We start from the raw sequence: 498,848 nt of genomic DNA on the forward strand, positions 1-498,848 counted from the left end.
AGAAATGTAAAAATGGACAGCAAGACTTTCTACAGGTATTTAAAAAGGAAAAGAGTAAGTAAAAAGAGTGTTGGTCCTCTAGAGAGTGAGAATGGGGATTTAATAATTAAGGAAATGGCAGATGAAATGAACAAATCTATTGCTTTTGTCTTCACTATAGGACATACAAAAACATTCCAGTAATAGCTGTAAATCAGGAGATGGAAGGAAGAGAGGAACTTGGTGAAATTACAATCACCAGGGAAGCAACACTGAGCAAACAGATGGAGCTGCGGGCTGACAAGTTCCCGGGTCCTGCTGGGATTCATCCTAGGGCCTTTAAAAGAGGCAACTAATGAGGTAGTCGATGCGTTGGTTATTTTTCAAAATTTGCTAAATTCTGGAAAGGTTCCATCAGACTGGAAGTATCAAATGTAACCCCTTTATTCAAGAAGGTTGGGGCAGGGGGAGGCAGAAAACTGGTAACTATAGGCCAGTTAGCTTGACATCTGTCATGGGGAAGTGTCAGAATCGATCATTAAGGGGGCTATAGCTGGGTACTTGGAAAAACTCAAGGTAATTGGGAATAGTCAGCATGGTTTTGTGAAAGGGAAATCATGTTCAACCAATTTGTTGGAGTTCTTTAAAGGAGTAATGTGTGCTGTCGATTAAAGGGGAACCCGTTGATGGTGGATTTCCAGAAGGCATTTGACAAGGTGCCACATAAAAAGTTATTGTGCAAAGCAGGAGTGCATGATGTGGAGGCTAACACATTAACATAGAAGATTGGCTGGCTGGCAGAAAACAGAGTATGCATAAATGGGTCCTTTTCTGATTGGTAAAATGTGACTAGTGGAATCCCGGAGGGGTCTGTGCTGGGGCTTCAACTTTTTACAATTTATATCAATGACTTAGATGAGGGGAGCGATGGCATGGTAGCTAAATTTGCAGATGTGACAAAAATAGGTAGGAAAATATGTTGCGAAGAGGACATGAGGTTGCAGACCGATTATAGACAGGTTGAGTGAGTGGGAAGAAATCTGGCAGATTGAGTATACTGTGAGAAAATGTGAAGTTGTTCACTTTGACAGGAAATATAAAAAAGCAGAGTATTGCTTAAGCAGAGAACGACTGCAGAGTTTCAAGGTGCAGAGGGGTCTAGGTGTTCTAGTGCAAGAGTCACAAAAAGTTAGTATGCAGGTACAGCAAGTAAGAAAGAAGGCTAATGGAATGCCGTCCTTTATTAGGAGAGGAATTGAAAATAAAAGTAAGGATGTTATGCTTCAGTTATACAGGGCATTGGTGAGACCACATCTTGAATACTGTGTGCAGTTTTGGTCTCCTTATTTAAGGAAGGATGTAAATGCGTTGGAGGCGGTTCAGAGGAGCTTTACTAGATTGATGCTTGGAATGAGCAGGTTGTCTTCTGAGGAAGGGTTAGACAGCCTGGGCTTGTTTTCACTGGAGTTTAGAAGAGTGAGGGGAGACTTGATAGAAGTTTATAAGATCCTGAACGGTCTTGACGAGGTAGATGTGGAGAGGATGTTTTCTCTTGTGGGTGAGTCCAGAACTAGGGGGGCATTGTTTTAAAATTAGGGGTTGCCCTTTTAGGACAGAGATGAAGAGAAGTTTTTTTCTGAGGGTGTGTGACCTTGGAAGTTTCTGCCTCGGCAGGTGGTGGAGGTGGGGTCATTGAATATTTTTATGGTTAGATTCCTGTTAGGCAAGGGAATCAAAGGTAATCAGGGGTAGATGGGAGTGTGGAATTCGAGACACTGTCAGATCAGCCATAATCTTATTGAATGGTGGAGCAGGCTCGAGGGACCGAATGGCCTACTTCTCCTAATTCATATGTTCGTAATAAAACCAATAGGAAATTCAGGAGAAACTTTACCCAGTGTGGTGAGAATGTGGAATTTGCTTCCATAAAGATTTGTTGACGTGAATGCGACAGTACATTTAGGGAGAAGCTGCATGTGGGAGAAAAGAATAGAATATGCTGATAAGGGAAGAGGAATGGGAGAAAGCTTGACTGGAGCATGGACCAGTTGGGCTGAATGGCCTGTTTCTGTGCTGTAAAATGAGTCTGCCAGAGATCAACTTCAAAACATTTTTTTAAAAAAGGGCAGCATGTTTAAGATTGCGGTTTGTTTGTTTCATGTGGGCGTCACTGACCAGGCCAACATTGTTTGCCCATCCCTAATTGCCCTTGAGCAGGGGATAATGAGCTGCTGCCTTCAACCACTGCAGTCTGTCTGGTACAGGTATGCCCACAGTGCTGTACAGGAGGAAATTCCAGGATTTTGACCCAGTGGCTGTGAAGAAATGGTGATATAGTTCTAAGTCAGGATGGTGTGTGAGGAGGTGGTGTTGGGTGTCTTGCAAAGCATTAAGGTAGATAAGTCCCCAGGGCCTGATGGGATCTACCCTAGAATACTGAGGGAGGCAAGGGAGGAAATTGCTGGGGTCTTGACAGAAATCTTTGCATCCTCATTGGCGACAGGTGAGGTCCCAGAGGACTGGAGAATAGCCAATGTTCTTTTGTTTAAGAACGGTGGCAAGGATAATCCAGGAAATTATAGGCCGGTGAGCCTTACGTCAGTGGTAGGGAAACTATTAGAGAGGATTATTCGGGACAGGATTTGCTCCCATTTGAAAACAAACGAACTTATTAGCGGGAGGCAGCATGGTTTTGTGAAGGGGAGATCGTGACTCACTAATTTGATTGAGTTTTTTGAGGAAGTGACGAAGTTGATTGATGAAGGAAGGGCAGTGGATGTTATCTATATGGACTTTAGTAAAGCCTTTGATAAGGTCCCGCATGGCAGACTGGTACAAAAGGTGAAGTCACAATGGATCAGAGGTGAGCTGGCAAGATGGATACAGAACTGGCTTGGTCATAGAAGACAGAGGGTATCAGTGGATGGGTGGTTTTCTGAATGGAGGGATGTGACTAGTGGTGTTCCGCAGGGATCAGTGCTGGGACCTTTGCTCTTTGTAGTATATATAAATGATTTGGAGGAAAATGTAGCTGGTCTGATTAGTAAGTTTGCGGCCGACACAAAGGTTGGTAGAGTTGCGGATAATGATGAGGATTGTCAGAGGATACAGCAGGATATAGATCGGTTGGAGACTTGGGCGGAGAAATGGCAGATGGAGTTTAATCCGTACAAATGTGAGGTAATGCATTTTGGAAGGTCTAATGCAGGTGGGAGGTATACAGTAAATGACAGAACCCTTAGGAGTATTGACAGGCAGAGAGATCTGGGTGTACAGGTCCACAGGTCACTGAAAGTGGCAACGCAGGTGGATAAGGTAGTCAAGAAGGCATACGACATGCTTGCCTTCATCGGTCGGGGCATAGAGTATAAAAATTGGCAAGTCATGTTGCAGCTGTACAGAACCTTAGTTAGGCCACACTTAGAATATTGCGTGCAATTCTGGTCGCCACACTACCAGAAGGACGTGGAGGCTTTGGAGAGGGTACAGACGAGGTTTACCAGGATGTTGCCTGGTCTGGAGGGCATTAGCTATGAGGAGAGGTTGGAAAAACTCGGATTGTTTTCACTGGAACGACGGAGGTGGAGGGGCGGCATGATAGAGGTTTACAAAGTTATGAGCGGTTTGGACAGAGTGGATAGTCAGAAGCTTTTTCCCAGGGTGGAAGAGTCAGTTACTAGGGGACGTAGGTTTAAGGTGAGAGGGGCAAAGTTTAGAGGGGATGTGCGAGGCAAGTTTTTTACACAGAGGGTGGTGAGTGCCTGGAACTTGCTGCCAGGGGAGGTGGTGGAAGCAGATACGATAGCGACATTTAAGAGACATCTTAAATACATAAATAGGAAGGGAATAGTGGGATATGGGCCCCGGAAGTGCAGAAGGTGTTAGTTTAGGCAGGCATCAAGATTGGCGCAGGCTTGGAGGGCCGAATGGCCTGTTCCTGTGCTGTACTGTTCTTTGTCCTTTGTTGTTCTTTGAAGGGGAACTTGCAGGTGGTGGTGTTCCCATGCATCTGCTGCCCTTGTCCTTCTAGATGTTGGAGGTCATGGGTTTGGAAGGTGTTGTCGAAGGAGCCTAGGTGAGTTGTTGCAGTGCATCTTGTAGATGGCACACACTGCTGCCAATGTATTTTGGTGGTGGAGGGAATGAATGATTAAGGTATGGATGGGGTGCAAATCAAGTGGGCTGCTTTGTCCTGGGTGGTGGTTTGGGTGTTTTTGGAGCTGCACCCATCCAGGCAAGTGCAGAGTATTCCATCACACTACTGACATGTGCCCTGCAGATGCTGGACAGGATTACTAGATGAATCCCACAGGAGTTGATGGTGTTTATAATAGACAGCTGTTTGTGCCAGGAATATGCTGAGCTGTGGCTCAGTGGGTGTCACTCACTTTTGAGTCTACAGGTTTTCGGTTCAGGTCCCAGGTCAGTTCAAAATCTAGGCCAATGCTCCCAGTCCAGTACTGGGGGGAGTGACTAAACCTCAAGAAAGTACTTCATTGGCTGCAAAGTCCTTTCTGACATCGAGTTCATCAAAAAGACAATAAAAATCTAAGTCTTTTTACAATAGCTGCTCCAACTGGACTCCATCCTTTTCAGTCCAAATCTCTCCACAGCATGTTTGTGGCAAAGGTTCTCTTGTTGCCTTTCCTGCTTACAGAACTTCCTCGAGCATTTTTTGAATTGCGAGTTTGACTGTTTCCTTTGGATGATGTAACAGCTGTAACTTGTCCAAAAGATATGGTAAATCAGAGTAGAGCCAAGGCAAGAGAGAAAGCTATTAATATGGGAAAAGATAAACAAACCATGACTGGAGGAACACGAGTACAAATCTAAGAGTAAATCAGATGAGGCTAGAGGTTAGAAAAATAATAGGACAAAACTAAAGGCTCTGTATCTGAATGCATGTAGCATTTGAAACAACAGATGAACTGATAATGCAAATAGAAATAAATAAGGACAATCTCATAACCCTTGCAAAATCTTCAGGTGGCATAGATTGGGACCTGAATATTGAAGGTTACATGGCATTTAGGAAGGACAAAGTTAGGAAAAGGTGGAGGAGTGGATCTGCTAATTAATGATGGTTTTAGCACAATAGAGAGGGATGATCTACGTTCAGGAAACCAGGATGTGGAAGCAGTTTGGGTAGAATTGAGAAATGATAAAGACAAGAAGTCACTTGTGGGAGTAGTGTACAGGCCCCCGAACAGCAACCACATGGTAGGACAGAGTATAAAGGAAGAAATAATGGGAGCTTCTCAGAAAGATATCATAATCATGGAGGATTTTAATCAACATATAAACTGGAAAAGTCAGATGGGCAAAGGTAGCCTCGATGAGGAGTTCATCGAATGTTTTCAGGATAGCTTTTTTAGAACAACATGTTCTGCAGCCGACCAGAGAGCAGGCTATACTTGACCTGAAATTCTAGAGTCCATTATCAAATATTTTATAGCGGAGCACTTGGAGAACAGTGGTAAAATGGGGCAGAGTCAGCATGGATTTACGAAAGGGAAATCATGCTTGACAAATCTACTAGAATTCTTTGAGGATGTAACTAGTAGAGTTGATGAGGGGGAGCCAGTGGATGTGGTTTATTTGGACTTTCAGAAGGCTTTCGACAAAGTCCCACATAAGAGATTAGTGTGTAAAATTAAAGCGCATGGGATTGGGGGTAGTGTATTGCGATGGATAGAAAATTGGTTGGCGGACAGGAAACAAAGAGTAGGTGTAAATGGGTCTTTTTCCAAATGGCAGGCAGTGACTAGTGGGGTACTGCAGGGATCGGTGTTAAGATCCCAGCTATTCACAATATATATTAAAGATTTAGATGAGGGAACTAAATGTAATATCTCCAAATTTGCAGATGACACAAAATTGGATGGGAGGGTGAGTTGTGAGGGGGATGCAGAGAGGCTTCAGGGTGATTTGGACAAGTTAAGTGAGTGGGCAGATGCAGTATAATGTGGTTAGATGTGAGGTTATCCACTTTGGTAGAAAAAACAGGAAGGCAGATTATTATCTGAATGGCTATAAACAGAGAGGGGAATTTGCAATGAGACCTGAGGGTTCTCGTACACCAGTCGCTGAAGGTAAGCATGCAGGTGCAACAGGTGGTAAAAAATGCAAATGGTATGTTGGCCTTCATAGCGAGAGGATTCGAGTACAGGAGCTTAGATACATTACTCTCTCTCTTCATCCAAGTCATTAATATAGATTGTAAATAGCTGAGGTCCCAGCACTGATCCTTGCGGCACCCCACTATTCACTGCCTGCCAGCTTGAAAATGCCCATTTATGTTCGGTCTCTGTTTCCTGTCTGTTAATCAACCCTCTATCCATGCTGATATATTACCCCAACGCCATGAGCCCTTATATAAAAGCAAAATACTGCGGATGCTGGAAATCTGAAACACAAACAAGAATTGCTGGAATCACTCAGCAGGTCTGGCAGCATCTGTGGAAAGAGAAGCAGAGTTAACGTTTCGGGTCAGTGACCCTTCTTCGGAACTGACAAATATTAGAAAAGTCACAGATTATAAGCAAGTGAGGTGGGGGTGGGGCAAGAGATAACAAAGGAGAAGGTGCAGATTGGACCAGGCCACATAGCTGACCAAAAGGTCATGGAGCAAAGACAAACAATATGTTAATGGTGTGTTGAAAGACAAAGCATTAGTACAGATTAGGTGTTAATACACTGAATATTGAACAGCAGCAAGTGCAAACCTGAAAAAAACAGTGGGTAAGCAAACTGAACAAACTAAGATGAAATGAAATAAATGCAAAAAAAGATTGTAAAAAAGAATGTAAAGAAAAAGGAAGAAAAAATGAAAGTAAAATGGGGAGCTGTCATGCTCTGAAATTATTGAACTCAATGTTCAGTCCGGCAGGTTGTAGTGTGCCTAATCGGTAGATGAGATGCTGTTCCTCGAGCTTGCGTTGATGTTCACTGGAACACTGCAGCAATCCCAGGACAGAGATGTGAGCATGAGAGCAGGGAGGAGTGTTGAAATGGCAAGCAACCGGAAGCTCAGCGTCCTGCTTGCGGACTGAGCGGAGATGTTCCGCAAAGCGGTCACCCAGTCTGCGCTTGGTCTCCCCAATGTAGAGGAGACCACACTGTGAGCAGCGAATACAGTATACTACATTGAAAGAAGTACAAGTAAATCGCTGCTTCACCTGAAAGGAGTGTTTGGGGCCTGGGATAGTGAGGAGAGAGGAGGTAAATGGGCAGGTATTACACCTCCTGCGATTGCAGGGGAAGGTGCCCTGGGATGGGGACGAGGTGGTGGGGCTAATGGAGGAGTGGACCAGGGTGTCGCGGAGGGAACGATCCCTTCGGAATGCTGACAGGGAAAGGGAGGGGAAGATGCGACTGGTAGTGGCATCACGCTGGAGGTGGCGAAAATGGCGGAGGATGATCCTTTGGATATGGACGCTGGTGGGATGAAAAGTGAGGACAAGGGGACCCCTGTCACGGTTCTGGGAGGGGAAGGGGTGAGGGTAGAGGTGTGGGGAATGGGTCGGACACGGTTGAGGGTCCTGTCAACCACAGTGGGGGGAAATCCTCGGTTGAGGAAAAAGGTCATATCAGAAGCACCGTCATGGAAGGTAGCATCTTCAGAGCAGATGCGTCTGAGACGGAGAAACTGGGAGAATGGAATGGAGTCCTTACAGGAGGTAGGGTGTGAAGAAGTGTAGTCGAGGTAGCTGTGGGAGTCGGTGGGCTTATAATGGATATTGGTAGACAACCTATCCCCAGAGATGGAGACAGAGAAGTCGAGGAAGGGAAGGGAAGTGTCAGAGATGGACCATGTAAAGGTGAGAGAAGGGTGGAAATTGGAAGCAAAGTTGATAAAGTTTTCTAGTTCGGGGCGGGAGCAGGAAACGGCACCCTGAGCCCTTATCTTGTCCATTAATCTTTTATGTGGCACCTTATCGAATGTCTTTTGAAAAAGCAGGTATACCGCATCCACTGGTTCCCCTTTATCTACCCTACTAGTTACATCCTCAAAAACTAATAAATTTGTCAAACAGGATCTCCCTTTAGTAAAACCATGCTGACTTGTTCTAATCATACTATGCTTTTCCAAGTGCAATGTTAAGACTTCTTTAATAATAGTTTCCAGCATCTTCCCAATGACTGATAGGCTAACTGGCCTGTAGTTCCCTGTTTTCTCTCTACCTCCTTTCTTGAAAAGCGTTGTAACATTTGCCAACTTCCAATCTGACGGGAGCATTCCTGAATCTAAGGAATTCTGGAAAATCATAGCCAGTGCATGCACTATCTCTGCAGCTATCTCTTTTATAGCCCGAGGATATAGGCTATCTGGTCCTGGGGACTTGTCAGATTTTAGTCCCTCAAGTTCCTGCAATACTTTTACTCGGCTGATATCAATTTCCTCAATCTTTTTAACCCCTAGGTTACTGCTTATTTCTGGTATGGAACTTGTGTCTTCTACTGTGAAGACAGACATAAAATATTTGTTCAATGCCTCTGCCATTTCCTCATTCCCCATGATAATTTCTCCTGTCTCTGCCTCTAAGGGGGACCAACATCTACTTTAGCTACTCTCTTTTTTATACACTTATAAAAGCTCTTACAATCTGTTTTTATATTTCTGGCTAGTTTTATTTTTTATTTTCTATTTTTTCCCTTTATCAACATTTTGGTGGCTCTTTGCTGGTTTCTAAAAAAAACTCCCAATCCTCAGATGTGCTACTATTTTGTGCAACATTGTAAGCCTCTTCTTTGTGTCTAATAATCTCCTTAAATTCCACAGCTGGATCTATCTGGACGAGTTTTTGTTTTTGAATGGAATGTAATTTTGTTGAACCCTTTGAATTCTTTCTTTAAATGTTTCCCACTCTTCATTTACTGCCATATCTTCCAGTCTATTTACCCCATTAACCTTAGCCAGTTCTCCCCTCATACCTTCATAATTGGATTTGTTTAAGTTTAAGATGAGGCGTCAACCTGGTGAAGGAAGCTACAGCACAGTATAGGCACTGGCGTAGTGGTATTATCACTGGACTAGTAACCCAGAAACACAGGTTATTTCTCTGGGGACATGGGTTCGAATCCCACCAATGCAGAAGGTGGAATTTGAATTTAATTAATAAATCTGGAATTAAAAAGTTAGTCTAATGATGGCCATGAAACCATTGTTGATTGTTGTAAAACCCCATCTGGTTCACTAATGTCCTTTAGGGAAGGAAATCTGCTGTCCTTACCTGGTCTGGCCTACATGTGACTCCAGACCCACAGCAATGTGGTTAACTCTTACATGCCCTCTGAAATGGCCTAGCAAGACACTCAGTTGTACCTAACTGCTACGAAGTCAATAAAAATGAATGAAACTGGACAGACCACCGGGCATCGACCTAGGCACTGGAAACGACAACGGCAAACCCAGCCCTGTTGACCCTGCAAAGTCCTCCTTACTAACATCTGAGGGCTTGTGCCAAAGTTGAGAGAGCTGTCCCACAGACTAGTCAAGCAACAGCCTGACACAGTCATACTCACGGAATCATACCTTACAGACAACGTCCCAGACACTGCCATCACCATCCCCGGGTATATCCTGTCCCACCGGCAGGACAGACCTAGCAGAGCTAATGGCACAGTGGTATACAGTCGGGAGGGAGTTGCCCTGGGAGTCCTCAACATCTACTCTGTACCCTGGACCACGTGAAGTCTCATGGCAACAGGTCAAACATGGGCAAGGAAACCTCCTGCTGATTACCATCTGCTGCCCTCCCTCAGCTGATGAATCAGTACTCCTCCATGTTGATCACCACTTGGAGGAAGCACTGAGGATGGTATGGGCACAGAATGTATTCTGGGAGGGGGACTTCAATGTCCAGCAAGAGTGGCTGAGCACCATTACTGACCAAGCTGGAAGAGTCATAACGGACATAGCTGCTAGACTGGATCTGTGGCAGGTGGTGAAGGAACCAACAAGAGGGGAAAAACATACTAGACCTCGTCCTCACCACTTTGTCTGCTGCAGCAGCACCTGTCCATGACAGTATTGGTGGGAGTGACCACCGCACAGTCTTTGTGGAGACGAAGTCCGGCCTACATATTGAGGATACCGTCCATGGTGTTGTGTGGCACTACCACCGTGCTAAATGGGATAGATTTCGAACAGATCTAGCAATGCAAAACTGGGCATCCATGTGGCGCTGTAGGCCATCAGCAGCAGCAGAATTGCACTCAACTGCAATCCGTAACCTCATGGTCTAGCCTATCCCCCACTCTACCATGACTATCGAGCCAGGAGACCAACCCTGGTTCAATGAAGAGTGCAGGGAGGCATGCCAGGAGCAGCACCAAGCATACCTCAAAATGAGGTGTCAGCCTGGTGTAGCTACAACACCGGACTACTTGCGTGCCAAGCTGTGTAAGCATCATACGATAGACAGAGCTAAGCGATCCCATAACCAATGGATCAGATCTAAGCTCTGCAGTCCTGCCACATCCAGCCGTGAATGGTGGTGGTCAATTAAACAACTAACTGGAGGAGGCGACTCCACAAATATCCCCATCCTCAATGATGGGGGAGCCCAGCACATCAGTGCGAACGATAAGGCTGAAGCATTTGCAACAATCTTCAGCCAGAAGTGCTGAGTTGATGATCTATCTGGGCCTCCTCCTGAAGTCCCCAGCATCACAGATTCCAGTCTTCAGCCAACTGGATTCACTCCGCGTGATGTCAAGAAACGACTGAAGGCACTGGATACTGCAAAGGCAATGGGCCCTGACAACATTCGGGCAATATTACTGAAGACCTGTGCTCCAGAACTTGCCGCGCCCCTAAACAAGCTGTTCCAGTACAGCTACAACACTGGCATCCACCCGGCAATTTGGAAAATTGCCCAGGTGTGTCCTGGACACAAAAAGCAGAACAAGCCAACCCGGCCAATTACCACCCCATCAGTCTACTCTCAATCATCAGTAAAGTGATGAAAGGTGTCACTGACAGCGCTATCAAGCGGCCCTTGCTTAGCAATAACTTGCTTGGTGAAGCACAGTTTGGTTTCCGCCAAGGCCACTCAGCTCCTGACCTCATTACAGACTTGGTTCAAACGTGGACAAAAGAGCTGAACTCCAGAGGTGAGGTGAGAGTGACTGCCCTTGACATCAAGGCAACATCTGGCCAAATATGACATCAAGGAGCCCTAGCAAAACTGAAGTCAATGGGAATCAGGGGGAAAACCCTCCACTGGTTGGAGTCATACCTAGTGCAAAGGAAGATTGTTGTGGTTGTTGGAGGTCAATCATCTGAACTCCGGGACATCACTGCAGGCGTTCCTCAGGGTAGTGTCCTAGGCCCAACCATCTTCAGCTGCTTCATCAATGACCTTCCTTCAATCAGAAGGTCAGAAGTGGGGATGTTCGCTGATGATTGCACAATGTTCAGCACCATTTGTGACTCCGCAGATACTGAAGCAGTCCGTGTAGAAATGCAGCAAGACCTGGACAATATCCAAGCTTGGGCTGATAAGTGGGAAGTAACATTCGCGCCACACAAGTGCCAGGCAATGACCATCTCCAACAAGAGAGAATCTAACCATCTCCCCTTGACATTCAACAGCATTACCTTCGCTGAATCCCCCACTATCAACCTCCTTGGGGTTACCATTGTCCAGAAACTGAACTGGAGTAGCCATATAAATACTGTGGCTATAGGAGCAGGTCAAAGGCTAGGAATCCTGCGGTGAGTAACTCGCCTCCTGACTCCCCAAAGCCTGTCCACCATCTACAAGGCACAAGTCAGGAGTGTGATGGAATACTCTCCACTTGGCTGGATGGGTGCAGCTCCAACAACAAAGCAGCCAGCTTGATTGGCACTCCATCTACAAACATTCACTCCCTCCACCACCGATGTAGAGTGGCAGCAGTGCGTACCATCTACAAGATACACTGCAGCAACGCACCAAGGCTCCTTCGACAGCAACTTCCAAACCCGCGACCTCTACCAACTAGAAGGACAAGGGCAGAAAATGCATGGGACCACCACCACCTGCAAGTTCTGTTAAAGGGGCAGCACTGAGGGAGCACTGCACTGTTAGAGGGGCAGTACTGAGGTGGCGCTGGACTGTTAAATGGGCTGTACTGAGGTGGCGCTGGACTGTTAAATGGGCTGTACTGAGGTGGCTGTTGGAGATGCTGTCCATCGGATGAGAAACTAAACTGAGGCCCCACCTGCCCTGTCAGGTGGATGCAAAATATTCCAGGGCACTATTCCAAAGAAGAGCAGGGGAGTTCCCCTTGGTGTGCTGGACCTATATTTCTTTTGGGCCTCCTTATCTCGAGAGACAATGGATACGCGCCTGGAGGTGGTCAGTGGTTTGTGAAGCAGCGCCTGGAGTGGCTATAAAGGCCAATTCTGGAGTGACAGGCTCTTCCACAGGTGCTGCAGAGAAATTTGTTTGTTGGGGCTGTTGCACAGTTGGCTCTCCCCTTGCGCCTCTGTCTTTTTTCCTGCCAACTACTAAGTCTCTTCGACTCGCCACAATTTAGCCCTGTCTTTATGGCTGCCCGCCAGCTCTGGCGAATGCTGGCAACTGACTCCCACGACTTGTGATCAATGTCACACGATTTCATGTCGCGTTTGCAGACGTCTTTATAACGGAGACATGGACGGCCGGTGGGTCTGATACCAGTGGCGAGCTCGCTGTACAATGTGTCTTTGGGGATCCTGCCATCTTCCATGCGGCTCACATGGCCAAGCCATCTCAAGCGCCGCTGACTCAGTAGTGTGTATAAGCTGGGGATGTTGGCCGCTTCAAGGACTTCTGTGTTGGAGATATAGTCCTGCCACCTGATGCCAAGTATTCTCCGAATGCAGCGAAGATGGAATGAATTGAGACGTCGCTCTTGGCTGGCATACGTTGTCCAGGCCTCGCTGCCGTAGAGCAAGGTGCTGAGGACACAGGCCTGATACACTCGGACTTTTGTGTTCCGTGTCAGTGCGCCATTTTCCCACACTCTCTTGGCCAGTCTGAACATAGCAGTGGAAGCCTTACCCATGCGCTTGTTGATTTCTGCATCTAGAGACAGGTTACTGGTGATAGTTGAGCCTAGGTAGGTGAACTCTTGAACCACTTCCAGAGCGTGGTCGCCAATATTGATGGATGGAGCATTTCTGACATCCTGCCCCATGATGTTCGTTTTCTTGAGGCTGATGGTTAGGCCAAATTCATTGCAGGCAGACGCAAACCTGTCGATGAGACTCTGCAGGCATTCTTCAGTGTGAGATGTTAAAGCAGCATCGTCAGCAAAGAGGAGTTCTCTGATGAGGACTTTCCGTACTTTGGACTTCGCTCTTAGACGGGCAAGGTTGAACAACCTGCCCCCTGATCTTGTGTGGAGGAAAATTCCTTCTTCAGAGGATTTGAACGCATGTGAAAGCAGCAGGGAGAAGAAAATCCCAAATAGTGTGGGTGCGAGAACACAGCCCTGTTTCACACCACTCAGGATAGGAAAGGGCTCTGATGAGGAGCCACCATGTTGAATTGTGCCTTTCATATTGTCATGGAATGAGGTGATGATACTTAGTAGCTTTGGTGGACATCCGATCTTTTCTAGTAGTCTGAAGAGACCACGTCTGCTGACGAGGTCAAAGGCTTTGGTGAGATCAATGAAAGCAATGTAGAGGGGCATCTGTTGTTCACGGCATTTCTCCTGTATCTGACGAAGGGAGAACAGCATGTCAATAGTCGATCTCTCTGCACGAAAGCCACACTGTGCCTCAGGGTAGACGCGCTCGGCCAGCTTCTGGAGCCTGTTCAGAGCGACTCGAGCAAAGACTTTCCCCACTATGCTGAGCAGGGAGATTCCACGGTAGTTGTTGCAGTCACCGCGGTCACCTTTGTTTTTATAGAGGGTGATGATGTTGGCATCGCGCATGTCCTGGGGTACTGCTCCCTCGTCCCAGCACAGGCATAGCAGTTCATGTAGTGCTGAGAGTATAGCAGGCTTGGCACTCTTGATTATTTCAGGGGTAATGCTGTCCTTCCCAGGGGCTTTTCCGCTGGCTAGGGAATCAATGGCATCACTGAGTTCCGATTTGGTTGGCTGTATGTCCAGCTCATCCATGACTGGTAGAGGCTGGGCTGCATTGAGGGCAGTCTCAGTGACAGCATTCTCCCTGGAGTACAGTTCTAGGTAGTGCTCAACCCAGCGGTCCATCTGTTTGCGTTGGTCAGTGATTATGTCCCCTGATTTAGATTTGAGGGGGGTGATCTTCTTGATGGTTGGCCCAAGAGCTCTCTTCATGCCATCATACATTCCTCTGATGTTTCCGGTGTCTGAGGCCAGCTGAATATGACTGCATAGGTGTTGCCAGTAGTCGTTTGTGCAACGCCTAGCTGTTCTTTGTGCAGTACTTCTGGCTGCTTTAAGTGCTGCGGATGTTAAATCGCTGGGGGCTTTCTTGTAGTTCAAAAGTGCAATGCGCTTAGCGGCTATGACAGGTTCCAGCTCTTCATTATGAGATTGAAACCAGTCTGCATTTCTCTTCGCACTTTTGCCGTAGGTGGTCAAAGCTGACTCATAGATGGCGTCTCTGATGTGGGCCCACTTGGTCTCAGCATCCCCTGTGGGAGTGTTTTGAAGGGCTGTTACAAGTGAATTTAGAAATTTTTGTAACAGCTGTGGGTGAGAAATTCTGCTCGTGTTGATGCGCGGGTGGCCCTTCTGCTTGGAATGATGCAACTTCTTTGGTCTGAGTCTAACCTTGCTGCACACCAGGGAGTGGTCGGTGTCGCAGTCCGCACTGTGGAAGCTGCGTGTGATTTGAACACTGTTTAAGGCGGCTCGCCTTGTGACAATGAGGTCTAGCTGGTGCCAACGACGTGATCTTGGGTGCCTCCATGAAACCTGGTGACAGGGTTTAGTGTGAAAGAACGAGTTGGTGATGCAGAGGTTATGATAGGTACACAACTCAAGCAGTCTCTGCCCGTTCTCATTCATCCTTCCAACGCCATAGCGCCCAAGGCAGGAGGGCCATGAGTCATGGTCGGCCCCAACCCTGGCATTAAAGTCCCCCAGCAGGAATAGGTGTTCGGTGTTGGGGATGCTGCTAATGATGTTATGGAGTTGTTCATAGAACTGGTCTTTAGCTTCAGGTGCGGAACAGAGTGTTGGAGCATAGATGCTGAGTAGGTGTACTGGACCAGAGGTGGTGAGCAGTCGGATGGACAGTATGCGTTCCGAGCCATTTGAGGGAGGCTCTATCATGCTGAGCAAGGAGTTTCTGATGGCGAAGCCCACTCCATGCTGTCTTGGTTCTTCAGGATCCCTGCCCTGCCAGAAGAAGGTGTAGTCTTGCTCTGCTAGAGAGCCACTCGCGGGGAGGCGAGTCTCCTGAAGTGCTGCAATGTCCACATTGAGTCTACTGAGCTCGTTGTTAATGATGGCGGTCTTCCGAGAATCGTTGATTTGTGTAAGGTCTTCCGACAGGCCAGGACACATAGTTCTGACGTTCCAGCTTGCAAAGCGAAGGGCTGGTACCTTCTTTCCTTTTTTCATGTTGTTTGGTGCGGTGTATCAGTCCACCTTTCGGGCAATGACCCTGAGCTCCAAGCACCCATTGAAGCAGGCAGACTGTGGCGGGACAGAACCTTATTGACCGGGGGCTGCCCGGTTTGAGGCGGGCGGTAGCTGTCCAGTGAGGTGCAATGACCTCTCCCACCAACAAAGGCAACCCGTGGCGCCCAGTTTCTACGCCAATTTATCTGGACTTATAACCCGTAACTGCTGCCTTCCGTGTTGTTTCAGTCGCTGTGAGGCAACTATGGAGTGACCTCTCCATGGCGCATGCCTGGGCAAATTTATGGAGGTTGAGAGTTGCCCAGTCGTCAAAACCCCCCTCTCGGCCTTTCTGGTGGGGTCCAAAGGAGTGCAGGACACGACGTTTGGCACCAGTATGGCTGCAGGAACTGCCGGAAACATGCCAAAGGTGACACATGACCGCCTACGGGGTTCCGCTCCGGATTTTCTGTTAGGGTTTACTCCCTTAGCCTTGGTCTCTCCCGAGACGCCCACAAGGCAGTGGGGTTGTTGGGGCCCCTACACAGGTGTAGGATGGTGCCGGTGGGAGGAGGGGATACAAGGGGGAGGGGTAGAGGGAGGGGGTGGGGGGGGGTGCAGGGGAAGGGGGTGCGGGGTGAAGATGGTGCGAGGGGGGGGCGGGCTGGGACGGGGTTGTGAGGGGGTGAGCTGAGAGAGTGGAGCAGGGAAGGGGACGGGGGTGGGGGGGGGGGGGTGGAATCTGGTGCAGGTAATAAGCCATTTCCTCAGTGCCCACCATCGACGTCCGGAAAGCTCATCCACGTCCTTCGGGAGGTGAAGCATCATTTGGCAGACTTAGAGGTGATTACATTTGCTAAGGGGTTTTTTTTTTGCAGTGGTTTAAATAAAGGCATGCAGCATTGCCGACAGTGCGCTGCAGATGCTCTCCGAGCCATCTCCCGCGGGCGCTTTGAAGTTGCGGCCGGGGGGGCCGTTCGTGGATGTCCTGGGTGTTCGGGGCACCCTTTCCCAGGACTTCTCTCGGGTCCCGCAGCTCCTTTTCACCTCAATGGACTTACCGCATGCCGTGGCTGCAGACACTCTGGACTGTGAAGACAGCAGGATCGGAGATTGAAGTATCGGCAGCTGTGCTCGTCAGTTTCATCCGGATCAATTTCATTGAGAAAACAAAGAGCAGGTGTGGCTGGGGGAGGGCAGTGGGCCCAGGTAACATACACTAAACTAACTGTTAACTTTTAGATAGGGCTAAAATGAACTGATTTAAAGAGCCAGGGGAATTTAAACAGTTTAAGAGGGCAGATTGGGGGAGAAAACGTTAGGGATGGGAGCAGATGGCCATGGATAGAGTTGAACAGCAAGGGAGCTTCCTAGGGAGCTTCCAGCCCAGGAGCCATCTTGAAAAAAACCTATATTTATTCCTCAACTAACATCACTAAAACAGATGATCCGGTCATTAATACATTGCATTTTGTGGGAGATTTCCTTGCACAAATTGTCTGCCGCATTTCCTACAACAGTGATTACACTTCAAAAGTGTTTAACATCTTGTAAAGTGCTTTGGGATGTCTTCACAAAGAACAAGAAGAACAAAGAACAGCACAGGAACAGGCCATTCGGCCTGTTGCGCCGATCTTGATGCCTGCCTAAACTAACACCTTCTACACTTCCGGGGACCGTATTCCTCTATTCCCATCATATTCATGTATTTGTCAAGATGCCTCTTAAACGTCTCTATGGTGCCTGCTTCCACCACCTCCCCCGGCAACAAGTTCCAGGCACTCACCACCCTCTGTGTAAAGAACTTGCCTCGCACATCCCCTCTAAACTTTGCCCCTCGCACCTTAAACCTATGTCCCCTAGTAACTGACTCTTCCACCCTGGGAAAAAGCTTCTGACTATCCACTCTGTCCATGCCGCTTATAACTTTGTAAACCTCTATCATGTCGCCCCTCCACCTCCGTCATTCCAGTGAAAACAATCCGAGTTTATCCAACCTCTCCTCATAGCTAATGCCCTCCAGACCAGGCAACATCCTGGTAAACCTCTTCTGTACCCTCTCCAAATCCTCAACATCCTTCTGGTAGTGTGGCGACCAGAATTGCACGCAATATTCTAAGTGTGGCCTAACTAAAGTTCTGTACAGCTGCAGCATGACTTGCCAATTTTTATACTCTATGCCCCGACCGATGAAGGCAAGCATGCCGTATGCCTTCTTGACTACCTTATCCACCTGCGTTGCCACTTCAGTGACATGTGGACCTGTACGCCCAGATCTCTCTACCTGTCAATACTCCTAAGGGTTCTGCCATTTACTGTATACTTCCCACCTGCATTAGACCTTCCAAAATGCATTACCTCACATTTGTCCAGATTAAACCCCATCTGCCATTTCTCCGCCCAAGTCTCCAACCGATCTATATCCTGCTGTATCCTCTGACAATCCTCATCACTGTCCACAACTCCACCAACCTTTGTGTCGTCCGCAAACTTACTAATCAGACCAGCTACATTTTCCTCCAAATCATTTATATATACTACAAACAGCAAAGGTCCCAGCACTGATCCCTGCGGAACGCCACTAGTCACATGATGAAAGACGCTATAGAAATGCAAGTTCTCTCTTTCAATCTTTCTAATTCCCTGTGCTTGTCTGTGTCATGCCCTCTAGAGGAGAAAGTATGCCTTTGCAGTTGAATTTATTTTTAAATAGTCAGAGAAAAATTGTTTAATGAAAGAACATTCTCGCTATTGAAAACTTTGGAATTTCCCCTTAATGACAATATGATCAGTTAAAAAATGTCTGAATTTTCACTTTGTTCACTTTATAAAGTTTCGTTGCCATTTTCTGTCCTTCAAACAAATTATTTTTGAGGAATAATATGAATGTTGTTCACTCTAGTTAGATATTAAAGAAGCACTGGAGAAGGTACAAAAACGTTCACAAGGGAAAGAGTTAGAAATCCATGGGTCTCAGAAGAAATGTTGAAGAAAATGGAGGAGAGGAGAAAGTGGAAGAACAAAACACTAATGAAGGTAAACAAATATATAGAAAACTAAACAATGAGCTAAGAAGAGAGACTTTCCAGGCAAGAGAGTTGGTGGGGAGAACAATGCAGAGAATTGGAAGAATTACAAAAAAGAGGAAGAACAGACGCACTCTAGGGGAAAATAAAGGAATTGACTGGAGGAAGGAGAGGTAAGCAAGTGCAAAGAGGAATCAATAGTCGAGATGGTACACTGCATATAAAACCTGAGAAAGTAAAGAATAGATGGAAAGAGTACATTGAAGACCTGTATGACAAAAATGGCAAACTTTTTTTTTTATTCATTCATGGGATGTGGGCGTCGCTGGCCAGGCCAGCATTTATTGCCCATCCCTAATTGCCCTAACTGAGTGGCTGGCGAGGCTATTTCAGAGGGCATGTAAGAGTCAACCACATTGCTGTGACTCTGGAGTCATATGCAGGCCAGACCAGGTAAGGACAGCAGATTTCCTTCCCTGAAGGACATAAGTGAACCAGATGGGTTTTTACAACAATCGACAATGGTTTCATAGCCATCATTAGACTAGCTTTTAATTCCAGATTTATTAATTGAATTCAAATTCCACCTTCTGCTGTGGTGGGATTTGAACCCATGTCCCCAGAGCAATACCCTGGGTCTCTGGGTTACTAGTCCAGTGATAATACCACTACGCCACCGCCTCCCCTAACAACTAGAACCGGAGGAGGAAGAAGAAGAAAACATTTCCCGGGATGATTTAGGATCTGATCTTCTGGAGTGTGAAATAATTAGAGCTATAAAAGAACTGAAGCCAGGAATGCCAGAAGGATGTGATGGAATCCCAGCAGCAATGATAAAAGGACTTGGAGAGAAGGCAACAGGAGAGTTGATTAACTTGTGTAAGGAGATGCACACTGAAGGAGAATGGCTGGGAAACTGTTTGAGGAGCGCCATGGTGCCATTGGAGAAGGAGGCAAATACCACGAAATGTGAAGAGCACCACACCATAACTTAGATTACACAGGCATCCAAGATAATGTTAAAGATCCTAGCAAATAGATTGGAAGCCGAAGAAAACCATTAAATTGGCTGTGATCGATTCGGTTTTAGGAAGGATTGTGGAATTAGGGAGCCAATAGCAGTGATGAGAGTGTTAAGTGAAAGAAGCAGAGAACACCAGCAGGAAGTGAACACCTTTGTGGGTTATGAAAATGCTTTTGATTGGATAAACTGGCAAAAGCTGTTGAAAGTGCTGGAGGCAATCAGAGCTGATTGGAGGGATAAAAGAATGATTGTAGCTCTGTACATGGGACAGACTGTTACAACCAGGACAGTATTTGATGAAAGTGAACCTGGTGTAATCAGTAAGATGATGCTGTCTACTATCACCATTGCTCTTTAATATCTATGCGGAAGCCATGATAAAAGAAGCACGGGGTGAAGTACAGAAAGGAGGTCAATTGGTGAAGGCAGATTTGCAGATGACCAGGCCCTAGTGGCTAGTACAGCAGAAGATCTACAGATACTAATGGATAGAATGAATGAAGTGGTGAAAGCTTATGGAATGAAAATTAATGTAAAAACAATGACATTTATGAAGCTTGGAAGAAATAATGATGGGAAAGTAGAGGGCAAGATAAATGGTCAAAAAGCTGGAACAGGTATCACTATTTAAGTGCCCGGGAAGTATCTTGTCAGAAGGTGGATACTGTCATAAAGAAAGCCGAGCTAGAATAGCAATTGCAAAGAATGTATTCTCCAAACTTAAAGAATTGTTCAGTATAGGAATGAGTAGAGATCCTAAGAAAAGAATTCTCAAGACTGTAATTTGGAGTATCTTATTGTACGGGGCTGAAACGTGGAGCTTGAGGAAAGGGGACGTCCAAAAATGAGAAAGTTGTGAAATGTGGTTCTGGAGAAGGATGGAGCGAGTCACTTGGAGAGAACACAAGAGCAATGAAGATGTTCTCAGGATGGAGGGGGAGGGTAGATTGTTAGTGAATATCATCAAGAAAAGGCAACAAGGATGGATTGACCATATTCTAAGGCATGAGAACTTGCTGAGGGAGGTGATTGAAGGAAGATTAGAGGGATGTAGACCAAGAGGGAGAAAGAGAATGATGATGTTAGACAACTTGATATTGAAAATTGGAGGCTTCTACGAGCAACTGAAGAGGAAAGCGCAAAACTGCAAGACATGGAGAAATTAGCAGAGGAACTGCCCTTGGGGAGATCACTATGAAAAGGCATTGGAGAAGGTACAAAAAAGCTCACAAGGATGATACCAGAAGTGAGAGGATGTAGGTATCAGGAAAGGCTGAACAGGCCTAGGATAATTTTCTTTAGAAAAGAAAAGACTGAGAGGTGGCCCGATAGGGGTCTTTAAGATTATGAGATCATTTGAAAGGGCCCATCAATATAAGACAGCCACTAATAAATCCAATAGGGAATTCAGGCGAAACCTCTTAACCCAGAGAGTGGTGAGAATGTGGAACTGGCTACCACAAGGGGTGGTTGAGGTGAATAGTATTTAAGGGAAAGTTGGATAAACACAGTGTGGCAAACAGTAAGGATGATATGAAACTTCTGCAACAGGACGTAGATGGAATTCCAGGCAGATGGAATTTCATACACACCAAGTGTGAGGTGATGCATTTTGGCAGAAGGAGTAGGAAAAGGCAATATATACTTAATGGCACAGTGCTAAAGTGTATGCAGGAACAGAGGGACCTGGGAATGCATGTGCATCAATCTTTGAAGTTGGCAGGACTTCTTTTTATTCGTTCGGGGGATGTGGGCGTCACTGGCTGGGTCAGCATTTATTGCTCATCCCTAATTGCCCTTGAGAAGGTAGTGATGAGCTGCCTTCTTGAACCGCTGCAGTCCTTGGGGTGCAGGAATGCCAGCAGTGCTGTTAGGAAGGGAGTTCCAGGATTTTGAGCAACGACAGTGAAGGAATGGTGATATAGTTCCAAGTCAGGATTGTGTGTGGCTTGGAGGGGAACTTGCAGGTCGTGGTGTTCCCATGTATTTGCTGCCCGAACCCTTCTAGGTGGTAGAGGCGTCAGTGGTGGGGGAAGTGAATGTTTGTGGATGGGGTGCCAATCGAGCGAGCTTCTTGAGTGTTGTTGGAGCTGCACCCAGCCAGGCAAGTGGAGACTATTCTATCACACTCCTGACTTTTGCCTTATAGATGGTGGACAGGCTTTTGGGAGTCAGGAGATGAGTTAGTCGCCACAGGATTACTAGCCTTTGACCTTTTCTTGTAGCCACGGCATTTAAGTGGTTGGTCCAGTTCAGTTTCTGGTCAATGGTGACCCCCAGGATGTTGATATTGGGGGATTCAGCGATGGTAATGCCATTGAATATTAAGGGCAGATGGTTAGATTCTCTTTTGTTGGAGATGAACATTGCCTGGAACATGTGTGGCACGAATATTACTTGCCACTTATCAGCCCCAGCCTGGATATTGTCCAGGTCTTGCTGCATATATACACGGATTGCTTCAGTATCTGAGGAGTTGAAAATTCTGCTGAACATTGTGCGATCATCAGCGAACATCCCCACTTCTATCCTTATGATGGAGGAAAGGTCATTGATGAAGATGGTTGGGCCCAGGACACTGCCCTGAGGAAGTCCTGGGACTGAGATGATTGGCCTCCAACGACCACAATCATCCTCCATTGCACTACATATGAGTCCAAGCAGCAGACAGTTTTCCCTCTGATTCCCATTGACTCCAGTTTTGCTAGGGCTCCTTGATGCCATAGTCGGTCAAATGCTGCCTTGATGTCAAGGGCAGTCACTCTCACCTCATCTCTTGAGTTCAGCTCTTTTGTCTATGTTTGAACCAAGGCTGTAATGAGGTCAGGAGCTGAGTGGCCCTGGCGGAACCCAAACTGAGTGTCAGTGAGCAGGTTATTGCTAAGCAAGTGCTGCTTCGTAGCACTGTTGACGACCCCTTCCATCATGTTGCTGATGCTCGAGAGTAGACTGATAGGGGGGTAATTCGCCAGGTCGGAACTTATTTATTTTTATTTATTTAGAGATACAGCACTGAAACAGGCCCTTCGGCACACCGAGTCTGTGCCGACCATCAACCACCCATTTATACTAATCCTACACTAATCCCATAACCCTCTCATCCCCACCTTCCCTCAATTCCCCTACCTATACTAGGGGCAATTTATAATGGCCAATTTACCTATCAACCTGCAAGTCTTTGGCTGTGGGAGGAAACTGGAGCACCCGACAAAAACCGACGCGGTCACAGGGAGAACTTGCAAACTCTGCACAGGTAGTACCCAGAATTGAACTCGGGTCGCTGGAGCTGTGAGGCTACGGTGCTAACCACTTCGCCAATGTGCCACCCTAATTGTCCTGCTTTTTGTGCACAGGACATACCTGTGCAATTTTCCACATTTCCGGGTAGATGCTAGTGAACACAAGAAATAGGAGCAGGAGTAGATGATATGGCCCATTGAGCCTGCTCCGCCATTCAGTATGACCATGGCTGATCTTGGGCTTCAATTCCACTTTCCTGCCTGCTCCCCATTTCCCTTGATTCCCCGTGAGACCAAAAATCTATCTATCCCAGTCTTAAATGTATTCAATGATGGAGCATCCACAACCCTCTGGGATAGAGAATTCCAAAGATTCACAACCCTTTGAGTGAAGTAATTTCTCCTCAACAAAAACAAGAAATGCTGGAACCACTCAGCAGGTCTGGCAGCATCTGTGGAAAGAGAAGCAGAGTTAATGTTTCGGGTCAGTGACCCTTCGGACCCTTTCTCCTCATCTCAGTCCTGAATGATTGGCCCCTTATCCTGAGACCGTGTCCCCGTGTTCTAGATTCCCTGACCAGTGGGAAGAATATCTCAGCTTCTACCCTATCAAGCCCTTTCAGAATCTTGTATGTCTCCATGAAATCGCCTCTTATTCTTCTAAAGACTGGAGAATATAGACCCAATTTACTCAGCTTCTCATCACAGGACAACCCCCTCATCCCAGGGACCAATCGAGTAAATATTCACAGGAGTAGGCCATTCAGCCCATCGAGCCTACTCCGCCATTCAATACGAGCATAGCTGATCATCCACTTCAATGCCTTTTTCCCACATTATCCTCATATCTCCTTATGCCATTGGTATTTAGAAATCTGTCAATCACTGCTTTAAAAATACTCAATGAGCTTCCACAGCCCTCTGGGGTAGAGAATTCCAAAATTCACAACCCTCTGAGTAAAGAAATTTCTCCTCATCTCGGTCCTAAGTGGCTTCCCCCAACCAGGGGAAACATCTTACCTGCATCTGTCAAATCCTCTTGCCATAAAGGCTAACATACCATTAGCCTTCTTAATTGCTTGCTGCATCTGCACATTAGCTTTCAGGGTCTTATTGACAAGGACACCCAGGTCCTTTTGTACATCTACACTTTCTAATCTCATACCATTTAAGAAACACTCTGCAAATCTATTCCTCCTACCAAAGTGGATAACCTCACATTTTTCCACATTATATTCCATCTGCCAGAGTGGCGTACTGGTATTGTCAATGGACTAGTAACCGAGAGACCCAGGGTATTGCTCTGGGGACATGGGTTTGAATCCCACCACAGCAGAAGGTGGAATTTGAATTCAATTAATAAATCTGGAATTAAAAAGCTAGTCTAATGATGGCCATGAAACCATCTGGTTCACTAATGTCCTTTAGGGAAGGAAATCTGCTGTCCTTACCTGGTCTGGCCTACATGTGACTCCAGATCCACAGCAATGTGGTTGACTCTTACATGCCCTCGGAAATGGCCTAGCAAGCCACTCAGTTGTATCAAACTGCTACAAAGTCAATAAAAAGGAATGAAACTGGACGGACCACCCGGCAACAACCTAGGTACTGGAAATGACAGCGGCAAACCCAGCCCTGTCGACAATGCAAAGTCCTCCTTACTAACATCTGGGGGCTTGTGCCAAAGTTGGGAGAGCTGTCCCACAGACTATCAAGCAACAGCCTGAGCTAGTCATACTCACGGAATCATACCTGACAGACAATGTCACAGACACCACCATCACCATCCCTAGATATGACCTGTCCCACCGGCAGGACATACCAATCAGAGGTGGCGGCACAGTGGTATACAGTCGGGAAGGAGTTGCCCTGGGAATCCTCAACATCACATCTGGACCCCATGAAGTCTCATGGCATCAGGTCAAACATGGTCAAGGAAACCTCCTGCTGATTACCACCTGCCGCCCTCCCTCAGCTGATAAGTCAATACTTTTCCATGTTGAACAGCACTTGGAGGAAGCACTGAGGGTGGCAAGGGCACAGAATGTACTCTGGGTGGGGGACTTCAATGCCCATCACCAAGAGTGGCTCGGTAGCACCACTACTGACTGAGCTGGCTGAGTCCTAAAGGACATAGCTGCTAGACTGGGTATGCCGCAGGTGGTGAGGGAACCAACAAGAGGGAAAAACATACTTGACCTCATGCTCACCAATCTGCGTGCCGCAGATGCATCTGTCCATGACAGTATTGGTAGGAGTGACCACCGCACCGTCCTTGTGGAGACAAGTCCCACCTTCACATTGAGGATACCGTCCCTCATGTTGTGTGGCACTATCACCGTGCTAAATGGGATTGATTTCAAACAGATCTAGCAATGCAAAACTGGGCATCCATGAGGCGCTGTGGGCCATCAGCAGCAGCAGAATTGCACTCATCCACAATCTGTAACCTCATGACCCGGCACAGTGGCGCAGTGGTTAGCACCGCAGCCTCTCAGCTCCAGCGACCCGGGTTCAATTCTGGGTACTGCCTGTGTGGAGTTTGCAAGTTCTCCCTGTGTCTGCGTGGGTTTTCTCCGGGTGCTCCGGTTTCCTCCCACAGCAAAAAGGTTGGTAGGTAAATTGGCCATTATAAATTGCCCCTATTATAGGTAGGTGGTAGGGAAATATAGGGACAGGTGGGGATGTGGTAGGAATATGGGATTAGTGTAGGATTAAGTATAAATGGGTGGTTGATGGTCGGCACAGACTCGGTGGGCCGAAGGGCCTGTATCAGTGCTGTATCTCTACATAAATAAAATAAATAAATAATATCCCCCACTCTAACATTACCATCAAGCCAGGAGACCACTCCTGGTTCAATGAAGAGTGCAGGAGGGCATGCCAGGAGCAGCACCAGGCATACCTCAAAATGAGGTGTCAACCTGGTGAAGCTACAACACAGGACTATCTGTGTGCCAAACTGCGTAAACAGCATGCGATAGACAGAGCTAATTTATCCCATAACCAACGGATCAGATCTAAGCTCTGCAGTCCTGCCACATCCAGCCATGAATAGTGGTGGACAATTAAACAACTAACTGGAGGAGGTGGCTCCACAAATATCCCCATCCTCAATGATGGGGGAGCCCAGCACATCAGTGCAAAAGATAAGGCTGAAGCATTTGCAACAATCTTCAGCCAGAAATGCCAAATTGATGATCCATCCCGGCCTCCTCCTGAAGTCCCCAGCATCACAGATGCCAGACTTCAGCCAATTCGATTCACTCCGCATGATATCAAGAAACGAATGAAGGCACTGGATACTGCAAAAGCTATGGGCTCTGACAATATACTGGCAATAGTACTGAAGACCTGTGCTTCAGAACTCGCCGCGCCCCTAGCCAAGCTGTTCCAGTACAGCTACATCACTGGCATCTACCCTGCAATGTGGAAAATGGCCCAGGTATGTCCTGTACACAAAAAGCAGGACAAGTCCAATCCGGCCAATTACTATCACATCAGTCTACTCTCTATTGTCAGTAAAGTGATAGAAGGTGTCATCAACAGTGCCATTAAGCTGCACTTGCTTAACAATAACCTGCTCAGCGACGCTCAGTTTGGGTTCTGCCAGGGCCACTCAGCTCCTGACCTCATTACAGCCTTGGTTTAAATATGGACAAAAGAGCTGAACATAAGAGGTGAGGTGAGAGTTACTGCCCTTGACATCAAGGCAGCATTTGAACAAGTATGGCATCAATGAGCCCCAGCAAAACTGGAGTCAATGGGAATCAGGGGGAAAACCCTCCGCTGGTTGGAATCATACCTAACGCAAAGGAAGATGGTTGTGGTTGTTGGAGGTCAATCTTCGGAGCTCCAGGACATTACTGCAGGATTTACTCAGGCTGCTTCATCAATGATCTTCCTTCATTCATAAGGTCAGAAGTGGGGATGTTCGCGGATGATTACACAATGTTCAGCACCATTCGCGACCCCTCAGATACTGAAGCAGACGTGTATAAATGCAGCAAGACCAGGACAATATCCAGGCTTGGGCTGATAAGTGGAAAGTAACATTCGCTCCACACAAGTGCCAGGCAATGATCATCTCCAACAAAAGAGAATCTAACCATCTGCCCTTAACATTCAATGGCATTACCATCGCTGAATCCCCCACTGCCAACATCCTCGGGGCTACCATTGACCAGAAACTGAACTGGAGTAGCCATATAAATACCATGGCTACAAGAGCAGGTCAGAGGCTAGGAATCCTGAGGCGAGTAACTCACCTCCTGACTTCCCAAAGTCTGTCCACCATCTACAAGGCACAAGTCAGGAGTGTGATGGAATACTCTCCACTTGCCTGGATGGGTGCAGCTCCAACAACACTTAAGAAGCTCGACACCATCCAGGATAAAACAGCCCACTTGATTGGCACCACATCCGCCAACATTCACTCCCTCCACCACTGACGCACGGTGGCAGCAGTGTGTACCATCTACAAGATGCACTGCAGCAACGCACCGAGGCTCCTTTGACAGCACCTTCCAAACCCACGATCACTACCAACTAGAAGGAAAAGGGCAGCAAATGTATGGGAACGAGAGGCCTACTTTAGTTTGGGAAAACGAACCTGACTAAACCACTGTGGATCCAATCCCAACCCGACCCGACTCGACTTGGACTCGGCCTGACCCGACCCGAGACCGAAAGTCGGAGCCTGAAGATGGGCCGGATCTGACTTGAACCCGACAAATGTCGGGTTCGGGTCGGGTAGCAGGCCTCTAATGGGAACACCTCCACCTGCAAGTTCCCCTCCAAGTCACACACCATCCTGACTTGGAACTATATCGCCGTTCCTTCACTGTCGCTGGCTCAAAATCCTGGAACTCCCTTCCTAACAGCACTGTGGGTGTACCTACCCCACATGGACTGCAGTGGTTCAAGAAGGCAGCTCACTACCACCTTCTCAAGGGCAATTAGGGATCGGTAATAAATGCTGTCCTAGCCAGTGACGCCCACATCCCATGAATGAATAAAAAAAATACTTGCCCATTCACTAAGTCTTTCCAAATCACCTTGAAGCCGCTTTGCATCTTCCTCACAACATACATTCCCACCTAGTTTTGTGTCATCCACGAACTTGGAAATATTACATTTGGTCCTCACACATAAATCATTGATATATATTGTGAACAGCTGGGGCCCAAGCACTGATCCCTGCGGTACCCCACTAGTCACAGCCTACCGTTTATTCCTACTCCCTGCTTTCTGCCTGTTAACCAATCCTTAATTCATCCCAGTATATTACTTCCTATCCCATGTGCTTTAATTTTGCTAACCAACCTCCTGTGGGGGACTTTATCAAAGACCTTTTGAAAATCCAAGTATACCACGTCCACCAACTCCCCTTTATCAATTCTGTTTGTAACATCCTCAAAAAACTCCAACAGGTTCGTCAAACATGATTTCCCATTCATAAATCCATGTTGACTGTGCCCAATCAGATCGTTTTTATCCAAGTGGCCATTTATCACATCCTTTAGAATAGATTCTTGCATTTTCCTGATGACAAATGGGGTGACATTTGTGACCGTCTAATCTGCAGGAACTGCTCCAGAATCTATAGAATTTTGGAAGATGAGCACCAATACATCTACGATCTCCACAGCTACCTCTTTCAACACTCTGGGATGTAGAATATCAGGTCCTGGGGACTTATCAACCTACAGCCCCATTAATTTTTCCAATACAACCTTCTTACTAATACTAATTTCCTTCAATTCCTCATTCCCCCTAATCCCTTGGATCTCTAATTCTGGGAGATTTCTTGTATCTTCTTCAGTGAAGACAGACACAAAGTAATCATTTAGCTTCTCTGCCATTTCTCTATTCCCCATGACAAATTCTCCTGACTCTGCCAGTACTGGACCCACATTTGTCTTAGCTAAGCATTTCCTTTTTACATACCTATAGAAGCTTTTACAGTCCGTTTTTGTATTTTTTGCTAGCTTGCATTCATATTCTATTCTCCCTTCATTTATCAGTTTCTTCATCCCCCTGCTGTATTCTAAAATCCTCCCAATCCTCAGATTTACTAATATTTCTGGCAACTTTATAGGACTTTCCTTTTAATCTTCTCCAATCCTTAACTTCCTTTGTTAGCCACGGTTGACTGCCTTTACTTTTGGGTTTTTTGTGCCTTGAAGGAATGTATGGTTGTTGTAAACTATGTAATATTTCTTTAAAGACTATCCATTGCCTATGTACTGTCACACCTTTTAATGTATTTTCCCAATCCACCTCAGCCAATTTGCCCCTCATACCTTCATAATTTCCTTTGTTCAAATTTAACACCCTGGCTTCAGATTGAACTACCTCACTTCCAAACATAATGAAAAATTCTATCATATTATGGTCACTCATCCCTAAAGGTTCTTTTACAACAAGATTATTAATTAGCCCTTTCTCATTACATAATATTAGATCTGAAATAGCCTGTTCTCTAGTCAGTTCCACAACATACTGCTCTAGAAAACCATCCCCAACACACTCCAGAAATTTGTCCTCCACAGGATTAGTGCTCATTAGGTTTACCCAGTCTGAAGGCACCCATGATTACTGTATTACCCATGCTACATGCTTCTCTAATCTCCTGATTAATGCCATGCCCCACACTACCACTCCAGTGCAATTTAGAATTTAGAACATTACAGCGCAGTACAGGCCCTTCGGCCCTCGATGTTGCGCCGCCCTGTGAAACCATCTGACCTACACTATTCCATTTTCATCCATGTGTCTATCCAATGTCCACTTAAATGCCCTTAAAGTTGGCGAATCTACTACTGCTGCAGGCAGGGCGTTCCACGCCCCTACTACTCTCTGAGTAAAGAAACTACCTCTCACATCTGTCCGATATCTATCACCCCTCAACTTGAAGCTATGTCCCCTCGTGTTTGCCATCACCATCCGAGGAAAAAGACGCTCACTATCCACCCTATCTAACCCTCTGATTATCTTATATGTCTCTATTAAGTCACCTCTCCTCCTCCTTCTCTCCAACGAAAACAACCTCAAGTCCCTCAGCCTTTCCTCGTAAGACCTTCCCTCCATACCAGGCAACATCCTAGTAAATCTCCTCTGCACCCTTTCCATAGCTTCCAAATCCTTCCTATAATGCGGTGACCAGAACTGCACGCAATACTCCAGGTGCGGTCTCACCAGAGTTTTGTACAGCTGCAGCATGACATCGTGGCTCCGAAACTCGACCCCCCTACTAATAAAAGCTAACACACCATATGCCTTCTTAACAGCCCTATTAACCTGGTTAGCAACCTTCAGGGATTTATGCACCTGGACACCAAGATCTCTCTGTTCATCTACAGTACCAAGAATCCTCCCATTAGCCCAGTACTCTGCATTCCTGTTACTCCTTCCAAAGTGAATCACCTCACACTTTTCCGCATTAAACTCCATTTGCCATCTCTCAGCCCAGCTCTGCAGCCTATCTATGTCTCTCTGTACCCGATAACATCCTTCGGCACTATCCACAACTCCACCGACCTTAGTGTCATCTGCAAATTTACTAACCCACCCTTCTACACCCTCTTCCAGGTCATTTATAAAAATGACAAACAGCAGTGGCCCCAAAACAGATCCTTGCGGTACACCACTAGTAACTAAACTCCAGGATGAACATTTGCCATCAACCACCACCCTCTGTCTTCTTTCAGCTAGCCAATTTCTGATCCAAAGCTCTAAATCACCTTTAACCCCATACTTGCGTATTTTCTGCAATAGCCTACCGTGGGGAACCTTATCAAACGCCTTACTGAAATCCATATACACCACATCCACTGCTTTACCCTCATCCACCTGTTTGGTCACCTTCTCGAAAAACTCAATAAGGTTTGTGAGGCACGACCTACCCGTCACAAAACCGTGCTGACTATCTCTAATGTACTTATTCTTTTCAAGATGATTATAAATCCTGTCTCTTATAACCTTTTCCAACATTTTACCCACAACCGAAGTAAGGCTCACAGGTCTATAATTACCAGGGCTGTCTCTACTCCCCTTCTTGAACAAGGGGACAACATTTGCAATCCTCCAGTCTTCCGGCACTATTCCTGTCGACAATGACGACATAAAGATCAAGGACAAAGGCTCTGCAATCTCCTCCCTAGCTTCCCAGAGAATCCTAGGATAAATCCCATCTGGCCCAGGGGACTTATCTATTTTCACACTTTCCAAAATTGCTAACACCTTCTCCTTGTGAACCTCAATCCCATCTAGCCTCGTAGCCTGAATCTCAGTATTCTCAACAACATTTTCTTTCTCTACTGTAAATACTGACGCAAAATATTCATTTAACACTTCCCCTATCTCCTCTGATTCCACACAAGTATATCCTTTCTTAAATATGGAGACCAAAACTGCACACAGAATTCCAGGTGTGGTCTCACTAAAACCCTGTACAATTTTAGTAAGACTTCTTTATTCCTGTACTCCACTCCCTTTGCAATAAAGGCCAACATGCCATTTGCCTTCCTAACAGCCTGCTGCACCTGCATGTTAACTTTATGCATTCCTTGTACGAGTACCCAAAAGTCTCTCTGAACATCAACACTTACCAGTTTCACACCTTTTAAAAAATATTCTGCTTTTCTATTTTTATGACCATAGTGAAAAACTTTACTCTTCCTTACATTATACTCCATTTGCCATCTTATTGGCCACTTACTTAACCTGTCTAAATCTTTTTGCAGCCTCTCTACAGCTTACCTTTCCACCAAGCTTTGTATCATCAGCAAACTTAGATACATTACTCTCTGTCTCTTCATCCAAGTTATTAATATAGAGTGTAAATAGCTGAGGCCCCAGCACTGATCCTTGCAGCACCCGACTATTCACTGCCTGTCAACTTGAAAATGCCCCATTTATGCTCATTCTCTGTTTCCTGTCCGTTAAACAATCCTCTATCTATGCTAATATATTACCCACAACACCATGAGCCCTTATCTTGCCTATTAATCAGAGCTGGCGGGCAGCCATAAAGACAGGACTAAATTGTGGCGAGTCGAAGAGACTTAGTAGTTGGCAGGAAAAAAGACAGAGGCGAAAGGGGAGAGCCAACTGTGCAACAGCCCCAACAAACAAATTTCTCTGCAGCACCTGTGGAAGAGCCTGTCACTCCAGAATTGGCCTTTATAGCCACTCCAGGCGCTGCTTCACAAACCACTGACCACCTCCAGGCGCGTATCCATTGTCTCTCGAGATAAGGAGGCCCAAGAGAAAGAAAGAATCTTTTATATGGCAGCTTATTGAATGCCTTTTGAAAATCCAGGTATACTACATCTACTGGTTCCCCTTTATCTACCCTACTAGTTATGTCCTCAAAAAACTCTAATAAATTTATGAGAGTGTGGTAGCTATACTGGAACAGTTTGGCTAGGGGACACAGCTAGTTTTGGAGCACAAGTCTTCAGTACTATGGCTGGAATGTTGTCAGGGCCAATAGCCTCTGCAGTATCCAGTGCCTTCATCCGTTTCTTCGAGTCATATAGTTATAGAGTTATACAGCACAGAAAAAGGCCCTTCAGCCCATCGTGTCTGTGCTGGCCATCAAGCACCTATCTATTTTAATCCTATTTTCCAGCACTTGGCCCACTAGCTTTATATGCTTGGAATTTCAAGAGCTCATCTAAATACTTCTTAAATGTTGTGAGGGTTCCTGCCTCTACCACGCCTTCATGGAGTGTGTTCCAGATTCCAACCACCCGCTGGGTGAAATTTTTTTTCCTCAAATCCCCTCTTAACCTTCTGCCCCTTACCTTAAATCTATGCCCCCTGGTTATTGATCCCTCTGTTAAGGGAAAAAGTTTCTTCCTATCTATCCTATCAATGCTCCTCATAATTTTGTATACCTCAATCATGTCCCCCCTCAGCCTTCTCTGCTCGAAGGAAAACAACCCTAGCCTTTTCAGTCTCTCTTCATATCTGAAATGCTCCAGCCCAGGCAATATCCTGGTGAATCTTCTGCTAACCCTCTCCAGTGCAATTACATCCTTCCTATAGTGTGGTGCCCAGAACTGTACACAGTACTCCAGCTGTGGCCTAACTAGTGTTTTATACAGCTCCATCATAACCTCCCTGCTCTTATATTCTATGCCTGGGCTAATAATGGCAAGTATCCCTTTGACCTCGTCAGCCGACGTGGTCTCTTCAGACTACTAGAAAAGATTGGATGCCCACCAAAGCTACTAAGTATCATCACCTCATTCCATGACAATATGAAAGGCACAATTCAACATGGTGGCTCCTCATCAGAGCCCTTTCCTATCCTGAGTGGCGTGAAACAGAGCTGTGTTCTCGCACCCACACTTTTTGGGATTTTCTTCTCCCTACTGCTTTCACATGCGTTTTAAGTCCTCGGAAGAAGGAATTTTCCTCCACACAAGATCAGGCTTCCACTGCTATGTCCAGACTGGCCAAGAAAGTGTGGGAAAATGGCGCACTGACATGGAACACAAAAGTCTGAGTGTATCAAGCCTGTGTCCTCAGTACCTTGCTCTATGACAGCGAGGCCTGGACAACATATGTCAGCCAAGAGCGACGTCTCAATTCATTCCATCTTCCCTGCCTCTGGAGAATACTTGGCATCAGGTGGCAGGACCGTATCTCCAACACAGAAGTCCTCGAGGCGGCCAACATCCCCAGCTTATACACACTACTGAGTCAGCGGCGCTTGAGATGGCTTGGCCATGTGAGCCGCATGGAAGATGGCAGGATCCCCAAGGACACATTGTACAGCGAGCTCGCCACTGGTATCAGACCCACCAGCCGTCCATGTCTCCGCTTTAAAGACGTCTGAAAACGCGACATGAAATCCTGTGATATTGATCACAAGTCGTGGGAGTCAGTTGCCAGCGTTCGCCAGAGCTGGCGGACAGCCATAAAGGCGGGGCTAAAGTGTGGCGAGTCAAAGAGACTTAGCAGTTGGCAGGAAAAAAGACAGAGGCGCAAGGGAAGAGCCAACTGTGTAACAGCCCCGACAATCAAATTTTTCTGCAGCACCTGTGGAAGAGCCTGTCACTCTAGAATTGGCCTTTACAGCCACTCCAGGCACTGCTCCACACACCACTGACCACCTCCAGGTGCTTACCCATTGTCTCTCAAGATAAGGAGGCCAAAGAAGATCCCATATGCCTTCCTAACCACCTTATCTACCTGTGCTGCTGCCTTCAGTGATCTATGGACAAGTACACCAAGGTCCGTCTGACCTTCTGTACTTCCTAAGGTCCTACTATCCATTGTGTATTCCCTTCCCGTGTTAGACCTCCCAAAATGCATCACGTTTCTTAATATCATGTGGAGTGAATCGGATTGGCAGAGTGAGAGTGATGAGTAAAGCAGATGGAATCTTGGGATTCATTATTAGAGGCATTGAGTACAAAAGCAGGGAAATTATAATGAACCTTTATAAAGCTCTGATGAGGCCCCAACTAGATTATTGCATCCCGTTCTGTTTACCACACTTTATGATGGATGTGAGGGTCCTTGAGAGGGTGCAGAGGAGATTTACCAGAATGGTTCCAGGGATGTGGGATTTTAGTTACAAGGTTAGGTTGGAGAAGTTGGGGTTGTTCTCCTTAGAATAAAGGAAATTGAGGGGAGACTTGATAACAGTGTACAAGATTGACTGGCTTAGTTCGATAAGTTAGACAAGGAAAATCAGTTATAATTAACTAATGTTACAAGGTCTAGGGGGACACAAATTGAAGGTTTTGGGCAAGAGATACAGGGGGAATGTGAGGAAGAACTTTTTTACACAGTGGATGGTCATGACCTGGATGGTGGAAGCGGAGACAATGATTTCAAGAAGAAATTGGATGGGCACTTGAAGGAAATAAACTTGCAAGGCTATGGGGATCGAGCAGGGGAGTGGGACTGATTGGATTGCTCTGCAGAGAGCCGGCATGGATTCGATGGGTCGAATGGTCTCATCCTGTGCCATAAATGACTTTATGACTGCGTAACATGAGGGAGAAAGGAATAGAAGGATGTGCTGATAGGGTGCGATGAAGTAAATACAGAGGGAGGAGACTCATTTGGAGCATAAACACCCACTCAGACCAGCTGGGCTGAATGGTCTATTGATGTGTGCTGTAGATTTAATGTAATATTTCAAATGAATCATGAGTTACCCACTAGCAATGGTGAACTTTTCAAATACTCATTGTAGTCGTGTTTACCAAGAAAGTCGCAGTAGAATTAACCTTTCAGCCTCAACTGTTAGTTGCCAGGTAAATTGTGACACTGTGTGGTGAATGCAGAAAATGCAAGACATCTACAAGGCACAAGTCAGGAGTGTGATGGAATACTCTCCACTTGCCTGGATGGGTGCAACTCTAACAACACTCAAGAAGCTCGACACCATCCAGGACAAAGCAGGCCACTTGATTGGCACCTCACTCATATCCTTAAACATTCATTCCCTTCAACACTGACGCACAGTGGCAGCAGTGTGTACCATATACAAGATGTACTGCAGCAACTCACCAAGACTCCTTCGACAGCAGCTTCCAAACACTCAACCCCTTCCACGTAGAAGGATAAGGACAACCACCACCTGCACTTTCCCCTCCAAATCACACACCATCCTGACTTGGAAAGATATCGGCATTCCTTAACTATTGCAGGATCAAAATCCTGGAACTCCCTTCCTAACAGCATTGTTGGTGTACCCACATCAGATGGACTGCAGCGGTTCAAGAAGGCAGCTAACCACCATCTTCTCAAGGGTAATTAGGGATGGGCAACAAATGTTGGTCTTGTCAGCGATGCCCACATCCCATGAAACGAATGAAAAAAAAAGCAAGATGAAGAGCTGAGGGGTAGAGGAAGAAACCATCAAGGCTGAGAAAAGGAGTTAAATCACAAAACAGTGATCAACTGACACCAAGCTTAGATTTTATAACTCAAAGGCCAAATACTGTAGAAGCTGGAAACCTAAGATAAAGATGGAAAATGCTAAAAATACGCAGCAGGTTTGGCAGCATCTGTGGACAGATGAAATGAACAAATATTTTGCTTCTTTCTTCATAATAGAGGATATAAAAACCATTCCAGTAATAGCTGTAAATCAGGAGGTGGAAGGAAGAGAGGAACTTGGTGAAAGTACAATCACCAGGGAAGCAACACTGAGCAAACTGATGGAGCTGCGGGCTGACAAGTTCCCGGGTCCTGATGGGCTTCATCCTCGGGTGTTAAAAGAGGAGCTAATGAGGTAGTTGATGCGTTGGTGTTAATTTTTCAAAATTTGCTAGACTCTGGAAAGATTCCATCAGACTGGAAAGTATTCAAGAGGCAGAAAACAGGTAACTATAGGCCAGTTACCTTGAAGTCTGTCATGGGGAAGATGTTAGAATCGGTCATTAAGGAGGCTATAGCTGAGTACTTGGAAAACTCAAGGTAATCGGGAATAGTCAGCATGGTTTTGTGAAAGGGAAATCATGTTTAACCAATTTATTGGAGTTCTTTGAAGGAGTGACATGTTCTGTGGATAAAGGGGAGCCCGTTGGCATACTGTACTTGGATTTCCAGAAGGCATTTGACAAGGTGCCACATAAAAGGTTATTGTACAAAGTAGGAGCTCATGGTGTAGGGGATAACATATTAGCATGGATAGAAGATTGGCTGGCTGGCAGAAAACAGAGAGTATGCATAAATGGGTCCTTTTTTGATTGGCAGGATGTGACGAGTTGAGTCCCGCAGGGGTCTGTGCTGGAGCCTCAACTTTTTACAATTTATATCAATGACTTAGATGAGGGGAGTGATGGCATGGTAGCTAAATTTGCGGATGACACAAAGATAGGTAGGAAAGTATGTTGTGAAGAGGACATAAGGAGCTTGCAGACTGATATAGATAGGTTGAGTGAGTGGGAAGAAATCTGGCAGATGGAGTATAATGTGGGAAAATGTGAAGTTGTTCACTTTGGCAGGAAGAATAAAAAAGCAGAGTATTACGTAAACAGAAAACGACTGCAGAATTCCGAGGTGCAGAGGGATCTAGGTGTTCTAGTGCATGAGGCTCAAAAGGTCAGTTTCAGGTACAGCAAGAAATAAAGAATGCTAATGGAATGCTATCCTTTATTACGAGAGGAATTGAAAATAAAAGTAAGGATGTTATGCTTCAGTTATACGGGGCATTGGTGAGACCACATCTCAAATGCTGTGTGCAGTTTTGGTCTCCTTATTTAAGGAAGGGAAATTCCTTCTTCAGAAGACTTGAACGCATGTGAGAGCAGCAGGTGGCAGGTTGTTCAACCTTGCCCGTCTAAGAGCAAAGACCAAAGTATGGAAAGTCCTCATCAGGGAACTCCTCTTTGCTGACGATGCTGCATTAACATCTCACACTGAAGAGTGTCTGCAGAATCTCATTGACAGGTTTGCGGCTGCCTGCAACGAATTTGGCCTAACCATCAGCCTCAAGAAAACGAACATCATGGAACAGGACATCAGAAATGCTCCATCCATCAATATCGGCGACCACGCTCTGGAAGTGGTTCAAGAGTTCACCTACCTAGGCTCAACTATCACCAGTAACCCGTCTCTCGATGTAGAAATCAACAAGCACATGGGTAAGGCTTCCACTGCTATGTCCAAACTGGCCAAGAGAGTGTGGGAAAATGGCGCACTGACATGGAACACAAAAGTCCGAGTGTATCAAGCCTGTGTCCTCAGTACCTTGCTCTACGGCAGCGAGGCCTGGACAACGTATGTCAGCCAAGAGTGACGTCTCAATTCATTCCATCTTCGCTGCCTCTGGAGAATCCTTGGCATCAGGTGGCAGGACCGTATCTCCAACACAGAAGTCCTCGAGGCGGCCAACATCCCCAGCTTATACACCCTACTGAGTCACCAGCGCTTGAGATGGCTTGGCCATGTGAGCCGCATGGAAGATGGCAGGATCCCCAAGGACACATTGTACAGCGAGCTCGCCAGTGGCATCAGACCCACCGGCCGTCCATGTCTCCGCTTTAAAGACGTCTGCAAACATGACATTAAATCCTGTGACATTGATCACAAGTCGTGGGAGTCAGTTGCCAGCGATCGCCAGAGCTGGCGGACAGCCATAAAAGTGGGGCTAAAGTGTGGCGAGTCGAAGAGACTTTGCAGTTGGCAGGAAAAAAGACAGAAGTGCAAGGAGAGAGCCAACTGTGTAACAGCCCCGACAACCAATTTTACCTGCAGCACCTGTGGAAGAGTCGGTCACTCTAGAATTGGCCTTTATAGCCACTCCAGGCGCTGCTTCACAAACCACTGACCACCTCCAGGCGCTTGCCCATTGTCTCCCGAGACAAGGAGGCCAAAGAGAAAGGGAGAGAAAGAGATTTAAGGAAGGATGTAAATGCGTCGGAGGCGGTTCAGAGGAGATTTACTAGATTGATATCTGGAATGAGCAGGTTGTCTTCTGAGGAAAGGTTGGACAGACTGGGCTTGTTTTCACTGGAGTTTAGAAGAGTGAGGGGAGACTTAATTGAAGTTTATAAGATCCTGAACGGTCTTGACAAGGTGGATGTGGAAAGGATATTTCCCCTTGTGGGAGAGTCCAGAACTAGGGTGCACTGTTGTAAAATTAGGGGGTCACCCATTTAGGACAGAGACAAGGAGAAATTTTTTTCTCTCAGAGGGTTGTGCAACTTTGGAACACTCTGCCTCAGAAGGTGGTGGAGGTGGGGTACTGAATAATTTTAAGGCAGGGGGTAGATAGATTCTTGTTAGACAAGGGAATCAAAGATTATCGGGGGTAGATGGGAGTGTAGAATTCGAAACAGACAGATCAGCCATGATCTTATTAAATGGTGGAGCAGGCTCGACAGGCTGAATGGCCTACTTCTCCTCATTCGTATGGTCGTATGGACAGAGAGGAGCAGAGTTAACATTTTAGGTTGGTGACCTTTTGTTAGAACATCATAATAAGGCATGTATTTATTGAATGTGCAAGAAAAGAATGAGGAGTTTTACTGTTTGGAGAGCCCGGTTAATGCAGGGGATGATGAAATGTGAAGCTATTAGGAGGGCAGATAGGACCGCTTATTGTTGCTCAGGAAGAGTTATTAGCTATTCCAGTTTTGTAACAGACCTTTAACTATGTAATAAATTTGAGTTTGCGTACTTAATCCTCATGATTTAATTTCTTGCTGTCTGTGGGTAGCACTCTGTTAGTCAGAAGGACATGTGTTCAAATCCCACTATGGACACTTGAACCCCATAATCCAGTCAGACACCCCCAGGGCAGTACTGAGGGAGTGCTGCACTGTCAGAGTGGCAGTACTGAGGGCACGCTGCACTGTCAGAGGGGCAGTACTGAGGGCACGCTGCACTGTCAGAGGGGCAGTACTGAGGCAGCACTGCATTGTCAGAGGGACAGTACTGAGGGAGTGCTGCACTGTCGGAGGGGCAGTACTGAGGGAGTGCTGCACATTTGGAGGTGCCGCCTTTTGGATGAGGCACCGCTATGCTGAATTGTGCCTTTCATATTGTCATACTTAGTAGGTTTGGTGGACATCCTATCTTTGCTAGTAGTCTGAAGAGACCACGTCTGCTGACGAGGTCAAAGGCTTTGGTGCGATCAATGAAAGCAACGTAGAGGGGCATCTGTTGTTTGTGGCATTTCTCCTGTAGCTGGTGAAGGGAGAACAGCATGTCAATGGTGGATCTCTCTGCTCGAAAGTCACACTGTGCCTCAGGGTAGACACGCTCAGCCAGCTTCTGGAGCCTGTTTAAAGCGACTCGAGCGAAGACTTTCCCACTATGCTGAGCAGGGAGATTCCACGGTAGTTGTTGCAGTCACCGCGGTCACCCTTGTTCTTATAGAGGGTGATGATATTGGCATCGCGCATGTCCTGTGGTACTGCTCCCTCATCCCAGCACAGGCAAAGCAGTTCATGGAGTGCTGACAGTATAGCAGGCTTGGGACTCTTGATTATTTCAGGGGTATTGCCGTCCTTTCCAGGAGCTTTTCCACTGGCTAGAGAATCAATGGCATCACTGAGTTCCGATTTAGTTGGCTGTACGTCCAGCTCATCCATGACTGGCAGAGACTGGGCTGCATTGACAACATTTTCCATGGAGTACAGTTCTCGGTCGTGCTCCACCCAGCGGTCCATTTGTTTGCGTTGGTCAGTGATCGTGTCCCCTGATTTAGACTTGAGGGGGGCGATCTTCCTGATGGTTGGCCCAAAAGCTCTCTTAATGCCATCATACATTCCTCTGATGTTTCCGGTGTCAGAGGCCAGCTGAATACGACTGCATAGGTGTTGCCAGTAGTCATTTGCACAGCGCCTGGCTGTTCTTTGTGCAGTGCTTCTGGCTGCTTTAAGTGCTACTGATGTTAACTCGCTGGGAGCTTTCTTGTAGTTCAGCAGTGCAATGCGCTTTGTGGCTATGACAGGTTCCAGCTCTTAAAAGTGAGATTGAAGCCAATCTGCATTCTGTTTCACATGTTTGCCAAAGGTGGTCATTGCTAAGTCATAGATGGCGTCTCTGATGTGGGCCCACTTGGTCTCTGCATCCCCTGTAGGAGTGTTTTGAAGGGCTTTTTCAAGTGAATTTAGAAACTTATGTAACAGCTGTGAATAAGAAATTCTGTTCGTGTTGATGCACGGGCGGCCCTTCTGCTTGGAGTGATGCAGCTTCTTTGGTTTGAGTCTAACTTTGCTGCACACCAGGGAGTGGTTGGTGTCGCAGTCTGCACTGTGGAAGCTGCGTGTGATTTGAACGCTGTTTAAAGAGGCTCGCCTTGTAACGATGAGGTCCAGCTGGTGTCAACGACGTGATCTTGGGTGCCTCCAAGAAACCTGATGACAGGGTTTAGTATGAAAGAACGAGTTGGTGATGCAGAGGTTATGATAAGTACACAACTCAAGCAGTCTCTGTCCATTCTCATTCATCCTTCCAATGCCATAGTGCCCAAGGCAGGAGGGCCATGAGTCATGGTCGGCCCCAACCCTGGCATTAAAGTCGCCCAGCAGGAACTGATGTTCGGTATTGGGGATGCTACTAATGATATTATAGAGTTCCTCGTAGAACTGGTCTTTAACTTCAGGTGGGGAGCAGAGTGTTGGAGCATAGATGTTGAGTAGGTGTACTGGACCAGAGGCGGTGAACAGACGGATGGACAGTATGCGTTCCGAGCCATTTGAAGGTGGCTCTATCATGCTGAGCAAGGACTTTCTGATGGCGAAGCCCACTCCATGCTGTCTTGGTTCTTCAGGATCCCTACCCTGCCAGTAGAAGGTGTAGTCTTGCTCTCTTAGAGATCCGCTTGCAGGGAGGCGTGTCTCCTGAAGTGCTGCAATGTTCACATTGAGTTTACTGAGCTCGTTGTCACTGATGGCGGTCTTCCGAGAATCGTTGATTTATGTAAGCTCTTCCGACAGGCCAGAACACATAGTTCTGACGTTCCAGCTTGCAAAACGAAGGGCTGTTACCTTCTTTCCTTTATTGGTCATGCTGTTTGCCTAACAAGTGGACTGTAACACCGCACCAATGACCCTGAGCTCCAAGCACCCATTGAAGCAGGTGGACTGTGGCGGGACAGAACCTTACGGACCAGGGGCTGCCCGGTTTGAGGCGGGCAGTAGCTGTCCAGTGAGATGCGATGACTTCTCCCACCGACAAAGGCAACCCGTGGCACCCAATCTCTACGCCAATTGAGCTGGACTTATAACCCATAACTGCTGCCTTCCGTGTTGTTTCGGTCGCTGTGAGGCGACTATGGAGTGACCTCTCCATGGTGCATGCCTGGGCGGAATGTATGGAGGTTGTGAGTTGCCCAAGCGTCAAAACCCCCCTCTCTGCCTTCTTAGTGGGGTCCAAAAGAAGTGCAGAGCATGACGTTTGGCACCGGTATGGCTGCAGGAACTGCCGGAAACATGCCAAAGGTGACACATGACCGCCTACGGGGTTCGGCTCCGGATTTTCTGTTAGGGTTTACTCCCTGAGCCTTGGTCTCTCCCGAAACGCCCACAAGGCAGTGGGGTTGTTAGGGCCCCTGCTCAGGGATAGCTGGATGCTGGTGGGAGGAGAAGGGGGGGGTGCGTGGGGAGGGGGCGGAGGGAAGGGGTGCGAGGGGGAGCTGGGAAGGGGGCTGCAGGGGGGTAGGGGAGGGGGTGCAGGGGAAGGCGGTGCGAGGGGAAGATGGTGCAAGGGGGAGGGGGTGCAGGGGAAGGGGGTGTGAGGGGGAAGCTGGGAAGGGGGTGCGAGGGGGCGGAGGGAAGGGGTGCGAGGGGGAGCTGGGGAGGGGGCTGCATGGAGGTAGGGGAGGGGGTGCAGGGGAAGGCGGTGCGAGGGGGAAGCTGGGAAGGGGGTGCGAGGGGGTGGGGGGAAGGGGGGAGGCGGCCGGCGGGGGTCACAGCCTGCACGGCCTCCTCGATATCAGCATCCTCCAGGCTGATGCTGCGCTCGTGGTCGCCATCTGACTGATGGTGGAGTTTCTTTACCAGCTCCCAGCAGTGACAGCTGAAGGATGACCAAGGCCGGATTGAGGCCCTGAGCCTTGACGACCGCCTCATGGGGACTCGGGCCGCCTCTCTTTTTCAGCCTCCTCTGTGGCTTGAGGAGGAACTAATCCCCCTGATACTGGGAACATGAAGCCGCTGTCATTGCTGTCATGTAATTCTAAACAAAATCACATGCCTGATAAACACTCTGATCTTTATTAGATAAAAGCAAAATACTGCGGATGCTGGAAATCTGAAATAAAAACGAGAAATGCTGGAATCACTCAGCAGGTCTGGCAGCATCTGTGAAAAGAGAAGCAGAGTTAACGTTTCGGGTCAGTGACCCTTCATCGGAACTGACAAATATTAGAAAAGTCACAGGTTATAAGCAAGTGAGGTGGGGGTGGGGCAAGAGATAACAAAGGAGGTCTAGATTGGACCAGGCCACATAGCTGACCAAAAGGTCACGGAGCGAAGGCAAACAATATGTTAATGGTGTGTTGAAAGACAAAGCATTAGTACAGATTAGGTGTTAATACACTGAATATTGAACAGCAGCAAGTGCAAACCTGAAAAAAAACAGTGGGTAAGCAAACTGAACAAACTAAGATGAAATGAAATAAATGCAAAAAAAAGATGTAAACAATGTAAAAAAGAATGTAAAAAAAAAAGGAAGAAAAAATAACTAAAAATGAAAGTAAAATGGGGCGCTGTCATGCTCTGAAATTATTGAACTCAATGTTCAGTCCGGCAGGCTGTCGTGTGCCTAATCGGTAGATGAGATGCTGTTCCTTGAGCTTGCGTTGATGTTCACTGGAACACTGCAGCAATCCCAGGACAGAGATGTGAGCATGAGAGCAGGGAGGAGTGTTGAAATGGCAAGCAACCGGAAGCTCAGCGTCCTGCTTGCGGACTGAGCGGAGATGTTCCGCAAAGCGGTCACCCAGTCTGCGCTTGATCTCCCCAATGTAGAGGAGACCACACTGTGAGCAGCGAATACAGTATACTACATTGAAAGAAGTACAAGTAAATCGCTGCTTCATCTGAAAGGAGTGTCTGGGGCCTGGGATAGTGAGGAGAGATTCTTTAAGCCATGACTTCAATCCAGATTCCTGTCATTGTAATAATTTCTGTGATTTCCCTTTTCTTTGAAGCAAAAACAATTCCAATAATAATTAAATTCCCTTTTAAACTAACAGCAAACATGTCAGAATAATTAACCTCCATCTTTCTTAGTCCAATCTCATTGCCAAAAGTTTGCTTTTATTATAATTACAGCACAAAGTAAGTGCAGTGATTAAAGTCCTTGGAAAATATAGTTTATGGTAGTCCAAATATATTACTGTAAACACCTCACAAAGCACGGCATGAACCAACTGGATCCTGTCAATACTTTTTGGACCTCTGGTGATTGCTAGATTTAAAACAGGCATGGATCTATTGACACCATCAAGGGCTGGATACAAAAACACAGCATGGATCAATGAACTATATCAAATAACAGTGAATCAATATAGCACATAAAGGGTAAAGGTACAAATTATGGAACAGATCAATGAACTGCATCAAATATTCGATGCAAAATGTAGAATCAAACTAATATCTTCTTCCTCTTTGGCCTCCTTGTCTCGGGAGACAATGGGTAAACGCCTGGAGGTGGTCAGTGGTTTGTGAAGCAGCGCCTGGAGTGGCTATAAAGGCCAATTCTAGAGTGACAGACTCTTCCACAGGTGCTGCAGATAAAATTGGTTGTCGGGGCTGTTACACAGTTGGCTGTCTCCTTGCACTTCTGTCTCTTTTCCTGCCAACAGCTAAGTCTCTTCGACTCGCCACTCTTTAGCCCCGCCTTTATGACTGCCCGCCAGCTCTGGCGATCACTGGCAACTGACTCCCACGACTTGTGATCAATGTCACAGGACTTCATGTCACGTTTGCAGACATCTTTAAAGCGGAGACATGGACGGCCGGTGGGTCTGATACCAGTGACGAGCTCGCTGTACAATGTGTCCTTGGGGATCCTGCCATCTTCCATGTGGCTCACGTGGCCAAGCCATCTCAGGCGCCGCTGGCTTAGTAGGGTGTATATGCTGGGGATGTTGGCTGCTTCGATGACTTCTGCGTTGGAGATACGGTCCTGCCACCTGATGCCAAGGATTCTCTGGAGGCAGTGAAGATGGAATGAGTTGAGACGTCGCTCTTGGCTGACATATGTTGTCCAGGCCTCGCTGCCGTAGAGCAAGGTACTGAGGACTCAGGCTTGATACACTCGGACTTTTGTGTTCCGTGTCAGTGCGCCATTTTCCCACACTCTCTTGGCCAGTCTGGACATAGCAGTGGTAGCCTTTCCCATGTGCTTGTTGATTTCTGCATCGAGGGACGGGTTACTGGTGATAGTTGAGCCTAGGTAGGTGAACTCTTGAACCACTTCCAGAGCGTGGTCGCTGATATTGATGGATGGAGCATTTCTGACGTCCTATCCCATGATGTTCGTTTTCTTGAGGCTGATGGTTAGGCCAAATTCATTGCAGGCAGCCGCAAACCTGTCGATGAGACTCTGCAGGCACTCTTCAGTGTGAGATGTTAAAGCAGCATCGTCAGCAAAGTGGAGTTCCCTGATGAGGACCTTCCGTACGTTGGCCTTTGCTCTAAGACGGGCAAGGTTGAACAACCTGCCATCTGATCTTGTGTGGAGGCATATTCCTTCTTCTGAAGACTTGAACGCATGTGAGAGCAGCAGGGAGAAGAAGATCCCAAACAGTGTAGGTGCGAGAACACAGCCCTATTTCACTCCACTCAGGATAGGAAAGGGTCTGATGAGGTGCTGCTATGCTGAATTGTGCCTTTCATATTGTCATGGAATGAGGTGATGATACTTAGTAGCTTTGGTGGACATCTAATCTTTGCTAGTAGTCTGAAGAGACCACGTCTGCTAACAAGGTCAAAGGCTTTGGTGAGATCAATGAAAGCAACGTAGAGGGGCATCTGTTGTTTGTAGCATTTCTCCTGTAGCTGGTGAAGGGAAAACAGCATGTCAATGGTGGATCTCTCTGCTCGAAAGCCACACTGTGCCACAGGGTAGACACGCTCAGCCAGCTTCTGGAGCCTGTTTAAAATGACTCGAGCGAAGATGTTTCCCCACAATGCTGAGCAGGGAGATTCCACGGTAGTTGTTGCAGTCACCGCGGTCACCCTTGTTTTTATAGAGGGTGATGATATTGGCCTCGCGCATGTCCTGTGATACTGCTCCCTCATCCCAGCACAGGCAAAGCAGTTCATGTAGTGCTGAGAGTATAGCAGGCTTGGCACTCTTGATTATTTCAGGGGTAATGCCGTCCTTTCCAGGGGCTTTTCCACTGGCTAGAGAATCAATGGCATCACTGAGTTCTGATTTTGTTGGCTGTTCGTCCAGCTCATCCATGACTGGCAGAGACTGGGCTGCATTGAGGGCGGACTCAGTGACAACATTTTCCCTGGAGTACAGTTCTAGGTAGTGCTCCACCCAATGGTCCATTTGCTTGCATTGGTCAGTGATCGTGTCCCCTGATTTAGACTTGAGGGGGGGCGATCTTCCTGATGGTTGGCCCAAAAGCTCTCTTAATGCCATCATACATTCCTTTAATGTTTCTGGTGTAAAATCAAACTAACATACTGACTGCCAAAAGAATAAAAGTTAGTGTTGGTAAAATATTTTTCTTAAATTATGTATTTTTAATTGGGTAAAACAGATGGAATTTTCAAATTGATAATATTGGAAATTTAAATGTGAAGTATTTGAAAATATATCAACATGACATCTTATTCTCAAGATGTTCCAAAGTGCTTAACATTTGATGAATATTTTTTGAAGTGCAGTCACTGTTGTTGCACAGCCAAATACTGCAGCCAATTTGCACACAGCAAGATCCCGCAAACAGCAATGCCCTATTCCTTTTTGGTGCTGTTGGCCAAGGAATCAATGCGGATCAGGGCACTGGGAGAACTCCTCTGATCATCTTCAAATAGTGCCGCAGCATCTTTAACATTCAACTGGACAAGGAGACCAGAATGAACTGGATATAAAGCTTGCTTGGTTGAATCCCAAAGATTCCAACATTGATATGGTTAAAGCAACAGTCAGGGCTAGGCCAAGCTATGACGCATTAAATTGAAGAGGTCTGACAATGTAGTCCTCCATCAGCACTATCCATCTGACAGTGTAGCACTCCTTTAGTACTGACCCTCCGACAGTGCAGCACTCCCTCAGTACTGACCTTCCGACAGTGCAGCGCTCCCTCAGAACTGACCCTCCGACAGTGCAGTACTTCCTCAGTACTGACCCTCCCACAGTGCAACGCTCCCTCAGTGCTGATTCTCCGACAGTGCAGTGCTTCCTCAGTACTGACCCTCCCACAGTGAGATCCCCCCTCACTCTTCTGAACTCCAGCAAACATAATCCTAACCGACTCAATCACTCCTCATACGTCAGACCCACCATCCCAGGAATCAGTATGGAGGGTTTCAACTAGATTGGCAGGAGCTTGGGAACCTGACAGGGAGCTCAGATTTGAGGGAAGCAGAACTGGTAGCAGCAAGTAGAAAAGTAGTAAGTGAAATTAGAAGGCAGACGGAACGAAGGCAAACATCAAATAGGATCAGAATGAGGAATAATGTTAAGAGAAAGTTAAGGTCACTCCATTTGAATGCACACAGCATTCATAGAAACATAGAAAACATAGAAACGTAGAAAATAGTAGGCCATTCAACCCTTCGAGCCTGCTCCGCCATTCATTATGATCATGGCTGATCATCCAACTCAGTAACCTGTTCCCGCTTTCCCCCCATATCCTTTGATCCCTTTTGCCCCAAGAGCTATATCTAACTCCTTCTTGAAAACATACAATGTTTTGGCCTCAACTGTTTTCTGTGGTAGCGAATTCTACAGGTTCACCACTCTCTGGGTGAAGAAGTTTCTCCTCATCTCAGTCCTGAAAGGTTTACCCCGTATCCTTAGACGATGACCCCTGGTTCTGGACTCCCCCACCATCGGGAACATGCTTCCTGCATCTACACTGTCAAGTCCTGTTCAAATTTTATAGGTTTCTATGAGATTCCCCCCTCACTCTTCTGAACTCCAGCAAACATAATCCTAACCGACTCAATCACTCCTCATACGTCAGACCCACCATCCCAGGAATCAGTCTGGTAAACCTTCGCTGCACTCCCTCTATAGCAAGAACATCCTTCCTCAGATAAGGAGAACAAAACTGCACACAATATTCCAGTTGTGGCCTCACCAAGGCCCTGTATAACTGCAGTAAGACATCTCTGATCCTGTACTCGCTGCTGCAGTTCATCTTGTAGATGAAGTGCTGCCACTATGCGTCAGAGGTGAAGGGAGTGAATGTTTGTAGATGGGGTGCAAATCAAGTGGGCTGCTTTGTCCTAGATGGTGTCAAGCTTCTTGAGTGTTGGAGCTGCACCCATCCAGGCAAGTGGAGAGTATTCCATCACACTCCTGACTTGTGCCTTGTAGATGGTGGACAGGCTTTGGGGAGTCAGGAGGTGAGTTACTCGCCGCAGGATTCCTAGCCTCTGACCTGCTCTTGTAAACCCACTATATATATGGCAACTCCAATTCAGTTTCTTGTCAATGGTAACCCCCAGGATGTTGATAGTGGGGTATTCAGCGACAGTTATGCCATTGAATGTCAAGGGGAGATAGTTAGATTCTCTCTTGTTGGAGATGGTCATTGCCTGGCACTTGTGTGGCGCGAATGTTACTTGCCACTTATCAGCCCAAGCCTGGATATTGTCCAGGTCTTGCTGCATTTCTGCACGGACAGCTTCAGTATCTGAGGAGTCGCGAATGGTGCTGAACATTGTGCAATCATCAGCGAATATCCCCACTTCTGACCTTATGGTTGAAGGAAGGTCATATGAAGCAGCTGAAGATGGTTGGGCCTCGGACACTACCCTGAGGAACTCCTGCAGTGATGTCCTGGAGCTCAGATGATTGACCTCCAACAACCACAACCATCTTCCTTTGTACTAGGTATGTCTCCAACCAGCGGAGAGTTTTCCCCTGATTCCCATTGACTCCAGTTTTGCTGGGGCTCCTTGATACCATACTCGGTCAAATGCTGCCTTGATGTCAAGTGCAATCACTCTCACCTCTTGAGTTCAGCTCTTTTGTCCATGTTTGAACCAAGGCTGGAATGAGGTCAGGAGCTGAGTGGCCCTGGTGGAAACCAAACTGAGCATCACTGAGCAGGCTATTGCTAAGCAAGTGCCGCTTGATGGCACTGTCGATGACACCTTCCATCACTTTACTGGTGTTTGAGAGTAGACTGATGGGGCGGTAATTGGTGGGTTGGATTTGTCCTGCATTTTGTGTACAGGACATACCTGGGCAATTTCCCACATTGCCTGGTAGATGCCGGTATTGTAGCTTTTCTGGGACAGCTTGGCTAGGGGTACGGCAAGTTCTGGAGCACAAGTCTTCCGTACTATTGCTGGAATGTTGTCAGGGCCCATAGCCTTTGCAGTATCCAGTGCTTTCAATCGTTTCTTGATATCACACGGAGTGAATCGAGTTGGGGGAAGACTGGCATCTGTGATGCTGGGGACTTCAGGAGGAGGCCTCAATGGACCATCCAATTGGCACTTATGACTGAAGATTGTTGCAAATGCTTCAGCCTTATCTTTTGCATTGATGTGCTGGGCTCCCCCATCATTGAAGATGGGGATACTTGTGGAGCCATCTCCTCCAGTTAGTTGTTTATATGTCCACCACCATTGGATGTCGCAGGACTGCAGAACTTCGATCTGATCCATTGGTTATGGGATCGCTTAGCTCCTATGCTAAATGGGATAAATTTCAAACAGTTCTAGCAATGCAAAACTGGGCATCCATGAGGCGCTCTGGGCACAGAATGTAGTCTGGTTTGGGTACTTCAAAATCCATCACCAAGAGTGGCTCGGTAGCACCACTACTGACTGAGCTGGCCGAGTCCTAAAGGACATAGCTGCTAGACTGGGTCTGCGGCAGGTGGTGGGGGAACCAACAAGAGGGAAAAACATACTTGACCTCGTCCTCACCAATCTGCCTGCTGCAGATTTATCTGTCCATGACAGTAATGGTAGGAGTGACGACCGCACAGTCCTTGTGGAGACGAAGACCTGTCTTCACATTGAGGATACCCTCCATCGTTTTGCGTTAAACAGGATAGATTTTGAACGGATCTAGCAATGCAAAACTGGGCATCCATGAGGCGCTGTGGGCCATCAGCAGCAGCAGCAGAATTGCACTCAACCACAATCTGTAACCTCATGGCCCGGCATATCCCCCACTCTACCATTACCATCAAGCCAGGAGACCACTCCTGGTTCAATGAAGAGTGCAGGAGGGCATGCCAGGAGCAGCACCAGATATACCTCAAAATGAGGTGTCAATCTAGTGAAGCTACAACCCAGGACTACTTGCGTGCCAAACAGCCTAAGCAGCATGCGATAGACAGAGCTAAGCGATCCCATAACCCACGGATCAGATCTAAGCTCTGCATTCCTGTCACACCCAGTAATGAATGGTGGTGGACAATTAAACAACTAACTGGAGGAGGTGGCTCCACAAATATCCCCATCCTCAATGATGGGGGAGCCCAGCACATCAGTGCAAAATATAAGGCTGAAGCATTTGCAACAATCTTCAGCCAAAAGTGCTGAGTTGATGATCCATCTCGGCCTTCTCCTGAGGTCCCCAGCATCACAGATACCAGTCTTCAGCCAATCTGATTCACTCCGCGTGATATCAAGAAACGACTGAAGACACTGGATACTGCAAAGGCAATGGGCCCTGACAATATTCCAGCAATAGTACTGAAGACCTGTGCTCCAGAACTTACCGCGCCCCTAGCCAAGCTGTTCCAGTACAGCTACAACACTGGCATCTACCCGGCAATGTGGAAAATTGCCCAGGTATGTCCTGTACGCAAAAAGCAGGACAAGTCCAACCCGACCAATTACCACCCCATCAGTCCACTCTCAATCATCAGGAAAGTGAGGGAAGGTACCGTCAACAGTGCTATCAAGTGGCATTTCTTCACAATAACCTGCTCAGTGATGTCAGTTTGGGTTCCGTCAGGGGCACTCAGCACCAGACCTCATTACAGTCTTGGTTCAAACATGGACAAAAGAGCTGAACTCAAGAGGTGAGGTGAGAGCAACTGCCCTTGACATCAAGGCAGCATTTGACCGAGTATGGTATCAAGGAGCCCTAGAAAAACTGGAGTCAATGGGAATCAGGGGGAAAACTCTCCACTGGTTGGAGTCATACCGAGTACAAAGGAAGATGGTTGTGGTTGTTGGAGGTCAATCATCTCAGCTCCAGGACATCACTGCAGGAGTTCCTCAGGGTAGTGTCCTCGGCCGAACCATCTTCAGCTGCTTCATCAATGACTTCCCATCAGTCATAAGGTCAGAAGTGGGGTTGTTCGCTAATGATTGCACAATGTTCAGCACCATTCGCGACCCCTCAGATACTGAAGCAGTCCGTGTAGAAATGCAACAAGAACTGGCAATATCCAGGCTTGGGCTGATAAGTGGCAAGTAACATTCGCACCACATAAGTGCCAGGCAATGACCATCTCCAGCAAGAGAGAATCTAACCATCTCCCCTTGATATTCAATGACATTACGATCGCTGAATCCCCCACTATCAACATCCTGGGGGTTACCATTGACCAGAAACTGAACTGGAGTAGTCATGTAAATACTGTGGCTACAAGAGCCGGTCAGAGGCTAGGAATCCTGTGGCGAGTAACTCACCTCCTGACTCCCCAAAGCCTGTCCACCATCTACAAGGCACAAGTCAGGAGTGTGATTGAATACTCTCCACTTCCCTGAATGGGTGCAGCTCCAACATCACACAAGAATCTCGACACCATCCAGGACAAAGCAGCTCACATGATTGTCACCCCATACACAAACATTCACTCCCTCCACCACTGACACACAGTGGCAGCAGTATGTATCATCTACAAGATTCATTGGAGCAACTCACCAAGGCTCCTTGGACAGCACCTTCCAAACCCGCGACCTCTTACCAGCTAGAAGGACAAGGACAGGTGATGCATGGGAACACCACCACCTGCAAGTTCCCCTCCAAGCCACACACCATCCTGACTTGGAAGTATATCGCCATTCCTTCACTGGGTCAAAATCCTGGAACTCCCTTCCTAACAGTACTGTGGGTGTACCTACCCCACATGGACTGCAGCGGTTCAAGAAGGCAGCTCACTACCACCTTCTCAAGGGCAATTAGGGATGGGCAATAAATGCCTAGCCAGCAACACCCAAATTCCATGAACGAATAAAATATAACAGTTGCTACAGCAGCTTGGGAACAACATCAATGTCAAAAACAGCAACTCACAGCAACATGTGGCAGCTTCATGTGCAGCATTTGTGGCAGAACCTGCCTCTCAAGGATTAGCCTTCACAGCCTTCAGCAAACGTGCACCTAAAATGGATTGTTTGCTGCGTGTCCGTCATATTTTGAAGATGTCAACCAACCCTTTCCCTCTATTGGTCCTAGGTGTTTCTCTGGTGTTTTGCCTCTCAGGAGATTACACAGCTGTGGAGGGATTTGGGGCAGGGGTGTTTGATGTGGGAGGTGGAGTGGGGGCCTGGTTGTAATCACAATGCCCCCTGGTCAGGTTCGATGGAGAAGCTTTTCCTGCCCCCAATTTCTATATGTCTGTCCCAAAACCAGGTGCAGAAAGCAAACACAATCAACACCCTCATTTATTATCCAAAAAGTTTATTAAATGTAAATATTTCAATGCATCATTATCACTGCTGTTGAATAAAATGCAGCGCAGTAAGGAAATTTAGAATTACAGAGCTCTGAGGGACAACACATTGCATCAAATACCAAACATTCAAAGTTAATCACACAAAATATTTATGCAAAATTGGTCAAATTTCTGCACAGCAGAAGCATCAATTAGATTTTAAAGCTTCAAATTTTCATGCAAATGATCAGTTTGGTATGTAATAACAGTACAAATAAACTGACCTGTTAATAATATATATAAAACATTGGTAAGATTTGCGAGTTAAGATATCAGACGCGTTAAGACCTGGATTTGGCCACTAGTGGTGACGTCAGCAGATCAGTACTCAGTAAACAGGCGGATGGAGAATGATTAATTGGACGGGATCCTTTAGACACGTGTGTCTAACCAGCCAAATTTACAGGAGTTTCATTGACCAGGTGACCTCCCCCCTCCCCCCCCAGGCCCCCCCCCCACCCCCCGCCATGTACCCAGGTGCACCCCAAAGCAAATGCCCTCCTGCTTCATATGGCTGGATAATTTTAAGTGATTGCAGTGCATGAAGTACTCAGGATCAATGGAGCTCAGCACCCATGAGGGAGAAGGATGAAAATGAACTTTCCCCCCACTCATCACCTGCTCCCCTCACTGCCTATCTCCACTATTTTAACAATAGCTCCCAAATTATTGAAAGTAAAGAGCTTGTGCCCTCCCTGGTTACATTAGTGGAGCAATGGGGGCTCTCCCACTAACACTAGTCCCCAGGACTCACTCTCCCACAGCCAGTAATTCAGGAGACTGTCTACCATTCACGTACCACCTATCAATCTCCCAATTAACCAGTAACCCTTTTACAAAGGCGTGCAGTTGATATTTACAGGGAATTTAATGCATGGGGCGTTTGAGGAAATTACTGGAGTCAAGCTTCATTAACATTTTGTTGAAGGAAATGAGATTCCAAGAAATAAGACATCGGCTGGGACCTTTCCCTCTGTGGACGTTAGCCGTCCACCGACTGAAAAGTCTATGGCGAACCCGCTTCCGCCTGGCCTGGGGATCCAACCCGCATTTTGCGGCTTCCCCGGCCTTTATTTGTTCTGAGGTGGGACTTCCACCCGCTTGAGACAGGAAGTCCCACCTAGTGGAACTGCCGGCCGATCAGCGGGCTGGCAGCTCTTAGTCCCAGCAGCCCCAGCAGGAGTGGTGGCCACTGCTGGGACTGCAGCCCAGCTTCAAGAAGAAGATGTCGGGGAGCCCCGGAACCAAGGTAAGCTTTTGTTCCCCTGCCGGGGGTGATCGGTCAGGCCCCAGCGAGGCAAGGTGGCTGATTGGGGGGGGGGCGAGGGGCATGTTGGGGGTGGTTGGGGCAGCGGGGGCGGCCCTCCTTCAGGCACAGGCTGCCCGATCATGAGGGCCCCCCCCCCCCCACCAGGCCATCAGAGAGCCGCCTGCTTCTGGGTCGCCCGACTAGCCACGGGTAAAATCCTCATGGCGGTGGGTGGGGGCCTTTAACTGGCTGCTAAGTGGCCACTTAAGGGCCTTGATTGGCCTGGGGCAGGTGGGCTGTTTTTCGCCGTCGCTGCCCTGCGTAAAGTGGTGGCGGAGGCAGGAATGGGTCGGGAGGGCCCCCCCCGCCCCGAGCCTCTTGCTCCATTATACGTCCCCCCCCTCCCATTTTCCTGCTTTTTGGGGGGGTGTAAAATTCCGGCCATCTAGTTTTAGTTATTTCCCATCCTCATCCCTGCCCCAGGTGAACTCGGTGCATGGAGGGTGCGTATCAGACATGACCGGTTCCCGATTGCCATCCAACTCACTCACAGGAAATATTCTGCAATTCAATGACAGCGGCTGTTCGATATTCTCTAAATTACAAAGAACAGAGGGCTAGAACTGGAGTGGAAACTATTTCCTCTGGTGGGAGGGGGTGGGATGGTGGGGAGAATCCAGAACGAGGGGACAGAACCTTAAAGTCAGAGCCAGGCTGTTCAGGGGTGAAGTCAGGAAGAAGATTTTCACACAAAGGGTGTTGAAAATCTAGAACTTTCTCCCACTAAAATTTATTGAGGCTGGGAGTCAATTGAAAATTTCAAAACTGCGATTGATAGATTTTTATTAGGTAAGGGGATTCAGGATTACAGAACCAAGGTGGGTAGACGGAGTTAATAAACAGATCAACTATGATCTAACTCAATGTTGGAACATGTTTGAGGAACTGAATGACCTCTTCCTGGCCCCATGTGTGATAAATTCCATTTCAGAGTTAGCGAGTTCCCTTTTTCAGGTTTTGTTTTCTGTGGCATTTCCGTTAAGAGCAAAAAGTTTATTATTCCTTTGCGATGTAGGTTGAGAAGGAATGTTAACCCAGACACCTTTTCCCAAAAGTTCCTGGCAGATGGGACCTTATTTTAACATTTTGTTTAAGGGAAGGTACCTCCACCAATACACTGGGCCTTGAACTCACGACAAACTCATCCTGAACACTAGGTGTTCATGTATCATCTCATAGAATCACAGCATAGGAGGCCATTTGGCCCATTGCATCAGAACTGCCTCTTTCAAAGGACTAGCTAACTAGTCCCACTGCCCTTACTGTTTCCCCCATAGTCCTGCAAGTTTCTCTCCTTATCCAATTCCCTTTTGAAAGATATTATTAATTCTGTCTCCAACGCCCTTTCAGGCACCACATTCCAGATCACAACAATCAAACAAGGAAACAGCCCATTATTACATTGATTCCAGTCAGTGACTTACTTCATTTCACTAGTAAGAATAATTTTGATTCAGGAGTTAACTTAGCTCTTAAGAGGAATGAAATGGGAGGCTTTTCACATATTTGGAAGTAATGTGATTTTCCATCCATCAAAAACCAGAACTGCTACAGGATAGAACACGCAGGTCCCTCCCATTCACCTTCTCCCATCCAGGAAGTCACATGATACAATGATAATAGAGTTCTTGACCAATCACAGCGATCAATCTCTATCAATGAGTCTACAACAGAGCCAGACATGATGGGGAAATTTTATGTTCTCCCCCCGCATCGGATTTGGAGACGGGGAGATCATATAATCAGGCAGGATGGTGGCGGGAAGGATCCCAACACCTTCCTGCCTCCACCCAAATTAATTCCGTGGTGGGAAGGCCTGTAAACGGACTTCCTGCCCCGCCGCCAATTGAGGCCCTAAAGTCGGCATTTACTGCCCAATTAAGGGCCTTATCCTGCCACCATTGATATTAGCCCAGCAGCAGGCAGGGCTGAGCAGGATTGTTTGTCAGCTCCGGGGGTGTGTGGCGGGGGTGCGGGGAGGTGCAGGTAGCGGTTCCCTCGCTAAAAGGCACTTGGTACCTGAACGAGGGACCCGGCATCGGGAAGGGGATGGTGGGGGGGGGGGGGCGTCCCTGACATCCAACCCTTCCCTTGTGGCTGTCACACCACGAAACCCATCTCGCCATGACTTACTTGTGGCCTGGTTCCAGTGCCTCTAGTGAGTGCTCTTCCATCAGCAGTCACTGCCTCCGCAGTGCCGCTGCTCAGTTAGAGAGCTCCAAGGTGACACCTCTGTCGCCGGGGTCTTCAATCCCAGAGAAGGTCCGCCGCTGTTCTCTTGGGTGCCTTGTTGGCATGTAATCGGCTGAACCTTCCGCAGAGGAGGCAACGCGGGGCTTTCGCCGGCACTTTAACCGATGGTCGAGACCTCCATCGTCCGGATAATATCCCCCCCGAGGTGAGGAAAACCCCCAGTGGTGGAGAGCATTGGAAATTGTAGGTCCAAGGTCACCTGTTCCTCCTGAGTACATGAGCCCCAAAATGTTATTTTCTAGAAGAATATAAAATAATGAAAGGGAAGGTCTTTATAAATTACACACAGTCCATGGATGGGTTTTAATCACCTGAGAGGGTCAGAGAAGAATATTTTTTCCCTTACTGGCCCTGGGGATTTCTCTAGTTTTTTTGTCACTCCCAGATTACATAGCAGCAGGTTTGGGTGGGGAGGGGAGGGGAGAGAGGGTCTAGTCAATGACGCTCAAGCCATCATGAGTGTGAAACAATCTTAATGCTCTTTTCCTGCCCATAAATCTTATATGTTCAGAAATCAATCAAATTAGCATCCGCTAATTTTACCAGATAGAAAGTCACGTCCTGGGGAGGACATTTCCTGTAAAGCTGTCCAGGCGTAACACAGTGATTACGTAGAAAATAAATAATATAAACACATCATTAGAGGTAAGAAGATAAAACTGCCAACACTGGAGAAAGAGCAGGACCTTAAAAGAAAGGGAAGGTGGGTTGGCATTCGGGAAGTTCAGGTGAACTATTGACCCTGCAGTTGCCCCTCTTCCGATGATGAGAGCTGCCACGTGCATTTCCAGTGTTTTACTGTCATCACTTCAGAAGCCTGCTGCATTCTGATTCAAGGTGTTCTGAAATTTAACAGCCCCCATGAAGCCCCCACTAATTCTTCCACATGTGGACAGTCTCCTTAAAAAGCATGTTAACGTGTCACTAACGCAGAATTCAGATTTCTACCAACATCACGGTCAGGACACCTGATTCGATGAATGCTGTTCTCTTTTACCTGCTTTGATATCAACCTATCAAGATTTTTGAGTTCCTCTCGGCACTATTTTCAGACGTGTATTTATATTAAAATCCTATTTGCAAGACTAAAGCAATCGTTAATTAACACAAACATTAATGAGTGCCTGACCAAAAATTGTACAAGGAGCATTACATTTCCAAGGTAACCGACCAAAATCAAGTCAGCGTCTGTAGAGATGTTTAAACAATGATGCCACGACTGATGATAATGTTTTGGGGGTGGGGGGTGGGGGAGGGGGAGGAACCCAAAACAAGAGGGCACAATCTCAAAAGTAGAGCCAGACCGTTCAGGGGTGATGTCAGGAAACACTTCTTCACACAAAGGGGGGGGGGGGGGGGCGGAAATCTGGAACTTTCTCCCCCAAAAAAGGATACTGGGGGTGGGGGTGGGGGTGGGGGGGGTTAATTGGAGTTTTCATGACTCCGATCAATTGAGTTTATATTGACTAAGGGTATCAACAAATGTGGAATAAAGGTAGGGAAATAGAGTTGATTATCCAGAATCTAGCTGAATGGTGGAGCAGGCTGACTGGCCCATAATTACTCCCCATGATTCATGCGCATGTATTTCGTTTGGATCAGAGATCCTGTCCCATTGTTTCCTAATGTTACCTATCGGTGAATTCCTACATTGCGCCCACCCAGCAACACACTCCTTTACTTCCCGCTTCCCGCTCTTCTTAGTCACTTCATAGCTGTTGTCATGACGATCACTCCCATCATTTGCAATAAGATCTATTTTAATACAACCTCACAATCGGGGACCAGCACTGTCCAGGCACTCGTCTGCCCTTGATTTAAAAAAAGCCTGCAGCATAACACGGTGCAGCGCTCATTGAAAAACTGCCTTGGATCTTTTTAACATCCACTGAGCAGTGATAAGGACCTTGGTTTAAACTTCTCCAAAGGGTGGCACCTCTTGACAATGCAGCACTCCCTCAGTGCTGCACTGAACAGCCAGCATCATGTACTCAAGTCCTTGACTGGGGCTCAATCTCACAAACCTTCAGGCTCACACACGAGCACTACTAACTAAACCAAACTCTCAGTAAGTAGAGGGTTGTGATGCTTGTTAGATTATGCTTTTCTGCAATCTTTACAAAAACAGAAATTTGCTTATAAGTAACCTGGATACATCAAAAGTTGGGTAATGCTCCTGTGAAGCTTCTTGGGACATTTTGCTATGTTAAAGGTGCTATATAAATGCAAGTTGTTGGCATAGCCTATTTTATACGGATAAGGAAAGATTTGTCCCTGTGGCAGGTTTCAACGTCTGTGCCTCTTGTCTTCAACCTCTCGATTCCGTATGTTCAGAATCTTCATCAACGTTTTACTCATGAAATACGGCCTGTCTGCGGATCCATCATTTCTCTCTAAATCTTCCACTATGAAGAGGAATTATAGGCAGTGATTACAGGGCAGCGATATCTCTTATCATTTGATGAATCAGCTCCAGTTGATCTTAACTTCAGTGTTATGTGGGCACATTACAATTCACTGCAATCTCAATACAAATTCACTCTCCCCCAACCCCCACCCGAAATAAACAGGCCAGTTTCAAACAAGCTTAATTAAAAGTACCTTGGTGGGGGGAGTCCAGAACAAGGGGGCAGAACCTTAAAATAAGGGCGGGGCTGTTCAGGGGTGATGTCAAGAAGCACTTCTTCACACAAAGGGGAGTGGAAATCTGGAACTCTCTCCCCCAAAAAGCCATGGATTCTGGGGGTCAAATGGAGCTTTCAAGATGGAAATTGATACATTTGTGTTGGGTAAAGATATTAATGGTTATGAATAATAAAGGAGGTAGGTGGAGTTAACATGCAGATCAGCTATGATGTAATTGAATGGCAGAAAAAGCTCGAGGGGCTGAATGGTCTCCTGTTTTCTGGATTCCTACTTCCTGTTAACTGGGACTCAATGATCTGTTATCGGGAATGTTAGTCTGTTCTCACAATTCTACTGAGTGTTTCCATCTTTCTTCAACTATGTGATTGGGATTTATGGCATTGAACTTCTCTGCATCGAAAGTGATGGAAATTTTAAACCAAAAACGAGGGCAAATTCAGCTCTTTGCCAGCTCATTGAAAGAGCTATCCAGTTCATCCAACTTCTCTTTCACCAGTAGCCCTGCAAATTTTTCTCTTCAAGTATTTATCCAGTTCCCTTTTGAAAGTTATTATTGAATCTGCTTCCACCGCCCTTTCAGACAGCGCATTCCAGATCACAACAACTCACTGTGTGAAAAACATTTTCCTCATCCCCCCCCTCTGGTTCTTTTGCCAATTACCTTCAATCTGTGTCCTCTAGTTACTGACCCTCCTGTCACTGGAAACAGTTTCTTCATATTTTCTCTATTCAACCTCTTATGATTTGAACACCTCTAATTAATTTCCCCTTAACCTTCTCTGCTCTAAGGAGAACAATCCCAAATTCTCCAGTCTGAAAAATCAAGTATAAATCATTGTATCTACAGAGCCAATATTCGCCTGGATAAATTGACAGTGCAACACGGAGATATAGATATATATAAATGCAGCACCATAATTCTGGCATTCATATACTCTGTACAAATGCTTAAAGGATCAACAAAGTGAAAGTTTGACTTCTTTTTTTTTGCTTTTTCTTTTCTAATATATTTGTTAAAAATGTGTACCGATTCTAAATAGTAAAAAAACTCACACAAGAGTGTAGCCCTGCAAATATATATAAAGGCAAATATATTACAGACTCATTGTCACTGTCTAACCTTGTCTTCACAAATAGAGACTGACTGGATGAAATATCTTTCAGCGATATTTGTTTCAAATGTGTTAGTTCATCGCTGTGATCTTTCATCCTCCCGTCTGTCCCGCACTTGACCTGCAGTTAGCAACTCGCTGCCCCCCGCTTTTCCAAAACCTCCTCCGAACCCTATCCCTCCTTCCCCACCTTCTCTGGTGAACTAAAAAGGACGAGCATCTGAAAATCAGATAAAGGACACAAAAAAACCTCTTGCCTGTTTGCTTACTGCGTTAGAGAAGCAGGTTTCTGATACGGTGGGGAGGAGCTTCAAACTGATATATTGGGGCAGTCATCACATGTCCAACCTGCCACAAACTAATGGAATGGCAGAACAGGCTCGAGGGGCTGAATGGCCTCCTCCTATTCCTGTATCCCGTTGAAAGTCAATTCTACAGTTAGCGATAAAACCAGCCCCTCCCCTAGGAGAATATTTGTTTCATAAAAAACAAATGGCTTTAGTTTAATTCAGCACAAATTCCCGCGACGCACTTGAAGCTAAACAGAAAAGAAAACATCGGCTCAGAAATTGCTGGAATGGAGCATCACTGATTTTTGTTCAAGGGTTGTCACCTACAGAATTATAGCCCAAGAACTGGAAAGTGACAGCGGGCATACACAGACACAATGGGCCGAATGACTTCTGTGGTGTAAATTATCAATGCTTCTATATTTTTACATTTACTACCTGTAAGGAATGAGATTTCATGGTTTCAGTTGTTCCTTTTCTGGGCTGGACTGGATGAGTTTCATGTCAGGAACATAAATCTCATCATTAGCAGGGCCCTTACAATCTAAAACACCAACCCTAAATTGCAGGTGGGAACTATTTGCATATACAGTGCAAGATCCGCAATTCAACGAGAAAGTCTGTGGCGAGATGACCATTGCTTCACTTTCCAAGACACTAAGAGCAGAGCAATGCAAATTGACCAGCAACTTGTGGTGTATCAGAGCTCACAGCAGACCACTTCCTGTGTCATAAATTGCTGTTTTGTTCCAGGCACTCAGTAACGTAGTGTGTCGTAGACTCACCGCTATTGTTCCAGCAATTTCAGGGTCAATATATCTGGAATCACCGACTGTCCCGAAAAAGCATCGGCCTTACGATCCTTACTTTAGGCATCTTAGCTACAATTCGGAGAGAGCGGAGGGGAGGGCTTCTTCCCTGTGCTAGGAGTTGTGGGGTCATGACCTGCTGGCATGACAACCAGGAATTTGACACCCCTCCCCTCTCCCATCCTGTTATAGGCCTGTTATTGCATATTACAGTCTTTTTATTTTATATACAGATGGAATTTCCTGTTGCATGACAGGAGCATTGAAAGATGGGACATTAGAGAGAGGCTAATGGGTAAAGACAGGCATCATGTGGGTCACAGACTTGGGTCCTTTATAAGGCCAAATATATTTCCTACCTAAAAATTATGACCCACTTACGTCATAACTAATGGGAGTTTGTACTGAAGCTGGGTCTGATAGTTTTGAAGAAAGCTAGTGGTTGGAAAGTGAGCTCTGTCTGCCTTTCTAGTACAGCAATCTGTGACACCTTCACGTGCACCTGCATAGCTACAGAGCATCATATTGCTGACTTCTTATCTAAAAAAAAGTTCTTTTCCATCTCTTTTTTTCTCAAAAACTATAACTCTGAGAGTTAAGACTTTACAAGCTCCTGAAATTAATTCAAATGCCAACTGTCAAGACAGGCATTTCTGTGACTGAGTGTGTGTATGAGTGTGTGTGTATGTGAGTGTGTGTGAGAGTGTGAAAGTGTGTGTGTGTTTGTGTGGGTGTGAGTGAGTGTGTGTGTGAGAGTGTATGTGTGTAAAACAAAGATGAGGAGAAATTACTTCTCTCAAAGGGTCGTGAGTCTGTGGAATTCACTACCCCAGAGTGCGGTAGATGCTGGGACATTGAGTAAATTTAAGGAGGAGATGAATAGATTTTTAATTAGTAAAGGGTTGAAGGGTTATGGAGAACGGGCAGGAAAGTGGAGTTGAGGCCGAGATGAGATCAGCCATGATTGTATTGAATGGCGGAACAGGCTCGAGGGGCTGAATTGCCTACTCCTGCTCCTAGTACATATGTGAGTGTGTGTGTGTGTGTGTGTGTGTGTGTGTGTGTGTGTGTGTGTGTGTGTGTGTGTGTGTGTGTGTGTGTGTGTGTGTGTGTGTGTGTGTGTGGGGTGTGTGTGTGTGTGTGTGGTGTGTGTGTGTGTGTGGTGTGTGTGTGGTGTGTGTGTGTGTGTGGTGTGTGTGTGGTGTGTGTGTGTGTGTGTGTGTGTGGTGTGTGTGTGTGTGTGGTGTGTGTGTGTGTGGTGTGTGTGTGTGGTGTGTGTGTGTGTGGTGTGTGTGTGGTGTGTGTGTGTGTGTGTGTGGTGTGTGTGTGTGTGGTGTGTGTGTGGTGTGTGTGTGGTGTGTGTGTGTGTGTGTGTGTGTGTGTGGTGTGTGTGTGGTGTGTGTGTGTGTGTATTTATATATCTATATATTAATAAAAAGATAGCGAGGCGAGGGGTTCAGTGCAGCACGAGCCTGGCACTAGCAAGCTATCCATTGGCCTTCCGCGGGCTCCAGTCCTGACGTCCCAGGATCCTGTGCAGCTCAGGCGACATGAAGTAGGGTTTCTCAGCTGATCCATCATTTCGCTCCAAATCTTCGCCTGCGTGTGTTAGCGACAAGCCAAAGCAAGGGTGAGGGCAGGGGGAGGAGGCAGAGAGAGAGAGAGCGTCAAAACAAAACCAATTCAAAGAGATACAGAGAAAGCAAAAAGGATGATAATGGAAAGAGGGAGGGGAAAGGAGGAATAAAAAGGCAACCACAAGATAACATGTTAGAAAGTTTTTGGAAGTCTTGATAAACGCAAAGCAAGCAGCTCGTGAAGCTGAGTAATTAATGTTTTAATAGCTGCAGTTTTAGAAAACTCCACAAGCAGCAACACCAAATGCATCATCAGCTGAAATTGAGGCCAGGGAAACAGCCTCAGCTGGTTTCAAACTCACATTAACAGTGTTAAAAGAGGCGGACTAACATCAGTAAAGCTTCAAAGCCTTGGGATTCAAACTCATGGACCCTTTCATTTTGGCCATGTCCTGCCAACCCCGATAAGCTTGCACTGTGATAGGGCTGAGTGTCACACCAGTAGCTGCATGTCATTGTCACGAGCTGGAACCTTAACAACCTTTGGGCTCCAACCCAGTGTTTTAGGTTCGAGATATGTCTGCAGGTAATGTCTACTGAATCAAACTATCGACACAAAAGGCTGCAGAAGTGGCCGAGAGCAGTGATGTCAATGTTTTATCCCAAAGGCCAAGAAGGTCATTAGCATAACAATGCAGCTCTTGGACATTCTGTAACTCAGGAACAGTAGTTCACCTGCCACGATTGATAATGGTGTTGACTGTCAAAGTTGTCCAAAGAATGGGTGCATTTTTCCCCCAATTTTCACTAAGCTTCCCTTTGAGGTTATTTCTAGGTTGAGTATTGAGGTCTATCTGGTTTTTAGCTTCCGAGTCACTCTGGAACCCCTCGTATTCACGGTGCAGCAACGTCATATAACCCAACAGCAGAAACCCTGGCTCATTTCCACCCTCCAAGGGTGATGAGGCGAATGGCAGCCCCTCCCCCTCCCATCCAGTTCTACTCTGCTAGAGTTCATGGACTGGGAACCAAGGCCTTGGCTTCTAAACCCCTTTCTGGCCTGGCTCTGCAACCTGCTCCTTGCCCTGTGTCTCAGCCCTGCTTCAGGCTCTGGTGTACTGACCCTAACTCCACCACAGCCTCTCATTCTCGCACACTGTGATAAACCAATACCCCTCCACCTGGCTTCTGCTACTATCACTGTGCTAGAGTGGGCGAGTAATCCAGAGAACGGGGAATTTTAAGTCCCACTATGCAGTACCTTGTACCTGGGGCAAAGCTCTGTGGACTATCTAGTGACCATTGTCAATACTCAAACCCAGACTGAATATCGGCGGCCTATTCAACCAGTGGGGCATCACAGCGGAGCTTGGTGCTGTCTTTGCCCCAATGTCTGTCCATTGGGTACTCTCGGGACAGTCTCTGGAGAGCAATCAGGAGTGAGAAGCTGGAGAACTCCCACTCCCCCCCCTCCACACGCCAAATCCAGGGCACTGAGCCAAACTTTAGGGCCCCAATTGTGGCCCAGCAGACAGCAGCTGACAGACCACAGAGGCTGGATCATCAACCTGACCTTTGTGGCTCAGTGCTTGAGTGAACAAACTGGCTGTGCCACTGAGGAAGCTGGTGTACCATCCTTTACACACCGCAGGCTTGGCACGTGGAACGTTTTGACATTTTACAAAGAAAGTTTTCATAGTTCACGATGTCTACTCACAGAAACAGAGGAAGAGAGTATCCACACACATTGCATAGACACTGAAGAAACCATGTGCAATTAGGTAGGATCCAAATATGACAGTCTGCAAACATAAGGACACAGAGTTACACTTCCACAAATATACCAATCACTAAAAGTCACAACCCACGGTAATAGGTCCAGAGAAGAAAGCAAACAAGGCATTAGGGTTCTTTTCTAGAGGGACAGAATTGAAATGCAGAGAAATTATCTTAAAATTAGCATAGAACCTTGGTTAGACCAAACTTGCAACACTGTAAACAATTCTGATCTGCAGATTACAAAAACAATGTGGAGAACCAGGAGATGGTGCAAGAAGTGAACGAGGATGATACCAGAACTGACAGTGCAGCACTCCCTCAGTACTGACCCTCCGACATTGCAGCACTCCCTCAGTACTGACCCTCCAACAGTGCAGCACTCCCTCAGTACTGACCCTCCAACAGTGCAGCACTCCCTCAGTACTGACCCTCCGACAGTGCAGCACTCCCTCAGTACTGACCCTCCGACAGTGCAGCACTCCCTCAGTACTGACCCACCGACAGTGCAGCAGTCCCTCAGTACTGATCCTCATTGCAGCACTCCCTCAGTACTGACTCTCTGACAGTGCAGCACTCCCTCAGTACTGACCCACCGACAGTGCAGCAGTCCCTCAGTACTGATCCTCATTGCAGCACTCCCTCAGTACTGACTCTCTGACATTGCAGCACTCCCTCAGTACTGACCCTCTGACAGTGCAGCACTCCCTCAGTACTGACTCTCTGACAGTGCAGCACTCCCTCAGTACTGACTCTCTGACAGTGCAGCACTCCCTCAGTACTGACCCTCCAACATAACTGACACCTGCGAAAACAGATTGTCTATAAATATTAAATACTGATTAATGTGAAATTTGCAAACAGCTGGAATTGCATAACGCAAAGCCATGCATCTTATTGGGATAGAAATTCAATACTGTACTAATGTGCCCCCTGGCTTGCCATAGTCATGTGACTTCTACCATGAGGCACTCAGTGCAGGCAGCCATCACAAGTTCAGTTCAATAAAGACACAGTACCAGCAATACTGTTATCCTGTGAGCTCGTTACATGCCGTCAGAAATGGCGTCAACCATTGACGGAATTCTGCCACAACACGCAAAGGTAAAACTCTTCACTCCCCTAGATGCGAAGGATGGTTCCTGACAAGTGAAGCTGGATGAAAGCAGCAGCTTTCTAACTACATTCTGGACGCTGTTTGGGAGATACAGATAGTTGCTCAAGCCGTTTGGTATTTCCACGGCTCCAGAGAAGTATCAACGCAGACAGCATGAGATAGTTAGTGATCTTCCCGGAGTGGAAGCTACAGTGGATGATCTGCTGGTTTATGGACGCGGAGGCTCAATGGAAGAAGCCATTGCTGACCACGATCAATATCTCGTGCGACTGCTGGACAGAGCTCACCAGATGAACAGAACATGAAGCTGACCAAGAAAAAATTACAATTAAAGATGCCCGATGTCACGTACATAGGTCATGTACTGACAACAAAAGGTCTTCACCTGGATCCCAAAAAGGTGAGAACAGTAGCAGTGATGTGGAGACCAACAGATATAAAAGCAGAGCAACGATTTGTTGGATTCGTCAACTATTTAGCAAAATTCTTGCCCAATTTGTCATCGGAGTGGGAACCATTACACCAACTCACCGCCAAGGACCTGCAGTGGTATTGGGGCACAGAACAAGAAGCAGCGTTCACTAAAATCAAGCAACTAGTGACGGCAACACCATTGCTGGAGTACTGTGACGTAAATGATGACGTCACCCTACAGTGTGACACCAGCGAAACAGGACTTAGGAGCAACCCTAATGCAGCAGGAACAACTGGTTGCATTTGCATCCAGGGCATTAACGCAACCGGAACGACGCTAAGATCAGATTGAGAAAGAGTACCTGCCCATTGTCTTTGCTTGTGAACATCGTCATCAGTACCTACTTGGAAGAGACAAAATGCCAGTCGAGTCCAACCACAAGCCCCTTCAAAGCATTTTCCTCAAGCCGCTACTATCTGCTCCAAAGCGTCTGCAAAGAATGTTACTCAATTAGAGAGATATCATCTGGACATGACATACAAGCAAGGGAAACAGATGTACATCGCTGACATGCTGTCAAGAGCAGCACTCCCTATGAAGAAAGTAGAGGATGCTACAACAGAGTGTGAAATCTTCCAGATCCAATGTGAAGCTGCAGCTCGACATGTTCTGGAAGTCAACAACCCAGCAGAGACTCTGAATCTGACTGACAAGCACTTTGCTCAAATCAAGCAAACTACCCAACAAGATCCAACTCTACAAGTGTTGCAAGAAGTAGTGAAGAAAGGATGGCCTTTAAGTATCAAGGACACTCCTGTGGTCACAAGAGTGTATTGGGCAGACAGAGATGAATTGACAACCCAAGATGGCATCTTGTACAAAGGAAATAGAGTCATTATCCCTAAGGGGTTGAGAGGAGAGATATTAAAGCTCATCATGCAAGCTGCCAAGGAATTGAGTCGAGTCTGAGGAAGGCAAGAGAAGTGCTCTACTGGCCAAACATGAGCAATGAAATCAAGGACCACATCAGCCAATGCAGTGAGTGTAACGAGCACCAAGCTAAGCAAGCTAAAGAGCCACTAATGACACATGACATCCCAGACAGACTATAGATGAAGCTGGGAGTAGACCTCTTCACCCTCGCAGGAACTGATTATCTTGTCACCATAGACTACTATTCTGACTACTGGGAGGCGGATCAGCTGACCTCAACGACTACCAGTGATCCTGTAGAATGCCTGAAAGCATACTTCGGTTGTTACGGCATTCCAGACATTGTGATGACCGACAACGGCCCTCAGTTCACGAGTGAAGGATTCAGCCGCTTCATAAAGGATTGGGAAATTCAACACCATCCAACATCTCCACACTATTTCCAGGCCTATGAAAAGGCTGAGGCGGCAGTGAAAAATCACCAAAGGAATAATAAAGAAATCAAGCAAATCTGGCACAGAGATGTATACAAGGCAATCCTCGGGTGGAGAAACACACCTACTGAAGGCACAGAAAGCAGTCATCTTCTTCTTCTTCTTCTTTGGCCTCCTTGTCTCGAGAGACAATGGGTAAGCGCCTGGAGGTGGTCAGTGGTTTGTGGAGCAGCGCCTGGAGTGGCGATAAAGGCCAATTCTAGAGTGACAGACTCTTTCACAGGTGCTGCAGATAAAATTGGTTGTCGGGGCTGTTACACAGTTGGCTCTCCCCTCGCGCTTCTGTCTTTTTTCCTGCCAACTGCTAAGTCTCTTCGACTCGCCACTCTTTAGCTCCGCCTTTATGGCTGTCCGTCAGCTCTGGTAATCACTGGCAACTGACTCCCACTCCCACGACTTGATCAATGTCACAGGACTTCATGTCGCGTTTGCAGACGTCTTTAAAGCGGAGACATGGACGGCCGGTGGGTCTGATACCAGTGACGAGCTCGCTGTACAATGTGTCCTTGGGGATCCTGCCATCTTCCATGCGGCTCATATGGCCAAGCCATCTCAAGCGCCGCTGACTCAGTAGTGTGTATATGCTGGGGATATTGGCCGCCTCGAGGACTTCTGTGTTGGAGATATGGTCCTGCCACCTGATGCCAAGGATTCTCCGGAGGCAGCGAAGATGGAATGAGTTGAGACGTCGCTCTTGGCTGACATACATTGTCCAGGCCTCACTGTCGGAGAGCAAGGTACTGAGGACACAGACTTGATACACTCGGACCTTTGTGTTCCGTGTCAGTGCGCCATTTTCCCACACTCTCTTGGCCAGTCTGGACATAGCAGTGGAAGCCTTTCCCATGCGCTTGTTGATTTCTGCATCTAGAGACAGGTTACTGGTGATAGTTGAGCCTAGATAGGTGAACTCTTGAACCACTTCCAGAGCGTGGTCACCGATATTGATGGATGGAGCATTTCTGACGTCCTGTCCCATGATGTTCGTTTTCTTGAGGCTGATGGTTAGGCCAAATTCATTGCAGGCAGCCGCAATCCTGTCCGGTTCAAAGACTAATGTCATGCCGCACCCAAACTATTCTTCCAATAGCAAAAATCTACTGAAACCAGAAGGAGTAACAGGTGTAAGTGACAAAATCAAAGTGAAATGGCAGAAAGCCAAATTTCATTTTGACGAAACTGCTAAACCCTTGCCGGAATTGAGCACTGGGGAGCCAGTCAGGGTACAACCCTTCAACGCTCACAACAAGAGTCAGCCCAAGTGACAACTTGGGACCTGTGTAGAGCAGTCGTCACCTCAATCGTACGCGGTGGAAGTGAATGACCAGAGATACCGTCACAACCACAGGCACAGACGCACAACTGGAGAAGCTGTTCCTTCGGGGCAGGCGGCCAATCAGGAAGATGAGAACTCATTAACTGCACAGAACACAGAAGAATCATCAGCCCCAGAGGTGCACAGCACCCCAACAATATAAATGGAACAACAGTTACCAGCAACAACTGACACGGGAACGACGCTCCCTGGAGAAGGAAAATCACCTAGATGAACAGCCAACGACAATGCGCACCATTAAGAGGCTGGCACAATGTAAAAATTATATGTGCAATGTATGTGCAGAGAATAACGACCTGCTAATGCATGAGAACAGTTGTGTGCATAGTGGATAACTTGGGCAACTCACATTGTAAATGATAATGCAAGCAATTTTTTTTTCTGTAAAGGGGGATGTTTCGGATAGAAATGCAGTACTGTATTCATGTGCCTCCTGGCTGGCTGTAGTTATGTGACCTCTACCATGAGGCACTCATTGCAGGATCCATCAGAAGGCAGTTCAATAAAGACACAGTACAGGCCAGACTGTTGTCCTGTGAGCTTGTAACACATCTGATCGAAGAGTTGCAGTGAGAGCTGATTTTCACCCTCACGCTAATCATTTCTGTGCTAACCAGCAGAGGGCAGTGTCCACCACAGTTTGTTCAGCTATTGAACAGAGTGAAAGTTAAACAGTATTTTATTTACTGAGCACGGCACCCTAACTACCTTGCACAGTTCTGCTGCTGAATTTTTAAGCCCCCGATGGGGCCGGTTACAGAGGTAGGCATTCACTAACACATGCTGGTTCCCTGTCTCCATCCCATTCCTGAGCTGGGTAGAGAGTTGATAGGGCAACCTGTCCGCAAGTAGCGCCTGGACAATTGACCTCATTATGGGCCTATTAAGGCCAGTTGTCGGAGGCCAACTGGAGTTGGTCCATGCAGGCGGTGGGCCAGTGCAGTTGCCTGAAGGGGGCTTCCTGGTGGCTGGACAGGAGAGGGGGGAGACAATGCTCTAGGCAGGATTACAGAGCCCCTCCGCCCCCCCAGCCTGTCTGGGTTCATCTGCAGCTGAAGACCACCCTGTAGAGGAGCAACCCACCACTCCCCACCTACAGCAGTGTTGCAAAGGCCTTTTTTATTTTGATTTTCAGAAAGTCACTGGGAGCAGTGGCCACCGCTGGTTGTGCAGTACGAAGAGTGGAGGAGACCCCGGGAGAGGGGAGGCGTAGGCTGGAATTGTATGGCCCCCCACAAAGAGAAGGCTGGTGGGGCGGGGCGTTCTCAACCCACTCCCACCCCTGCTGCCATTACCTGCCACTTCAGGGCCTTTTCCTGCTGCCGTGGGTATTTTACCTTCGGTAGGCGGACGGCAAAGGCCCCAAGAACCCTGCCAGGTAAAACCAGGCGGCCTTCTTGTGGGCTGATGGGGGGGAACCTCCTGATCGGGCACCCTGTGCCCCATGGAGGGCCACCCCTGAAGCCCCAACTGTCCCCAACATACAACATGCCCCCCCGCCCCCAACCGAATCCCCTTGCCTGGCCGGGGCCCAGGTGAATGTCTCCAGCGAGGCCCTAAAAACTTACTCGAGTTCCAGGGCCGTCCTTCCTGTTGCCTCTGATGGCTGGGTGCAGTCCCAGCAGTGGCCACCGCTCCCAGTGGTGCTGCTCGGACTGAGAGCTGCCAGCCCGCTGATTGGCTGGCAGTTCCATTAGGCGGGACTTCCTACCTCAAGGCCCGTCACTGAGTTTTCAGCCGGTGGCCCACCCATGTAAAATTCCGGCCTAATGATTCATTTACAGCACAGAAGGAGGCCATGCAGCCCATCGAGTCCATGCCAGCTCTCCATGGAGCTATGTAGTCTGTCCCACTCCCCGGTTCAATCCACACAGCCCTCCTAGTCCACTTCTGTCAGGTGGCCATCCAACCTCCTCCTGAAGTCACTCATCATCTCCATTTCCACCATCCCCTTGGGCAGCGAGTTCCAGGCCATCACCAGTGGCTGCACAAATTCCCCTCTGCATCTCCTGCCAAAACTTCCAACCCATGTCCCCCAGTCCCTACACCATTTGTCAATGAGAACAGGTTTTCCTCATCTAACCCATCCAAGTCTGTCATAGTCTTGGACACCGCCATCAAATTTACCCTCAATATTCTTTGTTCCAAGGAGAACAAACCCAGTTTCTCCAACCCAACCCTGGAACCGAAATCCTTCATTCCTGGAACCATTCCGGCAAATCCCCTCTGCACCCCATCAAGGACCCTCACATCCTTCCCGCAGTGGGGTGACCAGAACTGGGAGTGAGGTTGTGGTCACTGGAGTCATTCAGGCAGGGCTTGGCGATGGGGTGGGGGATGGGTGGGGGGGGGGTGGTGTGACTGTCTTCCTCCGGGAGCCCTGCATTGCCCCAAAAGGAGGTGCCCACTCCGACTCCACTAGGAGGCTGCCAGGTCTCGGCTGGCGGTGTCTCCCCACGGCGGTGGCCCCTGGGCCTTCAACAAAAGTGAGGTGGAGGAGGGAAGAGGCCCTTAAGGGCCCATCAATTGGGAGCCTCGACAGCATCAGGAAAGGCGCCCCCACCATTTTGATTGCCCCCCCCCCCCCCCCTCCACCTCATGCCCAACTCCAAGGTCAGAACATAATTCAGCCCTTAGTGTCTATTTACAGTTCCACTCTCCTGAATAATCCCAACATGGCCCAGTGCTGCACATCTGGAATGTGGAATACAGGTGTGGCTAATTGCATTTTAAGTCAAAAATAAGCACCGGAGATTGTTGGGTATGTGAACATTTTGTGCGTGTGTTGGTGAAATGTTGAGGGGGAAAAGCAGAGTGTCCGAGTGTTTTCTGATTGGTGGTGATGCTTTGTTAAATACACACATGTGGGCTCAATTTATCTGTATTGTGTGCGAGGGATTTTCTACTAAAATTAATGCATACGGTTAGAACAATGACACTGTGGTGAGGCAGAGATTTCTATTGGTCAACACTCATCTAGTGTTGGATACACTGACCAGTAACAGAAAGAAATAACTTGCATTTCTATAGCGCCTTTCACAATTGCAGGATGTCCCAAAGCGCTTTACAGCCAATCAAGTACTTTTTCAAGTGTAGTCACTGCTCTAGGGTAGGAAACACAGCAGCCAATTTATGCACAGCAAGCTCCCACAAACAGCCATGTGATAATGACCAGACGATCTGTTTTTCTTTGTGCTGTTTGTTCAGGGACTCTCGGGGAGGCCCGCCTTGCCCTCTCAGGAGAAGGAAAAAGCTCCCACAGCCACTATTTTGAAAAAGAGCAGGGGAGTTCACCCCAGGGTCCTGACCAATATTTATCCTTCAACCAACATTCACTCAAACAGATTATCTGCTCATTATCACACTGCTGTTTGTGGGAGCTTGCTGTGCACAAAGTGGCCACTGTATTTCCCGTACTACAACAGCGACTGAGCTTCATAAAGTATTTCGTTGGCTGTAAAGTATTTTGGGATGTCCGGAGGATGTGAGTGACGCTAGAGAAATGCAAGTCTTTCTTTCTTGAGCTGCTGTGTGTTTCCAGTTGTTGCTGTTTGAAATTTGTGGTTTCCAGTTTTTCCCGTTCTGGGGGCAGCAGAGTCATGGACACGAAGGAATTTAGCGAGTGATTTTCTTACCGCCAGAGGGACCCAGTAATAGTTTAATGATGGGGCTTCATCAGCGACGATTGATATTCTGCGTGTGAAGAAGAAAAAGGCCAGAACTCCTAAAAAAAAAGAAATTTAGGGCCAAATAACTTAATGGCCTTCAAAGGAAGGGAAAAATCTGACAGACACATACAACAACTTGCATTTATATAGCCCCTCTAAACATAGTAAAAACATCCCTTCAGAGGAGCATTATCAAACAAAATTTCACACCCAGCCACATAAGGAGATAATTAGGACAGATGACCAAAAGCTTGGTCAAAGAGGTAGGTTTTAAGGAGTGTCTTAAAGAGGAAATTAAATCGGAGAGGCACAGAGGTGCAGGGAGGGAATTCCAGAGTTTAGGGCCCAGGCAGCTGAGAGCAGGGCCGCCAGTGGTGGAGCAGATTAAAATCCGGGGAGGATCAAGAGGCCAGAATTAGAGGAGCATGAATTTCGGAGGGTTATAGGGCTGGAGGAGGTTATATTGTTAATTAGTTGATTAATTATGAAAGGTTTTGACAGAGTAAATAAGGAGAAACTGTTTCCAGTGACAGGAGGGTCAGTAATCAGAGGACACAGATTGAAGGTAATTGGTAAAAGAACCAGAGGGGGAGATGAGGAGAATTTTTTTTTACACAGTGAGTTGTTGCTGCCTGAAAGGGCGGTGGAAGCAGATTCAATAATAACTTTCAAAAGAGAATTGGATAAATACTTGAAGAGGAGAAATTTGTAGAACTCTGGGGAAAGAGCAGGGGAGAGTGGGACTAATTGAGCCAAATTGGCTCTTTCTGTGCAGTAAGAGTCTATGAATCTATGGAAAGCAACACGTCAACTAGTTTGTGGCGAACTGGCAGAATTCTTTGACTGGAGGAAGATTAATGGCAGATCAGTTTGAGTTATTGTGCGAATACTCACCCACACCTCCAACTATCAGTAACTTGCCCAAAAACAGCAGGAAATCCGTCACTTTATCTAACACGGCCACTCTGCGGAATAATACAAAACACTCGATTAATGAGTAAGAACGACAGTCTACTTTCTAACTGAGTACAGAAAACCCACGGACAAGCAATCACTCCACCATTGGTGGCCGTGCCTTCAGCTGCCTGGGCCCCAAACTCTGGAATTCCCTCCCTAAACCTCTCTGACTCTCTCTCCTCCTTTAAGACACCCCTTTAATCTCTTTGACTAGGCTATTGGCCACCTGTCCAAATATTTTCTTATGTGGCTCGGTGTCAGATATTGTTTGATAATCACTCCTGTCAAGCACCTTGGGATGTTTTACAACCAAAAGGCACTATATAAATGCAAGCTGTTGTTTTTTTTTTCATTTTCGGGGGACAGTGTAGAGGGAGCTTTCCTCTGTATCTAACCCAATTTTTTTAAAGCCTTTATACCCCAGGCCCCTTTTATATATTATTTGTCGTGGGGGGGGGGTGCATTTATTCCCCAGGCCCCCTTTATATACATTTTATAAATAAATAACTTTATTAAAGTTGAATAAATAAAACAAAAACTCAAATTAAAATGGCATTCTCGGCATCTATGATGCACTCCAGCCCCTGCAGTGCCCACCAGTCACGGAAGGCCTCGAGTGAACTGGCGGACACCGCATGCTCCTTCGCCAGGGCGGCACAGTGGCGCAGTGGTTAGCACCGCAGCCTCACAGCTCCAGCGACCCGTGTTCAATTCTGGGTACTGCCTGTGTGGAGTTTGCAAGTGGGTTTCCGCCGGGTGCTCCCGTTTCCTCCCACAGCCAAAGACTTGCAAGGTTGATAGGTAAATTGGTCATTGTAAATTGCCCCTAGTGTAGGTAGGAGAATTGAGGGAAGGTGGTGACTTGTGGAGCAGCCCCTTTAAATACTCAAAGAGGGGCTACAGTGCACACACTCCATGTATACATGAAACATGGACTCGTCCAGGCCACCTGGGAGTCCGTGAACCTGCTTAAAAGTCTATTGCACGGGACTGCCCTGTGCAGCACCCTCCACCCCAGGTCCCCAGTGTAAAGGGGGAGGGCTCCCACATAGAGAGACATCCACCGGGGTTTCCCCTCGCCGCCAGATGGCAACACGGACTGCCACAGCGTGTCCAGGCAGCGGATGAGGGCGAGGAAGTGGAGAGTGTGCAGGAGCATCCCGTATAGGAAACCCCTTCGTGTGGTGCGGGATGGCACGGAGGGCATTTCCAAGAGGTGGCTCAGCTTGTGCGGGACCAGCTCCTGAGGAGGGTTTCGGGGCCTGGGTCCGATGACCAGTTCTGGCCGAGCGGGGGTCAGTTCGGCCGGTGGGGGAGTGCCCTGACTGGAGGTGACCGTGTTGCAGACTCTGAACAGATCCCGGTAAAAGACAGGAAACTCCTTCAGAGAAGCACAGCTAAGGTTCTCCACCGGGAGTTGCGTGTCGTCTTGAAGGCAGTGCCCCTGGCTGAAAAAATACGTCGCTCGCGCACACCATCTGGCTTGACGTACAGGTATCTCTGCAGGGTCCGTAGGTGGAGAGTCACAGCCTGTGTGCAGACACACACCAGGGACTCACCGCCCTCCTCAATCGGGAGACTCAGGACTGTGGCAGAGACCCAGTGTTTCCTCTTGCCACAGAAGAAATCGATGAGCTTCTTCTGGATCTTGTTGGAACAAAGTGACCACAGCATTGAGGCTACCAACTAGTTTATGACCAGTGCTCGGCCCCTGTTGGAAAGCACTCGGAGCAGTCCTGTCCAGTGCCCTAGCCAAGTGGTGACTTTCGCTTCCAACTGCTGCCAGTTTGCTGGCCAGGCTTCCTCAGTGGGGCTAAGGTGGACTCCCAGATAGAGGAGGTGCGTGGTGCTCCATGCAAAAGGTGTTAACTCCGCCGGTCGTGGGTTCTCCCGCCACTGACCCACCAGGAGTCCAGAACATTTCTCCCAATTGATTCTCGCGGAGGACGCGGCAGAAAAGGTCTGCTGGCAGTCGCGCATCCTCTGCAAGTCAACGGGATTTGTGACCATGAGGAGCACGTCATCGGCATAAGCCGAGAGGACAACCCGCATGGCCGGCTCACGCAGAGCTAAACCCGTCAACCTCCTGAGAAGCAGGCATAGGAATGACTCCACGCAGATGGTGTATAATTGGCCGGACATGGGGCATCCCGGACGCACTCCTCTCCGAAAGTGAAGGGACAATGTCAAGGACCCATTAACTTTGACCAGACACTCTGCGGCAGCGTATAGAAGTCGGACCCGAGCCACAAAATGCGGCCCAAGTCCGAATGTGCACAGAGTCCCGAAAAGGTATTCCTGATACACCCTGTCGAACACCATCTCCTAATCGAGGAAGAGAAAGGCAACCGACTGACCAGTCCTCTGAGAAAGATGGATCAGGTCCCGGACCAGGTGGATGTTGTCCTGGATGGACTGGCCTGGGACCGTGTTGGACTGATCGTGGTGGAACATGTGGGCCAGGCGGGTAGACATAGCCCGGGCAAAGATCTTATAATCCATGCTGAGGAGGGAGACCGGACGCCAGTTCATAAGCAAGCGGAGATCGCCCCTCTTCAGCAGCAGGACGAGAGGGGCATCTCCCTGGTCACCAGGCTTTCCCCCAGGACCCACACGTAATCGTCCCCCAGGACATCCCAGAACACCCTGAGGAACTCCATGGTCAGCCTGTCCAGCCCCAGGGATTTGCCCCTCGAGAGTTGGTGGAGGGCATCGGTCAGCACCACCAATGTGAGCGGAGCTTCCAATCCTTCAACGTCCTCCGGGCTGACCTGTGGCAGATCCTCCCACAAAACTCTGCACAGGACCGATCTGGAGCTGTAATAGATACGGAGCAAAAGGCCCATTCCCTCCGGATCCATGATGGAGGATCCGTCATCAGCCAGCAGCTCAACGAGCTGCTTATGGACCCCCACCATTTTTCCAGCGAGTCGAAGAAGGGTGAGGCGCGGTCCAAATCTTCCAGGATTTGGATCCACGACCACATACAAGCGCCTCGGGACCCTACGAGCTGCAGGTCCCTCAGTGCGCCCTTCTTCTCTTTATACTCCTGCCACAGGGCCGGGTCCATGACACCCTAACCAAGACGGACTCACAGTCGAACACCTCCCTCTCCAGGAGCCTGATCTCGGCTTCCCGCCTCTTGGTCGACCCCTTCGCGTACTCCTGACAAAAGACCTGGATGTGCGTCTTCCACACATCCCCCCATAGCCTCAAGGAGGAAAAACCCCCTTGCTTCTTTCTCCAGTCAGTCCAGAAGCGACAGAACGAGTCCTGGAATCGCTCGTCCTACAGCAGCCGGTTGTTAAAGTGCCAGTACGTAGACCCGCCCGTGTGCGGAGCGGAGTGAACTCCGCCCACACCAGATAGTGATCCGAGCACCTCACCAGCTGCATGGAGGCCGCCGAGATGCAGGAGACGTACGCCTGTGAAATGTAGAGGCAGTCGATTCGGGACCCTCCTCCTCCAGACCTCCAGGTGAAGGCGCTGGAGTCGGGATGGAGATTCCGGCAGACGTCCAGCAAGTTAAGGGAGCTGATCGGTTCCCTCAACATCTCCACCGACCCTTGGCCACGCTGGGGACTGGAGCGATCCCCCACCTCGAGGGTAGAGTTAAAACTCACCCCCCCACCCCCAGCCGAGGATGATGCACTCGCCACTATCGATGGAGCTCAAGAGAGCGGACACTTCTTTCAGGAAGCGCGCTTGCAACACACCAGGTCTGGGTGCGTACACGTTCACAAAGTGGAGTGGCACGCTACCCAGGCGAACAGCGAGGTGGAGCAAGCGGCCCGGCACTAGCTCCTTGACCCCCAAGATCTCCGGCTGAAAAATTGTGGCCAATAAGATAGCCACCCCACTAGAAATAGGGGTGAGGTGACTCATGTAGACCCCACCCTGCCACTCCAGGAGCCTGGTGGCTTCGTCTCCCGGAACGGTGTGGGTTTCCTGCAGAAAGCTCACCGCGTATCTCCCTTCCCTGAGGACTGAGAGATTGTGAAATCTGCGGTGAGCCCCTCTGCTGCTGTTGATGTTGAGGCTGGCTATGGTTATCTTCATGTCAAAGGTACTTAAAACCCGTCACCGACAGCTCACTGTGAGGAGGGAGTGGAAGTGCACCTGGCCCTCCACTCCCCCAGCAACCCACTGAGGAACACATTAAATTGGCGCCTCTCAACCAGTTTCACGCCCGCACCCTTGCCCGCTTTCTTGCGACCAGCACAGACTGACTGGATGATCAGCGCCAAACTTGACCATCGGCCAAGGGCCAGCTGAACTTTATTGCGGCAATACCTGCATGCCAGGAGGAAGTCCCGGAGTTCCGCGGTGGGGAAGTGAGGAGACTCAGTAGGAGGCACAAGGGAGTCCATCGTCTCATTGGCGATGGATTCAAGGTCATCCTTGGTGCCTGACACCGAGTCCCCATCCTCCTCCAGGTCATCACCGCCAGTGGCCGACGTACCCGGCTGTGCCAGCTGATCCCACCTCCATCATGATCCCACCCTCAGGATCGATAGCAGAGGTTTTCAGGGTTCATCTGTTGGACTGGAGCCTGTGGGTGCCAGCAGTCCAGTACCACCCTCCACCTCTGTCCCCAGGCCAGTGAGTGGCCCAGAGGAGATGGTAGTTCCCGACTCCAGAAATCCAGCCGGAGCTGGGACTGGAGGCGGAGAGAGGAGGCCATCTCCCACCCCGCCAGTGCCCACAGGCCCAGAAGATGGGGCAGCATTTTCCCGCATAGCTGGGTCAGGTACATCATCGTCAGGAGTGGATTTTGGCTGGGAGGGCCGATCCTTTGGGGCCTTGCCCTCCCCTCCACTCAGGTCACCCGACCCAGCGGCAGATGGGGAGGCTTCTTCGGGAGCATCCCCTGGCTCTCCCACCACAAGCAGGGCTCCACTTGCTTTTTCAGGAGGGGCTGCATGTACAGGGGTCTCCCCCTCCCCTCCATCCTGAGGGGTAGGGAGCTCCTGCCCAGGCTTTACATCCTCGATGGTGGTGGTGGAAGGGGAACCCGGGGACCCGAACCAGGAGACAGCTCCCCTCCAGCAGATGGGCCCTGCACCTCAGGGCCCTGTGTTACCTCTGTGGAGGGGTGCCTGCTCCTCTTTTTCCCACTTGGGCGCGGAGGCTCAGAGACCTCCATGTCATCAGAGGCCTCTGCCTCCGCACACTCCTTTTGCTTAGTTACCCTGGGCCTGAGCCCAGCCCTGGGGCAGGTGGGTTCCCCGGGAGCGGGCCTTGGGCTGAGCTCAGGCTCGGGTTGTGCCACAGTATCCAGGGGACGTGCCTCTCGGTGTTTATTCTTTCTCCGTGTCTTCCTTCCACTCAGACGGGCACTCCCCTCCCTGCTGGAGGCCGTGAAAACCACGGCCTCCGGAACCGACTGAGTGGTGTCTGTCGGAGGTGTAGGGGGAGTGGGAGGAGGTGCAGTGGCATCACCTTGGGCCACCGAGGTGGAGTTGGCAGCCAGGAGGTTGGGGCAGCTCTTATGAACATGCCCCACTCCCTAGCAGGCTTGGCAGAGCACCCCATCTGAGGTCCAGAAGACACGGTAAGCTATCTCTTGGGGAACTGAACAGCAAAATGGCCCTCTGACATCTCATCCTGTACCAGCTGCATGAACAGTTGGCAGCGGAAGGAGTAGACATGTCAGAAGCTGCCTTCCCAAAGGCCGAGTGGGACTTGGGGTAAGTCCCGACCTCACCTCCCCCAGATGATGCAGGTGGGATAGAGGAGGAGCTCATTGGGAATAAAGGGCGGGACATTCGACAGAATCACACCCTGTGCAGTGGCCTCCAGAGGGTCCACTGGTAGAAAAGTCCTGCCCACGGCGAGCCCCCTGCTCAGGGCCAGGGACACCGCCCGCTCGGTCTTCAAGAAAAACACTGCCTTCCCGTACATCTTTGAGGCTGCGGCAATGGCCGAAGGGCCGACAACCTCGGCCTTAATGCAAGTCTCAATAGTCATAGTTGGGTGGGTGTAACTCTTCACCCCATGCTTTGGCATCAAGATTTTAACTGGTGACGGGGATACAGGAGCGGCTGCAGCACAGGAACGCTCCACCACCGGAGAGGGCTGTGAAGCTGTGGGGTAGAAGAGTCACACCCACCGTTGAATAAAATAAAGTTGAGAGAGGGAAATAAAAAGTAATAATAATAATGAATTGTCCCACAAATACTTTGCTGGGGTTTATGGCAAAGGGCGAGAGGCTGAGGGAGAGGAAGTCCAGGAGGAATCAGTCTCTTTGCAGATGTCACTTCAAGGCAGTTCTTTTGCTGGTCTTCCAGTTGGGGTTGGGGAGGGAGGGGGGACGATGCCTTCACCGGGGACAGCTGTAAGCTGCCCAGGCACACACTGCTTGCGGTGTTGAGGGAAAACAGGAAAGAGAAAGTCTCTTCACCTGGGCAGCTCCAGCTATCCCAGGGTAGGTCATTGGGGTGGGGAGGGAGCTCCTATTCAATGCTGTTAAACACGGCAGCTCCCTGTTGAAACAAAACAGCCCCACCCAAGGTCTTTAGATCTCTTCCTTTCCCCCAGCAACAATCAATGAAAGAGCTTGATAAAAGTAAAACTCACAAGAGCTGTCATTTCTTTTGGCCTCCTGTTTTCATCTTTTGGAATAGGGAGAGATGGAAAAACCTTCCTTTCAATCTCAGTCTTTCACCTTGCAGCAATGACACAGCCTCCAGCTTCCAGTACACAGCCACAGTCAGCTGAGCCGTCCTCAATCAGGCAGCAGTCACACCTCATACTGTACCTGCCCTGGCAGTGTTTGATGGGGACAGTGTAGAGGGAGCTTTACTCTGTATCTAACCCCCGTACTGTACCTGTCCTGGGAGTGTTTGATGGGACAGTGTAGAGGGAGCTTTACTCTGTATCTAACCCCGTACTGTACCTGTCCTGGGAGTGTTTGATGGGACAGTGTAGAGGGAGCTTTACTCTGTATCTAACCCCGTACTGTACCTGTCCTGGGAGTGTTTGATGGGGACAGTGTAGAGGGAGATTTACTCTGTATCTAACCCCGTTTTTTTTTTTCTGTATCTAACCCCGTTTTTTTTTTTTTTCTTTTTCTTTTTTTACAAGGTGACCTTTATACCCCAGGCCCCTTTTATATTTTTCACATCGAGGGGGCCTTTATCCCTCAGGCCCCCTTTATGTACATATTTACAGTTTTAAAATAACTTTATTAAAACAGAAAAATAAACAAAAAACTCAAATTAAAATGCCATTCTCGGCGTCGACGATGCACTCCAGTCCCTGCGGTGCCCACCGGTCGCGGAAGGCCTCAAGCGTACCGGCGGACACCGCATGCTCCTTTTCCAGGGACACCCGGGCGCGAACGTAACCGCGGAAGAGGGGCAGGCAATCGGGGAGGACGGAACCCCCGACAGCCCGCAACCTGGACCTGTGAATTGCCACCTTGGCCAGGCCCAGGAGCAGACCGACGAGGAGATCCTCCTCCCGGCCCAAGCCCCTCCGCACCGGGTGCCCAAAGATCAGGAGCGTGGGACTGAAGTGCAGCCAGAATTTGAGGAGCAGCCCCTTCAGATACTCAAATAGGGGCTGCAACCTCGCACACTCCATATAAATGTGGAACACGGACTCGTCCAGGCCGCAGAAAGTACAGGTGGCCTGGGAGTCCGTGAACCTACTTAAAAGCCTATTGCACGGGACTGCTCTGTGCAGCACCCTCCACCCCAGGTCCCCGATGTAAAGGGGGAAGACTCCCGCCTAGAGAGACCTCCATCGGGGTTTCCCCTCGCCGCCAGATGGCAACGCAAACCGCTAGGGCGTGTCCAGTCGGCTGACGAGGGCGAGGAAGTGGAGAGTGTGCAGGAGCAGCCCGTACAGGAAACCCCTCCGCACCGATTGGAATGGCACGGAGGGCATTTCCGAGAGGCGGCTCGGGTTGTGCGGGACAGGCTCCCGAGGAGGGTTTCGGGGCCTGGGTCCAATGAGCAGCTCCAGCCAAGCGGGGGTCAGCTCGGCCGGGATCGCTCCGCACTCCCGAGCCCCCTCGCCACCCACAGTGAGGGGCGTCCCGGGGGTTTCGGCTACTCCTCCGCCCGCCGGACTGTCCCCGGAGTCGGCTGCCCGGACAGCCGAGGCGCTCTCCTCCGCCGGCGGGGGAGCGCCCTGACTGGAAGCGACCATGTTCCAGACTCGAAATAGATCCCGGTAAAAGACAGGCAACTCCCTCAGAGAGGCGCTGCTAACGGACTCCACCGGGAGCTGCGTGTCGTCTTGAAGGCAGTGACACTGGCGGAAAAAATACGTCGCCAGCGCACACCATCTGGGAGGACGCTCGACGTACAGGTATCTCTGCAGGGTCCGAAGGCGGAGAGTCGCAGCCTGGGTGCGGACGCACACCAGCGACTGACCGCCCTCCTCAATCGGGAGACTCAGGACCGCAGCAGAGACTCAGTGTTTCCTCTTGCCCCAGAAGAAATCGACGAGTTTCATCTGGATCTTGGTGGCAAATACAGGGGGCGGGGCCAGAGTGACCAACCGGTACCACAACATGGAGGCCACCAGTTGGTTTATGACCAACGCTCGGCCCCTGTAGGAAAGCACTCGGAGCAGTCCTGTCCAGCGCCCTAGCCGAGCGGTGACTTTCGCCTCCAACTCCTGCCAGTTTGCCGGCCAGGCTTCCTCAGCGGGGCTAAGATGGACTCTCAGATAGAGGAGGTGCGTGGTGCTCCACGCAAAAGGTATCATCTCCTCCGGCAGGGAGTCCACCCGCCACTGACCAACCAGGAGTCCGGAACATTTCTCCCAATTGATCCTCGCGGAGGACGCGGCAGAAAAGGTCTGCTGGCAGTCGCGCATCCTCTGCAAGTCAACGGGATCCATGATTGCGAGGAGCACGTCGTCGGCTTAAGCCGAGAGGACGACCCGCATGGCCGGCTCGCGCAGAGCCAATCCCGTCAACCTCCTGCGAAGCAGGCACAGGAAGGGCTCCACGCAGATGGTATACAATTGGCCGGACATGGGGCATCCCTGACGCACTCCTCTCCCAAAGCGAAGGGGCGCCATCAAGGACCCGTTAACTTTGACTAGACACTCTGCGGCGGCGTATAAAAGTCGGACATGGGCCACGAAATGCGGCCCGAGTCCGAAAGCGCGCAGAGTCCCGAAAAGGTATTCGTGATCCACCCTGTCGAACGCCTTCTCCTGATCAAGGGAGAGAAAGGCGACCGACTGACTAGTCCTCTGGGAAAGATGGATCAGGTCCCGGACCAGGTGGATGTTGTCTTGGATGGACCGGCCCAGGACCGTGTAGGACTGGTTGGGGTGGATCATGTGGGCCAGCACGGAGCCCAGGCGGGTAGACATAGCCCGGGCAAACATCTTATAATCCGTGCTGAGGAGGGAGACCGGGCGCCAGTTTTTAAGCAGGCGGAGATCGCCCTTCTTCGGCAGCAGGACGATGACCGCCCTGCGCCACGAGAGGGGCATCTCCCCGGTCGCCAGGCTTTCCCCCAGGACCCGCGCCTAATCGTCCCCCAGGACGTCCCAGAACGCCCTGGGGATTTGCCCCTTGAGAGCTGGTGGAGGGCGCCGGTCAGCTCCGCCAACGTGAGCGGAGCGTCCAATCCTTCGGCACCCTCCGGGCTGAGCTGCGGCAGGTCCTCCCACAAAACTCTGCGCGCGTCCTCGCTGGACGGATCCGGAGAGAACAACGCACTGTAATGTGTACGGACCAGGAGGCCCATTCCCTCCGGATCCGTGATGGAGGATCCGTCATCGGCCAGCAGCTCGACGAGCTGCTTACGGACCCCCCGCCATTTTTCCAGAAGAAGGGTGAGGCGCGGTCCAAATCTTCCAGGATCTGGATCCGCGACCTCACGTACGCGCCTCGGGACCCTATGAGCTGCAGGTCCCTCAGTGCGCCCTTCTTCTCTTTGTACGCCTGCCACAGGGCCGGGTCCGCAACAGCATTACCGAGGCGGGACTCCAAGTCGAGCACCTCCCTCTCAAGGCGCCCGATCTCGGCCTCCCGCCTCTTGGTCGACCCCTTCGCGTACTCCTGACAGAAGACGCGGATGTGAGTCTTGCCCACAGCCCACCATAGCCTCAAGGAGGGGAGGCCCCCCTGCTTCCTTCTCCAGTCGGCCCAGAATCGACAGAAGGAGTCCCGAAATCGCTCGTCCTCCAACAGCCGGTTGTTAAAGTGCCAGTACGCGGACCCCGCCCGCGTGCGGTGCGGAGTGAACTCCGCCCACACCAGGTGGTGGTCCGAGCACGGCACCAGCCGCATGGAGGCCGCCAAGACGCGGGAGACATACGCCTGCGAAAAGTAGAGGCGGTCGATTCGCGACCCTCCTCCTCCAGACCTCCACGTGAAGGCGCTGGAGTCGGGATGGAGATTCCGCCAGACGTCCACCAAGTTAAGGGAGCTGATCAGTCCCCTCAACATCTCCACCGACGCTTGGCCGCACTGGGGACCGGAGCGATCCCCCACCTCGAGGGTGCAGTTAAAATCCCCCCCGAGGATGATGCACTCGCTGCTATCGATGGAGCTCAAGAGAGCGGACACTTCTTCAAAGAAGCGCACTTGCAACGCGCCAGGCCTGGGCGCGTACACGTTCACAAAGTGGAGTGGCACGCTACCCAGGCGAACGGCGAGGTGGAGCAAGTGGCCCGGCACTAGCTCCTTGACCCCCAAGATCTCCGGCTGAAAAGTCGGGGCCAACAAGATAGCCACCCCACTAAAAATAGGGGTGAGGTGACTCATGTAGACCCCGCCCTGCCACTCCAGGAGCCTGGTGGCTTCGTCTCCCGGAACGGTGTGGGGTTCCTGCAGAAAGCTCACCGCGTATCTCCCTTCCCTGAGGACAGAGAGATTGTGAAATCTGCGGTGAGACCCCCTGCTGCTGCTGATGTTGAGGCTGGCTATGGTTATCTTCATGTCAAAGGAAAGTGAAGGTGATTTAGAGCTTTGGATCAGAAATTGGCTAGCTGAAAGAAGACAGAGGGTGGTGGTTGATGGCAAATGTTCATCCTGGAGTTTAGTTACTAGTGGTGTACCGCAAGGATCTGTTTTGGGGCCACTGCTGTTTGTCATTTTTATAAATGACCTGGATGAGGCTGTAGAAGGGTGGGTTAGTAAATGTGCGGATGACACGAAGGTCGGTGGAGTTGTGGATAGTGCCGAAGGATGTTGTAGGGTACAGAGGGACATAGATAGGCTGCAGAGCTGGGCTGAGAGATGGCAAATGGAGTTTAATGCGGAAAAGTGTGAGGTGATTCACTTTGGAAGGAGTAACAGGAATGCAGAGTACTGGGCTAATGGGAAGATTCTTGGGCGTGTAGATGAGCAGAGAGATCTTGGTGTCCAGGTACATAAATCCCTGAAAGTTGCCACCCAGGTTAATAGGGCTGTTAAGAAGGCATATGGTGTGTTAGCTTTTATTAGTAGGGGGATCGAGTTTCGGAGCCACGAGGTCATGCTGCAGCTGTACAAAACTCTGGTGAGACCGCACCTGGAGTATTGCGTGCAGTTCTGGTCACCGCATTATAGGAAGGATGTGGAAGCTTTGGAAAGGGTGCAGAGGAGATTTACTAGGATGTTTCCTGGTATGGAGGGAAGGTCTTACGAGGAAAGGCTGAGGGACTTGAGGTTGTTTTTGTTGGAGAGAAGGAGGAGGAGAGGTGACTTAATAGAGACATATAAGATAATCAGAGGGTTAGATAGGGTGGATAGTGAGAGTCTTTTTCCTCGGATGGTGATGGCAAACACGAGGGGACATAGCTTTAAGTTGAGGGCTGATAGATATAGGACAGATGTCAGAGGTAGTTTCTTTACTCAGAGAGTAGTAGGGGCGTGGAACGCCCTGCCTGCAACAGTAGTAGACTCGCCAACTTTAAGGGCATTTAAGTGGTCATTGGATAGACATATGAATGAAAATGGAATAGTGTAGGTCAGATGGTTTCACAGGTCGGCGCAACATCGAGGGCCGAAGGGCCTGTACTGCGCTGTAATGTTCTAAAAAAAAAGGTACTTTAAACCCGTCACCAACAGCTCATTGTGAGGAGAGAGTGGAAGTGCACCTGGCCTTCCACTCCCCCAGCAACCCATTGAGGAACACATTAAAACGGCGCCTCTCAACCAGTTTCACGCCCGTGCGCTTGCCCGCTTTCTTCAGGGCGGTACGGACGGACTGTATGATCTGTGCCAGATTCGACCAACGGCCGAGGGCCAGCTGAACTTTATCGCGGTAACCCCTGCAAGCCGCGAGGAATTCCCGGAGTTCCGCCGTGGGGATGAGAGGAGATTCGGTGGGAGCCACGAGGGACTCCACCACCTCACTGGCGATGGAATCAAGATCATCCTCCGTGGCCCACACCGAATCCCCATCCTCCTCCGGGTCGTCACCGCCAGCGGCCGACACATCCACCACACACTGTGGGGCGGACGTCCCGGCCGCGCCAGCTGGTCCCGCCTCCGTCACGATCCCACCCCCAGGATCGATGGCGGAGGAGACCTCTCTGGATTCTATTGTGAAACTGGAGCCTGTGAGTACCAGCAGCGCGGGACCCCCCTCCACCTCCGTCGCCAGGCCAATGAGTGGTCCAGGGGAGACATAAGATCCCGACTCCGGAAATCCAGCCAGAGCCGAGACCGGAGGCGGAGAGAGGAGGCCATCTCCCGCTCCGCCAGCACCCACGGATCCAGCAGATGGGGCAGCATTCTCAGTTTTCACCAGGTTGGGTGTCTCCTGGTTGGTGGGGCTGACTCTCTGGGGCGTCGCCCTCCCCTTCATTTAGGGCACCCGACCCAGTAACAGTGGCGGAATGGGTGGCGTCCCCAGGCTCCCCCACCACCAGCAGGGCCCCACTTACTCCTTCAGGAGGTGCCTCATGTACAGGAGCCTTCCCCTCCCCTCCATCCTGAGGAATAGGGAGCTCCTGCCCGGACTTTGTAGCCTTGGTAGTGGCGGTAGGGGGAACCTGAGGACCCGAAACAGGAGACAGCTCCCCTCCAACAGATGGGCCCTGCACCTCAGGGCCCTGTGTTATTTCTGTGGAGGGGTGCCTTTTCCTCTTTTTCGCACTAGGAGACTCAGAGACCTGCATGTCATCAGAGGCCTCCGCCTCTGCGCCCTTTTTTTCCTTTTTCGTCACACTGGGCCTGAGCCCAGCCCTGGGACAGGTGGATTCCATGGGAATGGGCTTTGGGCTGAGCTCAGGCTCGGGTTGTGTCAAAGTGTCCAGGGGACGCGCCTCATGATGTTTCTTTTTTCCCCGCGTCTTCCTTCCACTCGGACGGACGCTCCCCTCCCCGCCGGAGGCTGTGAAAACCACAGCCTCCGGAACCGACTGAGCGGTGTCTATTGGATGTGTGGGGGGAGTGGGAGGAGGTGCTGTGGAACCACTCTGGGCTGCCGAGGTGGAGCTGGCGGCCGGGAGGTTGGGGTAGTTCTTACGAACATGCCCCACCCCCTTGTAGACGTGGCACCGCGCTCCATCCGAGGTCCAGAAGACGCGGTAGGCCGTCCCCTGAAACTCTATACCGAAGTGGCCCTCCAAGACCTCCTCCCGCGCCAGCTGCATGAATAGCTGGCGGCGGAAGGAGTAGACATGTCGGAGGCTGTGCTCCCGAAGACCGAGTGGGACTGGGGTGATCCCTGACCTCACCTCCCCCAGATGGTATAGGTGGGGGAGGAGGAGCTCATCAGGAATGAAGGGTGGGACGTTCGACAAGATTACCCGATGTGCAGTGACCCCCAGAGGGTCCACTGGCAGGAAAATCCCACCCCACTGTGAGCCCCGTACTTAGGGCGAGGGACACAGCCCGCTCGGTCTTCAGGAAGAACACAGCCTTCCCATACATCTTTGAGGCTGCAACAATGGCCGAGGGGCCGACAACCATGGCCATTGCCTTAACACAAGCCTCAATAGTCATATTAGGATGGGTGTAACTCTTCACCCTGTGCTTTGATGTTAAGATTTTAAATGGTGACGGGGCCACAGAGGAGCTGTCGCACCTGCTGCAGCATAGGAGGGCCCCGTCACCGGAGAGGACTGAGAAGTCATGGCGTGGAAGAGTTACAAGCACTTTGTTGAGAGCAAAAAAAAAAGAAAAGAGCAAATACAATAAATCAAAAATGTAACACTTAAAGGATGTAACACAGGGGAAGAGGCTGAGGGAGAGGAAGGCCAAGAGGAATCAGTCTTTGTTAGTATTGCACAAGTCTTGTAGCTGGTCTTCCAGTTGGGAGGGTGGGGTGATGTCTTCACCTGGGTCAGCTGTAAGCTGCCCAGGCACACGCCTCCTTCGATGTTCAGATAATAAGTCTCTTCACCTGGGCAGCTCCAGCTGTCCCAGGCTTAGTAGTTGGGGTGGGGAGGGAGCTCCCTATCCAAAGATGTTAAACACAGGAGCTCCCTATTGAACAATACAGCTCCACCCAAGGTCTTCAGGTCTCTTCTTTCCCCACCCCCAACAATCAATGAAAAAGACTTTCAGTACCAAGCAAACACACAAAAAGAGCTTCCAGTTCTCTGCCTTCCTTCCTTTGTTGAAATTTGGAAAAAACTTTTGTTTCAGTTTGAGTCTCCCTCTTACAGCAGTCACACAGCCACAGTCAGCTGCACCTCATTGATGCACTCAGGCTCCCAAATCAGACAGCAGCCGATCCCAGTGCTGTACCTGTCCTGGGAGTGTTTGATGAGGACAGTGTAGAGGTAGCTTTACTCTGTATCTAATGCCAGGTTGTACCTGTCCTGGGTGTCATGCCTGTTCAATTGTTCAATCATGATTGCTGTTCATCTTCCCCCTAAACTCTTAATGTCAGATTGATATTCTTACATTTCCACCATGGAATAACAACAAGTGGGAATGGAATCTACCAATGAAAGGTAGATTTTCGTCACAGAGACTGACCAATGTATGTTATGGGCTCCCGGCAACATTTCCATTGTGGGCCCCACCCCTCAGGAATGATACTTTGGCCTTGGAGGGGGCACAGTGCAGAATCACCTGAATGATACCGGGCTAAAATGGTTAAATTCTGTGTATAGGTTGCATAGATAAAGCTTGCATTCCTTTGAGTTTCGAGGATTAAGGGTGATCTGCTCAAGGTGTTTAAGATGATGGAAGGTTTTATAAGGGTAGATAGAGAGAAGCTATTTCCTCTGGTGGGAGGAGTCCAGAACAAGGGGGCAGAACCTTAAACATAGAGCCAGGCCGTTTTGGAGTGATGTCAGGAAAGACTGCTTCACAGGAAGGGGAGTGGAAATCAGGAACTTTCTCCCCCAAAAAGCAGCTGATGCTGGAGATCAAGTGAAAATGTCAAAACTGAGATTGATGGATTTTTGGTGGGTAAGGGGATTAAAGGCTCTAGTACCAAAGACGGAGTAAAGATACAGATCTGCCATAGTTTAATTGAATGGTGGTTTTAATGTTTTGCTGGAAATATAAACCAAGTTGGATGTCAATTCTAAGAGACTGTGGCTTGTTGAGTGAGCTCAGCTGGACGAATGGCCACCCTGTCATCTCCTTCATTCCACCTGTGCTGTCAGCTCTTTCAGAAATTAGATTCTACTCTGTGGAACTCAGGAGCATCACAAGGAGAGGTAGGGAGGAAGTCAGATGAGATACGCTCACACAGAGGCTTATTAAAACATGGAATTCTTGACTACAAGGGGCTATTGAGGCAGAGATTTCGACATTATTTGTAAAGGTAAAATATAAAAGGATACTGGAAACATGAACAAGAACTTGCCTTTATATAGCGCCTCACAGGAGTGACTGTCAAACACAACTTGACACCAAAACACAAAAGGAGATATCAGGACAGGTGACCAAAGATTTGCTCAAAGAGGTCGTTTTTTTGAAAGAAATGTGTTAAAGGAGGAGAGAGAGGTAGAGAGGCGGAGAGGTTTAGGGAGGGAATTCAAGAGCTTAGGGCCCAGGCAGCTGAAGGCACAGCCACCAATGATGGAGTGATTAAAATCGGGGATGGTCAAGAGACCAGAAGTGGATGAGCACAGAGATCTGAGGGTGAGAGAGAGAGAGATACAGCACTGAAACAGGCCCTTCAGCTCACCGAGTCTGTGCCAACCATCAACCACCCATTTATACTAAACCTACATTAATCCCATATTCCCTACCACATCCCCACCTTCCCTCAATTCTCCTACCTACACTGGGGGCAATTTACCATGGCCAATTTACCTATCAACCTGGGAGTGGGAGGAAACCGGAGCACCCAGTGGAAACCCACGCAGTCACAGGGAGAGGTTGCAAACTCCGCACAGACAGTACCCAGAACTGAACCCGAAACTGAGGCTGCAGCGCAAACCATTGCACCACCCAGGTGGTGGGGCTGGAGGAGATTACTGAGATAGGGAGGAGTGAGGCAATGGCGGGAGTTGGAAATAAGGCTGAGAATTTTAAATTTGAGGGAAAGGGCAGGGACAGGGGATTAGCACCAGTTAAATGTCTAGCACCAGAACGGACTTAATGGCCACATCCTGTTCTGCCATTTTTATTTTGATCAATTCCCTCCTTCGACAGCACCTTCCAAACCCAAGACCTCTACCATCTAGAAGGACAAGGGCAGCAGATGTATGGGAACATCACCACCTGCAAGTTCCCCTCCAAGTCACACACCATCCTGACTTGGAACTATATCACCGTTCCTTCACTGTCGCTGGGTCAAAATCCTGGAACTCCCTTCCTAACAGCACTGTGGGTGTACCTACCTCACATGGACTGCAACGGTTCAAGAAGGCAGCTCACCACCACCTTCTCAAGGGCAATTAAGGATGGGCAATAAATGCTGGCCTAGCTAACGATGCCCACATCCCCCAAACGAATAAAAAAAAATGCCCCTCCTCTTTACCCCTTCCCTACTGAAACGTTTTCTCTTTGCGATGATCTTAGATGTGATGCATGCCTATAAAAACACAAGCTGCTGTCCCTATCTGGGTCTATCGTGTCTTTAGGATGGTTCCCCAATGTCCATTTACATAGAATTACAGAGAACTTACAGTACAGAAACAGGCCATTCGGCCCAACTGCTCTGTGCTGGTGTTTATGCTCCACATGAGCCTCCTCCCACTCCCTCTTCATCTCCCCCTATCACCATATCCTTCTATTCCTTTCTCCCTCATGTGTTTATCCAGCTTCCCCTTAAATACATCGAAACTATTCACCTCAACCTCTCCCTGTGGTAGTGAGTTCCACATTCTCACCACTCTCTGGGGAAAGAATTTTCTCCTGAATTCCCAATTGGATTTATTAGTGACTATTTTATATTTTTAGCCCCTAATTCAGGTCTCCCCCACAAGTGGAAAGATCTCTACGTTTACCCTATTGAACCCTTTCATAATTTTAAAGACCTCTGTCAGGTCACCCCTCAGTCTTCTCTTTTCTGGAGAAAAGAGCTCCAGCCTGGTCAATCTTTCCTGATAGTTGTAACCTCTCAGTTCTGGTATCATCTTTGTAAATCAAGATGACATCCCAGTGCCCAGTTAGAAGAGTAACTGCTGCATGATACTGTCCTTACTCTCACCTCAACACGTTCCTCATCAGTAAAAAGAAGGCCTCTTTTGCTGACGTACAGAAGTTTTTACCATATATGGCGATCTGAAAGATAGAAAGGATTTTATATTTTGCATTTATATAGCGCCCTTCATGACTTCACAACATCCCAAAGCCAAATAAATACTTTTTTTTGAAGTGCATCCACTGTTGTAATGCAGGAAATGTGGCAGCCAATTTATACACAGCAAGATCCCACAAACAGCAATGTGATAAATGAACAGATAATTATGATTTTTTTAGTGATGTTGGCTGATGAATAAATTTGGGCCAGGAATCCAGGGAGAACTCCCCTGCTCTTCTTCCAATAGTGGCCGTGGGATCTTTTACGTCCACCCGAGAGGGCAGACGGGGACTCGGTTTAAGGTCTCATCTGAAAGATGGCACCTCCGACAGTGCAGCACTCCCTTAGTACTGCACTGGAGTGTCAGCCTGGATTAGAACATTAGAAATAGGAGCAGGATGAGGCCATTTGGCCCATCGAGCCTGCTCCACCATGTAATAAGATCATAGTTGATCCTAGTTGGAGTTGGTTTGGAACCCACAGCTTTCTGACTCAAGGCAAGATTATGATCCCACTGAGCCTAGATAACATTCAAAGCACTTTCCAGCCAATGAAGTAGTCACTGTTGTAATGTGGGAAGGACAGCCGCCTGTAAACAAGTAGCGCAGTCAACATTGATTGCTGATAGGACAAAGTCAGGGAATTCCCAACCAGTGACAGTGGACAGAGTGACTCACCATTATATATGCATTTCTGTTAAGAAATTTGATGAACTTTTCCAGACACCAAAAGCAACACTTCAGGCAGCAGAACAGAAACTTGGCAACCTTGTTCTGTGCACCTGCAGGCAAAGCAACAGAAATTAAATCAATCTGTAATCACACGGTAATATAGAATCACAGAGCACAGTGAAGGCTATTTGGCCCATCCTGCCTGTGCTAGCTCTGTGAAAGAGCTATCCAATTAGTTCCACTCTCCCCTGCTCTTTCCCCATAGCCCTGCAAAATTTTCCCCTTCAATTCCTTTTTGAAAGTTATTTTTGAATCTCCTTCCTTTCAGGCAGTGCATTCCAGATCATAGCAACTCACTGCCTAAAAAAAATTCTCCTCATTGAACCCTGGTTCTTTTGCCAATTATCTTAAATCTGTGTCCTCTGGTTATTGACCCTCCTACCACTGGAAACAGTTTTTCCTTATTGACTCTATCAAAATCCTTCATAATCTGCACACATTCCTCACCAATTTTTTTCTCACAATAACTATGAAAGCTGCTTATTTAAACCTATCACAATGTAATTCACCCCCCCCTCCACCCCAAACCAATGAAGGTGCTACAGCACCACCATTGGTGGGAGGGTGTAATTACAGTGTGACATGTTTACATAGGCAGTCTCCATTAAAAATATGGGCATAGGAATTTATAATGGCGATCGAAAAATAAGGATTGAATGTATGGATGTGAAATGGGGACTGAACTGTATCTGCAGATCGTGAAGCTCCTGCCTGTGGAAATCCAAATCCAATTAACACCTGCCCTTTAACCCCACTTCACCTGCACATTACACTTGGTCTTGACTCTATGGCAGATTGACCAGCATTACAAAATTTATGCTGCTTTTGGTTTGCATAGAATTACGTGGAATGTACAGCGCAGAAAATGTTTGTGCTGCTGTTTATGCTCCACACGAACCTGCTCCCAACCCTATCAGCAGATCCTTCTATTCCTTTCTCCCTCATGTGTTTATCCAGCTTCCCCTTAAATGTATCGATACTATTCACCTCAACCACTCCCTGTGGGAGCGAGTTCCACATTCTCACCACTCTCTGGGTAAAAAGGTTTCTCCTAAATTCCCAATCGGATTTTCCAGCATGCATTCCAAAACTACCATCACGAGAGTTTATCAGGAACTCACCTTTAAGCTTATTATCCAGGTATTCTAAAATAATTCTTATGAGTTGGATGATAGCAAGAATTAAGGAGCCGAATGCCAGTGAGCCCGTGTGGTACCTGAGACAGTGAAACAGGTTCAGAATAATTGTCAAGCATCAAACACTGCTTAAACAAAGCCCTTATATCCTCACTATCTCTGACTCATCCCAGGACCTCAAAACTGTAGAACTAGTACTCCATCCTGCCCTCAGTCTTTCCTGCTCTCCAACAATTCATTTTTTATTCTTGGGCGTCGCTGGCTAGGCCAGCATTTATTGTCCATCGCTAACTGCCCTTGAGAAAGTGGTAGTAAACTGCCTTCTTGAGCCGCTGCAGTTCCTGTGGGGTAGGTACACCCACAGTCCTGTCAGGAAGGGAGTGCCAGGATTTTGACCCAGTGACAGTGAAGGTACAGTGATATATTTCGAAATCAGGATGGTGTGTGGCTTGGAGGGGAACTTGTAGGTGGTGATGTTCCCGAGCATCTGCTGCCCTTGTTCTTCCAGGTTTGCAAGATGTTGTTGAAGGAGCCTTGGTGAGTTGCTGCAGTGCATCTTGTAGATGGTACACACTGCTGCCACTGTGCGTCGGTGATGAAGGGAGTGAATGTTTAAGGTGATGGATGGGGTACCGATTAAGCGGGCTGCTTTGTCCTGGATGGTGTCGGGCTTCTTGAGTGTTGTTGGAGCTGCACCCATCCAGCCAAGTGGAGAGTATTCCATCACACTCCTGACTTGTGCCTTGTAGATGGTGGACAGGCTTTGGGGAGTCAGGAGGTGAGTTACTCGCCAGAGGATTCCTAGCCTCTGACCTGCTCTTGTAGCCACAGTATTTATATGACTACTCCAGTTCAGTTTCTATTCAATGGGCTGGATTTTACCTTAGGCGGAAGGGAATTCGCCACTGACGCAAAAGCCGGTTGTGAACCCGCTTCCGCCCAGCCTGGGGATCTGTCCCGTATTTTACGGGTCCCCAGGCTTTAATTGTTCCGAGGCGGGACTTCCACCCACTTGAGGGAGGAGGTCCCGCCTCAGTGAGCTGCCGACCAATCATCGGGCCAGCAGCTCTTAGTCCCAGCAGCGCCATCAGGAGCGGTGGCCACTGCTGGGACTGCAGCCCAGCCGACGTCATGGAGCCTCAAGAGTGGGTAAGTAGGGGCATGGTTTACCAGGGGGATCGGTCGTGCCCTGGTGAGGCTAGGGTGGTCATTTGGGGGGAGGGGGCATCTTGGGTCCCGGGGGTGGGTTGGGAGGCAGGGGTGGCCCTCAATCGGGCACCCTGTACCCAACCGCCATGGCACCCCCCCCCCCCCCCCACCCTCGTGGCGCGGAAAGGCCGACAGCTCTCATTGGGCGGCCTTTCACGCCCCCAGCACGCCCGCTATCAACAGGTAAAATACCCATGGAGGCGGGCAAGGGCCCTTAAGTGGTCGTTATGTGGCCACTTAAGAGCCTTGATTGGCCATGGGCGGGCGGGCTGTTTCCTCCCACCCGCCCGACCGCTGTCAAGTTCACCGGAGGCGGGAGCGGGGCGGGTAGGCCTCCCAGAGCCTCCCACTCAATTTGACGCCACCCCCATGCCATCATCCCACCTGCTGGAGCGGCGTAAAATTCAGCCCAATGTTAACCCCCCAGGTTGTTGCAACTGGGGGATTCAGCGATTGTAATGCCATTGAACGTCAAGGGGAGATGATTAGATTCTCTCTTACTGGAGTTGGTCATAGCCTGGTACTTGTGTGGCGTGACTGTTACTTGCCACTTTCCTGAATGTTGTCCAGGTCGTGCTGCATATGGACATCGACTTCTTCAGTATCTGAGGAGTCGCAAATGGTACGGAACACTGTACAATCGTCAGTGAACATCCCCACTTCTGACCTGATGATGGAGGGAAGGTCATTGATGAAGCAGATGAAATGGCTGGACCTAGGACATTACCCTGAGCAACTCCTGCAATGATGTTCTGGGAGTGAAATGATTGACCTCCAACATGCATAAGCACCTTCTTTTGTGCTAGGTATGACTCCAGCCAGTGGAGGGTTTTCCCCCTGATTCCCATTGACCTGAGTTTTGCTAGGGATCCTTGATACCATACTCGGTCAAATGCTGCCTTGATGTCAAGAGCAGTCACTCTCACCTCACCTCTTGAGTTCAACTCTTTTGTCCATGTTTGAACCAAGGCTGTAATGAGGTCAGGAGCTGAGTGGCCCTGGCAGAACCCAAACTGAGCATCACTGAGCAGGTAATTGCTAAGTAAGTGCCGCGATAGCATTGTCATCGACCCCTTCTATCACTTTACTGATGAATGAGAGTAGACTGATGGGGCGGTAATTGGCCGGGTTGGACTTGTCCTGCTTTTTGTGTACAGGACATACCTGGGCAATTTTCCACATTGCCGGGTAAATGTCAGTATTGTAGCTGTACTGGAACAGCTTGGCGAGGGGCGCAGCAAGTTCTGGAGCACAGGTCTTCAGTACCATTGCCGGAATGTTGTTGGGCCCATAGCTTTTGCAGTATCCAGTGCCTTCAAACATTTCATGATATCACATGGAGTGAATCGAATTGGTTGAAGACTGGCATCTGTGATGCTGGGAACCTCAGGAGGAGGCCGAGATAAATCATCCACTTGGCACTTCTGGCTGAAGACGGCTGCAAATTCTTCAGCCTTGTCTTTTGCAGATATGTGCTGGGCTCCCCCATCATTGAGGATGGGGATATTTGTGGAGCCTCCTCCTCCAGTTAGTTGTTTAATTGTCCACCACCATTCTCGGCTGGATGTGGCAAGACTGCAGAGCTTAGATCTGATCCGTTGGTTATGGGATCACTTAGCTCTGTCTATCGCATGCTGCTTACGTTGTTTGGCATGCAAGTAGTAGCTTCACCAGGTTGACACCTTATTTTGAGCTGTGCCTGGTGCTGCTCCTGGCATGCCCTCCTGCACTTTTAATTGCGAACCAGGGTTGGTCTCGCAGCTTGATGATAATGGTCGAGTGTGGAATATGCCAGGCCATGAGGTTACAGATTGCAGTTCCTCTGCTGCTGATGGCCCACAGCGCCTCATGGATGCCCAGTTTTGAATTGCTAGATATGTTTGAAATCTATCCCATTTAGCATGGTGGTAGTGCCACACAACACAATGGAGGGTATCCTCGATGTGAAGGCGGGACTTTGTCTCCACAAGGACTGTGCAGTGGTCACTCCTACCAATACTGTCATGGACAGTTGCATCTGCGGCAGGCAGATTGGTGAGGACGAGGTCAAGTATGTTTTCCCCTCTTGTTGGTTCCCTCACCACCTGCCGCATACCCAGTCTAGCAGCTTTGTTCTTTAGGACTCGGCCAGCTCGGTCAGTAGTGGTGCTACCAAGCCACTCTTGGTGATGGACATTGAAGTCCCCCACCCAAAGTACATTTTGTGCCCTTGCCACCCTCAGTGCTTCCTCCAAATGGTGTTCAACATGAAGAAGTACTGACTCTTCAGCTGAGGGAGGGCGGTAGGTGGTAATCAGCAGGAGGTTTTCTTGTCCATGTTTGACCTGATGCCATGAGACTTCATGGGGTCCAGAGTCAATGTTGAGGACTCCCAGGGCAACTCCTTCCCTACTGTATACCACTGTGCCATCACCTCTGCTGGGTCTGTCCTGCCAGTGGGACAGGACATACCCAGGGATGGGGATGGCAGTGTCTGGGACATTGTCTGTCAGGTATCATTCCGTGAGTATGACTATGTCAGGCTGTTGCTTGACTAGTCTGTGAGACAGCTCTCCCACAAGCCCCCAGATGTTAGTAAGGAGAACTTTGCAGGGTCGACAGGGCTGGGTTTGCCATTGTCGTTTCCAGTGCCTCGGTTGATGCCGGGTGGTCCGTCCGGTTTCATTCCTTTTAGACTTTTCACTAGCAATTTGGTACAACTGAGTGGCTTGCTCGGCCATTTCAGAGGACATGTAAGAGTTAACCACATTGCTGTGGGTCTGGAATCACATGTAGGCCAGACCAGGTAAGGACGGCAGATTTCCTTCCCTAAAGGACATTAGTGAACCAGATGGGTTTTTGCAACAATCGACAATGGTTTCATGGTCACCATTACTAAGACTGGCTTTCTTTTTAATTCTAGGTTTTTTAAATGAATTTAAATTCCACTAACTGCCACAGTGGGATTTGAACCCGTGTCCCCAGAGTATTAGCCTGGGCCTCTGGATTGCTAGTCCAGTGACACTACCACTACGCAACTGAGTTTGAAACATCAAGGTTGGCATCACTTGGTCACCACTCCCTGATTTTGCTTGTCTCTTTTTCTTTTCAGCCTTGGGCATATCCTTTATCTGGGATATTGTTCCTAGCCCCTTGCCCTAGTCCCTCATCCTTAGCTTTGTCCCTTCATCCTGGGTCTTGCCCCTACATTCTGGACGTTGACCCTTCACCTTAGACCTTGACCCTTTACCCTGGTTTCTTAGTCTTTAATTAAGGTCTAAGATGGGCCTAGGATGCTGAGGTGAAGGGTTTGGACCTAGGATGAAGGGCCAAGGTCCAGGCTGATGGAGTGATCAGGGCTGGGAGAAGCCCTTCTCTCTCCATTTTGACCAAATATACTCAGCTTTGTTTAAATCTCTATCTAGACTGAGTCCTAAAACTATCTTTGCCTCCTCCTCATTGCAGCTCCTTTAAATGTCCGACCATCCCTTCTAGAGCAGCCTTTGTGATCTTGCTGCCACAGCGCTGGGATCTTCCTGCCTTCTGATGGTAAGCTCACTCTTAACAGCAGGAATCCTGATAAGCACCTGCAGTCTCAGGGAAATGGGTCAGGATTGGAGAGTCCCCTGATACTATAAGGAACATCCAGGGCACAATCTCTAGGGAACGCTTTTTACACGACTTTCCTGTCAAAAGTTTTCATAAGGTTATATTAATTTATATAGCATCTTTAATATAGTAAAACTCCCCAAGGTGATTCACAGGAGCATAAATCAGACAGAAATCTGACATCGAGCCACACATAGAGATATTAGGACAGGTGATCAGAAGCTCGGTCAAAGAAGGAGGGAGAGGCGGAGAGATTTAGTGAAGGAATTCCAAAGTTTAGGGCTCAGTGACCACTGACCACTGACCACCTCCAGGCGCGTATCCATTGTCTCTCGAGATAAGGAGGCCCAAAAGGAAAGGGCTCAGTGAAGGCACAGTCACTGAAGGTGGAGTGATTAAAATCGGGGATGCTCAAGAGGCCAGAATTAAATGAGTGCAGAAATCTCGGAGGGTTGTGGGGGCTGGAGGAGGATGGGGAGGGGCAGAGGTCATGGAGGGATGAGAATTTCATTATCCCATCAATCTTGTTGGAAAGTATCACAATGGCGACATAAAGAAAATAATTTTTAAAAACACGTTCCTCTTGCAGTTAAGCACTATCAGTATATTGCTGTCGGGGAATGGAGTAGTCAATTCTTGTTGGATGTACTCCTGGAGGTTTTATCACATGGCTCCCAATTCCATCTTCCATGTCCAGTCAAACATCCCTTTATCCTCCATCTCCAATCCTTTTTATCACTAATAAATGGAAGTGTTCAAAGAAATTGAAAAAGAATTCTAAATGCCGCCAAAGATTTTTCTCCCATTGTTTTTGCACACTGCAGTGTCCAGTGGATTGCTCTTCAATTTCTGGAGACTCCAGGCAAATCCTGGCGGAGTTGGCAACTCTCGAGAGAATATAACATATAAAATTCTTTGTAGGTTTGACAGGGTAGATGCTGAGAGACTGTTTCCCCCGGCTGGGAAGTCTAGAACTAGGGTCACAGTCCCCGGATAAGGGGGGACCATTTAGGACTGAGATAATGAGAAATCTCTTGTGAATTTTGGAGATTTTCTACCTGAGAGGGTTGTGGATACTCAGTCATTGGGTGTATTTAATACTGGGATCAATAGATTTTTGGATACTCAGGGAATTGAGGGATATGGGGAGCAGGCAGGAAAGTGGAGTTGAGGCAGATTAGCCATGATTGTACTGAATGGCAGAGCAGGGTATTCCTGCTCTTAGTCCTTATGTTTTTATATCTTAAGGCATCTCACAGGAACTGACACAGAACCAAGGAAGTAGACATTCGGAGGGTGGGCTAAAAAAGAAAGAAAATCTTGCATTTCTATAGCATCTTTCATGACCTCAAGACATCTCAAAACGCTTTGCAGTGTCGTCCCTGTTGTAATGTAGGAAATGTGGCAGCCAATTTGTGCACAGCAAGATCCCACAAACAGCAATGTGATAATCTGTTTCTGTGACGTTGATTGAGGGATAAATATTGGCCAGGACACCAGGGAGAACTCCCCCGCTCTTCTTCGAAATGGTGCCATGGGATCTGTTATGTCCACCTGAGGGGGCAGACGGGAGCTTGCTGTGCACACCCAACTTGGCTGCCATGTCTCCTACATTGCAATGCTATGTTCTTATTCTTAGAAGCGGGCTGCAGTGGTGAGGGTTTTGATGTTCCTACCTCAGCGACCGACCGAACGCAGCCAGCAGTGGGAATGTCGGTATGTCCGCTGGCTTCTTGAATGCCCAGTAATAAGAAGCAAAGGCACCGGCCAGTGTGCATTGCCCCAGTGCGATGGAAAAGTTCACCAGCCACAAAAAGACAAAGAGGTTGCAGATTTGCAAGATGAAGATGTACTTGTGGTAAACACTCTCTCCCCCATAAAAAGCAAAGGCACATTGAGCACCCGGGCACAACTTGGTGATATTGCTGGTGTTAAAAATCTGTTGGGATAAGAAAAGCCACAGGTCGTCAGCTTGCACTTTCTCGTCAGGCTTAGAAGATAAGTCAATTCATTTAGTTGCTCATTCAGAATGTGGGCATCGCCGGAAGGGCTGGAATTTATTGTCCATCCCGAGTCGCACTGAGAAGCTGGTGGTGAGCTGCCTTCTTGAACCGCCGGTAGCAGGTTTGTTAAACTGCGTGTCTCGCTAGACCACTTCAAGGGGCACGTTGGTGTGGGACTGGAGTCACAGACAGGCCCAGACTAGGTAAGGATGGAAGAATTTCTCCCTTAAAGGACATTAGTGAACAATTCAACCGTTTCAGGATCACTGTTACTGATAGTGGCTTTTTATTTCCAGATATTTTTAAAACTGATTTCAAATTCTCAAACTGTCATGGTAGGGATTTTGAACTCACCTTCTCCGGATTATAACGATGCAGTGAAGTGATGGTGGATGTCGTTATTTAATTTGGGGGAAAGTGGTTGCTTAGTTTTATTAAACAGGTAACACGGCCAACTGTAACCTCCATTGTCTTCACATAAGTTGCTATATAAGTTGTCCATGGACAAGAGAAGTTAAGGATGGATTTAATAAAGATGTTCAGAATCATGAAGGCTTTTGATAGAGTAGATAGAGAGAAACTGTTTCCAATGGCTGGAGGGTCGGTAATCAAAGATCAGATTTAAAATAATTGCCAAAATATCTAGTGGGGAAAATGAAGGGAATTGTTTTACACAGTGAGTTGTTGTGATCTGGAACGCGCTGCCTGAAAGGGTGGTGGAAACCGATTCAACAATAACTTTCACAAGGGGATTGGATAAAAACTTCAAAAATAGATAAATCTGGAATTAAAAGCTGGGCTCAGTAGAAAGTGACAATGAAACTGCCGGATTGTCGTAAAAACCAACTTGTTAGTCAATGTCCTTCCTGCTGTCCTTACCCAGTCTGGGCCTATATGTGACTCCAGTCCCACACCAACATGGTAACCCTAAATGCCCTCTGAAGTGCACCTAACAAGACATGTAGTGTATCAAGTGGTATATCCGAATCTGTCCTTCCCATTCCCAATACGTACACAAGCTCTTAATAGTCTGCATACCTCAGGGTTGCACGTTCTATTTGCATATATACAATGACCCTGATTGGTCATCACTTTGTACACAGCCTCACCGGAGGTTGACAGAAATCTGCATATTTCATTGTTAAAGAATATATAAATATTTTTCTTTTCCTAAAGTGTCAGTAACCCGTCAAACATTTCAATTTAAAAGCGTAATACAACTCAGACAGAGGTATATTACACACATCATAGAATCTTACAGCACAGGAGGAGTCCATTCAGCCCATCGTGCCTGTGCTGGCTCTTTGAAAGAGTTATCCAATTAGTCCCGCTCCCCTGCTCTTTCCCCATAGCCCTGCAAATTTTTCCTTTCCAAGTATTTATCCAATTCCCTTTTGAAAGTTATTATTGAATCTGCTTCCACCGCCCTTTCAGGCAGCGCATTCCAGATCACAACAACTCACTGTGTAAAAAAAACTCACCTCATCTCCCCCTCTGGTTCTTTTACCAATTACCTTCAATCTGTGCCCTTTGGTTACTGACCCTCCTGTCACTGGAAACAGTTTTTCCATATTTATTCCATCAAAACCCTTCCTGATTTGCAACGCCTCGATTAAATCTCCCCTTAACCTTCTCTGGGCTGAGGAGAAAAACCCCGGCCACTCCAGTCTCTCCATTTAACTTCGGTCCCTGACACCATGAGCGTCTAAGATGACGGCCCCCATGCGCGGCTTTTACTCAGCGGAGCCGCAGCAATATTATACGCCACGGTTCAGTTACACGGCCAGGGCGGATCGCTCCGTCCCGATGAACTGGGAGGGGGCGGGCGCTCCGTCCCCAGCAATGGTATCCAGTGCCACTGTGCAGGCGCCACACCATGTATAAAGAGCTTCAAGCACTTCCATTGTATTTGAATTTTTAAAGTTATATACAAGCTACAATGAAAGTAAAACATTCAATAAAAGATTCAAGCCCCTCTCCCACACCCCCCCAATGACTGAACAATTTATTAATTGCCCTCTCCCCACAAAAAACTTACCTCCCCCCACCCCCCCAAAGTTTATTAACTTTCACCTTCAACCCCTTCCCACCGTCCCCTCCACCAATCACAATAGTTTTCCCTGTTTCCGCCCACGCACCTTCTGCTCCCCCCTCCCAACCAGTGTGCCACCTCAGATCTCAGAAGGCGCGGGAGTCCTGGCAACCACCGGAATATGGTAGTGGGATGGCCGATGGGAGCAGGTAGGTCACTAAGTCATTAATTTACATCACTGTATATATTTAAATCCTGCTCCCGTCGCCGAGCGGCAGGGGGGGCGGGGCGGCCATGAGGCCTCGCTGGCAATATGGGGCTGGGCCTTCCTGGTGTCGAGGCCCATGGTGGCGTCTCCCAGAGGCATTTTCTGGGCACCCCCCCCCCCCCACACCCCGCCACTAACCCCGCATCAGAGGGCTGGTAAAATTCGCCCCCATTCTAGTACATTTCCACTGCACCATCTGAAACACAATTGTACACTTTAACAGTTTTAATATATATGTATCCTCCGGCACCATTCACAACTTCAATTCCTTTGAGCATGTTGACCTGAAACTAGCAGCAGATCATTCATTCGAACTGGAGCCTTACACTGATATTTAGCCTTCGGAGTTTAATATTATGTGATGGGAGATCAATAGTGACACAGCAGCACTATCTGAAAGGATACATAGCTGTAACAGCCCAATAGGAAATACAGATAGCAAGGAGCAGGAAGGTGATGATGGGGTAGAATAGAGTAGACATGATATATCCTATGGCCCTGATGGTAGAAAACAAACAGTAAAATACATAAGCAACCACACTCTTTAATAGTGTTACATCTTAATAAAATCATAAATGGTCTGAATATAATGTAGTCACAATAATATTTGAATAACATAGAATTTACAGCACAAAACAGTCCATTTGGCCCATCCACTATATGCTGGTTGTTATGCTCCACATGAAACTCCTCCTCCATCCTTCTAATCCTTTCTCCTTCATATATTTACCCAGCTTCCCCTTAAATGTCTCGATACTATTCACCTCAACCACTCCCTGTTGTAGCGAGTTCCACATTCTCACCACTCTCTGAGTTAAGAGGTTTCTCCTGAATTCCCAATTGGATTTATTAGTGACTATCATATTGATGGGAAACTTGTCCTGAATTTTAAAATCCATATTCAGAAATTACATCTGCAAAACTACACAAAAACCTCGTGAAGTGAAGTTTGCTTGTCATCTGAGGTTCAGGTTTGAGACTATGCATTAATTGTGAGGTACTAAACGCAGGAATTTACTGGACTTGAAAAGACCACCGCATGTCCTAAAGGACAGTCCCAAAATTCAAAAACTCAACACTACAGGTTAATAATCAGGCCCAAACACCAGCACCTATGTAATAGAGGGTTATGTTAGGGTAAAATGTTATATTAGAGTATAACGGAGGGTTACATTAGGGTATAACAAACAGTTACGTTAGGATATAATGGACGGTTATGTTAGGGTATTACGGAGGGTTACATTAGGGTATAACAAACAGTTACGTTAGGATATAATGGACGGTTATGTTAGGGTATTACGGAGGGTTACATTAGGGTATAACATACAGCCATATTAGCATGGATTGAGGATTTGTTCTCTCACAGAAGGCAGTGAGTCGGGATTAATGGGTCTTTTTCAGGTTGGAAAGACTTAACTAGTGAAGTGCCACAAGGATCAGTCCTCGGGCCTCAATTATTTACTATCTGTATTAATGACTTGGAGGAGGGGACAGAGTGTAATATATTCAAATTTGCTGACAATACAATAATAGGTGGGAGGGCATGTTGTGATGAGGACATAAGGAATCTGCAAGGGGATATAGATAAGTTGAGTGAGTTGGCAATAACTTGGCAGATGGAGTTTAATGTAGGAAAGTGTGAGGTCATGCACTTTGGTAGGAAGAATCAAAAGGCAGACTATTATTTAAATGGAGAGAGACTCCAAAAAAGTGCAGCACAGAGGGATCTGGGTGTTCTTGTGCATGAAACACAAAAAGTTAGCATGCAGGTGCAGCAAGTAATTAAGAAGGCAAATAGAATTTTGGCCTTTATTGCTAGGGGGTTGGAGTTTAAAAATAGGGAAGTCTTGTTACAACTGTACAGGGTGTTGGTGAGGCTGCACCTGGAGCACTGTGTACAGTTTTGGTTCCCTTATTTAAGAAAGGATAGACTGGCATTGGAGGCAATTCAAAAGAGATTCACTAGGCTGATTCCTGGAATGAAGGGGTTAACTTATCAAGAACGGCTAAACAGGTTCGGCCTTTATTCATTAGGGTTTAGAAGAATGAGGGGTGATCTTATTGAAATGTACAAGATTCTGAGGGGGCTTGACAGGGTAGTTGTTGAGACGATGTTTCCACTAGTGGGGGAATCTCGAACTTGGGAACATAGTTACAGAATAAGGGGACACTCATTTAAAACTGAGATGCAAAGGAATTCCTTCTCTCAGAGGGTAGTGAATGTCTGGAATTCTCTACCCCAGAGAGTTGTGGAGTCTAGATCACTGAAAGTATTTAAAAAGGAGATGGATAAATTTTTGAAATATCAGGGAGTCGAGGGCTATGAGGAGCTGGAACGAAAGAGGAGTTGAGGTCTGGGGCAGATCAGCCATGATCTTATTGGATGGTGGGGCAGGTTTGAGGGGCCGAATGGCCTGCTCCTGCTCCTATTTCTTATGTTCTTTTACAGTTACGTAATGCTATAATGGACGGTTATGTTAGAGTATAACAGAGGGTTACATTAGGATATAATGGCAAGTTAAGTTTGGATATATCGGAGGGCTGCATCACAATATAATGGAGGGTTACATTAGAGTAAAATGGAGTGTTAATTTAGGGTATGATGGAGGGTTAAGTTAGGATATGTTGGTGGGGGGTGGGGGGAATTAAGTAAGAGTTCATTGGAGCGTAAAGTTAGTTAGAGTACTTTGGAGGATTAAGTTAAGATCTATTTGAAGGGTGGCATTAAGTTAGGATACATTTAGGGTTGGAAGGTTATTAAGATCATGAAAACCCTAATATAGTATCTACAACATTTCTTATCATTAAACAATACCAGTGACCACTTACTTGCTCCCTTCCCTGAGCAGTGCAATTGCAATACAGATTCTTTTCCGTAGGAAAATCAGCATCAGTATGATGATTACTTCAACAATGCAGAGAAAGATCACTGGAAAATAGCAGAGGCCATGTTTTAAGAAAATATAAAGAACTTTAAAAGAGTGCATTTTAATAGAATTGTCGCTGAGACTGCAGTTATACTGCAATCTCCGTGTTAAAGTGCACACGGACTTGACAATGAAAAGCCCATTGCCAAATCCTGGCAGCTGATATTGGATGGTAGGAGAGTTTGATGCCAGTATTTATTCTCTCCTATGCTGAACACATTCCATTGGATGTTTATCAAGCTCCTGTGACCTTTTGAGGACTTTGGAAATCATGTCACCACCAGCCCACGCTGGAGTTATATCGTGGCCAAGCGTGACAGACCCTATTTCGTAGGGTCTCTCACAGTTTGATGTTCATATACTTTGGAGTAAGAAAAGTCAGATCAGGATCTGACACCCAGCCCTTTCTCCCATTACATTGCTTCTTTCAAAGTGAGCTGTCCCATTTGTGTTGTGTAGGTGACAGAATCTCTCAGGACCTTGTTGACTCCTATAATTATTTGACTGCTGAGAGGCATTTGGTAGGAGCCCCAGGTCATAACTGTGCCCACCTTGCTGTTTACCTGTGGGCAGCACATGAGGTGGGGGCATGGGGTGAAATTGGTCTTTGCTCACCGTGAGAAATGGGCAACAGCAAATCGCAGTTTTACACTGTGCCCAATATTCTTCTCCATTGAACCTCCAACACACCCTAATGTTACCTCCCAATGCATCGTAACTCAACCCTAACAATACAGCATAACACAATCCTCCCAATATATCCTAATGTTACCTCCCAATACATCATAACTCAACCCTAACAATAAATCATACGAACATATGAATTAGGAGCAGGAGTAGGCCACTTGGCCCTTCGAGCCTGCTCCACAATTCAATAAGTTCATGGCTGAACTGATTACTCCACATTTCCACCTACCCCCGATAACCTTTCACCCCCTTGCTTATCATGAATCTATCTACCTCTGCCTGAAAAATATTCAAAGACTCTGCTTCCACCACCTTTTGAGGAAAAGAATTCCAAAGACTCACAACCCTCTGAGAGGATCTCTGTCTTAAATGGGCGACTCCTTATTTTTAAACAGTGACCCCAAGTTCTAGATGCTCCCACAAGAGGAAACATCCTTTCCACATCCACCCTGTCAAGACTCCTCAGAATCTTATGTGTTTCAATCAAGTCACCTCTTACTCTTCTAAATTCCAGTGGATGCAAGCCTAGCCTGTCCAATCTTTCCCTTAAGACAGTCCGCTCATTCCAGCTATTAGTTTAATAAACCTGCTCTGTCCTGCCTCCAACGCATTTACATCCTTCCTTAAATAAGGAGACCAGTACTGTACACAGTACTCCAGATGTGGTCTCACCAATGCCCTGTATAGCTGAAGCATAACCTCCCTACTTTTGTATTCAATTCCCCTCACAATAAACGATAACATTCTATTAGCTTTCCTAATTACTTGCTGTACCTGCATACTAACCTTTTGCAATTCATGCAATAGGACACCCAGATCCCTCTGAATCTCAGAGCTCTGCAATCTCTCTCCATTTAGATAACATGCTTCTTTTTTATTCTTCCTGCCAAAGTTTCAATTTCACATTTTCCCACATTATACTCCATTTGCCAGATCTTTGCCCACTCACTTAACCTATCTATATCCCTTTGTAGCTTCCTTATGCCCTCTTCACAAGTTACTTTCCTACCTATCTTTGTGTCATCAGCAAATTTAGCAATTTCGGTCCCTTCATCTAAGTCATTGATATAAATTGCAAAAAGTTGAGGCCCCAGCACTGATCCCTGTGGCACACCACTCGTTACATCTTGCCAACCAGAAAATTACCCATTTATGCCGACTCTCTGTTTCCTGTTAGCTAGCCAATCTTCTATCCATGTCAATATGTTACACCCTACACCATGAGCTTTTATTTTCTGCAATAACCTTTGATGTGACACCTTCTCAAATGCCTTCTGGAAATCTAAGTACAATATATCCACCAGTTCCCCTTTATCCACAGCATATGTAACTCCCTCATAGAACTCCAATAAATTGGTTAAACATGATTTCCCTTTCACAAAACCATGTTGACTCTGCCTGATTACCTTGAATTTTTCTAAATGCCCTGCTATAACGTCTTCAATAATAGCTTCTAACATTTTCCCTAAGACAGATGTTAAGCTAACTGGCCTGTAGTTTCCTGCTTTCTGTCTCCTTCCCTTTTTGAATAAAGGAGTTACATTCGCTATTTTCCAATCTAATGGAACTTTCCCTGAACCTAGGGAATTTTGGAAAACTATTGCATCAACTATCTCACTAGCCAGTTCTTTTAACATCCTAGGATGAAGTCCATCAGGACCTGGGAACTTGTCAGCCCGCAGCTCCAACAATTTGTTCAGTATCACTTCCCTGGTGATTGTAATTTTCTTGAGTTCCTCCCTCCATTCCATTTCCTGACTTACAGTTAATACTGGGATGTTACTTGTATCCTCAATAGTGAAGACCAATGCAAAGTATCTGTTCAATGCATCTGCCATCTCCTTATTATCCATTATTAATTCCCCAGACTCACTTTCTATAGGACCAACACTCACTTTGTTAACTCTTTTCTTTTTTAAATACCTATAGAAACTCTTACTATCTGTCTTTATATTTCTAGCTAGCTTGCTCTCATACTCTAATTTAACCTTCCTTATCAATCTTTTAGTCATTCTTTGCTGTTTTTTATATCCTGTCCAATCTTCTGACCTGCCTCCCATCTTTGCGCAATTATATGCTTTTTTAAAAGTTTGATACTATCTTTAACTGTTTTAGTTAACTATCGATGGCGGGTTCCACCCTTGGAATTTTTCTTTCTCGTTCAAATGTATGTATTCTGTGTATTCTGAAATATCCCCTGAAATGTCTGCCACTGCATCTCTATTGACCTATCCCTTAATCTGATTTGCCAGTTCACTTTAGCTAGCTCTGCTTTCATGCCCTCATAATTGCCCTTATTTAAGTTTAAAATACTAGTCTTGGACCCACTCTTCTCTCCCTCAAACTGAAAGTAAAATTCAATCTTATTATGATTGCTGCTACCTAGGGGTGCTTAATTATGAGGTTATTAATTAATCCTATCTCGTTGCACAATACCAGGTCTAGTATAGCCTGCTCTCTGGTTGGTTCCAGAATGTATTGTTCCAAGAAATTATTCTGAAAACATTCGATGTACTCCTTATCTAGGCTACCTCTGCCCATCTGATTTTCCAGTCTATATGTCAGTTAAAATCCTCCATTATCACTGTACCTTTCTGACAAGCTGCCATTATTTCTTCCTTTATACCCCGTCCTACAGTATGGTTAATGTTAGGTGGCCTGTACACCACTCCCACAAGTGACTTCTTGCCTTTATGATTTCTCATCTCTACCCAAACTGCTTCTACACCCTGGTCTCCTGAACTTAGGTCATCCCTCTTTATTGCATTAATACCGTCATTAACTAACAGAGCTACCCCTCCACCTTTTCCTAGCTTCCTGTCCTTCCTAAATGCCATGTACCCGTCAATATTCAGGTCCCAATCGATGTCATCCTGCAGCCATGTCTCTGTAATGGCTATCAGATCATACTTATTTATTTCTATTTGTGCTCTCAGTTCATCTGTTTGTTTCCAATGCTACGTATATTCTGATACAGAGCATTTAGTTTTGTCCTTTTATTATTTTTGTAACCTCTAGCCTTATCTGTTGATTTACTCTTAGATTTGTACGCTCTGTCCCTTCCTGTCACAATCTGTTTATCATTTCCCATATCTTCCCAAATTTTATCCCTTGACCCCACTATTCAGTTTAAAATCCTCTCTACTTCCCTAAATCCTTACATAACCTCCCAATACATCGTAACTCAACCCTCTCAATATGTCCGAACGTAATCTTCCAATACATCGTAACTCAACACCCCCAATACATCGTAACTCAAACCTAATAATACATCATAACTCAACCTCCCAATATATCCTAATGCAACCGAACAATATACCCGAACATAAGATCCCAATATATATTAACTTACCTCTCAACACACCCCAACTTAACACCCATTTTCACCAATTTCATCTCCTTAAGTTATTTTGAGTGGAAACTACTTTGCATTGATATTAAATGTGCACCATAAATTCCCCCGTAAATGTTTTAAGACTTACTAAAGGCCAGCCACGTCTGCCTGAGCTGCAGGTACACCCTGAAGTCCATTTGGAAACCAATGTCATAGATTGGGATGTCACTACCAGGTTTCCCCTTCAGGCTGCTGTACTCCCAGTAACAGTGCCAGATTCCTGAAACCAGGAGAAAAGCAGAAGTTTAAAATGACAGATAGGAAAAAGAACCTGAGCCAGGAACCACCGAATAACTCTGCAATCTAACGCCATATTGTAACTCGCACGAAGTCTCGTTCACCCATCAGCCCCTGCGCTCACTGACCTACACTGGCTCCTGGTCAAGCAACACCTTGATTTTTTAAATTCTCATCCTCGTTTTCAAATCCCTCCATGGCCTCGCCCCTCCCTATCTCTGTCATCTCCTCCAGCCCCTCGCCACTCCCTATCTCTGTAATCTCCTCCAGCACCACAACCCTGCGAGATCTCTGCACTCCTCCAATTCTGGCCTCTTGAGCATCCGCGATTTTAATTGCTCCAGCATTGCCAGCCATGCCCTGAGCTCTGGAATTCTCTCCCTAAATCTCTCTGACTCTCTACCTCTCTCTCCTCCTTTAAGATGTCCCCGAAAATCTTTGACAAAGCTTTTGGTCACCTGTCCTAATATCTCCTCATGTGGATCAGTGTAAAACTTTCTTTGCTAATCGCTCCTTTGAGGTACCTTGGGATGTTTTACTATGTAAAGGCACTATATAGATGCAAGTTGTTGTAATGCATGAGGGTTGTATTCTCGACTGTTGAATAAGGTGGAATGAATCCAAAATAATACTTCAAGGATAAGTCAGGCCAGTAGAGCAAATGCACATTGCTGCACTGTATATTACCATACTGAGCCACAGAACAGGCTCATCGAGTGCACAGGCTGGGAAATTCCCTGTACCTCTATCAAGGTGGAGGTAGTGCTTGAGAATGGGAGTGTTCGGGAGCAGAGACTGAGCCAGCAGACATTCTTCAATAAAGATTTCAGTGGAACAAAGCCCGACTTCTCCGAATGACTGACTGAATCGGGAAGGATTAAGAAAAGAAAATTCTTGCAACCTCAGAACATCCCTAAAGGTTTTACAACCAATCAAATACTTGTTTGCAGCTTAGTCTCTGGAGGGATGCAGGGAAAAATGGCAGCTAGTTTGCATACAGCAAGCTGTGACAAGCTGCAGTGAGATAATGACCTGGTCATTTTTTATTAGTGATGTTGGTTAAGGGATTAATATTGGCCTGGACACCAGGTGAACTCCCTGCTCTTCTTCAAAATAGTGGCCATGAGATCTTTTATAGTCACCTGAGAGGCAGATGAGGCATCGGGTTTATGTCTCATCCGAAAGATGGCACCTCCAACAGTGCAGCACTCCCTCAGTACTGCCCTTCTGACAGTGCAACACTCCCTCAGTACTGACCCTCCAACAGTGCAGCACACCCTCAGTACTGACCCTCCTTCAGTGCAGCACTCCCACAGTACTAACCCTCTGGGTTTAAACTAATGTGGCAGGGGGATGGGAACCAATTGAGGAGGTCAGTTGACAGTAAGGAGGTAGTAACAAAAGCCTGTAAGGAACTAGATAATGAAGTCAGTGTGACTAAGGGGAAGAGCAGGCAGGGAGCAGATGATGAATGTAAAGGTGGTCTGAGGTGCATTTGTTTTAATGCAAGAAGTGTAGTAGGTAAGGCAGATGAACTTAGGGCTTGGATTAGTACCTGGGAGTATGATGTTATTGCTATTACTGAGACTTGGTTGAGGGAAGGGCATGATTGGCAACTAAATATCCCAGGATATCGATGCTTCAGGCGGGATAGAGAGGGAGGTAAAAGGGGTGGAGGAGTTGCATTACTGGTCAAAGAGGATATCACAGCTGTGCTGAAGGAGGGCACTATGGAGGACTCGAGCAGTGAGGCAATATGGACAGAACTCAGAAATAGGAAGGGTGCGGTAACAATGTTGGGGCTGTACTACAGGCCTCCCAACAGCGAGCGTGAGATAGAGGTACAAATATGTAAACAGATTATGGAAAGATGTAGGAGCAACAGGGTGGTGGTGATAGGAGATTTTAATTTTCCCAACATTGACTGGGATTCACTTAGTGTTAGAGGTCTAGATGGAGCAGAATTTGTAAGGAGCATCCAGGAGGGTTTTCTAGAGCAGTATGTAAATAGTCCAACTCGGGAAGGGGCCATACTGGACCTGGTGTTGGGGAATGAGCCCGGCCAGGTGTTTGAAGTTTCAGTAGGGGACTACTTTGGGAATAGTGATCATAATTCCGTAAGCTTTAAAATATTCATGGACAAAGCCGAGAGTGGTCCTAAAGGAAGAGTGCTAAATTGGGGGAAGGCCAACTATACCAAAATTCGGCAGGAGCTGGGGAATGTAGATTGGGAGCAGCTGTTTGAAGGTAAATCCACATGTGATATGTGGGAGGCTTTTAAAGAGAGGTTGATTAGCGTGCAGGAGAGACATGTTCCTGGGAAAATGAGGGATAGAAATGGCAAGATTAGGGAACCATGGATGACAGGTGAAATTGTAAGACGAGCTAAGAGGAAAAGGGAAGCATACATAAGGTCTAGGCGGCTGATGAAAGACGAAGCTTTGAAAGAATATCGGGAATGTAGGACCAATCTGAAACGAGGAATTAAGAGGGCTAAAAGGGGTCATGAAATATCTTTAGCAAACAGGGTTAAAGAAAATCCCAAAGCCTTTTATTCATACATAAGGAGAAAGAGGGTAACTAGAGAAAGGATTGGCCCACTAAAGGACAAAGGAGGAATGTTATGCTTGGAGTCAGAGAAAATGGGTGAGATTCTAAACGAGTACTTTGCATCGGTATTCACCGAGGAGAGGGACATGACGGATGTTGAGGTTAGGAACAGATGTTTGATTACTCTAGGTCAAGTCGGCATAAGGAGGGAGGAAGTGTTGGGTATTCTAAAGGGCATTAAGGTGGACAAGTCCCCAGGTCCGGATGGGATCTATCCCAGGTTCCTGAGGGAAGCGAGAGAGGAAATAGCTGGGGCCTTAACAGATATCTTTGCAGCATCCTTAAACACGGGTGAGGTCCCGGAGGACTGGAGAATTGCTAATGTTGTCCCCTTGTTTAAGAAGGGTAGCAGGGATAATCCAGGTAATTATAGACCGATGAGCCTGACGTCAGTGGTAGGGAAGCTGCTGGAGAAGATACTGAGGGATAGGATCTATTCCCATTTGGAAGAAAATGGGCTTATCAGTGATAGGCAACATGGTTTTATGCAGGGAAGGTCATGTCTTACCAACTTAATAGAATTCTTTGAGGAAGTGACAAAGTTGATTGATGAGGGAAGGGCTGTCGATGTCATATACATGGACTTCAGTAAGGCGTTTGATAAGGTTTCCCATGGCAGGCTGATGGAGAAAGTGAAGGCGCATGGGGTCCAAGGTGTACTAGCTAGATGGATAAATAACTGGCTGGGCAACAGGAGACAGAGAGTAGCAGTAGAAGGGAGTTTCTCAAAATGGAGACGTGTGACCAGTGGTGTTCCACAGGGATCCGTGCTGGGACCACTGTTGTTTGTGATATACATTAATGATTTGGAGGAAAGTATAGGTGGACTGATTAGCAAGTTTGCAGACGACACTAAGATTGGTGGAGTAGCAGATAGTGAAGGGGACTGTCAGAGAATACAGCAGAATATAGATAGATTGGAGAGTTGGGCAGAGAAATGGCAGATGGAGTTCAATCAGGGCAAATGCGAGGTGATGCATTTTGGAAGATCCAATTCAAGAGTGAACTATACAGTAAATGGAAAAGTCCTGGGGAAAATTGATGTACAGAGAGATTTGGGTGTTCAGGTCCACTGTTCCCTGAAGGTGGCAATGCAGGTAAATAGAGTGGTCAAGAAGGCATACGGCATGCTTTCCTTCATCGGACGGGGTATTGAGTACAAGAGTTGGCAGGTCATGTTACAGTTGTATAGGACTTTGGTTCGGCCACATTTGGAATACTGCGTACAGTTCTGGTCGCCACATTACCAAAAGGATGTGGATGCTTTGGAGAGGGTGCAGAGGAGGTTCACCAGGATGTTGCCTGGTATGGAGGGCGCTAGCTATGAAGAGAGGTTGAGTAGATTAGGATTATTTTCATTAGAAAGACGGAGGTTGAGGGGGGACCTGATTGAGGTGTACAAAATCATGAGAGGTATAGACAGGGTGGATAGCAAGAGGCTTTTTCCCAGAGTGGGGGATTCAATTACTAGAGGACACGAGTTCAAAGTCAAAGGGGAAAGGTTTAGGGGGGATATGCGTGGAAAGTTCTTTACGCAGAGGGTGGTGGGTGCCTGGAACGCGTTGCCAGCGGAGGTGGTAGATGCGGGCACGATGGCGTCTTTTAAGATGTATCTAGACAGATACATGAATGGGCAGGAAGGAAAGAGATACAGACCCTTAGAAAATAGGCGACATGTTTAGATAGAGGATCTGGATCGGCGCAGGCTTGGAGGGCCGAAGGGCCTGTTCCTGTGCTGTAATTTTCTTTGTTCTTTGTTCTTTGATAGTGCAGCACTCCCTCGGTACCGACCCTCCGACAGTGCAGCACTCCCTCAGTACTGACCCTCCAACAGTGCAGCACTCCCTCAGTACTGACCCTCCAACAGTGCAGCACTCCCTCAGTACTGCCCTTCTGACACTGCAGCATTCCCTCAGTACTGACCCTCCGACAGTGCAGCACTCCCACAATACTAACCCTCTGATAGTGCAGCACTCCCTCAGTACTGACCCTCTGACAGTGCAGCACTCCCTCAGTACTGACCCTCCGACAGTGCAGCACTCCCTCAGTACTGACCCTCCGACAGTGCAGCACTTCCTCAGTACTGACCCTCTGACAGTGCAGCACTCCCTCAGTACTGACCCTCCGACAGTGCAGCACTCCCTCAGTACTGCCCCTCCCAGTGGCACAGCACTCACCCCCAACTCCTCCACTATTTCCAGTAGCCCTGCAACTTTCTCTTTCCAAGTATTTATCCAATTCCCTTTGAAAGTTACTATTGAATCTGCTTCCACCGCCCTTTCAGGCAGTGCATTCCAGATCACAACAACTCACTGTGTAAAAACTGATTGGAACAGGAGGAAGCTATTCAGCTCCTCACCCCTCTTCTACACATTCAAATAGATCATAGCTGCTCTATATCTTAACTCGATCTACCCACACCGGCTCTGTATCCTTTAATAACCTTGTCTAAAAACAATCTATCAATCACAGTTTTGAAATTTTTATAGACCTCCATGCTCGACAGCTTTTTGGGAGAGAGAGTTGCAGATTTCCACTTCCCTTTGTGTGAAGAAATGCTTTCTGACATCAGCCCTGAAAGAGCCTGTCTTGCAGTGTAACTACTCAGTACCTAAAACATTGTAGAAAGGAGTGAAGATGACGATTTTCACAAGGGTCTTGATCAGATGTCAGTCTGGTGCCTGGTTATATTCACCTTAAGATGTTTCATTAATCTTCATGCTCGATAAAGCCAATTGTAATCGATTGATGTTCGCCTAAACAGCGCTGGCATCTTACACAAATACTGACTGCATCAAACCTGATTCAGTAGATGGCACTGAAAAAATTGAACTATCAGAATTAAGTCTGCAGAAAGATTGGGGCTAAATGGCAAGTTTCCAATGATGGAACAATTACTATGTTAATCTCCCAGACTCCAATGAAATTCAGTATTTAAGTTTGAAAAAGTTATTGAGGATGTTAACTATTTAAATCAAGTGGAAATTCTGCAGATGAAGGGATTATCTTCTGAAGAAAGATTGAACAGGTTGGGTTTATACCTATTGGGGTTTAGAAAAATGAGAGGTGATCTTATTAAAACAAAAGATCCTGAGGGGATTTGATCGAGTGGATACCGGGAGGATGTTTCCTCTTGTTGGGGAGACTAGATCGAGGGACACAGATTAAGACAGAGATGAGGAGAAATATTTTCTTTCACAGAAAGCTGTGGAAGCTGGCTCACTGAATTTATTTAAGGCTGAGTTAGAAAGATTTTTGATAGACAAGGGAGTCTTGGGTTATGGGGGCGCAGACAGGAAAGTGGTTTGAGATTACAATCAGATCAGCTATGATCTTATCGACTGGCGTAGCAGGCTTGAAGGGCCAAATGGCCTACTCCTGCTCCTACGTCCTATGTTCCTATGTTGAATTTCTATGCAACTTGCATTTATATAGCACCTTTAATGTCGTAAAACACATCCCAAGGCGCTTCATGGAAGTGTAAATCAGACAACATTTGACACCGAGCAACATAAGGAGATATTACGGCGGTTGAGCAAAAGTGTGGTCGAAGAGGTAGGTTTTAAGGACCATCTTAAAGGAGGAGGGAGGGGTGGAGAGGTTTTGGGAGGGAATTCCAGAGCTTAAGGCCCAGGCAGCTGAAGGCATGGCCGCCAATGGTGGAGCGATTAAAATCAAGGACGTGCAAGAGGCCAAGATTGGAGGTGTGCAGAGATCTCGGAGGGTTGTGGAGGAGGTTATAGAGATAGGGAGGGTCGAGGCCATGGAGGGGTTTGAAAACAAGGATGAGAATTTTAAAATCAAGGTGTTGGTGAACTGGGAGCCAATGTAGTTCAGTGAGCACAGGGAGTGATGGGTGAAGAGGACTCGGTGCGAGTTTGGATTCAGGCAGCAGGAAATGCTTGTGAACAGTGAAAACCTTTTCTGAGTCAGTGTGAAAATGCAAAAATCAGCACGTTACTTGACTCATAGCACTCGTGCTAACTTCAAAGCTGTTCTCAAAGTGACTTTTGCAGTGACTGAAGCTGCTGCTTACCAGCTGAGCACCAGGGAGTGCAAGATACCAAAATGAATTTTCCCTTTTCATCGAATCCTACATCACAGGAGGAGGGCATTCGGAACCTGTGTAGACGCTTTGCAACAGCTATCCAATAAAGTCCAACACCTCAGCCTTTTCCCCATAACCCGACAAATTAGTCCTCTTCAAGTACATGAAAATTCCTGTGGAATCTGAATTTACCACCCTTTCAGGTAATATACAGAAGGAGGATATTCAGCCCATCGAGTCCATGCCAGCTCTCCATGGAACTATCCAGTCAGTCCCACTCCCCACCTTGATCTCCGTAGCCCTGCAAGTTTATTTCCTTCAAGTGCCCCATCCATTTTCTTTTGAAGTTATCGATCGTCTCCACTTCTACCATCCTCATGGGCAGCGAGTTCCAGGTCATTACCACTTGCTGTGAAAAAAAGATCTTCCTCATATTCCCCCTGTATCTCTTGCCCAAAACCTTCAATCGATGTCCCCTTGTACCAGCAATTAATGGGAACAGCTTTTCTTTGTCTAACTTATCTAACCCTGTCATAATCTTGTACACCTCTATTAAATCTCCCCTCAATCTCCTTTGCCCCAGGGAAAACAACCCCAGCTTCTCCAACCTAACCTTGCAACTAAAATCCCCCATCCCCGAAACCATTCTGGTAAATCTCCTCTGCACGTGTATGTTCCAGATCTTAAACACCCTCTCTATGGAGAAATGTCTCCTCTCCTCAGTTGTTTAAATCAGTGACCTCTGGTTACTGACCCACTTGTCAGAGTGAATAGTTTCTCCCTAGCGGAGAGTATCGTGGATAGCACGTATAGAGGGGTGGTCACACCGCAGGCTCAGACTCCACAGGCAGGAGGGGAATGGGTGACCACCAGGCAGAGCAAGAGGACTAGGCAGGCAGTTCAGGAATCTCCTGTGGCTATTCCCCTGCAAAACAGATATACTGCTTTGGATACTGTTGGGGGGAATGGCTTCTCAGGGGAAAGCAGCAAAGTCCCAATTCGCTGCACCACGGTTGGCTCTGCTGCACAGGGGAGGAGTAAAAAGTGTGGGAATGCAATAGTTATAGGGGATTCAATTGTAAGGGGAATAGATGGGCGTTTCTGTGGCCGCAAAAGAGACTCCAGGATGGTATGTTGCCTCCCTGGTGCTAGGGTCAAGGATGTCTCAGAGCGGTTACAAGACATTCTGAAGGGGGAGGGTGAACAGCCAGTGGTCGTGGTACACATTGGTACAAATGACATAGGTAAAAAAAAGGATGAGGTCCTAAAAGCAGAATATAGGGAGCTAGGAAGTAAGTTGAAAAGTAGGACCTCAAAGGTAGTGATCTCAGGATTACTACCAGTGCCACGTGCTAGTGAGAGTAGAAATAGCAGGATATATTGGATAAATACGTGACTGAAGAGATGGTGTGAGGGGGAGGGTTTTAGATTCCTGGGGCATTGGGACCGGTTCTGGGGGAGGTGGGACCAGTACAAACTGGACGGGTTACACCTGGGCAGGACCAGGACTGATGTCCTAGGGGAAGTATTTGCTAGAGTGGTTGGGGAGGGTTTAAACTAAAATGGCAGGGGGATGGGAACCTTTGCAAGGAGTCAGAGGAGGGGGGATCAAAGACAAGAACAAAAGACAGTAAGGGAAATAAGGAAAATGATAGGCAGAGAAATCAAGGGCCAGAATCAAACAGGACCACAGTGATAAATAGTGGGAAGGGGACAAGTAATGTTAAAAAGACAAGCCTTATGGCTTTGTGCCTTAATGCAGAGAGCATTCGCAATAAAGTGGATGAATTAATCGCGCAAATAGATGTAAACGGGTATGATATAGTCGGGATTATAGAATATGGCTGCAAGGTGACCAGGGATGGGAAATGAACATCCAGGGATATTCAGTATTTAGGAAGGACAGACAAAAAGCAAAAGGCGGTGGAGTTGCATTGCTGGTTAAAGAGGAAATTAACACAATAGTGAGGAAAGGTATTAGCTCTGACAATGTGGAATCTGTATGGGTAGAGCTGAGAAACATTAGTGGGGGTTGTATATAGACCCCCAAACTGTACTGGTGATGTTGGGAATGATATTAAACAGGATATTAGGGACGCATGTGATAAAGGAACATCTGTAATTATGGGTATAAAAGCAAAATACTGTGGATGCTGGAAATCTGAAATAAAAACAAGAAATGCTGGAACCACTCAGCAGGTCTGGCAGCATCTGTGGAAAGAGAAGCAGAGTTAACGTTTTGGGTCAGTGACCCTTCTTCAGAAGATGCAGGGTATCAGGGGATATCAAGGGCAGCACAGTGGCGCAGTGGTTAGCACCGCAGCCTCACAGCTCCAGTGACCCGGGTTCAATTCTGGGTACTGCCTGTGTGGAGTTTGCAAGTTCTCCCTGTGTTTGCGTGGGTTTCCTCCGGGTGCTCCGGTTTCCTCCCACATGCCAAAGACTTGCAGGCTGATAGGTGAATTGGCCATTATAAATTGCCCCTAGTATAGGTAGGTGGTAGGGAAATATACGGACAGGTGGGGATGTGGTAGGAATATGGAATTAGTGTAGGATTAGTATAAATGGGTGGTTGATGGTTGGCACAGACTCATTGGGCCGAAGGGCCTGTTTCAGTGCTGTATAAATAAAATAAAATGCTGCCAGACCTGCTGAGTGGTTCCAGCATTTCTTGTTTTTATTTGTAATTATGGTTGACTTTAATCTGCATATAGATTGGGCAAATCAAATTTAGTCACAATACAGTAGAAGAGAAATTCTTGGAGTGTACACGGGATGGTTTTCTGGACCAATAGGTTAAGCAACCAACTAGAGAACAGGCCATCCTAGACTGGGTATTGTGTAATGAGAGAGGAATAATTGACAATCTAGTCATGCGAGACCCCTTGTAGACGAGCGACTATAATATGATAGAATACTTCATCAAGATGGAGAGTGATGTAGTTGATTCTGAGACTAGGATTCTGCATCTTAGTAAAGGAAACTACGAAGGTATGAGGCGCGAGTTGGCTATGACGGATTGGGAAACGTTACTTAAAGGGATGACGGTGGATAGGCAATGGGAAACATTTAAAGAGCGCATGGATGAACTGCAACAATTGTTTATTCCTGTCTGGCGCAAAAGTAAAATGGGGAAGGTAGCCAAACCGTGGCTTACAAGGGAAATTAGAAATAGCATTAGGTCCAAGGAAGGGGCATATAAATATGCCAGGAACAACAACAGACCTGAGGATTGGGAGCAGTTTAGAATTCAGCAAAGGAGGACCAAGGGATTGATTAAGAAGGGGAAAATAGAGCACGAGAGCAAGCTTGCAGGGAACATAAAAACTGACTGTAAAAGTTTCTATAGGCATGTGAAGAGAAAAAGATTGGTGAAGACAAATTATAGTCAGACAGGAATATTTATTATGGGGAACAAAGAAATGGCTGACCAACTAAATGCATACTTTGGTTCTGTCTTCACAAAGGAGGACACAAATATCATACCAGGAATGTTGGGGAACACAGGGTTTAGTGAGAGAGAGGAACTGAAGGAAATCAGTATTAATAGAGAAATGGTGTTGAGGAAATTGATGGGATTTAAGGCCGATAGAGCTGGCTGAGCGTGTCTACCCTGAGGCACAGTGTCGCTTTCGAGCAGAGAGATCCACCATTGACATGCTGTTCTCCCTTCGCCAGCTACAGGAGAAATGCCGTGAACAACAGATATCCCTCTACGTTGCTTTCATTGATCTCACCAAAGCCTTTGACCTTGTCAGCAGAAGTGGTCTCTTCAGACCACTAGAAAAGACTGGATGCCCACCAAAGTTAATAAGTATCATCACCTCATTCCATGACAATATGAAAGGCACAATTCAACATGGTGGCTCCTCATCAGACCCCTTTCCAATCCTGAGTGGCGTGAAACAGGGCTGTGTTCTCGCACCTACACTGTTTGGGATCTTCTTCTCCCTGCTGCTCTCACATGCATTCAAGTTCTCAAAAGAAGGAATTTTCCTCCACACAAGATCAAGTGGCAGGTTGTTCAACCTTGCCCATCTAAAAGCGAAGATCAAAGTACAGAAAGTCCTCATCAGGGAACTCCTCTTTGCTGACGATGCTGCTTTAACGTCTCACACTGAAGAGTGTCTGCAGAGACTCATCGACAGGTTTGCGGCTGCCTGCAATGAATTTGGCCTAACCATCAGCCTTAAGAAAACGAACATCATGGGACAGGACATCAGAAATGCCCCATCCATCAATATTGGCGACCACGCTCTGGAAGTGGTTCAAGAGTTCATCTACCTAGGCTCAACTATTACCAGTAACCTGTCTCTCGATGCAGAAATCAACAAGCGCATGGGTAAGGCTTCCACTGCTATGTCCAGACTGGCCAAGAGAGTGTAGGAAAATGGCGCACTGACACAGAACACAAAAGTCCAAGTGTATCAAGCCTGTGTCCTCAGTACCTTGCTCTACAGCAGCGAGGCCTGGACAACGTATGTCAGCCAAGAGCGACGTCTCAATTCATTCCATCTTCGCTGCCTCCGGAAAATCCTTGGCAGCAGGTGGCAGAACCGTATCTCCAACACAGAAGTCCTCGAGGTGGCCAACATCCCCAGCTTATACACACTACTGAGTCAGCGGCGCCTGAGATGGTTTTGCCATGTAAGCCGCATGGAAGATGGCAGGATCCCCAAGGACACATTGTACAGCGAGCTCGTCACTGGTACCAGACCCACCGGCCGTCCATGTCTCCGCTTTAAAGACGTCTGAAAATGCGACATGAAGTCCTGTGACATTGACCACAAGTCGTGGGAGTCAGTTGCCAGCGATCGCCAGAGCTGGCGGGCAACCATAAAGGCGGGGCTCAAGCGTGGCGAGTCAAAGAGACTTAGCAGTTGGCAGGAAAAAAGACAGAAGCGCAAGGGGAGTGCCAACTGTGTAACAGCCCTGACAACCAATTTTATCTGCAGCACCTGTGGAAGAGTCTGTCACTCTAGAATTGGCCTTTATAGACACTCCAGGCGCTGCTGCACAAACCACTGTCCACCTCCAGGCACTTACCCATTGTCTCTCGAGACAAGGAGGCCAAAGAAGAAATCCCCAGGGCCTGATGGTCTGCATCCCAGAGTACTTAAGGAAGTGGCCCTAGAAATAGTGGAGGCATTAGTGGTCATCTTCCAAGATTCTACAGACTCCGGAATTGTTCCTACAGATTGGAGGGTAGCTAATGTAACCCCACTATTTAAAAAGGGAGGTAGAGAGTAAGCAGGGAATTATAGACCAGTCAGCCTGACGTCGGTAGTGGGGAAAATTCTAGAGTCCATTATCAAAGATTTTATAGCAGAGCACTTGGAGAACAGTGGTAGAATCGGGCAGAGTCAGCATGGATTTACGAAAGAGAAATCATGCTTGACAAATCTACTAGAATTCTTTGAGGATGTAACTAGTAGAGTGGATGAAGGGGAGCCAGTGGATGTGGTTTATTTGGACTTTCAGAAGGCTTTCGACAAAGTCCCACATAAGAGATTAGCGTGTAAAATTAAAACGTATGGGATTAGGGGGTAGTGTATTGCCCCAAATCCCGCAACCTGGTGGCTGCCACAGGTAAAATACCAACAGCATCGGGAGGAGGCCCTTAAGTATCAGTTAATTGACCACTTAAGGGCTTTGATTAGCCTGGGATAGGTGGGCCATTTCTTGCCACTGCCATCCCACATAAATTTGCAGCGGAGTCGGGAATGGCCTCTCGCCTCCCACTCAATTTTCTGACTCCCCCGCCACCAGCCCGCTCGTTGGAGGGCTGTAAAATTCTGGCCTTTAGCCTCAGTCGCCTCCTTGTCAAAACTAAACTGACCACCATCGACAAACATGATCTACAGTTTGTGGATGACTGCAGTGTTGTTGCCCATTCTGCACCAGATTTGCAAGCTGCTCTCGATCTCTTCAATTCTGCATACAAGAGACTCGGCCTGTCCTTGAATGTTGTCAAAACAAAACTCATATCAACCCGCACCTAGTCAGCCAAATATTCCACTCCTATATATGTTGAAGGAGAGACTCTGGAATATATTGAGCATTTCCTTTACCTTGGCAGCCACCTTTCTCAAAAGGCCATCATTGTCGAGGAGATCTAACACTGGACCAGCTGCATCAGCTCAGCCTTCTACAAACTACAACAGCGAGTGTTTGACAACAAAGACCTCTGCAAGTCAATAAAAGTCCTATTGTACAGAGCAGTTGTTATCACCACACTCCTGTACTGCAGTGAGACCTGGACTGTATATCAATGACACATAAGAGCACTAGAGAAATTCCATCAGCAATGTCTCTGCCAGATCCTCCGGATTCAATGGGAGGACCATTGAACAAACACTAGTGTCCTTCTTAAGCCGCTCCACAGGCATTCAGGCAAACATCCAATAAAACCAACTTCAATGGACTGGACACTGTGTCTGGATGGCCGAAAACTGTCTTCCCTGCCAGAGCCTGTTTTCTCAATTCTCAGCAAACCGGGGAGGACAAAGGAAACATTTCAAAGACACTCTGAAGTTCTTGTTGAAACGCGGCAGCATTGATATTGATGACTGGGAGGAGCTAGCTACCAATCATTCAAAATGGTGACAACTTGTCCATCAAACTGCATCCTGGTTTGAGTTCAAACACCTTAATGATGAAGCAGAGCGGAGGCAGAGAAGGAAAGAAAAGGAAGCAAATCCCGCTCTCGGGATCACACTACCTCCTGGGACATCCTACCCCATGTACCCAAAGATCTGCAGGTCGGGAATTGGGCTGCTCAGTCACTTGAAGACTCAAGGCAGAAACTCGCAACCTTGAGTAGACTTCATTCTCAAATCGAGGGACAGCCGACGACAGAGGGAGCGGCGCACTATCAGAGGGTCAGTACTGAGGGAGTGCTGCACTGTCAGAGGGTCAGTACTGAGGGAGTGCTGCACTGTCAGAGGGTCAGTACTGAGGGAGTGCTGCATTGTCAGAGGGTCAGTACTGAGGGAGTGCTGCACTGTCAGAGGGTCAGTACTGAGGGAGTGCTGCACTGTCAGAGGGTCAGTACTGAGGGAGTGCTGCACTGTCAGAGGGTCAGTACTGTGGGAACGCTGCACTGTCAGAGGGTCAGTACTGAGGGAACGCTGCACTGTCAGAGGGTCAGTACTGAGGGAATGCTGCACTGTCGGAGGGTCAGTACTGAGGGAATGCTGCACTGTCAGAGGGTCAGTACTGAGAGAACATTGCACTGTTGGAGGGTCAGTACTGAGGGAGTGCTGCACTGTTGGAGGGTCAGTACTGAGGGAGTGCTGCACTATTGAAGGGGCAGTACTGAGAAAACATTGCACTGTTGGAGGGTCAGTACTGAGGGAGTGCTGCACTGTTGGAGGGTCAGTACTGAGGGAGTGCTGCACTATTGAAGGGGCAGTACTGAGGGAGTGCTGCACTGTCAGAGCGTCAGTACTGAGGGAGTGCTGCACTGTTGAAGGGTCAGTACTGAGAGAACATTGCACTGTTGGAGGGTCAGTACTGAGGGAGTGCTGCACTGTTGGAGGGTCAGTACTGAGGGAGTGCTGCACTATTGAAGGGGCAGTACTGAGGGAGTGCTGCACTGTCGGAGCGTCAGTACTGAGGAAGCGCTGCACTGTTGGAGGGTCAGTACTGAGGGAGTGCTGCACTATTGAAGGGGCAGTACTGAGAAAACATTGCACTGTTGGAGGGTCAGTACTGAGGGAGTGCTGCACTGTTGGAGGGTCAGTACTGAGGGAGTGCTGCACTATTGAAGGGGCAGTACTGAGGGAGTGCTGCACTGTCGGAGCGTCAGTACTGAGGAAGCGCTGCACTGTTGGAGGGTCAGTACTGAGGGAGTGCTGCACTGTTGGAGGGTCAGTACTGAGGGAGTGCTGCACTATTGAAGGGGCAGTACTGAGGGAGTGCTGCACTGTCGGAGCGTCAGTACTGAGGAAGCGCTGCATTGTCGGATATGCCATCTTTTGGATAAGATTTTAAACCAAAGCCCTATCTGCCCTCTCAGGTGGACATGAATGATCCCAAGAACAGGGCAGTTCTCCATGGTGTCATGGAGCCAACATTTATCCCTCAACCAACATCAAACAGCTGTTTGTGGGAGCTTGCTGTGTGCAAATTGGCTGCTGCATTTCCTGCATTACAACAATGACTACACTTCAAAATGTACTTCATTGACTGTGTAGCACTTTGGGACAGCCTGAGATCATGAAAAGAGCTACATAAATGCAGTTTCTTGCTTTCTTTCTTTCCTGGTTTGCTCGGGCTGGGTATTGTCCATAAGTCATAAAATTGCCACCTTTGCCTGAGCTGAAACATTGCTTTCCCTGATGTTGGTCGTCTGGTGTACCTGTGTTCTTCTCTAAACTCATATTTACTCAACACTTGGCCATCAACTCGCTGCCATCTGTTCACGCCCACAGATACAATCTGCCGCCTCCACTTTCACAAGGACTCAGCTGTTAAACAACAGGAAATTGGAACCAGGAAGTTTGGAAACAGCACAAATGTTCCTTCACACTTAGTCCTAATTGCACTAAGTGCAGAGTTTTCCTTTGGTTGGACACCTCATGTAGACGGATGTTGTGAAATTGTGAAGCCAGTGACAAAACTGACAAAACATTTGAACAAGATGTTCTTAGAATCTTTGAATCTCACAGCACAGAAGCAGGTCATTCGGCCCATCCTATCTGTGCCAGCTCTTTGAAAGAGCTATCCAATTATTCCCATTCCCCTGCTCTTTCCCCACAGCCTAACATTTTTTCATGCGAGTGTACATCCAATTCTCTTTTGACATGGAATGTTCGGAAAAGATGAGAAAGTGTTGATATTTTTGATCTTTGCAGAATTTGGTGACTGATCAAAGAGAGAATTTGCCTTAATTTCTTTCTTTAACACAGATGCACGAAATTAAGGAAGTTACGCTAAAACTTTATAAAACACTTGTTAGGCGTCAGCTGGAGGATTGTGTCCAATTCTGGTCACCACACTTTGGGAAGGATGTCAAGGCCTTGGAGAGGGTGCAGAGGAACATAGGAGCAGGAGTAGGCCATTCAGCCCATCGAGCCCTCCCCGCCATTCAATATGATCATGGCTGATCATCCACTTCAATGCCTTTTTCCCCCACACTATCCCCATATTCCTTTGTGTTGTTGGTATTTAGAAATCTGTCAATCTCTGCTTTAAACATACTCAATGACTGAGCTTCCACAGCCCTCTGGGGTAGAGAATTCCAAAGATTCACAACCCTCTGAGTAAAGAAATTTCTCCTCATCTCTGTCCTAAGTGGCTTCCGCCTTATTTTGAAATTGTGTCCCCTGGTTCTAGACTCCCCAACCAGGGGAAACTTCTTACCTGCATCTATCCTGTCTATCCCTTTAAGTATTTTGTAGGTTTCAATGAGATCACCTCTCATTCTTCGAAACTCTAGAGAATACAGGCCCAGTTTCCCCAATCTCTCTTCATAGGACAATCCCGCCATCCCAGGAACAAGTCTTCGCAGCACTCCCTCTATGGCAATAATATCCTTCCTAAGGTAAGGGGACCAAAACTGCACACAGTACTCCAGGTGCAGTCTAACCAAGGTTCTATACAATTGAAGCAAGACTTTGTTACTCCTGTATTCAAATCCTCTTGCGATAAAGGCCAACATACCATTAGTCCTGTTAATTGCTTGCTGCACCTGCATGTTAGCTTTCAGTGACTATGAGCAAGGACACCCAGGTTCCTTTGAACATCAACACTTCCCAATCTATCAGCATTTGAGAAATACTCTGCATTTCTGCTTTTGCTGTCAAACTGGATAACTTCACATTTTTCCACATTATATTCCATCTGCCATGTTCTTGCCCACTCACTAAGCCTGTCTACAAATCCCCTTGAAGCCTCTTTGCATCCTCTTCACAACTCAAATTCCCACCTAGTTTTGTGTCATCAGCAAATCTGGAAACATTACATTTCTTTTATTCGTTCGGGGGATATGGGCATCGCTGGCTAGGCCAGCATTCATTTCCCATCCTTAATTGACCTTGAGAAGGTGGTGGTGAGCTGCCTTCTTGAACCGCTGCAGTCTTTGGGCTGTCGGTACACCCACACAGGAAGGGATGTGGTCCCCACATCCAAATCATTGATGCAGAACAGCTGTGGCCCAAGCACAGATCCTTGTGGTAGACAATTAGTTACAGCCTGCATCCCTGAGAATGACCCGTTTATTCCGACTCTCTGCTTTCTGTCTGTTTACCAATTCTCAATCCATGCCAGTATATTACCCCCAATCCCATATGCTCTCATTTTGCTTACTAATCTCCTGTGTGGGATCTTACTGAAAGCCTTCTGAAAATCCAAATACACCACAACTACTGATCCCCCTTATCTATTCTACTAGTTACATCCTCAAAAAACTCTAACAGGTTTGTCAAACATGATTTCCCTTTCATGTTGACTCTGCACAATCCTACCATTATTTTCTAAGTGTCCAGTTATCACGTCCTTTATAATAGATTCTAGTATTTTCCCTTCTATTGATGTCAGGCTAACAGCTCTGTAGTACTACTCTGTACTTCCTGTATTGCTTCTGATTCTCTACAATATTATCAATCTTACCTTTGTCACAATCCTCCTTTTTCCTTTCTTTTTAATCTCTATATCTTTATTCATACCGGAAGCTCCAGCTTTCGGAAGCTCCTCCTTTCCCTCTCACAGGAATGCATCTACTCTGTACTCAAACTATTTCCTCTTTGAAGGCCTCCCATTATTCACATTTCAGGAGTTTCTCTGCCTCTCTTGCCCTTTACAGTGTTACTATCCCAGCCTACATTCCGATAATTGAAGCTTCTCGTTATCACTGTTCTGTAGTTCATGCATCCTTCAGCAATTTTCCTGAAAATGTGCTCCTCTAACTCCTTCCCACTATTTGGTGGCTCATAATATACACCCAATGGCATAACAGCTGTTCTGTTGTTTCTCAATTCTAAGTCTTTGGACTCTTTAAGCACATCCTCTGTGTCATGCTAGGCCCCACCTGCCAAGAATGAGGCACATTAATTTTGTCATGAACACACTGATTTCAAACTGTTACTGGAGTGAAGAAAGGACTTGTTAAACAGATCAGCCATGCCTGGAAAAGACATTTTCACATTAACAGATGGTGATTGGAAGGACAAAAGACCATTCCCTGACACATTCAACCCACAATGGATCTTGATCACCAGGTATTGTCTGTAAGAGGAGCATTCCAGAGACTGCTAAGGTGATACAATCCAAGACGTGGTCAGACCGGTTAGTCACATGACTAACCTGCTTGACAACCTGGGGTTTTCTGAATTGTACAAACAGTTTGAACGTCTGTTTGCTCTTGGACTGAGAAGATCTCTCCTGTCTGCTCCCATCTCTTTCTCACAAGCCTCTGAATCCACTGAAGACAAATGAACCCCAAGCGAGAAAAGTCTCCTACAGCGAACAAGGTTTAAGAAGAATACTGGGCCCCAACAAAAAGCAAGATCTATCTACAATCAAGGACTCTACAGTTAGCTCGAAGAACCGTAACAAAAACTCTTCAGATATTGCCTCAAACCTTTCCACTTTATTTTTCTTTTGCTCTTTTCTGTCTCTGTTTGCATGTGTGTATCACGTTTGCATGCTAGCGTGGGCACATTGTGTATCCTTAGGTATTAACCGAATTAGAGTTTAAGTTTAATAAATTTCAACTTTTCTTCTTTAAACCTAAGAAAACCTGTTTGTGTTGGTTTCTTTGCCTTAAAATTGGAAAGCGGTGAACAAGGGTTCACCAAGGGGGTGTTAAAAACACGGTGTTTAAAATTAAACACTGTTATGGTAAGACCAGGTGAAGGCTGAAAGGTAACCCTAGACCCCTTTCTCACCTGGTCCTAACACTCCATTTCCAATACTGTAACACTATCTTTGATCAGTACTGCTACCCTTCCTTCTTTTTGCTTTCCCTATCCCCAGATAATATCTGTGCATTGTCTCTGCTCCTCAGAATAACAACAAAGTTATTTTCAGACTACAGCTAACACCAGTCAATATTAAAACACATTTTTATCTTAGAAACACTTCAAGTAGATAGACATGTTATTCAACGGGAGGTGCTTGAGTTCTCTTCTGTTAAATGAAGCATGTATCAGAAATTGGCACTCGATCAAAATATCCGTCGGGATTGTAAGTGGGGAAAATTGATGGTTCCGCTGAGCTGTGTAACATTTGCTGGTAAAGCATCACCTTTCAGTATTGCATACTGCTCCACATGACCATTCCATGAGTAATTTGGGACTTGTCACGTGGTAAGTGTAAAAAGAAAGAGCTTGAATTTCTGTAGCTCCTTTCCACAATCTCAGCACGTCCTACAGCCAATGAAATACCTTTCAGAAGTTTAGTTACTATTCTAATGTTGCCAATTTGCACACAGCACGATCCCACAAACAGCAATGCCACAATGACCAGATAATCTGTTTTAGTGATGTTGGTTGAACAATAGACATTGGCCACCCCTGCTTATCTTCAAAGTAGCACCATGGGATCATTTCTATTCCTCTGAGAATTTTTTTATTTATTAATTTATTTATTTATTGATACAGCACTGAAACAGGCCCTTCGGCCCACCGAGTCTGTGCCGACCAACAACCACCCATTTATACTAATCCTACATTAATCCCACATTCTCTACCACATCCCAACCATTCTCCTACCACCTACCTATACTAGGGACAATTTATAATGGCCAATTTAACTATCAACCTGCAAGTCTTTGGCTGTGGGAGGAAACCGGAGCACCCGGCGGAAACCCACACGGTCACAGGGAGAACTTGCAAACTCCATACAGACAGTACCCAGAACTGAACCCGGGTCGCTGGAGCTGTGAGGGTGCAGTGCTAACCACTGTGCTAACCACCTAAGGCAGAAATGACCGCAAATTCACATCTTAAATGCAAAGCAACACCTCTCACTGCTGCACTCACTCCATACTTGCACTGGAGTGTCATCCTGGATGTCAGATACTGGCAGGGGATTTAAAACCACAGCCTTCTTGATTCAGAGATAAAAGTGCTACCCATTGAGCCACAGTTACCACGACAAGGAAGAACAAGTGACTCTGGACCTATTGTTCCTAAAGCTCTCCACCACTGGGGGTTTTCCCCACCTCATGTCTGGCTCTGTTGTAGAGATTGATTGCTATGATTAGTTAATAACTCCATTGTCATATCATGTGACTGCTGGGATGGTTGAAAGTGAACTAAATCACCCTTTTATAATCTGGCAATTCCTATGCCCTTTTAAAAAAAGTTCATTCATGGGATATGGGCATCGCTGGCCAGGCCAGCATTTATTGCCCATCCCTAACTCTCCTTGAGAAGGTGGTGGTGAGCTGCCTTCTTGAACCGCTGCAGTCCATGTGGGGTAGGTACCAAGTCAGGATGGTGAGCGACTTGGAGGGAAGCTTGCAGAGAATGGTGTTACTATGCATCTGCTGCCCTTGTCCTTCTAGCTGGTAGAGGTCATGGGTTTGGAAGGTGCTGTCGAAGGAGGCTTGGTGAGTTGCTGCAGTGCATCTTGTTTTTTGTACACACTGCTGCCACTGTACATCGGTGGTGAAGGGAGTGAATGTTGAAGGTGGTGGATGGGGGTGCCGATCAAGTGGGCTGCTTTGTCTTGGCTGCTGTCAAGCTTCCTGAGTGTTGTTGGAGCTGCACCCATCCAGGCAAGTGGAGAGTATTCCATCACACTCCTGACCTGTGGGTGATGGACAGGCTTTGGGGAGTCAGGATGTGAGTCATAGAAACATAGAAAATAGGAGCAGCAGTAGGCCATTTGGCCCTTCGGGCCTGCTCTGCCATTCATAAAAGATCATGGCTGATCGTCGAATTCCCGTTCCCGCTTTCTCTCCATATCCCTTAATCCCTTTCACCACACAATACCCAGCTTCTGACCTGCTCTTGTAGTCACCTCATGCATGATTCTCAAAGATATACAAAAGGATCAGGCTGGTCTATGTCCATTACACATATTGATATGCGCTCAATAAAATCACAAACACAAAGAGAGGTGACACTTACCGTAACCAATCACCGCAATCACGGCAAAGATGACAAACCAGAACAAGACCCCAGCTGTAAAGCGGAGCAAGAGGATGAAGACTAAACTCACGACCATGGCAATGACCAGCCCACTAGAAACAAAAACACATTAAATATAAGGAAAAGGGTCTGATTGGTGAAAACAAAACTATTGTCATTGAACAGTGGAGATGTAAATCTGAATTTCTATAACACCTCAGGACTTCCCAAAACGCTTTATAGTCAGTGAAGTATGATAGTAGTATAGAGTCATAGAGTTATACAGAAACAGTTATACAGCTCTTCGGCCCATCGTGTCTGTGCTGGCCATCAAGCACCTAACTATTCTAATCCCATTTTCCAGCACGCAGCCCATAGCCTTGTATGCTATGGCGTTTCAAGTGCTCATCCAAATACTTCATAAATGTTGTGAGGGTTCCTGTCTCTAACGCCCCTTCAGGCAGTGCGTTCCAGATTCCAAACACCCTTTGGGTAAAAAAAACTTTCCTCAAATCCCCTCTAAACCTCCTGCCCCTTACCTTAAATCTATGCCCCCTGGTTATTGACCCCTCCGCTAAGGGAAAAAGTTTCTTCCTATCTAACCTATCAATGCCCCTCATAATTTTGTATACCTCAATCATATCTCCGCTCAGCCTTCTCTGCGCCAAGGAAAACAACCCTAGCCTTTTCAGTTTCTCTTCATAGCTTAAATGCTCCAGCCCAGGCAACATCCTGGTGAATCTCCTCTGCATCCTCTCCAGTGTAATCACATCCTTCCTATAGTGTGGTGACCAGAACTGTACACAGTACTTCAGCTGTGGCCTAACTAGTGTTTTATACAGCTCCATCATAGCCTCCCTGCTCTTATATTCTATGCCTCAGCTAATAAAGGCAAGTATCCCATATGCCTTCCTAGCCATCTTATCTACCTGTGCTGCTGCTTTCAGTGATCTATGGACAAGTACACCAAGGTCCCTCTGACCCTCTGTACTTCCTAGGGTCCTACCGTCCATTGTATATTCCCTTGCCTTGTTAGTCCTCCCAAAATGCATCACCTCACACTTCTCAGGATTAAATTCCATTTGCCACTGCTCCGCCCATCTTACCAGCCCATCTATATCGTCCTGTAATCTAAGGCTTTCCTCTTCACTATTTACGAAACCATCAATTTTCGTGTCATCTGCGAACTTACTGATCATACCTCCTGTATTCATGTCTAAATCATTAATGTACACTACAGACAGCAAGGGTCCCAGCACCGATCCCTGTGGTAAACCACTGGTCACAGGCTTCCACTTGCAAAAACAACCCTCTGCCTCCTGCCACTAAGCCAATTTTGGATCCAATTTGCCAAATTGCCCTGGATCCCATGGGCTCTTACCTTCTTAACCAATCTCCCATGCGGGATCTTATCAAAAGCCTTACTGAAATCCATGTAGACAACATCAACTGCTTTACCCTCATCTACACATCTAGCCACTGCCTCAAAAAATTCAATCAAGTTAGTTAGACACGATCTCCCCCTGACAAAGCCATGCTGACTATCCCTGCCTCTCCAAGTGGAGATTAATCCTATCCCTCAGAATTTTTTCCAATAGTTTCCCAACCACTGATGTTAGACTCACTGGCCTGTAATTACCTGGTTTATCCCTGATACCCTTCTTGAATAATGGCACCACATTCGCTGTCCTCCAGTCCTCTGGCACCTCTCCTGTGGCCAGAGAGGATTTGTGTCAGAGCCCCTGCAATCTCCTCCCTTGCCTCACATAACAGCCTGGGATACATCTCATCTGGGTCTGGGGATTTATCCACCTTTAAGCCCGCTAAAACAGCTAATACTTCCTCCTTTTCAATGCTAATTTGTTCAAGTATCTCACAATCCCCCTCCCTGATCTCTACACCTACATCGTCCTTCTCCATAGTGAACACAGATGAAAAGTAATCATTTAAAACCTCATCTATGTCCTCTGGCTCTACACACAGATTGCCACTTTGGTCCCTAATGGGCCCTACTCTTTCCTTGGTTATCCTTTTGCCCTTAATATACTTATAAAACGCCTTAGGATTTTCCTTTATCTTGCACACCAGTGATTTTTCATGTCCCCTCTTTGCTCTCCTAATTATTTTTTTATGTACCCCCTACACTTTCTATAGTCCTCTGGGGCTTCTGCTGTTTTCAGCAGCCTGATTCTGCCATAAGCCTCCTTTTTTTTCCTGATCCAATCCTCTATATCCCTTGACGTCCAGCGTTCCCTGGGCCTGTTAGTCCTACCCTTCACCTAAACGGGTACACGTTGGCTCTGAACTCTCACTATTTCCTCTTTGAATGACTCCCACTGATGTGATGTAGACTTTCCTACAAGTAGCTGATCCCAGTCCACTTTGGCCAGATCCTGTTTCATCACATTGAAATCGGCCTTCCCCCAATTCAGTACCTTTATTTCTGGTTCATCTTTGTCCTTTTCCATAACTACCTTAAATCTTACAGAGTTATGGCCACTATCCCCGAAATGCTCCCCCACTGACACTTCTACCACTTGTCCGCTTCATTCCCCAGTACTGCCCCTTCTCCTGTAGGACTTTCTACGTGTTGGCTCAAAAAGCTCTCCTGTATGCATTTTAAGAATTCCGCCCCCTTTAAGACAATCCCAGTTGATATTGGGGAAGTTGAAATCCCCTACTATTATTACCCTATTATTGTTACACCTCTCTGAGATTTGCCTCCATATCTGCTCCTCTATCTCTCCCTAACTGTTTGGCGGTCTGTAGTACACTACAAGTAATAGCCCCTTTTTTGTTTTTAAGTTCTACCCATATGGCCTCATTTGAGGAACCTTCTAAGATATCATCCCTCCTTACTGCAGTAATTGACTCCGTGATCAACAGTGCAACACCACCTCCTCTTTTATTCCCTCCCCTGTCTCGCCTGAAGATTCAATACCTTGGAATATTGAGCTGCCAATCCTGCCCCTCCCTCAACCGTCTCTGTGATAGCAATACTATCATATTCCCACGTGCTAATCAATGCCCTCAATTCATCTGCCTTACTAGTAAGACTCCTTGCATTAAAATAGATGCAATCCAGCCTTGCATTTTTCACTTGTGCCTTAACAGGTCTATATTTGCTCTGCCTTCCAGACTGACTCAGTTTATCTTCTATATTTGACTGTGCCTCACCCCCTACTGTACCTCCACTCTGTATCCCATCCCCCTGCCAAATTAGTTTAAATCGCCCCCCCAACAGCACTAGCAAACCTCCCAGCAAGGATGTTGGTCCATTTCCGGTTCAGGTGCAACCCGTCCAACTTGTACAGGTCTCACCTTTGCCAGAAACAGTTCCAGTGATCCAGGAAACTAAAGCCTTCCCTCCTGCACCATCTCCTCAGCCACGCATTCATCTGCTCTATCCTCCTATTCCTATACTCACTATCACGCGGCACTGGGAGTAATCCAAAGATTACAACCTTTGAGGTCCTGCTTTTTAATCTGCAACCTAGCTTCCTAAATTCTTGTTGCAGGACCTCATTCCTCTTTCTACCTATGTCGTTGGTATCAATGTGTACCAAGACCTCTGACTGTTCACCCTCCCCCTTCAGAATGTCCTGAAGCCACTCTAAGAGATCCTTGACCCTAGCACCAAGGAGGCAACATACCATCCTGGAGTCTTTTTGTGGCCACAGAAACACCTGTATGTTTTCCTTACAATTGGATCACTTATCACTGTGGCTCTCACACTCTTTTTCATACCCTCCTGTGCAGCAGAGCCATCCTTGGTGCCATGAACTTGGCTGTTCTGCTTTCCCCTGGGAGGCCATCCCCCCCCAACAGCATTCAAAGCGGTATATCTGTTTGAGAGAGGGTTGGCCACGGGGGACCCCTGCACTACCTGCCTGTGCCTACTACTCCGTCTGATGGTCACCCATCCCTTTTCTGCCTCTGCAGCCATTACCTGTGGTGTGACCACCTCACTAAACGTGCTATCCACGATGTCCTCAGCATCGCGGAGGCTCCACAGTGAATCCATCCGCAGCTCCAGCTGCACAATGCGGTCAGCCAGTAGCTGCAGCTGGACACACTTCCTGCACACATGGTCGCCAGGGAATATAGAAAACACAGGAGTCAATTGCACCCAGTAAGCTCCCAGAACAGCAATGTGATAATGACCTGATAATCTGTTTATAGTGATGTTGATTGAGGGATAAATATTGGTCAGGACACTGGGGAGAACATAGGAACATAGGAGCAGGAGTAGGCCATTCAGCCCATCAAGCCTGCTCCACCATTCAATACGATCATGGCTGATCAACCACTTCAATGTCTTTTTCCAATACTATTCCCATATCCCTTTATGTCATTGGTAAAGAAAGAAAGAGGTTGCCTTTCCGTAGTGGTTTACATGACTTCAAGACATCCTAAAGTGCTTTCCAGCCATTGAAGTACTTTTCTGACATGTAGTCACTGTAGTTACATAGTGATTTGTGGACAGCAAGATCCCACAAACAGCGATGTGATAATGGCCAGATCATGTGTCGTTTTTAGTGATATTGATTGAGGGATAAATATTGCCCGGGGTGATCTCCCTGTTTGTCTTCAAACTAGTGGCTGTGTGATATTTTTACGTCCACTTGAGAGGGCAGAGGGGACCTCAGTTTAATGTCTCATCTGAACGACAGCACCTCTGACAGTGCAGCACTCCCTCAGTACTGCACTGGAATGGATGGTACCAGGGATCATGCACTTGAGTCATTTGGAGAGCCTGGAGAAGCTGGGATTGTTCTCTTTAGAGCAGAGAAAGTTAAGAGGAGATTTGGTCGAGGTGTTCAAAATCATGAAGGGTCTCAATAGAGTAAATAAGGAGAAACTGTTTCCAGAGGCAGCGGGCTCAATAAACAAAGGACACAGATTTAAGATAATTGATAGAAGAACCAGAGGGGGAGATGAGGAATTTCTTTTACACAGTGAGTTGCTGTGATCTGGAATGCGCTGCCTGAAAGGGCGGTGGAAGCAGATTCAATAATAACTTTCTAAAGGGAATTGGATAAATACTTGAAGGGGAGAAATATTTACAAGGCTACGGGGAAAGAGCAGTGGAGTTGAAATAATTGGATAGCTCTTTTAAAGAGCCAGCACAGACACGATAGGCTGAATGGCCTCCTAATGTGCTGTAAGATTCTATGATCACCAAAAGAACAAAAGGAGAGCTGAGGAGATTTTCTTTTTCCACAGAGGATTGTTAGAACATGCGATGTCCTGCCAGGAATGGTGATGGAAGCTGAATTTTTCATAGCTTTTATAAGGGAAGAGAAGGAATCCTTGAAAAACACAATTTTGGAAGAATCTGGCGTAGGTCTGGCAGTGATTGTCCGCTGAGAGAGATAAAAGACTCCCCTTCGGTTTCAAGAAAGACTTGCATTTATCTAGTGCCTTTCATGGGCATCCCAAAGTGATTTACGGCCAATGAACTATCTCTGTATCCGCCTCCGGCCCTACAACACTCCGAGATCTCTGCCCTTGCTCTGGTCTTTTGTGCATCCCTGATTTCCATTGCTCCACCATTCAACTACCGAGGGCCCTAAGCTCTGGAATTCCCTCCATAAACCTCTTCAACTCTTCAGCTCTCTCCCCTCCTTTAAGATGCTCCTTAAAACCCACCTCTTTGACCAAGCTTTTGGCCACTTGTCCTAATATCTCCTAATGTGGCTCAGTGACAAATTCTGTCTGATTGATGCTCCTGTGAAGCACCTTGGTCCCTTTTATGACATTAAAGGCACTATATAAATGCAAGCTGTTGTGATTACACCAGAGATGCAGTCTGCGGCAAGCTGGATGACACAGTCTATCATTTTTAATAGTCCCAATATTTGTGTTGTCACTTGTATGTCGCACAAGACATCAATCTAACTGTCCATGTCCTGAAACTGAAAAGCCAAGATTCCAGTGTCAAAGCCAAAAATGGATTGAATAATCTGACAGCTTTTAAAGAGTGTAAATTCCGTCAGTGCAATGCTGTAAACCTCCCCAGTCCTTAATTATCAGCACTTTCCAGTCAGGTAATTCAAGTGTAAACATAGAACTGGCAGATAAATTGGTGTCGCCTGTGAGCGGTACGTTATTCACAGACAGCGACATTAAGACAGGGTAAAAGGTTGGTTTGAAATCATCTTGAAAACTGAGGGACTGTAAATCAATTTAGACTAGACAGCACTGACAGTGCTAACAATCCCGAGTAATGTTACTGCTGTAATATGGCTCCTTAATCAGTACTTACATTAAAATCCAGTACCAGGAGTTGGTGTAGTCTTCAAATATCTTCATCCCAACCTCCCTGGCTTCGAGGACATGATTTATGCCTCTGCAATAAATTGAAAGCACATTATGTCTTGCACTCATTCATTCACAATTATCCACTATGTGCTGATTTAACGAGGCAGTTCATTACAGCTTGATGCAAGAGGAGAGCAGGTTAATAATATCCCCATGTTAAAAGCTTAGTATTAGAGGTGACTGCAGCAGATACATTACATTACATCACATTCAACTAAAATACAGCACTGGCCCTTAGAAACTGGCTCCACTTGAAAATTCAGTTAGAATAGACCGATTTTCTTTACACCTTCTGTTGATGACCTGCTGGTTAGAATGGGTTTCTTTATGATGATCATTTCAATAAACTAATCAAGAAATAACTTAATTTATATAGTGCCTTTCACAACCTCAGGTTGTCACAAAGTGCTTTACAGCCAATGATATACTATTTTGAAGTTTAGTCACTGTTGTAATGTGGGAACTGTGGCAGCCAATTTGTGCACAGCAAGCTCCCACAAACAGCAATATAATAATGACCAGATCATCTGCTTTGTTTAGTGGTGTTGGTTGAGGGATAAATATTGACCCCAGAACAACAAAAAGAACTCCCCTGCTCTTCTTCAAAATAGTGTAATGGGATCTTTTACATCCACCTGGGTGGACAATCGGGGCCTTAGTTTAACGTCTCATCTGGAGGAAGCTTCCAATTAGCAGCTATCAGCCAAGAGCAGTGGTAAAGCCACTTGAGTTCACCTGATTAGGGAGCGGAAAGGTTCCTGTTTCTGATCACTACCCAGTGAGGCCAGCTGAAAGTTTTCTCTGTGTGTGTGCGTGTGCGCACACCCGTTTGTGGGTGCGTGTGAGTGCGTGCACATATTATTGAGTAAGTAGATGACAGGACTGCCTTTGGTCACCTAACTTGCAGTGGATAGATAAGCTCAGATATGAAAAGGTGATTTACTAGAATGGTAGCAGGATGAGGGACTTCAGTGACGTGGAGAGACTGGAGAAGCTGGGATTGTTCTCCTTAGAGCAGAGAAGGTTAAGAGGAAATTTAATAGAGGTGTTTAAAATTATGACAGTCTTGATAGAATAGATTGAAGAAACAATTTCTGGTGGCAGGAGGGTCTGTAGCCAGAGGACACAGATTTACGGAAATTGGCAAAAGAACCAATTGGGGAGGTTAGGAAGTTTTTTTACGTGAGTTGTTGTGATCTGGAACGCGCTGCCTGAAAGGGCAGTGGAAGCAGATTCAATAATATCTTTCAAAAGGGAATTGGATAAATATTTGAAGGGAAAATGTTTGCAGGACTACGGGGAAAGAGCAGGGGAGAGTGGGACTAATTGGATAGCTCTTTCAAAGACCCGGCACAGGCAATTTGGGCCGAATGGCCTCCTTTTGTGCTGTAAGATTCTCTGAAAGAGGGTTACTGAAGCAAGGTGTTTGAGAACTTGGCTCTGCCTGAGAATGAACTAAGGCCTTCAGGAGAGAAAAGTAAATCAATGAAAGAAAAGCTGGTTGAGCGATTTCCATTCAGTCATAGACAATCTCTGAGAGGTGGAACATTGAAGTTGAACAATCTGTTTGCGGCTGAATTACTATAAGTGAATAAATCTGAGTAAGTATTCACACATTGGTCTGGTATTGGCAGAAAGATTATTAGAGCCTAGAGGCCTTGAAGAGAAGTTGGGATGGATTGAGATTCAATGTGTCTGAAATCTGGGAGCCTGTTTTGCATAGAATGCCCAACAGCATTTAAAATCAACAGATAGGAGATTTCCGAAGAACTTTTCAACTTCTTGACAAAGTTTGAGAACTGCAGTAAAGAATTCTTTGAACGAATGGGGCAGGGTTTACTCCCAAGCTATAACGACAAACATTGGCCAGAAATCTCCTCAGAAGGACCCTCACTTAGGGGTTGCCAACTTTCCAAGACTGTCCTCGTGTCTCCAGGAATCAAAGATTAACCCCTAGGATGCTGCTGTGAGCAAAAACCCGCGGGAAAGGTCAGAGGAAGGTCATTTTTGGCATTTTCTTTGAAAACGCATTTAATAGTTATAAAAATATTGGAGCTGAGGGAAAGAAGTATCTGATGACTGACAGTTAAGATTAAGCCAATCAGGTACCAAAGTGTCTGTCTGCATTCTGATTGGCTGTGGAAAGACAGAGTAGCCTGGAGAATTGGCCAATGACAGGAGCTTGGGGGCGGGGAAGTTTGCAGTGAGTGGTCATAGTTTAGTTTAGTTTAGAGATACAGCACTGAAACAGGCCCTTCGGCCCACCGAGTCTGTGCCGACCATCAACCACCCATTTATACTAATCCTACACTAATCCCATATTTCTACCACATCCTCACCTGTCCCTATATTTCCCTACCACCTACCTATACTAGGGGCAATTTATCATGGCCGATTAACCTATCAACCTGCAAGTCTTTGGCATGTGGGAGGAAACCGGAGCACCCGGAGAAAACCCACGCAGACACAGGGAGAACTTGCAAACTCCACACAGGCAGCACCCAGAATTGAACCCGGGTCGCTGCAGCTGTGAGGCTGCGGTGCTAACCACTGCGCCACCGTGCCGCCCATGTGATGAAACCTCCAGAAATATGTCCAAAATAGTTGGTAACCCTATCCTCTCTCTGCTTGAAGTTATCAGTGTGGAGAGCAGGAGCCAGCTTCGCCATTGTCATAGTGGAATGGATCAATTCCTGGCTTAGTAATCCTGAGGTGTAAACACATAGTCCAGAAAACATGAGTTCAAATCCCACCAGGGCAGAGTGAAAATAAAAAAAATAGGTTTTAAAATATCTGCTATCAATAAAAGTGATCATGAAGCTGTCAGATTCTCGCAAAAACACAACTGGTTCATTAATGTCCTTTAGGGAAGGAAACCTGACATCCTTACCTGCTCAACATGGTGGCTGGAGGCAGGGCTCCCGGTGCTGGGCCGAAAAGTGGGGAAACCCTGCCTCTACCTTTTCTTCCCACTCCTCATCCCGAAACCCCGGAGCAATCCTCCAGTATTTTTGTGTCAAAGTTTTAGGAGGTAGGGACTTTAAAGGGATGGGGATCCCACCTCCAAGAGCTGCCGGCCAATCAGAGGCCCGGCTGCTCAGCAGTATTGTGGCCACTGCCGGTACTGTAGAGGCCTCGGACCCAGGCCCAGTGCCGGAATCCCAGGCCAAAGGTAGGTGAGGTGGGGGTCAGAAGGGCCTGTCCGGAAGGCCCCGGGGAGGGGGCTGGGGTGGTCGTTCAGTCCAGGAGGAGGGAGATCCCGGGGGGTAAAGTTCCCAGTGGGGGCCCCGTGGGTCACATATTGCCCACGAAGGAGGGACCCACCCCCAAGCCAACAGGGAGGGCACCTCATTTTACAAGGTGTCCTCCCCACGCAGCGGAGGACCCCCCTGCCACTGGTACGATCCCAGTGGTGGCAGGAAGCGGCCCTTAATAGGCCACATAAGGGTCTCAATTTGCCTTTGGGTGGGAAGGCCGTCATCAACCTATCCCGCCACCGGGAAGATGGCTGAGCGATGGGGAGGCAAAGGGCCCTCTGCCCCACCACCCCCTTCGCCACCTGTCAGAATTCTCCATGCCCCTCCCCCAACACCAATCCTGTCTCGGGGGGTGGGGGGGTGGGGAGGCTGTAAAATCCCAGCCGGTGACTCCTAACTGCTCTTTGAATTGGTCAAACAAGACATTCAGGGGTATTGAACTGCGATTATGCAACAGCTCAAGGAGAAGGCCCAATTAGGGATGGGCAATAAATGGGCAATAAATGCTGGCCGTGCCAGCAATGCCCACAGCACAAGAATTAATAAACTAACTGGTTTATTTTAAAAAAACAGCCTTTCGGATCTCAATCTCAGCTTCAATATCTTTTTGAAATGGCAGAAGGACATCTCAACCCAAGGACAGCTCCTCCCCACTCATCACTCCCATCCCCACCTCCGCCCACAGCAAGACATCGCTGCCTCAGCATGCACCAATAGCATCAGCTTTCACAATCTCAGGACACTTCAAAGTACTTCACAACCGTCCAAGTACCTTTTTAAAGAGTAATCACTGTTGTAATGTAGGAAACATGGCACCCAACATGTGCACAGCAAGCTCCCACAAACAGCAATGCGATAATAACCAGTTAATCTGGTCAGAGGCTCAGCGGCAAAAAAGCTATCAACTGAACCAGGATTCCTTCATGATCACAGTCATCCCAACTCTTCAGCAGCATCTTGTCTCTTCAAAACAAACACTCAAACATTACTCCTGAAAGTAGTCATGACACGGAGCCTAAGTACAAAACCCAGCGTTGATGTAATGCAGATGTATGAACAGGACGAATGGAGCTGATGGAAAGCAGGATAGACAAGTGAACAGCTTCAGTGGTTTAGTGGTTAAACATCCAATATTAACTTCTTCATCAGGGAACATTGCAACACTAAAGCAAGTCAAGTGTTAGTTAGAATGGTCCCTCTGTCATGCACAGTCATTCAGTCAGTTGGAATTTATAATACAGAGCAAAGTTCACCCCTAAAGCTGGAACTAGCACCTCCATTTACATAGAATTTACAGGACATTAACAGGCCATTTGTCCCAACACAGGATATGCTCCACATAAGCCTCCTCCCATCTCTCTTCATCTCATCCTATCAGCATAATCTTCTATTCCTTTCTCCCTCATGTATTTATCCAGCTTCCCTTGAAATACTATTCACCTCAACCACTCCCTGTGGTAGTAAGTTCCACATTCTCACCACTCTCTGGGGAAAGAAGTTTCTTCTGAATTCCCTACAGGATTTATTAGTGACTATTTTATATCTATCACCCCTAGGTCTCCCCTACAAGAGGAAACATCTTCTCTACATTTACCCTATCAAACCCTTTCATTTTTTAAAGATTTCCATCAGGTCACCCCTCAGCCTTCGCTTTCCTAGAGAAAACAGCCTTAAAGCTCAAAATACTCAAATTACAGAATTGCTACTTCACATTTTGCCATGAACTCAGTTTGGATGAAGACGATTTCACATGTTTTTCTCCTTCCATAAAGCCAAACCACTCGTCTTCCCTTTGCGACCTCCAGTGCTTTGGTTGTCCTGGCCTCGACTATTCAGTCCTGATGCCTCCTGAACCTGGTTGCTAATATATCAGAGCAGCCTTCAGCACTGAAGGCTGGGATTGCAGCCACTGTATCATTAGGAGTTGAGGATTGGCCTTGTGTCTCCAGGAATTAAAGATTAATGGCACCAAAGAGTAACAAATCCCGAGGATTAGATGGTTTCTTTCCCAATGGCAGTTGGTGGGAACCTAGCCGATGCCCTAACTATAATCTTCCAAAGTTCTCTCAATTCAGGAACTGTTCCTTTAGATTTGAAAATTGTGCATGTCACTCCGCTATCTAAGAAAGGTGAGAGAGAAAAACCAGTGAATTATAGACCAGTTCACCTTACATCTGGAAATCACTAGAGTCTATAATTAAGGATCGAGTGACTGAACACTTCAAAACTTTTCAGCTGATCAGAGTGAACATCATGGATTTGCAAAGTAAAAGCAAAATACTGCGGATGCCGGAAATCTGAAATAAAAACAGAAAGTGCTGGAAATACTCAACAGGTCTGGCGGCATCTGTGGAGAGAGAAGCAAACATTATTTCTGTTTCTCTTTCCACAGATGCTGCCAGACATGCTGAGTATTTCCAGTATTTTCTGTTTTTATGGATTTGTAAAGGTAGGCTATGCCTGACAAATCTAACAGAGAGTAGGGATTATGGGCAGGTACTGTAACTGCCAGAATGTGACTAGTGGTGCCCTCCAAGGATCTGTGTTGGGGCCTCAACTATTTATTATAATTATTAACAACTTAGAGAATGGGATAGGGAGTGGCAGATCCAAGTTTATCAATAGACTCTAAGGGAATAAAGGAATATGGGGATTGGGCAGGAAAGAAGAGTTGAGGTCAAGGATTAGCCCTGATATTAAATGGTGGAGCAGGCTTCAAAGGGTTATCTTGCCTACTCCAGTCTTATTTCTTATTTTATTTAGAGATACAGCACTGAAACAGGCCCTTCGGCCTACCGTGTCTGTGCCAACCAACAACCACCCATTTATACTAATCCTACATTAATCCCATATTCCCTACCACATTCCCACCATTCTCCTACCACCTACCTACACTAGGGGCAATTTATAATGGCCAATTTACCTATCAACCTGCAAGTCTTTGGCTGTGGGAGGAAACCGGAGCACCCGGCGGAAACCCATACAGGGAGAACTTGCAAACTCCACACAGGCAGTACCCAGAATTGAACCCGGGTCCCTGGAGCTGTGAGGCTGCGGTGTTAATCACTGCGCCACTGTGCCACCCAATCTTATGTAGATAGAGGCATAATATTACAAAGTGATATTAATAAATTAAGTGAATAGGAGAAACTGTGGCAAATGGATTTCAATATAGGAAAGTGTGAAATCATTCACTTTGGTCCTAAAAAAATTTGAACAGGGCACTTTCTAAATAGTGAAAAGCTAGAAACAGTGGCACTTCAAAGAGACTTGGGGGTCCAGGTAAACAAATTAATAAAATGCCATGAACAGGTGCAGAAAATAATCAAAAAGTCTGGTCTTTACATCACGAAGACTAGAATACAAGGGGGTAGAGGTTATGCTTCAGCTTTACAAAGGCCTGGTTAGACCACACCTGGAGTTACTGGGAGCAGTTCTGGGAACCACACATTAGGAAGGATGGGCTGGATTTTATAAGCTTTCAAAAATGGCGGCCAGCCGCACAGTCCACACACCAAAGAGTCATAGAAACATAGAAAACAGGCGAAGGAGTAGGCCATTCGGCCCTTTGGGCCTGCTCCGCCATTCAAAAAAGATCACGGCTGATCATCTAATTCAGTACCCTGTTCCCACTTTCTCCCCATATCCCTTGATCCCTTTGGCATTAAGAAATATATCTATCTCCTTCTTGAATATATTTAATGACTTGGCCTCCACTGCCTTCTGTAGTAGAGAATTCCACAGGTTCACCACCCTCTGAGTGAAGAAATTTCTCCTCATCTCGGTTCTAAATGGCATACCCCGTATCCTGAGACTGTGACCCCTGGTTCTGGACTCCCCTGTCATCAGGAACATTCTCCCTGCATCTAGCCTGTCTAGTCCTGTTAGAATTTTATAGGTTTCTATGAGATCCCGTCTCATTCTTCTAAACTCTAGTGAATATAGGCCTAGTCGACCCAATCTCTCCTCATACGTCAATCCTGCCATCCCAGGAATCAGCCTAGTAAATCTTCTTTGCACTCCCTCCATGGCAAGAACATCCTTCCTCAGATAAGGAGACCAAAACTGCACACAATACTCCAGATGTGGTCTCACCAAGGCCCCGTACAACTGCAGTAAGACACCATTGCTCCTGTACTCAAATCCTCTTGCAATGAAGGCCAACATACCATTCACCTTCCTAACTGCTTGCTGCACCTGAATGCTTGCTTTCAGCGACTGGTATACAAGGACACCCTGGTCTCGTTGCACCTCCCCCTTTCCCAATCTATCACCATTCAGATAATAATCTGCCTTTCTGTTTTTACAACTAAAGTGGATAACCTCACACTTATCCACGTTATGCTGCATCTGCCATGCATTTGCCCACTCACCCAACTTGTCCAAATCACATTGCAGCCTCTTTGCATCCTCCTCACAGCTCACATTCCCCCCCAGCTTTGTGTCATCTGTAAACTTGGAAATGTTACATTTAGTTCCCTCACCCAAGTCATTAATATATATTGTAAATAGCTGGGACCCAAGCACTGATCCCTGCGGTACCCCACTAGTCACTGCCTGCCACCTGGAAAAAAAAACATTTATTCCTACTCTCTGTTTCCTGTCTGTCAACCAATTCTCAATCCATGTCAGTATATTACCCCCAATCCCATGTGCTTTAATTTTGCACACTAACCTCTTATGTGGGACCTTATCAAAAGTCTTCTGAAAATCCAAATACACCACATCCACTGGTTCTCCCTTATCTATTCTACTGGTTACATCCTCAAAAAAACTCCAGTAGATTTGTTAAGCATGATTTCCCTTTTCTAAACCCATGCTGACTTTGCCCAATCCCGTTTATGCTTTCCAGGTGTTCTGCTATCACATCCTTTATAATAGGGCGGCACAGTGGCGCAGTGGTCAGCACCGCAGCCTCACAGCTCCAGCGACCCGGGTTCAATTCTGGGAACTGCCTGTGTGGAGTTTGCAAGTTCTCCCTGTGTCTGCGTGGGTTTTCTCCGGGTGCTCCGGTTTCCTGCCAAAAGACTTGCAGGTTGGTAGGTAAATTGGCCATTATAAATTGCCCCTAGTATAGGTAGGTGGTAGGGAAATATAGGGACAGGTGGGGATGTGGTAGGAATATGGGATTAGTGTAGGATTAGTATAAATGGGTGGTTGATGGTCGGCACGGACACGGTGGGCCGAATGGCCTGTTTCAGTGCTGTATCTCTAAACTAAACTAAATAGACTCTAGCATTTTCCCCACTACTGATGTAAGGCTAACTGGTCTGTAGTTCCCTGTTTTTTCTCTCCCCTCTCCCTCTTTTGTTAAATAGTGGGGTTACATTTGCCTCCCTCCAATCTGTAGGAACTGTTCCAGAGTCTATAGAATTTTGGAAGATGACCACCAATACATCCACTATTTCCAGGGCCACTTCCTTTAGTCCTCTGGGATGTAGATTATCAGGCCCTGGGGATTTGTCAGCCTTTAACCCCATTAATTTCCCAGCACTATTTATTTACTAATATTGATTTCCTTCAGTTCCTCCCTCTCATTAGACCTTTGGTTCCCTAATATTTCTGGGAGGTTATTTGTGTCCTCCTTTGTGAAGACAGAACCAAAATATGTGTTTAATTGTTCTGCCATTTCTTTGTTCCCCATTATAATTTCCCCCGTTTCAGACTGCAAGGGACCTACATTTGTCTTCACGAATCTTTTTCTCTTCACATATTTATAGAAGCTTTTACAGTCAGTTTTTATGTTCTCTGCAAGTTTACTCTCATACTCTTTTTCCCCTTCTTAATCAATCCCTTTGTCCTCCTTTGCTGAATTCTAAACTGTTCCCAATCCTCAGACTTGCTGCTTTTTCTGGCAATTTTATATGTTTCCTCTTTGGGTATAATACTATCCCTAATTTCTTTTGTAAGCCATGGTTGAGCCACCTTTCCGGTTTTATTTTTGCATCAGACAGGAATGAATAATTGTTGTAATTCATGCACACATTCTTTAAATATTATCCATTGCCTATCCACTGACAACCCTTTTAGTAAAGTTCCCCAATCTACCAGAGCCAACTCGTGCCTCATACCTTCGTAGTTTCCTTTATTTAGATTCAGGAGCTGAGTTTCAGATTCAACAACTTTACTATCTATATTAATGAGAATTCTATCATGTTATGGTCACTGCTCCCCAAGGGAAGAAATAACAAGAAGATTGTTAATTAATCCTTTCTCATTGCACAATACCCAGTCTAGGATAGCCTGTTCTTCAGTTGGTTCCTCAACGTATTGGTCTAAAAAACCACCAGGTACACACTCCTGGAAATCCTCCTCCACAGTATTATTGCTAATTTGGTTTGACCAATCTATATGTAGATTAAAGTCACCCATGATTACAGTTGTACCCTTATCGCATGCGATCTCAAATTCAGCGGCTCATGTAAATAGCTGGAGCGGGTCGCGCCTCCCCCCCCCCCCACCCCACCCTTGCTGATCACGTGGAGGGGGAGGGCTGTCCCTGCCCAGCAATGATGTCAGCTGCCTGTTCACAGGTGCTAATGCCCTTTTTAAAGGGTGTTTGCCCCACCGGCTGGCTTTTTTAAATATTTAAAGATACACTGCATAAAATTAAATGAATACATTTATTTGGCTCTCTCCCACCCCACCCCCAATTAACAAGTAAATTAATTATTTGCCCTTCCCCCAAAACACGTACCTTTACCATCTGACCTTCAAACCCCGCAAACTGCACAAAGTTTAAACTGCATTCCCGACCATTCCCGACACACATGATGTTAATTTAACCCCGTTCCCCCACACTGATAAACTTACCTCCTCTCACCTCCCCACCAGTGTTGCACCTCATTTCCCCGGATGGGGGTCTGAAGGCACGGGAATACCAGCCGCCACTCTGAAGATCGCAGAGGGCCCATAAGATCCCAGGTAGGTGCATTGTAATTTATTAATTTTATTAATTTGCATATGTTAATTCTGGTCCTGTCACCCAGCGGCAGGGAGACTGCCGCGGTGCCTTGCTGCCGGGAGGATCGGGCCAGGCCCTGCCGGCGTTGAGGTTCGTGGTGGGCCTCATTCAAGGGCATCTTCAGGGCCCCCCCCTACCCCGCCACGGATCCTGACATCGAGGGCTCCTTAAAATGCAGCCCAAGATATTGACTTTGGAGGGAGTGCAGTGTAGATTTACCAGAATGATAGCTGGACTCCAAGGGTTAAATTACAAGGAGAGATTACACAAACTAGGGTCGTATTCCCTGGAATTTAAAAGGTTAAGGGCATATTTGATTGACGTTTTCAAGATATTAAAGGAGCAGATTGGGTAGATAGAGAGAAATTATTTCCGCTGGTTGGGGAGTCCAGAACTAGGGGGCATCTTTCAGGAGTGCAATTAGGAAACACTTCTACGCACAAAAAATGGTAGAAGTTTGGAACAACCCCATGCAAATGGCAATTGATCCTAGAGAAATTGTTAGTTTAAATCTAAGATTGATAGATTTTTGTCAACCAAAGGTATGAAGGGATATGGAACAAAGGTGGGTAATTGGCTTTAGGTTGCAGATCAGCCATGATCTCATTGAATAACAGAACCGAGTCGAAGGGCTGAATGGCCTCCTCCTGTTCCTACCCCTTTGGCCAACCTTTCCCAATATCTCCCTACTAAGCTCAGTGTCAAATTTTTCTCTGATAATGCGCAGAGCACTAACTTGGGATGTTTCACCACTTTAAAGGCCCTCTACAAAGGAAAGTTTTTGTTGTTGTCAGATATGCTGACGGATTAATATCCACTGTCACTGATCTCTCCTTTATCTGGCCCAGGAGCCTGTGATATTGACATTGCCCATTTCTCAACAGTTCATCATTAACCTCAATGAGCACAAAATGGACATTCAGTCCAGGCTCTTTCTCATTCCTGATTGCTGCCACTGTATTCCTTCCTTCACATACATTGACGTAGTCACAGCAACTATATTAATGAACCTATTGTTAAACCATTTGTGAGGCACAGTACTGATTAAATGAACCACCGTGCCTGTTCTGCTTATTTGCATAAATCAATAATCCTATGTTCCGCCAAGAAGGATGTGATTCTGTCACTGGCACCTTAACATCCCCTGGGAATGATATATTTTTGGAGCTGTGATCTGTGAGAACTGTTGAGTCACTTCATTTTGAAAGCAGCTTGAAGTTCGGGTAAGGACTGAAAGACTCCTTAAAGCAGACGATGTACGGGTGTTGAGGGAAAGGGTGAGATTCCAAGATAACAACAACTTGCATTCATATAGCACCTTTAATGTCATTAGATGTCCCGAGGTGTTTCACATGAGCATATTCAGATAAAATTTGACACCAAAACACAAAAGGAGATATTAGACAGGAAGAGCAGGCTTTAATTAACTTCTTAAAGAAGAAAGAGGTGGAGAGGTGGAGAGCTTTAGTGAGGGAATTCCAGAGCTAAGGGCCCAGGCGCTGCTACCAATGGTGGAGCAATGGAAATCGGTGACGTACAAGAGGCCAAAACTGGAAGAACAGAGAAAGCGATTTATAAAGCACACGGGATCCTGGGCTTTATAAATAGGGGCATAGAGTACAGAAGCAAAGATGTTATGATAACCTGGATACAACACTGTTTCAGCCTCAACTGGAGTATTGAGTCCAGTTCTGGGCACAACACTTTACAGAGGGTGCAGAGAAGATTCACGACTTGCAGAGAGCCAGCACGGACACGACAGGCTGAATGGCCTCCTTCTGTGCTGTAACCATTCTATGTTTCTATGGTCTCAGAGGGAGATAGGATGTTACAGAGATAGGGAGGGACAAGGCCATGGAGAGATTTGAAAACAAGGATGAGAATTTGGTTCTGGGGTCAATATAGGTCAGAGAGCACAGGGCGTGATGGGGTATAAGTGAGAACGTTCCTGGTTCAATCCCTGATCTGCCCAGGGCTGTCTGTTGGGGTACAACAATCAACCTCAACCTGGTCTCAGGAAACAAGGAACAATATCAGCCAGGCCTCTTACTTTCTGATCACTGGGCAGTGACACCAGCCAGAAACTGGGTACTGCCTGTGCGGAGTTTGCAAGTTCTCCCTGTGACCGCGTGGGTTTTCGCCGGGTGCTCCGATTTCCTCCCACAGCCAAAGACTTGCAGGTTGATAGGTAACTTGGCCATTGTAAATTGCCCCTAATATAGGTAGGTGGTAGGGGAATATAGGGAAGGTGGGATGTGGTAGGAATATGGGATTAGTGTAGGATTAGTATAAAATGAGTGGTTGATGGTCGACACAGACTTGGTGGGCCGAAGGGCCTGTTTCAGTGCTGTATCTCTAAATAAATAAATAAACTGCTCTTGTGGACTTTGGATGGCAGTAGGCACAGCCTTGGTCTTAGGCGTGATGCCCACGCAGTTGAACAATCTTCTTTCACTCAAGCTCTAAGTTCTCACACTTGAGTTGATATCCCTCCATATTCTCGTCCCTCCCTGTCTCTGTAACTTCCTACAGCCCTGTAACCCTGTGGGATCTCTGCATTCCTCCAATTCTGGCCTCTGGAGCATCCCCAATTTCCATCACTCCCCCATTGGCAGCCTAAGCTCTGGAATTCCCTCCCCAAACCTCTCTGCCTTTCTACCTCTCTCTCCTCCTTTAAGACACTCTTTAAAACTAACCTCTTTGACCTAGCTTTTGCTCACCTGTCCTAATATCGCCTTATGTTACTCATGTCAAATGTCGTTTTATAATTGCTCCTGTGAAGTGACTTGACTTACGATGTTAAAGGTACTAAAGGCACCATCTCAAGTGGATGTAAAAGTTTCCATTGCACTATTCAAAGGAGAGCAGTGGAGTCCTCCTCTGCGTCCGGTGACATTGATCCTCCAACCAAAATGAAACAGATTATCTGGTTATTTTCATATAACTGTTTGTGGGAACTTGCTGTGCACAAATTGGCTGCTGCGTTTTCCTATATTACAACAGAGACTACACTTCAAAAAGTAGTTCATTGGCTGTAAAGGTGCTATATAAATGTAAGTCTTTCTTTCATAATTTTAAACACCTCTATTAAATCTCCTCTTAACCTTCTCTGCTCTAAGGAGAACAATCCCAGCTTCTCCAGTCTCTCCACGTCACTGAAGTCCTTCATCCTGGAACCATTCCAGTAAATCTCCTCCGCACCCTCTTCAAGGCCTTGATTTCCTTCCTAAAGTGTAGTCCCCAGAATTGGACACAATCCTCCAGCCGGGCTCTAATCAGCGATTTATAAAGGTAACTTTCTTGCTTATCTACTCTGCCTCCATTTCTAAAGCTCAGGAACCTATAAGCTTTTACTTTTAAACAGCCTGATGAACTAGTCTTGCACCTTCAAAGGTATGTGTACGTGGACTTGCAGGTCTCTCTGTGGCTGCACCTTCAGTAAAATTGTACACTTTAGTCGAGAAAAAAAATGATTCAACCATCGTGACGAGGCATCCGAAATGTGTTGTTGGACATTCGCTGCTCTGCTTTTGTGTTTTGTGAGCGTGTGAAGGAGTGGGTTAAAAAGTATGACTCAGTGGAAATGACATCATAATCAGACGTGCCTAGAACAATCCATCACAATATTGATTCTTGATCCAATTTTATATATGATTTTCTTTCTGAGAAAGATTAATAAGGGGGCCAAGACCACAGGCTATTAAATCAGCTGGGCTAACTGGTTCTGTAAACAACATTCACAATTTATTTTGCCTTAAATTACGTTGGAAAGACTGAGTGGTTTTATTGTTCCATATCCCATCATTTCTGAGGGACTATTTCAGTCCTACATTCCTCCACACGATAGGGTGAGGCGTTCTTCACCAATGGAAATTTTGTTAAGAAGTGTACAGTTATTCTGGGCACCACACTTTAGGAAGGATGTCAAGACCTTGGAGAGGGTGCGGAGGAGATTTACTGGAATGGTTCCAGGGATGAGGGACTTCAGTGACGTGGAGAGACTGGAGAAGCTGGGATTGCTACAAACCCTGCTTCCAGCTACCTGTTCAGGTGAATGTTATAGAAGAGCTCAGCAATCATTCAGAGGCCTGGCCAACATTCTGCCTTCCAGCAACACCACTAGGTGTGGGCCATTCAGCCCCTCAAGCCTGTACCGCCATTCAAATTGATTGTGGCTGATCTGTAGCTTAACTCTATCTACCTGCCTAGGTTCCATAACGCTGAATCCCCTTACCCAAGAAAAATCTATCAATCTTAGTTTTGAAGTTTTCAATTTACTCCCAGCCTCAGCAGCTTTTTGGGGGGAGAGAGTTCCAGAGTTCCACTCCCCTCTGTGTGAAGAAATGCTTCCTGACATCACCCCTGAACAGCTTGGCTCTAATTTTAAGGTTCTGCCCCCTTGTTCTGGACTCCTCCCCACCAAAGGAAATAGTTTCTCTTTATTGACCCTATCGAATCCTTTAATCATCTTAAACAACTCAATTAAATCAACATTTAATCTTCTATATTCAAGGCAATGCAACCCTAACCTGCGCAACGCAAAAACAAAACTTAGAACATAGAAGGATTTACAGCATTGAAAGAGGCCATTCAGCCCATTGTGTCTGTGCCAGCCAAAAATCAGCTGTCCAGTCTAATCTCAGTTTCCTGCTCTTGGTCCACAGCCCTGTTGGTTACAGCACTCCAAGTGCATATCCTTGTGTTTTTTCTAAACACGATGAGTGTTTCTGCCTCTACCACCCTTTCAGGCATTGAGTCCCAGATTCCCAAACACCCTCTGGGTGAAAACATTTCTCCTCAATCTCCCTCTAATCTTTCCACCAATTACTTTAAATCTCTGCTCCCCCCCCCCACCCCCCGCCCCCCCGGTCCTTGACCTCTCTGCTAACTGTGGATGCTGGAAATCTGAAATAAATACAGAAAGTGCTGGAAACACTCAACAGGTCTGGAAGCATCTGTGGAGAGAGAAGCAGAGTTAATGGGAGGGAATTTTATACTCTCCCCCCTCATCGGGTTTAGAGGCGGGGTGATCATATAATTGGGAGGGATGGCGGGACCTGCCACCTTCCCGACTTCACCTAAATTAAGTCTGAGGCAAGAAGGCCTGTGAAAGGCCTTCCCTTTTCACTGCCAATTTAGGCCCTTAAGTGGTCAATTAATGTCCAATTAAGGGCCTTATCCTGCCACCGTTGGAATTAGCGGAGTGACGAGTGGGCCTGTCGCTACACGGGGAGCGTGCCAACCAAACATGTGCAGGCGCTTGCCAGCTTTGGGGGAAGTGGGGGGAGGCAGGGTGAAAACCACCCTCTCTGCTTTTGCTGCCAAACCCCCTCCATCCCCCACCCCATGTAACCCCTCCCACCCTGGGTTCCTCGCCTCCGACGGATCCATTCCTGGCAGTAGCCACTGCCTCTGCGGTGGTGTTGCTCAGTAAAAGAGCGTCTGGCCATTGGTTAGCCAACAGATTTCAGCAGGCAGCAATTCCACTGCTGGGGTCTTTGATCCCGGGAAAGGCCCGTCGCTGTCCAGTTAAGTGCCGAAATAGCAGTTGATCTGGTGGGCCTTCCCCAGAGGAGGTATTGCAGGGTTCATGCCAGCACTTGCTGGCAGTCGAGACTCCTGTTGCCTAGATGGAATCCCAGCTAATGTTTCAGGTCGATGACCTTTCATCAGAACTGGGAAAAGTTAGACATGTACCAGATAAAAAGTTGGTTGAAGGTTTTCGTGGTGAGAGCAGCAACATTGAGTAAGACAGTTTTACGCTATTACACCATCTGAATTTGCTCTAGAACGAGCAGTTGTTTCTTTGAATAAAGGAGTTCTGTGAAGAACTGTCTGGCTTTGCCATTTCGGACAACACACTCTGCCAGTCGTCTGGCAGAATAATGGGAGCAGGAAGGAACAATGTGTTTCTATGTGGTGGAGAATGGGAATATGGGTGGGATCTCACTGCTGATTGGTCATTACATATTCTTGTTCTTGCTGCTGATTGGCTGGCTAATTGTGTTCCATGATAGGTCGGTACATGCTATTTTCTTGCTGCTGATTGGCCAGCTATTGTGTCTACCAAAGCAGTTGTAGGCAAAACCATTACCAACAGCTGCTGTCCGAAATAATGAGGACAATATAAAATTGCTGAACTTCATTTTAAGCCACCTGTCCTCATAATTTATCTTTTAGGCTGGTGTGTCATTCTGGTGAATCTGCACTGTATCCCCTCCATATACTGTGTAAGATGTAGTGTCCAGAACTGTACCCAGTTACTCCAGCTGGCGTCTAGCTAGAGCTCTGTGCAGCTGTAACATCATCTCCTAGAATGAAGGGAATGCAAGTCGATGGGAAAGGACCATATTCCCCTTCTAGTTGCAATCTATGTGGCAGCAAAACAAGGAGGGGGGGGGGGGGGGAGGAGTTTAATGCTCTTCCCACAATGGGTTTGGAGGCAGGGAGAGCATATAATTGGGTGAGATGGTGTCGGTGGGGAGGGGGGAGGAATCCATTCCACCTTCCCACCCAGCCACCGATTCAGACCCTTAAGTGGGCAATTAATGTCCAACTAAGGGCCTCATTCCACCACCATAATTAGCCGAGCGGCAGGCAGCTCTGTCGCCTCATGGGGGGTACGGCAGGAATATCTGTGCCGGTTGCTTGCCGGATCCGGGATGGAGGCAGTCCCTCATTAATAGTCACTTAGTGCCTGAGCGAGGGATCCGCCATTGGGATGGGGGGGGGGGGTGGTTGCCGCTGAGAGCCATCCCGTGTCCTTGCTGCTGAACCCCTACTCCCCACTTCCTGCGATTCCCACCCCATGAGAAACCCCCCCCCCCCCACCTCCCTGACCTACCTGTGGCCTGGGTTCAGCACCACTCCTGGGCTTTGGGTGGGTGCTCCTCCAGCAGCAGTCACTGCCTTCGCGGTGGCACTGCTCAGTTAAAGAGTTGCGGCCTCCGATTGACTGGCAGCTCACAGAGGGCGGGACATCTGTCGCCGGGGTTCTTGATCCTGTGGAAGGCCCATTGCTCTCCAGTTTAGTGCTTAATTGGCATTTGATTCGGCGGGGCTCCCACAGAAAGGGCGACGCGGGGTTCTTGGTGGCTCTTTTACCGGAGATCGAGACCCCTGTCACCCGGATAAAATACCGGCCAAGGACATTGGGGTTGTAACAGCTCCAATGAGATAAAAATTAGGTGCAATGAAAAATAATACAAAATAGGACCTTCAGAAAGAATATAAGGAATAAAACTGGCAGGAAACAACACGGCTTATAAAAATTCAGAGAAAATCTCGTTGGACAGGAGAATCAATTGCAGGCCAGGAAAATTTTTAAAAAAGCTTGCTACCCACTGAAGCACAGTTGATATTTCTACTGCACACACTGCTCTTACTGAGGTCAGATTGAAGGATTGATATCAGATCATTGTTAGCTCTTGGCTTTTATATTCCATAGCTTGTGATAAAATCTAGACTCCCATAAAAAATTTTTTACAGCCCTCAGGTGCTGCCTTTAATGACCTTTGGCCCTTTGTCCCTATGCCCCCAAATCGCTCTCCGCCCTCACAGCCCCTAGCCCACCCCTACTTACTGCATTATTACAACTGTTGTTTATTGAATCAAAATGCATCACCTCACACTTATTAATACTGAAAGCTTGCTTGCCCCTTTTGAAATCCCCTGGACCGATTCTAATTATTTTCTCTTTATCTAGATATATGGATCTCCTTTCCTTAATTAAAGTCTCAAAAGTTTTCCCGAGCACAATTGCTAACAGATAAAACAAACTGGGGTGGTTTTCCTTGGAATTTAGAAGGTTAAGGGGTGATTTAATTGACTTTTTTCAAGATATTAAGGGGAACAGATATGGTAGATTGGCAGAAATTAATTCTGCAGGTTGGGGAGTCTAGAACTATGGGATATAGTCTAAAAATTAGAGCCAGGAGTGAAATTAGGAAACATTTCATCACACAAAGGGTGGTAAAAGTTCTGGAACTCTCTTCCTGAAATGGCAATTGATGCTAGATCAATGGTTTATTTTAAATCTGAGATTGATTAATTTTTGTTAACCAAATGTATTAAGGGATATGGGGCAAAAGCAGCTATATGGAGTTGTCACAGATCAGCCACGATCTCGTTGTATGGTGGAACAGGCTCGAGGGGCTGAATCGTCTCCTCATGGTCCTATGTTCCTAACTGGTCTATAATGACCACAATTGGATTTATCTCCCTTTTAAAAATACAAACTACATTGGCTGTGGCAAATTTCCTCTCATCTGATCCTACAATATGCACTGTTGATCCATGAAACATTGTCTTCCTTTAGGCAAGCCACCATCTAAAATCTTCATTTCATCCATTACCATATCACTCACTCCCACTCAACTATTTCAGGGTCTACCTGATAAGAACAGAAGAAACAGGAGCAGGATGAGGCCATTCGGCCCCTCAAGCCTGCTCTTCCATTCAATAAGATCATGGTTAATCTTCTACCTCAAATCCACTGACCCGTCCAATCCCGTATCCCTTGATTACTTTAGGTTCCAAGAATCTATTGTTATCAGTCTTGAATATACTCAATGGTGGAGCATCCACAACCCTCTGGGGTAGAAAATTTCAAAGATTCCCAACCCTCTGAGTGAAGAAATTTCTCCTCATCTCAGTCCCGAATGGTCAATCCCTTATCCTGAGACTGTGACCCCATGTTCTAGACCCTCCAGCCACGGGGGGAATGACCTCTCAGCATCTACCCTGTCAAACCCTCGAAAAATGTTATAGGTTTCAATAAGATCACCTCTTCTTCTGAACCTGAGGGAATATAGACCCATTCTACTCAATGTCTCCTCTCAGGACAATCCCCTCATCCCAGGAATCAGTCTAGTGAACCTTCATTACACCCTGTCTAAGGCAGTTTATCCTTCCTAAGGAATAGAGTCATTGAACCATTATTACAGAACAGGAGGACATTCGGCCCATCGATCCGTGCTGGCTCTCTGTATAGCAATCCAGTCAGTCCCATACCCCCATTCTATCCCCGTAGCCCTGCAAGTTTAATTCCCTCAAGTACCTATTCAACTTCCTTTTGAAATCAGTACTCATCTTTGCTTCCACCACACTTGTAGGCAGCGAATTCTAGGTTATTAACCATTCACTATGTAAAAAAGTTCTTCCTCACATCACCCCTGCATCTCTTGCCCAAAAACTTAAATCTGTGTCTCCTAGTCATCAGCTAATGGGCACTTTTTTCTTTGTCTAACTGACCTAAACCTGTCCATAATCTTGTACACCTCCCCTCAATCTCATTTGCTCAACCTAACCTTGTAACTAAAGTCCCTCATCCCTGGAACCATTCTGGTAAATCTCCTCTGCACCCTTTCACAGACCCTCACATCCTTCCTAAAGTGTGGTGACCAGAACTGGATGCAATACTCCAGTTGGGGTCTAACCAGAGCTTTATAAAGGTTCAGCATAACCTCCCTGGCTTTTGTACTCAATGTCTCTATTTCTGAAGCTCAAAATCCCATATGCTTTACTAACCACTCTCTTTATATGTCCAGCCACCTTCAAAGATCGATGCACATGCACCCTCAGGTCCCTCTGTTCCTGCACACTCTTTAGAACTGTGCCATTAAGTAGATATATCCTCACCCTATCCCTTCTGCCAAACCTCACACTTCCCTGTATTAAATTCCATCTGCCACTTGTCTGCCCCTTCTGCTTGCCTATCTATGTCCTGACCTGAATTATACTCCAGGTGTGGTCTCACCAAAGCCCTGGACAATTGCAGCAAGACTTTCTTACTCTTGTACTCCAACCCCCTTGTAATAAAGGCCATTATACCATTTGCTTCCCTAACTGCATGCTTTACCTCCTTCCTGACATCCTTCTCTTTTGGCCCAGGAATTAACTCTCTGCAGCTGCAGCTGAGAACTGAGCATGAACAGGGAACAGGAATCCCCAACTCCCACCACCCACCACCACCCCCCCCAATACTGGGCCTTGGGTCTCACTCGCACGTGTTGCGAGAGCTAAAGGCCAGCTACCCGACCTGAACCTAAAGGGACCTGACAACATGTGTTGGGTTCGGGTTGCGTCGGGTCGCACTTCCAGGTCCGGTATTCGGGCTCGGGTCAGGTCGGGCCGGGTCAGACACGCTCTCTCACAACCTCAGGTAAGTGGCTCCAACGTTAATGTCATTTTTGGACCAGAAAGGTGGTTTTGGTACAGTTATTTTAAGCTTGTGCAGATCAGCAACAAAGCGAAAAATGGAAGGTAGGTTAACTGATGGTCGGGTGGAGTCGGGCACAGAAAGAAATGGAAGGACTTTGGCTGGGTCGGGCTCGGGGTCGGATGTGGTTCCGTTGGGCTTGGGTCAGGCCCAAGCCAGCCTTGAGTGACAGCTGCAGATGCCTGTTGGTCTTCTCCAGATGGTGCAGCGGTGAAGAGATTTCATATTCAGGCCAGCAACAGCTCTTAGCTAGGTCCTGGGAGAAGGCAAGGGAGAAAGGGCACTGGGAGAATGGGAAGGAGTGATCAGAAGAGAGGAGGTTGCTGGTAGAGGGGGAAGGAGTTACTGGGGGGGGGGGGAGAGCAGTGATGGGGAGGGGGAGGGACAGTGTTAGGGAGGGGAGAGACAGTGATGGGGAGAGGGAGGGACAGTGATGGGGAGGGGGAGGTATCAACATCTTCTCTCCATCTACCCTATCAAATTCTTTCATGATTTTAAAGACCTCTGTCAGGTCACCCCTCAGTCTTCTCTTTTCTGGAGTAAAGTGTCGCAGCCTGTTTAACCTTTCCTGCTAGTTATAATCTCTCAGTTTTGCTATCATCCTTGTAAAACCTTTTTTTCACATCCTCTTCAGTGCCTCTACATCTTTTTTTTAACAATATGGAGACCAGAACAGTTCACATTTCTCCAAGTGTGGTCTAACCAAGGATTTTTAAAAATTATTTAGAGATACAGCACTGAAACAGGCTCTTCGGCCCATCGAGTCTGTGCCGACCAACAACCACCCATTTATACTTTTTGGGCGGCACAGTGGCGCAGTGGTTAGCACTGCAGCCTCACAGCTCCAGGGACCCGGGTTCGATTCTGGGTACTGCCTGTGTGGAGTTTGCAAGTTCTCCCTGTGTCTGTGTGGGTTTTCTCCGGGTGCTCCGGTTTCCTCCCACAAGCCAAAAGACTTGCAGGTTGATAGGTAAATTGGCCATTATAAATTGTCACTAGTATAGGTAGGTGGTAGGGAAATATAGGGACAGGTGGGGATGTTTGGTAGGAATATGGGATTAGTGTAGGATTAGTATAAATGGGTGGTTGATGGTCGGCACAGACTCGGTGGGCCGAAGGGCCTGTTTCAGTGCTGTATCTCTAATCTAATCTAATCTAATCTAACCCTACAGTAATCCCATATTTCCTACCACCTACCTACACTAGGGGCAATTTATAATGGCCAATTTACCCATCATTGCAAGTCTTTGGCTGTGGGAGGAAACCGGAGCACTCGGCGGAAACCCACACGGTCACAGGGAGAACTTGCAAACTCCGCACAGGCAATACCCAGAATTGAGCCCGGGTCCCTGGAGCTGTGAGGCTGCAGTGCTAACCACTGTGCCACCTCTTCAATACTAGTTTAACATAAATTCTCTGCTTTTCTATTCTATCCTGCTGGAAATGAACCTCAGTGCTTTGTTTGCTTTCTGGCCTTATTAACGTGCGTCAATACTTTTAGTCATTTGTGAAACTGTATCACCAGATCCCTCTGTTCCTCTACCCCATTTACACTCTGATTTTCCACACATATCAGCACTAGCCACCAGCTCTCACTATCATTAAAGTGCACTGCATTCCAACCGAGCTATATAGCAAACAAATGGAACAGCCAAAGAGCTCATGCAGGTTTAATGCACATTAGCTCATTCCAAACTGTCTGGATTACTCAAAAATTATTCCAGCACCTCTTGGATCCGTGGCGGATGGCAGTCACTTTGCTGTAAATTTAAACAAAAGACTATTTGTTATCACTAAAAAAAAAAAATCACTGATGACAAATATTTTCACACTCACAAGATTCAAAACAAAGTTGTAGAAACTGACTAAAGTGCCATGAATTGGCCAAAGGCGATATCACCAACTGAGGTCCAAGGCTGAAATAACTCTTGGCAATCCATTTTTTAGAATACATCTATTTATTCTAGCTGATCTCCCGAGGTAATGGGGACAGTAGTCTGAGAGGTGGACGGGATAGTTGCACTAGGGTGAACTGATGTAATTTAACTCCCATTTTAAAGCTATATATCTGTCCTTATTTTGATTTTTCTGTTATAAATTTCCATGTCCACATTTGAAATGTATGTAAACATGTCACATTGTAATTATACCCTCCTGCCAGCAGTGGTGCTGCCCTGAGGAGGGGAGGGGAGTGAGAATCAAGATGTGACAAGTTTACATGGGCAATTCTCATTATAAATAAGGACACATGAATTGACAGGAAGGGCTGAATTTATTGTAGCTGCCTGGGCTCCTGATGCCAGGCTGAAAAGACAAGGGGAACCCACCCCCCCCCCCCCCCCCCCCCCCCCCGCACTCCCCCCCACCTGGTGCAATTCAACGGAACTCAGGCAATTAACTGCCTGATGCTATGGTCCCCATCCCCTTAAGCCTCCAAGAGCTGCTGGCCAATCAGAGGGCCAGCAGCTCAGTAGTATCGGTAGTGCCACCGGGAGCGGTGGCCATTGCCGGTATTAAACCAGGCTTAGCATTGAGCAGCCATGGAGACCCCGGACCCCAGGTAAGTATGGCGGAGACACCGGGGCCAGTCCGGAAGGCCCTGGTGAGGGATGGCAGAGTGTGATCGTTGAGAGCAGGGACAGCCTTAGCTGCCAGGAGCCCTCTGTGGGCCACAGATTGCCAACGCCTACAGGGAGGCCACTTTATTTTACTGGGTGACCTCCCTGCGTGGCGGAGGCTAACCCTCTCAGCCGACGGTGTAGTTCCAGCAGCAGCGGGAAGAGGCCCTTAAGTGGCTATTAATTGACCACTTAAGGGCCTCAATTGGCCTCTGGGTGGGTAGGCCTTTCTTCAGCCTTTCCTGCCCCTGACTCAATTGCAAGGTGAAGGGAAGACAATGCACCCTCTGACCCCTGCCTTCCACCACTATTCTATGGGCCCCGCCTTCCAGTTGTATAAATATAATATATATAAACAGTCTGAACTATCATGATTGTTTTACTCGGCTAGGGTTGTGGTGTTGTGATATTTTATGAGTAGATTCTAACTATCAGTTGAACCATGACATTAGATTATTCCATGAACACAGCTGCTAGTATTTCTAAAAATATATAGTTCCCTGGACAATTTTTTCCATTCTCTTTCTCTCTTCATTGGACATATCATAGGAGGACATTGAGTCACACAATTAATGACAGATCACACTATCCATGAAGGATTAATGATTGTGATATAATCTCAAATGATATCCATCAGTTAACTCACAGCACACAACACAGAAACCATTTAAAACCAATTATAATTAGATATGGAGCGTGATCATTGCTGCAGCCTTGCATTACTGCCCTGCAGCCCATTAATTTAATATTAATGAGAAGTTCTATGGATACACAGAGCCATGTCAATGCATGGTGGACTGGGTGAATGGGACAAAGAATGGACACCAGTCTGTGAAACAAAGAACAACACTTACTTTTGGGCACACAAGCAGTGGAAAACCTACAGAGAAGAGCAGCAACTAGAAAAGGCATGACCTGGGGGGGAAGTTCAGAGAAGCATAAGATGTAGAGTTTTGGGAGAACGCAGGTAATGGAGGGATGAAGAATCCCACTGGACTATAAAATATCAATTATAATAGAGGAGGCAAAGCAACAAGGGTAAAACAGAGGGTATAAGTGAACCTTAGTGAACAGAAAACTTGGAAGAGACATCAGAGTAAATCTAGGACAGACAGCAGAGTCAATCTAGAGCAGGTACCAGAGTAATTTAAGGATACGAATCAGAGTAAATCCAGAACAGGTATCAGTGTGAATCTAGAATATGTATCAGGTAATTCAAGAGTAGGAATCAGTAAATCTCAAATGGGTATCAGGGTAAATCTAGAATATGAGTCACAGTGAGTTTATAACAGGCTTCACAGTCATTCTAGAACAGGTGTCAGAGTAATTCAAGAATGTGTATCAGTGTAAATCTAGAACAGGTATCAGCGTAAAGCAGATTTTAGGAAAAATGTCATTACACATAGAGTGATGAATGTTTAGATTGTTGTAGAAGAGCCATTGTCATATCCAATCTCAACACTCTGCCCCTACTCCAAAGCTGCACATGTCTTTGCCTTGTTATTGACTTTGGTAAGGTAAATGGTATTACCAGATTGGGACAGGAGGTGGCAGCAGTAGCAGATGGCCCATCGTTTGAAGCTCATCACCACGGTTTCACATTAATTCCTTCTTGGGATGTGGATATTGTTTCCCATTCTTAATTGTCCAGGAGAAAGTTTATGGGGGGGGGGGGGGGCTTTTCTCCGATCGGTTTTGATACAGCTGAGTGGCTTGGTAGGCCACATTAGAGGTCAATTAATAGTTAACCATGTTTGGGTTGGGTTGGAGTCACATAGAAACCCAGACAGAGTAAGGGACATGAGTGAACCAGTTGGATTTTTACGACAATCCAACAGGTTATGGTCACTTTCACAGAGAACCAGCTTTTCATTTCCATACTGTCATTGTCAGCCCTCTCTCAACACATTGCTTTTGAACTACAGGAACCTCCCACTTCACAAACAATAGAGATTTTGCGAGATTGTCCAGGGGAGAAGAAATACAGACAACGAGCACTGAGGCAGTTCATGAAAAATTTGGATGCTATGATTAGATAGTTGGCTTATAAGAGGCACAGATGCAACAAGCTACACTTCTACAGAACCCCTCATGCAGGACATTTTACGAGAGGGTGGAGGGGAGAATCTCACACAGGATATCATAGAATCTTACAGCAGAGGAGGAGGCCATTCAGCCATTCTGACCATGCTAGCTCTTTGAAAGAGCTATCCAATAAGACCCACAGCCCCTGCTCTTTCCCCATAGTCCTGTAAATTTTTCTCCCCTTCAAGTATTTATCCAATTCCCTTTTGAAAGTTATTATTGAATCTGCTTCCACCGCCCTTTCAGGCAGCGCGTTCCAGATCACAACAACTCACTGTGTAAAACAAAAATCCCCTCACCTGCCCCACTGGTTCTTTTGTCGATTATCTTAATCTGTGTCCTCTGACACTCCCGCAATTGAAACAGTTTCTCCTTATTTACTCTATCAAAACCCTTCATGATTTTGAACACCTCTATTAAATCTCCTCTTAACCTTCTCTGCTGTAAGGAGCTGACAGTGAGTCGGGCTCCCGAGGGCCACAGTGAGCAGGCGACTTACTTGGCTGCGTCCCGTAGGTCAGTCACGTTGCGGGTTTTACCACGGCCATCTTTAAAAGTGGTCCTGTTGGCCACGGTCAGTATTCCGTTCTTAGTGGTGAAGTCAGGGAAGCAACGTCGCAGAACTGGGGAGGCAAAGGAAGAGGAAAATGACCGAGGGCGGGAGAGAAATCAATGATTTAACAATGAACACAGCAACATGGTCATGTAAAACTCCTCCAACCGCCACTGGACTTAAGTACAGAGAGCACAGAAACAGGCCATTCGGCCCAACTGGTCCATGCTGGTGTTTATGCTCCACATGAGCCTCCTCCCACCCCCTCTTCATCTCTCCCTATCAACATATCCTTCTATTCCTTTCTCCCTCACGTGTTTATCCAGCTTCCCCCTAAATGTATCGATACTATTCACCTCAACCACTCCCTGTGGAACTGAGTCTCACATTATTGACACTCTCCGGATAAAGCAGTTTCTCCTGAATTCCCTGTTGGATTTATTATTATCTTATAACCATGGCCCCTAGTTCTGGACTCCCCCATGAGTGGAAACATCTTCTCTACATCTAACCTATTAAATCCCTTTGTAACGATTCTATCAGATCACCCCTCGGTCTTTTCTTTCCTGTAGAAATGAGCCAATCTTTTCTGGTAATTCTAACCTCTCAGTTTTGATATTACCCATGTAAGACTTTTTTGCACCTTCTCCAATGTTTCTATATCCTTTTTATAATATGGAGATCAGAACTGTGCTCATTACTCCTTGTGTGGTTGAACCAAGGTTCTATAAATTTTAACAGAAACTTCCCTCTGATATAACTTTGATACAATGATAGGATAGTACAACACAGAGGGAAACCTTTCTGCCCAGTGAGTCAGTGCCAGCTCTTTCAAAGACCAATCCAGTTAGTTCCACTGCCCCGCTCTTTCCCCACCTCCCTGCAACAACTTCTCGTTCATGCTTTCATCCAATTACCTTTTGAAAGCTACTATTGAATCTGTCACAAAAACATAGCGGGACAGATACAAAAAATAATTGAAAGGGTTAATGGGACGTTAGCCTTTATCTCAAGGGGTTTGATATGCTGGAAATTATACCACAGTTGTATATAGACACTGACAGGATGTTTCCGCTGGCTGGGAAATCTAAAATGGGGGCACAGACTCAGGATAAAGAGCGTTACAGAAACAAGACAGGTAGATAAAATTAATATACAGATCAGCCATGATCTCACTGAATAGCCGAACACTTTTGAGGGACTGAATGGCCTCCTAATCCTATGTTTCCTTGTTAATATCTGGCAGGCCAGTTTAAATCCAGTAGTGGGCAGCATTTAGATCAGGGGTCTGCAACCTGCAGCTACAGAACTGCACATTGCTATTTCAACATCTCATTTGCAGCTCCCAACCTTAACATTAACATGAAAAAGCCTAAAAAAAGATTAAGTCAAGAAAAGTAAGAGCTGTGTTTTTATTGTGGGGATAAAAAGCTAATCATTATGCTGCATGTTGCAGTTTCAAATGATTATTTTAACGAAAAACATCATGCTCTAAATAAACCTGTTTGAGTGGTATATCTACACTGTGGGTGGTATATCTACACTGTGAGTGGTATACCTACACTGTGGGTGGTATATCTACACTGTGGGTGGTATATCTACACTGTGAGTGGTATATCTACACTGTGGGTGGTATATCTGCACTGTGAGTGGTATATCTACACTGTGGGTGGTATATCTACACTGTGAGTGGTATATCTACACTGTGAGTGGTATATCTACACTGTGGGTGGTATATCTACACTGTGAGTGGTATATCTACACTGTGAGTGGTATATCTACACTGTGGGTGGTATATCTACACTGTGAGTGGTATATCTACACTGTGGGTGGTATATCTGCACTGTGAGTGGTATATCTACACTGTGGGTGGTATATCTACACTGTGGGTATAGGTAATGCCTTTGGTTTAAGGAACAGGTTTTATGGTAGCAACCATCGTTTCTAATATAACGGAGATGATAAATTATTCTGGATGTGAAAGTAAAAGCTTTTTTTTTAACCATGAGAATCAATAGACAAAAAAATTGCCTTAATTCTATGCATCTTGCTAGTTTGTGCTAAAGATGACTTTACTAACTAAATAATAATAAAGTCAAAAAATTCAATAATTCAGAGTTTGTTCCAGTTTAATTTCAATTTTTTCTATTGATAAATAAAATACATGTATTGAATTTATGTATTATATATGTAAATAATGCATTCTACCAGAGCACTTGACAATTTGCCAAGTATGTTGTTAGAAATGCTGTAATTTGTCTTCCAGCTTTTGGCATTTTTTTTTAAAGGCTCTTCAGGTAAAGGACGCTGATCCCTGATGCAGACCACATTTAAAACAAGTATTTTTGGGATTGGGATGATGTGAGCATGGCTGGATTTATTGGCCATTCCGAGATGCCCCTTGAGAAGGTCTTGGTGCTGCCTCTTGTAGCAATTGTGTTTACCGCAGACTGTCTTGCAAAGCCACTTCAGGGAGCATCAAGAGTCAAGCCCGAAAACCAATAGGACTGGAGTCACAGCTAAAAGAAAGAAGTTGCATTTCTATAGCACCTTTCACAACCTCAGGATATCATGAAACAGCACCTTACAGCCAATGAAGTACTTTTTGAAGTGTAGTCACTGTTGTAATGTGTAAAACACTGCAGCCAATTTGTGCACAGGAAGCTCCCACAAACAGCAATGTGATAATGAGCAGATAGCCTGATTTAGTGACATTGATTGAGGGATAAATAGTGTCCAGGACAGTGGGGAGAACTGCCCTGCTCTTCTTCAGATTAAATAGACTGGGAGGAGGTTCATGTGGTGAGCAAACAAGGGCCGAGATCAGTTGGGCCAATTGTCCTGTTTCTGTGCTGTAAATTCTCTGCAATTCTCTATTAAAAATATTCTAAATATGTACAACCAATGGGAGCCTCAATCTTATCAGATACTGCCCCTTTGTCGAAAATTATCATCCAATACATTTTATTTTCAGATATTAGTCAACCACCTTTCATTACTCAAGCCCACGTCTTGCTTTTTCCCCGGAATATCTTCCAGTGCAGCTGGTAAAGGAAACCGTTTAAGGATGTTAAACTTCTGCTTTCTGTCTGGTTTACTAAAAACATATCATCAGCTTTGGCTCAGTGGGTAGCACACTTTACTCTGGGTTGGAAGGGTATGGGTTCAAGACCAGACTAACACTCCCAGTGCAGTACTGAGGGAGTGCTGCACTGTCGGAGGGTCAGTACTGAGGGAGTGCTGCACAATCAGAGGGTCAGTACTGAGGGATGCTGCACAGTCGGAGGGTCAGTACTGAGGGAGTGCTGCACTGTCGGAGGGTCAGTACTGAGGGAGTGCTGCACGGTCGGAGGGTCAGTACTGAGGGAGTGCTGCACAGTCAGAGGGTCAGTACTGAGGGAGTGCTGCACAGTCGGAGGGTCAGTACTGAGGGAGTGCTGCACTGTCGGAGGGTCAGTACTGAAGAAGTGCTGCACTGAGAGAGAGTCAGTACTGAGGGAGTGCTGCACAGTCAGAGGGTCAGTACTGAGGGAGTGCTGCACTGTCAGAGGGTCAGTACTAAGGGAGTGCTGCACGGTCGGAGGGTCAGTACTGAGGGAGTGCTGCACAGTCAGAGGGTCAGTACTGAAGGAGTGCTGCACGGTCGGAGGGTCAGTACTGAGGGAGTGCTGCACAGTCGGAGGGTCAGTACTGAGGGAGTGCTGCACTGTCGGAGGGTCAGTACTGAAGAAGTGCTGCACTGAGAGAGAGTCAGTACTGAGGGAGTGCTGCACAGTCAGAGGGTCAGTACTGAGGGAGTGCTGCACAGTCAGAGGGTCAGTACTAAGGGAGTGCTGCACGGTCGTAGGGTCAGTACTGAGGGAGTGCTGCACAGTCAGAGGGTCAGTACTGAAGGAGTGCTACACAGTCAGAGGGTCAGTACTGAGGGAGTGCTGCACTGAGAGAGAGTCAGTACTGAGGGAGTGCTGCACTGTCGGAGGGTCAGTACTGAGGGAGTGCTGCACAGTCGGAGGATCAGTACTGAGGGAGCGCTGCACTGAGAGAGAGTCAGTACTGAGGGAGTGCTGCACTGTCGGAGGGTCAGTACTGAGGGAGTGCTGCACAGTTGGAGGGTCAGTACCGAGGGAGTGCTGCACAGTCGGAGGATCAGTACTGAGGGAGCACTGCACTGAGAAAGAGTCAGTACTGAGGGAGTGCTGCACTGTCGGAGGGTCAGTACTGAGGGAGTGCTGCACAGTTGGAGGGTCAGTACCGAGGGAGTGCTGCACAGTCGGAGGATCAGTACTGAGGGAGCACTGCACTGAGAAAGAGTCAGTACTGAGGGAGTGCTGCACAATCAGAGGGTCAGTACTGAGGGAGTGCTGCACTGTCGGAGGGTCAGTACTGAGGGAGTGCTGCACGGTCGGAGGGTCAGTACTGAAGGAGTGCTGCACAGTCAGAGGGTCAGTACTGAGGGAGTGCTGCACAGTCGGAGGGTCAGTACTGAGGGAGTGCTGCACTGTCGGAGGGTCAGTACTGAAGGAGTGCTGCACTGAGAGAGAGTCAGTACTGAGGGAGTGCTGCACAATCAGAGGGTCAGTACTGAGGGAGTGCTGCTCTGTCAGAGGGTCAGTACTAAGGGAGTGCTGCACGGTCGGAGGGTCAGTACTGAGGGAGTGCTGCACAGTCAGAGGGTCAGTACTGAAGGAGTGCTGCACGGTCGGAGGGTCAGTACTGAGGGAGTGCTGCACTGAGAGAGAGTCAGTACTGAGGGAGTGCTGCACTGTCGGAGGGTCAGTACTGAGGGAGTGCTGCACAGTCGGAGGATCAGTACTGAGGGAACGCTGCACTGAGAGAGAGTCAGTACTGAGGGAGTGCTGCACGGTCGGAAGGTCAGTACTGAGGGAGTGCTGCACGGTCGGAAGGTCAATACTGAGGAAGTGCTGCACGGTCGGAGGGTCAGTACTAAGGGAGTGCTGCACGGTCGTAGGGTCAGTACTGAGGGAGTGCTGCACAGTCAGAGGGTCAGTACTGAAGGAGTGCTGCACAGTCAGAGGGTCAGTACTGAGGGAGTGCTGCACTGAGAGAGAGTCAGTACTGAGGGAGTGCTGCACTGTCGGAGGGTCAGTACTGAGGGAGTGCTGCACAGTCGGAGGATCAGTACTGAGGGAGCGCTGCACTGAGAGAGAGTCAGTACTGAGGGAGTGCTGCACTGTCGGAGGGTCAGTACTGAGGGAGTGCTGCACAGTTGGAGGGTCAGTACCGAGGGAGTGCTGCACAGTCGGAGGATCAGTACTGAGGGAGCACTGCACTGAGAAAGAGTCAGTACTGAGGGAGTGCTGCACTGTCGGAGGGTCAGTACTGAGGGAGTGCTGCACAGTTGGAGGGTCAGTACCGAGGGAGTGCTGCACAGTCGGAGGATCAGTACTGAGGGAGCACTGCACTGAGAAAGAGTCAGTACTGAGGGAGTGCTGCACAATCAGAGGGTCAGTACTGAGGGAGTGCTGCACTGTCGGAGGGTCAGTACTGAGGGAGTGCTGCACGGTCGGAGGGTCAGTACTGAAGGAGTGCTGCACAGTCAGAGGGTCAGTACTGAGGGAGTGCTGCACAGTCGGAGGGTCAGTACTGAGGGAGTGCTGCACTGTCGGAGGGTCAGTACTGAAGGAGTGCTGCACTGAGAGAGAGTCAGTACTGAGGGAGTGCTGCACAATCAGAGGGTCAGTACTGAGGGAGTGCTGCTCTGTCAGAGGGTCAGTACTAAGGGAGTGCTGCACGGTCGGAGGGTCAGTACTGAGGGAGTGCTGCACAGTCAGAGGGTCAGTACTGAAGGAGTGCTGCACGGTCGGAGGGTCAGTACTGAGGGAGTGCTGCACTGAGAGAGAGTCAGTACTGAGGGAGTGCTGCACTGTCGGAGGGTCAGTACTGAGGGAGTGCTGCACAGTCGGAGGATCAGTACTGAGGGAACGCTGCACTGAGAGAGAGTCAGTACTGAGGGAGTGCTGCACGGTCGGAAGGTCAGTACTGAGGGAGTGCTGCACGGTCGGAAGGTCAATACTGAGGAAGTGCTGCACGGTCGGAGGGTCAGTACTGAGGGAGTGCTGCACAGTCAGAGGGTCAGTACTGAGGGAGTGCTGCACAGTCGGAGGGTCAGTACTGAGGGAGTGCTGCACTGTCGGAAGGTCAGTACTGAGGGAGTGCTGCACTGAGAGAGAGTCAGTACTGAGGGAGTGCTGCACTGTCGGAGGGTCAGTACTGAGGGAGTGCTGCACAGTCGGAGGGTCAGTACTGAGGGAGAACAGCACTGAGAGAGAGTCAGTACTGAGGGAGTGCTGCACTGTCGGAGGGTCAGTACTGAGGGAGCGCTGCACTGAGAGTCAGTACTGAGGGAGTGCTGCATGGTCAGAGGGTCAGTACTGAGGGAGTGCTGCACTGTCGGAGGGTCAGTACTGAGGGAGTGCTGCACTGTCGGAGGGTCAGTACCGAGGGAGTGCTGCACTGTCGGAGGGTCAGTACTGAGGGAGTACAGCACTGAGAGAGAGTCAGTACTGAGGGAGTGCTGCACTGTCGGAGGGTCAGTACTGAGGGAGCGCTGCACTGAGGGAGAGTCAGTACTGAGGGAGTGCTGCATGGTCAGAGGGTCAGTACTGAGGGAGTGCTACACAGTCAGAGGGTCAGTACTGAGGGAGTGCTGCACTGAGAGAGAGTCAGTACTGAGGGAGTGCTGCACTGTCGGAGGGTCAGTACTGAGGGAGTGCTGCACAGTCGGAGGATCAGTACTGAGGGAGCGCTGCACTGAGAGAGAGTCAGTACTGAGGGAGTGCTGCACTGTCGGAGGGTCAGTACTGAGGGAGTGCTGCACAGTTGGAGGGTCAGTACCGAGGGAGTGCTGCACAGTCGGAGGATCAGTACTGAGGGAGCACTGCACTGAGAAAGAGTCAGTACTGAGGGAGTGCTGCACTGTCGGAGGGTCAGTACTGAGGGAGTGCTGCACAGTTGGAGGGTCAGTACCGAGGGAGTGCTGCACAGTCGGAGGATCAGTACTGAGGGAGCACTGCACTGAGAAAGAGTCAGTACTGAGGGAGTGCTGCACAATCAGAGGGTCAGTACTGAGGGAGTGCTGCACTGTCGGAGGGTCAGTACTGAGGGAGTGCTGCACGGTCGGAGGGTCAGTACTGAAGGAGTGCTGCACAGTCAGAGGGTCAGTACTGAGGGAGTGCTGCACAGTCGGAGGGTCAGTACTGAGGGAGTGCTGCACTGTCGGAGGGTCAGTACTGAAGGAGTGCTGCACTGAGAGAGAGTCAGTACTGAGGGAGTGCTGCACAATCAGAGGGTCAGTACTGAGGGAGTGCTGCTCTGTCAGAGGGTCAGTACTAAGGGAGTGCTGCACGGTCGGAGGGTCAGTACTGAGGGAGTGCTGCACAGTCAGAGGGTCAGTACTGAAGGAGTGCTGCACGGTCGGAGGGTCAGTACTGAGGGAGTGCTGCACTGAGAGAGAGTCAGTACTGAGGGAGTGCTGCACTGTCGGAGGGTCAGTACTGAGGGAGTGCTGCACAGTCGGAGGATCAGTACTGAGGGAACGCTGCACTGAGAGAGAGTCAGTACTGAGGGAGTGCTGCACGGTCGGAAGGTCAGTACTGAGGGAGTGCTGCACGGTCGGAAGGTCAATACTGAGGAAGTGCTGCACGGTCGGAGGGTCAGTACTAAGGGAGTGCTGCACGGTCGTAGGGTCAGTACTGAGGGAGTGCTGCACAGTCAGAGGGTCAGTACTGAAGGAGTGCTGCACAGTCAGAGGGTCAGTACTGAGGGAGTGCTGCACTGAGAGAGAGTCAGTACTGAGGGAGTGCTGCACTGTCGGAGGGTCAGTACTGAGGGAGTGCTGCACAGTCGGAGGATCAGTACTGAGGGAGCGCTGCACTGAGAGAGAGTCAGTACTGAGGGAGTGCTGCACTGTCGGAGGGTCAGTACTGAGGGAGTGCTGCACAGTTGGAGGGTCAGTACCGAGGGAGTGCTGCACAGTCGGAGGATCAGTACTGAGGGAGCACTGCACTGAGAAAGAGTCAGTACTGAGGGAGTGCTGCACTGTCGGAGGGTCAGTACTGAGGGAGTGCTGCACAGTTGGAGGGTCAGTACCGAGGGAGTGCTGCACAGTCGGAGGATCAGTACTGAGGGAGCACTGCACTGAGAAAGAGTCAGTACTGAGGGAGTGCTGCACAATCAGAGGGTCAGTACTGAGGGAGTGCTGCACTGTCGGAGGGTCAGTACTGAGGGAGTGCTGCACGGTCGGAGGGTCAGTACTGAAGGAGTGCTGCACAGTCAGAGGGTCAGTACTGAGGGAGTGCTGCACAGTCGGAGGGTCAGTACTGAGGGAGTGCTGCACTGTCGGAGGGTCAGTACTGAAGGAGTGCTGCACTGAGAGAGAGTCAGTACTGAGGGAGTGCTGCACAATCAGAGGGTCAGTACTGAGGGAGTGCTGCTCTGTCAGAGGGTCAGTACTAAGGGAGTGCTGCACGGTCGGAGGGTCAGTACTGAGGGAGTGCTGCACAGTCAGAGGGTCAGTACTGAAGGAGTGCTGCACGGTCGGAGGGTCAGTACTGAGGGAGTGCTGCACTGAGAGAGAGTCAGTACTGAGGGAGTGCTGCACTGTCGGAGGGTCAGTACTGTGGGAGTGCTGCACAGTCGGAGGATCAGTACTGAGGGAACGCTGCACTGAGAGAGAGTCAGTACTGAGGGAGTGCTGCACGGTCGGAAGGTCAGTACTGAGGGAGTGCTGCACGGTCGGAAGGTCAATACTGAGGAAGTGCTGCACGGTCGGAGGGTCAGTACTGAGGGAGTGCTGCACAGTCAGAGGGTCAGTACTGAGGGAGTGCTGCACAGTCGGAGGGTCAGTACTGAGGGAGTGCTGCACTGTCGGAAGGTCAGTACTGAGGGAGTGCTGCACTGAGAGAGAGTCAGTACTGAGGGAGTGCTGCACTGTCGGAGGGTCAGTACTGAGGGAGTGCTGCACAGTCGGAGGGTCAGTACTGAGGGAGAACAGCACTGAGAGAGAGTCAGTACTGAGGGAGTGCTGCACTGTCGGAGGGTCAGTACTGAGGGAGCGCTGCACTGAGAGTCAGTACTGAGGGAGTGCTGCATGGTCAGAGGGTCAGTACTGAGGGAGTGCTGCACTGTCGGAGGGTCAGTACTGAGGGAGTGCTGCACTGTCGGAGGGTCAGTACCGAGGGAGTGCTGCACTGTCGGAGGGTCAGTACTGAGGGAGTACAGCACTGAGAGAGAGTCAGTACTGAGGGAGTGCTGCACTGTCGGAGGGTCAGTACTGAGGGAGCGCTGCACTGAGGGAGAGTCAGTACTGAGGGAGTGCTGCATGGTCAGAGGGTCAGTACTGAGGGAGTGCTGCACTGTCGGAGGGTCAGTACTGAGGGAGTGCTGCACTGTCGGAGGGTCAGTACCGAGGGAGTGCTGCACTGTCGGAGGGTCAGTACTGAGGGAGTGCTGCACTGAGGGAGAGTCAGTACTGAGGGAGTGCTGCACTGTCGGAGGGTCAGTACTGAGGGAGTGCTGCACAGTCGGAGGGTCTGTATTGAGGGAGTGCTGCACGGTCGGAGGGTCAGTACTGATGGAGTGCTGCACTGAGGGAGAGTCAGTACTGAGGGAGTGCTGCACTGTCGGAGGGTCAGTACTGAGGGAGTGCTGCACAGTCGGAGGGTCAGTACTGAGGGAGTGCTGCACTGAGGGAGAATCAGTACTGAGGGAGTGCTGCACTGTCGGAGGGTCAGTACTGAGGGAGTGCTGCACGGTCAGATGGTCAGCACTGTGGGAGTGCTGCACTGTCGGAGGGTCAGTACTGAGGGAGTGCTGCACTGTTGGAGGGTCAGTATTGAGGGAGTGCTGCACGGTCGGAGGGTCAGTACTGAGTGAGTGCTGCACTGTTGGAGGGTCAGTATTGAGGGAGTGCTGCACGGTCGGAGTGTCAGTACTGAGGGAGTGCTGCACAGTCGGAGGGTCAGTACTGAGGGAGTGCTGCACAGTCTGAGGGTCAGTACTGAGGGAGTACAGCACTGAGAGAGAGTCAGTACTGAGGGAGTGCTGCACAATCAGAGGGTCAGTACTGAGGGAGTGCTGCACAGTCAGAGGGTCAGTACTGAGGGAGTGCTGCACAGTCGGAGGATCAGTACTGAGGGAGCGCTGCACTGAGAGAGAGTCAGTACTGATGGAGTGCTGCACTGTCGGAGGGTCAGTACTGAGGGAGAGCTGCACTGTCGGAGGGTCAGTACTGAGGGAGTGCTGCACAGTCGGAGGGTCAGTCCCGAGGGAGTGCTGCACAGTCGGAGGATCAGTACTGAGGGAGCACTGCACTGAGAAAGAGTCAGTACTGAGGGAGTGCTGCACAATCAGAGGGTCAGTACTGAGGGAGTGCTGCACTGTCGGAGGGTCAGTACTGAGGGAGTGCTGCACGGTCAGATGGTCAGCACTGTGGGAGTGCTGCACTGTCGGAGGGTCAGTACTGAGGGAGTGCTGCACTGTTGGAGGGTCAGTATTGAGGGAGTGCTGCACGGTCGGAGGGCCAGTACTGAGTGAGTGCTGCACTGTTGGAGGGTCAGTATTGAGGGAGTGCTGCACGGTCGGATTGTCAGTACTGAGGGAGTGCTGCACAGTCGGAGGGTCAGTACTGAGGGAGTGCTGCACAGTCTGAGGGTCAGTACTGAGGGAGTACAGCACTGAGAGAGAGTCAGTACTGAGGGAGTGCTGCACAATCAGAGGGTCAGTACTGAGGGAGTGCTGCACAGTCAGAGGGTCAGTACTGAGGGAGTGCTGCACAGTCGGAGGATCAGTACTGAGGGAGCGCTGCACTGAGAGAGAGTCAGTACTGATGGAGTGCTGCACTGTCGGAGGGTCAGTACTGAGGGAGAGCTGCACTGTCGGAGGGTCAGTACTGAGGGAGTGCTGCACAGTCGGAGGGTCAGTCCCGAGGGAGTGCTGCACAGTCGGAGGATCAGTACTGAGGGAGTACAGCACTGAGAGAGAGTCAGTACTGAGGGAGTGCTGCACAATCAGAGGGTCAGTACTGAGGGAGTGCTGCACAATCAGAGGGTCAGTACTGAGGGAGTGCTGCACAGTCGGAGGGTCAGTACTGAGGGAGTGCTGCACTGTCGGAGGGTCAGTACTGAGGGAGTGCTGCACGGTCGGAGGGTCAGTACTGAGGGAGTGCTGCACTGTCGGAGGGTCAGTACTGAGGGAGTGCTGCACTGTCAGAGGGTCAGTACTAAGGGAGTGCTGCACGGTCGGAGGGTCAGTACTGAGGGAGTGCTGCACAGTCAGAGGGTCAGTACTGAAGGAGTGCTGCACGGTCGGAGGGTCAGTACTGAGGGAGTGCTGCACTGAGAGAGAGTCAGTACTGAGGGAGTGCTGCACTGTCGGAGGGTCAGTACTGAGGGAGCGCTGCACTGAGAGAGAGTCAGTACTGAGGGAGTGCTGCACTGTTGGAGGGTCAGTACTGAGGGAGTGCTGCACGGTCGGAAGGTCAGTACTGAGGGAGTGCTGCACGGTCGGAGGGTCAATACTGAGGGAGTGCTGCACGGTCGGAGGGTCAGTACTGAGGGAGTGCTGCACTGTCAGAGGGTCAGTCCTGAGGGAGTGCTGCACAGTCGGAGGGTCAGTACTGAGGGAGTGCTGCACTGTCGGAGGGTCAGTACTGAGGGAGTGCTGCACTGAGAGAGAGTCAGTACTGAGGGAGTGCTGCACTGTCGGAGGGTCAGTACTGAGGGAGTGCTGCACTGTCGGAGGGTCAGTACTGAGGGAGTGCTGCACAGTCAGAGGGTCAGTACTGAGGGAGTACAGCACTGAGAGAGAGTCAGTACTGAGGGAGTGCTGCACTGTCGGAGGGTCAGTACTGAGGGAGCGCTGCACTGAGGGAGAGTCAGTACTGAGGGAGTGCTGCATGGTCAGAGGGTCAGTACTGAGGGAGTGCTGCACTGTCGGAGGGTCAGTACTGAGGGAGTGCTGCACTGAGGGAGAATCAGTACTGAGGGAGTGCTGCACTGTCGGAGGGTCAGTACTGAGGGAGTGCTGCACGGTCAGATGGTCAGCACTGTGGGAGTGCTGCACTGTCGGAGGGTCAGTACTGAGGGAGTGCTGCACTGTTGGAGGGTCAGTATTGAGGGAGTGCTGCACGGTCGGAGGGTCAGTACTGAGTGAGTGCTGCACTGTTGGAGGGTCAGTATTGAGGGAGTGCTGCACGGTCGGAGTGTCAGTACTGAGGGAGTGCTGCACAGTCGGAGGGTCAGTACTGAGGGAGTGCTGCACAGTCTGAGGGTCAGTACTGAGGGAGTACAGCACTGAGAGAGAGTCAGTACTGAGGGAGTGCTGCACAATCAGAGGGTCAGTACTGAGGGAGTGCTGCACAGTCAGAGGGTCAGTACTGAGGGAGTGCTGCACAGTCGGAGGATCAGTACTGAGGGAGCGCTGCACTGAGAGAGAGTCAGTACTGATGGAGTGCTGCACTGTCGGAGGGTCAGTACTGAGGGAGAGCTGCACTGTCGGAGGGTCAGTACTGAGGGAGTGCTGCACAGTCGGAGGGTCAGTCCCGAGGGAGTGCTGCACAGTCGGAGGATCAGTACTGAGGGAGCACTGCACTGAGAAAGAGTCAGTACTGAGGGAGTGCTGCACAATCAGAGGGTCAGTACTGAGGGAGTGCTGCACTGTCGGAGGGTCAGTACTGAGGGAGTGCTGCACGGTCAGATGGTCAGCACTGTGGGAGTGCTGCACTGTCGGAGGGTCAGTACTGAGGGAGTGCTGCACTGTTGGAGGGTCAGTATTGAGGGAGTGCTGCACGGTCGGAGGGTCAGTACTGAGTGAGTGCTGCACTGTTGGAGGGTCAGTATTGAGGGAGTGCTGCACGGTCGGATTGTCAGTACTGAGGGAGTGCTGCACAGTCGGAGGGTCAGTACTGAGGGAGTGCTGCACAGTCTGAGGGTCAGTACTGAGGGAGTACAGCACTGAGAGAGAGTCAGTACTGAGGGAGTGCTGCACAATCAGAGGGTCAGTACTGAGGGAGTGCTGCACAGTCAGAGGGTCAGTACTGAGGGAGTGCTGCACAGTCGGAGGATCAGTACTGAGGGAGCGCTGCACTGAGAGAGAGTCAGTACTGATGGAGTGCTGCACTGTCGGAGGGTCAGTACTGAGGGAGAGCTGCACTGTCGGAGGGTCAGTACTGAGGGAGTGCTGCACAGTCGGAGGGTCAGTCCCGAGGGAGTGCTGCACAGTCGGAGGATCAGTACTGAGGGAGTACAGCACTGAGAGAGAGTCAGTACTGAGGGAGTGCTGCACAATCAGAGGGTCAGTACTGAGGGAGTGCTGCACAATCAGAGGGTCAGTACTGAGGGAGTGCTGCACAGTCGGAGGGTCAGTACTGAGGGAGTGCTGCACTGTCGGAGGGTCAGTACTGAGGGAGTGCTGCACGGTCGGAGGGTCAGTACTGAGGGAGTGCTGCACTGTCGGAGGGTCAGTACTGAGGGAGTGCTGCACTGTCAGAGGGTCAGTACTAAGGGAGTGCTGCACGGTCGGAGGGTCAGTACTGAGGGAGTGCTGCACAGTCAGAGGGTCAGTACTGAAGGAGTGCTGCACGGTCGGAGGGTCAGTACTGAGGGAGTGCTGCACTGAGAGAGAGTCAGTACTGAGGGAGTGCTGCACTGTCGGAGGGTCAGTACTGAGGGAGCGCTGCACTGAGAGAGAGTCAGTACTGAGGGAGTGCTGCACTGTTGGAGGGTCAGTACTGAGGGAGTGCTGCACGGTCGGAAGGTCAGTACTGAGGGAGTGCTGCACGGTCGGAGGGTCAATACTGAGGGAGTGCTGCACGGTCGGAGGGTCAGTACTGAGGGAGTGCTGCACTGTCAGAGGGTCAGTCCTGAGGGAGTGCTGCACAGTCGGAGGGTCAGTACTGAGGGAGTGCTGCACTGTCGGAGGGTCAGTACTGAGGGAGTGCTGCACTGAGAGAGAGTCAGTACTGAGGGAGTGCTGCACTGTCGGAGGGTCAGTACTGAGGGAGTGCTGCACTGTCGGAGGGTCAGTACTGAGGGAGTGCTGCACAGTCAGAGGGTCAGTACTGAGGGAGTACAGCACTGAGAGAGAGTCAGTACTGAGGGAGTGCTGCACTGTCGGAGGGTCAGTACTGAGGGAGCGCTGCACTGAGGGAGAGTCAGTACTGAGGGAGTGCTGCATGGTCAGAGGGTCAGTACTGAGGGAGTGCTGCACTGTCGGAGGGTCAGTACTGAGGGGGTGCTGCACTGTCGGAGGGTCAGTACCGAGGGAGTGCTGCACTGTCGGAGGGTCAGTACTGAGGGAGTGCTGCACTGAGGGAGAGTCTGTACTGAGGGAGTGCTGCACTGTCGGAGGGTCAGTACTGAGGGAGTGCTGCACAGTCGGAGGGTCAGTATTGAGGGAGTGCTGCACGGTCGGAGGGTCAGTACTGATGGAGTGCTGCACTGAGGGAGAGTCATTACTGAGGGAGTGCTGCACTGTCGGAGGGTCAGTACTGAGGGAGTGCTGCACTGAGGGAGAGTCAGTACTGAGGGAGTGCTGCACTGTCGGAGGGTCAGTACTGAGGGAGTGCTGCACGGTCAGATGGTCAGTACTGTGGGAGTGCTGCACTGTCGGAGCGTCAGTACTGAGGGAGTGCTGCACTGTTGGAGGGTCAGTATTGAGGGAGTGCTGCACGGTCGGAGGGTCAGTACTGAGGGAGTGCTGCACTGTTGGAGGGTCAGTATTGAGGGAGTGCTGCACGGTCGGAGGGTCAGTACTGAGGGAGTGCTGCACAGTTGGAGGATCAGCACTGAGGGAGTGCTGCACTGTCGGAGGGTCAGTACTGAGGGAGTGCTGCACTGTCGGAGGGTCAGTACTGAGGGAGCGCTGCACTGTCAGAGGGTCAGTACTGAGGGAGTGCTGCACTGTCGGAGGGTCAGTACTGAGGGAGTGCTGCACTGTGGGAGGGTCAGTACTGAGGGAGTGCTGCACTGTCGGAGGGTCAGTACTGAGGGAGCGCTGCACTGTCAGAGGGTCAGTACTGAGGATGTGCTGCACTGTCGGAGGGTCAGTACTGAGGGAGTGCTGCACTGTCGGAGGGTCAGTCCTGTGGGAGTGCTGCACTGTCGGAGGGTCAGTCCTGTGGGAGTGCTGCACTGTCGGAGGGTCAGTACTGAGGATGTGCTGCACTGTCGGAGGGTCAGTACTGAGGGAGTGCTGCACTGTCGGAGGGTCAGTACTGAGGGAGCGCTGCACTGTCAGAGGGTCAGTACTGAGGATGTGCTGCACTGTCAGAGGGTCAGTACTGAGGGAGTGCTGCACTGTCGGAGGGTCAGTCCTGTGGGAGTGCTGCACAATCAGAGGGTCAGTACTGAGGGAGTGCTGCACTGTCGGAGGGTCAGTACTGAGGGAGCGCTGCACTCAGAGGGTCAGTACTGAGGATGTGCTGCACTGTCGGAGGGTCAGTACTGAGGATGTGCTGCACTGTCGGAGGGTCAGTACTGAGGGAGTGCTGCACTGTCGGAGGGTCAGTCCTGTGGGAGTGCTGCACTGTCAGAGGGACAGTACTGTGGGAGTGCTGCACTGTCAGAGGGTCAGTACTGAGGGAGTGCTGCACTGTCGGAGGGTCAGTACTGTGGGAGTGCTGCACTGTCAGAGGGACAGTACTGTGGGAGTGCTGCACTGTCAGAGGGTCAGTACTGAGGGAGTGCTGCACTGTCGGAGGGTCAGTACTGAGGGAGTGCTGCACTGTCGGAGGGTCAGTACTGAGGGAGTGCTGCACTGTCGGAGGGTCAGTACTGAGGGAGTGCTGCACTGTCGGAGGGTCAGTACTGAGGGAGTGCTGCACTGTCGGAGGGTCAGTACTGAGGGAGTGCTGCACTGTCAGAGGGACAGTACTGAGGGATTGCTGCACTGTCAGAGGGTCAGTACTGAGGGAGTGCTGCACTGTCAGAGGGTCAGTACTGAGGGAGTGCTGCACTGGTGGAATTGCCATCTTCAGGAAGTGATATTAAAGCAAAGCCCCATCTTTCCTCTCAGGTGGATATACAAGATCCCAGTACACTACGAGTTGCAAGGGGTTATTCCCAGTGTCCTGGCAAATATTTATCCCTCAACTAAGATTATTAAAACTGTTTATCTGATCATTTATCTCATTGCTGTTTGTGGGAGCTTGCTGTTCGCAAATTGGCTCCTGCAATTACTCGATTAAAACAGTAACTACACTTCAAAATGGGTTGTAAAGTGCTTTGGAACATTCTGATGTCACCAAAGGCACTACATAAATGAAATTTTGTTTTTTTTTTAGTCTAAATGCCATGAGCAGATGCGCTTGTGGCTTTCTTAGGCTATCTGTCTTCACCTGTGTAGCTCCCCTGTATCTCCAAATTGAATTAGCCGATTTTCTTTTGGTTCCATTAAAAAAGCTGCCAAAGCTAATGGGCTGACATTCGCATCACAGTGTCGAGGCGCTCTCCCCATATTACGTGGGGGGAGGCGGGACATTCGGCGCAGTGAGAGAGTTTTTGACCGTTGTGCAACAGGTACTGGGGTTCTATTTTAAGCATCCCAGCACCTGCTTCCTGACAGCTATCAAAGAAATACTTACCTGACTGCTGAAGAGTGGGGCTGCCGTCAATCTGGCAGCAAAGCAGAAAGTGCTGGAAAAATTCAGCGGGTCAGGCAGCATCAGTGGAGAGAGAAACAGAGTTAACTTGTTCAAATTCACAGACCTGCAAGTTAACTCTGCTTCTCTCTCCACAGATGCTGCCTGACCTGCTGAGTGACCCCAGCACTTTCTGCTTTGCTGCCACATACTTACCCTGCTGTGTCCCAGTGTCCTGTGAAGTTGTGATCCTCTTCTCCCACTCAAGTGTAACATTCCTTCTTGTAGGCGTGCCGCACCTGGGTGAATAATTTTAATTTTGCACATTCCAGGACGTGAGACTTAAATACACCATAAGGTATTTATAGGTATTACGGAGGTTTACAGAGAACACACTGACACAAATGGGAATGCACAGGTGTCACAGCAAAGTAAATATGTCTAAATTTTCCTTACCAACATGTGTGTCATTTTCTCTGTGTGAATGATGAGTGCCAGCATGTAGTGCCAATGTCACATCCCTTTGCACCATTGGCCCTTCAGGAGAGTCAACGTATGCAATAACATTATTGTCATTCCACCATTACTCATGAGCGTCTCCATGGACTCAGTGACGGACATTGACTCAGTCAGCTGCTGCCTTTAATGGTTTACACAGGGATGCTGCAGATGTGGACGAGGGTGATGTGTGGCTTGCAGAGCTCATGTCAGTTCCTATGGAGCAGACTACCTTTGTCTGATAAGCCACTGCCGTACATCACTACCTCACTGCTAGCTCTGCGTGCAGAGCCTGGGTGCCATCTGCTCTCCCGTGCATCTTTCATGTTGTAGGTCCTCAGCGTCCTCATAGTCAGAGGAGGAATCCTGATGGTGTCTCTCCTCATCATGCCAGGCCTGGCCCTTATTGGGTGTGTATTTGTGCAGAGCAGCAAAGAAAGGAGCTGGCCTTCGGTCCGTAATACAGTGCATCACCCTGTCCATACACGCATTGGAAGCATCCTTTCAGCATGCCGATCTCCTGCTCAATGGTGGCTCATGTAGCTCAGTGGCTGGTGTTGTATCTCTCCTCTGCAGCAGTGGTGGGATCTCTCACTGGTGTCGGGAGCCATGTCTGCAAAGGATAGCCCTTATCTCCAAGAAGTCACCCCTCCATCTGAGCCAGTTCAGTGAACAGCGGTGGCAGCCGGGACTGGCGCAAGACCCAGGTGTCATGGCAGCTGCCTGAGAGGCGGTGACACATTCGCTGCAAGCATCTGCGGTGATCACTTACCAGCTTCAGCTAGATTGAGAGGGCTCCTTTAATGGTGACATCTGCAGGTGGTAGCCTGGCGGGAGGCCTGATGGCCACATGAGTGCAGTCTATGAACATTACAACCTATGGTTCTCCAGCAATGGTGCCAGAATCAATGGCCCTCTGGGCCTGGCTGTGAGAGTCCGTCCTGAAGTGGACATCCTCACTGGCCCTCCGGTGCAGGGCATTGGTGACCTCCCTGATGCAGCGGTGCACTGCTGACTGTGTGACCCCCACAAAGGTCTCTGGTGGGCCCCTGGAGTGCTGGATACGTGCCAAGCTTGTGAACCACTGCCACTATGAGGACCGCAGGCATATGATGTCCATTGAAGCTCATGGGCTGCAGGTCATCTTTGAGCAGGGCACAGAGACATGACACTACCCTCTCTACATGCCTCTGACACTGGTGCTCTGATATCTGATGGCATGTCATGTGGAACCTGTAGATGCTCAGCAAACGTAATGGCGAGCTCCCCTTGTAATGGGGGCTGTTGCTCACAATCGGGGCCCTCTCCGTGGATCGCACCTGCCTGTTGATTTTGCCTCTGGCACATGCGGATCCTCACATGAAGAGGATTACATACCTATCAGCCATACTTATTTCCATGTGATAAATAAAGTTGATCCCTTCATGTATTCGAAGGTTCCTAATTGGGCGGGGATTGGTGCTGATGGGTACATCAGCTGCTTCCATGGATCAACTATGTGGCGTGCCATGGCATTGCCCATCTTGGCCAACACTCAGAGTGGCACAGCATGACCACAACAAGATCCTACCAGCTGAATCGATTGCCCCCACCATCCATATAACCTTAATGCTCCTGCCCTTTCTGGCACCCTCCCCATACACAGGGTGGATAGAGTTTCATTGCTCCTTCACAAACACAAATAAACGCCGAGCATAGACTGTTTACAGAGAGAGGGTACACAGTACCTCCTTTCATGCCTGCAGAGCTTTCCCTCCACTACTCCCAGACCAGCTCCCTCCTCCCTTCCAGTATGCAGAGTGAGATCCCTGAATATCCCCCCTCCCTTCCGTAATACAGAGCGAGACCCCTGAATAACAGAACGTACCTTCGCTGGCGACAACATCTGCCTCTGAGGACCCGCCGGCTTTTCAAATCGTGAACGGGACAACACGTGACGGCCGCCCGTTCAGTGAAAAATCTGGAGGTGTCAGTGAAGAGGCGGCGGGTTGCATAATCTGCAGAGCTGAGTACCGTTTAACATATTCTAATTGTGATGCTGCCAGCGTGCGGCGGGGTGGGGAGGGGCCGCACCGAGGTTCCCCCACCGCTGGTAATTTGCGGTTGGCCCTTCTCGACATTGCAGGTCGAGGCGGGCCTCTTTCTGCAGAATTTTATCGGCCCCCACGACACAATCTGCGACATCAAGGGGCCAGTAAAATTCAGCCCAATATTTATTATCCGATGCTGCACAGCTGTAAATTTCAGCATCATTGCTTTGCAGGGAATGATCCAACAATCTCCACTCCCAGTGGGGGTGAACTGAAATCACTGGGATGGTGGGATGGAGACAGTCCTACAACACTCAAACCCCAACCCACACTCCCTGTGAGTGTGGCCTCCCTTCCAGATGCATGGATTGTGAATCCACCCTGATATAAAAGGCAGTAAGTACCAACTCCAGGAGGTATTGTATCAAAAGAAGACTTCATACGTACAGGGTCGGCTGGGGACAATCATTGATGGACAATCTTCATCTCGTATCACTTGGGCAGCAGACTAAAATGCAAAGGACAACACAAGAAGTGGGTCGTTAACAGAAAGTAATACTTTGCTAAATGGCAAACTATTTGTTCAGAGTGAAGCAAGATCACAGTATAGAAAGAGGCAAGAAAAACAGTTTGACCCATCTTAGCCCATCCATCTAGAAGGGCCCAAAAAATATTACATCATATCCTTCAATTGTTACAGAACTCCATAATAATTCACAAGAGAGACTGCACTTCAAAATATTTAGTTGGTTGAAAAGCACTGTACACAGTTCTGGTCTCCATCTTACTAAAAGCCTACAGGGGCAGTGGCAAAGGTGGCAAAAAAAATTTAAATAATTATACTGGGTCTGAGAGGTTATAAAGATCAGGAAAGATTGAAAAGGCAGGGGCTATTTTCTCCAGAAAAGAGATTGTGAGATGATCTGACAGAGGTCTTTAAAATTATGTAGGGGGTTTAATAGCGTTAGATGTAGAAAAGATGTTGGGGAGACCGGAATTAGGGGCCACGAATATAAGACAGTCAGCAGTAAATCTAATCGGGAATTCAGGAGAAATTTCTTTACCCAGAGAGTGGGAAGAATGTGGAACTCACTCCCACAGGGAGTGGTTGAGGTGAATAGTATCGATACATTTAAGGGGAAGCTGGATAAACACATGAGGGAGAAAGGAATAGAAGGATATGGTGATCGGGGAAGATGAAGAGGGGGTGGGAGGAGACTCGTGTGGAACATAAACACCAGCATGGATCAGTTGGGCCGAATGGCCTGTTTCAATGCTGTGAATACTTTGTAATTATACTCTGGGGCAAGATAAGGAACCACAAAAATGCACCTTCTTTCTTTATAGGATTTTACCTCTGCTGCACACCCTGCTGCTAATTACATTGTTTATCTGAAAAATCTTGAACTCCAATCAGAGGAAAAGGAATATAAAGGGAACATATAATATATAAATATATATAATATATAAAGAAATATACAGGGAATATATAATATATAAATATATGTAATATATATAATATATAAAAGAATATAAAGGGAATATATATAATAAATATATAATGCATAAAGGAATATAAAGGGAATATATATATATGTAAAGGAATATATAATATATAAATATATATCATATGTATAATATATAATGGAATATATAATATATATAATGTATATTATAATGTGTATAATATATAATGTATAATATATTATATATTAAGGAATATAAAAGGAATATATTATATATAATATATGTAAAGGGATATAAAGGGAATATATAACATATATATAAATGCATATAAAAGGCATATATAATATATATAATTAATGGAATATAAAGGGAATATATAATATATATTATATATAATGTATAAAGCAATATGAAGAGAATTATATAATGTATAAAGGAATATAAAGGGAATATACAATATATATATATAATGTATAAAGGGAATATACAATGCTAGACAAGAAAAGGCCAAGGACCCAGCTCGTTCACCTTTTAATTTGTTGCCATCAAATGCTACAATAATCATAGGAATACAAAAACAGGAGAAGACCATTCAGCCCCTCGAACCTGTTCTTCCATTCAGCAGGATTGTGGCTGATCTGCAACTCAACTTTATTTACCCACCTTGGCTCTATATCCCTTAACACCCGAACAATAATCCATCAATCTCAGTCTTGAAATTTTCAGTTGACATCCTTGGTTTTTTGGGGGAGAGAGTTCCAGATTTCCACCTTGTTCTGGACTCGCCCCACCAGAGGAAATAGTTTCTCTCTATCAATCCTATCAAATCCTTTAATCGCCTTCAACCCCTCAATTAGATAATGCCTTAATCTTCTATACTCAAGGGATAACAAGCCTAGTCTGTGCAACCTGTCCTTGTAATTTAACCCTTTCAGCTCCAGTATCAATCTGGTGAATCTGCACTGCACCCCCTCCAAGGCCAATATATCCTTCCTGAGAGGCGGAGTCCAGAACTGAACAGTTACTCCTAATGGTGTCTAATCACAACTTTTGATAACTGTAAAACATTTCGACCTCTTTGTAATCCAGATGCCTTCAGATAAAGGCACACATTCCGTTAGCCTTTTTGATTGTTTTTTTTGTATTTGCTCACTAGCTTTTAATGATTTCTGTATTTAAGACTCCCAAATCCCTTTGCTCCTCCAAATTCCCAGTTTCACACCTTTTAGAAAATACTCTGATTTATCTTTCTCAGGTCTAAAGTGGATGGTCTCACACTCGCCCACTTTGTAGTCCATTTGCATTAGTTGTGGCCACTTGCAAATGAGCTGAATGGTCTCCTATGTTCCCGGCTGGTGATCCTTTCTAATGTGTATCTCTCAACTACTCATGGCATAAGCAAGACATACCAATATGGACACCACGCAGAATTTTAAGTCTTCAATAGCCTTTTAGTCTTATTTTATTCAGCCACAGTGCAATCACTCACAAAGCAGATGCAATTACCAACTGCACACTACACTGTTTAACTGATTGTCCGCCGGTGCCCCCGAACCAGATTTTTGGGGAAGCGTTCATCACACACTTTTGAAAATTTCATTCTCAGGTTGTGGATGTCACTGGCAAGACTGGCATTTATTGTCCATCCCACATGCCCTGAGAAGGGAGTGGAGTCCTTCTTGAACTGCTGTAGCTTAAGTGGTGAAATTGTACCCACAGTGCTGTTCGGGAGGAAGTTCCAGGATTTTAACCCAGCAACAATGAAGTAACGACCAATATATTTCCATATCGGAATTGCGTTGTGACTTGGAGGGGAACTGGGAAGTGGTGGTCCTCCTCCTTCTCGGTGGTAGATATTGGTGGTTTGGGTGGTGCTATCAAAGGGCCATACTGAAGAAGACACAGGATTAGGAGCAAAGAAAACATGTATAAAACCATCGCAGTCCATTAACTTCATTTATTCAACCTGAAACGCAGGTAATAAATTGTTGTCACAGTGCCGTGGCAATGTGGAGGATTTAAAAGCAGCCTGCCATTCTCCACTTAAAACGAGGCAGAAAGCATTAAAATATAATTAACCACCACAGGTTCACTATGCAGAACTATCTCCACGGGTTAACAATTCGCTCCCTTGAAACTTATCATCCCTTGCAGGATGTAGCAAAAGTAACGGGTGATTTACAACTTTTTTAATAGGAAGCTACAGGAATCGTTAAGAATTTATGAACAGGATAACTTTTGAATGTCACCTTGGGTTACATTCATTGGAATGTGCATTGATATCGCAGTTGGGATCGAACAAGTGCTATTGGGTTAAAGGACATCATTAGCCAACATCTCAGCAGAGACAAGTGACAATTGGGAAATAGCTGAGGTTATAATTATCAGAAAAAATTGAACAGACTGAGGACCTTTTCTCTAGAAAACTGAGTGTGTGACCTGGTTGAGGTTTTTAAAATGAATAAAGCCATAAAACATTGCAAACCAAGCACTGGGGTTCATTACTCGCAGAACAGAATTATGTTAAGACCTCAATGAGATCGTTAACATTAAAATACAACAGATGAACCCCCAGACCAATTTAAAGAATTACATGACAAGATTTCACATTTTAAGACTTTTATTACAACTAAGCTAAAAGAAATCCCCATTTACTAAATCGTACTTTGTAAGTAGCTGATACCCCAGATTACAAAGAAAGGAATTTTCTTTCGTCGCTTGTTAGTACAGAACTTGAGTATTGCTGAAAAGAGACATGTCAAAGATTTTCATCGTGCACTCATCAGGACAGATGCAAGAATGCCAAATTTCAAAGGAAGCAACAATTTATACTGCATGAGAAAAGGGTGCTGATTGGTTGGCAAGTCGAATCAGATTGGTCGAGGTGTTGCCATGGGGAATGCACCAGGGAACTATTGTCCCACACACTTTTATTTAATCCAAAAAGGCGTAACACCTAGACATGTTCCTTGTGACTGCAGAGGACAGGTCCCTGCTTATGAATATATGTAGCTTCTAACAAGCGTAAGTGAGCCACATTGTGAGCCGAGTGATAATCTTAAATTGGTCGTTAGTGTAATTCTTAACACACTTGGGATTGTTTAGTAAGTGCTGTCCAATCGCGGAATCACATCTAATGTTAGACATTATGTTCTGAGATTTGCAAGCAGGGGCTGGTTGAGTCAGACAGTCGCCCTAGTTCAGCGTCAAGCTTGCAATGTGAAGAAATGGCTCGGGCCCTATTTACGAGATTACTGATAAGGCCAATCCTTTAGGGCACGGAACTGTAAGATCCTAATGCGTATATTGACCAATGAAGATAGACTTGCGGTAGACAGTAGAAGAAAAGCCGTTTGCGGATTTCTCAACTAGCACATCAAGGAAAGGGAGCTCATTGGACTGTTCCATTTTCAAGATGAGAACACAGGAACATAGGAGCAGGAGTAGCCCATTCAGCCCATCGAGCCTGTTCTGCCAATCGATACGATCATGGCTGATCATCCACTTCAATGCCTTTTTCCTCACACTATCTCCATATCCCTTTATATCATTGGTATTTAGAAATCTGTCAATCTCTGCTTTAAACATACTCAATGACTGAGCTTCCACAGCCCTCTGGGGTAGAGAATTCCAAAGATTCACAACCCGCTGAGTAAAGAAATTTCTCCTCATCTCTGTCCTAAGAGGCTTCCCCCTTATTTTGAAATTATGTTCCCTGGTTGGAGCGCATTAAGGTTTTTTAAGGAAATTCTTACATGCAGCTGCAGATTCAAATCGAGCAAATGTATCATGTACCTATCAGAAATATGCAAGGGGTAAGAGGTTAGGGGTCATTCCATTGAAAACACGTTTCTCGTGGAAACCAATGAAAATGTTATGGAGAGCTGGCCGAAGAGGGAATCTCATGCCAACATCATCTATTTGGGCATACATGGGCTGAATTTTGTTGTCATAGAGAGATACAGCACTAAAACAGGCCCTTCGGCCCACCGAGTCTGTGCCGACCATCAACCACCCATTTATACTAATCCTACATTAATCCCATATTCCCTACCACATCCCCACTGCCCTCAATTCTCCTACCACCTACCTACACTAGGGGCAATTTACAATGGCCAATTTACCGATCAACCTGCAAGTCTTTGGCTGTGGGAGGAAACCAGAGCACCCGGTGAAAACCCACACGGTCACAGGGACAGCTTGCAAACTCCACACAGGCAGTACCCAGAACTGAACCCAGGTCGCTGGAATTGTAAGGCTGCAGTGCTAACTGCTGCGCCACTGTGCCACTGTTCTCTTATCAGAGGCAAGTTCGGTGGCTTTGGGGGGAGGGGGCAGAAAATCTCCGTGGAGCTGTCTGTCACGAAACCAGGCGCAGTGTACCCATTTTGTTGGAGGCAGGGAAGTACCGTGACAGTACTGAATCCCTGACGTGATGGCATCGTCACTGAACTGTTGTAAATAAATTTGAATCTAATAAACAGCGATCCAATGATCGAATTTTACATTATGTTTGAAAGTGAGGTAGTTCAATCTGAAGCCAGGGTGTTAAATTTGAACAATGGAAATTATGAAGATATGAGGGGCAAATTGGTTGAGGTGGATTGGGAAAATACATTAAAAGGTGTGACAGTACATAGGCAATGGATAGTCTTCAAAGAATTATTACATAGTTTACAACAACCATACATTCCTTCAAGGCACAAAAAACCCAAAAGTAAAAGCAGTCAACCGTGGCTAACAAAGGAAGTTAAGGCTTGTATATAAAGTTGCCAGGAATAGTAGTAAACCTGAGGATTGGGAGGATTTTAGAATACAGCAAAGGAGGACCAAGAAACTGATAAAGAAAGGGAGATCAGAATATGAATATAAACTAGCAAAAATATAAGAAGAGACTGTAAAATCTTCTATAGGTACATAAAAAGGAAATGTTTTGCTCAGACAAATGTGGGTCCATTACAGGCAGAGTCAGGAGAATTTATAATGGGGAATAGAGAAATGGCAGAGAAGCTAAATGATAATTTTGTATCTGTCTTCACTGAGGAAGATACAAGAAATCTCCCAGAATTAGAGATCCAAGGGATTGGGGGAATTAGGAATTGAAGGAAATTAGTATTAGTAAGAAGGTTGTATTGGAGAAATTAATGGGGCTGCAGGTTGATAGGTCCCCAGGACCTGATATTCTACATCCCAGAGTGTTGAAAGAGGTAGCTATGGAGGTAGTGGATGCATTTGTGATCATCTTCCAAAATTCCAAAGATTCTGGAGCAGTTCCTGCAGATTGGAAGGTCACAAATGTCACCCCACTATTTAAGAAGGGAGGGAGAGAGAAAACAGGGAACTACAGACCTGTTAGCCTTACATCAGTCATTGGGAAAATGCTAGAATCTATTCTAAAGGATGTGATAAATGGACACTTGGATAATAATGATCCGATTGGGCATAGTCAACATGGATTTATGAATGGGAAATCATGTTTGATGAACCTGTTGGAGTTTTTTAGGGATGTTACTAACAGAATTGATAAAGGGGAGTTGCTGGATGTAGTATACGTGGATTTTCAGAAGGCTTTTGATAAAGTCCCCCACAGAAGGTTGGTTCGCAAAATCAAAGCATATGGGATAGGAGGTAATATATTGGCGTGGATTAAGGCAGAAAACAGAGAGTAGGAATAAACGGGTCATTCTCACATTGGCAGGCTGTGACTAGTGGGTACCGCAGGGATCAGTACTTGGGCCCCAGCTGTTCACAATATATATCAATGATTTGGATGTGGGGACCAAATATAATATTTCCACATTCGCGGATGGCACAAAACTAGGTGGGAGTGTGTGTTGTGAGGAAGATGCAAAGCGGCTTCAAGGGGATTTGGACAGACCTGGTGAGTGGGTAAGAATGGGGCAGATGTAATATAATGTGGAAAAATGTGAGGCTATCCACTTTGGCAGGAGGAATAGATGTGCAGAGTATTTCTTAAATGGTAAGAGGTTAGAAAGTGTTGATGTACAAAGAGACCTGGGTGTCCTTATCAATAAGTTACTGAAAGCTAACATGCAGGTGTAGCAAGGAATTAACAAGGCTAATGGTATGTTAGCCTTTATTGCAAGATGATTTGAGTACAGGAATAGTGAAGTCTTGCTTCTATTGTATAGAACCTTGGTTAGACCGCACCTGGAGTACTGTGTGCAGTTTTGGTCCCCTTACCTTCGGAAGGATATTATCGCCATAGAGGGAGTGCAATGAAGGTTCACCCAGACTTGTTCCCGGGATGGTGGGATTGTCCTATGAAGAGAGATTGAGGAAACGGGGCCTGTATTCTCTAGAGTTTCGAAGAATGCGAGGTTGAAACCTACAAAATACTTAAAGGGATAGACAGGGTAGATGGGGCTAAGATGTTTCCCCTGGTTGGGGAGTCTAGAACCAGGGGACGCAATTTCAAAATAAGGGGGAATCCGCTTAGATCGGAGAGGAGGAAATTTCTTCACTCAGAGGGTTATGAATCTTTGGAATTCTCTACCCCAGAGGGCTGTGGAAGCTCAGTCATTGAGTATGTTTAAAGCAGAGATTGACAGATTTCTAAATACAAATGACAGAAAGGAATATGGGGTTAGTGTGGGGAAAAAGGCATTGAAGTAGATGATCAGCCATGATCATAGTGAATGGCGAAGCAGGCTCGATGGGATGAATGGCATGTTCCTATGTTTATCAGTTTTGTGATAGATGTGCAGCACTCAACGCCTTCAGTTTTGCGACTTTGAAAAGCGAGGCAAAAGTCATTGGTGCTGTGAAAGGAAAGGAGACCGAACCATTGCAGCATAGGGGAAGTGGGGTTTACAGCAGCCAATGCCACTATGCAGAGTGCCCAAAGGATTTGTATGTGACCGGGTGGGGAGATCTCTGCAAGGGGTTTGTGTGTGACCGGGTGGGGAGATCTCTGCAAGGGGTTTGTGTGTGACCGGGTGGGGAGATCTCTGCAAGTGGTTTGTGTGTGATCGGGTGGGGAGATCTCTGCAAGGGGTTTGTATGTGACCGGGCAGGGAGATCTCTGCAAGGGGTTTGAGTGTGACCGGGCGGGGAGATCTCTGCAAGGGGTTTGTGTGTGACCGGGTGGGGAGATCTCTGCAAGGGGTTTGTGTGTGACCGGGTGGGGAGATCTCTGCAAGGGGTTTGTGTGTGACCGGGCGGGGAGATCTCTGCAAGTGGTTTGTGTGTGACCGGGCGGGGAGATCTCTGCAAGGGGTTTGAGTGTGACCGGGCGGGGAGATCTCTGCAAGGGGTTTGTGTGTGACCGGGCGGGGAGATCTCTGCAAGGGGTTTGTGTGTGACCGGGCGGGGAGATCTCTGCAAGTGGTTTGAGTGTGACCGGGCAGGGAGATCTCTGCAAGGGGTTTGAGTGTGACCGGGCGGGGAGATCACTGCAAGGGGTTTGTGTGTGACCGGGTAGGGAGATCTCTGCAAGGGGTTTGTGAGAGACCGGGTGGGGAGATCTCTGCAAGGGGTTTGTGTGTGACCGGGTGGGGAGATCTCTGCAAGGGGTTTGTGAGAGACCGGGTGGGGAGATCTCTGCAAGGGGTTTGAGTGTGACCGGGCGGGGAGATCACTGCAAGGGGTTTGTGTGTGACCGGGTGGGGAGATCTCTGCAAGGGGTTTGTGAGAGACCGGGTGGGTAGATCTCTGCAAGGGGTTTGTGTGTGACCGGGCGGGGAGATCTCTGCAAGGGGTTAGTGTGTGACCGGGTGGGGAGGTCTCTGCAAGGGGTTAGTGTGTGACCGGGTGGGGAGGTCTCTGCAAGGGGCTTGCGTGTGACCGGGTGGGGAGATCTCTGCAAGGGGTTTGTGTGTGACCGGGTTGGGAGATCTCTGCAAGGTGCTTCTATGTGACTGGGCAGGGAGATCTCTGCAAGGGGTTAGTGTGTGACCGGGTGGGGAGGTCTCTGCAAGGGGCTTGCGTGTGACCGGGTGGGGAGATCTCTGCAAGGGGTTTGTGTGTGACCGGGTTGGGAGATCTCTGCAAGGTGCTTCTGTGTGACTGGGCGGGGAGATCTCTGCAAGGGGCTTCTATGTGACTGGGCAGGGAGATCTCTGCAAGGGGCTTGTGTGTGACCGGGTGGGGAGATCTCTGCAAGGGGTTTGTGTGTGACCGGGTGGGGAGATCTCTGCAAGGGGTTTGTGTGTGACCGGGTTGGGAGATCTCTGCAAGGTGCTTCTATGTGACTGGGTGGGGAGATCTCTGCAAGGGGCTTCTATGTGACTGGGTGGGGAGATCTCTGCAAGGGGTTTGTATGTGACTGGGTGGGGAGATCTCTGCAAGGGGTTTGCATGTGACCGGGTGGGGAGATCTCTGCAAGGGGTTTGTGTGTGACCGGGTGGGGAGATCTCTGCAAGGGGTTTGTGTGTGACCGGGTGGGGAGATCTCTGCAAGGGGTTTGTGTGTGACCGGGTGGGGAGATCTCTGCAAGGGGCTTCTATGTGACTGGGTGGGGAGATCTCTGCAAGGGGTTAGTGTGTGACCGGGTGGGGAGGTCTCTGCAAGGGGCTTGCGTGTGACCGGGTGGGGAGATCTCTGCAAGGGGCTTGTGTGTGACCGGGTTGGGAGATCTCTGCAAGGTGCTTCTGTGTGACTGGGCAGGGAGATCTCTGCAAGGGGCTTCTATGTGACTGGGTGGGGAGATCTCTGCAAGGGGTTAGTGTGTGACCGGGTGGGGAGGTCTCTGCAAAGGGCTTGCGTGTGACCGGGTGGGGAGATCTCTGCAAGGGGTTTGTGTGTGACCGGGTTGTGAGATCTCTGCAGGGTGCTTCTGTGTGACTGGGCGGGGAGATCTCTGCAAGGGGCTTCTATGTGACTGGGCAGGGAGATCTCTGCAAGGGGCTTGTGTGTGACCGGGTGGGGAGATCTCTGCAAGGGGTTTGTGTGTGACCGGGTGGGGAGATCTCTGCAAGGGGTTTGTGTGTGACCGGGTGGGGAGATCTCTGCAAGGTGCTTCTGTGTGACTGGGCGGGGAGATCTCTGCAAGGGGCTTCTATGTGACTGGGCAGGGAGATCTCTGCAAGGGGCTTGTGTGTGACTGGGCGGGGAGATCTCTGCAAGGGGTTTGTATGTGACCGGGTGGGGAGATCTCTGCAAGGGGCTTCTATGTGACTGTGCAGGGAGATCTCTGCAAGGAGCTTGTGTGTGACTGGGTGGGGAGATCTCTGCAAGGGGTTTGTATGTGACTGGGTGGGGAGATCTCTGCAAGGGGTTTGTATGTGACTGGGTGGGGAGATCTCTGCAAGGGGTTTGTATGTGACCGGGTGGGGAGATCTCTGCAAGGGGTTTGTATGTGACCGGGTGGGGAGATCTCTGCAAGGGGTTTGTGTGTGACCGGGTGGGGAGATCTCTGCAAGGGGTTTGTGTGTGACCGGGTGGGGAGATCTCTGCAAGGGGTTTGTGTTTGACCGGGTGGGGAGATCTCTTCAAGGGGTTTGTATGTGACCGGGTGGGGAGATCTCTGCAAGGGGTTTGTGTTTGACCGGGTGGGGAGATCTCTGCAAGGGGTTTGTATGTGACCGGGTGGGGAGATCTCTGCAAGGGGTTTGTGTTTGACCGGGTGGGGAGATCTCTGCAAGGGGTTTGTATGTGACCGGGCGGGGAGATCTCTGCAAGCGGTTTGTGTGTGACCGGGTGGGGAGATCTCTGCAAGGGGTTTGTGTGTGACCCGGTGGGGAGATCTCTGCAAGCGGTTTGTGTGTGACCCGGTGGGGAGATCTCTGCAAGGGGTTTGTATGTGACCGGGCGGGGAGATCTCTGCAAGGGGTTTGTGTGTGACCCGGTGGGGAGATCTCTGCAAGGGGTTTGTATGTGACCGGGCGGGGAGATCTCTGCAAGGGGTTTGTGTTTGACCGGGTGGGGAGATCTCTGCAAGGGGTTTGTATGTGACCGGGTGGGGAGATCTCTGCAAGGGGTTTGTGTGCACAGAGTGAGGCAGGCTTTTATCCAGCTACAACATCAGGTGCCACGTGAACGATGTCTCCATTGCCGACCGTTCCTGGTGTTTGGGGGGACGGCCGCTGTCATTATGCAAAATGGCCACCCGCCGTGTAAGTGCGGTGTCGCGACCGCTGACATCACAAGTGGGACTGCTGCAAATTTGCACGCCCGCCAATTCTCCCAGCAGTGGGGTCATAAAATTCAGCCCATGGTGCCATGAAAGCTGAACTCAACCGCACGAGTTGCTAAGTTCCTAAGTTCAGTGACAACAAATTCAGAAAATGGTGACATTTATAGTTTATAGTTTGTCATGATACGCTGACAACATTGTGACTTATTCACTAATGTGTCACTCAAGGAAGCCACAGACATTGGTGCAAATGTCCAGGCGTTGCAGCTTTTTTGAATTTAGTAAAAGTATGGAGGACAATAGCTCTCCATGGCAACGCCTCAATCAATCAGAGCTGAATTGCCAACTAATCAGCACTCTTTTCTGGTGCAGCATAAATTGCATTCTGGCATCTGCTCTGATGAGTGTTTTCTTTACTTATTGAAATACTGGAAACCTCACACCACACTGATACATTACACAGATCTCTTTGATGGTTAAAAGTCCCAAACTCCTCCCAGTTGCAATAGGTTGCATCTCCCAGACCTTTTCAACATCAATGTCCCCTTTGCTCACTTTTCCAAGCACTTTCAACTTGGATGTCTGTGAATAAGGCGATTCCTGGTGATCCTGTTGGGCTTTTACTTCTCTGCAAGCTTCAACTTTCAAACAAGTTCCAATCTTTGCAGTCTTTCGCTGTTTTAGGCCTCTGAGATCAGATGTTACTTCGCTCTCTTGAGGCCGCTACTGCTGGTTGTCTTCCTGACAGCCTGCTCTGAGGTCACAACTGCTTGTTCCCTCTCTTAAAGCCTGCCTTAGAACCATAGAGCTGCAGAAAAATTATAGTACAGAAGGAGGCCAATCAGCTCATCGTGTCCGTGCTGGCCGAAAAATCTAGCCGCCCAATCTGATCCCACCTTCCAGCACCTGGTCCATAGCCTTGCAGGTTACAGCACTTCAGGTGCATGTCCAGGTACCTTTTAAATGAGTTGAGGGTTTCTGCCTCCACCACCAATCTGGGCAGTGAATTCCAGACACCCACCAACCTCTGGCTGAAAAGGTTTTTCCTCATGTCTCCTCTAATCCTTCTACCAATCACCTTAAATCTGTGCCCCCTGGTAATTGACCTCTTCGCTAGGGGCAACAGGTCCTTCCTGTCTACTCTATCTAGGCTCCTCATAATTTTGTACACCTCTAGTAAGTCACCACTCAGCCTCCTCTGTTCTAAGGAAAATAACCCTAGCCTATCCAATCTTTCCTTGTCACTGCAACTTTCAAGCCCTGTCAACATTCTTGTAAATCTCCTCTGTACTCTCTCCAGAGCAATTATGTCCTTTCTGTAATGTGGTGATCAGAACTGTACGCAATACTCCTACGGTGGCCTAACCAGTGTTTTATACAGTTCCAGCATTACATCCCTGCTTTTGTATTCTATACCTCAGCCAATAAAGGAAAGCATTCCATGTGCCTTCTTCACCACTCTATCTACCTGTCCTGCCACCTTCAGGGACATGTGGACATGCACTCCAAGGTCTCTCACTTCTTCTACCCCTCTCAATATCTTCCCGTTTATTGTGTATTCCCTCGCTTTGTCTGCCCTCTCCAAATGCATTACCTCACACTTCTCTGGATTGAATTCCATTTGCCACTTTCCCGCCCACTCAACCAAACCATTGATTCTGGAGTCTACAGCTATCCTCTTCACTATCAACTACACGGCCAATTTTAGTGTCATCAGCAAATTTCCCAATCATGCCTCCCACATTTAAGTCCAAATCATTAATATATACCACAAACAGCAAGGGACCCAACACTGAGCCCTGTGGAACGCCACTGGAAACAGCTTTCCATTTGCAAAAACATCCATCGATTCCTACCCTTTGTTTCCTGTCATTGAGCCAATTCTGGATCCAACCTGCCACATTCCCCTGTATCCCATGGGCTTTTATTTTTCTGACCAGTCTGCCATGTCAAATGCCTTACTAAAATCCATGTAGACCACATCCACTGTACTACCCTCATCAATCCTCCTTGTCACTTCCTCAAACTCAATCAAGTTAGTAAGACATGACCTTCCCTTAACAAATCCATGCTGACTCTCCCTGATTAGTCCGTGCCTTTCTAAGTGGCAGTTTGTCCTGTCCCTCAGAATTGATTCTAATAATTTACCCACCACTGAAAATCTGTTAAATTTATCTGGACTCAAAAGTTAACAGCTTATTCTCCTGTTCCAATTTGCAAAGTCCTGATGTCTGGTTTCACGGAGCCACCTGGGCCTCCCGTTATCCCAGGTACATGCTGCTTGGTACATTTGCATCTTCAGAATCACTGACCCCATGTTTAACAACCCAAAAGTCTGGGAGGGTGAACCCTATTGTTCTTGTATTACCCCTGAAGTCTTTTATTTTTCAAAAAATGTCTTTGGTCTGTGTTCTCTGCTGTACTGGTAACCAAAACTTCTGTCTTGTCCTTTCGCAGAGTCGATGTGAGGTCACCTGATGTTCTGGACTTCATCTTAAACTTTTAAAGGTCACAATTTTTAAAATATAATCATGTTACAAAGTCCAGTGTTCAGAACAAATTGCAAAGCTAGAAAGTGACGATAGATAAGAGTGAGGTGTTGCATTTTGATAAAAGGAACAAGGAGACACATAATCCTTGGAAAATAAGTGTCCAGATGGGGTAGAGCAGCAGAGGGATCAGGGAGGAAGGAAACACAAATCAGTAAAAGTAGCATCACAGGTTAATAAGGCCAAAAAAACAAAGCAAACAAACACTGGAGTTCATTTTTCCAGAGATAGAATTGAAAAGCAGAGACGTTATGTGCAACTGATGGAAAACCTTGGTGAGACCAAACTTCGAGAACTGTGCACATTTTGATCTCTAGATTAAAAAAAGGATATAGAGGCAGAAAAGATTTGTTTGTGTGATACCAGAACTGAGAGGTTATAACTCTCAGAAAAAACTGAACAGGCTGGGGCTGTTTTTTAGAAAACAGAAGGTTGAGGGATGACGTGATAGGGGATATTAAAATTATGAAAGGGTTTGAGAAGGTAGGCATAAAAACATAGAAACATAGAAAACAGGAGCAGGAGTAGGCCATTTGGCCCTTCGAGCCTGCTCCACCATTCATTATGATCATGGCTGATCATCCAACTCAGTAACCTGTTCCCGCTTTCCCCCCATACCCTTTGATCCCTTTAGACCCAAGAGCTATATCTAACTCCTTCTTGAAAACACACAATGTTTTGGCCTCAACTGCTTTCTGTGGTAGCGCATTCCACAGGCTCACCACTCTCTGGGTGAAGAAATTTCTCCACATCTCAGTCCTGAAAGGTTTACCCCGTATCCTTAGACTATGACCCCTGGTTCTGGACTCCCCCACCATCAGGAACATCCTTCCTGCACCTACCCTGTCAAGTCCTGTTAGAATTTTATAGGTTTCTATGAGATCCCCCCTCACTCTTCTGACCTCCAGCGAATATAATCCTAACCGACTCAATCGCTCCTCATAGGTCAGTCCCGCCATCCCAGGAATCAGTCTGGTAAACCTTCGCTGCACTCCCTCTATAGCAAGAACATCCTTCCTCAGATAAGGAGACCAAAAGTGCACACAATATTACAGGTGTGGCCTCACCAAGGCCCTGTATAATTGCAGCAAGACATCCCTGCTCCTGTACTCGAATCCTCTCGCTATGAAGGCCAAAATACCATTTGCCTTTTTTACCGCCTGTTGCACCTGCATGCTTACCTTCAGCGACTGGTGTATGAGAACACCCAGGTCTCGCTGCATATTCCCCTCTCTCAGTTTATAGCTGTTCAGATAATAATCTACCCGAGAGAAGGTGTTTCCACTGCAGGGGCACCAGAACTAGGGGTCATAAATATATGATAAATAAATCCAACAGGGAATTCAGGAGGAACCTATTAACCCAGAGAGAGGTGAGAATGTGGACCTCGCTACCACAGGGAGTGGTTGAGGTGAATAGTATCGATACATTTAAGGGGAAGTTGGATAAATATATGAGGGAGAGAGGAATTGAAGGTTAGGCTGATCGGGGGAGATGAAGAGGAGTGGGAGGAGGTACATGTAGAACTGAAACACTAGCATGGAGCAGGTGGGCCGAATGGCCTGTTTCTATGCTGTAAATGTCTATGTAATTCTATTCTGTGTAAATTCACCCAATTATACCCACCTTTCTAGGGGTGTCATAGCCAGGTTGACAAAACTGCCGGTAATACTCCCAGTTGGTTTTGCTCCATCGGTAGGATGACTTCACGTCTATGTAACGGGCAAACCGGTTTGGACACTTCTCAACGCACACCTGTTCAAAGGAGAGGAAAATATTAACAATGAAATTTTAAATGTTAAATTCAGAACAACATCTATGAAAAAAAACATGAGATTGAAGAATTCAAAAAGGAATTTTTAGTCCAGCCAACTCAAATCCAAATGTTGTCCTGCACAGAACCGCTAGTTCTGTGGAAGCTGGACATAAGCAGTAAGGCCAGGCTCAGCAGCCAGCACTCACAACTCTCAATCAGAAATCAGTGCGCTGTGAGTACAGAATTCAGGTTGACACTCCCATTGCAGTGTTGAGGGAGTGCTGCACTGTCGGAGGGTCAGTACTGAGGGAGTGCTGCACAGTCAGATGGGCAGTACTGAGGGAGTGCTGCACTGTCGGAGGGTCAGTACTGAGGGAGTGCTGCACTGTTGGGAGGGTCAGTACTGAGGGAATGCTACCCTGTCGGAGGGGCAGTACTGAGGGAGTTCTGCACTGTCAGATCCTGCAGACAGTCCTGCTTACCTGTTTAGTTGGGCACTGCAAGTTTATAAGGACTGCAGGACTTGCACACTTAAGGATGTTGAAGTAGAACAAAATCATCTTGTTCCTGAAAGAGAATGAAGTAAATCTTACCAATGCTGTTTAAACTTATAATTTTTGGGAGAACAAAGTCTATTCCCTACGTTAGCAACATGACAGAAATGTGAAGTCAGGGGCTTGCAACCAAAAATCTAATTCAGTGCCTGAACTCGAAATGTCAAGAGCTTATTTATAAAACTTGATTTGAACATTAGATTAATCAGTTTTTCTACTGGTCATCGCACCCTGTACTCATTGAGCTATGGGATCTCCTGGTCCAGGAACACCACAATTTTAAAATTCACATCCTTGTTTTCAAATCCCTCTGTGGCCTCATCCCTCCCTATCTCTGTAATCTCCTCCAGCCCCACAACCCTCCGAGATATCTGTTGTCCTTCAGTTTTGGCCTCTCGCCCATCCCTGATTTTAATCGCTCCACCATTGGCAGCCATGCCTTCAGCTGCCTGGGCCCTAAGCTCTGGAATTCCCTCCCTAAACCTCTCCACCTCTCTCTCCTCCTTTAAGATTCTCCTTAAATCTTACCTCTTTGACTAGCTTTTCAAAGATGATAGAAGGAAACCAGAGAATTATAGACCAGCTAGTCTAACATCTGTTGTCAGGAAATTACTAGTGTCTATAAATTAAGGATAAAGTAACTGAACACCTTGAAAAATTTCAGCTGATCAGAGTGAGTCAACATGGATCTGTAAAGGGCAGGTCATGCTTGGCAAACCCAATTGAATTTTTTGAGGGTGTGACAGGATTGTATATGAATGTTATTTATCTGGACTTCCAGAAGGCATTTGATAAAGTCTCTCATGTTGGTCAAAGTTGAATCTCATGGAACTGAAGGCAAATCATTGACCAAGTTAGGAAACTGGCTGAGCATCAGGAGACAGAGAGTAGGGATAATGGGCAGGTACTCTAATTGGCAGGATGTGTCGAGCAGTGATCTTGCAAGGATCTGTACTGGGGCCTCAACTATTCACCCTATTTATTAACAACTTTGATGTTGGGATAGAAAGCTGCACGTTCAAATTTGCTGATGACACAAAGATAGGTGACACTGTAAGTAACGTAGATGCAAGCATTAAATTATAAAGAGATATTTGCAGATTAAGTGAATGGGCAAAACTGTGGCAAATGGATTTCAATGTAGGCAAATGTGAGGTCATTCACTTTCGAACTGAAAAGAATAGAACAGGACACTTTCTAAATGGTTAAAAGCTAGAAACAGTGAAGGTCTAAAGCGGCTTGTGTGTGGGGGAGGGATCCAGGTACACAGAACATTAAGATGTCATGAATAAGTACAGAAAATAATCAAAAAGGCTAATGGAATGCTGGCCTTTATATCTCCAAGACTAGAATACAAGGGGGAACAAAAAATGCTGGAAATGGTCAGCAGGTGTGGCAGTATCTGTGGAGAGAGAAGCAGAGTTAATGCTTCAGGTCAGTGACCCTTCTTCAGAACTGTGTAAATGCAAGTTGTTATTCAGAATAAAATCTACTTCTGACTTTTGAAGTTATTTTACGTTTTTGATAGAAGTGCAGAGTTCTGGGTTAGAGTTGAGGAGTTGGTGTAATTGGAACATTCTACAATAGGTGTTTACAAAACAATCTTTCAAACTTGTGCATACATCTAAAATTATTTTAATACAAGGATTATCCTTCTGCAGTATGTCAAGCAAACATTTTAGGCCAAATTTTGGTTCTAAATTAAATTGAATACGGTTTACTTTGGGTGCTGTACGTTGGAGGCTGTATTTTAATCAGGAAGCAAATCCTATAAGCCCTTGTATGTAATTTGAATTTGGAATGGCATCTATTCAATATGCATTACTCAATTCATTGGACATTTCAAAGTCACGGGGAGGCCGATCAATGAGACTCACAGCACATCACAATGTGCTGGTCATGCAGGAACACACACACATGCTATTAGCTTAGTCAGAGATATAGTAGAACACAGCCAGAGTGCAATGACTACAATCAAACCCTGAACTTTAATTTCTTGTAGGATCCTAGCTTTTAAAAAAAGGTCGCCTTTTATTGATTTTAGGTTGTAGCAGCAAACTAATTTTCAACGAATTGAGATAATCACAAATTCTGTTACCTGGGGTCATGAACTTGAGCTCAGGATATGGTAGTTAAAAATACAATTCGGATCTCTTTCCCCACAAAAGACTTTTTTAGATTAGTGATACAGCACTGAAACAGGCCCTTCGGCCCACCGAGTCTGTGCCGAACATCAACCACCCATTTATACTAATCCTACACTAATCCCCTATTCTTACCAAACATCCCCACCTGTCCCTATATTTCCCTACCACCTACCTATACTAGTGACAATTTATAATGGCCAATTTACCTATCAACCTGCAAGTCTTTTGGCTTGTGGGCGGAAACCGGAGCACCCGGAGAAAACCCACGCAGACACAGGGAGAACTTGCAAACTCCACGCAGGCAGTACCCGGAATCGAACCCGGGTCCCTGGAGCTGTGAGGCTGCAGTGCTAACCACTGCGCCACTGTGCCGCATTATTTTATATGTGGGCAACAGGGATCTCAGCCACTGGTTGAAGAGCTGGAGAGAGTCCCATGTCGCCTCCTGAGGGGAAGGCCAGCCACATAACGTACCAAATAGGCACTGAAATGGACAGCGGCAGGCCTTCCCCAGGACCGAGGACCCCAGTGATTCTGAGAGCTGTTAGTCAATCAGAACCGAGCGGTTCTTTTACTAAGCAGTGCCACCATGGGTGCAGCTACTGCTGCCAGTGGAGCATCACTGCGACCTAGGATCATTGAGGAACCCAGGCCACAGGTGCGCCATGGGGGGAGGGGTTTTGTGGGGTGGTGGGGGGAGGGGTTTTGTGGGGTGGTGGGGGGGGGGTCGCAGGGGAGTGGGTTATAGTGGGTCGGCAGCAAGGGCTGGGGGTGGCCCTCAGTGGGTTCCTCCCTTCACGATGCCAGGTCCCTCGATCAGGCACTAGGAGCCTTTGAACAAGGGACTCGCCTCCTGAAGCCAGCAAGCAACCTGAAGGGGATTGCTTGGCGATCTCTCCACATGGCACCAGGCCCCTCCCACCGCTGAGCTAATACTGGCGGAGGCGGAATGAGGCACTGAAGTGGGCAGTAATTGCCCAGTTAAGGGCCTCAATTGGCAGCGGGGCAGGAAGGCCATCTATAATTGGGGTGGAGGCGGGAGGTGATGGGGGTCCTCCACCCTCCACCATCCTGCTCGATTAAATATTCTCCCTGCTTGCAACGTCACCGCAGGGGAGAGCATAAAATCCACCCCACCCCTGTTAAAATACAAGTGTTCCCTTGAGTTTAAAAGGCTGATCAATGATCTGATTGACATGTTCACAACAATTGAAGGATTTGATTGGGTCGATAGAGAGAAACTAATTCCTCTGGTGGAGGGAGTTCAGAACAAGGGGGGAAAACATAAAATTTAGAGCCAGGCTGTTGAGGACGGGGATGACAGGAAGCACCTTTTCCAAAGTGGGAAGCGCTTCAGCAAGTTGATGGACAGGAGAGATTATCAGACAAAATAAGGAGATATTAGGACAGGTGGCCAAAAGCTTGGTCAGAGAGGTCGGTTTTAAATAATGCCCTAAAGGAGGAGAGAGAGGTAGAGAGGCGGAGAGGTTTAGGGAGGGAATTCCAGAGTTTAGGGTCCAGGCAGCTGAAGGCACGGCTGCCAATGGTGAAGGGATTAAAACTGAGTTTGAGCAGCCGATGAGCTCAGGCAGAGATGGAGACTCTGAATGTAAGGGTGGTGGAAATGGGCAGTCCTGGTAATGGAGAGAATATGGCGTTGGAAAGCACTGGTCTTTGCAGCCGGGCAGTCACTGTTGTGGGGGGAGACGCCTCTACAGGGCGGCCTAGCACTGCTGCTAAGCCATGCCGGAGTGCTGGCCCCCAGGCCTGTCAGCAGGAGACCGCCAGGCTGCTAATCTGGCCCCTGCTGCCCCTGAGAAACTGGAGGCCGACTGGAAAAATCCCAGTTGGCCTCCATTAATAGGCCTTACTCGGCCCTTAATTGGTTTAATCAGCTACCCGCTGCCTGTGGGAAGGTATCCCTGCCATCCCCGGAGAACCAGCACACAGGCCAGTGACGCTATTTTGAACACCCGGCTACCTCCATTCCCAGCCCAGGTGCGGGCTGAAGGTCAAGTCACAAGTCTCTGGAGTGGGCCTTGAATCCACAACGCCTGACACTGAGGTGGGAGAGCTCGTCGCTGAGCTCCAGCTGCTCCATCATTGGTAACGTTTTAAGATTTATTATTGAGAGAGTAGGCTCCCGGACAGGAGGGTTCTGCTCGCCCGTATGACTGGGGACTGTTACTTCTTAAAGCCACTTCGTTGTTAAGCTCCAACATTATACGTGCAAAGCATACCAGTAAAACCTGCCTCTTGTATAAGCTTGGCGACTTCAATATCTGGAAAAACACTCTGAATCCCTGTAAGTGCACTCTCTCAACATTTCACAGATGTTACCTCGTGCTGGTGGAAATTGAATCATACAACACAGAAGGAGGCCATTCGATCCATCGTCTGTCTGCTGGCTCTTTGAAAGAGCCACCCAATTTGTCGCAATCCCCTGCTCTTTCCCCAAAGTCCTGCAAATTTTTCCCCTTCCAATATTTATCCAATTCCCTTTTGAAAGTTATTATTGAATCTGCTTCCACCGCCCTTTCAGGCAGCGCGTTCCAGATCACAACAACTCACTGTGTAAAATAAATTCCCCTCATCTCCCCGTCACTAGAGGTTTTACAGAAGAGAAACAGGCCATTCAGCCCAACTGGTCCATGCTGGTATTTATGCTCGACATGAACCTCCTCCCATCACCTCTTCATTTCACCCTATCAGCATATCCTCCTATTCCTTTCCCCCCTCATGTGTTTATCTAAATTCCCCTGAACTGTTTCTTTGCTGTTTGCCACAGCTTCTGGATGCGAGTTCCACATTCTTGCAGCTCAAACTCCGGCCTAGTCAAGATCTATAAAAGTTGGGCATAATTTCCCTGCTTTTTAATTCTATCTCTCTAGAAATAAACCCCAGTGCTTGTTTTTTTATTATGGTCTTATGAATCTGCATCAGAACCTTTAGTGATTCCTGCATGTGTAGCCGAGATCGCTCTGTCCCTCTACCGCATTGAGACCTCATTTCCAGAGATGTATGAACCCTTTTTATTCTTCCAGTAAAATGCAGCTGCTCACTGTGATCCTTCTCAAAATTCATTTGACAATTACATTACCAGACTGCAAGTTTATTAATACCATCCTGCATTTGTCACTCCTCCTCCGTATTAACTACACCTCCCAGTTTGCAGCCATCTGCTAATTTTGAGATTGTGCTCCGTCCAGTTGCTATGGGAGCTGGTGGCATATTGGTAATGTCACTGGACTAGTAATCCAGAGCCCAGGCTAATGTTCTGGGGACACGTGTTCGAATCCCACCATGGCAGATGGTGAAATTTAAATTCAATTAATAAATCTGGAATTAAAAAGCTAGTCTAATGATGGCCATGAAACAATTGTCAATTATTGTAAAAACCCATCTGGTTCACTAATGTCCCTTGGGGAAGGAAATCTGCTGTCCTTACCTGGTCTGGCCTACATGTGACTCCAGACCCCAGCAAGGTGGTTGATTCTTAAAAAGCCCTCTGAAATGGCCCAGCAAAACATGAGGGCAATTAGGGATGGGCAACAAATGCTGGCCTTGCCAGTGACACCCAAATCGCCCGAACAAATAAAATAAATGTTTTGGATAGGTGACGTATTCTGCATTGAAAAACAGTCACTGCCAATGACAAGCACTACAAAGCTGATTTTATAAAGACTATCTTTATTTTTCCATGGGATGCGGGCATCACTGGCAAGGCCAGCTTTTTGTTGCCCATCCCTAGCCATGCTTGACAACTGAGTGTCTTGCTAGGCTATTCCAGAGACTAGAGCACAAAGTCCAGGCTGACACTTCCAGTGCAGTACTGAGGGAGTGCTGCACTGTCGGAGGGTCAGTACTGAGGGAGTGCTGCACTGTCGGAGAGTCAGTACTGAGGGAGTGCTGCACTGTCGGAGGGTCAGTACTGAGGGAGTGCTGCACTGTTGAAGGGTCGGTACTGAGGGAGTGCTGCACTGTCGGAGGGTCAGTACTGAGGGAGTGCTGCACTGTTGAAGGGTCGGTACTGAGGGAGTGCTGCACTGTCGGAGAGTCAGTACTGAGGGAGTGCTGCACTGTCAGAGAGTCAGTACTGAGGGAGTGCTGCACTGTCGGAGGGTCAGTACTGAGGGAGTGCTGCACTGTCGGAGGGTCAGTACTGAGGGAGTGCTGCACTATTGGAGGGTCGGTACTGAGGGAGTGCTGCACTGTCGGAGGGTCGGTACTGAGGGAGTGCTGCACTGTCGGAGGGTCGGTACTGAGGGAGTGCTGCACTGTCAGAGAGTCAGTACTGAGGGAGTGCTGCACTGTCGAAGGGTCGGTACTGAGGGAGCACTGCACTGTAGGAGGTTCAGTACTGAGGGAGCACTGCACTGTCGGAGGGTCAGTACTGAGGGAGTGCTGCACTGTCGGAGGGTCGGTACTGAGGGAGTGCTGCACTGTCGGAGGGTTGGTACTGAGGGAGTGCTGCACTGTCGGAGGGTCAGTACTGAGGGAGTGCTGCACTGTCGGAGGGTCAGTACTGAGGGAGTGCTGCACTGTCGGAGGGTCAGTACTGAGGGAGTGCTGTATTATCAGAGATGCCGTATTTCAGCTGAAATATTTACTGGTCGTTTGTTCTCTCAGGTGCAAGTGATCCCATGTCACTATTTTTAGGAAAAGTAGGCAAGTTTTCCCCCTGTCCTGGTTAAGAGTTATCTCTCAATTCACATAATTTAAGCACAGTTTAACTGACCATTACTATTTGTGGAATCTTGCTGTGTGCAACATGGCTGCTGCGTTTGTCAGCCCCTCTCCTAAGACTTGAGCACATATTCTAGGCTGATACTTCAAACAAAGGACTTAACTGGCTGTAAAGTGTTTTTCCACATTATGGAACACGTTACATAAATGTCAGTTTTCCATTCTCGAGCAACTCACCAATCCAACTCCGCTTTCAATCACAGAGTATAGAAATTTTCCCCAGGTGTATTGCATTGACTGGTTCATCAAACAGCCCACCCGACATTCAGTCCTGTCAAGGTCATTCGATTGAACTCTCACTAGTGTTGCTGCCTGTTGACTAATCGGAGCATAGGAGCAGGAGTAGGCCATTCAGCCCCTCGAGCCTGTTCCGTCATTCAGTTAGATCATGGCTGATCTGTACCTTAACTTCCCCAGCACAAATCTCTACATCTCAGTTTTGAAATTTCCAATTGCCCCACAGCCTCAACAGCCTGTTGCGGGTGAGAGTTCCAGATTTCCACTCCCGTTTGTGTGGAGAAGTGCTTCCTGACATCATCCCTGAACGGCCTGGCTTGAATTTTCCGGTTCTGCCCCCGTGTTCTGTCTATCTACTCTCTCAAATCCTTTAATCATCTTAAACATCTCAATTAGGTCACACCTCTATACTTGAGGGACTACAAGCCAAGTCTATACAACCTGTCCTCATGGTTTAACTCTTTCAGCCTCGGTATCACTCTGGTGAATCTGTGCTGCATCCCTCTCCTTCCTGAGTGTGGTTCCCAGAACTGAACACAGTTACTCCAGATGGGGTCTGGTCAAGACTCTGTACAGTTGTAGCTTCACTTTCACCCCTTTATATTTCAGCTCCCTCGAGATACAGGCCAACATTCCATTCACCGTTATAATATTTTCTTGTACCTGTTGACCAACATTTAATCCTTGAACTCCTAAATCTCTCTGCTCCTCCACAGCTGCTAGCTTCTCGCCATATAGAAAGTGACACAACAATCTCCAAATAGCCCAATGATGGAACTTACTCATTGGCGGTTCCTTTCTGCCCACAGAACTGGCCGCGGCTATCTGTCGGATAGACCACTTTCTTCGGATCACCATGGACCCAGGCTGGAAACAAGAGATGCAAACGGTTAATTGATATTTCTGCTGTTCTGCATCGCTTGAAAAGCCAATTTGGAGCTCAGTGACGGTAAAGCCATAGATCCCAGGGTTCCCTTCAAATCAATGACAACATTCCCAACTGGCCAGAGTCACATGGCTGCATACAGAACATAGTAACCGTCTTCCCAACCAATAAAGGCACAGGGAACTCGCCATTTCTCTCTTGCCAGATAATAAAAACATCTGAATTGGGGTTCTACGAATTAAGCATTGTACCCACTCTCCAATAATTCTCAGGGAAGGCTGAAAAGGCTGGAGCTGTATCCTCAAGTAAAGAGAAAACTGAGGGGAAGCCAATAGAGGTCTTTAAAATTATGAAGGGATTTGATTTGACCTAGAGAAGATGTTTCCACTTGTGCGGAGGTGAGAACTAGGGGCCATACATATAAGACAGTCACTAATAAATCCAATGGGGAATTCAGGAGAAACCTCTTTACCCAGAGAGTGGTGAGAATGTGGAACTCGCTACAACAGGGAGTGGTTGAGGTGAATAGAATCGATACACTTAAGGGGAAGCTGGAGAAACACATGAAAGGAATAGAAGGATATGGTGATAGGGTGAGAGGAAGAGGGATGGGAGGAAGTTCTTGTGCTGTATAAAAACCAGTCTGGAGCAGTTGGACCGAATGGCCTGTTTCTGTGCTGTAGATGTGATGGAAATAGGAATCTGGGTGAATCAGTCTGCACCGTCAGACGGATGAGTGCAGCCAGTTATATATCATTCTTCAGCATGAGGTGAGGGCATGTTAAAGGGCCATCTCCTCACTGTGGTTGAAGTAACCTCTGGTCTTCCTTCATTTTCACAGTGCAAACCACAGAAAAGACTGACCAAGCTTCCATTCACACTGGACCTTATCACACTTCTCAGATATATCCTGAAATATTTCACAAACACTGAATTAATTACCTGTTGGAGTACAGTCTTGTTGGAGTATGTAGGTGAACATAGCAGCCATTTTACACATAGCAAGATCTCACAAACGGCAATGGAGATGAGTGAGCAGATCATCATTGCTAAGAAGTTGTTAACAGAAGAAAGTTGCTCAGGGCAGCTATCGAGCTCTTGGCTTTTCTTTGAATAGTCCCATGGGATTTTAACAGCACAAACAACACCCTTCTTACATTTATATAGCACCTTTAACATGATAAAACATCCCAAGGCACTTTACAAGAGTATTGTAAGACAAAATATGACACCAAGCCACAAAAGGAGATATTATGTCAGATGCCCAAATTTTAACATGCACACAAACAGACGAGGCCTTGATTTAACATTTCACCTAAGGCCTGGCACCTTTTTATTAAATAATAAAAACAGAAAGTGCAGGTCTGGCAACATCTGTGGAGAGAGAAACAGAGTTAACGTTTCAGGTCAGTGACCTTTCACCAGAACTGGCAAATGTTGGAAAAGAATTATGTTTTAAACAAGTGAGGCGGGGTGGGGAAGAAAACAAAAGGGAAGGTGTTTGATAGGGCAGAGGGCAGGAGAGATTAAATAACAAAGCTGTCATGGGACAAAGGCAAAGAGTATGTTAATGCTTGTGGTGAAAGACAAAGCATTAGTCCAGAGAGAGTGTTAATGGCCAAATAATGAGCAGCTCTGTCTACATGAAACCCAGGCACATGGTTAAAAAATAAAATAATCAAAAAAATAGAAAAATATAAAAAAAGGCCAGTCATGCTCTGAAATTGTTGAACTCAAGGTTGAGTCCTCAAGACTGTAGAGTGACTAATCGAAAGATCAGGTGCTGCTCCTCGAGCTTGTGTTGATGTTCACTGGAGCACTGCAGCGCGCCAAGGACAGAGATGTGGGCATGAGAGCAGGGGAGGGTGTTGAAATGGCAGCAACCGGAAGCTTGGGTCATGCTTTCGGACTGAGCAGAGGTGTTCAGCAAAGCGGTCACCCAAGCTGCATTTGGTCTCCCCAATATTGTGAACACATTGTGAACAGGGAATACAGTATACTAAATTGAAGGAAGTACAAGTAAATTGCTGCTTCACCTGGAAGGAGTGTTTGGGGCTTGGATGGTGAGAAGAGAGGAGGCAAAAGGGCAGGTATTACATCTCCTGCGATTGCATGGGAAGGTGCTGTGGGAAGGGGATGAGGTGCCGGGGTGATGGAAGAGTGGTCCAGGGTGTCGCGGAGGGAACGATCCCTTTGGAATGCTGACAGGGGAGGGGAAGATGTGTTTGGTGATGGTATCACTCTGGAGGTGGCGGAAATGGCGGAGGATGATCCTTTGGATATGGAGGCTGGTGGGGTGGAAAGTGAGGACAAGGAAAACCCTGTCGTGGCTCTGGGAGGGAGGGGACGGGGTGAGGGTAGAGGTGCGGGAAATGGGCAGAAGTGCAGGAATGGGTCAGACACGGTTGAGGGCCCTGTCAACCACAGTGGGGCAAATCCTCAGTTGAGGCAAAGGAAGACATGTCAGAAGCGCTCTTGTGGAGCACAGCAGATGCATCGGAGATGGAGAAACTGGGAGAATGGGATGGAGTCCTTAGAGAAAACAGGGTGTGAGGAAGTGTAGTTGAGTTAGATAAATGTATTCAAGTCCTGGAGTGGGGCTTTAACCCACAATCTTCTCATTCAAAGTTAAGATGTCATCAATGTAGTCGAACTGACTCACAAACACTGTATAATATCATTTTGCTGTTTGTTAGCACAATAACCATATGGTGTCAGCTGTGGCTCAGTGGGGAGCAATCTCGCTTTTGAGTCAGACGGTCGTGGGTTCATAGTCACTCTCCAGAGACTTGAGGACATAATCCAGGCTGACGCTCCCAGTGCAGTTACAGAGGGAGCCCTGCATTATTGGAGAAAGAAAGATTGCATTTATATAGCATTTCTCACAACCATCAAACATCTCAAAGTGTTTTACAGCCAATGAAGTACATTTGAAGTGTAGTCACTGTTGTAATGTAGGAAATGCGGCAGCCAATTTGTGCACAGCAAGCTCCCACAAACAGCAATGTGATAATGACCAAATAATCTGTTTCTGTGATATTGGCTGAGGGATAAATATTGAGCAGGACGCTGGGGAGAACTCCCCTGCTCTTCTTCAAAATAACGCCATGGGATCTTTTACATCCACCAGAGCAGGCAAATGGGGCCTTGGTTTAATGTGGCATCCAAAAGACAGAACCTGGCCAATGTTTCTCTCTCAAGCAACATCCCAGAAAAAAAACAGGTGATCTGGTCATTATCTCATTGCTGTCTGCGGGATCTTGCTGTGTGAAAATTGGCTGCTGCTTTTCCTACATTGCAACAGTGAATACACTTCAAAAAAAAAACTTCATAGGCTGTAAAGGACTTTGGGACATCTGGAGGTCATGAAAAGTGCTAAAGGAATGCAAGTCTTTTCTTTTTATAGAGATACTTGTATCTGGCTTTTCCTATGAAGAAAGAATGATGGAATGTGGAAATGAAAGAATGAAGAGCGGAAGCTAACCTGCAGGCTACACCAGAGAGTTATTAGCCCGTGAGCTATGAAATGTTGATTGTTGTGTCAGACAGCTGGTCACTAATGAATTTACACTCTGAGTGCGAAAACCATGAAAGCGTGTAGGAGATTATTAACATGGCTTTTTGTGACATATTGCTGATGTGCATCCATTAGAGAAGATGTCCTAAACACTGCTGGAATATTAGTTAGCTGATTACAAAAGACAGCAAGCATCATTATACCACTTACTGCAGTACTTTCCACTGCAATTCCTGTCATCCTTCTGGATTAATACAGTTGTATTCTCTGATTTTGCGAGACAGTTACTTTGTGCTGTGTTGGGAGTTTCACCTCAGAAATGCTTTGTATCAGCTACGGTTCTGTGGGTAGCATTCTCGCCTCAGTCAGAAGGTTGAGGATTCTGGTCCCATTCCAGGCTGACACACTCCCAATGCCAGTACTGAGGGAGTGCTGCACTGTCAGAGGTGCTGCCTTTCGGTTGAGACATTAAACTGAGGCCCCATCTGCCTTCTCAGGAGGATATAAACTATCCCATGGCTACAATCCTTCAATCAACTGCACAAAAAACAGGTTATCTGGTCATTACCACATTGCTGTTTTTGGAAGCTTGCTGTGCACATACTGGCTGCCATGTTTCCTACATTGCAACAGCGACCACACATCATTGGCTGTAAAGTGCTTTGAGATTATGAAAGGTGTGATAGAAATACAAGTTCCTTCTTTCTTTATGGGTTGTTTCCTGCTTTGAGTGGGTCTCTGCAGTGAACCTATCCAGCGTGAGTATCTGAACCTTGAATATTGATAAGCATCTACTGTTAACCAAGGTCAAGCCTGTCAGTGACCCTTCGGGTCTGGTGCTGTTTGTCTACCCTTCATCTTGCATGAAAGAAGTGGGTGGGATTGTACAGCCCGATCAATCGATAAGCAACTGGTTTTACCGTGACAGAATGGCAAATTCCTGTCCTTAATAGGAACAGGATCAAGCCATTCAGCCCCTTGAAACTGCTAATCAATTAGACCATGTCTGACCTGTACACTAGGGAGGCCTTTCAGCCCCTTGAGCCTGCTGTTCCATTTAATTAGATCATGGCTGCTCTGTATCTTAACTTCATTCACTCACCTAGCATGATTCTATTCTCTATTGAGCAGAACAGGCTGATATTCTCTGAAGTTTAGAAGAATGAGAGGTGATCTTATTGAAATGTATAAAATTTTTCAAGGGTTTGATAGGATAGATGCTGAGTGGCTGTTTTCCCCTGACTGGAGAGTCTAGAAGTAGGGATCATAGTCTCAGAATAATGGGACGGCCACTCAGGACAGAGATGAGGAATAATTACTCTACTCACAGGGTTGTGAATCGGTGGAATTCTCTACCCTAGAGAGGTGTGGAGGCTCAGTCATTGCGTGAATTCAAGATTGAGATCAGTAGATTTTTGGACACTAAGGGAATCAAAGCATATGCGGATAGGGTGGGAAAGGGATATGGGGAGAGGGTGGGAAAGGGATATGGGAAGAGCATGGGAAAGGGATATGGGGAGAGGGTGGGAAAGGGATATGGGAAGAGCATGGGAAAGGGATATGGGGAGAGGGTGGGAAAGGGATATGGGGAGAGGGTGGGAAAGGGATATGGGGAGAGGGTGGGAAAGTGGAGTTGATGCAGAAGATCAGCCATGATCGTATTGAATGACAGGGCAGGTACATGAGGCCAAATGACCCCCTCCTGCTCTTATTTCTTATGCTCTTATGATTCTAGGAAGTATACCCCAGTGTCTGTAAGGGATCTCCACAAGAGTCAAAGCACAGTACGTTGGTGAAACAGGGGCTAATCTTGACCATGCTCATTACAAAGAATTCCTTTGCACAATGGGCGTATCTGGGAGCATTCTGTCAGGCAATATAGTACAGTCAATGGCTTTGGGGACAGTCAATTGGATTTAGAACGTAAAGAAATCTAGAAAGAGAATAGACCACTTGGGTCATGGAAGCTGCTGCCTGTGAGATTATTCTACATGGATTCCCTGCCCACAGTATCAGCCGACCCCTCCACAAGGAAACTTCACAACCCCAGGTGCTTTATAGCCAATGCGGTACTTTTGAAGAACAGTCACTGTTTTAGTCTCTTCCACAAGTGGAAACATTTTTTTCTCATTCTACACTATCAAAACCCCTCCATAATTTTAAACACCCATATTAACATTCTCTTTTCTAGAGAAAAAAGTCCTGTGGCACCTGAGGCTCCATGGTAAGCACCCTTAGAAAGTATCCGCTGGGACATCCCTGGGCTAAATGACCTTTTCTCATCCTTGACTCTTTTAGAACATTCTCCACTCTTCTGGAGCTTCTAGATTTGGATCTAACCTTTCAGCTGGATAGATTTGAATCCAGTTGGAGTAACTCTCTCCCCTGCTCCGTGCTCCCACCAGCTAATGAATATTGGACTCCAATGAGGAGTAGAGAAGTTTGCACTGTTCTCATGTGTTCAATTCTTGTATGTTTGCAACTAGGACAAAGTGGAAAGAAAATCTCCAAGGATATTATCAGAAGCTTTGAAATGAGGCTCAAACAATTTGGATAAAATGTGCTTTCAGCTGGGGCCAGAGGTGACTGAATTCATGCTTCAGTTCACCTGTAAAATGTCTAACAAATGCGAATATCTTTAGTGATCTGTGTGCACTTCCATTTGTGCCTTTAATGCTTTGGCATGTATGTAAAGAGAATGATTTGGGTTAAGGCCAAGCTGCTTTCCTTCAAGACTTCTTTAAATATCAAGTGATTAACCATCAAATCCATGAGCTACTGAGCATGACTTAAATTAGCATCAATATGATGATCTATTCAAAACCATGAAATACAGGACTAGGACTTGTTACTCTATAATTCATGTGCTGTGACTCCTCTTTAGAAAGCCACAAAGAAGCACCATAAAAAGGTATTGTTTAGAAAACAATTTTAACTAAGAACCAATTGGTCAGAAAATAATATGCAAATGAAGTGTTTTTTTCATGTGGTAAAACTCATGAGGAACCTGCAGAGAGGATGGGAGGAAAAGAGAAGAGAAGAGGAGAGGAGAGAGGAGAGAAGAGCGGAAGAGAGGAGAGGAGAGGAGAGAGGAGAGGAGGAATAGAGGAGTACAGGAGAGGAGCGGAAGAGAGGAGAGGGGATGGGAGGAATAGAGGAGAGGAGAGGAGAGAGGAGAGGAGCGGAAGAGAGGAGAGGAGAGAGGATGGGAGGAATAGAGGCGAGTATAACAGAGAAGAGAGGGGACAAAATGGGAGGGGAAGGGAATGAAGGGGAGGGGAAGGAATTAGAAGGGAGCAGAGGGGAGGGAGGGGAGGAAGGGAAGATTGGTGAGGGGAGGAAGATATAGGAGGGGAGGAGAGGAGGACAGGAGGGTGTAGGGGATTTGGGAATTAGAAGGCTGGGGGGAGACAAATTAGCAGAGCAATTGGGCTAGAAAAAAGTGAAAACATAAAGTAAATCCATTCTAAATTTCTATAGTTTTCAGGAATCATACAAGCAAATGATTTTCCAAACATGCATTTTACAGAAGATTGATATCTGTGGACAGATGAAAATCTATTTTACAAATACTGCATAAAATGGCCTGAAATGTCAGTGACTGATTGATCTGCAACTTATAGACTGCTATCAGATTTGATTCATTGCACCTTTTTAGACCAGAAATTTGCATTAATTTTCTCCCAGCAAAATTCATATTCATTGGAATCAATAATAATCAGAAAATATTGATTAAAGATGAAGGTATTTGAACACTACTTGGGCAACAATGGATAAAGACCTGCTTTCATTAATTTTTACCCATGTCAGTATTTGTTCGTCACTATCCATCGTAGCAAGTAGGCTGAGTAAAAAATCAAACCCGGGCAGTTAAGTGATTTTTAGTTACAATGCATGGCTCAACTAGGCCTTCTTTCATTGGGAGTCATTACCAGATCAATGGTTACAACAGAACCTGCCAAGCTCCATCTCATCCCCATCCATCACAATACAGAGCAGGTCTATTACTTAACAAGAACACTCACGAGCTGCCAGGAAAGGCTTTTATCTTATTTCCTCTGGATTTCTACACATAGTGACAAGATATGCCCATACAGATTTGCTTTGTCCGCGCAGTCCCTCAACAATCAACCTTTCAGTGGGAAAGTAGAAAATAAGTATTTGTGTTTGATTAATTGCAACCTACTCACCGATAACTCCCAGAGCAATGTAACCGAGGATCACTGCAATAAATAATACGCAGCATAGGACGTCTGTACAATGCCTGAAGTGAGTGAGAGAGAGAAACAGAAGGTATTGTTAAAACAGCAGCAACAAAGGAACAGGAGAAGCCCCTCAAACCTCCTCCACCATTCAGTCAGATAGTAGCTAATCTGTATCTCAAGCCCATTCACCTGCCTTTTCTTATATTCTTTGATACCCAACAAAAATCTATCCATCTCATAGGAACACGGGTGGTCCATTCAGCGCCTTTAGCCTGTTCTGTCTTTCAGTTAGATCACTGCTGATCTGTGACTAAACTCCATTTACTCCTCATTGATTCTGTAAAATTTAATAGTCTTACCTAATAAAAATCTAGTCTTGAAAGCTCCAGCATCCACAGCCTTTTGGGGGAGAGTTCCAGATTTCCACTACCCTTTGTGTGAAGAGGTGCTTCCTGACGTCACCCCTGAACAGCCTAACTCTCATTTTAAGGTTGTTCCCCCTTGTTCTCAATTCCACCACCAAAGGATGTAGTTGCTCCGTATCTACCTCTTCGAATCCCTTGCCCATTTTAAACAGCTCCATCAGATAACACCTCCACCTCATAAACTCAAGAGAATACAAGCCAAATTTATGCAATTTTTTTCTTGCATTTTAACCCTTTAAGCCCCAGTATCATTCCAGTGAATCTGTGCTGCACCCCCTCCAAGGCCAACATTATTTTTCCTGAAGTGCAGTGCCCAGCACTGAATGCAGTCCAGATGGGGTCTGATCAAGGCTCTGGTCATCTGAAGGATGACTTCCACCAACCAATGTTCCATTAACCTCTTTGATTACCTTTGTACCTGTCTACCAGCTTTTAGTGATTTGTGTAGATGTACACCTCTGTCTCTTTGTTCCTCCACAGTTCCCAGTCCTTCACATTAAGAAAATATTCCAATTTGTCTTTCTCACAGCCAAAACGGATCGCCACACGTATTCTCACATTGAACATCACATGCCATAGTTTTGCTGATGCATTTCGTCAACTTACATCCCTAGCAACTACAGGCCAGTTAGTTTAACATCAGTGCTGGGTAAGGTTTTAGAAACAATAATCAGAGGAAAAAAATCAACAGGCACTTTGAGAGGTTTGAATTAATTACAGAGAGCCGGAACAGATTTGTAAAAGGTAGATCATGCTTGACTAAGCTAACTGAATTTTTTGATGAAGTAACAGAGAAGGTTGATGAAGGGAATACGGTGGATGTTGTTTATATGGATTCAAAGAAAGCGTTTAATAAGGTATCACATAATAGGCCTGTTGACAAAATTGAGGCTCATGGAATAGGAGGGTTGGTGTCCAATTGGATAAAAGAAAACTGGCTCAAGGACAGAAAATTAGCAAATGACTCTGAAAGACAGAAGAAGCAAAGGTTAAAAAGTGTGCAGCACAGGAATTTGGCAGTGTTAAGGGGTATTTATTTAAATGCAAGGAGTATAGTAAATAAAGCCGATGGGTTGAGGGCACAGATTGACACATGGCAACACGATTTCATTGCTATAATGGAAATTTGGCTTAAACTGGGGCAAGAATAGCAGCTCAACATCCCTGGATATAGAGTTTTCAGGTGGGATAGAGAGGGAGATAGAAAAGGAGGGGGTGTAGCATTATTAGTTAAGGAATCAATAACAGCTTTGAGGAGGGATGATATGCTAAATGAATCATCAAACAAGGCCATATGGGTGGCACTCAGAAATAAAAAAGGGGCAGCCACATTACTCGGAGTGTACTATAGACCCCCAAATAGTGAGAGGGAGATAGAACAAAAAATATGTAGGCAAATTTCTGATTGCGAAAACTATGGGGCAATAATAGTTGGGAATTTCAACTATCCCAATATCAACTGGGATACAAACAGTGTGAGGGGCACAGAGGGGACAAAATTCTTGAACTGCGTTCAAGAGAACTTTTTTTAGCCAACACGTAACAAGCCCAACGAGAGGGGACGCAATTCTAGATTTAGTCTTCGGTAATGAAGCTCGGCAAGGGGATGAAGTAACAGTGGGTGACCATTTTGGAGATAGTGACCATAATACAGTTAGTTTTAGCATAATCATGGAAAAAGAGAAAGATGAAGTAGGAGTAAAAGTTCTAAATTGGGGGGAAAGGCAAATTTTACGACACTGAGAGGTGACCTGGCGCAAGTGGACTGGATACAGCTACTTGAAGGAAAATCAGTGGCAAACCAGTCAAAAGCAAGATACTACAGGCACAATGTAGGCATGTCCCCACAAAGATAAAGAGTGGTACAGCCAAATCTAGAGCCCCCTGGTTAGCTAGAAGCTTACAGGGTAAGTTAAAGCAGAAAAAGAAAGCTTATGACGATCACAAATATCTTAATACTTTAGAAAGCCTAGAGGAATATAGAAAGTGTAGGGATGAAGTAAAAAAAGAAATTAGAAAAGAAAATAAAGCACATGAAAAATTATTGGCAGGTAAAATCAAGGAAAACCCAAAGATGTTTTATCAGTACATTAAGAGCAAGAGGATAACTAAGGAAAGGGTAGGGCCGATCAGAGATATACAAGGGAACTTATGCGTGGATGTAGAAGATTTCAGGGTTCTTAATGAGTTTATGGCTCTGTCTTCACAAAGGAGAGGGTTGATGTATACATTGTAGTTAAAGAGGAGGAGTGTGTAATATTAGATATGATAAGCATAATGAGAGAGGAAGTACTAAAGTGTCTGACATCCTTGAAAGTGGATAAATCACCAGGGCCGGATGGATTGTATCCCAGGTTGTTAAAGGAAGTCAGGAAGAAAATAGCGGATGCGCTGAGGATCATCTTCAAATCCTCACTGGATACAGGCGAGGTACCAGAGGATTGGAGGTCTGTGAACATTGTACCATTGTTTAAAAAGGATGCAAGGGATAAGCCAGGTTATTATAGGCCGGTCAGTCTGGCCTCGGTGGTGGGTAAATTATTAGAATCAATTCTGAGGGACAGGATAAACTGCCACTTCGAAAAGTATGGATTAATCAGGGATAGTCAGCATGGATTTGTTAGGGGAAGATCATGTCTTACTAACTTAATTGAGTGTTTCTGAGGAAGTAACAGGGAGGATTGATGAGGGTAGTGCAGTGGATGTGGTCTACATAGATTTTAGTAAGGCATTTGAGAAGGTTCTACATGGCAGACTGGTCAGTAAAATGAAAGCCCATGGGATACAGGGGAATGTGGCAAGTTGGATAGAGAATTGACTCAGTGACAGGAAACAAAGGATATCAGTCGATGGATGTTTTTGTGAATGGAAAGCTGGTTCCAGTGGTGTTCCACAGGGCTCAGTGTTGTCTCTTGCTGTTTGTGGTATATATTAATGATTTGGACTTAAATGTGGGAGGCATGATTGGGAAATTTGCTGATGATACAAAAATTGGCCGTGTAGTTGATAGTGAAGAGGATAGCCGTAAACTCCAGAATGATATCAATGGTTTGGTTAAGTGGGCGGGAAAGTGGCAAATGGAATTCAATCCAGATGAGTGTGAGGTAATGCATTTGGGAAGGGCAATAAAGCGAGGGAATACACAATAAACCGGAGGATATTGAGAGGGGTAGAAGAAGTGAGAGACCTTGGAGTGCATGTCCACAGGTCCCTGAAGGTGGCAGGACAGGTAGATAGAGTGGTGAAGGAGGCATATGGAATGCTTTCCTTTATTGGCAGAGGTATAGAATACAAAAGCAGGGATGTAATGCTGGAACTGTATAAAACACTGGTTAGGCCACAGCTGGAGTATTGTGTACAGTTCTGGTCACCACATTACAGGAAGATAATTGCTCTGGGGAGAGTACAGAGGAGATTTACAAGAATGTTGCCAGGGCTTGAAAGTTTCAGCTATGAGGAAAGATTGGATAGGCTAGAATTGTTTTCCCTGGAACTGAGGAGGCTGAGGGGAGACTTAATTGAGGTGTATAAAATTATGAGGGGCCTAGATAGAGTGGACAGAATTGACCTGTTTCCCCGGATGGAGAGGTCAGTTACCGGGGGGCACAGACTTAAGGTGATTGGTAGAAGGATTAGACGGGACATGAGGAAAAACGTTTTCACCCAGAGGGTGGTGGGTGTCTGGAATTCACTGCCAGGATCGGTGGTGGAGGCAGAAACCCTCATTTCTTTTAAAAGGTACCTGGATCTGCACCTGAAGTGCTGTAACCGGCAAGGCTATGGAGCAGGTGCTGGAAGGTGGGATTAGATTGGGTGGCTAGTTTTCTCGGCTGGCACAAACACGATGGGCTGAATGGTCTCCTTCTGTGCCTTAACTGTTCTATCGTTCTATGGTTCTAAAACAGTGAGTCGTGTTAAATGGTTGTTTTTCAGACTGGAGGATGGTAGACAGTGGCGTTCCTCAAGGGTCAGTGCTGGGACCATTGCTTTTTTTGCTATATATAAATGACTTGGATATTGGAATACAGAGTAGAATTTCAAAAAAGCCAATGATACCAAACTTGGAGGAGTGGCGAAAAATGAGGTTGATACAAACCGCCTGCAACAGGACATGGATAGGCTAGAGGAATGGGTATCGGTAAGTGGCAGATGGAATTTAACACAGGCAAGTGTGAGGTGATGCATTTTGGCAGAAGGGATAGGGTGAGGCAATATAGACTTAATGGTGCAGCTGTAAAGAGTGTGCAGGAATAGAGGAACCTGGGGGTACATGTACATCGATCTTTGAAGGTGGCAGGACATATTGAGGGGGTGGTTAGCAAAGCATATGTGATCTTGGGCTTCATTAATAGAGGTATTGAGTACAAAAGCAGGGAACCTATGCTGAATCTTTATAAAGCTCTGGTTAGGCTACAACAAGAGTATTGTACCCAGTTCCGGTCACCACACTTTAGGAAGGATGTGAAAGTGCAGAGGAGATGTACCAGAATGGTTCCAGGGATGGGGGATTTTAGCTACAAGGTTTAGTTGGAAAAGCTGAGGTTGTTCTCCCAGGAAGAAAGGAGATTGAGGGGAGATTTGATAGAGGTGTACAATATTGTGATAGGCTTAGATAAGTTATATAACTAAAAACTATTCCCATTAACTGATAATGCAAGGACTAAGGGACACAGATTGATGGTTTTGGGCAAGAGATGCAGGGGGAATGTGAGGAAGGACTTTTTTACACAATGAGTGGTAATGACCTGGAACTCGCTGCCCTTGAGGATGGTGGAAGCGGAGACAATTAATGATTTCAAAAGGAAATTGGATGGGCACTTGAAGGAAATATGCAGGGCTTTGGGGATCTAATGGGGATGTGGGACTGATTGGATAGTTCCACGGAGAGCCGAATGGCCTCCTTCTATGCCGGATATGACTCTGTGGGTCCTTCGACAGCACCTTCCAAACCCACCACCTCTACCACCTAGAAGGACAAGGGCAGCAGTTGCATGGGAACACCACCACCTGCAAGTTCCCATCCAAGCCACACACCATCCTGACTTGGAACTATATCGCCGTTCCTTCACTGTCGCTGGGTCAAAATCCTGGAACTCCCTTCCTCACAGCACTGTGGGTGTATCTACCCCCACATGGACTGCAGTGGTTCAAGAGGGCAGCTCACCACCACCTTCTCTAGGGCAATTCGGGATGGGCAATAGATGCTGGCCTGGCCAGTGACGCCCACATCCCATGAGAGAATAAATTCAAAAAAGATTTGTGTGTGATAACGCTAGCTATTTGACTGAGGTCCCAGAGGAGCAACTTAGGTTGCCTTTGAACCACACTCCTGACAAGTTTACTAAATATTTACAGCACAGAAATAGGCCATTTGGCCCAACTGGTATTTATGCTACACACGAGCCTCCTCCCAGCTTAAATGAGCATGGCTGGGGAAGAGCATATGGTGAGTGAGGGGAAGCTGTCCAGTCCTTGAGCCACCCTAATTTCAATCACTCCATCATTGGCGGCCGTGCATTCAGCTGCCTTGGCCAGAGCTCTGGAATTCCCTCCCGAAACCTCTTCACCTCTCTACCCCTCTGTCCTCCTTTAAGATACTCCTTAAAACCTACCTCTTTGACTGAGCTGTCCTAATATCTCCTTTTGTGGTTTGGTGTCATACTTTGTTTTATAATGCTCCTGTGAAGCACCTTGGGACGTTTTACTACATTAAAGGTGCTATATAAATAGAAGTTGTTGTTGTGGTTTGTCCGTCTGATGTTTCCTTTCTCATTTCACAGATTTTAACACCGATTTCTGAAAATCAGTGTAATGCCAGATTGGCAAAGGAAACAAGCTGAAAGTACAAGTCAGTGGCAAATCAATATCAACTATTACAGAGTGATTATTGATGGCATACGTTTGGATCACTGTAAAACTCTCCTGGTTAACCAACATCAACGCCATAAATCTGAACTCAACAACTTCAAACACATTGATTCTTTTTTGGACACAGCTTATTTATTTTTATTTTATTTTTTATTTAGAGATATAGCACTGAAACAGGCCCTTCGGCCCACCAAGTCTGTGCTGACCATCAACCACCCATTTATACTAATCCTACATTCCTACCAGTCCCTATATTCCCCTACCACCTACCTATCCTAGGGGCAATTTATAATGGCCAATTTACCTATCAACCTGCAAGTCTTTTGGCTTGTGGGAGGAAACCGGAGCACCCGGAGAAAACCCAAGCAGACACAGGGAGAACTTGCAAACTCCACACAGGCAGTACCCAGAATTGAACCCGGGTCGCTGGAGCTGTGAGGCTGCGGTGCTAACCACTGCGCCGCCCTATTTTATTTATTTATTTAGATACAGCAGTGGAAACAGGCCATTCGGCCCACCGAGTCTGTGCCAACCAACAACCACCCATTTATACTAATCCTAGATTAATCCCATTAATCCCATCTCTACTACATCCCCACCATTCTCCTACTGCCTACCTACAGTAGGAGCAATTTACAATGGCCAATTTACCTATCAACCTGCAAGTCCTTGGAGGTGGAAGGAAACTGTTTATATCTCACATAGAGTTGGAGCTATCCAGAATTTCCCTTTTCTTTTGGCAATTCCTAAATCGCAGGCTGACATCTAGTCCCAGGCCTGTGCAGCTTGATGGCCAATATAGCGCTTCTTGTCGATGCTGTGGGTTACTGACATCAACAACAATTTGCATTTATCTAGCACCTTTAACATAGTAAAATGCCCCAAGGTGCTTCACAAGAGTGTTATCAAACAAAATTTGACACCGAGCCACATGGAAACATAGAAAAGTTACAGCAGAGATGGAGGTCATTCAGCCCATCGTGTCTGTGCCAGCCATAAAAAAACAGCTTTCCAGCCTAATCCACTTTTCAGCTCTTGGTCCATAGCTCTGTAGGTTACAGCACCTCAAGTGCATAATCAAGTGCTTTTTTAAATGTGATGAGGGTTTCTGCCTCGACTACCCTTTCAGGCAATGAGTTCCAGACCCCTACCACCCTCTGGGTGAAACAAATACTCCTCAACTCCTTAACTCTCAACTCAACTCTTTAATCCTTCTCCCAATCACATTAAATCTCTGCCCCCTGGTTATTGACCTCTCTGCTGAGGGAAAAAGGTCCTTCCTATCCATCTATCTAGGCCCCTCAAAATTTTATACACCTCAATTAAATCTCCCCTCAGCCTCCTCTGTTCCAAAAAAAAACCTCAGCCTATCCAATCTTTCCTCAGAGCTAAAATTCCTGGCAGCATCCTCGGAAATCTCCTCTGTGCCCTCCCAAGTGTGATCATATCCTTCCTGTAATGCGGTAACCGGACCTGCATGCAGTATTCTAACTGCGGCCCAAGAAGTGCTTTACACAGTTCTTGTAAAACCTCCCTGCTCTTACAGGATGGAATCTTACTGCCTTCGTTTTTAAACAAGGGCCAGGACCATTTCCGGGTGCCAACCCCGATTATTTCTGAGCTCTGCCCACCTGCGCAGTCTTCTCGGATGCAGCCAATTAAGAGGCTGCCTCTGGGAGCCCCTCCAATTAGGGACAGTGGGTAGGAAGGCCCGAGGCTGTGGACAGCTGGCAGTCCCCTCTGGAGAGGTGGACACTGCCACTGTAGGTGGGGGACTGAGATGGAGGCACCCTCTGAAGACTTTTAAATGCTTAAAAATAACCTGTGGCCACAGCTGCTAGACTAGACCATCACTGTAATTGTGGAACCCTTCCACAGGATGGCCCTTTGTCACCCGTGGCTCCTGAGGTGGGGAATTAAAGAAGGAGTCAATGACCCCCAACCACCCACCCTATGCCACAGCCTGCCACCAGGAGGCCGCCTCCAGACACCTGCCGAACTTCAGCCTCAGTGAGGGGCCTGTCTACTGCCATTAAGCAGGCATTTAATTGCTGCCTGCCACAGTCAGGTGGGTAGCTAGGTTTGGCCAGTACAATTGCTCAGAAGGGAAAAGGGAAGAGGAGCAGAGCATTAGTCATTGGGGACTCCATAGTTAGGGGAACAGATAGGAGGTTCTGTGGGAACGAGAGAGACTCACGGTTGGTGTGTTGCCTCCCAGGTGCCAGGGTACGTGATGTCTCCGATCGTGTTTTTGGGATCCTTAAGGGGGAGGGGGAGCACCCCCAAGTCGTGGTCCACATAGGCACCAACGACATAGGTAGGAAGAGAGATGGGGATTTAAGGCAGAAATTCAGGGAGCTAGGGTGGAAGCTTAGAGCGAGAACAACCAGAGTTGTTATCTCTGGGTTGTTGCCTGTGCCACGTGCTAGCGAAGAGAGGAATAGGGAGAGAGAGGAGTTGAACACGTGGCTGCAGGGATGGTGTAGGAGGGAGGGTTTTGGTTTCCTGGATAATTGGGGCTCTTTCTGGGGTAGGTGGGACCTCTACAAACAGGATGGTCTTCACCTGAACCAGAGGGGTACCAATATCCTGGGGGGGAGATTTGTTAGTGCTCTTCGGGGGGGTTTAAACTAAATCAGCAGGGGAATGGGAACCTAAATTGTAGTTCCAGTGTACAGGCTGTTGAGAGTAGTGAGGTAGGGGATAAGGTTACAGGGACGCAAGAGGGCACTGGCAAGCAAGAACTTGGTTTAAAGTGTGTCTACTTCAACGCCAGGAGCATCCGGAATAAGGTGGGTGAGCTTGCAGCATGGGTTGGTACCTGGGATCCTGATGTTGTGGCCATTTCAGAGACATGGGTAGAGCAGGGGCAGGAATGGATGTTGCAGGTTCCGGGATTTAGATGTTTCAGAAAGAACAGAGAAGAGGGTAAAAGAGGGGGGGGTGTGGCATTGTTAATCAAGGAAAGTATTACAGCGGCAGAAAGGACGTTTGAGGACTCGTCTACTGAGGTAGTATGGGCCGAGGTTAGAAACAGGAGAGGAGAGGTCACCCTGTTGGGAGTTTTCTATAGACCTCCGAATAGTTCCAGAGATGTAGAGGAAAGGATAGCGAAGATGATTCTCGACAGGAGCGAGAGTAACAGGGTAGTGGTTATGGGGGACTTTAACTTTCCAAATATTGACTGGAAATACTATAGTTCGAGTACTTTAGATGGGTCTGTTTTTGTCCAGTGTGTGCAGGAGGGTTTTCTGACACAGTATGTGGACAGGCCAACCAGGGGCGATGCCACATTGGATTTGGTACTGGGTAATGAACCCGGCCAGGTGTTCGATTTAGATGTAGGTGAGCACTTTGGCGATAGTGATCACAATTCGGTTAGGTTTACCTTAGCGATGGGCAGGGACAGGTATATACCGCAGGGCAAGAATTATAGCTGGGGGAAAGGAAATTATGACGCGATTAGGCAAGATTTAGGATGTGTAGGATGGGGAAGGAAACTGCAGGGGATGGGCACAAACGAAATGTGGAGCTTATTCAAGGAGCAGCTAATGCGTGTCCTTGATAAGTATGTACCTGTCAGGCAGGGAGGAAGTTGTCGAGCGAGGGAGCCGTGGTTTACTCAAGAAGTTGAAGCGCTTGTCAAGAGGAAGAGGGCGGCTTATGTTAGGATGAGACGTGAAGGCTCAGTTAGGGCGCTTGAGAGTTACAAGCTAGCCAGGAAGGATCTAAAGGGAGGGCTAAGAAGAGCAAGGAGAGGACACGAGAAGTCATTGGCGGATAGGATCAAAGAAAACCCTAAGGCTTTCTATAGGTATATCAGGAATAAACGAATGATAAGAGTTAGAACAGGGCCAATCAAGGATAGTAGTGGGAAGTTGTGTGCGGAATCAGAGGAGATAGGGGAAGCGTTAAATGAATATTTTTCGTCAGTATTTACAGTAGAAAAAGAAAATGTTGCCGAGGAGATTACTGAGATACAGCCTACTAGGCTAGATGGGATTGAGATTCACAAGGAGGAGGTGTTAGCAATTTTGGAAAGAGTGAAAATAGATAAGTCCCCTGGGCCAGATGGGATTTATCCTAGGATTCTCTGGGAAGCCAGGGAGGAGATTGCAGAGCCGTTGTTGTTGATCTTTAAGTCGTCATTGTCGACAGGAGTAGTGCCGGAGGACTGGAGGATAGCAAATGTTGTCCCCTTGTTCAAGAAGGGGAGTAGAGACAGCCCTGGTAATTATAGACCTGTGAGCCTTACTTCGGTTGTGGGTAAAATGTTGGAAAAGGTTATAAGAGACAGGATTTATAATCATCTTGAAAAGAATAAGTTCATTTGCGATAGTCAGCACGGTTTTGTGAAAGGTAGGTCGTGCCTCACAAACCTTATTGAGTTTTTCGAGAAGGTGACCAAACAGGTGGATGAGGGTAAAGCCGTGGATGTGGTGTATATGGATTTCAGTAAGGCGTTTGATAAGGTTCCCCACGGTAGGCTATTGCAGAAAATACGGAAGTATGGGGTTGAAGGTGATTTAGAGCTTTGGATCAGAAATTGGCTAGCTGAAAGAAGACAGAGGGTGGTGGTTGATGGCAAATGTTCATCCTGGAGTTTAGTTACTAGTGGTGTACTGCAAGGTTCTGTTTTGGGGCCACTGCTGTTTGTCATTTTTATAAACGACCTGGAAGAGGGTGTAGAAGGGTGGGTTAGTAAATTTGCGGATGACACGAAGGTCGGTGGAGTTGTGGATAGTGTCGAAGGGTGTTGTAGGGTACAGAGGGACATAGATAGGCTGCAGAGCTGGGCTGAGAGATGGCAAATGGAGTTTAATGCGGAAAAGTGTGAGGTGATTCACTTTGGAAGGAGTAACAGCAATGCAGAGTACTGGGCTAATGGGAAGATTCTTGGTAGTGTAGATGAGCAGAGAGATCTTGGTGTCCAGGTACATAAATCCCTGAAAGTTGCTACCCAGGTTAATAGGGCTGTTAAGAAGGCATATGGTGTGTTAGCCTTTATTAGTAGGGGGATCGAGTTTCGGAGCCACGGGGTCATGATGCAGCTGTACAAAACTCTGGTGAGGCCGCACCTGGAGTATTGCGTGCAATTCTGGTCACCGCATTATAGGAAGGATGTCGAAGCTTTGGAAAGGGTGCAGAGGAGATTTACTAGGATGTTGCCTGGTATGGAAGGAAGGTCTTACGAGGAAAGGCTGAGGGACTTGGGGTTGTTTTCGTTAGAGAGAAGGAGGAGGAGAGGTGACTTAATAGAGACATACAAGATAATCAGAGGGTTAGATAGGGTGGATAGTGAGAGTCTTTTTCCTCGGATGAGGATGGCAAACACGAGGGGACATAGCTTTAAGTTGAGGGGTGAAAGATATAGGACAGATGTCAGAGGTAGTTTCTTTACGCAGAGAGTAGTAGGGGCGTGGAACGCCCTGCCTGCAACAGTAGTAGACTCGCCAACTTTAAGGGCATTTAAGTGGTCATTGGATAGACATATGGATGTAAATGGAATAGTGTAGGTCAGATGATCGGCGCAACATCGAGGGCCGAAGGGCCTGTACTGCGCTGTAATATTCTAATTCTAATTCTAATTCTAAAGGAGTGCAGCGAAGGTTTACCAGACTGATTCCTGAGATGGCAGGACTGACATATGAGGGGAGATTGAGTCAGTTAGGATTATATTCGCTGGAGTATGAGTGAGTGAGGGGGGAATCTCATCGAAACCTATAAGATTCTAACAGAACTTGACAGGGTAGGTGCAGGAAGGATGTTCCCGATGGTGGAGGAGTCCAGAACTGGGGGTCATAGTCTATGGATACAGGGTAAACCTTTCAGGACTGAGATGTGGAGAAATTTCTTCACCTAGAGAGTGGTGAGCCTGTGGAATTCACTACCACAGAAAGCAGTTGAGGCCAAAACATTGTATGTTTTCAAGAAAGAGTTAGATATAGCTCTTGGGTCCAAAGAGATCAAAGGGTACGGGGGGGAAAGCGGAAACAGGTTACTGAGTTGGATGATCAGTCATGATCATAATGAATGGCGGAGCAGGCTCGAAGGGCCGAATGGCCTACTCCTGCTCCTGTTTTCTATGTTTCTGTGTTTCTAATTACTCGGAGGCAGGAATGTATCAGGTAGAAGACCCAACACACACATTTCAAACTTTCCCTGCCCTCGCACCTCCAAAGCCACCTCCAAAGGGCTGATAAGTTTTTGCCCATACTCTACGCTTCAGCCTTTTATTTTCCTCCCAAAAATATACTTTATTCATAAAAATCTGTAAAAAAAATACATTACAAAACAGTTGAAAACAACACCAAGTTGACATTCCAGAAAGTGCAAAGGAAATCAGTTTTCTTCAATCCAGGAGTGTGTTGTCTCACAACCCTTCCATTCTGTTTTACATGCCATGTACATTTTACAGCAAAACCATATCTGGTGTATACGGCCCGAGGGGTTTCCCATGGATCCAGCCCCTCAGTTCATTATGGCGGGAGGACCTTACACCATGGTTTTTCCCCATTGAGCCTTTGCTGCGGCTGCCCTAAGCTTTAGTGCGCCCCTCAGTAAGTAGTCCTGGACCTTGGAATGTGCCAATCTTCAACACTCGGTCGTGGACAACTCTTTGCGCTGGGAGACCAGCAAGTTTCGGGCAGACCAAAGAGTATCTTTCACCGAATTGATGGTTCTCCAGCAGCAGTTGATGTTTATCTCGGTGTGCGTCCCTGGGAACAGCCCGTAGAGCACAGACTCCTGTGTTACAGAGCTGCTTGGGATGAACCTCGACAAAAACCACTGCATCTCTTTCCACACCTGCTTTGCAAAGACACATTCCAGGAGGATGTGGGCAACTGTCTCTTCCCCACCACAGCCACCGCGGGGGCATTGTGCGGAGGGGGCGAGACTTCGGGTATACAGGAAGGATCTGACGGAGAGGGCTCTTCTCACCACCAGCCAAGCTACATCTTGGTGCTTGTTTGAAAGTTCTGGTGATGAGACTTTCTCCCAAATGACTTTGCAGTCTGCTCGGGGAACCATCCGACAGGATCCACCATCTCCATTTCCCGATCGATCCTTGAGGACATTCCGTGCAGACCACTGCCTGATGGATCGGTGGTCAAAGGTGTTTTCCTGCAGAAACTTTCCCACGAAGGATAGGTGGTACGGCAAGGTCCAACTGGATGGAGCGTTCCGCGGCAATGTGACCAGGCCCATCCTTCGCAACACCAGGGACAGATAGAACCTCAGCACGTAGTGACAGTTAGAGTTTGTGAACTGGGGCTCTATGCACAGCTTGATGCAGCCGCACACGAAGGTGGTCATCAGGATGAGGGCGATGTTGGGTATGTTTTATCCCCCCTTGTCGAGAGGTTTGAACATCATGTCCCTCTGGACCCGGTCCATTTTGGATCCCCAGATGAAGCGGAAAATGGCTCGGGTGACCGCCACAGCGCAGGAGTGGGGTATGGGCCAGACCTGCGCCACGTACAGCAACAACGTGAGCGCCTTGCACCTGATGACCTGCAATGGAGAGAGATCGCTGCTCCCACAAGCTCAGCTTATGTTGTACCCTGGCTACTCGCTCCTTCCAGGTTTTGGTGCACGCCTCGGTCCTTCAGAACCATATTCCCAACACCTTCACGTAGTCTGACCTGACGGTGAAGGGGACAAAGGATCGGTCAGCCAAGTTTCCAAAGAACATGGCCTCGCTCTTGCCGTGGTTAACTTTGGCTCCCGAGGCCAGTTCGAACTGGTCGCAGATGCTCATCAGTCTGCGAATGGACAGCGGGTCTGAGCAGAAGACGGCGACATCATCCATGTACAGGGAGGTTTTAACCTCAGTGCCTCCGCTGCCTGGGATTGTCACCCCTCTTATGCTCGCATCCTTCCTAATAGACTCAGCAAAGGGTTCAATACAGCAAACAAACAAGACGGGAGAGAAGACAGCCCTGTCTGACTCCAGATTGGATCAGGAAACTTTCCGATTCCCACCTATTGATTGAGACTGAGCTACTGATGTTTGTGTAGAGCAGTTTGATCCAATTGCAGATTCTCTCCCCAAACCCCATTTTGGAAAGCACGTCCATCATGTAGGTGTGCAATATCCTGTCAAAAGCCTTCTCCTGGTCCAAGCTGATGAGGCAGGTGTCCACCCTCCTGTCCCGTACATAGGCGATCGTATCCCTGAGTAGCGCGAGACTATCAGAGATCTTCCTGCTGGGTACAGTACAGGTCTGATCCGGGTGAACCGGGCAGGTGACTTATCTACCCTAAGCATAGCCAGCCCTTTTAGTACCGCCCCCCCACCCCCCTCTCAATTTGCACCTTATCCATTGCCTCCACTCTCTGCTTCTACCGATATTTTGTCAGAGATCTTCCTGCCGGGTACAGTACAGGTCTGATCAGGGTGAATCACCAATTCCAGGGCAGACTTGACTCGACTGGCTATGACTTTGGACAGAATCTTGTAGTCAACATTAAGCAGTGAGATGGGCCGTCAATTTCTGATTTCCGCCCTCTCCCCCTTCCGCTTGTGGATGAGGGTGATGATGCCTTTCCTTATGGATTCTAACATGCTGCCGGCCAGAAGCATACTCTTGTATACTTCCTGCAGGTCTGGGCCAATCCAGTCCCACAGAACTGAATACAACTCAACCGGTAAGCCATCGCTTCCGGGAGTTTTACTCGTCTCGAAGGACCTGACAGCGTTTGTCAGCTAATCTAGAGTTAGCGGTTTGTCCAGTCTCTCCCATATGCTGTCATCTAAGACCTCCATGATAGATGACAGGAAGGACTGGGAAGCCGTGCTGTCTGTGGGCTTCAGGTTGTACAGCCAACATAAAAGGATTTGCTGATCGTTAGTATGTCGGACTGCAAAGATGTTACCGAGTCATCCTCTTCCTTCAGGCTGCTGATCACAGAGCTCTCTCTGTGTACCTTTTGGAAGAAGTAATGCAAACACGTCATCCTGCTCAACAGACCGGAAGATGATCTTGGAGGCCTCCATGGCAAAGAGCGAGGCCTGCTGGCTCTTCACCTCTTGGAGGTCCTCCTTGACCTCGTCCCCATCGACTGCAGCCGGAGCAGATTCTGCATACTTTTCTGGAGTCGGGACATTTCCCTCTGTCTCTCTCTCGCCCTCGGAACACCTTTGAAGATAAAGAACCTCTTGTTGTTCACCTTGATCGCCTCCCACCAGTGAACTGGAGACTCAAAGAGGGGTTTCATTGTTCTCCAAGCTTTGTAATCCCTTTTGAGTTCCACAACGTTCTCTGGGGTCAGCAGTGTCACATTGAGCTTCCATATCCCCCTGCCAACCCGCTGGTCATCCTGTAAGTGACAGTCGGCCAGTAAGAGGCAGTGGTCAGAGAAGAACACCGGCTTGACGTTGATGGATCTGACCATGACAGCACAGGACACAAACAGGAAGTCAATCCTGGAACGGGCAGACCCGTCCGATCTTGACCATGTGTGTCTACGCTGCGCTCCGTCTGCAGGTTTACTGAAGACATCGTGCAGTTCGGCATCTTTTACTGTTTCCATTAGGACTCTGGACGTAGCGTCCAGTTTGCTGTCATCACTGCTGGATCATCCAGCTGCAGCAATGATGCAGTTGCAGTCACCGCCTAGAATGACCGGCCTGGACGTTGCCAGCAGCAGTGGGAGATGCTAGAGGACTAGTCAGCCGCTCGCTGCATTGAACCAGGGAGTACACGTTGATTAACCGGAGCGGAGCATTATTGTACATCACATCTGCTATGAGGTGGCGACCGCCCACAACCTCCTTAACTTCGGAAATGGTGAAGTTACCTCCCCAAGCAGAATACCCAGGCTGGAGGAACGGGAATTATTACCCCCTGACCAGATCGATGGCCCATGGGACCACCATTGCAACCATTGCCTGTAGGTGCTGAGGTGTGGGATTCCACACTCCGTACTCTGTGCTTCAGCCAATAAAGGAAAGCATCCCATTTGCCTTCTTAACTACCTGTCCTGCTACCTTCAGTGGTCTATGGTCATACACTCCAAGGTTCTTCTGTATCTCTACACTTCTCAGTATCTGACCATTTATTGTGCATTCTCTTGCCTTCTTTGCTAAGGAGATCTTAGGAAAGGTGATGAACGCTTAGTCAAAGAGGTAGCTTTTAAGCAGTATCTGAATGGAGGAAAGAGAGATAGAGAGGCGGAGCGGTTTCGCAAGGGAACTCCAGAGCTTAGGGTCCAGAGGTTGAAGACATGGCCGTCAATGATGGAGTGAAGGGAGTTGGAGAAGCACAGGGATGTCGGAGGGTTGTAGGGTTGTAGGGAGTTACAGAGAGAGGGAAGGGCGAGGACATGGAGGGATTTTAACATAAGGATGAGAATTTTAAAATCGAGGTACTGGTGGACCGGGTGGCAAATGTAAGACAGCACAAATAAGTAAACAATCTGACTGTCAATCTTGCTGCTTGCTGGATGTTTCTGTTGCCAAATGGATACCAGTTTTGCCTATATAATAAATCATTGCACTTCCATGTAAGTAATTACGTGAACTGCTTTGAGACACTTAAGAGATTGGATAAGAAGTGAATAAAAAGTCATTAGATTCTGCATGTTGTTCACTGTGGTGTCAGCACATTACAGACTAGTTACAATGCAAATCCCGAGTCTGAAATGTATGTACAAGATTTTCTTTATTATTCATTCATGGGATGTGGGCATCACTGACAAGGCCAGCATTTATTGCCCATCCCTAATTGCCCTTGAGAAGGTGGTGGTGAGATGCCCTCTTGAACCGCTGCAGTCCATGTGGGGTAGGTACACCCACAGTGCTGTTAGGAAGGGAGTTTCAGGATTTTAACCCAGCGACAGTGAAGGAACGGTGATATAGTTCCTAGTCAGGATGGTGTGTGTCTTGGAGGTGAACTTGCAGGTAGTGGTGTTCCCATCATCTGCTGCCATTTTCCTTCTAGGTGTTAGAGGTCATGGGTTTAGAAGGTGCTGTCTAATGAGCCTTGGCATGTTGCTGCAGTGCATCTTGTAGATGGTACACACTGCTGCTACTGTGCGTCGGTGGTGGAGGGAGTGAATGTTTGTAGATGGGGTGCCAATCAAGCGGGCTGCTTTGCCCTGGATGATGTCAAGCTTCTTGAGTGTTGTTGGAGCTGCACCCATCCTGGCAAGTGGAGAGTATTCCATCACCCTCCTGACTTGTGCCTTGTGGATGGGCTTTGGGGAGACAGGAGGTGAGTTACATGCCACAGAATTCCCAGGCTCTGACCTGCTCTTGTAGCCACAGTATTTATGTGGTTGGTCCAGTTCAGTTTCTGGTCAATGGTCACCCCCAGGATGTTGATAGTGGGGGATTCAGCAATCGTAATGCTATTGAATATTAAGAGGAAATGGTAAGATTCTCTCTTGTTGGAGATGGTCATTGTCTGGCACTTACGTGGCGCAAATGTTACTTGTCACTCATCAGCCCAAGCCTGGATGATGTTCAGATCTTGCTGCATCTGGACATGGGTTGCTTCTGTACCTGAGGAGTCGCGAATGGTGCTGAACATTGTATAATCATCAGCAAACATCCCCACTTCTGACTTTATGATTGAAGGAAGGTCATTGATGAAGCAGCTGAAAATGGTTGGGCCTCGGACACTACCCTGAGGAACTCCTGCAGTGATGTCCTGGAGCTCAGATGATTGACCTCCAACAACCACAACCATCTTCCTTTATATATTTATATTTCATATTTCATATTTAGTAAAGATTTACGATGATGGTATAATATTGCACATTAATAATTAATACGTTATTAAATAGCTTATTAGTCTAAGCATATTATGAAACGGCACATTCTTTTGATAGAATGTGTTGAAGATAATTACAATGAATTATTTATATTATTGGATGTGAATGTGTGGACTATTCATTAATTTATGTTATGCTAATCATCTACTTCTGCCACAGGCTCCAGCAACCTTCATTTCCATTTGTGCTCATGACGAAGACAATCTTTGAGTGAACAAGTACGCTGGGATTTTACTAAGCTCCCAACGTCGGGCTCCATGGTGGGGGGACGGGAAGATCGTTCGGACTGCGGCCCTCCACGAAGCCCCTCCGCCGCTGGATGACGGAACCCAAATTAAAATATTCAAATTACCACAATGCATACATTTGAATAAAATTAACTCCAATCTTACCCTTGGGCCGTGATCTTCCGAGCGGCAGCCGAACTCAAACGCCTTAGGAACATAGGAACAGGGGTAGGCCATTCAGCCCATCGAGCCTGCCCTCCCATTCAATATGATCATGGCTGATCATCTACTTCAATGTCTTTTTCCCCACACTACCCCCATATCCCTTTCTGTCATTTGTATTTAGAAATCTGTCAATCTCTACTTTAAACATACTCAATGACTGAGCTTCCACAGCCCTCTGGGGTAGAGAATTCCAAAGATTCACAACCCGCTGAGTAAAGAAATTTTCCTCATCTCTGTCCTAAGTGGCTTCCCCCTTATTTTAAAATTATTTCCCCTGGTTCTAGATTCCCCAACCAGGGAAACGTCTGACCTGCATCTACCCTGTCTATCCCTTTCAGTATTTTGTAGGTTTCAATGAGATCACCTCTCATTCTTCGAAACTCTAGACAATACAGGCCCAGTTTCCCCAATCTCTCTTCATAGCACAGTCCCGCCATCCCAGGAACAAGTCTGGTGAACCTTCATTGCACTCCCTCTATGGCAATAATATCCTTCCTAAGGTAAGGTGACCAAATCTGCACCCAGTACTCCAGATGCAGTCTAACCAAGGTTCTACACAATAGAAGCAAGATTTCACTACTCCTGTACTCAAATCCTCTTGCGATAAAGGCCAACATACCATTAGCCTTCTTAATTGCTTGCTGCATCTGCATGTTAGCTTTCAGTGACTTATTGACAAGGACACCCAGGTCCCTTTGTACATCTACACTTTCTAACCTCTTACCATTTAAGAAATACTCTGCACATCTATTCCTCCTACCAAAGTGGATAACCTCACATTTTTCCACATTATATTCCATTTGCCATGTCCTTACCCACTCACCAGGTCTGTCCAAATCCCCTTGAAGCCACTTTGCATCTTCCTCACAACACACATTCCCACCTAGCTCTGTGTCATCCGCAAACTTGGAAATATTACAATTGTCCCCACATTCAAGTCATTGATATATATTGTGAACAGCTGGGGCCCAAGCACTGATCCCTGCGGTACCCACTAGTCACAGCCTGCCAACGCGAGAATGACCCGTTTATTCCTACTCTCTGCTTTTTGCCTGTTAACCAATCCTTAATCCAAACCAGTATATTACCTCCTATCCTAGGTGCTTCAATTTTGCGAACCAACCTTCTGTGGGGGACTTTATCAAAAGCCTTAAGTATACTACATCCAGCAACTCCCCTTTATCAATTCTGTTAGTAACATCCTCAAAAAACTCCAAAAGGTTCATCAAACATGATTTCCCATTCATAAATCCATGTTGACTATGCCCAATCAGATTCACTTTCCCATCTGGGGTAAACAGGTGCTGCAGTGGTGGGGAAGTGGGGATCTTAAGATTTTTAGTCGGGGGGGGGAGTCAAATTTTCATCATTCGTGTAGGGGAAGGTGGGAAGGGATGACCTCTGCAATTTGTTCAGTTTGTGGGGAGAAAGGTCAAGTGTGGAAGGTAAGTGTTTGGGGGGGGGGGGGGGGGGTGGAAAGAGGGGAAATAACGATTTTTATTGGTATTTGGGGGTGGGAAAGGGGTGATAGATTTTTGATCAGAAGAGTATGGGGTGTATCATCTTAAAAATGTAAATTTGCTGGCTGCCATTTAAAAATGGTACCCGCACACAGGTATCTGATGCCATTGCCTGCGTTGGAGAGCCCGCCCCCTCCACATGATTGGGTGGGGTGGAGCGGCCCAAGTGGATCATTAGCATGGCCAGGTGAGGAAAATCACGGCGGCATGGCGGTGTGCAGGCTGCCATTTTTTCACCCACCGCCATTCCTGGTGGCGGGTACAGAAAATCCAGCCCAAGTTATAGAGCAGGTGAATGACTTGCCTGCAGCACAGATACATCAGAGTGCATTGGTCCCAGTCATGGGTGCTGTTGTGTTTTACAACTCATTGTAACGCCAATGAATCACAAGTGACGGGTGAAGTTCGTGGTCATTCTGAAGTGTGCTGCAGACTGCCCAATAAACATGCAACAATATTGGCAAACAACAATGTAGAACAACAATGGGAAACATTTAAAATGGTGTTTAGTGCAGGAAAAATAGTGCAGGAAAAATATATTCCACTAAAAGGAAAGAACAAACTAAACACTAGTGAGATTCCATGGATGAAAAAAGACATAAAGACATTTGTGAAGTACATAGACAGCACAGGAATGCATAAGAGAGAATCCAAAGAGATAGGAACGGTGCTGAAGGAAAGGCGATAAGGGGCTACCTTAAGACCAGAAACTGAACTGGAGTAGCCATATAAATACCGTGGTTACAAGAGCAGGTCAGAGGCTAGGAATCCTGAGGCGGGTCACTCACCTCCTGACTCCCCAAAGCTTGTCCACCATCGACAAGGCACAAGGCAGGAGTGTGATGGAATACTCTCCATTTGCCTGGATGGGTGCAGCTCCAACAACACTCAAGAAGCTCGACACCATCCAGGACAAAGCAGCCCACTTGATTGGCACCCCATCCACAAACATTCACTCCCTCCACCACCGACGCACAGTGGCAGCAGTGTGTACCATCTACAAGATGCACTGCAGCAACTCACCAAGGCTCCTTAGACAGCATCTTCCAAACCCGCGACCTCTACCAACTAGAAGGACAAGGGCAGCAAATACATGGGAACACCACCACCTGCAAGTTCCCTTCCAAGCCACACACCATTCTGACTTGGAACTATATCACCGTTCCTTCACTGTCGCTGGGTCAAAATCCTGGAACTCCCTTCCTAACAGCACTGTGGGTGTACCTATCCCACATGGACTGTAGTGGTTCAAGAAGGCAGCTCACCACCTTCTCAAGGGCAATTAGGGATGGGCAATAAATGCTGGCCTTGCCAGCGACGCCCACATCCCATGAATGAATAAAAAAAAGTCCAAAAAAAAATTAGAAAGGCAAAGAGGAACCATGAAATTAATTTATCTAGGAACATAAAACAAAATAGTGAAATATTTTCCAGGCACATTAATTAAAAAAGGAAGGCTGGGATGGAAATAGAACTATTAAGGGATAGACAGAATAATACCACAGTTAACGATCGAGAGATGACAGAAATATTAAATAATTATTTCACTTCAGTATTTACCAGTCAGGGTAGAACAGGTAGACATGACATTGAATGATGAGATGAGTAATGAGAAACGTGCATTTAAAATAAAAAAAGGGACATATTGACTAGACTAATCAAACTCAATGAGGATAAAGCCCCTGGTCCGGATGGAATGTATCCATTCATTTTCAAAGAATCTGAGGAAGAGATAGCAGATGGATTACTACACATATTTAATAATTTGTTAGAAAAAGATTTCGTGCCAGAGGACTGGTGGACAGCTAATGTAATTCCTATACTTAAGAAAGGGACAGAACATGCCCAAGAAATTATAGACCAGTCAGATTAACATTGGTGGTAGGAAAAATGATGGAATCCTTACTAAATGAAAGAATAGAACATCTAGAAAGGAAAAATATAACAAAGAGTCAGCATGGATTTTAAAAGGGAAAATCTTGCTTGACCAACCTTTCTGCTTTTTTTGAGAGGTAACAGAGAAAGTAGACAATGGTAATGCAGTAGATACCACTTATCTAGATTTTCAAAAGGCCTTTGATAAGGTGCCCTAAAATAGCCTAATGAATACAGTCAGAGTCAGGGACAAGTGGCAGAATGAATTGTGAGCTGGCTTCAAAACAGAAAGCAGAGAGTGGGAGTAACGAGTAGTTATTTAGAGTAGTAGAAAGTGGAAAGTGGTATTCCATAAGGATCAGTGCTGGGTCACTGCTGTTCACAATTTACATTCATATTTTGAACTTTGGAATCAAAAACACAATTTCTAAATTTGCAGATGACACCAAATTGTGGCTGGGATAGTCAATACTGAGGAGGACAGCAACAAATTACAGGAGTAATCACAGAATCATTACAGCACAGAAGGAGGCCATTCAGCCCATCGTGTCTGTTCCAGTTCTCCGAGTGAGCAATTCACCTAGTGCCATTCCCCCCCCTTCTCCTGATAACCCTGTATATTCTTCCTTTTCAGGTAACTATCTAATTCCCTTTTGAATACCTCTATTGAATCTTCCTCCACTGCACTCTCTGGCAGTGCATTCCAGATCCTAACCACTTGTTGCGTGAAGAAGTTTTTCCTCACTTCACTATTGCTTCTTTTGCCGATTACCTTAAACTTGTGCCCTCTCGTTCTTGATCCTTTCACGAGTAGGAACAATTTCTCCCCATCTACCTTACACAAACCTTAATAAACTTGCAGAATGGGAAAATAATTGGCAAATGAAGTTCAATAACAGATAGCCTGGAAATGTTCCTTTTGCTGCAGAGGACAGGTCCCTGTGTATGAATATATGTAGCTTCTAGCAAGTATAAGTGAGCCACATTGTGAGCCCGACTGATAATCTTAAATTGGTTATTAGTGTAATTCTTAGCATTGTTCAGTAAGTGCTGTCCAATCGCGGAATCACATTTTACGTTAAACATTGTGTTCTGAGGAATATCTCCAGACCTCGCACCTTTATTGAATTAAACAAAAGCGTAGGGGACAGTAGTTCCCTGGTGCATTCTCCTTGGCAATGCCTCGACCAATCTGAGTCGACTTGCCAACCAATCAGCACCCCTTTCTCATGCAGTATAAATTGTTGCGCCCTTTGAAATTTTGGCGTTCTTGCGTCTGTCCTGATGAATGCAAGACAAAAAGCTTCGACAGCATGTCTCTTTTTTCAGCCATACTCAAGTTCTGTACTACCAAGTGACTATTTAATTACTAAAAGTTGCACCACAGGTTAGCAAGGCCATAAAAAAACAACCCGAACACTAGGCTTTATTTCTAGAAAGATAGAATTGAAAAGTAGGGAAGTTGTGCCAAACCTGTATTGAACCTTGGTTAGACCACACTTAGCGTACAGTATGCAGTTCTGGTCAACATATCATAAAAAGGATATCGAGGCACTAGAGAAAGTACAGAGAAGATTTGTAAGGATGATACCAGAAATGCGTGGGTATACCTATTAAGAAAGGATGAATATGTTGGGTCTTTTTTCTCTTGAAAGTAGAAAGCTGAGGGGTGACCTCATAGAGGTCTTTAAAATTATGAAAGGTATTGATAGAGTGGGTACAGAGAGAATGTTTTCTCTTGTGGGGAGGAGCATAACTAGAGGCCATCAGTATAAGATAGTCACCAAGAAATCCAACAGAGTATTCAGATGAAACTTCTTTACCCAGAGAGTGGTGAGAATGTGGAACTCGCTACCACAGGGAGTGGTTGAGGTGAATAGTGGAGATACATTCAAGAGGAAGTTAGTCAAGCATATGAGGGAGAAGGAAATAGAGGGTTACGATGATAGATTTAGATGAGGAGAAATAGGAGGAGGCTCGAGTGGAGCATAAATGCCAGTATGAACTGGTTGGGCCAAGTGGCCTGTTTAAATCCCATATATCCTACTTATTTGTTTAATGCAATGATAGCAACTGTCTCATTGTTTGCATTATTTGATGGAATTCAGATCTACCAACCCAAATGGAGGCTTCTTTCTAACAAAATCAAGAGATGTAAACTGCTGGTTGTCTGAGAATGTCAGGAAATGAATCAAAAATTAAAGAGCTTGCAATATTTCCAAATAACTACCTAATTTTATCAGTCAGAATGGTCATGTTTGTTATTTTCAGTATTTTGTGGGAAGATTGGTCATGCCATTTGTTGCTGGTTACAATCTTTACAAAATTACCAATGGGCCATCAGTGAGAAGTGTTGGCTGGTGCAAAGAACATGCGGTCGACAAATGCACGCAGAATGTCATGCTGATCTTGTTTTTTCTGATAAATGTGTAAAAGTTACATACAAAGCATTCTTGTCACTAGCTTCACCAGACTAAAATGTGGCTCTTGTTGCCTGGGTGATCCTTTATGTAATCTGCATGAGAATCAATTCATGGAAAAAGCTCTGGAAACAGTTCTGAGGCGCTCCACTTGATTAATACCCAGTTCTAAGGACCTTAGTTCCCATGTTTGCCTGAAAGGGTGGTCGAGGCAGAAACCCTCATTGAATTTAAAAGAAAACGTGGATTTGCCCTGCACGTGCCGTAACCTGCGCGGCTACGTACCAAGAACTGCAAAGTGGGATTAAACTGCATTGCTCTTTTTTGATGGAACCAATGGCCTCCTTTTCCAGTAAATTTCTATGATCCTGAGATTGTCACTAATTCAGGAGAAACGTCATTCCTGAGAGAGTGGTGAGAATGTGGAACTCGCTACCACAAGTATTTGAGGCAAATAGCCTGGATGCATTTAAGGGAAAACTAGATAAGTACAAATGCTTTGTAATTCTCTTAATTCTTCCGCAAGCAAGACACACAATGGGTAAATATGAATCATGTTGAAAAATTATGAAAGTGTTTATTACATCTTATCACCTTGTCCCTGAAAAGCAAAAAAAGAATTCTGATTTTTCACCACCCGACTCGTTGAGAATCACCAATTAAGAGCAATGCTCACGAGGTAAGTGATAAATAGTTTTTCACAATGAACGTTAATGAAGGAACAGCATCTGCCCCATACAGCTAAATAATTACTAAAAAAAACAGAGCTGAACTAAATGAGATATTGAATCTTTATGTTTATGACGGCTGGGGCAAGGTTGATTTGAAAACTGAATAAAAACATGAGGAAACATTTTTTTTACACAGTGAGTTGTTGTGATCTGGAACGCGCTGCCTGAAAGGGCGGTGGAAGCAGATTCAATAATAACTTTCAAAAGGGAATTGGATAAATATTTGAAGGGGAGAAAATTTTACAGGACTATGGGCAAAGAGAAGGGGAGTGGGACTAATTGGATAGCTCTTTCAAAGAGCTGGCACAGGCACGATGGGCCGAATGGACTCCTTCTGTGCTGTATCATTCTATGATTCTATGACTACAATAGAGATATGTTTTCTTTCATTCTCGTGATGTGGGCATCATTGGTAATGTTGACATTTATTGCTGGTGGGCCTTCTTGAGCCACTGCAGTCAGCCACAATGGTGTGGGAATGGAGTTACATATCAAACAGACTGGGTAAGGACGGCTGATTTCCTTCCCGGAAGGACATTAGTGAACTCGTTATGTTGCGAAGACAATCTAACAGATTCATGGTCACTCGTACTCGTACCAGCTTTTTATTTCCAGTTTTTATAAAGGGCTGACTTCAAATTCTCAACCTTCCTGTAATGGGGTTTGAAATCAGATTATTGGTCAAGTTGCTTAGCCACTGGGTTTAAAGCAAACAGATTAGAAGCTGGTCGAAAACACTGCAGGGAACAATGCAGATCAAGCACAGACAGTAATCGTAAACTGCACATTACCCATTGGAAAATATAGCCCAGTGTCTGTCCATTTGAATGCAAAACACTTAGCAGTGCAGTTATGGTTCAAAATACCCACAGCAACCACGATACTTGTATTTGTATAGCTCCTCTAATGTACCAAACCATCCCAAGCCACTTCACAGGAGCATTAACTAACAGAATTTGACAGTGAGCCACATGAGAAGATATTAGGGCAGGTGACCAAAGATTGGCCAAAGAGGAAGGTTTTAAGGAGTGTCTTAAAAGAGGATCATAAGAAATGGGAGCAGGTGTAGGTCATTCAGCCACCCAAACCTGCTCCCTATTCAATAAGATCATGGATGATCTGATTGTGGCCTTAACTCCACTTTCCTGCCTGCCCCCCATAACCCTCGACTCCCTTGCAGATCAAAATCTTCAAACTCAGCCTTGAAAATATTCAATGATCCAGCCTCCACTGCTCTCTGGGGAAGAGAATTCCAAAGACTAATGACCCTTTGAGAGAAGAAATTCCTCCTCATCTCCATCTTAAATGGGAGACCCCTTATTTTTAAACTGTGATCCCTAGTTCTAGATTCTCCCATGAGGGGAAACATCCTCCCAGCATCTAAGAGAGAGAGGTAGAGAGGTTTATGGAGGGAATTCCAGAGGTTAGGGCCCAGGTAGATGAAGGCACGGCCGCCAATGGTGGAATAAAGGCATGCCTAAGAGGTCAGAATTGGAGGAGTGTAGAGATCTCGAAAGGTTGCAGGGCTGGAGGAGATTACAGAGATAGGGAGAGTTGGAGGAGGTTACAGAGATAGGGAGAGTTGGAGGAGGTTACAGAGATAGGGAGAGTTGGAGGAGATTACAGAGATAGGGAGAGTTGGAGGAGGTTACAGAGTTAGGCAGAGTTGGAGGAGGTTAAAGAGATGGGGAGAGTTGGAGGAGGTTACAGAGATGGGGAGAATTGGAGGAGATTACAGAGATAGGGAGAGTTGGAGGAGGTTACAGAGATAGGGAGAGTTGGAGGAGATTACAGAGATAGGGAGAGTTGGAGGAGATTACAGAGATAGGGAGAGTTGGAGGAGATTACAGAGTTAGGCAGAGTTGGAGGAGGTTAAAGAGATAGGGAGAGTTGGAGGAGATTACAGAGATAGGGAGAATTGGAGGAGGTTACAGAGATAGGGAGAGTTGGAGGAGGTTACAGAGATAGGGAGAGTTGGAGGAGGTTACAGAGATGGGGAGAGTTGGAGGAGATTACAGAGATAGGGAGAGTTGGAGGAGGTTACAGAGATAGGGAGAGTTGGAGGAGGTTACAGAGATAGGGAGAGTTGGAGGAGATTACAGAGATAGGGAGAGTTGGAGGAGATTACAGTGATAGGGAGAGTTGGAGGAGGTTACAGAGATAGGGAGAGTTGGAGGAGGTTACAGAGATAGGGAGAGTTGGAGGAGGTTACAGAGATAGGGAGAGTTGGAGGAGGTTACAGAGATAGGGAGAGTTGGAGGAGGTTACAGAGATAGGGAGAGTTGGAGGAGGTTACAGAGTTAGGCAGAGTTGGAGGAGGTTACAGAGATAGGGAGAGTTGGAGGAGGTTACAGAGATAGGGAGAGTTGGAGGAGGTTACAGAGTTAGGCAGAGTTGGAGGAGGTTACAGAGTTAGGCAGAGTTGGAGGAGGTTACAGAGATAGGGAGAGTTGGAGGAGGTTACAGAGATAGGGAGAGTTGGAGGACGTTACAGAGATAGGGAGAGTTGGAGGAGGTTACAGAGATAGGGAGAGTTGGAGGAGGTTACAGAGATAGGGAGAGTTGGAGGAGGTTACAGAGATAGGGAGAGTTGGAGGTGGTTACAGAGATAGGGAGAGTTGGAGGAGGTTACAGAGATAGGGAGAGTTGGAGAGGTTACAGAGATAGGGAGAGTTGGAGGAGGTTACAGAGATAGGGAGAGTTGGAGGAGATTACAGAGATAGGGAGAGTTGGAGGACGTTACAGAGATAGGGAGAGTTGGAGGAGGTTACAGAGATAGGGAGAGTTGGAGGAGGTTACAGAGATAGGGAGAGTTGGAGGAGGTTACAGAGATAGGGAGAGTTGGAGGAGATTACAGAGATAGGGAGAGTTGGAGGAGGTTACAGAGATAGGGAGAGTTGGAGGAGGTTACAGAGATAGGGAGAGTTGGAGGAGGTTACAGAGATAGGGAGAGATGGAGGAGATTACAGAGATAGGGGGAGATGGAGGAGGTTACAGAGATAGGGAGAGTTGGAGGAGGTTACAGAGATAGGGAGAGTTGGAGGAGGTTACAGAGATAGGGAGAGTTGGAGGAGGTTACAGAGATAGGGAGAGTTGGAGGAGGTTACAGAGATAGGGAGAGTTGGAGGAGGTTACAGAGATAGGGAGAGTTGGAGGAGGTTACAGAGATAGGGAGAGTTGGAGGAGGTTACAGAGATAGGGAGAGTTGGAGGAGATTACAGAGATAGGGAGCGTTGGAGGAGGTTACAGAGATAGGGAGAGTTGGAGGAGATTACAGAGATAGGGAGAGTTGGAGGAGATTACAGAGATCGGGAGAGTTGGAGGAGATTACAGAGATAGGGAGAGTTGGAGGAGGTTACAGAGATAGGGAGAGTTGGAGGAGGTTACAGAGATAGGGAGAGTTGGAGGAGGTTACAGAGATAGGGAGAGTTGGAGGAGGTTACAGAGATAGGGAGAGTTGGAGGAGGTTACAGAGATAGGGAGAGTTGGAGGAGGTTACAGAGATAGGGAGAGTTGGAGGAGGTTACAGAGATAGGGAGAGTTGGAGGAGGTTACAGAGATAGGGAGAGTTGGAGGAGATTACAGAGATAGGGAGCGTTGGAGGAGGTTACAGAGATAGGGAGAGTTGGAGGAGATTACAGAGATAGGGAGAGTTGGAGGAGATTACAGAGATCGGGAGAGTTGGAGGAGATTACAGAGATAGGGAGAGTTGGAGGAGGTTACAGGGATAGGGAGAGTTGGAGGAGGTTACAGAGATAGGGAGAGTTGGAGGAGGTTACAGAGATAGGGAGAGTTGGAGGAGGTTACAGAGATAGGGAGAGTTGGAGGAGGTTACAGAGATCGGGAGAGTTGGAGGAGATTACAGAGATAGGGAGAGTTGGAGGAGGTTACAGGGATAGGGAGAGTTGGAGGAGGTTACAGAGATAGGGAGAGTTGGAGGAGGTTACAGAGATAGGGAGAGTTGGAGGAGGTTACAGAGATAGGGAGAGTTGGAGGAGGTTACAGAGATCGGGAGAGTTGGAGGAGGTTACAGAGATAGGGAGAGTTGGAGGAGGTTACAGAGATAGGGAGAGTTGGAGGTATGGATGGATTTGAAAACAAGGATGAGAATTTTAAAGTCAGCAATTTGCACAGAGCAAGATCCCACTCATGGCAATGTGATAACGAGCCAACAAATCCACTTTTTTAATAATGTTAAAAATGAAAGATAAATATTGTCCACACCTCTCCCACTCGTCTTTGAAATAGTGTCTTGGAATCTTTTACATCCACTTGAGAGGAGAGATGGGGACTTGGTATAACGTCTTGTCCAAAGGATGGCACCTGCAGCAGTGCAAACCTCCCTTAGTACTGATCCCCCAACAGTGTGGTGCTCTCTTAATACGGCCCTCTGACAGTGCAGCATTCCCTCAGTACTGACCCTTCGACAATGCAGCACTCCCCCCTTTACTGACCCCCCGACAGTGGACTGCTCCCTCAGAACTGGCCCTCCAACAGTGCAGTGCTCCCTCAGTACTGACCCTCCAACAATGCAGCACTCCCTCAGTACTGACCCTCCGACTGTACAGCACTCCCTCAGTACTGCCCCTCTGACATTGCAGCACTCCCTCAGTACTGCCCCTCTGACAGTGCAGCACTCCCTCAGTACTGACCCTCCGACAGTGCAGCACTCCCTCAGTACTGCCCCTCTGACAGTGCAGCACTCCCTCAGTACTGACCCTCTGACAGTGCAGCACTCACTCAAAACTGCCCCTCTGACAGTGCAGCACTCCCTCAGTACTGCCCCCCCGACAATGCAACACACCCTCAGTACTACCCCTCTGACAGTGCAGCACTCCCTCAGTACTGCCCCTCTGACAGTGCAGCACTCCCTCAATACTGCCCCTCTGACAGTGCAGCACTCCCTCAGTACTGCCCCTCTGACAGTGCAGCATTCCCTCAGTACTGACTCTCTGACAGTGCAGCACTCCTTCAATACTGCCCCTCTGACAGTGCAGCACTCCCTCAATACTGCCCCTCCGACAGTCCAGCACTCCCTCAGTACTGACCCTCTGACAGTGCAGCACTCCCTCAGTACTACCCCTCTGACAGTGCAGCACTCCCTCAGTACTGCCCCTCTGACAGTGCAGCACTCCCTCAATACTGCCCCTGACAGTGCAGCACTCCCTCAATACTGCCCCTCTGACAGTGCAGCACTCCCTCAGTACTGCCCCTCTGACAGTGCAGCACTCCCTCAATACTGCCCCTCTGACAGTGCAGCACTCCCTCAATACTACCCCTCTGACAGTGCAGCACTCCCTCAGTACTGCCCCTCAGACAGTGCAGCACTCCCTCAGTACTGCCCCTCTGACAGTGTAGCACACCCTCAAAACTGCCCCTCTGACAGTGCAGCACTCCCTCAATACTGCCCCTGACAGTGCAGCACTCCCTCAATACTGCCCCTCTGACAGTGCAGCACTCCCTCAGTACTGCCCCTCTGACAGTGCAGCACTCCCTCAATACTGCCCCTCTGACAGTGCAGCACTCCCTCAATACTACCCCTCTGACAGTGCAGCACTCCCTCAGTACTGCCCCTCAGACAGTGCAGCACTCCCTCAGTACTGCCCCTCTGACAGTGTAGCACACCCTCAAAACTGCCCCTCTGACAGTGCAGCACTCCCTCAGTACTGATTCTCCGACAGAGCTAGAGTTGTAAGATGCTTTCATTTGAACGTGTTTGTACAGTCTGCCGAATGTTCTGTTTGCTTTTGAAAGCCTATTGTCCACTTCCTTGTCTATGGTGGCATCAAATGAGATGACGCTCCCCAAATAAGTAAATTGCTTTACAGCTTTCAGCTCAGTTCCCTTGGTGACAATGCTTGATGGTCTCTATTCCTCTTTGGTGCAGACTGATGCAGGATTCGGTTTCTTTAAACTGATTTTTAGTCTGAAGAGTTGCGCCACCTCGGAAAACTGTGTTGTTCTACGTTGCAGGTCTGACTGACTGTGGGCCAGGAGAACACAGTCATCGGCGAAAAGAAGTTCATGGATGAGTTTTTCTTGTGTCTTTGTGTGAGCCTGAAAACGCCTGAGGCTGAAAAGGCCTCCATCAGTCCGGAAAATATGTAAACTCCCTCCTTAAGGTCTTCCATTGCCTGCTGCAGCACCATGCTGAAAAAGATGATGAAAAGGGTCGGGGCCAGCACAGGTCCCTGCTTCACACCATTGGAGATACAGAAGGGACTTGAGAGGTCGCTGTTTTGCTTGACTTGTCCATTCTGATTTTGGTGAAACTGCTTCACCATGGCCAGGAACCTGGGTGGGCATCCAAGTTTCAGGATTTTCCAAAGTCCATCTCTGCTCAGTGTCGAAAACCTTGGTGAGGTCTGTGAACATGACGTACAGGCCTTTGTGTTGCTCACAACACTTTTCTTGTAATTGTCTGAGTGCACATACCATGTCTGTGGTGCCTCTGTTTGCTCTGAAACTACACTGGCTCTCTGGGAGGTTTTCTTCTGCAATGGTAGACACAAGCCTGTTCAGAAGTATTCCAGCCAGGATCTTCCCAGCAATAGAAAAGAGGGTGATCCCACAGTAGTTGCAGCAGTCTGATTTTTCTCCTTTGTTTTTGTACAAGGTGATGATAACAACATCACGAAGATCCCATGGAATCCTGCTCTGCTCCCAGCAGGCCTTGAAAAACTCATGGAGCTTGGTGTATAGGGCAGGGACACCATGCTTCAAAGCATCGGGTGGAATTCCATAAGCTCCAGGAGCTTTGTTCTTCATCTGGTTGATGGCGGTCACAGTTTCCTCCAGGGTTGGGCCCTCATCCAGTTCTTCTTTGACAAGCTGTTTGATGCAATTGATGACAGTATCATGCACTGTGCACTTGGTGCTGAAGAGAGTTTCAAAGTGCTCTGACCAGCGATCCAGGACTGACTCCTTGTCGGTGTGTAGGGTCTTGTCATCGGCGCTCCTCAGGGGGTTTTGGGTTTGATGTGCTGGTCCATAGACAGATTTTAGTGCTTCATAGAAACTTCTTACGTTGCCAGTATAGTTGAGTTTTTCCACAAGTGCGATACACCAGTCATTTTGGATGTCCCTCAGTTTACATTGAAGGGTGCTGCATGCTTGACAGGAGGTTGTATTTTTCTCTTGGCTGGCCGGCTGAGCCAGGTGAGCCTGATGAGCTGACCTTTTTATTTTATATATTTATTTGTTTATTATTATTTATCACAACTGGTCCTCAATCCATGGTATGCTCAAATCTCCTCCCTCCCTCTTCATCTCCCCCTATCACCATATCCTTCTATTCCTTTCTCCATCATGTGTTTATCCAGCTTCCCCTTAAATGTATCGATACTATTCACCTCAACCACTCCCTGTGGTAGTGAGTTCCACATTCTCACCACTCTCTGGGTAAAGAAGCTTCTCCTGAATTCCCTATTGGATTTATTAGTGGCTATCTTATATTGATGGTGCCAAGTTCCGGTCAACCCCATAAGTGGAAACATCTTCTCTGTGTCTACCATAACAAACCTAATGAAACAAAAAACGGGAGGAGGAGGCTCCACGAACATCCTCATCCAGAATGATGGCAGAGCATAGCATGTGAATGCAAAAGAAAAGGCTGAAGCACTTACAACCATCTTCAGCTAGCATTGTCGAGTGGATGATCCATCTCAGCCTCCTCCTAAGGTCCCCAGCATCAGATGCCAGACTTCAGCAAATTCAATACACCCCGTGTGATATCAAGAAATGGCTGAAGGCACTGGATACTGCAAAGGCTATTGACCCTGACAATATTCCTGCAATGGTACCGAAGACCTGTGCTCGAGAACTAGCCGCGCCCCTAGCCAAGTTGTTCCACTACAGCTACAACACTGGCATCTATCCGGCAATGTGGAAAATTGCCCAGGTATGTCCTGTACACAAAAAGCAGGACAAGTCCAACCCGGCCAATTACCACCCTATCAGTCTGCTTTCGATCATCAGTAAAGTGATGGAAGGTGTCATTGACAGTGCTATCAAGCAGCACTTACTTAGCAAAAACCTGCTCATTGATGCTCAGTTTGGGTTCCGCCAGGGCCACTCAGCTCCTGACCTCATTACAACCTTTCGCCAAAAATGGACAAAAGAGCTGAATTCAAGAGATGAGCTGAGAGTGACTGCCCTTGACATCGAGGAAGCATTTGACCGAGTCATCTCTCCTTGACATTCAATGGCATTTCCATCGCTGAATCCCCCACTATCAACATCCTGGGGGTTACCATTGACCAGAAACTTGGCTGAACCAGCCATATAAATACCGTGGGTATAAGAGAAGGTTAGAGGCTGGGAATTCTGTGGTGAGTAACTCACCTCCCGACTCTCCAAAGCCTGTCCAACATCTACAAGGCACAAGAAGACTAAGAGGCAGAAGGTGCAGGAGTCTTCGGGGTGTGTGCCACTCTCAAACAGGTACACAGCATCGGACACTGCTGGAAGTGATGAAACCCTAAAGGAATGCAGTCCAGACCATGGCATCAATGGGCAAGGGACTGCACAGGAGGGAGCAGCAAAGAGTAGAAACGCAGTCGTTGTAGGATATTGCATAGTCAAGGAGTCAGATAGGTATTTCTGTAACTGTTAAGGTGAGTTCTGCATGGTGTATTACCTCCCTGGTTCCAGGGTATAGGACAACATGGAGAGAACAAAGAACAAAGAACAGTACAGCACAGGAACAGGCCATTCGGCCCTCCAAGCCTGCGCCGATCTTGATGCCTGCCTAAACTAAAACCTTCTGCATTTCCGGGGACCGTATTCCTCTATTCCCCTATTCATGTATTTGTCAAGATGCCTCTTAAACTTCGCTATTGTACCTGCTTCCACCACCTCCCCCGGCAGCAAGTTCCAGGCACTCACCACCCTCTGTGTAAAGAACTTGCCTCGCACATCCCCTCTAAACTTTGCCCCTCGCACCTTAAACCTATGTCCCCTAGTAACTGACTCTTCCACCCTGGGAAAAAGCTTCTGACTATCCACTCTGTCCATGCCGCTCATAACTTTGTAAACCTCTATCATGTCGCCCCTCCACCTCCGTCGTTCCAGTGAAAACAATCCAAGTTTATCCAACCTCTCCTCATAGCTAATGTCCTCCAGACCAGGCAACATCCTAGTAAACCTCTTCTGTACCCTCTCCAAAGCCTCCACGTCCTTCTGGTAGTGTGGCAACCAGAATTGCACGCAATATTCTCAGAGGGTGCAGGATATTCTGCAGGGGGAAGGGAGTGAGCCAGAAGTTGTGGTACATGTTGTTACCAATGACATAGAGAGAGCAGGTCTGTGGTCCTGCCGTCAGATTTTCCAGAGCTAGGGAGGAAGTTAAAGAGTAGATCTTGAAGATAGTAGTCTCTGGATTACTCTCAGTGCCATGCGCAAGCAAGAGTAGAAACAGGAAGATAGGGATGATCAATGCATGGTTTGAAGCAGAAGGAGGGACAGGTTGCACCTCAACAGGATGGGGATCAATGTCTTTGTAGGAAGAGTTTTGGGGAGGTTTAAACTAAATTGGCAGGGGGGTGGGCACCAACATATAGAAGTAGAAAAGAGAAATAAGGTGCAGAATGTGAGACTGTTGGACAGGATTGGAGAAGAAACTAGTTCCATATTAGATAGGAGTAGACTGAGAAGGACTATGAGGAATACAAAGACAGGACTACAATGCATGTATGTAAATACACAAAGTGTGGTAAATAATGTTGGTGAGCTACAAGCACAAATAGCAATATGGGAATATGATGTGGCAGTAACAGAAACGTGGCTTAAAATGGCAAGGATTGGGATGATTCATGTGCAAGGATCTAAGGTATTCAGAAAATATAGAGAAGGAAAAAAGGGAGGTGGGGTAGCAGTACTGATTAGGGAAGACATTGTAGTGTTGGAAAGAGGGGATGTCCTTCAGGGAGCAAGGACAGAATCCATTTGGTTAGAGTTGAAAAGCAAAAAGGCTCTGATCACACCACTGGAGGTATTCTATAGGAATCCAAATAGTGAGAGAGATAGAGGAGCAAATATACAGGGAAATAACAGAGATGTGCAAGAACTATAGAGTGGTCATATTGGGGGACTTATATTACATACAAACATACATACGAATATATGAATTAGGAACAGGAGTAGGCCACTTGGCCCCTCGAGCCTGCTGCGCCATTCAATAGTACCCAAATTACCCAAATAGCGATTGGGATATTTTGGGTAAAGGGAAAGTAGGGGGAGGAATTTCTGAAATGTGTTTAGGAGAACCTACTTGATCAGTATGTTCTCAGCCCAACCAGAAAGGAGACATTGCTGGATCTGGTGCTGGGAAATGAGGTGGACCAAGTGGACCACGTGTCTGTCAGGGGCACTTGGGTAAGAGTGATCATTATATTCTAAGGTTTAGACTCGTAATGCAGAAAAGCAAGGAATGATATAAGGTAAAACGGCTAGATTGGAAGTGGGCTAATTTCAATGTGATCAGAAGAGATCTAGCCAGGATAAAATGAAACCAAAGACTAACAGAAACAACTGCAATGGAACAATGGGTTATCTTTAAGTAAGAGATGCTTCAGGTACAGACTAGATACATTCCAACAAGGGCGAAAGATAGGGAAACCAAAAACAGGGCTTCTTGGATGATGAGGGAGGTAGAGATTATGCTGAAACAAAAAGAGGGTGTGTGATGCATGTCAGATGAATTCTTCCCATGAGAACCAGGCCATATACAATACGTTTAGAGGGGAGGTAAAGAGGAAAATGAGACTGACAAAGAGTAAATATGAGAATAGAATGGCAGTCAACATTAAAGGGAACCGAAAAATCTCCTACTGGCATGTAAATAGCAAGCGGGTAGTAAGAGGAGGAGTGGAGCCTATTAGGGACAAAAAAGGTAATATATGCTTAGAGGCACAGGGCAAAGCTAGAATACTTAATGAGTACTTTGTACAGGTGTTTACTAAGGAAGAGGATGCTGACAAAATATTGGTAGAAGTGGAGAGAATAGAGGCAATAGATCGGGTAAAAATTGAGAGGGAGGAGGTACTGGAAAGGCTGGCTATGCTTGGGGTGAATAAGTCACCTAGTCCAGATGGTTTGCATTTCAGGTTGCTAAAGGAAGTGGGGGTAGAGATAATGGACGGGCTTTCCATAACCTTCCAATCTTCCTTAGATATGGGGGAGGTGTCAGAGGATTGGAGAGTGGCAAATGTGACACCCTTATTCAAGAAAGGGTGTAAGGACAGTCTGAGCAACTACAAGCCAGTTAGTTTAACATCAGTTTAGAAACTATAATCAGAGAAAAAAATCAACAGACACTTGGAGAAGTTTGAGTTAATTGAGGCGAACCAGCAGAGATTTGTAAAAGGCAGATCATGTTTGACTAATTTAATTGAATTTTCTGATGAAGTAACAGAGCAGGTTGATGAAGGGAATACGGTGGATGATGTCTACATGGATTTTAAGAAAGCCTTTAATAAAGTACCACATAAAAGGCAGATTAGCAAAACACTGAGGCTCATGGAATAGGAGGGTCAGTGTCCAATTGGATAAAAGGACAGAAAACAGCGAGTTGTGGTATATTGTTGTTTTTCAGACTGGAGGTAAAGGCTGCTTGGGTATAAAATTGAAACCCGACCTGGGCTCGACTCGACCACTGCCAACACGAACTTGACCCAGGCCCGAGTCCTTTAATTTTTTTCGCGTCCAACCCGACCCGACACGAATATTGTTCATCTGTTCGGGCAGCAGGTTATTCCTGCAGATGGAGTTGTGGGGAATCATGGGTAAGCCTGATCCCATGAGTTCCCAGAAGCAGCACTGTCCAGCCCAACCCGAGCCGAGCCCGAATGCTGGACTCAGAATATTGACCCGGCCAGAACCCGACACATGTAAATGGGTCACGTCGGATTCGGGTCAGGTAGCCAAGCTTCAGCTGGAGTTCTGAAACGTTAACTCTGTTTCTCTCTCCACAGATGCTGCCAGACCTGCTGAGTATTTCCAGCATTTCTTGTTTTTATTTCAGATTTCCAGCATCTGCAGTATTTTGCTTTTATTTAACTGGAGGATAGTAGACAGTGGTGTTCCCCAAGGGCGAACACTGCTTTTTCTGTTATATATAAGTGACTTGGATCCTGGAATACAGATGTAGAATTTCAAAATTTGCCGATCATACCAAACCTGGAGGAGTGGCAGACAGTGAGGATGATACAACCCACCTGCAACAGGACATATATAGACTGGCAGAATGGGCAGACAAGTGGCAGATGGAATTTAATACAGTGAGATGATGCATTTTGGCAGAAGGGATAGGCAATATAAACTTAAGGGCACAGCTCTAAAGAGTGTGCAGGAACAGAGGGACCTGGGGGTGCATGTGCATTGATCTTAGAAGGTGGCAGGACATATTGAGAGAGTGGTTCATAAAGCATATGGGATCTTGGGCTTCATAAATAGAGACATTGAGTACAAAAAGCTGCACCTTTATAAAGCTCTGGTTAGGCCCCAGCTAGATATTGCACCCAGGACTAGTCACCACACTTTAGGAAGGATGTGAGGATCCTTGACAGGGTGCAGAGGAGATTTACCAGAAAGGTTCCAGGGATGGGGGATTTTAGTTACAAGGTTAGGTTGGAAAAGCTGGGGTTGTTCTCCTTGGAGCAAAGGAGATTGAGGGGAGTTTTGATAGTGTAGAAGATTATGACAGGCTTAGATAAGTTACACAAGGAAAAACTGTTCCCATTCACTGATGGTACAAGGATTGGGGGACACAGATTGAAGGTTTGGAGTAAGAGATGCAGAAGGGATGTGAGGAAGAATTTTTTTACACAGTGAGTGGTAATGACCTGGGCACCTGAAGGAAATAAACTTGCAGAGCTGCAGGCTTCAAGTGGGGGAGTGGGACTGACTGGATTGCACCGTGGAGAGGCGGCATGAACCTGATGGGCCAAATGGCCTCCTTCTATGCCATAATAACTCTGTGACTCTACATGTCAGGAGTGTGATGGAATAATCCCTACTTGCCTGGATGGGTGCAGCTCCAATAACACTCCAGAATTTCGACACGGTCCAGTACAAAGCAGCCCGCTTGATTGGCACCCCATCCACACATTCACTCCCTCTACCACCAGCAGTGGCAGCAGTGTTTACCATCTACAAGATGCACTGCAGCAACGCACCAAGCCTCTTTCGACAGCACCTTCCAAACATGCAATCTTTACCACTTAGAAGGACAAGGGCAGCAGATGTATGGGAACACCACCACCTGCAAGTTCCCCTCCAAGTCACACACCATCCTGACTTGGAACTATATCGCCGTTCCTTCACTGTCGCTGGGTCAAAATCCTGGAACTCCCTTCCTAACAGCACTGTGTATGTACCTGCACCACATGGACTGCAGCGGTTCAAGAAGGCAGCTCACCACCACCTTCTCAAGGGCAATTAGGGATGGGCAATAAATGCTGGCCTTGAAAGTGACGCCAACATCCTATGAATGTATAAAAATGCTCCATAATCTTAAGGTCACCCCTCTGTCTCTCTTTTCCGGAGAAAAGAACCCCAGCCTGTTCAATATTTCCTGATAGGTATAACCTCAGCTTTGGAATCATTCTAGTAAATCTATCCCTTGTGGTTGCAATGCAAATTAGTCTTACCACCTTATGGGAATAGGCTTCCAGTTCATTGCAATGAGCACTGTGGGCAGTTTACCTACTGCTGACAGATAAGAAAGAGAAAATGTGGAATCTGTCTCAAGAGAGTAACTTTATATTCCATGCCCTGAAGTGTACAGATTAAATCTCCCAATTGTATATAAACCATATACTGTAATGCCTGTAAAAGGGCAAATCTGCAATTCTAATTGCACACATTATTTGGAGAGGGCTCTTTTTTTTCAATTCATATATCGTCTCATTTCTTTTATCAGTTCATGTGAGTTTAATTACAGCTGGAGGGTGATGCCGTGAAATTTCTGATTCACCTGAAAAGGCGTGCATTAAATCCAGCCCACAAAAAACTGCCCGTCTGCATGGTCTTTGGAGATGTCCTCACTCTCTGTGCTGTCTGTAGTAATGGTAAGGTGACCGGAACAGTCTGTACAATTGAGTGATGGTTTTATAAGCCTTTTTCTTTTCGTAACAACTGGGCTGCAGACATCACTGGGATACAAAGGGGGTGAGGGGATTTGAAAATAATTTTGCAAAATGTGTGCAACTTTCTTGCACTTCTTTCCATGTACAATATTGTATTCACCGCTCATGGTGCCGTCTCCTCCACACTGAGACCAAACGTAGATCAGGTGATCGCTTTACTGAACACGTGCATTCAGTGCGTGAGGGTGACCCCGTGTTTCCGGTCAGCTGTTATTTTAATTCTGACCTCTCTGTCCTTGGCCCCTACACCATTACAATGACGCTCAATGGAAGCTTGAGGAACAGTAACCCACCTTTCAGTTAGACACTTTATAGCTTTCTAGACTCAACAAGTTCAGATCATAACCTCTGCTCCCATTTTCTTGGACAGTAGGTGCTGGTAATGGTTCTGCATTTACATCTCCTCTAGCCACATCTTTTCTTTTTTTATTTGTCCCATTACCATCCCCTTTTTTCCTTTCACCATCATCCCATTTGTCTTTTAATCACTCCTGCACTCCAGACTATCACAGATCTTCCCTTTTGTTCTATCTCCCGCCGTGCCTCCATGACCAGTTCATTATTATTTATTTTTATTATTATTTAGAGATACAGCACTGAAACAGGCCCTTCGGCCCACCGAGTCTGTGCCGACCAAGAACCACCCATTTATACTAACCCTACAGTAATCCCATATTCCCTACCACCTACCTACACTAGGGGCAATTTACAATGGCCAATTTACCTATCACCTGCGGTGCTAACCACTGCGCCACTGTGCCGCGGATAACGTCTCTGCCTCTGTATCTGATTAAAACCTGTTACATCTCTAATTTATTGAGTTCTGATGAAAGTTCATCGATCTGAAAAGTTAAGTCAGTTTCTCTCTCCACATTTGCTGCCAGACCTGCTGAGAGTTTCCAAAATGGTTCCCTTTCATTTTATGTCAGGACAGTTATATAAAGCTCTGATTAGAGTAACTGTGTTCAGTTCTGGCAACCACAAGTCAGGAAGGATTTATTGATCTTGGACAAGGTGCAGCACAGATTCTCCAGAATGATCCCAGGGCTAAAAGGGTAAAATTATGAGGAAGGGTTGCCTAGACTAGGCCTGTATTCCCTCAAGTACAGAGGATTGATAGGTGACAGAGAGAAACTATTTTCACTGGTGGGGGGAGTCCAGAACAAGGGGCAGAACCTTAAAATTAGAGCCAGGCCGTTCAGGGGTGATGTCAGGAAGCACTTCTTCACACAAAGGGGAGTGGAAATCTGGAACTCTCACCCCCAAAAAGCTGCTAATGCTAGGGGTCAATTGGAAATTTCAAAACTGAGATTGATGTATTTTTGTTAGGCAAGGACGTTAAGTATTACAGAACCAAGGTAGATAAATGAAGTTAACATACAGAATAGTGGAACAAGCTTGAGGGGCTGAATGGCCTTCTTTTGTGCTATGTTCCTATGGCAAAGGGAAAATGACCTTAGAATATGTCTATAAATGGATATAATTATTGTCATTATCTTGAAACACTAGGATTATATCCATTGGAAAAGAACACAAGGAGGAGATCTGATCAAGCTTATTTTAATCATGAAAGGATTCTAAGTGGATGAGCTCACACTTACACAAATTGAGCTCCATTTGCCATAGCTTTGAATTTGAATTTGTCTATGTCCCCTTGTAACTTCCTGTTCCTAACAACATGACTTCCTGTGCCTTCAAACTTGGTGTCTTCTGCAAAGTTGGATATACGGGTCTCTATCCCTTCATACTGGTCATTAAGGTGAAAAGCCGAGGCCCCAGTACAAATCCCTGGGGAACATCACTTGTCCCAACCCAACAATCAGAATCCCATTTTCCATAATCTCTGTCTCCTATCTTCCAACCAATTCACAGCCCATGTCGCAAAGTTATCTCCCAATTCCATGTGCTTTCATTCTAGTTAATAATCTCATGTGCAAAACCTTACCAAATGCCTTCTGCATGTCATTATAGACAACATCCTCAGGTGCTCCCAGAGACACCATGTTAATCACTTCCTCAAAATATTCAACTATGTTCGTCAAACCTGAGCGGCCTTTCACAAATCCGGTTTTGTTTATTTACAGTAATTAAACAACAGCCAGAAATTTCCTCAGAGCTTCTCCTGTTCTGCAATGGAACATATATCGAGCTTTCAACAGACTTCTACCATGGTTACGATGCCAAGATGGGAGCAGCTCCGAGGAAAATCACAGCCATTGACGCCATCAAGAGAAATGTCCATCTAAAGTGACAAAATATCAGCAGAAGCGGAGAGAGTAGAAACAATGGATGGCATTAAAATTGAGAGGGAGGAGGTACTGGAAAGCCTGGCTATGCTTAGGGTAGATAAGTCACCTGGTCCAGATGGTTTGCATCCCAGGTTGCTAAAGGAAGTGGGGGTGGAGATAGCAGAAGGGCTTGCCATAATCTTCCAATCTTCCCTGTATATGGGGGAGGTGCCAGAGGATTGGAGAGTGGCAAATGTGTCACCCTTATTCAAGAAAGGACAGTCCGAGCAACTACAGGCCAGTTAGTTTAACATCAGTAGTGGGTAATGTTTTAGAAACAATAATCAGAGGAAAAAATCAACAGGCCATTGAAGAAGTTAGAGTTAATTAAGGAGAAACAGCACAGATTTGTAAAAGGTAGATCATGCTTGACTAACCTAATTTAATTTTTTGATGAAGTAACGAGAGAAAGTTGATGAAGGGAATGCGGTGGATGTTTCTATGGAGTTTAAGAAAAAATTTGATAAAATACCACATAAAAGGCTAGTTAACAAAATTGAAGCTCATGGAATTGGAGGATCAGTGTCCAATTGGATAAAAAATTGGCTTAAGGACTGAAAACAGCGAATTGTGGTATAAGGTTGCTTATCAAACTGGAGGATGATAGACAGTGGTGTTCCCCAAAGATTAGTGCTGGGACCACAGCTTCTGATATATATAAATGACTTGGATATTGGAATACAGATTAGAATCTCAAAATTTGCTGATGACACCAAACTTGGAGGTGCGGCAAACAGTGAGGATGATATGAACCTCCTGCAACAGGACATAGATAGGCCAGCAGAATGGGCAGAGAGGTGGCAGATGGGATTTAATACTGACAAGTGTGAGATGATGCATTTTGGCAGAAGGAATAGGGAGAGGCAATATAGAATTAATGGTTCTAAAGAGTCTGCTGGAACAGAGGAATCTAGGGGTGCATGTGCATAGATCTTTGAAGGTGGTAGGACATATTGAGAGAGTGGTTAGCAAAGCATATGGGATCTTGGGCTTCGTAAACAGAGGCATAGAGTACAAAAGCAGGGAATTTATGCCAGACCTTTACAAAGCTCTGGTTAGGCCCCAACTGGAGTACTGTGTCCAGTTCTGGTCACCAAACTTTAGGAAGGATGTGAGGGTCCTTGAGAGAATACAGAGGCAATTTACCAGAATGGTTCCAGGGATGGAGGATTTTAGTTACAAGGTTAGGCTGGAAAAACCGGGTTTGTTCTCCTTAGAACAAAGGAGATTGAGGGGAGATTTAATAGAAGTGTACAAGTCTTCAAGGGGAAGTTGGATGGCCACCTGAAAGAAATAGATTTGTAGGGCTACGGGGATCGAGCCGGGGAGTGGAACATATTGCATAGCTCTGTGGAGGGCCAGCATCGATTCGATGGGTCAAATGGCTTCCTTCTGTGCTGTAAATGACTCTATGACAAGATTATGACAGGCTTAGACAAGTGAGACAAGGAAGAACTGTTCCCATTAACTGGTACAAGGACTAGGGGGACACAGATTGAAAGCTTTGGGCAAGAGATGCAGATGGAATATGAGGAAGCACTTTTTTACGCAGTGGGTGGTAATGACCTGGAACTCGCTGCCCACAAGAGTGGTGGAAGCAGAGATGATCAATGACTTCAAGAGGAAGTTGCATGGCCATTTGATAGAAATAGACTTGCAGGGTTACGGGGATCGAGCAGGGGAGTGGGACTGACTGGATAACTCCGTGGAGAGCCAGCATGGACTCGATGGGCCCAATAGCCTCCTTCTGTGCTGTAAATGACTCTATGACTCTATAACGGCACCTTTGCCTTAACAACAGAATAATACATTCCATGGTATAATGGTCCAATCATCAGAAAGCAGATAACCGCTAATTAAGATAAAGGCTTTTTCGATTGCACCATCCACACCTGCCACTTTTACCACCCAGAAGGATGAGGGCAGCAGGTGCATGGGAATATCACCAGCCTCACCCCTCCGTATCTCTGTAACCTCCTCTCGCCCCACAACCCTCCCAGATCTCTGCGCTCACCTAATTCTGGCCTCTTAAACATTCGGATGTTAACTACTCCACCATTGGCGGTCGTGACTTCAGCTGCTGAAGCCGGAAGCTCTGCAATTCCCTCCCCACCTCTCTACCTCAGTCAGATTTTTTATGGTGCTTCTTAAAACCTACCTTTTTGACCAAGCTTTTGGCCATCTGCCCTAATATTTTCTGATGTGACTTGGTGTCAAGTTTTGCTTTAAAATGCTCCCATGAAATGCCTTATAAATGATTTATTATGTTAAAGGTTGTTGTAAATACAAGTTGTTGCAAATTCCCCTCCAAGTCACACACCATCCTGACTTGGAACTATATCGCCGTTCCTTCACTGTCGCTGGGTCAAAATCCTGGAACTCCCTTCCTAACAGCACTGTGGGTGTACCTTCCTCACATGGACTGCAGCGGTTCAAGAAGGCAGCTCACTACCACCTTCTCAAGGGCAATTAAGGATGGACAATAAATGCTGGCCTGGCCAGTGATGCTCACACTCCGTGAATGAATAAAAAGTAATTGATTTGAATTACACAAAATAACTTAAGAGCCAATTTTAGGTATTACACATAAAAATTCTGGAAGCAAACACAAATCTAGGTCTCATATTCCACAGACCTTTATACAGAAATAGGCCATTTGGTCCAACTGGTCTATACTAGTGTTTATGTTCCACACGAGCCTCCTCTCACCCCACAACAAGGATTAGCATTTTAAAACCGAGGTCTTGTGAGACCAGGAGCCAGCAAGCACAAGGGTGACAGGTGAACGGGACTTGGCGTGAGTTAGGATTCTGAACAAATGTCTATATCACTTTGCTAACTACCTGCACATTTAGATACAGTGTCGACTGATGTGTTTAAACATTGAACATTGGTATGATAACATGGTGATGAAGATGTTCACTCACCTGTTGTGAATTGGTCCCTTGAATGTTGGGTCAAACTTCCGAGGCTCTCCTGGAAGATAGAAGGACCTAAATTATATTCATTCATAAAATTCATCCACCAAATAAGAGAATCATGCAGCAAAGGAGGAGGCCATTCAGACCATCCTGCCCATGCTGGCTCTTTGAAAGAACTATCCAATTAATCCCACTCTCCCTTCTCTTTCCCCGTAGCCCAGAAACTTATTCCTCATTTATCCAATTCCTGACAAGGGTCAGAAAGTGACACCTGCCATTTTCTGGGAGCACGAAGTCCTGAATCATCCTTACAAGGCTGAGTTTGAGGAGAAGGGCTAATTGGTTTCTGGAAGGATTAGAGGGGACATGAGGAAAAACTTTTTCACCCAGAGGGTGGTGGGTGGCTGGAATTCACTGCCAGGAACGGTGGTGGAGGCAGGAACCCTCACAACATTTAAGGAGTATTTAGATGAGCACTTGAAACGCCATAGCATACAAGGCTACGGGTGAAATGCAGGAATATGGGATCAGAATAGTTAGGTACTTGATGGCTGGCACAGACATGATGGGCCGAAGGGCCTGTTTCTGTGCTGTATAACTCTATGACTCTAAAAGGCAGACTATTATTTAAATAGAGAGAGACTCCAAAAAAGTGCAGCACAGAGTTATCTGGGTGTCCCTGTGCAGGAAACACAAAAAGTTAGCATGCAGGTGCAGTAAGTAATTAAGAATGCAAATGGAATTTTGTTCTTTATTGGTAGGGGGTTGGAGTTTAAAAATAGAGAAGTCTTGTTACAACTGTACAGGGTGTTGGTGAGGCCGCACCTGGAGTACTGTGTACAGTTTTGGTCATCGTATTTAAGGAAGGATAGACTGGCATTGGAGGCAGTTCAAAAGAGATTCACTAGGCTGATTCCTGGGATGAAGGGGTTGACTTATCAAGAACAACTGAACAGGTTAGGCCTTTGTTCATTAGAGTTTAGAAGAATGAGGGGTGATCTTATTGAAACGTACAAGATTCTGAGGTGGCTTGACAGGGTAGATGTTGAGAAGATGTGTCCACTAGTGGGGGAATCTCGAAATAGGGGACATAGTTACAGAATAAGGGGACACTCATTTAAAACTGAGATGCGAAGGAATTCCTTCTCTCAGAGGGTAGTGAATGTCTGGAATTCTCTACCCCAGAGAGTTGTGCAGGCTAGATCACTGAAAGTATTTAAAGAGGAGGTAGATAGATTTTTGAAATATCGGGGAGTTGTGGGCTATGAGGAGCGGGCATGAAAGAGGAGTTGAGGTCTGGGGCAGATCAGCCATGATCTTATTGAATGGCGGGGCAGGCTTGAGGGGCCGAATGGCCTACTCCTGCTCCTATTTCTTATGTTCTTATGTTCTTATATTTACCCCGGCCTGAGAGCAAGCAGAATAGGCAGAAATTATTTCAAATCCAAAAATGGGCCTCTATGTTTTGTTAGAAAAAAGGCTGAGCCTGTGTTACCTTGACAAAGGCTTCCAGTGCAAGAGTGTCTTGGTTTTCAAAGCTGTCCGAAAACACCCTATTGTCAGTCATGAAGCTAAAATAGATTGCAGCCACATTCTCTTTTGAAGCTTTTAATTTAATGTTAACAGCTGACATGAGGTCAATAGTTCAAGGCAGAACTATCTGGGTCTACAGATAAGGGCCAAAGCAGCCAAGGTGCTTATCATCAAGAGGCCAATGTGTACTTTGATAGTTCAGTCACACTGTGATGATTGTTAATACAATTATGCTAAATGTGTTTTTTAAACCCTGATCGGTCTCATAGAAATCATAGAACCTTACGGCATAGAAGGAGGCCATTCAGTCTATTGTGCCAGTGCTGGCTCTTTGAAAGGGCACATGTGTTTAGTCCCACATTCCCCCTTTTTGTCCTTAGCCCTGTAAGTTCCTCATCCTCCAGTATCTGTCCAACTCCCTTTTAAAAATATCCATGGAATCAGCTTCCATCACCTTTTCAGGTCGTGCCTTCCAGATCCCGACAACTCTGAGAATGAAAACCTTTCTCCTCATCTCCCCTCCTTTGCCAATGATTTTGAATCCATTACCTCAATTTGTTGTTCCACTCGCTGAAGGGAATAATCTTTCTCTATCTACTCTATCAAAATGCCTCATCATCCTGAAAAACATCAATATGGTTGCCTCTTAACCTTCTCTGTCCCAAGGAGAACAGTCTGAACTCTTCCTCATAACTGAAGTCCCTCATCCCTCCTAAAATTCTGTTAAACCTCCTCTGTAGCCTTTCTAAGGCCTCTATATCTTTCCTAAAGTGCAGAGCCCAGAATTGTCCACAATACCCAGCTGAGGCGGAACAAGTGATTTAAAAAGTTGTTACGACCAGGTGAGAAAGGTGTCTAGGATTCCCTTTCAGCCTTCACCTGGTCTTACTGTAACAGGGTTTAATTTTAAACACACCATGTTTTTAGCACCCCCTTGGTGAATCCTTGTTCACCACTTTCCAATTATAAGGCAAAGAAACCAGCACAAACAGGTTTTCTTAGGTTTAAAGTAGAAAAGTTGAAATTTATTCAACTTCAACTTAAACTCTAATTCGGTTAACGCCTACGGATACACGACACAGCCATGCTAGCATGCATATGCAATACACACATGCAAATAGAGACAGAAAAGAGCAGGAAAAAAAAGTGGAAATGTTTGAGGCAATATCTGAAGAGTTTCTGTTACGGTTCTTCGAGCTCACTGTAGAGTCCTTGATTGTAGTTGATCTTTCTTTTTATTGGGGCCCAGTATTCTTCTTAAACCTTGTTCGCTGTCGGAGACTTTTCTCTCTTGGGGTTCATGTGTCTTCAGTGGATTCAGAGGCTAGTGAGAAAGAGATGGGAGCAGACAGGAGAGAGATCTTCTCAGTCCAGGAGCAAACAGACACTCTGAGTTCAAACTGTTTGTACAATTCAGAAAAACCCAGGTTGTCAAGCAGGTGAGTCATGTAACTAACTGGTCTGACCACGTCTTGGATTGTATCACCTTAGCAGTCTCGGGAATGCTCCTCTTACACACAATACCTGGCGATCAGGGTCCATTGTGGGTTGAATGGGTCAGGGAATGGTCCTTTGTCCTTGACAATCACTGTCTGTTAATATGCAAATGTCTTTTCCAGCCACAGCTGATCTGTTTAACAAGTCCTTTCTTCACTCCAGTAACAGTTTAAAATCAATGATCATGACAAAATTAATGGACCTCATTCTTGGTAGCTGGGGGCCTAGCACGACAAAGTTCTAACGTTCTGGACATGACAACAATGACACAGAGGGAGATCTTGAGGTGAAGCAAGAGGAAGGATTCTTTCACTCGCCCTCGCCACACGCAACAACCTCTTCCATCAGGAATGTTACACGGCAGCAGCCTGCTCTGTACAACTGGGAACAGGAGGAGGCCAGTCAGCCCTTTCAGCCGGCTCCTGTATTCAACTAAATCATGACAGATCTGTACCTTAATTCCACAACCCCTCAATACCCTGACATAACAAAAATCTATCCATCTCAATTTTGAAAGCATCAAATGATCCCCAAAATCCACAGCTTTTTGGGGAGAGAATTCCAGATTTCCATGCCTCTTTGTATGAAAATGTGTTTTCTGACAACACTCTGAATGGCCTAAATCGCAATTTTAAGATTGTGCCCCCTTGTTCTGGACAGACCGCTCTCCGGGAAATGGTTTCTCTGTATCTACTCTATTGAATCCCTTGATCATTTTAAGCACCTCAATTTGACTATCTCTCAATCTTTAATGCTTCAGGAAATACAAGCCTAGTTTATGAACCTGTCTTCATAATTTATCACTGCATTAGTGAATGAGGGAAATCTGAGCTTCAAAATCTCACACACCCATCTCTGAGAATCAGCGCCCACATTAGTAAAATAACTATGATCCTGATATTTCTAACCTCGATACCAAGAGTTCAAATCTCACCATGACAAGTTGTGAGATTGCAATGGCTCAGTAAGCAGCACTCATACCTCACAAACTGAAGGTTCTGGGTTCAAGCCTTACTTTAATGACATGAGCCCATAATCTAGACTGAGACTCCCAATGTTACAGTGTTGGAGAGTCAATATTGAGGGAGTGCTGCACAATTGGAGAGGCAGTAATGAGGGACCACAGCAATGTCAGATGGTCAGTACTGAGGGAGTGTTGCATTGTTAGAGAGGGAGTCCAAGTACCATTTTTGGATGAGGTGTTAAACTGGGCCCCTGTCTGTCCACTCAGGTGGCTGTAACAAGATTCCACAGCATTATTTGATATAAAAGAAGGGAGTTCTCCCCAGTGTCCTGGAACCAATATTTATCCCTCAACCAACATCTCTAAAACAGTGGCACAGTGGTATACAGTCAGGATGGAGTTGTCCTGGGAGTCCTGAACATTGACTCCAAACCCCATGAAGTCTCATGGCATCAGATCAAACATAGGCAAGGAAACCTCCTGCTGATCACCACCGACCGCTCTCCCTCAGCTGATGAATCAGTGTTTCTCCATGTTGAACACCAATTGGAAGAAGCATAGAGGGTAGCAAGGCCACAAAATGTACTCTGGGTGGCGGACTTCCATGTCCATCACCAAGAATGGCTCGCTAACACCACTACTGACCAAGCTGGCAGAGTCCTAAAGGACATAGCTGCTAGACTGGGTCTACTGCAGGTGGTGAGGGAACCAACAAGAGGGGAAAACATACTTGACCTTGTCCTCACCAATCTGCCTGCCATAGATGCATCTGTCCATGACAGTATTGGTAGGAGTGACCACCACACAGTCCTTGTGGAGATAAAGTCCCGTCTTCACATTGAGGATACCGTCCATCGTGTCTTGTGGCACTACAAATGTGCTAAATGGGATAGACTTCGAACAGATCTAGCAACTCAAAACTAGGCATCCATGAGGCGCTGTGGGCCATCAGCAGCAGAAGAATTGTATTCAACCACAATCTGTAACCTCATATACCTCCATATACCCCACTCTACCAATACCATCAAGCTGGGGAACCAGCCATGGTTCAATGAAGAGTGTAGGAGGGCATGCCAGGAACAGCACCAGGCATACCTCAAAATGTGTCAACTTGGTGAAGCTACAACACAGGACTACTTGCATGCCAAACTGTGGAAGCAGCATGCGATAGACAGAGCTAAATGATCCCACAACCAATGGATCAAATCTAAGCTCTGCAATCCTGCCACATCCAGCTGTGAATGATGGTGGACAATTAAACAAATGACAGGAGGAGGAGGCTCCACAAATATCCCCATCCACAATGATGGGGGAGCCCAGCACGTCAGTGCAATAGACAAGGCTGAAGCATTTGCAATCATCTTCAGCCAGAAGTGCTGGGTGGATGATCCATCTCAGTCTCCTCCTGAGGTTCCCAGCATCACAGATGCCAACCTTCAGCCAAACCACCTGCAAGTTCCCCTCCAAGCCACACACCATGCTGTCTTGGAACTATATCACCGTTCCTTCACTGTCGCTGTATCAAAATCCTGGAACTCCCTTCCTAACAGCACTGTGGGTGTACCTACAATCCAAGGACAGCAGCAGTTCAAGATGGCAGCTCACCACCACCTTCTCAAGGGCAATTAGGTATGGGCAACAAATGCTGGCTTAACCAGCGACACCCACATCCCTCAAAACACATAAAAAAACTTTGGTCATAATAGAAAAGCAAAATATTTTTTAAAATGCATGAAACGTGTAAGTGTTGATGTTCAAAGAGACTTGGGTGTGCTTGGACAAGGAATGCAGAAAGTTAGTATGCAGGTACAGCAAGCAATTAGGAAGGCAAATGGCATGTTGGCCTTTATTGCCAGGGGATTGGAGTACAGGAATTTGGTGAGACCACATCTGGAATACTGTGTGCAGTTTTGGTGTCCACATTTAAGAAAGGATATACTCGCATTGGAGGTGGTACAGCAAAGGTTCACTAAATTGGACCCTGGAATGAGGGTGTTGTCCAATGATGAGAGGCTGAATAAATTAGGAACATAGGAACGTAGGAGCAGCAGTAGGCCATTCAGCCCATCGAGTCTGCTCCGCCATTCAACAATAGGATTTATGATCATCTTGAAAAGAATAAGTTCATTAGCGATAGTCAGCACGGTTTTGTGAAGGGTAGGTCGTGCCTCACAAACCTTATTGAGTTTTTTGAGAAGGTGACCAAACAGGTGGATGAGGGTAAAGCCGTGGATGTGGTGTATATGGATTTCAGTAAGGCGTTTGATAAGGTTCCCCACGGTAGGCTATTGCAGAAAATACGGAAGTATGGGGTTGAAGGTGATTTAGAGCTTTGGATCAGAAATTGGCTAGCTGAAAGAAGACAGAGGGTGGTGGTTGATGGTAAATGTTCATCCTGGAGTTTAGTTACTAGTGGTGTACCGCAAGGATCTGTTTTGGGGCCACTGCTGTTTGTCATTTTTATAAATGACCTGGATGAGGGTGGGTTAGTAAATTTGCGGATGACACGAAGGTCGGTGGAGTTGTGGATAGTGCCGAAGGATGTTGTAGGTTACAGAGGGACATAGATAGGCTGCAGATCTGGGCTGAGAGATGGCAAATGGAGTTTAATGCGGAAAAGTGTGAGGTGATTCACTTTGGAAGGAGTAACAGGAATGCAGAGTACTGGACTAATGGGAAGATTCTTGGTAGTGTAGATGAACAGAGAGATCTTGGTGTCCAGGTACATAAATCTCTGAAAGTTGCTACCCAGGTTAATAGGGCTGTTAAGAAGGCATATGGTGTGTTAGCTTTTATTAGTAGGGGGATCGAGTTTCGGAGCCACGAGGTCATGCTGCAGCTGTACAAAACTCTGGTGAGACCACACCTGGAGTATTGCGTGCAGTTCTGGTCACCGCATTATAGGAAGGATGTGGAAGCTTTGGAAAGGGTGCAGAGGAGATTTACTAGGATGTTGCCTGGTATGGAGGGAAGGTCTTACGAGGAAAGGCTGAGGGACTTGAGGTTGTTTTCGTTAGAGAGAAGGAGGAGGAGAGGTGACTTAATAGAGACATATAAGATAATCAGAGGGTTAGATAGGGTGGATAGTGAGAGTCTTTTTCCTCGGATGGTGATGGCAAACACGAGGGGACATAGCTTTAAGTTGAGGGGTGATAGATATAGGACAGATGTTAGAGGTAGTTTCTTTACTCAGAGAGTAGTAGGGGCGTGGAACGCCCTGCCTTGCAACAGTAGTAGACTCACCAACTTTAAGGGCATTTAAGTGGTCATTGGATAGACATATGGATGAAAATGGAATAGTGTAGGTCAGATGGTTTCACAGGTCGGCGCAACATCGAGGGCTGAAGGGCCTGTACTGCGCTGTAATGTTCTATGTTCTATGTAACACGATCATGGCTGATCATTCACTTCAATGCCTTTTCCCCACATTAACCCCATATCCCCTTATGTCATTTGTATTTAGAAATCTGTCAATCTCTGCTTTAAATATACTCAATGACTGCGATTCCACAGCCCTCTGGGGTAGAGAATTCCAAAGATTCACAACCCTCTGAGAAAAGAAATTTCTCCTCATCTCGGTCCTAATTGGTCCTAATTTTGAAATTGTGTCCCCTGGTTCTAGACTCCCCAACCAGGGGAAACATCTTAGCTGCATCTACCTTTAAGTATTTTGTAGGTTTCAATGAGATCACCTCTCATTCTTTGAAACGTTAGAGAATGCAGGCGCATTTTTCCCAATCACTCTTCGTAGGACAGTCCCACCATCCTGGGAACAAGTCTGGTGAACCTTCGTTGTACTCCTTCCCTAAGGTAAGGGCCTATACTGGAGTTTAGAAGAATGAGAGATAAGCTTTTTGAAACATACAAGGTTCTGAAGGGGTTTGACAGGGTTGACACTGAGAGATTATTTCTGCTGGTTGTAGAATCTAAAACACAGGAGCACAGACTCAGGATAAGGGGCCGATCATTTAGGGCTGAAATGAGGAGAAATCACTTCACTCAAAGGGTTGTGAATCTTTGGAATTCTCTACCCGAGATGGTTGTGGATGCTCCATCATTGAATACAGTTAAGACTGGGATAGATAGATATTTGGTCTCACGGGGAATCAAGGGATATGGGGAGAGGGCAGGAAAGTGGAATTGAAGCCCAAGATCAGCCATGATTGTATTTAATGACAGAGCAGGCTCAATGGGCCACATGGTCTATTCCTGCTCCTAGTTCTTGTGTTCTTGTGAGTCTCCAGGGATTAACGACTAATCTCTAAGGCACTGCTGCCATCGAAAAAACCTGGGAGAAAAATCATAGAGGTGTTAAAAAGTAATTGTATATTCTTTTTATTTTCTTTGAACATTTCTGTTGATTTGTGATTTTTTTTTAAATATTGGAGATGGGGATGAAAGGAATAGATTGCCTGGGTGGGAATGGCTTGGAGGTGAGAGGTCACGTGATGAAACCTCCAGGATTCATCCAAGCTGCATTGGTAACCAAAGGATTAGGGCAGAATTGGATTTTTAAATTGTTGTACTCTTTTTCGTAATCTCCTCCAGTCCTACATCCCAGCTCCTGCTCTTCATTCTGGCCAATAGTGTATCTTCCCCCATCCCTCCCCAAACCCCACTCTCCCCTCCAATCTATCTACAGCAATCACTCCCTTGTACCCTGGAATTCCCTTCCTAGAACCCTCCCTCCTTTCTCTCTCTCCCCACCTTGAACAACTACAATAGCTATCACCTTGGTCACACCTCCATCACCTCCCATTGATCTTCTGACTGCTCCCTGGTGTCTCTTCTCCCCTTCCTTTTTACATCAATAACAACTTGTATTTATATGGGGACATTTTGTTTTAGCATTAAAACGTCTCAAGGCCCTTCACAGGAGTGTTATCAGCAAAGTTTGACACCAAGCTGCATTAGTGCAGATGATCAAAAGTTTGGTCAAAGAGATAGGCTTTAAAGAGTGTCTTAAAGGAGGAGAGACAGATAAAGAGATAATTGCATTAAAAGGCACAAATAGGTTTAAAGAGTTTTCTACGTCACGGGCTGTAAATTTCATCGAGTAGGAGAAAGACTTAAAAACGATAGAAATAGGGGCAGATCTGGCCATTATATAACAGCTGCCGCAAGCTCAGGATGTTCCAAAACACTGTGCAGCCAATGAAGTACTTTAGACGTGCAGTCACTGTTGAATTGTTCCAATCCAGTTTCTCCTTTATTACATCGATACTATTCACCTCAACCACTCCCTGTGGTAGTGAGTTCCACAGTCTCACCACTCTCTGGGTAAAGAAGTTTCTCCTGAATTCCCCATTGGATTTATTAGTGACTGTCTTATATTTATCATTCCTAGTTCTGGTCTCTCCCAAAAGTGGAAACATCTCCATATCTACCCGATCAAACCCCTTCATAATTTTCACAACCTCTACCAGGTCACACCTTGATTTGATTCTGATCATGCTCTGTTTGTAGCACATTAAGCTGCCGTGGTCATTAACTAGATAATGCCTGTGGGCTACGACCGACCCAGAATTTCCTTTTCTGTGTACACAACACAGCAGGAGCATGCTACAGAGAGAAATGAGACAGGCACAGCGTGCAGTGCGGCTCCTTTGTCTCGACGATCATTCGGCTTGTGAATATTCACCTTGGACCACAAACCCATCGCAGGAGTGAGTAATCATTGCTGGAGCTCGCTGGTGCCCAGCTCCAGTTTAATACTGCTTGTATTGTCAGAATATATCATTCTGACATGGCATAATTCCAAACTCTCTGTCAAAAATGCAAAGGAAGAACTTGCATTTCTATAGTGCCTTTCACAACCTCAGAATCTCCCAAAGCACTTTATAGTCAACAAAGTGCTATGTTAGCAGTGTAGTCACTGTTGCAATGTTGCAAACACAGCAGCCAATTTGCACACAGCAAGCTCCCATATAAAGTAATGGGAGAATGACCAGTTAATGTGTTTTTGTGATGTTGATGAAAAGAACGCCACTGCTCTTCCTTACAATAGTGCAATTGGATCATTCATATCCACCTGAGAGGACAGATGGAGCCTTGAATTACCGTCTCATCCAAAAGATGGAGAACGATATTGATATAAGCTGCTACTGTTAACAAGCTTCTAATATTCCCTTCTTGCTCCCTAAACAGTGACAGACTTGTACCCCCCAGTACTGTACCCAGTGTTATACAGTGACAGACTTGTACCCACCAGTACTGAACCCAGTGTTATACAGTGACAGACTTGTACCCACCAGTACTGTACCCAGTGTTATACAGTGACAGACTTGTACCCCCCAGTACTGTACCCAGTGTTATACAGTGACAGACCTGTCCCCACCAGTACTGTACCCAGTGTTATACAGTGACAGACCTGTACCCCCCAGTACTGTACCCAGTGTTATACAGTGACAGACTTGTACCCCCCAGTACTGTACCCAGTGTTATACAGTGACAGACTTGTACCCCCCAGTACTGTACCCAGTGTTATACAGTGACAGACCTGTCCCCACCAGTACTGTACCCAGAGTTATACAGTGACAGACTTGTACCCCCCAGTACTGTACCCAGTGTTATACAGTGACAGACTTGTACCCCCCAGTACTGTACCCAGTGTTATACAGTGACAGACTTGTACCCCCCAGTACTGTACCCAGTGTTATACAGTGACAGACCTGTCCCCACCAGTACTGTACCCCAGTGTTATACAGTGACAGACCTGTCCCCACCAGTACTGTACCCCAGTGTTATACAGTGACAGACCTGTCCCCACCAGTACTGTACCCCAGTGTTATAGTGACAGCCCTGTCCCCACTAGTACTGTACCCAGTGTTATACAGTGACAGACTTGTACCCCCCAGTACTGTACCCAGTGTTATACAGTGACAGACCTGTCCCCACCAGTACTGTACCCCAGTGTTATAGTGACAGCCCTGTCCCCACTAGTACTGTACCCAGTGTTATACAGTGACAGACCTGTCCCCACCAGTACTGTACCCCAGTGTTATAGTGACAGCCCTGTCCCCACTAGTACTGTACCCAGTGTTATACAGTGACAGACCTGTACCCACCATACTGTACCCCAGTGTTATAGTGACAGACTTGTACCCACCAGTACTGTACCCAGTGTTATACAGTGACAGACCTGTACCCACCATACTGTACCCCAGTGTTATAGTGACAGACTTGTACCCACCAGCACTGTACCCCAGTGTTATATTGACAGACTTGTACCCACCAGTACTGTACCCCAGTGTTATACAGTGACAGACCTGTACCCACCATACTGTACCCCAGTGTTAGTGACAGCCCTGTCCCCACCAGTACTGTACCCAGTGTTATACAGTGACAGACCTGTACCCACCAGTACTGTACCCGTGTTATACAGTGACAGACCTGTACCCACCATACTGTACCCAGTGTTATACAGTGACAGACCTGTACCCACCATACTGTACCCCAGTGTTATAGTGACAGACTTGTACCCACCAGTACTGTACCCAGTGTTATACAGTGACAGACCTGTACCCACCATACTGTACCCCAGTGTTATAGTGACAGACTTGTACCCACCAGTACTGAACCCAGTGTTATACAGTGACAGACTTGTACCCACCAGTACTGTACCCAGTGTTATACAGTGACAGACCTGTACCCACCAGTACTGTACCCAGTGTTATACAGTGACAGACCTGTACCCACCATACTGTACCCCAGTGTTATAGTGACAGACTTGTACCCACCAGTACTGTACCCAGTGTTATACAGTGACAGACCTGTACCCACCATACTGTACCCCAGTGTTATAGTGACAGACTTGTACCCACCAGCACTGTACCCCAGTGTTATATTGACAGACTTGTACCCACCAGTACTGTACCCCAGTGTTATACAGTGACAGACCTGTACCCACCAGTACTGTACCCGTGTTATACAGTGACAGACCTGTCCCCACCAGTACTGTACCCAGTGTTATACAGTGACAGACCTGTACCCACCAGTACTGTACCCGTGTTATACAGTGACAGACCTGTCCCCACCAGTACTGTACCCCAGTGTTATACAGTGACAGACCTGTTCCCACCAGTACTGTACCCTAGTGTTATACAGAGACAGACCTGTACCCACCAGTACTGTACCCCAGTGCTATACAGTAACAGACCTGTACCCACCAGTACTGTACCCTAGTGTGATACAGAGACAGACCTGTTCCCACCAGTACTGTACCCGTGTTACACAGTGACAGACCTGTCCCCACCAGTACTGTACCCCAGTGTAATAGAGTGACAGACCTGTTCCCACCAGTACTGTACCCGTGTTACACAGTGACAGACCTGTCCCCACCAGTACTGTACCCAGTGTTATACAGTGACAGATCTGTACCCACCAGTACTGTACCCCAGTGTTATACAGTGACAGACCTGTACCCACCAGTACTGTACCCCAGTGTTATACAGTGACAGACCTGTCCCCACCAGTAATGTACCCCAGTGTTATACAGTGACAGACCTGTTCCCACCAGTACTGTACCCCAGTGTGATACAGAGACAGACCTGCCCCCACCAGTACTGTACCCCAGTGTTATACAGTGACAGACCTGTTCCCACCAGTACTGTACCCCAGTGTTATACAGTGACAGACCTGTACCCACCAGTACTGTACCCCAGTGTGATACAGAGACAGACCTGCCCCCACCAGTACTGTACCCCAGTGTGATACAGTGACAGACCTGTTCCCACCAGTACTGTACCCGTGTTATAAAGTGACAGACCTGTCCCCACCGGTACTGTCTCCCAGTGTTATACAGTGACAGACCTGTCCCCACCAGTACTGTATCCAGTGTTATACAGTGACAGACCTGTTCCCACCAATACTGTACCCCAGTGTTATACAGTGACAGACCTGTACCCACCATACTGTACCCCAGTGTTATAGTGACAGCCCTGTCCCCACCAGTACTGTACCCAGTGTTATACAGTGACAGACCTGTCCCCACCAGTACTGTATCCAGTGTTATACAGTGACAGACCAGTACCCACCATACTGTACCCCAGTGTTATAGTGACAGCCCTGTCCCCACCAGTACTGTACCCAGTGTTATAGTGACAGCCCTGTCCCCACCAGTACTGTACCCAGTGTTATACAGTGACAGAACTGTACCCACCAGTACTGTACCCCAGTGTTATAGTGACAGACGTGTCCCCACCAGTACTGTATCCAGTGTTATACAGTGACAGACCTGTACCCACCAATACTGTACCCCAGTGTTATACAGTGACAGACCTGTACCCACCATACTGTACCCCAGTGTTATAGTGACAGCCCTGTCCCCACCAGTACTGTACCCGTGTTATACAGTGACAGACCTGTCCCCACTGGTACTGTCTCCCAGCGTTATACAGTGACAGACCTGTCCCCACCAGTACTGTACCCAGTGTTATACAGTGACAGACCTGTCCCCACCAGTACTGTACCCCAGTGTTATACAGTGACAGACCTGTACCCACCAGTACTGTACCCCAGTGTTATACAGTGACAGACCTGTCCCCACCGGTACTGTCTCCCAGTGTTATACAGTGACAGAGCTGTCCCCACCAGTACTGTACCCCAGTGTTATACAGTGACAGACCTGTTCCCACCAGTACTGTACCCCAGTGTGATACAGAGACAGACCTGCCCCCACCAGTACTGTACCCCAGTGTTATACAGTGACAGACCTGTTCCCACCAGTACTGTACCCCAGTGTTATACAGTGACAGACCTGTACCCACCAGTACTGTACCCCAGTGTGATACAGAGACAGACCTGCCCCCACCAGTACTGTACCCCAGTGTGATACAGTGACAGACCTGTTCCCACCAGTACTGTACCCGTGTTATAAAGTGACAGACCTGTCCCCACCGGTACTGTCTCCCAGTGTTATACAGTGACAGACCTGTCCCCACCAGTACTGTATCCAGTGTTATACAGTGACAGACCTGTTCCCACCAATACTGTACCCCAGTGTTATACAGTGACAGACCTGTACCCACCATACTGTACCCCAGTGTTATAGTGACAGCCCTGTCCCCACCAGTACTGTACCCAGTGTTATACAGTGACAGACCTGTCCCCACCAGTACTGTATCCAGTGTTATACAGTGACAGACCAGTACCCACCATACTGTACCCCAGTGTTATAGTGACAGCCCTGTCCCCACCAGTACTGTACCCAGTGTTATAGTGACAGCCCTGTCCCCACCAGTACTGTACCCAGTGTTATACAGTGACAGAACTGTACCCACCAGTACTGTACCCCAGTGTTATAGTGACAGACGTGTCCCCACCAGTACTGTACCCCAGTGTTATACAGTGACAGACCTGTCCCCACCAGTACTGTACCCCAGTGTTATACAGTGACAGACCTGTACCCACCAGTACTGTACCCCAGTGTTATACAGTGACAGACCTGTACCCACCATACTGTACCCCAGTGTTATACAGTGACAGACCTGTACCCACAAGTACTGTACCCCAGTGTGATACAGTGACAGACCTGTCCCCACCAGTACTGTACCCGTGTTATACAGTGACAGACCTGTCCCCACCAGTATTGTACCCCAGTGTTATACAGTGACCGACCTGTCCTCACCGGTACTATCCTCCAGTGTGATACAGTGACAGACCTGTCCCCACCAGTACTGTACCCGTGTTATACAGTGACAGACCTGTCCCCACCAGTATTGTACCCCAGTGTTATACAGTGACCGACCTGTCCTCACCGGTACTATCCTCCAGTGTTATACAGTGACAGACCTGTCCCCACCCGTACTGTACCCCAGTGTTATACAGTGACAGACCTGTCCCCACCAGTACTGTACCCCAGTGTTATAGTGACAGACCTGTACCCACCAGTACTGTACCCCAGTGTGATACAGTGGCAGACCTGTTCCCATCAGTACTGTACCCGTGTTATACAATGACTGACCTATCCCCATCAGTAATGTACCCCAGTGTTTTAGTGATAGACCTGTCCCTATCAGTACTGTACCCCAGTGTTATACAGTGACAGACCTGTACCCACCAGTATTGTACCCCTGTGTTTTAGTGATAGACCTGTCCCTATCAGTACTGTACCCCAGTGTTATACAGTGACAGACCTGTCCCCACTAGTACTGTACCCCAGTGTTATACAGTGACAGACCAGTACCCAACAGTATTGTACCCCAGTGTTTTTTTTTCTTTTATTTAGATATACAGCACTGAAACAGGCCCTTCGGCCCACCGAGTCTGTGCCGATACACAACCACCCATTTATACTAACCCTACAGTAATCCCATATTCCCTACCTATACTGGAGCAATTTTCAACGGCGAATTTACCTATCACCTGCAAGTCTTTTGGATGTGGGAGGAAACCGGAGCACCCGGCGAAAACCCACACAGACACAGGGAGAACTTGCAAACTCCACACAGGCAGTACCCTGAATTGAACCCGGGTCGCTGGAGCTGTGAGGCTGCGGTGCTAACCACTGCGCCACTGTGTTATAGTGACAGACCTGTCCCCACCAGTACTGTACTCCAGTGGGATACAGTGACAGTTCTGTCCCCACCAGTACTGTTCCCCAGTGTTATACAGTGACAGACCTGTCCCCACCAGTACTGTACTCCAGTGGGATACAGTGACAGTTCTGTCCCCACCAGTACTGTTCCCCAGTGTTATACAGTGACAGACCTGTCCCCACCAGTACTGTACTCCAGTGGGATACAGTGACAGTTCTGTCCCCACCAGTACTGTTCCCCAGTGTTATACAGTGACAGACCTGTCCCCACCAGTACTGCACCTCAGTGTTATTGAGTGACAGACCTGTTCCCACCAGGACTGTACCCCAGTATTATACAGTGACAGAGCTGTCCCCACCAGTACTGTACCCCAGTGTTATACAGTGACAGACCTGTCCCCACTAGTACTGTACCCCAGTGTTATACAGTGACAGACCTGTTCCCACCAGTACTGTACCCCAGTGTTATACAGTGACAGACCTGTCCCCACTAGTACTGTACCCCAGTGTTATACAGTGATAGACCTGTCCCCACCAGTACTGAACCCCAGTGTTATACAGTGACAGACCTGTCCCCACTAGTACTGTACCCCAGTGTTATACAGTGACAGACCTGTCCCCACCAGTACCGAACCCCAGTGTTATACAGTGACAGACCTGTCCCCACCAGTACTGAACCCCAGTGTTATACAGTGACAGACCTGTCCCCACCAGTACAGAACCCCAGTGTTATACAGTGACAGACCTGTCCCCACCAGTACCGAACCCCAGTGTTATACAGTGACAGACCTATCCCCACCAGTACAGAACCCCAGTGTTATACAGTGACAGAACTGTCCCCACCAGTACAGAACCCCAGTGTTATACAGTGACAGACCTGTCCCCACCAGTACTGTACCCCAGTGTTATACAGTGACAGACCTGTCCCCACCAGTACTGTACCCCAGTGTTATACAGTGACAGAACTGTCCCCACCAGTACAGAACCCCAGTGTTATACAGTGACAGAGCTGTCCCCACCAGTACCGAACCCCAGTGTTATACAGTGACAGACCTGTCCCCACTAGTACTGTACCCCAGTGTTATACAGTGACAGACCTGTTCCCACCAGTACTGTACCCCAGTGTTATACAGTGACAGACCTGTCCCCACTAGTACTGTACCCCAGTGTTATACAGTGACAGACCAGTCCCCACCAGTACTGTACCCCAGTGTTATACAGTGACAGAGCTGACCCCACCAGTACTGTACCCCAGTGTTATATTGGAAGTATGACAGTGCAGCACTCCCTCAGGCTGTACTAGGAGTGTCAGCCAGGAGCAGGCCCGCGTACACAGAATCTGGATAAGAGTTATATTGGTCCGTTGTTTCCAACTTCATTAGCTAAAAGTCGAAAAATTCAAAATGGCAATTTGATTTTGATGCGCTTTATAGCGTGATGGATTCCTCAAAGCTGAGAGTTAATCCCTTGTCTGACTGATTGATGGAGGTTTCACTCTTATTTGTACCACAGTCTCCTTCCCCTCCCACTTCTTACCAATTCTCATTCACTATCATCCCTCTCCTTGTTAACCTACATTGGTTCCAGGTTAAGCAACATCTCAATATTAAAATGATCAATCTTGTCACCAAATTCCTCCATGACCTTTAACCCCCGTATCTCCGTAATCTCTCCAGCCTCGCAACCCTCTGAAATCTCTGTGCTGCTCCATTTCTGGCCACTTCAGCATAGCCAATTTTAATCTCTTCACCATTGGCAGCCGTGCCTTCAGCTGCCTGGGGCCCTAAGCTTTGGAATTCCCTCCCTAAACCTCTCTGTCTCTCTACCTCTCTCTCCTCCTTTAAGATGCTCCTTAAAACCTACACTTTGACCAAGCTTTAGGTCACCTGCCCTGATAAGGAAAATTCTGGGCACCGCACTTTAGAAAGGATGTCAAGATTTTGGAGAGGCTGCGGAGGAGATTTACTGGAATAGTTCCAGGCACAAAGAACTTCAGTTATGCGGAGAGACTGGAGAAGCTTCTTACAACAGAAAAGATTAAGGGGAGATTTAATAACGGTGCTCAAAATTATGAGGAATTTTGATTGCGTAAGTGAGGAAAAACTGTTTCCAGGGCGGCAGAGATGTGAATATCGCTGGCTAGGCCAGCATTTATTGTCCATCCCTAATTGCCCTTGAGAAGGTGGTGGTGAGCTGCCTTCTTGAACCGCTGCAGTCCATGTGGGGTAGGTACACCCACAGTGCTGTTAGGAAGGGAGTTCCAGGATTTTAACCCAGCGACATTGAAGGAACGGCGATATAGTTCCAAGTCAGGATGGTGTGGGACTTGGAGGGGAACTTGCAGGTGGTGGTGTTCCCATGCATTGCTGCCCTTGTCCTTCTGGTGGTAGAGGTCGCGGGTTTGAAAGGTGCTGTCTAAGGAGGCTTAGCGAATTGCTATAGTGCATCTTATGGATGGTACACAATGCCGCCAGTGTGCGCCGATCTTGGAGGGAGTAAATATTTAAGGTGGTGGATGGGGTGCCGATCAAGTGGGCTGCTTTGTCCTGGATGGTGTTGAGCTTCTCGAGTGTTGTTGGAGCTGCACCCATCCAGGCAAGTGGAGAGTATTCCATCACACTCCTGACTTGTGCCTTGTAGATGGTGGACAGGCTTTGGAGAGTCAGGAAGTGAGTTACTCACCACAGAATTCCCAACCTCTGACCTGCTCTTGTAGCCATGGTATTTATATGGCTATTCCAGTTCAGTTTCTCGTCAATGGTGACCCCCACGATGTTGATAGTTGGGGAATTCAGCGATGGTAATGCCATTGAACGTCAAGGGGAGATGGTTAGATTCTCTGTTATTGGAGATGGTCATTGCCTGGCACTGTGTGGTGTGAATGTTACTTGCCACTTATCAGCCCAAGCCTGGATATTGTCCAGGTCTTGCTGCATATGGACATGGACTGCTTCAGTATCTGAGGAGTCACGAATGGTGAACATTGTGCAATCACCAGCGAACATCCCCACTTCTGACCTTACAATGGAGGGAAGGTGAAGATGTTGGGGCTGAGGACACTATTCTGAGAAACTCCTGCAAGAATGTCCTGGAACTATGATTGACCTCCAACAACTATAGCCATCTTCCTTTGTGCTAAGTATGACTCCAACCAGGAGAATTTTCCCACGATTCCCATTGACGTCAATTTTACTCGGGCTCCACACTCAATCAAATGCTGCCTTGATATCAAGAGCAGTCACTCTCAGAAACTGGAGGAATTGGGATTGTTCTCCTTAGAACAGAGAAGGTTAAGAAGAGATTTGATAGAAGTGTTTAAAATGAGGAAGGGGTTTTGATAGAGTAAGTAAGGAGAAACTGTTTCCAGTGGCAGGAGGGTCAGTAACCAGAGGGACACAGGTAATTGTAAAAGAGTCAGAGGTGACACAAGGAAAAAAAAATTACAAAGTGAGTTGTTGTGATCTAGATTACATTGCCTGAAAGTGCGATAGAAGCTGAATCAATAATAACATTCAAAAGGAAGTTAATATAGACTTGAAGGGAAAAAGTTGCAGGGTCCTGCAGAAAGAGAAGGGGAGTGGGACTAATTGGATAGCTCTTTCAAAGAGCCAGCACAGGAATGATGGGCTGAATGGCTGCTTTCTATGCTGTATCATTCTATAATACCTCCTAATGTGACTTGGTGTCAAATTTTGTATGATAATCACTCCTGTAAATGCTTTGGGATGTTTTACTGCATTAAAGGTGCTATGTAAATGCAAGTTGTTTGCGTTGATGGGGGGTTGGGGTTAATTCCTCACAGGCTAAAATTACATTTTTTTCCTGATCCATCATCATTGGCTGTTTTTGTGATACTGTTGCTGTCACTCAACAAAAACAAACAACAGCCTGACGGAGAGGCATTCACTGTTCCACAATGGGCGTGTAGCCCAGTGACTGGCTCAGAATGCGAAGGGTTGAGGTTTGTTCTGATTTGCGTCCAGCTGAATCTCTGAAGGGAGCACAATGTCCCATGAGCTGTAGAACGGTGTCTAAACAACATCAACACTGAATATTCAAAGGAGTAAATCCCTCTCGCACCTGCCTCAGCCTCGTGAGGCTGCATTCTCATTGAAGTTGTGGTGAAGAGAGAGGGGGTTTGGGTGTGAAGTGGTTATATTATAGCACCGGTAGTCCAGAGAATGTTTCGCAGAATTATACTGAATTCACAGCACAGGAACAGGCCATTTGGCCCATTGGATCCGTGCTGGTGTTTATGCTCCACATGAGCCTCCTCCCACCCCCTCTTCATCTCCCCCTATCACCATAACCTTCTATTCCTTTCTCCCTCGTGTGTTTATCCAGCTTCCCCTTAAATGTATCGATACTATTCACCTCAACCACTCCCCGTGGTAGCGAGTTCCACATTCTCACCACTCTCTGGGTAAAGAAGTTTCTCCTGAATTCCCAATTGGATTTATTAGGGACTATCTTAAGGCCCCTTGTTATGAATTTGCTTATCAATAAAGACATGAGTTCAAATCCCACTGTGGCAGTTTGAGAATTTGAGTTCAATTGCAATAAATCGGAAAAAAAACAGATCTGCTCTCAGTCGAAGTGACCATGAAGCTGTTGGATTGCTGCTAAGAGCCCCATAAATGGTTCACTGACGTCCCTTTTAGGGAAGGAAACCTGCCGTCCTCACTTGCTCCGAGGTAATGTGACTCCAGCCCCCATGCCAATGTGCTTGACTCTTAACTGCCCTCTGAAGTGGAACCACTTCAAGGCGGCAGCTCACCACCACCTTCGAAGGGCAACTAGGGATGGGTAATAAATGCCGGCCTTGCCTGCGATGCCCACATCCCTGAGAATGATTTTTTTTAAACTGCCCCCTCCCCCCACGCACTGCCCACTGCCCACATTTAATTAAATGCCTGGAGTCACAAACACAACTTTGCCTGTCTGCAGTGGTGTCGAAGTCACCTTCACAGCTACAGGGAGCACAAATCTCAGGCTTGTGCAATTTTTCACTTGAAGTCAAAACAAGGTGAGTCAGCAACAACAGAAACTGATACACACTTACTGCAACAACGATGACTACTTGCATTTATATAGCACCTTTAACATTGTAAAACATTCCAAAGCACTGCACAGGAGCAATTATCAAACAAAATGTGACACCAAGTGTCATACTAGGCCCCCACCTGCCAAGAATGAGGCACATTAATTTTGTCATGAACATTGATTTTTAATTGTTGCCGGAGCAAGGAAATGACTTGTTAAACAGATCAGCCATGGCTGGAAAAGACATTTGCAAATTAACAGACAGTGCTTGGAAGGACAAAGGACCATTCCCTGACACATTCAACCCACAATGGATGTTGGTCATCGGACAGTGAGGGGGTGGAGAAATGCATTCCAGGGCCTGCTGGGGTGATGCAATCTACAGTGGCCAGGCAGGACTAGTTAGACCAGCTGGTCACATGACTAACTGGCTGTTCCAGGGCTTTCGTTTGAACTAGCCACAAAGAGCTTGAACTCAGAAAGACTGTTTGCTCCTGGACTGAGAAGATCTCTCTCCTGTCTGCTCCCATCTCTTTCTCACAAGCCTTTGAAATCACTGAAGACACATGAGCCCCAAGAGAGAAAAGTCTCCTACAGCGAACAAGGTTTAAGAAGAATATTGGGCCCCAACGAAAAGCAGGATTTACCTACAATCAAGGACTCTACAGTGAGCTCGAAGAACCATAACAAAAACCCTCTTCAGAGATTGCCTCAAACTTTTCCACTTTATTTCTTCTGCTCTGTTCTGTCTCTATCTGCATGTGTGTATCGCATATGCATGCTAGCATGGGTGCGTCGTGTATTCATAGGCATTAACTGAATTAGAGTTTGAGTTTAAGTTTAATAAACTTCATCCTTTCTTCTTTAAACCTAAGAAAGCCTGTGTGTGCTGGTTTCTTTGCCTTATAATTGGAAAGCGGTGAACAAGAATCCACCAAGGGGGAGATAAAAATCTCAGTGTGTTTAAAATTAAACCCTGTTACAGTAAGACCAGGTGAAGACTGAAAGGGAACCCTAGACACCTTTCTCATCTGGTTGTAACACCGAGCCACAGAAGGAGATTTTGATGAGACACATGGTTAAAGAGGTAGGTTTTAAGGAGCGTCTTAAAGGAGGAGAGAGAGGCGAAGAGGTTTAGGGAGGAAGTTTCAGAGCTTAGGGCCCAGTCAGCTGCAGAATGGCTGCCAATGGGGCAGTGATTAAAATCGAAGATTCACAAGAAGCCTGAATTAGAGGGGCGCAGTAAAATCAGAGGCTTGTGGGGTTGGTGGAGATTACAGAGATAGGGAGGGGCGTGGACATGGAGGGATTTGAATCCAAGAATGTGAACTTTGACCTGGGGCTGTTGGTGGACCGGAAGCCAGTGCAGACCAGCAAGCAGAGTGGGTGATGGGTGAGTGGAAGTTGGGACAAGTTAGAACACGGGGCAGCAGAGTTTTGGGGAGTTCAAGTTTATGGAGGGCAGAAGGTGTGAGTTTAATATCAATCTCAGGAAGATAGTAACTCTGACCAGCGACAACCAAGAGTAAATGGTGGAGTTTGGTCTTAGAAACCCACAAGCTTCTAACTCAAGTGGTGAGCATGTGACCAACTGAACTCAGCCCCATTCTTGTTAATTATTAACTGTTATTTCCAATTGCCTTCCTTATCTCTTTGTCAAAGCACAAACTGACTCAGTGTGTTTAACTTAAAGATATGTTATTTGCAGCAAGTTAGAAAAACAGGAAAGATATAAAAGGCTGGGGCTCTTTACTCTAGAAAAGGGAAGGCTGAGGGAGACCTGATAAAGGTCTTTCAAACTATCAGGGGATTTGATAGGGGGAAGAAACAAATGAGGCCAACGAGGAATTCTACTCCAGCCTTGATCGCTTGCTGTCCCATGTTCCCAAGGTAGACAAGCTGATCCTCGTTGGAGACTTCAATGCCAGAGTTGGGAGGGACACAAACCTTTGGAAAGGTGTGAGTGGCAAGGAGGATGTTGGAAGGGCTCACACCAACATAGCCCTTCTTCTGACGGAATGCCTTGAATACGGCCTGATTATAATGAACACTCTATTTTGTCAGAGAGACAAATACAAGACCTCCTGGCAGGACCCTCTCTCCAGGCATTGGTATTTGCTTGGCAATATCATCGTCCCAGTGAAGGACCACAAAGATGTCCACATCACCCATGCCACGAGAGGATCTGATGACAGCTGGACCGACCATCGCCTAATCCGAGCTACTATCTCCATAAACCCAGTCCAAAAACAGCAGCGGCAGCAGAGGCACTGCCCGCTGGAAAATCAATGTCGGTGGTCTCAAGGACTCTGCGAAGAAAGACCTACTCGGGCAGCCTCTTCCAAGCAACTTGGTGACGCTTAACGAGCAGGAACCACAGAATGTCCACGTTGCCTGGTCTGCCCTCAAAGCCACCATAATCAGCACTTGCGAAGATACTCTTGGTTTCTCAACCAGGAAACATCAAGACTGTTTTGACCAGAACAACCAAGAGATCCAGGAGCTACTAAATCGCAAGCGCAGACATTCCTGAACTGGAAGCATCACCAAAATTCGAGGGAGAGAAAACAGTTATAAAGACAATTGAAGGCCGAGGTTCAACAAAAAAACTGTGTCCTAAAGAATAGGGTAGACATAGAGAAGATCTGTGGGGGAGCCAGAACTAGGGGCCATCAATATAAGATAGTCACCAATAAATCCAATCGGGAATTCAGGAGAAACTTCTTTCCCCAGAGAGTGGTGAGAATGTGGAACTCGCTATCACAGGGAGTGGTTGAGGTGAATAGTATCGATACATTTAAGGGAAAGCTGGATAAACTCATGAGGGAGAAAGGAATAGAAGGATATGCTGATAGGGTGAGAGGAGGCTCATTTAAAGCATAAACACTGGCTTGGATCCATCGAGTCAAATGGCCTGTTTCTGTGCAGTAAATTCACAGAATCATAGAAACCATCAGCCTAGTAGCAGGCCATTCGGCCCATCATGCCTGTGCAGGCTCTTTGAAAGAACAGTCATGCTTAGTCCTCCAAACCTCCTTTTTGTCTGTAACCCTGTAAGTTCCTCGTCCTCAAGTACTTGTCCAACTCCCTTTTAAAATGATCTACATAAATGATTCTACGCAACTTTCATTCTGCATTCAATTAAAATTCTTCAAATGTTGCCGTACAGTCATTGCTGGTTGTAAGTAAATAGTGACTGCTCTGTCAAGGTAGCAGTAAGGTAAGTGAGAGAGGTGCAGAGACAGGGAGGGGTGAGGGCAGAAAGAGAACGGAGCCACGGTTATAATCTTCTCCTGCCGTAAGGAATCTGAGTAACTTACCGTGCTTGCCATAGTATGATCCCTCCTCCTGGACCATAGTGCAAGACTTATTATTAGCAGCACTGCTCAAACCAACTAACTGGCATCTCACTTCCTGAAACACTGTGCTCTGTTCAAAAACAGGTTAATGTTTAAACAGAGAGGGAGGGAGGGAGGGAGGGAGGGAGAGCTGCTGACATGTGACCTGGAGTGTTTACTGCTGAATTCTTGGTACTGGGACATGATTAACATTACAAGGCAGCCCTTGAATTTATTTAGTAACTCCTCACAGAGTCAAGGGGTGGGGAGCAGTGGGGAGGTGGCCCGTGGAAAATGCAAGACCTGTACATTTCAATGCTTGAAAGCCGAGAAGGTATGTAGTAACATAATATTCTGCCCAGTGGAATTTGTGCTCTGCCCCTGCCTCAGCTTCTGTGCTGCTGAAACCCTCCTCCATGCCTTCGCCCTCTCCAAACTTGACTATTTCACTGTTCTCCTGGCTGGTTTCCCAATTTCCACACTCCGTAAACCTGATCTCAACCAGAGCTCTCCTGCCTGTGACCTAATTCACACCGAGTCCCGTTGCCCTATCACCCCTGTTCTCGTTGACCCACTGCAGGGATAGAGCAGGGAATTAGACTGACTGGATTGCTCTCCAGAGAGCCAGCATGAACTGAATGGGGAGAATGGCCTCTGGTGCTGTAATGACTCTATAAATATTGACCAGGACACCAGGAAAAACTCCCCTGGTTTTCTTCCGATAGTGCTGTGGGATATTTTATATCCAGTTGATAGGGTAGACGAGGCCTCGGTTTAATGTCTCATCCACAAAGCAGTGCCCCTGACTATGCAGCAGTCCCTCAGTGCTGCACTGAAGTGAAGGTAGTTCTGTCCACTATTCTCTGTGTAACTAAGACACACCCTCCCCCCTCTTCCCGGTACCCTGTAACAGCTGTGTGAAGCAATGTGGGATTGGAAACACTCAGGCCAGAATCTGATCTGCTTGGGAATTCACTGCGTGGGAGAGCATGGGAGTGAAATAACTTTGACATTTACAGTTCACTTTATTTTAAGAAATAAACAAGTTCTTTTAGAAATACCAAACCGGACAAAAAAGGCCTTGACCAGTGTTCACCGCCCAACACAGTGGCCAGTGATGTATCCTCCCCATCGCAACTCAATAAATGTGGTGTAAATCCCAGGGCTGTCTTCACTCCAGAACACAATGGAATTTCTGCAAAGTCTTGGTTGCAGCTCTGTCTGGAGGGGTTACAGTTTGTTGTCCAGCTGAAGGCACGGCCGCTGATCGTGGAGCAATGAAAATCAGAATGTGCATGAGGTCAGAACTGGAGAAGCGCAGAAATCTCAGAGGGTTGTGGGAATGGAGGAGATTACAGAGATAGGGAGGGACAAGGCCGAGGAGGGATTTGAAGACACAGATGAGAATTTATGAAGTGAAACATTGCCAGACTGGGAGCCTAATGAAAGGTCACAGACCTGAAAAACCTTTTACATTTCTAATATTTGTCAGTTCTGATGAAGGGTCACTGACCTGAAACGTTAATTCTGCTTCTCTCTCCACAGATGCTGCCAGACCTGCTCAGTATTTCCAGCATTTCTTGTTTTTATTCCTGAAAGGTTAACTCTGTTTCTCCCTACACAGATGCTACCAGATCTGCCGAGTATTTCCAGTATTTTCTGTTCTCATTACCAGTTGCTGTATAAAAAAGATTTTCCTCACATCCCCCCTGCATCTCTTGCCCAAAACCTTCAATCTGTATCCCCCCTAGTCCTTGTACCATCAGCTGATGGGAACTGCTTTTCTTTGTCTAACTTATCGAAACCTGTCATAATCTTGTATACCTCTATCAAATCTCCCCTCAATCTCCTTTGCTCCAGGGAGAACAACCCCAGCTTCTCCAACCTAACCCTGTAACTAAAATCCCTCATCCCTGGAACCATTCTGGTAAATCTCCTCTGCACCCTCTCAAAGACGCTATATAAATGCAAGTTTTTTCTTTCTATCTTTTTCTACGTTTATTCTCTTCCCTGCTAAGGGACCAATTTCAGCAGCTGTGTGCTGGTCACAATGATAGAACTAGTGTGGAACACTCAACAAAAAGCAAACCCTCAAGCATCAGCTGGCGAGTTTGGAGAAATTCCCTTGTGTTTTAGTTTTTTTTTAGATTTAGAGATACAGCACTGAAACAGGCCCTTCGGCCCACCGAGTCTGTGCCAACCATCAACCACCCATTTATACTAATCCAACACTAATTCCATATTCCTACCACATCCCCACCTGTCTCTATATTTCCCTACCACCTACCTATACTAGGGGCAATTTATAATGGCCAATTTACCTATCAACCTGCAAGTCTTTGGCATGCGGGAGGAAACCGGAGCACCCGGAGGAAACCCACGCAGACACAGGGAGAACTTGCAAACTCCACACAGGCAGTACCCAGAATTGAACCCGGGTCACTGGAGCTGTGAGGCTGCGGTGCTAACCACTGCGCCGTCACTGTGTTCTGAGGTGATGGAAGCCCTGGGGTTAATGTCACATTTAGAATGATGCGACGTCGAGGGGATGAGTTCCTTAACTCATCCTCGGGATGTGAGCATCACTGGCCAGGCCAGCATTAATCGCCCGTGCCTAATTGCCCTCGAGAAGGTGATGGTGAGTTGCCTTCTTGAGCCACTGCAGTCCATGTGGGGTAGGTACACCCAGAGCGCTGGATTTTAAGAGCCCGCCTCCAGGAAATGGCAGCCCGCACGCCGCAGAGCCGTCGCGATCCCGCACGCCGTGACTCATTTAAATAGCCAGGACAGCTCACCGCCCTCCCCCAATCAATCACATGGAGGGGCCGGGCTGTCCGACTCCAGCAATGGTGTCTGCTGCCTGTGCACAGGTGCTAGCACCATTTGTAAACGGCATCCGGCCCTGCTGGCACTTTTACATTTTTAAAGAGGTATTTCGCCCCCCCACCCCCAACAAAATTTAATGAATAAAATGGTAACGCCTCTTCCCCACCTCCCAATACAAAATACTGTATTTGCCTTTTCCCCAGCAAAACACTTACCTTTTAAGTCTGACCTAGCCCCGCCCCCAGTTTCTATAAAGTTGAAAGTTCACCTCTTCCCACCATCCCCGACACTGATGATGCTTAGTTGACCCCGTCCCTCACCCCGCAGTAAAAATCTTAACTCCTCCCCCCTCCCCACCAGTGTCACACCTGCTTTCCCCAGGCGGGGAATTGAAGGCTCGGGATTGCCAGCCTCTGATCCGAAGATCGCGGTGGGTTCGGAAGATTGCTGCTAATCCTACTTATATTTATTCATCTCCTTGATTTGCATGTTTAGATTCAGTTCCTGTCTCCCAGTGGCGGGGGGAGGGGGGTGGTGCCGCCACAGAGCCTCACCGCCGCTGGAAGGATCGGGCGGGTCCTCCCAGCATCGGTCTCTGTGGTGGACCTCTTCCAGAAGCATCTGATGGTTGTGGTTGTTGGAGGTCAATCATCTGAGCTCCAGGACATCACTGCAGGAGTTCCTCAGGGTAGTGTCCTAGGCCTAACCGTCTTCAGCTGCTTCATCAATGATCTTCCTTCAATCATAAGGTCAGAAGTTGGGATGTTCGCTGATGATTGCACAATGTTCAGAACCATTCGTGACTCCTCAGATACTGAAGCAGTCCGTGTAGAAATGCAGCAAGACCTGGACAATATCCAGGCTTGGGCTGATAAGTGGCAAGTAACATTCGCGCCACACAAGTGCCAGGCAATAACCATCTCCAACAAGAGAGAACCTAACCATCTCCCCTTGACATTCAATGGCATTACCATTGCTGAAACCCCCACTATCAACATCCTAGGGCTACCATTGACCAGAAACTGAACTGGAGTAGCCATATAAATACTGTGGCTGTAACAGCAGGTCAGAGGCAAGGAATCCTGTGGCAACTAACTCACCTCCTGACTCCCCAAAGCCTGGCCACCATCTACAAGGCACAAATCAGGAGTGTGATGGAATACTCTCCACTTGCCTGGATGGGTGCAGCTCCAACAACACTCAAGAAGCTCGACACCATCTAGGACAAAGCAGCCCACTTGATTGGCACCCGATCTACAAACATTCACTCCCTCCACCACCGACGCACAGTGGCAGCAGTGTTTACTTAAACAGCACCTTCTAACCCCATGACCTCTACCAACTAGAAGGACAAGGGCAGCAAATGCATGGGAACACCACCACCTGCAAGTTCCCCTCCAAGTCACACACCATCCTGACTTGGAACTATATCGTTGTTCCTTCACTGTCGCTGGGTCAAAATCCTGGAACTCCCTTCGTAACAGCACTGTGGATGTACCTACCCCACATGGACTGCAGCGGTTCAAGAAGGCAGCTCACCACCACCTTTTCAAGGGCAATTAGGGATGGGCAATAGATGCTGGCCTGGCCAGCGATGCCCACATCCCATGAATGAATAAAAAAAAATCACACTCCTGACTTGGTTACAAAGCACATTGAGATGTACAAACGTCATGGAAAGCACTATATAAATGCAGGTCTTCCTCTTTTTCTTTTTGTACTTTGTGGATTGGCTTTGGGAAGTCAGGAAGTGAGAATACCCAGCCTCTGACCTTCTCTATTAGCCATTGCTTTTGCATGGTTGGTTTAGTTGAGTTTTTGGTCAATGGTGATCTCCAGGGTGTTGATGGTGGGGGTTTCAATGATTTTTCCTTTTCAAACTGGTTTCATACACTGGGAACAAACAGATTTGAATATCTCTTCCTAGTGACAGGAATGTGGTCCAGTTTTGTACCCAGTGATGCACTGTTAGCTGATATTGCCCACCAGTATTTAGAGAACAGTGCCAGCCAATAGGTCATCATGTACACAGGCTGTAAATGGAGCCAGGAGTTGTCGATTTGCATCAACCCAATTACCACTGTCACATTTTCATGCATTTCGACAGAACAGAAATTACGTCTCTGAACTCAGAAGATAAGCTGCTCTTGTTTATTTTTGCTCATTACATTTGAAATACTGAGAGAAAACAGATAATTACAACAGGCAGAGCAACATATCTTATTAACTTCTTTATTCCATTTCGGTTACAGATCCTGCCTTTTGAATTGAGTTTTTACTCGTTATGTTGGTGAAGGTTCCTTTCTGGGCAATTAAAATGCAGCCCAGATCTCCCTGACATGCTCTGTTTGTCATCTTAAAAAATGGAAAGACTTGCAATTTATAGTGTTTTTCATGACCTCAGCACATTCCAAAGTGCTTTACATCCAATGAAATACTATAATAATGTAGGAAACACAGCAGTCAATTTGTGCACAGCAAGATCCCTCTGTTAATGACCACCATTCACGGTCATGCTTTCAGCTGCCTTGGCCCTAAGCTCAGCTATTCCCTCCTTAAACCTCTCCACCTCTCACTCTCCTTCTAAAACACTCAAAGCCAACTGTTTGATCAAGCTTTTGGTCACCTTCCCAAATATCTCCTTATGTGTCTCAGTATCAAATGTTATTTGATAACACTCCTGTCAAATGCACTGCAGCACATTACAATATAGAAGGAGTGAGACAGGTTGTTGTTCTAATCTGTTTCAGCAATGAAGGATAAGCATTGTCCAGGCCACTCGGGAAATCTCCCCGATCTTCTTTGAAACAGTGTCATGGGATCTTTTACATTCACCTGAGAGGGCAGACGGGACCTCAGTTGCTGAAAGATGGCACCTCTGACAGTGCAGTGCTCCTTCAGTACTGCACTTGGAAGTATTGGCCTAGAGGTTGCGGTCAAGTCTCTGGAATGGAAATTGAAACCACCACCGTTGTCTCAGGTGCTAGAGTCCGACCTACTGAGCCATGGCTGGGTTCTCCAACTAGCACTCGTATGCAAGGTCATCCATTTGGTCAGATCTAAGGAAGGATGGATAATGGCTGATGTGTGAAAGGGAAAGGAAATGGCATACTGCTACTCTGTAGGGATATCATTCCGAGGGTCATTTCCCATCCAGGGACAATTAGAGGGAGGTTCCTCTGCATTCAGCTGCACTGTAACACAGGTGGGTGCCTGAAACGGAAACTGTTCCATTCCTCAGCACTAAAAACCCTCTCCTTGATGAGCCCCAAAACTATTATTTTAGAACAGCAAGCTGAAGCGTTAACCCGTGCTGTCCTCATGGCAATGCTGTCAGATCTATTGGGTATTTCCATCATTCATTTCTTGCCCAATTTCTGATTTCTAAAAAATCATTCTGAGGATCTGAGTGTTGCATTACCCATCTCTAATTGACCTTGAGACGGTGGTGGTGAGCTGCCTTCTTGAACCACTACAGTCCATTTGGGGTAGATACACCCACAGTGCTGTTAGGAAGGGAGTTCCAGGATTTTGACCCAGCGACAGTGAAGGAACGGCGATATATTTCCAAGTCAGGATGATGTGTGGCTTGGAGGGGAACTTGCAGGTGGTGGTGTTCCCATGCATTTGCTGCCCATGTCCTTCTAGGTGGTAGAGGTTGCGGGTTTGGAAGGTGCTGTCTGAGGAGCCTTGGTGAGTTGCTGCAGTGCATCTTGTAGATGGTACACACTGCTGCCACTGTGCGTCGGTGGTGGAGGGAGTGAATGTTTGTGGATGGAGTGCCAATCAAGTGGGCTGCTTTGTCCTGGATGGCTTTAAGCACCTGCTTTTGAAAAGAAAGAGTTAAGCATGTAATCTCCAAGCAGATCCCACTAGCCAGACTCCCATTAATTCCTCTTATGAGTTGGTCAACCATGATTCAGATTCTTTGCTTCTGTTTGATGCAATTCGTTGCAGAAGAGCTCATCTCCTCAGGGAAACTGCCCTTTTCCCATAAAGTTCGAATTACATATAATTTCTTTGATAACTATAAATTGTTCAGGTGGCAACGCTGGAGGCAGAGTAAAGGAACACAATTCATTCACCTTCCCACATTTTCTCTTTATCATTTAATCTTGAGATTTACTTTGAGGGCAAGACTAAAGTGCAAGGTACTGCTTTAATTTATACATTGTGTACAAAATGATTGCTTATAAAGTGATGAGGTAATGCTTCTTGTTGCATCATTCCATCCAGCCAAGAAAAGATTTACACCATTCATTTATTTTTCGTGTAGAGTAAATGCTACCCCATTGAATTCCTGTCCAGTGATGTCAGCTTTAATAGCATCACAAGAGATGTGGGTTAGTAAAGTCATTACATTGCCAGCAATGACACTCTCACCTCTGAAAAAGACAGTCCTGGATTCAAGTCTAACCCGAGATTCCAAATCAACAAGCCCTATGCAGAACTGAGGGACTGCCACATTGGAGGGTCAGTACAGAGGGAGTGCTGCACTGGAGGCTCAGTACTGAGGGAGTGCTGCACTGTCAGAGGGGCAGTACTGAGGGAGTGCTGCACTGTCAGAGGGGCAGTACTGAGGGAGTGCTGCACTGTCAGAGGGGCAGTACTGAGGGAGTGCTGCACTGCCGGAGGCTCAGTACTGAGGGGTGCTGCACTGTCAGAGGGTCAGTACTGAGGGAGTGCTGCACTGTCAGAGGGGCAGTACTGAGGGAGTGCTGCACTGTCAGAGGGGCAGTACTGAGGGAGCGCTGCACTGTCAGAGGGTCAGTACTGAGGGAGTGCTGCACTGTCAGAGGGGCAGTACTGAGGGAGTGCTGCACTGTCAGAGGGGCAGTACTGAGGGAGTGCTGCACTGCCGGAGGCTCAGTACTGAGGGAGTGCTGCACTGTCGGAGGGGCAGTACTCAGGGAGTGCTGCACTGTCAGAGGGTCAGTACTGAGGGAGTGCTGCACTGTCAGAGGGGCAGTACTGAGGGAGTGCTGCACTATCGGAGGGTCAGTACTGAGGGGTGCTGCACTGTCAGAGGGTCAGCACTGAGGGAGTGTTGCACTGTCAGAGGCTCAGTACTGAGGGGTGCTGCACTGTCAGAGGTGCCATCCTTTGTAGGAGATATTAAACCGAGGCTCTCACAGGTAGACGTGAAAGTTCCCACGATATGAATCAAAGAAACGCAGCGGAGTTCTCCTGGTATACTGGCCAATGTCCATTTCTTACACAGCATCACCAAAAACACATTATCTGGTCACTGTCAAATCACTGTTTATGGGATCATGCAGTGCACAGATTGGTTGCCAAAATTCCTACATTTACAACAATGACTACACATCAAAAATGTACGTCATTGGCTGTAAGGTGCTTTGGAATGTCCTGGCATTATAATAGGTGCTATAGAAATGCATGTCAGTCTTTCTTCTATCAGTGAGGCTAAATTTATTACAAGCTTTGAAAAAAAACTCTTACGAGATATTCTAAAAATTATACAATGGAATCATTCATTACGTCTCTTAAAGTTGGCATGTTCACTGTTTCAGAAGCACTGGGGAGCCATTTCTGACCTTGCATAGCCTCAGTTTAACTTATACTCGATACTAATTGTTTCTGGTGACAGGAGGGTTGGTAACCAGAGGGCACAGATTTAAGGTGATTGGCAAAAGAACTAGAAGGTGAGATGAGGTCAGTTTTTTACACAGTGAGTTGTTGTGATCTGGAATTCGCTGCCTGAAAGGGCGGTGGAAGCAGATTCAATAATAACTTTCAAAAGGGAATTGGGTAAATACTTAAAAAGGAGAAAAAAATTGCAGGGCTATGGGGAAAGAGCAGAGCAGTGGGACTAATTGAATAGTTCTTTCAAAGAGCCAGCACAGGCACGATGGGCTGAATGGTCTCCCTCTGTGCTGTAAGAGTCTATTATGGGCTGGATTTTACCTTAGGCGGACGGAAATTCGCCACGAACATAACAGTCAGCGGCAAACCCGCTTCCGCCTAGCCCGGGGATCTGTCCCGTATTTTATAGGTCCCCGGGCTTTAACTGTCCCAAGGCAGGACTTCCACCCACTTGAGAGAGGAGGTTCCACCTCAGTGAGCTGCTGGCCAATCAGTGGGTCGACAGCTCTTCGTCCAGCAGTGTCACAGGGAGCGGTGGCCAATGCTGGGACTGCAGCCCAGCCGATGCCATGGAGCCTGGGCATGAGGTAAGCTGGGCTTGCCTCACCAGGGGGATTGGTCCTGCCCTGGTGAGGCTGGAGTGGTCGTTTGGGGGGGGGGGGCGCCTTGAGTCCCGGGGGGTGGGTTAGGAGGCGAGGAGGGCCCTCAATCAGGCACCCTGTGCCTGACTGCCATAGGCCTCCCCCCACCACCACCCCAGGGTGCAGAAAGACCTGCAGCTATTGCTGGGCGGCCTTTCACGTCCCCAGAAGGCCTGCTTGCCATGGGTAAAATACCTGTGGAGGCGGGTGAGGGCCCTTAAGTGGCCGTTAAGTGGCCCCCCGCCCGACCGACCGCCGTAAAGTTGACTGGAGGCAGAAGCGGAGTGGGTAGGCCTCCTGGAGCCTCCTGCTCAATTTTACGCCACCCCCTTGCCATCATCCGACCCGCTGAGGCGGCATTAAATTCAGCCCTATGATCGTCAGGGGTTGAGTTAAGCAGCTTGATGTAAATGTCTATCACATTATATGAGGTTTAGTCACATTTCTTGCACTCTTAGTTTAATTACCAAGTCAGAACAGGCTTACTTTATATTATGTCATGATTCCACTCACAGATGGGGTATGGGACAAGTCAACAGAGACAGCTGTCAGTTTGGCTACAGCCCACTCCACAAAGTGGGTAACAAATAAAGAACTGATTAAGGACAAGTAAAATGTTAGGATGTCTTCAGATCAGCTATCAGACAATGAAAAAAAATCTGCCAAAGTTCCCACCCCTAAAACAACAATAACTTATATTTATATAGTGTCTTTAACATAATAAAATGTTCCAAGGCACTTCACAGGAGCATTATTAAGCAAAGTATGGCACTGAGCCACAAAAGGAGATATGTCAGATGACTAAAAGCTTGGACAAAGAGGTCGGCTTTAAGGAGTGTCAGGTGAAGAGGCGGAGAGGTGTAAGGAGGGAATTCCAGAGCTTGGGGCCTAGGCAACTGAAGGCACGGCCACCAATGGTGGAGTGATTAAAATCAGGGATGCACAAGACGCCAGAATCAGAGGAACGCAGATATTTTGGAGGGTTGTGGAGCTGGAGGAGATTACAGAGATAGGGAGGGGCGAGGCCATGGAGAGATGAGAAGAAAGATGGGAACTTTGAAATCAAGATGTTGCTTGACTGGGAGCCAATGTAGAGCACAGTGGGTGACAGGGGAACGGGACTTGGTGTGAGTTATGAATCGGGCAGCAGAGTTTTGGATGATCTCAAGTTTATGGAGAGTAGAATGTGGGAGACCGGCCAGGAGTGCATTGGAATAGTCGTCTAGAGGTAACAAAGACATGAATGAGAGTTTCAGCAGCAGATGAGCTGAGGCAGGGGCGAAGTCAGGCGATGTTACGGAGGTGGAAATAGGCGGTCTTAGTGATGGCACGGATATAAGGTCAGAAGCTCATCTCGGGGTCAAATGTGACACCAAGGATGTGAACAGACTGGCTTAATCTCAAACTGTTACCAGAGAGAGGGATGGAGTCAGTAGCTAGGGAACCGAGCTTGGAGCAGGAACTGAAAACAATGGCTTCAGTCTTCCTAATAGTTAATTGGAGGACATTTCTGCCAATCCAGCACTGGATTTCGGATAAGCTGTCTGATAATTTAGCAACAGTGGAGGAGTCACGAGAGGTGGTGGTGAGGTAGAGCTGGGTGTCGTCACTGTACATGTGAAAACTAGCACTGTGCTTTTGGATAATGTTAACGAGGAGCAGAATGTCGATGAGAAATAGGAGGGGGCCAAGGATAGATTCTTGGGGGACACCAGAGGTAGCAGTGAGGGAGCAGGAGGAATAGCCATTGTAAATTATTCTCTGGCTATGATTAGATCGATTCGAATGGAATTAGTAGTATATTTCACGTTCAGGACATCCCAAGGTGCTTTACAGCCAATGAGGTTCTTTTCGAAGTGTTGTCAATGTTGTAATGTAGGAAATGAGGCAGCCAATTTGTGCACAGCAAGCTCCCATAAACAGCAATGAAATAAGGAGCTGTGGTGGAGTCAAGTGATTTTGGTGTCTGTGTACATCCATCACACCAAACTAGTGAACAAGTACAGGAAGGAATCAAAAAGGCAAATGGGGGTGTTTGCCTTTATCTCAAGCGGGTTAAAATACAAGGGGAGGAAGTTATGCTTCATTTGCATAGAGCCTTGGTCAGACCCCATCTGGATTCTGTGTTCATTTTCTGACCTACATTACCTGCTGGCTGACAACACCTCAAACCTAAAATTCTCATCCTTGTCTTCAAATCTTTCCAGAGCCGCACAGTGGCGCAGTGGTTAGCACCGCAGCCTCACAGCTCCAGCGACCCGGGTTCAATTCTGGGTACTGCCTGTGTGGAGTTTGCAAGTTCTCCCTGTGTCTGCGTGGGTTTCCTCCGGGTGCTCCGGTTTCCTCCCACATGCCAAAGACTTGCAGGTGATAGGTAAATTGGCCATTATAAATTGCCCCTCGTATAGGTAGGTGGTAGGGAAATATAGGAACAGGTGAGGATGTGGTAGGAATATGGGATTAGTGTAGGATTAGTATAAATGGGTGGTTAATGGTCGGCACAGACTCGGTGGGCCGAAGGGCCTGTTTCAGTGCTGTATCTCTAAAAAAAAAGCCTCACCTTCTCCCTATCTCTGTCATCCTCCAGCCTTACCACCCTCTGAGGTGTCTGTATTCCTCCAATTCTGCCTCCTGCTCATCTCCCTGTCCTTTCTGCTCTGTGTGTTTGATGAACAATCATCTACTTCGAGTGATGCTGTTTGAGGAATAAATAACTGTCGGAGACTCTGCTCGAAAAACAAGTGAGACTGAAGATAATGGATGATCGACATGCGACACGCAGGGGTGAACTACCTCAACTACACGTAGGACAAAAGGTCAGGGTCATACACCCACAATGAGAGCATGGTTACCTGCGGAGGTGTCCAAAGTATGTAGTGAGCGTAGGTCCCACGTGGTTACAACATCTAACGGAGCAGTGTTAAGGAGGAACCAGAGCCAATTAAGAGAAGTGTGAAATACTCCAATTGCGCACAGCGGACTTGAAAGAACACATCCAGTGATGAGGGTGTGATTTAACAACAGAACAACAACCAACACATTGACAACACGTCTGCAAGTCAAGACCAGCCAAGGGTGAAATCCACATCCCGCCACTGCCACCATATCATGACTTCCCTTGTGTTATCTTAAGCGACACAATGAGATACGTGGATTGCAGTTCCTTGAAGATCTCTAGAAGGTCTATTAACAGCTAACCTAGTACATACCATACAGAGCAAACTATATACAGAACCTCTGTCCAAGGTATTGCAGTACAGAGTGACTATGGCTTCTAGTCACATGACTACATCCTCATTAGTATACTATTATTTCTTAAAGAGATTATACAATAATGGCCAAGTCACCAGGAAGAACTCCCCTGCATTCCTTCAAAATAGTGCCATTAGATCTCTCATGCCCCCCCTCCTCGAGAGGGCAGCTGGGGCCTCAACTTAATGTCTCATTTGAAGGACAGCACCTCTGATAGTGCAGCACTCCCTTAGTACTGTCCATTTATCTAAAATGGTATGGCTGCAATCTTAAACATTGGATGTTATAGCACTGCTGTTCATGTTGCAGCTTCTGGCACACAGTGACGATTTACTTTGTTGACAAACAGCCACAGTGACACACAATGTCACGGGTCTGAGCTCATCTTTTGTCAGGCTGTTAGTCAGCAAGCATGTTGTTTAGGCATTGTGCCCACTTTGTCTGAACTCACTTTCCAACATTCAAAGAACATTGAAATGTATCAATTGAACCAAACAGAGTGCCAGGGATTTCATGCAAATATTTTAGAAATGGTTCACTCACACAAACGTAGTTAAATTAATGAAGAGGATATTGCATATAAATACATAAGTACCAATAACACCAAAAACAACTTGCATTTATATAGAGCCTTTAATGTTGTAAACCCATCCCCAGATGCTTCAAAGGTGCATTATCAGACAAAATTTAATGCTGAGATATGTAGGACGATATGAGGACAGATGACCAAAAGCTTGGTCAAAGAGGTAGGTTTTAAGGACTGTGTTAAAGGAGGAGAGAGCAGGGGAGTGGGGGGGGGGGGGGGCGAGCTTTAGGGAGGGAATTCGGAGCTTAGTGTCCAGGCAGCTGAAGGCACGACCATCAATGGCGGAGTGATTAAAATCAGGGATCCGCAAGAGGCCAGAATTGGAGAAGTGCAGAAATTATGGAGGGTTGTGGGGCTGGAGGAGATTACAGAGATAGGGAGGGAGCGAGGCCCTGGAGGGATTTGAAAACAAGGATGAGAATAAATGAGAAACAAGGGCAATAGGGGAATGGGACTTGGTGTGAGTTAGGATAAGGGCAGAAGAGTTTTGTATGAGCTCATGTTGCACACACAGATTCATGCTGAACATCATCCAAATAACTACACATCAAAAGAGGGATTATTGCACAATAGTTGGTTCACTGAGATGTTGCACACGCGGAGTCAAGACTAAGTGTAGTCTTTAGAGGAATCGTGTTAGAGGCTAGGGAAATGGTTTCACCAGGCGCACAGATATAATTCAGTCCTGTTTTTAAAATCACATTCAGTCCTTATTTTTGCATTTACATTGAATTATGAAATATTTACAGCCCAGAAACAGGCCCTTCGATTCAGCAGGTTTACACTGGTGTTTCTGCTCCACACAAGCCTCCTCCCTCCCTCTTCATCTCCCCCTATCAACATATCCATCTATTCCTTTCTCCCGTATGTGTTTATCCAGCTTCCCCTTAAATGTATCGATACTATACACCTCAACCACTCCCTGTGGTAGCGAGTTCCACATTCTCACCACCCTCTGGGTAAAGAAGTTTCTCCTGAATTTCCCTATTGGATTTATGAGTGACTGTCTTATATTTTTGGCCCCTAGTTTTGGCCTCACCCACAAGCATCAATATCTTCACTACATCCACCTTATCAAACACTTTCAGAATCTTAAATATCTTCATCAGCCACCCCTCAGTCTTCTTGGAAAAGAACCACAACCAGTTCGTCTGTCCACATTTGTTAGATGAACTGCCAATCTGTCACGCCCTTGCACACTGACACCAGTGGCACTAACACTGGTGATGGATATAATTACAATTACTGCTGAACATATTTTACATACAACTGAGTGTCTTGCTAGGCCATTTCAGAGGGCAGTTAAGAGTCAACCACATTGCTGTGGGTCTGGAGTCACATGTAGGCCAGATCAGGTAAGGACAGCAGATTGCCTTCCCTAAAGGACATTGGTGAACTTGATGGGTTTTTACAACAATTCGTCAGTTTCATGGTCACCATGACTGAGACTTGCTTTCAATTCCAGATATATTAATTAAATAATGTTGTAAAGGTACTTCCGTTATTAATATTTTTTGAGGACTTGTGTTTAAAAGACGGTGGAATATACTGGGTGGAGATACTGGACTTGTTTTTTTTAAGTGTCACTGGAAAGGCACTTGGGAATTTGTTTACAAACAAACACTTACTGGAAGCCACATGTCTTAAGCTAAGTAACAGCTGGAGTGTTATGGACGATGGAACTGTTTGGACTTAGAGGTCACATATCTCGGTTTATGGCTTAGGAGTTTTGGTTTCCTGTTTGGATATTGTTTGGACTTCGGTTGGGATTGCAGCTTGCTGAGAGAAGGCTATGGGGTAAACATTCAGGACTGAGATGAGGAGAAATTTCTTCACCCAGAGAATGGTGAGCCTGTGGAATTCGCTACCACAGAAAGCAATTGAGGCCAAAACATTGTATGTTTTCAAGAAGGAGTTAGATATAGCTCTCGGGTTTAAAGAGATCAAAGGATATGGGCCGAAAGGGGAACAGGTTACTGAGTTGGATGATCAGCCATGATCATAATGAATGGAGGAGCAGGCTCGAAGGGCCGAATGGCCTACACCTGCTCCTATTTTCTACGTTTCTATGAAGCAGCCAACTCATCCTTTTCCACCTCTTTGAGAAACCCTGAGAATCCAGTGTGATAGCTGAAACCCCTGATGCAGCGATTCTCCAGAAATGCCAGCCAGACTAATCCTCGACATCGCCTGAAGAGAACTGCTCCAGAAAAGTCCCTGTGACAGCCGTCTCCATGTACCTGGATGCCAGACCAAAGGGCTCTTTGAATTTCATATCTTATCCTTTTCCTTCAAGAATTGACAATAACTTGGCCAAAGTATTTTCTTAAATTTGATCTCTGCAAAGCTAGTTTTTTCATTTTTTTTTCTCTATAACCGGTATGCGTGTGTGTGAGGTTATTTTAGAAGGGTATATGTATATACTGTCATATTTAAAACTATGTGTTACAGCTTTGCATCTTGATTGAATAAGGCTTGTTTTATACTAAATCAATAATTTTGTTGTTTATTAAAGAAATCTGGTTGGCGGATTTTTATTCTGAAACTAAAATAGATAAAGTATATAATTGGCCATATCGGTAACTGGGTAAAACATTTAAATAGATGTTATGATCCATGGAGAATTGGAACTAGAGAGATGCAGTGCACTCCTCCCACCTCATTCATAACAATAAACTGAAATTCCACTAGCTGCTATGTTGGCCACATCAGCGATGCCCACATCCCAGGAACAAATGAAAAGAAATGAACAATTCCCATTATAAATGTAGACATAGCAATTTATAATGGGAACGTTGACACAAATTGCATACAGATGTAATATTTTAAACAGCTTTATAGATTTTCCTCGCCAGCACTGAATGGTGGCACCTTATGTTCCTATTTCTTATGCTCTCAGTTATACTAAACCTCTATAAATCACTGGTTAGCCCTCAGCTGGAGTATTGTGTCCAATTCAAGGTACTACACTTCAGGAAGATGTCACCACCTCAGACAGGGTGCAGAGGAGATTTTCCAGAATGGTACCAGGGAAGAGGGGCTTCAGTTATGTGGAAAGACTGGAGAAGTTGGGGTTGTTCTCTTTACAGTAGAGAAGGTTAAGGGAAGATTTAATAGAGGTGTTCAAAATCATGAGGGGTTTTAATAGAGTAGACATGGAGAAACTGTGTCCAGTGACAGGAGGGCAGTCACCAGAGGACACAGTTTTAAGGAAACTGGCAAAAGTACTAGAGGGAGATGCAGAGTTTTTTTTTACACAGTGAGTGGTTGTGATCTGGAATGCCCTGCCTGAAAGGGAAGCAGATTCAATAACTTTCAAAAGGATAATTGAATATATTCCTAAAAAGGAGAAATTTCACAGAGCTATGGGGGAAGTGGACTAATTGGATAACTCTTCCAAAGAGCCAGCACAGGCAGGATGGGCTGAATGGCTTCCTGCAAGATTGAATCTATAAGGGATCAGTCTCATTTAAAATTATAAAGAGCAACAAAATCAATTAAATCTTCCTAATCCAATTGAGACGAACAGATTGTTGTCTTAGCAACGGTTTTCATTCCCTAATTCTGAATTAATTTGCACCACTTTACCCAAATGCATTAGCCCAAGCTGAAATAAGGTGCAATGATTCACCACGGAGATCAATGGGTGTCAATAACGATCAGATGTCGTGACAATGGTAATGGTCGACTTCAGTATCTCCTTTAGCAAGTGACATCTACAGTCTTTGGAGAACTGATACTCTTGGTGGCATTGCCGTAACAGCCAAGTGTCTCATTCGACTCAAACACAAGGAGGTGATTATGAAGCAATCAGAATGGTCCCATCTCTCTCTCACACACACACAAAATGTTCTGGGATGAGTTGGAATCTCAAACTGATCATTAGTGGGTTAATCTGGACCGGTTTCTGTACCTTAATACGGTGGCATTTGGGTGGATGTGAAAGATGCCAATGACAGTTTTGAAGAGGTGCAGGGTGTTCCCCAATCTACTGACCATAACCCTTCCCTCAAACAACACATCTGATCAATAAGATTGCTCCAGCAACTCAGGGATGTGGAGCAACTAGAGAAGCTGGGGATTGTTTTGCTTGGGCCTGAAAAGGTGAAGGGGAGATTTAATAGAGATGTTCAAAATTATGAGGGGCTTTGATAGAATAAATAAGCTTCTACTGGCAGGAGGGTCAGTAACCAGAGGACACAGATCTAAGATCATTGTCAAATGATGGATACAGGCAATGTTACGGAGATGGAAGAAGGCTGATACCATGGATAGATGGCAGGAAATCATCTCAGGGTCAAATAGGTCTCCAGGGTCGTGAACAAGCTCAGACAGTTGCCAGGGAGAGGGATGGAGTTGGTGGTGAGGGAACAGAGCTTTTGGCAGTCTTGCTAATATTTTGTTGGTGGAAATTTCTGCTCATCCAATACTGGATGTCAGACAAGGCCAATATAACCTTCCTGCCAGCATTTCAGTGTTTCCTTTTGTTACTGTCTCTGTAATGAGTATCAAACCCCAGCAGAGGTCCTTTCCTTTTTTGCTGGGCCACACTCCCTGTGAGCAGTAAAGGCCTGATGAGTAGGCCTTCATTCTTATGTTCTTGTGTTTATTATCAGAGTGCCACGCATTTGTTTAAAGAAAAAAAGCATGCCAGCAATTTCATGGTTGGAAGCATCCATCTTCACATGTGGGAACGGGGGATTTTTGATAAAGTAAATGAAGAGAAACTGTTTCCAGTGGCAAGAGGGTCAGTAACCAGAGGGCACAGATTGAAGATAATTGGTAAAAGAAGCAGAGGGGGAGAAGAGGAGAATTTTTTTCACACAGGGAGTTGTTGTGATCTGGAACGCGCTGCCTGAAAGGGCAGTGGAAGCAGATTCAATGGTAACTTTCAAAAGGGAATTGGATAAATACTTGAAGAGGGAAATATTTCCAGGGCTATCGTGAAAGAGCAGCGGTGTGGGACTAATTGGATAGCTCTTTCAAAGAGCAGGCACAGGCACGATGGGCCAAATGGCCTCCATCTGTGTTCTATGATTCTAAATAACTGCTTCATTTATGTTGACGCAAAAATGGTTTTGGATTCATATTAATGCAAGAGGAATAGTGTAACTGTGAAAACTCACCCACTCATTCACAGCACTCCCAGGAGTAGATTGTTGGCCAGGGGCTGCAAGAAGTACAGAATCTGTTACAAACTGCTGGATTGTTTGTGAACTTTAGTAACCTGAGCTCAGACACTGGCCTGTGCTGGTAAAAACCAGTTTGAACTAATTAATTTATGTGAAAGACAAGGGCGAGATCACAGGAATAGAGCCTTATTTGGACACGGAGTGATACCGGGGTCTTTGGGCCTGGGCCAACAAGGAGAAGATACGAACGAGGTGAGCAGGCCTAAGCCAACAGGAAAGGGACAGTAAAGTTTTGGAGAGATAAGAAAGAGAATAAGTATAGAGAATCCCAGGCATTGAGCCAGCGAGAAACTCCGGAGACCAACCATGGCGGAAGTGGAAGACCCTGCGTGAGCAATGCAGCGACGACATAAAAGAGAGAGAGAACGGAATGCCTGGCCAGCGTCAGCTCTCCCCTTTTTCGGGTATTATCCTTTGTTTTCTGTGACTAGGTCAGGGAAAGGTCAGAGGAACCTAGTGGGTGTGCTTATCGATTCTAGCTAGCTTTGTTATTAACTGTATCACCCAGTTTGAGTTGCATGCTTTTGTCTAACCAAGTGTATAAGCCTTATTCTTACATTGTACAACAACGTGAATAAAGTAAATTGATAGTTAAAGAAAGGACTGAGTTTCCTCCTCTTTGTACTAAGCCATTAACCGTAGCCGGTGGATTAGGTGGAGGGTGGCTCTCCTGTAACCCCGATATCCCAAACACCCAGCCTGAGCCTGAATTAAGAGGACTTAGTCCCATGTGACGGCCAGGATCAAGTGGATGAAGGGAATAAAGGGGCCAAGGGGGAGTTGACTCCGCGCCTCGGTTTACAAGATTCACCAGAATTATACAGGGCCTAAAAAGGGTTAAATGATGAGAACAGGTTGTATAGACTAAGCTTGTATTCCCTCAAGTATAGAAGATTATGGGTTGATCTAATTGAGGTGTTCCAGATGATTAAAGGAGTTGATCGGGTCGATAGAAAGAAGCTATTTCCTCTGGTGGGGGGAATCCAGAACAAGGGGGCAGAACCTTAAACATAGAGCCAGGCCGTTCAGGGGTGAGGTCAGGAAGCACTTGTTCACCCAGAAGGGAGTGGAAATCTGGAACTCTGTCCTCCCATAAAAGCTGTTGCAGATGGGGGTTAATTTCAAAATTTCAAAACTCAGATTGCGAGTTCTTTTTCTGATCAAAGGTTAACTCTGAAACGTTAACTCTGTTTCTCTCTCCACAGATGCTGCCAGACCTGCTGAGTATTTCCAGTGTCAGTTGTTTTTATTTCAGATTCCCAGCAGCTGCAGTATTTTGCTTTTGTTTAACAGTCAGAAGTTGTTGTCTTCCATGAGATACTAACCAGTGCTTACTGCCTGTCCCTGTGGTTCAAGAAAAGATTCACTAATATTAGCAATAGTGACAACACTTCAAATGTAATTCATTCACTCAAACGCAGTCTAAGGATTGAAAGGCACTATATCAATGCAAGTTCACTTACCTTTCAACTTAGCAAAGGGTTAATCAAGTAGGACTGCCTTTCATTTCTATTTTATATTAATTTCACTGTCCAGTAGCTTTTCAGTTTAACACTCATTTCACGAGCAGTTTCATTATTCATGTGATATGGACAAACCCTGTAACAAGACTTTGGAGAGCTGTAGGTTTCAGTAGGTACGCAGACAGAATGGCATCTTAGAAAACTAAGCTCACAGGGACACAAGAGAGGTGTGATCATTTCTATGATGGTTAGACCTCTGTAAAATAGTGCCACAGGAACTTTCACATCTACCTGAGACGGCATACGGGGGCTCGGTTTAATGTCTCATTGGGAAGACGACCCCTCTGATAGTGCAGCACTCCCTCAGTACTGATCATCCGACACTGCAGCACTCCTTCAGTAGTGCCCATTTTACAGTGCGGCACTCCTTCAGTACTGACCCTCTGACAGTGCAGCACTCCCTCAGTACTGTCCCTCCAACTGTGCAGTGCTCCCTCAATACTGACTTTCCAACATTGCAGCACTCTTTCAGTACTGTCCCTCCAACAGTGCAGCACTCCTTCAGTACTGACCCTCTGACAGTGCAGCACTCCCTCAGTACTGTCCCTCCAACTGTACAGTGCTCCCTCAAAACTGACTTTCCAACATTGCAGCACTCTTTCAGTACTGTTCCTCCAACAGTGCAGCACTCCTTCAGTACTGACCCTCTGACAGTGCAGCACTCCCTCAGTACTGTCCCTCCAACTGCACAGTGCTCCCTCAATACTAACTTTCCAACATTGCAGCACTGTTTCAGTACTGACCCTCTGACAGTGCAGCACTCCCTAAGTACTGCACCTCCAACAGTGCAGTGCTCCCTCAATACTGACTTTCCGACAGTGCAGCACTCCTTCAGTACTGACCCTCGGAAAGTGCAGTGCTCCCTCAGTACTGCACTGGGGGTGTCAGCCTGGATTATTTGTTCAATTCTCTGTAAGCAACAATCCTGTTATGTGGTAACGAGCTGAAATAGTGCAATCTTGTCATATCAGCTCTTGTGTCTAGCGGGCAAATCTCTCTCACTAGAGGGCGGCCATTAAAATCGATGGAGGACAGCATTTATTCTCCAAAGAGGAAGGAGGATATTGTGGGGGAATATGATGAGGGGGAGGGATGCAGTGAGGGTGAGAGATCGGTTTATGAGGCTGTACTGTTGACGAGATAAGACAACTGCTTTTAATCTTGGCCTTCTTCCGTGAATTTGAATGAAGTGCTCTGGGACTTTCCAAGAGATGTGATAATGCGCGATATAAATGCAAATCTGCCTCTCTTTTTATGCATTAAACAGCCAACCATCCTGAGGAAAATAATTATTATCCATGTTAATCAACATTAGGAATGCAAATTTTATTCTTTAATTTCTCTTGTGAGCCATCATGAAATGATAAATAAGCAGAAGGGCAGAGAGGTAACACAACCCTAATGCATTCAATTATAGACATTAGTGATTTGCTTCAGAATATCATCAGCACTTTATTTACCCAGTCTAGCCTGTATTTAAACAAAAATATCAACTGAACGAACACGACGGTTAGAAAATGCAATCCGTCACTCAAGGATTCCAATGGGGTTTTAGGATGTGTTGGCTGTGATTCAGTAGTAACACACCCCCCTCTGTAGCAGACTGTGCTGCATTCATGTCCCAATCCAAAGGTTTGTAGCACAGAATCAATTGCAGAACTGTGTACCGCCCTAATCTCCTCTTCACACTGGAATACTGTGCACTGTCCTAATCTCCATATCACACTGGAATACTGTGCACTGTGCTAATCACCAAATTACACTGGAATACTGTGCACTGTCCTAATCTCCATATCACACTGGAATACTGTGCACTGTCCTAATCTCGATATCACACTGGAATACTGTGCACTGTCCTAATCTCCATATCACACTGGAATACTGTGCACTGTCCTAATCTCCATATCACACCGGAGTACTGTGCACTGTCCTAATCTCCATATCACACTGGAATACTGTGCACTGTCCTAATCTCCATATCACACTGGAATACTGTGCACTGTCCTAATCTCCATATCACACTGGAATACTGAGCACTGTCCTAATCTCCATATCACACTGGAGTACTGAGCACTGTCCTAATCACCATATCACACTGGAATACTGTGCACTGTCCTAATCTCCATATCACACTGGAGTACTGTGCACTGTCCTAATCTCCATATCACACTGGAGTACTGAGCACTGTCCTAATCTCCATCTCACACTGGAATACTGTGCACTGTCCTAATCTCCATATCACACCGGAATACTGTGCACTGTCCTAATCTCCATATCACACTGGAATACTGTGCACTGTCCTAATCTCCATATCACAGTGGAATACTGTGCACTGTGCTAATCACCAAATTACACTGGAATACTGTGCACTGTCCTAATCTCCATATCACAGTGGAATACTGTGCACTGTGCTAATCACCAAATTACACTGGAATACTGTGCACTGTCCTAATCACCAAATTACACTGGAATACTGTGCACTGTCCTAATCTCCATATCACAGTGGAATACTGTGCACTGTGCTAATCACCAAATTACACTGGAATACTGTGCACTGTCCTAATCTCCATATCACAGTGGAATACTGAGCACTGTCCTAATCTCCATATCACACTGGAATACTGTGCACTGTCCTAATCACCAAATTACACTGAAATAATGTGCACTGTGCTAATCACCATATCACACTGGAGTACTGAGCACTGTCCTAATCTGCATATCACAGTGGAATACTGAGCACTGTCCTAATCTCGATATCACAGTGGAATACTGTGCACTGTGCTAATCACCAAATTACACTGGAATACTGTGCACTGTCCTAATCTCCATATCACAGTGGAATACTGAGCACTGTCCTAATCTCCATATCACACTGGAATACTGTGCACTGTCCTAATCACCAAATTACACTGAAATAATGAGCACTGTCCTAATCTCCATATCACACCGGAATACTGTGCACTGTCCTAATCTCCATATCACACTGGAATACTGTGCACTGTCCTAATCCCCATATCACAGTGGAATACTGTGCACTGTGCTAATCACCAAATTACACTGGAATACTGTGCACTGTCCTAATCTCCATATCACAGTGGAATACTGTGCACTGTGCTAATCACCAAATTACACTGGAATACTGTGCACTGTCCTAATCACCAAATTACACTGGAATACTGTGCACTGTCCTAATCTCCATATCACAGTGGAATACTGTGCACTGTGCTAATCACCAAATTACACTGGAATACTGTGCACTGTCCTAATCTCCATATCACAGTGGAATACTGAGCACTGTCCTAATCTCCATATCACACTGGAATACTGTGCACTGTCCTAATCACCAAATTACACTGAAATAATGAGCACTGTCCTAATCTCCATATCACAGTGGAATACTGTGCACTGTCCTAATCTCCATATCACAGTGGAATACTGTGCACTGTCCTAATCTCCATATCACAGTGGAATACTGTGCACTGTGCTAATCACCAAATTACACTGGAATACTGTGCACTGTCCTAATCTCCATATCACAGTGGAATACTGTGCACTGTCCTAATCTCCATATCACAGTGGAATACTGTGCACTGTCCTAATCTCCATATCACAGTGGAATACTGTGCACTGTGCTAATCACCAAATTACACTGGAATACTGTGCACTGTCTTAATCTCCATATCACAGTGGAATACTGTGCACTGTCCTAATCACCATATCACACTGGAATACTGTGCACTGTCCTAATCTCCATATCACAGTGGAATACTGTGCACTGTCCTAATCTCCATATCACAGTGGAATACTGTGCACTGTGCTAATCACCAAATTACACTGGAATACTGTGCACTGTCCTAATCTCCATATCACAGTGGAATACTGTGCACTGTCCTAATCTCCATATCACAGTGGAATACTGTGCACTGTCCTAATCTCCATATCACAGTGGAATACTGTGCACTGTGCTAATCACCAAATTACACTGGAATACTGTGCACTGTCCTAAACTCCAAATCACAGTGCAATACTGTGCACTGTCCTAATCACCATATCACACTGGAATATTGCGCACTGTCCTAATCACCAAATTACACTGGAATACTGTGCACTGTCCGAATCTCCATATCACAGTGGAATACTGTGCACTGTACTAATCACCATATCACACTGGAATACTGCGCACTGTCCTAATCACCAAATTACACTGGAATACTGTGCACTGTCCTAATCTCCATATCACAGTGGAATACTGTGCACTGTCCTAATCACCAAATTACACTGGAATACTGTGCACTGTCCTAATCTCCATATCACAGTGGAATACTGTGCACTGTCCTAATCACCAAATTACACTGGAATACTGTGCACTGTCCTAATCTCCATATCACAGTGGAATACTGTGCACTGTCCTAATCACCAAATTACACTGGAATACTGTGCACTGTCCTAATCTCCATATCACAGTGGAATACTGTGCACTGTACTAATCTCCATATCACACTGGAATATTGTGCACATTCCTAATCACCAAATTACACTGGAATACTGTGCACTGTCCTAATCTCCATATCACAGTGGAATACTGTGCACTGTCCTAATCTCCATCTCACACTGGAATACTATGCACTGTCCTCATCTTCATCTCACTCTGGAATACTGTGCACTGTCCTAATCTCCATCTCACACTGGAATATTGTGCACTGTCCTAATCCCCATATTACGCTGGAATACTGTGCACTGTCCTAATCTCCATCTCACACTGGAATACTATGCACTGTCCTAATCTCCATCTCACACTGGAATACTATGCACTGTCCTAATCTCCATATCACACTGGAATACTATGCACTGTCCTAATCTCCATATCACACTGGAATACTATGCACTGTCCTAATCTCCATCTCACACTGGAATACTATGCACTGTCCTAATCTCCATCTCACACTGGAATACTATGCACTGTCCTAATCTCCATATCACACTGGAATACTATGCACTGTCCTAATCTCCATCTCACACTGGAATACTATGCACTGTCCAAATCTCCATCTCACACTGGAATACTATGCACTGTCCTAATCTCCATCTCACACTGGAATACTATGCACTGTCCTAATCTCCATATCACACTGGAATACTGTGCACTGTCCTAATCTCCATCTCACACTGGAATACTATGCACTGTCCTAATCTCCATCTCACACTGGAATACTATGCACTGTCCTAATCTCCATCTCACACTGGAATACTATGCACTGTCCTAATCTCCATCTCACACTGGAATACTATGCACTGTCCTAATCTCCATATCACACTGGAATACTATGCACTGTCCTAATCTCCATATCACACTGGAATACTATGCACTGTCCTAATCTCCATATCACACTGGAATACTGTGCAATGTCCTAATCTCCATCTCACTCTGGAATACTGTGTACTGTCCTAATCTCCTCTCACTCTGGAATACTGTGCACTGTCCTAATCTCCATCTCACACTGGAATATTGTGTACTGTCCTAATCCCCATATTACGCTGGAATACTGTGCACTGTCCTAATCTCCATCTCACACTGGAATACTATGCACTGTCCTAATCTCCATATCACACTGGAATACTGTGCACTGTCCTAATCTCCATCTCACACTGGAATACTATGCACTGTCCTAATCTCCATATCACACTGGAATACTGTGCAATGTCCTAATCTCCATCTCACACTGGAATACTGTGCACTGTCCTAATCTCCATCTCACTCTGGAATACTGTGCACTGTCCTAATCTCCATCTCACACTGGAATATTGTGCACTGTCCTAATCTCCATCTCACTCTGGAATACTGTGCACTGTCCTAATCTCCATCTCACACTGGAATATTGTGCACTGTCCTAATCTCCATCTCACTCTGGAATACTGTGCACTGTCCTAATCTCCATCTCACACTGGAATACTATGCACTGTCCTAATCTCCATATCACACTGGAATACTGTGCACTGTCCTAATCTCCATCTCACTCTGGAATACTGTGCACTGTCCTAATCTCCATCTCACACTGGAATACTGTGCAATGTCCTAATCTCCATCTCACACTGGAATACTGTGCACTGTCCTAATCTCCATCTCACTCTGGAATACTGTGCACTGTCCTAATCTCCATCTCACTCTGGAATACTGTGCACTGTCCTAATCTCCATCTCACACTGGAATACTGTGCACTGTCCTGATCTCCATCTCACTCTGGAATACTGTGCACTGTCCTAATCTCCATCTCACTCTGGAATACTGTGCACTGTCCTAATCTCCATCTCACACTGGAATACTATGCACTGTCCTAATCCCCATATTACGCTGGAATACTGTGCACTGTCCTAATCTCCATCTCACACTGGAATACTGTGCACTGTCCTAATCTCCATCTCACTCTGGAATACTGTGCACAGTGCTGGTCTCCTTTGCTGAAAAGGATATTGTTGCATTGGAGGTGGTGAAAAACAACAACAACTTATATAGCGCCTTTAATGTAATAACACATCCCAAAACGCTTCACAGAAGCATTATATAACACAGTATGACACCGAGCCACATAAGATATTACGTCAGATGAGCAAAAGGTTGGTCAAAGAAGTATTTTTAAGGAATGTCTTAAAAGAGGAAAGTGAAGTAAAGAGGCAGAGATGTGTCGGGAGGGTATTCCAGAGCTCGGGGCTGAAACAACTGGAGGTGAGCGCACCAAAGGTCGAGTAATTAAAATCTGGGATGCACATTACGCCAGGAGTGCAGAGATCCTGGGGGGTTGTAGGGCTGGAGGGGATTACAAGGATGATACCAGACCTGAAAGACCTCTTTTCTCTGGAAAAGAGACCCAGCCTGGTTAATCTTTCCTGATAGAAAAGAGACGGCTGAGGGGTGACCTGATGAAAGATGTTAAATTGATAAAAGGGTTTGATAGGATAGATGTAGGGAAAATGTTTCTACATGTTGGCAATTCCATACTCGGTGTTATAAATATAAGATAGTCACTAATAAATCCAATCGGGAACTCAGGAGAAACGCCTTTCCCCAGAGAGTGGTGAGAATGTGGAACTCGCTACCACAGGGAGTGGTTGGGGTGAATAGTATCGATACATTTAAGGGGAAGCTGGATAAGAATTCTATCATATTATGGTCGCTTATCCCCAAGGGGTCTCTCACCACTAGACTGTCAATTATTCCTCTCTCATTACACAATACCCAGTCTAGGATGGCCTGTTCTCTAGTTGGTTCCTCAACATATCGGTCCAGAAAACCATCCTGTATACACTCTAAGAATTCCTCCTCTGTGGTATTGTGACTAATTTGATTTGTCCTCTGTATATGCAGATTAAAGTCACCCATAATTGCAGATGTTCCTTTATCACATGCATCTCTAATTTCCTGTTTAATGTCATTCCCAACATCACCATTACAGTTTGGGGGTCTGTATACAACCCCCACTAACGTTTTTTGCCCCTTAGTGTTTCTCAACTCTATCCATACAGATTCCGCATCATCAGAGCTAATATCGTTCCTCAGTATTGCGTTAATTTCCTCTTTAACCAGCAATGCAACTCCACCGTATTTTGCTTTTTGTCTGTCCTTCCTAAATACTGAATATCCCTGGATGTTCATTTCTTATCCCTGGTCACCTTGCAGCCATGTCTCCGTAATCCCGACTATATCATACCTGTTTACATCTGCGACTATGAACATGCGATGTGACCATGCTAGCATGCATACGCGATAAACACACATGCAGACAGAGACAGAAAAAATAGGAGGAATAAAGGGGAAAAGTTTGAGGCAATATCTGCTAGTTACAGTCCTTTAAGTTCAATGTGGAGTTTTTGGTTGCCGGTAAGTCTTGCAATTCGTTGGGGCCCAGTTCACGCTTCATCTTGTTCCGATGTAGGAATCTTTTTTCTCTTGAGGTTTACGTGTCTTTCGTGGGTCCGGTGGCTTGGGAGAAAGCGAGAGAGAAGGAAAGAGGCTTCCTTGTTCCAGCTTCTGCTGCACACCCCCTTCTGAATTCAAACTGTCCTGTGGCTAGTTCAAAAAACCTGGACCAGCCAGTTAGTCATGTGACCAGCTGGTTTAACCAGTCCTGGCTCTGTGGATTGTATCATCTTTGCAGGGCCTGGAATGTGCTTCTTTACACCTTCAATGTCTGGTGATCAAAATCCATTTGGGTTAATTGGAGCAGGGAATAGTCGTTTGTCTCCACAAGCAGAGTCTCAGTGTACAAATGTCCTTCCAGGCCAGTGTCTGGTGATCTCCAAACAAGTTATTTCTTCACTCCAGCAACAGTTTAAAATCAATGTTCATATGACAAAATTAATATGCCTCATTCCTGGCAGGTGGGCGTCTGCATGACACCTCCACACCCAGTGGAATGAAATGCAATTTTTAAAAAGAACATTTCATTAAAAGGGACTACAGAGAAGATAAGAACAGGAAAACACACATGCATCTCTCTCATTCATTCAGAACCCTAATAATTGCTATAGCCTGCCCTTTCTGGGTAGCAGTGCTGCATTAACCTGCCCTTTAGGCATCCCAGTAAACATGTGGTTTTTGAGGAAGTTCTTTTCTTCAGTTTGCACATTTCTATGACTGCCTCAGGTGTCTTTGTTCTTGTTGAGGTCTGCAGGGGGAGGGTTAGGTTTAATTAGCCCAAGGTGGGAGTTCTGCTCAGGGATGGCAGCAGTGGGCGGTTCCACTCTGAACTCTCTTTCAGTGCTTTGATGAGTCATGCAAAGGGCTTTTCACCTCTAGGGATGGTTCCCTTTTCTCCTGACTGTGGGGAGAAATTCTTTGCGAATATTTGCTTTGTGCTCTGGGACACTCCTGCTTGCAGGTATTTGTCCAGATCCGACTGCACGCCCCTGCGGCACTTCAACAAGGTGAGGCATCATACTCATGGTTTCTTTGCCCTCTTGAGGACTTTCTTTGTCTCTGCATGTGCCTTTAAATGCTGTTAGCCACTCTGGTGGGGTGCTTCTAGGGTCTGCATTTACATAGGGGGATGTGGGGTCTAATTTTTCAAACATTTCGGGGTTGGCTGACCGGACAGCAGGGGGTTTCATCCATGATTCTTCCCGGACTTCCTTTAACCTGCCTTCTTGGTCACTTTTTCCCCGTTCCTTTCTAACCTGTTGCCAGGCTTGTACCTGCCTGTCCCCTCCTGTTCTTGGCAAGGGTCCCTTACATTTCACCAGCCCTCTGCTGGAGTGTCCTCCAAACAGCGATACAGGACTGAGGAGTGCAAATTTCACCACAGTTTCCCCTCAACCAGGCACGTGTGTCATCTCCTGCCATACTCCATCACATCTTTGTGGAGCTTTGGCCAGTCAAACTGCTGTCTTATGCGGGCTTTGGTTTTTCATATACCGACATGCATAGCCACTGTAATCTCATGGGCCATTCTTAATATTTTTCTCCGGTACCTCTGCAGCACCACTAACTGGTGAACCACTGTCCACTCCTTGCTCTCAGATCTGTGAGGAGAACTCCATTTCCTCATCAGTACCTCATTCTTTAAATAGTAGCAATCAGGGACTCCCTCTGCTTCACTTTCAGACTGGGCAGCCTGTGCTAACTCTCTCAGTACTGGGTCAGCTCGCTGAGCCTTAGCTAGGGAAGATCCATTTAACTCATTCCTTGGGTCTTCTAACTTTCCAAAGTCTCAGACAGGCAGACCTCATGGTCATCTGCCTGCAGTGCCAATTCAGTCTCCTCTGGGGAAGCTGGTTTGATCATGGCCTCACTCATTACACATTCAGGGAAACTGCAGGGGACCGTCTCCTGCCACTGCCCTGTCTCTCTGACCTCCTGTGGTCTTTCTCTCACGACTGGGGAATCTACCACCTTCGTCCCTGCCTGATCATTACTTAGGACAGGTCAACCCCATCCACAGGCAAACTAGGGACAATCCCTCTGGTCACCAGTCCAGAAAATAGGTCGCACTCCAAGTGCATCCACTGTAAAGGTACAGGCATACGCTGCACTCCAATACCATTCACCACCATTCTGGAGTTTACTGCACTCTCTGGGGAAAAGGTCAGGCCTTTTCCCAGTAAAAGGGATCTAGTTGCCCCTGTGTCCCTGAGGATTACTATGGGCTTGCTTGCCCCACTTGAGGGGTATGGGGTAACTCTCTCTTCAGACACAAAACCATGACAACCTTCAGGAATCCTATTAAGTTTTCCTACACTTACAGCGGTAAGCTTCCTGGGTCTCACTCTTACTGCAGTTAAAGCCACAGCTTGTTCTGCTGCACTTTCCATCTTCACTGAGCGGGTGTGCCCTGATTAACCCTAAAGGTTTTCCCTTTCGTTTCCATCAGTCAGCTTTTAAATGCCCTGCTTTATTCCAATGGAAGCACACAGGTCTCTGAGTCTCACTCCTGATCAAAGCACCTTCCTTTTTGGCTGGAGGAGAGTCCCGTGTGTCTCCTGATTTTCTATCCCTCCCAGGACTGCTTAGGCTTCTATTACCTTCCCACCCTTTGTCCTTTTCGGATTTGTGGGGGTGATTAGGAAAGGTTTTCCACGGGAAACTGACTTATAAATGAGAGCAAATTCATCGGTCAAGACTGCTGCCTGCTGGGCTTTATGAATCTTTTGTTCCTCTACATGTGTCTTTATGGAGAGCAGGAGAGAGTTTTAAATTCCTCTAATAAAATTATATCTCTGAGTTTCTCATAGCTGAGCTGTACTTTAAGAGCCCTCAGCCACTGGTCAAAAGCCAACTGCTTATTTCTTTCAAACTCCAGGTAAGTTTGATCAGCTTGCTTCTTGAGGGTTTTGACGATAGGCTTCCAGCACTAAATCATATGCCCCAGGGATAGCATTTTGTGTCAGTTCATAATCTGATGAACTCTCATCTGGCAACATGGCATAAACTTCATGGGCTTTTCCTACTAATTTACTCTGTAACAGCAGAGTCCAAGCCTCAACTGGCCACTTTAACTGCCTTGCCAGCTTTTCAAAAGACACAAAAAATGCTTTCATGTCTCCCTCATTGAATTTTGGGATCAGCTGGGAGAGTTTAAACAATTCTGTGCCCATTCCTGAATTGAATCCATGTTGGCCATGCTTTCACTGGGGTTACTCTGTCGCCCCCTAGTTAACTCAAGTCATCTCAGCTCTCTTTCTTTGCATTCTTTATGGAAAGTTCTTTCTCTTTCTCTCTCCTCTCTCTCTCTCTCTTTCTCTTTCCCTGGCTTCTAATTCAAGTTTCCTCTGTTCCAATTGTATCTTTGCTAGCAATACCCTGTCTGGGTCTACTTCTAACCCTGTTGCTGCTTCTTCAGATTTAAGGGAAAAATGGTTGGCCATTAGCCTTAGGAGTTCAGACTTCCTAGCCTTGCCACGTGCAGTGATTCCACACTGCTCAGCCATTTTCCTCAACTCCTCCATAGGCAGTGCTTTTAACTTATCCCAAGTTACTTCACCCTGGCTTGGAGAGCCACTAGTTTCAGTTGCAGACATGTTAGTGTTCAATCACACACAACCACAAGAAAACCTGTATTCAAATCTTTTCTCTTTTTTGATTGGGAACAATTTGGTTTCCCACTTCCAATTTCTCGTTTGTCTGTGGGTAAAATCTCAGACACTAGCCCCCAAATTTTTGTTACGACTAGGTGAGAAGGAGTCTAGGGGGTTCATAAGAACTAGGAGCAGGAGTAGGCAATTCAGTCCCTCGAGCCTGCTCCGCCATTCAATACGATCATGGCTGGTCTCATCTCGGACTCAACTCCACTTTCCTGCCCGTTCTCCATAACCCTTCAACCCTTTACTAATTAATAATCTGTCTATCTCCTCCTTAAATTTACTCAATGTCCCGACATCCACCGCACTCTGGGGTAGTGAATTCCACAGACTCACGACCCTTTGAGAGAAATAATTTCTCCTCATCTCTGTTTTAAATCTGATACCCCTTATCCTAAAACTATGACCTCTCATTCTAGATTGCCCCACAAGAGGAAACATCCTCTCTACGTCTACTTTGTCAATCCCCTTAATCATCTTATATACCTTAATTAGATCTCCTCTCATTCTTCTAAACTCTAGAGTAAAGGCCTAAACTGCTCAATCTCTCTTCATTAGACAAACCCCTCATCTCTGGAATCAATCTAGTGAACCTCCTCTGAATTGCCTCCAATGCAACTACATCCCTCCTCAAGTAAGGGGATCAAAACTGTATGCAATACTCCAGGTGCTCTCACTAATACCTTGTACAGGTGCAGCAATACTTCCCTGCTTTTATAGTCTATTCCTTTAGCAATAAATGTCAACATTCCATTTGTCTTCCTTACTACCTGCTGCACCTGCAAACTAGTTTTCTGCAATTCATACACGAAAACACCCAGATCCTTCTGCACCGAAGCACTCTGAAGTTTCTCTCCATTTAGATAATAATTTGCCTCTGTATTCTTCTGGCCAAAATGGATAACCTCACACTTATCCACGTTAAACTCCATCTGCCAAATATTGGCCCATTCACCTAACCTATCCATATCCATTTGTAAATTTCTTATTTCTTTATTGCAACTTACTATCCCACCTATTTTAGTGTCATCTGCAAATTTGGCTATCGTACCTTCTATCCCTGCATCCAAGTCATTTATATAGATTGTAAATAGTTGGGGCCCAAGGACCGAACCCTGTGACACCCCACTAGTTACATCTTGCCAACCAGAAAAGGAACCATTTATCCCCACTTTCTGTTTTCTGTTGGTTAGCCAATCATCTATCCAAGCTAATAAATTGCCCCTAACCCCATGTGACCTTACCTTGTGTATTAACCTTTTGTGCGACACCTTCTCAAATGCCTTCTAGAAGTCCAGTTATACTACATCTACAGGATCCCCATTATCCACTTTGCTTGTTATACCTTCGAAGAACTCTAGCAAATTAGTCAAACATGATTTACCCTTCATAAAACCACGCTGACTCTGATGGATTGCATTTTGACTTTCTAAATGTCTCAGCCTTTGCCTGGCTTAACCGTAAAAGGGTTTAATTTTAAAACACCGTGTTTTTAGCTCCCCCTCACTGAATCCTTGTTCACTGCTCCAATTGTAAGGCAAAAAAATCAAACAGGTTTCTTTACATTTAAACAAGAAAGGTAGAAGTTTATTAATCTTAAACTCTAATCCGGTCAACGACTATGAATATGCGATGTGACCATGCTAGCATGCACACGTGATAAACACACATGCAGATAGAGACAGTAAAGGTAGAAGGAATAACGGGGAAAGGTCTGAGGCAATATCTGCTAGTTATAGTCCTTCAAGTTCAATGTTGACTGTTTGGTTGCCGGTAAGTCTTGCAATTTGTTGGGGGCCCAGTTCACGCTTCAACTTGTTCCGATGTTGGAGTCTTTTCTCTCTTGAGGTTTACGTGTCTTCTGTGGGTCTTCTGTGCTTGCTTACACCTTCACTGTCTGTTGATCAAAATCCATTTGGGTTAATTGGAGCAGGGAATAGCCCTTTGTCTCCACAAGCAACATCTCTTAGTATGCAAATGTCCTTCCAGCCCAGTGTCTGGTGATCTTCAAACAAGTCATTTCTTCACTCCAACGGCAATTTTAAATTAATTTTCTTGTGACAAAATTAAGATGCTTCATTCTTGACAGGTGGAGGTCTGCATGACGTCAGTTAGACAAGGAAAAACTATTCCCATTAACTGATGGTACAAGGACTAGGGGACACAGATTGAAGGTTTTGGGCAAGAGATGCAGAGGAGAATATGAGGAAGTTGCTAATGACCTGGAACTCATTGCCCACGTGGGCGGTGGAAGCAGAGACAATCAATGATTTCAAAAGGAAATCTTGAAGGAAATAAACTTGCAGGACTACGAGGATTGAGCGGGGCAGTGGGACTGACTGGATTTCTGCAGAGAGCCAGCATGAGCTCAATCGGCCAAATGGCCTCCTTCTATGCTGTAATGACTCTATGACTCTAAAGGGGCTATAAAAATTCAGGTTGTTCTGATTGTTTTCTGAAGCTGATGGACCTGGTGTGGAATTTTTATGCATTTCTCTTTAAAAAAAAGTTTTTGCATTGAATTCAAAAGCAGGTCCCAAATGGGTTGCCAACTCCAGTCGGAACTATCCCTGGAGGATTCATCACATGACCCGCAACCAAACCATTTCGAACATTTTAATAATTTGTCAACAAAAGTGTTGGAAGAAACCCTCTTCAGGGAAAACAATTTCTTTTTGATGCCCCAACAATGTTTTGTCCCTGAGTTGTTCACAGCTTTGTCCTGGAGATTAGTCTTTAATTTGTCCAGACTCTCAGGCAATCCTGGAGTGTTGGCAACCCAGGTCCCATAGGTAAAAGGACTATGTTCTAACACAATGTGACATCCAGTCTCACTGTAGTGCACAGCTCACAAGAAAGCAATGATACACTTGGCTGGGCCTGTTAAAATATTGAGGCATAAAATCATCAGAAAAATGCTGGTGCTTAAATTTTCTTTCAAGGAACATTGATTTGCAATCTACTTGCTACAAACAGTGGAAATCTTTGGAGTATGTAAGTCCTATTGTAAGGGCTGAATCCAATTTAAAATAGTAATGGGAGAAAACATCACTGAGCGGAGTATGGTAATGAAAAGAATTGTGTATTTGGACCAAATTGAGTTTGTGTAATCCCAGTGCGATTGCTCCTACAGGCATACATTCACTCTGAACTGCATATTGCTATCATTAAAGAAAGAACTGCATTTCTATAGCACCTTCCATGACACCATGACATCTCAAAATGCTTTCCAGCCAATGAAGTACCTTTCGAAGTGAAGCCACTCTTATAATGTAGGAAACATGACAGTTAATTGGAGCACCACACACTCCCGCAAACAGCAATGTGATAATGACCAGAAAATCTGTTTTTATGATGTTGGTTGAGGGATAAATATTGGTCAGGACACGGAGGAGAACTCTTCTTCCAAACAGCATTCGTGGGAACTTTTTACATCCACTTGACGGGGCAGACAAGGCCTCTGCTTAACATCTCATTCAAAAGACAGCACCTCTGAGCCACGATTAGGAGGCCTCTAAGGAGGAAACAAAAGGCGGAGAGATGCAGGGGTTTGGCAATGGTATTCCAGAGTGTTGGATCCCTAACTGGTTGCCATGCAAAGAGGAGACGCACAGAAGCCCAGAGTCAAAGAGACAAATGGTTCAGGAGAAGGGGTGTCGGTTTGGTGGAGGTTACAGAGATAGGAAGAGGCAGCCCCTATTGAACCCCTTCATAATTTTAAAGACTTCTTTCAGGTCAACCCTTATTCTTCTCTATTCTAGAGAAAAAAGGCCCAGCCTCTTCAGTCTTCCCTGGTAGATATAACCTCTCAGTTCTGGTATCATCCTTGTAAATCCTTTTTGCACCTTCTCAAGTGCCTGTACATCCTTTCGTCTAATCTGGAAACCAGAACTGTTTCCAGTACTCCAGGTCTGATGGTTCTGTTAAAGAAAAACTGGAAAGATTATATCTCAAACAATCAACATTTTTAAATATTGCCATTAAGTCACTGTTCTGCCTTGGTCTTAAATTGCCTGCCGCTGATCTCAATATGTCGAGTTAACTTTCTTACCTGCATCCACATCTACCAATCAGTTGCTGCATCATCATTACTGGGACCTATCAATGTGCCATCTGGACTGCAGTATTTCCACAAACTTTCATCAAGAATCCATTCATTTAATGGCTTTACCTCAGCTCCGCACACATCATTCCCTTCATCAGAGACTGCAGACACTGACAGTTCTGCTTGCAATCAGTTAAATCGGCAATTGTGTTTTAAAGGGGTCACCTGAACCATTTCTTCACTGGAAGAAATAGGCAGCTCACGTCAGGGTGATCTGGTGATCTGCTTTTTCTGTTTGCTCTTGGGATGTGGGCGTCGCTGGCCAGGCGAGCATTTATTGCCCATCCCTAATTGCCCTTGAGAAGGTGGTGGTGAGCTGCCTTCTTGAACCGCTGCAGTCCATGTGGGGTAGGTATACCCACAGTGCTGTTAGGAAGGGAGTTCCAGGATTTTGACCCAGCGACAGTGAAGGAACGGCGATATAGTTCCAAGTCAGGATGGTGTGTGACCTGGAGGGGAACTTGCAGGTGGTGGTGTTCCCATGTATCTGCTGCCCTTGTCCTTCCAGGTGGTAGAGGTCGTGGGTTTGGAAGGTGCTGACGAAGGAGCCTTGGTGAGTTGCTGCAGTGCATCTTGTAGATGGTACACACTGCTGCCACTGTGCGTCGGTGGTGAAGGGAGTGAATGTCGAAGGTGGTGGATGGGGTGCCAATCAAGTGGGCTGCTTTGTCTTTGATGCTGTTGTTGGAGCTGAACCTATCCAGGCAAGTGGAGAGTATTCCATCACACTCCTGACTTGTGCCTTGTAGATGTTGGACAGGCTTTGGGAAGTCAGGAGGTGAGTTACTCACGGCAGAATTCACAGCCTCTGACCTGCTCTTGTAGCCACAGTATTTATGTGGCTGGTCAATTGTAACGTCCAGGATGTTGATAGTGGGGGATTCAGCAATGGTAATGCCATTGAAGGGCAAGGGGAGATGGTTAGATTCTCTCTTGTTGGAGATGGTCATTGCCTGGTGTGAATGTTACTTGCCACATATCAGCCCAAGCTTGAATATTGTCCAGGTCTTGCTGCATTTCTACACAGACTGCTTCAGTATCTGAGGAGTTGCGAATGGTGCTGAACATTGTGCAATCATCAGCGAACATCCCCATTTCTGACCTTATGATGGGGGGAAGGTCATTGATAAAGCAGCTGAGAGTGGTTGGGCCTAGGACACTAACCTGAGGAACTCCTGCAGTGATGTTCTGGGACTGCGATGATTGATGTCCAATAGCCACAATCATCTTCCTTTGTGCTAGGTATGACTCCAACTAGTGAAGTGTTTTCCCCTGATTCCCATTGACTTCAATTTTACTAGAACTCTTTGATGCCACGCTTGGTCAAATGCTGCCTTGATGTCAAGGGCAATCGCACTCATCTCACTTCTCGAATTCAGCTCTTTTGTCCATGTTTGGACCAAAGCTGTGAGGAGGTGAGTGGCCCTGGCGGAACCCAAACTGAGCATCAGTGAGCAGGTTGTTGCTGAGTAAGTATCGCTTGATAGCACTGTCGACAGCATCTTCTATCACCTTGCTGGTACCTGTACTGGGGAAAGTGGGGGCTTTACCATTGGGACGGTTGACATCTGAACTGTGCTGGGACCAGTGTTCTAGTGAGCCGCGTAACTAGGGAAGTAGAGAGGGTTTTAAACTAAATAGTTGGGGCAAGGGATCAAATTTGGGAAGATGTGGTAAATAAAAGAGTAGAAACAAGGCAAGAGAGAAAGGTTTTAATATGGGTAAAGATAAACGGATCGTGACAAGAAGGGATGGTGAGTACAAATCTAAGAGAAAATCAGCATATAAAGCTAGAGGTTACAAAAATAATAAAAGGACAAAACTAAAGGCTCTGTATCTGAATGCACGTAGCTTTCAAAACAAAACAGATGAACTAATAGCACAAAAATAAATAAATAAGTATGATCTGATAGCCATTACAGAGACATGGCTGCAGGATGACATAGATTGGGACCTGAATACTGAAGGATACTTGACATTTAGGAAGGACAGGAAGCTGGGAAAATGTGGAGGGGTAGTTTTGTTAATTAATGATGGTATTAGCACATTAGAGAGGGATGACCTAAGTTCAGGAAACCAGGATGTAGAAACGGTTTGGGTAGAGATGAGAAATGATAAAAGCAAGAATTCACTTGTGGGAGTGGTGTACAGAGCCCCTAACATTAACCACACTGTAATATGGGATCTGAAGGAAGAAATAATGGGAGCTTGTCAGAAAGGCACGGCGATAATCATGGGGGATTTTAATCTACATATAGACTGGAAAAATTAGATGGGCAAAGGTAGCCTAGATGAGGAGTTCATAGAATGTTTTCGGGATAGTTTCTTAGAGCAGCCAACCAGAGAGCAGGCCATACTAGACCTGGTATTGTGCAACAAGATAGGATTAATTAATGGCCTTATAGTTAAGGCGTACCTAGGCAGCAGCGATCATAATATGATTGAATTTTACATTCAGTTTGAGGAAGACAAGAGTAGGTCTAAGACTAGTATTTTAAACTTAAATAAGGGCAATTATGAGGGCATGAAAGTGAAAGTGAACTGGCAAATTAAGTAAAGGGATAGGTCAATAGAGATGCAGTGGCAGATATTTAAGGGGATATTTCACAATATACAGAAAATATAGTATCAAACTTAAAGAAAAAGCATATGATTGTGCAAAGATGGGCGGCAGGCCAGAAGATTGGACAGAATATAAAAAACAGCAAAGAATAAGTAAAAGGGGGAAAAATTAGAGTACAAGAGAAAGCTAGCTAGAAATATAAAAACAGGTGGTAAGAGTTTCGATAGATATTTAAAAAAGAAAAGTTTACAAAGTGAGCGTTGATCCTATAGAAAGTGAGTCTGGGGAATGAATAAGGGAAAACAAGGAGATGGCAGATGAATTGAACGTTATTTTGCATTGGTCTTCACGATAGAGGATACAAGTAACATCCCAGAAATAGCTGTAAATCAGGAAATGAAAGGGAGGGAGGAACTCAAGAAAATTACAATCACCAGGGAAGTGGTACTGAACAAATTGTTGGAGCTGTGGGCTGACAAGTCCCAGGGTCCTGATGGACTTCATCCTAGGGTGTTAAAAGAAGTGGCTAGTGAGATAGTTGATGTGTTGGTTTTAATTTTCCAAAATTCCCTCAATTTGGGGAAAGTTCCATTGGACTGGAAAATAGTTAATGTAACTCCTTTATTCAAAATGGGAGGGAGACAGAAAGCAGGAAACTACAGGCCGGTTAGCTTAAAATCTGCCATAGGAAAAATGTTAGAAGCTATACTTAAAGATGTTATCGCAGGTCACTTAGAAAACTTCAAGGCAATCAGGCAGAGTTGACATAGTTTTGTGAAAGGGAAATCATGTTTAACCAATTTATTGGAGTTCTTTGAAGAAGTAACATGTGCTGTAGATAAAGGGAAACTGGTAGATGTACAGTACTTAGATTTCCAGGAGGCATTTGATAAGGTGCCACATCAAAGGTTATTGCGGAAAATAAAAGCTCATGGTGCAGTGGGTAAGATATTGGCATGGATAGAAGATTGGCTAGCTAACAGGAAACAGAGAGTAGGCATAAATGGGTCATTTTCTGGTTGGCAAGATGTAACGAGTGGTGTGCCGTAGGGATCAGTGCTGGGGCCTCAACTTTTTACAATTTATATAAATGACTTAGATGAAGGGACTGAAGGTATGGTGGCTAAATTTGCTGATGACACAAAGATGGGTAGGAAAGTAAGTTGTGAAGAGGGCATAAAGAGGCTACAAAGGGATATAGATAGGTTAAGTGAGTGGGCAAAGATCTGGAAAATGGAGTATAATGTGGGAAAGTGTGAAATTGTCCATTTTAGCAGGAAGAATAAAAAAGAAACATATAATCTAAATGGTGAGTGATTGCAGAGCTCTGAGATGCAGAGGCATCTGGTTGTCCTAGTGCATGAATTGCAAAAGGTTAGTATGCAGGCACAGCAAGTAATTAGGAAAGCTAATAGAATGTTATTGTTTATCACGAGGGGAATCGAACACAAAAGTAGGGAGGTTTTGCTTCAGTTATACAGGGCATTGGTGAGACCACATCTGGAGTACTGTGTACAGTATTGGTCGCTTTATTTAAGGATGTATTAGAAGCAGTTCAGAGAAGGTTTACTAGACTAATACCTGGAATGGGCGGGCTGTCTTATGAGGAAAGGTTGGACAGGTTAAGTTTGTAACCGCTGGAGTTTCAAAGAGTAAGAGGCGACTTAATTGAAACATATAAGATCTTGAGGGGTCTTGACAGGATGGATGTGGAAAGGATGTTTCCTCTTGTAGGAGAATCTAGAACTAGGGGTCACTGTTTAAAAATAAAGAGTCTCCCATTTAAGACAGAGATGAGGAGAATTTATTTCTCTCAGGGAGTCCTGAGTCTTTGGAATCCTCTTCCTCAAAAGGCAGTGGAAGCAGAGTCTTTGAATATTTTTAAGGTAGAGGTAGATAGATTCTTGGTAAGCAAGGAGGTGAAAGGTTATTGAGGGTAAGCAGGAATGTGGAGTTGAGGTTACAATCTGATCAGCCATGATCTAGTTGAATGGCGGAGCAGGCTCGAGGGGCCGAGTGGCCTACTCCTAAATCGTATGTTCTTACGTATGTTCACATGATCGAGAGTAGACTGATGGGGCGGCAATTGACCGTATTGGATTTATCTCGCTTTTTTTGTACAGGGCATACCTGGGCAATTATCCACATTGTTGGGTAGATGCCAATGTTGTAGCTTGGCTAAGGGAGCACAATCTTCAGTACTACAGCTGAGATATTGTCAGGGCCCACAGCCTTTGCTGTATCCAATGGCTTCAGCCATTTTTGATATCATGTGGAGTGAATCGAAATGTCTGAAGACTGGCATCTATGATGGTGGGGCCTCAAGAAAAGGCCGAGATGGAGCATCCCACTCAGGACTTCTGGTTGAAAATGGTTGCAAACTCTTCAGCCTTGTCTTTTGCACACGTGCTTTGCTCACCATCATTGTGGATGGGGATGTTTTTGGAGCCTCCTCCTCCGGTCAGTTATTTAATTATCCAACACCATTCACGACTGGATATGGCAGGACTGCAGAGCTTTGATCTGATCTGTAGGTTGTGGGATCGTCTAGCTCTGTCTATAGCATGCTGATTCCGCTATTTAGTATGCATGTAATCCTGTGCTATTAGTATGGGCTCCTGATGGTTTTATCCATAATTTAAGTAATCAAAGATCACCAATGGATTGATCCGATGTTTACAACAGTGACTACACTTCAAAGCTACTTCATTGGCTGTAACGCACTTTGGGACATCCTGAGGTCTAAAGCACTATATAAATGCAAGTTGATGAAGGGAGTGTGCATACACAAATCTTTGAAGGTGATGGGACTGGTGTTAGACCAGTGTTAGAGACTAAACCTGTTAAAAAGACATACAGTACCTTGGCTTTATTCATAGAGGCTTCAAGTCAAAAAAAAAGTTATGCCAAACCTTTATACAACAGCTGTTACAAAAGTGCCTCTGTGTTTTGTTAAATATATTTCTTGTGGATTCATTTTTGAAAGATTAAAGAAATGTTAAACTTTGGAGTTTTCAAAGGGGGTCATGTAAAGGCCACTTGACTTTGAAAAACAGTCCCTAGAAATGTTTTTTAAAAGGGGCACTGAGAGGTCTTGTGAGGAAACAAGCCTTTCCGGGAAACCACCTGACTTCCAGCTCAATAAACAATAGAGAACTTCAGACACCTGGACAAGTTTTTTACAAAGAAGTGACAGGTCAAGATTGATGGAGGTCAAAAAGTTTTGAGTTGGGGTTGAACTGTATAAAAAGGGAGAGAACTTCCAAGGAGAGAAGAAGAAGACCACAACCCAGCTCAGCTTTCCAGCACCTCTCTAAAAGACCATGAAATATCCACTGTGTCAACTCATCTCATCTCCTGTCTTTGAAGAAAAGCCTGCTAAATTAATTTTCAACACTACCTGAAAAGAATTGTTCTAAAAGATCCCAGTGACCCGTCGATGTGTACTCGGAAGCCAGACTGCATGCCAGTTTTGGAACATAACATATCACATCTGCTGTTTCTTCAAGAATGAGCAAGTATTCAGCCCAAGTGTTTTTTTGTCTATAATAGAGTTCTAAAAACAAAAATCCCATTATTTTTCCAGTGGGTGTATGTGTGTTTATGTTTGTGTGTGTGTGTGTGTGTGTGTGTATGAGTGTGAGTATGTGGGGCTGAGGTAAAAAGGGAACTTTAATATTTCAATCTGTGTGTTTATGCTTTACTTCATTACTGGTTAAGACATGTTTTGGAATAAACTGATAATTTTGTTGTTTATTAAAGAAACCTGGTTGGTGTGTTTTATTCTGGAATAAAAATTGAGTATACAATTGACTATATTGGCAAGTGAAAAACAATTTAAATATATGTTATGGAGAAGTGGAACTAGAATAAACAGTGCACTCCTCCCACCTCGGTCGTAACACAGTGGTTTGATCCCAGCTGGAGTTTTGTGTCCAATTCTGGGCACCGCACTTTAGGAAGGATGTCAAGGCCTTGGTAAGGATGCAGAGGAAATTGCCTAGAATGGTTCCAGGGATGAGGTACGACAGTCACATGAAGAGAGTGGAGAAGCTGGGGTTGTTCTCCTTTGTGCAGTGAAAATCCAGGGATGATTTAATAGAGGTGCTCAGAATCAAAAGATGCTTTGATAGAGTAAATAATGAGAAAATGTTTCCACTGGCAGGAGGGTCAGTAACCAGGGGACACAGATTCATCATCATTTCAATGGCTGGAAAGCAGTTATAGTTCGATATTGAGGTTACAATCCATTCAACAGCGTCAGCTGGTGCAGTTTGAATGGTTGTGATGCCATCAGGAATGGACCTCTCAGAGTGAGAGTTCAGTATGTGGGTGATGGTCTGATTTGAATGTTCAGAGTTACAATTTAAGCTGGTCCTCATGTTTCACTTGGCCGCATCTTCCCTGGCCCATCCTCAAACAGTTGAGGGTTGCCCAGATTTTCCGCGGGAGGGTGAAACCTGGGACTTCACCACTCAGGTCACTTCCCAGGATGCAGTTGGTGATGTTAGCAGTCCACCAGGAGGTGTACCATCGAGAGGTGGTGCTGTCGTTGGTTTGTAGGGTGTGGTGTGTGTTCCAGTAGGGGGTTACAAGATTTCAGGTGAGAGTGCGGAGGTTTTTTGAGCTCCTGTCTTAAAGAAAGTGCTTCATTAGCTGTCAGCTAGTGGTGTCCTTTGAGGAAAATGTTTTCCCTGCGGACATCAGGAGGTTCAACGTGTGGTAGCACAGGAAGCCACTCGAGCTGTGTTAGTCTCAATTTCCAGAAATAATCGTGGGGGGGAAACAGCAATCTTCACGTGGTCTTCCTGTTAAAGTAACTTTTCTAACCTGAAAACCTGTGAACTAATATTGTCAAGAAGGCGACTGAATCCCGGTCACTAGACTCCTGGTCCAAGTATCAAAAACCCACCAGAAAGGACACAGATTTCAGATCATTGTCAAAAGAACTAAAGGTGATATGAGGAGAAGTTTTTTTCATGTAGTGAGTTGTGATCTGGAACGCGCTGCCTGAAAGGGCGGTGGAAGCAGATTCAATAGTAATTTTCAAAAGGGAACTAGATAAATACTTGAAGGGGAAAAATTTCAGGGCGATGGGGAAAGAGCAGGGAAGTGGGACTAATTAGATAGCTAGTATCAAACTGATAAAACAAGTGAGAAAACACCAGTTCAACAAACAGAAATTAGATGGACCTATTTGTTTTTGTCATCAGAGCATCAATCATGTAAAAACAAGAAAAAAAAAATTGCATTTATATAACGTCTTCGACAATCTCAGGACCTCGCATACCACTCTATAGCCAATGATGTACTTTACCACAGTGCCTACACTTCAGAATGCAGAAACACAGCAAGATCCCACAACCACTCATGAAATAATCGACCAGTTAATCTTTACTGTTGGGGGATAGATATTGGACAGGACAGCAGGGAGAAGTCCCCTGCTTTTCTTTGAGATAGCAGCCATGCGATCTTTCACATCTATCTGAGGGGGCAGACGGGGCCTCAGTTTAATATCACATGTGAAAGATAGTACTCCTGACAATACAGCACTCCAATGGTACTGCCCAGCTGCATCAGCCTAACTTTTGCGCTTAAGTCTTTGGAGTAGAACTTGAACCCACAGCCTTCGGATTCAGAGGAAAGAGTGCTACTCACTGAGCCACAGCTGACACTGATAGTCAGGCTGATGCAGAGGTTGAAAATCCCGATTTGTTGCTCTTGTCAATAGTCAAGTAAGACCTGCGTTAAAAAAGGCACTGTCATCCTGAGCCAGTGTTACAAGTCCTAAAGCGATATCTGAGGGAACTCTCCAGGGAGTTCCTCCCGGTGTTAGAGCCCAGAGTTCTCACAGAACCACAAGCCTTTCCTTTCTCTTGCAGTTAAGGAGGGTTAAAATCTTTAGTGAGCATTGGATTCAGCAACGAGAATCATAGAAGGAGGCTATTCGGCCCATCGTGACTGTGCTGTCACTTTGAAAGAGCTATCCAATTAGTCCCACTCCCCTGCTCTTTCCCCATAACATTGCAATTTCATTTTGAAGTTTTCTTTTCCAAAGTTATTATTGAATCTGCTTCCACCGCCCTTTCAGGCAGCGCATTCCAGATCACAACAACTCACTGTGTATTTTTTTTAAAATTATCACCTCATCTCCCCTCTGCTTCTTTTGCCGATTATTTGAAATCTGTGTCATATCAGTGGAAATAGTTTCTCCTTATTTACTCGATCAAAACCCTTCATGATTTTAACCATCTTAGTTGACCTTCTCTGTTGTATGGAGAAATATCCCAGTTTCTGCGGTCTTGCCATGGAACTGAATTCCCTCATCCCTGATAATATTCGATGAAATCTCCTTCATATCCTTCCCAAGGTCTGACCCTTTGGTGTGGAAAGAAATGAAAGAATTTGTATTTGAGACTGTGCTTCGTCCCATCTCGCAGAAACCTCTCAAGGCAGACCTAGATTAAACAGCTCAGAGGATGGCAGTTGAGGGAAGGTACAATTCACTCAGTATTGCCCTTACAAAGGCATCTGAGATTATATGGTCAAATTCTGAAGATTAAATTCCTGAATGCCAAATATGGTCGTGCAAACTAATGCACACAAACCACTTTGCACATAAAAAGATGCAGTGCTACTGAGTACATTGTCAGTGGATACTTCAACACATCTGAACTTAGAAACCCCGGTAATATTAGGAAATAACAGCATGTAGTAAAACACATGTAACCCCACGAGGTTAATTGCCGCTGCTGCAGTAATCTTTCTTCATAAAATAAGTTAACAAGCTGTGATATTTCACTCACACTGCAAACTACACATCAGACAATGGGTTCAGTCGGATGGCTCCATTATTCAGACTGGGGCCTTTGTATATGTGCCAGTAGTTGCCTGATAATGTGCCACAAGTCGCATACTCATAAATAAGCTGAGTATTCTTGTGGGCTGATTATGTGGCAGACGGCAGTATGAAATATCAACAAAAATAATAGTGCCGTTACTGGGGTTTCACATAAAGTGTAGGCAGTTTTCATCAGTATGTCATGTGTTAATGCATCACTCCAGAGATATGAGCATAAAATCTAAGCTGAAACTCACAGTGCAGCATCGAGGGAGCACTGCACTGTCGGAGGGTCAGTACTGAGGGAATGCTGCACTGTCGGAGGGTCAGTACTGAGGGAGTGCTGCACTGTCAGAGGGTCAGTACTGAGGGAGTGCTGCACTGTCAGAGGGTCAGTACTGAGGGAGTGCTGCACTGTCGGAGGGTCAGTACTGAGGGAGTGCTGCACTGTCGGAGGGTCAGTACTGAGGGAGTGCTGCACTGTCAGAGGGTCAGTACTGAGGGAGTGCTGCACTGTCGGAGGGTCAGTACTGAGGGAGTGATGCACTGTCAGAGGGTCAGTACTGAGGGAGTGCTGCACTGTCGGAGGGTCAGTACTGAGGGAGCACTGCAATGTCAGGGTCAGTACTGAGGGAGTGCTGCACTGTCAGAGGGTCAGTACTGAGGGAGTGCTGCACTGTCGGAGGGTCAGTACTGAGGGAGTGCTGTACTGTCGGAGGGTCAATACTGAAGGAGTGCTGCACTGTCGGCGGGGCAGTACTGAGGGAAGGCTGCACTGTCAGAGGGTCAGTACTGAGGGAGTGCTGCACTGTCAGGGTCAGTACTGAGGGAGTGCCGCACTGTCAGGGTCAGTACTGAGGGAGTGCCGCACTGTCAGAGGGTCAGTACTGAGGGAGTGCCGCACTGTCAGGGTCAGTACTGAGGGAGTGCCGCACTGTCAGGGTCAGTACTGAGGGAGTGCCGCACTGTCAGAGGGTGAGTACTGAGGGAGTGCTGCACTGTCAGAGGGTCAGTACTGAGGGAGCACTGCATTGTCGGGGTCAGTACTGAGGGAGTGCTGCACTGTCAGAGGGTCAGTACTGAGGGAGTGCCGCACTGTCAGAGGGTCAGTACTGAGGGAGTGCTGCACTGTCAGAGGGTCAGTACTGAGGGAGCACTGCATTGTCGGGGTCAGTACTGAGGGAGTGCTGCACTGTCAGAGGGTCAGTACTGAGGGAGTGCTGCACTGTCAGAGGGTCAGTACTGAGGCAGTGCTGCACTGTCAGAGGATCACGACTGAGGGAGTGCTGCACTGTCGGAGGGTCAGTACTGAGGGAGTGCTGCACTGTTGGAGGGTCAGTACTGAGGGAGTGCTGCACGGTCTTTCGGATGAGATGTTAAACCAAGGCACTATCTGCCTTCTCAGGCGAGTGTGAAACATACCACAAACACTACATCAAGCAAGAGCAAGGGCGCCAGAGTCATAGAGTGATAATGGCACAGACGGAGGCCATTCAGCCCATCGAGCGCAATACAGCTCTCTGTCGAGCAATCCAGTCAGTCCCATTGCCCTTCTCTATCCCCATAGCCCTGTAAGTTTATTTCCCTCAAGTGCCCATCCAATTTTCTTTTGAAATCATTCATCATCTCCACTTCCACCATCCTCATAGGCAACGAGTTCCAGGTCATCCTGGACAATATTTATATCTCAATCAACATCACTAAAACAGATTTTTATCTGTGTGGGATCTTATTGCAGAAGATTGGCTGCCACGTTTCAGACATCATAAAACTTCAGACAACTTTGGGACAAGGCTACGGGCCAAGTGCTGGAAAATGGGATTAGAATAGTTAGGTGCTTGATGGCCGACATGGACATGATGGGCCGAAGGGCCTGTTTCTGTGCTGTATAACTCGATGACTCTATGACCTTGAGTTGGCGAATTCTCAGATTATGATTGTCACTGGCACAAAAGAACATTTACATTAATGATTCAGACGTGAATATAGGAGGTATGATCAGTAAGTTCGCAGATGACACGAAAATTGGTGGTGTTGTAAAGAGTGAGGAGGAAAGCCTTAGATTACAGGGAGATATAGATGGGCTGGTAAGATGGGCGGAGCAGTGGCAAATAGAATTTAATCCTGAGAAGTGTGAGGTGATGCATTTTGGGAGGACTAACAAGGGAATATACAATGGATGGTAGGGCCCTAGGAAGTACAGAGGGTCAGAGGGACCTTGGTGTACTTGTCCATAGATCACTGAAAGCAGCAGCACAGGTAGATAAGGTGGTTAGGAAGGCATATGGGATACTTGCCTTTATTAGCCGAGGCATAGAATATAAGAGCAGGGAGGTTATGATGGAGCTGTATAAAACGCTAGTTAGGCCACAGCTGGAGTACTGTGTACAGTTCTGGGCACCACACTCTCGGAAGTATGTGATTGCACTGGAGAGGATGCAGAGGAGATTCACCAGGATGTTGCCTGGGCTGGAGTATTTCAGCTATGAAGAGAGACTGAAAAGGCTAGGGTTGTTTACCTTAGAGCAGAGAAGGCTGAGGGGGTATATGACTGAGGTGTACAAAATTATGAGGGGCATTGATAGGATAGATAGGAAGAAACATTTTCCCTTAATGGAGGGGTCAATAACCAGGGGGCATAGATTTAAGGTAAGGGGCAGGAGGTTTAGAGGGGATTTGAGGAAACATATTTTCACCCAGAGGGTGGTTGGAATCTGGAACACACTGCCTGAAGAGGTGGTAAAGGCAGGAACCCTCACAACATTTAAGTTGTATTTAGATGAACACTTGAAACACCATAGCATACAAGGCTACGGGCCAAGTGCTGGAAAATGGGATTAGAATAGTTGGGTGCTTGATGGCCGGCACAGACACAATGAGCCGAAGGGCCTGTTTCTGTGCTGTATAACTCTAGGACTCTGTGACATAGCATCCACAAAGCCAGACTGGGTAAGGACGACAGTTTTCTCTTTCTAAAGGACCTTAGAGAACCCAAGTGGCTTTTACCACAATTCGGCAACATCACGGTCACTTTAGCTATGCCCAGCTTCTTATATCTCGGATTTTTTTATTCAACTGAATTTACATTCACAAACTGCCGTCGTGGGATTTCTAATGGATTGCTGGATTGCTAATTCACTGACATAATCCCTACCCTATTGTAGCCCTTAACATCTGCAGCAATGTTCTTCCTATTCCCAACAGATTAAATAGGACAAGTGACATGATCACTGGGAGATAACCCATGACCTGACAACCCAGATAATTGCTGTGATCTCTGTAACACAGGGAGGTTAATTTATTGTAATTTTATACTGAAATGAAATATATTCGTTTTAATTGACCCAACCTGTCAATTTTAGGTCAGTATCCATGTTCTGACCTGGAATTATCAGGTGTCGGGGCTGATGTGACTCATAAACCACTTCAGTTGCTAAACAAATTTTAAAATCACAACATTATTTCATCATCACAAATGACAACAACACCTTCCAATCAGCAAGAGCAGCCACTGAGAGAGAACGGTGAGACTGACGGAAAGAGAGTGAGCAGCTTGAGCCAACAATCTGCTACCAGCTCTACCACCCGACAACCAACGTCCGCACTGTGGGTGAGCTGCAAGGCTCAGACTGGGGCTCATAAACCATCATAATCATAAACCCACAGCCAACCCTGACATCTCACTTCCACCCAGCCATCTGCAAGGAAAATCCACAACATGAGGGATTGCCAATGATGAATGAATGGAAAGGTCAAATCAATAGTGGAACAGAGTACAAAAGCAAGGAAGTGACACGAAAAACCTTTATAAATCACTGGCTGGGCCTCAGCTGGAGTATAATGTCCAATTCTGTGCTCCACACCTCCCTCTCGAACAGCACTGTGGGTGTACCTACACCACATGGATATCAGCGGTTCAAAAAGGCAGCTCACCGCCATCTCCTCAAGGGCAATAACTGCTGGCCTAGCCAGTGACACCCACATCCCACGAAAGAAGGGCGTCAAAGCCTCGGAGAGGGTACAAAGGAGATTTACAAGAATGGTACCAGGGATGAGGGACTTCAGTTATGTGCAGAGACTGGAGAAGCTGGGATTGTTCACCTTAGAGCAGAGAAGGTTACAAGGAGATTTAATAGAGGGGTTTAAAACTATGAGGAATTTTGATAAGAGTAAATCAGGAGAAACTGTTTCCAGGGACAGGAGAGTCAGGAACCAAAAGTCACAGAGCTAAGATAATTGGCAAAAGAACCAGGGGGGAGCTGAGGAGAATGTTTTTTCACACACTGTGAGTTGTGAGCTGGAATGCGCTGCCTGAAAAGACAGAGGAAGTAGATTCAATAGTAACTTTCAAAAGGGAATTGGATAAATCCTTGAAAAGGAGATGTTTTCAGGGCTACGGGGAAAGAGCAGGGGAGTGGGACTAATTGGATAACTCTTTCAAACAGCCGGCACAGGCACGATGGGCCGAATGGGCTCTTTCTGTGCTGTAAGATTGTTCTTTTTTCTTTTGGGCCTCCTTATCTCGAGAGACAATGGATACGCGCCTGGAGGTGGTCAGTGGTTTGTGAAGCAGCGCCTGGAGTGGCTATAAAGGCCAATTCTGGAGTAACAGGCTCTTCCACAGGTGCTGCAGAGAAATTTGTTTGTTGGGGCTGTTGCACAGTATGATTGCATAAATATAACTGTTGGTAATATACAGAATAATTTTTCTAATGATGCAGGAATGAGAGAGCTGATATTTTGCAATGCCTGGTTAGCAGATGCTGGCATTACTCTAGTGGCTAATTGTATTGAGCTCAACAGTCCAGGTGTTATTCATATCGATCTAATGATTTCCTGTGGATTTTCCCATTTCCTCACTGAACACTGAAACCCAGCAATCCACAAATCGATGACTTTCTATTCCTGAAAATCAATAATCCATCCAATTATGAAGGGCAGCCTAAGGAATGCACATGCACACCAGAGTTAGTCTTGTAGCTACAGCATTGGACAGTCAAGGTGAAGTATCTCCTCATTCATGCCTTTCTTACCTCCAGACCTGACTATTCAAACACTCTCCTGAATGACCTCCCATCTTCCACCCGATATAAACTTCAGCTCATCCAAAACTCTGCTGCCCATATCCTAACTCACACTAAGTTCCACTCACCAATCACCCGCTGTGTTCACTGACTGACATTGGCTCCCCTTCTCATCCCTATTTTCAAATCCCTCCATGGCCTCACCCCTCCCTATCTCCGGAACCTCCTCCAGCCCCACAACCCTCTGAGATCTCTGCGCTCCTCAAGTTCTGGCCTTTTGCATGCCTCCAATTTCCATCACTCCACCATCGGCAGCTGTGTCTTCAACTGCCTGGGCTTTAAACTCCAGAAATTCTTCCCTAAACCTCTCCATCTCTCGCACCCTCTCTCCTCCATTAAGTCACTTTTTCAACAAAGTAATTCATGACAACGCTACTTCATCGGAGAACGTCATCAGGATGCGCCGCGGTGCGCACATGCGCAGACGGTCTCATGCACCCTACGCATGCGCTGCGGTCCAACTTACCAGGACCACTTTGCGCATGCGCAGACGACGCGGTACGCGCATGCGCACACAGTCTCCTCATCTCTGCGCATGCGCTGTGGTCCGACCTGCCAGGACCGTTGTGCGCATGCGCAGATGACGTCATCGCATTATTTCGTCTTCCTCGCCGACGCGCCAGTTTGGCCTCTGCGCATGCGTCAAAGCTTCGGCGCGACTTTTTGAAAGTGGAAGGAGGGGAGGTTTCATCGGGCATCTTATCTGAATTATTTATTCGTTTTGGAGACTTGCTTCATTTTTATTTGACACAGGAGATTGTTCCAAGGTAAGTTACTCTGCCTTTGTAAGTTGCTCTGAAAACATTTCCATTGGCTGGGCCACCGCATGTTCTCCAGTCCCTGTTGTGAGTTGCTCTGAAAACATTTCCATTGGCTGGGCCACCGCATGTTCTCCAGTCCCTGTTGTGAGTTGCTCTGAAAACATTTCCATTGTCTGGGCCACTGCATGTTCTCCAGTCCCTGTTGTGAGTTGCTCTGAAAACATTTCCATTGGCTGGGCCACCGCATGTTCTCCAGTCCCTGTTGTAAGTTGCTCTGAAAACATTTCCATTGTCTGGGCCACCGCATGTAGCAGGATGAAGGCACAGTGACTGTGATTTCTGGCGCCAAACAGTACACACTGCAGATACATGATGGCCAGGCTACCTGCAGCTGCATCTTCTCCATTCAGACTTTGTTGCCCTGCAAACATGCTGTTGTTGTGCAGAGGCATCTGGGTCTGCCTTTGGACAGGCTCGCCCCCAATTGTCACTGGCGTGCATCTCAGACACCAACGACGACAGGCATGGCTGCTGCCATTGTGATTACAGAGGAACAGCCAAGGCCCCTCAGCCACAATGAAAAATACCGCTTGCTTTCAGATCAATTGTACCAGCTACAACAGGCCGTTCTGCAGAGTGGAACGGCAGCATTCATGAGGAGACTGGACTGGCTGCGGCAACAGACTCTCCGCTGGCAGCAAGGACTGGCTGATGAGATGGAGCCATTTACTATGCCCAACAATTGCCCGGAAGCACCTTCGGATGGAGGTGGCCGCGCGCTGGACATCAGTCACGTGTCACAAACCCTGGATCCTGAGCGTCTCACCCCCTGGCCTAATGATCTGATGGACCATACATATGCCTACCTGTTCAAATCTCCACTTCCCCTACCTGCGGTACCCTCTCCTTGCTGCTCAGTTACACAGTCACCTGTTCCTACACCCATCAGGGCAGTGCACATGGACACACAGTTACCTGCTCCTACACCCATCAGGGCAGTGCACATGGACACACAGTTACCTGCTCCTACACCCATCAGGGCAGTGCACATGGACACACAGTTACCTGCTCCTACACCCATCAGGGCAGTGCTCATGGACACACAGACACCTGTTTCCCCATCCGACGTTGAAACAACCATGCAGAGCCTTGTGAGACTCCGCAATTGCCAGTTGCTGCCTGTCAAGCAGAGAGGGCGTCCAAAGGGGTCAAGCACTTGGGGAACATTCAGCAAGAAGAGACTGAGCACTAAAAGAAACAAGCATGCCGTGTCCAGTGGTAGCAGAAATGTGAATGCTCTTGCTGTGAACACAACTGGTGATAGTAGTAGGCAGGATTAAATGGGAATGGATGGAAAGACGCACGAGTAACATAACCACTGGCAGGGAACTGCTGGGCTAAATGGCCAGCTTTATGTTCATAGCCCAAAAGAAATGTGCTTCTTTTCCAGCACCCTCACATCATTCATGTTTTCCCTGAGAGCAGCATTGAACCATCACGAGATAGGGGCAGTAACATCATCCTGCCTCCTACAGTTGAGGTGGGTACTAAGTGATTCATTGGCGGTGTTATCAGTACATGCCTTTACCGCAGAACACAAAGCATTCTCAACAGTAATTTCATTGGAGGGAGGGAAGCTCTGACACTGATGTTCTTTCCTTATTTTCTTTCATGTAAAACGTGCCCTTGAGAAAACAATCCTTGACACTTAAGGACGGCATTCAAGCAAAGGAGGCAGTGCAGGAGAGGACGCAAGGATGTGCTGATTCCTGCATCTGAGGTGGGTAATAAGTGCTTCATTGGCGACGTTATCAATTGGTGCCTTCACTGCAGAACTTAAAAAGGTGTGCACAACAGTAATTTCAGTGGATGGAGGGAGGCAAGCTCTGACTCTGATTTGCTTTATTTCTTTTCATGTAAAACATGCCGTCGAGAAAACAATCCTCGAGACTTACGGTCAGCATTCAAGCAACGAAGGCAACTGGATCATGCTGCGGAGATGATCACGATGTGGAAAGGAACATTGCATTTATGGATGAATTGGGAATGCACATTGGGATGCGCTTGGGGAACATTCACCAAGAATAGACTGAGCTCAGACTCTTGTGACTTTGCCTTCTTCACATGGACAATACAGTAGTGGAATAGAGAGCCAAGCTTTTATTCACCACAAGGCTCTCCAGGAACAATCTCTTTAGCTGTGCATAGCAGAGACTCAGCCTGTCTGTCTAATGGGAATGCTGGACACAACACTCATGTATCCATGCACAGCAGTTCCTCGGATACTTAATGAACTTAATAAAACTTTTCAATAATTAAACCCAGAATTGTTTTTGCATGCTATTTCCCCGACTTTGCAACTGCACTTCAGATATTCAACTATGGTGGGGGGGGGTAGAGGGAGGGGTGTTTGAAGAGGGGGAGGGGTGGGGAGTGCGGGGAGGGGTGGGGAGAGGGAGCATGCAAAATGCAGGGACCAAACAGTTGCAATGCCTGAAGTACTGTGGAGAAGTAGAGAAAGCAACTGGGTAGGGGAGAAAGCAACTGGATTGGGCATCCGCAGCTGGAGGGAACGGCTGAATGGAGAGGGCCGGAAGCGAGAAGCCGTAGAGAGCCGCGGGGAGCGAGCGTGCGAAGACCTTGGTGTCACCGGGTCCAGGGACTGGCCAGTAAGTCTTTTGCTGTTGTGTTTATGGCGCATGCACAGAAAAAGGCACTCCTCTTCCGTTCCGCTGCTCCCCCCCCACTCTCTCCCCTTCCTCCCTCTCCCCCCAGCTCTCCCCCTCCCTTACCCCTCCCTCTCCCTCTTTCACCCCCCCTCCCCCTTTCTCTCCCTCTTTCTCCCCCTCTCCCTCTTTCTCCCCTCTCCCTCTTTCTCCCCCCCCTCCCTCTCTCTCCCCTCTCCTTCTCTCTCCCCCCCTTCCTCTCACTCTTTCTCCCCCTCCCCCTCCCCCTCCCCCTCCCCCTCCCTCTCCCTCTTTCTCCCCCTCCCCCCTTCCTGACCTCTCCCTCTTTCTCCCCCTCTCCCCTCCCTCTTTCTCCCCCTCTCCCCTCCCTCTTTCTCCCCCTCTCCCCTCCCTCTTTCTCCCCCTCCCTCTTTCTCTCCCTCTTTCTCCTCCCCTCCCTCTCCCTCTTTCTCCCCCCCTCCCTCTTTCTCCCCGGCCCCTGCGCTGATCTCCCCGGCCCCCGCGCTGATCTCCACGGCCCCCGCGCTGCTCTCCCCGCCCCCCGCGCTGCTCTCCCCTGCCCGCTCCACTCTCTCACTCCGGTCATTGATTTCTGCCACGTGTTTGTTAGGTTTCATCTCTGTGATTTTTTGAGCAGCGCCATCTTTAGTCCTGGCAGCTGCTACAGTCGCAGGCTGTGACGTTTTCGTGGCACATGCTGTATCTGCGCATGTGCCAAAACAGCGCCACCTACCGATCGCGTTGTCAACAATTGCGGTCCTTTTTCAAACCTGCCTCTTTGTCCAAGCTTTTGGTCACCTGTCCTAATATCTCCTAACGTGACTCGGTGTTTAAGGTTATTTGATTGTGAAGTGCCTTGGGATGTTTTATTATGTTAAAGGCACTATATAAATGGCAGTTGTTGTTTTTGTTGATAGATTTCCTGGCACTGACACTGTCACACCCGCTTGTTCACCATCATCTCCACAATTTAAGGCCTCTCCGAGGCCCAAATCCACAGGCTGTGAAAGTCCTCGGGTATTTCAACCCCAGCAACAAGAAACACCACAGCTACAACAACTGGCACCTTTAACAAAGTAAAACATCCCAGAAGTTCAGGTTTATGGTTTAGGATATTGGTTTGGTTTCCAACCCTCCTCCAATCCCCTTCCCCTCCCATCCAATGGTAAATGATCAATGAGGGATTGGTAAACAAGCTTTGATATTAGAGAGCAAGAGACTGAAAAACAGACACAGGGAGAGTGACACAGACAGGGAGACTAAGAGTGTAAGAGTGAGATACAGAGACAGAAACTGAGACAAAGAGAGAGTCCTGGGGACAATATTTATCCCTCAACCACCATCACCAAAACAGATTATCCAGACATCATCACTTTATTGCTTGCGGGAGCTTGCGATCCGCAATTTTGCTGCCACATATCTTGCAAGCAAGTCATTTTGCTTATCAATTGAGAAATTTCACTTGGGGCATGGGGTTCGTAAGCACCTTCTCTCATCTGACCCATTATTCAAGGGCGGCACAGTGGCGCAGTGGTTAGCATCGCAGCCTCTCAGCTCCAGGGACCCGGGTTCGATTCCTGGTACTGCCTGTGTGGAGTTTGCAAGTTCTCCCTGTGTCTGCGGGTGCTCCGGTTTCCTCCCACAAGCCAAAACACTTGCAGGTTGATAGGTAAATTGGCCATTATAAATTGCCCCTAGTATAGGTAGGTGGTAGGGAAATATAGGAACAGGTGGGGATGCTTGGTAGGAATATGGGATTAGTGTAGGATTAGTATAAATGGGTGGTTGATGTTCGGCACAGACTCGGTGGGCCGAAGGGCCTGTTTCAGTGCTGTATCTCTAATCTAATCTAAATCTAAACTGGGAACATCTACAAGATGCAATGCACCAAGGCTCCTTCGACAGCGCCTTCCAAACCCGCAACCTCTACCACCTAGAAGGACAAGGGCAGCAGATGCATGGGAACACCACCACCTGCAAGTTCCCCTCCAAGTCACACACCATCCTGACTTGGAACTATATCGCCGTTCCTTCACTGTCGCTGGGTCAAAATCCTGGAACTACTTTCCTCACAGCACTGTGGGTGCACCTACCCCACATGGACTGCAGCGGTTCAAGAAGGCAGCTCACCACCACCTTCTCAAGGGCAATTAGGGATGGGCAATAAATGCTGGCCTGGCCAGCGACGCCCACATCCTACGAATGAATTTTTAAAAAGGTGCCCAGATCCTGAACATATTCTCCAGCTGTTGGCTAACTCAGGAGTCAGAGTATCTCAGTGCTGCATTGGGAGCATCAGCCTGGGGTTTGTGGAGCAGGGAGTTGAACCTTCTGACTCAGAGGTGAATGTAGAAAGGAATCAAATTCCTTAATTATTTACAGTGCACCAGCCTCACACTAGGATCTGCAATTTTGCCTCATCACAAGAATAGAACATTCATTTCATACATCTTTGCAGCTCTGGAACAAAGAACAGTGTCGAGGGAGTGGGGACCAATTGGATAGCTCTTTCAAAGAGCCATGATGGGCTGAATAGCCAATTTCTGTGCTGTAAGATACTATATTCTATGAATAAAATGAACAATAAAACTTTATGCAAATCATTGAAAGGGACTTTATTCTGGTCCCTTTTGAAGTAATGGGATTAGTGATCGACAATCTTGAAGATGGCTGTATAGTAGGAAAATAGATATGGGTTTGGTCTCCGTTCTCTACCACAACTGCCGTGTTTGGTCCTAAAAATGACAAAATATTTACCAGCCCAGAAACAGGCCATTCTGCCCAACTGGTCCATGCTGGCATTTATGCTCAACATGAGCCTCCTCCCACCCCATCAGCATATCCTTCTATTCCCTTCTTCCTCATGTGTTTATCCAGTTTCACCTTAAATGTATCGATACTATTCACCTCAACCACTCCCTGTGGTAGCCAGTTCCACAGTCTCACCATTCCCTGGGTAAAGCGGTTTCTCCTGAATTCCCTATTGGATTTATTAGTGACAGTCCTATATTTGAGGCTCCGAGTTTCAATCTTCCCCACGAAAGTGGGAAATCTTCTCTACATCTACTCTATCACGCCCTTTTATCATTTTAAAGATGTCGACTAGGTCACCTCCCAGCCTTTACTTTTCGACAGAAAAGAGCCTGAAAGCTTTTTTTAAATACACTGGGACCCACAATAACACGGAACCTGTTATAATGTGGGTCCATTATGGACCTCATAAGTTTCAAGTAAAATTAACATTTCATAACCACTTTCAGAAATTTCTTGAAGTATAAATGCTCCACAAATAATTTAGAACCAGCCAATGATAAGGCAGCCTCGTGAACAAGTAAGGTTCCAGGTTTTTATAAATACTGGTCAAACCTGCATTGATACCCAGAGAACAATCAACCCCAATTTACCTGCCATCAAGCCTATCTATTCTAATCCCATTTTCCAGCACGTGATCCGTAGCCTTGTATGCTATGGCACGTCAAGTGTTCATCACTTATTGGTAATATTTCCAAGTTTGCAGATGACACAAAACTAGGTGGAAGTGTGAGTTGTGAGGAGAATGCAAAGACGCTTCAAGGGGATTTGGAGAGGCTGAGCAAGTGGGCAAACATTTGGCAAATGGAATACAATGTGGAGAAATGTGAGGTTATCCACTTTGTTAAGAAAAACAAAAATACAGGGTATTTCTTAAATGGTGAGAGGCTGGGATGTGTGGAATTTCAAAGGGACTTGGGTATCCTTGTTCATGAGTCACTGAAAGCTAACATGCAGGTACAGCAGCAATTAAGAAGGCAAATGTAAACATCTACACACTGGACCTCTCTCTCCAGAAGCACCAACTCACCCTATCTCAAAGCTGTTCTGCTCCACAGTTTCATTTAATACTTCGTCTTATCCAAAGCATTAACAAAAAACGTTTTCTCTTCCTTTCAGGTGTTAAGGAACGCAAGCTCCAGCAGCTCATGGATACCAACGTCCGTCCAGATCCTCCTACCCCTTCACCTCCCTCTGACTTCATCCCTTTTCCTAATCTGATCCCTTGCCGTGTATTCACAATACCCTCTGACCTTCCCATCTCTGACGCTGAACGATCTGTACTTAACAAAGGACTCCGTTTTATCCCCTTGCACTCCCACCTCAATGTATTTCATGCTCGGCATGACATTGAGCTCTTCTTCCCTCATCTTCACCTCTGGGCTCACTTCTTTGACCACGAGTGCTCCCACCCTTGACCAGCAGACCCTTCCACCCACCTCCAGTATTCTCCCTCCACCTGCACCCCTCCCTCTGGCTTGTTACCCAAACTTGATCTTTTCATTCAGAACTATTGGCACGACATCAGCCGTCTCAATTTCTCCACTCCCCTCGCTCACTCTAACCTCTCTCCCTCTGAACCTGCTGCACTCGATTCTCTCATGTCTAACCCCAACAGGTTCTGATGAAAAGTCACAGACCTGAAACATTAACTCTGCTTCTCTTTCCACAGATGCTGCCTGACCTGCTGAGTATTTCCAGCACTTTCTGTTTTTATTTTATATTAGGCAAATGGTATGTTGGCCTTCATTACAAGAGGATTTGAGTATAGAAGTAAAGATGTCTTACTGCAATTATATAGAGCCATGTGAGACCGCACCTGGAGTATTGTGTGCTCTTTTGGTCTCCTTACCTAAGGAAAGATATACTTGCCATAGAGGGAGTGCAACAAAGGTTCACCAAACTAATTCCTGGGATGGAGGGATTGTCGTATGCGTAAAGATTATATAGACTGGGCCTTTATTCTCTGGAGTTTAGAAGAATGAGAGGTGGTCTCATTAAAGCATACAAAATTGTTACAGGGCTCGACAGGGTAGATGCAGGAAGGATGTTTCCCCTGACTGGGGAGTCTAGAACCAGGGGACACAGTCTCAGAATAAGGGGCAGGGCATTTCGGATTGAGATGAGGAGGAATTTCTTCACTCAGAGGGTGATGAATCTTTGGAATTCTCTGTCCCAGAGGGATGTGGAAAATCAGTTGTTGATTATGTTCAAGACTGAAAGCGTGCGGAGGGGAGGATTCTCATAAGCACAATTCCTGATGCTTTCATGTTGGGAACACATGAATAATGAAGCATTGCCTAAAGAAATCTATGTGAGGTCATCATCAGTGAGATCATTTGCCAAACACAGCATCAGCCAGGTAGCTCATAAATCATTCTCATAAATCACAGGTCAATTGCTTCAGTCTTCTGCAGCTGTCACTGGTACGGTTCATTTCTCGGTCCAGACACAGTCCTTTTTCAAAGACATGACTATCAAATTGACTCATAATATAACTTTCTCTCTTGGTCTCTCTCTCTGTATCCCGCACTCTTTCTTTCTCTGTCCCCTCGCTAATGAGCGAACATCTTGCCATGTTTCTCTGCAGTGAAACAACAACAGCAAATTGTATTTATATAGCACCTTTAACATAGTAAAATGTCCCAAGGCACTTCATAGTAGTGTAACTCAAACAAAAATTAACACCAAGCCACCAAAGTTGATTGAATGTTTTCTCAAAGAGATGGGTTTTAAGGAGTATCTTAAAGGAGGAGAGGGTGGTAGCAAGGCGGAGAGCTTTAGGGAGGGAATTCCAGAGTTTAGGGCCCAGGCAGCTGAAGGCACGGCCGCCAATGGTGCAGCGATTAAGATTGGGGATGCTTAAGAGGCCAGAGTTGGAGGAGCGCAGAGATCTCGGAGGGTTGTAGGGCTGGAGGAGATGCCAGAGAGAGGGAGGGGTAAGGCCGTGAAGACACAGGTGAGAGTTCTAAATTAGATACATTGATAGTCCAGGAGTCGATGTAGGTCAGTGAGCACAGAGATTTGCAAGCGGGTAAATATCTAGCCATACTTCTCTCCGCAGCGAAACTCCTCAGGACATTTCAAAGCTTGATTAACAGTTCGAAATCAGCAGCCTACTTCTGCAACTACAAAGGAGTAATATCATTTATCAACAAAGAAGTTATACTAAACATAGAATCATAGCATCATATACCAAGGAAAGAGGCCATTTGGCCCATCGCGCCTGTTCTGGTGCTTTGAGAGAGCTAAACAATTAGTCCCACTCCTCTGCTCTATCCCCATAGCCCTGTAATTTTTGTTTTCCTTTTCAAGTATTTATTCAATTCCCTTTTGAAAGTTATTATTGAATCTGCTTCCACCGCCCTTTCAGGCAGCGCGTTCCAGATCACAACAAACTCACTGTGTAATTTTGTTTTCTCCCACATCTCCCCTCTGGTTCTTTTACCTTTAAACCTCTGGTTATCAACCCTCCAGCCACAGAAAATCATGTCTCCTTATTTACTCTACCATAATTCCATATCATTTTTTTTCTTTCAAAACCCTTTATAAATCGCTGATTGGACCCCGGCTGGAGGATTGTGTTCGATTCTGGGCATCACACTTTCGGAAGGATGTCAAGGCCTTGGAGAGGGTGCGGAGGAGATTTACTGGAATGGTTCCAGGATGAGGGACTTCAGTGACGTGGAGAGACTGGAGAAACTGGGATTGTTCTCCTTAGCGCAGAGGAGGTTAAGGGGAGATTTAATCGAGGTGGTCAAATTGATGGAGTTTTGATAGAGTTAATAAGGAAAAACTGTTTCCAGTGGCAGGAGGGTCGATAACCAGATGACACAGATTTAAAGTAATTGGAAAAGAACCAGAGTGAGAGATGAGGAAATTTTTTTTTTTACACATTGAGTTGTTGTGATCTGGAACGCGCTGCCTGAAAGGGCAGTGGAAGCAGATTCAATAATAACTATCAAAAGGGAATTGGATAAAAACTTGAAGGGAAAGGGCGGGGGGAGTGGGACTAAGTGGATAGCTCTTTCAAAGAGCCCGCACAGGCACGATGGGCCGAATAGCCTCCTTCTATGTATTCAAATTTAACTCGGGGTTTTGCTCCTGAGTGATTTAATTTCCTCAGCACTGTGTTCAGTCTCTCTCTGCTTCTTTTGTGCTAAACTGCTTTTAATTGTATCCTCATACTTGAAGCTGCTTTTCTGTGGAGTAAGATAATCGAGGGATGCCATTTGTTGTCGGTGGATTGATTGTAAATTAATTCAAGCTTCAATTAAAATCTCACTTCTTGGTGGCCGAGATGAACATCACTCAGTTGACACTAACGGGTCACTAATGGGTCTCTGCATTGAAGTAGAAATGTGAAAATACTTACAGTAAAAATGTAATATTGGGACTAACCAGCTGCCCTGCCTGTTCAGTTCAGAATGTCCCCAAAACATCTCGGGGTGCAGCTGTTCTGTCGCTTTTCAAGGCAAGAACTTGCATTTATACCAGCACATATTACCATGTTATAACATTGAAAAATGCTTTTCAGCCATTCAAGCTTTTTTTTTGAAGCGCAGTCACTTGTAACATAGCAAATGCAGCAACCACTTTGCACAACACAAACTCCCACAATGTGCAGTAAATTTATTTCTGGTGCGGATGGTTGAGGGATAAATATTGGTCACAATGGGGAGAACTCCAAATAAAGCCGTGAGATCTTTTACAGCTACCAGAGAGGGCGCGCTGGTTTAACATCTCGTCCGAAGGACAGCACCTTCAACCGTGCAGCACTGCCTCAGTACTGCGCTGAAGTATCAAGCCGGATTATGTGCTCAAATTTCTGGATTGGCAATTGAAGCCATAACGTTCTGACTCAGAGGTTGAAAGCTGGCAGACACTGATCCTTATGTGACATATGGAGAGGAAGGGAAATTTCTCCAGTGTCCTGACCAATATTTATTCCTCAACTATCAGCTAAAAAATAATCTGGTCATTATCTCATTGCTCTATGTGGGAGCTTGCTTTGCACAAATTGGCCGCTGAATTTCCTACATTGCAACAGTGACTACACTTCAAAAATACGTCATTGGCTGGAAAGCACTTTGAGACGTCGTGAGGACTTGAAAGACACTGTAGAAATGCAAGACTTTCTTTAAAAGACAAAAACACAAATCGCTCCTTTTGATCCATTTTGGATTAAAGTTAGTAGCAAGTTTTTTTTCCTGTCTAGAGCTTGCTTTATGTGCTGAACAGGTTGATGTAACTGTCTTCACGGAACTGAGTCCTGTGAGAGAGTGAAATTGAGTCATTAACCCAGGGTGCCTAAGTGATTCCTTACGTCATCTCAATACTGCTGATTAACTGAGCTGCCTCCTCAAGGTCATAGTCACTTATTCTTGAGTCGCTGCCTCTCCATGATGATGTTATTTCTCAAGCAACAACCAAAACAAATCCACAAAGAACCTAATGGAAAGAACACAGCTCATTAAATGCAACGCAAGCCTCTCCTGTCTTAGTGACGGCTTCAAATCCCTCCATGGCCTCACCCCTCTTTATCTCTGTAACCACTTCCAGCCTGACAACTCTCCAGGATCTCAGCACTCCTCCAATTCTGGACATGAGCATCCCCGATTTTAATCGCTCCATCATTGGCGGCTGTGCCTTCAACTGCCAAGACCCTAAGCCTTGGAATTCCCTCCCTAAACCTCTCCGCCTCTCTAACCCTCTCTCGCTCGCTCTCCTCCTTTAAGACACTCACTAGAACTTACACCTTTGACCAAACTTGTGGGCTCCTGTCCTAAGATCACCTCATGTGGCTGTGCATCGAATTCTTGCCTGATTTATGATCCTGTGAAGCACCTTGGGACGGTTTCACTACGGTAAAGGTGCTACATAAATGCAAATTGCTGTGGTTGTTTCTTGCTTTCAAACAATCCATTTTGAAATGTTACAATTTTGACGATGTGATAAAAAGTTCTTTGTGTCATTACTATTAACTAAATAGTGAGGGGATTGCAATGGTTTGGTGCTGATTAGTGGACGGTAGTTTGAGGCAGTAAAGTAATCAGAGCTCGCAGGCCTCGAAACATGGTCCTATAAGAGGAGCTTTGATTAAATCCTTCCACATACTAACACTCAACTATCCTGTCAAAAAGCTTTAAATAAGATTAATTCTGACACATACTTTCACAGTCTGGCCCAGAAACATTTAGTAATCACAAATCACACAATAAGATGATTGGTCATCACGCGATGCAGGCCTCAGGCCTCAATGGTCTACTGCCAGGAGGCCCAATCAGGCATCGAAACATTGACAGCTATGTGGTCAGATTCTACAGAGTCCTGTCTTGTTCTTTTAATTAATCCCTCCTAACAGCATGCTGCCTTGCTGTGTGTTCTTACAACCTCAAAGATCATTAACATCAAAAAATACCAAATATGAACACCGAGACCAATTTGAAGAATTGCATGACAAGATTTCACGCTTTAGCATTTCTATTACAACTAAACTAAAAGAAATCCCCAGTTAACTAAACAGTACTTTACATTTAACTGATACCACAACTTACAAAGAAAGGTATTTTCTTCACTTATTCAAACGCTTGAAAACTTCACACCACACATGTACATCACACAGTCCTTTTTGATGACAAAACCCTTTTCGGTTAAAAGCCCCAAACTCCTCCCAGTTGCAATGGGCTGGATCTCCCAAATTTTTCAAAAATCACTGTTCTCTTTGCTCAGTTCTCCGAGCACTTCCGATTTGGGGCCACACCCGATGGGTTCCCTTCTTAAAGCCTCTTTGCCTTCAGAAAGACTGTTAAATTTATCTGGACTCAGAAGTCAATAGCTTATTGTTCTGCTTCAAAATGCAGAGGTCAGAAGTCTGGGTTCACAAAGCCGCTTGGGCCTTTCCATTGTCTCCAGGTGTTAACACCTGCCTGGTACATTTGCATTTTCCAAATTACTGAATCTTTGTGCTGGATTTTATGTCAGGCAGACTGGAGCTGGCCACCGACGTAAAGGTCAGTGGCAAAACCACTTCTGCCCAGCCCGGGGATCCATCCCAAATTTTACGGGACCCTGGGATTTAACTGTTCCGAGGTGGGACTTCCACCTGCTTGAGAGAGGAAATCCCGCCTAATTGAGCTGCCTGCCAATCATCGAGCTGGCAGCTCTTAGTCCCAGCAGCACCACCGGGAGCAGTGGCCACTGCTGGGACTGCAGCCCAGCTGAGGACATGGAGCCAGGACTGAAGGTAAGTTGGGGTTTGCCTCACTGTGGGAATCAGTCTCGACACAGCGAGACAAGGGTAGTCATTTGGGGAAGCGGGGGCGGCCCTCAATCGGGCACCCCATGCGCTGAGAGGCTGCCAGGTATCACTGGGCTGCCTTTCACATCTACCGGACACCCGCTTGCCATGGGTACAATACCTGTGGAGGCAGGGGAAGGCCCTTAAATGGCCATTAATTGGAGGTGTGAGCGGGCCGGGAAGGCCTCCCAGAGCCTCCCGCTCAATTTTATTCCACCATTCCCCCCCCCCCCCCCATCCGGCTCACTGGGGTGGCGTAAAATTCCAGCCCTTGCTTTGCAACTCAAAATTTTGGGAAGGCAAAACTCATTGTTCTTCAGGTGTTGGCCCTGCAGCATCTGTTTTCAATGAAAAGTCTTTGACCTGTGTTCTCCATTTCCTGGTCACCTTCTACAGTGTGGAGATGTGGGCACCTGACCTTCTGCAGAGTGGAGATGTGGGCACCTGACCTTCTGCAGAGTGGAGATGTGGGCACCTGACCTTCTACAGAGTGGAGATGTGGGCACCTGACCTTCTGCAGAGTGGAGATGTGGGCACCTGACCTTCTGCAGAGTGGAGATGTGGGCACCTGACCTTCTGCAGAGTGGAGATGTGGGCACCTGACCTTCTGCAGAGTGGAGATGTGGGCACCTGACCTTCTGCAGAGTGGAGATGTGGGCACCTGACCTTCTGCAGAGTGGAGATGTGGGCACCTGACCTTCTGCAGAGTGGAGATGTGGGCACCTGACCTTCTGCAGAGTGGAGATGTGGGCACCTGACCTTCTACAGAGTTGAGATGTGGGCACCTGACCTTCTGCAGAGTGGAGATGTGGGCACCTGACCTTCTACAGAGTGGAGATGTGGGCATCTGACCTTCTGCAGAGTGGAGATGTGGGCACCTGACCTTCTACAGAGTGGAGATGTGGGCACCTGACCTTCTGCAGAGTGGAGATGTGGGCACCTGACCTTCTGCAGAGTGGAGATGTGGGCACCTGACCTTCTGCAGAGTGGAGATGTGGGCACCTGCCCTTCTGCAGAGTGGAGATGTGGGCACCTGACCTTCTGCAGAGTGGAGATGTGGGCACCTGACCATCTGGATCTCATCTTGAACTTTTAAAAATCAAATTTTCTTAAAAAACAAAATCAAGCTCCAGCATACATAAAATCACCGCCCACTCCCCAACATATTTCTTTTTTTATTTATTTAGAGATACAGCACTGAAACAGGCCCTTCGGCCCACCGAGTCTGTGCCGACCATTAAGCACCCATTTATACTAATCCTACACTAATCCCATATTCCTACCACATCCGTCTCTATATTCCCCTACCACCTACCTATACTAGGGGCAATTTATAATGGCCAATTTACCTATCAACCTGCAAGTCTTTAGGCTGTGGGAGGAAACCGGAGCACCCGGAGGAAACCCACGCAGACACAGGGAGAACTTGCAAATTCCACACAGGCAGTACCCAGAATTGAACCCGGGTCGCTGGAGCTGTGAGGCTGCGGTGCTCACCACTGCGCCACTGTGCCGCACATAGAAAAGTCATTACTGTAGTAATGAATTTTCTTACAACATAACTGCATATAATATGGAAAACATTTTCCTTAATAACACTTTATACAGGTAACCCCAATAATTTATATTTCTGTTTGCCTCCATTATACCCTTTATTTAAATTCTGGATAGAGCATCAGCAATTACATTGCTCTTTGCAACATGTGTAATCGTTACGGTAAATGGTTGTAACATTAAGCTGCACTAAAATAATTAGCGTTCTTGGTTTTGTATTTTTCTAGGAACCTCAATGAATTATGATTGGTGTAAATGGTTATTTCTCCTTGGCTATTGTCGTCGTATACTTCAAAATGTTGAAGAGACAACACGAGCCCTAAAGCCTCCTTCGCAATAATGGAATATTTCCTCTGGTACTTATTGAGTTTTCCAGAAAAATAACTGACTGGTCGTTCGATTCTATTATCATCATCCTGGAGTGACACTGCTCCTACTCATACATCACTGGCATCAATAACCACTTTAAAATGCTTGCCAAAATCTGGAGCTGCCGCTAGAATGGGTTCATTTATTAAAATGGTCTTTATTTTTCAAATGGGATTCTGTCCACTGTTTAATAAATCTGCCCTGTTTAATAAATTTGTCAGTTGCGTTACTACTGTACTGAAGTTAGAAATGAACTTCCGGTGGAACCCACACATCCCTAAGAATCGTAGTATCCGCCTTTTTGTCTTGGGGATTGGAAAGTCTATTAACGCCTGAACTTTAGCTTCTCTAGGCAACACTGAACCTTGACCCACTTAACCTTGACCCACTGACCCATTGAACCTACATGCCCTAAATAGGTGATCTTAGCCTTAGCAAACTCGCTCTTCGCTAAGTTGGCTCTCTCCAACCTGGCAAACAGAGCCTTTCATTGGTTAACATGGTCTTCCCAGGTGGTATACCAACAGCTCACCAAGGTACATAACACAATTCCTCAGTCCGGCAATTGTCTGGTTGGTCAACCTTTGAAATGAGGCCGGTGCATTTTTCATACCAAACGACATGACCTTTCACTGAAATAGACCATGTGAGGACACAAAGGTGGACATTTCTTTAGCTCAGTCAGCCAAGGGGACTTGGCAATATCCTTTCAGCAAGCCAACTCTGCTAACAAAGATTGAATTGCCCACTCTGTTAATACAAACCTCATGTCAGGGATTGGATAAGAGTCTGTTTAAGTTATTGCATTGACTTCTGATAACCAATACAAAATCTGTTGGAAGCATCTGGTTTTGTTATAGCACCACTGGTGAACTCCAGCTACTCTGACTGGGTTCAATTATATCGTTCTTTAGCATATATTGAACCTCCTCCCTGGCCTGAGCCAATTCATCAGGATTGAGTCGATAAGGGTTCCGTTTAATGGATGTAGCTGTTGCTACATCCACCCCATGAATAGCCAAAGGAGTTTGATGGGGTTTATCTGAATATGCTGCTTTAAACTCTTCTAACAGGTCAGCCATATCCCTTTTCTGCTGTTCAGAAAGATAGTATAGAATTGTATAATTTTCGAACACTTCTGTGTTTGTCAGTTTTATCGCAGGGGGTTCTCAGTCTCTGCCCCTTCTTCCAGTTTCTCAAAAGTAACACTATCTTTAACCTCCGCTTCTGTCGTTTGACATACATTTACTGGCGGACAAGGTTCATGGTAATAAAATAAAAGCAAAATACTGCAGATGCTGGAAATCGGAAATAAATACAGAAAGTGCTGGAAATACTCAGCGGGTCTGGCAGCATCTGTGGAGAGAGAAGCAGAGTTAATGTTTCTGATCAGTGACCCTTCATCAGAACTGGCAAAAGTTAGAAAAGAATTAGGTTTTAAACAAGTGAAGGGGTGGGGGGTGGAGATTGGCGGGAAAGAGAACAAAAGGGAAGGTGTTTGATAGGACAGAGGGCAGGAGAGATTAAATAGCAAAGCTGTCCTGAGACAAAGGCAAAGCGTGTGTTAATGCTTGTGGTGAAAGACAAAGCATTAGTCCAGAGAGAGTGTTAATGGCAGAATAATGAGCAGCTCTGTCTACATGAAAAAACGGGCACATGGTTAAAAAAAAAATGAGAAAAGGAAAATATGAAAAAAAGGCCAGTCATGCTCTGAAATTGTTGAACTCAAGGCCGAGTCCTCAAGGCTGTAGAGTGACTAATCGAAAGATCAGGTGCTGCTCCTTGAGCTTGCGTTGATGTTCACTGGAGCACTGCAGCGCGCCAAGGTCAGAGATGTTGGCATGAGAGCAGGGGGGGGGGGGTAGGCGGGGGGGTTGCGGAGGGGGTGGGGGTGCTGTTGAAATGGCCAGCAACCGGAAGCTTTCGGACTGAGCGGAGGTGTTCCACAAAGCGGTAGCCCAATCTGTGTTTGGTCTCCCCAATGTAGAGGCGACCACATTGTGAGTAGCGTATACAGTATACTAAATTGAAAGAAGTACAAGTAAATCGCTGATTCACCTGAAAGGAGTGTTTGGGGCCTTGGATGGTGAAGAGACAGGAGGTAAAAGGGCAGGTATTACGCCTCCTGCGATTGCAGGGGAAGGTGTCATGGGAAGGGGACGAGGTATTGGGAGTAATGGAGGAGTAGACCAGGGGGGTGTCATGGCCCAGGTCTAACCCCATCAAATTCTGATGAAAGGTCACAACCTGAAATGTTAACTTTGCTTCTCTCTCCATAGACGCTGCCAGACCTGCTGAGTATTTCCAGCACTTTCTGTTTTTATTTAAGTATCTTTTCAACATATTCACATGACACACACCTTTGATTTTTCTGTCTGTCTGGGACGCTAACCAAATAGTTCACCTTACTGAGTTTCCTCTTAATGAAGTAAGGCCCACTGAACCTAGCTTTCAATGGTGAAGGCAAAGGCAACTAAACTAACACCTTGTCTCCAGGCTGCGATCTGCGTGCCTTCGCTATTCAATCTGTTAGGGTTTTCATCACTTGCTGAGAAATCTTGAGATGTTTTCTGGCCATTTCAAAAGCTTTTGTGAGTCTCTTTCGAAATTCTGACAGATAATCCAAGAGGTTAGTTTCCTCCGCCTGTGCTGAAAATCTCTCCTTAATGAGTTTAAGGGGACCGCACGCCCACAGACCAATTCAAATGGACTGAAACCAGTGGACTCACTTGGTGTATCCCTGGTGGCAAATAATAAAAATGATATCCCCTTATCCCAATCACAGGGATACTCAAAACAATAAGCCTTAATCATACTGCTTAGGGCTTGGTGATACCTTTCCACAGCACCTGGTGACAGCTGTTTCACTCCCAAATTCCTCAGGACCTTTTGGAATACCCAGACATGAAATTTAACCCCTGGACTGACTGAATTTCTTGAGGCGATCCATATCGAGTGAAAAACTGTATTAACCCGTCAATCACAACTTTCGCTGTGATCTTTTTCAAAGGTATTACCTCTGGAAACTGAGTGGACAAATCCATGATCATTAACAGAAACTTGCCACATGGCTTAATTGTGGGTAAGAGTCCGACACAATCCGCAAGAATCCTACTAAATGCAAAAAGTCCGACTAAACGTCAAAAGCAGGTATCGTTATCGGTGGGGTTTAATTGAAGGCTGTGGCTTCCCAACTACCTAACATGTAACATGCAAGTTCTGCAAAATGCAACCAAATCCTTTTGCAAGCCTGGCCAATAAAAATGCTGTCTTATCCTGGTCTGAGTCTTTCGAACACCCACATGACCTGTCACTGGGATCTCATGGGCAATTCTCAAAATTTCAGTACAGTATCTGGGTGACCTGATGAACTATAGCCCGATCCTCATCAGTGAGCCTCTGGAGAGGTCTCCACTTTCTTATTAGAATATGGATCGGTACATGGGATTGTGATATTATAGCTATTACGGAAACGTGGTTGAGGGATGGGCAGGACTGGCAGCTCAATGTTCCGGGGTACCGATCTTTCCCGTGTGACAGAGGTGGAGGTAAGAGAGGAGGGGGAGTTACACTATTGATTAGGGAGGACATCATGGCAGTACTTAGAGAGGATATCCCGGGGGGAACGATCAGCGAGGTCATATGGGTAGAACTTAGAAATAAGAAAGGGGTGATCACTTTGATGGGATTATACAATAGGCCGCCCAATAGTCAGAGGAAAGTGGAGGAGCATATATGTAGGGAAATCACAGATAGGTGTAGGAATTATAGGGTTGTAATAGTCGGTGATTTTAACTTCCCTAATATTGACTGGGACTGCCTTAGTGCTAAGGGAGCAGATGGGGAAGAATTTGTTAAGTGTGTCCAGGATAGTTTTCTGAAGCAGTATGTGGATGGCCCGACTAGAGAAGGGGCTACAGTCGACCTCCTCTTAGGAAATGAGGATGGGCAGGTGGTTGATGTGTCAGTGGGGGAGCACTTTGGGACCAGTGACCATAACTCTATTAGCTTCAAGATAGTTATGGAAAAAGATAGGACTGGTCCTCAGGTTGAAGTCCTAAATTGGGGGAAGACTAATTTCGATGGCATCAGACAGGAACCCTCCAAAGTTGAATGGGAGAGGCTGTTTACAGGTAAAGGGGCGTCTGGCAAGTGGGAGGCTTCTAAAAGTGAGATAGGAAGAGTTCAGGGCTGGCATGTTCCTGTTAGATGGAAGGGCAAGGCTGGCAAGTTTAGGGAACCTTGGTTGACGAGGGATATTGAGGGTCTGGTCAGGACAAAGAAGGAGGCATATGTCAGGTATAGGCAGCTGGGATCGAGTGAGTCCCTCGAGGAGTATGGGGGATGTACGACTACACTTAAGAAGGAAATTAGGAGGGCGAAAAGGGGCCATGAGATTTCCCTGGCAGTGAAGATAAAGGAGAATCCTAAAAGATTCTATAAGTATATTAAGAGTAAAAGGGTAGCTAAGCAGAGAGTAGGTCCCCTTAAGGGTCAGTGTGGCAATCTATGTGTGGAGCCATGGGAAATGGGCGAGGTCTTAAATGAATATTTCTCGTCCGTATTTACCATGGAGAAGGTCATGGAAGCTAGGGAGTTCAAGGGAGGGAACACCGATATCCTGGAGCATATCAACATTACAAAGGAGTACGTGTTGGAGGTTTTGAAGCGCATTAAGGTGGATAAATCCCCAGGGCCTGACCAGGTGTATCCTAGGATGCTATGGGAAGCAAGGGAGGAGATTGCTGGGGCCCTGGCAGAGATTTTTGTATCATCGTTAGCCACGGGTGAGGTACCGGAAGACTGGAGGATAGCTAATGTTGTGCCTTTATTTAAGAAGGGCAGCAGGGATAAGCCAGGGAACTACAAGCCGATGAGCCTAACATCAGTGATGGGAAAGTTATTGGAAGGGATTCTGAGAGACAGGATTTATATGCATTTGGAAAGGCAAGGTCTGATTAGGGATAGTCAGCATGGCTTTGTGTGTGGTAAATCATGTCTCACGAATTTGATTGAGTTTTTCGAGGAGGTGACCAAGAGGATTGACGAGGGCAGGGCGATGGACGTTGTCTACATGGACTTTAGCAAGGCCTTTGACAAGGTCCCACATGGTAGGCTGGTCCAGAAGGTTCGAAAACATGGGATCCAGGGTGAGCTAGCAAATTGGATACAAAATTGGCTTGGTGATAGGAGGCAGAGGGTGGTGGTGGAGTGTTGTTTTTCAGATTGGAGGCCGGTGACCAGTGGTGTGCCACAGGGATCGGTGCTGGGCCCTCTGTTGTTTGTCATATATATTAATGACTTGGATGTGAATGTAAGGGGCATGATTAGAAAGTTTGCAGATGCCACCAAAATTGGTGGTATTGTGGACAGTGAAGAAGGTTGTCTAAGGTTACAACAGGATATAGATCAGCTGGGAAAAGTGGGCAAGGGATTGGCAAATAGAATTTAACGAATTTAAGCGTGAAGTGATGCATTTTGGGAAGTTAAACCAGGGCAGGACATATACAGTGAATGGCAGGGCCCTGGGGAGTGTTGTTGAGCAGAGTGACCTTGGGGTGCAAGTACATAGTTCCCTGAAAGTGGCAACACAGGTAGACAGGGTGGTGAAGAAGGCGTATGGCATGCTTGCCTTCATCGGCCGAGGCACTGAGTACTAGAGTTGGGACGTCATGTTACAGTTGTACGTAACTTTGGTTGGGCTGCATTTGGAGTACTGTGTGCAGTTCTGGTCACCACACTACAGGAAAGATGTGATTAAGCAAGAGAGGGTACAGAAAAGATTCACAAGGATGTTGCCTGGTTTGGAGGGCTTAAGTTATAAAGAGAGATTGGATAGGCTGGGTCTGTTTTCCCTGGAGCGAAGGAGGCTGAGAGGGGACATGATAGTGGTATATAAAATGATGAGAGGCATAGATAGGGTAGATAGCCAGAGTCTGTTTCCCATGGTAGGGGTGACTAAAACTAGAGGGCATAGATTTAAGGTGAGAGGGAGGAGGTTTAAAGGGGATCAAAGGGGTAAATTTTTCACACAAAGAACAGTGGGTATCTGGAATGAGCTGCCTGAGGAGGTGGTGGAGGCAGAAACAGTAGCGACATTTAAGAGGCATCTGGACAGGTACTTGAATGAGCAAGGCATGGAGGGATATGGAATTAATGCAGGCAGGTGGGATTAGTATAGATAGGCATTATGGTCAGCATGGACGCGGTGGGCCGAAGGGTCTGTTTCTATGCTGTACGACTCTATGACTCTATGAATATCATTAACATAATAACACTCAGGGAACTTTTCAGCTTCTGCCTCAGAACATGCCATCTGAGACAAGCTTCTCAAGTCAGGCTCTGCCTGTTGGGCCTCAATCAAAGACCATCTGCTAAACAATTCACCATTGTTAGTCTTGGAGCCTTTTCCACCAACATCCCATCCACATCTTTGGAAAAACGTCTCAGCCAACCAAATACCTGAATTGTCCTCCACAACAACTGAATGCTCCTCACCTTGTTTAATTTTATGAGCCTGGGATCTGTTCACCACACAATCTGGGTATATTCCGGGAAATTCCACCTGAAAAACTTCCTTTTCAGCAACTTCAACTGGCTTTTCCAAAACTACTGGCGACATTAATACCTTATCCCCCGCTAACTCATTCCCCAACAAGAAATCCACTTCTTCAATATGCAAATCAGGGATGATTTCCATTGTTACTGGACCAGTGACTGAATCACATTGCAAATTAATCTTATGCGAAGGAATGGATAAATGACCCCCCTCAATGCCTCACACCGTGACTTTCACATTCAGAGCACGATTTGGGGAAAAATCTACATCCTTCTTTGCCATCAATGACTGAGTTGCCCCTTTATCCCTAAGCAGCATAATCGGCGAGCCTGCTTCATTGGACAAATACGTGGACACCGTATCCCTGTGCACAAAATTTCTATATCCTTCAAGGACCTGACTTATCACACAAGGGAGAACATTTCTGTTCACTTGCCAACTTCGCACAACCACTGGTTTGACAACAGTGCCACCTACCTTTCCTTTTCAGGACAGGCTTTCAGTAAACCCACTAGAGCTATGGGTTTTCCCCTCAAATTCCAGCATTCTGCCTTTATATACCCTCTTTTATTACAAAAATAACATGTTGGTCCTTTTGACTCAATCCTAGTCTCCTGACTATTCTTTTCCACTCTGAGTGTTGCCTGTGCCCTTTCTGTCATTAAACCTGCATCTCTTCTCATTATCATTTCTTCTATCCTTTCAATTCCTTTGAAAGTTTCCAATCTGGGTCCTGCAACTACTGTTTTTGTGGGTCAATTCATAATCATCTGCCATTTCTGCAGCATTCCTTATTTTACCAATTTTATCTTCTTCAAGGTGGGACCTTATTCCTGAAGGGATATTATTTTTAAATTCCTCCATTAGGATTACTTCCCTAAGGTTTTCAAAATCTTGTTCAATCTTCATGGACCGATACCAATGAGCAAATATTATTTATTTCACTCTAGCAAATTCCATAAGTGTCTGACCCTGCTTCTTTTTTAAATTCCTGAATTTTTGTCTGTAAGCATCTGGTACCAACTTATAACCATTTAGAACTGCAGTTTTAATCACTTCATAATCACTTGAATGTTCGTCCAAATGTGTTGAATACAGCTCTAACGCTTTCCCCACGGCCACACTTTGGAATACAACTGATCATTTCCATTGGCCATTGCAACTTTGTTACAACTTTTTCAAAGGACACAAAGTACATTTCAACTCCTTCCTCACTGAGTTTAGGCACTAAGCAAATATTCCTTGCCAAATCAATACCAAAAGTTAATTGGATTCATCCTCAGACCTTCCTGTCACTCCCTTTCTGTTTGAAAAGTCGGGGAGATGCAACCCATTACAACTGGGAGGAGTTTGGGACTTGTAACCACAAAGGATTTTGTCATCAAATAGGACTGTGTAATGTATAAGTGTGGTGTGAAGTTTTCAAGTGTTTGAAAAAGTCAAGAAAATACCTTTCTTTGTAATTTGGGGTATCAGCTATTTACAAAAGATATAGAAACATAGAAAACAGGAACAGGAGTAGGCCATTTGGCCCTTCGAGCCTGCTCCACCATTCATTATGATCATGGCTGATCATCCAACTCAGTAACCTGTTCCCGCTTTTGCCCCATACCCTTTGATCCCTTTAGACCCAAGAGCTATATCGAACTCCTTCTTGAAAACATACAATGTTTTGGCCTCAACTGCTTTCTGTGGTAGCGAATTCCACAGACTCACCACTCTCTGGGTGAAGAAATTTCTCTTCATCTCAGTCCTGAAAGGTTTACCCCGTATCCTTAGACTATGACCCCTGGTTCTGGACTCCCCCACCATCGGGAACATCCTTCCTGCATCTACCCTGTCAAGTCCTGTTAGAATTTTATAGGTTTCTATGAGATTCCCCCCTCACTCTTCTGAACTCCAGCGAATATAATCCTAACTGACTCAATCTCTCCTCATACGTCAGTCCCGCCATCCCAGGAATCAGTCTGGTAAACTTCGCTACACTCCCTCCATCGCAAGAACATCCTTCCTCAGATAAGGAGACCAAAACTGCACACAATATTCCAGGTGTGGCCTCACCAAGGCCCTATATAATTGCAGCAAGACATCCCTGCTCCTGTACTCGAATCCTCTCGTTGTGACTGTTTAGTTAGTTGGGGAATTCTTTTAGTTTAGTTGTTATAAATGAAGTGGTAAAACATGAAATTTCAAATTTCTTGGCTTCTCTTTTTTTTTGTAACTCTTCCTTTTTCCTTCTTCTCGAATTCAAACTTTCTCAGTGCAAGTTGAAAGTGTCTTTTTCCCTTTCTTCTTTTTCCAGTTGCTTCATTTGTAACTGAATTCTCGCGAACTCAATCTGAGCGCTTCCACAATCACCCTTTCCTTCCTCACAGTTAAAATTCTGAGCTAACACTTGGACAATTTCTGTCTTTTGATTTTAAACTAACTCCCACTTGCTCTGCTACAGCCATTATTGCAGCACTGTGAACTGTAAAAAATCACTGAGAGTCAAATCTTCCTTCCCCACAAAGGCTCAGCGTTCGAAGTAGACATGCAGACTTTTTCTTCTGAATATAGCAAAAGTAATTGTGAAATCCTGTTCATTTAAAACTCTGAAAAATTCCAACAAACCCATGTTATAGCCTCCCAATTTGGATTCTGGACATGACCCAATTTGTTACCTCAGAGAAATTGTTGGCATGAAAAAAATACAAGATATGAACTACCAGACCGATTTAAAGAATTACATGACAAGATTTCATGTTTTACCACTTCTTTTGTAACAACTAAGCTAAAAAAAATCCCCAACTAACTGAACAGTAATTTGTAAGTAGCTGATACCCCAAATTACAAAGAAATCATAATTGTATTATCTTGACTTAGTCAAACGCTTGAAAACTTCACACCACACTTATACATGACACAGTCCTATTTGATGACAAAATCCTTTGTGGTTATAAGTCCCAAACTCCTCCCAGTTGTAATGGGTTGCATCTCGCAGACTTTTCAAAAATCACTATTCTCTTCGTTCACATCTCTGAGTACTTCCAACCTGGACATCCATGAATAATGTGATTTCCGGTGATCCTGGGGGGTTCTTTACTCCTCTACATGCTTCAATCTCAAAATAGGTTCAGGTCTTTACAGCCTTTCACTGCATATCTCCAGAGAGCAGGCAACTTCTCTCTCTCTCTTTCTCTCCAGCTGCCAATGCTGGGTGTCTTCTCTTACAACTTTCTGTGAGGCCGCACCCCCTATGGGTTCCCTTCTTCCAGCCCGTTTGCCTTCAGAAAGTCTGTTGAATTTATCTCAACTCAGAAGTCAACAGCTTATTGTTCTGCTCTAAAATGCAGAGATCAGAAGTCTGAGTTCACAAAGCCTTTCCATTATCTCCAGGTACATTTGCAATTCCCAATCACTGACTCTTTGTTTTATGACCAAAAAGGCTGGGAGGGTGAAACCCAATGTTTTTCAGGTGTAAACCAGCGCTCTCTGCTGTCCTGGTAACCTTTTGCAGAGGGGAGGTCACCTGACCTTCTGGAATCCAGCCTGAACTTTTAAAAATCATATTTTTTTTTAAAGACAGAATCATTTTACAAGGTCCAGTGTTCATAACAAAGTTGTCAGCTGTGCCTCAGTGGGTAGCACTCTCACCTGGAATCAGAAGGTAATGTGTTCAGGGGCTAGAGCACATAATCTAGGCTGACACTCCCAGAGCAGTACTGAGGGAGTGCTGCACTGTTGCAGCTGCCTTCTTTAAGAGGAGATGTTAAACTGAGGTGCCATCTCTCAGTGTAATGGGATCTTTTACCTCCGCCCATTTCGAATGTGGAGCAGGGGCGTTCTCCCCAATTTCCTGACAAAGATTAATCCCTCAGCCAACATCACTAAAAACAGGAGTCGTTATGGCATTGCTGTTAGTGGGAGCTTGCTGTGCGCAAATTAGCTGCTATGTTTCCTACAGTACAACAGTGAATACTCTACAAAACTGCTTCATTAGTTGCAAAGTACTTTGGGACATTCTGAGGTTGTGAAAGGTGCTATAGAAATGCAGGGGCATTTCCACCCCTTGGGCCGTGTCTTGTGATGGATTAAGCAGGACACGAAAAGAGCTTCCAGCTCTCACTGGGAAAGTAGCAGGGACTTCATTCACATCCTCTCCATTTCCAAAGTTGTCTATTTCACTTCCACAACATCAATCATCTCCACCCCCACATCAGCTCATCAGCTGCTGAAATCCTGTATTAACCACAGTAACTACACTTCAAAAGTATTTCATTGGCTGGAAGATACTCTGAAACATCCTGCGGTGGTGGGTGAATGGTGCTGTATAAAATTCAAGTTCTGTCTTGTTAATAATACTTACTATTGTGTGCCCCAACATCATGGAGCCTTCTTTCTTATACAAACAGTAAACCTTGACCATTCCAAGTTCCAAACACCTTTAAACACAAAACCCCGCCCCACCCAAATCACACACACTGCTGCCACCACCACCTTTATTAGCTCTTCAACTCTCAGCCTCTCTCGGCCCTTACACTCCCTGAACCACCTCTTCTTGATGTTCACCACGTTTCCTCCACTCCGTGTTCAATTACCTTGAAAGTGGAGGTTTTTAATCGGGGAGCAGAGCCTCAATATATCAGCCCTCAATCTCCCGCCACAATATGCAATTCCTAGGAAAGCCAATAAATGTTTTTTTGAACCCCACGGTCTTGAGGACTGTTTATAAGTAAGAACACCCATTCCCACACACTCACCCTGGTTTATGGCCCTGTAATCTTCTGAGACTACATTCCTAACAATATGCTGGGGGACGGGGGACCTGGAGGATTATTATTACTACCAAGCAGAACTCTACATTTCAAAACTGATGTAGTCTTCTACTGTCCAGGCACCTCATGTCACAAACCAGCTAAAAAAGTGCCAATTTTAAACACATATATGTTACAATTTTAAAGAGGGTGCAGGAATAGAGAAATCTGGGGTTTGCAGACCCAAGGCAATTAAGCTGCTAAAGAATTGAATCCTGAGCTTTATAAGCATAGAGTGCAAAAGCAAGGCAGTTTTACTAAACTGCATAAATCATTGGTTAGACCCCCACTGGAATCCTGTGTCCAATTCTGGGCACCACACTTTAGGAATGATGTCAAGGTCGTAGACAGGGTGCAGGAGTGATTTACTAGAATGGTTACATTAGATTAGGGACTTCAGTTACGTGAAGAGACTGGAGAAGCTGGGACTGTTCACCTCAGAGCAGAGAAGGTTAAGGGAAGCTATAATAGAAGTGTTCAAAATCATAAACAGTTTTGATAGAGTAAATAAGGGGAAACTGTTTCCAGTAACAGGAGGGTCGGTAACCAGAGGACACAGATTTAAGGTAATTGGCAAAAGAAAGAGAGGGAGATGCGGGGAATTTTATTTACAAAGCAAGTTGTTGTGACCTGGAATGTGCTGCCTGAAAGGGCGGTGGAAGTATAATCAATAATACCTTTTTTAATGGGAATTAGATAAATACTTGAAATGAAATCATTTGCAGGGCTGTGGAGAAAAATCATAGGAGTGGGACTAATTGGATAGCTCTTTCAAAGAGCTGGCACAGGCATGATGGGCCGAATGGCCTCTTCCTGTTCTGCAGGATTCTAAACATTGGAGAGCATAGGTGCCATGATTATTTAATGTTTGAGAGCTCAGTTCCATCATGTATAATGACCATAATATGATAGAATTTTACATTAAGTTTGAAAGTGATATAGTTAATTCTGAAACTAGGGTCTTAAATCGGAACAAAGGAAACTATGAAGGTCTGAGGAGCAATTTGGCTATGGTTGATTGGGAAAATACATTAAAAGATTTGACAGTAGACAGGCAATGGCTAGTATTATTTAAAGAATTATTACATGGTCTACAACAAATATACATTCCTCGAAGACACAAAACCCAACAGGAAACCATGATTAAAAAAAGAAGTTAAAGATTGCATTACACCCTAATAAGGGTGCCAGAAAAAGTGCTAAGCCCGAGAATTGGAAGCAATTTAGAGTCCAACAAATGAGGACCAAGAAACTGGTAAAAGAAAGAGAAAAGAGAATATGAATACAAGCAAGAGAGAAACATAGAGGCAGACTGTAAAAGCTTCTTTTGGTATGTAAAAAGAAAAGATTAGCAAGGACAAATGTGGGAGAATTTATAATGGAGAATGAGGAAATGGTGGAGCAACTAAACTTTGTGTCTGGTTTCACGGAGGAAGACACAGAAAATCTTCCAGAAATACTAGGGACTTGTGAAAATGTGGAACTGAAAGAAATTAGCATTAATAAAGAGGTAGTACTCGAAAAATTAATTGGATTAAAGGTTGATAAATCCCCTGGACCAGATAAGCTACATCCCTGAGTATTGAAGGAGGTGGCTATAGAGATAATTGATGGATTGGTGATTATCTTTCAAAATTCTATAAATTCTGGTAGGGTTCCTGCAAACTGGAAAGTAGCTAATGTAACCTCACCATTTAAGAAGGGAGCAAGAGAGAAAACTGAGAACTACAGATCTGTTAGTTTGACGTCAGTAGCAGGGAAAATGTTGCAATTAGTGGCACAGTGGTTAGTACCGCAGCCTCACAGCTCCAGCAATCCAGGTTCAAGTCTGGGTACTGCCTGTGCGGAGTTTTCAAGTTCTCCCTGTGACCACGTGGGTTTTCGTCGGGTGCTCCAGTTTCCTCCCACAGCCAAAGACTTGCAGGTTGATAGGTAAATTGGCCATTATAAATTGCCCCTAGTATAGGTAAGTGGTAGGGGAATTGAGGGAAGGTGGGGATGTGGTAGGAATATGGGATTAATGTAGGGTTAGTATAAATGGGTGGTTGATGGTCGGCACAGACATGGTGGGCCAAAGGGCCTGTTTCAGTGCTGTATCTCTAAATAAATATATAAAAATAATGGATGAGATAACTGGACACGTGGAAAATATTGATATGATTGGGCAGAGTCAACATGGATTTGTGAAAGGGAAATCATGTTTGACCAACCAGTTGGAGTTTTTTTGAGGATGTTACTTGTAGCATAGATAAAGGAGAACCAGTGGATGTGGTGTATTTGGATTTTCAGAAGGCTTTTGATAAGGTCCCACACAGGTTAGTAAACAAAATTAGAGCACAGGGGATTGGGGGTAATATACTGCAATGGATTGAGAATTGGTTAACAGACAGAAAGCAGAGAGTAGGAATAAATGGGTCATTCTCAGAATGGCAGGCTGTTACTAGTGGGGTACCACAAGGATCAATGTTTGGGCCACAGCTGTTTACAATCTATATAAATGATTTGGATGTGGGGACCAATTGTAACATTTCCAAATTTGCGGATGACACAAAACTAGGAGGGAATGTAAGTTGTGAGGAGGATGCAAGGAGGCTTCAAAGGGATTTGGACAGGCTAAGTGAATGGTCAAGAACATGGCAGATGGAATATAATGTGAATAAGTGTGAAGTTATCCACTTTGGTCGAAAAAACAGAAAGGCAGAGTATTTCTTAAATGGTGAGAGATTGGGAAGTGTTGATGTCCAAAGAGACCTGGGTGTCCGTGTTCATGAGTCACTAAAAGCTAGTATGCAGGTGCAGCAAGCAATTAGGAAGGCAAATGGTATGTTGGCCTTCATTGCAAGGGGATTTGAGCACAGGAGTAAAGATGTCTCGCTGCATTTGTATAGAGACCTGGTGAGCCCACACCTGGAGTATTGTGTATAGTTTTGGTCTCCTTATCTAAGGAAGGATATACTTGCCATCGAGGGAGTGTAATGGAGGTTCACCAGACTAATTCCTGGGATGCCGGGATTGTCTCATGAGGAGAGGCCGAGGAAACTGGGCCTGTATTCTCTTGAGGTTTGAAGAATGAGAAGTGATCTCATTGAAACTTACAAAATTCTTACAGGGCATGACAGGCTGGATGTGGATAGGATGTTTCCTCTGACTGGTGAGTCTAGAACCAGGGGACACAGTCTCAGAACAAGGGTTCGGCCATTTAAGACTGAGATGAGGAGGAATTTCTTCACTCAGAGGGTGATGAATCTGTGGAATTCTCTACCCCAGAGGGATGTGGAGGTTCAGTCATTGAGCACATTCAAGACAGAAATCGATAGATATCTAATGACATCAAGGGATATGGGGATAGCACAGGAAAGTGACATTGAGGCAGGTGATCAGCCATGATCTAATTGAATGGCAGAGCAGGCTCAATGGGCTGAATGGCCTACTCCTGCTCCTAAGTTCCGATATTCCTATGATTGGAAGAAAGCTATCAGTAAAATGCAACAATTTAGTTTGCTGTGACTGTCTCCTCGCAACACAACTCTTTCACATTAACAGATAAAATTCAGATTTTTTTTGGTTAACTGTTATTTATGTGGTCTCGAGGAGCAGGATTCCAATTCCGGGGTTGGAACCCCAATGACTTCTGGTTCCCGATCCCGCATCACTGCGGCAACGCACACGCATTGCTAGTTTAATTTGAAAATCACTCAAGTGGACCGGAGTCGTGTTTGCCGCACAATTAGCAGCGGCAGACGCGGGAAGGAGGCGGGGCACAGGCAGCAGAGGGCCTGATTTAAAGGGCGGGCAGCAGCCATTGCTGAGGTTGCCATTCCATCCAAAAGATAGAAGGAGGAGCAGAGCAGAGGGCAGTGGGAAGGGAGGGCCCCCATGCGAAGGCAGCCTCCACCCCTGTTTTCCTGCTGCCTCACTGGAGGTGCAGCTGGAGACAGTGACTGAGCACAGAAACATCCTATAACGTGCCAATGGCAACAGAAAGCCTGCAAGGCTCAACAAGAGGGCATGGCTGGAGGTGGTTCACAAAGTCATTAGCAGAGGAGTGATGAGGGGGAACTGGGTACAGTGCAGGAAATGCTTCAATGACCTTCTCAGGTCTGGAAAGGCAAGTACAAAAATAGACCCAGATGACATTCCTCCTGGTCACTAGTCACCAAAATGAGAAAGAGAGACATCCTGAGGGTGCATTGAGTTCTCCTGACCAAGGGAGATATTGTACTCAGCAGCACTGATGATCCATAAACATAGGTCAGAACCCTGGTGATGTTGGACAGGAGGCTGAAGTGCAGACTGCAGCAGTGTATGTGAATGAAAAGCTACGAGTGGTGAGGGAGAGAAGCATTGTTCTAATGTCATCTTCCTTCACCTTGCAGGCCAAATGGGATTTGAACGCCAGGGAGAATGAGATGGAATGTTTGGACAGTGGCGAGCCCCAGCTGCATTGCTGACACACTTTGAGGAGCTGTCCCTGGATGTAGTCAGAGTGTCAAACCACAGGGACGCTGGGGAGGGTGAAACAGTGGTTTGCCCGAGACAGGGTGAAAACATCTCAGCATCTCCAGGTCAGGAGGTGCATGGCAATGCTCCCCGTGCCACAAGCTATCAATGAATGAGCAGACATCTCATTATTTGAGGCAGTGTGAGCATCTGTTGACTGTCCCGATCTCGTATCACTATCTTCTCTTATGTCTCCCACAGGGCAGCTGCAGAGGAGCAACAGGTTCCCCCAGGAGTCAGTGGAGGAAGACATTCCGGAGGCTGCTTTGCCACATCTTACTAGCACATCCTTCACCAGCACAGATACTCACACCTCGGCAGGTCCTCACGCAGCATTAGAGATGGTGGAACAGGGCGAGGTGCATATCACGTCAGAGGAGGAGGAGACGGGGGAGGCACAGTCGGCTGCGGCCTGTACCCCCTTGGAGGATGGAGGACAGACGCAGCCCTGCACAGCAGGAGGGAGATGCAGAGACTTGGGAGTCACGAAACAGGCGGCTCTACCTGGAATTCCAGCGTGAGATGTGTAACCTCATGTCGGAGTTACCTCAGGCTCTACGGAGTCATGGGATGAGAATGGAGGAGTTCATTCATGTTATGTTTTACACAATGTCTCAGTGCTTTGAGTGCGTGAGCTCCTCTCGTGAGAGAGTGGCCAAGCTCATGAAGAGATACACGCGGCAGCACTCAGAGTGGTTGCAGGAACAGTGCACTGACACCCACAGAGTGCGCCGACACCCACAGAGTGCGCCGACACCCACAGAGTGCGCCGACACCCACAGAGTGCGCCGACACCAACAGAGTGCACCGACACCCACAGAGTGCACCGACACCCACAGAGTGCACCGACACGCACAGAGTGCACCGACACCAACAGAGTGCACCGACACCCACAGAGTGCACCGACACCCACAGAGTGCACCGACACCCACAGAGTGCACCGACACCCACAGAGTGCATTGACACCCACAGAGTGCGCCGACACCCACAGAGTGCACTGACACCCACAGAGTGCACTGACACCAACAGAGTGCGCCGACACCCACAGAGTGCATTGACACCCACAGAGTGCACTGACACCAACAGAGTGCACCGACACCAACAGAGTGCACCGACACCAACAGAGTGCACCGACACCCACAGAGTGCACCGACACCCACAGAGTGCGCCGACACCCACAGAGTGCGCCGACACCCACAGAGTGCACTGACACCCACAGAGTGCACTGACACCAACAGAGTGCACTGACACCAACAGAGTGCACTGACACCCACAGAGTGCACTGACACCAACAGAGTGCGCTGACACCAACAGAGTGCGCTGACACCAACAGAGTGCGCTGACACCCACAGAGTGCGCCGACACCCACAGAGTGCGCCGACACCAACAGAGTGCACCGACACCCACAGAGTGCACCGACACCCACAGAGTGCACCGACACGCACAGAGTGCACCGACACCAACAGAGTGCACCGACACCCACAGAGTGCACCGACACCCACAGAGTGCACCGACACGCACAGAGTGCGCCGACACCCACAGAGTGCGCCGACACCCACAGAGAGCGCCGACACCCACAGAGTGCACCGACACCCACAGAGTGCACCGACACGCACAGAGTGCACCGACACCAACAGAGTGCACCGACACCAACAGAGTGCACCGACACGCACAGAGTGCACCGACACCAACAGAGTGCACTGACACCCACAGAGTGCACCGACACGCACAGAGTGCTCTGACACCCACAGAGTGCACTGACACCCACAGAGTGCATTGACACCCACAGAGTGCACCGACACCCACAGAGTGCACTGACACGCACAGAGTGCTCTGACACCCACAGAGTGCACTGACACCCACAGAGTGCACTGACACGCAGAGTGCACTGACACCAACAGAGTGCACCGACACCCACAGAGTGCACTGACACGCAGAGTGCACTGACACGCAGAGTGCACTGACACCCACAGAGTGCTCTGACACCCACAGAGTGCACCGACACCCACAGAGTGCACTGACACGCAGAGTGCACTGACACCAACAGAGTGCACCGACACCCACAGAGTGCACTGACACGCAGAGTGCACTGACACGCAGAGTGCACTGACACCCACAGAGTGCACCGACACCCACAGAGTGCACTGACACGCAGAGTGCACTGACACCCACAGAGTGCACTGACACCCACAGAGTGCTCTGACACCCACAGAGTGCACTGACACCCACAGAGTGCACTGACACCCACAGAGTGCACTGACACCCACAGAGTGCAAGCCGCAGTCAGTTGCATTAACCAGTCAGTGGCACAAATGGCACAAAGAGACATGGAGTGGAAGTCAGCTGCGCCCCAGCTGGGTGGTCCCCTTTAGTGATCAAGGGCACCATGAAAGAAAGGGTTGAAGAGGCAGAGAACGGTGATGAGGGGGCTACCCCTCATGGGGCTGCATCATCATCCTCCCCCATGGGCCCTCCGACAGATGAAGCATCGGTGGCGTCACACCCAGTGACACACCCTGTCCCCGCAGTGCTGCCAGTGCAGCGGCCTTTGGAGGTGTGCCCGCCCGACACCTTCACGCTGAGGCCGGATGCCATGGGCATCTCAGTCCCACCAGACACAAGCGAGCAGTCTACCTCCACTTCATTCTCAGTCGTGGGTGGGGGGGGGGGGGGCACTCGTAGGAGTGGCTGTGAGTGGAGGCCACCGCATTGGTAATGTCACTTTGTGGGTCACTTGGATGTTTTGATGTAAATAATAGTTCAATGTTAAGCAATAAAGCACTGGAAAAGTTGTTGCACGAAGGCTGACCCATGTGTTTCTATTTCATGTTGTTGAGATGCAGGAGTGGGAAGTGAGGGATGGCAGAGTGATGGTGTGAGCTGGTGAAGATTGTGTAAGGTAGAGAGTCTGGAGCCTTCCTGCCCCTCCTTCCTCACCTTTTTGCCCCCATTGCCCAGGGGTCTGCCCCTGCTGGGCAGGTGCTCCTCATACCTGATCAGAGCAAGCTTGACCCCATTTCCTAGAATGTACTTCCTTCGTTGGCAAAGGAATGTGGAATCTTCCTGAACCGACACCTCCCCCCCTGCCCCAGTCATGAATCTGAGAGTCTTGTTAGCAAAAGGACCCATTTCCAATCTCAGTTCCCCAAAATGCCCTTGTCAAGAACGCAGAGATGTGAAAGATAATTTTTCTCACTGAGTACAGCTGTTTGTGTGTGAATGAGAGCCGTCTCTGAGCCTTCCCTCTGCAGCTCACTCCCCGCTCTGTCACTGCCTCCACCTCTGTGTCATGCATCTGACAGTGCACCGAACCCACACCCTCGAAAGAAAATCCTAAACTGGCCCATTAACAAGATGATAACAAGTTTATTAATTGACTAAAGTGACCATTTGCACAGTGTGGGTGTCCTGCTCCCACCACAGCGCTTTAAACTCAACTAAAGGGTCAGGTTTAAGGGACCGCCCTGCCCCTTTCCCGCCCTCACCAACAAATAGAGGGAGTGCTGTACAGTCGGAGGGTCAATACTGAGGGAGCATTGCACTGTCGGAGGGTCAGTACTGAGGGAGCGCTGCACTTTCGGAGGGTCAGTACTGAGGGAGCATTGCACTGTCGGAGGGTCAGTACTGAGGGAGCGTTGCACTGTCGGAGGGTCAGTACTGAGGGAGCGCTGCACTGTCGGAGGGTCAGCACTGAGGGAGCGCTGCACTGTCGGAGGGTCAGTACTGAGGGAGCATTGCACTGTCAGAGGGTCAGTACTGAGGGAGTGCTGCACTGTCAGAGGGTCAGTACTGAGGGAGCGCTGCACTGTCGGAGGGTCAGTACTGAGGGAGCGTTGCACTGTCAGAGGGTCAGTACAGAGGGAGCGCTGCACTGTCGGAGGGTCAGTACTGAGGGAGTGCTGCACTGTCAGAGGGTCAGTACTGAGGGAGCGCTGCACTGTCAGAGGGTCAGTACTGAGGGAGCGCTGCACTGTCGGAGGGTCAGTACTGAGGGAGCGCTGCACTGTCGGAGGGTCAGTACTGAGGGAGCGCTGCACTGTCGGAGGGTCAGTACTGAGGGAGCGCTGCACTGTCGGAGGGTCAGTACTGAGGGAGCGCTGCACTGTCGGAGGGTCAGTACTGAGGGAGCGTTGCACTGTCGGAGGGTCAGTACTGAGGGAGCGCTGCACTGTCGGAGGGTCAGTACTGAGGGAGTGCTGCACTGTCGGAGGGTCAGTACTGAGGGAGCATTGCACTGTCAGAGGGTCAGTACTGAGGGAGCGTTGCACTGTCGGTGGGTCAGTACTGAGGGAGCGCTGCACTGTTGGAGGGGCTATCTTTCAGATGAGGCATTAAACAGACGGCCTGCCTACCCTGTCAGCCGTAGGCAAGAGATCCCATAGCCACAATTTCAAAGGAGAGCAGGGTGTTCTATCCTGTATTCTGATCAATCCTTCAGCCAGCACCACTGAAAAAAGAGATTGGCTGATCAATATCAAACTGTTATTTGTGGGCTCTTGCTGTGCACAAATTGGCTGCTACGAATCCTACATTCCAACAGTGACTGCTCTTTAAAAGAAATACTGCATTGGCTGTGATATGCTGAGGATGTGAAAGGCACTAAAGAAATGCAAATCTTTCTCCCTTTACAAGCAGCAACAATCCCCTTTATTGCTTGAAAGTAGAAAATCAGTGGAATGTAAAAACATTTTTTCAATGCAGATTAATTCTTGTAAACATTCAATGTCTTACATCCCTGCCCTGATAACGTGCGTTATGCAAAATGTCAACTCGCTGAAACCATCTGCTTCGCTGTGAGTGTGTCAACAGGAGTGAAGCTGCCAGTCTGCACACCGACATCCCATCAGTTTGTACATAATCCTGTACAGTGAGCTCCCTAAAAATAACCCGACTGATTAAGCACACTGTGTAGTCATTCCGAATACTCTAACTTTCAGCAGACCAGTACTGAGAGAGAAATTACTGGAGTTTTGGGGTTTTGATTTGTTAACTATCATTCCTGGTATTCAGGGATAAACTCGACACTTGAGGTTGAACTTGGGACATTCTGGTGAATCTCGATTATAATTGTGGGAAGAGTTTATCCCAATAGAAGCTTTATAGTTGCATAATATTATGCAAACTGTGCAACAGCCCCGACAAACAAATTTCTCTGCAGCACCTGTGGAAGAGCCTGTCACTCCAGAATTGGCCTTTATAGCCACTCCAGGCGCTGCTTCACAAACCACTGACCACCTCCAGGCGCGTATCCATTGTCTCTCGAGATAAGGAGGCCCAAAAGAAAGAAGAAGAAAGAAATATTACACAGAACATGGAGCACGGAAACAGGCCATTCGGCCCATCTGCTCCGTGCTGGTGTTTCTGCACCACACGCGCCTCCTCCCACCCGCTTCCTCTCACCCCATCAACATATCCTTCTATTCCTTTCTCCCTCGTGTTTATCCAGCTTCCCCTTAAATGTATCGATACTATTCACCTCAACCACTCCCTGTGGTAGTGAGTTCCACATTCTCACCACTCTCTGGGTAAAGACATTTCTCCTAAATTCTTTGTTGGTTTTATTGATGCTTATCTTATATTTGTGATCATAATACAGAAGCAAAATGCTGCAGATGCTGGAAAGTTGAAGAGAAACAAGAAAGTGCTGGAAACACTCAGCAGGTCGGGCAGCACCTTTGGAGAGAGAAACAGAATGAACAGTTTGTCAGACGTGATGTCTCCAAAGCTACCAAGCATTCCCAGTATGTTCACTTTTCATTTTATATTTATGGACCTGAATTTTGCTGTTCCCACAAGTAGAAATATCTTCCCTACGTAAATAAGAAGAAAGCGTTTCCAGTGACAGGAGGGTCAGTAATCAGAGGGACACAGATTGAAGGTAATTGGTAAAAGAACCAGAGGGGGAGATGTGGAGAGTTTTTTTTTTACACAGTGAGTTGTTGTGATCTGGAACGCGCTGCCTGAAAGGGCGGTGGAAGCAGATTCAATAATAACTGTCAAATTTGCCTCAGTTCCACCGGAGAGGGGATGGGAGGTTGGGGGGAGGGGATGGGGTTACAGGGAAGGATGGGGTGGGGGGAATTAAGGACCAATCACTATCCAGTGACTCCCAATGGAAAGGCAGAGAGAAAAAACTTGCATTTATATAGCGTCTTTCAAGACCTCAGGGCGTTCCAAAGCATTTTACAACCAACAAACTATTTTTTGAAGTGTAGTCATTGTCAGGAAAAACAGCAGCCATTTTATGCACAGCAAGATCCCACTGTGACCAGCGAAACATTAAGTGTTGTGACATTTCTGCTGCACTTTGTGTGGTTTCAGGGACATCCCAAACATTTCACAGTCAATGAGGTAGGTTTTTTCAAAGTGTAGTTACTGTTTTAATGTAGGAAACACAGCAGCTAAATGTACACAGCAAGACCCCATAATGAGTTAAATGGTGAACCAATCTGTTTATATAAATTGGTCAGGACACCAGGGAACACTCCTCAGTTCTTCAAAAACATCCACCTGAAAGGGCACATGGGGCCTTGGTTTAACATCAGAGCAGAAAGATGGCACCTCTGACAGTGCAGCACTCCTTCAGTAGTGCACTGGGAGTATCAGGTCTCTGGAGTGGAAATTGAACCCATTACACTCTGACTTAGAAGCCAGTGAGCCATGCTGACACTTTGAGAGCATGAGTTGTTGTTGTCTGGTTTGAAGAGGACCACCAGCGCTTGCCTGCGACTTCTCTCCATGGTCCATCAGCCTGATGTGCGCTTGGCACGAGCAGAATTGTACCCCCTCATGCCACCCCTCCCACCCCGAGCGAGGGTATAACAACTTCAGCATGCGAGTAACAAAATAAATGACATTGGAGATGCCTACTGGAGACAAACAGCAACTTAAATTTATATAGTGCCTTTAATGCTTCAAGGGAGCAATTAGCAAACCAAATCTGACACCAAGCCATATAAAGAGATGTTAGGACAAGTAGGTAGGTTTTAAGGAGTATCTTAAAGGAGGAGAGAGAGGTGGAGAGGTACAGGGAAGGAATTCTAGAGCTTAGGGCCTTGGCAGCTGAAGACACGGCCGTCAATGGTGGAGCGATGGGAATCCAGGGATATGCAAGAGGCCAGAATTGCAGGCAGCATACTATGTCCCCAAGCAGCCAGCCCTGCCTTCTCTTCATACCGAGCTCACATTATCTGGACCAATTCAGATCTCACACAGCACTATGAAACCTGACTCCACATACTTAGAGACAGCGTACTGTGAAACTCAATCCTTACAGGGTGTAATCATCACCACTCCATTCTCATCACTTCTCAAATTACACTTTGGAGATACCAGCCTCATTCCTCAGCTTGCTGTGAAGAAAACACGCCTGTTTCCTTCAGTTCCAAGTTGGTTTGCAGGCAATCAAGTTTAACTTGGGCAGTGGTTGTGTGCAATGAATTCATCTCAAGACTTCTCCAACTCTGCTTGGGTGCATTCCCGGCGGGTTCACCACCACATTGTGTCATGCCCCCAAACTCCGAACGCCCCCACTCTCACCATTGCTCTCCCAAAGCACCCATCCTTGTGATGCTTCACTCAACCCATACTTGCACCTGCCAACTCTACCCATGCACCATTCAATTTCTGAGACACCTTTCCAGAGATTTGGATCAAATTAACTCACAGCAGCAAGGGGCCGGTCAAGCTGAATTATTTCCACCACAAACCATGTTGACAAAATAACCAAACTGGATAAGGCAAATATTCCTGTATTTCAAAAATTATACAGAGTTTACGGCACAGAAACAGGCCATTTGGCCCATTAGGTCCGTGCTGGTGTTTATGCTCCACATGAGCCTCCTCCCACCCCCTCTTCATCTCACCCTATCAGCATATCCTTCTATTCCTTTCTCCCTCGTGTGTTTATCCAGCTTCCCCTTAAATGTATCGATACTATTCACCTCAACCACTCCCTGTGGTAGCGAGTTCCACATTCTCACCACTCTCTGGGGAAAGAAGTTTCTCCTGAATTCCCGATTGGATTTATTAGTGACTGTTGTATTTATCCCCCTCTCCAACAAGTATACCGTTTTGGATACTGTTGGGGGGGATGGCCTATCAGGGGAAAACAGCAGCAGCCAGAGCAGTGGCACCACGGCTGGCACTGTTGTTCAGCAGAAGAGCAATAGTTATAGGGGACTCTATAGTCAGGGGCACAGATAGGCGCTTCTGTGGACGTGAAAGAGACTCCAGGAAGGTATGTTGCCTCCCTGGTGCCAGGGTCAAGGATGTCTCTGAACGGACAGAGGGCATTCTGAAGGGGGAGGGTGAACAGCCAGAGGTTGTGGTACACATCGATACCAATGACATAGGCAGGAAGAGTGATGAAGTCCTGCAGGGGGAGTTTAGGGAGTTAGGTAGTAAGTTAAAAACAGGACCTCTAGGGTTGTAATCTCGGGATTACTCCCTGTGCCACGTGCCAGTGAGGCTAGAAATAGGAAGATAGTGCAGCGAAACACGTGGCTGAACAGCTGGTGTAGAAGGGAGGGTTTCAGATATCTGGACCATTGGGATCTCTTCAGGGACAGATGGGACCTGTACAAGAAGGACGGGTTGCATCTAAACTGGAGGGGCACTAATATCCTGGCTGGGAGGTTTGCTAGCGTCACTCGGGAGGGTTTAAACTAGTGGGGCAGTGGGGTGAGAACCAGAGCAGTAGGACAGCAAGTTAAATAAATGAGGAGGGCATAGTAAATAAGGCCAGTAGGACTAAGAGGAAGAGCAGGCAGGGAGATGTTGCTGAGCACAGCGGGATTGGTGGTCTGAAGTGCATTTGTTTCAATGCGAGAAGCATAACAGGTAAGGCAGATGAACTTAGAGCTTGGATTAGTACTTGGAAATATGATGTTGTTGCTATTACAGAGACTTGGTTGAGGGAAGGGCAGGATTGGCAGCTAAATGTTCCAGGCTTTAGAAGCTTCAGGCGGGATAGAGGGGGATGTAAAAGGGGTGGGGGAGTTGCATTACTGGTTAAGGAGAATATCACAGCTGTACTGCGGGAGGATACCTCGGAGGGGTCATGCAGCGAGGCAATATGGGTGGAGCTCAGGAATAGGAAGGGTGCAGTCATGATGTTGGGGGGTTTACTACAGGCCTCCCAACAGCCAACGGGAGGTAGAGGAGCAGATATGTAGACAGATTTTGGAAAGATGTAAAGGTAACAGGGTTGTAGTGGTGGGTGATTTTAACTTCCCCAATATTGACTGGGACTCACTTAGTGCTAGGGGCTTGGATGGGGCAGAATTTGTGAGGAGCATCCAGGAGGGCTTCTTGAAACAATATGTAGATAGTCCAACTAGGGATGGGGCCATTCTGGACCTGGTATTGGGGAATGAGCCCAGCCAGGTGGTCAAAGTTTCAGTGGGGGGGCATTTCGGGAGCAGTGACCATAATTCTATAAGTTTTAAGGTACTTGTGGATAAGGATAAGAGTAGTCCTCGGGTGAAGGTGCTAAATTGGGGGAAGGCTAATTATAACAATATTAGGCAGGAACTGAAGAATTTAGATTGGGGGCGGTTGTTGGAGGGTAAATCAACATCTGACATGTGGGAGTCTTTCAAACGTCAGCTGATTAGAATCCAGGACCAGCATGTTCCTGTGAGGAAGAAAGACAAGTTTGGCAAGTTTCGGGAAGCTTGGATAACACGGGATATTGTGAGCCTAGTCAAAAAGAAAAAGGAAGCATTTGTCAGGGCTGGAAGGCTAGGAACAGATGAAGCACTTGAGGAATATAAAGACAGTAGGAAGGAACTTAAGCAAGGAGTTAGGAGGGCTAAAAGGGGTCATGAAAGGTCATTGGCAAACAGGATTAAGGAAAATCCCAAGGCTTTTGATACATATATAAAGAGCAAGAGGGTAACCAGGGAAAGGGTTGGCCCACTCAAGGACAGAGATGGGAATCTATGCGTGGAGCCAGAGGAAATGGGTGAGGTGCTAAATGAGTACTTTGCATCAGTATTCACCAAGGAAAAGGACTTGGTGGATGATGAGCCTGGGGAAGGGAGTGCAGATAGTCTCAGTCATCTCATTATCAAAAAGGAGGAGGTGTTGGGTGTCTTGCAAAGCATTAAGGTAGATAAGTCCCCAGGGCCTGATGGGATCTACCCTAGAATACTGAGGGAGGCAAGGGAAGAAATTGCTGGGGCCTTGACAGAAATCTTTGCATCCTCATTGGCTCCAGGTGAGGTCCCAGAGGACTGGAGAATAGCCAATGTTCCTTTGTTTAAGAAGGGTGGCAAGGATAATCCAGGAAATTATAGGCCGGTGAGCCTTACGTCAGTGGTAGGGAAACTATTAGAGAGGATTCTTCGGGACAGGATTTACTCCCATTTGGAAACAAACGAACTTATTAGCGAGACACAGCATGGTTTTGTGAAGGGGAGGTCGTGTCTTACTAATTTGATTGAGCTTTTTGAGGAAGTGACGAAGATGATTGATAAGGGAAGGGCAGTGGATGTTGTCTATATGGACTTCAGTAAAGCCTTTGACAAGGTCCCGCATGGCAGACTGGTGCAAAAGGTGAAGTCACACGGGATCAGAGGTGAGCTGGCAAGATGGATACAGAACTGGCTTGGTCACTGAAGACAGAGGGTAGCAGTGGAAGGGTGTTTTTCTGAATGGAGGGATGTGACTAGTGGTGTTCCGCAGGGATCAGTGCTGGGACCTTTGCTGTTTGTAGTATATATAAATGATTTGGAAGAAAATGTAGCTGCTCTGATTAGTAAGTTTGCGGACGACACAAAGGTTGGTGGAGTTGCGGATAATGATGAGGATTGTCAGAGGATACAGCAGGATATAGATCGGTTGGAGACTTGGGCGGAGAAATGGCAGATGGAGTTTAATCCGGACAAATGTGAGGTAATGCATTTTGGAAGGTCTAATGCAGGTGGGAGGTATACAGTAAATGGCAGAACCCTTAGGAGTATTGACAGGCAGAGAGATCTGGGCGTACAGGTCCACAGGTCACTGAAAGTAGCAACGCAGGTGGATAAGGTAGTCAAGAAGGCATACGGCATGCTTGCCTTCATCGGTCGGGGCATGGAGTATAAAAATTGGCAAGTCATGTTGCAGCTGTACAGAACCTTAGTTAGGCCACACTTAGAATATTGCGTGCAATTCTGGTCGCCACACTACCAGAAGGATGTGGAGGCTTTTGAGAGGGTACAGAGGAGGTTTACCAGGATGTTGCTTGGTCTGAAGGGCATTTGCTATGAGGAGAGGTTGGAAAAACTCGGATTGTTTTCACTGGAACGACGGAGGTGGAGGGGCAACATGATAGAGGTTTCCAAAGTTATGAGCAGCATGGACAGAGTGGATAGTCAGAAGCTTTTCCCAGGGTGGAAGAGTCAGTTACTAGGGGACATAGGTTTAAGGTGCGAGGGGCAAAGTTTAGAGGGGATGTGCGAGGCAAGTATTTTACACAGAGGGTGGTGAGTGCCTGGAACTTGCTGCCAGGGGAGGTGGTGGAAGCAGATACGATAGCGACGTTTAAGAGACATCTTGACAAATATATGAATAGGAAGGGAATAAAGGGATGTGGGCTCCGGAAGTGCAGAAGGCGTTAGTTTCGGCAGGCATCAAGATCGGCACAGGCTTGGAGGGCCGAATGGCCTGTTCCTGTGCTGTACTGTTCTTTGTTCTTTTGGCCCCTAGTTGTGTTCTGACACATAAGTGGAAATATCTTCTCTCTGTCTACCCTGTCAAACCCTGGGGTCACCCCTCAGTCTTCTCCCTTCTCGTGAAAAGAGCCCCAGCCATTTCAATATTTCCTGAATTATAACCTCAGTTCTGGCATCATTCTTGTAAATCTTATTTTGTTATATATCCCTTTTGTGATATGCAGAGCAGAACAGTGCAGAAATCCAAGTGTGATCTGACCAAGGTTCGATACAAGTTTGACATAACTTCTCTGGTGTTCAACTCTATTCCCATTGAAATGAACTCCAGTGCTCGGTTTGCTTTTTCAATGCCCGGTTAATTGTGCAATCATTTTTTTAAATACCCATTGAAATTCCATTGGCTGCTTCACCACTTACTGTTAACTGATTGGATTAATCAGGTCAGGACCAGAGTAACTGGGGACAGGGTGACATCAATGGCCTTTTAGCAACACCTATTCAAAATCAATTCAAAGGAAAATCCGTCACCGCGTCGCTGGATTGGTTTTTTTCCGCACAGGATCTAATGTGGAATGTTGAATCATGAACTGTGAGGAGGCAAACTACAGAGTAATGGCAGCAGGCACAGACTGAAGATCGGATTCTGCACATCGGCACTGCAGAGTGCAAAGCGATTCTGGGTATGGGCAAATTACTACATTTCCTGTCACTGCAACAAAGAACTGACTGTGCAAATTTCCAACCATGTTAACAACAAATCACGCAGTACTTAGGAGCAGGAGTAGGCCATTCATCCCCTTGAGCCTGTTCTGCCATTCAATTAGATCATACCTCAGAAATCATCTGTACCTCAGTTCCACCCACACAACTTAGTTCTGTAACCTTCATCCCCTCATCCCCAACAAAAGTCCGTCCATTTCAGTTTTTAAATTTTCAATTTACTCCCAGCCTCAACAGCTTTTTTGGGGGGAGAGAGTTCCAGATTTCCACTCCCCTCTGGGTGAAGAAGTGCTTCCTGACCTCACCCTGAACGGCCTGGCTCGAATTTTATGGTTCTGTCCTTGTTCTGGACTCCCCCCACCAGAGGAAATAGTTTCTCTCTATAGACCCTATCAAATCCTTTAATCATCTTAAACACCTCAAATAGATCAGCCCTTAATCTTCTAAACTCATGGGAATACAAGCCTAGTCATATCATTCAGGTGATTCTACACTGCACCCTCTTCAAGGCCAATACATCCTTCCTGAGGTACAGGGCCCAGAACTGAACATGGGACTAGTTTCTAGTCAACACCAGGTGTCTAGCAAAATGTTACAGTGTACGTGAGCAACTTTCATTTGTATTGATTAAATCACCCCATAACCTTCTCAACTCAATAGAATACAAACCAACTTTAAGCAACCTGACCTCGTAATTTAACCCTTCAATCCCTTTGAACCAAATTGGTTTAATTTACTCTGCTGTTGGGACATGGGTGGCCCTAATTGCCCAGTAGACATTAAAACACACTTACAGGCCAGAGCAGGTCAGGAGTGGCCGCATTTTACTCAGCCAGTTGGGTTCTTAGAGCAAAGTGGCAGTTTTCATGGTCATTTTGTTCAGACATGAAAACGAAGTGATCAGATTTACTGAATTCACTTGCCATGATGGGACTGGAACTTTCAACCTTCAGAGAGCGAATCCGCTGCAATAACCATGAGAGTGCCACCCCAATCAACAATGCTAATACATTGACAGTCAATATAAGTGCAATGTCTTTATACACCAATAGGGAAAGGTACAGAAGAGTGTCGAGGGTCACTACTGAGTGAGTACTGCACTGTTGGAGGTATTGTTTTTCAGACAAGCTGTTAAACCAAGACCCGGTCTGTAATGTATTGTTCACTGATTTTTCATTTTATATTTACTGCACTGTTCATCTGAGGCCACCAGACATGCTTGGTGTAACATGCACAGTGTGTCACTAGAGGGAGTGGATAATAAAGTTTCAGTTTACAGCAGCAATCCAGACTGTAGTGCGGTGTGTTTCTTCCAGAAATTTACAGTAGCAAGACTACAATGAGATCTTACCTCTGAGGTCTCCCCTCTCAGATGGACATTAAAGATCCCATTGCCATTATTTGAAGAAGAGCAGGGGAGTTCTCATCAGTGTCCTGGGACCAATATTTATCCCTCAACCAATCTCACTTAAAATAGATTATCTGAGCCTTACCAGTGCTGTTTCCAGAATCTTGCGTTGTGCAAACTGGCTGCTGCATTTCCTACACTGCAACAGTGACTACACTTCAAAGAGATTTCATTAGCTGTAAAGCTGATGCCCTCTGGAATTTGACCTAGAGACAGTGAAGGAACAATCGATTACATTTCCAAGTCAGGATGGCGAGTGACTCGGAGAGGAACTTGCAGGTGATGGTGTTCCCATGAAACTGATGCCCTTGTTCCGCACAGCGGAGGTGGCAGGTTTGAGAATTAACCTCGAATGTTGAATACATGAAATGAAACTGGAAGAAAAAGTAACAAAAACAAAACTACTCACACCCACCATTTTTTTTTTATTCGTTCGGGGGACGTGGGTGTCGCTGGCTAGGCCAGCATTTATTGCCCATCCCTAAGTGCCCTTGAGAAAGTGATGGTGAGTTGCAATAACATTTTCTGCAACTCATTTCCCAATCAATATCTTTGAAATTAGCCATGGCTGAAAAATGTGCTTTTTGCATAGTCACAATAAAAGTGATCAGCTGGAGCTATAGTCAACAATATGATCATCCCGTATCCCACTGCACTCTCAATTCAATTTGTTGTATGTTTGTTGGTATGCTACCACTTTACTTAGCTAGTCTAGCTCAGAGACAGCCCTTAGCCTTGTGTCCTTAAAGTTTAGAACACCTTTGTTACGTTATAACTATGAACAGCTTCACACACCAGTCTGTGTGACTCCTCTGAAGCCATGCTGCATCTCCCTCCAAGTCTCTCTCACATGTGATCTCTTACATCATCACAGTAGGATGTATTCTTTACACTTTCAACATTAACCCTTTCAGACCCTTATACTACACAATCTACTCTCTTCATACACTCACATTTATAAAGCACCTTCCAGAGAATCATAAAATGATCCAGCACAGAATGAGGCCATTCAGCCCATCATGCCTGTGCTGGCTCTTTGAAAGAGCTATCCAATTAGTCCCACTCCCCCCGCTCTTTCCCCATCGCCCTTTCATGTATTTGTGCAGTGCCTTTAAAAAATAGCAACATGTCTCAAGGCATTTCGCAGGCAGATTATCAGACAGCATTTGACACCAAGTTAGTCATCGAGAGATACAGCACTGAAACAGGCCCTTCGGCCCACCGAGTCTGTGCTGACCAACAACCACCCATTTATACTAATCCTACATTAATCCCATATTCCCTACCACATCCCCACAATTCTCCTACCATCTACCTACACTAGGGGCAATTCACAATGGCCAATTTACCTATCAACCTGCAAGTCTTTTGGCTGTGGGAGGAAACCAGAGCACCCGGCGGAAACCCACGTGGTCACAGGGAGAACTTGCAAACTCCACACAGGCAGTACCCAGAACTGAACCCAGGTTGCTGGAGCTGCGAGGCCGCAGTGCTAACCACTGCGCCACTCCTTTACGCAAAGAGATATTAGGGCAGCTGGCCAAAAGCTTGGTCAAAGAGGTCGATTGTAAGGAATGTCTTAAAGGAAGAGAGGTAAAGAGGTGGAGAGGTTTATGGAGAGAATTCCAGAGCTCAGGGTCTAGGCAGCTGAAGGCATGGCCACCAATGGTGGAGTGAAGAAAGTGAACCAATTCCATAACCCACGGCCTCATTTGTCATTATTTATTCAATGGCTTTGTGGTTTAACTGGTTGAAAGACAAAATGGTAAAATGATGGTTCGGAGAATTCTCTGTTGCTCTTTAGGTAGAATTCTATAAAATTTACAACACAGCAACAGGCCATTTGGCCCAACTAGTCCACACCATTCTTTCTAATTCCTCATGAGCCTCCTCCCACCCTCTTCCTCTCCCCCTATCAGCATAACCTTCTATTCCTTTCTCCCTCATGTGTTTATCCAGCTTCCCCTTAAATGTATCGATACGATTCACCTCAACCACTCCCTGCGGTAATGAGTTCCACATTCCCACCAATCTCTGGGTAAAGAAGCTTCTCCTGAATTCTGCATTGGGTTTATTAGTGACTGTCTTACATTGCTGGCCCCTTTGTGGAATCATCTCTGTGTCTACTGTATCGAACACTTTCATAACTTTAAAGACCTCAACAAGATCAGCTCTCAACCTTCTCTTTTCTAGAGAAAAGAGCCTCAACCTCTTCATCATTCCAGATAGTATAAACTCTCATTTCTGGTGTCATCCTTGTGAATCTTTTTTTGTACCATCTGCAGTGCGTCTATATCCTTTGTATAACATGGAGACCAGAACTGTGCACAGTGCTCAGTGATCGAACCCAGGTTCTATACAAATATTATCATAACTTCCCTGCTTTTAAATTCTATCCCTATCGACACGCTGTGCTTTGTTTTTGTTTTATATAACCTTGTTAACCTTTGTCGCTACTTTTAGTGATTGGTGTAACTGTATCTCAGAACCCTTTGCTGGTCTACACCATGTCGACAAGGGGTGTGTCTTCATTCCTCCTACCAAAATGTACCATCTCTCCCTTATTGAAATTAATTTGTCAATTTCACACCCATTCTGCAAGTTAACTGAAATGTTCACATATTGAGAATTCCAGTTTAAAGGAGTGGAGTTGACTATGATCAACTTCATACGCTTCCCGATCGAGCAGCCAGCTGAAACCATGGCAAAGGGTGGTCTGTGGAACGGCAGTACCACAGAGGGGAGGGGCTGAGGAGGGGACTAGACAAAATCAGTAAAAATAAAATACAGAAAAAAAAAAATACTCTTGCTACCTTACCAACATTCTAAAGTAACCATGGAAGTTGCCATGGTGACTAGCAGGTTTTGCACTCCGCGTGGATACAGTCAGTTATCTCATAACTATAAATAATTAAATCATTCTCACTCAAACACTAACTACCAGTGAAAGTGTTGCGAACAAAACGGAAATGTAAACAAAAAAAAGCAGTGATTTCAGGAATAAATCGAGGGGTTTTGTGCTGCAGTGCGGAGGTCAGTTTGGCTCAGGTGAACCAGAATTTTGTGGACACCCCCTGGCCAGTACCGAGGGAGAGCAGCACCATCCGTTAAAATCAAAAGGTTCATCTGCCTGAACCAGTGATTCAGCTGAAAATTAAATATCCCAATGATAGAGGGATAGAACTGAAAGGCAAAGAACCTGCATTGAGAGAAACAGAGTTAACCTTTCAGGTCAATGGTCAGTTCTGATGAAAGGTCACTGACCTGAAGCGTTAACTCTGTTTCTCTCTCCACAGATGCTGCCAGATTTGCTGAGTATTTCCAGCACTTTCTGTTTTTATTTCAGATTTCCAGCATCTGCAGGACTTTGCTTTTGAACTGGTACAGAACCTTGGTTCGACTAGCCTTGGAGCACGGTCAACAGTTTCTGGTCTCCACAGTACAAAGAGGATATAAAGGTCCTGGAGACAGTTCAAAAAGAATCCCAGGAATATACAGAACTGGGAGATTACACCTATTCAGAAAGAGTGAACAGGCTGGGGGTCTTTTCTCCAGAAAGGAGAATACTGAGCGGTGTCATTTTAGAGGTCTTTAGATTATGAAAGGATTTGATAGGGTAGATGTAATGTTTCCACTTGCAGGTGGGACCAGAACTCGGGGCCATCAATATAAGATAGTCACTAATAAATCCAATAGACAATTCAGGAGAAACCTCTTTACCCAGAGTACATACGAACATACGAATTAGGAGCAGGAGTAGGCCATTCGGCCCCTCAAGCCTGCTCCGCCATTTAATAAGATCATGGCAGATCTGATTGTGGCCTCAACTCCACTTTCCTGTCTACCCACTATAACCTTTGACACCCTTGTCAATCAAAAATCTATTTAACTCAGCCTTAAAAATATTCAATGAACCAGCTTCCACTGCTCTCTGGGAAGCGAATTCCACAGACTAACGACCCTCTGAAAAAAAAATTTCACCTCATTGCCATCTTAAATGGGAGACCACTTATTTTTAAACTGTGTCCCCTAGATTTAGTGTCTCCCATCAGAGGAAACATCCTCTCAGTATCCACTCTATCAAGTCCCCTCAGGATCTTATATGTTTCAATAAGATCACCTCTCATCCTTCTAAACTCCAATGGATACAGGCCCAACCTGTCTGACCTTTCCTGATAAGAAAACCCTTTCATTCCAGGAATCAGTCGAGTGAACCTTCTCTGAACTGCTTCTCATGCAACTATATCCTTTCTAAGTAAGGAGACCAAAATTGCACGTAGTACTGCAGATGTGGTCTCACCAACGCCCTGCACAACTGTAGCAAAACTTCCCTACTCTTATATTCCATTCCCTTTGCAATAAACGACAACATTCCATTTGCCTTCCTAATCACTTGCTGTACTAACCTTTTGTGATTCATGCACTGGGCACCCAGATCCCTCTGTACGACAGAGCTTTGCAAACTCCATTGAAATAATATACTGTTTTTCTATTCTTCCGGACAAAGTGGACAAATTCACATTTTCCCACATTATACCCCATCTGCTAAAAATTTTTGCCAACTCACTTGATCTATCGATATCCCTTGGCAGACTCTTTATGTCTGTCCTCTTCACAACTTACTCTCCGACCTATCTTTGTGTCATCAGCAAATTTAGCAACTAATACCATGGTGAGAATGTGGAACTCACTACCACGGGGAGTGATTGAGGTGAATAGTATCGATACATTTAAGGGGAATCTGGATAAACACATGAGAAATGAATAGAAAGGTACGCTGATGGGGTGAGAGGAGGCTCAAGAGGAGCACAAACACCAGTATAAACCAGTTGGGCCGAATGGCCTGTGTTTGTTCAGCACATTCTCTGGAATTCTAACTGAAGGGGAGCAGGAAATTCTACAAGCTATTACTGAGTCTTCCTGCAATGTGATTGGCCATTCATCTGATTGATGTTTGCAAGGCTTAGGCGAACTCAATATCACACAAAATGTGCAGCTACAGGTGCACTGTCCGAGGGTCAGTACTGAGGGAGTGTTGCACTGTCCGAGGGTCAGTACTGAGGGAGTGCTGCACTGTCGGAGGGTCAGTACTGAGGGAGTGCTGCACTGTCGGAGGGTCAGTACTGAGGGAGTGCTGCACTGTCAGAGGATCAGTTCTGAGGGAGCGCTGCACAGTCGGAGGGTCAGTACTGAGGGAGCGCTGCACTGTCAGAGGATCAGTTCTGAGGGAATGCTGCACTGTCGGAGGGTCAGTACTGAGGGAGCGTCGCACTGTCGGAGGGTCAGTACTGAGGGAGTGCTGCACTGTCGGAGGGTCAGTACTGAGGGAGCGTCGCACTGTCAGAGGGTCAGTACTGAGGAAGTGAAGCACTGCCAGAGGGTCAGTACTGAGGGAGCGCTGCACTCAGAGGATCAGTTCTGAGGGAATGCTGCACTGTCAGAGGGTCAGTACTGAGGGAGCGCTGCACTGTCGGAGGGTCAGTACTGAGGGAGTGCTGCACTGTCAGAGGGTCAGTACTGAGGGAGCGCTGCACTGTCGGAGGGTCAGTACTGAGGGAGTGCTGCACTGTCGGAGGGTCAGTACTGAGGGAGTGCTGCACTGTCGGAGGGTCAGTACTGAGGGAGTGCTGCACTGTCGGAGATGTTATTATTCAGATGAGATGTTAAACAGAGGCCCTATCTTCCTCAGCTGGAGGTAAAAGATAACACAGCCACTATTTGAAGAACAGGAGAGTTCTCCCGGATGTCCTAGTCATTATTCATCCCTGAACCAACATCACTAAAACAGATTATGTGAACATTATCACAATGTATAGAATACAAAAGCAGGGATGTAATGCTGGAACTGTATAAAACACTGGTTAGGCCACAGCTGGAGTATTGCGTACAGTTCTGGTCACCACATTACAGGAAGGACTGAATTGCTCTGGCGAGAATGCAGAGGAGATTTACAAGAATGTTGTCAGGACTTGCAAATTGCAGCTATGAGGAAAGATTGGATCGGCTCGGGTTGTTTTCCTTAGAACAGAGGAGGCTGAGGGGTGACTTAATTGAGGTGTACAAAGTTATGAGGGGCCTAGTTAGAGTAGACAGGAAGGACCTGTTTCCCCTAGCGGAGAGGTCAATTACCAGGGGGCACAGATTTAAGGTGATTGGTCGAAGGATTAGAGGGGACAGGAGGAAAAACTTTTTCACCCAGAGGGTGGTGGGTGTCTGGAATTCACTGCCAGGAATGGTGGCGGAGGCAGAAAACCTCAACTCATTTAAAAGGTACCTGGACCTGCACCTGAAGTGCTGCAACCTGCAAGGCTATGGACCAGGTGCTGGAAGGTGGGATTAGATTGGGCGGCTAGTTTTTTATGCTGGTGCGAACACGATGGGTTGAATGGCCTCTTTCTGTGCCGTAACTTTTCTCTGGTTTTCTCTGGTTCTAAGGTTATTTGTTGGAGCTTACTCTGCACAAATTTGTTGCCACATTTCTCACATTACAAAAGCAACTACAGTTCAAAGGTGCTTCATTGGCTGTGAAAGGCGCAATATAAATGCGGATTCTTTCTTTCAAACCGCTCCCTGCAGGCCGTTGTTTCCCTGTGTTAATAAAATCTATTCTGTGTCATTGTAAATGCAAATGGTTTTAATTATTAATTTAGACCAATACTATGGCATAAAAATTAAATTAACAACAATTTGATTTAAACATTAATGAACGGCTATTTATCAAACAAGACGTACACTTTCTGCGGGGAATTATTTGAGGAAGATGTGTTGGCTGCTGCATGTCCTGCATCAACAGTGACTACACTTCATAAAAAGTAGTTGATTGGCTGTGAAGCTCTTTCACATGTCCCGAGGTCATGAAAGGCACTATATAAATGCAAACCTTTCTTTTTAACCCTCAGGCCTGGGGACTCCCAAATGCTGCTCTCGTGTTCCTCAGCTGTTTAAAACCACTGTATTTCACACCACTTTAGATAAACTGTCCTTATCCACTCGTTTGCTATGATGAATGCACAGTACGTAACGTGTCTCTGGTTGCTGTGGGATCTTGCTGTGCGCAAATTGGCTGCTGCACTTCACTACTGTACAACAGTGACTACACATCACAAAAAGCAGTTCACTGAAGTGAAGTGAAGCACTTTGGGAAAGCTTGAAGCTGTGAGAGGCTGCCGGACTGAACATTGAGTTCAATAATTTCAGAGCATGACAGCCCCCCATTTTACTTTCATTTTTACTTCCTTTTTTTTTAACATTCTTTTTTACATTTTTTACAATCTTTTTTTTTTGCATTTATTTCATTTCATCTTAGTTTGTTCAGTTTGCTTACCCACTGTTTTTTTTCAGGTTTGCACTTGCTGCTGTTCAATATTCAGTGTATTAACACCTAATCTGTACTAATGCTTTGTCTTTCAACACACCATTAACATATTGTTTGCCTTTGCTCCGTGACCTTTTGGTCAGCTATGTGGCCTGGTCCAATCTGCACCTTCTCCTTTGTTATCTCTTGCCCCACCCCCACCTCACTTGCTTATAACCTGTGACTTTTCTAATATTTGTCAGTTCCGATGAAGGGTCACTGACCCGAAACGTTAACTCTGCTTCTCTTTCCACAGATGCTGCCAGACCTGCTGAGTGGTTCCAGCATTTCTTGTTTTTATTTCAGATTTCCAGCATCCGCAGTATTTTGCTTTTATTAAGCTGTGAGAGGCATTGGGTAAACGTGATTCCTTCCATTACCGTACAAAGAATCTGGAAAGACGATAGTAACAGGTGATGAATCCACAGGACATGATGCAAATGCAACAGGCTGACAGGACCTTTGAACTTGCAAGGAGCTTGCGCCGTTAAGCTGTTTCCCTTTCTTAATTCACACTCATTATAGTCATGCACTCCCAGTGACTTTGATTATTCTGACTAGGTTTTCATTAGCACAGCTCGTTGCTTGAGATTAAAAGGAGGCTATGTAATCAGACACATCAATTATGGATTATATCCAGCATTAGATGATGTGCAGGATGTTCAATTCACAGAAGCAGCCAATTTGTAGCTTGCCACATCCATTATAGTGAAATGTGACAATATAAAGATTCTCTCTGGACAGCAACTTTCGACCCCTGACTCTCCCAGACAAGCAGATGACAGGGAGACCCCCTGTACGGAGAGTGGTAAAGCTGTGATTTCAGTCTGGAATGGCTGTGCACTACTGGTGACATTGTTCTTGGAACCTGACTCATTGACAGAGGGATCATTGTCGAGATGCTGCTGCTACTGCACTGATGCTGAGGAGCTGCCTTATCTCGTGCAGGGCTCACTTTCTTAACTCTGCTTCCCTGCTTGTCTATACAGCCGCCTGTTAGGCCCATTCCCTCCACAGGGATGGGATCCTCTTGTGTTAGCAAGGGGTAATTCAGTGACACCACTGTTTGTGAGACCATGGCTGCACACTTCATTAAATGAATGGAGATCTCCTGTCAATAACTTTTCGCAAAAGCAAACCACAAAACAGTAAATCCTACCCTGGCCTTTTCCACTAAAATTAGCCCCAGGTGGGATTTTGTATCCCCCAGCCCCAGTTCCGGAGAACACATGCATGTCTGGTAAGGGCCCTGAGACCAATATTCATCCCTCAAGCAACATCACTAAAGCAGATTATCCAGTCATTGTCATATTGCTGTTTATGGGAGCTTGCTGTGCACAAATTGGCTGCAACGTTTCCCACATTACAACAATTCAAAAAGTACTTCATTTACAGTGAATACTCTGAGATGTCCTGAAGTCATGAAAAGCGCTATAGAAATGCAGGACTTGTTCTTTCTATCTTGGCATCTGAGGTCCTGTTTTACAGTGAAAATGAAACAAAACCACCACTTGTTTTACTTCCCAACAACTTAGCTTTTGCATCAGCTTGGTAATGAAAGGCCTTAAACATTCATCCCTCCACCAGGAGCACAGGGGCAGCAGGGTGTACCAGCTACAAGATGTACGGCAGCAACTCACCTAAGCCTCCTTCGACTGCAACCTCTACCACCTAGAAGAACAAGGGCAGCAGACGCAAAGGAACAGCACCACCTGCAAGTTCCCCTTCAAATAGGAAGGGAGATTGAGGGGAGATTTGATAGAGGTGTACAAGATTATGACAGATTTAGATAAGGTAGACAATGAAAAGATGTTCCTATTAGCCGATAGTACAAGGACTGAGGGACATAGATTTAAGGTTTTGGGCAGGGGCTACAGGGAAATGTGGGGAAGAACTTTTTACGCAGTGAGTGGTAATGACCTGGAACTTGCTGACTATGAGGGTGGTGGAAGCAGAGACAATCAATGATTTCAAAAGGGAATTGGATGGGCACCTGAGGGAAACACAGGGCTACGGGGATAGAGCAGGGGAGCAGGCCTCATTGGATTATTCTACCTTGAGCTGGCATGGACCCGATGAGCCGAATGGCCTTCTTCTGTGCCATAATGATTTTATGGCTCCAAAAGTCACACACCATCCTGTCTTGGAACTATATCGCTGTTCCTTCAGTGTCACTGGGTCAAAATCCTGGAACTCCCTTCCTAACAGCACTGTGGGTGTACCTACACCACATGGACTGCAGCGGTTCAAGAAGGCAGCTCACCACCACCTTCTCAAAGGCAATAAATATGCAGAGATCCCAGAGGCTGTCGAGCTAGAGTATGTTACAGAGACAGAGAAGAGATAGGACCATATTCAAGACATGTGAAATGACCAGACCACAGAACATGACTTCCACCAACTTGTATCCTGCAGTTTTATGAATACGTTGAATCTCTGCTTTTAATTATGCGCAAATCCTTCTGACACTTGAAGGCAATTAAGCTTCTCTGTAATTTTATAAGGACATGTGACATAAAGTAGTGACATTTGAGAAGTGATGCTACTTATCAAGTGGGAGGACCGGTGCACCAACATCAGTGTCCTATCACAAGCATCGAGGCTGTGGTTATCCACTATCAGCTACGCGGGTTGGTTATATAGTTCGGATGTCAGATTCCAGGCTCCCAAAGCAGGTCCCAGCTTAGGCAGGGCAGACACACCAGAGCACAGAAGAAGCATTTCAAGGATGTGCTAAAAGCCAAGGTGAAGAAATGCAACATTGACATCAACTCCTGGGAGACCATTGTCCTGAACCGAACCAGATGGAGGCACAGTCTGTGGAAAGGATCCCAGCATTTTGAGACCCAACAACAACAAAACGAAGTGGAAAAGTGAGAGCAGTGGAAAGAACAAGCCATGACTTGAACTAATAATACACGACCAGACATCCCACATACAACAAAGTCTGTAGATCCCGAATCGGCCTCATCAGCAGCGGTCTCTACACGGACACCAGCGTCCGTGGTAAAAAATTTTGAGGTCTGTGACTGGTAATTTCAGGGATGAGAAATTTCCCATTGGCTTCTTCAGACGGGTTTCTTAAAAAAAAAATCACAAGTGTCAGTTTCACAGCTGACAGGCGCTGAGAGAGGCAACAGCGCTTCCGAACCTCAGAAAGATTTGGGGTTTTCTGGTGGGTTTACCCACCAGAAAACCCCAAATCTGTCCAAAGTTTGGAAGCGCTGTTCCTGCTCTCAGTAAGGGTCAGGGAGAGAGAGGGGGAAAGAGAGAGAGAGGGGGAAAGAGAGAGAGGGGGGGAAAGAGAGAGAGGGGGGGGAAAGAGAAAGACAGAAGGGGGGAAAGAGAGAGGGGGGGGAAAGAGTGAGAGGGGGAAGGGAGCAAGAGAGGGGAAAGAGAAAGAGAGAGGGGAAAGAGAAAGAGAGAAGGGGGAAAGAGAGAGAGAAGGGGAAAAGAGAGAGAGAAGGGGGAAAGAGAGAGAGAAGGGGGAAAGAGAGAGAGAAGGGGGAAAGAGAGAGAGAAGGGGGAAAGAGAGAGAGAAGGGGGAAAGAGAGTGAGAGGGAGGAGAGAGAGAGAAGGGGGAAAGAGAGAGAGAGGGAGCAAAGAGAGAGAGAGGGAGCAAAGAGAGAGAGAGGGAGGAAAGAGAGAGAGAGGGAGGAAAGAGAGAGAGAGGGAGGAAAGAGAGGAGGAGGCCAGGCACATGGTGGTGATAAGAGATGTCCATTCAGAATAACTGCCCAGGATTAGAGTGCAGGAGAGGAAGGGGTGGCAGCATTCTAATCCAGTCCAATACACGAGAAAATATCACATTACTTCTCTCGTATCTTCCTTTCAATTTCCATACCAAATATCCATCCAACTGTCTTACATTAGCCAACACTTTCCAGGCTGAGCCATTCATTCCATACGTCACTTCTCATTGACAATTTAGATGCAGCTGCCTCAGACAATCAACCGTCCGTCTTGAATATATTGATTGTGATGCCCGGCTGGAATTTGTCGGTGTTAAGCATCAATCGGGTCCAATTTACCTTCCGGATGCTGGATATTGTCCCTGCATCGTTCTCCTCTCACAGATGTTACCTTCCCGATTTTCACAGATTTTTACTGGAGCACCAGTGCCCTGGGTGTCAGCCATGGCTCAGTGGGGAGAACTCAGACCCCTGAGTCAGATGATCCTAGGTTCAGAATGCACTTTTGAGCTCATAACCCAGCCTGACCAGTACTGAGGGAGTGCTGCACTGTCAGAGGGTCAGTACTGAGGGAATGCTGCACTGTCAGAGGGACAGCACTCAGGGAGTGCTGCACTGTCAAGAGGGACAGTACTGAGGGAGCGCTGCACTGTCAGAGGGACAGTACTGAGGGAATGCTGCACTGTCAGAGGGACAGTACTGAGGGAAGTCTGCACTGTCAGAGGTCAGTACTGAGGGAATGCTGCACTGTCAGAGGGACTGTACTGAGGGAATGCTCAACTGTCAGAGGGACAGTACTGAGGGAATGCTGCACTGTCAGAGGGTCAGTACTGAGGGAGTGCTGCACTGTCAGAGGGACAGTACTGAGGGAATGCTGCACTGTCAGAGAGACAGTACTGAGGGAGTGCTGCACTGTCAGAGGGACAGTACTGAGGGAGTGCTGCTCTGTCAGAGAGACAGTACTGAGGGAGTGCTGCACTGTCAGAGAGACAGTACTGAGGGAATGCTGCACTGTCAGAGGGACAGTACTGAGGGAGTGCTGCACTGTCGGAGGGACAGTACTGAGGGAGTGCTGCACTGTCGCAGGGACAGTACTGATTGAGTGCTGCACTGTCGGAGGGACAGTACTGATTGAGTGCTGCACTGTCGGAGGGACAGTACTGAGGGAGTGCTGCACTGTCGGAGGGACAGTACTGAGGGAGTGCTGCACTGTCGGAGGGTCAGTACTGAGGGAGTGCTGCACTGTCGGAGGGACAGTACTGAGGGAGTGCTGCACTGTCGGAGGGACAGTACTGAGGGAGTGCTGCACTGTCGGAGGGACAGTACTGAGGGAGTGCTGCACTGTCGGAGGGTCAGTACTGAGGGAGTGCTGCACTGTCGGAGGGTCAGTACTGAGGGAGTGCTGCACTGTCAACGGGCAGTGCTGCCAGGGTCCCTTCATTCAGTTGAGGCTTTAAAGTGAGTCCCTATCTGATCTCTCAGATGGACCTATAAGATCTCATGGCACTATATCAAAGAACAGCAGGTGAGATTTCCCTGGCGTCCTGGAACCAATGTTCATTCTTCAATCAACATCATTAAAACGGATTATCCGGTCATTGAGACAGAATCACAGAATTGTTAGATCAGAAGGAGGCCATTTGGCCCATTGAACTTGCTGTTTGTGGTATCTTACTGTGTGCAAATTGGCTGCCACGTTTCCTACATTGCAACAGTGACGACACGTCAAAGGTACATCATTGGCTGTCGAACAGTTTGGGACGTGCTGAGGGGTGAAAGGTGCCACAGGAATATGATTCAATCTTTCAATGACAGAGGAGGGGACATTGAAGCAAAATTAATTTTTAAAAGGTTGACGTGGCTTGTGAAAACTGCCCGAAGGAGATGAAACTAGTTGGCTTGTCTCCTGCAACCGGTTCATTCACTCAGCTGGTGATGCAGTGACAAGCTTCATTACAAGATCACAGGCAAGCAGTCTTTCAGGACTTTCCGTGCAATTAAAGGACACAGAATTTGCAGTCATGGTGTCAAAAATCAGAAATCGTTTTTGCTCTTAACTTGCGTTTTAACTGTTCAAAAACAATATCATCTGGAGAAAACCAAATGTCATCAATTTCAGGTGAATGTTCCTTTTTTTTCATTCATCCATGGGATGTGGGCATTGCTGGCCGGCCAGCATTTATTGTCCAACCCTAATTGCCCTTGAGAAGGTGGTGGTGAGCTGCCTTCTTGAACTGTTGCAGTCCATGTGGGGTAGGTACACCCACGGTGCTGTTAGGAAGGGAGTTCCAGGATTTTGACCCAGCGACAGTGAAGGAACGGCGATATTGTTCCAAGTCAGGATGGTGTGTGACTTAGAGGGGAACTTGCAGCTGGTGGTGTTCCCATGTATTTGCTGCCCTTGTCCTTCGAGGTGGTAGAGGTTGCGGGTTTGGAAGGTGCTGTCTAAGGAGCCTTGATGCGTTGCTGCAGTGCATCTTGTAGATGGCACACACTGCAGCCACTGTGCGTCGGTGGTGGAGGGAGTGAATATTTGTGGATGGGGTGCCAATCAAGCGGGCTGCTTTGTCCTGGATTGTGTCGAGCTTCTTCAGTGTTGTTGGAGCTGCACCCATCCAGGCAAGTGGAGAGTATTCCATCACACTCCTGACTTGTGCCTTGTAGATGGGGGACAGGCTTTGGGGAGTCAGGAGGTGAGTTACTCGCCTCAGGATTCCTAGCCTCTGACCTGCTCTTGTAGCCACGGTATTTATATGGCTACTCCAGTGCAGTTTCTGGTCAATGGTAGCTCCTAGGATGTTGATAGTGGAGGATTCAGCGATGGTAATGCTGTTGAATGTCAAGGGGAGATGGTTAGGTTCTCTCTTGTTGGAGATGGTCATTGCCTGGCACTTGTGTGGCGCGAATGTTACTTGCCACTTATCAGCCCAAGCCTGGATATTGTCCAAGTCTTGCTGCATTTCTACACGGACTGCTTCAGTATCTGAGGAGTCGCGAATGGTGCTGAACATTGTGCAATCATCAGCGAACATCCCCACTTCTGACCTTATGATTGAAGGAAGGTCATTGATGAAGCAGCTGAAGATGGTTGGGCCTTGGACACTACCCTGAGGAACTCCTGCAGTGATGTCCTGGAGCTCAGATGATTGATCTCCAACAACCACAACCATCTTCCTTTGCGTTAGGTATGTCTCCAGCCAGCGGAAGGTTTTCCCCCTGATTCCCATTGACCTCAGTTTGCTAGGGGTCCTTGATGCCATACTCGGTCAAATGCTGCCTTGATGTCAAGGGCAGTCACTCTCACCTCACCTCTTGAGTTCAGCTCTTTTGTCCATATTTGAACCAAGGCTGTAATGAGGTCAGGGGCTGAGTGGCCCTGGCAGAACCCAAACTGAACATCACTGAGCAGGTTATTGTTAAGCAAGTGCCGCTTGATGGCACTGTTGATGACACCTTCCATCACTTTACCGATGATTGAGAGTAGGCTGATGGGGCAGTAATTGGCCGGGTTGGACTTGTCCTGCTTTTTGTGTACAGGACATACCTGGGCAATTTTCCACATTGCAGGGTAGATGCCAGTGTTGTAGCTGTACTGGAACAGCTTGGCTAGGAGCGCAGCAAGTTCTGGAGCACAGGTCTTCAGTACTATTGCCGGAGACAATGAGCAACAGATTCATCCTGCAACTGCAGGGAAGACAGATGAGAAGATTTAGGGAATGAGGAGGAAGATCAGATGCATCCTGCATATAACCATTAGTCTTTGGATGATTTACCTGCACATTACTCAGAGCCTGTAAGTCACAGGCAAGATGAAGACACGAATGAAGCAACACAAGGCATTAAAATAAAATTTGTCAAGATTATTATTAGCTGGCCCTTTCTGCATTTCGGTAAGTTTTAATACAGTGTCCTCCATTCATCTGATTATTGTCAATGCCAGTCTTCAGATTTCAAACAAAATTGGAAATCGGAAATTGTAAAGATCACCAGTTGTTGGATTGGAAACACACATCATGTTTGTTAGGTTCCTGACATAGGGGTTAATGCTTCAGGCACTGAGCTGTCACGAGGTCTCCTCCACAACTTGTGCTCATCCAGCACCTGCTGCCCGTGTGCGAACTTGCACCAAGTCTCGATGCCCATCGCCCCCGTGTTTGCTCTGGATTCAACAATGCCTTGATTTTAAAATTCTCATCCTAGTTTACAAATCCCCCAATAGCCTCACCCCTCCCTATTTCTGCAATCTCCTCCAGCCCTCTGGAGATCGCTGCTTTCTTCCAATTCTGGCCTCTTGTGTATCCCCAATTTTCATCGCTCCACCATTGGCAGCCGTACCTTCAGCTACCTGTGTCCTAAGCTCTGAAACTCTCTCCCTAAACCTCTTCGCCTCTCTCTCCTCCTTTAAGAGGCTCCTAAAATCCTAAATCTTTGACCAAACTTTTGGTCACCTGTCCTAATATCTCCTTATCTGGTTCTGTATCAAATTTTGTCCGATAATCGCTCCTGTGAAGCATTTTGGAAAGTTTGCTAAGTCAAAGACGCTATATAAATGCAAGTTGTTGCTGTTCTACAATTTGGGAATCCTTCACTTCCAACAAAAGACTCTTACACAGTTTTATGAAGTAGATTTCGAAAGAGAGAGATGTTAACAATTCCTCCTGAAACACCACACGCCATTCAGAGTGACAGTACGTATGTGGGGGGTGGAAGGTATAAACTAACTATCATGCAGAATGACTCTCCAGACACAACCTACCAATGACTCCTGGCACAAAATATTACTCCCCCTCTTTTCACTGTGAAAAGGCATGTGCCAAATATAATATTGTACAATTCAGTATTGAGTTACCTCCCAACCAAGGCTAGCAGCAAGGCAGGTTGAGGGGCGGCAGGCTTTTATAGTTGAGGAGAATGGGCTTATATTCTCTGGAGTTTAGAAGAACAAGAGATGATCTCATTGTATGAGGGTGTTGGGTAGGGTGGAATCAGCCAGAATTCATGTTCCTTGATTGTTATTCCATGACGTCTGATGGAAGATGCTGGCAGGGCACGATTGGCTCAGTCGTGACACCTCCCACGGCCGAATAGCCTGTCAACACACAGAATAAGCTTGAGTATGGAAGATTAAGGGGTGATCCAATTGCGTTGTTTAATATTATTAAAGGAGTTGATAGGGTCAGTAGAGAGAAGCTATTTCCTCTGGTGGGAGAGTCTGGAACAAAAAGGAAAACATTAAAATTCGAGCCAGACCGTTCAGGGGTGATGTCAGGAAGCACTTCTTCACACAAAGGGTAGTGGAAATCGTGAACTCTCTCCCTCAAAAAGCTGCCGAGGCCGGAGGTTAATTGAAAATGTCAAAACTGAGATTGATAGATTACCGTGAGGGAAAGGTATTACAGGTTTTACAGGTATTAAAGGTATTACAGGTTTCGGAACCAAGGTGGGTAGATAGAATTGAGGTACGTGGCAGCCATCATCTGATTGAATGGTGGAACAGGCTCGATGGGCTGAATGGCCTCCTCCTGTTCCCATCTTTTCATCTTTTATAAATCGCTGGAGGATTGTGTTCGATTCTGGGCATCACACTTTCGGAAGGATGTGAAGGCCTTGGAGAGGGTGCGGAGGAGATTTACTGGAATGGTTCCAGGATGAGGGACTTCAGTGACGTGGAGAGACTGGAGAAGCTGGGATTGTTCTCCTTAGCGCAGAGGAGGTTAAGAGGAGATTTATTAGAGGTGTTCAGAATTGTGAATGGTTTTGATAGAGTAAATAAGGAGAAACTGTTTCCAGTGACAGGAGGGTTAGTAACCAGAGGACACAGATTTAAGATGATTGGTAAAAAAAAAAAACAGAGGGGGAGATGAGGAGAATTTTTTTTACACAGTGAGTTGTTGTGATCTGGAATGCGCTGCCTGAAAGGGCGGTGGAAGCAGATTCAATAATAACTTTCAAAAGGGAATTGGATAAATATTTGAAGAGGAAAGTGTCAGAGGGCTCTGGAGGAAAGAGTAGGGGGATTGGGGCTCATTGGATAGCTCTTTTAAAGAATCAGCATAGGCATGATGGGCCAAGTGGCCTCCTTCTGTGCTGTTCGAGTCTATGCAGAACTCAGTGTATAAGAATGAGGAGTGGCCAATTGAAGCGCGAGTCGAGGAACAAGACATCTACGGTGGGACTGCGGCTCAGCGAGTGGCGAAACCAGCTGGCAGGAGGACATTGGGCAAAGATCCCCTGAAGAAATCTTTGCCAAAGAAAGAAACAAACCACTCCCCATAACGAACATGGCAAGGAGCCAGAGTTAGACTGCTCAAAATTTTCAAAGAATTTGTCTCACCCCCACTGCTGGTTTCTTAAAAAAAACAAAAACAATTGCGATGTTTTAGCATTACTGGAATTTTCTGTCTGCTTCGACTTTTTTGGTGGGAGGAAGGAGAGGTGCTAATGAGGTGAGTGGAGGAGGATTGGCTTGGGGTTAAAGCGACTGTCTGAAGGAATCGCAATCAAGGCCTTTCAGATGTATTACAGCTTCCTGCCATGTTGCAACTTTCCTTTCAGTTCCTTCAGATTCTGGACGTTAACTCCCTAAATCCAGCCTTCCGATGGTGCCAAAAATTTGTCCTGCTCCAACCTCCAAATTCATCCACCATCATGATGGTGAGGGGCTGAGTCTGCTCAATGCCAATTGACAGTTAGTCACGTTATGTGACGGGATGAACAGAATCTTCCCAGCTCTGCGGAAGCAGCTTTGGAGGCAGTGGGCGGGTGAATTAAGATAGTTGCTCTCAGGGACAGATCCCAGCTGCTGTGCAGCATCTGGGTGAGTTTCCCAGGGGTGGGCTGCCACAGGATTCAGGAAGCCACTCCACAGAGAAGGGAGGCCAATTGGGACCATTTACCGAATCTGCCAGCATTTTCCCAGCGTCGGATCAGCCCCCTACTGAGTCCTGAGACTGGCAGCTATCTGGAAGCAGCCTCCCAGCAGCAGCTCAGGGGGCCTTCGAGGTCTCCTCTCAATGCTCCAGTGAGGGTGCCGCAAGGATAAAATGGCTACAGCTACAGTCAGTCCCATGGAAAGGATCCCCCTCCACACTGATGGCCCTAAAAAGCTGTGGATTTCTTTATTTTTAAATTCTCTGCAGACATCAGAGAGTGCCTCCGTTTTGAGGCACCCCCGTGCTCCCCTTTCTGCCTCAGCAGCGGCACCTCTCCCAGTGAGCTGCAGGCCCTATGATTGGGCCTCTCACATCGCTGCTCCTGCCGCCATCGTTAATTGGATGGCGAGTGCGGAGACAGCCTCTTAATTGGCTGCTTCCCAAAAGATCGCACCAGGACGATGGACATCAGACACCGGGTTGGGGGAGGGGGGGATGTCAAGACCCAGGGATGGTCCTGACATTAGGTTCTGACAGCCATGGGAAAATTCATTTATTATGTCTAGCGGGGTCTTAACGTTACCCAACAGCCCCACCTAATCATCATTGCCAGGCACTACCAAAGGGAACCACTATCGGGTGACCGCTTTGGGTTGCTTGTCATTTCAACACCCCACAACTGCCCCCCCACCCCCCACCCCCCCGCTCTCATGCTCACATCTCTATCCTGGGATTACTGCAGTGTTCTAGTGAACATCAATGCAAGCTCGAGGAACAGCATTTCATCTACCGATTAGGCACACTACAGCCTGCCGGACTGAACATTGAGTTCAATAATTTCAGAGCATGACAGGCCCCCCTTTTTATTTTTAGTTCTTTTTTCTTTTTTATTTGCTTGTTTTATTTTAGTTTGTTTCTACTGTGCCTACCCACTGTTTTTTTAATGTTTGTGCTTGGAGCCAGGGCTGTTCATTTTACTGTCAATTAACACCCTCTCTGTACTAACACTTTGTCTTTCAGCACACCATTAACATACCGTTTGCCTTTGTTCCATGACCTTCTGGTCAGTTATTCTCTGTGATCTTGTCCTATCAACACCTCTTTTGTTATCTCTTGCCCCACCCCCTGCTTTACTTGCTTAAAACCTTTTACATTTCTAATATCTGCCAGTTCTGAAGAAGGGTCACTGACCTGAAACGTTAAACTCTGTTTCTCTCTCCTCAGATGCTGCCAGACCTGCTGAGTATTTCCAGCATTTCTTGTTTTTAGTTCAGATTTCCAGCATCTGCAGCATTTTGCTTTTATTCAAGTAGGCCAAGTGTCTGTGAAAAACACTTGGGTAACAGTGATCATAAGATTTAGATTAGTAATGGAGAAGAGCAAGGAACAATCTAAAATAGAACTTCCAAACTGGAAGAGAGCTAACTTCGATGGGATGAGAGGGGATCTAGCCAGAGGAAAGGGGAACCAAAGGCTGAGAGGAAAAACTGTAACAGAACAATGGGTGATCTTTAAACAAAGAACAAAGAGCAGTACAGTACAGGAACAGGCCATTCAGCCCTCCAAGCCTGCGCCGATCTTGATGCCTGCCGAAACTAAAACCTTCTGCACTTCCGGGGACCATATCCCTCTATTCCCATCCTATTCATGTATTTGTCAAGATGCCTCTTAAACGTCGCCATCGTACCTGCTTCCACCACCTCCCCTGGCAACAAGTTCCAGGCACTCACCACCCTCTGTGTAAAGAACTTGCCTCGCACATCCCCTCTAAACTTTGCCCCTCGCACCTTAAACCTATGTCCCCTAGTAACTGACTCTTCCACCCTGGAAAAAGCTTCTGACTATCCACTCTGTCCATGCCGCTCATAACTTTGTACACCTCTATCATGTCACCCCTCCACCTCCGTCGTTCCAGTGAAAACAATCCGAGTTTATCCAACCTCTCCTCATAGCTAATGCCCTCCAGACCAGGCAACATCCTGGTAAACCTCCTCTGTACCCTCTCCAAAGCCTCCACGTCCTTCTGGTAGTGTGGCGACCAGAATTGTACACAATATTCTAAGTGTGGCCTAACTAAGGTTCTGTACAGCTGCAACATGACTTGCCAATTTTTATACTCTATGCCCCGACCGATGAAGGCAAGCATGCCGTATGCCTTCTTGACTACCTTATCCACCTGCGTTGCCACTTTGTGACCTGTGGACCTGTACGCCCAGATCTCTCTGCCTGTCAATACTAAGGAGGAGTTATTTCAGGTGTTTTCCAGGTAGATTCCAATAAGGGCAACAGGCAGGGAACCAAGAACAGGGCTCCTTGGATGATGGGGGAGATAGAGATTATGAAAAAAAAAAGAGGGTGTATGATGCATGTCAGGTTAATTCTTGCAGTGAGGACCAGGCCAAATACAATAAGTTGTGAGGGGAGTAAAGAGGAAAAAATAAGACTGGAAAAGAGAGAATATGAGAATAGAATGGCATTCAACATAAAACAGAACCCAAGAATCTTCTACCGACATGTAAAGAGTAAACTGGTAGTAAGAGGTGGAGTGGGGCCTATTGGGGACAAAGAGGGTAATATATGCTTAGAGGCACAGGCCAAGGCTAGAATACTTAATGAGTACTTTGTATCGGTGTTTACTAAGGAAATGGAGCTGACAAAATATCAGAAGAAGTGGAGATGGTAGAGGTAATGGATGGGGTGAAAATTGATAGGCAGGATGTACTGGAAAGGCTGGCTATGCTAAGGGGAGATGAGTCACATGGTCCAGATGGCTTGTATCCCAGGACATGGGGGTGGAGATAGTGGAAGGGCTTGCCATAATCTTCCAGTCTTCGCTAGAAATGGGGGAGGTGCCAGAGGTTTGGAAAGTAGCAAATGTGACACCCTTATTCAAGAAAGGATGCAAGGACAGTCTGAGCAACTACAGGCCAGTTGGTTTCAGACCAGTGGTGGGTAAGGTTTTAGAAACAATGATCAGGGAAAAAATCAACAGACACTTGGAGAGGTTTGAGTTAATTAAGGATGGTCAGCATGGATTTGTAACAGGCAGGTCATGCTTGACTTATTTAATTGATTTTTTTTGATGAAGTAACAGAAGGTTGATGAAGGGAATGTGGTGGATGTTGTCTATAAGGATTTTAAGATAGCATTTGATTGAGTACCACATAAAAGGCTGGTTAACAAATTTGAGGCTTATTGAATAGGGGGGGGGTCAGTGACCAATTTGATAAAAAAATTAGCTTAAGGCCAGAAAACAGCAAGTTGTGGGAAATGGTTGTTTTTCAGGCTGGGGGATGGTAGGCAGTGGTGTTCCCAAGTGTCAGTGCTGGGACCACTGCTTTTTTGATATATATATAAATGACTTAGATATTGGAATACAAAATAAAATTTCAAAATTTGCAGATGATACCAAACTTGGAGGTGTGGTAGACAGTGAGGATGAAACCAATCGGCTGCAACAGCACATATAGGCTAGCAGAATGGGCAGACAAGTGGCAGATGGAATTTAATACAGAGAAATGTGAGGTGATGCATTTTGACAGAAGGAATAGGGAGAGGCAATATAGACTTAGTGGCACCATTCTAAAGAGTTTGCAGGGACAGAGGGGCCTGTGGGTCCATGTGCATCGATCTTTGAAGGTGGCAGGACATATCGAGAGAGTAGTTAGCAAAGCATATGGGATCTTGGGCTTCATAAACAGAGGCATAAAGTACAAAAGCAGGGAAGTTATGCTGAATGTTTATAAAGCTCTGGTTGGGCCCCAACTAGAGTACCGCATCCACTTCTGATCACCACACTTTTGGAAGGATATGAGGGTCCTTGAGAGGGTGTAGAGGAGATTTACCAGAATGGTTCCAGGGATGGAGGATTTTAGTTACAAGGTTAGCTTGGAGAAGCTGGGGTTGTTCTCTTTGGAGAAAAGGAGATTGAGGGGAGATTTGATAGAGGCGTATAAAATTATGACAGGTTTAGATAAGGTAGACAATGAAAAGTTGTTCCCATTTACCAATGCTACCAGGACTAGCGGGACACAAATTTAAAAGTTTGCCAAGAAATGCAGGGGCGAAGTGAGGAAGAGCATTTTTTTAACACAGCAAATGGTAATAACCTGGAACTCGCTGTTACGAGGGTGCTGGAAGCAATGACGATGAATGATTTCCAAAGGAAATTGGATGGGCACTTGAGGGAAATAAACTGCAGGGCTACGGGGATCGAGCGGGGGAGTGGGACTGACTGGATTGCTCTGTGGAGAGCCAGCATGGGCTCGATGGGCTGAATGGTCTCCTGTGCTGTAATGGCTCGACATGTGCAGACCAAGAGTAATCTGCATCTGGTTTAACAGTCACTTCTACACAGCAGAAATGAGAGAAACAGAGTTTTGTTTCAGCTCCTGGTTGGTCGCATTGGGCAATGGGCAAAACTGCACAGCAATTACTTCACAGAATTACATTAAGTGCCTCCAGAGATGTACAGGTTTGAATCTGCCCTAATTATAAACAATGTAGGTCACACAACTTAATCAAACGGAACTACTTACTGACAGCCTCAGTTTAGCGACTGCCGCCTTTATAGTGGGGCTATTTGAATATTCACATCCTGATGTTGAATACATTGTTTTCTGTGCAGTTTTAACTTCCCTTTAAATACAGGCTACATTCCATTAAATTTAATGCCACCTCTTTCAACATTCAATTACCTCTTGTTCTTCAAATTACTTCATTCAAATTATTGAGTAATTCACTTGTTTGTGCAAAAACAACCTTGAACTATCAAGACTAAACTGTAAAAAGGCAATTTCTACACCACCTTTCACCACGGCAGGATGTTCCACAACTCTCGACAGCCAATGAAGTACTTTGTGAAATGTAGCCACTGCTGCAATGTAACAAATGCAGCAGTCAATTTACACACAGCAAGCTCCTACAAACAGCAATGTGATAATGACCAGACCATCTGTGTTTCAGTGATGTTGATGAGGGATAGATTTTGGCCCCTGAAAACTAGCTACAACTCCCCTGCTCCTATTTAAAATAGTGGCCTTGGGAACTTTTATATCCAACTTAGAGTGCAGACAGGAATTTTACCAGCTTAATCGAAACTGATAATAGACAACATCCTCTCTCCACTGACCTTACCAACCCACATTTGCAACTTGTCCCACAATGAAAGTACTCATCTACCAAACTCCTTGCTGCCTCTACATCTGCTTTCCACCTTAAATTATATATCCTACTCTGGCAACCAGCCCCTCTCTCATGCTTCATCTTGTCGGCAAAGCCTGTAAATAGCTTAGCCTCACATTCTGGAAGTCAACTGCAGTACTGAGGGAGTGCTGCACTGTCGGAAGGGCAGTACTGGGGGAGTGCTGCACTGTCGGACGAAGTGCAGACGTTCAGATGAGACATTAAACCAAAGTTCCCTTTATCCTCTCAGGAAAATATCCCATGACAATATTTTTAAGAAGAACCGGGAGTTCCCTCAAGTGTCCTGGCCAACATTTGTCCCTCAAATCAAAAGCAGTGAAAGAAAAATGGGCCATTGCTGTTTGTGGGAAGTTTCTGCGTCCAAAGAGCTGAACTCAAGAGGTGAGGTGAGAGTGACTGCCCTTGACATCAAGGCAGCATTTGACCGAGTATGGCATCAAGGAGCCCTAGCAAAACTGGAGTCAATGGGAATCAGGGGGAAAACACTCGTTAGTTGGAGTCATACCAAGCGCAAAGGAAGATGGTTGTGGTTGTTGGAGGTCAATCATCTCAGCTCCAGGACATCACTGCAGGAGTTCCTCAGGGTAGTGTCCAAGGCCTAACCGTCTTCATCTGCTTCATCAATGATCTTCCTTCAATCATAAGGTTGAAGTTGGGATGTTCGCTGATGATTGCACAATTTTCAGAACCATTTGTGACTCCTCAGATACTGAAGCAGTCCGTGTAGAAATGCAGCAAGACCTGGACAATATCCAGGCTTGGGCTGATAAGAGGCAAGTAACATTCGTGCCACACAAGTGCCAGACAATGACCATCTCCAACAAGAGACAATCTAACCATCTCCCCTTGACATTCAATGGCATTACCATCGCTGAATCCTCCACTATCAACATCCTAGGAGCTACCATTGACCAGAAACTGAACTGGAGTAGTCATATAAATACCATGGCTACAAGAGCAGGTCAGAGGTTAGGAATCCTGAGGCGAACAACTCACCTCCTGTCTCCCCAAAGCCTGTCCACCATCTACAAGGCACAAGTCAGGAGTGTGATGAAATACTCTCCACTTGCCTGGATGGGTGCAGCTCCAACAACACTCAAGAAGCTCGACACCATCCAGGACAAAGCAGCGCACTTGATTGGCACCGCATCTACAAACATTCACTCCCTCCACCACCGACGCACAGTGGCAGCAGTGTGTGCCATCTACATGAAGCACTGCAGCAACGCACCGAGGCTCCTTGGACGGCACCTTCCAAACCCACGATCACTACCAACTAGAAGGAAAAGGGAGCAAATGTATGGGAACGAGAGGCCGACTTTAGTTTGGGAAAACGAACCTGACCGAACCACTGTAGACCCAATCCCAACCCGACCCGACTCGACTTGGACTCGGCCTGACCCGACCCGAGACCAAAAGTCGGAGCCTGAAGATGGGCCCGATCCGACTCGAACCCGATAAATGTCGGGTTCGGGTCGGGTAGCAGGCCTCTAATGGGAACACCTCCACCTGCAAGTTCCCCTCCAAGTCACACACCATCCTGACTTGGAACTATATCGCAGTTCCTTCACTGTCACTGGGTCAAAATCCTGGAACTCCTTCCTAACAGCACTGTGGGTGTACCTACCCCACCTGGACTGCAGCGGTTCAAGAAGTCAGCTCATCACCACCTTCTCAAGGGCAATTAGGGATGGGCAAAAAATGCTGGCCTGGCCAGTGACACCCACATCACATGAATTAATTTTTAAAAATTGGTTGCTTTGTTTCCTACATTACAACAGTGATTAGTGTAAGATGCAGTAATATGATTTGAATTGAAATTTATGGTTGAGACTTGCGAGGCTATCGAACCCAGGAGCATCAAATAGTTTAAATGAAATACAAGAAACTCTACTGTATACAGAAGTACGGAAAATGGGCCGAATTTGACCAGCATGCACTGCGAAGGTCAAAAGGGCTGCAAGCTGTTTTTATTATAGATCAGGGCTGTCCTACATAGGGTCTACGGGCCAGTATCCGCCCCGTCGAAGGTTTCCATCCAGCCCGCAGTGTAAACTGTCCCCGGGGCTGTTCCACATCCTCGCCAGGGCTCCGTGACTGGAGATGAGAAATTTCCCATTGTCTTCTTTCAGAGCAGCCTTTTTAAAAACATCGCAAGTCAGTTTCACAGCTCACAGTTGCTCACATCAGGAACAGCCGTCCCCCAACTTCGGACAGATTTGGGGTTATTTAAAAGCCCATCGGAAAAGCTGGATGACGGCTGCTCCCGCTGTCAGCAACTGTGAAACTGACTTGCAATGTAAACTGATCAACCATCTGCTGAGCATTCCCACTCTCTATAACTGTCAAAGAGAGCAAGAGACACACACACAGAGAATGGGGGACAGAAAGAGAAAGAAAGGTGGACACAGAGAGAGAAACGGGGACAGAAAGAGAAAGAAAGGGGGACAGAGAGAAAGAGAGGGACACAGAGAGAGACACAGAGAGAGAGAGGGACACAGAGAGAAGGACAGGGAGGTGGGGGGGGGGGGGGGGAAGACAGGGAGGGAGAGGGAGAGAGGGGGGGAGAAAGAGACAGAGAGAGAGATACAAAGAGAGAGAGAGAGGGGGATAGAGAGAAAGATCAAGAAAGTAAGTCAATAAATTATTCTTCTCTTTTGAAGCTTCTTCACAAAAATGTCCATTTGTTGCTGTTTTGATTAATAGTAAGATAAATATTAATGCCTTTATCTTTCTGAAATTGTCTCACTAGCCCCCCCCCCCCCATGTAAGACTAAAATTGTAATGTGGCCCCCTACGCGAAAAGGTTGGACAACCCTGTTATAGATCAACAGAGTCACAGGTGAAAAAAACACTTTAAGGATATGGAATGTTTAGCAAAAGGCAAAAATGCCATAAAAATTGAGTTGAAACCAATAAACAGACATACTTCAAAGCTATGTTTCACTTTGATGCCAAGTTAAAGCTTTGGAGAAGTTTCACATACACAAAAACATGGAGTCATGGTGTCTGGAAACACAAAGATAAGTGATTAACATGTTTTAAAAATGCTAATTTATCCAGTCTAAGTGGTCCAAAGTGCTTTGAAAAGCTGCGAGACATTAATTGATGACGTCAGATTTTGCCTTCTTTTGAAATGCAGAGAAACTAAAAATTTTCCAAGCAAAAACTTGTACAAGATCAGTTATTTAAGGGACTTGTATTGCTTAATCGTCCTGTGGTTTTAAAATTTGGTGCTTAGGCCCAGCAACTTGTTCAGTTGCTGAAGAGTACGATCGTCAGGGAGATGACTGCTTGCTGGGTGATCCTATGTATAACTCCTTGTAATGCATTTGTGGCTAATGGATGTATTGTATTGTTCACTGATATTCCTACCAAACCTAGTAAAGACATTAGTATTTCATTTGAGCTTTGAGTGTTGTTTCATTATTTCTTGTAATTCTCGTATCTAAACAGTAGAGTAACCTGTCAAGGAGTAAAAGGTTACATCTTACACTATGCTTAAAAAGCCTTCATTGGCTGCGAAGCATTTTGGAATTTTCTGAGATTATGAAAGGTGCTATATAAATGCAAGACTTTCTTTTCTCTCTGCTGTCCATCAATAACTCTTCAAATCCCTCCCTTTGTGACCACGCCTTCATTCACTTTCCCCTGAATCTTCTCTCATTATTGCTCAATGTGGAATCTGTGAAGCATCTTGGGACATTTCATTCTGTGAAGGGAATTCAACCAGGGAAGGTCATTATAAATAAATTCATAAATTCACAACCATGGAACTGAATTATCAAGTAATGTCATGTTTGAGAAGTCACTTATTGATGTGTTATGATGTCAAAATAGAAATGTCAACTGCACTGACTGGAATAAGGGAGGGAAACGCATTACAGCACAGAAAGAGGCAATTCAGCCCATCATTCCTGTCCTGGCTCTTTGAAAGAGCTATCCAATTGGGCGGCACAGTGGTGCAGTGGTTAGCACTGCAGCCTCACAGCTCCAGTGACCTGGGTTCAGTTCTGGGTACTGCCTGTGTGGAGTTTGTAAGTTCTCCCTGTGACCGTGTGGATTTTCGCCGGGTGCTCCGGTTTCCTCCCAAAGCCAAAGACTTGCAGGTTGATAGGTAAATTGGCCATTATAAATTGTCCCTAGTGTAGGTAGGTGGTAGGAGAATGGTGGGGAGGTGGGAGGGAATATGGAATTAATGTAGGATTTGTATAAATGGGTGATTGATGGTCAGCACAGACTCGGTGGGCCAAAGGGCTTGTTTCAGTGCTGTATCTCTAAATAAATTAGTCCAATTTCCCTGATCTTTCCCATATCCTTACAATTTTTTTCCTTTTTAAGTATTTATCCAATTCCCTTTTGATAGTTATTATTGAATCTGCTTCCACCACCCTTTCAGGCAGCGCGTTCCAGATCACAACAACTCACTGTGTAAAAGAATTCTCCTCATCTCCCCTTGGTTCTTTTGGCTATTGTCTTAAATCTGTGTTAGAACATAGAACATAGAACATAGAAAATACAGCACAGAACAGGCCCTTCGGCCCACGATGTTGTGCCGATCCTTTGTCCTCTGTCAAGGACAATTTAATCTATACCCCATCATTCTCCTTTATCCATATACCTATCTAAAAGCCGTTTGAAAGTCCCTAAAGTTTCTGACTCAACAACTTCCCCAGGCAAGGCATTCCATGCCCCGACCACTCTCTGGGTAAAGAACCTTCCCCTGACATCCCCCTTATATCTCCCACCCTTCACCTTAAATTTATGACCCCTTGTAACGCTTTGCTCCACCCGGGGAAAAAGTTTCTGACTGTCTACCCTATCTATTCCCCTGATCATCTTATAAACCTCTATCATGTCACCCCTCATCCTTCTCCGTTCTAATGAGAAGAGGCCTAGAATGTTCAGCCTTTCCTCGTAAGACTTATTCTCCATTCCAGGCAACATCCTGGTAAATCTCCTCTGCACCCTCTCCAAGGCTTCCACATCCTTCCTAAAATGAGGCGACCAGAACTGCACACAGTACTCCAAATGAGGCCTTACCAAGGTCCTGTACAGCTGCATCATCACCTCACGGCTCTTAAATTCAATCCCTCTGCTAATGAACGCTAACACCCCATATGCCTTCTTCACAGCCCTATCCACTTGAGTTGCAACTTTCAACGATCTATGCACATAGACCCCAAGGTCTCTCTGCTCCTCCACATGCCCAAGAACCCTACCGTTAACCCAGTATTTTGCATTCGTGTTTGTCCTTCCAAAATGGACGACCTCACACTTTTCAGGGTTAAACTCCATCTGCCACTTTTCAGCCCAGCACTGCAACCTATCCAAGTCCCTTTGCAGACGACAATAGCCCTCCTCGGTATCCACAACTCCACCAACCTTTGTATCATCTGCAAATTTACTGACCCACCCTTCGACTTCCTCATCCAAGTCGTTAATAAAAATCACAAACAGGAGAGGACCCAGAACTGATCCCTGTGGCACGCCACTGGTAACTGGGCTCCAGGCTGAGTATTTACCATCTAAGACCACTCTCTGCCTTCTATCAGTTAGCCAATTCTTAATCCAACTGGCCACATTCCCCACTATCCCATGCCTCCTGACTTTCTCCATAAGTCTACCATGGGGGACCTTATCAAATGCCTTACTAAAATCCATGTACACCACATCCACTGGTTTACCCTCATCCACTTGCTTGGTCACCTGCTCAAAGAATTCAATCAGGCTTGTGAGGCAAGACCTACCCCTCACAAAACCGTGCTGACTGTCCCGAATCAAGCAGTGTCTTTCCAGATGCTCAGAAATCCTATCCCTCAGCACCTTTTCCATCAACTTGCCTACCACCGAAGTAAGACTAACTGGCCTGTAATTCCCAGGGTTGTTCCTATTCCCTTTCTTGAACAGGGGCACAACATTTGCCACCCTCCAATCACCTGGTACCACCCCCGTCAACAGAGAAGATGAAAAGATCATTGCCAGCGGCTCTGCAATTTCATCCCTTGCTTCCCATAACATCCTTGGATATACCCCGTCAGGCCCGGGAGACTTGTCTATCTTCAAGTTATTCAAAAACCCCAACACATCTTCCCTCCTAACGAGCACTTCCTCGAGCTTACCAGTCTGTTTCACACCGTCCTCTTCTCTGATTCTCTGATTACTGACCTTATTTTATGTCTCAAAACTTTTCATAATTTTGAACACCTCTATGAAGTCTCCTCTTAGGAGAACAATCCCAGCTTCTCCAGTCTCTCCACATTAATTGAGGTCCCTCATCCCTAAAACCATTCTGGTAAATCTCTTCTGAATCTTCAAGGCCTTAACATCCTTCCAATACTCCAGCTGGGGTGTAACTAATGTTTTATAAACATTTAGCCGAGTCACTTTGCTTTTGTACATCATGCTTCTATTTATAAAGCCCAGGATCCCATTTATCTCTTCAACAGCTTTCCCAACTTGTCCGCTCACCTTCAAAGATTTCTGCACATCCACCCTCAGGTCTCTTATTTTTGTGCGCCATTTATCAACTCCTCTAACCACTTTAAATACAAGTGACATCAGGAATTAACTATCACCTGATGTGGAATCTGCCTGATTTTCATCCTGCTGAAACCAGAAGGATGGGAAAGAACAGGGTGGGCTCTTTACTGGATGAGCAATTGAGTCCTTCAAGTCACGGCCCAATATGAAGAGGACAAATACTGCCGTAAACCCAGGTTTCCATTTGATCCTTTGCTGCAGATTTTTGAAATCAGTTAGAGCGCGCAGTGACGTACGGGCCCGATTTTAACTCATTCAAAACCCATGCACTTAGACAAAGTTAAAATCAGGCCCAAGTCCAGGACAGAATGGAGATGATTGGTTAGCTTTTCCCATCAATCACTGCTGTAAGTGACCGGGATTGATTTTACGCACATTAAACGTGAATTTAGGAGGTATGATCAGTAAGTTCACAGAGGACATGAAAATTGGTGGTGTTGTAAATAATGAGGAGGAAAGCTTTAGATTACAGGACGATATAGATGGGCTGGTAAGATGGGCGGAGCAGTGGCAAATGGAATTTAATCCTGAGAAGTGTGAGGTGATGCATTTTGGGAGGACTAACATGGCAAGGGAATACACAATGAATGGTAGGACCCTAGGAAGTACAGAGGGTCAGAGGGACCTTGGTGTACTTGTTCATAGATCACTGAAGGCAGCAGCACAGGTAGATAAGGTGGTTAGGAAGGCATATGGGATACTTGCCTTTATTAGCCGAGGCATAGAATATAAGAGCAGGGAGGCTATGATGGAGCTGTATAAAACACTAGTTAGGCCACAATGGAGTACTGTGTACAGTTCTGGTCACCACACTATAGGAAGGATGTGATTGCAGTGGAGAGGGTGCAGAGGAGATTCACCAGGATGTTGCCTGGGCTGGAGCATTTCAGTTATGAAGAGAGACTGAAAAGGCTAGGGTTGTTTTCCTTAGAGCAGAAAAGGCTGAGGGGGGACATGATTGAGGTATACAAAATTATGAGGGGCATAGATAGGGTAAATAAGAAACTTTTGCCCTTAGCGGAGGTGTCAATAACCAGGGGGCATAGATTTAAGGTAAGGGGCAGGAGGTTTAGAGGGGATTTGAGGAAAAAAAATTTCACCCAGAGGGTGGTTACAATCTGCCTGAAGGGATGGAAGAGGCAGAAACCCTCACAACATTTAAGAAGTATTTAGATGAGCACTTGAAATGCCATAGCATACAAGGTTATGGGCCAAGTGCTGGAAAATGGGATTAGAATAGATAGGTGCTTGATGGCCAGCACAGACACGATGGGCCAAAGGGCCTGTTTCTGTGCTGTATAACTCTATGTCTCTATGACACCTAACTTGTATTGTGTAACAATCCTCCACTCACGGCATTTTTCGGGAGAAGTAATCCTGCTTAAATTGGGAGATTTTGCTACCGTTTCAGTCATGAGTCCTGTTTTCTGTAGATCATAGACACTCTGTTTCAATAGACTAGTTGCCAGAAGTCCCACTCACCTCCAACACTGGCTGACAAAATGGTGTCAATACTCACTCCATTAATTTATACTGATGCTTGATTTTTAATAATAATTTGGGTAGGGGGTGTGGTTGGTGGTCCTCAATTCACAATGCAACCTGCAACAACTGTGAACAAGTGTACAACTCTAGGTACATCACATGCACAACTCGAAATACTGAACAACAACCTGCATTTATGTAACACCTTTCACACGGTAAAAAATCGTCCCAAGGCACTTCACAGGACAGTTAGTAGACAAAAAAAATTGACACCTAACCAAAGAAGGAGCTTTTAGGATAAATGGTCAAAAGCTTTGTCAAAGAGCTGGGGTTTTAAGGAGCGTTTTAAAAGGAGCAGAGAGAGGTAGAGAGGCGGAGATGTTTAGGGAGGGAATTCCAGAGCTTAGGGCCCAGCAAGCTGAACTCACACCACCAATGGTGGGGCGAGCATGAGGATGTTTCACAATGCCAATGTATGTTGTTATGAAAGTGCCTCTGTGTTTTGTTAAACATATTTTTTGAGGATTCATTTTTGAAAGATTGAAGAAATGTTAAACTTTGGGGTTTTCGAAGGGAGTCATGTAAAGGCCACTTGACTGAAAAAACAGTCCCTGGAAATGTTTTTTAAAAGGGGCACTGAGAGGTCGTGAGGACAACAAGCCTTTTGGGAAACCACCTGCCTTCCAGCTCAATAGACAACAGAGAACTTTGGACACCCTGAGAAGTTGTTTACAAAGAAATGACAGGTCAAGATTGATGGAGGTCAAAATGTTGACCTCCTGTTGCCAGTTTTGCTTTTGAATTGTTTGAGTTGGGGTTAAACTGTATAAAAAGAGAGAAAACTTCCAAGAAGAGAATTCCCAAGGAAGGAGAGAAGACCACAACCCAGCTCAGCTTTCCAGCACCTCTCTAAACGACCCTGAGAAGTCCACTGTGTCAACTCATCTCATCTCATGTCGTTCAAGAAAAGCCTACTAAATTAATTCTCAAAGCCACATGAAAAGAACTGTTCTAAAAGATCCCAGTGACCCACCTATGGGTATTCGGAGGGCAGACTGTATGCCAGTTTTGGAACACAACACATCAACACCAACAACTTCTCTACTAATACTGATTTCCTTCAGTTCTTCTCTCTCACTTAACCCTGTGTTCCCCAACATTTCTGGTATGATATTTGTGTCCTCCTTTGTGAAGACAGAACCAAAGTATGCATTTAGTTGGTCAGCCATTTCTTTGTTCCCCATAATAAATTCCCCTGTTTCTGACTGTAAGGGACCTACATTTGTCCTCACTAATCTTTTTCTCCACATACCTATAGAAACATTTACAGTCAGTTTTTATGTTCCCCGCAAGCTTGCTCTCGTACTCTATTTTCTGCTTCTTAATCAATCCCTTGGTCCTCCTTTGCTGAATTCCAAACTGCTCCCAATCCTCAGGTCTGTTGTTTTTCTGGCAAATTTATATGCCTCTTCCTTGAGCTGCTTTGTCCTGGATGGTGTCGAGCTTCTTGAGTGTTGTTGGAGCTGCACCCATCCAGGCAAGTGGAGAGTATTCCATCACACTCCTGACTTGTGCCTTGTAGATGGTGGACAGGCTTTGGGGAGTCAGGAGATGAGTTACTTGCCACAAGATTCCGAGCCGCTGACCTGCTCTTGTAGCCACGGTATTTATATGACTACTCCAGTTCAGTTTCTGGTCACTGGTAACCCCTAGGATGTTGATAGTGGGGGATTCAGCGATGGTAATGCCATTGAATGTCAAGGGGAGATGGTGAGGCTCTTTCTTGTTGGAGATGGTCATCACCTGTGGCGCAAATGTTACTTGCCATTCATCAGCCCAAGCCTGGATATTGATCAGGTCTTGCTGCATTTCTACATGGACTGCTTCAGTATCAGAGGAGTCGCGAATGGTGCTGAACATTGTGCAATCATCAGCGAACATCCCCACTTCTGACCTTATGATTGAAGGAAGGTCATTGATGAAGCAGCTGAAGATGGTTGGGCCTCGGACACTACCCTGAGGAACTCCTGCAGTGATGTCCTGGGACTGAGATGATTGACCTTCAACATCCACAACCATCTTCCTTTGCGCTAGGTATGACTCCATCCAGCAGAGTGTTTTCCCCCGAACTCCCATTGACTCCAGTTTTGCTAGGGCATTACCAATATAACCAAAGGCTCTGTGAATATAAACCAATCCCTAATCTATCCACATTACCTACCATACAGGCTTTGCCTCTATGCAAACACTTGAGAACTACAGGAAAATGCAGAATGACCCTCACTGTGGGAAGTGAATGCTAACTAATTTAATTCTCATTACTATACAATGGTGCAAAACTGAGCTCATCAGTGGAGACAGCATGTAAACATCTGAGCATTTGATTTTGAATGAGTTTTTGAAAAAATATATGTGTAATACCTATTTCACCATGACTTGTGCAGTTTAACCTCGAATTTCTTATAAAAATTAGCACTGCAGACAGCCAGCATTATCCAGTATAGGTACATCACTAACTCCTCCTCATATTCAGATTATTCCATGGCCTCGCCCTTTCCTATTTTTGTAACCTCCTCCAACTCTACAACCCAATAAGATTCCTGCACTCCTCCAATTCTGGCCTCTCTGGCCTCCTCCGATTTCCATCACTCTACTAATGGCAGCCGTGTCTTCAGCTACCTGGGCCCTAAGCTCTGGAATTCCCTCCATAAACCTCTTCACTTCTCTACCGCTCTCTCCTCCTTTAAAGATGCTCCTTAAAATTAACCTATCTCTTTATGTAATCTAATATCTCCTTATGTTTCTCGGTGTCAAATTTTGTTTGATAATCATTCCTGTGAGGTTCCTTGGGAAGTGTTACTGTGTTAAAGGCACTATAGAAATGCAAGTTTTTGTTTGAAACATTAGCCTGACATTTAATTTTTAAAAGATGATAATTGATCTGTTGTGCATCTCGAGCACTTTCTGTTTGGGATTTCCAGCATTTAGAGCTGGTTTCTTTCCATGATCTCACTGTATGTGATTTATTTTAATCTAGTCTCTCTTTTTTTTTTAAATTTCATTCTCAGGATGTGAGGGATTGCTGGAAAGTTGCCCTGAGGAGGTGGTAGTGGGCCTTCTTCTTGAGCCGCTGGTTTGAGACAACTGAATAACTTGCTAGAGCACTTCAGAGGTCTGTTAAGAGTCAAGCAGGCGGTGTAGGACTGGAGTCACAGACCATCGGCCCAGACTGGGTAAGGACGGCAGGTGTCCTTCCCGAAAGGACATTAGCTAACCAGCTGGGCTCTTCTGACAATCTGACAGTTTCATGGTCACTTTTATTGATATCAGCTTTTTACTTCCAAATTTTATTTTAAAAAATGGAATTCAAAATTCTCGAGTTAACACAGTGGGATTTGTCCTCACATTGTATTGGTAGCCCAGTAACATAACCATTACACTGCTGAACCCTCATTTGTAGTCTAACACATGAAACACATTATAGAGGCAAAGAGCCAGTTCATGGAGAAAGATTCTTCACTCCACTGCAAAGATTACAAAACAGTATCATTCACTTAAAAAAGAGGTCCCACCATCTGACAATAGAACCTGTTGCATTACATTGCCTTAACTTCACCCCTAAATTGGGGAAGTGGAAGGATTTGAAATGGTAATTAAATTACAATAACTAAATAAATAACCCATTTCCTCACTATGACTAATAAAAAGTTTGGCACAAACTTTGCAGCATATTATTTCGAAACACTAGACCGGTAAAGTTTCCACTTCGGGCAGACGCACGATCCGGGTTCAAATTGCACCCAACATTCCTCCTGTCTTGCAAAGTGTTTCTTTCCCCCTCAAGTTTCTGCCGAAACTCATTTGCGTTTCGCCAAATGCCAAATCTGCACAATCGGGCAAATATTCCTTGATGTATTTAAGAGTGGTAACTTGGTGCAGTTTCATTAATACAGCTGAAAATGGGCTTATCGCCAAACAAAATAAATATTTTTAATGCCAACTCCACCTCCTGTGTGTAACCCGATTTTAAATTGCAGAAAATGACTTATATAAAAATGTATGGAACCGTTTGCTAGTTATATTGGGGTCCAGTAGTCAGTTTGTTACTAAATTTAAAAAAATTTTTAAATGCTTTTAAAACTTACTCATGTCCTTGCGCCCAAAAGACCAGCTTAATTGTTGAAGCTTCCTCGAAGCCTCGTAAATAAGTGCCATCACTAGAAATTCCCAATCATGATTAATTCAACTTGGGCGCATGGCCAGCATTGTGGGCGGGGCTGGCTTCTAGTACAATGATTTCTTTTTAAATTGGTGGTATAGATCATGGAAACGTGATTTAAGTTGAGGATAATTTGCGCATAAAATTCCGTGATCTTTAGCACCAGTTATGCCAATTTTGGGCAAATTGTGCCAAAAGAACCCAGCACAACAGAGCGAAAACTCTCCCCCAGATGTTGGACAAATACAAGTAACTGATAGAAGAAAGAAAGAAATTATATTTATATAGCACCTTTCACAACCTCAGGAAGTCCCGAAGTGCGTTACAGCCAATTAGGTACTTTTTCAAATGTAGTCACTGTCGTAATGTAGTAAATGCGGCAGTCAATTTGCGCACAGCAAGCTCCCACAAACAGCAATGAACTAATGACCAGATCATTTTTTTTTGGTGATATTGATTGAAGGATAAATAGGACACTGAGGACAACTCCCTGCTGTTCTTTGAAATAGTTCCCTGGGATCTTTTATGCCCTCCGGAGGGGGCAGACGGAGCCACTGGTCAACAGACAATTCTAGTCAACACCTGGACAAAGTGGAGTGAGACTCCCTGGTACATGGGATCAAACTCTGCTCCGAAGTGAGTTCAGGCCTCCAACCCTGATTTATGCCTCAAATCTCAAGGCAGAGCTGATTTCAAATTGCATTGGTATGAAGACTGTGGAGCCTAAGGGTAGGGTAACTGTAAAACATTACAAGACTATTTTCACCAGTGGCTGTCTGATCTTGCCTGGCTGGATTGCAGCATGCCTGAGCTGATTTACTAGTCCTGTCAGCAAATGGTTAATTCTTTGTTAATTTCTAGCTTTTGCCTGCCGTGAGTTTCTGTTCATCTTGGAAATGTCAGTTTCATTTCCAGCCAAATTAGCAGAGTTACCAGTCAGAGACTTTTGCTGATAAGCATTCAGCTACAAGTTCTCCTTGTCCCAACATCTGTCCTCCTTGGGATTAACTCCTCCAAGCACACATCTGCACAAGGGAAGTCATAACTCCCCAGTAGTAGAATGTTAGGACCCTATAACTATCTTCAGTTGAATGACTTGATTGACAGTTCAGTCAAGGTGAAGGCTTGAGGAGTGATTCCAGCTAATTGGATGAGGCAGCATTATGGAATATGAAGATTTTCATGTAGCCAGAGTGAAAAAAAGGTTAAAAAAACATACTTCAGAATGCAGAGGTTATAACCTTTCAAGAATGATTCAACAGGCTGGAGTGCTTTCCTGTCTGGAAAACAGAAGGCTGAGGGGTGACCTGATAAAGGTCTTTAAAATTATAAATAGATTTTTGATAGGGTAAGTGTAGGGTGAGGCAGGGAACCAGAACTATTAGCCATACAGAAGAGATAGTCACTAATCAGATAGTCCAATAGGGAATTTGGTAGAAACTTCTTTGCCCAAACAGTAGTGAGAATGTGGAAATCACTACCATATGGAGTGGTTGAAGTGAATAGTATAGATGTATTTAAGGGGAAGCTGGACAAGGGAGAAGGAGATGCCGATAGGGGGAGATGAAGAGGGTGGGAGGAGGCTCGTGTGGAGCATAAACACCAGCATGAGCTGTTCAAATCCAGAAAGCCAGTTGATGAAGGATGATACTGGAGCCAATCTTTCCTCAGTCTAAACTTAATTTACAGAGTGAAACAATACAAGCATACATCTCCTAACTCAACCACACTACCGTTTCAATAAGTATCTAGTATTCAAGTAAAACCCTGCCACTTGCATATAATTAAACACAATGAATATACAATTAACCAGTTGGGCTGAAAGGCCTGTATCTGTGCTATTGATTTGATGTAGAAATAAGAACATCTATCCATTAATGAGAGCGCAAGATTAAATGAGTACCTGATTCTAGTTTCACAAATGAAAGGTTTTCGACCTCGAACACTACTCGATTTCTCTCTTTGCAGATGCTGCCTGACCTGCTGAGTGCTTCCAGAATTTTCTGTTTTGCTATTCCTACCCAAGTATCAATGCATATTTCGGGACACAAGTTCTGGACAAAAACCCTGCAATACAGCTAGAATCACAAACTTATTCATCCTCAGCAAATTCATGTTCTGGTTAGGCCCCAATTGGAGTATCGCATCCAGTTCTGGTCACCACACTTTAGGAAGGTATGAGGATCCTTGAGAGGTTGCAGAGGAGATTTACCAGAATGGTTCCAGGAAAGGGGGATTTTAGTTACAAAGTTAGGTTGGAGAAGCTGGGTTCATTCTCCCTGGAGCAAAGGAACATAGGAATAGGAGTAGGCCATTCAGCCCATTGAGCCTGCTCAGAGATCGAGGGAAGATTTGATATAGAGATGTACAAGATTGACAGGTTTAGATAAGCTAGACAAGGAAAACCTGTTCCCATTAGCTGATGATATCAGGACTAGGGGACACAGATTGAAAGTTTTGGGCAAGAGATGCAGGGGGAATATGAGGAAGAACCTTTTTTCACAGTGGGTGGTAATGACCTGGAACTCGCTGCCTATGAGGGTGGTGGAAGCCGAGACAATCAATGACTTCAAAAGGAAATTGGATGGGCACTTGAAGGAAATAAACTTTACAGGGCCACGGGATCGATCAGGGGAGTGGGACTGAATGAATAGCTCTGTGGACAGCCAGCATGGACTCAATGAGCCAAACGGCCTCCTTCTGTGCTGTAATACACAGAAATCATGCTCAAAGGAATTGGCACAATTGAGTGGAAAAGCATATTGCAGCAGACAGACACAAACTCACATTTCTCTTCAGTGATAATTTTCAACACAGTTTCAACAAAGTGAATTGTTAAGAGTAAATAAGCAGAAATTGTTTCCACTGGCAGAAGGATCGATAACCAAAGGACATAGACTTAAGATAATTGGACAAAGAACTGAGGGGAGAGGAGGAATTTTTTGAAATAAACAGTGAGTTGTTGTGATCTGGAATGCGCTGCCTGAAAGGGCGGTGGAAGCAGATTCAATAATAACTTTCAAAAGGGAATTGGATAAATACTTGAAAGGGAAAAATTTGCAGGACTATGGGGAAAGAGCAGGGGAGTGGGACTAATTGGATAGCTCTTTCAAGGAGCTAGCACAGGCATGATGGGCCTAATGGCTTCTTTCTGTCCTGTATCACACTACATTTAGCATCTGTATTTTATTTAGAAAAAACGCACATTGCAAAAAAGTGAACTTGTCAGCAATCCAGAACTTAACAACCAATTGCTTGCCAACCAATTTCAAAGCAAAATAAGCCTGTTATTCTCACCACTAGCTGGTGCACAGGACAAAGACTGATGCCAACAGACATGATGTACTTGCAACAGCTTCGACTATATTTCTATTCTTAGCTTGCGGTGATTTTTTTTTTTAACAAATCAATATGTGGACAGGTAATCAGTCACTTCTGACAAATGGCTTCTTTCTTTCTGTCAGTTAGTCAGTCACCTGGAGATGGAGTCTCAGTCTGGTTTAGCAAACTGTCACACAATAGCCAAGAGACTGAAACTTATCTTCCGCGATTCTAACCAACCCTGGGGCATCAGCTGTCATACAACTGCTCAGAGCAACACATGAATCTCAAATCATCTTAAAATAAGTGCTCTTGGACAAAGATCTTGCCTGCAGAGAATGTGCCAGCTTAACAAAATAATTTCATAAACCTTTTTAACAGCAACTTGCATCACATGGTGTTTTTATTGTTGTACTACTTTCATATGATTGGAAAAGTTTATTAATGGGATGTCTAGTTTGACTCTCCGTTTGATGGTCTCCTATGATGCTAAGTGGAGAAATGAGGTATCTCCAGGAACTGATCTTAGTGGGCAGGTTGACGTGATGTGTTCCATGGAAAGAAACTCGTGGTAACAACTGGAGTTCGGGTCATCCCTCATCTTCCACATATGGAGCAGGTGACTGCACTGTCAATGCCCAGTGCCCAGTGCGGGTTCGATTGAGAGCTGCCCACTGTCTTCGAGTGAGGTTGAAGCTGGGGTTCACTGCGGTTGGGTCAGTGATGAGGTGTTGCTTCTTTATGCTCCTTCTGACCCAAATTCAGTCCATCTGGATAATGTGTCAATACCACCTGCATGAATATTAGCTGCTGTTTCCCAGAATGGCCAACGTCATTTTAATCGCCTTCTTGTGTTTTTCAAGTCCTTGTGAATGGGATGGTCAGTGTTGTTCATGATGGTTTACATCTCACGGAGCACAATGGCATCACGGTGAATGGCAGGCAGGGCAATGTGGAACAGGACTGGGAACCACTCAGATGGAGTGGAGTTAAGCATCCCTGATCCGGTCCTCACGGCAGCGTTTAGCTGCACGGCCACGATCTTTGTGTAGCAGCTGTAGGACCATGAGACAGAGCAGTATTCTGCAGCAGAGTAGACTTGGGCCAGTGTTGCACAGTGAAGTATTCGGGCTGTAATCGCCTGGCAATGCTTCAGTGTGTTTCCAGACTAGGTTCACCCTGGATTTTTCGTTTTTGGCCACTGTTGATAAGACAAGGCTGATAGGTGAGAGCTCTGTTCAGAGTAACACCCAGATATTATGGGTGGGGGGGGGGGGGGGGGGGGGTCACCTTCCACAGAAGGAAACATGGAGGTCTTTCCTGGATCTGTATTTTTCAGATGCAATGCCAATGCAACAGTCTTCTCTGGATTGGGGTGGAGGCCCCAGGTCCAGACGTTGCATTCCAGAGGTCCAGGTCACTGGTAAGCATCCTACTTGCTTCCTCTAGCATTGATGCCTGCACCAGCCAGTCTATATCATCAACATAGACAGACATCTGAGATTTGGTGCAGAATATGTCCAACTATGTAGATGTCATAGAGTCACAGAGTTATACAGCACAGAAACAAGCCCTTCGGCCCATCGTGTCCGTGCCGGCCATCAAGCACCTATCTATTTTAATCCCATTTTCCAGCACTTGGACTGTAGCCTTGTATGCTATGGTGTTTCAAGAGCTCATCTAAATACTTCTTAAATGTTATGAGGGTTCCTGTCTCTACCACCTCTTCAGGCAGTGCGTTCCAGATTCCAGCCACCCTCTAGGTGAAAAATTTCTTCCTCAAATCCCCTCTAAACCTCCTGCCCATTACCTTAAATCTATGCCACCTGGTTACTGATTCCTCCACTAAGCGAAAAAGTTTTTTCCTATCAAACCTATCATGCTCCTCTGTACTTCCTAGGGTCCTACCATCCATTGTATATTCCCCTGCCTTGTTCGTCCTCCCAACATGCATCACCTCACACTTCTCAGGATTAAATTCCATTTGCCACTGCTCTGCCCATCTTACCAGCCCATCTATATCGTCCTATAATCTAAGGATTTCCTCCTCACTATTTACAACACCACCAATTTTCATGTCATCTGCGAACTTACTGATCATATCTCCTTTATTCACAAATAAATCATTAATGTACACTACAAACAGCAAGGGTCCCAGCACCAGTCCCTGCGGTATACCACTGGTCACAGGCTTCCACTCGCAAAAACAACCCTTGACTATTACCCTCTAACTCCTGCCACTAAGCCAATTTTGGATCCAATTTGCCAAATTGCCCTGGATCCCATGGGCTCTTACCTTCTTAACCAATCTCCCATGTGGGACCTTATCAAAAGCCTTACTGAAGACCATGTAGACTACATCAATTGCTTTACCCTCATCTACACATCTATTCACCACCTCGAAAAATTCAATTAAGTTTGTTGGACACGATCTCCCCCTGACAAACCCATGCTGACTATCCCTGATTAATCCCTGCCTCTCCAAGTGGAGATTAATCCTATCCCTCAGAATGTTTTCCAATAGTTTACCAACCACTGATGTTAGGCTCACTGGCCTATAATTACCTGATTTATCCCTGCTACCCTTCTTGAATAATGGCACCACATTCACTGTCCTCCATTCGCTGGGAAAGGCTGGTGACCGTGGCAGACCCTTGTTGAGCATTCATGTTCAGCTGGTCTTGTCATCAAGACAAACGCGGAACTTACAGTTAAGTCCTGGAATGCAACTTACAGTTGTTCGTTGGGGTGTTGATAAGCCTGAGAATTTTGCATCATAATGATTGCTGAAAGCTTCAGTAACAGGTTGGTTGGAGCAGCTTCTTCCTTCTCTCAAACCCACCTGCCTGTTTGGGAGAGCGAATCCTAAAAGCAGTTTTATCTAGTTAATGATGAGCCATTTGACCATCTTGTAGACCGTGGACAGAAGAGCAATGGGATGATAGCTTTTGGGATGGTGGGATAGTTTTACCGTTTTAGCATGGCATTGACTTTGGAACAGCACCAGATTTCTGGGATTATCCCAGTATCAAGGATGTTGGAGGCCAGTTTGACAAGCCAAATCTGTCCATTGGGGCCCTGGTTCTTGAGGAACTCTGGATAGGTGCCATCAATCTCAGAAACCTTCCCAGAATTGGCGGTCGTTGGTGCTGTGTCCACCTCTTTAGTGTGAAGGTAGTTGAGCAGATGGGGTGCGGAGCAGTTTTTTTGCAGAGAGAGTTTAAGCAGCTTTCTCACATTTTTGATGGTAGCTGGTTGCAGGTAGACGGCATTGGGGTTTACACAGACCTTTGCTGCCTCGTGTTGAGGCAGTGAGGCAAGTTCCAGGGTTCTGATGAAAGGTCACTGACCTGAAAACGTTAACTCTGTTGCTCTCTTCACAGATTCTTCCAGATCTGCTGAGTATTATCAGAATTTTCTCTTTTTATTTCCAGGCTCCAGGGTTTCCCACTGGAATATGAGAAATCCAGCATTATTGCTGTATCTGGATCTTGAGTAACATTAAATACTGTCAGCAATCCTTCACTCTCCTGGGACCAGCATGGTACATATTCTTTCCTGTAGGAATACTCCTGGGGCCATCCCCTCTTTCAGCAGTTGAGCAAAGCAGTAGTAGTTTTTGGGGATGGTGGTATTCCCTGGATTCTGCTCTCGACACTGCTAGTGAAAGTTTCCCATGAAGCCTTACAGAATTTCCATCTTGGTTCTGAGACCAAGGTGACTGTCGGCATCTCGATCCCTATATTATGATGCTGGATCAGTGTTGCGGGGAAAGTTCTTAAGGATCCCTGGGAGCAGGTGAGCAGCCGTCCTTTGCCATCGCCAGTCATGAAACGGGGTCCGACGAATATTTCCTCTGCCAGCAGACAGAGCAAAAGGTGCCTGGCCGTTTGGCATCGTAGGCAAGGTGGATATCAGAGGTCAGTGCCCACTCTTCTAGTTGCTTGCCCATTTGGTCTACTATTTGGTAGCCTCACATGTAGCAGTGATAGTTGAAATTGCCCAGGGAGATGGCTGGATGATTGACAGATGGTTGAATGATGGTTGGCCAAGTATCCATCGGCAACTTGTAAACATTCCCCACGGCCAGCTTGTCCGCTCTGATTGTAATGAACAGTGAGCTGACTTCCAGCAGGATTTCTCCAGCTTCAGTAATTCGGTCAGCCTGGATGTATTTGGCCAAAACGTATTTTTCTGTTTAATGTAGTAAACAGTGTTGAGACGTTTCACAGCGGTTGTCATCAGGCTACACTTGATACCGAGCCATATAAAGAGATATTAGTGCAGGTGAACAAAGGCTTGGTTAAAAAGAGGTAGGTTTTAAAAAGCATCTTAAAAGGAGGAAAGGAAGAGGTTGAGAGGTTTAGGGAGGGAATTCCAGAGTTTAGGGCCTTAGCTGCTGAAGGCACAGCCGCCAATGGTGCAGAGATAGAAGTGGGAGATGGACAAAAGGCCAGGCTAACATTGCTAATATTCCAATGCAGAAAATGTCATCAAAATAAAAGCAAAACCACGCAATTTTCAACATTGTATCTCCCGGTCATATTAACAAGCTGTATTTACATAGCGTCTTTAATATAGTAAAAAACCCAAGGTGCTTCACAAGAGTGTAAATCAGACAAACTTTGACAGCGAGCCACATAAGAAACGACTAAAACAGCTGATCAAAAGCCGAAACCAAAAGATATGTTTTCAGGTAAATCTTACAAGGAGGCGAGAGAAGGAGAAATTTAAAAAAAGTTATTCTGCTGAAGAGAGAGATTCAGAGCAAGGAGAGTCGCAATACGTAGCACTCTCTTTTTGATAAATCATGAGCATCTGTGACACCAGAATACCTCATTAATATTGATAAAAGTCTTTGAGATAATGATGTAACCACCAGACTTAGATTAGTCTGAAACTGCAGAAGCCATCTGCTTTGTAATTAAATCATTTTAGTACAGTCCTTTACACAACTTTTTGCAGTCAGTGGAACCTCCGACAGATTAACTTTATGCAGTCGAGCATGGCAGAAAAACATATCAAAAAGATTCAAGTGCAGCCGATTAATTGACGTTTTGTCACTTGCATCCAAACTGAAAAGCCCAGGCAACTCACGCACACCAAAACATCTGTTTATGAATTGACAAAGAGTTACTGTATTGAGATTCTATGGGGATGGCTAGTTTGGCCATTAAAATTCAGGACCAACCCTTGACTGATATTTACAGCTACAACTGTACAATGGGACTGTTCAGATTCTATACTTGGAGAAGTATTTGCCACGTTCGTCAGTCACTGCTAGCTACTCTTCATGATTCGCACTTTTGCTCACTGTGCTTCCACACCCCTGTCATCTTCAATCTTCCAAATGCTTATCCCCACCTTGCTCACTCATCATTTACACCCCCTACTCTTTGGGGAATTCTCCAAAACTGGTTTACTCTATTCAAAATGCCTCTTAAAACTCCTATTGCCATTACAATACCAACGTTGTACATTTATATAGCACCTTTAACATAGTAAAATGTCCCTTATGTGCTGCACAGGAGCAATTATCAAACAAAATCTCACTCTAAGCCACATAAGGAGCCACGATAGATGACCAAAAGCTTGGACAAAGATGTCGGCTTTAAGGAGCATCTTCAAGGGGGAAGCGAGAGAGAAAGGGAGAAGTGGAGCAGTTTAGGGAGAGAATTCCAGAGCTTAGGGCCCAGGCAGCTGAAGACATGGCCACCAATGATGGAGCGATGAAAATCGGGGATGAGCACAGGATCAGAATTGGAGAAGCACAAAGATTTTGGAGGGTTGTAGGGCTGGGGGAGGTCACATAAATAGGGAGGGGTGAGGCCATGGAGGAATCTGAACACACAATTGCCAATTTTAAAGAAGTGTTGCTGGACTGGGAACCACAGTCAGTGAGCACAGGAGGTGATAGGTGAAAGGGACTTGGTGTGAGTTAGGAAATTTAGGCAGCAGTGTAGCAGTGTTTTGAATTTTTTTACCGTCCTTTCAATCAATCTCTCCACAACAATCTTTCCCATCTCCTGCTCTACATCCCCCCTCCTCGACCCCACCCTCCCACTACCTCCCCCAGTAAAGTGAGATGGGATTTATTAATGTTATTCGAACCAATACTTAGCCACAAGTGATGCTTTAATTTTCTGGTGTTATCCCAATGAATTCATTATCAATAAGTAACACCTGGGGAGTTATTGCAGAGGGAAATTCGTTGGGTTCGTTGACCCTTCAGCTCTGGCTTTCTGTGGCTGTAAATTAAATTCAAATCTAACACTTCCACGTGTGTGTGTTTAACCACATTAAGCAGTTAGTACAGCTGCCAAATTATTGTAACAAACATTTTCAGCTCTTCAAAGTCATTTTTGGAACAGGAAAGGACCATTAGACCCAAACAAGCCCAGCCCTTTTTGAAGGGCTGACCCTTTCGTAACATCATTTCGTAACATCCCTCTCCATAACACAGCCACCTCTCTTCCACCCATTTGTACTGTCTGCTTTAGGGGCCTTTCTCATTTTACAAAACTAAAAAGAGGTTTCCCCCGTCCCCTCCTATTCCCAACTTCCTCATTTTTAAACAGGTGTCCCTTGAGATTTGAACTCACCACTGGGCAGTTTCCCAGGGATCAGTTTTCTCAAGTTCCCTTCATCTAATCTTGATAACTTCAGTTGGTTGATTTCCACCCTCCCTCTGCTCCAGCACGAAACAAATAGCTGTTTTAAAAGAAGGCAGTGATATGTCATCCCTATTTATCTAAACATAGGAGCAGGAGGAGGCCATTCAGCCCCTTGAATCTGTTCCAACATTCAGTTAGATCACAGCTGATCTGTATTTTAACTCCATCTTTTTTTTTAAAGAGATGGAGAGAGAGATACAGCACTGAAACAGGCCCTTTGACCCACCAAAGCTGTGCTGACCATCAACCACCCATTTATATTAATCCTACATTAATTCCATATTCCCTAACACATCCCCACCATCTACCTACACTAGGGGCAATTTACAATGTCCAATTTACCTAACAACCTGCAAGTCTTGGCTGTGGGAGGAAACCAGAGCACCCAGTGGAAAACCCACACAATCACAGGGAGAACTTGCAAACTCGGCCAGAATCGAACCCAGGTCGCTGGAGCTGTGAGGCTGCAGTGCTAACCACTGCACCACTGTGCTACCCTTGGTTCTTTAGCTCCCTGCCTTGGTTCTTTAACTCTTAATCCAACAAAAATCTATCAATTGCAGTCCTGAAATTTTCAATTGACCTCCAGCCTCAACAGCTTTTTGGGGGAGAGTGTTCCAGAATTTCACTCCCCTTTGTGTGAAGCAGTGTTTCCTGACATCAACCATGAACGGCCTGGCTTGAATTGTAAGATTCTCCCACCAGAGGAAGTCAAGTAGATAGAGAGAAACTATCAATGTCTTTAATCATCTTAACTCAATTAGATCACCCTTTAATCTTCTAAACTTGAGGCATTACAATTCCAGTCTATACAATCCATCATAAATAAAAGCAGAAAATGCTGGAAATACTCAGCAGGTCTGGCAGCATCCGTGGAGAGAAGAACTGAGTTAACGTTTCAGGTCTGTGACCTTTCATCAGTAAAGTACAAGCTATCCTCAATTTAACCCTTTCAGTCCTGGTATCATTCTGGTGACTCTCCATTACACCTCCTCCAAGGCCAATATATCCTTCCTGAGATGCGGTGCCCAGAACTGAACGCTCTTACTCTAACTGGGGTTAAACCAGAGTTTTACGCCAGACTTCCAGCCCTTTGCGTTACAATCCTTGAGAAAAAGACCAAAATTCCATTAGCCATTTTAATTTTTTGTTTTGCACCTGTTCACCAGCTTTTAGTGATTTCTCTACTTGGACCTTTAAACCTCGCTGCTCCTCCATCGTTCCGAGCTTCTTGCCATTTGGAAAGTGCTCCTAGTTCCAAAGTCGATGAACTGACAATTCACACATTAAACTCTACCACAGTCCAGTCTGTCCCTTTAAATCAATAATATCTTACAGTGTAAAAACAGTCCTAATATTCAGTCAAAACACTGAAGTGACTGCAATGGGCCTAACAGGGGCATATCATCCCTAAGAGAGTTCATTAAACATCTTTCCCCTCAATCTCGTTTTCTTAACAAAATAAATAAACAAACTGATAGAAAAAGTTTCTTTTTAAAAATGGCGTCTCCTGGTCTCCCTAGAAGCTGAAATAGAATAGCTGATTAGATTGAGGGGGGAGAGAGAGTTTAAAATCCTCTTTGTTTACCACATGACTGTGAATTGAATGGGGGAATGGAAATAGGAGTGATAAAACACCAACCAGACCTTCCACCTCCTCCTCACACAATCTCATTACACCAACCTACATTTCACAAAGCAATATATTCCCACAAGTTACACATCTGGATACACCCATCATCACATCGAAAGGGACAAGTCTATTTATACATTGTACAGAGGAGGTATGAAAGTTGTGTTGTGTTTCTCTCTCTCTCTCTCTCTCTCTCCCCTCCCTCTGACACAGTCTGAATTGCCCCCTCAATGCCCCGTCGGGCGGCGTCAGTTTCATCCTTTGATACTGATCGAGTTCTTGTGAATTTCAGAGTTTTGAGGGGACTGGAAGCAATGAGCTGTTCCCCATTGTCACACGGCACCAACATCAAACACTAATCTCTTCCACATTCAAACAGAACATAAACAGCCTGACTCCATTCATCTCGCACAACTAAAAACAACAAGGCTTATAATAATGATTCTGAGCACCGTGCAACCCCTCTCTAGACTGGGTGCCAGCGAGAACAGGGAAGAAACAGGGAGAAGCCACATACTTGTGAATGTAACAGAAAGTCTATATTGTTACAGCAACCAGCTGACTGCAACAATCTGTCCTCTGTAAGAATGCCAGCTCTCCCGCCCCCCTTTTAGCTGCTTCTCATCCTTCGGTACACCAGCCGAAAAACACACACATCTACAGACAAAATCCTGCTCTCGAAGGTTTATTTTCCTACCGAACACCGACTCCTGGAGCTCTGGTTTCCGTCCCATCGTTCTGTGCTGGCGAATGGATTCACTCTCTCTCTCTCTCTCTCTCTGTCTCCTCTGCAAGGGGCTGGAAGGAGTATTAAAAGCGCTTGTGTTTTTGTCTCAGCTTTGCTAACGGCCTCCCTCCTCACACAGCGAGCTGATCCTCAACGTCAGAACATCTTTTTCAAGTGCAAAGCGTCATCTAGCGTATGAGAGAGATTAGAGATTTCAAACCTCACAGTGTGAGGCTAAGGCAGAGAGAGAGAGAGACAAAAGAGATTTAACGCTGGAAGGGGATGGGAAGGAGGTTTTAAGCAGATGAAAATGCCAGTACGTTATTGTAATGAATCAACCACTTTATGGCTGGACCCATGAGAGAAAAAAGGAAAGAAATTTAGATTTATACAGCACGGCAACTTGCATTTCTATAGCGCCTGAAACGACCTCAAAGCGCTTCACAGCTCGTGAAATACTATGAAAGTGTAGTCACTGTTGTATTGTAGGAAATGTGGCAACCAAATTGCACATAGCAAGATCCCACAAACAGCAATGTGATAGTGACCAGATCATCTGTTTTAGTGATGTTGATTGAGCTGGACATACAGCCAACCAAATCGGAACTCAGTGATGCCATTGATTCCCTAGCCAGCCGAAAAGCCCCTGGGAAGGACAGCATTACCCCTGAAATAATCAAGAGTGCCAAGCCTGCTATACTCTCAGCACTACATGAACTGCTATGCCTGTGCTGGGACGAGGGAGCAGTACCCCAGGACATGCGCGATGCCAACATCATCACCCTCTATAAAAACAAAGGTGACCGCGGTGACTGCAACAACTACCGTGGAATCTCCCTGCTCAGCATAGTGGGGAAAGTCTTTGCTCGAGTCGCTCTGAACAGGCTCCAGAAGCTGGCCGAGCGCGTCTACCCTGAGGCACAGTGTGGCTTTCGTGCAGAGAGATCGACTATTGACATGCTGTTCTCCCTTCGTCAGATACAGGAGAAATGCCGTGAACAACAGATGCCCCTCTACATTGCTTTCATTGATCTCACCAAAGCCTTTGACCTCGTCAGCAGACGTGGTCTCTTCAGACTACTAGAAAAGATCGGATGTCCACCAAAGCTACTAAGTATCATCACCTCATTCCATGACAATATGAAAGGCACAATTCAACATGGTGGCTCCTCATCAGAGCCCTTTCCTATCCTGAGTGGTGTGAAACAGGGCTGTGTTCTCGCACCCACACTTTTTGGGATTTTCTTCTCCCTGCTGCTTTCACATGCGTTCAAATCCTCTGAAGAAGGAATTTTCCTCCACACAAGATCAGGGGGCAGGTTGTTCAACCTTGCCCGTCTAAGAGCGAAGTCCAAAGTACGGAAAGTCCTCATCAGAGAACTCCTCTTTGCTGACGATGCTGCTTTAACATCTCACACTGAAGAATGCCTGCAGAGTCTCATCGACAGGTTTGCGTCTGCCTGCAATGAATTTGGCCTAACCATCAGCCTCAAGAAAACGAACATCATGGGGCAGGATGTCAGAAATGCTCCATCCATCAATATTGGCGACCACGCTCTGGAAGTGGTTCAAGAGTTCACCTACCTAGGCTCAACTATCACCAGTAACCTGTCTCTAGATGCAGAAATCAACAAGCGCATGGGTAAGGCTTCCACTGCTATGTTCAGACTGGCCAAGAGAGTGTGGGAAAATGGCGCACTGACACGGAACACAAAAGTCCGAGTGTATCAGGCCTGTGTCCTCAGTACCTTGCTCTACGGCAGCGAGGCCTGGACAACGTATGCCAGCCAAGAGCGACGTCTCAATTCATTCCATCTTCGCTGCCTTCGGAGAATACTTGGCATCAGGTGGCAGGACTATATCTCCAACACAGAAGTCCTTGAAGCGGCCAACATCCCCAGCTTATACACACTACTGAGTCAGCGGCGCTTGAGATGGCTTGGCCATGTGAGCCGCATGGAAGATGGCAGGATCCCCAAAGACACATTGTACAGCGAGCTCGCCACTGGTATCAGACCCACCGGCCGTCCATGTCTCCGTTATAAAGACGTCTGCAAACGCGACATGAAATCGTGTGACATTGATCACAAGTCGTGGGAGTCAGTTGCCAGCATTCGCCAGAGCTGGCGGGCAGCCATAAAGACAGGGCTAAATTGTGGCGAGTCGAAGAGACTTAGTAGTTGGCAGGAAAAAAGACAGAGGCGCAAGGGGAGAGCCAACTGTGCAACAGCCCCAACAAACAAATTTCTCTGCAGCACCTGTGGAAGAGCCTGTCACTCCAGAATTGGCCTTTATAGCCACTCCAGGCGCTGCTTCACAAACCACTGACCACCTCCAGGCGCGTATCCATTGTCTCTCGAGATAAGGAGGCCCAAAAGATTGAGGGATAAACATTAGCCCAAAGGACGCTGGGGATCAGGCTCCTGCTCGTCTGAAATAATGGCCATGGGATCTGTTATACCCACTTGAGAGGGCAGACGGGACCTCTTTTTAATGTCTCATCCAAAAGGCAACGCTCCGCCAGTGCGGCACTCCCCTCAGTAATGTATTGAGACCCTGTCTGCCCTTTCAGGTGGGTGTAAAAGATAAGCAGATGACACTACACCGATGGCAGAGTCAGAAGACGCCCTACAGCAAATAGTGAACATAGTGAATGTAACGAATGTGGAATATGGATTAAGAATGAATGTGAAGAAAACCAGGACAATGGTGATGAGCGGGGACCTAACCTGGAAAGTGAAAATTGCAGTAAATGGACAAGTCCTGGAAAAGTGAAAAGGTTTAAATACCTTGGGCAGCTTATCACAGATGATGGGAGATCTGACTCTGAGCTCCAAAGGAGAATTGAGATAACCAAGGCCAGCTTTGTCAGAATGAAGGACTTGTTAAGATCAAAGAAACTGACCTTGATTCTTAGGAACAGAATGCTGAGGTGCTGCATTTTGTCATCTATGTAGCCATATCGGAGGATGTTCTGCACATCATAGACAGAAAGACCAATGAGGAAGTGCTGGAAATGTATGGAGAAAAGAGGAAATTAGTGCATAACATCAGAGAAAGATACAATACTTCGGTCACATCATTCAAGCAAAAGGTAGACAGAGACAATTATTGGAAGGAAAGTTCGATGGAAAACATAGGAGAGGGACGCAGTGATGTAAATGGATGACAGATATAATAAACTGGATACAGTTGACCTACACAGAATGTGTAAGGACTGCACAGGACAGACAGCGATGGAGATCCGTGGCAGTCAACCTTCAGGGAAGAAGATGACACCGTAATCGGAGGATGTAATTTTAAAATAATTGGCAAAAGACCCAGAGTGGAGATGAGGAAAGAATTCTTTCTTCGCGGCAAGTTGCTGTGATCTGGGATGCGCTGCTGAAAGGGCGGTGAAAGCAGATTCAATAATAACTGTCGAATTGGATAAATACCTGAAAAAGGAGAAAAAAATTACAGGGCTGTGGGGTCAGAGCAGGGGAGTGGGACTAACTGGATAGCTCTTTCAAACAGCCAGCACAAGCACGATGGACTGAATGGCCTCCTTCTGTGCTGTGTTATTCTATGGTAATGGCATAATCTGTGCACTGGGTTTGATCTGACATTCTACTTATTCTATCGATTTTTCCCTCCCCTAACAAAATAAAATAGCATCAATTTCTTATGACCAATATATTAGGAAAGGGAACTGTTCTGTAGAAATGGGAGCTTTGTTTTGGGTAAAATACCCAGTCCCAATAGAGAAGACACCCTGTTGACAGGATAAAACTACTTGGATTTCGTGTAGAAAATGGTCCCATGGTGCTGTGCAGAGGTGTAAGGAAAACAATGGGCCAAAGAAGGAGAGATTAAAACAGACTCTTTCTTAACATCCCAGAACAATTCACAGTGAGAAAATCGATTGTGAGGTACAGTCACTTGCCTGAGGGCAAACAAAGCAACCAATTGGTGCACAGCAACTTTCCCCCAAACAGCAGAGATATGCGACCTGTTCACTTTATATCTGGCGGTATTGAAGGGATGAATGTTGGCCTGGACATCGGCAGAGCTCCCTACTCTTCTTTCAAATATCATCAATTGGATCTTCAACATTCACCCGAACCAGCTCAAGTTTATATTTGGAACTTATAAGGAACGTATATTCCTTTGGCGCCTTTAATGCAATAAAGATTTGGTCAAAGAGTTAGGTTTTAATAGGAGGAAAGCGAGGTGGAGAGGCAGAGAGGTGTAGGGAGACTTAGAGCGCAGGCAGCTGAAGGCACCGTCTCCAATAGCGGAGTGATTAAAATCAGGTCTGAGCAAGAGGCCAGAATTAGAGAAGTGGAGATATCTTGGAGGGTTGTGAGGCTGGAAGAGATTACAGAGACAGGGAGCGACAAGGACATGGAGGAATTTAAAAACACGGATGAATCATAGAATCATAGAAAGTTTAAAGCAAAGAAAGAGGCCACTTGGCCCATCGTGTCTGTGCCGGCCGAAAAACGATCCACCTATTCTAATCCCACCTTCCAGCATTTGGTCCGTAGTCCTGCAGATTACGGCACTTGAGGTGCATATCCAGACTCCTTTTGATTGAGTTGAATGTCTCTGCCTCAACTACCCTTTCAGGCAGCGAGTTCCAGACCATCACCACCCTCTGGGTGAAAATGATTTTCCTCATCTCCCCTCTAATTTTTCTACCAATCACTTTAAATCTATGCCCCCTCGTCACTGACATTTCTGCTAAGGTAAATAGACCCTTCACCTCCACTCTATCCAGGCCCCTCAAAATTTTGTACATTTCAATCAATCTCCCCTCAGCCTTCTCTGTTAAGGAGAACAACCCCAGCCTATCCAATCTTTCCTCTTGCTGCATTTTTCCAGTCCCGGCAACATCCTCGTAAATCTCCTCTGTACCCTCTCTAGTGCAATTACATCCTTTCTGTAATGAGGTGACCAGAACTGAACACAGTACTCAAGTTGTGGCCTAACCAATGATTTATACAGTTCCAGCATAACCTCCCTGCTCTTATATTCTATACCTCGGCTAATAAAGGAAAGGATTCCATATGCCTTCTTAACTACCTTATCGACCTGTCCTGCTACCTTCAGGGATCTGTGGACATTCACTCCAAGGTCCCTCACTTCCTCTACACCTCTCAGTGTTTTCCCATTAATCGTGCATTCCTTTGCCTTGTTTGACCTCCCCAAATGAGAATTCTAAAATCAAGATGTTGCTTCATCGGGAGCCAATGTAGGCCAGCGAGCACAGGGGTGATAGGGGAACGGGACTTGGTGCAAATTTTGGATGACCCCCAAGTTTACAGAGGGTCGAATGTGGGAAACCATTTAGGAATACAGAGGAGATTTACCAGAATGGTTCCAGGGATGAGTGTTTGTAGCTACAAGGTTAGGTTCGAGAAGCTGATGTTGTTCTGCTTGAAGCAAAGGAGATTGAGGGGAGATTTGATAGAGGTGTACAAGGTTAAGGCAGGTTTGGATAAGGTAGACAAAGAAAAACTTGTCCCATTAGCTGATGGTACAAGGACTAGGGGGGACACAGATTTAAGGTTTTGGGCAAGAGATGCAGAGGAGAATGTGAGACAGAACATTTTTACACAGTGAGTGGTAATGACCTGGAACTCTCTGTCTACGAGGGGGGATGAAGAGATGACCAATAATTTCAAAGGGAAGTTAGATGGGCATTTGAGGGAAATAAACTTGCAGGGCTACAGGGATAGAGTGGGGGAAAGGGACTGAATGGATTGCTGTACAGTAAAGGCCTGCTCGGGTCGGGAAAAGGAACCTGACCCGAATCCGACCAAACCACAGCGGGCTCGAGACCGACCCAGCCTGCATCCCTCCAATTTTGCCCCGAGCCCGACCCGACCCGAGCCCAACCCCAACTCGACCATCCCTTTACTTACCTTCCTGACACCGAAACTGCAGGAAGCTGCAGCGCATGCGTGATGACATCATAGTGATGTCACTCGCTCACTGCGCAGACGCAGTTTCATCCCAGACACCCAGCTCAGGGAGTTTTTTAATTTCAATACTTACCAGCAGAGCACTTACCGTGTGTGTCTGGCCCGACCCGACCCAGACTCTGCCCGACCCGTCCCAGACTCTGCCCGACCCGACCCAGACTCTGCCCGACCCGACCCAGACTCTGCCCGACCCGTCCCAAGCCCGAAAGCCGGTCCCAGAAGAGGGGCCCGACCCAACCCGAACCCGACACATGTCGTCGGGTCCCGTCGGGTTCGTGTCGGGGAGCAGGCCTTTACTGTACAGGGAGCTGGTACGGACATGATGGGCCAAATGGCCTCCTTCTGTGCCCTTATGATTCTTTGACAACTGGAAGAGCTTTCCTGCTCCTCTTTGAAACAAAATCACGGGACATTTTTATGTCCATCTCAGAGGGCAGACACGGCCTCAGTTTTAATGTCTCACCCTAAAGACAGCACATCAGACAGTGCTGCACTCCTTCAGTCAGCCTGGGTTTTGTGTTCAACGATGAAAATAGGAAATGCTCAGCAGGTAAGGCAGCATCTGTGGACAGAGAAACAGAGTTAACATCTGACAAAAGGTCAATATTTTTTAAAAGGTCATTAACCTGAAATGTTACCTCTGTTTCTCTCTCCACAGACACTGCCTGGCCTGCTACCTATTTCCTGCATCTAAGTGTTTCACCTTTTTTATTTAAGTCCCTGGAGTGGGATTTGAACCCATGACTGTGGCTCGAGCTGGATGAGATCCCAGCTGACGCTGGTAGCCTGCCTGCAAATAGAGTTCATGGCCCTTCCCTCCAGAGACCAGGTACACTTTGCTCTGCTTTGGACTCTAAGTTTTCAAGAAGAAAGTTTTCAAGAAGAAAGTTTTCCAAAACCTCCCCTCTCCCCTCCTCAAGAGCAAAGACATAAAACTCCAGGATATTAACCTAAACTTGTATCTTAATGTTAAAAATTCTAACCGGTTGTGTTGGAGAAAGTGACCCTTTTATGGCCCAAAACAGTACATTCAGACTTTGACCCTCAAAACTGACTATCAGGCTTTGTGTTTCAAACTGCATCAATTGCTTTTGCTGTCTCTCTGTTCCATGTCTGATTTGCCAAATGCAGTGCTGATCTTCATCACTTTATGCTAATCAGCCCCCTCAGTTTTTTCATGTACTGATAAAAGTAAAAAAAGCTGATCTAAAGATATCAGCATCTTGCATATTGGTGATTGGAAGACTACAGATTTTGCCTCGAGAACCTGTGTTTTAAAACAACTCCTCGTGACTGAATGGGTGTCTGCTGCCTGAGTGAATCTGCAACAATTGAGATTGAGTTTGAGTATTCTCCACCTGTCTCTCAAAATACAGTCTACTGCTATTCATTTGAAGTTTTTTTCTCTGCTAGAAGTTTGAATTCAGCAATACAAATAACACCATCAGATTTTAACAGAAAACCAGATACTTTGAATTCAGCAATTTTGTGTTTGAAAGCATGGAATGTATAGAAGATTGAAGATAACAATTCGTAAAAGTAAAGATTCGCATTTATACAACGCCTTTCAAGATTTTAGGACGTCCCAAAGTGCTTCGCAGTCAGTGAAGTACTTTTCTGAAGTGTAGTCACTATTGTAATGTAGGAAACGCGACAGCCAATTTGAGTACAGCAAGATCCCACAATCAGCGATGTCATAATGACCAGACAATCTGTTTTTTTAATGATGTTGTTTGAGGGATAAACAATGGGCAGGACATCAGAGTGAACTCCCCTGCTCGTCTTCAAAATAATGCTGTGGGATTTCTATATCCACCTGAAAGGACAGATGGGACTTTTGTCAACATCCCAGCTGAAAGACAGCACCTCTGACACTGCAGCATTCCTTCAGTACTGATGAACCCATAACCTTCTAACTCTGAGGTGACAGTGCTCCACATTCAGACTTTAACAAAGAACAACACCCCCAAATTACATCGTAGAATTACACAGAATGTACAGCACAGAAACAGACCATTCGGTCCAATAGGATCGTGCTGGTGATTATACTCCACACGAGCCTGCTCCCACTCTATTTACTTCATTTAGCCCTATTAACACGCCATTCTATTCCTTTCTCCCTCATGTATTTATCCAGCTTCCCCTTAAATATATCGATACTATTCATCTCAACCACTCCCTGTGGTAGCGAGTTCCACATTCTCACCACTCTCTGGGTAAAGAAGTTTCTCCTGAATTCCCGATTGGATTTATTAGTGACTGTCGTATATTTATGGTCCCTAGTTTTGGTCTCTCTTCACAAATGGAAGCATCTTCTCTACATTTATCCTATCGAACCACTTTATAATTTTAAAAACATCATTCCTCAAATTTTCCTGATAGGTATAACCTCTCAGTTCTGGTAGCGTCCTTCTAATTCCTTTGTGCCTTTTTTCAAGTGTTTCAGATGGGTACAGAAAAAAATAGACACCGAGTAAATGAAGGAGATACTAACAGGCGTGGCCAAAATGTTTAGTCAAGGAGGAAGGTTTTCAGGAGGACGTTGAAGTAGGGATTTGGGGATTTAAGGTGGGAATATAAAGGATAATTTTACAAATCACAATTCCTTTGTGCTGTTTTGCGCCACTGGGACTGCATATTGGGAATACAGGCACTCATTGCAATTCCCAACATATATTTCCAGTGGGGGAAAACCCCAGAATGGGAGCGAGATTGATGAAACTACCCCGTAGAATATTAACACATTGAATCACACAGCAGAGAAGGAGGCCATTCAGCCCATCATGAGAGTTATAGAGTTATACAAATAGTCCCACTCCCCTGCTCTTGCCCCATGGCCCTGCAAGATTTCCTGCTTCAAGTTTTTGTCCAATTCCCTTTTGAAAGTTATTATTGAATCTGCTTCCACCGCCCTTTCAGGCAGCGCGTTCCAGATCACAACTACTCAATGAGTTAAAACATTTTTCCTTCCCTCCTCACTGGTTCTTTTTGCCAATTATCAAGAAATCTGTGTCCACTGGTTACTCACCCTCTTGTCACCGGAAACAGTTTCTATCTACTCTATCAGATTGTCAAAATGCCAGCAGCTGAATCTACACCAGTCTGAAGATGAAATGCAGATAATTATTTTTAATTTTCAGAATGGTGCTTGAGGGAGGAATGTTGTCCATTGGAATAGTTCCCTGGTGCCCCAGCGTCCACCTGTACAAACTGTTGAACATCTTATCCAAAGAATGGATTTTTTTCTCCATGTAAGTTTTGTCGGGCAATTAACATGTTCTCTACTCTGCAGTTTTCAAGTCATGAACATTTTTTTTTAACACACTTTGAAGTGAGGTTTTGAATGTCTTACCAACATTTTTCGGTGGAGGCATCAGTTCTGCTGCCAGGGCAGAAAGCTGGGTGGGGGGTGAGGGGTCGGTGGAGGCAACCCCCACTGGCAGGCGGCAGGACCTTGGGGCCACATTTTGCCAGGGGTAGCTAATTAGGTGACTGCTGCTGGGACTGCCGCCCCAATTAAGGATCGGGGCCTGCCCCCAGGAGCTGCTGGCCCAATCAGAGGGCTCAGCAGTCTCAGCCGGTGCTGGGGCTGTACCTTGAGGATGAGGCCATATTGATAGCCAGAGCCCTCAAAGAGAGTTAAGTGGGGCAGGCCCCTGCAATCTGGGGGGGATCTCAGTGGACAGTTGCTGGAAAGGTACAGGAAAGATGTGATTAAGCTAGAGAGGGTGCAGAAAAGATTCACAAGGATGTTGCCTGGTTTGGAGGGCTTGAGTTGTAAAGAGAGATTGGATAGGCTGGGTCTGTTTTCCCTGGAGTGAAGGAGGCTGAGCGGGGACATGATAGAGGTATATAAAAGTATGAGAAGCATAGATAGGGTAGATAGCCAGAGTCTGTTTCCCATGGTAGGGGTGACTAAAACTAGAGGGCATAGATTTAAGGTGAGAGGGAGGAGGTTTAAAGGGGATCAAAGGGGTAAATTTTTCACACAAAGAACAGTGGGTATCTGGAATGAACTGCCTGAGGAGGTGGTGGAGGCAGGAACAGTAGCGACATTTAAGAGGCATCTGGACAGGTACTTGAATGAGCAAGGCATAGAGGGATATGGAATTAATGCAGGCAGGTGGGATTAGTATAGATAGGCATTATGGTCTTGCATGGACGCGGTGGGCCGAAGGGCCTGTTTCTATGCTGTACGACTCTATGACTCCATCAAATCACCTCTCAGCCTTCCCTTCTCTGAGGAAAACAGTCCTAACTTCTCCAATCTATCTTCATAACTGAAATTCCTCATCCCTGGAACCATTCTCCTGAATCTTTTCTGTACTCTTTCCAATGCCCTCACATCTTTCCTAAAGTGCGGCGCCCAGAATTGGACACAATACTCCAACTGAGGCTGAACTAGTGTCTTATACAAGTTCAACATAACTTCCTTGCTCTTGTACTCTGTGCTCCTATTAATAAAGCCCAGGATACTCTCAACCTGTCCTGCCACCTTCAATGACTTAGGCACATATACAACTAGGTCCCTCTGTTCCTGCACCCCCTTTAGAATTGTATGCTTTATTCTATATTGTCTCTCCATGTTCTTCCTACCAAAATGAATCACTTCACATTTCTCTGCATTGAACTTCATCTGCCATCTGTCTGCCCATTCCACCAATTTGTCAATGTCCTTTTGAAGTTCTACACTATCCTCCTCACAGTTCACAATGCTTCCAAGTTTCGTATCATCTGCAAACTTTCAAATTATGTCCTGTACACCAAGTTCTAGGTCACTAATTGATATCAGGAAAAGCAGGGGTTCCAACACTGATCCCTGGGGAACTCCACTACAAACCTTCCTCCAGCCCGAGAAACATCCATTAACCACTACTCTTTGTTTCCAGCCAATTTCTTATCCATGTTGCTACTGTCCCTTTTATTCCATGAGCTACAAGTTTGCTCACAAGTCTGTTGTTTGGCACTGTATCAAACGCCTTTTGAAAGTCCATGTACACCACATCAATAGCATTGCCCTCATCAACCCTCTCTGTTACCTCCTCAAAAAACTCCAGCAAGTTAGTTAAACATGATTTTCCCTTAAGAAATCCATGCTGGCTTTCCTTAATTAACTCACAATTGTGCATGTGACTATTGATTTTGTCCTGAATTTTTTTTCTAGAAGTTTTCCCACCGCTGAAGTTAAACTGACTGGCCTGTAGTTGCTGGGCTTATCTTTACCCCCTTTTTTGAACAAGGGTGTAACATTTGCAATTCTCCAGTCCTCTGGCACCACTCCAGAGTCTAAGGAAGACTGAAAAATTATGGCCAGTGCCTCTGCGATTTCCACACTCACTTCCCTCAGTATCCTTGGATGCATCTCATCCAGCCCTGGTGTTTTATCCACTTTAAGTACAGACAGCCTATCTAATACTTCCTCTCTATCAATTTTAAACCCCTCGAGTGTCTGACTTACCTCTTCTTTCAGCATTACCTGGGTTACATCTTGTTCCTTGATAAAGACAGATGCAAAGTATTCATTTAATACCTCAGCTATGCCCTCTGCCTCGATGTGTAAATCCCCTTTCCTCCTTTTGTAACCCTTTTGCTATTTATATGCTGATAGAAAACTTTGGGATTTCCTTTAATGTTAGCTGCCAGTCTCTTTTCATGCTCTCTCTTTGCTTTTCTTATTTGCTTTTTCACTTCCCCTCTGGACCTTCTATATTCATCCTGGTTCTCAATAGTATTTTCAACACGGCATCTGTCATAAGAATATTTTTTCTTCTTTATCTCTACCTCCTTTGTCATCCGAGGAGCTCTGGATTTGTTTGCTCTACTTTTCCCCTTCGAGGGAACATACCTTGACTGTGCTCGAACTATTTCTTCTTTGAAGGTAGCCCATTGTTCATCTACCGGTTTTCTTGCCAGCTTTTGACTCCAGTTTATTCGCCCCAGCTCCATTCTTACCCCATTGAAGTTGGCCTTCCCCCTGTTAATTATTCTTACTCTGGATTGCTCTTTGTCCTTTTCCATTGTCAGCCTAAACCTTATGATACAATGATCACTGTCCCCTAAATGCTCTCCTACAGATACTTGATCCACTTGGCCCACCTCATTCCCAAGAACCAGGTCTAGCTGTGCCCCCTTTCTTGTTGGACTGGCAACATACTGTTGTGGAAAACTTTCCTGAACACACTCTAGAAACTCTTGCCCCTCACTGCCCTTTACACTACTATTATCTCAGTCTATGTTTAGATAATTCAAGTCCCCCATTATAACTACCCTATAATTTTTGCACCTCTCTGTAATTTCCTTGCAAATTTGTTCCTCCACGTCCTTCCCACTAACTGGTGCCCTACAGACAACACCGAGCAATGTAACTGCACCTTTTTTGTTCCTTAACTCTAGCCAAATTGATTCTGTCCTCGACCCCTCTCGGACATCCTTTTTCTCCAGCACTGCAATGCTCTCCTTAATCAATACCGCCACCCCTCCTCCTTTTTTCCCTTTCCTATCTTTCCTGAACACCTTGCATCCAGGAATATTTAACACCCAGTCCTGCCCTTCTTTGAGCCAGGTCGTTGCTATAGCCACAACATCATATTTCCACATGGCAATCTGCACCTGTGCATCACCAGTCTTATTAACCATACTCCGTGCATTCACATACATGCACATTAACCCTGATTCAGATTTTATTATTTTCTCCCTTACTCTGACCCCACCTAATAACGTAGTATTCCCTACTCTCGTGCTATCTATCTCCCCCAGTATTCTATGCACCTTGGTATTCCTCTCTAATACTTGCTCCTAGTTCCCAAACCCCTGACAAGTTACCAGTTTTGCTTCCCTCCAATCTGAGCTCCCTCTCAGGTTCCCATCCCCTGACAATTTAGTTTAAACCCTCCCCAACAGCACTAGCAAATTTCCCAGTGAGGATATTCATCCCAATCCTGCTAGGATCCAACCTGTCCATCTTGTACAGGTCCCACCTGCCCCAGAACTGGTTCCAATGTCTCAGAAATCTGATGCCCTCCCTCCTACACCAGTTCTCCAGCTACATGTTCAATCACTCACTTCTCCTATTCCTTTGCTCACTTGCATGTGGGACTGGGAGTAATCCTGAGATTACTGCTTTTGAGGTCCTGCTTTTTAATCTCATTCCTCGCTGCCTAAAATCTGCTTTCAGGACCTCATCCCCCTTCCTATCTATGTCATTGGTACCAATGTGGACCACAACCTCTGGCTGTTCACCCTCCCCCAGTATAATGTCCTGCAGCCTCTCTGTGACATCCTTGACCCTGGCACTAGGGAGGCAACACACCATCCTGGAGTCACGTTTACTGCCGCGGAAACGCCTGCCTGTTACCCTAACTATTGAATCCCCCATCACTACTGCTCTTTTACTCTTCTTCCACCCCTGCTGTGCAGCTGAGTCACCTGTGGTACCACAAACGTGGCTGTGACTGCACTCCTCTGAGGAACCATCCCCCTCACCAGTATCCAAAATGGAGAACTGATTAACGAGTGAGAGCATATCAGGGGACTCCTGCACTACCTGCCTGGTTCTCTAAGGCTGCTTGGCAGTCATCCATTCCATTCCAGTCATCTGCCTGCATGCTCCTAATCTATGGTGTGACCACCTCCCTAAACATGCCATCCACGTAGTCCTTCGCCTCGCGGATGCACAACAGTGACTCCAGCTGCTGCTCGAGTTCCGAAACCTGGAGCGCAAGCTTCTGCAGCCGGTGACACTTCCTGCAGATGTGTTTGTCTAGGACACATGGTGTGTCCATGACTTCCCACATGTCACAGACTGTACATTCCACTCGGCAGAGTTGCCCTGCCATACCTTAACTTTACAGACTATTTATTATAAGTAGAATAGCTTTTTTAAAATTCTTTCATGGGATGTGAGCGTCGCAGGCCAGACCAGCATTTATTGCCCATCCCGAATTGCCCTTGAACTGAGTGGCTTGCTAGGCCATTTCAAGGGCATGTAATAGTCAACCACATTGCTGTGGATCTGGAGTCACATGTAGGCCAGACCAGGTAAGGACAGCAGATTTCCTTCCCTAAAGGACATTAGTGAACCAGATGGGTTTTTACAACAATCAACAATGGTTTCATGGCCATCATTAAACTAGCTATAAATTCCAGATTTTTTTAAAAATTGAATTCAAATTCCACCTTCTGCTGTGGTGGGATTCGAACCCACGTCCCCAGAGCAATACCTGGGTCTCTGGGTTACTAGTCCAGTGACAATACCAGTACGCCACCACCTCCCTTGGCTTACCAGGTATTCATCAAACAGCTCCTTCCACTGCACCGAAGGAGGAACCAAACACTGGAGGATTAAAAAAGTAGAAAAAAGGAGCACCTCCTCCCCCCCTTCACCGAACTCGCCACTCACCAAACTCAGGTCTCCACACTTAGCTTGCAATCTGCACACCGTTTGCAGGCTGCACCCACACCTCTGTATTTATGCCTTTTGAAGCTGAAACTGCAGCAACCAGATTTGACTGGTCAGCTACTTAACTAATCAGCTACTCTGCAGTAGAGCCTGTTATCCCTGCCTAAGACTGTAAGAAACTTATTTTACTTTCTTAACTCTGCTTTACTTTCTTAACCCTACTTTATCTAGAGGGTAAATCCCAGTTAAATTCTAACTGCAGATCAGACTTTCTTAAGATAACAACACTTAAAATCCCCACTCAACAAACACAAATCTCCACACTCAGTTTGCAGTCTGCACTCCATTTTGTCATTGTTTCAATGTTCACCCCCTGGAGGTATGACTTCACTGTTAATGTACCAAGATGGCTTTCAAAGTTTTGCCATTGGAAGCGAAGCTGTTAGCTGTTTCCAAATTCATGAGGCATTGTCCTGGATGCAACCTCGTTAGACATGCATCTCTAATTCAATGTCCTGGAATGTGAGGTATTTCAATGCAAATTGTGGTTGCCATCTTGGCTACTAGCTTTTTAAAAGTTAACTGTCGGATCCCAGCTCCTTTTTAAAAGTTTAATGTAAGTTTCCAACTGATGAATTAAAAATCCTCATTTGGTGTAGCATGTTTTCTTGACACACTATGTAAATAAAAGTTGTTGTTGTGTCTCCTTAACATTCTCTGAGAGACAAGTGGAGTCTTCTGAGGCAATGACGTGCAGAAAAAGCTGTGTAAGGCCTTCTTGTGCTGTAAACCTTGGTGAGCATCTGTCGACCACCAGGAAAATGGCAACATTTGTGATGTCTCAGCCAAAGAGTTCCAATCTAGACTTGACCAATTTTTCAAAAGATACAGAAAATGCTCCCATATCTCCCTCATTGAATTTTGGGATCAGTTGGGAACATTTTAACAATTCTGTACACAGCCCCAAATTACTATTCTCCATATTGGCCATGCTTTCACTGAGGTTACTCCGTCGCCCCTAGTTAACTCAAGCCGTCTCAGCTCTCTTTCCTCGCATTCCTTCTGGAAGGTTCTTTCATTCTCTCTCTCGCCTGTCTTTCTTTCTCTCTCTCCTGTCTTTCTTTCTGTCTCTCCTCTCTCTCTTTTTCTTTCTCCTGTCTCTCCCTTTCCCTCTCTCTTTCCCTCTCTTCTAATTTGACTGAGTATGGTATCAACGAGCCCTAGAAAAACTGGAGTCAATGGGAATCAGGGGGAAAACTCTCCGCTGGTTGGAGTTATACCAAGCGCAAAAGAAGATGGCTGTGGTTATTGGAGGTCAATCATCTGAGCTCCAGGACATCACTGCAGGAGTTCATCAGGGTAGTGTCCTAGGCCCAACCATATTCAGCTGCTTCATCAATGACCTTCCTTCAATCATAAGGTCAGAAGTGGGGATGTTCGCTGATGATTGCACAATGTTCAGCACCATTCGCGGCTCCTCAAATACTGAAGCAGTCCGTGTAGAAATGCAGCAAGACCTGGACAATATCCAGGCTTGGGCTGATAAGTGGCAAGTAACATTCGCGCCACACAAGTGCCAAGCAATGACCATCTCCAACAAGAGAGAATCAAATCATCTCCCCTTGACATTCAACAGCATTACCATCGCTGAATCCCCCACTTTCAACATCCTGGGGGCTACCAGTGACCAGAAACTGAACTGGAGTAGCCATATAAATACCATGGCTACAAGAGCAGGTCAGAGGCTAGGAATCCTGAGGCGAGTAACTCACCTCCTGACTCCCCAAAGCCTGTCCACCATCTACAAGGCACAAGTCAGGAGTGTGATGGAATACTCTCCACTTGCCTGGATGGGTACAGCTCCAACAACACTCAAGAAGCTCGACACCATCCAGGACAAAGCAGCCTGCTTGATTTGCACTCCATCTACAAACATTCACTCCCTCCACCACCGACGCACGGTGGCAGCAGTGTGTATCATCTACAAGATGCACTGCAGCAACGCACCAAGGCTCCTTAGACAGCACCTTCCAAACCCACGACCTCTGCCACCTCAAAGGACAAGAGCAGCAAATACATGGGAACACCACCACCTGCAAGTTCCCGTCCAAGTCACACACCATCCTGACTTGTAACTATATCGCCGTTCCTTCGCTGTCGCTGGGTCAAAATCCTGGAACTCCCTTGCTAACAGCACTGTGGGTGTACCTACCCCACATGGACTGCAGTGGTTCAAGAAGGCAGCTCACCACCACCTTCTCAACGACATTTAGGGATGGGCAATAAATGCTGGCCTGGCCAGCGACGCCCACATCCCATGAATGAAGAAAAAAAAAATTCAAGTTTCCTCTGTTCCAATTGTATCTTTGCTAGCAATATCCTTTTGGAGTCTATTTCTAACCCTGTCTCTGATTCTTCAGGTTTGAGGGAAGAATGGTTGGCCACTAGTCTTAGGAGTTCCGATCTCGTAGCCTTGGCACGGACAGTGATCCCACGCTGCTCAGCCATTTTCCTCAACTCTTCCATCGACAGTGCCTTTAACTTATCACAAGTTACTTCACCCTGGCTTGGGGTGTTACTGGCTTCGGTCATGGACATGTTAGTATTCTAGCACACACAAACATAAGAAAAGCCGTATTGAAATCTTTGATCTTTTTGATTGGATCAATTTGACTTCCCACTTGCAATTTCTCATTTGTCTGTCCTATCCTTCGCACCCTTTTTAAACAATGTTACAACGTTCGCAGACCTCCAATCGTCTGGTACCACGCCTGTATCTAGTGAGGATTTGAAAATGATCATCTGAACATCCGTTATTTCCTCCCTGATTTCCTTTAACAGCCTGGGATACAATCCATCTGGCCCTGGTAATTTATCCACTTTCAAGGATGTCAGACTGTCTAATACTTCCCCTCTCGTTATGCTTATCATATCTAATACTTCACACTCCTCCTCTTTTACTACAATGTCTGCATCATCCCTCTCCTTTGTGAAGACAGAGACAAAGTATTCACTAAGAACGCTGCCCACATTGTCTGCATCCATGCAGAAGTTCCCTGTACATCTCTGATAGGCCCTACCCTTTCCTTAGTTATCGTCTTGCTCTTAATGTACTGATTAAAACGTCTTTGAGTTTTCCTTGATTTTACCTGCCAATATTGTTTCATGTGATCTCTTTGCTTTCCTAATTTCCTTTTGTACATCACCCCTTCACTTTTTATACTTCTCTAGGCTTTCTAAAGTATTAAGATTTTTGTGATTGTCATAGGCTTTTTTTCTCTGCTTTATCTTATCCTGTTTGCTTCCAGATAACCATGGGGCTCTAGATTTGGCAGTACCACCCTTTTTCTTTGTGGGGACATGTTTACACAGTGCACAGAGTATCTCGTTTTTGAATGCCTTCCACTGGTTTACCACTGATGTTAGTTCAAGTAGTTGTATCCAGTCCACTTTCGCAGATCACCTCTCAGCTTCGTAAAATTTACCTTCCCCCAATTTAGAACTTTTACTCCTGTTCTATCTTTGTACTTTTCCATAATAATGCTAAAACTAACTGTATTATGGTCACTATCTCCAAAATGGGCACCCACTGTTACTTCATCCACTTGCCCAGCTTCATTACCAAAGACTTGAATTGCGCCCCCTCTCGTTGGTCTTGTTACGTACTGGCTAAAAAAGTTCTCTTGAATGCAGTTCAAGAATTTTGTGCCCTCTGTGCCCTTCACACTGTTTGTATCCCAGTTGATATTGGGGTAGTTGAAATCCCCAACTATTATTGCCCTATTGTTTTTGCACTAGGAAATTTGCCTGCATATTTGTTCTTCTACCTCCCTCTCACTATTTGGGGATCCATAGTACACTCCTAGTAGTGTGGCTGCCCCTTTTTTATTTCTGAGCTCCACCCTTATGGCCTCATTGGATGATTCATTTAGCATATCATCCCTCCTCAAAGCTGTAATTGATTCTTTAACCAATAATGCTACACCCCACCCCCCCCCCCCCCCCTCCTTTTTTATCACTCTCTCGATCCTGCCTGAAAACTCTGTATCCAGAGATGTTGAGCTTCCATTTTTGCCCCTCTTTAAGCCAAGTTTCCGTTATAGCAATGATATCATGTTGCCATGTGTTTGGCTGTGCCCTCAGCTCATCAGCTTTATTTCCTTAAATAAATGTCTTTTAACACTGCCAAATTCCTGAGCTGGACACGTTTTAGTCTTTGCTTCTTCTGTCTTTCAGAGTCACTTGCTAATTTTCTGCCTCCCATTCCCAGCTTTGTATTTGACCTATTTGAAACTGCCCTCAGATTCCCGTCCCCCTGCCAATCTAGTTTAAACCATCCCCAACAGCACTAGCAAACTTTCCTGCAAGGATATTTGTCCCAGTCCTGTTCAGGTGTAGACCGTCTGGCTTGTCCAGGTTCCACCTTCCCCAGAACCGGTCCCAATGCCCCAGAAATCTGAAGCCCTCCCTCCTGCACCATCTCTCCAGGCACGCATTCATCTAGTGTATTCTCCCTTTTCTATACTCACTAGCACGTGGCCTTCACTGAGATTCCCCAGGTTCTTGAGGGGACTGTGCAGACAATTCGTCTCCACCTCGATGCATTGGAATGTGGAGGATAGTGATGTATATTGAGGTGACCATCTTAACTGCTAGTAGTCAACTTTTATCTGTTTCTTTTCCTTTTAAATTTAATTCCAGTTTCCAGCCAATGGATTAAAAAATTCATCATTAAACATAGCGTGTTTCCGTGACAAACATTACCCTGTGTGTTCTTCTACAGAAGTTGCGGAGCCTCATTTATATTTCCAGCCATTTCTGATTGTGTTGGATGTAAAGTACTTTGTAATATTAAATTAAATTAGAATATTAGATTTTCATTTCTGTCAATATAGTGGATTCAAACGTATTTATGAACAGCTTGGCACATGACATTTAAACCACCCATAATATCACACGTAGTTAAGAATTTGTCAGAGTAGGGAAAGTGAGCCAAGCAAATATAATCCTTTCATAATTATACTGCAGAGTGACTTTCAGCCGAGGTGAGCTGTGAGGTTTGTGGATTAAAAATTGTACGCATAGGCTCCCTGACTGTGTCACAAGCAACAGGAGTTCATTGCAACACTGTGGGGTATGGTTGTTATTCCTAGCAGGCTGTGGGAACATAAGAACATAAGAACTAGGAGCAGGAGTAGGCAATTCAGCCCCTCGAGCTTGCTCCGCCATTCAATACGATCATGGCTGATCTCATCTCGGCCTCAACTCCACTTTTCTCCCCATTCTCCATAACCCTTCAACCCATTACTAATTAAAAATCTGTCTATCTCCTCCTTTAAATTTACTCAATGTCCCGGCATCCACCGCACTCTGGGGTAGGGAATTCCACAGACTCACGACCCTTTGAGAGAAGTAATTTCTCCTCATCTCCGTTTTAAATCTGATACCTCTTATCCTAAAACTATGACCTCTCGTTCTAGATTGCCCCACAAGAGGAAACATCCTCTCTACGTCTACTTTGTCAATCCCCTTAATCATCTTATATACCTCAATTAGATCTCGTCTCATTCTTCTAAACTCTAGAGAGTAAAGGACTAAACTGCTCAATCTCGCTTCATTAGACAAATCCCTCATCTCTGCAATCAACCTAGTGAACCTCCTCTGAACTGCCTCCAATGCAACTACATCCCTCCTCAAGTAAGGGGATCAAAACTGTACACAATACTCCAGGTGCGGTCTCACTAATGCCTTGTACAGTTGCAGCAACACTTTCCTACTTTTATACTCGATTCCTTTAGCAATAAATGTCAAAATTCCATTTGCCTTCCTTATTACCTGCTGCACCTGCATACTAGTTTTCTGCGATTCGTACACGAGGACAACCAGATCCCTCTGCACCGAAGCACTCTGAAGTTTCTCTCCATTTAGATAATAATTTGCCATTCTATTCTTCCGACCAAAATGGATCACACTTATCCACGTTAAACTCCATCTGCCAAATTTTGGCCCATTCACCTAACTTTTCCATATCCATTTGTAAATTTCATATTTCTTTACTATCCCATCTATTTTAGTGTCATTTGCAAATCTGGCTATAGTACCTTCTATCCCTGCATCCAAGTCATTTATATAGATTGTAAATAGTTGGGGCCCAAGGACTGAACCCTGTGACACCCCACTAGTTACATCTTGCCAACCAGAAAATGACCCATTTATCCTGACTCTCTGTTTTCTGTTGGTTAGCCAATCCTCTATCCAAGCTAATAAATTGTCCCGAACTTCATGAGAAGTTACCTTGTGTATTAACCTTTTGTGCGGCACCTTATCAAATGCTTTCTGGAAGTCCAGATATACTACATCTATAGTGAGCCCGGCACGGATCCCAGCTGTGGACCTGAAAGTGGGCGCTGTCCCCGCTCATCACGGGTGCAGCCAGCAGCCAATTATAATATTGGAGGTACGAAGCCCCACCAATTACAAGATGGGGGTGGGATTTGAGATGTGGAATACGGCGTCAGCTAACTCCGGAGCAGGTGCTGCTGCCATATTTAAAGGCCTGCCAGTTCAGCATTCACTCCTGCCTGGTTTAAAGGAGTGCCTTCCTGGCTGCCCTTTGCTGCCCCAGGACCCGTTCTGCTGCCTCTGCTGCCTGATAGGTAAGGAGTTCAACGTGAACCTGCAGTAACCATGGCTGAAGGAAGACACCGGGTGGACACACAGTTTACCAATGCCTCCCTTGAGATTCTCCTCCAGGCTGCAAGGGAAAGTCAGGAGGTCCTCTTCCCCAGCCATGGCAAGAGGGCCTCCCGTCTGACCAAGCAAGCCTGGATGGAGATCATAGAGGAGGTCAGCAACCATGGGGTCACCCCCTGAGCATGGGACCAGTTCAGGAAGAGAGTCAATGGCCTCCTTCATTCTGCCAAAGTGAGTGCTCCACACCTCTCTCCTCTTTAGGCTTTGCATGTGGCTATGCACGAGGAAGTGGGTGGCACTACAACTGCACTGGCAGAGGGGGTGAGGCATCACCTCATCCTGACAGATGCATGGCTGCATCTCAGCTACAGGCCACCTCCTTTCACAGCTCAGCCCCATTAACTCCGCTGACAGTTGATGAGAGGATGATCTATATCAGATACCCCAGTAGGGTATGGGGGGCTGCTATTAGAACTGTCATGTTGATCTCCCTAACTATGATGACTATCTCCTGCTTTCCACTTGCAGGACAAGACGGCCCATAACAGGAGGGGGAAATTGCGGACTGGTGGAGGCATCCCAGACATCAGGCCTCTCTCCACGGCCGAGGTGGAGGCAATTGAACTTGCGGGGACCCAGGGAAGACGCTCGATAGTGGATGGCGAGACTGGAGTCTCCTCACAAAAGAGTAAGGATTGTCTTCCATCAACATACTGTTCACTTCCGGAGACCCGCATCACATGGTTGACGAGATCTGCACATCCCAACCCACATATAATTGTGTTCTCTCGTGCAGGTCACCATCGGCAAGAGATTCCAGTAGAAGGGGGACATAATTCTCCCTCTGAGGAGGATCCAGAGTCAGAGGATGCACCCTCGCGTGACTCTCCTGCACCTTCCACCAGTGCGGATACTTTCCCCTCAGTGGGTAACCGCTCAGCTGTAGAATCAGGGTCACAAGCTGGTGAGAGCACTGCACATGCACCCGAGCAGCTGGCTGAGGCTAAGACAGCCGAGGCCTCTGACAGCCAGAGGACTGTGGGTGGCCAGGCCCATGCTGAGCCCCAGGCTGATGATGAGCCTCTGGTGTTGACAGTACACGGCATGCTCAAGTTACAGAGAGGAGCAAGGCAACATCTGGCAGAGATGCCAGGGGCAATGCACAGCCAAGAGCAGACAATGGAGTAATCCACTCATGCCATGAGTGCTGCCATGTCTCAGACATGTGAGAACATGGTTTCCTCCATCGAGAGGTTGGCGACCGTCAGGGAGATCAGATCCCACAAATGTGCGTAGACCTACACACCATCACCATGTGCTCAACACAGCAGTGTCAAAGTGAGAGCAGAATGAGGCACCTGGAATCTTCTCCAGCTACTTGTCCTTCTCTGGTGAGCTGGGAGATTCGTGATCCTTGAAAGGGAGGAGGAGAGGTTGACCACCACAGCTGGGGGCTCTCCTCGGGGGGCTCTGAGTGCGGACACTGGCTCCTCAGTCCCTCTACCATGAACCCAGCTCCAGTAGCTGCCACACCTGAGGAGAATCCTGACCTGTTCAAGAAACCCTCAGGCAGCTGGGGTCCTCCAGGCCTCAGGCAGCCAGAGGACAGCCACTGAAATCATCACAGGCCAAGGGACAGCCTGACCAGCAGCCTGCCTCCAGCCCAGCTGTTAGCCATGGGGTCACACCACCAGAAATGTATAAAGAAAACCACCTGGAGACACTTGGGGTTTCACAGGTGTTAGACATTTGACATTTGTTTTCTCTTATAAAGTTCTTTTGTGTAAAATTACCTTTCGTTGTGTATTTATCATGCCTTAATTGTGAGCTGCTGACTTCACCCTTCCCCCAGATGTCAATGTAGGCACAGCCCTCATGGGCCATAGTGTGTGGTTCCACTGGGCACTGGACATGGAAGACAAATAGAAAGGAGGGGACAGACTGCATGCATTGAGGTGAGTGAGTCTTTATTGTTTTTACTCTGAGTGGCCATCATGGTGGCTGGAAGCGGGTAAGTATGAGATTGTCTCTCGTCTCCTTGGCCCATTGTTCAATCTTCCTGGCCTCCAGTGCAAGGGTTTCAACGTCCAGTACTGCCTGCTCATCAACCTACTCCACATTCTTCTCGTTGGTGGAGGAGTGTCGTTTAATCATGTCCTCTTCATGCAAGGCCTCCCCCCTCTGTAGTGCTAGATTGTGTCGAGCACAGCAGACCAGCACGATACACGAGACCCTCGCTGGGGCACACTGTAGGGCTCCACCAAATTGATCCAGGCAACATGATCTTATCTTCAGGAGCCCAATGACCTGCTCGATGGTCACTCGGGTGGAGCTGTGGCAAGTGTTGTTCCTTGCATCGGAACATAGGAAGATAGGAACAGGAGTAGGCCATTCAGCCCCTCGAGCCTGTGCCACCATTCAATGAGATCATAGCTGATCTGCAGCCTAACTCCATATACCTGCCTTTGGCCCATATCCCTTAATATCTTTGCTTAACAAAAATCTACCTATCTCAGATTTAAAATTAACAACTGTTCTAGCTTCAACTGCTGTTTGTGGGAGTGAGTTCCAAACCTCTACCACCCTTTGTGTGAAGAAGTGCTTCCTAACATCTCTCCTGAACGATCTGGTCCTAATTTTTAGACTATACCCCCTAGTTTTAGAATCTCCAACCAATGGAAATAGTTTATCTTTATCTAGTCTGTCTTTTCCTATTAATATCTTAAAGATGTCAATCAGATCACCCCTTAACCTTCTAAATTCTAGCAAAAACAGGCCTAATTTGTGTAATCTCTCCTCGTAATTTAACCCCTGTAGTCCAGGTATCATTCTTATAAACCTAAGTTGCATTCCCTCCAAGGCCAATATATCCTTCCTAAGGTGTGGTGCCCAGAACTGCTCACAGTACTCCAAGTGGGGTCTAACCAGGGTTTTGTACAACTTCAGCATAACTTCTGTGTCTTTATACTCCAATCCTTTAGATATAAAGGCTAGCATTCCATTAGCCTTTTTGATTATTTTCTGCACTTGCTCCTGGCATTTTAAAGATCTATGCACCTGAACCCCAAATCTCTTTGGACATCCACTGTACTTAACCTCTTCCCATTTAGAAAGTACCCTGCTCTATCCTCTTTTGGTCCAAAATGGATAACCTCACACTTGCCCGCATTGAAATCCATCTGCCACAGTTTTGTCCACTCACCTCGTCTGTCAATATCTCCCTGCAATTTTATTCTATCATCTAGACTGTCTACAATGCTGCCTAACTTTGTATCATCAGCAAATTTGGATATATGACTTACTATGCCATCATCCAAGTCGTTAATGAATAATGTGAATAATTGAGGCCCCAACACAGATCCCTGCGGGACACCACTAGTCACATCCTGCCAATCGGAGTACTTACCCATTATCCCCTTTCTGTTGCCTACCACTCAACCAACTTCTTAACCATGTCAATAATTTGCCCTCAACTCCATGGGCTTCTACCTTAGTTAACAGTCTCTTATGTGGGACTTTATCAAATGCCTTCTGGAAGTCCATTAAAATAACATCCATAGACATTTCCCTGTCCACTACCTTAGTCACCTCTTCAAAAAATTCAATGAGATTTGTTAGGCATGACCTTCCCGTCATGAATCCATGCTGGCTGTCCCTGATTAACTGAATTTTTTTCTATGTGTTCAGTCACCCTATCCTTGATTATAGACTCCAGCAACTTGCCCACCACAGATGTCAGGTTAACTGGTCTGTGATTTCCTTGGTTCCCCCTTTCACCCTTCTTAAAAAGTGGAGTGACATGTGCAACTTTCCAATCCAGAGGGACCACTCCTGAATCTAGGGAACTCTGAAAGACTATAGTTAGGGCATCTACAATGTGCTCCCCTACTTCCTTTAACACCCTCGGATGGAAACCGTCAGGTCCTGGGGATTTCTCACTCTTTAGTTCCATTAATTTCCTTGTTACTGATGATTTACTTACATTAATTGTATTAAGTCCCTGTCCCCTATCGGCTATTAATTTTTTCGGGACTTCCGGCTAGTTATCCTCCTTTTCAACTGTAAATACTGAGGCAAAGTAATTGTTCAACATGTCTGCCGTTTCCCCATTATCAATGACAATATCTCCAGTTTCAGCTTTTAGTGGGTCTACATTGCTCTTAACCACCCGCTTTCCCTTTATGTAACTATAAAATTTCTTATTGATTTTGTTGTTCCTTGCAAGTTTCCTTTCATAATCTCTTTTAGTAGCTCTTATAAGCTGCATTGTGACCGATCCCATTCGGCTGGATCTGTGCTGTGTTTTGCATTTTTGTAAGCCATTTCTTTTTGTTTTATGCTATCCCTAATCTCTTTAGTTGTCCATGGCTGTTTTTTCTGTGAAGTGGAGCTTTTTCCTCTCAGGGGTATATACTGACTCTGTATTTCATTAAATGTTTCTTTAAATATTCTCCACTGTTCTTCAGTCGTTTGACCCATTAACAGATCTACCCAGTTTACTGTGGACAGTCTCTGTCTCATCCCAGTAAAGTCAGCCTTACCCAAGTCTAAAATTCTAGTACAAAAACAAGAAATGCTGGATTCACTCAGCAGGTCTGGCAGCATCTGTGGAAAGAGAAGCAGAGTTAACGTTTCGGGTCAGTGACCCTTCTTCGGAACCCTAAAATTCTAGTAGCTGATTCGTGCTTTTCACTTTCAAACGCTACCTTGAATTTGATCATGTTGTGATCATTATTTGATAAATGTTCACACACAGTTAGGCTACTAATTAAATTTGGCTCATTACTCATAACTAAATCTAATATTGCCTGTCCCCTTGTTACATCTGGGATATATTGCTGTAGGAAACTATCCCGGACACATTCCAGAAATTCACTACCTTTCTGACAGGTGCTAGTCTGCCTCTCCCAATCTATGTGTAAGTTAAAATCCCCCATTAATACTACTCTGCCTTTGTTACACACTTGCCTCATTTGTGCATTTATACAATCTAACATCTCAGAACTGCTACCAGGGGGTCTATACACAACAACCTATTACAGTTTTAGATCCTTCTCTGTTCCTCAGTTCCACCCATAAGGTCTCCACTGGATGTTTTCCCCTCATTATATCCTCCCTCACCAATGAGGTGATATTATTTCTGATCAGTAAGGATACTCCACCCCCTCTACCATTTTCCCAGTTCCTCCTGTAAACTTTATAACCAGGTATATTTAGTTCCCAGTCCTGACCATCCTGCAGCCACGTCTCCGCAATGGCCACCACATCATAATCTTCCATTTGAATTTGCGCCTGCAGTTCATCTAGTTTATTCCTTACACTCCGTGCATTTGTATATAGAACTCTTATTTGGGCTATACCCTCTAACCTGTCCCTCAGCACTGATGCTTTATTTGTCTGTTTATTATTTCTCTGTTCTGGTTTAACCAGTATATTTCTTGCAGTTTTGCCATTACCTGCAGTTTCTGAAGTAGGGTTCCTGACTGTTTCTTTACTCTCTGCCCTGTTACTTGTTCTTGAAACTGTATTGACTTCCCCAGAGGGCTGCCCCTCCTCCTCCCCCTCCCCCATTTACTAGTTTAAACTCCTTGTGACCACCCTATTTAGCCTTTCCGCTAGGACACAGGTCTCAGATCGGTTCAGGTGGACCCCGTCCCAATGGTACAGTTCCCTCCTGTCCCAATGCTGATGTCAGTGCCCCATGAAATGGAACCCCTCTTTCCCACACCACTCCTTTAGCCACGTGTTTACTTCCCTAATTTTCTTATCCCTATGCCAATCTGCACGTGGTTCGGGTAATAATCCAACGATTATAACCCTTGAGGACCTGTTTTGTAATTTTGTTCCTAGTTCCTGATCGTCCCCAAACAGGTCCTCTTGCCTAGTCTTGCCTATGTTGTTTGTCCCAACGTGGACCACAACAACTGGATCCTCCCCCTCCCTCTCCAATATCCTTTCAAGCCATTTAGAGGGATGTCCCTCACCCTGGCACCGGGTAGGCAACATACCATGCGGGACTCTCGGTCCTGCTTACAAAGGATGCTATCAGTACCCATAATTATGGAATCCCCTACCACTACCACTTTTCTTTCAGATCCCCCCATGTGAATGGCCTCCTGTACCATGGTGCAGTGGTCAGTTTGCTCATCCTCCCTACAGTCCTTTTCCTCATCCACACAGGGAGCAAGTACCTCGTACCTGTTAGACAAGGTCAAGAGCTGAGGCTCCTCCATTGCTGAATTCAGGATCCCTCTACCTGCCTCACTTGCAGTCACACCCTCCTGTCCCTGACCACTGGCCAAATTTGAGATACTTAATCCAAGGGGTGTGACTGCCTTCAGCACAGTGTCCAGGAACCTCTCCCCCTCCCTGATGTGCCGCAGTCCAGCCCATCAACTCTGAGCTGAAGTTATTCGAGCTGCAAGCTCTTGCTGCAGATGTGGTCGCTGTGGCTCGCAATGGGATCTACCAGCTCCCACATCATGCAGCTATGGCACATCGCCTGCCCTGCCATCTCTACTTTAGTTAATTAATTTTTCTAATTTTTCAAATTAGTTTATTAAATTTCGTGCAGATTCCCAACCAGTTTTCCTGTGACGTCACTTTTTACAGATTTTTCTCAGTTTCAGTTGGAAGCAGTGAAAGCAGCTCCGCCCCTTCGGGTCTGCTCCTCCCTCCGCTCCCCGGTGACTAGGCCGCGGAATCCCCGAGGTAAGTTATTTATTCCCACAGCTCTGATGCTCCAGCCCTGATGGTCTGCTCTACCTCCGCTCCCCGGTGACTAGGCCGCGGAATCCCCGAGGTAAGTTATTTATTCCCACAGCTCTGATGCTCCAGCCCTGATGGTCCGCTCTACCTCCGCTCCCCAGTGACTAGGCCGCGGAATCCCCGAGGTAAGTTATTTATACCCACAGCTCTGATGCTCCAGCCCTGATGGTCCGCTCTACCTCTGCTCCCTGGTAACTAGGCCGCGGAATCCTCGAGGTAAGTTATTTATACCCACAGCTCCGATGCTCCGGCCCTCCGGGTCTGCTCTACCTCTGCTCCCCTGTGACTAGCTGCATTGCAAGGGTTCCTCACAGGCGTCAGTAGCCATGTTTTCAGTTGGTTGTCCTTGGCCCCGACAATCCATCCCTGAAGGCGGGTGGGGAGCCTGAAAAGCTGCGGCACCTGGGACTGTCGACGTGTGTCGGCGTCATGGCTGCTTCCCGGGAAGCGGGCACACACCTGCAGGAAACGCTTTCGGGGGCCGCAGACCAATTGCACATTGATGGGATAGAAGCCCTTCCTGTTGATGAAGGTGGCTGGCTGGTCTGTGGGAGCCTTGATGGCCACATGTGTGCAATCTATCACACCTTGTACCTGGGGAAATCCAGCAATGGCCCCAAAGCCAATGGCCCTCTCAGCCTGACTGTCAGAGTCGGTCTGGTAATCACACGTAGTTGCCGGTCCTCCTGAACAGGGCATTGGTCACCTCCTTGATGCAGCAGTGGACTTCTGCCTGGGAAACATCACACATATCCCTGGTGGATAACTGGAATGATCCAGACGCATACAGATTTAGTGCTACGGTGATCTTCAGGGCCACTGGCATAGGGTGACCCCAAATCCCATAGGTCACAACTTGTCCTGCAGCATAAGAACATAAGAACTAGGAGCAGGAGTAGGCAATTCAGCCACTCGAGCCTGCTCCGCCATTCAATACGATCATGGCTGATCTCATCTCGGCCTCAACTCCACTTTCCTCCCCGTTCTCCATAACCCTTCAACCCTTTACTAATTAAAAATTTGTCTATCTCTTCCTTAAATTTACTCAATGTCCCAGCATCCACCGCACTCTGGGGTAGTAAATTCCACAGACTCACGACCCTTTGAGAGAAATAATTTCTCCTCATCTCTGTTTTAAATCTGCTACCCCTTATCCTAAAACTATGACCTCTCATTCTAAATTGCCGCACAAGAGGAAACATCCTCTCTACGTCTACTTTGTCAATCCCCTTAATCATCTTATATACCTCAATTAGATCTCCTCTCATTCTTCTAAACTCGAGACAGTAAAGGCCTAAACAGCTCAATCTCTCTGATGCACATGGACCATAAGTAGCTGACAATGCTGCTCCAACATTTGGAGGTAGCTGATTCGAGTCCGGTACACTCTCTGGCACAGGTGGACCCTCCTTGGCATGGCCGGCTGCTGTCACTGTCATTGTGGAGCTTCACGGGGAGGCGCAGCTGCCTCCTGACCCTCCCTCCATCAGACGCACTGCATCACACCATGGGGGTCCAAAAAGACAGGGTGTATGAGACCCATGCCAGGTGATCTCCAGTGGGCCTCCAGAGTGCTGTCCTTGAAGAAATGACTCTGCCTTGGCAGTTTTCCCTTTGCTACTTCTTTCGGCAGACTCACTAATGGCCCTCAGTGCCCACCTTTGCTGATAGTCAATTCTCTCACCCAACAGTTTGCGCATCCGGTAATGTCACCAAAAACCAAGCTCCTTCTTGCAGAACACCCGATGCCCAGTTCACCCGATACTGCCAACCAGTGTTGTGATAGTGTATTTGTTAGCATGTTAAATATAATCATTTAAATATATGTTTATGCTAATATGTATGTCATCACAGATTGTGCAACAAACTTAACAGGGTCACCATCCATGTGCTGACCCAGTCAGAAGACCATAGCAGTCAAAACATCCATTGGATCATTACAGGACCTCCAGAGGTTGTACCCGGCCTGGTTTGACATGGTTGGGAATATCCATGGCAATGCAGCCCAACACCTTAAAGAAGGTGAAATGCCGTCAATCGACCCGCCGTGAAAGTGCAGTGTAGACATTCAAGAAAAGTTAAAGATGGAACTGGATGGAGTGGAAAAACAAGACTTCATCTGACAAGTGCAACATCACACAGACTGGTGCAGTTCCATCATTACTGCACTTACCTTCCGGGAGCAGAGAAGAGCGGACCTATGGGGAGAACGCTGAAAGCAGAGCCGATAAATAGAGCCCGAGGATCGTCAAGGCCCAGTCACTTACCTTCCGGGAGCAGAGCGGAGAGGAGTGGACCTGTGGGGAGAATGCTGAGAGAGGAGCCAATAAATTGAGCCCGAGGATCAAGGCCCAGTCACTTACCTTCCGGGAGCAGAGCGGAGAGGATGGACCTGTGGGGAGAATGCTGAGAGAGGAGCCAATAAATTGAGCCCGAGGATCAAGGCCCAGTCACTTACCTTCCGGGAGCGGAGCGGAGAGGAGTGGACCTGTGGGGAGAATGCTGAGAGAGGAGCCAATAAATTGAGCCCGAGGATCAAGGCCCAGTCACTTACCTTCCGGGAGCAGAGCGGAGAGGATGGACCTGTGGGGAGAATGCTGAGAGAGGAGCCAATAAATTGAGCCCGAGGATCAAGGCCCAGTCACTTACCTTCCGGGAGCGGAGCGGAGAGGAGTGGACCTGTGGGGAGAATGCTGAGAGAGGAGCCAATAAATTGAGCCCAAGTATCAAGGCCCAGTCACTTATCGTCCGGGAGCCGAGCAGAGAGGAATGGACCCGTGTGAGAGCAGTGTAGGCGCGACAGAGTTTGAAAAAAAATGTCAACTGTGACATGACAGGAAAGCTGCAAGGTGATTGGTTGGTGAGTAACAGCCATTAGTGCCTGGAAATAGCTTAACACAAATCAGGGGAAAGTTCTTTTTTTTTAAACCTACCTTATAAGTGAGAAGGTTAGTACTACTAAAGTATGTTTTTTTAAATTAGTGTAATTTATTAAGGACTTTAGATTGTAGTGGGTAGTGTTTGGAGTAGAACAAGGCCCCTCGTGTAATTAGTATTTTTTAAAGAGAGTAACTAATTAATCTAAAGGTAAGTCATGGCAGGAGAGCTCACACCCGTGATATGCACCTCCTGCGCTATATGGGAAATCAGGGACGCTTCCAGTATCCCTGGTGACCATGTGTGCAGGAAGTGTATCCATCTGCTGCTACTGGCTACCCGCATTACGGAGCTGGAGCTGTGGGTGGATTCACTGTGGAGCATTCGTGATGCTGAGGACGTCGTGGATAGCACATTTAGCAAGGTGGTCACACTGCAGGTAATGGCTGCACAGGCAGAAAAGGGATGGGTGACCACCAGGCAGAGTAGTAGTCGCAGGCAGGTAGTGCAGGAGTCCCCTGTGGCCAACCCTCTCTCAAACAGATATACTGCTTTGGATACTGTTGGGGGCGATGGCAGTGACCTGGAGGCAGGTTCAATCGAGGCATTCAAAAAGGAATTAGATAGTTATCTGAAAAGGAAGAATGTGCAGGGTTACAGGGAGAAGGTGGGGTAATGGCACTAAGTGAATTGCACATTCGGAGAGTAGGTGCAGACATGATGGGCTGAATGGCCTTCTGTGCTGTAAAAATTTGTGATTCTGAGAACTTTTATTCAAGGTCTATTGTTGTCCCTTTTCCATAACTACCCTAAATCTATCTGAATTATGATCACTTCCACCACAGTGCTCCCCAACTAATATCCCTTTCACCTGTCCCGCATCATGCCTGTCCTCTTGTTGGGCTTGCTATGTACTGTCCAAAAAAAACATTCTTCTGAATGCATTTTAAGAATTCTGCTCCTTCTGCCTTTCACACTAATTCTATCCCATTTAATATGAAGGTAATTGAAATATCCAACTATTACTGCTCTATTGCTTTTGCACTCCTCAGAAATTTGCCGACATATTTGCTCTTCTATCTCCCTCTGACTGTTTGAGGGTCTATAGTACACGCCAGTAGTGTGAAGGCCATTCTTCTGTTTTTCAGTTCAACCTATATGGCCTCATTTGATGATCCTTCCACCATATCATCCTTACAGCCATAATTGTTTCTTTAATCAATATTATGACGCCCCTCCTTTTTTTATCTCCCTCTTTATCTCATCTGAAAACCCTGTAACCAGGAATGTTGAGTTGCCATTCCTGCCCTTCTTTCAGCCATGTCTCAGTAATAGGATATATCATACTCTCACATTTCAAACAGTGCTCTCAGCACATCTGCCTTATTCCCTAGACTTCTTGCATTGAAGTATATACCATTTAGCACTGCCAAAATCTATTGTTGTCTATTTCCTAGCCTTTGCTTCCTCTGCCTTCCAAACACGCTTACTAATCTTCCATTTCCAGCTTCCCTCCTTTCTGAATCTCCTCTCAGGTTCCCATCCTCCTGTCTAACTAGTTTAAACTCTCCCCAGTAGCACCAGCAAACCCCCCTGTGAGGATAGCGGTCTCAGTCCTCTTGAAGTGCAACCTGTCCAGCTTCTACAGGTCCCAGTTCCCACAGAAGCAGTCCCAATGCCTCAGGAATTGAAAGCCCTCCCTCCTGCACCATCTCTCCAGCCACATGTTAATCAGCTCTATCTTCCTTTTTCTGTACTCACTCTTATGTGGCACTGGGAGTAATCTGGAGATTACTAACTTTGAGGTTCTGCTTTTCAATCTCTCTCCTAGCTCCCTGAACTCTGCCTTCAGGACCTCATCCCTCTTTCTGCTTCTGTCATTGGTGTCGACATGGACCACAATCTGCGGCACCTCACCCTCCCCCCTCAGAATGTGCTGCAGCCACTCAGTGACATCCTTGATCCTGGCAGCAGACAGGCAAGTCTTTTCTGTGAAATAAAAACAGAAAATGCTGGAAAAACACAGCAGGTCTGGCAGCATCTGTGGAGAGAGAAGCAGAGTTAACGTTTCAGGTCTGTGACCCTTCTTCAGAACTGGCAAAGGTTAGAAAAGAAATAGGTTTTAAACAAGTAAACTGGGGGTGGGGGGAAAGAGGACAAAAGGGAAGGTGTGTGATAGGACACAGGGCCGGAGAGATTAACTGACAAGGTCATGGGACAAAGGCAAAGAGACTGTGCTAATGGTGTAATAAAAGACAAAGCATTAGTGCAGAGGGAGTGTTAACGACAGAATAATGAGCAGCCCAAGCCAAAAGCACAAACATGAAAAAAACAGTAGGCAGGACATGGTAAAAAAAAGATGGAACAAAATAAAATAAAATAAAAATAAAAAAGGGCCAGTCATACTGTGAAATTATTGAACTCAATGCTCAGTCCGGGTAGGCTGTAGTGTGCCTAATTGGAAAATGAGATGCTGTTCCTCGAGCTTGTATTGATGTTCACTGGAACACTGCAGCAAGCCCAGGACAGAGATGTGAGCATGAGAGCAGGGGGGAGTGTTGAAATGACCAGCAATCGGAAGCTCAGGGTCCTTTTTTCAGTCTGAGCAGAGGTGTTCCACAAAGCGGTCACCCAGTCTGCATTTGGTCTCCCCATTGTAGAGGAGACCACATTGTGAGCAGTGAATACAGTATACTACATTGAAAGAAGTACAAGTAAATCGCTGCTTCACCTGAAAGGAGTGTTTGGGGCCTTGGATAGTGAGGAGAGAGGAGGTAAATGGGCAGGTATTACACCTCCTGCGATTGCATGGGAAGATGTTGTGTGAAGGGGAAGAGGCGTCGGGAGTAATGGAGGAGTGGACCAGGGTGTCGTGGAAGGAATGATCCCTTTGGAATGCTGACAGGGGAGGGGAGGGGAAGATGTGTTTGGCGGTAGCATCACACTAGCGGTGATGGAAATGGCAGAGGATGATCCTTTGGATGTGTTGGCTGGTGGGATGGAAAGTGAGGACAAGGGGAACCCTGTCGAAGTTCTGGGAGGGAGGGAGGGGGTGAGGGTAGAGGTGCGGGATATGGGCCGGACACGGTTGAGGGCCCTGTCAACCACAGTGGGGGGGAATCCTCAGTTGAGGAAAAAGGAAAACATATCAGAAGCACTGTTGTGGAAGGTTGCATCATCAGAGCAGATGCGTCGGAGATGGAGAAATTGGGAGAATGGAATGGAGTCCGTACAAGAAGCAGGGTGTGAAGAAGTGTAGTCGAGGTAGCTGTGCGAGTCGGTGGGCTTATAATGAATATTAGTGGATAGTCTATCCCCAGAGATAGAGACAGCGAAGTCGAGGAAGGGAAGGGAAGTGTCGGAGATGGACCATGTAAAGGTGAGAGAAAGGTGGAAATGGGAAGCAAAGTTGATTAAGTTTTCAAGTTTGCGCCAGAAGCAGGAAGTGGCACCGATACAGTCATCAGTGTACCGGAAAAAGAGTTGGGGGGGTGGGGGCCTGAGTAGGACTGGAACAAGGAATGTTCGACATACCCCACAAAAAGACAGGCATAACTAGGACCCATGCAGGTTCCCATAGCAACACCTTTGATTTGAAGGAAGTGAGTGGAGTTGAAGGAGAAGTTGTTCAATGTGAGAACAAGTTCAGCCAGGCGGAGGAGGGTGGTGGTGGATGGGGACTGGTTGGGCCTCTGTTCCAGGAAGAAACAGAGAGCCCTCAAACTGTCCTGGTTGGAGATGGAGGTGTGGAGCGATTGGATGTCCATAGTGAAGAGGAGGCGGTTGGGGCCAGGAAACTGGAAATTGTCAAAATGACGTAGGGCATCAGAAGAGACATGGATGTAGGTGGGAAGAGACTGGACAAGGGGAGAAAAGACAGAGTCAAGATAAGAAGCAATAAGTTTAGTGGGGCAGGAACAGGCTAAAACGATGGGTCTGCCGGGACAGTCCTGTTTGTGGATTTTAGGAAGGAGGTAGAAGCGGGCTTGTGGGACTATGAGGTTGGAAGCTGAAGTCTTTTCTCTTCCTCGTTTAAAGGGTTAAACAATCCTTCTTTACACCCTGGTTACTGGCATAACCACATTCTCAGTAACTTTCCATCCTCTCTATCTCTCTCTCATGCAAAAGCAGTCTTTTAATCATAGAATCATAAGAACATAATAAATAGGAACAGGAGTAGGCCATCTAGCCCCTTGAGTCTGCTCTACCATTCCGTACGATCATGGTTGATTTTCTTCCTCCACTTTCCACTCGATCTTCATATCCCTTGATTCCCTGGGAGACCAGCCTGAACTATAATCAATGATGCAGCACCCACTCCCATCTCAGGCAGAGAATTCCAAAGATTCATAACACATTGAGTGAAGAAATTGCTCCTCCTCTCAGTCCTAAATGATCGTCCCCTTATCCTAAGACTATGCCCCTCCCCCTGACCATGTTCTCGATTCCCCAGCCAGCAGAAGCAATCTCTCAATGCCTACCTGTCAAACCCCTTCAGAATCTTGTATATTTCAATGGGCGGCACAGTGGCGCAGTGGTTAGCACCGCAGCCTCACAGCTCCAGCGACCCAGGTTCAATTCTGGGTACTGCCTGTGTGGGGTTTGCAAGTTCTCCCTGTGTTTGTGTGGGTTTTCTCCGGGTGCTCTGGTTTTGTCCTACAGCCAAAGACCTGCAGGTTGATAGGTAAATTGGCCATTATAAATTGCCCCTGGTATAGGTAGGTGGTAGGGAATATAGGGACAGGTGGGGATGTGGTAGGAATATGGGATTAGTGTAGGATTAGTATAAATGGGTTGTTGATGGTTGGCACAGATTCGGTGGGCCGAAGGGCCTGTTTCAGTGCTGTCTCTCTCTCTCTCTCTCTCTATATATATATATATAAAATGAGATCACCTCTCATTTTCTAAACTCCAGGGTGTATAGGCCCAATTTACTCAGCCTCACATCATAGGACAATCCTCTCATCCCAGGAACCAATTGAGTGATCCTTCAGTGTACTGCCTCCAAGGCAAGTATATCCTTCCTTAGATATTGGGGACTAAAACTGCACACAGTACTGCAGGTGTGGTCTCATCAAAGTCCTGTGAAATTGTAGCAAGACTTCGTTATTCTTGTACTTGAAGAAACAACTGATATAGTTCCAAGTCGAAACGATGCATTACTTGGAGGGGAACCTGCAGGTGGTGGTGTTCCCAGGCATTTGCTGCCCTTGTCCATCGAGGTGGTAGAAGTCGCGGGTTTGGAAGGTGCTCTCAAGAGGCTTGGTGTGTTGCTGCAGTGCATCTTGTATATGGTATACACTGCTGTCACCGTACGCTGGTGGTGGGGGGAGTGAATGTTTAAAATACAACAAAGGTACCAGCCCAGACTGCCGGCATGGAATCTGGAGCAGTAGCATGGCGGCTCTGAGTGAGAAGCAGGGTTGAATGGGTCTGTTGAAGTAATTTCCCCAAAAAGAAGCACAGGCACCAATTTTATGGTAACCAATCCCCTCAAAGGCACATTTTGGAGTCTTTGGAAGGACCTCATCTCTCAACTGGCTTGGCTTCATCTGTGACTCACTCAGTCAGCCATGAGCATTCATCAGCAAGTATTAAAAATTATTTACAACACAGAAACAGGCCATTCAACCCAACAGATCCTTGTTGGTGCTGATATTCCACACCAGCCTCCTCCTACCAACCTCACCCTATCAGCACATCCTTCTATTCTGGGTTGCTCCTCAGCAGGACAGGGACCAATGCTCTTGTGGGGAGGTTCACTAATGTGATTGCGGAGGGTTTAAATAAAATAAGGAGATGGACACCCCCTCCCCCCCAGCACATAGAAGTAGAAAAGAGGAATAAGGTGCATAATGTGAGAGTGTTAGACAGTACTAGAGAAAGTAGTACCATGTTACATAGGAGCAGACTAAGAAGGACTACAAGGGATACAAGGAAAGGTTTAAAATGCATGTATGTGAACGCACAAAGTGCGGTGAATAGAAATATAGGAATGCAGGAACATAGGAGCAGGAGTAGGCCATTCAGCCCATTGAGCTTGCTCTGCCATTCAATATGATCATGGCTGACCATCCACTTCAATGCCTTTTTCCCACACTATCCTCATATCCCTTTATGTCATCGGTATATAGAAATCTGTCAATCTCTACTTTAAACATACTCAATGACTGAGCTTCCACAGCCCTCTGGGTAGAGAATTCCAAATATTAACAAACCTCTGAGTAAACTAATTTCTCCTCATCTCGGTCCTAAGTGGCTTCCCCCTTATTTTGAAATTGTGTCCCCTGGTTCTAGACTCCCCAACCAGGGGAAACATCTTACCTGCATCTACTCTGTCTATCCCCTTTTGTGATCACCTCTCATTCTTCGAAACTCTAGAGAATACAAGCCCAGTTTCCCCAATCTCTCTTCATAGGACAGTCCCACTATCCCAGAATAAGTCTGGTGAACCTTCATTGCACTCCCTCTATGGCAATAATATTCTTCCTAAGGTAAGGGGACCAAAACTGCACACAGTACTCCAGGTGCGGTCAAACCAAGGTTCTTTACAATTGAAGCAAGACTTCACTACTCCTGTACTCAAGTCCTCTTGTGATAAAGGCTAACATACCATTAGCCTTCCTAATTGCTTGCTGCAGCTGCATGTTAGCTTTCAGTGACTTATTGACAAGGACTCCCAGGTCCCTTTGTACATCTACACTTTTTAATCTACCATTTAAGAAATACTCTGCACATCTATTCCTCCTATCAAAATGGATAACCTCACATTTTTCCACATTATATTCCATCTGCCACATTCTTGCCCACTCGCTAAGTCTGTCTAAATTCTCTTGAAGCTGCTTTGCATCTTTCTCACAAAATACATTCCCACCTAGTTTTGTGTCATCTGCAAACTTGGAAACAAGGTTGGTGAACTACTAGGCCACTTCAGAGGCACTTAAGATTGCTGTGGATCTGGAGTCACAAATAGGCCACATGTAGGTGGTATATGCTTAGAGGCGCAGGGCAAAGCTAGAATACTTAATGAATACTTGGTATCGGTGTTTACTGAGGAAGATGATGCTGATAAAATATCGGTAGAAGCAGAGATAGTAGAGGTAATGGATGTGGTGAAAATTGATTCACAGTGTGTACTGGAAAGGCTGGCTATGCTTAGAATGGGTAAGTCACCTGGTCCGGATGGCTTGCATCCCAGGTTACTAAAGGAAGTGGGGATGGAGATAGCAGAAGGGCTTGGCATAATTTTCCAATCTTCCATTGATAGGAGGAAGGTCCCAGAGGATTGGAGAGTGGCAAATGTGACCCCCTTATTCAAGAAAGGGTGTAAGAACAGTCCTAGCAACTACAGACCAGTTAGTTTAACATCAGTGGTGGGTAAGGATTTAGAAAAAATACTCAGGAAAAAAAAATTAGCAGGCACTTGGAGAGGTTTGAGTTAATTAAGGAGCACCAACACAGATTTGTAAAAGGCACATTGTGTTTGACTGAGCTAACTGAATTTTTTGATGACATAATAGAGAAGGTTGATGAAGGAAATATGGTAGATTTTGTCTATATGGATTTTAAGAAAGTGTTTTCAAAAGTACCACCTAAAAGGCTGGTTAACAAAGTTGAGGGTCATGGAGTAGGAGGGTCAATGTCCAAATGGATAAAAAATTGGCTTATGGACATAAAAACAGCGAGTTGTGTTAAATGATTGTTTTTCAGACAGGAGGTTGGTAGACAGTGGTGTTCCCCAAGGGTCAATGCTAGGACCACTGCTTTTTTTGATAATTTGAATATTGGAATACAGAGTAAAATTTCAAAATTTGCAAATGATACCAAACTTGTAGGTTTTAGATTTAGAGATACAGCACTGAAACAGGCCCTTCGGCCCACCGAGTCTGTGCTGACCATTAACCACCCATTTATCCGAATCCTACACTAATCCCATATTCCTACCACATCCTCACCTGTCCCTATATTTCCCCACCACCTACCGAGACTAGGGGCAATTTATAATGGCCAATTTACCTATCAACCTGCAAGTCTTTTGGCTGTGGGAGGAAACTGGAGCACCCGGAGGAAACCCACGCAGACACAGGGAGAACTTGCAAACTCCACACAGGCAGTACCCAGAATTGAACCCGGGTCACTGGAGCTGTGTGGCTGCGGTGCTAACCACTGTGTGGCAGACAGTGAGAATGATACCAATTGATTGCAACTGGATAGGCTAGCAGAATAGGGAGACAAGTGACAGATGGAAATTAATACAGAGAAGTGTGAGGTGATGCATTTTGGCAAATTGGATAGGGAGAGGCAATATAGACTACAGTTCTAAAGTGTGTGAAGAGTCAGAGGGGCCTGGTGGTGCATGTGTATTGATCTTTGAAGGTGGCAGGATATATTGAGAGTATGCTAAGCAAAGCATATGGGATCTTGGGCTTCATAAATTGAAGTATTAAGTACAAAAGCAGGGAAGTTATACTGAACCTTTGCAAAGTTCGCGTTAACCCACAACTAGAGTATTGTGTCCAGTTCTGGTCACCACACTTTAGGAAGGATGTGAGGGTCCTTGAGAGATTTACCAGAATGGTTCCGGGGATGGGGGATTTTAGTTACAAGGTTAGATTGAAGAAGCTGGGGTTGTTCTCCTTGGAGCAAAGGAGATTGAGGGAAGATTTGATAGAGGTGTACAAGATTATGACAGGTTTAGATAAGGTAGACAATGAAAAGCTGTTCCTATTAGCTGATGGTACAAGGATTAAGGGACACAGATTTTTTTTTAAGGTTTTGGGCAAGAGATGCAGGGGGGATGTAAGGAAGAACTTTTTTATGCAGCGAGTGTGGTAATGGCCTGTAACTTGTTGCCTACGAGGGTGGTGGAAGCAGAGGCAATCAATGATTTGAAAAGGAAACTGAATGGATACTTGCGGGAAATAAACTTGCAGGGCCAGGAGAATTAAGCGGAGGAATGGGACTGACTGGATTGCTCTCCAGGGAGCCGGCATGGACTCGATGGGCCGAATGGCTTCCTTCTGTGTCACAATGACTCTAAGACTCCTTTCTCCATCGTGTAGTTATCTAGCTTCCCCTCACATCAACGACGTTGATCCTGAATTCCCTATTGGATTCATTAGTGAGTATCTGATATTGACGGCCCCTAGTCTTGCCTCCGCCACAGGTGGAAACATCGATTCTATCAAACCCTCCGATAATTTTAAAGACATCTATCAGGTCACCCCTCAGCCTTCTCTTTTTCAGAGAAAAGAGCTCCAGCCTGTTCAGCCTTTCCTGATAGTTATAACCTCTCAGTTCCAGTATCGTTCTAGTATTATCTTACTTTCTTCCTTTTAAAAGTTGATAAGAATGATCCAGAGACTTCAACCTGCTTCTTGCAGCACTGAACACTGACAATACTGTGGCTGTGCCAATGTAACATGGACTGCTACACTGCAGTAAAGTATTTCAGAGCCTGAAGAAACCTGATGATTATCGCTGTTCAATTTCCTTTCGGCCGACATTGAAATGCAGATGCTGTAGCTCAGCACCATTTTCAAGGCACAAAGAATGTTCTCTTTATTACAGCAATTTGATGCAATTACACTGAAGGGAGGAAATCTGTAGTATCAGATGAACTGCAGCATAAATGCTTGACCTCCAAAAACATTGTAAAGTAATGCTGGCTGTTGAATGGAGGATATCATCAATGGAACAACACGTTGCATCACAGAGGCTCGAAATAGAGGAGCTTAGCCCTACCCACAAGTTAGAGCTTTATCTAGAGGGGGTGTACTGACTGAGCAATGACTCACTTGATCTCAGCTGTGGCCCAGTGGGTAGCGCCCTTACTTCAGTAATTAGCCAGTTGCGAGTTCAAATCCCACTGCAGACTCATAAGGACAAAGTTTAATAGTGGACGGAATGCTGTCAGTGGTGCTGCCTTTGGATGAGATCTCAAACTGAGACTGCCTGCTGTCTCAGGTGAATGTGAAAGATCCTATGGCTCTATTTCAAAGAAGACCAAGGGAGTTATCCCTGGTGTCTTCAGGCCAATATTTAGCCCTCAACCAACATCACTAAGGACAGATTATCTGGTCATTATCACATTGCTGTTGGTGGGACAAATCGGCTGCCACATTTCCTACATTACAATAGTGACAATACTTCATTGTCGTAAAGCACTTTGTGCTGAGGTTACGGAAAGGTGCCAAATAAAGTGTGGTCAAACAGTGCCCGCTAGTAGCCAAATGCCTTAACTGCCCTGGTGGGTTCTGAATTCTCCCTCTCCAGAGCAACATAGACGAGACTGTCAGTATGACCACACCCACTGTCTCTGCCCACACTGCACAACAACAACTTGCATTTAGATAGCAAACCTAGCAAAATGTCCCAAGGCACTTCACTGGAGTGATTATCAAATAAAATTTAACACTGAGGCACGTAAGGAGATATTAGGACAGGTAACCAGAAGCTTGGTCAAAGGTTCTCATGAGCATCTTAAGGAAGGGGAGAGAGGCGGAGAGGTTTAGGAGGTAATTCCAGAGTTTAGGGCCCAGGCATCTGAAGGCATGGCCGCCAATGGTGGAGTGATTAAAATTGGGATGCACAAGAGGCCAGAATTGAGGATGGAGAGATCTTGAAGGGTTGTAAGGCTGGAAAAGATAGGGAGGGTGGGTGGGGGGGGGGGAGGGGTTGGGGTGGGGGGGGCGGCAAGGCCATGGAAGAATTTGAACACAAAACCAAGGCATTGCTGGACTGGGAGGCCATGAAGGTTGGTGAGCACAGGGGTGATGGTTGAATGGGACCTGGTGTGAGTTAGGATACTGGCAGCAGAGTTCTGGATGATTATGGAGGGTGGAAGATGGGAGGTCAGTCAGGAGAACATTGGAATAGTGGAATTTGGAGGTAACAAAAGCAATCTAGTTCCTGATTAATGTTTCTCTGCCCAGTATGATACATAGAAATTACAGCATGGAAACAGGCCATTCAGTCTAACTCATCGAAAAAGCCAGTGATTATGCTCCATGCAAGGCTCCTTTCACCCCTACTTCATCTCACCCCATCAACATATCCTTCAATTCTTTTCTCCCTTATACGTTTATCTAGCGTCCCCTTAATTGCATTCATCAAGTCTGTCTAAGCTGGCAGGACAGCAGCCACGCGAACACAAAGTAAGGAGATTGAGAAAGAAACAATGGAGGGGGAAAGCAAACCAGCAAAAAAAAAAGGAAAAAGAAAAATAGGGGCTGAGGTTATGATCTAAAATTATTGAACTCAGTGTTGAGTCCGGAAGGCTATAAAGTGCCCAGTCGGGAGATGAGGTGCTGTTCCTCGAGCTTGCATTGAGCTTCATTGGAAAACTGGAGAAGGCCGAACACAGAAAGGTCAGAATGGAGCAAAGTGGAGAATTGAAATGACAAGCAACAGGAAGCTCCGGGTCACACTTGCAGATTGAACTGAGGTGTTCTGCAAAGCTTCACCCAGTCTACGTTTAGTCTCCCCAATGTAGAATGGACCACATTATGAACAGCGAATACAGTATACTAAACTTTTTTTTATTCATTCATAAAACATAGAAACATACAAAATAGGCGAAGGAGTAGGCCATTTGGCCCTTTGGGCCTGCTCCGCCATTCAAAAAAGATCATGACTGATCATCTAATTCAGTACCCTGTTCCCACTTTCTCCCCATATCCTTTGATCCCTTTGGCATTAAGAAATATATCTATCTCCTTCTTGAATATATTTAATGACTTGGCCTCCACTGCCTCCTGCGGTAGAGAATTCCACAGGTTCACCACCCTCTGAGTGAAGAAATTTCTCCTCATCTTGGTTCTAAATGGCATACCCCGTATCCTGAGACTGTGACCCCTGGTTCTGGACTCCTCAGCCATCGGGAACATCCTCCCTGCATCTAGCCTGTCTAGTCCTGTTAGAATTTTATAGGTATCTATGAGATCCTCTCTCATTCTTCTAAACTCTAGTGAATATAGGCCTAGTCGACCTTCATACGTCAATCCTGCCATCCCAGGAATCAGCCTAGTAAATCTTCTTTGCACCCCCTCCAAGGCAAGAACATCCCTCCTCAGATAAGGAGACCAAACCTGCACACAATACTCCAGATGTGGTCTCACCGAGGCCCTGTATAACTGCAGTAAGATATCCTTGCTCCTGTACTCAAGTCCTCTTGCAATGAAGGCCAACATACCATTCGTCTTCCTAATTGCTTGCTGCACCTGAATGCTTGATTTCAGGGATGTGGGATGTGACTGTCACTGGCCAGGCCAGCATTTATTGCCCATTCTTAATTGCCCTTGAGAAGGTGGTGGTGAGCTGCCTTCTTGAACTGCTGCAGTCCATGTGGTGTAGGGACACCCACAGTGCTGTTAGGAAGGGAGTTCCAGGATTTTGACCTAGCGACAGTGAAGGAACGGCGATATAATTCCAAGTCAGGATGGTGTGTGGCTTCGAGGGAAACTTGCAGGTGGTGGTATTCCCATGCTGCTTGTCCTTCTAAGTGGTAGAGGTCGCGAGTTTGGAAGGTGCTATCTGAGGAGTTTTGGTGCGTTGCTGCAGTGCATGTTGTAGATGGTACACACTGCTGCCACTGTGCTTCAGTGGTGGAGGGAGTGAATGTTTGTAGATGGGGTGCCAATCAAGTGGGCTGCTTTGTCCTGGATGGTGTCGAGCTTCTTGAGTGTTGTTGGAGCTGCACCTATCCAGGTAGGTGGAGAGTATTCCATCACACTCCTGACTTGTGCCTTGTAGATGGTGGACAAGGGAGTCAGGAGGTGAGCCTGACCTGCTCTTGCAGCTACGGGTATTTATCTGGCTACTCCAGTTCAGTTTCTGGTCAATGGTAGCCCCCAGGGTGTTGATAGTGGGGAATTCAGCGATCGTAATGCCATTGAATGTCAAGGGGAGATGGTTAGATTGTCTCTTGTTGGAGATGGTCATTGCCTGGCACTTGTGTGGCGCAAATGTTACTTGCCACTTATCAGCCCAAGCCTGGATATTGTCCAGGTCTTGCTGCATTTCTACACGGACTGCTTCAGTATCTGAGGAATCGTGAATGGTGCTGAACACTGTGCAATCATTTATGAACATCCCCACTTCCGACCTTATGATTGAAGGAAGGTCATTGATGAAGCAGCTGAAGATGGTTGGGCCTAGGACACTACCCTGAGGAACTCCTGCAGTGATGTCCTGGAACTGAGATGATTAATCTCCAACAACGACAACCATCTTCCTTTGCGCTAGGTATGACTCCAAACAGCAGAGATTTTCTCCCCCCTGATTCCCATTGACTCCAGTTTTGCTAGGGCTCCTTGATGCCATACTCGGTCAAATGCTGCCTTGATGTCAAGGGCAGTAACTCACAGCTGAAACTGAAAGAAGTACAAATAAATTACAAAATACAAAAGGTTAGTATGCAGGTACAACAAGCATTTATTGCAAGGGGAAGCGAATATAAAAGGAGAAAAGTTTTGCTACAGTTGTACAGGACCTTGGTGAGACCACATCTGGAGTACAGTTTTGGTCTCCTTATTTGAAAAAGTGATATCATTGCATTGGAAGCAGTTCAGAGATAGTTCACATGATTAATTCCGCAGATGAAGGGCTAATCTTATGCAGAAAGGTCTATACCCATTGGAGTTTCGAAGAATGAGAGGTGATCTGATTGAAACATATAAGATCCTGAGGGGACTTGATAGAGTGGATACTGAGAGGATATTTTGTCTTGTCAGGGAGACTAGAACTAGGGGACACAGTTTAAGAATAAGAGGCCTCCCTTTTAAGACAGAGATAAGGAGAATTTTTTTTTCACAAAGGGTCGTTAGTCTGTGGAACTCTTTCACAGAGAGCAGTGCAGGCTGGGTCATTTAATTTATTCAAGGCTGTTAGATGGATACATTTTTGAAGACAAGGGAGTCAAGGGTTATGGGGGGCAGACAGGGAGGTGAAGTGAGACAACAACCAGATCAGCTATGATCTTATCAAATGGCGGAACAGGCTCGAAGGGCCAAGTGGCCTACTCCTGCACCTGAATCCTATGTTCCTACCTTCCTGTCGCTTGTCATTTCATTTCTCCACCTTTCTCACACTCTGACCTTTCTGTCCCCAGCCTGCTCCAGTGCTCAACACAAGCTCAAGGAACAGCATCTCATCTTTCGACTGGGCACTCTGCAGGCTTCTGGACTCAACATTGAGCTCAATAATTTTAGATTATAGCCTCTGCCTCAATTTTATCTTTTTTTTTGTTGGTTTGTTTTTTATTTCCCTGTTACATTTCTAATATAAAAACAGAAAGTGCTGGAAATACTCAGCAGGTCTGGCAGCATCTGTGGAGAGAGAAGCAGAGTTAACGTTTCAGGTCAGTGACCCTTCATCAGAACTGGCAAAGGTTAGAAGTGTAATAGGCTATGAGCAAGTGAAGTGGGGGAAGGGGAAGAAGAACAACGGACCAAAGGCAAAAGGAGTGCTAATAGTAGGATTAAAAGACAAAGCATTAGTCTAGTGAGGGTGTTAATGGCAGAATAATGAACAGTTCTGTCCAAAAGCCAAAACCTGAAAAACAAATTTCAGACAGGCCCATGGTTAAAAAATAAAATAAAATAAAGGCAGTCATGTTCTGAAATTGCTGCACTCAATATTGAGTTAAGAAAGCTGTAGACTCCCTAAGCAGAAGATGAGATGCTGTTCCTCGAGCTTGCGTTGAGCGTCAGTGGAACACTGCATCCAGTTCTGGTCATCACACTTTAGGAAAGATGTCAGGGTCCTAGAGAGGGTGCAGAGGAGATTTTCCAGAATGGTTCCAGGGATGAGGGATTTTAGTTACAAGGTTAGGTTGGAAAAGCTGGGGTTGTTCTCCCTGGAGCACAGGAGATTGAGAGGAGATTTGATAGAGGTGTACAAGATTATGACAGGTTTAGATAAGTTAGAGAAGGAAAAACTGTTCCCATTAACTGATGGTATAAGGACTAGGGGACACAGATTGAAGGTTTTGAGTAAGAGGTGCAGGGCGAATGTGAGGAAGAACTTTTTCTGCAGTGAATGGTAATGACCTGGAACTCCACAAGGGTGCTGGAAGCGGAGACAATTAATGACTTCAAAAGGAAATTGGATGGGCTCTCATGGGAAATAAACTTGCAGGCTACAGAGATCGGGCGGGAGAGTGGGACTGACTGGATTGCTCCATGGAGAGCCAGCATGGACTTGATGGGTCAAGTGGCCTCCTTCTATGCCGTAAATGACTCTCTGATTTGCAACGTTCACTCTATTTTTCTCTCTCCGCAGGTGCTGCCTGACCTCCTCAACCAGTCCCCATCCACCACCACACTCCTCTGCCTGGCTGAACCTGTTCTCACATTGAACAACCCCTCCTTCAATTCCACTCACATTTCCTGTTTTGCTTCTGTCTAAGCTGGTGTTTACACTGTTTTCCTGAGGTTCTCCCACACATTAAAGCCATTTACTTTCCTGAATACCGACGAGCATTTTGCTGTTGTGTGTTGGCTCTTCAGCTTTGTTTCAATCAATGGTCATACTCTCCACCAGTCAACAAATTGCATCTTCAGCTTGGAGCAGTGTTGAGCAATAGGAATATGGCTCCCGTCGAGTTATGATTTTGGCTTCTGCCACCATCATACAGTAGCAGGGCAGGAATGTGTGTGGAGTGCCAGCATGGTGTGAATGGCTCCCTCTGTGTTGTAAAGGACAATGAGTCCAGAGGGGAGGAGGAAATTGTGAAGCACAACAGGGAAAAATAAAATAAAACAAAGGCACAAACGGAAAACCTAGTAAACTGGAAAGCAGTCTGCAAGAAATTGGGAGAGATTTTCCACCTTACCTCTTGGGTGTGAGGTGTACACTACTGGAGTGCCCAGCGGAAAATTCAGAGGGCATTACGACAGACGCGCGATCCTCCAGTATATCTGCAGTCCACCCCTAAACCTGTCTATTTCCCAACTCTCTCATCCTTTAAGATGCTCCTTAAGGCCTTCTCTTTGACCAAGCTTTTGGTCACTGGTCCAAATATCTCCTTATGTGGCTTCATGTCAAATTGAGTTTTATAATTGCTCCTGTGAAGCATCTTGGAACATTTAACTATATTAAAGGTGCTATATAAATACAAGTTCTTGTCCAGGATGAGGTTGGCCCAGGTTGTGGGGGCAGGGAGCAGGGCGGTGTGGGGTTGGGGGGGGCAGGGCGGTGTGGGATTGGAGGGGGCAGGGTGGTGCGAGGTTGGAGGGAGCAGGGCGGTGTGGGGTTGTGGGGGGCAGGGTGGTGTGGGGTTGGAGGGGGCAGGGCGGTGTGGGGTTGGAGGGGGCAGGGCGGTGTGGGGTTGGAGGGGGCAGGGTGGTGCGAGGTTGGAGGGAGCAGGGCGGTGTGGGGTTGTGGGGGGCAGGGTTGTGTGGGGTTGGAGGGGGTAGGGCGGTGTGGGGTTGGGGGGGGCAGGGTGGTGTGGGGTTGGAGGGGGCAGGGCGATGTGGGGTTGGAGGGGGAGGGTGGTGCGAGGTTGGAGGAGGCAGGGTGGTGCGAGGTTGGAGGGGGCAGGGTGGTGTGAGGTTGGAGGGGGCAGGGTGGTGTGGGGTTGGAAGGGGCAGGGTGGTGTGGGGTTGGAGGGGGCAGGGTTGGAAGGGGCAGGGTGGTGTGGGGTTGGAAGGGGCAGGGTGGTGTGGGGTTGGAGGGGGCAGGGTTGGAAGGGGCCGGGTGCTGTGGGGTTGGAAGGGGGCAGGGTCATGTGGGGTTGGAAGGGGCAGGGTGGTGTGGGGTTGGGGAGGGGGAGAGTGGTGTGGGGTTGGAGGGGGCAGGGTTGGAAGGGGCAGGGTGGTGTGGGGTTGGAGGGGGCAGGGTGGTGTGGGGTTGGGGAGGGGGAGAGTGGTGCGGGGTTGGAGGGGGCAGGGTTGGAAGGGACAGGGTGGTGTGGGGCTGGAAGGGGCAGGGTGGTGTGGGGTTGGGGAGGGGGCAGGGGGCGAGTGGGGGTAGGGCAGGTGGTGGTCATTCTGCCTCTATTCCTTGGCGAAGGTCTCCTAGCGGCTCTCCATGACCAGTGTGCACCACAGGGTATAGAATGTTCAGCATAGATAATAATAATATAAATCCTGGGCATCAGGTGGCAGGACCGTATCTCCAACACTGAAGTCCTCGAGATGGCCAACATCCCCAGCTTATACACACTACTGAGTCAGCGGCGCTTGAGATGGCTTGGCCATGTGAGCCACATGGAAGATGGCAGGATCCCCAAGGACACATTGTACAGCGAGCTCGTCACTGGTATCAGACCCACCGGCCGTCCATTTCTCCGCTTTAAAGACGTCTGCAAACGCGACATGAAGTCCTGTGACATTGATCACAAGTCGTGGGAGTCAGTTGCCAGCGATCGCCAGAGCTGGCGGGCAACCATAAAGGCGGGGCTAAAATGTGGCGAGTCGAAGAGACTTAGCAGTTGTCAGGAAAAAAGACAGAAGTGCAAGGGGAGAGCCAACTGTGTAACAGCCCCGACAACCAATTTTATCTGCAGCACCTGTGGAAGAGTCTGTCACTCTAGAATTAGCCTTTATAGCCACTCCAGGCGCTGCTCCACAAACCACTGACCAGCTCCAGGCGCTTACCCATTGTCTCGCGAGACAAGGAGGCCAAAGAAGAAGAAGAAGAAGAAGAATAGGTATTTAAGTTTCACTTCTGTTTAAATTAGATTTAATATTTGGATTGGTATATTGCTGAGACCACATGTGGAGCACTGAATAATTCTGGTCCCCACATTACACTGGAAAAGATGCAAAAATAGATTTGCTAGCATGATGCCAGAATGGAGAGGACAACTATCAGGAAAGATTCAACAGGCTGGGGCTCTCCTCTCCAGAAGAGAGAAGGTTGAGGATGGCCTGATAGAGGTCTTTAAAATTATCAAAGGGCTTGATAGGGTGGACGTAGAGAAGATGTTTCCATTTTTAGCGGAGACCAGAACTAGGGGGCCATCAATCTAAGAATTCAGGTAGACTGTTTTTATTCAGAGAGGGAGGAGTTTGGTGTGGAGTTTAAAGGTCAGCACAGAGTAATGGGGCCTGATGGCCTGTTTCAATTCTTTTGACAAATCAAAAAGAATGATGAAATCATCAATCGAGAACAGTTAAACCCTTAAACCATAAGTGCCCCTTTTTGATAAGAGAGGCAAAAATAGTAAATTCTAAATTATGACAAAACTCGCTTTAAAAACTATAATTTTGTTCTCTGCATCCACTATGGACTCCAGTCCCTCAAGTGTCGACTGCTGGTGGAATTGTAGCCTGTTTGTGTGCTGTACATTCAATGTAATTCTAATTAAAACACACTAATAAATCCAATTGGGAATTCAGGAGAAACGTCTTTCCCCAGAGAGTGGTGAGAATGTGGAACTCGCTACCACAGGGAGTGGTTGAGGTGAATAGTATCGATACATTTAAGGGGAAGCTGGATAAACACATGAGGGAGAAAGGAAGAGAAGGATATGTTGATAGGGGGAGATGAAGAGGGGGTGGGAGGAGGCTCATTTGGGGCATAAACACCAGCGCAGAGCAGTCAAGCCGAATGGCCTGTTTCTGTGCTGCACATTCTTGTGCCAGTGCACGAGGGGACACTTGCAAATCTGTTTTGCTGTTGATTAGACTGGGACGACCCACGGTTATCCTTATCGGTCAATTCAAAAAGACATGTTGAGAGGAAATGACAGCTGCACAGTTAGGGATGCAAAGACACAATCAAGGTCTATTCTCACACACAACTTCACAACTGCTTTCACAGGAGCTGTGCTTTTGACAGAAGTCTGCAATATGCAGTGCTTTTCAGGAAGATTATTTGGCTGCACTGTCCAAGGGTCAGTACTGAGGGAGTGCTGCACTGTCAGAGGGTCAGTACTGTGGGAACGCTGCACTGTCAGAGGGTCAGTACTGAGGGAGTGCTGCACTGTCAGAGGGTCAGTACTGAGGGAGTGCTGCACTGTCAGAGGGTCAGTACTGAGGGAGTGCTGCACTGTCAGAGGGTCAGTACTGTGGGAACGCTGCACTGTCAGAGGGTCAGTACTGAGGGAGTGCTGCATTGTCAGAGGGTCAGTACTGAAGGAGTGCCGCACTGTCGGAGGGTCAATACTGAGGGATTGCTGCACTGTTAGAGAGTCAGTACTGAGGGAGTGCTGGATTGTTGGAGGGTCAGTACTGAGGGAGCGCTGCACTGTTGGAGGGTCAGTACTGAGGGAATGCTGGATTGTTGGAGGGTCAGTACTGAGGGAGCGCTGCACTGTTGGAGGGTCAGTACTGAGGGAGCGCTGCACTGTTGGAGGGTCAGTACTGAGGGAATGCTGCACTGTTAGAGAGTCAGGACTGAGGGAGTGCTGGATTGTCGGAGGGTCAGTACTGAGGGAGTGCTGCACTGTCTGAGGGGCCGATTTTTGGTGAGACATTAAACAGAGGCTCTGTCTGCTCTCACAAGTGGGATAGCAGCTGGCCAACATTTATCGCTCAGATTATCTGGTCATTACCGCATTGCTGTTTGTGCAATCATGCTTAGGATAAACTGGCCACTGCGTTTCAAACATTCTTCTTCTTCTTCGGCCTCCTTGTCTCGAGAGACAATGGGTAAGGGCCTGGAGATGGTCAGTGGTTTGTGGAGCAGCGTCTGGAGTGGCAATAAAGGCCAATTCTAGAGTGACAGACTCTTCCACAGGTGCTGCAGATAAAATTGGTTGTCGGGGCTGTTACACAGTTGGCTCTCCCCTTGCGCTTGTCTTTTTTCCTGCCAACTGCTAAGTCTCTTTGATGCGTCACTCTTTAGCCCCGCCTTTATGGCTGTCCACCAGCTCTGGCGATCAATGGCAACTGACTCCCACGACCTGTGGTCAATCTCACAGGACTTCATGTTGCTTTTTTAAAAAATTCATTCATGGGATGTGGGCGTCACTGGCCAGGCCAGCAATAATTGCCCATCCCTAATTGCCCTTGAGAAGGTGATGGTGAGCTGCCTCTGAACCACTGCAGTCCATGTGCGGTAGGTACACCCACAGTGCTGTTAGCAAAGGAGTTCCAGGATTTTGACCCAGCGACAGTGAAGGAACGGCGATATAGTTCCAAGTCAGGATGGTGTGTGACTTGGAGGGGAACTTGCAGGTGGTGGTGTTCCCATGCATCTGCTGCCCTTGTCCTTCTAGTTGATAGAGGTCACGGGGTTTGAAGGTGCTGTCCAAGGAGCCTTGGTGCGTTGCTGCAGTGCATCTTGTAGATGGTACACACTACTACCACTGTGCGTCGGTGGTGGAGGGAGTGAATGTTTGTGGATGGGGTGCCAATCAAGCAGGCTGCTTTGTCCTGGATGGTGTCGAGCTTCTTGAGTGTTGTTGGAGCTGCACCCATCCAGGCAAGTGGAGAGTATTCCATCACACTCCTGACTTGTGCCTTGTAGATGGTGGACAGGCTTTGGGGAGTCAGGAGATTAGTTACTTCCCGCAGGATTCCTAGCCTCTGACCTGCTCTTGTAGCCACGGTATTTATATGGCTACTCCAGTTCAGTTTCTGGTCAATAGTAGCCCCTAGGATGTTGATAGTGGGGGATTCAGCGATGGTAATGCTATTGAATGTCAAGGGGAGATGGTTAGATTCTCTCTTGTTGGAGATGGTCATTGCCTGGTGCAAATGTTACTTGCCTCTTATCAGCCCAAGCCTGGATATTGTCCAAGTCGTGCTGCATTTCTACACGGACTGCTTCAGTATCTGAGGAGTCACATATGGTGTTGAACATTGTGCAATCATCAGCGAACATCCCCACTTCTGACCCTATGATTGAAGGTAGGTCATTGATGAAGCAGTTGAAGATGGTTGGGCCAAGGACACTACCCTGAGGAACTCCTGCAATGATGTCATGGAGCTCAGATGATTGACCTCCAACAACCACAACCATCTTCCTTTGCCCTAGGTATGATTCCAACCAGCGGAGAGTTTCCCCCGATTCCCATTGACTCCAGTTTTGCTAGGGCTCCTTGATACCATACTCGGTCATATGCTGCCTTGATGTCAAGGGCAGTCACTCTCACCTCACCTCTTGAGTTCAGCTCTTTTGTCCAAGTTTGGACCAAGGCTGTAATGAGGTCAGGAGCTGAGTGGACCTGGCGGAACCTAAACTGACCGTCACTGAGCAGGTTATTGCTAAGCAAGTGCCGCTTGATGGCACTGTTGATGACACCTTCCATCACTTTATTGATGATTGAGAGTAGACTGATGGGGCGGTAATTGGCCGGGTTGGATTTGTCCTGCTTTTTGTGTACAGGACATACCTGGGCAATTTTCCACATTACAGGGTAGATGCCAGTGTTGTAGCTGTACTGGAACAGCTTGGCTAGTGGCACGGCTAGTTCTGGAGCACAAGTCTTCAGTACTATTGCCCGAATATTATCAGGGCCCATAGCCTTTGCAGTATCCAGTGCTTTCAGTCGTTTCTAGATATCACCTGGAGTGAATCAGATTGGCTGAAGTCTGGCATCTGTGATGCTGGGGACTTCAGGAGGAGGCCGGGATGGATCATCAACTTGGCACTTCTGGCTGAAGATTATTGCAAATGCTTCAGCCTTATCTTTCGCACTGATGTGCCGGGCTCCCCCATCATTGATGGGGATATTTGTGGAGCCACCTCCTCCAGTTAGTTGTTTAATTGTCCACCACCAGTCACAGTTGGATGTGGCAGGACTGCAGAGCTTAGATCTGATCCGTTGGTTATGGGATCGCTTAGCTTTGTCTATCACATGCTGCTTACGCAGTTTGCATTGCAGATAGTCCTGTGTTGTGGCTTCACCAGGTTGACACCTAATTTTGAGGTATGCCTGGTGCTGCTCCTGGCATGCTCTCCTGCACTCTTCATTGAACCAGGATTGGTCTCCTGGCTTGATGGTCATGTTAGAGTGGGAGGATATGCTGGGCCATGAGGTTACAGATTGTGGTTGAGTACAATTCTGCTGCTGCTGATGGCCCACAGCGCCTCATGGATGCCCAGTTTTGCATTGCTAGATCTGTTCGAAATCAATCCCATTTAGCACAGTGGTAGTGCCACACAAAACGAAGGAGGGTATCCTCAATGTGAAGGCGGGACTTTGTCTCCACAAGGACTGTGCGGTGGTCACTCCTACCAATACTGTCATGGACAGATGCATCTGCGGCAGGCAGATTGGTGAGGACGAGGTCAAGTATGTTTTCCCCTCTTGTTGGTTCCCTCACCACCTGCTGCATTCCTTATCTTGCGGATATGTCGTTTAGGACTCAGCCAGCTTGGTCAGTAGTGGTGCTACCGAGCCACCCTTGATGATGGACATTAAAGTCCCCCACCCAGAGGGCATTCTGTGCCCTTGCCACTCTCAGTGCTTCCTCCAAGTGCTGTTCAACATGAAGGAGTACTGACTCATCAGCTGAGGGAGGGCGGTAGGTGGTAATCAGCAGGAGGTTTCCTTGGTCATATTTGACCTGATGCCATGATATTTCATGGGGTCCAGAGTCGATATTGAGGACTCCCAGGGTAACTAAAATATTTTCCTAGGGGCGGCACAGTGGTTAGCACCGCAGCCTCACAGCTCCAGCAACCCGGGTTCAATTCTGGGTACTGCCTGTGTGGAGTTTGCAAGTTCTCCCTGTGACCGTGTGGGTTTTCTCTGGGTGCTCCGGTTTCTTCCCACAAGCCAAAAGAAAGAAAAGAAAGTATAGGTAGGTGGTAGGGGAATATAGGGACAGGTGAGGATGTGGTAGGAATATGGGATTAGTGTAGGATTAGTATAAATGGGTGGTTAATGGTCGGCACAGACTCGGTGGGCCGAAGGGCCTGTTTCAGTGCTGTATCTCTAAATCTAAAAAAATCTAAATCTAAATCTAACTCCCTCCCTACTGTATACCACTGTGCCACCACCTCTGCTGGGCCTGTCTGTGGGACAGGACATACCTGGGGATAGTGATTGCAGTGTCTGGGACATTGTCTGTAAGGTATAATTCCGTGAGTATGACTATCTCAGTCTGTTGCTTGACTGGTCTGTGGGACAGCTCCACCAACTTTGGCACAAGCCCCTAGATGTTAGTAAGGAGGACTTTGCAGGGTCGACAGGGCTGGGTTTACCGTTGTCGTTTCCGATGCCTAGGTCGATGCCGGGTGGTCCGTCCGGTTTCATTCCTTTTTACTGACTTTGTAGCGGTTAGACACAACTGAGTGTCTTGCTAGGCCATTTCAGAGGGCATGTAAGAGTTAACCACATTACTGTTGGTCTGGAGTCACATGTAGGCCAGACCAGGTAAGGACAGCAGATTTCCTTCCCTAAAGGACATTAGGGAACCAGATGGGTTTTTACATCAATCGATAATGGTTTCATGGCCATCATTAGACTAGCTTTTAAATTCCAGATTTATTAATTAAATTCAAATTCAACCTTCTGCTGTGGTGGGATTCGAACCCATGTCTCCAGATCAATACCCTGAGTCTCTGGGTTACTAGTCCAGTGACAATACCACTACACCACCGCCTCCCCTTTTTGCAGACTTCTTTAAAGTGGAGATGTGGACGGCCAGTGGGTCTGATACCAGTGACAAGCTCGCTGTACAACGTGTCCTTGGGGATCCTGCCATCTTCCATGCGGCTCACATGGCCAAGACATCTCAAACGCCGCTGGCTCAGTCGGGTGTATATGCTGGGGATGTTGGCCGCCTCGAGGACGTCAGCGTTGGAGATACGGTCCTGCCACCTGATGCCTATTACTACAGTGATAATAATACAAAAGTACTTCAATGGCTGTAAAGGCACTTTAGGACGTCCTGAGATGGTAAAAGGTGCTATATAAATGCATGGCCTTGATGGGCTGAATGGCCTCCTTCTCTGCCTTAATGATTCTATGGGATGAATTTTATGCAGCTGGCAGGAGTCCTGGTGCCCATTCAGAAAGGCAAGGGGAACCCCACCTTGGCTGTTTGGGGGACCACCCCAGATCCATTTCAAGGCGCGGGATCCCCGCCCCTTTAAGGAGGGGGAATCCCGCCTACATTGGGCGGCACAGTGGTTGGCACTGCAGCCTCACAGCTCCAGCGACCCGGTTCAATTCTGGGTACTGCCTGTGTGGAGTTAGCAAGTTCTCCCTGTGTCTGCGTGGGTTTTCTCCGGGTGCTCCGGTTTCCTCCCACAAGCCAAAAGACTTGCAGGTTGGTAGGTAAATTGGCCATTATAAATTGCCCCTAGTATAGGTAGGTGGTAGGGAAATATAGGGACAGGTGGGGATGTGGTAGGAATATGGGATTAGTGTAGGATTAGTAGAAATGGGTGGTTGATGGTCGGCACAGACTCGGTGGGCCGAAGGGCCTGTTTCAGTGCTGTATCTCTAAACTAAGAGCTGCCAGCCAATTGGAGAGCCGGCAGCTCAGCATTGCCACCTGGAGTGGTGGCCACTATTGGGACTGCAAGAGGCTGGGGGCAGGAGCGGCATGGAGCCTCGGAGAGGAGGTAAGTAAGGGTGGGCACGCCGGGGCCAGTCAGGGGGTGCATTACTGAGGGCGGGTGGAGGTGTGGTGTTGCCACAGGGGGACCTTTGCTGCTGGGAGCCTTCTGTGGGCGGCAGATTGCCCAAGCATGTTTTACTAGGTAACCCCCCCACCCCCCCAAGGCGGGGATCCCACCAGCTGCTCGTAAAATGCCAGCAGCGTCAGGAAAAAGCCTCATTTTTGCCTGTTAATTGGCCTCTGGGTGATATGGTTGTCCTCGACCTTCCTCCACCTGATTAAATTAAAAGGCGTTGAGAAGCCGATGGGACCCCAGCACCCTGCCCATCCACAGAGGGCTGATAAAATTCAGCCCAATGACTTTGTGTTTCATTGAGTTGTGAGCCTTTTTAATATGATGATGGTTACCACAACTCACCCTCCTTCCTGCTGAGTTATTTCCCTATTCAGGGTCTCTGCAGATTACCCATTGATACAAGGGTTTGTTTAAATAGAGTCAGGAGGCTGGTTTCATCTGAAATAAACAGGAGAGTGCATTATCCGCTGGGAGTTCTAGTTTTCGCCCAAATCTTTAGGGATTGTTTTGCAACATGGGTTTTACAGCAAAAAGTGTCAAAAATACCATGAGGGGGTTGGGGGGTGAACGGGGGCAGGGAGGCTGGGGTTTGCAGAATCCGGATTCCGGGTTTACGGAGTCCCAGGTCCCCGGTTCTGAGCTTGCGGAGTTCCGGATCCCCTTTTGCGGAGACACGGATCCCCGGATCTGGGCATGCGGAATCCCGGATCCCCAGTTTGCGGAGTCCCAGATTCCCGGTCCCAGGCTTGCGGAGTTCCAGATCCCCTTTTGGGGGACCCGGATCCCCGGATCTGGGCGTGCGGAGTCCCGGATCCCCGGTCCCGGGCTGGCGGACTCCCGGGTTCTCGGTTCCGGGTCCTCGGCTTGCGGAGACCCGGATCACCGATCCCGGGTTTGCGGGGTCCCGGATCCCCGATCCCGGGTTTGCGGAGTCCCGGATCCCCGGTTTGCGGAGTCCCGGATCCCCGATCCCGGGTTTGCGGACTTCCGGATCCCCGGTTTGCAGAGTCCCGGATCCCCAATCCCGGGTTTGCGGAGTCCCGGATCCCCGGTTTGCGGAGTCCCGGATCACCGGTTTGCGGAGTCCCGGATCCCCGATCCCGGGTTTGCGGAGTCCCGGATCCCCAGTTTGCGGAGTCCCGGATCCCCGATCCCGGTCTTGCGGAGTCCCGGTTCCCCGGTTTGCGGAGTCCCGGATCCCGGGTTTGCGGAATCCCGGATCCCCGGTTTGTGGAGTCCCGGATCCCCGATCCCGGGTTTGCGGAGTCCCGGATCCCCGGTTTGCGGGGTCCTGGATCCCCGATCCCGGGTTTGCGGAGTCCCGGATCCCCGGTTTGCGGAGTCCCAGATCCCCGATCCCGGGTTTGCGGAGTCCCGGATCCCGGGTTTGCGGAGTCCCGGATCCCCGGTTTGCGGAGTCCCAGATCCCCGATCCCGGGCTTGCGGAGTCCCGGATCCCCGATCCCGGGTTTGTGGAGTCCCGGATCCCCGATCCCGGGTTTGCGGAGTCCTGGATCCCCGATCCCGGGTTTGCGGAGTCCTGGATCCCCGATCCCGGGTTTGCGGAGTCCCGGATCCCCGATCCCGGGTTTGCGGAGTCCCGGTTCCCCGGTTTGCGGAGTCCCGGATCCCCGATCCCGGGTTTGCGGAGTCCCGGTTCCCCGGTTTGCGGGGTCCTGGATCCCCGATCCCGGGTTTGCGGAGTCCCGGATCCCCGGTTTGCGGAGTCCCAGATCCCCGATCCCGGGTTTGTGGAGTCCCGGATCCCGGGTTTGCGGAGTCCCGGATCCCCGGTTTGCGGAGTCCCGGATCCCCGATCCCGGGTTTGTGGAGTCCCGGATCCCCGATCCCGGGTTTGCGGAGTCCTGGATCCCCGATCCCGGGTTTGCGGAGTCCCGGATCCCCGATCCCGGGTTTGCGGAGTCCCGGTTCCCCGGTTTGCGGAGTCCCGGATCCCCGATCCCGGGTTTGCGGAGTCCCGGTTCCCCGGTTTGCGGGGTCCTGGATCCCCGATCCCGGGTTTGCGGAGTCCCGGATCCCCGGTTTGCGGAGTCCCAGATCCCCGATCCCGGGTTTGTGGAGTCCCGGATCCCGGGTTTGCGGAGTCCCGGATCCCCGGTTTGCGGAGTCCCAGATCCCCGATCCCAGGCTTGCGGAGTCCCGGATCCCCGATCCCGGGTTTGTGGAGTCCCGGATCCCCGATCCCGGGTTTGCGGAGTCCTGGATCCCCGATCCCGGGTTTGCGGAGTCCCGGATCCCCGATCCCGGGTTTGCGGAGTCCCGGTTCCCCGGTTTGCGGAGTCCCGGATCCCCGATCCCGGGTTTGCGGAGTCCCGGATCCCCGGTTTGCGGAGTCCCGGATCCCCGATCCCGGGTTTGCGGAGTCCCGGATCCCGGGTTTGCGGAGTCCCGGATCCCCGATGCCGGGTTTGCGGAGTCCCAGATCCCCGATCCCGGGTTTGCGGAGTCCCGGATCCCCGGTTTGCGGAGTCCCGGATCCCCGATCCTGGGTTTGCGGAGTCCAAGATCCCCAATCCCGGGTGTGCGGAGTCCCGGATCCCCGATCCCGGGTTTGCGGAGTCCCGGATCCCCGGTTTGCGGAGTCCCGGATCCCCGATCCCGGGTTTGCGGACTTCCGGATCCCCGGTTTGCGGAGTCCCGGATCCCCAATCCCGGGTTTGCGGAGTCCCGGATCCCCGGTTTGCGGAGTCCCGGATCACCAGTTTGCGGAGTCCCGGATCCCCGATCCCGGGTTTGCGGAGTCCCGGATCCCCAGTTTGCGGAGTCCCGGATCCCCGATCCCGGTCTTGCGGAATCCCGGTTCCCCGGTTTGCGGAGTCCCGGATCCCGGGTTTGCGGAATCCCGGATCCCCGGTTTGCGGAGTCCCGGATCCCCGATCCCGGGTTTGCGGAGTCCCGGATCCCCGGTTTGCGGGGTCCTGGATCCCCGATCCCGGGTTTGCGGAGTCCCGGATCCCCGGTTTGCGGAGTCCCAGATCCCCGATCCCGGGTTTGCGGAGTCCCGGATCCCGGGTTTGCGGAGTCCCGGATCCCCGGTTTGCGGAGTCCCAGATCCCCGATCCCGGGCTTGCGGAGTCCCGGATCCCCGATCCCGGGTTTGTGGAGTCCCGGATCCCCGATCCCGGGTTTGCGGAGTCCTGGATCCCCGATCCCGGGTTTGCGGAGTCCTGGATCCCCGATCCCGGGTTTGCGGAGTCCCGGATCCCCGATCCCGGGTTTGCGGAGTCCCGGTTCCCCGGTTTGCGGAGTCCCGGATCCCCGATCCCGGGTTTGCGGAGTCCCGGTTCCCCGGTTTGCGGGGTCCTGGATCCCCGATCCCGGGTTTGCAGAGTCCCGGATCCCCGGTTTGCGGAGTCCCAGATCCCCGATCCCGGGTTTGTGGAGTCCCGGATCCCGGGTTTGCGGAGTCCCGGATCCCCGGTTTGCGGAGTCCCAGATCCCCGATCCCAGGCTTGCGGAGTCCCGGATCCCCGATCCCGGGTTTGTGGAGTCCCGGATCCCCGATCCCGGGTTTGCGGAGTCCTGGATCCCCGATCCCGGGTTTGCGGAGTCCCGGATCCCCGATCCCGGGTTTGCGGAGTCCCGGATCCCGGGTTTGCGGAGTCCCGGATCCCCGATGCCGGGTTTGCGGAGTCCCAGATCCCCGATCCCGGGTTTGCGGAGTCCCGGATCCCCGGTTTGCGGAGTCCCGGATCCCCGATCCTGGGTTTGCGGAGTCCAAGATCCCCAATCCCGGGTGTGCGGAGTCCCGGATCCCCGATCCCGGGTTTGCGAGTCCCGGATCCCCGGTTTGCGGAGTCCCAGATCCCCGATCCCGGGCATGCGGAGTCCCGGATCCCCGATCCCGGGTTTGCGGAGTCCCGGATCCCCGATCCCGGGTTTGCGGAGTCCTGGATCCCCGATCCCGGGCTTGCGGAGTCCCGGATCTCCGATCCCGGGTTTGCGGAGTCCCGGTTCCCCGGTTTGCGGAGTCCCGGATCCCCGATCCCGGGTTTGCGGAGTCCCGGATCCCCGGTTTGCGGAGTCTCGGATCCCCGGTTTGCGGTGTCCCGGTTCCCCGGTTTGCGGAGTCACGGATCCCCGATCCCGGGTTTGCGGAGTCCTGGATCCCCGATCCCGGGTTTGCGGAGTCCCGGATCCCCGATCCCGGGTTTGCGGAGTCTCGGATCCCCGGTTTGCGGAGTCCCCGATCACCGATCCCGGGCTTGCGGAGTCCCGCATCCCCGATCCCGGGTTTGCGGAGTCCCGGATCCCCGATCCCGGGTTTGCGGAGTCCTGGATCCCCGATTCCGGGTTTGCGGAGTCCCGGTTCCCCGGTTTGCGGAGTCACGGATCCCCGATCCCGGGTTTGCGGAGTCCCGGATCCCCGATCCCGGGTTTGCGGAGTCCCAGATCCCCGATCCCGGGTTTGTGGAGTCACGGATCCCCGATCCCGGATTTGCGGAGTCCCGGTTCCCCGGTTTGCGGAGTCACGGATCCCCGATCCCGGGTTTGCGGAGTCCCGGATCCCCGATCCCGGGTTTGCGGAGTCCCGGATCCCCGGTTGCGGAATCCCAGATCCCCGGTTTGCGGAGTCCCGGATCCCGGGTTTGCGGAGTCCCGGATCCCCGGTTTGCGGAGTCCCGGATCCCCGATCCCGGGCTTGCGGAGTCCCGGTTCCCCGGTTTGCGTGTTCCCGGATCCCCGATCCCTGGTTTGCGGAGTCCCGGATCCCCGGTTTGCGGAGTCCCGGATTCCCGATCCCGGGTTTGCGGAGTCCCGGATCCCCGGTTTGCGGAGTCCTGGATCCCGGATCCCGGGTTTGCGGAGTTCCGGATCCCCGGTTTGCGGAGTCCCGGATCCCCGATCCTGGGCTTGCGGAATCCCGGTTCCCCGGTTTGCGGAGTCCCGGATCCCCGATCCCGGGTTTGCGGAGTCCCGGATCCCCGGTTTGCGGAGTCCCGGATTCCCGATCCCGGGTTTGCGGAGTCCCGGATCCCCGGTTTGCGGAGTCCTGGATCCCCGATCCCGGGTTTGCGGAGTCCCGGATCCCCGGTTTGCGGAGTCCCAGATCCCCGATCCCGGGTTTGCGGAGTCCCGGATCCCGGGTTTGCGGAGTCCCGGATCCCCGGTTTGCGGAGTCCCAGATCCCCGATCCCGGGCTTGCGGAGTCCCGGATCCCCGATCCCGGGTTTGTGGAGTCCCGGATCCCCGATCCAGGGTTTGCGGAGTCCTGGATCCCCGATCCCGGGTTAGCGGAGTCCCGGATCCCCGATCCCGGGTTTGCGGAGTCCCGGTTCCCCGGTTTGCGGAGTCCCGGATCCCCGATCCCGGGTTTGCGGAGTCCCGGATCCCCGGTTTGCGGAGTCCCGGATCCCGGGTTTACGGAGTCCCGGATCCCCGATCCCGGGTTTGCGGAGTCCCAGATCCCCGATCCCGGGATTGCGGAGTCCCGGATCCCCGGTTTGCGGAGTCCCGGATCCCCGATCCCGGGTTTGCGGAGTCCAAGATCCCCAATCCCGGGTGTGCGGAGTCCCGGATCCCCGATCCCGGGTTTGCGGAGTCCCGGATCCCCGGTTTGCGGAGTCCCAGATCCCCGATCCCGGGCATGCGGAGTCCCGGATCCCCGATCCCGGGTTTGCGGAGTCCCGGATCCCCGATCCCGGGTTTGCGGAGTCCTGGATTCCCGATCCCGGGCTTGCGGAGTCCCGGATCTCCGATCCCGGGTTTGCGGAGTCCCGGTTCCCCGGTTTGCGGAGTCCCGGATCCCCGATCCCGGGTTTGCGGAGTCCCGGATCACCGGTTTGCGGAGTCACGGATCCCCGATCCCGGGTTTGCGGAGTCCCGGATCCCCGGTTTGCGGTGTCCCGGATCTCCGATCCCGGATTTGCGGACTCCCGGTTCCCCGGTTTGCGGAGTCCCGGATCCCCGATCCCGGGTTTGCGGAGTCCAAGATCCCCAATCCCGGGTGTGCGGAGTCCCGGATCCCCGATCCCCGGTTTGCGGAGTCCCAGATCCCCGATCCCGGGCATGCGGAGTCCCGGATCCCCGATCCCGGGTTTGCGGAGTCCTGGATCCCCGATCCTGGGTTTGCGGAGTCCTGGATCCCCGATCCCGGGTTTGCGGAGTCCCGGTTCCCCGGTTTGCGGAGTCCCGGATCCCCGATCCCGGGTTTGCGGAGTCCCGGTTCCCCGGTTTGCGGAGTCCCGGATCCCGGGTTTGCGGAGTCCCGGATCCCCGGTTTGCGGAGTCCCAGATCCCCGATCCCGGGCTTGCGGAGTCCCGGATCCCCGATCCCGGGTTTGCGGAGTCCTGGATCCCCGATCCCGGGTTTGCGGAGTCCCGGATCCCCGATCCCGGGTTTGCGGAGTCCCGGTTCCCCGGTTTGCGGAGTCCCGGATCCCCGATCCCGGGTTTGCGGAGTCCCGGATCCCCGGTTTGCGGAGTCCCGGGTCCCCGATCCCGGGTTTGCGGAGTCCCGGATCCCGGGTTTGCGGAGTCCCAGATCCCCGATGCCGGGTTTGCGGAGTCCCAGATCCCCGATCCCGGGATTGCGGAGTCCCGGATCCCCGGTTTGCGGAGTCCCGGATCCCCGATCCCGGGTTTGCGGAGTCCAAGATCCCCAATCCCGGGTGTGCGGAGTCCCGGATCCCCGATCCCGGGTTTGCGGAGTCCCGGATCCCCGGTTTGCGGAGTCCCAGATCCCCGATCCCGGGCATGCGGAGTCCCGGATCCCCGATCCCGGGTTTGCGGAGTCCCGGATCCCCGATCCCGGGTTTGCGGAGTCCTGGATCCCCGATCCCGGGCTTGCGGAGTCCCGGATCTCCGATCCCGTGTTTGCGGAGTCCAAGATCCCCGATCCCGGGTTTGCGGAGTCCTGGATCCCCGATCCCGGGCTTGCGGAGTCCCGGATCCCCGATCCCGGGTTTGCTGAGTCCCGGTTCCCCGGTTTGCGGAGTCCCGGATCCCCGATCCCGGGTTTGCGGAGTCCAAGATCCCCAATCCCGGGTGTGCGGAGTCCCGGATCCCCGATCCCGGGTTTGCGGAGTCCCGGTTCCCCGGTTTGCGGAGTCCTGGATCCCCGATCCCAGGTTTGCGGAGTCCCGGTTCCCCGGTTTGCGGAGTCCCGGATCCCCGGTTTGCGGAGTCCTGGATCCCCGATCCCGGGTTTGCGGAGTCCCGGTTCCCCGATCACGGGTTTGCGGAGTCCCGGATCCCCGGTTTGCGGAGTCCCGGATCCCCGATCCCGGGTTTGCGGAGTCCCGGATCCCCGGTTTGCGGAGTCCCGGATCCCCGATCCCGGGTTTGCGGAGTCCCGGATCCCGGATCCCCGGTTTGCGGAGTCCCGGATCCCAGATCCCCGGTTAGCGGAGTCCCGGATCCCGGATCCCCGGTTTGCGGAGTCCCGGATCCCCGATCCCGGGTTTGCGGAGTCCCGGATCCCCGGTTTGCGGAGTCCCGGATCCCCGATCCCGGGTTTGCGGACTCCCGGATCCCCGGTTTGCGGAGTCCCGGATCCCCGATCCCGGGTTTGCGGAGTCCCCGATCCCGGATCCCCGGTTTGCGGAGACCCGGATCCCGGATCCCCGGTTTGCGGAGTCCCGGATCCCGGATCCCCGGTTTGCGGAGTCCCGGATCCCCGATCCCGGGTTTGCGGAGTCCCGGATCCCCGGTTTGCGGAGTCCCGGATCCCCGATCCCGGGTTTGCGGAGTCCCGGATCCCGGATCCCCGGTTTGCGGAGTCCCGGATCCCCGATCCCGGGTTTGCGGTGTCCCGGATCCCGGATTCCCGGTTTGCGGAGTCCCGGATCCCCGGTTTGCGGAGTCCCGGATCCCGGATCCCCGGTTTGCGGAGTCCCGGATCCCGGATCCCCGGTTTGCGGAGTCCAGGATCCCGGATCCCCGGTTTGCGGAGTCCCGGATCCCCGATCCCGGGATTGCGGAGTCCCGGATCCCCGGTTTGCGGAGTCCCGGATCCCCGATCCCGGGTTTGCGGAGTCCCGGATCCCCGATCCCCGGTTTGCGGAGTCCCGGATCCCGGATCCCCGGTTTGCGGAGTCCCGGATCCCGGTTTGCGGAGTCCCGGATCCCCGATCCCGGGTTTGCGGAGTCCCGGTTCCCCGGTTTGCGGAGTCCCGGATCCCCGATCCCGGGTTTGCGGAGTCCCGGTTCCCCGGTTTGCGGAGTCCCGGATCCCCGGTTTGCGGAGTCCTGGATCCCCGATCCCGGGTTTGCGGAGTCCCGGTTCCCCGATCCCGGGTTTGCGGAGTCCCGGATCCCCGGTTTGCGGAGTCCCGGATCCCCGATCCCGGGTTTGCGGAGTCCCGGTTCCCCGATCACGGGTTTGCGGAGTCCCGGATCCCCGGTTTGCGGAGTCCCGGATTCCCGATCCCGGGTTTGCGGACTCCCGGATCCCCGGTTTGCGGAGTCCCGGATCCCCGATCCCGGGTTTGCGGAGTCCCGGATCCCCGATCCCGGGTTTGCGGAGTCCCGGATCCCGGATCCCCGGTTTGCGGAGTCCCGGATCCCGGATCCCCGGTTTGCGGAGTCCCGGATCCCCGATCCCGGGTTTGCGGAGTCCCGGATCCCCGGTTTGCGGAGTCCCGGATCCCCGATCCCGGGTTTGCGGACTCCCGGATCACCGGTTTGCGGAGTCCCCGATCCCGGATCCCCGGTTTGCGGAGTCCCGGATCCCCGATCCCGGGTTTGCGGAGTCCCGGATCCCGGATCCCCGGTTTGCGGAGTCCCGGATCCCGGATCCCCGGTTTGCGGAGTCCCGGATCCCCGATCCGGGGTTTGCGGAGTCCCGGATCCCGGATCCCCGGTTTGCGGAGTCCCGGATCCCGGATCCCCGGTTTGCGGAGTCCCGGATCCCCGATCCCGGGTTTGCGGAGTCCCGGTTCCCCGGTTTGCGGAGTCCCGGATCCCGGATCCCGGTTTGCGGAGTTCTGGATCCCGGATCCCCGGTTTGCGGAGTCCCGGATCCTGGGTTTGCGGAGTCCCGGATCCCGGATCCCGGGTTTGCGGAGTCCCGGATCCCCGGTTTGCGGAGTCCCGGATCCCCGATCCCGGGTTTGCGGAGTCCCGGATCCCCGATCCCGGGTTTGCGGAGTCCCGGATCCCCGGTTTGCGGAGTCCCGGATCCCCGATCCCGGGTGTGCGGAGTCCCGGATCCCCGATCCTGGGTTTGCGGAGTCCAAGATCCCCAATCCCGGGTGTGCGGAGTCCCGGATCCCCGATCCCGGGTTTGCGGAGTCCCGGATCCCCGGTTTGCGGAGTCCCGGATCCCCGATCCCGGGTTTGCGGACTTCCGGATCCCCGGTTTGCGGAGTCCCGGATCCCCAATCCCGGGTTTGCGGAGTCCCGGATCCCCGGTTTGCGGAGTCCCGGATCACCAGTTTGCGGAGTCCCGGATCCCCGATCCCGGGTTTGCGGAGTCCCGGATCCCCAGTTTGCGGAGTCCCGGATCCCCGATCCCGGTCTTGCGGAATCCCGGTTCCCCGGTTTGCGGAGTCCCGGATCCCGGGTTTGCGGAATCCCGGATCCCCGGTTTGCGGAGTCCCGGATCCCCGATCCCGGGTTTGCGGAGTCCCGGATCCCCGGTTTGCGGGGTCCTGGATCCCCTATCCCGGGTTTGCGGAGTCCCGGATCCCCGGTTTGCGGAGTCCCAGATCCCCGATCCCGGGTTTGCGGAGTCCCGGATCCCGGGTTTGCGGAGTCCCGGATCCCCGGTTTGCGGAGTCCCAGATCCCCGATCCCGGGCTTGCGGAGTCCCGGATCCCCGATCCCGGGTTTGTGGAGTCCCGGATCCCCGATCCCGGGTTTGCGGAGTCCTGGATCCCCGATCCCGGGTTTGCGGAGTCCTGGATCCCCGATCCCGGGTTTGCGGAGTCCCGGATCCCCGATCCCGGGTTTGCGGAGTCCCGGTTCCCCGGTTTGCGGAGTCCCGGATCCCCGATCCCGGGTTTGCGGAGTCCCGGTTCCCCGGTTTGCGGGGTCCTGGATCCCCGATCCCGGGTTTGCAGAGTCCCGGATCCCCGGTTTGCGGAGTCCCAGATCCCCGATCCCGGGTTTGTGGAGTCCCGGATCCCGGGTTTGCGGAGTCCCGGATCCCCGGTTTGCGGAGTCCCAGATCCCCGATCCCAGGCTTGCGGAGTCCCGGATCCCCGATCCCGGGTTTGTGGAGTCCCGGATCCCCGATCCCGGGTTTGCGGAGTCCTGGATCCCCGATCCCGGGTTTGCGGAGTCCCGGATCCCCGATCCCGGGTTTGCGGAGTCCCGGATCCCGGGTTTGCGGAGTCCCGGATCCCCGATGCCGGGTTTGCGGAGTCCCAGATCCCCGATCCCGGGTTTGCGGAGTCCCGGATCCCCGGTTTGCGGAGTCCCGGATCCCCGATCCTGGGTTTGCGGAGTCCAAGATCCCCAATCCCGGGTGTGCGGAGTCCCGGATCCCCGATCCCGGGTTTGCGAGTCCCGGATCCCCGGTTTGCGGAGTCCCAGATCCCCGATCCCGGGCATGCGGAGTCCCGGATCCCCGATCCCGGGTTTGCGGAGTCCCGGATCCCCGATCCCGGGTTTGCGGAGTCCTGGATCCCCGATCCCGGGCTTGCGGAGTCCCGGATCTCCGATCCCGGGTTTGCGGAGTCCCGGTTCCCCGGTTTGCGGAGTCCCGGATCCCCGATCCCGGGTTTGCGGAGTCCCGGATCCCCGGTTTGCGGAGTCTCGGATCCCCGGTTTGCGGTGTCCCGGTTCCCCGGTTTGCGGAGTCACGGATCCCCGATCCCGGGTTTGCGGAGTCCTGGATCCCCGATCCCGGGTTTGCGGAGTCCCGGATCCCCGATCCCGGGTTTGCGGAGTCTCGGATCCCCGGTTTGCGGAGTCCCCGATCACCGATCCCGGGCTTGCGGAGTCCCGCATCCCCGATCCCGGGTTTGCGGAGTCCCGGATCCCCGATCCCGGGTTTGCGGAGTCCTGGATCCCCGATTCCGGGTTTGCGGAGTCCCGGTTCCCCGGTTTGCGGAGTCACGGATCCCCGATCCCGGGTTTGCGGAGTCCCGGATCCCCGATCCCGGGTTTGCGGAGTCCCAGATCCCCGATCCCGGGTTTGTGGAGTCACGGATCCCCGATCCCGGATTTGCGGAGTCCCGGTTCCCCGGTTTGCGGAGTCACGGATCCCCGATCCCGGGTTTGCGGAGTCCCGGATCCCCGATCCCGGGTTTGCGGAGTCCCGGATCCCCGGTTTGCGGAATCCCAGATCCCCGGTTTGCGGAGTCCCGGATCCCGGGTTTGCGGAGTCCCGGATCCCCGGTTTGCGGAGTCCCGGATCCCCGATCCCGGGCTTGCGGAGTCCGGGTTCCCCGGTTTGCGTGTTCCCGGATCCCCGATCCCTGGTTTGCGGAGTCCCGGATTCCCGATCCCGGGTTTGCGGAGTCCCGGATCCCCGGTTTGCGGAGTCCTGGATCCCGGATCCCGGGTTTGCGGAGTTCCGGATCCCCGGTTTGCGGAGTCCCGGATCCCCGATCCTGGGCTTGCGGAGTCCCGGTTCCCCGGTTTGCGGAGTCCCGGATCCCCGATCCCGGGTTTGCGGAGTCCCGGATCCCCGGTTTGCGGAGTCCCGGATTCCCGATCCCGGGTTTGCGGAGTCCCGGATCCCCGGTTTGCGGAGTCCTGGATCCCCGATCCCGGGTTTGCGGAGTCCCGGATCCCCGGTTTGCGGAGTCCCAGATCCCCGATCCCGGGTTTGCGGAGTCCCGGATCCCGGGTTTGCGGAGTCCCGGATCCCCGGTTTGCGGAGTCCCAGATCCCCGATCCCGGGCTTGCGGAGTCCCGGATCCCCGATCCCGGGTTTGTGGAGTCCCGGATCCCCGATCCAGGGTTTGCGGAGTCCTGGATCCCCGATCCCGGGTTAGCGGAGTCCCGGATCCCCGATCCCGGGTTTGCGGAGTCCCGGTTCCCCGGTTTGCGGAGTCCCGGATCCCCGATCCCGGGTTTGCGGAGTCCCGGATCCCCGGTTTGCGGAGTCCCGGATCCCGGGTTTACGGAGTCCCGGATCCCCGATCCCGGGTTTGCGGAGTCCCAGATCCCCGATCCCGGGATTGCGGAGTCCCGGATCCCCGGTTTGCGGAGTCCCGGATCCCCGATCCCGGGTTTGCGGAGTCCCGGATCCCCGGTTTGCGGAGTCCCAGATCCCCGATCCCGGGCATGCGGAGTCCCGGATCCCCGATCCCGGGTTTGCGGAGTCCCGGATCCCCGATCCCGGGTTTGCGGAGTCCTGGATTCCCGATCCCGGGCTTGCGGAGTCCCGGATCTCCGATCCCGGGTTTGCGGAGTCCCGGTTCCCCGGTTTGCGGAGTCCCGGATCCCCGATCCCGGGTTTGCGGAGTCCCGGATCACCGGTTTGCGGAGTCACGGATCCCCGATCCCGGGTTTGCGGAGTCCCGGATCCCCGGTTTGCGGTGTCCCGGATCTCCGATCCCGGGTTTGCGGACTCCCGGTTCCCCGGTTTGCGGAGTCCCGGATCCCCGATCCCGGGTTTGCGGAGTCCAAGATCCCCAATCCCGGGTGTGCGGAGTCCCGGATCCCCGATCCCCGGTTTGCGGAGTCCCAGATCCCCGATCCCGGGCATGCGGAGTCCCGGATCCCCGATCCCGGGTTTGCGGAGTCCTGGATCCCCGATCCTGGGTTTGCGGAGTCCTGGATCCCCGATCCCGGGTTTGCGGAGTCCCGGTTCCCCGGTTTGCGGAGTCCCGGATCCCCGATCCCGGGTTTGCGGAGTCCCGGTTCCCCGGTTTGCGGAGTCCCGGATCCCGGGTTTGCGGAGTCCCGGATCCCCGGTTTGCGGAGTCCCAGATCCCCGATCCCGGGCTTGCGGAGTCCCGGATCCCCGATCCCGGGTTTGCGGAGTCCTGGATCCCCGATCCCGGGTTTGCGGAGTCCCGGATCCCCGATCCCGGGTTTGCGGAGTCCCGGTTCCCCGGTTTGCGGAGTCCCGGATCCCCGATCCCGGGTTTGCGGAGTCCCGGATCCCCGGTTTGCGGAGTCCCGGGTCCCCGATCCCGGGTTTGCGGAGTCCCGGATCCCGGGTTTGCGGAGTCCCAGATCCCCGATCCCGGGTTTGCGGAGTCCCAGATCCCCGATCCCGGGATTGCGGAGTCCCGGATCCCCGGTTTGCGGAGTCCCGGATCCCCGATCCCGGGTTTGCGGAGTCCAAGATCCCCAATCCCGGGTGTGCGGAGTCCCGGATCCCCGATCCCGGGTTTGCGGAGTCCCGGATCCCCGGTTTGCGGAGTCCCAGATCCCCGATCCCGGGCATGCGGAGTCCCGGATCCCCGATCCCGGGTTTGCGGAGTCCCGGATCCCCGATCCCGGGTTTGCGGAGTCCTGGATCCCCGATCCCGGGCTTGCGGAGTCCCGGATCTCCGATCCCGGGTTTGCGGAGTCCAAGATCCCCGATCCCGGGTTTGCGGAGTCCTGGATCCCCGATCCCGGGCTTGCGGAGTCCCGGATCCCCGATCCCGGGTTTGCTGAGTCCCGGTTCCCCGGTTTGCGGAGTCCCGGATCCCCGATCCCGGGTTTGCGGAGTCCAAGATCCCCAATCCCGGGTGTGCGGAGTCCCGGATCCCCGATCCCGGGTTTGCGGAGTCCCGGTTCCCCGGTTTGCGGAGTCCTGGATCCCCGATCCCAGGTTTGCGGAGTCCCGGTTCCCCGGTTTGCGGAGTCCCGGATCCCCGGTTTGCGGAGTCCTGGATCCCCGATCCCGGGTTTGCGGAGTCCCGGTTCCCCGATCACGGGTTTGCGGAGTCCCGGATCCCCGGTTTGCGGAGTCCCGGATCCCCGATCCCGGGTTTGCGGAGTCCCGGATCCCCGGTTTGCGGAGTCCCGGATCCCCGATCCCGGGTTTGCGGAGTCCCGGATCCCGGATCCCCGGTTTGCGGAGTCCCGGATCCCAGATCCCCGGTTAGCGGAGTCCCGGATCCCGGATCCCCGGTTTGCGGAGTCCCGGATCCCCGATCCCGGGTTTGCGGAGTCCCGGATCCCCGGTTTGCGGAGTCCCGGATCCCCGATCCCGGGTTTGCGGACTCCCGGATCCCCGGTTTGCGGAGTCCCGGATCCCCGATCCCGGGTTTGCGGAGTCCCGGATCCCCGATCCCGGGTTTGCGGAGTCCCCGATCCCGGATCCCCGGTTTGCGGAGTCCCGGATCCCGGATCCCCGGTTTGCGGAGTCCCGGATCCCGGATCCCCGGTTTGCGGAGTCCCGGATCCCCGATCCCGGGTTTGCGGAGTCCCGGATCCCCGGTTTGCGGAGTCCCGGATCCCCGATCCCGGGTTTGCGGAGTCCCGGATCCCGGATCCCCGGTTTGCGGAGTCCCGGATCCCCGATCCCGGGTTTGCGGAGTCCCGGATCCCGGATTCCCGGTTTGCGGAGTCCCGGATCCCCGGTTTGCGGAGTCCCGGATCCCGGATCCCCGGTTTGCGGAGTCCAGGATCCCGGATCCCCGGTTTGCGGAGTCCCGGATCCCCGATCCCGGGATTGCGGAGTCCCGGATCCCCGGTTTGCGGAGTCCCGGATCCCCGATCCCGGGTTTGCGGAGTCCCGGATCCCCGATCCCCGGTTTGCGGAGTCCCGGATCCCGGATCCCCGGTTTGCGGAGTCCCGGATCCCGGTTTGCGGAGTCCCGGATCCCCGATCCCGGGTTTGCGGAGTCCCGGTTCCCCGGTTTGCGGAGTCCCGGATCCCCGATCCCGGGTTTGCGGAGTCCCGGTTCCCCGGTTTGCGGAGTCCCGGATCCCCGGTTTGCGGAGTCCTGGATCCCCGATCCCGGGTTTGCGGAGTCCCGGTTCCCCGATCCCGGGTTTGCGGAGTCCCGGATCCCCGGTTTGCGGAGTCCCGGATCCCCGATCCCGGGTTTGCGGAGTCCCGGTTCCCCGATCACGGGTTTGCGGAGACCCGGATCCCCGGTTTGCGGAGTCCCGGATCCCCGATCCCGGGTTTGCGGACTCCCGGATCCCCGGTTTGCGGAGTCCCGGATCCCCGATCCCGGGTTTGCGGAGTCCCGGATCCCCGATCCCGGGATTGCGGAGTCCCCGATCCCGGATCCCCGGTTTGCGGAGTCCCGGATCCCGGATCCCCGGTTTGCGGAGTCCCGGATCCCCGATCCCGGGTTTGCGGAGTCCCGGATCCCCGGTTTGCGGAGTCCCGGATCCCCGATCCCGGGTTTGCGGACTCCCGGATCCCCGGTTTGCGGAGTCCCGGATCCCCGATCCCGGGTTTGCGGAGTCCCGGATCCCGGATCCCCGGTTTGCGGAGTCCCGGATCCCGGATCCCCGGTTTGCGGAGTCCCAGATCCCCGATCCCGGGCATGCGGAGTCCCGGATCCCCGATCCCGGGTTTGCGGAGTCCTGGATCCCCGATCCTGGGTTTGCGGAGTCCTGGATCCCCGATCCCGGGTTTGCGGAGTCCCGGTTCCCCGGTTTGCGGAGTCCCAGATCCCCGATCCCGGGTTTGCGGAGTCCCGGTTCCCCGGTTTGCGGAGTCCCGGATCCCGGGTTTGCGGAGTCCCGGATCCCCGGTTTGCGGAGTCCCAGATCCCCGATCCCGGGCTTGCGGAGTCCCGGATCCCCGATCCCGGGTTTGCGGAGTCCTGGATCCCCGATCCCGGGTTTGCGGAGTCCCGGATCCCCGATCCCGGGTTTGCGGAGTCCCGGTTCCCCGGTTTGCGGAGTCCCGGATCCCCGATCCCGGGTTTGCGGAGTCCCGGATCCCCGGTTTGCGGAGTCCCGGGTCCCCGATCCCGGGTTTGCGGAGTCCCGGATCCCGGGTTTGCGGAGTCCCAGATCCCCGATCCCGGGTTTGCGGAGTCCCAGATCCCCGATCCCGGGATTGCGGAGTCCCGGATCCCCGGTTTGCGGAGTCCCGGATCCCCGATCCCGGGTTTGCGGAGTCCAAGATCCCCAATCCCGGGTGTGCGGAGTCCCGGATCCCCGATCCCGGGTTTGCGGAGTCCCGGATCCCCGGTTTGCGGAGTCCCAGATCCCCGATCCCGGGCATGCGGAGTCCCGGATCCCCGATCCCGGGTTTGCGGAGTCCCGGATCCCCGATCCCGGGTTTGCGGAGTCCTGGATCCCCGATCCCGGGCTTGCGGAGTCCCGGATCTCCGATCCCGGGTTTGCGGAGTCCAAGATCCCCGATCCCGGGTTTGCGGAGTCCTGGATCCCCGATCCCGGGCTTGCGGAGTCCCGGATCCCCGATCCCGGGTTTGCTGAGTCCCGGTTCCCCGGTTTGCGGAGTCCCGGATCCCCGATCCCGGGTTTGCGGAGTCCAAGATCCCCAATCCCGGGTGTGCGGAGTCCCGGATCCCCGATCCCGGGTTTGCGGAGTCCCGGTTCCCCGGTTTGCGGAGTCCTGGATCCCCGATCCCAGGTTTGCGGAGTCCCGGTTCCCCGGTTTGCGGAGTCCCGGATCCCCGGTTTGCGGAGTCCTGGATCCCCGATCCCGGGTTTGCGGAGTCCCGGTTCCCCGATCACGGGTTTGCGGAGTCCCGGATCCCCGGTTTGCGGAGTCCCGGATCCCCGATCCCGGGTTTGCGGAGTCCCGGATCCCCGGTTTGCGGAGTCCCGGATCCCCGATCCCGGGTTTGCGGAGTCCCGGATCCCGGATCCCCGGTTTGCGGAGTCCCGGATCCCAGATCCCCGGTTAGCGGAGTCCCGGATCCCGGATCCCCGGTTTGCGGAGTCCCGGATCCCCGATCCCGGGTTTGCGGAGTCCCGGATCCCCGGTTTGCGGAGTCCCGGATCCCCGATCCCGGGTTTGCGGACTCCCGGATCCCCGGTTTGCGGAGTCCCGGATCCCCGATCCCGGGTTTGCGGAGTCCCGGATCCCCGATCCCGGGTTTGCGGAGTCCCCGATCCCGGATCCCCGGTTTGCGGAGTCCCGGATCCCGGATCCCCGGTTTGCGGAGTCCCGGATCCCGGATCCCCGGTTTGCGGAGTCCCGGATCCCCGATCCCGGGTTTGCGGAGTCCCGGATCCCCGGTTTGCGGAGTCCCGGATCCCCGATCCCGGGTTTGCGGAGTCCCGGATCCCGGATCCCCGGTTTGCGGAGTCCCGGATCCCCGATCCCGGGTTTGCGGAGTCCCGGATCCCGGATTCCCGGTTTGCGGAGTCCCGGATCCCCGGTTTGCGGAGTCCCGGATCCCGGATCCCCGGTTTGCGGAGTCCAGGATCCCGGATCCCCGGTTTGCGGAGTCCCGGATCCCCGATCCCGGGATTGCGGAGTCCCGGATCCCCGGTTTGCGGAGTCCCGGATCCCCGATCCCGGGTTTGCGGAGTCCCGGATCCCCGATCCCCGGTTTGCGGAGTCCCGGATCCCGGATCCCCGGTTTGCGGAGTCCCGGATCCCGGTTTGCGGAGTCCCGGATCCCCGATCCCGGGTTTGCGGAGTCCCGGTTCCCCGGTTTGCGGAGTCCCGGATCCCCGATCCCGGGTTTGCGGAGTCCCGGTTCCCCGGTTTGCGGAGTCCCGGATCCCCGGTTTGCGGAGTCCTGGATCCCCGATCCCGGGTTTGCGGAGTCCCGGTTCCCCGATCCCGGGTTTGCGGAGTCCCGGATCCCCGGTTTGCGGAGTCCCGGATCCCCGATCCCGGGTTTGCGGAGTCCCGGTTCCCCGATCACGGGTTTGCGGAGACCCGGATCCCCGGTTTGCGGAGTCCCGGATCCCCGATCCCGGGTTTGCGGACTCCCGGATCCCCGGTTTGCGGAGTCCCGGATCCCCGATCCCGGGTTTGCGGAGTCCCGGATCCCCGATCCCGGGTTTGCGGAGTCCCCGATCCCGGATCCCCGGTTTGCGGAGTCCCGGATCCCGGATCCCCGGTTTGCGGAGTCCCGGATCCCCGATCCCGGGTTTGCGGAGTCCCGGATCCCCGGTTTGCGGAGTCCCGGATCCCCGATCCCGGGTTTGCGGACTCCCGGATCCCCGGTTTGCGGAGTCCCGGATCCCCGATCCCGGGTTTGCGGAGTCCCGGATCCCGGATCCCCGGTTTGCGGAGTCCCGGATCCCGGATCCCCGGTTTGCGGAGTCCCGGATCCCCGATCCGGGGTTTGCGGAGTCCCGGATCCCGGATCCCCGGTTTGCGGAGTCCCGGATCCCGGATCCCCGGTTTGCGGAGTCCCGGATCCCCGATCCCGGGTTTGCGGAGTCCCGGATCCCGGATCCCGGTTTGCGGAGTTCTGGATCCCGGATCCCCGGTTTGCGGAGTCCCGGATCCTGGGTTTGCGGAGTCCCGGATCCCGGATCCCGGGTTTGCGGAGTCCCGGATCCCCGGTTTGCGGAGTCCCGGATCCCCGATCCCGGGTTTGCGGAGTCCCGGATCCCCGATCCCGGGTTTGCGGAGTCCCGGATCCCGGATCCCCGGTTTGCGGAGTCCTGGATCCCCGATCACGGGTTTGCGGAGACCCGGATCCCCGGTTTGCGGAGTCCCGGATCCCCGATCCCGGGTTTGCGGACTCCCGGATCCCCGGTTTGCGGAGTCCCGGATCCCCGATCCCGGGTTTGCGGAGTCCCGGATCCCCGATCCCGGGTTTGCGGAGTCCCCGATCCCGGATCCCCGGTTTGCGGAGTCCCGGATCCCGGATCCCCGGTTTGCGGAGTCCCGGATCCCCGATCCCGGGTTTGCGGAGTCCCGGATCCCCGGTTTGCGGAGTCCCGGATCCCCGATCCCGGGTTTGCGGACTCCCGGATCCCCGGTTTGCGGAGTCCCGGATCCCCGATCCCGGGTTTGCGGAGTCCCGGATCCCGGATCCCCGGTTTGCGGAGTCCCGGATCCCGGATCCCCGGTTTGCGGAGTCCCGGATCCCCGATCCGGGGTTTGCGGAGTCCCGGATCCCGGATCCCCGGTTTGCGGAGTCCCGGATCCCGGATCCCCGGTTTGCGGAGTCCCGGATCCCCGATCCCGGGTTTGCGGAGTCCCGGATCCCGGATCCCGGTTTGCGGAGTTCTGGATCCCGGATCCCCGGTTTGCGGAGTCCCGGATCCTGGGTTTGCGGAGTCCCGGATCCCGGATCCCGGGTTTGCGGAGTCCCGGATCCCCGGTTTGCGGAGTCCCGGATCCCCGATCCCGGGTTTGCGGAGTCCCGGATCCCCGATCCCGGGTTTGCGGAGTCCCGGATCCCCGGTTTGCGGAGTCCCGGATCCCCGATCCCGGGTTTGCGGAGTCCCGGATCCCCGATCCCGGGTTTGCGGAGTCCCGGATCCCGGATCCCCGGTTTGCGGAGTCCTGGATCCCCGATCCCGGGTTTGCGGAGTCCCGGATCCCCGGTTTGCGGAGTCCCGGATCCCCGATCCCCGGTTTGCGGAGTCCCGGATCCCCGATCCCGGGTTTGCGGAGTCCCCGATCCCGGGTTTGCGGAGTCCCCGATCCCGGGTTTGCGGAGTCCCGGATCCCGGGTTTGCGGACTCCCCGGTCTTGGGCAATGGAGGTGTCGAGGCCAGTGGGTCATCCAAGGCAACAAAGGGCGGGACCTGTTTCTCGGGGCGGGGCCTGTATTGCTGGGCGGGGTTGTGTAGGGGCGGGGCCTGTATTGCTGGGCGGGGTTTGCGTCGGGGCGGGGCCTGTATTGCTGGGCGGGGTTTGCGTCGGGGCGGGGCCTATATTGCTGGGCGGGGTTTGTGTCGGGGTGGGGCCTGTATTGCTGGGCGGGGTTTGTGTCGGGGTGGGGCCTGGATTGCTGGGCGGGGTTTGTGTCGGGGCGGGGCCTGTATTGCTGGGCGGGGTTTGTGTCGGGGTGGGGCCTGTATTGCTGGGCGGGGTTTGTGTCGGGGCGGGGCCTGTATTGCTGGGCGGGGTTTGTGTCGGGGTGGGGCCTGTATTGCTGGGCGGGGTTTGTGTCTGGGTGGGGCCTGGATTGCTGGGCGGGGTTTGTGTCGGGGCGGGGC

At 47.4% G+C, this 498,848-nt stretch overlaps 1 protein-coding gene across 6 annotated transcripts; it reads right to left on the bottom strand.

The window, feature by feature from the left end:
• Nucleotides 1-52,074: 52,074 nt before the first annotated feature.
• slc44a5b (solute carrier family 44 member 5b) lies at nucleotides 52,075-423,787 on the bottom strand. Of its 6 annotated transcripts, XM_068036578.1 has the most exons (24): nucleotides 281,016-281,120; nucleotides 257,129-257,177; nucleotides 212,680-212,753; nucleotides 204,869-204,953; nucleotides 196,885-196,969; nucleotides 196,273-196,401; nucleotides 180,982-181,042; nucleotides 161,356-161,479; nucleotides 157,881-157,913; nucleotides 135,658-135,741; nucleotides 129,390-129,502; nucleotides 108,502-108,633; nucleotides 104,235-104,334; nucleotides 101,811-101,903; nucleotides 100,144-100,231; nucleotides 98,779-99,041; nucleotides 92,291-92,385; nucleotides 91,116-91,219; nucleotides 90,346-90,419; nucleotides 72,755-72,825; nucleotides 71,828-71,916; nucleotides 63,839-63,923; nucleotides 62,017-62,143; nucleotides 58,018-58,092 (listed from the first exon to the last, which is right to left on the bottom strand). In XM_068036578.1, exons 1-23 carry the CDS (start codon nucleotides 281,050-281,052, stop codon nucleotides 62,031-62,033), a joined length of 2,181 nt encoding a protein of 726 aa, XP_067892679.1. In that variant the 5' UTR covers nucleotides 281,053-281,120; the 3' UTR covers nucleotides 58,018-58,092; nucleotides 62,017-62,030. The 6 variants fall into 6 exon arrangements, with proteins under 6 accessions (XP_067892677.1, XP_067892676.1, XP_067892680.1 ...); XM_068036576.1 differs by lacking the exons at nucleotides 62,017-62,143; nucleotides 281,016-281,120 and adding an exon at nucleotides 423,642-423,787 and having other exon boundaries at nucleotides 52,075-58,092; XM_068036575.1 differs by lacking the exon at nucleotides 62,017-62,143 and having other exon boundaries at nucleotides 52,075-58,092.
• Between the last annotated feature and the right edge of the window lie 75,061 nt (nucleotides 423,788-498,848).

The sequence above is a fragment of the Heterodontus francisci genome, chromosome 8 (genome assembly GCF_036365525.1).
Source record: "Heterodontus francisci isolate sHetFra1 chromosome 8, sHetFra1.hap1, whole genome shotgun sequence".
In the NCBI taxonomy this organism is placed as follows: Eukaryota; Metazoa; Chordata; class Chondrichthyes; order Heterodontiformes; family Heterodontidae; genus Heterodontus; species Heterodontus francisci.

What these genes read in the sequence shown, in the direction of transcription:
- slc44a5b (XM_068036576.1), bottom strand. Translation starts at nt 423,678, where the DNA reads ATGGGACGGAAACCAGAGCTCCAGGAGTCGGTGTTCG. An exon ending in CAGAAAGGAACCGCCAATGA is followed by an intron (nt 196,970 to 204,868) that starts GTAAGTTCCATC and finishes ATTCTCTTTCAG; the next exon opens with GAACAAGATGATTTTGTTCT. An exon ending in GATTGCGGTGATTGGTTACG is followed by an intron (nt 108,634 to 129,389) that starts GTAAGTGTCACC and finishes TCCTGGTTTCAG; the next exon opens with GAATCTGGCACTGTTACTGG.